This window comes from Pseudophryne corroboree, chromosome 4 (assembly GCF_028390025.1).
Source record: "Pseudophryne corroboree isolate aPseCor3 chromosome 4, aPseCor3.hap2, whole genome shotgun sequence".
NCBI lineage: Eukaryota > Metazoa > Chordata > Amphibia > Anura > Myobatrachidae > Pseudophryne > Pseudophryne corroboree.
This window is the reverse complement of record NC_086447.1, coordinates 433,523,447-434,008,913: the sequence shown is the minus strand read 5'-3', so window position 1 is coordinate 434,008,913 and position 485,467 is coordinate 433,523,447. Positions and strand designations below refer to the sequence as shown.

Sequence of the window (485,467 nt, the reverse complement as noted above, 5' to 3'; positions counted from 1 at the left end):
CTCAGTGACCGAAGTGTAAAGTGTGCTGAGGAGCAATGGCGCACAGCTGCAGTGCTGTGCGCTACCTTGGTGAAGACAGGATGTCTTCTGCCGCCGATTTTCCGGACCTCTTCTGTCTTCTGGCTCTGTAAGGGGGCCGGCGGCGCGGCTCTGGGACCCATCCATGGCTGGGCCTGTGATCGTCCCTCTGGAGCTAATGTCCAGTAGCCTAAGAAGCCCAATCCACTCTGCACGCAGGTGAGTTCGCTTCTTCTCCCCTTAGTCCCTCGATGCAGTGAGCCTGTTGCCAGCAGGTCTCACTGAAAATAAAAAACCTAAACTAAAACTTTCACTAAGAAGCTCAGGAGAGCCCCTAGTGTGTACCCTTCTCGTTCGGGCACAAAGATCTAACTGAGGCTTGGAGGAGGGTCATAGGGGGAGGAGCCAGTGCACACCAGATAGTCCTAAAGCTTTCTTTAGATGTGCCCAGTCTCCTGCGGAGCCGCTATTCCCCATGGTCCTTACGGAGTCCCCAGCATCCACTTAGGACGTTAGAGAAAAATAAATGATGGGGGTTTAGTTGGTGGATTGGCCAATGCACGGAAGCCTGCATACCGATTTTCAAGGTACCCAACCTTCATGCAGGTCCTACACTATCAGAGTCTTAAAACCTGACCACTTCACTGCTGTTACACATATCATCTGCCTGCTAGATTTAATGTGTACCTGCCACAGACTTTATGGCTTTTAAAGGCACACTAGTCACCTATTGCACTGGCTCAAAGATGATTGTTAAGGAACAGCTGAGACAGGTTCAGGATAATAAAGTCCACACAGGGGTGCATGAGAAAGCTAGTGGCCACGGTTAATAAGAGCTAACCATAGATTAACCCCATCGTATACACACAGAGTAAAAACCACAGCACTCACCACACCAGAAGCGGGGCACAGCTATGCACTTACCACTCACAGGGTGGGGTGCATGTAACACAGCACTCTCCACCACAAAAGCGGGGTACACAGCTGCACTTACCACTCACAGGGCGGGGTGCATGTAGCCCATGACCACATCGCTCTAATAAATACAAACAAAGAACCCAGCACTCACCAAAGTAAACTCACTTATCCTCAACAATTCAATAAATAAATGATGGGGGTTTAGTTGGTGGATTGGCCAATGCACGTAAGCCTGCATACCGATTTTCAAGGTACCCCACCTTCATGCAGGTCCTACACTATCACAGAGTCTTAAAACCTGACCACTTCACTGCTGTTACACATATCATCTGCCTGCTAGATTTAATGTGTACCTGCCACAGACTTTATGGCTTTTAAAGGCACACTAGTCACCTATTGCACTGGCTCAAAGATGATTGTTAAGGAACAGCTGAGACAGGTTCAGGATAATAAAGTCCACACAGGGGTGCATGAGAAAGCTAGTGGCCACGGTTAATAAGAGCTAACCATAGATTAACCCCATCGTATACACACAGAGAAAAAACCACAGCACTCACCACACCAGAAGCGGGGCACAGCTATGCACTTACCACTCACAGGGTGGGGTGCATGTAACACAGCACTCTCCACCACAAAAGCGGGGTACACAGCTGCACTTACCACTCACAGGGCGGGGTGCATGTAGCCCATGACCACATCGCTCTAATAAATACAAACAAAGAACCCAGCACTCACCAAAGTAAACTCACTTATCCTCAACAATTCAATAATAAGATTTTACTTACCGATAAATCTATTTCTCGTAGTCCGTAGTGGATGCTGGGGACTCCGTCAGGACCATGGGGATATAGCGGCTCCGCAGGAGACAGGGCACAATAATAAAAGCTTTAGGATCAGGTGGTGTGCACTGGCTCCTCCCCCTATGACCCTCCTCCAAGCCTCAGTTAGGATACTGTGCCCGGACGAGCGTGCATAATAAGGAAGGATATTGAATCCCGGGTAAGACTCATACCAGCCACACCAATCACACCGTACAACCTGTGATCTGAACCCAGTTAACAGTATGATAACAACGAAGGAGCCTCTGAAAAGATGGCTCACAACAAGAATAACCCGATTTTTGTAACAATAACTATGTACAAGTATTGCAGACAATCCGCACTTGGGATGGGCGCCCAGCATCCACTACGGACTACGAGAAATAGATTTATCGGTAAGTAAAATCTTATTTTCTCTGACGTCCTAGTGGATGCTGGGGACTCCGTCAGGACCATGGGGATTATACCAAAGCTCCCAAACGGGCGGGAGAGTGCGGATGACCCTGCAGCACCGAATGAGAGAACTCCATGTCCTCCTCAGCCAGGGTATCAAATTTGTAGAATTTAGCAAACGTGTTTTCCCCTGACCAAGTAACTGCTCGGCAAAGTTGTAAAGCCGAGACCCCTCGGGCAGTCGCCCAAGATGAGCCCCCTTCCTTTTGGAATGGGCTTTTACCGATTTTGGCTGTGGCAGGCCTGCCACAGAATGTGTAAACTGAATTGTATTACAAATCCAGCGAGCAATCGTCTGCTTAGAAGCAGGAGCACCCATCTTGTTGGGTGCATACAGGCTAAACAGCGAGTCAGATTTTCTGACTCCAGCCTTCCTGGAAACATATTTTTCAGGGCCCTGACAACGTCAAGTAACTTGGAGTCCTCCAAGTCCCTAGTACCCGCAGGTACCACAATAGGTTGGTTCATGTGAAAAACAGAAAACACCTTAAGGAGAAATTGAGGACGAGTCCTCAATTCTGCCCTGTCAGAATGAAAAATTAAGTAAGGGCTTTATATATGATAAAGCCGCCAATTCTGACACACGCCTGGCTGAAGCCAGGGCTAATAGCATCGTCACCTTCCATGTGAGATATTTTAAGTCCACAGTGGTGAGTGGTTCAAACCAATGTGACTTTAGGAAACTCAAAACAACATTGAGATCCCAAGGTGCCACTGGGGCACAAAAGGAGGCTGTATATGCAGTACCCCTTTTACAAACATCTGAACGTCAGGCACTAAAGCCAGTTCTTTCTGGAAGAAATTCGACAGGGCCGAAATTTGAACCTTAATGGACCCTAATTTTAGGCCCATAGACAGTCCTGTTTTCAGGAAATGTAGGAAACGACCCAGTTGGAATTTCTCTGTAGGGGCCTTCTTGGCCCCACACCACGCAACATATCTTCGCCAAATGCGGTGAAAATGTTTTGCGGTTACATCCTTCCTGTCTTCGACCAGGGTAGGGATGACTTCATCTGGAATGCCCTTTCAGGATCCGGCGTTCAACCGCCATGCCGTCAAACGCGGCCGCGGTAAGTCTTGGAACAGACAAGGCCCCTGCTGGAGCAGGTCCTTTCTTAAAGGTAGAGGCCACGGGTCTTCCGTGAACATCTCTTGAAGTTTCGGGTACCAAGTCCTTCTTGGCCAATCCGGAACCACGAGTATCATTCTTACTCATCTCCCTCCTATGATTCTCAGTACTTTTTGTATGAGAGGCATAGGAGGGAACACATACTCTGACTGGTACATCCACAGTGTTACCAGAGCGTCCACCGCTATTGCCTGAGGGTCCCTTGACCTGGCGCAATATCTAGTTTTTTGTTCAGGCGGGACGCCATCATGTCCACCTTTGGTTTTTCACAACGGTTTACAATCATGTGGAAGACTTCCCGATGAAGTCCCCACTCTCCCGGGTGGAGGTCATGCCTGCTGAGGAAGTCTGCTTCCCAGTTTTCCACTCCCGGAATGAACACTGCTGAGAGTGTTATCACATGATTTTTCGCCCAGCGAAGAATCCTTGCAGTTTCTGCCATTTCCCTTCTGCTTCTTGTGCCGCCCTGTCTGTTTACGTGGGCGACTGCCGTGATGTTGTCCCACTGGATCAATACCGGCTGACCTTGAAGCAGAGGTCTTGCTAAGCTTAGAGCATTGTAAATTGCCCTTAGCTCCAGTATATTTATGTGGAGAGAAGTCTCCAGACTCGATCACACTCTCTGGAATTTTTTTCCTTGTGTGACTGCTCCCCAGCCACTCAGGCTGGCATCCGTGGTCACCAGGACCCAGTCCTGAATGCCGAATCTGCGGCCCTTTCATAGATGAGCACTCTGCAGCCACCGCAGAAGAAACACCCTTGTCCTTGGAGACAGGGTTATCCGCTGATGCATCTGAAGATGCGATCCGGACCATTTTTCCAGCAGATCCCACGTAAAGGTTCTTGCGTGAAATCTACCGAATGGGATCGCTTTGTAAGAAACCACCATTTTTCACAGGATCCTTGTGCAATGATGCACTGATACTTTTCCTGGTTTTAGGAGGTTCCTGACTAGCTCGGATAACTCCCTGGCTTTCTTCTCCGGGAGAAAACATCCTTTTCTGGACTGTGTCCAGAATCATCCCTAGGAACAGTAGACGTGTCGTCGGAAAAAACTGCGATTTTGGAATATTTAGAATCCACTCGTGCTGTCGTAGAACTACTTAAGATAGTGCTACTCCGACCTCCAACTGTTCTCTGGACCTTGCCCTTATCAGGAAAGCGTCCATATTTCTTTTAAGAAGAATCATCATTTCGGCCATTACCTTGGTAAAGACCCGGGGTGCCGTGGACAATCCAAACGGCAGCGTCTGAACTGATAGTGACAGTTCTGTACCACGAACCTGAGGTACCCTTGGTGAGAAGGGCAAATTTGGACATGTAGGTAAGCGTCCCTGATATCCAGTGACACCATATCGTCCCCTTCTTCCTGGTTCGCTATCACTGCTCTGAGTGACTCCATCTTGATTTGAACGCTTGTATGTAAGTGTTCAAATATTTCAGATCTCACCTAGCCGTCTGGCTTCAGTACCACAATATAGTGTGGAATAATACCCCTTCCCTTGTTGTAGAAGGAGTACTTTGATTATCACCTGCTGGGAATACAGCCTGTGAATTGTTCCCAATACTGCCTCCCTGTCGGAGGGAGACGTTGGTAAAGCAGACTTCAGGAACTTGTGAGGGGGAGACGTCTCGAATTTCCAATGTACACCTGGGATACTACGTGTAGGATCCAGGAGTCCACTTGTGAGTGAGCCCACTGCGTGCTGAAACTCTTGAGATGACCCCCTACCGCACCTGAGTCCGCTTGTACGGCCCCAGCGTCATGCTGCGGACTTGGCAGAAGCTGTGGAGGGCTTCTGTTCCTGGGAATGGGCTGCCTGCTGCAGTCTTCTTCCCTTTCCTCTACCCCTGGGCAGATATGACTGGCCCTTTTGCCCGCCTGCCCTTATGGGGACGAAAGGACTGAGACTGAAAAGACTGTGTCCTTTTCTGCTGAGATGTGACTTGGGGTAACAAAAGGTGGATTTTTCAGCTGTTGCCATGGCCACCAGGTCCGATGGACCGCCCCTTTATACGGCAATACTTCCATGTGCCGTCTGGAATCTGCATCACCTGACCACTGTCGTCTGGCAGATATGGACATCACATTTACTCTTGATGCCAGAATGCAAATATCCCTCTGCGCATCTCGCATATATAGAAATGCATCCTTAAAATGCTCTATAGTCAATAAAATCTTGTCCCTGTCAAGGGTATCAATATTTTCAGTCAGGAAATCCGACCAAGCCCCCTCAGCGCTGCACATCCAGGCTGAGGCGATTGCTGGTCGTAGTATAACACCAGTATATGTGTATATACTTTTAGGATATTTTTCAGCTTCCTATCAACTGGCTCCTTGAGGGCTGCCGTATCTGGAGACGGTAACGCCACTTGTTTTTATAAGCGTGTGAGTGCCTTATTCACCCTAAGGTGTGTTTCCCAACTCGCCCTAACTTCTGGCGGGAAAGGGTATACCGCCAATAATTTTCTATCGGAGGAAACCCACGTATCATCACACACTTCATTTAATTTATCTGATTCAGGAAAAACTACAAGTAGTTTATTCACACCCTACATAATACCCTTATTTGTGGTACTTGTAGTATCAGAAATATGTAACACCTCCTTCATTGCCCTTAACATGAAACGTGTGGCCCTAAAGGAAAATACGTTTGTTTCTTCACCGTCGACACTGGAGTCAGTGTCCGTGTCTGTGTCTGTGTCGACCGACTGAGGTAAATGGGCGTTTTTACAAGCCCCTGACGGTGTCTGAGACGCCTGGACAGGTACTAATTTGTTTGCCGGCCGTCTCATGTCGTCAACCGACCTTGCAGCGTGTTGACATTATCACGTAATTCCTAAATAAGCCATCCATTCCAGTGTCGACTCCCTAGAGAGTGACATCACCAATACAGGCAATTTGCTCCGCCTCCTCACCAACATCGTCCTCCTACATGTCGACACACACGTACCGACACACAGCACACACACAGGGAATGCTCTGACAGAGGACAGGACCCCACTAGCCCTTTGGGGAGACAGAGGGAGAGTTTGCCAGCACACACCAAAAACGCTATAATTATACAGGGACAACCCCTTATACAAGTGTTTTCCCTTATAGCATTTTTATATATGTAATCATATCGCCAAATAAGTGCCCCCCCTCTCTGTTTTAACCCTGTTTCTGTAGTGCAGTGCAGGGGAGAGCCTGGGAGCCTTCCTCACAGCAGAGCTGAGCAGGAAAATGGCGCCGTGTGCTGAGGAGAATAGGCCCCGCCCCCTTTTCGGCGGGCTCTTCTCCCGGAGTTTGTGAGATCTGGCAGGGGTTAAATACATCCATATAGCCTCAAGGGCTATATGTGATGTATTTTAGCCATAAAAAGGTATTATACATTGCTGCCCAGGGCGCCCCCCCCAGCGCCCTGCACCCTCAGTGACAGTTGGTGACTGTTGGTGAAGTGTGCTGACAACAATGGCGCACAGCTGCAGTGCTGTGCGCTACCTTATGAAGACTGAAAGTCTTCTGCCGCCTGTTTCTGGACCTCTTCAACTTCGGCATCTGCAAGGGGGGTCGGCGGCACGGCTCCGGGACGAACCCCAGGGTGAGACCTGTGTTCCGACTCCCTCTGGAGCTAATGGTGTCCAGTAGCCTAAGAAGCAAATCCATCCTGCACGCAGGTGAGTTTTCTTCTCTCCCCTAAGTCCCTCGTAGCAGTGAGCCTGTTGCCAGCAGGACTCACTGAAAATAAAAAACCTAACTTAAACTTTTATTCTAAGCAGCTCAGGAGAGCCACCTAGATTGCACCCTTCTCGTCGGGCACAAAAATCTAACTGAGGCTTGGAGGAGGGTCATAGGGGGAGGAGCCAGTGCACACCACCTGATCCTAAAGCTTTTATTATTGTGCCCTGTCTCCTGCGGAGCCGCTATATCCCCATGGTCCTGACGGAGTCCCCAGCATCCACTAGGACGTCAGAGAAAAATAAATGATGGGGGTTTAGTTGGTGGATTGGCCAATGCACGGAAGCCTGCATACCGATTTTCAAGGTACCCCACCCAGAGCCGGATTAAGGCCCCGGGAGGCCTGGGGTACTAAATTGCAGGGGGCCCCCATGGACTAAAAAAACAATTAAAAAAAAAAAATATATATATATATATATTTTTTTTTTTTTTTTATTAGTTTTTTAGTCCACTGAAGGAGGAGGGATTTATATATATATATATATATATATATATATATATATATATATATATATATATATAAATGTTATGGTAAGAACTTACCGTTGATAACGTGATTTCTCTTATGTCCACAGGTATCCACAGGATAACATTGGGATATTGTCGAGCGACAGCGAAAATGGCACCAACACGGTCACGAGCTTTCTGGCCTCCCAGGATGCATTGGGGCCTCCACTATATAGTCCCGCCCACTGACTCAGTCAGATCAGTTCTTTCCACAGCGATTATAGGCAGGAACATTAGGTAGAGACCTGTACAGGCGATAAGAACACACATGCACACCCTTCCATACAAGAAGGAAGAGGTTTTTAGTGTTTGTCTAGATCCTCAAATCAGATGCGTCCGGGTGGGATCCCTGTGGACATAAGAGAAATCACGTTATCAACGGTAAGTTCTTACCATAACGTTTATTTCTCTGGCTGGGTCCACAGGATTATCCACAGGATAACATTGGGATTCCCAAAGCCATTTTAGTGGTGGGGACGCTCCTGATTGCACAGGAGGACCTTTCGCCCGAAATCTGCGTCATGAGAGGCAAAAGTATCCAAGGCATAATGTCTGATGAATGTGTTTATGGAAGACCATGTGGCTGCCTTACATATCTGTTCTGCTGATGCACCCTGTTGTGCTGCCCAAGAAGGACCTACCTTACGTGTAGAGTGTGCAGAGACATTAGCCGGAATAGGGAGATCTGCATGAGAATAAGCTTCAGATATTACCACTCGGAGCCATCTCGCCAGCGTCTGTTTACTAGCAGGCCAACCTCTCCTATGGAATCCGTAGAGGATGAAGAGGGAATCTGTTTTCCTGATGGCACTAGTACGATCTATATAGATTTTTAAAGACCGGACCACGTCCAGTGACGCTTCTCCCGCAGATAGTCCCGATACCTGAAAAGCTGGGACTACAATCTCTTCATTCAGGTGAAACTTTGACACCACCTTTGGAAGATAACTAGATCTCGTTCTGAGAACTGCTCTGTCTGGAAAAAAACTTAGGAAAGGAGACTTACATGATAATGCTCCTAAATCTGACACTCTTCTGGCTGACGCCATTGCCAGTAAAAAAAGAACTTTAATCGTTAACCACTTAAGATCCGCTCTCTCAAGTGGTTCAAACAAAGGACCCTGGAGAAATTTAAGAACTAAATTCAAATCCCAGGGAGCTGCAGGAGGAACAAATGGAGGTTGAATATGTACTACTCCTTGGAAAAACGTACGTACATCCTGTAGGTCAGCAATCTTCTGCTGAAACCATACAGTCAACGCTGAGACTTGCACCCTCAAGGAAGCAACCTTCAACCCCTTATCCAATCCTGCCTGCAGAAAATCCAAAATTCTAGCTACTTTAAAGGCTCTTGGATTGTAATTTTTTCCAGAACACCAATGAATATAAGCTTGCCATATTCTATGATATACACGGGCCGAAGAAGGCTTTCTTGCTCTAAGCATGGTTTGGATTACTTACTTTGAAAATCCTTTAGCCTCTAAGATAGAGGTTTCAACAGCCACGCCGTCAAAGATAGGCGATCCAGATGACTGTGACAACAAGGACCCTGCATTAACAGATCTGGACGTTGAGGGAGCAGTATCGGTGCTTCCACGGACATTCTCCACAGATCTGTGTACCAATGCCTTCTTGGCCAAGCTGGAGCTATTAGAATGATTGCTCCTTTTGACTGTTTTATCTTTCTCACTACTCTGGGTAACAGAGATATTGGAGGGAACAGATATGCCAGCTGAAACCTCCATTCTACTGACAGTGCGTCTACCAGGACTGCTCCTGGGTCCCTTGTTCTTGATCCGTACCTCGGAACTTTGTTGTTTAGACGAGACGCCATAAGGTCTATCTCCGGTAGACCCCATCTGTTCACCAGTGTCTGAAACACTTCTGGGTGTAGTACCCATTCGGTTTCCTGAATGGTGTGCCGACTGAGAAAATCTGCTTCCCAATTTAGTACACCTGGGACAAATACTGCTGACAATGCTGGGAGATGGAGTTCTGCCCACTTTAGAATGGGAGTTACTTCCTCCATCAGACTCTTGCTGTGAGTCCCTCCTTGATGATTTAGGTATGCTACTGCCGTCGCATTGTCTGAGCGGATCTGGACTGGTCTTCCTTGTAGATTGTCCTTTGCCTGAACTAGGGCCAAGTAAAACAGATTTATCGGCAGGCGACTTTCCCTTGCGGTCCATTTTCCCTGGAACCATAGGCTTACGAGTACCGCCCCCCCAACCTTGCAGGCTGGCATCTGTCGTCAGGACTTGCCACTCTTTTATCCAAAAGGGTCTCCCCTTGTTTAAATGGTCTGTCTGTAGCCACCATGCTGGAGACCTTTTTACATTTACTGGAATCTTTATCATCTGCTTCTTTATTGTTTGATGATTTCCATTCCATTTTGTCAAAATGAGATGCTGCAATGGTCTGGAGTGGAATTGCGCATATTCCACCATGTCGAACGTTGATACCATAGGACCCAACAGTCGCATTGCTGCATGGACTGACATTGTCTGGGCTTGCAACGCTTCCTGAGCCATGACCTGCACCTTGACTATTTTCTTCTCTGGTAAGAGAACTCTCTGTAGGTCTGAATCCAATATGGCTCCCAAATGAACCATCCGCTGTGATGGATTCAGGGACGACTTCTCCCAATTTATGAGCCACCCGTGTCTCTGTAAACAAACTATCGTCTGTTGGAGATGGCTCAACAGTAAATCTTGCGACTGTGCTAAGATTAATAGGTCGTCTAGGTATGGGAATATCCTTATCCCTTGTTTGCGCAGACAAGCTGCCATAACCACCATGATCTTGGTAAACACCCTGGGTGCTGTAGCTAGCCCGAAGGGCAGAGCTTGGAACTGGAAGTGTTCCTAGAGGATGGCAAACCTGAGGTAACACTGATGTGATAGTGCTATAGGCACATGTAGGTAAGCATTCCGCACATCCAGAGATACCATATAGTCTCCCGGTTCCATAGCCAACATTATGGAGCGTAACGTCTCCATGTGGAACTTCGGGATCCATATGTAATTGTTCAACATCTTCAGATTTAGAATTGGTCGATATGACCCATTTGGTTTCTGGATTAGAAACAGATTGGAGTAATACCCCTGTCCCTTTTGTGATGGAGGTACTGGGACAATCACACCTGACTGCAGTAATTTTTGGACTGCTTCTTGCAGGGCATTGGCCTTCGACTCTATACGAGACGGGCTGGTGCAAAAAAATCTTTGAGGAGGCTGCCTCCTGAATGGGAACCCATACCCCTGAGATACTACCTTCTGCACCCAGGTATCTGTTGTTGACTGTTGCCATGTGGGTGCAAATTGCAGGAGTCGGCCCCCAACCCTGGAATCCTCCAGGCGGAGGCCCGTCTCTTCAGGCTGAGGGCTTTTGTTCAGGTTAGGAAGCTGGCTTTTTGCTAGCCCACTGCTTCCTACCCATGGATTTAAACTGGGGTTGTTTAGGATCCACTTTACCTTTCGCTTTGCTTTGCCAGCGAAATGAGCGAAATTTTAAACCCTTGGACTTAGGGTTGTAGGTAGCCGGAAATCTGACCTTCTTCGATTCAGCCTCTGACTCTATGATATCCGATAAAGGTTTTCCAAATAATATATTACCCACGAAAGGCAATGCTTCCAATTCCTTCTTGGACTCAGCATCTGCCTTCCAGGTCCGTAGCCAGACTGCTCTGCGAGCGACTACTGCCAGGGCTGAAGCTTTAGAAGCAACAGTGCCTACATCAATGGCTGCTTCTTCTAAATACTGGGCAGATTGTCTTAAACGGCAAAGACGATCCTCTTGCTCCCTAGTAGGAGAGGGGATGTCATTCTCTAGTTCCTCTATCCATTCGCCCATTGCCTTTGCTACCCAGGCCGAAGCCATAGCAGGTCTTACCACTGCACCCACAACAGAAAAAATATTTTTCAATAGGCTCTCTACCCTCCTGTCTGTGACATCATTCAAAGAGGTAGATGACAGTGGCAAAGCAGATTTGTGCACTAGTCGCAGAACATGTGCATCTACTTTTGGAGGAACTTCTCTCTTCGAACAATCTCCAGCAGGAAATGGATAATAAGAATCCCATCTCCTAGGAATCTTATACTTTTTACCGGGCGCTGCCCAAGACTCATCCATCATTTCCGTCAACTCCTCTGACGCTGGAAATTCAGCTTTCACTGACTTTGTTCGTTTGAATACAGGTGCTTTTGCTTTTAACGCTGTCTTGGCTGGTTCTTCCAGAGAAAGCACAGCCTTTACTGCATTAATGAGTTCAGCGACATCATCTGAACTAAAGCTCTGCGACTGATCATCATACGGAGTTGAATCTATTGTTTCCGCATCATCATCCGATGTATCCTCTTGTGTAGTCTGCCATACAGACGTATCTGTCTTAGTCTTACCTACCCCTTGGTTGCTTGTAGAGGCTACTGGAACCAAACCATAGGAAGGGAGCTGCATGTATGGGTTCATAGTGTAACCTAACCCTTGAGGTGGTGCTACTGGAGCTAACCTGTCCGCTATTGAAGACAGAGTCTTTGCGAACATATTCCATGGTGGCTCTACTGGAGGTTGAACTAACTCCTGTTTTTTACTTCGCTGAAAAGCGAAACAGTTTGCACACAAACCCTCATAAGTGACCAATTGAATCATATCAATTACCCCCGACTTACAAGATAAGCATGTTAGGGCTGTAGGAGTGCCTGACAAATTCTCCTCATCACTTTTGCCGCGCACAGACATTTTTTCTGATATTGACTACACAATTTTGTGACTGAACCACACCCTATAATCAGTATATAGAGGTGAAATCAATCTGACCACAGTGCACCTGATTTGAGGGTCAGAACAGGACTGACATTACACAGAAAAGTCAGCACACATACTAGCAGTCAGTCACATGTTAAAGCATTAGACATTGTCATATGAGAATACAACCTCCATAATAACTTATACATAAGTAGGAAAATTGTACTGTTTAAATGGTTCTTTTTCAACATAACATGCAGAAAACACAGTAATATACAGTTCTCATATGCAATAGGTACTAAAAATTAACAGTGCACACTAAGAAGTAGAAGGAATTTTTAGTACTGTATACCCTGCCTCCAGGGAGCGGGATACAGGGAGACTCACCACACTTCCATATCCAAGCAAAGACGCTCGAAAGACGCTGAGTGGATTCAGACGCTACTGGTGTACACTGCCGCTCTTGGTAACTGATAACGGACACGGACGCTCACCAACGGACACGGACGCTGAGCGACTCCACGTGCATGCAGACACTAAAGGCCTGCGACTCGGTCTGGGCGGGTTTATATCCAGTATACACAACCGCAGCGTCTAAGCTGCGACCGAGTACCCTCGTGGTAGCGTCTGAGCCGGAAGTGAGGTCATTCAGTTCATGAAACGAGAGACCCGCGGGAACTGGCCATGAACTCGGAGGAGGGACGGCCAGGAGAGCGTCTGAAACCCCCTGTTGATTTAAACTCCCAGGATCGCGGCCTCACCTAGTCCTGGCGCCTATGATCCCCGGAGCGTAGCGCTGTCACACTCGAGATGTTCGGCGCATCAACACGCTGTTTGTAGTCTCCACCAAATCAGCGTAGCTGTGTCCTGACCCCTCTAGTAAGAGGAAGTCCATATACTCACTGTCTCCCCATGCTCCGGCCACAGCCTGGTAACGTCTGCTGGACCTGCTAGAACATCCGACACAGACGCCCATCGAGACAGCACTGTACCGCGAAGGTAAGCGTTGTTGCGACCCGGTGGGGAGTTGTTGGAGCGACTCTTTCTAATACACGTTTAAGACGCTGTTAAGAGAAGTCGCTCAAACCAAAACAGTAAGTCTATAAAAATAAAGTAATGAAAACTTGAGGCTGCTTTCACAGCAGCCCTGTGACCATGCGGCTTCCTGCCGCACCAAGCAAAAAACTGATCTGACTGAGTCAGTGGGCGGGACTATATAGTGGAGGCCCCAATGCATCCTGGGAGGCCAGAAAGCTCGTGACCGTGTTGGTGCCATTTTCGCTGTCGCTCGACAATATCCCAATGTTATCCTGTAGATAATCCTGTGGACCCAGCCAGAGAAATAAATAATTTATCTAAGAATCCCTCCTCCTTCAGTTCAGTGTGCGGCGCGCCAATGACTGAGCCGCAGGCTTGCTGAGCCGGACAGCAATTGGACAGCTGAGCCGTCGCTCAGCTGCCCTGACTACAGCTGTTAGAGCACTCTTCTTAGAGCTGTAGTCAGCGCAGCTGAGCGACGGCTCAGTTGTCCAATTGCTGTCCGGCTCAGCAAGCCTGCGGCTCCGTCATTAGTGCGCCGCACGCAGGGCCGTTTCTAGACAATTTGGCTCCCAGTGCGAGATTTCAAAATGCGCCCCCCCCCCTTGCTATAAATTTTTTTTGCGTGTTCCCCCCCATATAGCCAGAAAAAGAAAAAGCATGCGCGCGCGCTCCCGACAAGGGTGTGTGGCCTGATTAAAATGGGCGTGGTCTCATTAAAGTGGGCGTGGCCTCGTCTGACATCATCACACCCACCACAGGGGGGGAAAATAAAAATAAAAAAGTCCCCTTTTTACACATTACACCAGGCAAGTGTCCCCATATTACACAGTACGCAGGCAGGTGTTCCCATTTTACACAGTACGGTAGGCAGATATCCCCATTTTACACAGTACGCAGGCAGATATCCCCATTTTACACAGTACGCAGGCAGGTGTCCCCATTTTACACAGTACGCAGGCAGGTGTCCCCATTTTACACAGTACGCAGGCAGGTGTCCCCATTTTACACAGTACGCAGGCAGGTGTCCCCATTTTACACAGTACGCAGGCAGGTGTCCCCATTTTACACAGTACGCAGGCAGGTGTCCCCATTTTACACAGTGCGGAAGGTATCCCCATTTTACACAGTGCGGCAGGTATCCCCATTTTACACAGTGCGGCAGTTATCCCCATTTTACACAGTGCGGAAGGTATCCCCATTTTACACAGTGCGGCAGGTGCCCCCATTTTACACAGTGCGGAAGGTATCCCCATTTTACACAGTGCGGCAGGTATCCCCATTTTACACAGTGCGGAAGGTATCCTCATTTTACATAGTGCGGCAGGCAGGTGTCAAGTGGGGGGGAGGAAGAAAGGAAGAGAGAGAGAAAAAGAGAGAAAAAAAATATATATATATACTTACATCTTCCCGCTCTTCGGGTCCCGCCGACTCACGTCGGATAAGTGAGTTTACTTTGGTGAGTGCTGGGTTCTTTGTTTGTATTTATTAGAGCGATGTGGTCATGGGCTACATGCACCCCGCCCTGTGAGTGGTAAGTGCAGCTGTGTACCCCGCTTTTGTGGTGGAGAGTGCTGTGTTACATGCACCCCACCCTGTGAGTGGTAAGTGCATAGCTGTGCCCCGCTTCTGGTGTGGTGAGTGCTGTGGTTTTTTCTCTGTGTGTATACGATGGGGTTAATCTATGGTTAGCTCTTATTAACCGTGGCCACTAGCTTTCTCATGCACCCCTGTGTGGACTTTATTATCCTGAACCTGTCTCAGCTGTTCCTTAACAATCATCTTTGAGCCAGTGCAATAGGTGACTAGTGTGCCTTTAAAAGCCATAAAGTCTGTGGCAGGTACACATTAAATCTAGCAGGCAGATGATATATGTAACAGCAGTGAAGTGGTCAGGTTTTAAGACTCTGTGATAGTGTAGGACCTGCATGAAGGTGGGGTACCTTGAAAATCGGTATGCAGGCTTCCGTGCATTGGCCAATCCACCAACTAAACCCCCATCATTTATTTATTGAATTGTTGAGGATAAGTGAGTTTACTTTGGTGAGTGCTGGGTTCTTTGTTTGTATTTATTAGAGCGATGTGGTCATGGGCTACATGCACCCCGCCCTGTGAGTGGTAAGTGCAGCTGTGTACCCCGCTTTTGTGGTGGAGAGTGCTGTGTTACATGCACCCCACCCTGTGAGTGGTAAGTGCATAGCTGTGCCCCGCTTCTGGTGTGGTGAGTGCTGTGGTTTTTTCTCTGTGTGTATACGATGGGGTTAATCTATGGTTAGCTCTTATTAACCGTGGCCACTAGCTTTCTCATGCACCCCTGTGTGGACTTTATTATCCTGAACCTGTCTCAGCTGTTCCTTAACAATCATCTTTGAGCCAGTGCAATAGGTGACTAGTGTGCCTTTAAAAGCCATAAAGTCTGTGGCAGGTACACATTAAATCTAGCAGGCAGATGATATGTGTAACAGCAGTGAAGTGGTCAGGTTTTAAGACTCTGTGATAGTGTAGGACCTGCATGAAGGTGGGGTACCTTGAAAATCGGTATGCAGGCTTCCGTGCATTGGCCAATCCACCAACTAAACCCCCATCATTTATTTATTGAATTGTTGAGGATAAGTGAGTTTACTTTGGTGAGTGCTGGGTTCTTTGTTTGTATTTATTAGAGCGATGTGGTCATGGGCTACATGCACCCCGCCCTGTGAGTGGTAAGTGCAGCTGTGTACCCCGCTTTTGTGGTGGAGAGTGCTGTGTTACATGCACCCCACCCTGTGAGTGGTAAGTGCATAGCTGTGCCCCGCTTCTGGTGTGGTGAGTGCTGTGGTTTTTTCTGTGTGTGTGTGTGTATATATATATATATATATACACTTTAGAACAGTCCAGCACTCTCATCTTGAAAAACATCTGCGGGGTGCACTACACAAAAAATCCCCAAGCTCCTGGGTGATCTCCGTTATATAGTCCAAGAAATAGGCACTCTCCAAACTTCAATGTGCTTTAAGGTATATTTAATCCGATACTCACAAATAAAGTTTCAAAGCATACATAGATGCATGGCAGGCAGGTCAGCAACGTTTCGGTCCAACAGGACCTTTGTCAAGCTTTTCATCATTTATATGCCAATAACAAACAAACAATAAGCAGAGCTAATCGCAGCGGAAGTACATACCTGTCACCGGCTACTCCTTATATACCCTTGTGCCAAGTACTTCAATCCCGGCGTGCGTTCCAGCACTCTCGTGGAACGCAACCGGAAGTGCCCAATACTTCCGGTTCCGGGTATACGCTATGAACGTGTCAGCGCCGGCATGGAACGCACTCCAGAGCATCCACAATACCCATTACGTCATCCATTTATATATATCAATATTTTAATAATTATAGAACATACTCACAATAGCTAACACCCGTATGTCGGTTCACCTTATATTTAACCGATCTAATCGATTTTTCAACAATTTTCTCGGGCACCCACTTCATGTTCAAACAGCGCCACCTATGGCCCCAAATATATTATATCCACATTCAGCATTCAGGCAACAAGGAGTAGACCAGTGAAGTTAAGCATATTCCAATTTTCAAAATCAACATACAAAGGACAAACACACAAACAACACTTAATAAAAATTAGTGTGGTGGAGCATATATATACTACTAATACCCCAGTATAGAAAAAAAGTTTTTTTTGAGGACTATAATACCAATAAAGCATTAAAAGTCCATTGGCATAATAAGCAAAGAAATTTTTATATCAAATTCTTTAAATTTAATTGTTCATTCAGGCCCCTCGGGGCAATCGTGTCCAGCCTAAATATCCATTCGGATTCACGCTTGTGTAGATCCAAGATCCTACTGCCCCCTTGTATCGACGGTGGAATCCAATCAATAATGCGACACCGAAGCATTGGAATCTGGTGACCAGCCTCCACCCAATGCCTTGCTACCGGTTTGTCAGATTGACCAGTCTCAAGTGCCTGTCTGATAGAATACCGGTGGTTGGCCATCCGTTCTCTAAATCGACGTTGCGTCAAACCGACATACACCAACCCACAAGGGCATATAATTAGATAAATGACATGGTCCATAAGGCAGTGGAGGCGATGTTTAATATGTATGGACACCCCAGTGTGTGGATGGGGGAACGAAGCACCGGGGATTATGGACCTGCACGTTGTGCAATCAGAGCATTTGAAACATCCCTTCCGAGATGACCGCAACCACGTATCACCTTTTCCCTTCTCCGGATTCAGTAAAGGGCGCATTAGGAGCTGCTTTAGATTGGCTCCACGGCGATATGCCATTAGTGGTTGTTGCCTCAAGTTCCGTCCTAATTTTTGATCTGAAGTGATAATTCTCCAATTTCTCTTAAAGGCGCGTTTGACACTACCAGCCCTCTCATCATATTTGCTGGTATAGATCATTCTGTTCTTCAAACTGACCTCTGCCGACACTGCAGGTTGCCACATTTTAGCTCGTGCCTTAGTCAGGCATCCTTCAATCATATGATGAGCATAACCACGTTCTCTGAACCGCATTTTCATATCATTAATCTGTAACTCTGCTACTGTCTCGTCGGTATTGGTCCGTAATATGTGTGTTTGTCCTTTGTATGTTGATTTTGAAAATTGGAATATACTTAATTTCACTGGTCTACTCCTTCTTGCCTGAATGCTGAATGTGGATATAATATATTTGGGGCCATAGGTGGCGCTGTTTGAACATGAAGTGGGTGCCCGAGAAAATTGTTGAAAAATCGACTAGATCGGTTAAATATAAGGTGAACCGACATACGGGTGTTAGCTATTGTGAGTCTGTTCTATAATTATTAAAATATTGATATATATAAATGGATGACGTAATGGGTATTGTGGATGCTCTGGAGTGCGTTCCATGCCGGCGCTGACACGTTCATAGCGTATACCCGGAACCGGAAGTATTGGGCACTTCCGGTTGCGTTCCACGAGAGTGCTGGAACGCACGCCGGGATTGAAGCACTTGGCACAAGGGTATATAAGGAGTAGCCGGTGACAGGTATGTACTTCCGCTGCGATTAGCTCTGCTTATTGTTTGTTTGTTATTGGCATATAAATGATGAAAAGCTTGACAAAGGTCCTGTTGGACCGAAACGTTGCTGACCTGCCTGCCATGCATCTATGTATGCTTTGAAACTTTATTTGTGAGTATCGGATTAAATATACCTTAAAGCACATTGAAGTTTGGAGAGTGCCTATTTCTTGGACTATATATATATATATATATCTATCAAAAAATGAGGCGGCACTCAGAGATTTGTTGAAAAGCAAACAGGTGTGTATTCAAATCAACACATTACATCAACGTTTCGGGGAACAAATCCCCTTCATCAGGATTTGTTCCCCGAAAAGTTGATGTGATGTGATGATTTGAATACACACCTGTTTGCTTTTCAACAAATCTCTGAGTGCCGCCTCATTTTTTGATCTACATATGGGGGTTGCCAAACCCAGATGGAGGGCACCAGAGTAAGCAAGCCCTAGGGGGCATCCAGAGTGCCGGCGTTACGCTGTATGGATATATATATATATAAGCAATTTGTGCCGTCTCATGTGTTTTTGTTTTGGTTCTGTATTTTTTTTAAAGTTATAAAAACTGGTACAATCACATAATTTGGGCCTTTTTTGTTCCTACAGTATTATTAACTTCAATAACATTCATTTCCACTCAGTGTTTACCAACTCACTGCTCACAATATTGTTTTCATACAGTTTAGGTGAAAGGCTACAGCGAGGTGGCTTGTTACTAAGCGACAGATCAGTGGCACAAACACACAGCAGTTTATAGCACATTTGTGAAACACTGCCACACAGCAGTGGCTGTAAAGAAAAATTATGCTATATGGAATTGTCCTTGGGCCATCCCACCCACCCTTATGTCGGATATTAAAAAGGACACGCACAGTTTAACAAACCAAGCACATCAGCGAAAGGGATTGCCACTTTTGTGGCTGAAATGCATGATTTGTTTGGGCCCCACAAAAAACAAGCTACCAATGGGTTTAAGGTACCTAACCATAATGTTAATCCTCTCTTCAGTTGGAAGAGGTAATTCTCCTCATCCAAGTCCTCACCCTCATTAGTGTGCACATCATCTTTGCACAATAGTAATTAATCCTCGCTGGAATCCACCATTATAGACGTCTGTATAATTTTATGTAATTGCCAGTAAAGGTCTTCCTCATGTAATTTCCAGTTAATTTAATGAACATCATCTTTTACAGATTTTGAGGAAGTAGCCTTGTACGGCGATCACTGACAAGGTTCCTGGCTGTGCTGAAAACACTTTCTGAGTACACATTGGGGGGTGGGCAGGTCAAGTAATGTACAAGGGACCCTAAATTACCTTTGTTTCCTTCCAATACTCAAAGGGACTCTTTGACATGCCTACTTGTACGCTGTAATTTATATAGACCTCCACCATTCTTTGGATGTTGACCATATCAGATGGAGTTACAGTAGAGGTGTCACTAATTTTGGGCAATTCTTTTAGACCCGACCAGATGTCAGAATGTTGTGTTGACTCCTCATCACCACTGAATCTCTTGGAAAAGCTGTGTTTTTACCTGCCAGTAGCAGTTATCGGAGTAACTGAAGGAGGAGATGTTGTGTCATGTACCACTTGAGCTTACAATTTGCTGAACAGGAGCGCTTTGCATCTCTTAAGATCTGGGTCATAACAGAATGCAGTGAAAAAGGAAATAAGAGAAAGCTTACATGTGCTCTGGCAGGTGGTGTTATCTCACACTCATCGACAAGAGATTGGTCGGTGGCGCATGAGGAAGCATCAAGTACCAAACACTTGTAGATCCTCTTTTGATGATCTGTCATCTGTCGCATCTCAACCGCAATATAATTACCAAATGTTTGCTTCAAGTTCGGGGGCTTATGAAGAACCTTCTCAGCACGTTGAAAATAAGAATTTACTTACCGATAATTCTATTTCTCGGAGTCCGTAGTGGATGCTGGGGTTCCTGAAAGGACCATGGGGAATAGCGGCTCCGCAGGAGACAGGGCACAAAAAGTAAAGCTTTAGGATCAGGTGGTGTGCACTGGCTCCTCCCCCTATGACCCTCCTCCAAGCCTCAGTTAGGATACTGTGCCCGGACGAGCGTACACAATAAGGAAGGATTTTGAATCCCGGGTAAGACTCATACCAGCCACACCAATCACACTGTACAACCTGTGATCTGAACCCAGTTAACAGTATGATAACAGCGGAGCCTCTGAAAAGATGGCTCACGACAATAATAACCCGATTTTTGTAACTATGTACAAGTATTGCAGATAATCCGCACTTGGGATGGGCGCCCAGCATCCACTACGGACTCCGAGAAATAGAATTATCGGTAAGTAAATTCTTATTTTCTCTATCGTCCTAGTGGATGCTGGGGTTCCTGAAAGGACCATGGGGATAATACCAAAGCTCCCAAACGGGCGGGAGAGTGCGGATGACTCTGCAGCACCGAATGAGAGAACTCCAGGTCCTCCTTAGCCAGGGTATCAAATTTGTAGGATTTTACCAACGTGTTTGCCCCTGACTAAATAGCCGCTCGGCAAAGTTGTAAAGCCGAGACCCCTCTGGCAGCCGCCCAAGATAAGCCCACCTTCCTTGTGGAATGGGCATTTACATATTTTGGCTGTGGCAGGCCTGCCACAGAATGTGCAAGCTGAATTGTATTACACATCCAACTAGCAATAGTCTGCTTAGAAGCAAGAGCACCCAGTTTGTTGGGTGCATACAGGATAACAGCAAGTCAGTTTTCCTGACTCCAGCCGTCCTGGAACCTATATTTACAGGGCCCTGACAACATCTAGCAACCTGGAGTCCTCCAAGTCCCTAGTAGGCGCAAGGCACCAAAATAAGCTGGTTCAGGTGAAACACTGACACCACCTTAGGGAGAGAACTGGGGACGAGTCCGCAGCTCTGCCCTGTCCAAATGGACAACCAGATATGGGCTTTTTTGAGAAAAAAACCACCAATTTGACACTCGCCTGGTCCAGGCCAGGGCCAAGAGCATGGTCACTTTTTATGTGAGATGCTTCAAATCCACAGATTTGACTGGTTTTAAACCAATGTGATTTGAGGAATCCCAGAACTACGTTGAGATCCCACAGTGCCACTGGAGGCACAAAAGGGGGTTGTATATGCAATACTCCCTTGACAAACTTCTGGACTTCAGGAACTGAAGCCACTTCTTTCTGGAAGAAAATCGACAGGGCCGAAATTTGAACCTTAATGGACCCCAATTTGAGGCCCATAGACACTCCTGTTTGCAGGAAATGCAGGAATCGACCGAGTTGAAATTTCTTCGTGGGGCCTTTCTGGCCTCACACCACGCAACATATTTTTGCCACATGTGGTGATAATGTTGTGCGGTCACCTCCTTTCTGGCTTTGACCAGGGTAGGAATGACCTCTTCCGGAATGCCTTTTTCCCTTAGGATCCGGCGTTCCACCGCCATGCCGTCAAACGCAGCTGCGGTAAGTCTTGGAACAGACATGGTACTTGCTGAAACAAGTCCCTTCTTAGCGGCAGAGGCCATAAGTCCTCTGTGAGCATCTCTTGAAGTTCCGGGTACCAAGTCCTTCTTGGCCAATCCGGAGCCATGAGTATAGTTCTTACTCCTCTACGTCTTATAAGTCTCAGTACCTTAGGTATGAGAAGCAGAGGATGGAACACATACACCGACTGGTACATCCATGGTGTTACCAGAACGTCCACAGCTATTGCCTGAGGGTCTCTTAACCTGGCGCAATACCTGTCCCGTTTTTTGTTCAGACGGGACGCCATCATGTCCACCTTTGGTATTTCCCAACGGTTTACAATCATGTGGAAAACTTCCCGATGAAGTTTCCACTCTGCCGGGTGGAGGTCGTGCCTGCTGAGGAAGTCTGCTTCCCAGTTTCCATTCCCGGAATGAAACACTGCTGACAGTGCTATCACATGATTTTCCGCCCAGCGAAAAGTCCTTGCAGTTTTTGCCATTGCCCTCCTGCTTCTTGTGTCGCCCTGTCTATTTACGTGGGCGACTGCCGTGATGTTTTTCCCACTGGATCAATACCGGCTGACCTTGAAGCAGAGGTCTTGCTAAGCTTAGAGTATTATAAATTTACCCTTAGCTCCAGTATATTTATGTGGAGAAAAGTCTCCAGACTTGATCACACTCCCTGGAAATTTTTTCCTTGTGTGACTGCTCCCCAGCCTCTCGGGCTGGCCTCCGTGGTCACCAGCATCCAATCCTGAATGCCGAATCTGCGGCCCTCTAGAAGATGAGCACTCTGTAACCACCACAGGAGAGACACCCTTGTCCTTGGATATAGGGTTATCCGCTGATGCATCTGAAGATGCGATCCGGACCATTTGTCCAGCAGATCCCACTGAAAAATTCTTGCGTGAAATCTGCCGAATGGAATTGCTTCGTAGGAAGTCACCATCTTTACCAGGACCCTTGTGCAATGATGCACTGATTTTAGGAGGTTCCTGACTAGCTCGGATAACTCCCTGGCTTTCTCTTCCGGGAGAAACACCTTTTTCTGGACTGTGTCCAGAATCATCCCTAGGCACAGCAGACTTGTCGTCGGGATCAGCTGCGATTTTGGAGTATTTAGAATCCACCCGTGCTGTTGTAGCAGTATCCGAGATAGTGCTACTCCGACCTCCAACTGTTCCCTGGACTTTGCCCTTATCAGGAGATCGTCCAAGTAAGGGATAATTAAGACGCCTTTTCTTCGAAGAAGAATCATCATTTCGGCCATTACCTTGGTAAAGACCCGGGGTGCCGTGGACAATCCAAACGGCAGCGTCTGAAACTGATAGTGACAGTTCTGTACCACGAACCTGAGGTACCCTTAGTGAGAAGGGCAAATTTTGGACATGGAGGTAAGCATCCCTGATGTCTCGGGACACTATATAGTCCCCTTCTTCCTGGTTCGTTATCACTGCTCTGAGTGACTCCATCTTGATTTGAACCTTTGTAAGTGTTCAAATTTTTTTAGATTTAGAATAGGTCTCACCTAGCCTTCTGGCTTCAGTACCACAATATAATGTGGAATAATACCCCTTTTCTTGTTGTAGGAGGGGTAATTTGATTATCACCTGCTGGGAATACAGCTTGTGAATTGTTTCCCATACTGCCTCCTTGTCGGAGGGAGACCTTGGTAAACCAGACTTCAGGAGCCTGCGAAGGGGAAACGTCTCGACATTCCAATCTGTACCCCTGGGATACTACATGTAGGATCCAGGGGTCCTGTACGGTCCCAGCGTCATGCTGAGAGCTTGGCAGAAGCGGTGGAACGCTTCTGTTCCTGGGAATGGGCTGCCTGCTGCAGTCTTCTTCCCTTTCCTCTATCCCTGGGCAGATATGACTCTTATAGGGACGAAAGGACTGAGGCTGAAAAGACGGTGTCTTTTTCTGCAGAGATGTGACTTAGGGTAAAAACGGTGGATTTTCCAGCAGTTGCCGTGGCCACCAGGTCCGATGGACCGACCCCAAATAACTCCTCTTCCTTTATACGGCAATACACCTTTGTGCCGTTTGGAATCTGCATCACCTGACCACTGTCGTGTCCATAAACATCTTCTGGTAGATATGGACATCGCACTTACTCTTGATGCCAGAGTGCAAATATCCCTCTGTGCATCTCGCATATATAGAAAATGCATCCTTTAAATGCTCTATAGTCAATAAAATACTGTCCCTGTCAAGGGTATCAATATTTTTAGTCAGGGAATCCGACCAAGCCACCCCAGCTCTGCACATCCAGGCTGAGGCGATCGCTGGTCGCAGTATAACACCAGTATGTGTGTATATACTTTTTATGATATTTTCCAGCCTCCTGTCAGCTGGCTCCTTGAGGACGGCCCTATCTATAGACGGTACCGCCACTTGTTTTGATAAGCGTGTGAGCGCCTTATCCACCCTAAGGGGTGTTTCCCAACGCGCCCTAACTTCTGGCGGGAAAGGGTATACCGCCCATAATTTTCTATCGGGGGGAACCCACGCATCATCACACACTTCATTTAATTTATCTGATTCAGGAAAAACTACGGTAGTTTTTTCACATCCCACATAATACCCTCTTTTGTGGTACTTGTAGTATCAGAAATATGTAACACCTCCTTCATTGCCCTTAACGTGTGGCCCTAATAAGGAATACGTTTGTTTATTCACCGTCGACACTGGATTCAGTGTCCGTGTCTGTGTCGACCGACTAAAGTAAACGGGCGTTTTAAAACCCCTGACGGTGTTTCTGAGACGTCTGGACCGGTACTAATTGTTTGTCGGCCGTCTCATGTCGTCAACCGACCTTGCAGCGTGTTGACATTATCACGTAATTCCCTAAATAAGCCATCCATTCCGGTGTCGACTCCCTAGAGAGTGACATCACCATTACAGGCAATTGCTCCGCCTCCTCACCAACATCGTCCTCATACATGTCGACACACACGTACCGACACACAGCACACACACAGGGAATGCTCTGATAGAGGACAGGGCCCACTAGCCCTTTGGAGAGACAGAGGGAGAGTTTGCCAGCACACACCAAAAACGCTATAATTATATAGGGACAACCTTATATAAGTGTTTTCCCTTATAGCATCTTTTATATATTTCTAACGCCAAATTAATGCCCCCCCTCTCTGTTTTAACCCTGTTTCTGTAGTGCAGTGCAGGGGAGAGCCTGGGAGCCTTCCCTCCAGCCTTTCTGTGAGGGAAAATGGCGCTGTGTGCTGAGGAGATAGGCCCCGCCCCTTTTTCGGCGGGCTCGTCTCCCGCTCTTTAATGGATTCTGGCAGGGGTTAAATATCTCCATATAGCCCCCGGAGGCTATATGTGAGGTATTTTTAGCCAAAAAAGGTTTTCATTTGCCTCCCAGGGCGCCCCCCTCCCAGCGCCCTGCACCCTCAGTGACTGCCGTGTGAAGTGTGCTGAGAGGAAATGGCGCACAGCTGCAGTGCTGTGCGCTACCTTAAGAAGACTGAGGAGTCTAATGCCGCCGATTCTGGACCTCTTCTCGTTTCAGCATCTGCAAGGGGGCCGGCGGCGAGGCTCCGGTGACCATCCAGGCTGTACCTGTGATCGTCCCTCTGGAGCTAATGTCCAGTAGCCAAAGAAGCCAATCCATCCTGCACGCAGGTGAGTTCACTTCTTCTCCCCTAAGTCCCTCGTTGCAGTGATCCTGTTGCCAGCAGGACTCACTGTAAAATAAAAAACCTAAGCTAAACTTTTCTAAGCAGCTCTTTAGGAGAGCCACCTAGATTGCACCCTTCTCGGCCGGGCACAAAAATCTAACTGAGGCTTGGAGGAGGGTCATAGGGGGAGGAGCCAGTGCACACCACCTGATCCTAAAGCTTTACTTTTTGTGCCCTGTCTCCTGCGGAGCCGCTATTCCCCATGGTCCTTTCAGGAACCCCAGCATCCACTAGGACGATAGAGAAAAAACTGTTGTGAGTTTAGAGGACCGCCGCTGTTTCTGGGGTCATTTCTGTGGAGTTGCTGTGTCCACAGGGTCATCCACTTCTGTGGCCTCGCTTGTGGTAGGCTCCAGTTCCAGCTCCAGAGTAAGATCCTGCAGTATAAAACCAAACAATACTTAACTCCATGTAAAAATGTGTGGGAACAATACAATACCAGATACCAGTGTGTGTACCAGATCCAGACTCTCCGAAGCATCCTCTTTACACATAATTACACATCCGTAATTCTCATTACACATTATTACACACAGTTAGGCCCATTACACATTATTACACATCCCTAATCCCCATTACACATTATCACACACCGTTATGCCCATTACACATTATCACACACAGTTATGCCCATTACACATTCTGCTGCACACCATGATGCAATTATACATTAATCCACACTGTTATGCCCATGACACCTTATCACACACCATGATGCTATTACACATTATTACACATCCATAATGTCCATTACACTTAATTAAACAGTGTTAGTCCCATTACACATAATAACACATCGTTAGGCCCATTACACATACCTACACATCTGTAATGCCCATTACATATTATTACACATCGTTAGGCACATCACACGTTATCACACACCGTTATGCCCATTACACATAATTACACAGTGTTATGCCCATTACACATTCTGCTGCACACGATGATGCAATTACACATTAATCCACACTGTTATGCCCATGACACCTTATCACACACCATGATGCCATTACACATTATTACACATCTGTAATGCCCATTACACATAATTACAGTGTTAGGCCCATTACACATTATTACACATCGTTAGGCCCATCACACATAATTACACAGCGTTATGCCCATTACACATTATTAGACATCCATAATACCCATTACACATTATCACACACAATAATACCCAGTGTTTGTTGCCAGGTGCCTCCCATAATCATTGATAGTGTACATGTGGCACTTCTGTCTGCAGCCCACTATTCATGCACCCTGTAACTATTTGCCTTCTTAGTCATTGGTGGTGTAGAGTGGTATAATACTCAGTGAAATGCAGCCCACTACTCATGCACCCTGTAACTATGTGCCTTCCCAGTCATTGGTGGTGTAGAGTGGTATAATACTCAGTGAAATGCAGCCCACTACTCATGCACCCTGTAACTATGTGCCTTCCCAGTCATTGGTGGTGTAGAGTGGTATAATACTCAGTGAAATGCAGCCCACTACTCATGCACCCTGTAACTATGTGCCTTCCCAGTCATTGGTGGTGTAGAGTGGTATAATACTCAGTGAAATGCAGCCCACTACTCATGCACCCTGTAACTATGTGCCTTCCCAGTCATTGGTGGTGTAGAGTGGTATAATACTCAGTGAAATGCAGCCCACTACTCATGCACCCTGTAACTATGTGCCTTCCCAGTCATTGGTGGTGTAGAGTAGTATAATACCCAGTGAAATGCAGCCCACTACTCATGCACCCTGTAACTATGTGCCTTCCCAGTCATTGGTGGCATAGAGTGGTATAATACTCAGTGAAATGCAGCCCACTGCTCATGCCCCTGTCTTCATGTGCCTTTCCAGTCACTGGTGGTGTACAGTGGCATAATACCAGTGAAATGCAGCCCACTGCTCATGCCCCTGTCTTCATGTGCCTTTCCAGTCACTGGTGGTATACAGTGGCATAATACCAGTGAAATGCAGCCCACTACTCATGACCCCTGCCCAATGTGCCTTTCCAGTCACTGGTGGTATACAGTGGCATAATACCAGTGAAATGCAGCCCACTGCTCATGCCCCTGTCCCCATGTGCCTTTCCAGTCACTGGTGGTGTACAGTGGCATAATACCAGTGAAATGCTGCCCACTACTAATGACCCCTGCCCAATGTGTCTTTCCAGTCACTGGTGGTGTACAGTGGCATAATACCAGTGAAATGCTGCCCACTACTAATGACCCCTGCCCAATGTGTCTTTCCAGTCATTGGTTGTGAGTGGCATAAATACTCACTGAAATTTGGCTTGTCTCCCTCCTGCAGCACACTGCCGATGCTTGCTGTCAGCCTCTGCACAGTAAATAAACAAAATGGGGAGTGGCTGTGGTGATGAAAATTGATATCGCAAGCTAATATCAGCCACTACTGGAAACACGTTCGATATGCACCTACATAGTACACAATATAGTCAAAATTGCCTTGCCTGCACAGTCTATTTTTTCTTCTGATACCGACCCCACGGGATTGTGCATCGGTATTGCAAGCTGTATACAGATGGTGCGATATGTGCTAACTTTTCTGAGGATTTGACTATATAGTCAAAATCGCAAGCACACATCGCACCGTGTGTATGCACCTTTAGGTTCAATTGCGTGGTGAGGGACAAGATTTGCTTATTTATCCACATATTTTATGGTTGGCAGCCACCAGCACTGGTTTTGCCTATTACACTGACCATAAATAATTTGAATTGGTCCTGGACCACCAACCCCCAACCCTTGCAAGTGTTCTGAGGCACCCCAGGGTGCAGCGGCACACAGAGAACTACTGCCCTACTAATTTAGCTATTTGCATAGCAAAATTGAGCAGATCTATGTAGTGTGCAGTCACACATCCAGTCTCCTGCAGCCACACACTACATACTGTAGATCTGCTCAGCCACAATGCTGATAATTTTTTCACAAAGTACAAGGTACGCTTCAAGTAGTTAGAATTCTCTATCTTAGAATTATCTACCTTTCTATGCAAGAGCAGATAGCTCAATGAATAGACTGTCTGACTGCAATGCCACAGGCAATGGGTTCAAATTCTAGTTATGTCAGCATCTTGAAATGTATGTTGTAGGCCTTAGCGACAGAAGGGGTCAGGGTAGGAGATAGGGGTGGTCAGGAGATGCTGGGCTTCAAAAAGGGGGGAAGCTACAAGTGATAGTAATTAAAACAGATAATTGACAAGTGCTGCCAACAGCGCCCCCCACCCTGCAGCGCTATGTGCGGTGGCCACTCCGCACACACCTAGTTAAGGCCCTTTATATCTGTGGATCTATAAATGTGTTTTAAGTGTTTTTCAAATGCAAGAGCGCTATTCTAATACTCTTCATGGTGTCTTTTGAAAAATGTCACGAAATTTGGGCCTGTTATTGGTCCTACAGTATTATTAACCTCAGCCATTTCCAGTCAATTTTGCCCACATCACAGCTCACAATATTGTTCACCAATGTAGGCCAAAGGCTTGCTGGCTAAACGAAGCAATAGAACTCTGGCACAAACACCCAGCAGTTACTTTACAGCACATATATGAAACATTGTGGCAAATAGTGGCAGATAGGATGACAGTTTAATAAACTATACAACTTCATATAATGTTTTCAAAAGAAGACGCCCCAGGGCAATACAGGGTAATGGAGGTGGCGTATGTCGTGTAAGGCAGGTAAATCATTGATTGATTGGATTGATTGATTAATTGATTCAAATTGATTGACTGAAAATAATTTTATGTACTGTAATTCTGAAAATTAAATGCATTTAAAATCACAAAAATCTGTTTTGCAGCCACTGAGAAAAGAACATAGAAGAGTACAATGTTAATAGCCAAGGATTACTGACCAGGGTTGAGACTGATTAATTTATTGATAAATGTAATTGTAAATAAAATCACAATCTTTGATTGTAATGGTGGCACCTACTGAACATTATTTCTTAACAGTGCCTGAACAACACGCATTTTTTTTAACACTGCAACAACCAGCACTGTTAGTAGGTTGGTAATGGAATACCGAACCCGGGTCCCCTGCCGCCAGAATGCCAGCAGCGAGGCGAGCGCCAGAAAGCTGTGCTCGCCACAGTTTCTATTCCCACTCTGTGGGTGTCGTGGACACCCACGAGTGGGAATAGCCTTGGCGCAGCTGTCGGCAGTCTCAGTGGTCGGGATCCCGGCGTCGGTATTCTGACTGCCGGGATCGTAACTACATTCCCAGTTAATAACCGTGGCACCTACTGAATATTAATTATGTACATTGCCTGAACAACACACACACATTTTATTTGTAACACTGCGATTCACAGGGCTTACTAACAGTGGCACCTACTGAACATTATTTTGTAAGAGGCCTAAACAACACATACTTTTTTTTTTAATATAATGATGAATTCCTTAACTCTGACTGTTACAGTGCTGCAGCCCACAGCGCTACACTGATGACACTGACACAGTAGCACAGGGGGGGCCAACCAGTCAGAGACAAAGAGCCAAAAACTCTTGTTAGGTACGTCAAAGAGCCAACATCAAGCTGAAGGCGCGTGTGCAAAAATGGGGTGTGACCTTGTGCCTGCTAGGCCACACCCCTGGTATAAAAGACAATGAAAATGCCAGATCCACATAAAATACATTTTAAAGCCAGAATCAACATAAACTACATTGAAAAAGACTCTTCCACAAAAATAATTTAAAAATCCAGATCCACATAAAATATATTGAAAAAGCCATATTCACATAATACACTTCAGCTTCTCCATGTGTCACTTGAGCCAGCTCACCCGTGTGTCAATGTGTCACTGCAGCCAGCACCCTCCAGTCAGCTCCCCATTGTGTCTCTCCTGCCAGGATTCTCCTTTGTCACTCCAGCCAGCGCCCCATTGTGTCACTCTTGCCAGCACCCTCGTGTGTCACTCCAGCCAGCACCCTCCTGTATCACTCCAGTCAGCTCCCCCATTATGTCTCTCCTACTAGGATCCTTGTGTGTCACTCCAGCCAGCTGCCCCTTGTGTCACTCCAGCCCACCCTCATATGTCACTACAGCCCAGTATCTGGCTCCCTCAGTTTTCAGTCGCTGTAGTGCTGCTGTTTGTCTGGTTGGAGTGCACCAGTTTCCAGGATCTGTTGTGGTCAGGTGACTGAGTGTCAGGAGCCACATTTGAATAAAGAAAGAGCCACATGCGGCTCAAGAGCCACAGGTTGGCCACGGCTGCAGTAGCACATAGCCCATAATCTTCACTGAGGGGCAGATGCAGGCTTGGACTGGCCCACAGGGGTACAGGGAAAACCACCAGTGGGCCCTACTGCCTGTGGGCCCACCTCCTGTTTTAAGGCTCAGGTTCCTGACTGTGCACTTGAATTATACATTATACATATGTTACCTTATACTGGACTATGGTGTATTTTCTACAGTGCATTGCTGTTATTAATCTGGAACATTATCATGCATGCAGCAGCTGAATTTGCTGTACATATTTATGAAGAGGCCCAGATGTTGTACTCTCAATGGTTAGTCATACAATGAGGTGACAGGCCACACCCCCTCTGCAGACTGGCCACACCCCTAACATAGGCCCCTACCACTGCATTCCCCCGGTGGGCCCTACATGCCCCAGTCCGACACTGGGCAGATGTATTAAGCCTGGAGAAGTGATAAAGCAATGATAAAGAAGTGATAAGTCGAAGGTGATAACGCACCAGCCAATCAGCTCCTAACTGTCATTTTTCCAACCCGTAATGATTGGCTGGTGCGTTATCGCCTTACACTTATCACTTCTTTATCATTGCTTTATCACTTCTCCAGGCTTAATACATCTGCCCCCTGTCACATTGCAGCCCAGAGCCCTTCATGGATTACAGACACTGACACAGTCACAGACAGTGCTGCAGCCCATAGCCCTATTTCACTGGTTATGGTGATGACACAAAGTGTGACACAGTAGCCCACAGCCCTTAATCACAGTCACACTGCACCCCTCCCCACACCCTAACCCTCCGGCATACAGTAATGTGTGGTAGGGTGAGGCAGAGCCTTTCCTGTCATACTAACGTTTGGACCAGAGTTTAAACTGTATAAAGTATATGAAAAATACAAAGAATATATTATAAATATATTCTATGTATTATTCTAATCATTTTTATAGTCAAAACTCTGGAGTAACAAGTCTATGGCAGGTGAGACAGTGCCTCCTCTGCCTATCTTTTCCGCACATCTCTCATCAACACTCACCAAATTTCCAGCAGTTTATAATGCTGCACCTGTGTATAATGCCCACATGAACCCTTTGTCTCATATAACCCCTTTTCACATCTCCAGTGCTGGATCCCACCCAGGAATTGGAAACAGGTCCTTCCCGGATGGGATCTGGCATTGGACCCTATCAGCAGGCCCGAGACGGTTGCCATAGCGCCGGCAGCGGTGCTGGGAGATGAGTTCATCTCCGCGCCGCCTCTCCCTATGTAGTGAACGGGTCCCGGGTCGCATTGACCCGGGAACTCGTTCACGCTGCCACTGACCCGGTATTCAACCCGGGAATAACCCTTCTTATAACCCAGGTTGAATTACCCAGTCAGGTGACCCTGGAATTCTCCATGGTCCCTTTCACATCACACAGTGACCCGTGTCGACCCGGCAATATGCCGGGTCGATCCCGGGTAATTTGTGCGATGTGAAAGGGGTAATATTGTGTGTATATCTGGCTCTGGTACTAGCCAGTGCCTCTTGAGCCATTTTCCTCACCGCATGTCCCTGCCGGCATCCTGTATTACATGGTGCCCAAACAATGAGGGAGAGACTTTTACCGAATCCAAAACATGCAAGATTTGAGGCTGGAAGGATGACGTTTTGCCTAATTTTCGGAAAACCTGAGACAGAGCTTGGAAGTACTCCGAAACACCAAGTTCGGGTGTATTTGCTTTTCCAAAAACCGAACCAAACATCTCTAATTCATATGGGAACATTCTGTGTATTAAGGGGTACTATGAAGTGCACTGTGTACACTGAGGGTATTATGGGGAGCACTGTGTACTGTTGGATATTTTGGTGGAGGGCACTGTGAATACTGACAGGTATTATGAGACCACTGATGGATATTATGGATGGGCGTTTATATACTGAGGGCTGGGGGCAGCAGACCGAAGTGACATGGCCCCTTTACTTGTCTATATAATAATCTTGTATGAACCATCCTGTCTCCTCCAAAATCTTCCTCTGCAGTGTGATGGGACAGGCTGAAGCCAGAGGACCACTCTGCATGGGAAAGTGCTACAGTAAGTATATACAACAGGGAGTGGGCGGACAGAGCAGGGTGGAAGAATGGAGGGTGGAGCAGTGGGCAATCCAATGTGACCCAGGTCCCTTTACTAGTGATATAGGGGTCTATTATCTAAGCCATGGATAGAGATAAAGTCGCTGGAGATAAAGTACCAGCCAATCGGCTCCTAACTGCCATGTCACAGGCTGTGTTTGAAAAAACGAGTTTTATGGTAAGAACTTACCTTTGTTAAAACTCTTTCTGCGAGGTACACTGGGCTCCACAAGGAATGGACAATGGGGTGTAGAGTAGGATCTTGATCCGAGGCACCAACAGGCTCAAAGCTTTGACTGTTCCCAGAATGCATAGCGCCGCCCCCTATATCACCCCGCCTCCCTGCACAGGATCTCAGTTTTTATTTAACCAGTCCAATGCAGTAGCAGGAAAAGAGACGACAACGGTTAGTAGCCACAACACCGCATTCTCACGACAGGAGACGTGTCAGCGGCTAATGCCATACCAACCCAAAGAAGCTAAGTGCGTCAGGGTGGGCGCCTTGTGGAGCCCAGTGTACCTCGCAGAAAGAGTTTTAACAAAGGTAAGTTCTTACCATAAAACTTGTTTTCTGCTGCGGGGTACACTGGGCTCCACAAGGAAAGGACAATGAGGATGTCCTAAAGCAGTTCCTTATGGGAGGGGACGCACTGTAGCGGGCAAAAGAACCCGGAATCCAAAGGAAGCATCCTGGGAAGCGGCAGTATCGAAGGCATAGAACCTTATGAACGTGTTCACAGAGGACCACGTAGCCGCCTTGCACAATTGTTCAAGGGTCGCACCACGTTGGGCCGCCCAAGAAGGTCCAACAGACCGAGTAGAATGGGCCTTAATGTGATCAGGAGCAGAGAGACCAGCCTTCACATAAGCATGTGCAATCACCATTCTAATCCATCTGGCCAGAGTTTACTTGTGAGCAGGCCAGCCCCATTTGTGAAACCCAAACACAACAAAAAGAGAATCAGATTTCCTAATAGGAGCAGTTCTCTTCACATAGATATGGAGAGCCCGTACCACATCCAAAGACCGCTCTTTGGGAGACAGATCAGGAGAAACAAGTGCCGGAACTACAATCTCCTGATTAAGGTGGAACGAAGAAACCACCTTAGGTAGATAGCCGGGACGAGTCCTAAGAATCGCCCGGTCACGGTGAAATATCAGATATGGGGAACTACAGGACAAGACACCCAAATCCGACACTCTTCTAGCTGAAGCAATAGCCAGCAGAAACACCACCTTAAGGGAAAGCCACTTAAGGTCAGCTGAACCAAGAGGTTCAAACGGAGACTCTTGTAACACGTCCAAAACCACCGACAAGTCCCAAGGAGCCACAGGCGGGACATAGGGAGGTTGGATACGCAACACTGTCACAACTGAGGGCCTGAGCTGACGGGAGGCAGCCTCAGTTGTAGGGGCTGAGATGTACCGAAACCTGGGAGGTTGTATCAGACCCCTGGACATGTAAGTAACATGAATAATAACTGCCCGAAGGCGTGACCACGACAACTTGGATAAAAGTCAATGATGTTTATTATGACAACTCCGCAACACAGCAGCAGTAAAAGAAAACGTAAAAGTCAGCAAATAATAAATACAGTTCCTGGGTACTACAGGATGGCAGGAGCCACAGGGCACTGGTAGTGTGAGATAGTTCTTATGATCTTCTAGATGGAAAGTCCTTACCAGGCCCGACTGTAGCAATGGAGATAACCCAGGATTGTGCCAGCTGATGTTCCAGGAAAAGCTGGGTTGCTGAAGGTAAAACAGCTGCTGTGGATACTGGCTGGAACCAGACTGTTGTTAGCACGGAGTGGATACTGGCTGGAACCAGTTAAATAATAGATGAACTTGGGAGCGATGAAATATGAACTGAAATGTAGAATTTGAGAGCGGAGAAATAATAATACCGGTGGAGAGTGGTAAAGTGTAGAAAGGACACCGGCCCTTTAAGGGAAGCTGTACTCTGCTGGAAGCTGAGCTGGAAGCAGGTAATGCTGTAGCTGGAAACAGATGAATCCACAATGGATTGGAGAGTCAGGCTACACCGCAGGTGGAATGCTGGTGCGGGTCTCTATGGTGGAAGTCTTGAGACAGGAGCTGGAACCTGGAAGACAATCACAGGAGAGAGACAAACAGGAACTAGGTTTGACAACCAAAGCACTGACGCCTTCCTTGCTCAGGCACAGTGTATTTATACCTGCAGCAAGGAAGGGATTGGCTAGGCAATTATGCAGATTAACAATACTGACAACAGATTGGAGGAAATGATCAGCTGACAGAATCCAAGATGGCTGCGCCCATGCAGACACTTGGAGGGAAGTTTGGTTTGTAATCCATGTGGTAATGAAAACAGTAATGGCGGCGCCGGCCACTGGAGACAGGAGACGCCAGGCTGACAAGTGCACATCCAACCACGCGGACACAGCGGAGGCCGCGGCTGACGTAATCGCCACTCTGACACTCTGCATGCAGAAGCTCAGGGACGGCGGCGGAGGCCGCGGGAGACGCCATGCCAGATGTAATAAGGCGTTACTGTGACAGCGTCTCAGAGAGACAGGAGAGGATGCAGGAATGTGAACATTAGGATAACAGATGGGATCCGGTCCTGGAGCGCTGAGCCAGCCTTAGGAGGCATCTGATGGGTAAGAAATGGCGTCCAGATACCCGGATCGTGACAGCACCCCCCCCTTTAGGAGTGGCCCCAGGACACTTCTTTGGCTTTTGAGGAAACTTGGAATGGAATCTCCGGACCAAGGCAGGAGCATGGACATCAGAAGCATTGGTCCATGAACGTTCCTCAGGGCCGTAACCCTTCCAGTCAATAAGATACTGTAGTTGACCGTAACGGTGACGTGAGTCCAGGATCTTGGCCACTTCATACTCAACGCCTCGTTGAGTTTGGACTTTCGGAGTTGGAGGAAGTGAGGAATGAAACCGATTCAAGATCAGCGGTTTCAACAGGGAAACATGGAATGTCCTGGGTATTTTTAAGAAGGGAGGCAACTGGAGTCTGTAAGCAACAGGATTGATGACTTGTTCAATCTTGAAAGGACCGATATAGCGAGGTGCAAACTTCATACTGGGAACTCTTAACCTCAAATTCTTCGTGGATAACCATACCCGATCACCCACCTTGAGAGCAGGAACTGCTCGACGCTTCTTATCCGCAAACTTCTTGTACCTGAACGATGCCTTGAGCAGAGCTGATCGTACGCTCTTCCAGATATTGGCAAACTGATGCAAGGTGATATCCACTGCGGGAACAGAAGTTGCTGGAAGCGGTTGGAACTCAGGGACTTTAGGGTGGAATCCAAAGTTGGTGAAGAATGGTGTTGAAGAAGATGAAGAATGATACTGGTTGTTATGACAGAACTCGGCCCAGGGAAGTAATTGAACCCAGTCATCTTGAGAGGAGGACACATAGATGCGGAGGAAGGCCTCCAAGTCCTGATTCACCCTCTCGGTTTGACCATTGGTCTGAGGATGGTAAGCCGTGGAAAACTTTAGCTTGACTTGGAGGACTTGACATAAACTTCGCCAGAATTTGGCTGTGAATTGAACTCCTCGATCTGAGATAATTTCTTCAGGAAGACCGTGGAGTCGGAAGATCTCTTGTATGAATACTTGAGCCAACTTGGAAGCTGACGGAAGACCGGTGAGAGGAATGAAGTGTGCCATCTTGGTGAACCGGTCAACTACCACCCAGATGGTATTGAACTTGTTGCACATGGGTAAGTCTGTAATGAAATCCATCGACAAGTGGGTCCATGGTCGACGGGGAACGGATAGTGGAACCAGTTGCCCCGCAGGCGACTGGCGGGATACTTTATGTTGGGCACACTTTGGGCAAGATGCAATAAACTCCAAGACGTCTTTTTTCAGAGTTGGCCACCAATAGGACCTAGAGATAAACTCCAGGGTTTTTTGGATACCTGTATGTCCGGCAAAACGGGAAGCATGGGCCCAATGCATGAGCTTCTTTCTTAGCATCGGCTTCACAAAACTTTTCCCTGATGGGGGCGTAGAGTCCATCCCTACCGTGGAGAATGCCAACGGATTTATAATAGGATGCTTGTCTGAAGACTCTGACTCATTTTCTTGCTCCCATGAGCGGGAAAGGGCATCGGCCTTGCGATTCTGAGAGCCCGGACAGAACTGGAGTTTAAAGTCGAACCTGGAAAAGAAAAGTGCCCATCTGGCCTGACGAGGGTTGAGACATTGTGCGCCCTTCAGGTATAAAAGGTTCTTGTGGTCTGTAAGTATGGTGATTAAATGAGAAGCTCCCTCCAACAGATACCTCCACTCTTCTAGAGCGAGCTTGATGGCTAGCAACTCCTGGTCGCCAATGGCATAGTTGCGCTCAGCTGGGGAGAACTTCCGGGAGAAGAAACTGCAAGGATGTAAATGGCCATCTTTAGCCCTCTGAGATAACACCGCTCCTACTCCAACGGAGGAGGCATCCACCTCTAGGATAAAAGGAGAGTCGATGTCAGGCTGTTTCAGGACAGGCGCAGAGATGAACCTCTGTTTTAAAAGATGAAAAGCTTGCATGGCTTCTTCAGACCACTTGGACGGGTTAGCACCCTTCTTGGTGAAAGCAGTAATAGGCGCCACAATGGTGGAAAAGTCTCGTATAAACTTTCGGTAATAATTGGCGAACCCTAAGAACCTCTGGACCCCTTTGAGGGTTAAGGGTACCGGCCAATTCTGAATTGCTTGTAGTTTCTCAGGATCCATCTCTAGTCCGGAACCGGACACAATGTACCCTAGAAACGGAATGGACTTGACTTCAAAGACGCATTTTTCTAATTTGCAATAGAGATGATTGACACGGAGACGGGACAGAACCTCTTTAACCCAAAAACGATGTTCCTCTAAATCGTTGGCAAAAATGAGGATATCGTCTAGATAGACCACGACATGACGGTATAGAATGTCTCTGAAGATCTCATTGACAAAATGCTGGAAGACAGCTGGAGCATTGCTCAATCCGAAGGGCATGACGAGGTACTCATAATGTCCGTCACGGGTGTTAAAGGCGGTCTTCCACTCGTCACCCTCACGGATCCGGATGAGATTGTATGCACCTCGCAAGTCCAGCTTTGTAAAGATGGTAGCTCCGCTAACTCTGTCAAAGAGCTCAGTAATCAGGGGTAAAGGATAACGGTTCTTGATGGTAATGTCGTTCAAACCTCTGTAGTCAATGCACGGCCGCAGACCACCATCTTTCTTTTTTACAAAAAAGAAGCCTGCGCCGGCTGGGGAAGAAGAAGGTCGAATGAACCCCTTTGCTAGGTTCTCTTTAATGTATTCCTCCAAGTTCGGCCTCGAGGTGGAACCTTCCCTGGAACGAGATCAATCGGGCAGTCCCATTCTCTATGAGGAGGAAGGATATCAGCAGAAGCTTTACTGAACACATCCGTGAAATCTTGATATGGAGGAGGTGGAACATCAGACGACCTGGGGGAGGAAGAACAGACAGGCAATACTTTAAACAAACATGTCTCTGCACAGGAGGAACCCCATGCCAGGATTTGCGTAGTCGTCCAATCAATTGTAGGATTGTGAAGACGGAGCCATGGAAGGCCCAGGACCACAGGATGTGTGGCTCTTGGAATCACTAAAAGTGAAATAAGTTCGGAATGAAGAACTCCCACTCTCAGACGAACTGGTAGAGTCCTTAGAGCAATAACAGTATCAAAAATTTTACTGCCATCCACGGCAGTTAAGGAAAAGGAGGAAGGAAGTCTCTCGGTGGGTAGGGACCACCGTTTAACATAGGCTTCAGTAATAAAGTTCCCAGCTGCTCCGGAATCAAGGAGGGCAATGACGTTCCGATAACGTTGAGCAACTTGAAGCGAGACTGGGAGATTACAATCGTGAGGAGATGGAGAGGAGATCATTACTCCTAGCCGGCCCTCTCCTGGGCGAGCTAGGGTTTGGAGTTTTCCCGGACGTTCGGGACAGGCATTGATGGTGTGAGACGGAGCTGCACAGTAAAGACAAAGAGACTCAGAGAGGCGTCTTCGGCGCTCAGCAGGAGTTAAACGGGAACGGCCAATTTGCATGGGCTCATCTTTAGATGGTGATAGTTGACGAGGAGGAGGAGCAGAAGATTTTGGAGCAGATGATCTTCCACGCTCAGTTGCTCTCTCTCTGAAACGTAAATCAACTTTCGTGCAGAGTGAGATTAGCTCATCTAACTTAGAAGGTAAGTCTCTGGTAGCTAACTCATCTTTAATAAGCTCAGATAAGCCATGCCAGAATGCAGCATACAGGGCCTCGTCGTTCCATGCCAGTTCGGATGCCAGGATCTGGAACTGTATCAGATATTGTCCTACAGTACGTGACCCCTGGCGTAAACGGAGAATCTCGGATGAAGCTGAGGTTACCCGGCCTGGCTCGTCGAAGATGCGCCTGAATGTTGACACGAATGCAGTGTAAGAAGATAGCAGGGTGTCGGACCTCTCCCATAATGGTGATGCCCAGTCAAGGGCGGAGCCACTGAGAAGAGAGATAATGTAGGCAATTTTTGTACGGTCACTGGGAAAATTGCCAGGTTGTAGCTCAAACTGAATCTCACACTGGTTGAGAAATCCCCTGCAGAATCTTGGAGATCCGTCAAATTTTGCTGGCGTTGGAAGATGAAGACGTGGAGCAGAAATGGGTAAGGTGGGTGGGGTTATAACTGGAGTCACTGTGGTTGACGCACCAGATGCGCCTGATCCACGGAGAGTTGTCTGAATCCCATCCAGCCGAGTAGAGAGATCCTGGAGACAGCGGATGATGTGGCCCTGTGCAGCCTCCTGATGTTCTAGTCGGGCTGCCAGTTCTTGCATCGGCCTGGCCGCTTGATCCTGGTCTCCGGCTGGATTCATTAGGTCAGTGCTTACTGTCACAACTGAGGGCCTGAGCTGACGGGAGGCAGCCTCAGTTGTAGGGGCTGAGATGTACCGAAACCTGGGAGGTTGTATCAGACCCCTGGACATGTAAGTAACATGAATAATAACTGCCCGAAGGCGTGACCATGACAACTTGGATAAAAGTCAATGATGTTTATTATGACAACTCCGCAACACAGCAGCAGTAAAAGAAAACGTAAAAGTCAGCAAATAATAAATACAGTTCCTGGGTACTACAGGATGGCAGGAGCCACAGGGCACTGGTAGTGTGAGATAGTTCTTATGATCTTCTAGATGGAAAGTCCTTACCAGGCCCGACTGTAGCAATGGAGATAACCCAGGATTGTGCCAGCTGATGTTCCAGGAAAAGCTGGGTTGCTGAAGGTAAAACAGCTGCTGTGGATACTGGCTGGAACAGACTGTTGTCAGCACGGAGTGGATACTGGCTGGAACCAGTTAAATAATAGATGAACTTGGGAGCGATGAAATATGAACTGAAATGTAGAATTTGAGAGCGGAGAAATAATAATACCGGTGGAGAGTGGTAAAGTGTAGAAAGGACACCGGCCCTTTAAGGGAAGCTGTACTCTGCTGGAAGCTGAGCTGGAAGCAGGTAATGCTGTAGCTGGAAACAGATGAATCCACAATGGATTGGAGAGTCAGGCTACACCGCAGGTGGAATGCTGGTGCGGGTCTCTATGGTGGAAGTCTTGAGACAGGAGCTGGAACCTGGAAGACAATCACAGGAGAGAGACAAACAGGAACTAGGTTTGACAACCAAAGCACTGACGCCTTCCTTGCTCAGGCACAGTGTATTTATACCTGCAGCAAGGAAGGGATTGGCTAGGCAATTATGCAGATTAACAATACTGACAACAGATTGGAGGAAATGATCAGCTGACAGAATCCAAGATGGCTGCGCCCATGCAGACACTTGGAGGGAAGTTTGGTTTGTAATCCATGTGGTAATGAAAACAGTAATGGCGGCGCCGGCCACTGGAGACAGGAGACGCCAGGCTGACAAGTGCACATCCAACCACGCGGACACAGCGGAGGCCGCGGCTGACGTAATCGCCACTCTGACACTCTGCATGCAGAAGCTCAGGGACGGCGGCGGAGGCCGCGGGAGACGCCATGCCAGATGTAATAAGGCGTTACTGTGACAGCGTCTCAGAGAGACAGGAGAGGATGCAGGAATGTGAACATTAGGATAACAGATGGGATCCGGTCCTGGAGCGCTGAGCCAGCCTTAGGAGGCATCTGATGGGTAAGAAATGGCGTCCAGATACCCGGATCGTGACAAACACGCCCTGAGTAAAGGTATGCACATCAGGTAAGGTCGCAATTTTTCTCTGAAACCACACCGACAAGGCAGATATTTGAACCTTGAGGGAGGCCAGACGCAGGCCTAAGTCCAGGCCCTGCTGAAGAAAAGCCAACAACTTGGCTATACTAAACTTGGAAGCGTCATAATCGTTAGATGCGCACCAAACAAAATAAGAATGCCAGACCCTATAGTAAATCCGAGCCGAAGCCGGTTTCCGGGCCCGCAACATAGTTTGAATGACCGCCTCAGAAAACCCCTTAGCCCTTAAGACGGAAGCTTCAAGAGCCACGCCGTCAAAGACAGCCGGGCTAGGTCCTGATAGACACAGGGGCCCTGAACGAGGAGGTCTGGGCGTTGTGGAAGTAGAATTAAACGCTCTGACGATAGGCCTTGCAGGTCTGAGAACCAGTGCTGTCTGGGCCACGCCAGAGCTATGAGAAGCAGAATTCCTTTTTCTTGCTTGAACTTCCGAATTACACTGGGCAGGCGTGACACAGGAGGGAACACGTACGGCAGCCGAAATTTCCATGGTACCGCCAGCGCATCCACGAATGCTGCTTGAGGATCCCTTGTCCTTGCTCCGAAGACCAGAACCTTGTGATTATGTCGAGACGCCATCAGATCTACGTCTGGAAGGCCCCACCTTTCCACTAGGAGTTGAAACACTTCTGGATGGAGGCCCCACTCGCCGGCATGCACGTCCTGACGACTGAGAAAGTCCACTTCCCAATTCAGGACTCCCGGAATAAATATTGCTGATATGGCCGGTAGATGACGTTCTGCCCACTGTAGAATTTGTGAGACTTCCTTCATTGCTAGGCGGCTTCGAGTACCGCCTTGATGATTTATGTAAGCCACTGTGGTGGCGTTGTCCGACTGTACTTGAACAGGACGGTTCTGAATTAAATGCTGGGCTAGGTTCAAGGCATGGAAGACCGCCCGCAACTCCAGAATATTGATCGAGAGGAGGGACTCCTCCTTGGTCCACCGCCCCTGAAGGGAGTGTTGCTCCAGCACCGCGCCCCAACCTCTTAGACTAGCATCTGTCGTCAACAGGACCCAGTCGGATATCCAGAAGGAACGGCCCCTGCACAGTTGTTGGTCCCAGAGCCACCAGAGCAGCGACAGACGGACCTCCGGAGTCAATGAGATCATTTGAGACCTGATCCGGTGAGGGAGACCGTCCCATTTGGCTATAATCAGCCTCTGGAGAGGGCGAGAGTGAAATTGAGCGTACTCCACAATGTCGAATGCTGACACCATGAGGCCCAGCACCTGCATCGCTGAATGTATCGACACTTGCGGACGAGATAGGAAGCAACGAATCCTGTCCTGAAGTTTCAGGACTTTCTCCTGAGACAGGAACAACCGCTGGTTGTGAGTATCCAATAGTGCTCCCAGATGCACCATGCTCTGAGCAGGGATCAGGGATGACTTCTTCCAGTTGATGAGCCACCCGTGGGCTTGCAGAAACCGGACCGTCACATCTAGATGATGCAGGAGAAGTTCTGGGGAATTTGCCAGGATTAACAAGTCGTCCAAATACGGCAGTATCCTGACCCCTTGATGGCGGAGTACCACCGTCATCACCGCCATGACTTTTGTAAAGACTTGCGGAGCCGTTGTTAAACCAAAAGGTAACGCCCGAAACTGGTAATGGCAGTTGCCAATCGCAAATCTCAGGTATTGCTGATGGGACACTGCTATAGGAACATGCAGGTAAGCATCCTCTATATACAGGGAGACCATGAAGTCTACAGGTTCCAAGGCCAGAACTATAGAGCGAAGGGTTTCCATCCGGAACCTTCACAAACCTGTTCAATGCCTTGAGGTTGAGAATGGGCCGGGAGGACCCATTCGGTTTTGGGACTAGAAACAGCGGAGAATAGTACCCCCGGCCCCTCTGTGCAAGGGGCACCTGTACTACGACTCCTGTATCCAGGAGGGTCTGTACCACCGAATGTAGAGTGTTTGCCTTTGTCTTGTCCAACGGGACATCTGTCTGGCAAAAACTCGATGAGGGGGTCGGTTTTTGAAGACTATGGCGTAACTTCGAGTGACGACTTCCCTTACCCAGGCATCTGAAGTGGTCTTCAACCATTCCTGGGTATACCCTAGAAGCCGGCCCCCCACCCTGGGATCCCCCAGAGGGAGGCCCGCCCCGTCATGCGGCAGGCTTATCTGTCTTGGAAGCTGGCTCTTTTGGGCTTAGGCTTACCAGGTTTGGAAGTGCGGGCATGCTTGTTGTACGCCTGACCTTTTGCTTTACCTGAAGGACGAAAGGAAGTACCTTTAGCCTTCGACACAGAAGGAGTAGTACTTGGCAGACAGGCAGTAGCCAAGTCAACCACAATCTTATTTAAATCCTCCCCAAACAGAATATCTCCCTTAAAAGGGAGTACCTCCAGGGTTTTTCTAGAGTCCAGATCCACAGACCAGGATCTCAGCCACAATATCCGGCGAGCCAGGACTGACGTAGTAGAGGCCTTGGCTGCCCGGATACCGGCATCAGAAGCCGCCTCTTTAACATAACGAGAAGCTGTGACAATATAAGACAAGCATTGTCTAGCATGGTCAGAGGAGATTTCAGCATCTAACTCCAAGGCCCATGCTTCAATGGCCTCCGCAGCCCAAGTAGCTGCAATAGTGGGCCTTTGTGCAGCACCCGTGAGGGTGTAAATTGTCTTCAGACAACCCTCCACGCGTTTATTCGTAGGCTCTTTTAGAGACGTGACAGTGGTGACCGGTAGAGCTGAGGAACCCACCATCCTAGCCACATGTGAGTCCACTGGAGTAGTTTCCCAATTCTTAGACAGCTCCGGCGCGAGGGGATAGCGAGCCAGCATCTTCTTTTCAGGCACAAATTTGTACCCGGGTTTTCCCAGGGTTCCTGACTTATATCCACTAGGTGGTCAGAGTGAGGTTAAACTTGTTTAATTACCTTCTGACGCTTGAACCTATCTGGTTTCTTAGGAGGAACGGATGGCTCGGGATCATCCGTAATCTGTAAAATTAACTTAATAGCCTCCAAAAGATCAGGAATATCCACGTGAACCACCCTCCCCATCAGCCGTATCTGAGTCAGAACCTGTGGGGTCAGTGTAAGTGCCGTCTTCATCCGATGAGGTGTCAGTGACAGCAGTGGATTGTGAGGAGACAAGCGCTCGCTTAGAGGACCCCTTGGACGTAGGCGAGCGACGTTCAGACTTTTTAGTAGTCAGGGACTGGTTCAACTTCTTTATTTGATCAGATAAATCGTCCGCCCACGGCGGGTTAGCTGCAGGGACCACAAACGGTTACACCGGCATTGGGGGTCCCATAGGGGTTGTTAGTTTATGAACTAGCGTATGCAGAAGCGTGGAAAAAGCGGCCCACGGTGGGTCATTATTTGCCCCCGTTGCCACCGTCCCACTGGGGGGCAAGGAGCCCCCAGAACCAGAGCTCAAAGCTGCTATATTCTCCTCATAGTGTAAATACCAAATTGCTTTCTAACAAATATTTAAAATGCCCGCTCTAATATGTATTGTAGATGCCTGCACATCTTATTACCATGTGCCATGAATGTGCGCTATACATCGCAAAACACTGCATCCCATAAGAGAAAACAATACACCCACATATTATCTGAGTTCCAAAGCTCATTGATGTATATATTTGTTATTAAAAGGATATGTATTCAATATATCACAATGTACAGTATACATATAGTTACATGGTTACAATTCATACAGTAAGCAGTTAATACATACAGTTACAGGCCAGCAAATACATCACCATATCTTTCTCATATAAAAGTCTTCCCTCCATATCACTCTCTCTGTAAATAAATACAGGAACTCGTCTGGCAACATCTCCACCATCGTCTGGGACAAAACAGCAACTAACTCCTGTATGTCTCTGTAATGTGTTATCTAGTTTGGGGGAGTGCACACATCTAGTCTAAGGGAGGGAACTTTCTCATTCATGATGAGTCACTGGTCTGTTTGTATGCTAAACAGGTTCAGCCTTAAGGACATCAAAAGGGGCTGGCCTGAGTTTCCTGTCCACCACCTGTTTGGAAATGTCTATTGTCCTAATAAGAGTGATTTTAGCTTTCATACATTTAATCATAACTACTTGTTGCAATGTCCTACAACTTAATAACAAGTATCAAATGAATCTACACATTAATCTGGTTGCTTTAATACCAAATATGACATGTCTATCTGGCTCCGCTCCAATAATACACATACATGACATTACTCTATTATATAATTTTAAATCATTATGATGTCTGGCACTTGATATTATTATAATTATGTGCTGTATGAAATAAGTGTCGAATCCATCTCTGTGGCATGTCCGTGTAAATGCGTGTGTTACCATATATTGCTGTGCTCGCTGCGCGTATTTGCAAGCATAGCGACTTATATGTGTGGAGTCTGTATGTTCTTTCTATGTAATATTTTTGACTTCGACAATAGGTATCTGCGGCTTCAGCAACACCGGCAGTGTGTTCAGCCCCAGAACCGTTACCCTCAGAAGCAGATATGATATAACTTGCAGTATCAGGTAACACAGTACAATTTGTCAGCAGCACAATACCTCTAGCCCAAACCCCTGCGCAGTGTAGTCAGCACCAGCAGAGATAAAGGAGAGATATGGTGACTAAATCACAGAGTAAAATACGTAATACAGTATATCTTTGTGAAAATCCTATATTAGATAAAACCTGACTCACCAAGCCCCCTCAGGTTATAGAATATAGGGATAGCAGGTTGAGTGAAAGACACGAAATGGACACCACTCAGCTATCAAATGCACACACAAATAGTCACAGTTTGTACAATGCAGAGGTTATTACTAACAATAATACTGCACTGGACTAGCTTACACAGCTATAAAACAATAGATATAACAGTACACAGTAAGAACTGGATGTATATCACAGGGTAATTGTACTAGGAAACCCTGACTAAGTGCACTCTTTCTTAACTAACACTGACTAAAAAAGGAAGGTAGAATACTTAAGTGTCTTGTAAAGTCACAGCACTGACAACCAGGCGACTTTACATAGGAGGATTTGCCCAAGCATTCCCAAGAACAGTGAGCTGAGGGATAATGGCGCCGCAGACACTGCCAGGGAGTGAGGGAGAGACAGATATGCAGCTCCAGGGCGGGAACATTTGCAGAAAATGGCGCCCTGGGGTTGGGGGAGGGGCTTCAGGTCCAAGCTCTATCCCCCTGCTGGCAAAACCACCGGGTACTGCGGGCTCTAATAAAACGGTTTATAGAGAAAACCTGACCTGTCCCATGCCCTGGTGATCTAGTGGGATCGCCTGTACTGCCACAGTGTCCACCGCCAGCGCGCGAAGCCCGCTTCCCACTGACCGCGCCAGATCACGATAAAGACCGGGTCCCGCAAGCGGGACCCACTTACCACCTCCCGAAGCGCGGCCACACGATCCCGGAGAGCCCCCCATCATGTGTGCCTGACAAGAAGAAAACCGGAGCCTCCTGCTGTAGTTACCCGGCAACCAGGGCTCGGGAGTGTACAGCGCCGCTGGGGAGAGCCGGAACTGCAGCCGTAAATGTCCATTGACATGTAACACTGCTGCTGCCCTTGAAGTCTTCACTTTTTTCCTCAGAAAAAAAGCTCTTCTTAGGGCTGCCTGGAGCAGCCCCTCTGTTAAGTGCCTGCTACTGCAGCACCAACTACAAAACGGAGATTCTGTGCAGGGAGGCGGGGTGATATAGGAGGCGGCGCTATACATTCTGGGAACAGTCAAAGCTTTGAGCCTGTTGGTGCCTCGGATCAAGATCCTACTCTACACCCCATTGTCCATTCCTTGTGGAGCCCAGTGTACCCCGCAGCAGAAATGACAGTTAGGAGCCAATTGGCTGGGGCTTTATCTCCAGCGACTTTATCTCCATAGAGCAAAAAAGTATTGTGAAACCGCACAGGACTTCCGTAATCCGAAAGTAAGTATATATTCTAATGTACCAACATATGGGCAGTGTCTGAAAAAGACTTCTTTGCAGCACTTGGTTGGTGGTGCTCCCAGATAAATAGTCAAAAAAATACTATGAAAGGTTTTTACAAAGGTGTAAAAAGAAAGCAACTACGTGCCTGTTCTGGGGCACACTTTATAAATTCATTGATTAAAATATAACATTTATTATGATCATTAAAACTACTAGGTATTTTGCAACATATGCTGGACAAATCCTAAAAATACACAATCTGGCAAAAAAAAATTGCCAGATTAATTGTGTATTTTTAGGATTTGTCCAGCAAATGTCGCAAAATACTTAGTAGTTTTAATGATCATAATAAATGTTATATTTTAATCAATGACTTTATCTCCATCCAATGCTTAGTAAATAGACCCCATAGTATAGTTAAATATAGTTGAAGGAGCTTGCTGTATGCATTTACTATCTGGAAAATATACTTTGAATATTTGCATTGCATTGTGTGATTCATTATGAAAGAAGCGTCAGGCACCAAAAAGGTTACGTGAAGTTACTTTAGAAAATAAAATAAAGTAGGAACACAACATATTGCCACGCAGAAGTATCTCAGATTGGAATATTACACTGACCTCCTGATGGTAAGGTTGATACTACACTTCCTGTAAAATAACAATGTGACTAAATAGTAAGGAAAACGTCATATTCCTAGAAAAAAAATACTGTAACATACAGTACATAGCATATCATATGCTGCATATGAAAAAGGAGCATGTATGTCATCCAGCCGCTACTGTACGTTTTCCTGCGAGAGAGGCCTCAGTCTCCACTAGGTGTCGCGCTTATACGTCGTTAGAAACAGGAACATCGGTGTATGAGCGCCATCCAGCGGACAAGAGAAGAAGGGGCGTAGCGCATGACGTTGCAGTACATGTAACGCCTCTCCTTCAACCTTTGCGTGTCAGCTACGTCAGTGCATCGCCGAATGGCGATAACGTCACTACGTACATAACACGTTGAGCTTTGTGGCAAAAAGTAGAATAAGGACACTGGAGATATGACTGACGCTACCACCAGCCAATCAGTTTACAGATAGTAGTTTACCTTAGCCAATAGGCAGAGGACTGACATAGAACTAGGTGCAGCATTGGCCTGAGTGTGACTGGCACTGACTGAGCGCATGGCTTATGCAGACTCTCCACCAATTGGGTTGGCGCTTACTCCCTGGGAGCTTTCTGTATTGCGGCTGCTGCTGCCGGCTGCTGGGTTGTGTCTCCCCACTGGGTAGCATCTAGTTTCTCTTCGTGGTCCTGTGTCCCTGTGATGATGAGGATGGTAGTGTCTGTCATGTCCCTGTGTGCCCCCAGTTCCTACGCCTTCATCTAGCGACTGGTGAGAGCTGCCCACCTTCACACACACCCCGGCACCGACATCTCCCAGCCGGGCGCCGTGCCCTCTGTCTGCCACATAGGCTGACCTGTCACTGCTGCCCGTTTTACTGTCATAGCATGCATGTCCACTCCGCGCCAGGAAGCAGTGGCTGCACAGGGGTGTCCTCCTGGGATAAGATTAACCTGCTGGTACATGTACTGACTGTAATGTGGCTCCTCACACGCACAGGGGTCAGGTTCTGCAGTTTGCTCCATACCCAGAGTTCTGTAGGGTCATAAAGCACTTTACTCCTCCCTAAAGGGTATGTTCTGCAAACTACCAACTCTGGGTGCTAGCTTGCATGGGTTATAGTCATAGGGAATGTGCAGTTATATTTTTTAAACAAAAATGTCATCACCGAATATTTAATGTATGGGTGGTGTAATGGTTGGCATTACTGCCTCACAGCACTGAGGTCAGGGGTTTGATCCCCACCATGGCCCTAACTGTGTGGAGTTTGTATATTCTCCCCGTGCTTGCGTGGGTTTCCTCCCACATTCCAATAATATACTTGTAGGTTAATTGGCGTCCAACAAAAAGAAACCCTAGTGTGTAATGCTGGCCATATTGCACCTCGCATCAAATGATCATATGTGAAGTCCATATTATCCGTTGTAATCGTGTGCACGTTGTACCATGTTTGATGAACATACGATGCATCATACCATTTTGAGTGACATTTCCCTGTTTTTATTTACTTTTTTGGTGAGGCACACTATTGATCGTTTAACGACCCGTCGTGTGTCCAGAGATATCAGGGGAATTGAAGGGAAAACGTGCCTGGAATTGGATCGGATGCTGGTTGTCCTGGAGTAAGGCCAGCATTTGTGTGTATGTCTGTACATGGGCAGACTAGATGTGCCAAGTGGTTCTTATCTGCTGTTAAATTCTACGTTTCTAACAACATGAGTGATTGCTGGGAAATAGTACAAATGTACAGCTTTAAATAAATGTATTCCATGATAGTGGTTTTTCGAGAATGACATGTCTGTCAACTCCAAACTGGGGGTACCCAGACTATCCCTCTGACAAATAAACAGATGTCTTATTTCTTAGTATGATGTCATCGACATATCTACTAGTGGTATCTATGACTCTTGTAGTGTGTGTAGGCTGTCTGTCCATAGAATTTAGATAATACTGTGAAATGTAATGTTAGAATCTGCCACTCAGAGCTTAAAATACTTTATCATGGGGAACTGGCCTATAGGTAATGTGGTAGAAATGGAGGTGGTATCCCTGACAGCCAACCAGTCCCTGCCATGAGTAAACATCATATTGGTTGCTACATCGGTCACCAAACCACTAGTCAGTGGAATAAATCCTGGGGCTAACGCAAAGAGCCACCAAGGCCGTAAGGGGCTTGCCCCGCTGCCGGCTTACCCGTGGTCAGGATCCTGCTGTCGGTATACTGACGGCCGGGATCTTGACCGCCTGGTTTACCTACTGATCCTCCTGTAAAATGCTTTTCACAAAGGTTGCACAATGAGCCACATTTTTTTTGAAACCAGCATGGCTAATGAAAGTGCTTGATCCTTCCAGTACCAGCACAACTGTACAACTACTCAAAGAGATTCAGTAATCCCCAGTAATTGGCAAGAGAAAGAGAAATATACGAGCAACCCAATATTGCGTTTACTCGACAGAGCTCATATACTTCCCAAAAAAACACATTTATTTAAAATAAAAATATTTAACATTAATGATGTTTGGTAAATGCTACAATAAATTGATAACATTTTTATTTTATTCATGGAGTTAAGCTGGGTACACCCTAGTTGATATTTGAAACGATATCGCTCATTTTCTCCCTCTTGAGCGATATCGTTTGTAATATCGTCCAGTGTGTACGCACAATATCGTTAACGATGCACGCTCTTGCGGCCCTTTAACGAGGACTTCTGTCGTCTGTACATGCAGGTCAATTTTGACTATGTCGGTGAGGATGAATGTACAGGACGGAGGCATGATGACGTCACTGAATGATATTGGGGGTCATTCCGAGTTGTTCGCTCGTTATTTTTTTGTCGCAACGGAGCGATTAGTCGCTAATGCGCATGCGCAATGTCCGCGGTGCGACTGCGCCAAGTATATTTGCTATGCAGTTAGGAATTTTACTCACGGCATTACAAGGTTTTTTCTTTGTTCTGGTGATCGTAATGTGATTGACAGGAAGTGGGTGTTTCTGGGCGGAAACTGGCCGTTTTATGGGTGTATGTGAAAAAACGCTACCGTTTCTGGGAAAAACGCGGGAGTGGCTGGAGAAACGGAGGAGTGTCTGGGCGAACGCTGGGTGTGTTTGTGACGTCAAACCAGGAACGACAAGCACTGAACTGATCGCAGATGCCGAGTAAGTCTGAAGCTACTCAGAAACTGCACAGAGAAGTCTTTTCGCAATATTGCGAATCTTTCGTTCGCAATTTTGATAAGCTAAGATTCACTCCCAGTAGGCGGCGGCTTAGCGTGTGCAAAGCTGCTAAAAGCAGCTTGCGAGCGAACAACTCGGAATGACCCCTATTGTTACCAATATTATTTAGTGTGTATGCACTACCTGGATTGTCCGGGGTGTCATGGAGCATATCGTCTAGTGTGTACCCAGCTTAAGAATAACATTGCACTGCTCATACATCTTTCTTTATCACTTGTAAACAATGTATTTATTGAAAGCTGTTTGTTATTTTTCTTTCAGCTGTGCATTTATTATACTGATTTCTTCTTGTATCCTGTTTAGGGTCACTTTGCAATCATGGAAATTTAAAGAAAGAAACGTCCGCAGAGTGGGGGGTGGGGCCCTCCCTCTGGCCTAGCTGCCTCATCTCTCAGTACTGGACCCATGGCATGAACTTAGAGGAATATATTGCACAAATCTATTTTTATATACACTTTGGGTTGGGGACAGACTAAACTTGTTTACATTTGTATAAATATATATATATGTATATATAAATATTACGGTGCCAAAGGATCTTTTTTTTTTTTTTTAAACTCACCAAGAAGAAAACTTTGCCATATGCAGCTGGCCTGTCTAAGTTCTATTATTGGAATTTGGATTCTTTACTCTTAGCAATTTTACCAGAAAACTTACTCCGCCTCGGGAAACGGCAAGGATGGATCTGATATGGCCAGAATGCACTATGCGGTGCCGCTCTCTCCAGCACGCTTTGGATGTAATATCTGTGGTGACCAGGGGAAGCGAGCAGCAGATCCAGGCATTTCTCTCTTCTTATTGCTGCAATGCCACCACATTAAAGGATGACCTTGGGCGCAATGTTGTGCATATTGCTGCATCCTGTGGCAAAAAAAGGGTTGTGGACTGGTTAGCTGCAAAAGGTGTTGACTTATCAGTTAAAGACAAAGAATCTGGGTGGACAGCTTTGCACAGGAGCATCTTCTATGGGCGTATAGATTGTGCTTTGTCCCTCTTAAAGGTAAGGCTGAAAAGTAATGTATTGATAAATGTAAAAATGTGTTACATTTTCAAAATTTTAGTCTTTAAACCTGTTAAGTTAATTATTTGGTAATATAGTATAAACCAGTACAGTGTTCTCCTCACGCTTTATTTTTTGGGCGGTCCTCCCGGCAAAAATACCCTGCCGTCCAGCACTTTTATGCAACCAAAAGTCTTCAGTTCGGCGGTGGCAGTGATCAGGAACAGACATCTGAAGACCTCCGTCTGTCGCTGAAGAAGCGAGAAGACGCCGCCGATCTCCAGGACAGGCTAGCGGCAGAAGATAAATGATGAGGACAGGAGTATGCTTCAGCTTGTGTGAAGCAAAGAGCTGAATGAAGCTCCCCACTGCAGCCTCTCCCAACGTACTGCTAGACATAACCCTCTTCCCTAGACCACCAGGTGTAGTGCATTAGGCCTGTGTGTGCAATCAGGCCTCAGGCCTGTGAGGCATGTTAGATGGGCAGAGGGCCCTTGGCATAAACAAAAGTGACTCTGGGCATTAGGTGCTGTAAGGTAGGCAATAGCCTGAGCAAAGGGGCATGCTACTGTGTGGTATAAGGGGCACTACTTTGTGAGCATTGTGTACAATAATGGCAGACTGGGTGGGCATAGTGTGCAATAAGGAGCCATACTGTGTGGGCATAGTGTGCAATAAGGAGCCATACTGTGTGGGCATAATGTGCAATAAGGGGCCATATTATTATATGGGCATAATGGGCAGTAAGATGTCATACTGTGTGGACAATGTGATTTGGTACTATTGTGTGGCCATGTCCCTTTCCTGTGAGACCACGCCCCCTTTTTTGCGTGAAGGCCCCCACCCAGCCTTGAGTCTAGAGCAGTGGTTCTCAAACTCGGTCCTCAGGACCCCACACAGTTCACGTTTTCCATGTCACCCAGCAGCTGCACTGTGTATCACCAACTGTCACATTTTAAAAATCTACAGGTGACCTGCAAAACATGAACCGTGTGGGGTCCAGAGGACCGAGTTTGAGAACATGTGGTCTAGAGTGTGTCTACCCTACAGGTGCTCTCTCCCGCCAGAATGCTTGCTGTTGTGCGTTCCCTTGATCACCCATCAGTCCGCACTCCCTGGTTTCTCATTTCTGTGATTGCTCTGGCTGAGGAACATATGAAGCGTCTCCCCAGATTAGTCTGGGATGTGGGGACTGAGATCGGGTATCCCATTGTGGACCATGCACTGCTGATGGCGGGAGGCGCATGCAGTCTGCATTAGGCATGGCATGCACGTCCTGCTGCAATGATGTAATTAGCTTTCTCGTCTTATCTGGGGGAAGCTGCAGACTGTGGGTTTAGAAAAGCGGCTGGTGGGCGTAGGCACTAAACAGTTAAACTATTGGATCAACGCTGAGTTTTTGGTAAACAGACAATATTACTTCTTCATTACAGATAGCTGCAACTCCTAATCAAATCTGATACAAATAAAGCTGAGTTACTGCACTGTGACGGACCCTTCCTCATGCATGAATCATCTAATCTGCTTTGTGTATTTCGACAAGCAAGTCTGTCTAGCTGGCAGTCACTGTCTATTTAGTTAGAGAATGACGTCATTCCCTGTAGCAGAGGAATGGTGGACATATTTGTTAAGAATAAACACTTGTTATTTCATGTATATTGCTCATCTAAGCAACACACACACATAATTTGGAGTCATTATCTTGTTGAAATATAAACTCTTGAACCACATGCTGCTGCAAAATGCTGTGGGTAACCCCTTTGGTTTAGGGTGCCAGTCATTCTGTGCAAGTCACGACTCCGGATGCAGCAAAAGTGCCCCAGACTATCACACTAACTCCTCTAACTTTGACAGTTGTTGTCACAGGGTTTATTTATTAAACGTCGGTTTGTAAAACTTCCCAGCATGTTTAAGCCCCAAATTTGCTTTTAATAGCAAAATATGGGGTGTTTTGCTAATAAAAGCACTGCCTTTTTAAGTGATGGGCATAAACACGCCTAAGCTTGGAAGCAACATATTTTAAGTTACTGTTTACTAAATAAACCCCACATACTGAGGAACCAGCCTCAGAAATGAACATTCTCTTTCATTCTTTGTTAATACACACGCACGCACATTATATTTCCAATCATTTGTGTATATCTAGTAGAGTTATCAAGTGCAGGACATTTTAATTGTCCCAAATATTTCCTCTAGTTTCAAGTTTTCTAAATATTTAGCACATTGTAGTTATTCTGTGCTAGATCAGACCTGTCATACTGTAGGATAAGAGAAAATGTATAGGTTTTAGTACTAGGATTCAAAATGAGTTGAACCCCATGAGTACTTCATTAAGAACCTTTTTATCTTTAGACCGGCATGTGGTTATGTGACTGCCGGTCGGGAGACCGCCGGTCACTATACCGATGCCGGAATCCCGCCTGATGGAAAGTCCGACATTGGGCATGCTGTCTGACAGGTTCTATTCCCACTCGTGGGTGTCCACGACACCCATAGAGTGGGAATAGAACCTGTGGCAAGCCACCAAGCCCGCACGAGCCCCTCTTAGCATTGTTACAGCAAATTTGCTGAGTAAGGCTGGGTCCATACTTTAATGACAGATCTGCCGGCGGTTTTGGTAAGCTATACACACTTACTGTACCAATTGTCAGCTCTGTATCTCTGGCATTTACATTTTTCCTCCCAGTTGTGACATTATTGTCAGTCAGTTGGTTATCCATCCACACATGCACCAATGTATATGCGCATTATACATTCGCATCGGCTGTGCTGCAGGGCCAATGCGATATGTCTGTGCACAGCGTTGTTCACAGGCATATCGGCTGTACACACCCGCCGATCCGCTAGTGATATATCATTTGTCAGTCAAACTAACAATATATGGCAAAGTGTGTACCCAGCATAACTTTATAAATATCCCACAAAATGTTTCCACTTGTGTTATTACAGTGCGTTGGTTAGATGTGAATGCTTTACTAAGTGTCAGACTGTAAATTGTAATTATCTACCTTGTTTTTTCCTTTAAGCATGGCAGTAATCCTAATTTCCAGGATAAAGATGGTTTCACTGCTCTGGACCTTGTAATGAAAGACCGTCCATCCCACATTGTTTTCCAAACTAGCGGTAAGAGCATTATTGTTTTCTATGTCTAATCTGGTCCATGACACTGCTATTAATGACTGATTGTAATTTGCAGACACCTTAAGTATAATAAGTCCTGTATGTGATTTCAGTAGGTTTTTCTCATTTAGGTGATTAAGGTCTCATACCCACTGGTGTTTGCCTTGTGTGCCATACTAGTATTTTTAACCAGTGACCCATCCCACGTGCAGTGTTACTTGCCTGAGCTTTTCACCAGGGTTGCAGTTTTATAAACGCTGTCTGCTTCACTGTTGTTTTGTTTCTTCCCCCATTAGGGGAGACATTATTTGTGTTTGTGATTTTTTTTTTTTTTTTTACTATAATTCATATATATTTTTTTTATTACTACAGTGTCACTGATATTAGAGCATGTAAATGAATGCTACAACACTACATGGTCTGTAGGGAATGCTGTCTGGGTTTAATCAGACCCAGAGGCACTCCTTTCTTCAGAGGGATGTGATGGTGTCGATAGTACTGCATGTAATGTGGAAGACGGTCACTGTTGTCTGCACATGGCATTCAGTGTTAGAACATTGTGTATTAAGTGATTGCGTATTGAATGTTTGAAACCAAGCCAAATGGATCCCAACAGATGCAGTGAATACCAGGTTGCCACTAGTAGCTTGTAATAGTGCATGCACACAGATTGGGATGCACAGTGATGATGAAAGATCTATTTTCTGTGGTGGTATGTAGTTGGCTTGTGGACAAGCACTATGTGGAACCCGGAATGCAGGCACCGGGAGACTAATACCCCTTTCACACCACACAAATAACCCGGTATCGACCCGGCATATTGCCTGGTCAACATGGGTCAGTATGCAGTGTGGAAGCACTATGGTGGAGTTCCCGGGTCGCCTGACCCGGTAATTCAACCCAGGAATAAAGCAGTGTTATTCCTGGGTTGAATACCGGGTCAGTGGCAGCGTAAATGGGTTCCTGAGTCGATGGGATCTGTTCACTAGATAGGGAGAGGCGGCGTGGAGAGGAGCTCATCTCCCAGCGTCGGCTCCGTCCCTCGCTGCTACGGCAACCCGCCCGGCATATTTCTGGGTCAGGTAAGCCAGCTGTAGCGTTCAATGCCGGATCCCACCCGGAAAGGACCAGTTTCCAATTCTTGGGTGGGATTCGGCATTTGCGGTGTGAAAGGGATATTACAAGTGTGACTACTTTAAGCATTTGATGTGTGTCAGCAGTACAGCTGTATCCATAATGTTTACGAGTTTACTGCCAACTTGCATGACTTGTCCGTATCCCATAGCCAGCATTCTGGGGTCTACTTTGTGCTCATTGACATTATGACCTATGTGGTTGTTAAAGATTTGTCTGGTATAACTTAAGTCTGTATAGTTTAAGTTTAATATACAGGTTGAGTCTCCCTTATCCAAAATGCTTGGGACCAGAGGTATTTTGGATATCGGATTTTTCCGTATTTTGGAATAATTAGATACCATAATGAGATATCATGGTGATGGGACCTAAATCTAAGCACAGAATACGTTTATGTTACATATGCACCGTATACACACAGCCTGAAGGTATTTTTAGCCAATATTTTTTATAACTTTGTGCATTAAACAAAGTGTGTGTACATTCACACAATTCATTTATGTTTCATATACACCTTATACACACACAGCCTGAAGGTCATTTAATACAATATTATTAATAACTTTGTGTATTAAACAAAGTTTGTGTACATTGAGCCATCAAAAAAACAAAGGTTTCACTATCTCACTCTCACTCAAAAAAGTCCGTATTTCGGAATATTCCGTATTTCGAAATATTTTGATATGGGATACTCAACCTGTATTAACATTTATTATTTTTAGTATTCAAATACTTGAAACATACTTTAAAGAGTTTTGTGGTATTTTCTTCCACAGGTGTGGAAATGAGTCCTAATGACACCCTATGGCACCTTACCAATCACAATGAGCAAGCAGCTGCTGTTAGTAAAGAGATACAGCCAGTCCTTTTATATTTGGGGGGATTTTTAGAGGGAGGGTTTCCAAATGCTTGCTTTTAGAGTGAGTGTGGTCAGCCCAGGAATAGGGCATAATTAGTATGTAATGAACTGTAGCAAGCCTCATACAAAGTGCAGTCTGTGTAATACATTAGGCACATACAGGCCCAATGATTATAGTAAGCTTTAGATTTATTTATTTGTTAACAGTTTCTTACATAGTACAGCAAATTCCGTTGCGCTTTTCAATTGGAAACAATGATAAAACAAAACTGGGTAATAACAGTCATAGAGGTAGAAAGGCCCTGCTCGCAAGCTTACAATCTGTAGAAGATGCAGTAGTAGTATTGACAGGCTAAGAAAGTATCCCACACCAAGGATCATTACCTGGGAAAATACATTTCTATATGGGATCTACAGTTAAGAGAGAAAATTGTCCCTAGTAATTTTCGTTGGTGGTGCTCCATGCTGACTCTAATACTTATACAAAACAAAAGGGGAACAGTTTCTGAAAAGATGCATATCCCTATTTATGATACACTCAATTAAAACCAAATTGTATTAGTTATGCCTTAAAATGGAAGTAACAGGCAGTTATAATGATTCATAGGTAATATAAATAATAATTAATATTCATGATCTCAGTCAATGTTATCAATTAAATGATATACCCTGAATAGTGCTCAGTTAAGCAAAATCTTAAAACAATAGAAAAAAAATAATAATGTGAAAAAGAAATTAAATATTGAATTTAACTGTTGTGCACTGTTTTTATTTAGTATTGACTGCTAAAGTACAGTATATGGAGGGTATTCAGTTACAGTAGCTGTGGTAATTTATTGCAGCTAATTGATTCACAGGAGGCTATTCAATTAGTCCCGATACCTGGCATTAATCAGGGATTATACTTTGGCTGCCTAAGGTACGCAAAGCATAATCCCAGATGATCAGCCGTCTTTAATTGAATAGCCTGATAATAACCTTCGGTCACAAATTAGGCTGTTTATATTTGGGGGGGGGGGGGGGGGTAGAAAAATTATGGCCAGGGCTAATTGAATACCCCCTTGTGGGTGTGAGAGCTGTCTCTGTCAGTATAAAGTAGCAACTCATTTATACACACATTTTACAGAAAAATGAAAGTATGTATCAACGGCGCAGCAGTGAACACTGACACGTGTTTCGCTTGTCTGCTTTATCAAGGTTACTTTATGTTCATACATACTAATTCGTTTTTGAGGTTTATTTGAAATTTGTGTGTATTTGAGCGGTCATCAATCATGGCTATTAAGTAGACCATAGGTCTATTTACTAAGCCTTGGGTGGAGATAAAGTGGATGAAGATGAAGTACCAACCAATCAGCTCATAACTGCCATGTCACAGGCTGTGTTTGAAAATGACAGTTAGGAGCTGATTGGCTGGTAATTTATCTCCATCCACGGCTTAGTAAATAGACCCCATGTCTCCATGTTTATGAGCAGTCAGAATCACTATTAGACAGGCTGTGTCCTAGTACTGATACCTATTTTGGTTTATATATAACTTGTAGGACATCTACCACAAGACTATATAGTCCACAAGAAAATGAGGCCCCCCTACAGGGAGTTTACCCTGCACTGATATTATATAGGAATACTGTTCACTCTAGGTTGCGTCCTGCAGGGTGCTGTGTCTTGCCATATTTTTAAAGGGCAAAATGCGCCCTGCTAAAACAACCTGATAGCTCCATGCTGCCACTGCGTGAATAAATGCCATGCGCACGGCATTTATTCACATTAAATGGAGAGCTTGGGGGAAGCCATATTGGTGCTGGATACGCCCCCATCAGTGACGCCGCCAGCAGGGGCACATCCCCATTAGTGATGTCAAGGGGGCCGGGCCGCACACCTGGCCGTCTGTGCCCTCTCCTCGGCCACCTGCTCCACCTTTTTGTGTGCATGCACGCTGAAGGCGTGTGCAAACGCACTTACTCTGCAGTACTTTCACCTTGCCCGCTTAGAATCCTAGCGGGAACACTATAGGATGTGTGTGATAAATCTGTCGGGGATATAACATACTTGTCTACTCTCCTGGAATTGCTGGGAAACTTATGAAAGTCGAGTGGCTCTCCCGACTCCCCGCAAAGGTAGTCAAGTCTCCCGCTTTCTCTGCCAGACGCCCCCCCCCCCTCTGCCGCCCACAACAGGGAGCAATGGGCGGTCCGAGGGATCCAGTGATGCAATTCGCGCTGAATCATGTCACTGTAGCCCTGCCCCCTTTTATACACTGGCTGTTTTCTCGGCACTGTATAGCGGGGTGGAGCCACGGCGACGCAGTCATGATGCCACGCCCCCGGAGTGCCCACCTTCCCTCTGACCACGCCCCCTGGACAGCCCATCTTACCGCCGGCAACGCCCCCATGCACCAACCACTCCCAGAGGAGGGGGCAGCAAAGTAGTCAACTATGGGATACAGAGCAAGCTGCATAGCAGTACTGACACTAGCTATGAGAGCACACGGCATCAGTTTAAAACTTGTTACATATATGAGAGCCATAACATTTGTTTTGTAATAGCAACTTTAAAGGGAGATTTTTCTAGGCAGGTTGTGCATTATTATTTAGATGCAGTAGTAGGGTCAGTCTGGCTGAGCAGAGCAGTAGATCAAGTCTGGAAAAGCAGCAAAAATCCTAACACTGGCTCTTTAAACATATATGTGTATAATGGTCTCCTTATACATTGGATTGTTTATGTAATAAAGTAGTAATAATTAACAGTATGGTATGCAGTCATGTTCCCGGCGGTCAGGATACCGACGCCGCAATCCCGACACCCGGTGACATACCAGCGGTCGGAATCCCGACTACCTCTCGGAATCCCCATTCGGGTGGTGGTCCAGTAGGAGACAGCACTGAGCTTTCTAAGCACACTTTCTCTGACGTCCTAGTGGATGCTGGGAACTCCGTAAGGACCATGGGGAATAGACGGGCTCCGCAGGAGACTGGGCACTCTAAAGAAAGATTTAGGACTATCTGTTGTGCACTGGCTCCTCCCCCTATGACCCTCCTCCAAGCCTCAGTTAGATTTCTGTGCCGGCTGAGCTGGATGCACACTAGGGGCTCTCCTGAGCTCCTAGGAAGAAAGTATATGTTAGGTTTTTTATTTTCAGTGAGACCTGCTGGCAACAGGCTCACTGCACCGAGGGACTAAGGGGAGAAGAAGCGAACCTACCTAAGTGGTGGTAGCTTGGGCTTCTTAGGCTACTGGACACCATTAGCTCCAGAGGGATCGAACACAGGACCCGACCTCGTCGTCCGTTCCCGGAGCCGCGCCGCCGTCCCCCTTACAGAGCCAGAAGCAAGAAGGTGGTCCGGAAAATCGGCGTCTGAAGACTTCTGTCTTCTCCAAGGTAGCGCACAGCACTGCAGCTGTGCGCCATTGCTCCTCATGCACACCACACACTGCGGTCACTGATGGGTGCAGGGCGCTGGGGGGGGGGCGCCCTGAGCAGCAATATTAACACCTTGGCTGGCGAACTGACACCATATATAGCTCCAGGGGCTATATAGGTGTTTATTAACCCCTGCCAGAACTTTTACAATAGCGGGAGAAAGCCCGCCGAAAAAGGGGCGGAGCCATCTCCCTCAGCACACTGGCGCCATTTTCCCTCACAGCTCTGCTGGAGGGATCGCTCCCTGGCTCTCCCCTGCAGTCCTGCACTACAGAAAAGGGTTAAAAAGAGAGGGGGGGCACAAATTAGGCGCAGTATATAAATATATTATGCAGCTATAAGGGAAAACACTCTCTATAGGTGATATCCCTGTGATATATAGCGCTCTGGTGTGTGCTGGCATACTCTCCCTCTGTCTCCCCAAAGGGCTTTGTGGGGTCCTGTCCTCTGTCAGAGCATTCCCTGTGTGTGTGCTGTGTGTCGGTACTGCTGTGTCGACATGTATGATGAGGATAATGATGTGGAGGCGGAGCAAATGCCTGTGAATGGGATGTCACCCCCTGCGGGGTCGACACCGGTGTGGATGGACTTATGGAAGGAATTACGTGACAGTGTCAACTCCTTACATAAAAGGTTTGACGACATAGGACAGCCGGCTGCTCAGCTTGTGCCTGTCCAAGCGTCTCACATGTCATCAGGGGCTCTAAAACGCCCGCTACCTCAGATGGCAGACACAGATGTTGACACGGATACCGACTCCAGTGTCGACAACGATGAGACTAGTGTACCTTCCAATAGGGCCACCCTTTACATGATTGAGGCAATGAAAAATGTATTACACATTTCTGATAAAACCCCAGATACCACAAAAAAGGGTATTATGTTGGTGACCGAAAACTACCAGTAGTTTTCCTGCATCTGAGGAATTGATATGAGGTGTGTGAGGAAGCGTGGACTTCCCCCGATAAGAAATTGATAATTTCTAAGCAGCGTACCCTTTTCCGCCAGAGGATAGGTCACGTTGGGAAATAACCCCTAGGGTAGATAAAGCGGTCACACGCTTATTAAAAAAGGTGGCACTACCGTCACGGATACGGCCGCCCTGAAGGACCTGCTGATAGAAAGCAGAAAACTACCCTTAAAGCTATATACACACACACGGGCATTATATTGAGACCTGCTATTGCCTCGGCATGGATGTGCAGTGCGGCAGCTGCGTGGTCAGATTCCCTGTCGGATAATATTTATACTATAGATAGGGACAAATATTTTGCTGAAAATAGAGCATATAAAAGACGCTGTCTTATACATGCATGATGCACAGAGGGATATTTGCCGACTGGCATCACTAATAAGCGCTATGTAAAACCATTGCCGCCAGACGGGGGTTATGGACTCTGCAATGGTCGGGCGATGCCGGTTCAAAACGGCACATGGCAGTTTGCCCTAGAAGGGGGTGGAACTGTTTGGGGATGGTCTTTCAGACCTCGTTTCCACAGCTACGGCTGGGAAATCAAAACTTTTGCCACAAGCTACCCCACAGCAAAAAGTAAGCACTGTATTATCAGGTACAGTCCCTTCGGCCCCAGAAAAATAGAGGGCTAGAGGCTCATCTTTTCTGCCAAGAGGAAAAGGTAGAGGGAAAAAGCTGCAGCACACAGCTAGTTCCCGGGAGCAGAAGTCCTCCCCTGCGTCCGGTAAGTCCACAGCATGACGCTGGGGCTGCTCAGGCGGACCCGGGTAGGGTAGGGGCCCGTCTCAGAAATTTCAGCGCACAGTGGGCTCTCTCACAGGTGGATCCCTGGGTTCTTCAAACAGTATCTCAGAGGTACAGGCTGGAATTCGAGACGTCTCCCCCCCGCCGTTTCCTAAAATGTGCCTTACCGGCAACTCCCTATGCCAGGGAGGCAGTGTTGGTGGCTATCCAAAAACTGTATTCACTGCAAGTGATTATCAAGGTACCCCTCCTTCAACAGGAAAAGGGTTACTATTCCACAATGTTTGTGGTAGCGAAACCGGCCGGTTCGGTGAGACCCATCTTAAATTTACAATCCTTGAACACATATAACAAAAGATTCAAGTTCAAGATGGAATCGCTCAGGGCGATTATTGCGAACCTGGACGAGGGGGATTACAGGGTCTCTCGGGACATCAAGGATGCTTACCTGCATGTCCCCATTTACCCTCCTCACCAGGAGTACCTCAGAGCACCGAGGGTCTTTACCAGGGTAATGACCGAAATGATGATACTCCTTCGCAAGAAGGGAGTTTTAATTATCCCGTACTTGGACGATCTCCTGATAAAGGCGAGGTCCAAGGAACAGTTGGTAGTGGGGGTAGCACTTTCTCGGGAAGTGCTACAACAGCACGGCTGGATTCTCAATATTCCAAAGTCACAGCTGGTCCCGACGACACGTCTTCTGTTCCTGGGAATGATTCTGGACACAGACCAGAAAAGAGTGTTTCTTCCAGTGGAAAAAGCCGAGGAATTGTCATCTCTAGTCAGAGACATCCTAAAACCGGGACAGGTGTCGATACATCAATGCACACGAGTCCTGGGAAAAATGGTAGCTTCATACGAAGCAATTCCATTCGGAAGGTTCCACGCAAGGACTTTCCAGTGGGACCTGTTGGACAAATGGTCCGGGTCCCATCTCCAGATGCAACAGCGGATAACCCTGTCGGCAAGAACAAGGGTGTCGCTGCTGTGGTGGCTGCAGAGGGCTCATCTACTAGAGGGCCGCAGATTCGGAATTCAGGACTGGGTCCTGGTGACCACGGATGCCAGCCTTCGGGGCTGAAATTTCCAAGGACTGTGGTCAAATCAGGAAATTTCGCTTCACATAAATATTCTGGAGCTAAGGGCCATTTACAATGCCCTAAGCCAAGCCAGGCCCCTGCTTCAGAACCGGCCGGTACTGATCCAATCAGACAACATCACGGCGGTCGCCCATGTAAACAGACAAAGCGGCACAAGAAGCAGGAGGGCAATGGCAGAAGCCACAAGGATTCTCCGATGGGCAGAGAATCATGTGTTAGCACTGACAGCAGTGTTCATTCCGGGAGTGGTCAACTGGGAAGCAGACTTCCTCAGCAGACGCGACCTCCACCCGGGAGAATGGAGTCTTCCTCCAGAAGTCTTCCAAATGCTGGTAAACCGTTGGGAAAGACCACAGGTGGATGATGGCGTCCCGCCTCAAAGCTAATACGATATTGCGCCAGGTCAAGGGACCCTCAGGCGATCGCTGTGGACGCTATAGTGACACCGTGGGTGTACCAGTCGGTTTATGTGTTTCCTCCTCTGCCTCTCATACCCAAGGTACTGAGAATAATAAAAAGGCGAGGAGTGAAAACTATACTCGTGGTTCCGGATTGGCCAAGAAGAGCTTGGTACCCGGAACTTCAAGAGATACTTGCAGAGGACCCTTGGCTTCTGCCGCTCAGACAAGACCTGCTGCAGCAGGGACCCTGTCTGTTCCAAGACTTACCGCGGCTACGTTTGACGGCATGGCGGTTTGAACACCGGATCCTAAAGGAAAAGGGCATTCCGGAGGAAGTCATCCCTACCCTGATCAAAGCCAGGAAGGATGTCACCGCAAAACATTATCACCGCTTTTGGCGGAAGTATGTTGCTTGGTGTGAGGCCAAGAAGGCCCCAACGGAGGAATTTCACCTGGGTCAATTCCTGCATTTCCTGCAAGCAGGGGTGTCATTGGGCCTCAAATTGGGGTCCATTAAAGTCCAGATCTCGGCCCTGTCGATTTTCTTCCAGAAAGAACTGGCTTCACTGCCTGAAGTTCAGACTTTTGTCAAGGGAGTTCTGCATATTCAGCCTCCTTTTGTGCCCCAGTGGCACCTTGGGATCTCAATGTGGTTCTGGAGTTCCTGGAATCACATTGGTTTGAGCCACTTAAGACGGTGGATTTGAAATATCTCACGTGGAAAGTGGTTATGCTGTTGGCTCTGGCTTCGGCCAGATGTGTGTCAGAATTGGCGGCTTTGTCCTGTACAAGCCCTTATCTGATTTTCCATATGGATAGGGAAGAGTTGAGGACTCGTCCTCAGTTTCTCCCGAAGGTGGTATCGGCTTTTCACTTGAACCAACCTATTGTGGTGCCTGCGGCTACTAGGGATTTGGAGGATTCCAAGTTAATGGACGTAGTCAGGGCCCTGAAACTTTATGTTTCTAGGACGGCTGGAGTCAGGAAAACTGACTCGCTGTTTATTCTCTATGCACCCAACAAGCTAGGTGCTCCTGCTTCTAAGCAGACTATCGCGCGCTGGATTTGTAGCACTATTCAGCTGGCGCATTCTGCGGTGGGACTTCCGCAGCCTAAATCTGTTAAGGCCTATTCCACGAGGAAGGTGGGCTCATCTTGGGCAGCTGCCCGAGGGGTCTCGGCTTTACAACTTTGCCGAGCTGCTACTTGGTCAGGGGCAAACACGTTTGCTAAATTTTATAAATTTGATACCCTGACTGAGGAGGACCTGGAGTTCTCTCATTCGGTGCTGCAGAGTCATCCACACTCTCCCGCCCGTTTGGGAGCTTTGGTATAATCCCCATGGTCCTTACGGAGTTCCCAGCATCCACTAGGACGTCAGAGAAAATAAGAATTTACTCACTGGTAATTCTATTTCTCGTAGTCCGTAGTGGATGCTGGGCGCCCATCCCAAGTGCGGATTGTCTGCAATACTTGTAAATAGTTATTGTTACAAAAATCGGGTTGTTGTGCGAGCCATCTATTCAGAGGCTCCACTGTTATCATACTGTTAACCGGGGTTCCTATCACGAGTTATACGGTGTGATTGGTGTGGCTGGTATGAGTCTTACCCGGGATTCAAAATCCTTCCTTATTGTGTCAGCTCTTCCGGGCACAGTGTCCTAACTGAGGCTTGGAGGAGGGTCATAGGGGGAGGAGCCAGTGCACACCAGATAGTCCTAAATCTTTCTTTAGAGTGCCCAGTCTCCTGCGGAGCCCGTCTATTCCCCATGGTCCTTACGGAGTTCCCAGCATCCACTACGGACTACGAGAAATAGAATTACCGGTGAGTAAATTCTTATTTTCTCCCACCTCATGTTAAGTCGCCTGTCTTATTGCTGGCAGCTTCTCTCTGGTATAGTACGTGGATTGAGCACTCAGATACACACACGCACAGCAGCCTTGGTATCATAGGCTGCCACCACTGGGCATGTGTAGCACCTCCGCTCTGTCCCTTACCTTGTATATTGTGTAGTATTAATCATATTATATACTACTGCTGGCCTGGAGGAGTTTTTCCAGGGAACTGAGATTTCAAAGTATAAATTCCAGATTGAGAGTTTCCTGGTACATACAGATAATTACCTAAAATTGCAATTCACTGCTCACTTTTAGGGGCACAAAGGAAATTTTAATAGTCACATGGGATTATTTAACATAGAAACATAGGCGGGAATTCAAATGTTTGAAAAATCAGTTGGGTGTCTGTTTTTTCCTGCCTATTAGATCCCAACTGACTTTTCAAACAATTGAATATCCCCCATAGAATGTGATGATGGCGGACAACCACTTCTAGTCTGCCCTAAACACATGTACATGTACACACTTGTACACTGGGGTTAATTTTTTTTTTATTGGGAGTCAATTAACCTACCAGTATATTTTTGAATTGTAGGAGAAAACCGGAGTACCCGGAGGAAACCCATGTAAGCACGGGGAGAATATACAAACTCAACACAGTTAGGGCCATGGTGGGAATCAAACTCAGTGCTGTGAGGCAGTAATGCTAACCATTACTGCATTTACTAATGGTAATGATTTTACTAACCTTGTTTTGCTGGTAAAATCATTGCCCATTTAAATTCTGGGCATAAACAGGTTCAGAAGCACTTAGTAACCCACAGAATGGGTGTAGTATGGTTTGCCGGCGGCCGGGCTCCCGGCGACCAGCATACCGGCGCCGGAATCCTGACCGCCGGCATACCGACAGCTGGGCGAGCGCAAATGAGCCCCATGTGGGCTCGCTGCGCTCGCCACGCTGCGGGCACGGTGGTGCGCTACGCGCACTACGTTATCTATTCTCCCTCCAGGGGGGTCGTGGACCCCCAAGAGGGAGAAAAGATGTCGGTATGCCGGGGGTCGGGATTCCGGCGCCGGTATGCTGGTCGGCGGGAGCCCGGCCGCTGGCATACAGAAGACCACCCCACAGAATACATAATAGGTTTTACATTTCCTTCCCAGGAAGATGCCATTTAACCAGGTATCCAATAAGTGGCACTGAAACTACAGTTCTTCTCACCACTATGCTAAATGCAGCATCCAATTAAGGAAAGTTCCTTCTTAGTGCAGGATTGAAAGATTTAATTAAAGATGCTCAACCTACTCTGCAGACTTTGATGGAAATGTAATAATTAAATTGCTTTGCACACAAATGTACCTTAGGCAACTGGCATGTAAAAATGTAATATTTTACTATTTGTTTTAGCATTTTAATAGTTGTATTTAAATACATCCTATAATTTATGTGGTGTTTTCTTTCAAGTGTGGAAATGAGACTTACTATTAATATATTTTGAAGAAAGCAGGATTCCTTTTTTTATATAAGCTGTGATTTCAATGCATATACGTTTCAATTCATGTCTCCCAAAAATATGGGAAGGTAATACCTTTTGTTTTCCTGTGAATGTCATTATACTACTCCTATAAAGGTGGTGCACATATATTTACTTCAGATAAATCAATTGCCTTTTTTAGTACATGTGTATTGTGTTTTCTTATCTACTAGATGTCACTACACCAGATGAGAATGACGTTGTCACTGTATGTTGCAAGCTTTAACAGAAGTGCTCTATATATGTGCTAGAAATACTCCTAATACCTGTTTTTTTAAGTTGTTTGTTTATTTTTTCTTGTATTTGCTTTAGACCCCACTGAACTGTATACTTGGGGAAATAATATAAATTTCACCTTGGGGCATGGCAGCCAACAGAGCAAGCATCATCCTGAATTGGTGGACATGTTCCCTCGTTCTGGCATATATATCAAACAGGTAAAGCTGCTACCGGTACACCAACATTATCATGTGCGCCTATTTGTGATTCAGGAGGCTTGCATTTTGTAGGTTTTGAAAGAAGACAAACTCCTAGATAAACTAGGATTTCTACCACCATCAGTGCATGCTTTATACTCATCTAGGATTTCTCGCTTTTTGTCTGTGACCGCCTCAGCGATCCCTCACATCTGGCACCTGGGGCACGTATCACCCCCTAGTTTTGGCCCTGTTTTACATATTAAAAATGGTGTCCTTTTAATGCTAGGATTTTTTAAATGCAAAATATTGTTGCTTTATGGTAAGTTATGATGGTTCTTTTATTGTAACTCATGATGGTTCTTCACAAATTTAAGTGGTGATGGACTTGTTACTTGCTTGCACCCACTGGGATATCCCTTACATAGCCTGAGTGCAGCTGCAGAGAGAGTAGCAGAGATCAGTTTTAAACCTGCCCGCTTGGCAGTGTGTTTATATAACACCTGATAGCACAGGATGTATAGCCAGTTCTATTACATGCTATATTCGTTACACTCTACCTTGCCCTACCGTAAAGAGCTCTGAATCAATCAAGTTTTCTCCAGTGCCAGACATTACTTTCCCATCTTAGCACCAGTGGCAAACTGAAGGTGATTAAGCACTTAAAGCAGTGGTCTCCAACCTTAAATGGGGTGTGAGCTACTTTCGGAAAATAAAACCTCTGAAGGAGCTACCCCCTCCCCCCAATCCGCGTGCGTTCCTGCGAAAGTGGGTGTGGCCTCACAACTACAAGTAATCCCCCCCCATGTAGTGCTAGATACACAAATAATGCCCCAGCAGTGCCAGATACACAAATAATGCCCCCCCCCCCGCAGTGTTCGATACAGTGCCCCACACAGTGCTAACCCTTGCTGGCTTCTTCTACTGCCGCCGATGCTGTTCCTCCTGTATGAGGGATGGAAGGGGAGTAGAGCGCAGCGCGCGCCTCTCCTGTGAAGTCCAGAGAGCGGCTGCGGTGACGGTGACAGAGTGCCGGGCTTTGGATTCAGGTTGTTCAGGTACAAGGTAAACAAAAATCATATATCACTGTCTTCAGCAAAACAACCAGGGAGGTTAGGCCCTGCCTCATTCCCTTTCACTTAATAAGGAACCCATCAGGTCTCGGCATCCTGACACTAGTGCTCCAGTCTTCCAAATATTAATTCCCTAGGGTTATTTCCAGATGGCAAAGTACCTCATTAGACATGCATTAGGTCGACAGGGTCAAAAGTTCGACATAGAATAGATAGACAGTAGGAAATGTCGACAGGGTCAAAAGGTCGACATGCAAATGGTCTACACAAAAAAAGGTAGACACCATTTTTATTTTATTTTTTCGGGGAGGTTTTGTAACTTTTCTGCCACAAGCAAGCCCCATTAGTGTACCGCGTTACCTATGGCTCGCTTTGCTCGCCATGCTTTGAGCAAGGTGCCTCGCTCCACTACTGCAGCACTTGGCACATGTTACTATTCTCAAACGTGGATAGTTAGGTGTGAAAAATTTGGAAAAAACTTGTGTCTTCCATTGTCATGTCGACCTTTTGAATTGTCTACCTTTTACATGTCAACCTTTTGACCCTGTCGACATAATGCATGTCTACCATTAGTAGCTAAACCTTTTGACTGTAGACCTTTTTAGTGTAAATCTATAGGGGTATATTCAATTGAAGTCGGATCCATTCCGACATTCATTTGTCGGAATGGATCCGACCTGGGCTATTCAAAGCAATCTCAATTCAACTTTTAAAAAAAATCGAATTGAGATGCGGGCAGAGGGGGAGAGCAGCGCCGGAGGAGACGGTGGGAGCACAGGGGGAGAGCAGCGCCGGAGGAGACGGTGGGAGCACAGGGGGAGAGCAGCGCCGGAGGAGACGGTGGGAGCTTAGGGGGAGAGCAGCGTCGGAGTAGACGGTGGGAGCACGGGGAGAGCAGCGCCGGAGGAGACGGTGGGGGTACAGGGGGAGAGCAGTGCCGGAGGAGATGGGAGAGCCGCGGGCACAGGGTGAGAGCAGAGACGGGGGAGAGCCGGGAGCGCAGTGCTACAGCAGCTGGCAGCGTAGTCGGAGGATGTCACAGCCGCCGCTCACTGCAGCGTCCACCCGCCTCCAGCAAGCGGGACCTCGCTTGCTGGAGCCGGGTGGACGCTACAGTCTCCTCCGGCGCTGCTCTCCCCCCTCTCCTCCACAGTCCCTCATCTCAGTCCCACATTTTTTTTATGTCAGACTGAGATGGTCGGAAAACGGGGCCAAATCCTGTCGAATTTGGCCCCGTTTCCCTCCAAAAGTATGTGAATTGGCAGCTATACCGCCGATTCATGTACTATTCGACAAGTCGAATTCCCCGACTTGTCGAATAAAAATGCTTGTTAATCGTTGGTGCCCCGTCGCTTATGCATGCAGGCCAATATGTACGAGATTGTCCATATTAGCGTGCAGTGCTACAGAGCCGGGTGACGGGGGGAGTGAAGAAACTTCACTCCCCCCGACACCTCCCGCCGCCGGGTCGCCCTTCGGCAGTATCCGCCTTCTTGCAGCTCGGCGGCGGATCGGTATGTGTGTAGGGCCCATTCTAGTGAGTGTAGACTGCAAGTGCATCGTGATATGAAATAATAATGGGGAAGTCTCTCTGCAAAATGAAACGCGTCGGGACTGCACAGCTGTGCCTGAGATTATCCCATGGACAGATACGCGCTTATTTTTATGTTTCTTGTACATGTGCTACCTAATATTTGTTTTAATGTTACTGTGTCAAATAAATATTGAACCTATTTACAAAAACCTACCAACCTCTGGTAATGATACCTGTTTAGGAAATTAATAATACTAACGGGTGGTTATGGAATTTTAAAGATTTTAATGGTTCTTCATACAGTACAATTTTCTATAGCAGTGCACACTTAAGTTTTTTTATTTCTTTTTTTCCTCTATATGTTGAATTCTATGATTGATCATGTGACAGAAGAAAAGCAGAAAAAGTCTTATTTTATTTCACATTACGATTCACTAGCACTCTACACTCGCCAGAATAAAGAGTATGATATGATATGACCTAATCTACACTATCAGGTGCTCATTTCTCCTCGACTCTCGAAAAAATTATATGTATGTGCACTACCATCACATATCCCTGGGTAAGAGCAGCCACTCACGTTTTTTAACCACTTGCATGGCATGGTCGCATCAGATGCGACCACACCGGGCTGGGCTTTCCTTGACATGGTCTCATCAGAAATGCCCACTTAGCGGGACCTGTCATCTCTCCTTTCCTTTCCGTGGCAGTGTATCCCGATAAGTGCTGATCGGGCAGCCCTGCAGTAACCCCCCACCCGGCGAAAAACATCCCTCCTTCCCTCTCTCTGTCCTGATCACTGCGTGCACAGTGATTGGGCATCAGTGGGCTGCACAGCTCTGCCCTCCCTCCCTCCTCCTTCCTCCTTCCTCTGTCCCGATCATTGCAGCCAGCAGCGATCGGGCAGGCAGCCCAGCTTCACCCCTTGCTTCTGGCATCAGATGTGATTGAAAACAAAACACACAGCCGCGGCTCTGCACCCCCCTCCCCCTGACCCAATCACTGTGGTCAGCAGTAATCAGGGAGTCCACCGTCACCTCATTCTCACCCCATATCTCCCCCCACACTTACCGATACCAGTAGCGACGTTTACCGATGTCCTCCGATGGCGACCGATGTTCCGATTGTTTTTTTTTTTTTAATTTAAATGTAATGTTTAATATATCAAAATTATTTATTTAAAAAAATATCTAAGAGAAACTTTGTGGAGAACTTTAAAAAGATGCTCTTCCCCTAAATCACTCATAAAAAACCCCCCAACATTTTTGGAGCGGTTTATGGAGAAGGAAAAAAACCTCCAGTTCAGTGGTTAATAGTCTGATGATATTTATATCCAGTTTAGTTTGAAAATTTCCCTAGTTACCTGTGCGCCGGTGGGCCTCTGCACGAATGCAAAAAGCCGGCACTCCTCGTCTAGGTATATGTGTCCTGCGTTGGTGCCCTCCCATTAGTCGGTTCCCGTAGGTAGCCGAAAATGCATAGAAAGTCCAAATGGGCGGCACTCATAAGCCTTGTAAATCAAACACGTCCGTACAACGTGTGAGTGCCACCCTTTTGGACTTATATATATATAAAATTATATTTGGTTCCAGAAGTGTGGCGGGGCACTCTCCAATCACAATATGATTCAAATAGTTCAACAAAATTTTATTCATGTACATTCATGGCTCTTAACAGTCGACGTTTCGATTCAGGTACTGAATCTTTTTCAAGACAAGCCTATATCACATCTGTGTAAGATACATCTTTATGAAAAAGGTATATAGATGTACAGTATAAGGATAAAGTAAAAAAGAGAAAACAGACTTGAGGATGTATTCAATACCTGTCGGATCCTTTCCGACCGAATGGATCAGACAGGTCAGTATTCAATGTCAGGCCAAACCCGACAGTCTATTTTTAAATTTTGATTGACATTGTCTGAAACAGGCCCACATGTAAACCTAACTAAATAAGCAATTCAGCAAATGTCCACATGCTCATAAGTGCTTTAGACTTTCAGCTATCAGTGTCCACCAGATACCGGATCAATCAATAGTACCACATAAAATATTCTCCAATCAGAGCGTCCCGGTAAACCTAGTCCAAGGAGGTATTAACATTAAATAATACCGTGATGCTAACCAAATATAGATCACCACTAACAGAGTGTGTTAGAGAGTACCCAGAGGCACACAGATGAAATAGTAACCCACATAATAACATTATCAGAGGTAACACGCTTCTACTCACAGGTGATCATTAAGCAGCTCCATGTGACATGAGTCAAACATCCTTAGTAATTAGACAAACACGACACTGTGAACACATCAGAAGAAGATTAAAGTATTTGTATAATGTTATGCAGAACAAACTCCATCAGTAAAAGAGTTACTCAATCATGGACATCCCAAAACACCTGAGCGTCTTCACAATATGCAGTATATGCTATTCACCATACTGTAACAACAAAGGATAACACTAAAATCAACTGTTATAGTGAACCACCTTTCAGGAAAACATAGTAAGTCACAAGTTACTTACAGGAGTCAAAACACCATCACGCTCATCAAAGGGGGAGCCACGCTGAACTGACTCCCTAGCCAGGTCTTAATATAGCATCTAAACCGGAAGTGCCATACACAAAGGGTCATAATGTGGATCCCACAACACAACGCCAAAGGGCACCAAATTCCACAATATCGGCCATGGAAAACACTGCCCAACAATCTATAAGCAATCAGCCCAGGCACTCGCCAGCACAAATGCAACAGTAAACCACTGATGGCGAAGTGGCATGCGTTCCAGGCGGGTGTGGTATGGAAGGTCGACCACACTTAGGTCGACAGTGTCTAGGTCGATCACTATTGGTTGACAGTAACTAGGTCGACATGTTCTAGGTCGACAGGTCAAAAGGTCGACATGAGTTTTTGTGGGGGGGGGGGGGGGGGGGTTGTGTCATTTTCTCCATACAGTGACCGGGAACCCCAATTAGTGCACCGTGTCCCCTCGCATGGCTGCGCTCGGCACAGGTTACTATTCCAGTCGTAGTCCATGTGGATCATTAAATAAATAAAAAGAACAAAAGAAAAAAGAAATAATTGTGAAAAACTCATGTCGACCTTGAAACCCTATCAATCTAGTTACTGTCGGCCAATAGAGGTCAACCTTGACTTTGCCAACCTAAGTGTGGTCGACCTAGAGACTGGATACCATTCCAGGCATAGGAAGTCCCGGAACACACACACGTGACCCGACCATCTGATCGGACTAGCTGCGGCTTGCGCTCCAGCAACACAGCCCCTGGAATGCACCGAGGACACACCATAACAACATAAGCCAGAGGGTATCATGCTGGGAAGAATACCTAGTACCCTGGCGGACTATTATCATATAGAAACAGGAAATTACGCTAATATTATACTGGTATAAGTCTATACAAGTTTACATGGGGCCCAAGAGATCCTAAAGACTCTGGTAATTAGGCAACACAATGCCAGTGATATACAGGGAAAGACAGAGCTGTAATAGAAATAAAAATCAGAATAAAAAAAGATACAAAACAGAGGAACAAGCTAGAATACACTTAAATGGAGGCATCCTTAGTTCCATTTGCATCAAAAGGATGACAGATATTTTTTAGAGAAACAGAACTTGCATGTATGTATATATTACTATGCCTATACATCCACAGGTGAATACCGATAATATACATAGGTACTCAATAATGCATACATAATCACAAGACTCTCACTCCCAAATTGCACAAATTTAAATAAAAATGTTCATTGTGTTATATTCATTAAGGCCCCTAGGGGCCACAGTGTCCAAAGATGATATCCAAAAACTTTTACACCTCTTTAAGGTAAGAAGTCGATCACCACCCAATGGTTGGGGAGGAACCCAGTCGATCAGCATACATTTAAGGTTAGCAACCTGATGTCCATTCAGGAGGTAGTGTTGGGAAACTGGTTTGTCAGTAATGCCCGTTTATAAGGCCGCTTGTATCGTGGTTCTATGGTTGACCATGAGGTCCCTAAAACATTGAGAGGTCAAGCCAACGTAATAGAGTCCACATGGACATGTCAAAAGATATATCACATGATCCAATGTACAGTGGAGGTGGTACTTAATTTTAATATTCTTTCCAGAATGTGGATGGGGAAACGAATGACCCACCAGCATAGATCTGCAGGTTATACACATGAGAAACTCCCGGGTTTACAACGCATAATGTGAACAGTGGTCAGACCTGCTTCCGGAGTGATAGCAGGTCTCATAAGCATTTGTTTTCGCACCCTTATTTTAGGCCATCGTAGGTGGTCGCAAATGAGAGACGGGTAATGATGAGTCTGACGCTAGAATATGCCAATGTTTATGTAATGACCTCTGGGTGAATTGCGAATAGTTGTCATATTTCGTAGAATAAATCATCCGCTGTTCATTCGAGAATGTTTTCACATTGTCATCAACAAAGATCCTCCTGGCTTTCTGCAGACATTTCCGTAATACGGTTGGAGTATATCCACGGTCCCTAAATCTAGATATCATTTCCCCGAGTTGTTCTCTCTGTGTTTCGTCCATGTTAATGCGTACCACCCTAAGGAGTTGGGATACTGGCAAATTGTCTTTGAGGGCCGGTGGATGAAAACTGCTTGCTAGCAAAGTCATATTCCTGTCTGTTATTTTCCTGAACAAGGATGTCGAGTTTACCATCCTGAATGCAAATCGTAACATCCAGAAAGTTAATTGAATCATCAGAAAATTCATAGGTGAATTTAATAGGGCTTTCGAGATGACTGATCCTCTCAACCATCTCAGTAAATAAGGCCTTAGTACCTATCCAAAGTGTGTACACGTCATCTATAAAACGTTTATAGAACCGGATCCTCGAACCATATTTAGGGAAGATATATTTATTTTCAAGTTGTGTCATGTATAGATTGGTGTGTGTATATATATATATCTATATATGTGTGTGTATATATCTATATACAGTATATATATATATATATATATATATATGTAACAGGATCAGTGGTTAGAAGGCAGGAAGCAGCAGCTGAGAGATTACTCAAGTCTGTTGGTTTGGTGCACGTGCCTCAACCAGTTTCATTGTGTACAAAAATAGAAATAAACATCAAAATAAATGCCTTGCCGTTCAGCACTGACGGTTCATACACCAATGTCGTTTAGTGTTTCCCCTCACGGTTCTAGCGGTTGGCGGCCGCTCGTACACACTGAGCGATATGAGCGTTCATATTGCTCAGTGACATCACGTAGCGACCGGCCGTGCATGCAGCTCCTGGACAACAGTCCAGATCGAGCATGCATGCACTGCCGACGGAGATGATCGTTGCCAACCTGTGGTCGATCGTCACTGGCGGCATACACACTGGCCGAGAAAATGAACAACGTTGCTCAGGAAGGGGGAAAATGAGCGACGTCACTCATTTTCTCTGCAACTGTATATGCACCTTGACTACACAGGATAATCCCAACTCCCTAAAAAACAATACAAGAAGTTTTTACCAGACACAGCTCACTGGATTCCAAGAGCAGATTTCTCTCACAGAGACTTCATAGTCTCTCCTTTTCCCCAAGTAGTGTGAGAGAGAAATGATCAGGCTTGACAGCCTTTTTAACACACCCATACAGCTGAAAGCCCTAATAAGCCTTCCGTGAGGCTAAAAGCCCAAAGACCCAAAGTGGGCCTAAGTGGATGGAGAAGCCACTCTCTCTTCTCACATCCAACCCTAGGACTAGGGAGGCCAATTCCGGGATCGTCAGGATCCCGGGATTTAGACACAAAAACGGGCGGGATTCAGTCCCGGGATTGGAAGCTCCAATCCTGGGGATTGAGGTATCAGCATTGAGCATCCTCAGGACACTCAGACGCTGCCCGGCTTCCTCCTCCCGGCTTCCCCTGCGTAGCGTGACCTGTGACTGTGAGGTCACGCTGCGCTGTCAGCAACTGCAGAGCTGGAAGGTCTTCACCTGCCGGCTCTACCTGCACTCACCCGCCGCCTCCTCCCGGCTCCCTCTGCACTCACCGCGTGCAGCCGGCTCCCTCTGCACTCACCCGCCGTCCGGCTATGCAGGTTTGTAAGTTTATGTCTGCGGGGCAGGTGGGGAGAGGCGGGGTGGGGCGCAGGGGAAGGGCCGGACACAGTTGAAAGCCAATCTTGGGAATCTCGGGAGTGACCATTTTTCAGTCCCGATACCCGGGATTGAAAAAATGGCTCGGGCTTGGCCTCCTTACCCAGGACCTGAATCTGGTTCTTACCAAACCCTCTCAGCAGAACCATCACAATATTACTGAGCTTTTAAAACACACAGGCAAGAAACCTCGGGCAAATATACCTGCCTTCCACCACTATGCCAGTGATCTTCTCCCAATATAAATATACACTCTGTGTGTGTGTGTGTGTGTGTGTGTGTGTATATATATATATATATATATATATATATATATATATATATATAATACTATTTTCATCATAGATACTTGCCCCTGTACAGAACATCCTGCCTTGCAGAATTACATGTTCCTCCAGTGACCCCCTAACCCACCAACCTCCCGTCCGCGGCCTAACCCCAGCCCCCCCCTCACCCCCTCAGTCTAACCCTACCCTTCCCTGGGGGTGCCTACCCCTACCCCCCCCCCCCCCCATTCCCACAGCCTAACCCTAACCCCCCTTCCTGCAGCCTAACCCTAACCCTCCCCCACAGTCTAAACGTAAACCCCCTCACCCCAGCCCCCGCGGTGTACTTGTCCTTAGTGCCGGGAGTGTAACGATCGGGATTCTAGGTGTCAGGATTACGGCGGTGGGATTCTGATCTCATTCGGGATTACTGCCCTGGTCTTCTTTTATGGTGTCAGGATCCCGGTGTCGGTATTTTGACAGCCGGCATCACGACCATCGGGATCCTGACCGGTTCCCGTTCAAATTGGCAGCATAGACGGTGTAATGGTTAGCATTACTGCCTCACAGCGCTGAGGTCATGGGTTTGATTCCCACCATGGCCCAAACTGTGTGGAGTTTGTATATTCCCCCTGTGCATGTGTGGGTTTCCTCCGGGTACTCCGGTTTCCTCCCACAATCCAAAAATATACTGGTAGGTTAATTGGCCCCCTACAAATTAACATTAGCGTGAATGTGTGTGTGTGTTTGTGTGGTAGGGAATATAGATTGTAAGCTCCACTGGGGCAGGGACTGATGTGAATATCCAAATACTCTCTGTAAAGCGCTGCAGAATATGTGTGCGCTATATAAATAACTGGTAATAATAATAAATTACCATGCTGTGACTATGTATTGTATTACAGTATATATATATTTTTCATTGGAGTGCTAGAATTAAAGCAGTAACTCCATGAGTTTTTTTTTGTGACTTAAATCATTGGGGCAGGCTATAAGAAAAAGATTGATAGTGTAATTCCCATTTTACTTGATTTGTTTTTTTCTGACTGCTGCTACAGTTTATTTTTCTGCACTGTATCATAGGACGATGCTGGTAATCTGTCACAAAACACATGGGCCAATATTTACAAAAAATCCGAGTTTGTCCGATTTGTGTTTTTTTTTCTAAGTCCCAACACGGGAATTTACTAAGCACAAATCTCGGCAGTGTTTGGGCTATTCGTAATGGTTTGATTGGCAAAGTTCAGAAATACGAATGAATAGACCATCGGTCAAACGCGGCTGTTATTTCATACAACACGGGTATTCACTATTCATTCGTATTTGGGTGTTAGTTTCTGAGTGCTCAAGTGCGGGTGTATTTTCTTGCGAATCGTTAAAAAAAGCAGCAAAAAAATAGACCTGCTTTTTCCAGTCGAGTTTGGATAACCATGCACGGATCAGTGAGATCTGTGCATGGTTATCTATGGGAAAGGGTCTGTTTACTGTAAAAACTGGGAACATTTTTTGCGTGGGGTCCCCCCTCCTAAGCATAACCAGCCTCGGGCTCTTTGAGCCGGTCCTGGTTGAAAAAATATGGGGGAAAAAATGACAGGGGTTCCCCCATATTTGATCAACCAGCACCGGGCTCTGCGCCTGGTCCTGGTGCCAAAAATATGGGGGACAAAAAGCGTAGGGGTCCCCCGTATTTTTGGAACCAGCACCGGGCTCCACTAGTCAGAGAGATAATGCCACAGCCGGGGGACACTTATCTTGGTCCCTGCGGCCCTGGCATTAAATCACTAACTAGTCACCCCTGGCTGGGGTACCCTGGAGGAGTGGGAACCCCTTAAATCAAGGGGTCCCCCCCCTCCAGCCACCCAAGGGCCAGGGGTGAAGCCCGAGGCTGTCCCGTCCCCCCCCCCCCCCATCCAAGGGCAGCGGATGGGGGACTGATAGCCTTGTGAAAAAAATAGAATATTGTTTTTTGTAGCAATACTACAAGTCTCAGCAAGCCTCCCCCGCAAGCTGGTACTTGGAGAACCACAAGTACCAGCATGCGGGGGAAAAACGGGTTCGCTGGTACCTGTAGTACTAATACAAAAAAAATACCCAACAAAAAACAGGACTCGCACACCGTGACAGTAAAACTTTATTACATACATGCACACCTACATACATACATACATACTTACCTATGTTCACACGAGGCTCGGTCCACTTCTCCATGTAGACTCCACGGGGTACCTGAGAAAAAAATTATACTCACAAAATCCAGGGTAGCTTCTGTCCTCTTTGTAATCCACGTACTTGGCAAAAAAACAAACCGAAAAAGCCGAACTACGCACTGAAAGGGGTCCCATGTTTACACATGGGACCCCTTTCCCCGACTGCTGGGACCCCCCCCTGACTCCTGTCAAAGAGGGTCCCTTCAGCCAATCAGGGAGCGCCACGTCGTGGCACTCTCCTGATTGGCTGTGCGCTCCTGTAGTGTGATTGAGGCTGCGCACTGAAGATACAATGTAGCGCATAGGCGCTCCATTGTATCCAATGGTGGGAACTTTGCGGTCAGCGGTTGACCGCGAGTAACCTCACCGCTGACCGCAAAGTTCCCACCATTGGATACAATGTAGCGCCTATGCGCTACATTGTATCTCTGCCGTGCGCAGCCTGACTGACAGCTCAGGAGCGCACAGGCAATCAGGAGAGTGCCACGACGTGGCGCTCCCTGATTGGCTGAAGGGACCCTCTGTGACAGGAGTCACGGGGGGTCTCGGCAGTCATGGGACCCCTTTCAGTGCGTGGTTCGGGTTTTTCGGTTTGTTTTTTTGCCAAGTACGTGGATTACAAGCTCAGAAGAGGACCGATCTACACTGGATTTTTGTGAGTATAATTTTATTTTCAGGTACCCCATGGATTCTACTTGGAGAAGTGGACCGACCCTCGTGTGAACATAGGTAAGTATGTGTGAATGTAGGTGTGCATGTATGTAATAAAGTTTTACTTTCAAGGTGTGTGAGTTCTGTTTTTATTTGGGTATTTTTTTTTGTAGTAGTACTACAGGTACCAGCGGGCCCGTTTTTCCACTGCATGCTGGTACTTGTGGTTCTCCAAGTACCAGCTTGCGGGGGAGGCTTGCTGGGACTTGTAGTACTGCTACAAAAAACAATATTCTTATTTTTACACATGGCTATCAGCCCCCCATCCGCAGCCCTTGGGTGGGGGGGGGACAGCCTCGGGCTTCACCCCTGGCCCTTGGGAGGCTGGAGGGGGGGGGGACCCCTTGATTTAAGGTGTCCCCACTCCTCCAGGGTACCCCGGCCAGGGGTGACTAGTTAGTGATTTAATGCCAGGGCCGCAGGGACCTATAGAAAAGTGTCCCCCGGCTGTGGCATTATCTCCCTGACTAGTGGAGCCCGGTGCTGGTGTTAAAAATACAGGGGACCCCTACGCTTTTTGTCCCCCGTATTTTTTTAACCAGGACCAGGCGCAGAGCCCGCTGCTGGCTGTTAAAATATGGGGGAACCCCTGTCAATTTCCCCCCCATATTTTTGCAACCAGGACCGGCTCAAAGAGCCCGAGGCTGGTTGTGCTTAGGAGGGGGGACCCCATGGAATTTTTTTCTTGATTTTTAACACTTTAATTTTTTTTTTAAAGGTGCACAATGAAGCCCTGCACGGATCTCACAGATCCGGCCGGGATTCCTTGTGTTTTGTCAGGCAGTGTTTTACTCATCACTCCCGTAAAACACTGCCTGACATTACGAATCACATCGACATCGGAAAAGACGAATGTTGCAAACTCGGCAGCTTAGTAAATGACCATATCAGGATTCAAAAAGTTGCAGTAAAATGCACCCGATACCATTCGAGTTCAAACACCCTTAAAAACGGCTAAAACACGGGTGTTTACATCAACACTTGAAGAGAGATAAAGTGGAAACTACCATCAAATCAACTCCTGTCATTTTTCAAACACATCCTGTAAAGTGACAGACAGAAGCTGATTGGCCGGTACTTTATCTCTCTCCACTTTCTGTCTCCAAGCGTTGATGTATATGCCCCACGATGTGGTTAGCAGAGTTGCTTTCAAATTCCACTATAAACTCTTTATGCACTGTAAAATACACCTTTTCCTCTCTCCCTTCTGAATCCTCGCATATCATATTGAGAGCTGTTGGCGTTTGTGTGTGACTGGCAGCCATACGTTTTGCCAGAAGAAACAAAATCACCCCTAAGGCACTGAGCTAGGAGATATTCAAAGTGATGAATATGAGAACTGAACCAAGCTGCTTTTAATAGGATGACAACCGATAACCAAAAGCTGGAAAAAAATATTTAACATCGCTGCATTCAGCGTATGTTAAATGATTAATAAAAAATACCAGATCATGCTGTAACTGAGTAACAACATACAGTAATAACAATATTTAGTAATACTGGCAGTACATTAACATCAACGCATAACAGTTTAAATGTAAATTGTTGTGCATTGTTGGTAATGTATTGCCATTATTAATAAAATATTGCTATTATGTAACAGCTACAGCATTATGTGGTATTTTTTAATGATCATTTCATATACACTAAATGCAGTGCTACAGAAAGGAAGAGCTTAAAAAAGAAAAGATTAAAAATTATGCTATGATTGTACAAATGTATGTGAAAATTATTATAGTCATATAATTATGGTATATATATAAAAGGGGAATGGACAATATTTATTTTGTCTGGAGAATCTCTGTACAGTAAGTAATTGTACCATTTTTATTGCTGCTACCAGGGCAGCCATCATGGGGGGACTGTGGGGACTGGTGTCCTGGCCCCTTACAGAGAGAGGGGGCCCACCCCTGGCTCCTATCACCAATACCTGGAGAGCTGCACCAATCTGTAAAAACAACAGCGGGCTGATGCACAGGGAGGACTTATTAAAACAAGCCTTCAACTGTACATAAACTCTCTGTGAACTGTTCCTGTAGGTCTCGAACACTTAACCTATATGTAATATCACAATGTATGACATCACATAGGGGCGGAGCAGTCCGGAAGAATCTTTTTTGAGCGGAGGGGCCCTGTCTCTTGTCAATCCCCACAATTCCTGATGGCAGCCCTCGCTGCTACTGTATATAGGTTATTCATTCTATGGTATTAATTTACTGATTTGTTTCATTTATGCCATGCTCCCATAATTCATCACTCCCCTCTGGAGTGATTTGTGAAGTAACATAAAGGCATGCTTCCATTTAATAATTCCATTATGTAAACTAATTGACACCTGTTTTCCATTCTCCCTAGGTGGTGCTGTGTAAATTTCATTCAGTATTCCTTTCTCAGAAAGGCCAGATGTACACTTGTGGTCATGGACAGGGGGGGCGGCTTGGTCATGGCGATGAACTCACATGCCTGGTATGTCTGCACTGTGACTCACTGTACTATGGGGGCATTCCGAGTTGATCGCTAGCTGAAAATGTTCGCTACGCAGCGATGATGCAAAAAAAAACGGCACTTCTGCGCATGCGTAACGTACTTTCACAACGGCCGATGTAGTTTCACACAAAGTCTAGCGAAGCTTTTCAGTCGCACTGCTGGCCACAGAGTGATTGACATGAAGTGGACGTTTCTGGGTGTCAACTGACCGTTTTCAGGGAGTGTTCGGAAAAACGCAGGCGGGGCTGGGTGAACGCAGGGCATGTTTGTGACGTCAAAACAGGAACTGAAGAGTCTGAAGTCATCGCAAGCGCTGAGTAGGTCTGAAGCTACTCTGAAACTGCACAATTTTTTTTGTTGTTGCCGCTCTGCGATCCTTTCATTCGCACTTCTGCTAAACTAAAATACACTCCCAGAGGGCGGCGGCATAGCGTTTGCACGGCTGCTAAAAATTGCTAGCGAGCGAACAACTCTGAATGACCACCTATGTTAGGTTATATTCTGCATGTGGTACTGAACAGTCATAATGGGCAGATATTGATCTATGATGATTCTGTTCTTTGTGATTTTATATAATTTTTAAAATGGAATTGATTGTCCTTTCGGAATGTACATTGTTCATCGTGCTTCAAAACTGTAATATAAGGGAACACTTCTTGCTAGACATGACTCAGAGTTTCAGTAGGACCTTGGTTGCAAAATCTTTATATAATTCTGTTTTATCTAGCAGGGCCTCATTTTCCTTACTCTTAATCTGTTTTAAGTGCATGCAGCAAGTAGATATTGATTGTTCCGTCCTTCATTTACTCGCTCTAGTGTGTACGGGCAGATCACCGCTCAAGTGCATTCGTCCCTATGTCAGAATGAAGGCCTGTCACTCCAGTGTGTACCCAGCCTAAGTTTGATCCTGTTATTGGCACTTTCTTGTTGCAGTGTATTGGCATACAACTTAAACTACTTATCTTTTGGAGAACCTGACCATCTTTTTAGTGGGGATGATCCCGGCAGTCGGGATGCCCTGTGGTCGCCACTATTGAGGATGATCTGGCACTCTCGACGTCATTCATGGGGGCGTGCCCCAGCCATCGGCGTCACTGATGGGAGCGTGTAGGTGCTGGGCTTACCCCAAACTCTCCTTTTAATGTGAACACGTGCACGGCATCTATTCACGCGGAGGCAGCAGGCACGCTGTTTTAGTAGGGTGCCGCTAAAACAGCCTAGGGTAACCACTATCTGTGAACTGAGCACCATGTATAACAGCTGGGAAAGAGTTGTCCGTGTAACAGACAGGACTGGACAAGAGGTTCAGATTGCCTCAGCTCTGAGATACTGTATGTAGTGACTGCGGCATACACACATAATGTACCTTCCTTCTCAGTGATGGATTCAGTCTACTTGTATTTATGCGCTATCACACCTTGGCCAGCCAATGTGGTGCCGCAGTCTAGGGAACTTGTATATTTCAGTGTAAAAGGTATAAGGCTATTTCTGCAGCGGGGTACTCTGGTATTCTGCAGGGAATAACATCGGGGTGTAGAGTTGGATCTTGATCTGAGGCACCAACAGGCTAAAGCTTTGACTGTTCCCAGGATGCACTGCACTGCCTCCTCTATAGCCCTGCCTCCAGGCACTGGAGCTCAGTTTGTAAGTTGGTGCCTGCAGTGCAAGAGCTTTTTAAGAAGACTTCAAGGGCCGCAGCTTTTTCTATGTCTTTATGACATGCCGTACTGCGGCTCCATCACCTCCTTCAGCGGCGCTGCATACTCCCTCGGTCTGGTTCCCGGGTACTTTCAGCGGGGATGCACCGGTTTCTAGGCACACCACCGCTACTGCTCTCCTGGATCGCGTGACTGCACGACAGGGAGGAGGTAAGAGGGTCCCCCAGGTGGGACCCGCCGGTAAATCGCGGTCCGATCGCGGTCCCAGGAGACCGCGACCGGACCTCTGGCGTGGACACTGTGGCCGTGCGGGGACCCCACTATAGCCACCAGGGCAGGGAGCACAGGTCGGATTTACTAAAATCCGTTTAATATAGGCTCCATAGTACCTGGTGGTGAAGTCCAGCAGAGGGGATAAGGCGCTGACCTGTAACCCCTCCCCCAGCTCCGGGCGCCATCTACTGCTGGTGTTCCCACCCCGGAGCTGCATCTCTCTCTCTCCCTCACTTCCTGAAGATATTTTGGCGCCATTACATAGCTGGGGTGATCTCCGGGACTGCTGGGCACTGTCTTCTCTGTGAAACCGCCTGTCTTGTCAGCGCTGTGTATTTACAGACACTTAAGAATTCTACATGTCATTTTAGACAGTGTTAGTTAAGAACAAGTGTACTGCTATATTTAGTACAAGTCTTCTGTGATATACATCCAGTGTTTACTGTGCATTGTTATATCTGTATACATACATATCTATATGTAGATTTAGTAGTCCAGTGCAGTCTGATTGTTTATATGTAATAATTTCTGCATTGTACCTGCGACTGTGTGTGCCTATAGCTGCTGTGTGGATTCTATTCTGTGTATCACACCTATTGCTATCACTATATTCTGTACCCTGGGGGTCTAAGTGCGTCAGGGTCTCTTTTCAAATATAGTGTTCCACAGGATAAACTGTTTTGTATTTTTCACTGTGTGTTTCAGTCACCTCACACCACTTAAATCCTCTGTTTTGTGCTTTGCATTTGCTATCTAACACAGGTTTTTTTTTTCCAGGTATTGTGTTTGTCTGGCTATATTGTACTGCTGCGCCCTAAGGCTACATTCCCAATAATGTCTGCTACACAGGGCGGGAAATCCGCAGAAGCTCCTGCATCATGCAGTGCTGGCGCTACAGGTTTGTCTGAGGAAAAGGTTTCAACTGAGGGTTCAGGTGCTGCGTTCCCTGCACCTTCCAGTCAGTTTGCAGCACCTGTGGCAAATGAAGACCCACCTTGGGCTGCTTTTTCAAATATATTGTCGACACTTGTAAAGGGGCTTGCGCCCCCTGTTGGACCTCCTCTGCCATTGCAGCCACATATTGTCCCTGTAGTCAACCCGCCTTGGGCGGATGCCCTGTCTACCCAGTTACAACAATTAAATCAGTCTTTGGTTAGACAAAATCCTACCCCTCATCCTGCTGGGACCAAAGGGTTCATCCAAACGGGCCATTTCTTCCTCACAATCCACTAATATTTCGGATCATTCTTCCGATGAGGATGGGTATTATACTGATCTGTCACACTGATACAGTTGCTTCTGATGAGGAATCTACAACTCAAGTTGATGTTCTTGACCTAGTGGAGGCTATCAAGCTGATTCTCCAAATTGAGGATGATATTGACGTCTAAGAAACCTGATAAGTTTAAATGTCAGAAGGTTGCTAAAGTAGTTTTAACGCATTCTGATCTTTTAATTGACATACGTCAGGAATACTGGTCATCTCCAGGGAAGAAATTTTCCCTGTCCAAAAAGATGCTAGCTCGTTACCCTATACCTGCAGAGTTGAGTAACAAGTGGGAAACTCCACCGCCGGTGGACTCTCATGTCGCCCGTCTAGTGGTATCTTCTACTCTACTTGTCACCACTGTCACCTCACTGAAGGAACCGACGGATAAGCATGTGTTGGGATGCCTGAAGTCTATTTACACACTTACTGGTACTGTGCATGGACCCACTATGACAGCATCTTGGGCTTCAAAAGCTATTAAAGCAAGGGTTCAGGCAATAGAGGAAGTCCTACCTCAAAATTTTTCTGACACTGCCAGACAATATCTGTCGTATATTACCACAGCCTCTCACTATATTCAGGAGGCGGCCTCTGATGCAGGCGTAATGGTGGCCAAGGCGTCTATCCTGGCTCGCTGGATTTTGTGGTTAAGGTCCTGGAAAGTGGACCTGGACTCCAAAAAGACCTTGGAGGTTCTCCCTTTTAAGGGAGACATACTCTTTGGAGAGGATCTGAACAAGATCGTGACTGACTTGGCAACAGCTAAGACTGCATTTCTCCCAAGTACTAATCCTTCTGCTCCAAAGGCTAAGAGTACCACTTTTCGTTCCTTTCGACCTCCATGTAAAGCAAAGGGTCAAGCGTACCCGAGACAGGCTCGTACTTCCAAAACCATCAAGCCCAAGTCTAAGCAATCTTGGGACCCCAGGGTGGGAGGCCGACTTCTGCAGTTCGCCCAGGCCTGGTTAAAGACCACTTCAGATGCCTGGGTGCGGGAAGTTGTCTCTCACGGGTACACGATCTCCTTCCAAGAGACGTCCCCCTCACCAGTTCTGCTCAACGGTTATCTCTTTGGAGCCGCTGAAAGCACAGACTTTACACTTGGTTGTACAATCTTTCCTAGATACTGGAGTGATTGTGCCGGTACCTCTGTCTCAAAGAGGCAGGGGCTACTATTTGACCCTGTTTCTAGTCCTGAAACCAAATGGGTCCTCCCAGCCTATACTCAACCTCAAATCTTTGAATAAATTTTTTAGGGTATCCAAATTCCGTTTGGAAACTCTGAGTTCCATTGTACTGGCCATGGAACCCAAGAACTATATGGTATCCCTGGACATACAGGATGCTTACCTGCACATTCGTATTGCCATGTCGCATCAGCAATATAGATTGTGGTCCCGGCTGTCATCTCTTCTGGTTTGTCCTCCAAAGAAAGATCTTTGGACGTAGTACGGGCTCTCCGTATTTATGTGGAAAGGACTGCCTGTATCAGGAGGTCAGATTCTCTTTTTGTACTTTTTGGTTTTCACAAACGTGGCTGGCCGGCGAGTAAGCAAACCTTGGCCAGATGGATTAGAATGGTGATTGCACAGGCTGGGCTCCCAGCTACTGCTGCTGTCAAGACCCATTCTACTCGGTCGGTTGGACCTTCTTGGACGGCCCGCCGTAGCGCGTCCGCAGAACAATTGTGCAAGGCGGCTACGTGGTCTTCAGTGAACACGTTCATCAGGTTCTATGCCTTTGATACTTCCGCCTCCCAGGATGCTTCCTTTGGACGCCGGGTCCTTGTGCCCACTACAGTGCGTCCCCTCCCATGAGGAACTGCTTTAGGACATCCCCGATGTTATTCCCTGTGGAATTCCAGTGTACCCCGCTGCAGAAAAGGAGATTTATGGTAGACTTACCATTGTTAAATCTCTTTCTGCAAGGTACACTGGATTTCTACAGGGAGCCCAACCTGACGCACTTAGCTTCTTTGGGTTTGTATGGCATTAGCCGCTGGTACCTTCTCCTGTCGTGAGAATGTGATACTATGTGACTAACATCTACCGTCCCTCTTACCTGCTACTGCATTGGACTGGTTAACAAAACTGAGCTCCAGTGCCTGGAGGCGGTGCAGTACATCCTGGGAACAGTCAAAGCTTTAGCCTGTTGGTGCCTCGGATCAAGAACCAACTCTACACCACAATGTTATTCCCTGTGGAATCCAGTGTACCTTGCAGAAAGAGATTTAACAATGGTAAGTCTACCATAAATCTCCTTTTTAGTGACATATTACTAAAAACAATATTATTCTTCAAAGGTTCCAAGACTGGTGGAAGGTTTGGCTGCTCATTTATGTATTCAGGTGGCTGCTGCAAAGGACCATACCGTAGCACTAACTGAAGATGGATATGTTTACACCTTTGGCTTAAATACATTTCACCAACTGGGAATCCTGTCATCCCCCTCAAACTGTAACAGCCCAAAGCAGGTATGAGTGTTTTGTATTGGCGAAGTGAAACAGCTGGTGTTTTGTATTTTTACTTTAGCATAAGTTCTAATTTTAGGTGTATTGCTAAATCCAGATTTGTACTAATACTGCACATGTTATTGGTATGTCATTAACACTGTTATGGGAAACAAGTATTTTAGCGTATGTTCATGTGAGATTTTCTTTTGTGACATTAGGTAATTATGTTGAGTTGGGGAAGACCACTCTACTGAATTGTTAGAACATTTACATATAAAAATAATGTCTTCATATACTTTTGACTAAAAATAAGCAGAACTTCTATTTTTATAAATTGCATTTTGAATGTAGATACAGTAAGTGAGTGTACATCTGAGATTGCACTGAGATAATATTATTCCACCAATAGTAAAGGGGGGTACTCACGGAGCGATATTCTAAGCAATCTGACTAGATTGCTTAGAATATCGGCAGGATCGCTCCGTGTGTAGCCCCCTCGGCGATAGCGATGCGCGGCCCCGCACATCGCTATCGCCGCTGCTAGATTGGCCTGCATGCAGGCCAATCTAGCGGGTCGCTCACTTCACCCGCTGGGTGAAGTGAGCGGCCCCCCGTCTCCCCCCGCACGCTCAGCACAGATCGCGCTGTGCTGAGCGGCAGGAGAGATGTGTGCTGAGCGGTTCGCTCAGCACGCATCTCTCCTTGATCGGCCCGTGAGTACTGGGCTTAAGTTACCATTATGTCTATAGTACAATAGCAGGAAATACAAGGCAGCGGGAGTGCAGCCTCTTTGAAAGTTACTTTCTCAATAATGGCATGTGTTAAGATCTGATTCTGAGTGATGCTATTAATGTTACATTTGTTTTAAACCCACAGTAGAGGCACGCTGTTAATGTATTTGATTACATTAATTGTTTTTTGATTTTAATCTGCTTTCTCTGACGTCCTAGTGGATGCTGGGAACTCCGTAAGGACCATGGGGAATAGCGGGCTCCGAAGGAGGCTGGGCACTCTAGAAAGATTTATGACTACCTGGTGTGCACTGGCTCCTCCCACTATGACCCTCCTCCAAGCCTCAGTTAGATCTTGTGCCCGGCCGAGGTTGGATGCACACTAGGGGCTCTCCTGAGCCCTTAGAAAGAAAGTATAGATTTAGGTTTTTTATTTTCAGTGAGACCTGCTGGCAACAGGCTCACTGCAGCGAGGGACTAAGGGGAGAAGAAGCGAACTCGCCTGCTTGCAGCCGGATTGGGCTTCTTAGGCTACTGGACACCATTAGCTCCAGAGGGATCGACCGCAGGCCCAGTCCTTGGTGTTCGGTCCCGGAGCCGCGCCGCCGTCCCCCTTACAGAGCCAGAAGCAAGAAGAGGTCCGGAAAAACGGCGGCAGAAGACATCAGTCTTCACCAAGGTAGCGCACAGCACTGCAGCTGTGCGCCATTGCTCCTCATACACACTTCACACTCCGGTCACTGAGGGTGCAGGGCGCTTGGGGGGGGCGCCCTGAGCAGCAATAAAAACACCTTGGCTGGCAAAAATACCACAATATATAGCCCCAGAGGCTATATATGTGGTAAATACCCCTGCCAGAATCCAGAAAAAAGCGGGAGAATAGGCCGCGGAAAAGGGGCGGAGCTATCTCCCTCAGACACACTGGCGCCATTTTCTCTTCACAGTGCAACTGGAAGAAAGCTCCTTAGGCTCTCCCCTGTAGTTTTCAGGCTCAAAGGGTAAAAAAGAGAGGGGGGGCACTAAATTTAGGCGCAATATTGTATATACAAGCAGCTATGGGGGAAAATTCACTCAGTTATAGTGTTAATCCCCTCATTATATAGCGCTCTGGTGTGTGCTGGCATACTCTCTCTCTGTCTCCCCAAAGGGCTTTGTGGGTCCTGTCCTCAGTCAGAGCATTCCCTGTGTGTGTGCGGTGTGTCGGTACAGCTGTGTCGACATGTTTGAGGAGGAGGCTTATATAGTGACGGAGCAGATGCCGATAAATGTGATGTCGCCCCCTGTGGGGCCGACACCAGAGTGGATGGTTAGGTAAAAGGTATTAACCGACAGTGTCAACTCCTTACATAAAAGGGTGGATGACGTAACAGCTGTGGGACAGCCGGCTTCTCAGCCCGTGGCCTGCCCAGGCGTCTCAAAGGCCATCAGGGGCTCAAAAACGCCCGCTCATTCAGATGGCAGACACAGATGTCGACACGGAGTCTGACTCCAGTGTCGACAAGGTTGAGACATATACACAATCCACTAGGAACATCCGTGACTTGATCCCGGCAATAAAAATAATGTGTTACACATTTCTGACATTAACCTCTAAAAATGGGGTTTTTATGTTTGGGGAGAAAAAGCAGGCAGTGTTTTGTTCCCCCATCAGATGAATGAATGAAGTGTGTGAAAAGCGTGGGTTCCCCCTGATAAGAAACTGGTAATTTCTAAAAAGTTACTGATGGCGTACCTTTTCCCGCCAGAGGATAAGTTACGCTGGGAGATATCCCCTAGGGTGGATAAGGCGCTCACACGGTTGTCAAAATAGGTGGCAGTGCCGTTTTAGGAACGGCCACTTTGAAGGTACCTGTTGATAAAAAGCAGGAGGCTATCCTGAAGTCTGTATTTACACACTCAGGTACTAGACTGAAACCTGCAGAGCGTGCTGCTGCAGCGTGGTCGGTGACCCTGTCAAACATACTAGTTTGCTAACATGAGAACATATTAAAGACGTCGTCTTATATATGAGGGATGCACAGAGGGATATTTTGCCGGCTGGCATCCAAAATGAATGTAATGTCCATTCTGTCAGGAGGGTATTAGAGACCTGTCACTGGACAGGTGATGCTGACCTTAAAAGGCGCATAGAGATTCTGCCTTATAAGGGTGAGGAATTATTTGGGGATGGTCTCTGGGACCTCGTATCCGCAGCAACAGCTGGGAAGAAATATTTTTACCTCAGTTTTCCTCACAGACTAAGAAAGCACTGTATTATCAGGTACAGTCCTTTCGGCTTCAGAAAAGCAAGCGGGTCAAAGGCGCTTCCTTTCTGTACAAAGACAAGGGAAGAGGGAAAAAGCTGCACCAGTCAGCCTGTTCCCAGAATCATAATTCTTCTCTCGCTTCCTCTGAGTCCACAGCATGACGCGGGGGCTCCACAGGTGTAGCCAGGTACGGTGGGGGGCCATCTCAAAAGTTTCAGCGATCAGTGGGCTCGCTCACAGGTGGATCCCTGTTTTATTCAAGTAGTATTTCAGGGGTACAAGCTGGAATTCGAGATGTCTTCCCCACGCCGTTTCCTCAAATATGCCTTGCCGACAACTCCCTCAGGCAGGGAGGCTGTGCTAGAGGCAATTAATAAGCTGTATTCCCAGCAGGTAATACTTAAGGTGCCCCTACTTCAACAAGGACGGGGTTACTATTCCACACGGTTGGGGTACCGAAACCGCATGGTTCGGTGTGACCCTTCTTTATATTTAAAATCCTTGAACACATGCATAAAAAATTCAAGTTCAAGATGGAATCGCTCAGGGCGGTTATTGCAAGCCTGGACGAGGGGGATTACATGGTATCCCGGGACATCAAGGATGCTTACCTGCATGTCCCTATTTACTATCCTCGTCAGGAGTACCTCAGATTTGTGGTACAGGATTACCATTACCAAGTCCAGACTCTGCCGTTTGGACTGTACATGGCACCGAGGGTGTTACCAAGGTAATGGCCGGAATGATGATACTCCTTCGAAAAAGGGGAGTTTTAATTATCCCGTACTTGGACAATCTCCTTATAAGGGCGAGGTCCAAGGAGCAGTTGCTAGTCGGGGTAGCACTATTTTGGAAAGTGCTACAACAGCACGGTTGGATTCTAAACAGTCCAGAGTCACAGCTGGTTCCTACGACACGTCTACTGTTCCTGGGGATGGTTCTGGACACAGACCAGAAATAAGTGTTTCTCCCGGTGGAGAAAGCCAAGGAGCTGTCATCTCTAGTCAGAGACCTCCTGAAGCCAAAACAGTTATCGGTGCATCATTGCACGCGAGTCCTGGGAAAAATGTTAGCTTCCTACGAAGCAATCCCATTCGGCAGGTTCCATGCAAGAACTTTTCAGGGGGACCTGTTGGACAAGTGGTCCGGGTCGCATCTTCAGATGCATTAGGCTGATAACCCTGTCTCCAAGGACCAGGGTATCTCTACTGTAATGGCTGCAGAGTGCCCATCTTCAAGAGGGCCGCAGATTTGACATACAGGACTAGGTCCTAGTGACCATGGATGCCAGCCTTTGAGGCTGGGGGGCAGTCACACAGGGAAGAAACTTCCAGGGACTTTGGTCAAGTCAGGTGACTTCCCTACATAAATATTCTGGAACAGAGGGCCATTTACAATGCCCTGAGTCAGGCAAGGCCTCTGCTTCAAAACCAGCCGGTCCTGATCCAATCAGGCAACATCACGGCAGTCGCCCATGTAAACCAACAGGGCGGCACAGGAAGCAGGATGGCGATGGCAGAAGCCACAAGGATTCTCCGATGGGCGGAAAATCATGTGTTAGCACTGTCAGCAGTGTTCATTCCCGGAGTGGACAACTGGGAAGCAGATCTTCTCAGCAGATACGACTTCCACCCGAGAGTGTGGGGACTTCATCCAGAAGTCTTCCAAAGAATTGTACATCATTGGGAAGGGCCACAGGTGGACATGAAGGCGTCCCGCCTCAACAAAAAGCTATAAAAGATATTGCGCCAGGTCAAGGGACCTTCAGGCGATAGCTGTGGACGCTCTGGTAACACCGTGGGTGTACCAGTTGTTTTATGTGTTCCCCCCTCTGCCTCTCATACCAAAGGTACTGAGAATAATAAGAAGGCGAGGAGTAAGAACGATACTCGTGGTTCCGGATTGGCCAAGAAGAGCCTGGTACCCAGAACTTCAAGAAAATGTATCAGAGGACCCATGGCCTCTGCCGCTCAGACAGGACCTGCTGCAGCAGGGGCCCTGTCTGTTCCAAGACTTACCGCGGCTACGTTTTGATGGCATGGCGGTTGAACGCCGGATCCTAAAGGAAAAGGGCATTCCGGAGGAAGTCATTCCTACGCTGATTCAAGCCAGGAAAGATGTAACTGCAAAACATTATCACCGCATATGGCGGAAATATGTTGCTTGGTGTGAGGCCAAAAAAGGCCCCAACAGAGGAATTTCAACTAGGTCGATTTCTGCATTTCCTACAAGCAGGAGTGTCTATGGGCCTAAAATTAGGCTCCATTAAGATACAGATCTCGGCTCTGTCGATTTTCTTCCAGAAAGCATTAGCTTCAGTACCCGAAGTTCAGACATTGTAAAAGGAGTGCTGCATATTCAGCCCCCGGTTGTGCCTCCAGTGGCACCTTGGGATCTCAACGTGGTGTTGAGTTTCTTAAAATCACATTGGTTTGAACCACTAAAAACCGTGGATCTAAAATATCTCACGTTGAAAGTGGTCATGTTATTGGCCTTGGTTTCGGCCAGGCGTGTATCAGAATTGGCGGCTTTGTCATATAAAAGTCCTTATCTGATTTTCCATATGGATAGGGCAGAATTGAGGACTCGTCCCCAGTTTCTCCCTAAGGTGGTATCAGCTTTTCACTTGAACCAACCTATTGTGGTGCCTGCGTCTACTAGGGACTTGGAGGATTCCAAGTTACTGGACGTAGTCAGGGCCTTGAAAAATTATGTTTCCTGGACGGCTAGAGTCAGAAAAATTGACTCGCTATTTATCCTGTATGCACCCAACAGGCTGGGTGCTCCTGCTTCTAAGCAGACTATCGCTCGCTGGATCTGTGACACGATTCAGCAGGCGCATTCTGCGGCTGGACTGCCGCATCTTAAATCAGTGAAAGCCCATTCCACAGGGAAGGTGGGCTCATCTTTGGCGGCTGCCCGAGGGGTCTCGGCTTTACAACTTTGCCGAGCTGTTACTTGGTCAGGGGCAAACACGTTTGCAAAATTCTACAAAATTGATACCCTGGCTGAGGAGGACCTAGAGTTTGCCCATTCGGTGCTGCAGAGTCATCCACACTCTCCCGCCCGTTTGGGAGCTTTGGTATAATCCCCATGGTCCTTACGGGGTTCCCAGCATCCACTAGGACGTCAGAGAAAATAAGATTTTACTCACCGGTAAATCTATTTCTCGTAGTCCGTAGTGGATGCTGGGCGCCCATCCCAAGTGCGGATTGTCTGCAATACTTGTATATAGTTATTGCCTAACTAAAGGGTTATTGTTGAGCCATCTGTTGAGAGGCTCAGTTATATTCATACTGTTAACTGGGTATAGTATCACGAGTTATACGGTGTGATTGGTGTGGCTGGTATGAGTCTTACCCGGGATTCAAAATCCTTCCTTATTATGTCAGCTCGTCCGGGCACAGTGTCCTAACTGAGGCTTGGAGAAGGGTCATAGTGGGAGGAGCCAGTGCACACCAGGTAGTCATAAATCTTTCTAGAGTGCCCAGCCTCCTTCGGAGCCCGCTATTCCCCATGGTCCTTACGGAGTTCCCAGCATCCACTACGGACTACGAGAAATAGATTTACCGGTGAGTAAAATCTTATTTTTAAAGGTAAACCTTCATAAATTCTTGTTCTAATTCTCTAGCCCAAACTGGTTGTAATAATGAATATAGTGTAGGAACCCAGGTCAGGCGGAATGTCCCAAAATGGTAAGAGCATAAAGAGAAAACATGAACTCATGTAGTTATTTAGCGTAGAGACATATTACCCATGAAGAAATTGAGGTGTTTTTCGAGTGTGCCTTTTCAAAGCAAAAAAACAAAACCGAAACAAATAATAATTTTCTGATAATGACACATGAAGTTAAAGTACATTGTTCAGTTTAACCTTTGCTACATTACAGGTGTGTTTAGTTAAATGGCGCTAAACAGGAAAGCTGAAGCCTCTTCTCCATGTTTTATTTCAGTAATCGCATATTCAATAGGTTCTAGGTGTAATATTAGCACCCAGGATCACATTGCAATATGAAAGGAGCCTGTCCCTGCGATGTGCTGTAAGGACTGCCAGAGCTACTGCACATGCCCAGTCCCGCTGACTGCACATGCTTAGCAGCCAGTTCCGGCAGAGGGGTCCGGTGGAACCCTCCTGTACTACATCCACAATGTGTAGCCCATAGGCTACCGCCATTCACAGATGGCGGTAGCTACCGGGGCCAAGCTTGGGAATGACTTGTATTCCTGAATATGGTAAATCTCACAGCATCGTATTCCCAATAGAAACCTGTGGGTAATGCAGCTACTGGCCGGACTGGAAGGATCTACTGCAGGTATCGGAGATACCTATTGCGGTCCCTCTATCATACATTCATGGGATACTTACTATTTGGGGTTAATGGGTGTTTTTGGAGATTAAGTCACAATTATACAATGATAAATGGGCCTCTTAATGATATATCCAGTGCTGAACTAAAGCTTGTACTGCAGTCATTTGAGCTTTTGTGGCATCAATGGTCTTGTACCATTGTATTGATCCTGCAGTTTACTTCCTGTTCATTTCTGCAGAACAGGTTGTCTCTCTGTTTATAGATTATACCAGGTAGGCGCTCAAAAACACAGAAGCGATCTTATGATAAAATAACAATTTTAATACATATAGCACAATAAACATACACTAAAAACAGTGATAAAAAGATATATTTCAAGTGATAAGATGAATCACACAATTCTAACACTGCACATTCTTAGTGTGTATAAAAATATATATATATATATATATATATATATATATATATATTCAATTCGTATATACAAATACATTTACCACAGGTTGAATGTGGCAAGCGGAGACTCTCAGGCAGTGTCAGTATCAAATGCCTGTATAGTGCCACTGACCAATGATATATGGATTAATAATAAAATATCAAGCTGCATATACTTATAGAGATAAATCTATCCACCATCTCTTTCCTCTCAATGTGAGAGAGCAATAGGAATTGAAGATACACCGGTTCATTAGGTGTTCCGTAATTGATGGGTAGTGAGTGGCTATATTAATGCCAAGGAAAGCTACCAGGTACGCTGGTGACTGGTAGACTGTTTAAACAACAGTGGCAGTTGTTGATGAATAAGCCACAAGGTATCAGCAGGTCATCTTGCAAGAACCCCCTATCGGATCCCAGATGATTTTTTTAGCAGTACACGGGACCTCTGTGCGTGGTTCATGACAGTGGGTGCAGCGTCCGTAGCATCCGCTGCTTGTAGCACTCGTACCCAGATGGCGGTGTCAGCGGCTTATCCAATAGTGTATGGAGCCGCTGTGCGTAACCGCTCGCTAGCAGGCCGCGATATCAGCAGTACAGGTTGCCGTTGTTGCAGTAGAAGGTCCGGTGATAAGGGGAGCTGCTGGTCGCGTCTGCTCGACTGACACTGCACTGAGAGTCTCCGCTGGCCGCATTGAACCGGTGGTAAATATATTTGTTTATACGAATTGAATATATACATTTATAACGGGTGTAGTATGGCTGACCGGCGGTCTCCTGACCGCCGGTCAGCTTACCGACGCCGGGATCCCGGCAGCATACCGACGCCGGGATCCCGGCGGGGAGGGGCGAGTGCAGCAAGCCCCTTGCGGGCTCGGTGGCGACCTGCGGCCGCCACGGGTTCTATTCCCACTCTATGGGTGTCGTGGACACCCACGAGTGGAAATAGTCCCTGTTGGTCGGCATGCCGACCATCGGGATACTGAGCCGGCGGGATGGTGGAGGAGGTCATGTGACTGTCGGTCAGCAGACCGCCAGTCACATGAATACCACCCATTTATAACCCCAGGGACTCCATTTTTCTACACCCTAATTTCTCTGACGTCCTAGTGGATGCTGGGAACTCCGAAAGGACCATGGGGAATAGCGGCTCCGCAGGAGACTGGGCACAAAAGTAAAAGCTTTAGGACTAGCTGGTGTGCACTGGCTCCTCCCCCTATGACCCTCCTCCAAGCCTCAGTTAGATTTTTGTGCCCGAACGAGAAGGGTGCAATCTAGGTGGCTCTCCTGAGCTGCTTAGAGTAAAAGTTTAAATTTAGGTTTTTTTATTTTCAGTGAGTCCTGCTGGCAACAGGCTCACTGCATCGAGGGACTAAGGGGAGAAGAAGCGAACTCACCTGCGTGCAGAGTGGATTGGGCTTCTTAGGCTACTGGACATTAGCTCCAGAGGGACGATCACAGGCCCAGCCATGGATGGGTCCCAGAGCCGCACCGCCGTCCCCCTTACAGAGCCAGAAGAGCAGAAGAGGTCCGGAAAATCGGCGGCAGAAGACGTCCTGTCTTCAATAAGGTAGCGCACAGCACCGCAGCTGTGCGCCATTGCTCTCAGCACACTTCACACTCCGGTCACTGAGGGTGCAGGGCGCTGGGGGGGGGGGGGCGCCCTGAGACGCAATAAAAATACCTTAGATGGCAAAAAATACATCACATATAGCTCCTGGGCTATATGGATGCATTTAACCCCTGCCAGTTTTTCCTTAAAAAAGCGAGAGAAAGGCCGCCGAGAAGGGGGCGGAGCCTATCTCCTCAGCACACTGGCGCCATTTTCCCTCACAGCTCCGTTGGAGGGAAGCTCCCTGACTCTCCCCTGCAGTCCTGCACTACAGAAACAGGGTAAAACAAGAGAAGGGGGGCACTAATTTGGCAGATAAATCAATACAGCAGCTATATAAGGGAAAAACACTTATATAAGGTTATCCCTGTATATATATATATAGCGCTCTGGTGTGTGCTGGCAAACTCTCCCTCTATCTCCCCAAAGGGCTAGTGGGGTCCTGTCCTCTATCAGAGCATTCCCTGTGTGTGTGCTGTGTGTCGGTACGTTGTGTCGACATGTATGAGGAGGAAAATGGTATGGAGGCGGAGCAATTGCCTGTAATAGTGATGTCACCCCCTAGGGAGTCGACACCTGACTGGATGGTCTTATGGAAGGAATTACGTGATAGCGTCAGCACTTTACAAAAGACTGTTGACGACATGAGACAGCCGGCAAATCAGTTATTACCTGTACAGGCGTCTCAAACACCGTCGGGGGCTCTAAAGCGCCCGTTACCTCAGATGGTCGACACAGACACGAACACTGACTCCAGTGTCGACGGTGAGGAAACAAACGTATTTTCCAGTAGGGCCACACGTTACATGATCACGGCAATGAAGGAGGTTTTGAACATTTCTGATACTACAAGTACCACAAAAAAGGGTATTATGTGGGGTGTGAAAAAACTACCCGTAGTTTTTCCTGAATCAGATGAATTAAATGAGGTGTGTGATGAAACGTGGGTTTCCCCCGATAAAAAACTGCTAATTTCTAAAAAATTATTGGCATTATACCCTTTCCCGCCAGAGGTTAGGGCGCGTTGGGAAACACCCCCTAGGGTAGATAAGGCGCTCACACGCTTATCAAAACAAGTGGCGTTACCGTCTCCTGATACGGCCGCCCTCAAGGAACCAGCTGATAGGAAGCTGGAAAATATCCTTAAAAGTATATACACACATACTGGTATTATACTGCGACCAGCAATCGCCTCAGCCTGGATGTGCAGTGCTGGGGTGGCTTGGTCGGATTCCCTGACTGAAAATATTGATACCCTGGACAGGGACAGTATATTATTGACTATAGAGCATTTAAAGGATGCATTTCTATATATGCGAGATGCACAGAGGGATATTTGCACTCTGGCATCAAGAGTAAGTGCGCTGTCCATTTCTGCCAGAAGAGGGTTATGGACGCGACAGTGGTCAGGTGATGCGGATTCCAAACGGCATATGGAAGTATTGCCGTATAAAGGGGAGGAGTTATTTGGGGTCGGTCTATCGGACCTGGTGGCCACGGCAACGGCTGGGAAATCCACCTTTTTACCCCAGGTCACCTCTCAGCAGAAAAAGACACCGTCTTTTCAGGCTCAGTCCTTTCGTCCCCATAAGGGCAAGCGGGCAAAAGGCCACTCATATCTGCCCCGGGGCAGAGGAAGGGGAAAAAGATTGCAGCAGGCAGCCTCTTCCCAGGAACAGAAGCCCTCCCCCGCTTCTGCCAAGTCCTCAGCATGACGCTGGGGCCTTACAAGCAGACTCAGGCACGGTGGGGGCCCGTCTCAAGAATTTCAGCGCGCAGTGGGCTCACTCGCAAGTGGACCCCTGGATCCTGCAGGTAGTATCTCAGGGGTACAAATTGGAATTCGAGACGTCTCCCCCTCGCCGGTTCCTGAAGTCTGCTTTACCAACGTCTCCCTCCGACAGGGAGGCGGTATTGGAAGCCATTCACAAGCTGTATTCCCAGCAGGTGATAATCAAGGTACCCCTCCTACAACAGGGAAAGGGGTATTATTCCACGCTGTTTGTGGTACCGAAGCCGGACGGCTCGGTGAGACCTATTTTAAATCTGAAATCCTTGAACACTTTCATACAAAAGTTCAAATTCAAGATGGAGTCACTCAGAGCAGTGATAGCGAACCTGGAAGAAGGGGACTATATGGTGTCTCTGGACATCAAGGATGCTTACCTCCATGTCCCAATTTGCCCTTCTCACCAAGGGTACCTCAGGTTTGTGGTACAGAACTGTCATTATCAGTTTCAGACGCTGCCGTTTGGATTGCCCACGGCACCCCGGGTCTTTACCAAGGTAATGGCCGAAATGGTGATTCTTCTTCGAAGAAAAGGCGTCTTAATTATCCCTTACTTGGACGATCTCCTGATAAGGGCAAGGTCCAGGGAACAGTTAGAGGTCGGAGTAGCACTATCTCAAGTAGTACTACGACAGCACGGGTGGATTCTAAATATTCCAAAATCGCAGCTGATTCCGACGACACGTCTGCTGTTCCTAGGGATGATTCTGGACACAGTCCAGAAAAAGGTGTTTCTCCCGGAGGAGAAAGCCAGGGAGTTATCCGAGCTAGTCAGGAACCTCCTAAAACCAGGCCAAGTGTCAGTGCATCAATGCACAAGGGTCCTGGGAAAAATGGTGGCTTCTTACGAAGCGATTCCATTCGGCAGATTCCACGCAAGAACTTTTCAGTGGGATCTGCTGGACAAATGGTCCGGATCGCATCTTCAGATGCATCAGCGGATAACCCTGTCTCCAAGGACAAGGGTGTCTCTCCTGTGGTGGTTGCAGAGTGCTCATCTTCTAGAGGGCCGCAGATTCGGCATTCAGGACTGGGTCCTGGTGACCACGGATGCCAGCCTGAGAGGCTGGGGAGCAGTCACACAGGAAAAAAATTTCCAGGGCTTGTGGTCAAGCATGGAAACGTCATTTCACATAAATATCATGGAACTAAGGGCCATTTACAATGCCCTAAGTCAAGCACGGCCTCTGCTTCAGGGTCAGCCGGTGTTGATCCAGTCGGACAACATCACGGCAGTCGCCCACGTAAACAGACAGGGCGGCACAAGAAGCAGGAGGGCAGTGACGGAAGTTGCAAGGATTCTTCGCTGGGCGGAAAATCATGTGATAGCACTGTCAGCAGTGTTCATTCCGGGAGTGGACAACTGGGAAGCAGACTTCCTCAGCAGACACGACCTCCACCCGGGGGAGTGCGGACTTCACCCAGAAGTCTTCCACATGATTGTGAACCGTTGGGAAAAACCAAAGGTGGACATGATGGCGTCCCGCCTCAACAAAAAACTAGACAGATATTGCGCCAGGTCAAGGGACCCTCAGGCAATAGCTGTGGACGCTCTGGTAACACCGTGGGTGTACCAGTCAGTGTATGTGTTCCCTCCTCTGCCTCTCATACCCAAGGTACTGAGAATCATAAGAAGGAGAGGAGTAAGATCTATACTCGTGGCTCCGGATTGGCCAAGAAGGACTTGGTACCCGGAACTTCAAGAGATGCTCACGGAGGACCCGTGGCCTCTACCTCTAAGAAAGGACCTGCGCCAGCAGGGACCCTGTCTGTTCCAAGACTTACCGCGGCTGCGTTTGACGGCATGGCGGTTGAACGCCGGATCCTGAAGGAAAAAGGCATTCCGGGTGAAGTCATCCCTACCCTGATCAAAGCCAGGAAGGATGTAACTGTGCAACATTATCACCGTATTTGGCGTAAATATGTTGCGTGGTGTGAGGCCAGGAAGGCCCCTACAGAGGAATTTCAACTGGGTCGTTTCCTGCATTTCCTGCAAACAGGACTGTCTATGGGCCTAAAATTAGGGTCCATTAAGGTTCAAATTTCGGCCCTGTCGATTTTCTTCCAGAAAGAACTAGCTTCAGTCCCTGAAGTTCAGACGTTTGTCAAGGGGGTACTGCATATACAGCCTCCTTTTGTGCCTCCAGTGGCACCTTGGGATCTCAATGTAGTTTTTGGGGTTCCTAAAATCACATTGGTTTGAACCACTCACCACTGTGGACTTAAAATATCTCACATGGAAAGTGGTAATGCTGTTAGCCCTGGCTTCAGCCAGGCGTGTCTCAGAATTGGCGGCTTTATCCTATAAAAGCCCTTACCTAATTTTTCATATGTGGTACCTGCGGCTACTAGGGACTTGGAGGATTCCAAGTTGCTGGACGTAGTCAGGGCCCTGAAAATATATGTTTCCAGGACGGCTGGAGTCAGAAAATCTGACTCGCTGTTTATCCTGTATGCACCCAACAAGCTGGGTGCTCCTGCTTCTAAGCAGACTATTGCTCGTTGGATTTGTAGTACAATTCAGCTTGCACATTCTGTGGCAGGCCTGCCACAGCCAAAATCTGTAAAAGCCCATTCCACAAGGAAAGTGGGCTCATCTTGGGCGGCTGCCCGAGGGGTCTCGGCTTTACAACTTTGCCGAGCAGCTACTTGGTCAGGGGCAAACACGTTTGCTAAATTCTACAAATTTGATACCCTGGCTGAGGAGGACCTGGAGTTCTCTCATTCGGTGCTGCAGAGTCATCCGCACTCTCCCGCCCGTTTGGGAGCTTTGGTATAATCCCCATGGTCCTTTCGGAGTTCCCAGCATCCACTAGGCCGTCAGAGAAAATAAGAATTTACTTACCGATAATTCTATTTCTCATAGTCCGTAGTGGATGCTGGGCGCCCATCCCAAGTGCGGATTGTCTGCAATACTTGTACATAGTTACAAAAATCGGGTTATTATTGTTGTGAGCCATCTTTTCAGAGGCTCCTCTGTTATCATGCTGTTAACTGGGTTCAGATCACAGGTTGTACGGTGTGATTGGTGTGGCTGGTATGAGTCTTACCCGGGATTCAAAATCCTTCCTTATTGTGTACGCTCGTCCGGGCACAGTATCCTAACTGAGGCTTGGAGGAGGGTCATAGGGGGAGGAGCCAGTGCACACCAGCTAGTCCTAAAGCTTTTACTTTTGTGCCCAGTCTCCTGCGGAGCCGCTATTCCCCATGGTCCTTTCGGAGTTCCCAGCATCCACTACGGACTATGAGAAATAGAATTATCGGTAAGTAAATTCTTATTTATGTGTGCGATGTTGTAATTGTGCGATTCAGCTAAGTGTATGTTTATTGTGAATTATGTGTGCGATGTTGTAATTGTGCGATTCAGCTTAGTGTATGTTTATTGTGCTATATGTATTAAAATTGTTATTTTATCATAAGATCGCCTCTGTGTGTTTGAGCGCCTACCTGGTATATGCTATAATTCTAGTGTTTGCTTCTCCAGGTGGCTACTGATCTACAGGGGAGAGTCTACACCTGCCTACACATTAATCAATTTCTGCAGTTTTTGGACTATGGTTTAATATGTCTTGAATCATTGGAATGCATACATATTCCCGGCGGACGGGATGAGGGCTGTCAGTATCCCGACAGCGGCATCCCGCCCGCCAGAATGTGGCAGCACGGTGTCAAAGTCGAAAAATATTGTAGTACATACATTACGTACAAACTACACACAGATGGCCTCCGTGCGCGTACTTGCTCTGCCGTACGTGCGCATATTCGCAATTTGCGTATGGTCGCTCCCGCGGATCTGCGTATTAGCGCGTGGTATAAGTATTTACGGTAGAGTTTGTGAACACATGGAAAAGCCATCAAAACACATTACATATTTAATCCAAATAGTGCACATTTTTACACATAGCCTCCCTGCACTACAGCAGCAAGTTACAGCAGTTTAAATGGTTTCAGAACAAAGGGATTCACCTTTACAGGATAGGAGTGGACAGAACAAGATTATAAGGTGGTGTTTGGTATCCAGCTGTAGGGTATTTTAAGGGTAACATTCCGGTGTTGGTTTGAGGAAGATCGCATGTTCCTGAGGATAGTTATGTGCAGGAGCAGAATATAGATATAAACTGTATTTACTGTACATTATGTATGTGGCGGGAATCCAGAGGAGACCACCCACAAGAGCAGTTGGAACAGACATCGCCCACCTATTCAAACCGACCTATGACCTCTCCTGTACTGTAAATGACCATCCATGTGTCCAATGGACAAAGAGATTACAGTGTCCATTGTGTTAAGTTTTGGAAGAATTGTATAAAGAGAGCCTGCTGCAGGCCTGGTCAGACACAAGACTCACAAAGTTATCTATTAGATGACCGAGGACCGGACCGGGAAGCGCGGCGAATCCAATCACGTATGTACCATTGAATGTAGCCATTATTCTGTTGTATTGTATGGTTTATATTGTAACCCCCTTTCAGCAATAATACGCTGTGGTTTCGGAACCCAGTGGTTTAACTACAGACTGGTGTCGTGTCTTTCTTTCCCTGCTAAGCTTTAAAGTGTAATAGCATTGCACTGCATTGCTGCATAAGGTTTAAAGTGTATTCATTGGGTGTGTACGCGCTGTGTGTACTTTGTACCGTCAGCGCGGCGTTTGTACGCAGAGTCCGTACACGGTACGCGACTCTGTACGCTAACCGTGTGAAAGGTGCGTAGAGTGTGTATTAAGTTTAGCGGCCGCAGCGGCTCCATGGTAAAGTGTATTTAAAGTGTGTATAAGGTATAGCTTTTCATTCCTGTATATAAATCAGCATTCTCAATTGGGGGCTCCGTCCGGTTTTCCACATACTCACAGCCTAACAGGTCACAGCAGACTTAATCTATCAGCAAAAGGGTGGACAGAAAGTATCCTACGTATCCTTTTCCTGGTCAATGGATACACTGAAAACCCTACTTATTTGCTGATTAGATGGCGTCTGCTGTGTATGGTTTGTAGAGATGCTGGTAGAACCGTAAAATAAACAGGAAAAAAGCTATTTAAAAATCTGTGAAGTTTTTTTTTGGCGCCAAAAGCGTACACAGCACCCATACTCTTTGTATACCCTCACATTGTTGCCATAACATTCAGATTGCTAGATTCATTTAGACCTGTGTGAATCCGGAGATATTTGTTGCTATATAGTTAAAACTAAAATAAATATTTAAGCACAAACGCAGTCTGGCATAGTTGTAAAGGTTTATACAGAAAGAAACTGTGTTGTGTTTAGTGGACAATAGTAGTTTTATTGCTCACATTTATAGAGTTGTATGATTTGTGCTATTATGGTTTTGTACACGTGTCTCGGACAAAGTACGGAACTGCACACGCGGCGTAAGAGACACGCACGGTTGCATGTTTACGCAAATTGCGTAAGAGTACGGGCGCGAAGTACAAATTACACAATAGTTAGTTTAGTTTAAAGGTGGGACAGTAGCCACGCTACAATAGCACAAAACTACCCGGTTTTTAAAAAATTTTAGTATAAAAACAAAATTTAGTATAACATTTTTTTATTTAAATTGCCTCTGGGGGTAAAGCTGCCAACCTGAACGAATCCAAATTTTCTGTACAGAAAAACAAAGTATATTTGAGTGAGTGAACGTATTGAACTCCGGAAGTCGGGTCCCGTGGTACATCAAGTAAGAGGAGGCTTGGTGGCGTGAAGTGGCTGACTCACGTTAATATAGATTGAAATACGCAAATCGTGAGGTGATTTGCAAAGGTGCGTGATAGTGCATAAGTATTGCGAAGTATTGAAGTAAAAAGGTTTTTTGTATTGCGCTCCGGGCTGAGGGTCGCAGCTTGTACATCGACCCGTGGTTGTACGGCAGATAGGTAACAAGTACCTATACGCTGTGCGATTGGACTGTGCATTTGTGGGTGCGATTTATATAGCGCAACTGGATACCCCTTTACGAGCTTTTGCGTAAAATCGCGGTACCATTAGCGCTGTATAGAGCATACGCAAGTGTGATTTGTGTATAAGGTTATAGGGAGTTTTCGCTGGTCTCTCTCAGGAAAATCTCCAGCGGTGTATATTTACTGGAATAGGTAAGTCACTCCTAAACACTTCCAGTAAATAGAAACCAGATAGGGCCTCGCTGAGTACGCGGTGTTCACTATTGGAGTGAGTCGTGGTACTCAGTGGAGAAGGAGCGAGTGAAAGCGCTAGGTGTCTTTCACCGTTTATCTGCGGTGTGCATTGGCGATTGCGTTTATTGGCAAAAAGTCCGCGGTAGGATCCAATTGCACAAGCAGTGGGCGTTCAGTAGCCAGGGTTCAGGCTGAAGAAGTGGGACCGAAAAGGTCAGATTTGCGACCGAGAGGGTCAGCAAGGTTTATTATGTGTGAAAAGTATGGTTCACACACGGAGGCTTTTTGCAATGAATGGGTATGTATGACTAACAAAGATAGGGAACCATTCCTTTGAACCAGAGGTATTACAGAACTTAAGGATAAGGATATGTCTGATAAAATCCAAGAAACAAAGGATTAGACATACTGATTGTTTACATTTTATGGCAGTAAGAGGGGGATATGCAAAGGGAACAAATTCGCAAAACAGGTTCAAAACCTAGCGGGAATGAGAACACAAACACACCATTGTCGACACAGGTCGAAGGGGAAGAGATGGCTACAGTCAATGGTGTATCGGTAAATAATAGTAGTAATCAAAAACAATGTATTAACCCTAATTTTTGCAAGATGTATCCTGTTTTGAAGTCTTTCCAAGGTTATAGGTCACAAGAAGATGAAGGATCCAGCCAAATTGCAGCTCTCCTCCAAGCAGTCACCTTGCAGGGAACTCAGGTGGGGCCTGTCCAACCAGGTAGAGCAGTAACAATATGCCCCAATGAAAGAATTGGTGAGGTCACAGCTACCGGTAAGTATGAGACAGTTCATTGCACAGAGACAACAACACCTCACAGTAAACAGATTAGGAACGGAATGGTAGAATTACACCATGTCTTGGAAATAGTAACTCCCAATGGGGGAACCGATAGTCAGGGAGTAGTCCTTACCAGGAATAATGCAATGTAAAACCCGTGGCCCAGAGATGAGCTGCGATCAATCATTTCAGAATTCCCCGACCCTCGGAAGCATTTAGCCAGATGTCAGAAATTTATCAGAGATCTGGGTAATGCGTATGAACCAACAAACAAACACTGGCGGATATTTTTGAAAGCGTGCTTACCCCCTAATATTGACACCCAAAAATGTATCACTGATTGTAGGTTAGAGTCGGATAGTCTTATGACTGACAAACACAATCAGGAGAACTTAGAGCAAATTAACATGCAACTAGAGTTGTATTTCCCCACAACTGTTAAGTGGAGAAAAATTTTCTCCATAAAACAGAGGGAAAATGAAATGACATCTGAATATTTCCATCGGGCCCTGCAAATAATGGATAGATACATTGGGGTATCAGATACAGGGAACGATGCGAATTATAGGGAAGTGGCTGTCTCTGTGCTAATGGACGGACTCAATAAGACAGTAAGGGACAGGGTACAAACATTTTTGCCTGATTGGAGAGGGGCCACAGTAGCTTGTCTTAGGGTGTGTACACATGGTGAGATATTTTCTTGAGATTTTGACTATATAGTCAAAATCTCAAGAAAAGTTAGTGCAGATTGCAAGGTGAAAGTCACCTTGCGATCCCGATTCCATCCCGATGCGCGGCCCCGCCAGGTCAGCATCGCAAGAGAAGATAGACTGTGCAGGCAAGTCAATCCTTGCTAGATCGGTGTACTATCTAGTTCATCTCACATGTCAATGACATCTCACATAAGCCAAAATCTCACATAAGCCAAAATTATAAGCACACATAGTCCATATCTCAAGAAAAATTAGTCAAGATCTGTGCTATCTTGGCTCCAGGGAGTTCAAGGGAAATCGCAAGTGAAAATCGGGCATAGCAAGGATCTCACCGTGTGTACACACCCTTAGAGAGTGCGCGATTGAACACCATAAAAATATTGCTAGGCGTAGAGAACTGCAGGAGGAGAGGCTGAGGATTGAAAGAATACAGGCTCTTACACCAAAGTCTCATCAGCCTAAACCCCAAAACCCGGATAGTAAGAAAAGACCTAGGATATGTTACACTTGTAGGAAGGAAGGGCATTTTGCCAGAGATTGTAGGTATAGTAGAGCACATAGCCAATATAGACCCCTAGACAGAGAAAACAAGCCATGTTATTAAACACATAGACGGGATCAAGGGACATATAGTAAGGAATCACGAGCCATATAGAAGACACATTCGGTTAATGGGAAGAACAGAATAAATGCAACCTTACCCTTTTGACAGAACTTGCTGGGGTTAGGAGGAGGCCTCTAAACTTTTGCTTCTCTCTCTAGCAGAAGTGACCTCTAATTAACTTAACAGAAGATTTGTTAGAGATGGTATACATATAGAGTGCTCCCGCCCAGGAAACACAAAGTATGTTGGATACCCACGAAGACTAATGTTGCATTTCACTGTTTTAGATGCATGTCCATCACAGGTAGAGGAAATTATCTCAAAGATACCGGGTTCCCTATGAACTTAGAATGGACAGGACACTGGATTGATGGCTGGGATAGTCCCAGTAGAGATATAACACACATAGAATTTTTTTTAGGAGAACAGACCGAGTAGAGCATCATTCCCCCGTAGTGCCCAATCCAGATGTCAAATTTTGTAAACTATTTTTTTGCCTCTACAAACTTATCTGTTACTAAATTCTATGAGATTTGTCTTCAAAGTTTCCTCTTCATCTCTTACGTTCACCTACAGGATTACAGTTCGGACGCCACATGCCTACTCGGTCTTTCAGAGCTCTGCCCAAAACCAGTATATCTCACCAGCATAAGGACATAAGAACACCAGTATTTATGCAGTGTGCCTGGTCATGCACAAAGGGTGGAGAATGAGAATACTGGTGAAGGGAGACTGTGCATAGACACCGATATGCATGATGGTGTGACAGCCTAATGGTGAACGCAAATCTGACAAATTTTCTTTTTATTATTTCCCCTCTCTTTTCGCTTTCCACAGACGGTTTACTTCACACAACTGATAATACACAACAGTTAAACGCATTGAAATGCAAGATTTGTGCTCTTTACAGGAAAAGGCAGTCTGGAGGTCAAAGGGGTATGGCCAGGAGTCCTCAGGACTTTGGACAGGTGGACACGGTAAGCCAGTAGCCCCCAGAGCATATCTTCCAAGCTTAGCTGAGGCGGCACACGGTCTGACTCATCTGGGTAAAGAGGGTATGTGTAAGCTGGTGAGAGCCTACTGGTGTGCGCCAGGATTCTCTTCTCATGCAGGTAAGAGAGCAATGACATGTTTTACTTGCTTGAGGAAGAATATTGGAAAGTCAATACCAACAGAGCCATCCCATATCCCTCAGACAGACGGACCTTTTCAGGTAATACAAATCGATTTCATACAGTTACCACCATGTAGGAATTAAAAATATGTGTTAGTTTGTATTGATGTATTTTCCAACTGGGTAGAAGCATTCCCTGCTGCCACAAATACTGCTACGTTCACTGCAAAGAAAATTGTGCAGGAATTTGTGTGTAGATATGGTATCCCTAGAATAATTGAAAGTGATAGGGGTACCCATTTTACAGGTGAAGTCTTTCAGGTCATGTGCAAGCTAATGGGAATTAATAGCAAGCTGCATACTCCGTACCGTCCACAGGCGAGTGCAAAGGTGGAGAGAGTGAATAGCACTATTAAGAACAAGCTGAGCAAATTAATGGCTGAAACTGGATTGTTGTGGCCAGAAGCTTTGCCACTAGTATTGTACAGCATCAGAACCACTCCCAGGTCTCCCCTTAACCTATCACCCTTTGAAATTCTTTTTGGTCGACAACCTCATGTAATGATAGACCCCCCCAGGATGATTTGAAATGTAATAATGAAGTGACTGTGAAATATTTGGTTGGGATGAGCCAGCAGCTGAGAAATCAACAAAGAAATTTAAAGCTGGTGATTCCTGACCTACCGAACAGTAATTGTCATGACATTGAACCTGGGGATTATGTGATGATTCGAAATTTCTTACGCTCAGGTTGCCTCATAGACAGATGGGAAGGACCATATCAAGTCTTGTTAACCAGCACAACAGCATTGAAGGTCGCCGAAAGAGAGACTTGGATCCACTCGTCCCACTGCAAGAAGGTCGCTGACCCGGAGAGAACTCGTGACAAAGAGCAGAGTGTAGAGAATCTCGTATCACTGGAGTGTCTGTTCCGGGAAAGTTAAGAGGCAGGACTGTTGAAAGGCATCTGAGCACAGAGAGTAACAAGAGCTAGAACGGTTGTCGTACCACTTTCTTTTTTCACCTCCCCCTGTAGTTTTCCTTTCTTTTCTCCTTCTTATTTTCCTCCTTTCCCCTAACGAAATGGATCGATCACAAGAGACTGCGTTTCGGGTTCTGTTAGTAATTCTGGTTTTGATAAGGACAGTATGTTTTGGTGAGGGTCCCAGAGAGGTCGAGCAGGGATCTGGAATAGGTTCTGATGGCAAGTATGAATTTGTAGGATCTCGGGATCAGCGCATCACTTTAGTAAAGGCTGGCATCAGTAAGCGCTCTGGTAGTCAGGGAGCTCGGAGGCACTGTGAGGGGTTATTGTCTGATGAATATTGTATTTGTAGGAATTGTGAGAATATAGTTGAGGATGGGTGCATCCAGAGATGTCAGTCCAACCTTAATATCGACATGGACCGTCATCCGTTGAGTGATTACCACTCACTAGTGGGTAAGGTCTTAAACCAGACAGAATGCTGGGTGTGCTCACAGGTACCTCAAGGTCAGAGCAAGTCAGGATTAGTACCGTACCCTTTAGCAATAGATGAGGTACTCGAATTATGGGGTGGGAGACCGGTGGACAAGAAATTCTATATTTCTAGGCCCCCTAGTTTGAAGCTCCACCAGTATCATGTAGACAGGTCCTTATTGTGTTTTAATATTTCCAATTACCGAAAACCGGGAAATTGGGAAGTGACGTGGAATAACCAGACAATGACCTTTTCACACAGAGCTGATAGGATACCCATAGACTCTGGACTTGTACGCCAAATAGTTAACAGTGGGAGGTATTTTCGGTATAGGTATACTCGTGGAAGCAAGACCATGTGGGTTGGAAAAGTATCGCCAGGGTATTGTGCTCATATCATCCAGCCCGATACTTGTACTGAGCAGATGGGAGAACTAGGGATTGGTTTCTTCACTTGGAAAGTTTGTAATATGGTGATGTTATATTTTGTCCCCTATGTTCTCCCAGATGATGCCTATTTCATATGTGGGAGGAAGGCGTACAAGTGGCTTGCCCCGAGCTCAGAGGGATTGTGTTATATTGGGAGAGTACTGCCAGAGGTCATGAACATAACCCATGATAAGATGAAAGACATTCACCGCAGTGCTCAGGCTCATTATACTCATACTCACTATGAACACATCATCAAGAGACACCTCATAGATAGGACAGAGCACGCAGCCTCTGATTTGATCCACGAATCCACCGGGATTCAATTCCTTCTCGCATTTGACGTCACCCGTACTGCCAGAGGAATTATAAATTATAGGTATATCGATGCGCTAGCGAACTTGATAGATAATATCACTGAGATGTATGACGACACCTTCAGGTATACGGGAAGGGAGTTACAAGCTTACAAGCACAGGATGGTCCTTAATTATATCACAGCCGTGACAGGTGGGTACTGTGTTACTCTGGCAACTCAATATGGTGTGAAGTGCTGTACGTATATTACGAACAGCACTGACGACCCCACGGAGATCATCGATCAAAAGATGGACGATATCTTGCAGTTGAAGTGGGAGTTCAGGAGGAAGCACAACCTTACCTTAGCGACTGTGAGTAATGAACTGACCGGCTGGGTCTCATGGTTGAACCCACGAAATTGGTTCTCAGGTTTAGGAAAGTGGGCTCAAAATGTTATTATGAGTGTAGGGAAGTTTCTCCTTTGTATCCTGGAAGTCGTCATAATTATTGGTTCGATATTTAGGTGTGTTCGAATTCTGACGCGGCGCAAGCACGGCACAAAGTTGATGAGTCTAAGGAGCGAGGGTGCTGTTATAGCAGCAGATTTAATTTATGCCCCATCCATAGAGACAGTGTTATGATAAGGATTGCAAATGAATTTCATGGCCTGTTTCTTTCACCCGTTTTTCTTTTGTTTCCCCCTCTGCCCAGATACATCCATCCGGAAAAGACATCAGCCCTACCCAAAATGTTTATGTGAATGTATTTTAGATATGTGTCTTATCTTCATCTCTGCAACCTCCAGTTAACAGCACACATAGTCGACAGGTGATATCCACATATACTAGCACTCACATATGTTTCCCCCTCCATGTATCATCAACTAAATGTGCACCCCATTTGTTGGAACAAGAAGCCGAAAAGAGCTCGGTAGTGTTTGTTGGCCCATTTACAGACCCTTAGTACGGGATGAGAAGGATTTAATGTATACTTCGCAGTACCTCGAAGCTTATTTATAACATATACGGCACGATGATACATGCCCCTCAGACATGGATTCATACATACATGCTTTTTACTATCCCACTAGGTCATACATTTCCCACCTACAACTCTCCCCGATCATCAAAGCTTCTGTAGATATTGTATAGATATTTTTCTGTTTAGTGATTAGATAGTGGCAGTTATTGGTGACTGCCAAAGGGTGGACTGTCAAAGTCAAAAAATATTGCAGTACATACATTACGTACAAACTACACACAGATGGCCTCCGTGCGCGTACTTGCTCTGCCGTACGTGCGCATATTCGCAATTTGCGTATGGTCGCTCCTGCGGACCTGCGTATTAGCGCGTGGTATGAGTATTTACGGTAGGGTTTGTGAACGCATGGAAAAGCCATCAAAACACATTACATATTTAATCCAAATAGTGCACATTTTTACACATAGCCTCCCTGCACTACAGCAGCAAGTTACAGCAGTTTAAATGGTTTCAGAACAAAGGGATTCACCTTTACAGGATAGGAGTGGACAGAACAAGGTTATAAGGTGGTGTTTGGTATCCAGCTGTAGGGTATTTTAAGGGTAACATTCCGGTGTTGGTTTGAGGAAGATCGCATGTTCCTGCGGATAGTTATGTACAGGAGCAGAATATAGATATAAACTGTATTTACTGTACATTATGTATGCGGCGGGAATCCAGAGGAGACCACCCACAAGAGCATTTGGAACAGACATCGCCCACCTATTCAGACCGACCTATGACCTCTCCTGTACTGTAAATGACCATCCCTGTGTCCAATGGACAAAGAGATTACAGTGTCCATTGTGTTAAGTTTTGGAAGAATTGTATAAAGAGAGCCTGCTGCAGGCCTGGTCAGACACAAGACTCACAAAGTTATCTATTAGATGACCGAGGACCGGACCGGGTAGCGCGGCGAATCCAATCACGTATGTACCATTGAATGTAGCCATTATTCTGTTGTATTGTATTGTTTATATTGTAACCCCGTTTCAGCAATAATACGCTGTGGTGTCGGAACCCAGTGGTTTAACTACAGACTGGTGTCGTGTCTTTCTTTCCCTGCTAAGGTTTAAAGTGTAATAGCATCGCACTGCATTGCTGCATAAGGTTTAAAGTGTATTCATTGGGTGTGTATGCGCTGTGTGTACTTTGTACCGTCAGCGCGGCGTTTGTACGCAAAGTCCGTACACGGTACGGGACTCTGTACGCTAGCCGCGTGAAAGGTGCGTAGAGTGTGTATTAAGTTTAGCGGCCGCAGCGGCTCCATGGTAAAGTGTATTTAAAGTGTGTATAAGGTACATCTTTTCATTCCTATATATAAATCGGCATTCTCAACGGTGAGCGCAAAGAGTCAATTTGAGGGTTCGCTGCGCTCGCCACGCTGAGGGCTTGGTGGCTCACTGCACTCGCCACAGGTTCTATTCCCACTCTATGGGTGTCGTGGACACCTGCGAGTGGGAGTAGCCTCTGTGCCGGGATTTCGGCATCGGTATCCTGACCGCCGGGATCCCTACAGCTGGCAATTTAACTTCATCACGAATCATTAGCTTTAATTACAAAGCATATAAATATAAGGTTCTATTTATCCACATGTTTTATAATTATTGATGGTTGATTCGATTTATTATGTTTTTATTATACATTTCCCAAATGTTTTTGATTTTAAACGAGTATTTTTTTCATGTCGTAATAACAGTCAGTGCTTGTAGGTTGCTTTGGCCATTTTTACACACTGAGGTCCATAATTCGGGTGTAGTATGGTATGCCGGCGGCCTGGCTCCCGGCGACCAGCATACCGGCGCCGGGAGCACGACCGCCGGCATACCGACAGCCTGGCGAACGCAGTATAACACTGAAGATGGCTGCTAATCTAGAGTGGGTTTCCCAGCACATTCACGAAACATCAGAGCATGTTATACTCTGAGAAATGACAAAGATACCAATGGATCAACATGGACAATGTTAAAGTTTGTGTCTCTACAATCAGAAAAAAATGTATGGCTCTGAGGAAAGGCTAGCCAAGAGAAAGATCCTTCCCTCCCAAAAAAATAAATACAATTAGAATTTCAAAGTCAAAAGATGAGACCAAAGTGGAGTTATTTAAACTTGATGCACCATGTTTAGTCACAGTCTAATTGGCACTTGAGGTAACTTGTCCTCTGTTCTGGGTGCAGACTAGAATTGAGCAGAATTAAACAGATTCAAGGCACTTTGATAGTCCCCTTGCCTCTTTGAGTAGCTTGTACCCATGGCCTGCTTGTACGGTAGCAGGAAGAAATCACCAGGGCCAGCAAAAGAGTGGGAACATATTTTATTATATTTACAAAGTATTGTTCTTGTGGCATTGATCCGTTTTTCTCTTTGCTGTTGCAACAAAGGTTCTATTTGATTAATGGAACCATTTACTGGACTGTTATGGAATATTTCTTGTGGTAGTACTGACTTTACAACACGTTTGGTGTATCTTTTTGTTTGAACAAAGTAAGCTGTATTTACTGCCAGCTGAGATTAGGTTATCCAATTTAAGGAGTCAATGTCAACTAGATAATTGTTAACTATGTCCTGATAAGTAAAAACACAGATTTGAAAGAGAGATGCTTTTTTCTTCTCATGAATCTTTGTAAAATACTAACTACTCGTATAGCTCCTCTTTAAATTAGCTGCTGGTGTACAGTAGGCTGCAGATCCCAAAACACTAATCTCCTGTGACCTTTCAGTCAGTCAGGAAAATCTGACAAACTTTTGTTTGATGGCAAAGATAGTTTCTTAGGTTCATAGTGAGCACGTCACACTCCCTTCATACTCATTTATTATGAACAAAACCCTGCAGTGCTGTAGTCCGTTGTAAATCAGACAAATTTGCACATAGGGAGATGTATGAAGGGGCTGTAGTTAATATCCTGGCGGTCGGGATCCCATCCGCCGAGAATACAGACAGCTGCACCAGGGCTATTCCCACTCGCAGCTGTCCACAATACCCATAGAGTGGGAATAGAACCTGTGGCAAGCGCAGCGAGCCACCGAGCCTGCAGTGTGGCGAGTGCAGCAAGTCTGCAAGGTGCTTTCTAGCGCTTGCCCCACAAGGGGCTTTTTAGCACTTGCCCTGCTGCTGGCATTCTGGTGGCTGGGATCCCAGTATCTGTACACTGACCTCCCATCCCCAACCAGCATGAATGTATTAAAAAATGATAAGCGCATTTTAGAAATGCCAATTTGTGATAGTAGTGGCGATATTGTGCGACTTCTTTTTAAAATGCGACCTGGGAGAAGTGCATGGAAAGGTGGGAATCCATCCTAGGCACATAAAAAGTGACCACTAAGATAGCAGGACCATATAGAAGGTTGTTAGTGGTTATAAGGAAATTACTATTTGAAAAGTGATAGCAAACATTTTTCAGCAAATGAAAGTTTTTCCAGCATTTTGAGGTACAAAAAAATGTCTGTATAATGTTTTTTCAGTGTTTTTATACATTTGTAAAAATCTGGAATAAACACTTTTACAGTTTCTTTCATCTGCAAGTTCTTAAATCCCTCTCCCATCAATACAACACCTCCAGGTACTTGTCTGACATAATTTACCCCATTATTGAGCTTTTTAGAGAAATTTGCCTGAAACAGACGTCTTAATTGGCGAAATTATGCTAATTAAACCCTTTCTAGTGCGTGATAATTAATTAGGAGAGTGCATCAGAGGTTCTCCACTGTGTATCTTCCCTACTCATTCACCTGCTCAGGGCGCGCACAAAAGATGTGAATTTCATCTTGAAAATCAGTGTGAGGTTACAAATGTAATTCGCAGTTGCGGACCCAACTCGCACATAATTGGATAGACCCCTTAATGTAACATAACATAGTAACATAGTTGGTGAGGTTGAAAACAGACAAGGGGGTAAATTTACTAAGATGGGAGTTCTATTTAAGATGGGATGTTGCCCATAGCGACCAATCAGATTCCAGGTATTATCTTCTAGAAGGTGCTAGATAAATGAGAAGTAGAATCTGATTGGTTGCTATGGGCAACATCCCATCCTAAATAGAACTCCCATCTTAGTAAATTTACCCCAAGTTGTCTATCGAGTTCAACCTGAATGTGACTTTGCATGTAGATAACAGGTACTCTTTGGGGCAATTAATTGATTTTTTAAGCACCTATCACTAGATTGTGCCCGACAGCGGTAATTCAATTATTCAGCCATTCGGCGCAATCACCACCGATATTTCTGCTCACAGCCTCCTGAGGTGGTGGGCAGAATGTGTTAAAAATGCACTTTTCGTAGGCACTATTTTAGTTGGGTTTATCCGATTTGAGCTGCTAAACCTGGTACTTTTGGGTTTTCATCAGAGCAACAGTTGAATTGCTCTGATGGGTGACCGAAAAAAACCATTTTGATTGCCCCCTTTGGCTTCTGTTATGAGTTACATATACATTTGTGAATGTTACAGTACTAGGTTTTTATTTTTATTGCATCATCTTGTATTTCATGATTTTTCTCTGACGTCCTAGTGGATGCTGGGAACTCCGTAAGGACCATGGGGATTAGCGGCTCCGCAGGAGACTGGGCACAAAAGTAAAGCTTTAGGACTACCTGGTGTGCACTGGCTCCTCCCCCTATGACCCTCCTCCAAGCCTCAGTTAGATTTTTGTGCCCGGCCGAGAAGGGTGCACACTAGGGGCTCTCCTGAGCTTCTTAGTGAAAGTTTAGTTTTAGGTTTTTTATTTTCAGTGAGACCTGCTGGCAACAGGCTCACTGCATCGAGGGACTAAGGGGAGAAGAAGCGAACCTGCCTGCTTGCAGCCAGCTTGGGCTTCTTAGGCTACTGGACACCATTAGCTCCAGAGGGACCGAACACAGGCCCAGCCTCGGAGCTCGGTCCCAGAGCCGCGCCGCCAGCCCCCTTACAGAGCCAGAAGCAAGAAGAGGTCCGGAAAAATCGGCGGCTGAAGACATCAGTCTTCAACAAGGTAGCGCACAGCACTGCAGCTGTGCGCCATTGTTACTCAGGCACACTTCACACTTCGGTCACTGAGGGTGCAGGGCGCTAGGGGGGGGGCGCCCTGAGCAGCAATGTAAACACCTTGGCTGACAAAAATACACCACATATAACCCCCAGGGCTATATGGATGTATTTTAACCCCTGCCAGAACTCACCAAAAAGCGGGAGAAAAGGCCGCCGAGAAGGGGGCGGAGCCTATCTCCTCAGCACACGGGCGCCATTTTCCATCACAGCTCCGCTGGAAGGACGTCTCCCTGACTCTCCCCTGCAGTCCTGCACTACAGAAAAGGGTAAAAAAGAGAGGGGGGCACTAATTTGGCGCAGTTTTAATAATAACAGCAGCTATAAAGGGAAAAGCACATTTTATAGTGGTATTCCTGTCTATATATAGCGCTCTGGTGTGTGCTGGCATACTCTCCCTCTGTCTCCCCAAAGGGCTAGTGGGGTCCTGTCCTCTATCAGAGCATTCCCTGTGTGTGTGCGGTGTGTCGGTACGATTGTGTCGACATGTTTGAGGAGGAAAATGAGATGGAGGCGGAGCAATTACCTATTATAGAGTTGTCACCCCCTAGGGAGTCGACACCTGAGTGGATGAGCTTATGGAAGGAATTGCGTGACAGTGTCAGCTCTTTACGAAAGACAGTTGACGACATGAGACAGCCGGCTACTCAGCTTGTGCCTGTCCAGGGGTCTCAAATGCCATCAGGGGCTTTAAAACGCCCGTTACCTCAAATGGCAGACACAGACACGGATACTGACTCCAGTGTTGATGATGAGGAGACAAACGTGACTTCCACTAGGGCCACACGTTACATGATTGAAGCAATGAAAAATGTATTGCATATCTCTGATAATACAAGTACCACTAAAAAGGGTATTATGTTTGGTGAGAAAAAACTGCCTGTAGTTTTTCCTGTATCCGAGGAATTAAATGAAGTGTGTGATGAGGCGTGGGTTTCCCCCGATAAAAAACTGATAATTCCTAAAAGGTTATTGGCATCATACCCTTTCCCGCCAGAGGATAGGGCACGTTGGGAAACACCCCCTAGGGTGGATAAAGCGCTCACACGCTTGTCTAAACAGGTAGCACTACCCTCTCCTGATACGGCCGCCCTAAAGGAACCTGCCGATAGAAAGCTGGAGAATATCCTAAAATGTATATACACTCACACGGGTGTTATACTGCGACCAGCAATCGCCTCAGCCTGGATGTGCAGTGCGGGCGTGGCGTGGTCGGATTCCCTGACTGAAAATATTGATACCCTAGATAGGGACAGTATATTACTGACTATAGAGCAATTGAAAGATGCATTTCTATATATGCGTGATGCACAGAGGGATATTTGCCGACTGGCATCAAGAGTTAGCGCGCTGTCCATTTCTGCAAGAAGAGGTTTATGGACGCGGCAGTGGTCAGGTGATGCGGATTCTAAAAGGCACATGGAAGTATTGCCTTATAAGGGGGAGGAGTTATTTGGGGTAGGTCTATCAGACCTGGTAGCCACGGCAACTGCTGGAAAATCCACATTTTTACCCCAGGTAGCTTCTCAACCTAAGAAGACGCCGTATTATCAGGCGCAGTCCTTTCGGCCCCATAAGGGCAAGCGGGCAAAAGGCGCCTCATTTCTGCCCCGTGGCAGAGGGAGAAGAAAAAGGCTGCAGCAAACAGCCAGTTCCCAGGAACAAAAGCCCTCTCCCGCCTCCGCAAAGTCCTCAGCATGACGCTGGGGCTTTACAAGCGGACTCAGGCACGGTGGGGGCCCGTCTCAAGAAGTTCAGTGCGCAGTGGGCCCACTCGCAAGTGGACCCCTGGATCCTTCAGGTGGTATCTCAGGGGTACAAATTGGAATTCGAGACGTCTCCCCCTCGCCGTTTTCTAAAGTCTGCTTTACCGACGTCTCCCTCAGACAGGGAGGCAGTATTGGAAGCCATTCACAAGCTGTATTCCCAGCAGGTGATAATCAAGGTACCCCTCCTACAACAGGGAAAGGGGTACTATTCCACACTATTTGTGGTACCGAAGCCGGACGGCTCGATGAGACCAATTTTAAATCTAAAATCCTTGAACACTTACATACAAAGGTTCAAATTCAAGATGGAGTCACTCAGAGCAGTGATTGCAAACCTGGAAGAAGGGGACTATATGGTGTCTCTGGACATCAAAGATGCTTACCTACATGTCCCAATTTACCCTTCTCACCAAGGGTACCTCAGGTTTGTGGTACAGAACTGTCACTATCCGTTTCAGACGCTGCCGTTTGGATTGTCCACGGCACCCCGGGTCTTTACCAAGGTAATGGCCGAAATGATGATACTCCTTCGAAGGAAGGGAGTTTTAGTTATCCCTTACTTGGACGATCTCCTGATAAGGGCAAGATCCAGGGAACAGTTGGAAGTCGGGGTAGCACTATCTCAGATAGTGCTGCGACAGCACGGTTGGATTCTCAATATTCCAAAATCGCAGCTGATCCCGACGACAGCTCATCTTCTAGAGGGCCGCAGATTCGGCATTCAGGACTGGGTCCTGGTGACCACGGATGCCAGCCTGAGAGGCTGGGGAGCAGTCACACAGGGAAGAAATTTCCAGGGCTTGTGGTCAAGCCTGGAGACATCACTTCACATAAATATCCTGGAGCTAAGGGCCATCTACAATGCTCTAAGCCTAGCAAGACCTCTGCTTCAAGGGCAGCCGGTGCTGATCCAGTCAGACAACATCACGGCAGTCGCCCACGTAAACAGACAGGGCGGCACAAGAAGCAGGAGGGCAATGGCAGAAGCTGCAAGGATTCTTCGCTGGGCGGAAAATCATGTGATAGCACTGTCAGCAGTGTTCATTCCGGGAGTGGACAACTGGGAAGCAGACTTCCTCAGCAGACACGACCTCCACCCGGGAGAGTGGGGACTTCACCCAGAAGTCTTACACATGATTGTGAACCGTTGGGAAAAACCAAAGGTGGACATGATGGCGTCCCGCCTCAACAAAAAACTAGACAGGTATTGCGCCAGGTCAAGGGACCCCAAGGTACTGAGAATCATAAGAAGGAGAGGAGTAAGGACTATACTCGTGGCTCCGGATTGGCCAAGAAGGACTTGGTACCCGGAACTTCGAGAGATGCTCACAGAGGACCCGTGGCCTCTACCTCTAAGAAGGGACCTGCTCCAGCAGGGACCCTGTCTGTTCCAAGACTTACCGCGGCTGCGTTTGACGGCATGGCGGTTGAACGCCAGATCCTGAAGGAAAAAGGCATTCCGGATGAAGTCATCCCTACCCTGATCAAAGCCAGGAAGGATGTAACCGTACAGCATTATCACCGTATTTGTTGCGTGGTGCGAGGCCAGGAAGGCCCCTACAGAGGAATTTCAACTGGGTCGTTTCCTGCATTTCCTGCAAACAGAACTGTCTATGGGCCTAAAATTAGGGTCCATTAAGGTTCAAATTTCGGCCCTGTCGATTTTCTTCCAGAAAGAACTGGCTTCAGTTCCTGAAGTTCAGACGTTTGTCAAGGGGGTACTGCATATACAGCCTCCTTTTGTGCCTCCAGTGGCACCTTGGGATCTCAATGTAGTTTTGGGGTTCCTAAAATCACATTGGTTTGAACCACTCACCACTGTGGACTTAAAATATCTCACATGGAAAGTGGTAATGCTGTTGGCCCTGGCTTCAGCCAGGCGTGTCTCAGAATTGGCGGCTTTATCCTATAAAAGCCCTTACCTAATTTTTCATACGGACAGGGCAGAATTGAGGACTCGTCCTCAATTTCTCCCTAAGGTGGTTTCAGCGTTTCACTTGAACCAGCCTATTGTGGTACCTGCGGCTACTAGGGACTTGGAGGACTCCCAAGTTGCTGGACGTAGTCAGGGCCCTGAAAATATATGTTTCCAGGACGGCTGGAGTCAGAAAATCTGACTCGCTGTTTATCCTGTATGCACCCAACAAGCTGGGTGCTCCTGCTTCTAAGCAGACTATTGCTCGTTGGATTTGTAGTACAATTCAGCTTGCACATTCTGTGGCAGGCCTGCCACAGCCAAAATCTGTAAAAGCCCATTCCACAAGGAAGGTGGGCTCATCTTGGGCGGCTGCCCGAGGGGTCTCGGCTTTACAACTTTGCCGAGCAGCTACTTGGTCAGGGGCAAACACGTTTGCTAAATTCTACAAATTTGATACCCTGGCTGAGGAGGACCTGGAGTTCTCTCATTCGGTGCTGCCGAGTCATCCGCACTCTCCCGCCCGTTTGGGAGCTTTGGTATAATCCCCATGGTCCTTACGGAGTTCCCAGCATCCACTAGGACGTCAGAGAAAATAAGAATTTACTTACCGATAATTCTATTTCTCGTAGTCCGTAGTGGATGCTGGGCGCCCATCCCAAGTGCGGATTGTCTGCAATACTTGTACATAGAGATTGTTACAAAAATAGGGTTATTATTATTGTGAGCCATCTTTTCAGAGGCTCCTCTGTTATCATGCTGTTAACTGGGTTCAGATCACAGGTGGTACGGTGTGATTGGTGTGGCTGGTATGAGTCTTACCCTGGATTCAAAATCCTTCCTTATTGTGTACGTTAGTCCGGGCACAGTATCCTAACTGAGGCTTGGAGGAGGGTCATAGGGGGAGGAGCCAGTGCACACCAGGTAGTCCTAAAGCTTTACTTTTGTGCCCAGTCTCCTGCGGAGCCGCTAATCCCCATGGTCCTTACGGAGTTCCCAGCATCCACTACGGACTACGAGAAATAGAATTATCGGTAAGTAAATTCTTATTTTTTTTCCTATGCAGCATTTGCTAAGTCTACTATTGAGAGCAAAGGACTTCTCATAGATAAAAACAGCTTCCACCTTTTCAGAGCTGATAGTAACAATGATCCCCCCTCGGTCAGCACCCACCCTGAATACCTCTTCTGCGAGATCAGATTGGATATTTACAGCTGAGGAGAAATGTTTGGCTTGTCACTCACATCTGCTACTGTATGATCATAGTATACAATGCTAAGCAGATCTGATCTATACTCCCGCTACAATCTATAGAACTGGATTTAAAGGAAATGAACACATGAGGCGAGATGTAATAGCGTCTCGGATTTCCGGAGGTGTAGAATGCCGGCCGATTTCGGACATTCTTTTTTTCGTTGTCTTGTAAATGATGGTTGCTTTAAAAATAAGTCAGAGATCGGCTGGCTTCCCGCACCTCCGGAATTCCCAGACGCTATTACATCTCGCCTATGGTATTGACAATAATGTATTTTATATAAAGTTGGAGCCAAGACTAAAATAACACTTTTAGTACTTGATTAGATTAAACGATTAAGAAAAAATGAATACAGATCAAAAACGTTAGTGGTATAATAGATCTACAATGTCTAGGTAGACAGTAAATAGGTTGACAACATATGGTCAACATGCATTATGTTGACAGGTACAAAAGGTCAATATTGGTTAAGGTCGACAGGGCGGTGGACGACACACATTTTATGTTTTGTTTTTTTAATGCCAAATCTTGTATATTCCATGTTATATGACCACCATCAGTACAACTGTGTACCCTCGGAAGGTTACTATTCCCAAGTTGTCCACGTGGATAGTAAATCATCCAAATGCTGGGAAAACCTGAAAACCGCCCAAAAATGTAGACAATTTGTATGTTGACTATTGTCATGTCGACCTTTTGAACCTGTCGACCTTAGGCACTGTTGACCTGTCATCCTAATGCTTGCCAACCATACTATTGACGGTCTACTTAGACATTGTAGATCTATCACCTGGATACCATCAAAAGCTAGGTACTGCTTAGTATGATAATGTAAAGCCGCATCAGTGTAACTTCATTTTCAGTTCTGAAAAGGAGTTGGAGGTAAAGGGATCTAATTTGATTAATAATCAGTTCCATTTAACTATAAACAAAATCTTTCTCTTAACAGGTGCAGGCTAAAACTTTGAAAGGCAAGACTGTAATAGGGGTGGCTGCTGGAAGGTTTCACACTGTGTTGTGGACTAAAGCAGCTGTGTATACAATGGGACTCAATGCTGGTCAATTAGGTACATAATCACATTACAAATAAGTTTTCATTTCAGAATTCTGAACTAGTTTGGAAGCTTCAATTCTTTATTTCCTGTAGGATATTTGCTAGACCCTAACGGAGAAAAGCACGTCAACTGTCCTCGGCAGATCTCTGCTCTGCATCATAAAGACATCAGTATATCTCTTGTGTCTGCCAGTGATGGAGCTACAGTCTGTGTCAGTGAGAGGGGAGACATTTATCTCCTTACCGAATACCAGTGCAAGAAGCTAGCATCTAAGTAAGCGATTATTCTTTTTCTTCACGTTTCATATTATTGCTGTGTTTCCCTGTCACAAACTAGTAAATGTTGTTCTTTGAACAGGCAATTAAACTTAAAGAAGGTCCATGTTTCTGGAGGAATTCTAGATCATAAGGCAGATACACAAAGTCTCAAAGAAAATGGTGGCCAGCCTGTTTGCTTTCTTGCCTTGGATCAAGCCGGCAGAGTAAGTCTGACTTTAATGATGACATAATGTACATTCAATAGATGTGCGCTGACATAGCCACAGTTACATGTAATTCAGAAAATGTGAAATGTAACTTACCCTCAGATGTAAATTTCATAGTAGTTGGGTATGGAGGCAGTGGCATCCCGACATTGAAAATCCCAATAGATCCTGGTGAGTATTTTAACCCTCATCCTAAACCCAACCCTAACCGCCCCCTACGGCAGCCAAAACCTAACCGTCTTCCCCTCTTCCTGCAGCTTAACCCCCCTCCCCCTAGTGCCTAACCCTAACCCCCCCAACCCCAGTACTTACCATTGGGATCTGTTTACATGCCGCTGTCTGCATTCTGACCATCTGGATTTTTTCTGCCAGGATCCTGACCACATCCCAGGTATAGGGATCCTACCCTTGTAAATTAATATTTTAACACTATAACAATGTTTACACATCATGTGTGTAATGTTCTATGTGTTTGTGTTCATTACACATATACAATACTGTACAAAAGTTTTAGGAAGGCGCGGAAAAAATTCTACAAAGTAAGAATGCTTTAAAAGATACAAGTGTTAATAGTTTATTTTTAACAATTAACAAAATGCAAAGTGAGTGAACATAAATCTAAATCAAATCAATATTTGGTGTGACCACCCTTTGCCTTCAAAACATCATCAATTCTTCTAGGTACACTTGCACACAGTTTTTGAAGAAACTCGGCAGGGAAGTTGTTCCAAACATCTTGGAGAACAAACCACAGACCTTCTGTGGATGTAGGCTTGCTCAAAACCTTCTGTCTCTTCATGTAATCTCAGACAGACTAGATGATGTGGCTCTATCACTTCCAGGACTCCTTGTTCTTCTTTACTCTGAAGATAGTTCTTCATGGCATTGGCTGTATGTTTGGGGTCATTGTCCTGCTGCAGAATAAATTTGGAGCTAATTATATATATATATATATATATATATATATCAGCCATATGGGCTCGGACAAATTTGTTAGTACCCTAGCAGCTTACTGAAACAATCCTTCATTCCTCCTGGAAAGTGATGACATTTAAAGCAATTGTTTTATATATACCTGCATGCCTTTGAAAAAGGAAAGTAACTGTGACACAGATAAATTATTGCTTATTCTCCAAAAATATTCTGCAATGGCCTTTATAGATTTGCTGGTATTCTTTAGAAAAGATAAAGATAAATAATTGGATTACAGTGATATTTAAAACTAATATCTTAAATTAGCATGACACGTGTCTTAATTCTTCTAACCATTCATTCATCCAATTTAAATGTAGAAAAGTAGTCACTCCGCTGTATGATATCATTGTGTGCGACACACTGAACATGGACCTGAGAAAGCAAATGAGAGAGTTGTCTGAGGAGATCAGAAAGCATATTTTAGATAATTATGTTAAAGGTAAAGGCTGTAGACCATCTCCAAGCAGCTTGATGTTCTTGTGACAACAGTTTCAAATATTATTAAGAAGTTTAAAGTCCATGGGACTGTAATGAAACTCACTAGATGTGGCCACAAAGGAAAATGTATAGATTGGCCAGTGCTGGGTGGGCCGGGAGTAAACCCTTTATAACGATCATTAGCATGTGGCGTCACACACCTTCCTTGCCCGTGCAGTCACGGGTGACATGAGCAGGCGTGGTTCATTGGTCATTTTGTGTCACAATGGTGTTGTGCATGCTGGTGCTGCTGCAGAGTCTGGTAGACTCAGTGACTCCAAAGGCAATACTGTGTGGGCATAACGTGTAAGGGGCACTACTACTGTGTGGGCATAATGAGGGTAATTCTGAGTTGATCGCAGCAGGAACTTTGTTAGCATTTGGGCAAAACCATGTGCACTGCAGGGGAGGCAGATATAACATGTGCAGAGAGAGTTAGATTTGGGTGGGGTATTTTGTTTCTGTGCAGGGTAAATACTGGCTGCTTTATTTTTACACTGCAATTTAGATTGCAGATTGAACACACCACACCCAAATCTAACTCTCTCTGCACATGTTGTATCTGCCCCCCCTGCAGTGCACATGGTTTTACCCAACTGCTAACAAAGTTCCTGCTGCGATCAACTCAGAATTACCCCCAATGTGCACTGCTGTGTGACGTAATGTGTATAAGGAGTACTACTGTGGAGACTGTAAGGGGCACGACTACTTTGTAGGTGTAATGTTTAAGGGCATTCCCTTTGAGGCATAGACACATTGGGGTATATTTACTAAGGTCCCGATTTTGACCGAGATGCCGTTTTTTCTTCAAAGTGTCATTTCGGTAATTTACTTAGCAAAAATCTCGGCAGTGATGAGGGCATTCGTAATATTTTGGAAGTCCTTGGAAAAAATCACGAATCAATACACCATCGGTCAAATACGCCTGCAATTTGGTAGAAATCGGTAATTTACTAAAAAGTGCAAATCACAAACACTGCCGACAATAGCCAAACACTGCCGTGCAGAAATACAATTCGTGAAAAAGTGCTAAAAAAAAACAGACCTGCTTTTTTATCCCGTGTTTGGATAGGCATGCAGGGATCCATGAGATCCGTGCATGTTTATCAGTGGGAAGGAGATGGTAAAGTGTTTTTTTTTTCGAAAAAAAAATTGCGTGGGGTCCCCCCTCCTAAGCAAAACCAGCCTCGGGCTCTTTGAGCCGGTCCTGGTTGCAAAAATATGGGGGGAAAAATGATAGAGGTTCCCCCATATTTAAACAACCAGCACCGGGCTCTGCGCCTGGTCCTGATTCCAAAAATACGGGGGACAAAAAGCGTAGGGGTCCCCCGTATTTCTGAAACCAGCACCGGGCTCCACTAGCCAGATACATAATGCCACAGCCGGGGGACACTTTTATATAGCTCCCGGCGGCCCTGGCATTACATAACCAACTAGTCACCCCTGGCCGGGGTACCCTGGAGGAGTGGGGACCCCTTCAATCAAGGGGTCCCCCCCCTCCAGCCACCCAAGGACCAGGGGTGAAGCCCAAGGCTGTCACCCCCCATCCAAGGGCTGCGGATGGGAGGCTGATAGCCGTTGTGTAAAAAAATTAATATTGTTTTTAGTAGCAGTACTACAAGTCCCAGCAAGCCTCCCTCGCAAGCTGGTACTTGGAGAACCACAAGTACCAGCATGCGGAGGAAAACCGGGCCCGCTGGTACCTGTAGTACTACTACTAAAAAAATACCCCAATAAAAACATAATACACACACCTTGAAAGTATAACTTTAATGCATACATCCACACCTCCATATACACATACTTACCTTATGTTCACACGAGGGTCGGTCCTCTTCTCCATGTAGAATCCATGGTGTACCTGTTGAAAAAATTATACTCACAAAATCCAGGGTAGAAGCCGCCTCTTCTTGTAATCCATTTGTAATCCAGGTACTTGTCAAAATAAAAAAACGGACACCCGACCTCGCACTGAAAGGGGCCCCATGTTTTCACATGGGACCCCTTTCCCCGAATGCCAGAAACCCCCTCTGACTTATGTCTAAGAGGGTTCCTTCAGCCAATCAGGGAGCGCCACATTGTGGCACCCTCCTGATTGGCTGTGTGCTCCTGTACTGTATGACAGGCGGCACACGGCAGTGTTACAATGTAGCGCCTATGCGCTCCATTGTAACCAATGGTGGGAACTTTGTGGTCAGCGGTGAGGTTACTTTCGGTCAACCGCTGACCACAAAGTTCCCACCATTGGTTACAATGGAGCGCATAGGCGCTACATTGTATCACTGCCGTGTGCTGCCTGTCATACAGTACAGGAGCACTAGTAGGGTGCTAGTAGGCCTGGAGTCCGCCCTGGTGCCTTGAATCTGTGCAGGGCACAGTGAAATCTCAAGCCTATTAATGCATTTTTAAGCAAAACATACTGCCCAGTGTAAGAAAGTTACAGGTTATGGATTCTCCAACACGATAGTGACCCAAAACACTGCTAAAATCACCCAAGGATGGATAAGAGCAAAAATTTTACTATTCTGAAATGGCCTTCTATGAGCCTTGATATGAATCCTATTGAAGCTGAAACATGCAGTCTGGAGAAGGCACCCATCAAACCTGAGACTTGTGGGGCATTTTCTCAGGAAGAAACTACTTGTTGACAGGCGCAGAGGTTCCATTGAGAGCTACAGAAATTACGATTGCAGTGATGACCTTTAACGACTGTTCAACAATATATTAGAATAAGAGTCCCATATTCCATGCTGTTTTCATTTGTTTTATTGTTTAAGATATTCTGTTAAATCAAAAATCAAATGCATAGTCTGATTTCTATTAAATATGAAACAATGATGGAAGCCAGTACAGTAGCCCTTAGTCTCATTACATAGCATAACATAAAAAATTAAGTCTCGCTATTTAAATGGTATAGGGGTCTATTCAATGCCTGTCGGATCCTCTCCGACAGTTCAGTATTCAATTTACGGGCATTTTCGACAGGTTTTGCCCGTTTTCGAGAATGGCGATCCAACTTTTTTTTAAGTCGAATCAGCATTGTCGAAAACGGGCCAAAAACCTGTTGGAATTGGCCGCAAATTTGACAAAATACTTGGACCCGCGGCTAATCCGCCGATCAACGTGTTTTCCAACAAGTCGGAAAAAAGGCTCTAAAATTGACTAGGTCGAATCCAGATTCGACCTAAAAAAGTCGAAAAGTGCAGTTTTTCCGACTTAGGAAATTCCGACAAGAATTGAATAGATACCCATAGAGTTTGACAACATTACACACAGGCATATAAGTCAATCTGAAGTCAAGGAAATAAGCAGATAATATGTAAAGGCAAAGGTTGCAAATATCATTTGTTCTCGATAGTTCTGCAGACAAGTCCTAATAAAATGCTCAAATGTTATTTTCTGACAAGGAACTCGTCTCATAGCCCAGCCTTCATCTTGGCACTATGCCATCCCTTAGACTGGATTCAGACAATTAGGGACCTCACGGGGTGTGGGGTTCTGTTTTGTGTAGATTACAGCTCAGCACAAATATTAGAATCATCATGAGACAAAACCTGTTTGCTGTGTTCATAACATAGCATCAGATTGTATATGAGCACTTTCTCACATGCCATCTAAGAAATTAAAACACATTTATTTATTTAATTGCTGCAAGCTGTGCATTTCTAATAACTATTCTTCTATACGCTTCACACTCTTTAGTCTAGCTTATACTTAACTCATAATCACACTATAATACCTTATGCAACCCTATACAAATGCCATCTTATTATAGTTGGTCATTCATCACACACATCATTGCACTGCAGGTTTACCTTTCAGCAATCACAAATCAGCTGCCATAGTATGATTGCTAAGGGCATTGGGATATTGCAAGGAGAGGAAACATATCACCAGATGGGGTCCCGGCGTATGGGATGCTGGCTGTCACTATACCGACAGCGGCATCCCGTCCGTCAGAATGCCAGCAGTGGAGCAAGCACATCAAGGCCCCTTATGGGCTTGCTGCGCTCACCTCGCTGCTTGCATGGTGGCTCGCTTCGCTCGCCACAGGTTCCATTCTCCCTCTATGGGTGTCATGGACACCCACAGTGGGAGAATCACCTACCTTGCCCGTATTCTGGCGGTGGCATTGTACCCCTGTCGGGATTTCGTCATTGGTATTGTGACCGCCGGGATCCCGATGGGCGGTATGTTAAACGCAGACCGGGCACATACGTGTGCAGGGGGGGTTTCTGAGTACCTATAAACCCCCCTTCCCTGGGCCGCCGATCTATTGCGCAGCAGTTTACCGATTTGTATTTATTTTTTTATTTTATTTTAGTTTAATACATTTAATTTGCTGAAACACAGAGTCTCAGGCAGTGTGATGAGACCCTGCGCGGCTGCAGCAGCTCCCTTACAGACGTGCTGAGAGGCTGGCTGCCGGAATGTAGGGGGAGCAGCTCCTCTCACGCTGATCAGTTTAAGAGGCACATGGTCGGCACAGTCTTCTGTGTCTTCACTCCCCGCTGCGGCACTAACTCCAGAGCAGCGAGGTGATGTGGGTGTCATTATTTCATATTAAATTATGCTCTCCTTGGTGTGTGGGACCAGGGGAGGGATGGTTGTGGTGCCTGTCTTCTGGAGAGGGGTGATGGTCGTGGTGCCTGTCTTCTTTCTATCTGGGGGGGTAGGGGATGTTCACGGTGCCTGTGTGCTGTCTATCTGGACGGTGGGGATGGTCCTGGTGCCTGTGTGCTATCTATGTGGGGATGGTCATGGTGCCTGTATGCTAACTATGTGGGGTGGGTTGTGGTTCCTGTGTGCTGACAGTCTATGGGGTATATGCAATTCACGGCGAATCGCTGCAAATTATCGCCGTTTTTTAATTCGACACAATTCGACAGGTGAATTACGGCAGGTGGCTGCCGGAATTCACCATATTCAATGAAAAACGGATTCGACATTCCCGCGGGCGAAAAACGGCCGATTTGCCGGATTTTGCCGCGAATTAAAAAAACGGGAAAAACCCGGAAAAAAATGGCGTGGGGTCCCCCCTCCAAAGCATAACCAGCCTCGGGCTCTTCGAGCTGGTCCTGGTTCTAAAAATGCGGGGACAAAATTGACATGGGATCCCCCGTATTTTTAAAACCAGCACCGGGCTCTACGCCTGATGCTGGTGCAAAAAATACGGGGGACAAAATGAGTAGGGGTCCCCCGTATTTTATACACCAGCATCGGGCTCCACTAGCTGGACAGATAATGCCACAGCCGGGGGTCACTTTTATACAGCGCCCTGCGGCCGTGGCATTAAATATCCAACTAGTCACCCCTGGCCGGGGTACCCTGGGGGAGTGGGGACCCCTTCAATCAAGGGGCCCCCCCCCCCAGCCACCCAAGGGCCAGGGGTGAAGCCCGAGGCTGTCCCCCCCATCCAAGGGCTGCGGATGGGAGGCTGATAGCCTTGAGTAAAATGACAGAATATTGTTTTTTCCAGTAGTACTACAAGTCCCAGCAAGCCTCCCCCGCAAGCTGGTACTTGGAGAACCACAAGTACCAGCATGCGGGAGAAAAACGGGCCCGCTGGTACCTGTAGTACTACTGGAAAAAAAATACCCAAATAAAAACAGGAGACACACACCTTGACAAGTACAACTTTATTACACACTGCCGACACACACATACTTACCTATGTTGACACGCCGACTGCCACAGTCTCCGACGATCCGAGGTACCTGTGAAAAAAATTAGACTCACCTCAATCCAGTGTCCGGGAGATAATCCACGTACTTGTTAAAAAAAAAAAAACACGAACACCCGTACCATGCCGGACTGAAAGGGGTCCCATGTTTACACATCAGACCCCTTTCCCCGAATGCCGGGACACCACGTGACTCCTGTCACTGAGGTCCCTTAAGCCAATCAGGAAGCGCTACTTCCGTGGCGCTCACCTGATTGGCTGTGCGCGTGTGACCTCAGACAGCGCATCGCAAAGCCTCTCCATTACTTTCAATGGTGGGAACTTTGCCGTCAGCGGTGGGGTTACCCGCGGTCAGCCGCTGACCGGCGGGTGACCCCACCGCTAGCCGCAAAGTTCCCACCATTGAATATAATGGAGAGGCTTTGCGATGCGCTGTCAGCTCAGACGCGCACAGAGCCAATCAGCAGAGTGCAAGGACGTTGCGCTCGCTGATTGGCTTACGAGACCTTTCAGTGACAGCTGTCACGGGGGGGTCTCTCTGCATTCGTGGAAAGGGGTCCCATGTGTCAACATGGGACCCCTTTCAGTCCGTGTGGTACGGGTGTCCGGTTTGTTTTTTTGACAAGTTCGTGGATTTACCTCTGGACCATGGATGAGGTGAGTGTATTTATCTTTTCTTTTCAGGTACCCCTGGATTCTACTTGGAGAAGAGGACCGATGTCGGCGTGTGAACATAGGTAAGTATGTGTGTGTCGACGTATGAAATAAAGTTTTACTTTCACGGTGTCGGTCTCCTGTTTTTATTTGGGTATTTTTTTTCCAGTAGAACTACAGGTACCAGCGGGCCCGTTTTTCTCCCGCATGCTGGTGCTTGTGGTTCTCCAAGTACCGGCTTGCGGGGGAGGCTTGCTGGGACTTGTAGTACTACTGGAAAAAACAATATTCTGTCATTTTTCTCAAGGCTATCAGCCTCCCATCCGCAGCCCTTGGATGGGGGGGGACAGCCTAGGGCTTCACCCCTGGCCCTTGGGTGGCTGGGGGGGGACCCCTTGATTGAAGGGGTCTCCACTCCCCCAGGGTACCCCGGCCAGGGGTGACTAGTTGGATATTTAATGCCACGGCCGCAAGGCACTGTATAAAAGTGACCCCCGGCTGTGGCATTATCTGTCCAGCTAGTGGAGCCCGATGCTGGTGTAAAAAATACGGGGGACCCCTACTCTTTTTGTCCCCCGTATTTTTTGCACCAGCACCAGGCGCAGAGCCCGGTGCTGGTTTTAAAAATACGGGGGAACCCCTGTCAATTTTCCCCCCGCATTTTTAGAACCAGGACCAGCTCGAAGAGCCCGAAGCTGGTTATGCTTTGGAGGGGGGACCCCACGCCATTTTTTTCAGGGATTTTACCATTCCATCAAAAAAAAAAAAAAAAATATATATATTTTTAAAAATATATAAATAATACTTGTGCCTCCAAAAAAGACAAACTAAGTACCTAATCCCTTCTAATATAAATAGATATGATATTACCAAGAAAAAAACACACAAAAAAAACATGTTTTAAATTTTTTTTATTAGTTTCACCCACCAAAGTGTGGCGGATTGAAAATGACGAATTTACTGTCTAAAAGCACTGTTGTCGAATTTCCAAACTTCCATTGAATAGACTTTGGTCGAATTGCAGCATGTGTATCATTGCAAAAAAGTCGAATTTGTCAAAAGTCGAATTTCAAAAAGTCGAATTTTGAAAGTCCGTTTTTTTGTCGGAAAGTACTGAATTGCATTGTCGATTTTTTTTTTTTGGGCGAAAAATTCCCGAAATTCGACAATTTCGGAAATTCGACCGCAATTGCATATACCCCTATGTGGGAATGCGGGGAGTCGTAGTGCCTATGTGCAGACTGCCTATGTAAGAAGGGGGTTCCTGGTGCCTGTGCTGTCTGTCTATGTGTGTGTGGGGGGGAGGGGGGGTTGCGATGCCTGTGTGCTGGCTGTCTATCCATGTGGGGGGGGTGGTGGTCTTGGTGCTTATTTGCTGTCTATCTATGTGGGGGCGGGGTGGGGGGGTCATCATGGTGTCTGGGTGCTGGCTGTCTATCTATGTGAGGTAGGGGGGCCTTGGTGCCTGTATGCTGTCTATCTATGTAGGGGGGTGGGGGTGGTCGTGGTTCCTGTGCTGTCAGTCCATGGTGGGGGGTGGTCGTGGTGTCTGTGCGCTGGCTGTCTATCTAAGTAAGGGGGGGGAGGGTGCGTGGTGCCTGTGTGCTGTCTGTCTGTGAGGGGCGGATGGTCATGGTTCCTGTGCTGTCAGTCTATGGAGGGAAGGGGAAGTGGTCATGGTGCCTGTGCTATCTATGTATGTGTGGGTGGCAGTCTTGGTGCCTGTGTGCTGACTATCTATGAATTTTTTATTTCATAGATCTGTAATCAGTTATTTGGAAACCCCCGTTTCTAAATCCTGCGTTTGCTATGGTCAGATGTATTTGGCCTGGACAAGTGATAAGTGGAAGGTGATAATGCACCATCCAATCAATACGGGTTTGAAAGATTCCAGGAGCTGATTGGCTGGTGTGTTATCACCTTCCACTCATCACTTCTTTATCAGTGCTTTATCACTTCTCCAGGCTTACTACATCTGCCCCATGGTGGACTATCAATTTGAAGTGGTATCTGGTCATATCAAACACAGATATAGATGATGTATGCTCAAGCAACTCTCATATTGGTATGTTCTGAGCTGACTGTCTTGACAAAGGTCTCTTAGACCAAAGCATCAATGCCTAACCTTGTTATAGAAGTATTAACTGCTTTATTGTGCTCAGCGTTTCGGGGCACGTGACCCCATCATCAGGATCCTGATGATGGGGTCATGTGCCCCGAAACTTGCACCACAATAGAGCAGTTAATGCTTCTATAACAAGTCTTGGAGTGCCACTCTCATTCATTGCTGTTGCTATAATTGGGGTGTTCCCCACAGGAGGGCACACAAGCACGTATCATTCTATTTTATTCCATATTCCATTATAAGATATAATAAACTTATTCTGTTTTATAGGTATTTTGTTGGAAATCTACCAGCAGTTCCATTAAGCAGTGCCGATGGGTTTATGGGAGACAAGTATTTATGTCTGACTTTGCCCTAAATAAGAATGAAATGCTGTTTGTCACACAAGAAGGAGAAGGATATAGTGGAAAGTGGATGTCTGAAAGAAAAATCCATATTGATAAAAAAGGTATTTTCGTAATTTCTTTCTATACATATTGTATTTATAGCTAAATATACAGATGTGTCCTCTTACATCCTTGCTGCAGTCACACTAAACAGCCCTTCAAGTCGCACCATGACGTGCCGGGATCAGTAGCGCCAAACGTATTTCTCTGACGTCCTAAGTGGATGCTGGGACTCCGTAAGGACCATGGGGAATAGCGGCTCCGCAGGAGACTGGGCACAACTAAAAGAAAGCTTTTGGTCTATCTGGTGTGCACTGGCTCCTCCCTCTATGACCCTCCTCCAGACCTCAGTTAGAATCTTGTGCCCGGCTGAGCTGGATGCACACTAGGGGCTCTCCTGAGCTCCTAGAAAAGAAAGTATATTTCTCTAACGTCCTAGTGGATGCTGGGACTCCGTCAGGACCATGGAGGGGAATAGCGGGCTCCGCAGGAGACAGGGCACATCTAAAAAAGCTTTTAGGTCACATGGTGCGTACTGGCTCCTCCCCCTATGACCCTCCTCCAAGCCTCAGTTAGGTTTTTGTGCCCGTCCGAGAGGGTGCAATCTAGGTGGCTCTCCTAAAGAGCTGTTTAGAAAAGTTTTTTTTTTTAGGTTTCAATCTCAGTGATTCCTGCTGGCAACAGGATCACTGCATCGAGGGACTTAGGGGAGAGATTTCCAACTCACCTGCGTGCAGGATGGATTGGAGTCTTAGGCTACTGGACACTTAGCTCCAGAGGGAGTCGGAACACAGGTCAGCCTGGGGTTCGTCCCGGAGCCGCGCCGCCGATCCCCCTTACAGACGCTGAAGAGACGGCAGAACGGAGGTCCGGAAAGCAGGCGGCAGAAGACTCCTCAGTCTTCTTGAAGGTAGCGCACAGCACGGCAGCTGTGCGCCATTGTTGTCACACGGCTCACTGACTCAGTCACGGAGGGTGCAGGGCGCTGCTGGGGGCGCCCTGGGCAGCAATATAATTACCTTTAGTGGCAAAATAAATACATCACATATAGCCATTAAGGCTATATGTATGTATTTTAACCCAGGCCAGTTTCTTAAAAACCGGGGAAAAGCCCGCCGAAAAAGGGGCGGAGCTTATTCTCCTCAGCACTCAGCGCCATTTTCCTGCTCAGCTCCGCTGGTGAGGAAGGCTCCCAGGTCTCTCCCCTGCACTGCACTACAGAAACAGGGTAACAAAGAGAAGGGGGGCATAAATTGGCGATATTTATATATTAAGAGCGCATATATAGTAAACAACACCTTCTAGGGTTGTTTATATACATTTATAGCGCTTTTGGTGTGTGCTGGCAAACTCTCCCTCTGTCTCCCCAAAGGGCTAGGGGGTCCTGTCTTCGATTAGAGCATTCCCTGTGTGGCTGCTGTGTGTCGGTACGTGTGTGTCGACATGTATGAGGACGATGTTGGTGTGGAGGCAGAGCAATTGCCGATGATGGTAATGTCACCCCCTAGGGAGTCGACACCGGAATGGATGGCTTTAGTTATGGAATTACGTGATAATGTCAGCACATTACAAAAGTCAGTTGACGAAATAAGACGCCCGGCTAACCAGTTAGTACCGGTTCAGGCGTCTCAGACACAGTCAGGGGCTGTAAAACGTCCTTTACCTCAGTCAGTCGACACGGGTACCGACACAGATGAATCTAGTGTCGACGGTGAAGAAACAAACGTATTTTCCAATAGGGCCACACGTTATATGATCACGGCAATGAAGGAGGCTTTGCAGATCTCTGATACTGCTGGTACCTCAAAAAGGGGTATTATGTGGGGGGTGAAAAAACTACCTGTATTTTTTCCAGAATCAGAGGAATTGAATGACGTGTGTGATGAAGCGTGGGTTAACCCCGATAGAAAACTGCTAATTTCCAAGAAGTTATTGGCATTATACCCTTTCCCACCAGAGGTTAGGGCGCGCTGGGAAACACCCCCTAGGGTGGATAAGGCGCTCACACGTTTATCAAAGCAAGTGGCGTTGCCGTCTCCTGATACGGCCGCCCTCAAGGATCCAGCAGATAGGAGGCTGGAAACTACACTGAAGAGTATATACACACATACTGGTGTTATACTGCGACCGGCAATAGCCTCAGCCTGGATGTGCAGTGCTGGGGTAGTGTGGTTGGATTCTCTGACTGAAAATATTGATACCCTGGATAGGGACAGTATTTTATTGACTCTAGAGCAATTAAAGGATGCTTTCCTTTATATGCGAGATGCTCAGAGGGATGTTTGTACTCTAGCATCAAGAGTAAGCACGATGTCCATATCTGCCAGAAGAAGTTTATGGACGCGACAGTGGTCAGGTGATGCGGATTCCAAGAGGCATATGGAAGTATTGCCATATAAAGGAGAGGAATTGTTTGGGGTCGGTCTTTCGGACCTGGTGGCCACGGCAACTGCCGGCAAATCCACTTTTTTACCTCAGACCCCCTCCCAACAGAAAAAGACACCGTCTTTTCAGCCGCAGTCCTTTCGCTCCTATAAAAAGCGACCAAAAGGACAGTCTTATCTGCCGCGAGGCAGAGGAAAGGGTAAGAAAGGGCAGCAAGCAGCCCCTGCCCAGGAACAGAAGCCCGCCCCGGCTTCTACAAAGCCATCAGCATGACGCTGGGGCTTTACAAGCGGACTCAGGAACGGTGGGGGGTCGACTCAAGATTTTCAGCAATCAATGGGTTCACTCACAAGTGGACCCGTGGGTCCTGCAGATAGTATCTCAGGGTTACATGCTGGAGTTCGAAAGGTCTCCCCCTCGCCGGTTCCTAAAGTCTGCTTTACCAACGTCCCCCTCAGAAAGGACGTCGGTTTTGGAAGCCATTCACAAGCTGTATTCTCAGCAGGTGATAGTCAAGGTACCCCTCCTACAACAGGGAAAGGGGTATTATTCCACACTATTTGTGGTACCGAAACCGGACGGTTCGGTAAGGCCTATTCTAAATCTGAAATCCTTGAACCTGTACATAAAGAAATTCAAGTTCAAGATGGAGTCACTCAGAGCAGTGATAGCGAATCTGGAAGAAGGAGACTTCATGGTGTCCTTGGACATAAAAGATGCTTATCTACATGTCCCGATTTACCCCTCACACCAAGGGTATCTCAGGTTCGTGATACAAGACTGTCATTATCAGTTTCAAACGCTGCCGTTTGGGTTGTCCACGGCCCCTCGGGTCTTTACCAAGGTAATGACCGAAATGATGGTTCTTCTACGAAGAAAAGGCGTATTAATTATCCCTTACTTGGACGATCTCCTGATAAGGGCAAAGTCCAGAGAACAGCTGGAAGTCGGTGTAGCGCTAACACAAGTAGTGCTTCAGCAACACGGGTGGATTCTAAATCTTCCAAAATCTCAATTGACCCCGACAACACATCTGCTGTTCCTGGGCATGATTCTGGACACGGTTCAGAAAAAGGTATTTCTCCCGGAAGAGAAAGCAAGGGAGTTATCCGAACTTGTCAAGAACCTCCTAAAACCAGGAACTGTGTCAGTACATCAATGCACAAGAGTCCTGGGAAAGATGGTGGCTTCGTACGAAGCGATTCCATTCGGCAGATTCCATGCACGAACATTTCAGTGGGATCTGCTGGACAAATGGTCCGGATCGCATCTGCACATGCATCAGCGGATAACACTGTCACCGAGAACAAGGTTGTCTCTCCTGTGGTGGTTGCAGACTGCCCATCTGTTAGTGGGCCGCAGATTCGGCATACAGGACTGGGTCCTGGTGACTACGGATGCCAGCCTACGAGGTTGGGGAGCAGTCACAAAGGGAAGAAACTTCCAGGGCGTGTGGTCAAACCTGGAGACGTCTCTTCACATAAATATACTGGAGCTAAGAGCGATCTACAATGCTCTAAGCCTGGCAAAATCGCTGCTTCTGGGTCAGCCGGTGTTGATCCAGTCCGACAACATCACGGCAGTCGCCCACGTAAACCGACAAGGCGGCACGAGAAGCAGGAGTGCAATGGCAGAAGCTGCAAGGATTCTGCGCTGGGCGGAGAATCATGTCGTAGCACTGTCAGCAGTGTTTATCCCGGGAGTGGACAACTGGGAAGCAGATTTCCTCAGCAGACACGACCTTCACCCGGGAGAGTGGGGACTTCATCCAGAAGTTTTCCACATGATTGTGAACCGTTGGGAAAAACCAAAGGTGGACATGATGGCGTCTCGCCTCAACAAAAAATTGGACAGGTATTGCGCCAGGTCAAGAGACCCTCAGGCAATAGCTGTGGACGCTCTGGTAACACCGTGGGTGTACCAGTCAGTGTATGTGTTCCCTCCTCTGCCTCTCATACCAAAGGTACTGAGAATTATACGGAAAAGAGGAGTAAGAACAATACTGGTAGCTCCGGACTGGCCAAGAAGAACTTGGTATCCGGAACTTCAAGAGATGCTCACGGAGGATCCGTGGCCTCTACCTCTAAGAAGGGATCTGCTTCAGCAGGGACCTTGTATGTTCCAAGACTTACCGCGGCTGCGTTTGACGGCATGGCGGTTGAACGCCGGATTCTAAAAGAGAAGGGCATTCCTGAGGAAGTTATTCCTACTTTAATTAAAGCCAGGAAAGAAGTGACCGCACAACATTATCACCGCATTTGGAGAAAATATGTTGCGTGGTGTGAGGCCAAGAAGGCTCCAACGGAAGAATTTCAATTGGGTCGATTCTTACATTTCCTGCAAGCAGGATTGTCTATGGGCCTCAAATTGGGGTCCATTAAAGTTCAAATTTCGGCCTTATCAATTTTCTTCCAGAAGGAATTGGCGTCAGTGCCTGAAGTACAAACTTTTGTCAAAGGTGTACTACATATACAACCCCCAATAGTGCCTCCAGTGGCACCGTGGGATTTGAACGTGGTTCTAAATTTTCTCAAATCTCATTGGTTTGAGCCTTTAAAATCGGTAGATTTAAAATACCTTACATGGAAGGTAACCATGCTGTTGGCCCTGGCTTCAGCCAGGAGAGTTTCGGAGTTGGCAGCTTTGTCATACAAAAGCCCATATCTGATATTCCATTCGGACAGGGCAGAATTGAGGACACGTCCTCAATTTCTCCCTAAGGTGGTTTCGGCATTTCACTTGAACCAGCCTATTGTGGTGCCTGCGGCTACTAGCGACTTGGAGGACTCCAAGTTACTGGACGTTGTCAGAGCATTAAAAATATATTTCTCTGACGTCCTAGTGGATGCTGGGGACTCCGTCAGGACCATGGGGAATAGCGGCTCCGCAGGAGACAGGGCACAAAAGTAAAAGCTTTAGGATCAGGTGGTGTGCACTGGCTCCTCCCCCTATGACCCTCCTCCAAGCCTCAGTTAGATTTTTGTGCCCGGCCGAGAAGGGTGCAATCTAGGTGGCTCTCCTAAAGAGCTGCTTAGAGTAAAAGTTTTGTTAGGTTTTTTATTTTCAGTGAGTCCTGCTGGCAACAGGCTCACTGCATCGAGGGACTTAGGGGAGAGAAGTGAACTCACCTGCGTGCAGGATGGATTGGCTTCTTAGGCTACTGGACACCATTAGCTCCAGAGGGAGTCGGAACACAGGTCTCACCCTGGGGTTCGTCCCGGAGCCGCGCCGCCGACCCCCTTGCAGATGCCGAAAAGTGAAGAGGTCCAGAAACCGGCGGCAGAAGACTTTTCAGTCTTCATAAGGTAGCGCACAGCACTGCAGCTGTGCGCCATTGTTGTCAGCACACTTCATAGCAGCGGTCACTGAGGGTGCAGGGCGCTGGGGGGGGGGGGGCGCCCTGGGCAGCAATGATAGTACCTTATTCTGGCTAAAAATACATCACATATAGCCCCTGGGGGCTATATGGATGTATTTAACCCCTGCCAGGTCTCAGAAAAACGGGAGAAGAAGCCCGCCGAAAAGGGGGCGGGGCCTATTCTCCTCAGCACACAGCGCCATTTTCCCTCACAGAAATGCTGGTGGGAAGGCTCCCAGGCTCTCCCCTGCACTGCACTACAGAAACAGGGTTAAAACAGAGAGGGGGGGCACTTATTTGGCGATATGACTATATATATTAAAATGCTATAAGGGAAAAACACTTATATAAAGGTTGTCCCTGTATAATTATAGCGTTTTTGGTGTGTGCTGGCAAACTCTCCCTCTGTCTCCCCAAAGGGCTAGTGGGGTCCTGTCCTCTATCAGAGCATTCCCTGTGTGTGTGCTGTGTGTCGGTACGTGTGTGTCGACATGTATGAGGACGATGTTGGTGAGGAGGCGGAGCAATTGCCTGTAATGGTGATGTCACTCTCTAGGGAGTCGACACCGGAATGGATGGCTTATTTAAGGAATTACGTGATAATGTCAACACGCTGCAAGGTCGGTTGACGACATGAGACGGCCGGCAAACCAATTAGTACCTGTCCAGGCGTCTCAAACACCGTCAGGGGCGTTAAAACGTCCTTTTACCTCAGTCGGTCGACACAGACACGGACACTGACTCCAGTGTCGACGGTGAAGAAACAAACGTATTTTCCTTTAGGGCCACACGTTACTTGTTAAGGGCAATGAAGGAGGTGTTACATATTTCTGATACTACAAGTACCACAAAAAAGGGTATTATGTGGAGTGTGAAAAAACTACCTGTAGTTTTTCCTGAATCAGATAAATTAAATGAAGTGTGTGATGATGCGTGGGTTTCCCCCGATAGAAAATTATTGGCGGTATACCCTTTCCCGCCAGAAGTTAGGGCGCGTTGGAAAACACCCCTTAGGGTGGATAAGGCGCTCACACGCTTATCAAAACAAGTGGCGGTACCGTCTCCAGATAGGGCCGCCCTCAAGGAGCCAGCTGATAAGAGGCTGGAAAATATCCTAAAAAGTATATACACACATACTGGTGTTATACTGCGACCAGCGATCGCCTCAGCCTGGATGTGCAGCGCTGGGGTGGCTTGGTCGGATTCCCTGACTGAAAATATTGATACCCTTGACAGGGACAGTATTTTATTGACTATAGAGCATTTAAAGGATGCATTTCTATATATGCGAGATGCACAGAGGGATATTTGCACTCTGGCATCAAGAGTAAGTGCGATGTCCATATCTGCCAGAAGTTGTTTATGGACACGACAGTGGTCAGGTGATGCAGATTCCAAACGGCACATGGAAGTATTGCCGTATAAAGGAGAAAAAGACAACGTCTTTTCAGCCTCAGTCCTTTCGTCCCCATAAGGGCAAGCGGGCAAAAGGCCAGTCATATCTGCCATGGGATAGAGGAAAGGGAAGAAGACTGCAGCAGGCAGCCCATTCCCAGAAACAGAAGCCCTCCACCGCTTCTGCCAAGTCCTCAGCATGACGCTGGGGCCGTACAAGCGGACTCAGGTGCGGTGGGGGGGGGTCGTCTCAAGAGTTTCAGCACGCAGGGGGCTCACTCGCAAGTGGACCCCTGGATCCTACAAGTAGTATCCCAGGGGTACAGATTGGAAATTCGAGACGTCTCCCCCTCGCAGGTTCCTGAAGTCTGCTTTACCAACGTCTCCCTCCGACAGGGAGGCAGTAGTGGAAACAATTCACAAGCTGTATTCCCAGCAGGTGATAATCAAAGTACCCCTCCTACAACAAGGAAAGGGGTATTATTCCACACTATATTGTGGTACTGAAGCCAGACGGCTCGGTGAGACCTATTCTAATTCTGAAATAGTTGAACACTTACATACAAAGGTTCAAATCAAGATGGAGTCACTCAGAGCAGTGATAGCGAACCAGGAAGAAGGGGACTATATGGTGTCCCGGGACATCAGGGATGCTTACCTCCATGTCCCAATTTGCCCTTCTCACCAAGGGTACCTCAGGTTCGTGGTACAGAACTGTCACTATCAGTTTCAGACGCTGCCGGTTGGATTGTCCACGGCACCCCGGGTCCTTACCAAGGTAATGGCCGAAATGATGATTCTTCTTCAAAGAAAATGGACGATCTCCTGATAGGGGCAAGGTCCAGAGAACAGTTGGAGGTCGGAGTAGCACTATCTCAAGTAGTTCTACGACAGCACGGGTGGATTCTAAATATTCCAAAACCGCAGCTGTTTCCGACGACACGTCTGCTGTTCCTAGGGATGATTCTGGACACAGTCCAGAAAAAGGTGTTTCTCCCGGAGAAGAAAGCCAGGGAGTTATCCGAGCTAGTCAGGAACCTCCTAAAACCAGGAAAAGTGTCAGTGCATCATTGCACAAGGGTCCTGGGAAAAATGGTGGCTTCTTACGAAGCGATTCCATTCGGTAGATTTCACGCAAGAACTTTTCAGTGGGATCTGCTGGAAAAATGGTCCGGATCGCATCTTCAGATGCATCAGCGGATAACCCTGTCTCCAAGGACAAGGGTGTTTCTTCTGCGGTGGCTGCAGAGTGCTCATCTACTAAAGGGCCGCAGACTCGGCATTCAGGACTGGGTCCTGGTGACCACGGATGCCAGCCTGAGAGGCTGGGGAGCAGTCACACAGGGAAAAAATTTCCAGGGAGTGTGATCAAGTCTGGAGACTTCTCTCCACATAAATATACTGGAGCTAAGGGCAATTTACAATGTTCTAAGCTTAGCAAGACCTCTGCTTCAAGGTCAGCCGGTATTGATCCAGTGGGACAACATCACGGCAGTCGCCCACGTAAACAGACAGGGTGGCACAAGAAGCAGGAGGGCAATGGCAGAAACTGCAAGGATTCTTCGCTGGGCGAAAAATCATGTGATAGCACTGTCAGCAGTGTTCATTCCGGGAGTGGACAACTGGGAAGCAGACTTCCTCAGCAGGCACGACCTCCACCCGGGAGAGTGGGGACTTCATCGGGAAGTGTTCCACATGATTGTGAACCGTTGGGAAAGACCAAAGGTGGACATGATGGCGTCCCGCCTGAACAAAAAACTGGACAGGTATTGCGACAGGTCAAGAGACCCTCAAGCAATATCTGTGGACGTTCTGGTAACACTGTGGGTGTACCAGTCGGTGTATGTGTTCCCTCCTCTGCTTCTCATAACCAAGGTACTGAGAATTATAAGACATAGAGGAGTAAGAACTATACTCGTGGCTCCGGATTGGCCAAGAAGGACGTGGCACCCGGAACTTCAAGAAATGCTCACAGAGGACTCATGGCCTCTGCCGCTAAGAAGGGACTTGCTTCAGCAAGTACCAGGTCTGTTCCAAGACTTACCGCGGCTGCGTTTGACGGCATGGCGGTGGAACGCCAGATCCTAAGGGAAAAAGGCATTCCGAAAGAGGTCATTCCTACCCTGGTCAAAGCCAGGAAGGAGGTGACCGCAAAACATTATCACCACATGTGGCGAAAATATGTTGCGTGGTGTGAGGCCAGGAAGGCCCCACGAAGAAATTTCAACTCGGTCGATTCCTGCATTTCCTGCAAACAGGAGTGTCTATGGGCCTCAAATTGGGGTCCATTAAGGTTCAAATTTCGGCCCTGTAAATTTTCTTCCAGAAAGAATTGGCTTCAGTTCCTGAAGTCCAGAAGTTTGTCAAGGGAGTATTGCATATACAACCCCCTTTTTGTGCCTCCAGTGGCACTGTGGGATCTCAACGTAGTTCTGGGATTCCTCAAATCACATTTTAAACCGCTCAAATCTGTGGATTTGAAATATCTCACATCGAAAGTGACCATGCTGTTGGCCCTGGCCTCGGCCAGGCGAGTGTCAGAATTGGCGGCTTTGTCTCACAAAAGCCATATCTGATTGTCCATTCGGACAGGGCAGAACTGCGGACTCGTCCCCAGTTTCTTCCTAAGGTGGTGTCAGCGTTTCACCTGAACCAGCTTATTGTGGTACCTGCGGCTACTAGGGACTTGGAGGACTCCAAGTTGCTAGATGTTGTCAGGGCCCTGAAAATATAGGTTTCCAGGACGGCTGGAGTCAGGAAAACTGACTCGCTGTTATCCTGTATGCACCCAACAAACTGGGTGCTCTTGCTTCTAAGCAGACGATTGCTCGTTGGATTTGTAGCACATTTCAACTTGCACATTCTGTGGCAGGCCTGCCACAGCCTAAATCTGTCAAGGCCCATTCCACAAGGAAGGTGGGCTCATCCTGGGCGGCTGCCCGAGGGGTCTCGGCATTACAACTCTGCCGAGCAGCTACGTGGTCGGGGGAGAACACGTTTGTAAAATTCTACAAATTTGATACCCTGGCTAAAGAGGACCTGGAGTTCTCTCATTCGGTGCTGCAGAGTCATCCGCACTCTCCCGCCCGTTTGGGAGCTTTGGTATAATCCCCATGGTCCTGACGGAGTCCCCAGCATCCACTAGGACGTCAGAGAAAATAAGATTTTACTTACCGATAAATCTATTTCTCGTAGTCCGTAGTGGATGCTGGGCGCCCATCCCAAGTGCGGATTGTCTGCAATACTTGTACATAGTTATTGTTACAAAAATCGGGTTATTATTGTTGTGAGCCATCTTTTCAGAGGCTCCGCTGTTATCATGCTGTTAACTGGGGTCAGATCACAGGTTGTACAGTGTGATTGGTGTGGCTGGTAGGAGTCTTACCCGGGATTCAAAATCCTTCCTTATTGTGTACGCTCGTCCGGGCACAGTATCCTAACTGAGGCTTGGAGGAGGGTCATAGGGGGAGGAGCCAGTGCACACCACCTGATCCTAAAGCTTTTACTTTTGTGCCCTGTCTCCTGCGGAGCCGCTATTCCCCATGGTCCTGACGGAGTCCCCAGCATCCACTACGGACTACGAGAAATAGATTTATCGGTAAGTAAAATCTTATTATTTCAAGGACAGCTGGAGTCAGAAAATCTGACTCGTTGTTTACATTGTATGCACCCAACAAGTTGGGTGCTCCTGCGTCTAAACAGACGATTGCACGTTGGATATGTAGTACAATCCAACTTGCACATTCTGTGGCAGGCCTGCCACAGCCTAAATCTGTAAAGGCCCATTCCACAAGGAAAGTGGGCTCATCCTGGGCGGCTGCCCGAGGAGTCTCGGCATTACAACTTTGCCGAGCAGCTACATGGTCAGGGGAGAACACGTTTGTAAAATTTTACAAATTTGATACTCTGGCTAAAGAGGACCTGGAGTTCTCTCATTCGGTGCTGCAGAGTCATCCGCACTCTCCCGCCCGTTTGGGAGCTTTGGTATAATCCCCATGGTCCTGACGGAGTCCCAGCATCCACTAGGACGTTAGAGAAAATAAGAATTTACTTACCGATAATTCTATTTCTCATAGTCCGTAGTGGATGCTGGGCGCCCATCCCAAGTGCGGATTGTCTGCAATGCTTGTACATAGTTATTGTTACAAAAATCGGGTTATTACTGTTGTTGTGAGCCATCTGTTCAGAGGCTACTTCGTTTGTGTTATCATACTGTTAACTGGGTTCAGATCACAAGTTGTACGGTGTGATTGGTGTGGCTGGTATGAGTCTTACCCGGGATTCAAGATCCTTCCTTATTGTGTACGCTCGTCCGGGCACAGTACCTAACTGAGGCTTGGAGGAGGGTCATAGGGGGAGGAGCCAGTACGCACCATGTGACCTAAAAGCTTTTTTAGATGTGCCCTGTCTCCTGCGGAGCCCGCTATTCCCCTCCATGGTCCTGACGGAGTCCCAGCATCCACTACGGACTATGAGAAATAGAATTATCGGTAAGTAAATTCTTATTTTTAGTTTTTTTATTTTCAGTGAGATCTGCTGGCAACAGACTCTGCTACGAGGGACTAAGGGGAGAAGAAGCGAACCTACCTGCTTGCAGCTAGCTTGGGCTTCTTAGGCTACTGGACACCATTAGCTCCAGAGGGATCGAACACAGGGCCCGACCTCGATCGTCCGGTCCCGGAGCCGCGACGCCGTCCCCCTTACAGAGCCAGAAGCAAGAAGATGGTCCTGAAAATCGGCGGCAGAAGACTTCGGTCTTCAACAAGGTAGCGCACAGCACTGCAGCTGTGCGCCATTGCTCCTCATGCACACCTCACACTCCGGTCACTGATGGGTGCAGGGTGCTGGGGGGGGGGGGGGGGCGCCCTGAGCAGCAATATTAATACCTTGGCTGGCAAAAAAATCACAATATATAGTCCTAGAGGCTATATATGTGAAAAATACCCCTGCCAGGATCCATAAAAAAGCGGGAGAAAGTCAGCCGAAAAAGGGGCGGGGCTATCTCCCTCAGCACACTGGCGCCATTTTTCCCTCACAGCTCCGCTGGAAGGATCGCTCCCAGGCTCTCCCCTGCAGTTTCAAGACTACAAAGGGTAAAAAAGAGAGGGGGGCACTAAATTTAGGCGCAGCAGTATATATATAAGCAGCTATAAGGGAAAATCACTCAGTTATAGTGTTCATCCCTGTGTTATATAGCGCTCTGGTGTGTGCTGGCATACTCTCTATCTGTCTCCCCAAAGGGCTTTGTGGGGTCCTGTCCTCAGTCAGAGCATTCCCTGTGTGTGTGCGGTGTGTCGGTACGGCTGTGTCGACATGTTTGATGAGGAGGCTTATGTGGAGGCGGAGCAGATGCCGATAAATGTGATGTCACCCCCTGCGGGGTCGACACCTGAGTGGATGGTTATGTGGAAGGAATTACGCGACAGTGTCGACTCCTTACATAAAAGGTTTGACGACATACCAAATATGGGACAGCCGGCTTCTCAGCCTGTGCCTGCCCAGGCGTCTCAAAAGCCATCAGGGGCTCTAAAACGCCCGCTACCTCAGGTGGCAGACACAGATGTCGACACGGATACTGACTCCAGTGTCGACGACGATGAGACTAATGTAACTTCCAATAGGGCCACACGTTACATGATTGAGGCAATGAAAAATGTGTTGCACATTTCTGATGTTACCCCAGGAACCACAAAAAGGGTATTATGTTTGGAGAGAAAAAACTACCAGTAGTTTTTCCTCCATCTGAGGAATTAAATGAAGTGTGTGAAGAAGCGTGGGCTTCCCCCGATAAAAAACTGGTAATTTCTAAAAGGTTACTAATGACGTACCCTTTCCTGCCAGAGGATAGGTCACGTTTTATTATTATTATTATTATTATTATTATCCTTTATTTATATGGCGCCACAAGGGTTCCGCAGCGCCCAATTACAGAGTACATAAACAAATAATCAAACAAGAAAACAGCAACTTACAGTTGACGACAATATAGGACAAGTACAGGGTAAATAAACATAGCTACATCAGCAGATGACACTGGAATAAGTATCAGGTGGCAGAAGACTGCTGGATTTGGTGCAGTTGAAGATTATTAAAGTAAGAAAAGAGTAAGCACATGAGGGAAGAGGGCCCTGCTCGTGAGAGCTTACATTCTAACGTTGGGAAACATCCCCTAGGGTGGATAAAGCGCTCACACGCTTGTCAAAGAAGGTGGCACTACCGTCTCCGGATACGGCCGCCCTAAAGGAGCCTGCTGATAGGAAGCAGGAGGCTATCCTGAAGTCTGTATATACACACACAGGTATTATACTGAGACCAGCTATTGCTTCAGCATGGATGTGCAGTGCTGCAGCTGCGTGGTCAGATTCCCTGTCGGAAAATATTGATACCCTAGACAGGGACACTATATTGCTAACCGTAGAGCATATTAAAGATGCAGTCTTATACATGAGAGATGCACAGAGGGATATTTGCCGGCTGGCATCTAAAATAAGTGCAATGTCCATTTCTGCCAGGAGAGGGTTATGGACTCGGCAGTGGACAGGTGATGCAGATTCTAAAAGGCACATGGAAGTTTTGCCTTATAAGGGTTAGGAGTTGTTCGGGGATGGTCTCTCGGACCTCGTTTCCACAGCAACAGCTGGGAAGTCAGCATTTTTACCCCATGTTCCCTCACAGCCAAAGAAAGCACCGTATTATCAGGTACAGTCCTTTCGGCCCCATAAGGGCAAGCGGGTTAAAGGCGCGTCCTTTCTGCCCCGAGGCAGAGGTAGAGGGAAAAAGCTGCAGCATACAGCCAGTTCCCAGGAGCAAAAGTCCTCCCCCGCTTCCTCCAAGTCCACCGCATGACGCTGGGGCTCCACAGGCGGAGCCAGGTACGGTGGGGGCCCGTCTCAAAAACTTCAGCAATCAGTGGGCTCGCTCACGGGTGGATCCCTGGATCCTTCAAGTAGTATCTCAGGGGTACAAGCTGGAATTCGAGACGTCTCCCCCCCCGCCGTTTCCTCAAATCTGCCTTGCCAACAACTCCCTCAGGCAGGGAGGCAGTGCTAGAGGCAATTCACAAGCTGTATACCCAGCAGGTGATAGTCAAGGTGCCCCTCCTTCAACAAGGACGGGGTTACTATTCCACAATGTTTGTGGTACCGAAACCGGACGGTTCGGTGAGACCCATTTTAAATTTGAAATCCTTGAACACATATATAAAAAAATTCAAGTTCAAGATGAAATCGCTCAGGGCGGTTATTGCAAGCCTGGACGAGGGGGATTACATGGTATCACTGGACATCAAGGATGCTTACCTGCATGTCCCCATTTACCATCCTCACCAGGAGTACCTCAGATTTGTGGTACAGGATTGTCATTACCAATTCCAGACGTTGCCGTTTGGTCTATCCACGGCACCGAGGGTATTTACCAAGGTAATGGCCGAAATGATGATACTCCTTCGAAAAAAGGGAGTTTTAATTATCCTGTACTTGGACGATCTCCTGATAAAGGCGAAGTCCAGGGAGCAGTTGTTGGTCGGGGTAGCACTATCTCGGGAGGTGCTACAACAGCACGGTTGGATTCTAAATATTCCAAAGTCACAGCTGGTCCCTACAACACGTCTACTGTTCCTGGGGATGGTTCTGGACACAGAACAGAAAAAAGTGTTTCTCCCGGAGGAGAAGGCCAAGGAGCTGTCATCTCTAGTCAGAGGCCTCCTAAAACCAAAACAGGTGTCGGTGCATCACTGCACGCGAGTCCTGGGAAAAATGGTAGCTTCCTACGAAGCAATTCCATTCGGCAGGTTCCATGCAAGAACTTTTCAGTGGGACCTGTTGGACAAGTGGTCCGGAACGCATCTTCAGATGCATCGGCTGATAACCCTATCTCCAAGGACCAGGGTGTCTCTGCTGTGGTGGCTGCAAAGTGCTCATCTTCAAGAGGGCCGCAGATTCGGCATACAGGACTGGGTCCTGGTGACCACGGATGCCAGCCTTCGAGGCTGGGGGGCAGTCACACAGGGAAGAAACTTCCAAGGACTATGGTCAAGTCAGGAGACTTCCCTACACATAAATATTCTGGAACTGAGGGCCATTTTCAATGCCCTAAGTCAGGCAAAACCCCTGCTTCAAAACCAGCCGGTACTGATCCAGTCAGACAACATCACGGCAGTCGCCCATGTAAACCGACAGGGCGGCACAAGAAGCAGGACGGCGATGGCAGAAGCCACAAGGATTCTCCGATGGGCGGAAAATCACGTGTTAGCACTGTCAGCAGTGTTCATTCCGGGAGTGGACAACTGGGAAGCAGACTTCCTCAGCAGGCACGACCTCCACCCGGGAGAGTGGGGACTTCATCCAGAAGTCTTCCAACTGATTGTAAACCGTTGGGAAAGGCCACAGGTGGACATGATGGCGTCCCGCCTAAACAAAAAGCTAGAAAGATATTGCACCAGGTCAAGAGACCCTCAGGCGATAGCTGTGGACGCTCTAGTGACACCGTGGGTGTACCGGTCGGTTTATGTGTTCCCTCCTCTTCCTCTCATACCCAAGGTACTGAGGATAATAAGGAGAAGAGGAGTAAGAACTATACTCATTGTTCCGGACTGGCCAAGAAGAGCTTGGTACCCGGAACTTCAAGAAATGATCTCAGAGGACCCATTGCCTCTGCCGCTCAGACAGGACCTGCTGCAGCAGGGGCCCCGTCTGTTCCAAGACTTACCGCGGCTGCGTTTGACGGCATGGCGGTTGAACACCGGATCCTGAAGGAAAAGGGCATTCCGGAGGAAGTCATTCTTACGCTGATTAAAGCTAGGAAAGAAGTGACCGCAAACCATTATCACCGCATTTGGCGAAAATATGTTGCGTGGTGTGAGGCCAGGAAGGCCCCAACGGAGGAATTTCAGCTGGGCCGTTTTCTGCACTTCCTACAGTCAGGGGTGACTATGGGCCTAAAATTGGGTTCCATTAAGGTCCAGATTTCGGCTCTATCGATTTTCTTCCAGAGAGAACTGGCTTCACTACCTGAAGTTCAGACTTTTGTTAAGGGAGTGCTGCATATTCAGCCCCCTTTTGTGCCTCCAGTGGCACCTTGGGATCTCAACGTGGTGTTGGATTTCCTAAAGTCACATTGGTTTGAGCCACTTAAAACCGTGGAATTAAAATATCTCACGTGGAAAGTGGTCATGCTGTTGGCCTTGGCTTCGGCCAGGCGTGTGTCAGAATTGGCGGCTTTGTCATGTAAAAGCCCTTATCTAATTTTCCATATGGATAGGGCAGAATTGAGGACTCGTCCCCAGTTTCTCCCTAAGGTGGTATCAGCTTTTCATTTGAACCAACCTATCGTGGTGCCTGCGGCTACTAAAGACTTGGAGGCTTCCAAGTTGTTGGACGTAGTCAGGGCCCTGAAAATTTATGTTTCCAGGACAGCTAGTGTCAGGAAAACTGACTCGTTGTTTATCCTGTATGCACCCAACAAGCTGGGTGCTCCTGCTTCAAAGCAGACTATTGCTCGCTGGATCTGTAGTACGATTCAGCTTGCACATTCTGCGGCTGGACTGCCGCATCCTAAATCAGTGAAAGCCCATTCCACGAGGAAGGTGGGCTCTTCTTGGGCGGCTGCCCGAGGGGTCTCGGCTCTACAACTTTGCCGAGCAGCTACTTGGTCGGGGTCAAACACATTTGCTAAATTCTACAAGTTTGATACCCTGGCTGAGGAGGACCTAGAGTTTGCCCATTCGGTGCTGCAGAGTCATCCACACTCTCCAGCCCGTTTGGGAGCTTTGGTATAATCCCCATGGTCCTTACGGAGTCCCAGCATCCACTTAGGACGTCAGAGAAAATAAGATTTTACTCACCGGTAAATCTATTTCTCGTAGTCCGTAGTGGATGCTGGGCGCCCATCCCAAGTGCGGATTGTCTGCAATACTTGTATATAGTTATTGTTTAACTAAAGGGTATTGTTGAGCCATCTGTTGAGAGGCTCAGTTATTGTTCATACTGTTAACTGGGTATAGTATCACGAGTTATACGGTGTGATTGGTGTGGCTGGTATGAGTCTTACCCGGGATTCAAAATCCTTCCTTATTGTGTCAGCTCTTCCGGGCACAGTATCCTAACTGAGGTCTGGAGGAGGGTCATAGAGGGAGGAGCCAGTGCACACCAGATAGACCAAAAGCTTTCTTTTAGTTGTGCTCAGTCTCCTGCGGAGCCGCTATTCCCCATGGTCCTTACGGAGTCCCAGCATCCACTACGGACTACGAGAAATAGATTTACCGGTGAGTAAAATCTTATTTTTTTACTTTTTATCCGCGGAAATAACGTAGACGCAATTCAATGCAATGAGATGCACAAGCAGCCTCTGCTGATTAAAATGATATGCGGCATGCCTGTATTCTATGTGTAATTGCGGTTTTATCTGCCTCCGAAATGCCACGTTTATGAAAACACTGAGGAATAGCATTTTGTATGCAAATACAGTTACAGGCACACGGCACTCATGCATTATGTGTAATGCGACTTATAGTGCACAGAGCAAAGATGTAAGAGGACACATTGTTCAGGATCTTAGTGTAATGTTCATTAGAGTGTATAGGGTTTGTTCCTCTATTTTCATGCATTGAACATTTGCTTCTTAACCATTATTTTCTATAAATATAAGCTAAGGTGAAGATAATTAATATTCGTTATTCTTCTGGAGACGAATATTCTTCTGGAGAACTAACCCGAGAGCTAGTGGCGTTGCGAACGGGGGTGTGCCGTGAACGTTTTAAGGGGCGGCTGCGTGACATCACACGCAGCTGCTCCGATTAAAAAAAATGGCGACTGACCACCTGATCTGCGCTGCCAGGGGTCAACCTTAGTTTGATGCGTCTGCAAACTAATTGCGGACACATCGGGAGGCGGCCTCACTTGTTGGACGGCCTTGTCCTGTGCTGGGCGGCCCCCAGCATGTGAGGGGATAGCCGCAGATCTGGCTGCGTATGCAGCAATCTGCGTCCATCTCTGAATCAGGTCCATTATGCGAGTCATTCTTCAGATTACAGTACTGTGCAAACAAGTCCTTTTTTTTGGATTCAATATGAAAAGCCGGCAGTCGGGATGTGGGCAGTCAGTATCCCGATCACGGCAATGCCGACAGGGGTGTGTTAGGTACCGTAACCTCCTTCCTCTACCCCCTAACCCTCCCTGTTCACAACCTAACCCTAACCTCCCCTATCGGTGCCTAACCCTAACAACCCCCCGGTGGTGCCTAAACCTAACCCTCCCTCTTACTGCCTAACGCTAATACTCCCCCGGTGGTGCCTAACCCTTACCCCTCCCTCTCTGCAGCCTGACCTTAACCTCCCCAATCCCGCAGCCTAACCCTAACCCCCCACCCCCCCACCACCTGGAGTGTGCCTAAACCTAAATCCCCCTCCTGCATCCTAAACCTAAGGCGGCTGTTGATACTTACCTTTTGGGATCCTGATCCTTTCAGGATTCCGTCGTCTGTGTTCTGACGGCTGTTGGGATTCTGGTGTTGCTATTACGGCTGCCGAGATCCCGACAGCCGGGATCCTGAACATATACCTTTCTTTTGTGTGTTTTTTGATAGGTAGTCCTTTTCTAAAGCAACCTGACCCATGCCTAGGAAAAACATGGTTGTTTTTTGTCATTTGGGTCTTGTGTTATTCTAACTACACAATATACACAAAACACAATTTTCTCTTGCAGAGCATTCAGTATCAGACTCTGCTCACCCCGATTTGCACAGCATGTATGAAAGAATTAGTCTTCAGAAGCTTCCCTTTGTCCACAGGGCTGTTAGTGTAACAACAGATCCTAATGGATGTAACTTTGCTGTGTTGCAATCTGATCCAAAAACAAGGTAACACTCTTTCCTGTGCTCTTGTCCAATATGTAAAATGTGTAATTTGACATTGATTTGTGATCACCAAGTTTAACAGGTACAAATGTAAAGTAATTTCACAATGGCTCCCACTGCGCATGCACGTTAGTTATATAGGGATGCACAATAGTGCATAGTCACAAATTTAATAATAGTCTTAAAATTCAACACATACATATAGATAAGCTCAACGGAGCATAAAACACATGAATATGTCACACTCCCGCCATTGCTTACAAATCACCAGATCAAAAGAGATTCAGGACACGCTAAGCCGTAGTTATCCAAAACGCCTTTCTGTTTACTGAAGACGTTGTTGTCAGTCCAGGACAAGCCCAACACGTTTCTTCACCAGGTATGACTTCATCATACCAGATGATGAAATGTGTTGGGAGTGTTATGGGCTGACAACTTCATCTTCAGTAAGCAGGCAGGAGATTTGGATAACTACGGCTTAGCGTGTCCTGGAGCTTCATTGATCGGGTGATTTGTAGGCAATGCCAGAAGTGTGAGATGTTTGTGTTTTATGCTCTGTTGAGCTTATCTATATGTACATGTTGAATTTTAAGACTATTATTAAATCTGTGACTACGGACTTAACGAATGTGCGCCCCTTTGTTCTGTTCTCAATTTAGATTATTGAACTCATTTGGGAGGAGTCTGCTAAAGGGAGCTGCACTTCATTAGTGCAAGATACAGTATAAGTATATGACTGACCTTTATGAACCTGGTCTGCTATAAAGGAACTGGGACTGGACTTATGCATGGTGACACACCCACATGCACACACAAGTGTATATATAATATTACATTTTATATATATATATATATATATATATATATATATATATATATATATATAATTAGGTAGTAAGTAAGGAGCACGTTTTAGCGTAACAAATGACTGTGGTGATAACAGAACAATGTAAAGGAATGCTTTCCTGTTAGGCTAGTCCTTCTCAGGAATCCATTGGCAAGTGTGTGTGCACTTCAATCCAATGTTTTTTTACAGGCTATCCAATTAGATTGCCCATAAAAAAACAACACTTTTCTCCAGAAAAGACACAGGTTCAGTGAAACCTGTGTGTTTTCGTAAGAAACAACCTATTTTCGCATAAAAACGAGGTTGTTTTTTGGGGATTTCGTTTTCCCTGTCTGAGGTGGGTGAAACAAAATCCATTAAAAGCCGCATATCACACCCGCTTAACGGGGATAGTCCCCGGCAAGACAATTAGCCGTGGTAATTTACTGTGGCTAATTGGATACCGCCCCAAGTGGGTAAGGTAATGGTGGTGGGTTCTCGGTCACACAGTGGTCCTGTAGTCTTGAGTGAATAAGTGAGTTTTAAAGGTGTGTTTTAAAGAGTGATGGCTGGGTGTGCTCTAATGGGAGCATTTAAATGAATGGAGACAGGGTTTTTTTCCATCAGCAAGGCCACAGAATTTATGATTTAGTTTGTGAACGGCGCAAGCAGTGTGTGAAACTTACTCCTTTCTTTTTGTAGAAACAAATATGATTTCAAAAATAACAAAAAAGCTTTTTGTATTCATGCATGATTTCTACCTTTCAGCCTTTTTGAAGTTCCTGTTGTGTCTTCCTCCATTTTTACTGAAGATTTTAAGAAACTTCTTAATGAAGTAGATGAGTTGGATAACATCCATGATGTGACTTTCTTACTGGGTTCCCAAAGTTTTCCAGCACATAAGTACATTCTGGCCATGAAATGTGACTTCTTCCGAAGGCTGTTTTTTTCTGGGGACAGTAATCAGATTGATTTTCCAGATCTGTACCATAATGGGGAGGATGCCGCGGGGTGTGATGTGTTTGTTATTGAGAAAATTCCTCCTGGGCTTTTTACCTACATCTTGCAGTTTGTGTACACAGACACATGTGATATGTTAGTACAAGGTCACAAACCGAGAGCCATTCAAAATGAGAAAATAGAAGAAAATAAAGACAATATCATCTCAGATTTTCAGAAGATTAGTTTTAATGAAGATATGAAAGGAAAGTCTGCCTACGAGGTTTACAGGAACAGTGAGATCTGTGCAGACAATGAAAAGAAGAAAGGCAAATCAAAGCCTTCCAAGAAGCCCAAATATGTTAGTGAAGAAACTAGCCCTGTGAAAATGCTGCAGAATCTAGCCAAGAGGTTTGGGCTGAGCAATCTAAGTTCAAGGTGTGTTCATAGATTTATTTTTAAATGTTCATGTTAAACATAAGAGAATATTACACCATCATGCAGTGTTCTGGTATTTGAGTTAAGAAATCCCAAATTCTGGCTATTTTCCACATAGAGATGAAATTGAGATTGGTCAGTAAACTGTAAGCTGCCACACTCTGTATAGTGGGAGTCTCCGCTATGGGTCATAAAACTGATTGAGATACACAGCAGGAAATGTCTCAAGCCTTCTAAAGAGAGGACAAGTGGAGAGGTCCCCATAGCAACCATTCAGCTTGCATTTATTAAGTACATTCTATTAATGATAGGAAGAAGTTGATTGGCTGCAATGGCCAACTTCACTCTTTACAATACTTGATTAATCTCCCCCATAGGTTGGATACTGACTGTTAAGGCCCATAAACACTAGACGAGAACATAAAAGATATCGCTCAGAAGGGCAATTCTCAGCGAGATCATTTGCAATCCACCAATATCGTTAACGATGGGCGCTCCTGCGCAACGTTAAATGACCCCCTCCCTCATCTGAACAGTACAGACTAGAGAGGACTCGACTCGTTAACAAGGGTTATTAAGCAGCCAACGTTAACGAGCTCAAAAGCATAAACTATGATGGGATCCAGAAACCATGAAGTAGGACCCCAATTTTTAAAAGTAAGGGGTCTCCTAGGACCCACATATATTTTTTCGCTTAGCCCGATCATGGAGTTACATTAGGTGAAAGGGCCACTAAGCTTAATGATGATGCAAATAAAATAAAAGGGAAGTTAACTGTTACATTTGCCTGGGTATAAACTTTTGTCTGCATTTGTGGAAGCAGAGAGGCTGACTGCAGTGTACTTTAGACACAGGAAGGCTGCTATGCATGGGATGGAAACACCCTGATTATTTGATTTTTTTTGTTTTGGTTAAAACAAAATTTCACTTAAGGTGCCCACACATGGTAAGATTTTTTAAACAATGTGGGCGGTTTTGACCGATGAGAATGGCACATCGTCTGAAAACGGTCCATGTGTGGTCATGTCAGCTACGCCATGTGCGCACCCGCAGGTCATTTGCCACCTCCTCACATCTCTTGAACATGCAGAAGGATCTGAGTAGGTGGCAAACGATGCCAAGCTGCAAGTGTGTGTGCACTTGCCAATACCGGTGCACTGACTGGTCCCATCGCTTGCGATGTGTCCCTGGAGGACACATTGCTCTGTGTGTGAGCACCTTTACACATTAAGGTGGTGGTGGTGGTGGTGGTGGGAATTCAGTTGTTTTTGGTCCCATTATTTCTGATTGCATCCTTCTCAGGTGGAGAGCAAAAATCCGCCCAAAGGTGTGATTTTGGGTGCCCAAACTGCCTTTTCTACAGCGCACCCAATGCTCTGCAATGGTTAATCCACTGTACGCTTCTAATACCGATACAATTACGTGCGACAAGCACGATTAGTAATGGGTGCCCGCGGCACTCACGCCCATCTGCAGAACAGTGGAATATGGCCCATTATTTAAATGCACCCAAAGACTACTGAATTCTCCCCTTAGTTATTAATGTAAAAAGTAAATGTTTTATATGTAGAGGTACAATAATATTTCCCTATCCAGTGTTCTTTATAATGCTTCTCCTGCAGTAAGTACTATTTCATTACAGCATATTACAAAGATTCTTACTCTGCTAAATTGAAATAATAATGTTTATAAATTAAAACAATGGGCAAACATGTTTTAAGTCTAATATATCTGATCATTATTTCAGATACAAACCAAACATAAATTATTCCAGTGTTTTAAAAAAAATCTCTAGTTTGTCTAGCTCTTGTTTATAACTGTACTGGTTGCGTTACAGACTGGATGGAGTCAGATATGAAAATGGAGCCATAGTTGTTGTCCAGAAGAAGAGTGGGAACAAGCCAAGATTCAGCCAACATAAATAGTATGTATAGACCACATACCAAATAGTATATATAGACCACAAAGTCATCGATGTGCCTAAACCTTATTTCAGTAATTAGATCACTTTGGAATTTTTTTAAATGAATTCCTACAGTATGTCTTACCAGTAATGCATGAAAGTGAATTGTTCAACTGTATGATTTTCTTCTTTATTTTGTAGTCCTTAAGGAGTCCTTCAGTTAAATTAATATTTATCTCACTGTAAGTTTTTTTTCTTATTTTTCTTTCTGCATGTGTTCATGCCTATTCACCACTTAGATGTCTGCATGAAACCTATTTAACACATGTCTATGCAGATCTCTTGCTGCCCTGGTACTGTGCTCTGTGTGCTATCACACTTCATACACTGATTGATTTACTACTGACATCACCCTGTTACCAAGTACAATTATGAGCGGTCAGGAACAGGTTGGGGGAAGGGGAAATTACTAAATTGATGTTAAAATGGAATTAGTGTTCTAAATGTGTACTTTACTGTTCTTTCTCTCATGTGTATACCTACAATGCACAGTATTGCTATTAGGGTATGCATTCACTATATCAACATTCATAATGGCATGATGTTGAGAGGGACAAAATGTTGACCTATGGCATGGTTATGGTTAGACGTTGACATTGTGAACATATGTCATAATATGTCTCAAGTCAACATTATGCATGTTGACATATATTCTGTAGAGATACAGTACATGTCCACATTATGTAGTTGACATATTGTATGTTGACATGACCGCGGACATAACGTGTGTCCCGTTACTAGTGATGGCTTCCATTACGTAATTTTGTGCTTCATATACAGATCCTCAATAATCTCACAACAGCTAAAAGGGTTGTTTTACCATGACCGTGCTACAGAGATGACAGCTGTTGCAGAAGATTTGTGGCAACTTTGGGCCTAATCCAGACCTGATTGCTGCTGTGCGTTTTCGCACAGCGGGCGATCAGGTCTGAACTGCGCCGGCGCCGCAGTGCCCCGGCGCATGCCAGAGATGTGATCAGCATCTCTGCCCAGCGATTGCCTCTGTTTGATTGACAGGCAGAGGTGTTTGCTGGGCGGGCCAGCGGCGTTGGGCCGCCATGTTGGGGGGCGCGGTCCGAGCAACGCATGCGTTCCCAGGCCGTGCGGAGGGGGGGGTCACAGCCACTGGTAGGGAGCTACTCCTCAGGTACAAAAGCATCGCCACCGTACGCTTTTGTACCTGTGCAGCGGGGGGAGGGCCAGACATGCGGGCCAGACTAGCCCTGTGCTGGGCGTCCCCCCGCATATCAGGGTGGCTGATCGCAGCTGAGCTAAATTTTGCACGACTACGATCAGGTCTGAATTAGGCCCATTATTTCTAGCCCCATATGTACATCTCTAGTCTGATGGGGACATGAACACATATGTAAGAGTATGGAAAATACAAATCTTGAAAAATTATTTTACCTAAAACTCGCATATGTAAGGAAATCATAATAAACAAGGAGATCTTACCACAGATTTGCATAGAAAAGCTACAGCCACCAGTAGTTTATTACACAGAACAAGCTCACATTTTCCTCTGACCGATATCTCTAGTGGTGAAGTCCTATGTCTGAGAAGGCATTTTTCAGATTTTCATGGAGAGCAGCAAAGAACTAGCACTAGAATGTGGGATAGTGGTTTTTCAATAATGCTATCAAGAATGTCCATTACCTTACTCTACATCTAAAAGTGACAATGATTCTCTCATATTTCCTAAGAATGAAAATAGGATTTTTGGTCACTTACCATTCAGTACTTTTCTCTGAAGCAGTCAGTGGGATGCTGTACCGTGGGATTGCAGATTGGGGCTGGAGCTGGCACTTGAGCTAAATGTAACATTAAAAGTAAGCTCCTCCTTCCTGCAACCACCTAATGCCAGTACTTCTTTAAAAGAGTCTGGAAAGGAGTAACCGTAAGCAAGTGAAACTGTTAGAACAATAAAACAAACCAGTAGGGAGAGGACAGTTAAGAACCAAAACCTTGTATGACTGAGCATGAGGGAGGGAAAGCAATGTCCAACAGCCTGCTTCAAAGAAAACGGTTTAATGGTAAGTAAACAAAAATCCTGTTCTTGCTCTTACAAGGCTGGTGGGAGACAATGGACCATGGGACGTTCAACAGCCGCCCACAGGGGAGAGGGAATGCTCAGACTGACCGACTGGAGATCTGTACGCCCAAAGTGGGTGTCTCCGAAGATACAAACATGAAAACATTAAATACGAGCAAACTTGTGGACAGACGACCAGGTAGCTGCACAACAGACCTGTTCCGCTAAAGCCCTATGTCACGCTGCCCAGGAGATTGTGCTGACAACCGGTCAGGTGTTGGTCGCCCCGCACTAGAATAGGCTCGAGTTATGACTGCGCAGATCTAGCGTGCAGTGGTCTGCTGTGTAGCCAACCAACCTTGTTTATGTGCGTTATAAAAACAATCAGAGGATCTGTCTTGTCTAAGACCATCCGCAGAGCTCACACTACGTCCAGTAGAGCCAGATCATCCCGGTTCCGGGAAGTCGCTGAAGAAAGAGAAACTGGAAAGCCAATTTCTTGGTTTAAGTGGAACACAAAACAACTTTTGGCTGAAACGTAGGAACCGTACAGAGAACTGCTCTATCGTCATGGAAAACGAGAAAAGGCAGCTTGCAAGACAAAGCCTCTAACTCGGAATCTCACCGGGCTGAGTAAATACCCATAAGAAGGTCTACCTTCCAAGCAACAAACTGATTGAGCCTGTGTGAGAGCTGATAGAACCAGATTAAGATTTATCTGTGCTTCCGGTCGAAGAAACAATTGAATATGCACTACGCCCTGTTAAAAGGTTCGGACCTCTGGAAGAAAACTGCCAAACCCAGCTGGAAATGAAGTGACAGGGACAAAATCTGTACTTTCAAGGAGTGAAGCTTTAAACCAGCCTCCAAACCTGCCTGAACCATGGTCAAGAAACGAGAGAGGCAAAACTTTGAGGTGTGAACCCTTCTTTATTCATACCACCATATGTAGATTTTCATACTCTGTGGTAAGTGCATGATGAAACAGGTTTCCAGCTCGTCGCATAGTATGGACTACCAAAAGAGAAAAACCTTTTTAGCTTTCAAAAACTTGGTCTCAATAGCCAGGCCGTTAAAGCCAACCGTTGATGGACCCTGTTGTAGCAGTTCTGATCGAAGGGGAAGACGTGCCCCAGGTCCTACTGACATGTTGAGAATATTGGCGTACCAGGACCTGTGTAGCCAAACTGGAGCCACTAGGATTTACATCACTTGTTGATCTTTGATTTACTTGAGTACCCAAAGCAATATTGGAATTGTCGGTAACAGATGTGCCAGACGGAAGTTCCATGGAACAGTCATGGCATCCACAGCAAAAGCCATAGGACCCCCGGATCTCACACAAAATTGTAGAACTTGGAAGTTATGTCGAGTAGCCGTGAGATCCACCTGAGGATGACCTCTGGATTTAGAGACCCCTTCTCCTGGGATAAATGGAGTTCTGCTCAGAAAGTCTGCTTCTCAGTTTTCTATTCCCTATATGAAGACTGCTGAAAGTATCAGAACACAGGTATCTGCTCAGGGAAGGAATTTGACTGCCTCTACCATCGATACAGCACTCTTTGCCTGCTTAATACTGTAGTCACCTAAATAAGACTTGCATTATGGCGCTACATGGGGGAGGAGCTTCCTTTTAAAGTTACAGTTAAAGTGCCAGCTACAGACCCAACCTGCAGTCCCATGGTCCAGTGTCCCATTGCTGACGGAGAAAATTCTAAGATGATTTGATTTCTTGGTAACTTTTGTCACACAATTTTGTGAATATTTGCGTGGTAGGCAGTTTAAACTATATGCTTAAATTGGGTAGAGATGCAAATTATTCAATAGTTTCTTCAAATAATATGGTGTTGTATAAATAATAATAATAAATAATCATTACATATATAATTGTGTAAATATTTAGTTAATATCATATATTCGTATTTTATGTTTGATGTTCTGAAATATTTCCTGTTTACAGCTCTTCACTATGTGATGTGACCATGAGGTCAGAAGATGGAAAAGAATTCCACTGCCATAAATGTGTTCTGTGTGCAAGACTTGGTATGTTTTATTTATTGTCAGGACTCATTGATTTGCTATAATTTTGTTTCCGTATATATACACTATTTTCTCTAACGTCCTAGTGGATGCTGGGGACTCCGTAAGGACCATGGGGAATAGACGGGCTCCGCAGGAGACTGGGCACTCTAAAGAAAGATTTAGTACTACCTGGTGTGCACTGGCTCCTCCCTCTATGCCCCTCCTCCAGACCTTAGTTAGAATCTGTGCCCGGCCAGAGCTGGGTGCTTTTAGTGGGCTCTCCTGAGCTTGCTAATAAGAAAGTATTTTAGTTAGGTTTTTTATTTTCAGAGAGCTTCTGCTGGCAACAGACTCTCTGCTACGAGGGACTGAGGGGAGAGAAGCAAACCTACTAACTGCGGCTAGGTTGCGCTTCTTAGGCTACTGGACACCATTAGCTCCAGAGGGTTCGAACACAGGATCTTAACCTTGGTCGTCCGTTCCTGGAGCCGTGCCGCCGTCCCCCTCGCAGAGCCAGAAGACAGAAGCCGGCAGAAGCAAGAAGACCTCGAAATCGGCGGCAGAAGACTCCTGTCTTCACATGAGGTAGCGCACAGCACTGCAGCTGTGCGCCATTGCTCCCACACTAACCCACACACTCCGGTCACTGTAGGGTGCAGGGCGCAGGGGGGGGCGCCCTGGGCAGCAATTAAGTACCTCCTGGCAAAAGCAGCATATATACAGTTGGGCACTGTTATATGCATGAGCCCCGGCCATTAATTTTACACAAAATCGCGGGAGAAGCCCGCCGCTGAGGGGGCGGGGCCTTCTTCCTCAGCACTCACCAGCGCCATTTTCTCTCCACAGCTCCGCTGAGAGGAAGCTCCCCAGGCTCTCCCCTGCACGATAGAGAGGGTGTAAAAGAGAGGGGGGGCACATAAATTTGGCGTAAAAACAATATATACAGCAGCTACTGGGTTAACACTAAGTTACTGTGTGATTCCTGGGTCATATAGCGCTGGGGTGTGTGCTGGCATACTCTCTCTCTGTCTCTCCAAAGGGCCTTGTGGGGGAACTGTCTTCAAATAGAGCATCCCCTGTGTGTGTGGTGTGTCGGTACGTGTGTGTCGACATGTCTGAGGTAAAAGGCTCCCCTAAGGAGGAGATAGAGCAAATATGTGTGTGAGAGGGTGTCTCCGTCGACAACGCGGACACCTGTTTGGATATGTGTAAGTGCTGAGGTGAATTTATTGCACAAAAGATTAGAGAACAGACAGGAAATCTACCCATGTCTGTCCCTGTGTCACAGAGACCTTCAGAGTCTCACAATGCTCACTATCCAAAATAATAAACACTGATATCGACACGGAGTTTGACTCCAGTGTCGACTTCGATAATGCAAAGTTACAGCCAAGATGGCTGAAAGGTATCCAATATATTATTATTGTAATAAAAGATGATTTGCATATCACTGATGACTCATCTGTCCCTGACACAAGGGTACACATGTTAAGGGGAAGAAAGCTGAGGTAAATTTCCCTCCTCTCATGAGGAAAAAGAGCGGGAATCTCCAGACAAGAGACTGCAGCTTCCCACAAAAAATTCTCAGGCAGTATCCTTTCCCCACTAGGGCCAGGATGTGTTGGGAATCTTCCCCTAGGGTGTCCTGTTTGCACAGAAGGTAGCACTAGCTATTCTCAGGGATCCTGCAGATAGCGTGCACATTCTAGTATGCTACTCAGACCGGCGATTGTGTCGGCATGGGTTTATAGCGCTGTGGCAGCGTGGACAGGTACCTTATCAGCAGAGATTGAGACCCTAGTATACATATAGATATGTATATGTATATATAGAGATATATATATATATTAAAGATGCTGTCTTAAGTGATAGATAGATAGATATATAGATATATAGATATATATATATATATATATATATATATATATATATATATAAAACATGCCCAAAGAGACATGAGTATACTGGGTCCTAGAGTCGAAGCTATGTCGATTTCTGCTTGATGTGTCCTGTAGAATATACAATGGACAGAAGATGCCGACTTAAGAGGCATGTGGAAGGCTGAGGATTGTGTGGAGAAGGGTTCACGGACCTAGTCTACACAGCTATAGCTGGTAATTCTGATATTTTGCCTTATATTCCTGCACAGCCTAGGAAAGCACGACATTATCAAATGCAGCCTTTCGAATAAAGAAACAAGAAAGTCCGAGGTGCGTCCTTTCTTGCCAGAGGCGCGGGGGCACAGGAAAGAAGCTGCACAACACAGCTAGTTCCCAGGAACAGAAGTCCTCCCCGGCCTCTACAAAAATCCACCGCAAGGCGGAGCTAGGCCCGGTGGGGGCACGCCTTCGTCAGTTCAGCCACAAGTGGGTTAACTCCCTGTTAGATCCCTGGGCAATAGATATTGTGTCTCAGGGATACAAGCTGGACTCACCGACGGCCCTGCCGGCTTCCCCCCACGAGAGGGAAACAGTGTTAACTGCAATTCATAAATTGTATTTTCAACAGGTGGTGGTCAAGGTTCCCCTCCTTCAACAAGGAGGGGGTTATTATTCGACCATGTTGTAGTCCCGAAACCAGACGGTTCGGTCGGACCCATATTGAATCTAAAATCCCTGAACATACAGCCTGAAAGGGTTCAAGTTCAAGATAGAATCGCTAAGAGCGGTTATTGCAAGCCTGAAAGGGGGAGATTTTATGGTGACTCGGGACATAAAGGATGCATACCTTCATGTCCCCATTTATCCACCTCATCAGGCGTACCTCAGAATTGCGGTACGGGATGGTCATTACCAATTTCAGACGTTGCCGTATGGTCTCTCCACGGCCTTGAGAATATTCACCAAGGTAATGGCGGAAATGATGGTGCTCCTGCGGAAGCAAGGTGTCACTATTATCACGTACTTGGACGATCTCATAAAAGCGAGATCGAGAGAGCAGTTGCTGAACAGCGTATAACTTTCTCTGGAAGTGAAACAGCAAGACGGCTGGATTCTATATATTCCAAAGTCGCAGTTGGTTCTTACAGCTCATCTGCCTCTTCTAGGCATGGTCCTAGACACAGACCAGAAAAGGGCTTATCTCCCGATAGAGAGAGCTCAGAAGCTCGTGACACTGGTCAGGAATCTATTAAAACCAAAACAGGTGTCAGTGCATCACTGCACTCGAGTCCTGGGAAGGAGGGTGGCATCATTCGGGGCCATTCCCTTCGGCAGGTTCCATAGGAGGACCTTCCAATGGGACTTACTGGACAAGTGGTCCGGATCACATCTTCGGATGCATCGGTTAATCACCCTATCCCCCAGAGCCAGGGTGTCTTTCCTGTGGTGACTGCAGAGTGCTCACCTTCTCGAAGGTTGCAGATTCGGCATTCAGGACTGGGTCCTGGTGACCACGAATGCAAGCCTCCGAGGGTGGGGGGCAGTCACACAGGGAAGAAATTTCCAAGGGCTGTGGTCAAGGCAGGAGACTTGCCTTCACATCAATATCCTGGAACTAAGGGCCATATACAACGCCCTAAGTCAAGCGGAGACCCTGCTTCGCGACCAACCGGTTCTGATCCAGTCAGACCGCAGTGGCTCATGTAAACCGCCAAGGCGGCACAAGGAGCAGGGTGGCGATGGTAGAAGCCACCAGAATTCTTCACTGGGCGGAGAATCACGTAAGCGCACTGTCAGCAGTGTACATTCCGGGAGTGGACAACTGGGAAGCAGACTTCCTCAGCAGGCACGACCTCCACCCGGGAGAGTGGGGACTTCATCAGGAAGTCTTCACGCAGATTGCAAATCGATGGGAACTGCCACAGGTGGACATGATGGCGTCTTGCCTCAACAAAAAGCTAAAAAGGTATTGCGCCAGGTCAAGGGACCCTCAGGCGATAGCTGTGGACGCACTAGTAACACCGTGGGTGTTCCAGTCGGTCTATGGGTTTCCTCCTCTTCCTCTCATACCAAAGGTGCTGAGAATTGTAAGAAAAAGAGGAGTGAGAACAATACTCATTGTTCCGGATTGGCCAAGAAGGACTTGGTACCCGGAACTGCAAGAAATGCTCACAGAGGACCCATGGCCTCTGCCTCTCAAGACAGGATCTGTTGCAACAAGGGCCCTGTCTGTTTCAAGACTTACCGCGGCTGCGTTTGACGGCATGGCGGTTGAACGCCGGATCCTAGCGGAAAAAGGCATTCCGGATGAAGTTATTCCTACGCTGATAAAGGCTAGGAAGGACGTGACAGCAAAGCATTATCACCGTATATGGCGAAAATATGTTGCTTGGTGTGAGGCCAGGAAGGCCCCTACAGAGGAATTCCAGCTGGGTCGATTCCTGCACTTCCTACAGTCAGGTGTGACTATGGGCCTAAAATTAGGGTCCATAAAGGTCCAGATTTCGACCCTATCCATTTTCTTTCAAAAAGAGCTGGCTTCACTGCCTGAGGTTCAGACGTTTGTTAAGGGAGTGCTGCATATTCAGCCCCCTTTTGTGCCACCGGTGGCACCTTGGGATCTTAACGTGGTGTTGGGTTTCCTGAAATCCCACTGGTTTGAGCCACTTAAGACTGTGGAGCTAAAGTATCTCACGTGGAAAGTGGTCATGCTGTTGGCCTTAGCTTCGGCTAGGCGTGTGTCAGAATTGGCGGCGTTGTCATGTAAAAGCCCCTATCTGGTTTTCCATATGGACAGGGCAGAATTGCGGACTCGTCCGCAATTTCTGCCAAAGGTGGTGTCATCTTTTCATTTGAACCAACCTATTGTGGTGCCTGCGGCTACTTGTGACTTGGAGGATTCCAAGCTGTTTGACGTAGTCCGGGCTTTGAAGATTTAGGTAACCAGAACGGCTGGAGTCAGGAAGACTGACTCGCTGTTTATCCTGTATGCATCCAACAAGCTGGGTGCTCCTGCTTTAAAGCAAACTATTGCTCGCTGGATCTGTAACACGATTCAGCAGGCTCATTCTGCGGCTGGATTGCCGCATCCAAAATCAGTGAAAGCCCATTCCACAAGGAAGGTGGGCTCTTCTTGGGCGGCTGCCCGAGGGGTCTCGGCATTACAGCTTTGCCGAGCTGCTACTTGGTCGGGTTCAAACACCTTTGCAAAATTCTACAAGTTTGATACCCTGGCTGAGGAGGACCTTGTGTTTGCCCATTCGGTGCTGCCGAGTCAAACGCACTCTCCCGCCCGTTTGGGAGCTTTGGTATAATCCCCATGGTCATTACGGAGTCCCCAGCATCCACTAGGACGTTAGAGAAAATAAGATTTTACTCACCGGTAAATCTATTTCTCGTAGTCCGTAGTGGATGCTGGGCGCCCGTCCCAAGTGCGGACTTTCTGCAATGCGTGTATATAGTTATTGCTTAATAAAGGGTTATGTTATGTTGGCATCCATTGGTTGATGCTCTGTTGTTTGTTCATACTGTTAACTGGGTAAGTTTATCATAAGTTATACGGTGTGATTGGTGTGGCTGGTATGAGTCTTACCCTGGGTTCCAAAATCCTTTCCTTGTAATGTCAGCTCTTCCGGGCACAGTTTCCTTAACTGAGGTCTGGAGGAGGGGCATAGAGGGAGGAGCCAGTGCACACCAGGTAGTACTAAATCTTTCTTTAGAGTGCCCAGTCTCCTGCGGAGCCCGTCTATTCCCCATGGTCCTTACGGAGTCCCCAGCATCCACTACGGACTACGAGAAATAGATTTACCGGTGAGTAAAATCTTATTTTAACTGGCAATTTTGTTTGTGTTTTGCAGAATACTTTAATAGCATGCTTAGCAGCACATGGATTGAGGTAAATGAGTTTGTATAATATTAGTGATGAAGTTATTTGATTCACCGCATTTTATGTACGTTGGTCTACAATAAGGGCAAATATTCAGTTGGCCTCGTGTTCTGTCAATGCTCGTTACCTTGGGTCAATAACCTGTGGTTGCGACTTTTTTTGCTGTTCAATCAGAAATACTGAGTAGGTGCAAAGTAGGAAAAAATCCCTATCTTAATCTAAAAAATGACAGGACTTTTTTCAGGACTTCTGGTACACTCCCCCACACCTCCCCCCACTTTGCTGATATACGCTTTGTTTAATTTTTTTTTTTTTCACTGTTAATAAAATATTCACAACTCAATCATTTGACGCTTTTTAAGAGCTTGTGGCAGCTTACAGCCTTCTGTACTACTCTGCCATATTATTTTATCACTTAAGGTGATTTTATAGTGATTTTATTTTCCATATGGGTTGAACCATGACCTTTGCGATTAGAGATGAGCGGGTTCGGTTCCTCGGAATCCGAACCCGCCCGAACTTCAGTTTTTTTTACACGGGGCCGAGCGACTCGGATCTTCCCGCCTTGCTCGGTTAACCCAAGCGCGCCCGAACGTCATCATCCCGCTGTCGGATTCTCGCGAGGCTCGGATTCTATCGCGAGACTCGGATTCTATATAAGGAGCCGCGCGTCGCCGCCATTTTCACACGTGCATTGAGATTGATAGGGAGAGGACGTGGCTGGCGTCCTCTATAAACGAAGAGAAGAGAGTGAGACTAGAGTAGAGAGAGACACAGTATTTACTTTAGTAATTTTGGGGAGCATTAGGAGGAGTACTACTACTTGCTGAAGTGATAGTGTGACTGTATATCTGACTTGTGGGGGAGACAGTGGGGAGCAGTTAGAGTCTGAGAGCAGGAGTACATATTTTAACGTACAGTGCACACTTTTGCTGCCAGAGTGCCACACTGCCATTGTGACCACACTGACCACCAGTATATATTGTGATTGTCTGCTTAGGAGTACTACTTGCAAGTTGCTGATAGTGTGACCAGTGACCTGACCACCAGTTTAATTAATCACCACCAGTTTAATATATATATATATATATAATTGTATATAATATATATATAATTGTATACCACCTAGCAGGTCCGTCATCAGTCATTACATAATAAATATATATACCTGTCCGGCTGCAGTACTAGTGATATTATATATATATATATATATATATATATATATATATATATATATATATATATATATATAATAATTTCATCTCATTATCATCCAGTCTATATTAGCAGCAGACACAGTACGGTAGTCCACGGCTGTAGCTACCTCTGTGTCGGCAGTCGCTCGTCCATCCATAATTGTATACCACCTAGCCGTGTTTTTTTTTTTTTCTTTCTTCTTGATACATACTACTATAGTAGCTTACTGTAGCAGTCTGCGGTGCTGCTGAGCTGACAGTGTCCAGCAGGTCCGTCATCAGTCATTACATAATAAATATATATACCTGTCCGGCTGCAGTACTAGTGATATTATATATATATATTAATTTCATCTCATTATCATCCAGTCTATATTAGCAGCAGACACAGTACGGTAGTCCACGGCTGTAGCTACCTCTGTGTCGGCAGTCGCTCGTCCATCCATAATTGTATACCACCTACCCGTGTTTTTTTCTTTTTTCTTTCTTCTTGATACATACTACTATAGTAGCTTACTGTAGCAGTCTGCGGTGCTTCTGAGCTGACAGTGTCCAGCAGGTCCGTCATCAGTCATTACATAATAAATATATATACCTGTCCGGCTGCAGTACTAGTGATATTATATATATATATATTAATTTCATCTCATTATCATCCAGTCTATATTAGCAGCAGACACAGTACGGTAGTCCACGGCTGTAGCTACCTCTGTGTCGGCAGTCGCTCGTCCATCCATAATTGTATACCACCTACCCGTGTTTTTTTTTTTCTTTCTTCTTGATACATACTACTATAGTAGCTTACTGTAGCAGTCTGCGGTGCTGCTGAGCTGACAGTGTCCAGCAGGTCCGTCATCAGTCATTACATAATAAATATATATACCTGTCCGGCTGCAGTACTAGTGATATTATATATATATATATATATTAATTTCATCTCATTATCATCCAGTCTATATTAGCAGCAGACACAGTACGGTAGTCCACGGCTGTAGCTACCTCTGTGTCGGCAGTCGCTCGTCCATCCATAATTGTATACCACCTACCCGTGGTTTTTTTTTTTTCTTTCTTCTTGATACATACTACTATAGTAGCTTACTGTAGCAGTCTGCGGTGCTGCTGAGCTGACAGTGTCCAGCAGGTCCGTCATCAGTCATTACATAATAAATATATATACCTGTCCGGCTGCAGTACTAGTGATATATTATATATATATATATATATATTAATTTCATCTCATTATCATCCAGTCTATATTAGCAGCAGACACAGTACGGTAGTCCACGGCTGTAGCTACCTCTGTGTCGGCAGTCGCTCGTCCATCCATAATTGTATACCACCTACCCGTGGTTTTTTTTTTTTCTTTCTTCTTGATACATACTACTATAGTAGCTTACTGCTGTAGCAGTCTGCGGTGCTGCTGAGCTGACAGTGTCCAGCAGGTCCGTCATCAGTCATTACATAATAAATATATATACCTGTCCAGCTGCAGTACTAGTGATATTATATATATATATATTAATTTAATCTCATTATCATCCAGTCTATATTAGCAGCAGACACAGTACGGTAGTCCACGGCTGTAGCTACCTCTGTGTCGGCAGTCGCTCGTCCATCCATAATTGTATACCACCTACCCGTGTTTTTTTTTTTTTTTTCTTTCTTCTTGATACATACTACTATAGTAGCTTACTGTAGCAGTCTGCGGTGCTGCTGAGCTGACAGTGTCCAGCAGGTCCGTCATCAGTCATTACATAATAAATATATATACCTGTCCGGCTGCAGTACTAGTGATATTATATATATATATATTAATTTCATCTCATTATCATCCAGTCTATATTAGCAGCAGACACAGTACGGTAGTCCACGGCTGTAGCTACCTCTGTGTCGGCAGTCGCTCGTCCATCCATAATTGTATACCACCTACCCGTGTTTTTTTTTTTTCTTTCTTCTTGATACATACTACTATAGTAGCTTACTGTAGCAGTCTGCGGTGCTGCTGAGCTGACAGTGTCCAGCAGGTCCGTCATCAGTCATTACATAATAAATATATATACCTGTCCGGCTGCAGTACTAGTGATATTATATATATATATTAATTTCATCTCATTATCATCCAGTCTATATTAGCAGCAGAAACAGTACGGTAGTCCACGGCTGTAGCTACCTCTGTGTCGGCAGTCGCTCGTCCATCCATAAGTATACTAGTATCCATCCATCTCCATTGTTTACCTGAGGTGCCTTTTAGTTGTGCCTATTAAAATATGGAGAACAAAAATGTTGAGGTTCCAAAATTAGGGAAAGATCAAGATCCACTTCCACCTCGTGCTGAAGCTGCTGCCACTAGTCATGGCCGAGACGATGAAATGCCAGCAACGTCGTCTGCCAAGGCCGATGCCCAATGTCATAGTACAGAGCATGTAAAATCCAAAACACCAAATATCAGTAAAAAAAGGACTCCAAAATCTAAAATAAAATTGTCGGAGGAGAAGCGTAAACTTGCCAATATGCCATTTACCACACGGAGTGGCAAGGAACGGCTGAGGCCCTGGCCTATGTTCATGGCTAGTGGTTCAGCTTCACATGAGGATGGAAGCACTCAGCCTCTCGCTAGAAAAATGAAAAGACTCAAGCTGGCAAAAGCACCGCAAAGAACTGTGCGTTCTTCGAAATCCCAAATCCACAAGGAGAGTCCAATTGTGTCGGTTTCGATGCCTGACCTTCCCAACACTGGACGTGAAGAGCATGCGCCTTCCACCATTTGCACGCCCCCTGCAAGTGCTGGAAGGAGCACCCGCAGTCCAGTTCCTGATAGTCAGATTGAAGATGTCAGTGTTGAAGTACACCAGGATGAGGAGGATATGGGTGTTGCTGGCGCTGGGGAGGAAATTGACAAGGAGGATTCTGATGGTGAGGTGGTTTGTTTAAGTCAGGCACCCGGGGAGACACCTGTTGTCCGTGGGAGGAATATGGCCGTTGACATGCCTGGTGAAAATACCAAAAAAATCAGCTCTTCGGTGTGGAAGTATTTCAACAGAAATGCGGACAACATTTGTCAAGCCGTGTGTTGCCTTTGTCAAGCTGTAATAAGTAGGGGTAAGGACGTTAACCACCTCGGAACATCCTCCCTTATACGTCACCTGCAGCGCATTCATAATAAGTCAGTGACAAGTTCAAAAACTTTGGGCGACAGAGGAAACAGTCCACTGACCAGTAAATCCCTTCCTCTTGTAACCAAGCTCACGCAAACCACCCCACCAACTCCCTCAGTGTCAATTTCCTCCTTCCCCAGGAATGCCAATAGTCCTGCAGGCCATGTCACTGGCAATTCTGACGATTCCTCTCCTGCCTGGGATTCCTCTGATGCATCCTTGCGTGTAACGCCTACTGCTGCTGGCGCTGCTGTTGTTGCTGCTGGGAGTCGATGGTCATCCCAGAGGGGAAATCGTAAGACCACTTTTACTACTTCCACCAAGCAATTGACTGTCCAACAGTCCTTTGCGAGGAAGATGAAATATCACAGCAGTCATCCTGCTGCAAAGCGGATAACTGAGGCCTTGACAACTATGTTGGTGTTAGACGTGCGTCCGGTATCCGCCGTTCACAGGGAACTAGACAATTTCTTGAGGTAGTGTGCCCCCGTTACCAAATACCATCTAGGTTCCACTTCTCTAGGCAGGCGATACCGAGAATGTACACGGACGTCAGAAAAAGACTCACCAGTGTCTTAAAAAATGCAGTTGTACCCAATGTCCACTTAACCACGGACATGTGGACAAGTGGAGCAGGGCAGGGTCAGGACTATATGACTGTGACAGCCCACTGGGTAGATGTATGGACTCCCGCCGCAAGAACAGCAGGATTTGTGGCATCGGACAACGCCAGCAATATTGTGTGTGCATTAAATATGGGCAAATTCCAGCACGTCCCATGTTTTGCACATACCTTGAATTTGGTGGTGCAGAATTTTTTAAAAAACGACAGGGGCGTGCAAGAGATGCTGTCGGTGGCCAGAAGAATTGCGGGACACTTTCGTCGTACAGGCACCACGTACAGAAGACTGGAGCAACACCAAAAACGCCTGAACCTGCCCTGCCATCATCTGAAGCAAGAAGTGGTAACGAGGTGGAATTCAACCCTATATATACTTCAGAGGTTGGAGGAGCAGCAAAAGGCCATTCAAGCCTATACAATTCAGCACGATATAGGAGGTGGAATGCACCTGTCTCAAGCGCAGTGGAGAATGATTTCAACGTTGTGCAAGGTTCTGCTGCCCTTTGAACTTGCCACACGTGAAGTCAGTTCAGACACTGCCAGCCTGAGTCAGGTCATTCCCCTCATCAGGCTTTTGCAGAAGAAGCTGGAGACATTGAAGGAGGAGCTAACACGGAGCGATTCCGCTAGGCATGTGGGACTTGTGGATGGAGCCCTTAATTCACTTAACAAGGATTCACGGGTGGTCAATCTGTTGAAATCAGAGCACTACATTTTGGCCACCGTGCTCGATCCTAGATTTAAAACATACCTTGGATCTCTCTTTCCGGCAGACACAAGTCTGCTGGGGTTCAAAGACCTGCTGGTGAGAAAATTGTCAAGTCAAGCGGAACGCGACCTGTCAACATCTCCTCCTTCACATTCTCCCGCAACTGGGGGTGCGAGGAAAAGGCTCAGAATTCCGAGCCCACCCGCTGGCGGTGATGCAGGGCAGTCTGGAGCGACTGCTGATGCTGACATCTGGTCCGGACTGAAGGACCTGACAACGATTACGGACATGTCGTCTACTGTCACTGCATATGATTCTCTCCCCATTGAAAGAATGGTGGAGGATTATATGAGTGACCGCATCCAAGTAGGCACGTCACACAGTCCGTACTTATACTGGCAGGAAAAAGAGGCAATTTGGAGGCCCTTGCACAAACTGGCTTTATTCTACCTAAGTTGCCCTCCCACAAGTGTGTACTCCGAAAGAGTGTTTAGTGCCGCCGCTCACCTTGTCAGCAATCGGCGTACGAGGTTACTTTCAGAAAATGTGGAGAAGATGATGTTCATTAAAATGAATTATAATCAATTCCTCCGTGGAGACATTGACCAGCAGCAATTGCCTCCACAAAGTACACAGGGAGCTGAGATGGTGGATTCCAGTGGGGACGAATTGATAATCTGTGAGGAGGGGGATGTACACGGTGATATATCGGAGGATGATGATGAGGTGGACATCTTGCCTCTGTAGAGCCAGTTTGTGCAAGGAGAGATTAATTGCTTCTTTTTTGGTGGGGGTCCAAACCAACCCGTCATTTCAGTCACAGTCGTGTGGCAGACCCTGTCACTGAAATGATGGGTTGGTTAAAGTGTGCATGTCCTGTTTATACAACATAAGGGTGGGTGGGAGGGCCCAAGGACAATTCCATCTTGCACCTCTTTTTTCTTTTTTTCTTCTTTGCGTCATGTGCTGTTTGGGGAGTGTTTTTTGGAAGGGCCATCCTGCGTGACACTGCAGTGCCACTCCTAGATGGGCCAGGTGTTTGTGTCGGCCACTAGGGTCGCTTATCTTACTCACACAGCTACCTCATTGCGCCTCTTTTTTTCTTTGCGTCATGTGCTGTTTGGGGAGTGTTTTTTGGAAGGGCCATCCTGCGTGACACTGCAGTGCCACTCCTAGATGGGCCAGGTGTTTGTGTCGGCCACTAGGGTCGCTTATCTTACTCACACAGCTACCTCATTGCGCCTCTTTTTTTCTTTGCGTCATGTGCTGTTTGGGGAGTGTTTTTTGGAAGGGCCATCCTGCGTGACACTGCAGTGCCACTCCTAGATGGGCCAGGTGTTTGTGTCGGCCACTAGGGTCGCTTATCTTACTCACACAGCTACCTCATTGCGCCTCTTTTTTTCTTTGCGTCATGTGCTGTTTGGGGAGTGTTTTTTGGAAGGGCCATCCTGCGTGACACTGCAGTGCCACTCCTAGATGGGCCAGGTGTTTGTGTCGGCCACTAGGGTCGCTTATCTTACTCACACAGCTACCTCATTGCGCCTCTTTTTCTCTAACGTCCTAAGTGGATGCTGGGGACTCCGTAAGGACCAAGGGGAATAGCGGCTCCGCAGGAGACTGGGCACATCTAAAGAAAGCTTTAGGACTAACTGGTGTGCACTGGCTCCTCCCCCTATGACCCTCCTCCAAGCCTCAGTTAGATTTCTGTGCCCGACGAGAAGGGTGCACACTAGGGGCTCTCCTGAGCTTCTTAGTGAAAGTTTTAGTTTAGGTTTGTTATTTTCAGTGAGACCTGCTGGCAACAGGCTCACTGCATCGAGGGACTAAGGGGAGAAGAAGCAAACTCACCTGCGTGCAGAGTGGATTGGGCTTCTTGGCTACTGGACATTAGCTCCAGAGGGACGATCACAGGCCCAGCCTGGATGGGTCCCGGAGCCGCGCCGCCGGCCCCCTTACAGAGCCAGAAGAGCGAAGAGGTCCGGAAAAATCGGCGGCAGAAGACGTTCCTGTCTTCAATAAGGTAGCGCACAGCACTGCAGCTGTGCGCCATTGCTCTCAGCACACTTCATACTCCGGTCACTGAGGGTGCAGGGCGCTGGGGGGGGGCGCCCTGAGACGCAATAAAACATGATAAAAATACCTTACATGGCAAAAAATACATCACATATAGCTCCTGGGCTATATGGATGCATTTAACCCCTGCCAGAATATACAGAAAAACGGGAGATAAGGCCACCGAAAAGGGGGCGGAGCCTATCTCCTCAGCACACTGGCGCCATTTTCCCTCACAGCTCAGTTGGAGGGAAGCTCCCTGGCTCTTCCCTGCAGTCACTACACTACAGAAAGGGTTAAAAAAAAGAGAGGGGGGCACTAATTAGGCGCAGTATTAAAACATACAGCAGCTATAAGGGGAAAAACACTTATATAAGGTTATCCCTGTATATATATATAGCGCTCTGGTGTGTGCTGGCATACTCTCCCTCTGTCTCCCCAAAGGGCTAGTGGGGTCCTGTCCTCTATCAGAGCATTCCCTGTGTGTGTGCTGTGTGTCGGTACGTTTGTGTCGACATGTATGAGGAGAAAAATGATGTGGAGACGGAGCAGAGTGTCTGTAACAGTGATGTCACCACCTAGGGGGTCGACACCTGAGTGGATGTACTGTTGAAAATTACGTGACAGTGTCAGCTCTGTATAAAAAAAACAGTGGTTGACATGAGACAGCCGGCTACTCAGCTTGTGCCTGTCCAGACGTCTCATAGGCCGTCAGGGGCTCTAAAGCGCCCGTTACCTCAGATGGCAGATACAGACGCCGACACGGATACTGACTCCTGTGTCGACGGTGAAGAGACAACCGTGATTTCCAGTAGGGCCACACGTTACATGATTGAGACAATGGAAAATGTTTTATACATTTCTGATAATACGAGTACCACCAAAAAGGGGTATTATGTTCGGTGAGGAAAAAACTACCTGTAGTTTTCCTGAATCTGAGAAATAAAATGAGGTGTGTGATGATGCGTGGGTTTCCCCCCGATAACAATTGATAATTTCTTAAAAAGTATTGGCTGTATACCCTTTCCCGCCAGAGGTTAGGGTGCGTTGGGAAACACCCCCTAGGGGGGATAAGGCGCTCACACGCTTGTAAGAACAAGGGCTCTACCCTCTCATGAGATGGCCGCCCTTAAGGATCCTGCTGATAGAAAGCAGGAGGGTATCCAAAAATGTATTCACACACATACTGGTGTTATACTGCGACCAGCAATCGCCTCAGCCTGGAGGTGCAGTGCTGGGTTGGCATGGTCGGATTCCCTGACTGGAAATATTGATATCCTAGATAAGGATAGTATATTATTGCCTATAGAGCATTTAAAAGATGCATTTCTATATATGCATGATGCACAGCGGAATATTTGCCGACTGGCATCAAGTATAAGTGCGTTGTCCAATTCTACCAGTAAAATGGTCAGGTGATGCGGATTCCAAACGGCATTTGGAAGTATTGCCTTTGAAAGGGGACATTTGGGGTCGGTCTTTTAGACCTGGTGGCCACGGCAACAACTGGGAAATCCACGTTTGTACCCCAGGTCGCCTCTCAAAACAAGACGCCGTATTATCAGGCGCAGTCCTTTGTTGGCAAGCGGACAAAAGGTTCCTCTTTTCTGCTCGTGACAGAGGGAGAGGAAAAAGGCTGAAGAGATTACCCAGTTCCCAGGAACAGAAATCCTTTCCCGCCTCTGCAAAAGCCCTCAGTATGACGCTAGGGCCTTACAAGCTCAGGCACGGTGGGGGCCCGTTCTCAATGAATTTCAGTGCGCAGTGGGCTCACTCGCAAGTAGACCCCTGGATCCTTCAGGTAATATCTCAAGGGTACATATTGAAATTCGAGACGTCTCCCCCTCGCCGTTTCCAAAAGTCGGCTTTACCGACGTCTCCCTCTGACAGGGAGGCAGTTTTGGAAGCCATTCACAAGCTGTATTCCCAGCAGGTGATAATCAAGGTACCCCTCCTGCAACAGGGAACGGGGTATTATTCCACACTATTGTGGTACCGAAGCCAGACGGCCCGGTGAGACCGATTCTAAATCTAAAATCTAAAATCTTTGAACACTTACATACAGAGGTTCAAATTCAAGATTGAGTCACTCAGAGCAGTGATTGCGAACCTGGAAGAAGGGGACTACATGATGTCTCGGGACATCAAGGATGCTTACCTTCATGTCAAAATTTACCCTTCTCACCAAGGGTACCTCAGGTTATGGTACAGAACTGTCACTATCAGTTCAGACGCTGCCGTAGGGATGGTCCACGGCACCCCGGGTCTTTACCAAGGTAATGGCCGAAATGATATCCCTTCGAAGGAAGGGAATTTTAGTTATCCCTTACTTGGACGATTCCCTGATAAGGGTAAGATCCAGGGAACAGTTGGAAGTCGGTGTAGCACTATCTCAGGTAGTGTTGCGGCAGCACGATTGGATTCTCAATATTCCAAAATCGCAGCTGGTTCCGACGACTTGTCTTCTGTTTCCTAGGGATGTTCCTGGACACAGTCCAGAAAAAAGGTGTTTCTCCCGGAAGAGAAAGCCAGGGAGTTATCCGAGCTAGTCAGGAACCTCCTAAAACCGAACCAAGTCTCAGTGCATCAATGCACAAGGGTTCTGGGTAAAAATGGTGGCTTCCTGCGAAGCAATCCCATTCGTTAGATTCCACGCAAGAACTTTCCAGTGGAACCTACTGGACAAATGGTCCGGGTCGCATTTTCAGATGCATCAGCGGATAACCCTGTCACCAAGGACAAGGGTATCCATCATGTGGTGGTTGCAGAGTGCTCATCTTCTAGAGGGCCGCAGATTCGGCATTCAGGACTGGGTCCTGGTGACCACGGATGCCAGCCTGCGAGGCTGGGGAGCAGTCACACAGGGAAGGAATATCCAGGGCTTAGGGTCAAGCCTGGATACATCACTTCACATAAATATCCTGAAGCTAAGGGCCATTTACAATGCTCTAAGCTTAGCAAGACCTCTGCTTCAAGGTCAGCCGGTGTTGATCCAGTCGGACAACATCATGGCAGTCACCCACGTAAACAGACAGGGTGGCACAAGAAGCAGGAGGGCAATGGCAGAAGCTGCAGGGATTCTTCGCTGGGCGGAAAATCATGTGATAGCACTGTCAACAGTATTCATTCCGGGAGTGGACAACTGGGAAGCAGACTTCCTCAGCACGACCTCCACCCGGGAGAGTGGGGACTTCACCCAGAAGTCGTCCACATGATTAAAAAACTCGACAGGTATTGCGCCAGGTCAAGAGACCCTCAGGCAATAGTTGTAGACGCTCTGGTAACACCGTGGGTGTACCAGTCAGTGTATGTGTTCCCTCCTCTGCCTCTCATACCCAAGGTACTGAGATTGATAAGATGGAGAGGAGAAAGCACTATATTCGTGGCTCCGGATTGGCCAAGAAGGACTTGGTAACCGGAACTTCAAGAGATGCTCACGGAGGATCCGTGGCCTCTACCTCTAAGAAGGGACCTGCTCCAGCAAGGACCCTGTCTGTTCCAAGACTTACCGCGGCTGCGTTTGACGGCATGGCGGTTGAACGCCGGATCCTGAAGGAAAAAAGGCATTCCGGATGAAGTCATCCCTATCCTGATCAAAGCCAGGAAGGATGTAACCGCAAAAACATTATCACCGCAATTGGCGAAAATATGTTGCGTGGTGCGAGGCCAGTAAGGCCCGACGGAGGAAATTCAACTGGGTCGATTCCTACATTTCCTGCAAACAGGAGTGTCTATGGGCCTGAAATTGGGGTCCATTAAGGTTCAAATTTTCGGCCCTGTCAATTTTCTTCCAAAAAGAACTAGCTTCAGTCCCTGAAGTTCAGACGTTTGTAAAAGGGGTACTGCATATACAGCCTCCTTTGGTGCCTCCAGTGGCACTTTGGGATCTCAATGTAGTTTTGGGTTCCAAAAGTCACATTGGTTTGAACCACTTAAATCTGTGGAGTTAAAATATCTCACATGGAAAGTGGTCATGCTGTTGGCCCTGGCCTGGGCCAGGCGCGTGTCAGAATTGGCGGCTTTATCCTGAAAAAGCCCTTATCTGATTTTCCATTCGGACAGGGCGGAATTGAGGACTCGTCCTCAGTTTCTCCCCAAGGTGGTTTCAGCGTCTCACCTGAACCAACCTATTGGTGGTGCCTGCGGCTACTAGGGACTTGGAGGCCTCCAAGTTGCTAGACGTTGTCAGTGCCCTGAAAATATATGTTTCCAGGACGGCTGGAGTCAGGAAATCTGACTCGCTGTTTATCCTGTGTGCACCCAACAAGCTGGGTGCTCCTGCTTCTAAGCAGACGATTGCTCGTTGGATTTGTAGTACAATTCAGCTTGCACATTCTGTGGCAGGCCTGCCACAGCCAAAAATCTGTAAATGCCCACTCCACAAGGAAGGTGGGCTCATCTTGGGCGGCTGCCCGAGGGGTCTCGGCTTTACAACTTTGCCGAGCAGCTACTTGGTCAGGAGCAAATACGTTTGTAAAATTCTACAAAATTGATATCCTGGCTGAGGAGGACCTGGAGTTCTCTCAATTGGTGCTGCAGAGTCATCCGCACTCTCCCGCCCGTTTGGGAGCTTTGGTATAATCCCCATGGTCCTTACGGAGTCCCCAGCATCCACTTAGGACGTTAGAGAAAATAAGAATTTACTTACCGATAATTCTATTTCTCATAGTCCGTAGTGGATGCTGGGCGCCCATCCCAAGTGCGGATTGTCTGCAATACTTGTACATAGTTATTGTTACAAAAATCGGGTTATTATTGTTGTGAGCCATCTTTCAGAGGCTCCTTTGTTATCATGCTGTTAACTGGGTTCAGATCACAGGTTATACGGTGTGATTGGTGTGGCTGGTATGAGTCTTACCCGGGATTCAAAATCCTTCCTTATTGTGTACGCTCGTCCGGGCACAGTATCCTAACTGAGGCTTGGAGGAGGGTCATAGGGGGAGGAGCCAGTGCACACCAGTTAGTCCTAAAGCTTTCTTTAGATGTGCCCAGTCTCCTGCGGAGCCGCTATTCCCCATGGTCCTTACGGAGTCCCCAGCATCCACTACGGACTATGAGAAATAGAATTATCGGTAAGTAAATTCTTATTTTTTTCTTTGCGTCATGTGCTGTTTGGGGAGTGTTTTTTGGAAGGGCCATCCTGCGTGACACTGCAGTGCCACTCCTAGATGGGCCAGGTGTTTGTGTCGGCCACTAGGGTCGCTTATCTTACTCACACAGCTACCTCATTGCGCCTCTTTTTTTCTTTGCGTCATGTGCTGTTTGGGGAGTGTTTTTTGGAAGGGCCATCCTGCGTGACACTGCAGTGCCACTCCTAGATGGGCCAGGTGTTTGTGTCGGCCTCTAGGGTCGCTTAGCTTAGTCATCCAGCGACCTCGGTGCAAATTTTAGGACTAAAAATAATATTGTGAGGTGTGAGGTATTCAGAATAGACTGAAAATGAGTGGAAATTATGGTTTTTGAGGTTAATAATACTTTGGGGTCAAAATGACCCCCAAATTCTATGATTTAAGCTGTTTTTTAGTGTTTTTTGAAAAAAACACCCGAATCCAAAACACACCCGAATCCGACAAAAAAAATTCGGTGAGGTTTTGCCAAAACGCGGTCGAACCCAAAACACGGCCGCGGAACCGAACCCAAAACCAAAACACAAAACCCGAAAAATTTCAAGTGCACATCTCTATTTGCGATAAGCATTTTCTAACTGAATAGTGAGAGTCGCGTGAATGTGCATGCCAAAAATATTCCAAAAAGTGCACTGTAATGTACCTTGCTGTAAAATCTACATTTAACACGGCTAATTGACTCACCCCCTTAATGTTAATTTCAGGAAGCCTGAAACAAAGGTGGGCAGAGAAATGAACGTTTTCTCCTGAACAATTTGAAATAAAAAATAATAATAAATTGGAAAGAATTTTATGATTATCTGAAACTTTCACAATTTTGGAACTGATGCATTGTGTGTATGGAATAGGTTGTGTGCATCTTGCACCAGTCGACCATGTGTTTGCTACTAGTCATCAGTTATTTATTAACAGTTTCTTATATAGCGCAGCATATTCCGTTGCGATCATCATCAGTGTGCTGTTACACTTATGCCCAGTAGGATTTAAAACTCCAAAAATATACTTTATCCTTTAAACAAAAGAAAAAGTACTAAGAGCACAAAAAGATAATACAGAAAATATGAATAAAAGCAAGGCTTTTGGGACTCTGAATTTAATTTATTAGTCATATTACAAATGATGTTTTGCAAGTGTAAAGTCATGCTGTATATTTGAAGCCAGATTGTGCCAAAGCGTTGGTGTTCTGTATTGCATTTAATTTAAGGTCTAAAAGTCCATGGAGCGTATCTATCAAGCCCTTTTTTATTTACAGCCATGTTTTACTCTCTTGGAACCTGCAGGAGACTCACGGTTTTTCAAGAAGTCTTCCGGGCTCCCAGAAGAGCAGGGGGAGGTTATAGGGAAAAATGCTGTTAATCAGTCTCTGGGAATTGGCAGGGCCAATAGAACCCAATTCGATGATACTCCTGGAGAGTCTAAAAATACATAAGTATACTGAAATCATGTAGAATCTGCAGGTTATGTAGGGTTTTAAGCATGGTGAGTATGTAACAATAGCCTAATGCAGGAGACGTCATTGATAGGTCTGGCCCCTATATAACAAGCTCTGTAAAGTGCAGGTCTTTCTCCCACAGCCACTGTCCTCCACCATAGGTTGATCAGAAATGACACTGCTGTGCTTGTGCGATGTCATAAAAGATAAGTGATAGCCACAGCAGGGACTGCGTGTTCTCGCATACGCTGTCCCTGCACTATCAGTTTTGTAAATCTGACTGCATCGATATGGCCTAATAAAAATCATTGCACTACTGCAACATTGATGCATGAATCCCTATGGTATTCTATTGCGAGTGATTAAGAAATCTGATGACATTGAAGAGTTATGCAGAATGTTTTCATAAAAAAATAATTTGTTTTATTAATATTAAATATTTTAGAATGTTTGAGGCCTGTATTGACTTCAAAATGTTTTCTGTGACTAATGTCTTAATTTTATTTCTCCTATAAACATTCCTTGAATGGAAAATTTAGTACACAATTTCAGATAGACAAGACTTAATGGTACTGATCCTTGTAGCTTGCTGGAAATTATATTTTATCTTAACATGTGAAGACTGGTTATCAGCCTGCTCCAATTGTCCTGTTACTCTAATTCATGTATCTGGTTTGTACAACTTGAATGTAAATAAGAAAATACTTCCCAAACTGTGCCTCTCACATGTAAGCTGTTAATGTTATGTTTCTTTTTATTATATTAACTCCAATGTGTATATGTTGATTTATTATAGGCAACATGCTGTACGGCTCTAGAAATGCCTGTCCACTCAGATGTGTTACATGTCATTATTGATTATATATATACAGATGAAGCTCCTGCTGTCAAAGGTGAGTGTAATGGATTACATATAGACTATTATTATTTAGTCTAAAAATGTCATTTCACAGATAACAGTGTCTCTATGAAGATTATGGGGTATATGCAATTGCGGTCGAATTCCCGAAATTGTCGAATTTCGGGTCATTTTCGCCAAAAAAAAAAAAAAATCGTCAATGCAATTCAGTGCTTTCCGTCAAAAAAACGGACTTTCAAAATTCGACTTTTTGAAATTCGACTTTTCTGCAATGATACAAGTGCTGCAATTCGACAAAAGCATATTCAATTCAAGTTTGGAAATTCGACAGCAGTGCTTTTAGACAGCAAATTCGTCATTTTCATTCCGCCACACTTTGGAGGGTGAAAACAAATAAAAAAAATTTAAACATGTTTTTTTTTGTGTTTTTTTTTTTTTGGATAGCAGATCTATTTATATTAGAAGGGATTAGGTACTTGGTTTGTCTTTTTTGGAGGCACAAGTATTATTTATATATTTTTAAAAATAAATTTTTTTTTTTTTTTTTATAGATGGAATGGTAAAATCCCTGAAAAAAATGGCGTGGGGTCCCCCCTCCAAAGCATAACCAGCCTCGGGCTCTTCGAGCTGGTCCTGGTTCTAAAAATCCGGGAGAAAAATTGACAGCGGATCCCCCGTATTTTTAAAACCAGCACCGGGCTCTGCGCCTGGTGCTGGTGCAAAAAATACGGGGGACAAAACGAGCAGGGGTCCCCCGTATTTTTCACACCAGCATCGGGCTCCACTAGCTGGACAGATAATGCCACAGCCGGGGGTCACTTTTATACAGTGCCCTGCGGCCGTGGCATCAAATCCCCAACTAGTCACCCCTGGCCGGGGTACCCTGGGAGAGTGGGGACCCCTTCAATCAAGGGGTCCCCCCCCCAGCCACCCAAGGGCCAGGGGTGAAGCCCGAGGCTGTCCCCACCATCCAAGGGCTGCGGATGGGAGGCTGATAGCCTTGAGAATTTTTAACGAATATTGTTTTTTCCAGGAGTACTACAAGTCCCAGCAAGCCTCCCCCGCAAGCTGGTACTTGGAGAACCACAAGTACCAGCATGCGGGAGAAAAACGGGCCCGCTGGTACCTGTGGTACTACTGAAAAAAAAATACCCAAATAAAAACAGTACACAGACACCGTGACACGTAAAACTTTATTACACACTGCCGACACACATACTTACCTATGTTGACACGCCGACTGCCACGGTCTCCGACGATCCGGGGTACCTGTGAAAAAAATTATACTCACCTTCCAGCGTCCAGAGGTAAATCCACGTCCAGATATAAATCCACATACTTGGCAAAATAACAAAACGAAAATACCCGATCCAGCGGACTGAAAGGGGTCCCATGTTGACACATGAGACTCCTTTCCCCGAATGCAGAGAGACCTCTCAGAGTGACAGCTGTCACAGAAAGGTCTCTAAAGCCAATCAGGAAGCGCAACTTAGTTGCGCTCATCTGATTGGCTCTGCGCGTCTGAGCAGACAGCGCATCGCACAGCTCCGTCCATTATATTCAATGGTGGGAACTTAGCGGCTAGCGGTGAGGTCACCCGCCGGTCAGCGGCTGACCGCGGGTTAACCCCACCGCTACCCGCAAAGTTCCCACCATTGAAAGTAATGGACGGAGCTTTGCGATGCGCTGTCTGACAGCTCAGACAGTGCACAGCCAATCAGGTGAGCGCCACGGAAGTAGCGCTTCCTGATTGGCTGAAGGGACTTCAGTGACAGGAGTCACGTGATGTCCCGGCATTCGGGGAAAGGGGTCTGATGTGAAAGCATGGGACCCCTTTCAGTCCGGCATGGAACGGGTGTTCGGTTTGTTTTTTTAACAAGTACGAGGATTATCTCTGGACGTGGATATATCTCTGGACGCTGGAAGGTGAGTATAATTTTTTCACAGGTACCCCGGATCGTCGGAGACCGTGGCAGTCGGCGTGTCAACATAGGTAAGTATGTGTGTGTCTGTAGTGTGTAATAAACTTTTACTTGTCACGGTGTCTGTGTCCTGTTTTTATTTGGGTATTTTTTTTCCAGTAGAACTACAGGTACCAGCGGGCCCGTTTTTCTCCCGCATGCTGGTACTTGTGGTTCTCCAAGTACCAGCATGCGGGGGAGGCTTGCTGGGACTTGTAGTACTACTGGAAAAAACAATATTCTTGTCATTTTTCACAAGGCTATAAAAACGATACGTGAGTTACCACTGGACCAGCGCCTAACTTCTCATGGACAGTTGTATTCCTGAACCTCCTCACAACTCTCAATATGGAGGAACTTCCGGGAGTATTTTTCAAAGTTGTACCATGGAAAAGAAATGGTATATACACATAGTGTGATACTGTATAAAAAGACGCCAATTTAATACATAACACACATTACATAACCAAACATTTAAAAACAATTAAGAACACAGAAACCACGTGATAGTGGTGCAGACATTCACTGTAAAGACTGGCCTCCCAGGCAATGATAGTAAAAGTGGCTGATTACCGGCTGTAAGGGAGAACTGGCTCACACCAGTTCTATAAGCATGAGTAAATCAAGGGAAGTCACCAAGCTGCAGCATAGGGATTCCTCAATCTCAGGACTCCTTCACTCGCCAGGTCAGCTCCTTATGCCTTAGTGTCCACACCGGAGGTCAGTCAGCAGAGCATCTACGCGTTACGACCCTCCCCGGGTCTTTCTCAAGGTCAGCCCCCCATCCGCAGCCAATTGGATGGGGGGGACAGCCTCGGGCTTCACCCCTGGCCCTTGGGTGGCTGGGGGGGGGGGGGGGGGGACCCCTTGATTGAAGGGGTCCCCACTCCCCCAGGGTACCCCGGCCAGGGGTGACTAGTTGGGGATTTGATGCCACGGCCGCAGGGCACTGTATAGAAGTGACCCCCGGTTGTGGCATTATCTGTCCAGCTAGTGGAGCCCGATGCTGGTGTGAAAAATACGGGGGACCCCTGCTCGTTTTGTCCCCCGTATTTTTTGCACCAGCACCAGGCGCAGAGCCCGGTGCTGGTTTTAAAAATACGGGGGATCCATGCCCAATTTTTCTCCGCATTTTTAGAACCAGGACCAGCTCGAAGAGCCCGAGGCTGGTTATGCTTTGGAGGGGGGACCCCACGCCATTTTTTTTTTCCGTTTTTTTCCCGTTTTTTAAAATCGCGGCAAAATCCGCCAAATCGGCCGATTTTCGACCGCGGGACTGTCGAATCCGTTTTGCATTGAATATGGTGAATTCCGGCAGCCACCTGCCGGAATTCACCTGTCGAATTGTGTCGAATTTAAAAACGGCGATAATTTGCCGCGATTCGCCGTGAATTGCATATACCCCTATATAATCCAAATCTGTAGAACCTGCTCTGAATTCCTAAACTGGCCAGGATCCATAATGAGTGTCTGAATGTTACTTGCAGTAAGAAATAATTGAGGCAGTAAGAGGTATCCTAGAACGAAAAACTTTCCCTATTACTCAGATTTCTGTAGAAGTCTGAGATTTTTTTCCCCCTCCATACTATTTTCCTTCATTCCTTGTGTTTGTGAACCACAAGAATGGGAAAATGGTTTGGTTTGACATTGGCCATATATTCTTTCTTGTACAGTGATACATCGGTAGACCTGTTTTTTTGTTTGTTTTCATTTCTCTGACGTCCTAGTGGATGCTGGGAACTCCGTAAGGACCATGGGGAATAGACGGGCTCCGCAGGAGACTGGGCACTCCAAAAGAAAGATTAGGTACTATCTGGTGTGCACTGGCTCCTCCCTCTATGCCCCTCCTCCAGACCTCAGTTAGAATCTGTGCCCGGCCAGAGCTGGGTGCTCCTAGTGGGCTCTCCTGAGCTTGCTAGAAAAGAAAGTATTTGTTAGGTTTTTTATTTTCAGTGAGATCTGCTGGCAACAGACTCACTGCTACGTGGGACTGAGGGGAGAGAAGCAAACCTACCTGCTTGCAGCTAGCTTGTGCTTCTTAGGCTACTGGACACCATTAGCTCCAGAGGGTTCGAACACAGGGCCTGACCTCGATCGTCCGTTCCCGGAGCCGCGCCGCCGTCCCCCTTGGAGAGCCAGAAGACAGAAGAGAAGCGATGAAATCGGCGGCAGAAGACTCCTGTCTTTATTAAGGTAGCGCACAGCACCGCAGCTGTGCGCCATTGCTCCCACAGCACACCACACACTCCGGTCATTGTAGGGTGCAGGGCGCTGGGGGGGGGGGGGGGCCCGGCCCGGCCCGGCCCTGGGCAGCAATTATAATACCTTTTGGCACTTAAAATACACATAATACAGTCTGAAAACTGTATATGTGTAAAAACCCCCGCCATTAAGTTACATAAAACGCGGGACAGAAGCCAGCCGCTGAAAGCGGGGCCTTCTTCCTCAGCACACCAGCGCCATTTTCCCTTCACAGCTCTGCTGGAAGCAGCTCCCCAGGCTCTCCCCTGCAGTATCCTGATACAAGAAGGGTAAAAAAAGAGAGGGGGGGGGGCACATAAATTTAGGCGCAAATAAGATATTTAAGCAGCTATTGGGTAAATCACTTTTTATAGTGTAAATCCCTGTGTTATATAGCGCTGTGGTGTGTGCTGGCATACTCTCTCTCTGTCTCCCCAAAGGACTTTGTGGGGTCCTGTCCTCAGTCTGAGCATTCCCTGTGTGTGTGCGGTGTGTCGGTACGGCTGTGTCGACATGTTTGATGAGGAGGGTTACGTGGAGGCGGAGCAGGGGCAGATAAGTGTGGTGTCGCCCCCGACGGGGCCGACACCTGATTGGATGGATATGTGGAAGGTCTTAACCGACAGTGTCAACTCCTTACATAAAAGGTTCGATGACGCAGCAGCCTTGGGACAGCCGGGGTCTCAGCCCGCGCCTGCCCAGGCGACTCAGAAGCCGTTAGGGGCTCATAAACGCCCGCTAGCTCAGATGGTAGACACAGATGTTGACACGGAGTCTGACTCCAGTGTAGATGAGGATGAGACAAATGTACAGTCTACAAAAGCCATCCGATGCATGATTACTGCAATGAAAGATGTATTGCACATTTCTGATACAGGTTGAGTATCCCTTATCCAAAATGCTTGGGACCAGAAGTATTTTGGATATGGGATTTTTCCGTATTTTGGAATAATTGCATACTATAATGAGATATCATGGCGATGGGACCTAAATCTAAGCACAGAATGCATTTATGTTTCATATACACATTATACACACAGCCTGATGGTAATTTTAGCCAATATTTTTTATAACTTTGTGCATTAAACAAAGTGTGTCTACATTCACACAATTCATTTATATTTCATATACACCTTATACACACAGCCTGAGGGTCATTTAATACAATATTTTTAACAACTTTGTGTAGTAAACAAAGTTTGTGTACATTGAGCCATCAAAAAACAAAGATTTCACTATCTCGGTCTCACTCAAAAAATTCCGTATTTGGGAATATTCCGTATTTCGGAATATTTGGATATGGGATACTCAACCTGTATTAACCCGGTTACCACCAAGAGGGGTATTATGTTTGGGGAGAAAAAGCAGCCAGTGACTTTTCCCCCATCTGATGAATTAAATGATTTGTGTGAAGAAGCGTGGAGTTACCCTGATAAGAAACTAGTGATTTCTAAGAGGTTACTGATGGCGTACCCTTTCCCGCCAACGGATAGGTTACGTTGGGAAACATCCCCTAGGGTGGACAAGGCGCTAACACGCTTATCTAAAAGGGTGGCACTGCCGTCTCAGGATACGGCCGCCCTAAAGGAGCCTGCGGATAGAAAGCAGGAAGCTATCCTGAAGTCTGTGTATACACACTCTGGTACTCTACTGAGACCTGCTATTGCTTCAGCCTGGATGTGTAGTGCTGCAGCAGCATGGACTGATACCCTGTCAGACAACATTGATTCCCTCGACAGGGATACTGTTTTGCTAACCATCGAACATATAAAAGACGTCGTCTTATATATGCGGGATGCCCAGAGGGACATTTGCCTTCTGGCATCTAGAATTAATGCAATGTCCATTTCTGCCAGGAGAGTATTATGGACTCGGCAGTGGACAGGTGATGCTGATTCTAAAAAACACATGGAGGTTTTGCCTTATAAGGGTGAGGAATTGTTTGGGGACGGTCTCTCGGACCTCATATCCACAGCAACTGCTGGGAAGTCGACTTTTTTACCTCAGGTTCCCTCACAGCCTAAGAAAGCACCGTATTATCAAGTTCAGTCCTTTCGGCCTCAGAAAGGCAAGCGGGTCAGAGGAGCATCCTTTCTGGCCAGAGGCAAGGGTAGAGGAAAGAAGCTGCACCAGGCAGCCAGTTCCCAGGAACAAAAATCCTCCCCTGCTTCCACTAAGTCCACCGCATGACGTTGGTTCTCCACAGGCGGAGCCAGGTGCGGTGGGGGCGCGTCTCCGAAACTTCAGCAACCAGTGGGTTCGCTCACAAGTGGATCTCTGGGCTGTACAAATTGTATCTCAGGGATACAAGCTGGAGTTCGAGGCGACTCCCCCTCGCCGTTACCTCAAATCAGCCTTGCCAGCTGCTCCCAGGGAAAGGGAGGTAGTACTGGCGGCAATTCACAAGCTGTACCTCCAGCAGGTGATAATCAAGGTCCCCCTCCTTCAACAGGGCAGGGGTTACTATTCCACAATGTTTGTGGTACCGAAACCGGACGGTTCGGTGAGAACCATTCTGAATTTAAAATCCTTAAACACTTATATAAAGAAGTTCAAGTTCAAAATGGAATCGCTCAGGGCGGTTATTGCAAGCCTGGAAGAGGGGGATTTTATGGTGTCGCTGGACATCAAGGATGCTTACTTGCATGTCCCCATTTACCCACCTCACCAGGAATACCTCAGGTTTGTGGTACAGGACTGTCATTACCAATTCCAGACGTTGCCGTTTGGTCTCTCCACAGCACCGAGAATATTTACCAAGGTAATGGCCGAAATGATGATACTCCTTCGGAAGAAGGGAGTTATAATTATCCCGTACTTGGACGATCTCCTCATAAAGGCGAGGTCCAGAGAGCAGTTGTTGGTCAGCGTAGCACTCTCTCAGGAAGTGTTGCAACAGCACGGCTGGATTCTGAATATCCCAAAATCGCAGCTGATTCCTGCGACGCGTCTGCTTTTCCTGGGCATTATTCTGGACATGTAAACCGCCAGGGCGGCACGAGAAGCAGGATGGCAATGGCAGGAGCCACAAGGATTCTTCGATGGGCGGAGAATCACGTGCTAGCACTGTCAGCAGTGTTCATTCCGGGAGTGGACAACTGGGAAGCAGACTTCCTCAGCAGGCACGACCTCCACCCGGGAGAGTGGGGACTTCATCAAGAAGTCTTCACACAGATTGTAAATCGCTGGGAACTGCCACGGGTGGACATGATGGCGTCCCGCCTCAACAAGAAGCTAAAAAAATATTGCGCCAGGTCAAGGGACCCTCAGGCGATAGCTGTGGACTCACTAGTGACACCGTGGGTGTACCAGTCGGTTTATGTGTTCCCTCCTCTTCCTCTCATACCCAAGGTACTGAGGATAGTAAGAAAGAGAGGAGAATAACTATACTCATCGTTCCGGATTGGCCAAGAAGAACTTGGTACCCAGAACTACAAGAAATGATCTCGGACCCATGGCCTCTGCCTCTCAGACAGGACCTGTTACAGCAGGGGCCCTGTCTGTTCCAAGTACCGCGGCTGCGTTTGATGGCATGGCGGTTGAACGCCGGATCCTAACGGAAAATAAGAATTTACTCACCGTTAATTCTATTTCTCATAGTCCGTAGTGGATGCTGGGGACTCCGTAAGGACCATGGGGATTAGCGGCTCCGTAGGAGACTGGGCACAACTATAAAGAAAGCTTTTAGACTACTGGTGTGCACTGGCTCCTCCCACTAAGACCCTCCTCCAGACCTCAGTTAGGATACTGTGCCCGGAAGAGCTGACACAATTAGGAAGGATTTTGAATCCCGGGTAAGACTCATACCAGCCACACCAATCACACCGTATAACTCGTGTATACAATACCCAGTTAACAGCATGATAACAACTGAGCCTCTCAACAGATAGCTCAACAATAACCCTTTAGTTAAGCAATAACTATATACAAGTATTGCAGACAATCCGCACTTGGGATGGGCGCCCAGCATCCACTACGGACTATGAGAAATAGAATTACCGGTAAGTAAATTCTTATTTTCTCTAACGTCCTAAGTGGATGCTGGGGACTCCGTAAGGACCATGGGGATTATACCAAAGCTCCCAAATGGGCGGGAGAGTGCGGATGACTCTGCAGCACCGAATGAGAGAACTCAAGGTCCTCCTCAGCCAGGGTATCAAATTTGTAGAATTTTGCAAACGTGTTTGAACCCGACCAAGTAGCAGCTCGGCAAAGTTGAAGAGCCGAGACCCCTCGGGCAGCCGCCCAAGAAGAGCCCACTTTCCTCGTGGAATGGGCTTTCACTGATTTAGGATGCGGCAGTCCAGCCGCAGAATGTGCAAGCTGAATCGTACTACAGATCCAGCGAGCAATAGTCTGCTTAGAAGCAGGTGCACCCAACTTGTTGGGCGCATACAGGATTAAGAGCGAGTCAGTCTTCCTGACTCCAGCAGTCCTGGAAACATAAATTTTCAAAGCCCGGACTACGTCCAGCAACTTGGAATCCTCCAAGTCCCGAGTAGCCGCAGGCACCACAATAGGTTCAAATGAAACGCTGATACCACCTTTGGGAGAAATTGGGGACGAGTCCTCAATTCTGCCCTGTCCATATGAAAGATCAGATACGGGCTTTTACATGACAAAGCCGCCAATTCTGACACACGCCTAGCTGAAGCTAAGGCCAACAGCATGACCACCTTCCACGTGAGTTACTTTAGCTCTACGGTCCTAAGTGGCTCAAACCAGTGTGATTTCAGGAAATCCAACACAATGTTAAGATCCCAAGGTGCCACTGGAGGCACAAAAGGGGGCTGAATATGCAGCACTCCCTTTACAAACGTCTGAACTTCAGGCAGTGAAGCCAGTTCTTTTTGAAAGAAAATAGATAGGGCCGAAATCTGGACCTTTATGGACCCCAATTTTAGGCCCATAGTCACCCCTGACTGTAGGAAGTGCAGAAATCGACCTAGCTGGAATTCCTCTGTTGGAGCCTTCCTGGCCTCACACCAAGCGACATATTTTCGCCATATGCGGTGATAATGCTTTGCTGTCACATCCTTCCTAGCTTTCAGCGTAGGAATCACTTCATCTGGAATGCCCTTTTCTCTAACGTCTTAAGTGGATGCTGGGGACTCCGTAAGGACCATGGGGATTAGCGGCTCCGCAGGAGACTGGGCACAACTATAAAGAAAGCTTTTAGACTACTGGTGTGCACTGGCTCCTCCCACTAAGACCCTCCTCCAGACCTCAGTTAGATTCTTGTGCCCGGCTGAGCTGGATGCACACTAGGGGCTCTCCGTCCCAAGTGCGGACTCTCTGCAATACATGTATATAGTTATTGCTTCCCTAAAGGGTTATTGTTATGAGCCATCCGTAAAAGGAGGCTCAGTTGTTGTTCATACTGTTAACTGGGTATGGTTATTACAAGTTGTACAGTGTGATTGGTGTGGCTGGTATGAGTCTTACCCTGGATTCCAAATCCTTTCTTTGTTGTGTCAGCTCTTCCGGGCACAGTTTCCCTAACTGAGGTCTGGAGGAGGGGCATAGAGGGAGGAGCCAGTGCACACCAGATAGTACCTAATCTTTCTTTTAGAGTGCCCAGTCTCCTGCGGAGCCCGTCTATTCCCCATGGTCCTTACGGAGTTCCCAGCATCCACTACGGACTACGAGAAATAGAATTACTGGTGAGTAAATTTTTATTTTGCCATTAGGGTCCTACTGTAATGCATGAGGACTAGAGAACCCTATGACACAGCACTACCTCTGGGTTTAATTATCACCAGGATGTCCAGAGCTGCCATCACATTGCCCCCTGGTGGTAACAGTTGACCAGGTTGAGACTCGCTGCTATTGCCAATTGCTCTTCTTTTTAGCATGGCTTTTGTTTATGTCTGTGTTGTTTCTAACTGACAGTTTTACTTTAAAATATGTTTTGTTGGCACATATGTATTGTTTTAGACTCATTTTGCACTTTCTTCTCAATGCACTTGGTCTCTTCGTGTGATAGATAAACAAAGGATGAGGAATTCAGCTGTCCCTGTTGGCGCACAAATATTAAAACATAAATGTTATCAATATTTTTTAATATAAGTTTCTCTAACGTCCTAGTGGATGCTGGGGACTCCGTCAGGACCATGGGGAATAGCGGCTCCGCAGGAGACAGGGCACAAAACTAAAGCTTTAGGATCAGGTGGTGTGTACTGGCTCCTCCCCCTATGACCCTCCTCCAAGCCTCAGTTAGGTTTTTGTGCCCGTCCGAGCAGGGTGCAATCTAGGTGGCTCTCATAAAGAGCTGCTTAGAAAAAGTTTTTTAGGTTTCTTATTTTCAGTGAGTCCTGCTGGCAACAGGCTCACTGCTACGAGGGACTTAGGGGAGAGAAGTGAACTCACCTGCGTGCAGGATGGATTTGCTTCTTAGGCTACTGGACACCATTAGCTCCAGAGGGATCGAACACAGGCCCAGCCATGGAGTCCGGTCCCGGAGCCGTGCCGCCGACCCCCCTTGCAGATGCCGAAGTTGAAGAGGTCCAGAGGTCCGGAAACAGGCGGCAGAAGACTTTCAGTCTTCATAAGGTAGCGCACAGCACTGCAGCTGTGCGCCATTGTTGTCGGCACACTTCACACCAGCGGTCACTGAGGGTGCAGGGCGCTGGGGGGGGCGCCCTGGGCAGCAATGTATAATACCTTTTTCTATGGCTAAAATACATCACATATAGCCCTTGAGGCTATATGGATGTATTTAACCCCTGCCATATATCGCAAACTCCGGGAGAAGAGCCCGCCGTTTTAGGGGGCGGGGCCTATTCTCCTCAGCACACAGCGCCATTTTCCTGCTCAGCTCCGCTGTGAGGAAGGCTCCCAGGACTCTCCCCTGCACTGCACTACAGAAACAGGGTAAAACAGAGAAGGGGGGCATATTTTGGCGATATTTTTATATATTAAGCGCATATAACAGAAACAACACCTTTTAGGGTTGTTTATATACATTTTTATAGCGCTTTGGTGTGTGCTGGCAAACTCTCCCTCTGTCTCCCCAAAGGGCTAGTGGGGTCCTGTCTTCGATAAGAGCATTCCCTGTGTGTCTGCTGTGTGTCGGTACGTGTGTGTCGACATGTATGAGGACGATGTTGGTGTGGAGGCGGAGCAATTGCCGGTAATGGTGATGTCACCCCCTAGGGAGTCGACACCGGAATGGATGGCTTTAATTATGGAATTACGTGATAATGTTAGCACGCTGCAAAAGTCAGTTGACGACATGAGACGGCCGGAAAACCAGTTAGTACCTGTCCAGGCGTCTCAGGCACCGTCAGGGGCTGTAAAACGTCCCTTACCTCAGTCAGTCGACACAGGTACCGACACAGATGAATCTAGTGTCGACGGTGAAGAAAGAAACGTATTTTCCAATAGGGCCACACGTTATATGATCACGGCAATGAAGGAGGCTTTGCATATCTCTGATACTGCAGGTACCTCAAAGGGGGGTATTATGTGGGGTGTGAAAAAACTACCTGTAGCTTTTCCAGAATCAGAGGAATTGAATGACGTGTGTGATGAAGCGTGGGTTAACCCCGATAGAAAACTGCTAATTTCAAAGAAGTTATTGGCATTATACCCTTTCCCACCAGAGGTTAGGGCGCGCTGGGAAACACCCCCTAGGGTGGATAAGGCGCTCACACGCTTATCAAAACAAGTGGCGTTACCGTCTCCTGATACGGCCGCCCTCAAGGATCCAGCTGATAGGAGGCTGGAAACTACCCTGAAGAGTATATACACACATACTGGTGTTATACTGCGACCAGCAATAGCCTCAGCCTGAATGTGCAGTGCTGGGGTGGTGTGGTCGGATTCCCTGACTGAAAATATTGATACCCTGGATAGGGACAGTATTTTATTGACTATAGAGCAATTAAAGGATGCTTTTCTTTATATGCGAGATGCTCAGAGGGATATTTGCACTCTGGCATCGAGAGTAAGTGCGATGTCCATATCTGCCAGAAGAAGTTTATGGACGCGACAGTGGTCAGGTGATGCGGATTCCAAACGGCTTATGGAAGTATTGCCGTATAAAGGAGAGGAATTATTTGGGGTCGGTCTATCGGATCTGGTGGCCACGGCAACAGCCGGAAAATCCACTTTTTTACCTCAGGTCACCTCCCAACAGAAAAAGACACCGTCTTTTCAGCCGCAGTCCTTTCGTTCCTATAAGAACAAGCGGGCAAAAGGACAGTCATATTTGCCCAGAGGCAAAGGAAGGGGTAAGAGGGTGCAGCAAGCAACTACTTCCCACGAACAGAAGCCCTCCCCGGCTTCTACAAAGCCCTCAGCATGACGCTGGGGCTGTGCAAGCGGACTCAGGGGCGGTGGGGGGTCGACTAAAGATTTTCAGCACACAGTGGGCGCGCTCACAGGTGGACCCTTGGATCCTGCAGGTAGTATCTCAGGGTTACAAGTTGGAATTCGAAAGGTCTCCCCCTCGCCGGTTCCTAAAGTCTGCTTTACCAACGTCTCCCTCAGAAAGGGCGACTGTATTGGAAGCCATTCACAAGCTGTATTCTCAGCAGGTGATAGTCAAGGTACCCCTCCTACAACAGGGAAAGGGGTATTATTCCACACTATTTGTGGTACCGAAGCCGGACGGTTCGGTAAGACCTATTCTAAATCTGAAATCCTTGAACCTGTACATACAGAAATTCAAGTTCAAGATGGAGTCACTCAGAGCAGTGATAGCGAATCTGGAAGAAGGGGACTTCATGGTGTCCCTGGACATAAAAGATGCTTATCTGCATGTCCCAATTTACCCTTCACACCAAGGGTATCTCAGGTTCGTGATACAAAACTGTCATTATCAGTTTCAAACGCTGCCGTTTGGTTTGTCCACGGCACCTCGGGTCTTTACCAAGGTAATGGCCGAAATGATGGTTCTTCTACGAAGAAAAGGCGTATTAATTATCCCTTACTTGGACGATCTCCTGATAAGGGCAAGGTCCAGAGAACAGCTGGAAGTCGGAGTAGCACTAACCCAAGTAGTGCTTCAACAACACGGGTGGATTCTGAATCTTCCAAAATCTCAATTGACCCCGACGACACGTCTGCTGTTCCTGGGAATGATTCTGGACACTGTTCAGAAAAAGGTGTTTCTCCCGGAGGAGAAAGCAAGGGAGTTATCCGAACTTGTCAGGAACCTCCTAAAACCAGGAAATGTGTCAGTACATCAATGCACAAGAGTCCTGGGAAAGATGGTGGCTTCTTACGAAGCAATTCCATTCGGCAGATTCCACGCACGAATATTTCAGTGGGATCTGCTGGACAAATGGTCCGGATCGCATCTGCACATGCATCAGCGGATAACACTGTCACCAAGAACAAGGGTGTCTCTTCTGTGGTGGTTGCAGAGTGCCCATCTGTTAGAGGGCCGCAGATTCGGCATACAGGACTGGGTCCTGGTGACTACGGATGCCAGCCTACGAGGCTGGGGAGCAGTCACACAGGGAAGAAACTTCCAGGGCGTGTGGTCGAACCTGGAGACGTCTCTTCACATAAATATACTGGAGCTAAGAGCGATTTACAATGCTCTAAGCCTGGCAAAACCGCTGCTTCAGGGTCAGCCGGTGTTGATCCAGTCGGACAACATCACGGCAGTCGCCCACGTAAACAGACAGGGCGGCACGAGAAGCAGAAGAGCAATGACAGAAGCTGCAAGGATTCTTCGCTGGGCAGAAAATCATGTCATAGCACTGTCAGCAGTGTTCATTCCGGGAGTGGACAACTGGGAAGCAGACTTCCTCAGCAGACACGACCTCCACCCGGGAGAGTGGGGACTTCATCCAGAAGTCTTCCACATGATTGTGAACCGTTGGGAAAAACCAAAGGTGGACATGATGGCGTCCCGCCTCAACAAGAAACTGGACAGATATTGCGCCAGGTCAAGAGACCCTCAGGCAATAGCTGTGGACGCTCTGGTAACACCGTGGGTGTACCAGTCCGTGTATGTGTTTCCTCCTCTGCCTCTCATACCAAAGGTACTGAGAATTATACGGCTACGGGGAGTAAGAACAATACTCGTGGCTCCGGATTGGCCGAGAAGGACTTGGTACCCGGAACTTCAAGAGATGCTCACGGAAGAGCCGTGGCCTCTACCGTTAAGAAGGGATCTGCTTCAGCAGGGACCTTGTATGTTCCAAGACTTACCGCGACTGCGTTTGACGGCATGGCGGTTGAACGCCGGATTCTAAAAGAAAAGGGCATTCCAGAGGAAGTTATTCCTACCTTGATTAAAGCCAGGAAGGAAGTGACCGCACAACATTATCACCGCATTCGGAGAAAATATGTTGCGTGGTGTGAGGCCAAGAAGGCCCCAACGGAGGAATTTCAATTGGGTCGATTCCTACATTTCCTGCAGGCAGGATTGTCTATGGGCCTCAAATTGGGGTCTATTAAGGTTCAAATTTCGGCCTTATCGATTTTCTTCCAGAAAGAATTGGCTTCAGTGCCTGAAGTACAAACCTTTGTCAAAGGTGTACTACATATACAGCCCCCGATTGTGCCTCCAGTGGCACCGTGGGATCTCAACGTAGTTTTGGATTTTCTCAAATCCCATTGGTTTGAGCCGCTCAAATCGGTAGATTTGAAGTATCTTACATGGAAAGTAACCATGCTACTGGCCCTGGCTTCAGCCAGGAGAGTATCAGAGTTGGCGGCTTTATCGTACAAAAGCCCATATCTGATTTTCCATTCGGACAGGGCAGAACTGCGGACGCGTCCTCAGTTTCTGCCTAAGGTGGTTTCGGCTTTTCACTTGAACCAGCCTATTGTGGTGCCTGCGGCTACTAGCGACTTGGAGGACTCCAAGTTGCTGGACGTTGTCAGAGCATTGAAAATATATATTTCAAGGACGGCTGGAGTCAGAAAATCTGACTCGCTGTTTATCCTGTATGCACCCAACAAGATGGGTGCTCCTGCGTCTAAGCAGACGATTGCTCGTTGGATCTGTAGCACAATCCAACTTGCACATTCTGTGGCAGGCCTGCCACAGCCTAAATCTGTAAATGCCCACTCCACAAGGAAGGTGGGCTCATCTTGGGCGGCTGCCCGAGGGGTCTCGGCATTACAACTTTGCCGAGCAGCTGCGTGGTCAGGGGAGAACACGTTTGTAAAATTTTACAAATTTGATACTCTGGCTAAGGAGGACCTGGAGTTCTCTCATTCGGTGCTGCAGAGTCATCCGCACTCTCCCGCCCGTTTGGGAGCTTTGGTATAATCCCCATGGTCCTGACGGAGTCCCCAGCATCCACTAGGACGTTAGAGAAAATAAGAATTTACTTACCGATAATTCTATTTCTCATAGTCCGTAGTGGATGCTGGGCGCCCATCCCAAGTGCGGATTGTCTGCAATACTTGTACATAGTTATTGTTACAAAAATCGGGTTATTGTTGTGAGCCATCTTTTCAGAGGCTTCTTCGTTGTTATCATACTGTTAACTGGGTTCAAATCACAAGTTGTACGGTGTGATTGGTGTGGCTGGTATGAGTCTTACCCGGGATTCAAGATCCTTCCTTATTGTGTATGCTCGTCCGGGCACAGTACCTAACTAAGGCTTGGAGGAGGGTCATGGGGGGAGGAGCCAGTACACACCATGTGATCCTAAAAGCTTACTTTTTGTGCCCTGTCTCCTGCGGAGCCGCTATTCCTCATGGTCCTGACGGAGTCCCCAGCATCCACTACGGACTATGAGAAATAGAATTATCGGTAAGTAAATTCTTATTTTTTCATAGTAGGTTAATGAATATTGGCAAAATAATGGAGAGTTTATTAATACAGGTTGAGTATCCCTTATCCAAAATGCTTGGGACCAGAGGTATTTTGGATATCGGATTTTTCCGTATTTTGGAATAATTGCATACCATAATGAGATATCATGGTGATGGGACCTAAATCTAAGCACAGAATGCATTTATGTTACATATACACCTTATACACACAGCCTGAAGGTCATTTTAGCCAATATTTTTTATAACTTTGTGCATTAAGCAAAGTGTGTGTACATTCACACAATTCATTTATGTTTCATATACACCTTATACACACAGCCTGAAGGTCATTTAATACAATATTTTTAATAACTGTGTGTATTAAATAAAGTTTGTGTACATTGAGCCATCAAAAAACAAAGGTTTCACTATCTCACTCTCACTCAAAAAACTCCGTATTTCGGAATATTACGTATTTCGGAATATTTGGATATGGGATACTCAACCTGTAGTAAGGTTTGTTAAGTAACAAAAGGATGTGCTTAACACCCAGATCCCAGGCGCTAAGTGTTAAGTAGGTTATGTACGGAACAGCAGGAAAAAAATTCAACAACTGTGTATCATTACTGAAAAAGTAAATCACACACAGAACATACAGTAGGCATGCTGCATGTCATTGTAATCAGCAGAAGCTACTTGCACTACTTATTACATTACTTTACGTCTAGGACTCATTTTTTGAAAAAAAAAAAAAAAAAAAAGACACTCGGCATGCCGCGACGTCAAGGGCTGTTTAGCATGAGTGCAGCAAGTATGTTAGAGGACACATCTGTACTAACAACCAGATTAGGTCATTTTAGCTCCTGTAGACCTAGTTATGTTATTCTCTGGTATATAAAAGAAAAGGAAACTGAAATTGAGTGTAATTGGTAAGAATTAGAAAAGGCAAGAACACAAGACTCCTGGTCGTATACTGTAAATCACATACAAAGCATCTTATTTTGTGTAAATTTAAATTATATACTGTGTATGAACACAAAACTTGCATCTGTCAACTCACATGTATAACCTAATTTGCTGCTGTTGGCTGTGTCCATACATTTATGACAGCTTAATTGCATAAATTAATTATTTATTATGTATGCACAGTTATTATGTTCCACAGAGCACTTTGCACTGAGTCACTGTACACCCACATTTCACACGTATTGCTTTTGTGTGCTAGATATAGTGAACTGACATGCACCATATCTCTTGTATTTTATATCTATCTACAACATGTCCACCCACATGCTAACGCTGATACAGTATCTTGCCTTTATTTGCCATGTTTTATGTGCACATATGCTCCAAATTTCTAGAATTATTGTGCTGTGTATTGTGAGTGCAAATGTGCTGTCTACCTCTTAGTACTTTTATTTTTGTAACATACAGTGCTCAAAGTGTGCTGATATTAAATGGTATGTCATACCGGCACTTCCCATTGGCGGTTGGCTCTGGAACATTGACAGTGTGACTGCACCCAGAGCTGGTCTACAAGCGGCTGTGGAATCTGTTTAAATTTGGCATCGCTCACAAGCTAGTCACAGCTCACTGACCAGTGGCGGCATTTTGAGTTTGGAACCAATCACGTCTCGCAGAGGGAATGCCAATCACAGGTAGCCGACTGCTTTTTGAATTTGGGACAGGCCACAAGCCAATCACGGCTTACAGAATGGCAGCCAGTCAGGAGTGGCCGTGTCTGATTGGCTGACGAGCCATGAACTGTGATTGGTCTGCAACCGGTGCCAAATTCAAAATGCCGCAGATGACCAGGGAGGGAGGAAATATGACCTCCCGAAGAAAAGAAGAAGGAGGAGCCATCCACGGAAGAAGCCCCAGCAGAAACAAGAAACTGAGGACTGGAGAGTGCTGCAGTGATGGATAGGAAGAGAGAGCTAAACAAAGCTTCCGCTGTAGCCTCTCCCAGCGCCACAGTGGGCTTCTTCAGTCACCTCCACTTATTTAACCCTCCCTAGATCACCAGGGTTTAGTTGCTAGGTCTGTGTGCGCAGTGAGGCCTGTGGTTCATGCCTGGTAGGCAGAGAGCCCGCGACCCTGTGTAATTGTTTTTGAAGTGGGGGTATGGAAATTTCACAAGGGCTCAGGCCTTGGGCATGCCTAAGTAAAGCTCCCTGAAATAAATAAATATATATATATATATATATATATATATATATATATATATATATATATTTATTTCCGCAGCGGGGTACACTGTTATTCCACAGGGAATAACATTGGGGTGTAGAGTTGGATCTTGATCCGTGGCACCAACAGGCTAAAGCTTTGACTGTTCACAGGATGCACTGCACCGCTTCCTCTATAGCCCTGCCTCTAGGCACTGGAGCTCAGTTTATAAGCAGCTAACAGGTGGAGCTGCGCTAGGCAGCCCTGAAAAGAGCTTTTTTAAAGAAGAAAGAAGACTTCCAGGGCTGCAGCACAGGCATGTCAGTCTGACATTCTGTGCTGCGGCTCCATCACCTCCGTCAGCCGCGCTGCATACTCCCGCGCCGTGGTTGCCGGGTACTTACAGCGGAGGCTCTCCGGTTCCCTTAAGGCACACATCACCACTGCTGCTCTCCTAGATCGCGTGGCCGCGCTTCAGGGAGATGGTAAGTGGGTCCCCTAGCTGGGACCCGCCGAAATCGCGATCCGGTCATGGTCCCAGGAGACAGACCGCGCTGCTGGCGTAGACCCGGTGGCCGTGCAGAGACCCCACTGTATCCACCAGGGCAGGGAGCACAGGTTGGATTTACTAAAATCCGTTTAACATAGGCTCCATAGTACCCGGTGGTAAAGTCCAGCAGAGGGGATAAGGCGCTGACCTGTAGCCCCTCCCCCAGTTCCAGGCGCCATCTACTGCAGGTGTTTCCAACCTGGAGCTGCATCTCTCTCTCTCTCCCTCACTCCCTGTGAGCGTTTGGGCACCATTTCACAGCTGCGCTGATCCTGGGACTGCTGGGCACTGTCTCCCCTGTACAGCCACCTGTCTCATCTGCGCTGTGCATTTACATGGCACTTAAGTATTGTACATGTTGTTTAGACAGCGTTAGTTAAGAAGAAGTGCCCTCTATATGAATATTTAGTACAAGTATTCTGGGATATACATCCAATGTTTACTGTGCATTGTTATATCTGTATACATACATAGCTATATGTAGTATTACTAGTCCAGTGCAGTTTTATTGATTATATGTAATAATTTCTACATTGTACCTGTGACTGTGTGTACCTATAGCTGCTGTGTGAATTCTGTTCTGTGTATCACACATATTGCTATCACTATATTCTGTGCCCTGGGGGGTCTAAGTGCCATATAGTGTTCCACAGGATATACTGTTTAGTATTTCTCTAACGTCCTAGTGGATGCTGGGGACTCCGTAAGAACCATGGGGAATAGACGGGCTCCGCAGGAGACTGGGCACTCTAAGAAAGATTTAGTACTACTGGTGTGCACTGGCTCCTCCCTCTGTGCCCCTCCTCCAGACCTCAGTTAGAATCTGTGCCCGGAAGGAGCTGGATGCATTTTAGTGAGCTCTCCTGAGCTTGCTATTAAGAAAGTATTTTAGTTAGGTTTTTTTTATTTTCAGAGAGCTTCTGCTGGCAACAGACTCTCTGCTACGTGGGACTGAGGGGAGAGAAGCAAACCTACTAACTGCGGCTAGGTTGCGCTTCTTAGGCTACTGGACACCATTAGCTCCAGAGGGATCGAACACAGGAACTTAACCTTGGTCGTCCGTTCCCGGAGCCGCGCCGCCGTCCCCCTCGCAGAGCCAGAAGACAGAAGCCGGCGGGTTGAAACAAGAAGACTTCAAAATCGGCGGCAGAAGACTCCGGTCTTCATATGAGGTAGCGCACAGCACTGCAGCTGTGCCCCATTGCTCCCACGCAGGGCGCAGGGGTGGGGGGGCGCCCTGGGCAGCAATTTAGTACCTCCTGGCAAAAAGCAGCAATATACAGCTGGGCACTGTAATATGCATGAGCCCCCTCCATTATTTTTACACAAAATCGCGGGACAGAAGCCCGCCGCTGAGGGGGCGGGGCTTCTTCCTCAGCACTCACCAGCGCCATTTTCTCTCCACAGCTCCGCTGAGAGGAAGCTCCCCAGGCTCTCCCCTGCAGACTCACGGTAGAAAGAGGGTAAAAAGAGAGGGGGGGGGGGGGGCACATAAATTTAGCGCATTTATCATATATACAGCTGCTACTGGGTAAACACTAAGTTACTGTGTGATTCCTGGGTTATATAGCGCTGGGGTGTGTGCTGGCATACTCTCTCTCTGTCTCTCCAAAAGGCCTTGTGGGGGTCCTGTCCTCATATAGAGCATCCCCTGTGTGTGTGGTGTGTCGGTACGCTTGTGTCGACATGTTGACGAGGAGGGCTATGTGGAGGTAGAGCAGGTGCAGATGAATGACGTGTCTCCGCCGACGGCGCCGACACCTGATTGGATGGATATGTGGAAGGTGTTAAATGATAATGTAAACTCCTTGCATAAAAGGTTGGATAAAGCTGAAACCTTGGGACAGTCGGGGTCTCAGCCCATGCCTGATCCTACAGCGCAGAGGCCGTCAGGGTCTCAGAAGCGCCCACTATCCCAAATTGTTGACACAGATATGGACACGGATTCTGGCTCCAGTGTCGATGGCGATGATGCAAAATTGCAGCCTAAAATGGCTAAAGCCATCCGCTACATGATTATAGCAATGAAGGATGTATTGCACATATCAGAGGTAAACCCTGTCCCTGACAAGAGGGTTTATATGTATGGGGAGAAAAAGCAAGAGGTGACTTTTCCCCCTTCACATGAGTTAAATGAGTTATGTGAAAAAGCGTGGGATTCCCCCGATAGGAAAGTGCTGATTTCCAAAAGGTTACTTATGGCGTACCCTTTCCCGCCTACGGACAGGATGCGCTGGGAATCCTCCCCTAGGGTAGACAAAGCTCTGACACGCTTATCTAAAAAGGTGGCCCTGCCGTCACAGGATACGGCCTCCCTAAAGGATCCTGCGGATAGGAAGCAGGAAAGTATCCTGAAGTCTGTTTATACGCATTCAGGTACTCTACTGAGGCCGGCAATTGCGTCGGCCTGGATGTGTAGTGCTGTAGCAGCATGGACAGATTATCTGTCTGAGGAACTGGATACCTTGGACAAGGATACTATTTTACTGACCCTGGGGCATATAAAAGACGCTGTCCTATATATGAGGGATGCCCAGAGGGACATTTGCCTACTGGGCTCTAGAATAAATGCAATGTCGATTTCTGCCAGAAGGGTCCTGTGGACTCGGCAATGGACAGGTGATGCAGACTCCAAAAAGCACATGGAGGTTTTACCTTACAAGGGTGAGGAATTGTTTGGGGACGGTCTCTCGGACCTAGTTTCCACAGCTACGGCTGGGAAGTCAAATTTTTTGCCATATATTCCCCCACAGCCTAAGAAAGCACCGTATTACCAAATGCAGTCCTTTCGATCACAAAAAAGCAAGAAAGTAAGAGGTGCATCCTTTCTTGCACCATACAGCTAGTTCCCAGGAACAGAAGTCCTCCCCGGCTTCCACTAAATCCACCTCATAACGCTGGGGCTCCACAGGTGGAGCCAGGAGCGGTGGGGGCGCGTCTCCGAAATTTCAGCCACCAGTGGGTTCGCTCACAGGTGGATCCCTGGGCTATACAGATTGTGTCTCAGGGATACAAGCTGGAATTCTAAGTGATTCCCCCTCACCGTTACCTCAAATCGGCCCTGCCATCTTCCCCCATGGAAAGGGAGGTAGTGTTAGCGGCAATTCACAAGTTATATCTCCAGCAGGTGGTGGTAAAGGTTCCCCTCCTTCAACAGGGAAGGTGATACTATTCCACAATGTTTGTGGCACCGAAACCGGACGGTTCGGTCAGACCCATATTGAATTTAAAGTCTCTGAACATTTATCTGAAAAGATTCAAGTTCAAAATGGAATCGCTCAGAGCGGTCATTGCAAGCCTGGAAGAGGGGGATTTTATGGTGTCTCTGGACATCAAGGATGCTTACTTGCATGTCCCCATTTATCCACCTCATCAGGAGTACCTCAGATTTGTGGTACAGGACTGTCATTACCAATTCCAGACGTTGCCGTTTGGGCTCTCCACGGCACCGAGAATATTTACCAAGGTAATGGCGGAAATGATGGTGCTCCTGAGAAAGCAAGGAGTCACAATTATCCCATACTTGGACGATCTCCTCATAAAGGCGAGGTCCAGAGAGCAGTTGCTGATCAGCGTAGCACACTCTCAGGAAGTGTTGCAACAGCACGGCTGGATTCCGAATATCCCAAAATCGCAGCTGATTCCTACGACGTGTCTGCCCTTTCTGGGCATGATTCTGGACACAGACCAGAAGAAGGTGTTTCTCCCGGCGGAGAAGGCTCAGGAGCTCGTGACTCTAGTCAGAGACCTCTTAAAACCGAAACAGGTGTCGGTGCATCACTGCACGCGAGTCCTGGGAAAGATGGTGGCATCATACGAAGCCATTCCCTTCGGCAGGTTCCATGCGAGGATCTTTCAGTGGGATCTGTTGGACAAGTGGTCCGGATCGCATCTTCAGATGCATCGGCTGATCACCCTGTCCCCCAGGGCCAGGGTGTCTCTTCTGTGGTGGCTGCAGAGTGCTCACCTTGAGGGCCGCAGGTTCGGCATACAGGACTGGGTCCTGGTGACCACGGATGCGAGCCTCCGAGGATGGGGGGCAGTCACTCAGGGAAGAAACTTCCAAGGGTTGTGGTCAAGTCAGGAGGCTTGTCTGCACATAAATATCCTGGAACTAAGGGCCATATACAACTCCCTGAGTCAAGCGGAGCCACTGCTTCGCAACCAACCGGTGCTGATTCAGTCAGACAACATCACCGCAGTGGCTCATGTAAACCGCCAGGGTGGCACAAGAAGCAGAGTGGCGATGGCGGAGGCCACCAGGATTCTTCGTTGGGCGGAGAATCACGTGCAAGCACTGTCAGCAGTGTTCATTCCGGGAGTGGACAACTGGGAAGCAGACTTCCTCAGCAGGCACGACCTCCACCCGGGAGAGTGGGGACTTCATCAAGAAGTCTTCACGCAGATTACAAATCGATGGGAACTGCCACAGGTGGACATGATGGCATCCCGCCTCAACAAAAAGCTAAAAAGGTATTGCGCCAGGTCAAGGGACCCTCAGGCGATAGCTGTGGACGCACTAGTGACACCGTGGGTGTTCCAGTCGGTCTATGTATTTCCTCCTCTTCCTCTCATACCCAAGGTGCTGAGAATCGTAAGAAAAAGAGGAGTGAGAACAATACTCATTGTTCCGGATTGGCCAAGAAGGACTTGGTACCCGGAACTGCAAGAAATGCTCACAGAGGACCCATGGCCTCTGCCTCTCAGACAGGACCTGTTGCAACAGGGGCCCTGTCTGTTCCAAGACTTACCGCGGCTGCGTTTGACGGCATGGCGGTTGAACGCCGGATCCTAGCGGAAAAAGGCATTCCGGATGAGGTTATTCCTACGCTAATAAAGGCTAGGAAGGACGTGACAGCAAAACGCTATCACCGTATATGGCGAAAATATGTTGCCTGGTGTGAGGCCAGGAAGGCCCCTACAGAGGAATTCCAGCTGGGCTGGTTCCTGCACTTCCTACAGTCTGGAGTGACTATGGGCTTGAAGTTGGGGTCCATAAAGGTCCAGATTTCGGCCCTATCCATTTTCTTTCAAAAAGAACTGGCTTCTCTTACTGAGGTTCAGACGTTTGTTAAGGGAGTGCTGCATATTCAGCCCCCTTTTGTGCCACCAGTGGCACCTTGGGATCACAACGTGGTGTTGGGTTTCCTGAAATCCCACTGGTTTGAGCCACTTAAGACCGTGGAGCTAAAGTATCTCATGTGGAAGGTGGTCATGCTATTGGCCTTAGCTTCGGCTACGCGTGTGTCAGAATTGGCGGCTTTGTCATGTAAAAGCCCCTATCTGGTTTTCCATGTGGACAGGGCAGAATTGAGGACTCGTCCACAATTTCTGCCGAAGGTGGTGTCATCTTTTCATTTGAACCAACCTATTGTGGTGCCTACGGCTACTCGTGACTTGGAGGATTCCAAGTTGCTTGATTTAGTCAGGGCTTTGTAGATTTATGTGGCCAGAACGGCTGGAGTCAGGAAAACTGACTCGCTGTTTATCCTGTATGCTTCCAACAAGCTGGGTGCTCCTGCTTCAAAGCAAACTATTGCTCGCTGGATCTGTTGCACGATTCAGCAGGCTCATTCTGCGGCTGGATTGCCGCATCCAAAATCGATAAAAGCCCATTCCACAAGGAAAGTGGGCTCTTCTTGAGCGGCTGCCCGAGTGGTCTCGGCATTACAGCTTTGCCGAGCAGCTACTTGGTCGGGTTCAAACACTTTTGCAAAATTCTACAAGTTTGATACCCTGGCTGAGGAGGACCTTGTGTTTGCCCATTCGGTGCTGCAGAGTCATCCGCACACTCCCGCCCGTTTGGGAGCTTTGGTATAATCCCCATGGTCCTTACGGAGTCCCCAGCATCCACTAGGACGTTAGAGAAAATAAGATTTTACTCACCGGTAAATCTATTTCTCGTAGTCCGTAGTGGATGCTGGGCGCCCGTCCCAAGTGCGGACTTTCTGCAATACGTGTATATAGTTATTGCTTAATAAAGGGTTATGTTATGTTGGCATCCGTGGTTGATGCTTTGTTGATTGTTCATACTGTTAACTGGGTATGTTATCACAAGTTATACGGTGTGATTGGTGTGGCTGGTATGAGTCTTACCCTGGATTCCAAAATCCTTTCCTTGTAATGTCAGCTCTTCCGAGCACAGTTTCCTTAACTGAGGTCTGGAGGAGGGGCATAGAGGGAGGAGCCAGTGCACACCAGTAGTACTAAAACTTTCTTAAAGTGCCCAGTCTCCTGCGGAGCCCGTCTATTCCCCATGGTCCTTACGGAGTCCCCAGCATCCACAACGGACTACGAGAAATAGATTTACCGGTGAGTAAAATCTTATTTTTTCACTGTGTGTTTCAGTCACTTGATACTGCTTACATCCTCTGTTGTGCTGTGAATTTGCGGTCACATATCACAGGGTTTTTTTGTCAGGTATTGTGTTTGTCTGGCTATATTGTACTGTTACGCCCTACGGCTACATTCCCAATAATGTCTGCTACACAGGGCGGGAAATACGCAGATGCTTCTGCATCATGCAGTGCTGACGTCACGGATTTATCTGAGGAAAAGATTTCTGCTGAGGGTTCAGGTAGTGGGTGTTCTCCCCCCCCCCCCCCCCCCCCCTAGTCAGCCCGCAGCACCTGTGGCACATCAAGACCCACCTTGGGCTGCATTTTCAAAAATGCTGACTACACTTGTAACACGGCTTATGCCCCTGTGGGACCTTCTGTGCCATTACAGCCACATATTGTCCCTGTAGTTAATCCATCATTGGCGGATACTCTGTCAACCCAGTTACAGCAATTAAATCAGTCCTTGGTTAAACAAAAACCCTAACCCTCGCCCTACTGGGACTAAAGGGTCATCTAAGCGGGCCATTCCTCACAATCTACTAATATTTTGTTGACCCTCCTGACACGTCTAAGAAACCTAATAAGTTCAAACGTCAGAAGGTTACTAAATTAGTTTTACCACATTCTGATCATTTAATTGACATACGTGAAGAACCCTGGTCTTCTCCAGGAAAGAAAATTTTTCTGTCTAAAAAGATACTAGCTCGTTATCCTATTTCTACGGAGCTGAGTAACAAGTGGGAAACCCCGCCACCAGTGGACTCACATGTAGCCCATCTTGTGGTGTCATCTACTCTGCCTGATACCACCGTCACCTCTCTGAAGGAACCGACAGATAAACGTGTGGAAGGTTGCTTGAAGTCTATTTACACCCTTACAGGTGCTGTACATAGATCCACTATGGCTGCCTCTTGTTCTGCAAAAGGTATTGAAGCATGGGTTCAAGCTATTGAGGATGAGCTACCCCTTAATTTTCTGACACTGCCAGACAATATCTGTCATATATTGCCACAGCTTCCCATTATATTCAGAAGGTGGCCTCTGATGCAGGCGTTATGGCGGCTAAGGCATCTACTACGTCTATCCTAGCTCGCCGAATTCTGTGGTTGCGGTCCTGGTCGGTGGACCTGGACTCTAAAAAGAATTTGGAGGTGCTCCATTTTAAGGGAGATATACTATTTGGGGAGGATCTGAACAAGATTTTGACCGACTTGACGTCAGCCAAGACTGCGTTTCTCCCAAGTACTAATCCTTCGGCTCCGAAGTCTAAGAGTACTACTTTTCGTTAAAGCAAAGGGTCAGGCGTACCCGAGACAGTCTCGCACTTCCAAATCCTCTAAGCCCAAACCTAAACGTTCTTGGACTGCCCATCAGCCTGCTTCCAAACCAGACAAGCCTGCTGCATGGCGGGGACCCCAGGGTGGGAGGCAGACTTCTGCAGTTCGCCCAGGCATGGTTAAAGACCACTTCAGACGCCTGGGTGCAGGAAGTGGTCTCTCACGGGTACGCGATCGCCTTCAGGAGACGTCCCCCTTGCCAGTTTTGCTCAACGGTTATCCCTTCAGATCCATTAAAAGCACAAAGTCTACATCTGGTTGTACAATCCCTCCTGGATACTGGAGTGATTGTGCCAGTGCCTCTGTCTCAGAGAGGCAAGGGATACTATTTCACGCTGTTTCTGGTTCCGAAGCTGAATGGATCCTCCCGCCTATACTCAACCTCAAATCTTTGAACAAATTTGTCAGGGTATCCAAATTCCGTATAGGAAAACCTGCGCTCTATTGTACTGGCTTTGGAACCCAAGGATTATATGGTATCCCTGGACATACAGGATGCTTACCTACACATACCTATTGCCATGTCGCATCAGCAATATCTGCAGTTTGCTATTGGCAACCTACATTATCAGTTCCAAGCCTTACCTTTCGGACTGACCACGACTCCTCGTATCTTCACCAAGGTCATGGCGGTCATGACGGCCCTTCCCCGCCGTCAGGGTATCAGGATCCTGCTGTATCTGGACGACTTGTTGATCCTGGCGAACTCCCCAGAGGTTCTTCTCCGTCATCTGGAACTGACGGTCCAATTCCTACAAGCCCACGGGTGGCTTATCAACTTGAAGAAATCCTCGCTGGTCCCTGCTCAGAGCATGGTGCACCTGGGGGTGTTACTGGACACACACAACCAACGTTTGTTCTTGTCTCCAGAGAAGGTCCTGAAACTTCAGGACAGAATCAGATGCTTCCTCTCTCGTCCAAGAGTGTTGATACACTTGGCGATGCAAGTACTAGGCCTCATGGTGTCGGCTTTCGACATGGTAGAGTACGCTCAATTTAATTCCGACCCTCTACAGAGGTTAATCCTTTCCAAGTGGGATGGCCTGCCTCACTGGATCAGGTCTCAAATGATCTCCTTGACTCCGGAGGTCCATCTGTCACTGAGCTGGTGGCTACAGGACCAACAATTGAGCATCCCTTCTGGATCTCCAACTGGGTCCTCCTAACGACGGATGCCTGTCTGTGGGGTTGGGGCGCGGAGTTGGAGCAACACTCTCTTTAGGGGTGGAGGACCAGGAAGAAATCACTTCTCCCGATAAATATTCTGGAATTGCGGGCAGCGTTCAATGCGCTGAAAACTTGTGCTGCCTCTGGTACAGAATAGGCCTGTTCAAGTACAGTCAGACAATGCCACCACGGTGGCGTACATAAATCATCAAGGCAGCACTCGAAGCCGCATAGCAATGATGGAAGTGTCAAAAATCCTTCAATGAGCGGAGGGAAGATTTCCTCAGTCGTCAAGACGTACACGCCGGAGAGTGGAATCTTCATATAGAAGTATTTCAACTCCTAGTGGACGAGTGGGGCCTACCAGACATGGACCTGATGCCGTCTCAACACAATCACAAGGTTCCGGTATTCAGAGCAAGAACAAGGGATCCTCAATCAGCGTTCGTGGGTGCACTGGCAATTCAATGGAACTTTTGGCTGCCATACGTGTTCCCTCCGGTGTCTCTTCTGCCCAGGGTGATACGGAAGTTCAAGCAAGAAAGAGGAACACTACTTCTAGTTGCTCCAGCGTGGACAAGATGGCATTGGTTCTCAGACTTGCAGGGTCTCTTGATAGAGCGTCCTCTTCTACTTCCTCAACGACCAGACCTCTTCGTTCAGGGCCTTTGTGTCTACCAGGACCTGGCACGACTGGCTTTGACGGCGTGGCTCTTGAAGCTTCACTTCTGAGGGCCAAAGCATTTTCTAAGGCGGTCATTCAAACTATGTTGAAAGCCCGTAAACTGGCTTCTGCTCGGATTTATTATAGGGTCTGGAATTCTTATTTCACCTGGTGTGCTACTAAGAGTTATGATGCATAAAAGTTTAGCACGGCCAGACTTTTGGCTTTTCTTCAACAAGACCTGGACTTAGGCCTTCGTTTGGTCTCCCTCAAGGTTCATATATCTGCCTTGTCATTGTGGTTTCAGAGAAAAATTGCGTGTCCTCCTGACGTACATACTTTCACTCATGGTGTTTTACGGATTCAGCCTCCCTATGTCCCTCCTGTGGCTCCATGGGATCTCTCTGTTGTTCTGAATGCCCTGCAAGAGTCTCCATTTGAACCTCTTGACTCTGTGGACCTTAAATGCTTTACGCTTAAGGTCGTTTTTCTGTTGGCTATTGCCTCTGCTAGGAGTGTGTCAAACTTAGGCGCTTTGTCCTGTCGTCCACTCTCTCTGATTTTTCACCATGACCGTGCAGTTCTTAGAACTCGCCCTGGTTATCTACGGAAGGTGCTGTCATCTTTCCACCTTAATCAAGAGATTGTGGTTCTGGCCTTTATCTCTCCTGGTCTGTTTTCTGAAGAGCGGTCTTTGGATTTGGTACGGGCTCTCCATATATATGTAGAAAGGACTGCCTCTATCAGAAGGTCAGATTCTCTTTTTGTACTTTTTGGTTTTCATAAATGTGGCTGGCCTGCGAATCAGCAGACCTTGGCCAGATCGATTAGAATGGTGATTGCACAAGCTTATGCGCAGGCTGAACTCCCAGCTCCTGCTGCTATCAAGGCCCATTCTTCTCGGTCTGTTGGACCTTCTTGGGCAACCCGCTGTGTCACGTCCGCTGAACATTTGTGCAAGGCGGCTACTTGGTCCTCAGTGAACACGTTCATCAGGTTCTATGCCTTTGATACTTCCGCCTCCCAGGATGCTTCCTTTGGACGCCTGGTTCTTGTGCCCGTTACAGTGCCTCCCCTCCCATGAGGAACTGCTTTAGGACATCCCCGATGTTATTCCCTGTGGAATACCAGTGTACCCCGCAGCAGAAAAGGAGATTTATGGCAGACTTACCATGGTTAAATCTCTTTCTGCAAGGTACACTGGATTCCACAGGGCGCCCAACCTGACGCACTTAGCTTCTTTGGGTTTGTATGGCATTAGCCGCTAGTCCCTTCACCTGTCGTGAGAATGTGGGTCTATGTGACTAACATATACCGTCTCTCTTACCTGCTACTGCATTGGACCTGGTTAACAAGACTGAGCTCCAGTGCCTGGAGGCAGGGCTATAGAGGAGGCGGTGCAGTACATCCTGGGAACAGTCAAAGCTTTAGCCTGTTGGTGCCTCGGATCAAGATCCAACTCTCCCTCCCCACCATTGTTATTCCCTATGGCAGGGGTGGCCAAACAGTCTATCGCTGACATGCGACCAGACGATCGCGATCTGCCGCACATCCACATGAGGTGAGGAGAGCGCAGCGCGCGCCTCTCCTGCCTGCCGTCCTGCCCCTCAGTCTGGTCTCCAGCAGTGATGGCGGAGTGCTCAAATCAGGTGCCGGTTCGTTTGCCAATCAGAGCTCGCGGACCAGCGCCTGATTTGAGATATACACGCTGCCGTCACCGCCGGAGACCAGACTGAGAGGCAGGGCGGCAGGCAGGAGAGGCGTGAGCTGCGCTCTCCACACAGCAGCAAAACGGTAAGCAGCACTATGGGGGCATATCTGGCACTGTGGGGGCATATCTGTCACTGTGGGGGCATATCTGTATCTGGCACTGTGGGGTCATATGTGGCACTGTGGGGGCATATCTAGTACTGTGGGCACATGGCACTGTGGGGTTATATCTGTATCTGGCACTATGGGGTCATATGTGGCACTGTGGGTGCATATCTAGCACTGTGGGCACATGGCACTGTGGGGTCATATCTATATGTGGCACTGTGGGGGCATATCTGGCACTGGGCGCATGGCACTGTGGGGGCATATCTGTATCTGGCACTGTGGGGGCATATCTAGCACTGTGGGCACATGGCACTGTGGGGGCATATCTGTATCTGGCAATGTGGGGTCATATGTGGCACTGTGGGGGCATATCTGGCACAGGGGGCACATGGCACTGTGGGGGCAAATATGTGTATCTGGCACTGTGGGGGCATATCTGGCACTGTGGGGGCATATGTGTATCTGGCACTGTGGGTGCATATGTGTTTGAGGTTTTTACCTGTGGGGGCCAATGTGTTATTTCATGCGAGGCAGTCATTACACTCTGTGCAGCAAGGCTACGTCCCTTTTTTTGTTATACCACGCCCACTTTTTGTTATGCCATGCCCCTTTTTTGGGGCACGCGCCACTATTATCCCACCTAGGTAAATCACAAAAGCTTTTCAGCTTTCAAAGTAGATCACTGACTCCAAAAGTCGGCCACCCCTGCCCTATGGAATCCAGTGTACCTCGCAGAAAGAGATTTAACAATGTTAAGTCTTACCACAAATCTCCACACATATATAACTAAAGTTATTATGCTTATCTCATGTCTTTAAGTAGAGCCTCATAAGGTCATGGATTCTTTTTCATAGGTTTTAATGAGATCCAGAGCACATAAAAACCAAAGATAAATATACAGTGTAAAACTATTAACAAAAGTTGAGCACCATAATTTAAATGAATGCCCGTACATTAGAAAAAGGTAAAACTGCTTATCTGAACATCAGCATGCCAAATAGTACCCAGCTCGTTTCATCTGGATGGAGCTATGTCCTCTCCTTAAGACTTCCTCAGGGGTAATGACAGACCTAGCACCGGCTAGGGTTTATATAGGGCTAACAATATACGTAATTGATTTGATTAAAAATGGCCCAAACAGGATATCCTGTATCTAAAAAATGGCCCAAACAGGACATCCTGTGTCCTGAAAATGGTATATACTGTTACCTGAAACATTAAAAATGTCCGAAACAGGATATCCTGTATCTGAAAAATGGCTGAAATAAGACATCCTGTATCCTGAAAATGGTATATACTGTGACCTGAAGCATTACAAATGGCCGAAACAGGACATCCTGTATCTAAAAAGGATATCCTGTATCTAAGAAATTACTGAAACAAGACATCCTGTATCCTGAAAATTGCATGATCTCAATTCACATTGAAAAGATGCCATATTTGTCCAGGGCAAATGCCTATATATACACAGATTCTTCTAGATATACTATAACCATTACCATATCACACAATAACATATAAATAGCCCTTATTAGACAAATATAATTGAAAAAGATGCACAAAAAATACATAAAATATATATAATTAAAAAATCATATATATACTCATAGGTATAAAAATATATAATAAAAAATCACATATATACTAATAAATATAATTTCATAACATAATCCAAAATTTTTATACACATACTAAATATCACAAAACCTTCGGGATAAAAGCAGGTTTATAGAAACGGGGCGATTTCATATAAATCATTCAAGCCCTTGGGAACAAGGGTATCTAAATGAAAGATCCAATACATCTCCCGTTGTGAGAGGAGGTTCGCTATATCCCTCCCTCTATCTCCTATCGTCACATGCTCATTTGCTTGACAAATAATGCCCTTGGGGTGAGTGTTATGTGCCTCTGCAAAATGTCGAGGAACCCTATAATTGGATAATTTGTTTTATCCCCCTTATATGTTCCTGTACTCTAATTTTAAATGGACTTTTCGTTTTCCCTACATATATATATATATATATATATATATATATATATATATATATTGCAGGGTGAATGTAATGTGTATATTACTGAACATGTATTACAATTAATGAAGCTTCGAATAGGGAATTCAACAGTTCCATCTCCTTAAAGAAATTCCTACTTGGTCTGGCAATATGACTACAGATAATACACTTGCCACATTGAAAACACTCTGAATGTTCTAATTTACCTTTGGTTTCCTCTTCCAAAATTCTACTAGGGGCTAAATACAAATCAGCCAGAACAGAAGTCTACCCCTAAGCCTTCCGCATGACTCCCTTCCCTCTTTTCTCATAGATTCCACGGTCGGAGCACGTCTTACAAAATTCAGTCACATTTGGGATTGCTCCTGCCAGGGCACCTGGGTCAGGGATCTGATCTCATAAGGCTACAAAATAGTATTCAAATTTCCGCCTCCTCACAGATTTTTCACCACAGCTTTTCCATTTTTGGAAAAACAATCCACTCTCCAGGCAGCTATTCAAAAGCTGCTGGATCAGCGGTCATCATCCCTGTTCCTACACATCAAAGGAGCAGTGGATTTTTTTCCCCTCAAATCTGTTCATGGTCCCCAAACCAGATGGCACAACCAGACCTGTTTTCAGTCTGAAGTCCCTGAATCCTTATGTAAGGGTTTTTCGATACAAAAGGGAGTCACTGAGAGCAGTGATTGCGGGACTAAAGGACAAATAGTTCTTTGTATCTCTAGATATCAAGGATGGTTATCTACTTGTTCCAATCTGGCCTCCACATCATGCATTTCTGCGGTTTGCCCTCAAGAGCCTTCAATATCGGTTTCAAGCACTGCCCTTTGCCCTTTCGTCCGCCCCAAGAGTCTTCACAAAGATAATGGCAGAGATGATGCTTCAGCTCAGAGTACAGGGAGTAAATATTGTTCCATACCTGGATGATTAGCTAATCCTAGGATCAACTACTTCACAGTGTCACCCTCACTCAGCGTCTGCTTATTCAGCATGGGTGGGTCCTGAATATTCAGAAGTCGCATTAGGAACCTACGCAGAGGCTGCACTTTCTTGGCATGATTCTGGACACTGTCACTCAGAGGGTTTATCTTCCCCTCAACAAGGCCCAGGACATTCAAGCCATGATACGGTTGGTCCTTCAAACACGTCAGTTGTCGAATCATCTTTGTATCCGTCTTCTGGGGAAGATGGTTGCTTGCTTTGAAGCCATTCAGTACGGCAGGCTTCACTTACGAATTTTCCAGCTACATCACCTTTCTAAGTGGTCAGGCTCACATTTGCACATGCATCAGATAATTTGCCTATCCCCTCAGGCACGACTGTCTCTGTTGTGGAGACTCCACATCTACTAGAGGGTCTCTCTTTTAGCACATCGAACTGGGTGCTTCTGACCACAGATGCAAGTCTCCGGGGTTGGGGAGCAGTGACCCAGGGATGTCAGTTTCAAGGTCATTTGTCCACAGCAGAAGCCACACTCTCTATAAACATCTTGGAGTTGAGGGCGATCTTCAACGCTCTGAGTCAAGCGTATTACCTGCTTCACGGTCGGCCTGTTCAAATTCAGTCAGACAACGCCACGGCCATGGCATACGTCAACCGTTAGGGCGGAACAAAGAGCAGAACAGCAATGTAAGAGGTACTCAGAATTCTTCATTGGGCAGAAAAGTACGCCACAGCGATCTCGGCCATCTTCATTCTGGCAGTTGACAGTTGGTGGGCAGACTTCTTAAGCAGACAAGATCTACACCCAAGGGAGTGGAACCTCCACCCTCAGGTGTTCCAACAGTTGGTGTCCAGGTGGGGGTGCCCACTGATAGACTTGATAGCATCCTTAACCAACAAGAAACTGCAGACATACTGTTGCAGGGCAAGAGACCCACAAGCAGTAGCGGTGGATGCTCTGACAACTCTTTGGACGTTTCACTGTGTCTACCTGTTCCTTCTGTTTCCGTTTCTGCCTTGAATATTGAAACGCATAAAGAAAGGAAGAGTGCTAGCAATCTTCATTGTTCCAGACTGGCCTCGCAAGGTGTGGTACGCAGATCTTCACTCTCTTCTAATCGATGACCCCTGCCCGTTGACACTTCAACAGGATCTTCTTCAGCAAGGGCCTTTCGTTTATCAGGACTTACAGCCGCTACGTTTGACAGCGTGACTGTTGAAACAGCAGCACTAGCTAAAAAGGGAATACTTTCATCTGTGATTCCCATTATGATCGGAGCTAGAAAGGAGGTCACTTCCAGACACTACTTTCGAATTTGGAAGATGTATGTTATTTGGTGTGAGCACAGACAGTATCCACCAACTGTTTTTCTGTTGGGACGTCTTCTACGATTTCTGCAGGCAGGGTTGGTAGCTGGGTTACGACTGGGCTCTCTGAAAGTACAGCTTTCAGCCCTATCAGTTTTTTTCCAGCGTCGGTTGGTAATACTCCCAGACGTTCAGACTTTCATGCAAGGAGCTCTACGCTTCAGCCTCCATTTGTGGCTCCAACCGCTCCTTGGAACATGAATGTGGTTTTGCAATTTCTACAGTCTTCACTTTTTGAACAGTTGGAGTCTACGGATTTCAACTTTCTCACCTGGAAGACTATCACTCGTCTCGCCTACATCCAGAGAAGATCTTTGGTTAGTTCTCCAATTTGTTTTTAACAACCTCCCTGACAAGTTCCTTCAAAAACTGTGCAAGTGTACCTAGTGGAATTGATACTGTTATGCTGTTTTGAAGGCAAAGGGTGGTCACACCAAATATTGGTTTGATTTAGATTTATCTTCTGTTCATTCACTTTGCATTTTGTAAATTGATGAAAAATAAACTATCAACACTTCTATTTTTTAAAGCATTCTTACTTTACAGCATGTTTTCCACCCATGCCTATAACTTTTGCACAGTACTTTTAAAGATATATATATATATATATATATATTTATAAAATATGTGGGTGTGGTATGCTTGACCGGCGATCAGCATACCAACGCCGGGATCCCGGCTGGGGGGGGGGGGGGCGCAAGTGCAGCAAGCCTGCGGTCGCCATGGGTTCTATTCCCACTCTATGGGACACCTACAAGTGGGAATAGTCCTTGTTGGTCAACTTGCCGACCATCGGGATTGTGAGAGAGCGGGATGTAGGGGGAGGTTATGTGACCGTCTGTCTCCTGACCGCCGGTCACACGACTACATTTCTCTCTCTCTCTCTCTCTCTCTCTCTCTCTCTCTCTCTCTGTCTCTCTCTCTCTCTCGCTCTATATATATATATATATATATATATATGGTCTGTGTGCGGACCGGCACTCCTCCTAGTGGGCTCAGGAGCTCTGGTGCCTCCAGAAAACATGGAATGTAAAACGAGCAAAAGAGACTGCGGCACTCAGAGGCTTAATGCAAAATTCTTAGTGTATTAAAAATAACACCTGATATCCAACGTTTCGGGGTTGACACACCCCTTTGTCAAGGAGAAACAGCAATTGCAGAAACAGAATTTTGCATTAAGCCTCTGAGTGCCGCAGTCTCTTTTGCTTGTTTTATATATATATATATATTATAGTACAGCAAATAGTAAAAAAATATATATATATATGGGAAGCCCTCACTGACTCACTCATCAACATAGGTATTCTTCAGGTGGGAAATTATAAAACTACGTAATTCGAATTTTAATAAATCTCCCTTAAGGGGATGAAAAGGGGGTTGACATAATCACCGATGCGTGGCTTACGTTGTGTGAACAGTAGCTCCCAAATGGACATTCGGATCAAAATTTGAATTGCACCGCCAATGTGTGGAATTTCATTAACTACAAAAATGGTCCTGTCACATTTTACCTTATCACTCACTCACTGACTGACTCATCACTAATTCACTTACGTCCCAATATGTTAGAAAGCTGAAATTAAACATAGGTATTCTTCAGGTGGGAAGTAGGAAAACAACGTAATTAGTATTTTAATAAACCTCCCCTTAGGGTATGAACAGGGTGTTGACATAATGACATCATTACCGATGCGTGGCTTGCATTGCATGAACGATAACGCCCAAACTGACAATCAGATCAAAATTTGGATTGCACCTCCAGTAGGTAGAATTGAATAAACTACAAAAATGGTCCTGGCACTTTTTACCATATCTGCTACGGATGCTCATCAGGTAATGCCAAGAACCATGGATTAAACTCTGACGTCCTAGTGGATGCTGGGAACTCCGTAAGGACCATGGGGAATAGCGGGCTCCGAAGGAGGCTGGGCACTCTAGAAAGATTTATGACTACCTGGTGTGCACTGGCTCCTCCCACTATGACCCTCCTCCAAGCCTCAGTTAGATTTTGTGCCCGGCCGAGGTTGGATGCACACTAGGGGCTCTCCTGAGCCTTTAGAGAGAAAGTATAGAAATTAGGTTTTTTATGTTCAGTGAGACCTGCTGGCAACAGGCTCACTGCAGCGAGGGACTAAGGGGAGAAGAAGCGAACCTGCCTGCTTGCAGCCAGCTTGGGCTTCTTAGGCTACTGGACACCATTAGCTCCAGAGGGATCGACCGCAGGCCCAGTCCTTGGTGTTCAGTCCCGGAGCCGCGCCGCCGTCCCCCTTACAGAGCCAGAAGCAAGAAGAGGTCCGGAAAATCGGCGGCAGAAGACATCAGTCTTCACCAAGGTAGCGCACAGCACTGCAGCTGTGTGCCATTGCTCCTCACACACACTTCACACTCCGGTCACTGAGGGTGCAGGGCGCTGGGGGGGGGGGGGCGCCCTGAGAAGCAATAATAACACCTTGGCTGGCAAAAATACCACAATATATAGCCCCAGAGGCTATATATGTGGAAAATACCCCTGCCAGAATATAGGAAAAAGCGGGAGAATAGTCCGCGGAAAAGGGGCGGAGCTATCTCCCTCAGCACACTGACGCCATTTCTCCCTCACAGCTCCGCTGGAAGGAAGCTCCCTGGCTCTCCCCTGCAGTCTACACTACAGAAAAGGGTAAAAAAGAGAGGGGGGGCACTAAATTTAAGGCGCAGTATACAGATATAAAAAGCAGCTATAGGGGACATAACTCAGTTAGTCCCTGCATTATATAGCGCTCTGGTGTGTGCTGGCATACTCTCACTCTGTCCCCCCAAAGGGCTTTTGTGGGTCCTGTCCTCTGTTAGAGCATTCCCTGTGTGTGTGCGGTGTGTCGGTACGGCTGTGTCGACATGTTTGATGAGGATAATGATGTGGAGACGGAGCAGATGCCTTTAGGAGGGATGTCACCCCCTGCGGGGCAGACACCTGAGTGGATGAGCTTATGGAAAGAAATGAGTGCACGTATAGACTCTTTACATAAGAAATTTGACGACATGCCGAATGTGGGACAGCCGACTTCTCAGCTCGTGCCTGTCCAGGCGTCTCAAAGGTCATCAGGGGCTCTGAAACGCCCGCTACCTCAGACCGCAGACGCAGATGTCGACACAGATACTGACACCAGTGTCGTCGACGATGAGTCTAACCTGATGCCCACTAAGGCCATTCACTGCATGATTGAGGCAATGAAAGAGGTGTTACACATTTCTGATATAAATACAGGTACCACTAAAAAGGGTATTATGTTTGGGGAGAAAAAACTACCCGTAGTTTTTCCCCCATCAGATGAATTAAATGAAGTGTGTGAAGAAGCATGGGCTTTCCCTGATAAAAAATTGGTAATTCCTAAGAAGGTACTAATGGCGTTCCCTTTCCCGCCAGAGGATAGGTCACGTTGGGAAACACCCCCTAGGGTGGATAAAGTGCTCACACGTTTGTCTAAAAAGGTGGCACTACCGTCTCCGGATACGGCCGCCCTCAAGGAACCTGCTGATAGAAAGCAGGAGGCGATCCTGAAGTCTGTATACACACACTCAGGCATTATACTTAGACCAGCTATTGCGTCAGCTTGGATGTGCAGTGCTGCCGCTGCGTGGTCAGATAAACTGTCAGAAAATATTGACACACTAGACAGAGACACGATCCTGTTAACCATAGACCATATCAAAGACTCAGTCTTATATATGAGAGATGCACAGAGGGAAATCTGCTGGCTGGCATCAAAAGTAAGTGCATTGTCCATTTCTGCTAGGAGAGGCTTATGGACTCGCCAGTGGACAGGAGATGCAGATTCAAAAAGGCACATGGAAGTTTTGCCTTATAAGGGTGAGGAATTATTTGGGGATGGTCTCTCGGACCTAGTTTCCACAGCGACGTCTGGGAAGTCAGCATTTTTACCCCATGTCCCCTCACAGCCTAAGAAGGCGCCATTTTATCAGGTTCAGTCCTTTCGGACCCAGAAAAACAGGCGTGGAAAAGGCGGGTCCTTTCTGTCCAGAGGCAGAGGTAGGGGAAAAAGGCTGCAACAAACAACAGGTTCCCAGGAGCAAAAGTCCTCCCCCGCTTCTTCTTCCAAGTCCGCCGCATGACGGTGGGGCTCCACAGGCGGAGCCAGGTACGGTGGGGGGCCGCCTCAAGAATTTCAGCGATCAGTGGGCTCGCTCACAGGTGGATCCCTGGATCCTTCAAATAGTATCTCAAGGGTACAAACTGGAATTCGAGGCGTCTCCACCCCACCGGTTCCTAAAATCTGCCTTGCCGATTGCTCCCTCAGACAGGGAGGCGGTGCTAGCGGCAATTCACAAGCTGTATTCCCAGCAGGTGATAATCAAGGTACCCCTACTTCAACAAGGCCGGGGTTACTATTCCACACTATTTGTGGTGCCGAAACCGGACGGTTCGGTGAGACCCATTCTAAATTTGAAATCCTTGAACACATTCATAAAAAAATTCAAGTTCAAGATGGAATCGCTCAGGGCGGTTATTGCAAGCCTGGACGAGGGGGATTACATGGTATCCCTGGACATCAAGGATGCTTACTTGCATGTCCCCATTTACCATCCTCACCAGGAGTACCTCAGATTTGTGGTACAGGATTGCCATTACCAATTCCAGACGCTGCCGTTTGGACTGTCCACGGCACCGAGGGTATTTACCAAGGTTATGGCGGAAATGATGATACTCCTTCGAAAAAAGGGAGTTTTAATTATCCCGTACTTGGACGATCTCCTAATAAAGGCGAGGTCCAAGGAACAGTTGTTGGTGGGAGTAGCACTATCTCAGGAAGTGCTGCACCAGCACGGCTGGATTCTGAATATCCAAAAGTCACAGCTGGTTCCGACGACACGTCTACTGTTCCTGGGTATGATTCTGGATACAGTCCAGAAAAAAGTGTTTCTCCCGGAGGAGAAAGCCAGGGAGTTGTCATCTCTAGTCAGAGACCTCCTGAAACCAAAACAGGTATCGGTGCATCACTGCACGCGGGTCCTGGGAAAGATGGTAGCTTCTTACGAAGCAATTCCCTTCGGCAGGTTCCATGCCAGAATCTTTCAGTGGGACCTGTTGGACAAATGGTCCGGATCGCATCTTCAGATGCATCGCTTAATAACCCTGTCTCCAAGAACCAGGGTGTCTCTACTGTGGTGGCTGCAGAGAGCCCATCTTCTAGAGGGCCGCAGGTTCGGCATACAGGACTGGGTCCTGGTGACCACGGATGCCAGCCTTCGAGGCTGGGGGGCAGTCACACGGGGAAGAAACTTCCAAGGACTATGGTCGAGCCAGGAGACTTCCCTTCACATAAATATTCTGGAACTAAGGGCCATTTACAATGCCCTAAGTCAAGCAAAATCCCTGCTCCTACACCAGCCGGTGCTGATCCAGTCAGACAACATCACGGCAGTCGCCCATGTAAATCGACAGGGCGGCACAAGAAGCAGGATGGCAATGGCAGAAGCCACAAGAATTCTCCGATGGGCGGAGAATCATGTACTAGCACTGTCAGCAGTGTTCATTCCGGGAGTGGACAACTGGGAAGCAGACTTCCTCAGCAGACACGACCTCCACCCGGGAGAGTGGGGACTTCATCCAGAAGTCTTCCAGATGCTGGTAAACCGTTGGGAAAAACCACAGGTGGACATGATGGCGTCCCGCCTCAACAAAAAGTTAAAAAGATATTGCGCCAGGTCAAGGGACCCTCAGGCGATAGCTGTGGACGCCCTAGTGACACCGTGGGTGTACCAGTCGGTTTATGTGTTCCCTCCTCTGCCTCTCATACCAAAGGTATTGAGAATAATAAGAAAGCGAGGAGTAAACACAATTCTCATGGTTCCGGATTGGCCAAGACGAGCGTGGTACCCGGAACTTCAAGAGATGATCTCAGAGGACCCATGGCCTCTGCCACTCAGACAGGACCTGCTGCAGCAGGGGCCCTCTCTGTTCCAAGACTTACCGCGGCTGCGTTTGACGGCATGGCGGTTGAACGCCGGATCCTGAAGGAAAGGGCATTCCGGAGGAAGTCATTCCTACGCTAATTAAAGCCAGGAAAGATGTAACTGCAAAGCATTATCACCGCATATGGCGGAAATATGTTGCTTGGTGCGAGGCCGGAAAGGCCCCAACAGAGGAATTTCAACTAGGTCGATTTCTGCATTTCCTGCAAGCAGGAGTGAATATGGGCCTAAAACTAGGCTCCATTAAAGTACAGATCTCGGCTCTGTCGATTTTCTTTCAAAAAGAACTAGCTTCAGTACCTGAAGTTCAGACATTTGTGAAAGGAGTGCTGCATATTCAGCCCCCGTTTGTGCCTCCTGTGGCACCTTGGGATCTCAACGTGGTGTTGAGTTTCTTAAAATCACATTGGTTTGAGCCACTAAAAACCGTGGATCTGAAATATCTCACGTGGAAAGTGGTCATGTTATTTGCCTTGGCTTCAGCCAGGCGAGTGTCAGAATTGGCGGCTTTATCATGTAAAAGCCCTTATCTGATTTTCCATATGGATAGGGCAGAATTGAGGACTCGTCCCCAGTTTCTCCCTAAGGTGGTGTCAGCGTTTCACCTGAACCAGCCTATTGTGGTGCCTGCGGCTACTAGGGATTTGGAGGACTCCAAGTTGCTAGACGTTGTCAGGGCCCTGAAAATATATGTTTCCAGGACGGCTGGAGTCAGAAAATCTGACTCGCTGTTTATCCTGTATGCACCCAACAAGCTGGGTGCTCCTGCTTCTAAGCAGACTATTGCTCGCTGGATTTGTAGTACAATTCAGCTTGCACATTCTGTGGCAGGCCTGCCACAGCCAAAATCTGTAAATGCCCATTCCACAAGGAAGGTGGGCTCATCTTGGGCGGCTGCCCGAGGGGTCTCGGCTTTACAACTTTGCCGAGCTGCTACTTAGTCAGGGGCAAACACGTTTGCAAAATTTTACAAATTTGATACCCTGGCTGAGGAGGACCTGGAGTTCTCTCATTCGGTGCTGCAGAGTCACCCGCACTCTCCCGCCCGTTTGGGAGCTTTGGTATAATCCCCATGGTCCTTACGGAGTTCCCAGCATCCACTAGGACGTCAGAGAAAATAAGAATTTACTCACCGGTAATTCTATTTCTCGTAGTCCGTAGTGGATGCTGGGCGCCCATCCCAAGTGCGGATTGTCTGCAATACTTGTAAATAGTTATTGTTAACTAAAGGGTTATTGTTGAGCCATCTGTTGAGAGGCTCTGTTGTTTTCATGCTGTAACACTGGATATAGTATCACGAGTTGTACGGTGTGATGGGTGTGGCTGGTATGAGTCTTACCCGGGATTCAAAATCCTTCCTTATTATGTCAGCTCGTCCGGGCACAGTGTCCTAACTGAGGCTTGGAGGAGGGTCATAGTGGGAGGAGCCAGTGCACACCAGGTAGTCATAAATCTTTCTAGAGTGCCCTGCCTCCTTCGGAGCCCGCTATTCCCCATGGTCCTTACGGAGTTCCCAGCATCCACTACGGACTACGAGAAATAGAATTACCGGTGAGTAAATTCTTATTTTAACTACATTAAGATGTCTCAAATGTACAACTTTATAGATTTACCAAATTTCTCTGACGTCCTAAGTGGATGCTGGGGACTCCGTCAGGACCATGGGGATTAGCGGCTCCGCAGGAGACAGGGCACAAAAGTAAAAGCTTTAGGATCAGGTGGTGTGCACTGGCTCCTCCCCCTATGACCCTCCTCCAAGCCTCAGTTAGATTTTTGTGCCCGGCCGAGAAGGGTGCAATCTAGGTGGCTCTCCTAAAGAGCTGCTTAGAGTAAAAGTTTTGTTAGGTTTTTTATTTTCAGTGAGTCCTGCTGGCAACAGGCTCACTGCATCGAGGGACTTAGGGGAGAGAAGTGAACTCACCTGCGTTCTTAGGCTACTGGACACCATTACACAGGTCTCACCCTGGGGTTCGTCCCGGAGCCGCGCCGCCGACCCCCTTGCAGATGCCGAAAAGTGAAGAGGTCCAGAAACCGGCGGCAGAAGACTTTTCAGTCTTCATAAGGTAGCGCACAGCACTGCAGCTGTGCGCCATTGTTGTCAGCACACTTCATAGCAGCGGTCACTGAGGGTGCAGGGCACTGGGGGGGGCGCCCTGGGCAGCAATGATAGTACCTTATTCTGGCTAAAAATACATCACATATAGCCCCTGGGGGCTATATGGATGTATTTAACCCCTGCCAGGTCTCAGAAAAACGGGAGAAGAAGCCTGCCGAAAAGGGGGCGGGGCCTATTCTCCTCAGCACACAGCGCCATTTTCCCTCACAGAAATGCTGGTGGGAAGGCTCCCAGGCTCTCCCCTGCACTGCACTACAGAAACAGGGTTAAAACAGAGAGGGGGGGCACTTATTTGGCGATATGACTATATATATTAAAATGCTATAAGGGAAAAACACTTATATAAAGGTTGTCCCTGTATAATTATAGCGTTTTTGGTGTGTGCTGGCAAACTCTCCCTCTGTCTCCCCAAAGGGCTAGTGGGGTCCTGTCCTCTATCAGAGCATTCCCTGTGTGTGTGCTGTGTGTCGGTACGTGTGTGTCGACATGTATGAGGACGATGTTGGTGAGGAGGCGGAGCAATTGCCTGTAATGGTGATGTCACTCTCTAGGGAGTCGACACCGGAATGGATGGCTTATTCAAGGAATTACGTGATAATGTCAACAGAGACGGCCGGCAAAAAAAATAGTACCTGTCCAGGCGTCTCAAACACCGTCAGGGGCTTTAAAACGCCCATTTACCTCAGTAGGTCGACACAGACACAGACACGGACACTGATTTCAGTGTCGACGGTGAAGAAACAAACGTATTTTCCTTTAGGGCCACACGTTACTTGTTAAGGGCAATGAAGGAGGTGTTACATATTTCTGATACTACAAGTACCACAAAAAAGGGTATTATGTGGGGTGTGAAAAAACTACCTGTAGTTTTTCCTGAATCAGATAAATTAAATGAAGTGTGTGATGATGCGTGGGTTTCCCCCGATAGAAAATTATTGGCGGTATACCCTTTCCCGCCAGAAGTTAGGGCGCGTTGGGAAACACCCCTTAGGGTGGATAAGGCGCTCACACGCTTATCAAAACAAGTGGCGGTACCGTCTCCGGATAGGGCCGTCCTCAAGGAGCCAACTGATAGGAGGCTGGAAAATATCCTAAGAAGTATATACACACATACTGGTGTTATACTGCGACCAGCGATCGCCTCAGCCTGGATGTGCAGAGCTGGGGTGGCTTGGTCGGATTCCCTGACTAAAAATATTGATACCCTTGACAGGGACAGTATTTTATTGACTATAGAGCATTTAAAGGATGCATTTCTATATATACGAGATGCACAGAGGGATATTTGCACTCTGGCATCAAGAGTAAGTGCGATGTCCATATCTGCCAGAAGATGTTTATGGACACGACAGTGGTCAGGTGATGCAGATTCCAAACGGCACAAAGAAGTATTGCCGTATAAAGGGGAGGAGTTATTTGGGGTCGGTCCATCGGACCTGGTGGCCACGGCAACTGCTGGAAAATCCACCGTTTTTACCCTAAGTCACATCTCTGCAGAAAAAGACACCGTCTTTTCAGCCTCAGTCCTTTCGTCCCCATAAGAGTCATATCTGCCCAGGGATAGAGGAAAGGGAAGAAGACTGCAGCAGGCAGCCCATTCCCAGGAACAGAAGCCTCCACCGCTTCTGCCAAGTTTCTCAGCATGACGCTGGGGCCGTACAGGACCCCTGGATCCTACAAGTAGGATCCCAGGGGTACAGATTGGAAAGTCGAGACGTTTCCCCCTCGCAGGTTCCTGAAGTCTGCTTTACCAACGTCTCCCTCCGACAGGGAGGCAGTATTGGAAACAATTCACAAGCTGTATTCCCAGCAGGTGATAATCAAAGTACCCCTCCTACAACACGGAAAGGGGTATTATTCCACACTATGTTGTGGTACTGAAGCCAGAAGGCTCGGTGAGACCTATTCTAAATCTGAAATATTTGAACACTTACAAAGGTTCAAATCAAGATGGAGTCACTCAGTGCAGTGATAGCGAACCAGGAAGAAGGGGACTATAGGGTGTCCCGGGACATCAGGGATACTTACCTCCATGTCCCAATTTGCCCTTCTCACCAAGGGTACCTCAGGTTCGTGGTACAGAACTGTCACTATCAGTTTCAGACGCTGCCGTTTGGATTGTCCACGGCACCCCGGGTCTTTACCAAGGTAATGGCCGAAATGATGATTCTTCTTCAAAGAAAATGGACGACCTCCTGATAAGAGCAAGGTCCAGAGAACAGTTGGAGGTCGGAGTAGCACTATCTCAAGTAGTTCTACGACAGCACGGGTGGATTCTAAATATTCCAAAACCGCAGTTGTTTCCGACGACACATCGGCTGTTCCTAGGGATGATTCTGGACACAGTCCAGAAAAGGGTGTTTCTCCCGGAGAAGAAAGCCAGGGAGTTATCCGAGCTAGTCAGGAACCTCCTAAAACCAGGAAAAGTGTCAGTGCATCATTGGGTCCTGGGAAAAATGGTGGCTTCTTACGAAGCGATTCCATTCGGCAGTTTTCACGCAAGAACTTTTCAGTGGGATCTGCTGGAAAAATGGTCCGGATCGCATCTTCAGATGCATCAGCGGATAACCCTGTCTCCAAGGACAAGGGTGTTTCTTCTGCGGTGGCTGCAAAGTACTCATCTACTAATGGGCCGCAGATTCGGCATTCAGGAAGGGTCCTGGTGACCAAGGATGCCAGCCTGAGAGGCTGGGGAGCAGTCACACAGGGAAAAAATTTCCAGGGAGTGTGATCAAGTCTGGAGAATTCTCTCCACATAAATATACTGGAGCTAAGGGCAAGTTACAATGCTCTAAGCTTAGCAAGACCTCTGCTTCAAGGTCAGCCGGTATTGATCCAGTGGGACAACATCACGGCAGTCGCCCACGTAAACAGACAGGGCGGCACAAGAAGCAGAAGGGCAATAGCAGAAACTGCAAGGATTCTTCGCTGGGCGGAAAATCAGGTGATAGCACTGTCAGCAGTGTTCATTCCGACGCCCGGGAGAGTGGGGATTTCATCGGGAAGTCTTCCACATGATTGTGAACCATTGGGAAAGACCAAAGGTGGACATGATGGCGTCCCGCCTGAACAAAAAACTGGACAGGTATTGCGCCAGGTCAAGAGACCCTCAGGCAATAGCTGTGGACGCTCTGGTAACACCGTGGGTGTACCAGTCAGTGTATGTGTTCCCTCCTCTGCTTCTCATACCCAAGGTACTGAGAATTATAAGACGTAGAGGAGTAAGAACTATACTCGTGGTTCCGGATTGGCCAAGAAGGACTTGGTACCTGGAACTTCAAGAGATGCTCACAGAGGACTCATGGCCTCTGCCGCTAAGAAGGGACTTGCTTCAGCAAGTACCATGTCTGTTCCAAGACTTACCGCGGCTGCGTTTGACGGCATGGCGGTTGAACGCCGGATCCTAAGGGAAAAAGGCATTCCGGAAGAGGTCATTCCTACCCTGGTCAAAGCCAGGAAGGAGGTGACCGCACAACATTATCACCACATGTGGCGAAAATATGTTGCGTGGTGTGAGGCCAGGAAGGCCCCACGAAGAAATTTCAACTCGGTCGATTCCTGCATTTCCTGCAAACAGGAGTGTCTATGGGCCTCAAATTGGGGTCCATTAAGGTTCAAATTTCGGCCCTGTCGATTTTCTTCCAGAAAGAATTGGCTTCAGTTCCTGAAGTCCAGAAGTTTGTCAAGGGAGTACTGCATATACAACCCCCTTTTGTGCCTCCAGTGGCACTGTGGGATCTCAACGTAGTTCTGGGATTCCTCAAATCACATTGGTTTAAACCGCTCAAATCTGTGGATTTGAAATATCTCACATGGAAAGTGACCATGCTGTTGGCCCTGGCCTCGGCCAGGCGAGTGTCAGAATTGGCGGCTTTGTCTCACAAAAGCCCATATCTGATTGTCCATTCGGACAGGGCAGAGCTGCGGACTCGTCCCCAGTTTCTCCCTAAGGTGGTGTCAGTGTTTCACCTGAACCAGCTTATTGTGGTACCTGCGGCTACTAGGGACTTGGAGGACTCCAAGTTGCTAGATGTTGTCAGGGCCCTGAAAATATAGGTTTCCAGGACGGCTGGAGTCAGGAAAACTGACTTGCTGTTATCCTGTATGCACCCAATAAACTGGGTGCTCTTGATTCTAAGCAGACGATTGCTAGTTGGATGTGTAGTACAATTCAGCTTGCACATGCTGTGGCAGGCCTGCCACAGCCAAAATATGTAAATGCCCATTCCACAAGGAAGGTGGGCTCATCTTGGGCGGCTGCCCGAGGGGTCTCGGCTTTACAACTTTGCCGAGCAGCTACTTGGTCAGGGGCACACCCTGACTGAGGAGGCCGGGAGTTCTCTCATTCGGTGCTGCAGAGTCATCCGCACTCTCCCGCCCGTTTGGGAGCTTTGGTATAATCCCCATGGTCCTGACGGAGTCCCCAGCATCCACTTAGGACGTCAGAGAAAATAAGAATTTACTTACCGATAATTCTATTTCTCGTAGTCCGTAGTGGATGCTGGGCGCCCATCCCAAGTGCGGATTGTCTGCAATACTTGTACTTAGTTATTGTTACAAAAATCGGGTTATTATTGTTGTGAGCCATCTTTCAGAGGCTCCTTTGTTATCATGCTGTTAACTGGGTTCAGATCACAGGTTGTACAGTGTGATTGGTGTGGCTGGTGTGAGTCTTACCCGGGATTCAAAATCCTTCCTTATTGTGTACGCTCGTCCGGGCACAGTATCCTAACTGAGGCTTGGAGGAGGGTCATAGGGGGAGGAGCCAGTGCACACCACCTGATCCTAAAGCTTTTACTTTTGTGCCCTGTCTCCTGCGGAGCCGCTAATCCCCATGGTCCTGACGGAGTCCCCAGCATCCACTACGGACTACGAGAAATAGAATTATCGGTAAGTAAATTCTTATTTTTTACCACTCCTTCATATTTACAACCGTGAAAATCAGAAACTCCTGTACGAAGAACGGGTAGAACAGCTAGTCCTTGAGTGCTCTTTTTTTGGTTAGTGAATACGTGAGTATGTTCTGTGGTGCTCCGTTAAATACTCCAATGGGCTTCAATTAACTCGTACAGGAATTCATCGTAAACCAGTTCTCAAAGATGCAATTTGCTCAGTCCAGCACAAGGTGGCAGCCAGTATCTCAGAAAATCCTGCTTTGATCTAGGTACAACTATAAATAGAAAAAGAAGTAAATCAGAAAATCCCAGTGGCTGATATAATGTAGTGAATTAACCATGCCAAATACCTGTATACAAATATTCAGGCTTATCTGACCAGAAATGCAGGATTCTTTTTTACGAACTTCGTTCAGTTAATTTTATTATTACTCCAGAAACCAGTATCCTTTGATAGATGTAATCCATTGCCTTCTGGGCATTCCAGTGGAAGAAGAACCATTTTGGAACAGTTAAAAGCTGTTCTCAGAGTCTATGGGCATATTTAATTGGCGCAAGATTTTTGCAGAAATAATTAAAGTGCCTGGTGCAGCCAATATCTCACAACTGCGGCTGTGCGCGCTCCCAATTCTCACGCTATCCAATTTAATTAAAATTGGCTTCTATAATTTTTACTGTTAAAAGAAGAAAATTAGAAAATCAGCCTGTAGCCTATAAAAAAAAAGCAAAATTAATATTTGTTAATATTACTAATATCTATTACTGTCCTAAAGAAAAATAATCGGAGCTCTTAATTTCATTTAAATGGCTGATTTTTAAATTTTTTAACAATTGTTTAAACATTATAGCAGTTTTTTAAGCAATAAAATGCTCTACTTAGTTTGGGGGGTGCTTAAAAATGCCTGATGGCTATTTTGTTTATAGTAATTTTAGTCACTTCTGGTGTATGGGTGGTAGTCATGTGACCGCCGGTCGGCTGACCGACAGTCACATGACCTCCTCCGTGAGCCCGTACTACACCCCTGGTGTATTTGTATCCCTGTATTGTTCTAGTTGCCTGGCTTCTACACGGCATCCTGCCCTGCATTTGATATGAATCAGGAGTGGGACTCTTGAGTAAGAGGAGACCCTAATCTTGGAGCACAATTTATGCATCCTCTGCCAGTAACATCTATGTAACGAATGCGATGAGTTTCTTGACACTTGATCTCAATGGCTTCCATTGTATTTCTTGCCTTTGTTTTTGATTCACTTGATATATTGCATTCTGAACACAAAGTCTGTTCTAGAAGAGGATGGTAGGTGCTATTGTTTCCTTTATGGAGGAGGCACAATTCATGTCTCAACAAATGTTCTGTTCTAGCAATAGAACATATCTCTTCACCATCTCTATATGTCCATTGAGCTGAATTTCACCAGCCATTTTTTGATGTTAGGGTGCAAATAACTGATTGTCGTTTAAATCCATAAATTACCAGATTTTTGTTCCAAACAACCATTTGGCTGGTTGGAATGATAATCTATAAATGTTCAGCCAGTTTAAGTAGACTTCCCATTTTAACAACAAATTCCTCAGTATTATCATCGTTCAGGGATTGTCTGGCAGACACCCTTGTGGTGTACTTGTATTCTATCATGTTTATTATTAACCCCTCTAGACAGATTGCAAACTGCTCTAAGTGTGCCAGGTTAGAGTTATGAGGTATGCTATATAAAGGGTTAGGCTGCAGGGTAGAAAGGCTTAGGTTTAGGCTGCAGGAGGGGGGTGGTTAGGTTTAGGCACCACCGGGGAGGGCTTGGGTTGGGGATAGTTAGGTTTAGGTAGGAAGAGAGGGGTAGGGTAATCATACTTACCCAACCCCTGTCGGGACTGCGGTCTTTATTCTGACCGCCGGCTTCCCGAACGCCGGCATATCCGGCCCAACCCGATTTGAATCATGGGAGCCTTATCATCCAAGATTAAGGTGGGTATCCTATTAGCTGCGCTAATTTTTCACACAACAAAGCGGGCATTTAATGTGATTTTTTTCCCGATGGTCATTTTCGGGTTGTCCAATTATAGCCTGTTTTTCTCTGACGTCCTAGTGGATGCTGGGAACTCCGTAAGGTCCAGGGGGATAGCGGCTCCGCAGGAGACTGGGCACAAAAGTAAAAGCTTTATGACTAGCTGGTGTGCACTGGCTCCTCCCCCTATGACCCTCCTCCAAGCCTCAGTTAGATTTTTGTGCCCGGCCGAGAAGGGTGCATGCTAGGTAGCTCTCCTGAGCTGCTTAGAGTAAAAGTTTAAATAGGTTTTTTATTTTCAGTGAGACCTGCTGGCAACAGGCTCACTGCATCGTGGGACTAAGGGGAGAAGAAGCGAACTCACCTGCATGCAGAGTGGATTGGGCTTCTTGGCTACTGGACATTAGCTCCAGAGGGACGATCACAGGCTCAGCTTGGATGGGTCCCGGAGCCGCGCCGCCAGCCCCCTTACAGAGCCAGAAGAGCGAAGAGGTCCGGAAAAATCGGCGGCAGAAGACGTTCCTGTCTTCAATAAGGTAGCGCACAGCACTGCAGCTGTGCGCCATTGCTCTCAGCACACTTCACACTCCGGTCACTGAGGGTGCAGGGCGCTGGGGGGGAGCGCCCTGAGACGCAATAAAACACGTTTTAAACCTTATATGGCTAAAGAAATGCATCACATATAGCTCCTGGGCTATATGGATGCATTTAACCCCTGCCAGTTTTCCTAAAAAAAGCGGGAGAAAAGGCCGCCGAAAGGGGGCGGAGCCTATCTCCTCAGCACACAAGCGCCATTTTCCCTCACAGCTCCGCTGGAAGGACGGCTCCCTGACTCTCCCCTGCAGTCCTGCTACAGAATCAGGGTAAAACAAGAGAGGGGGGGCACTAATTGGCAGATAATACAAATACAGCAGCTATAGAAGGGAGAAACACTTATATAAGGTTATCCCTGTATATATATAGCGCTCTGGTGTGTGCTGGCAAACTCTCCCTCTGTCTCCCCAAAGGGCTCGTGGGGTCCTGTCCTCTATCAGAGCATTCCCTGTGTGTGTGCTGTGTGTCGGTACGATTGTGTCGGCATGTATGAGGAGGAAAATGATGTGGAGGCGGAGCAATTGCCTGTAATAGTGATGTCACCCCCTAGGGAGTCGACACCTGACTGGATGGTCGTATGGAAGGAATTACGTGACAGTGTCAGCACTTTGCAAAAAACTGTTGACGACATGAGACAGCTGGCAAATCAGTTAGTGCCTGTCCAGGCGTCTCAAACACCGTCAGGGGCTCTAAAGCGCCCGTTACCTCAGATGGTCGACACAGACCCAGACACGGATACTGACTCCAGCGTCGACGGTGACGAGACAAACGTAATGTCCAGTAGGGCCACACGTTACATGATCACGGCAATGAAGGAGGCTTTGAACATTTCTGATACTACAAGTACCACAAAAAGGGGTATTATGTGGGGTGTGAAAAAACTACCCATAGTTTTTCCTGAATCAGATGAATTAAATGAGGTGTGTGACAAAGCGTGGGTTTCCCCTGATAAAAAAACTGCTGATTTCTAATAAATTATTGGCATTATACCCTTTCCCGCCAGAGGTTAGGGCGCGTTGGGAAACACCCCCTAGGGTAGATAAGGCGCTCACACGCTTATCAAAACAAGTGGCGTTGCCGTCTCCTGATACGGCCGCCCTCAAGGAACCAGCTGATAGAAAGCTGGAAAATATCCTAAAGGGTATATACACACATACTGGTGTTATACTACGACCAGCAATCGCCTCAGCCTGGATGTGCAGCGCTGGAGTGGCTTGGTCGGATTCCCTGACTGAAAATATTGATACCCTGGATAGGGACAGTATATTATTGACTATAGAGCATTTAAAGGATGCATTACTATATATGCGAGATGCACAGAGGGATATTTGCACCCTGGCATCGAGAGTAAGTGCGCTGTCCATTTCTGCCAGAAGAAGTTTATGGACACGACAGTGGTCAGGTGATGCGGATTCCAAACGGCATATGGAAGTTTTGCCGTATAAAGGGGAGGAGTTATTTGGGGTCGGTCTATCGGACCTGGTGGCCACGGCGACGGCAGGGAAATCCACCTTTTTACCCCAGGTCACCTCTCAGCAGAAAAAGACACCGTCTTTTCAAACTCAGTCCTTTCGTCCCCATAAGGGCAAGCGGGCAAAAGGCCACTCATTTCTGCCCCGGGGCAGAGGAAGGGGAAAAAGACTGCAGCAGGCAGCCTCTTCCCAGGATCAGAAGCCCTCCCCCGCTTCTGCCAAGTCTTCAGCATGACGCTGGGGCTTTACAAGCGGACTCAGGCACGGTGGGGGCCCGTCTCAAAAATTTTAACGCGCAGTGGGCTCACTCGCAAGTGGACCCCTGGATCCTGCAGGTAGTATCACAGGGGTACAAATTGGAATTCGAGACGTCTCCCCCTCGCCGGTTCCTGAAGTCTGCTCTACCAACGTCTCCCTCCGACAGGGAGGCAATATTGGAAGCTATTCACAAGCTGTATTCCCAGCAGGTGATAATCAAGGTACCCCTCCTACAACAGGGAAAGGGGTATTACTCCACGCTGTTTGTGGTACCGAAGCCGGACGGCTCGGTGAGACCGATTTTAAATCTGAAATCATTGAACACTTACATAAAAAGGTTCAAATTCAAGATGGAGTCACTCAGAGCAGTGATAGCGAACCTGGAAGAAGGGGACTATATGGTGTCTCTGGACATCAAAGATGCTTATCTCCATGTCCCAATCTACCCTTCTCACCAAGGGTACCTCAGGTTTGTGGTACAAAACTGTCATTATCAGTTTCAGACGCAGCCGTTTGGATTGTCCACGGCACCACGGGTCTTTACCAAGGTAATGGCCGAAATGATGATTCTTCTTCGAAGAAAAGGCGTCTTAATTATCCCTTACTTGGACGATCTCCTGATAAGGGCAAGGTCCAGGGAACAGTTAGAGGTCGGAGTAGCACTATCTCAGGTAGTGCTACGTCAGCACGGGTGGATTCTAAATATTCCAAAATCGCAGCTGATTCCAACAACACGTCTACTGTTCCTAGGGATGATTCTGGACACAGTCCAGAAAAAGGTGTTTCTCCCGGAGGAGAAGGCCAGGGAGTTATCCGAGCTAGTCAGGAACCTCCTGAAACCAGGACAAGTGTCAGTGCATCAATGCACAAGGGTCCTGGGAAAGATGGTGGCTTCTTACGAAGCGATTCCATTCGGAAGATTCCATGCAAGAACTTTTCAGTGGGATCTGCTGGACAAATGGTCCGGATCGCATCTTCAGATGCATCAGCGGATAACCCTATCTCCAAGGACAAGGGTGTCTCTCCTGTGGTGGTTGCAGAGTGCTCATCTTCTAGAGGGCCGCAGATTCGGCATTCAGGACTGGATTCTGGTGACCACGGATGCCAGCCTGAGAGGCTGGGGAGCAGTCACACAGGGAAGAAATTTCCAGGGCTTGTGGTCAAGCATGGAAACGTCTCTTCACATAAATATCCTGGAACTAAGGGCAATTTACAATGCCCTAAGTCAAGCAAGGCCTCTGCTTCAGGGTCAGTCGGTATTGATCCAATCGGACAACATCACGGCAGTCGCCCACGTAAACAGACAGGGCGGCACAAGAAGCAGGAGGGCAATGGAAGAAGCTGCGGTGTTCATTCCGGGAGTGGTCAACTGGGAAGCAGACTTCCTCAGCAGACACGACCTCCACCCGGGGTAGTGGGGACTTCACCCAGAAGTCTTCCACGTGATTGTAAACCGTTGGGAAAAACCAAAGGTGGACATGATGGCGTCTCGTCTCAACAAGAAACTAGACAGATATTGCGCCAGGTCAAGGGACCCTCAGGCGATAGCGGTGGACGCTCTGGTAACACCGTGGGTGTACCAGTCAGTGTATGTGTTCCCTCCTCTGCCTCTCATACCCAAAGTATTGAGAATCATAAGAAGGAGAGGAGTAAGAACTATACTCGTGGCTCCGGATTGGCCAAGGAGGACTTGGTACCCGGAACTTCAAGAGATGCTCACGGAGGACCCGTGGCCTCTACCTCTAAGAAAGGACCTGCTCCAGCAGGGACCTTGTCTGTTCCAAGACTTACCGCGGCTGCGTTTGACGGCATGGAGGTTGAACGCCGGATCCTGAAGGAAAAAGGCATTCCAGATGAAGTCATCCCTACCCTGATCAAGGCCAGGAAGGATGTAACCGCGAAACATTATCACCGCATTTGGCGAAAATATGTTGCGTGGTGTGAGGCCAAGAAGGCCCCTACAGAGGAATTTCAACTGGGTCGTTTCCTGCATTTCCTGCAAACAGGACTATCTATGGGCCTAAAATTAGGGTCCATTAAGGTTCAAATTTCGGCCCTGTCAATATTCTTCCAAAAAGAACTGGCTTCAGTGCCTGAAGTTCAGACGTTTGTCAAAGGGGTACTGCATATACAGCCTCCTTTTGTGCCTCCAGTGGCACCTTGGGATCTCAATGTAGTGTTGAGTCTCCTAAAGTCACATTGGTTTGAACCACTCACCACTGTGGAATTAAAATATCTCACATGGAAAGTGGTCATGCTGTTAGCCCTGGCTTCAGCCAGGCGTGTCTCAGAATTGGCGGCTTTATCATATAAAAGCCCTTACCTAATTTTTCATTCAGACAGGGCAGAACTGAGGACTCGCCCTCAATTTCTCCCTAAGGTGGTTTCAGCGTTTCACATGAACCAGCCTATTGTGGTGCCTGCGGCTACTAGGGACTTGGAGGACTCCAAGTTGCTGGACGTAGTCAGGGCCCTGAAAATATATGTTTCCAGGATGGCTGGAGTCAGAAAATCTGACTCGCTGTTTATCCTGTATGCACCCAACAAGCTGGGTGCTCCTGCTTCTAAGCAGACGATTGCTCGTTGGATTTGTAGTACGATTCAGCTTGCACATTCTGTGGCAGGCCTGCCACAGCCAAAATCTGTAAAAGCCCATTCCACAAGGAAGGTGGGCTCATCTTGGGCGGCTGCCCGAGGGGTCTCGGCTTTACAACTTTGCCGAGCAGCTACTTGGTCAGGGGCAAACACGTTTGCTAAATTTTACAAATTCGATACCCTGGCTGAGGAGGACCTGGAGTTCTCTCATTCGGTGCTGCAGAGTCATCCGCACTCTCCCGCCCGTTTGGGAGCTTTGGTATAATCCCCATGGTCCTTACGGAGTTCCCAGCATCCACTAGGACGTCAGAGAAAATAAGAATTTACTTACCGATAATTCTATTTCTCATAGTCCGTAGTGGATGCTGGGCGCCCATCCCAAGTGCGGATTGTCTGCAATACTTGTATATAGTTATTGTTACAAAAATCGGGTTGTTTATTGTTGTGAGCCATCTTTTCAGAGGCTCCTACGTTTATCATACTGTTAACTGGGTTCAGATCACAAGTTGTACGGTGTGATTGGTGTGGCTGGTATGAGTCTTACCCGGGATTCAAGATCCTTCCTTATTATGTACGCTCGTCCGGGCACAGTATCCTAACTGAGGCTTGGAGGAGGGTCATAGGGGGAGGAGCCAGTGCACACCAGCTAGTCATAAAGCTTTTACTTTTGTGCCCAGTCTCCTGCGGAGCCGCTATCCCCCTGGTCCTTACGGAGTTCCCAACATCCACTACGTACTATGAGAAATAGAATTATCGGTAAGTAAATTCTTATTTTTTCCAGGAGAGAAATTAGCCCTAACTGGCCGGAAACACATAGGGCCCGCAAAAGCTGTGGACCTATGTGTTTTCGCTGCAGCAGTCATGGAAAAATGGGTACTTATCTGGGATTTGGTGGCAGGCAAAAGTAAATACTGGATAAGCACTGGCGTTCGGGGCTAATAGGATATCACCGTCAAGTCAGGTAGTGTGGCTTTTTGGATACCGCCCTAAGTGAATTATAAAGAGCGTGAAACATGTATACTGTACAAATTTTTTATAATTTCAGTGTTCCATCTGGCCCGTGTCCTACTTTTCCTGCAGTCTACTAAGGAAGGAATTGGCTTTAATTTATTTTACGGTCTATCAGCTCTGCTCATTTCTAACATCAATAGTGGCGATTCCAAAGTAGCTATTTTCCTTCATGGTGCATGCAGTCTGCTTCCTCTGTTGGGTCTCCATCTTGTACTGATAAGTAAACTTTTGTAAATTAGGTCAGATTTCCAGGTCTTGCAACTCTGGCTGAGATTTATCAAGCCTTTGAGAGAGAAAAAGTGCCAACCAATCAGCTCATAACTATCATTTTTGTAGCACAGCCTGTAAAATGATAGAAGCTGATTGGTTGGTACTTTATCTCTCTCCAGGATTTAATAACTCTCCCCCATCATATGGAACTGTGGTGATGCACAGAATTTTTCAGTGTAGCCAACTGTAGTTTGGTCCTATCAAAGTAACTAGTAGCATTTTTTACCTTTACCTCTGTCCTTATCACCTCAATAAATAGGCATCCATAGATAACCTTGAAGTAATGCGTTTTTCTTCATAACTATCTTTGTGCTGTGGTCTGCCCCAATTCCCTGATCCCCTAGAATGGGACTGACAGCATCATCTCAGTTAGATTACAGCTACTGTCCACAGCATCCTTTTATTACCACTACATCTGTAGTCTGGTGCTTTTGCCTTGGGTAATGGGTCGCTTCTTGGAGGTGCACATGAGGATTCAGCAGAGTAAGTCTGCATGATGGCATCTGTACATTCTCCAACTTTTATGGAGATGCAGTTTTTGCAAATTACTTTTTTCGGAAGTCCTGCTGACATTGGTCACTCATTAAGTCTGAATTCCTCCATCATAGTTTTTTGTCACCTCAATGGCAATTATTCCTATTCATGGTAAAGAAGAAAAAGAGATTTCATTTTTACAGTATTTCTCTTAAGTCCTAGAGGATACTGGGGTTTCATTTAGTACCATGGGGTATAGATGAGTCCACTAGGAGCCATGGGCACTTTAAGAATTTGATAGTGTGGGCTGGCTCCTCCCTCTATGCCTCTCCTACCAGACTCAGTTTAGAAAATGTGCCCGTAGGAGCTGGTCATGCTTATGGAAGCTCACTGGGGCGGATTGCGTCACCAGACTCAGTACACAACTGCGTCTCTGTACACTGTACACAGTACCCACAGTGACCAACAAAGCCTTAAAACGGTTCTGTCTCCATTTTAAGCACAAATTGCCTCAGCCAGCATAAACAAAGCGGGAAACCCACGCGCCTTTGAAGGGGCAAGGTTTCACTATGAGAGGATCCAGCAGCTCACCAGCGCCATTTTCCTTCTGCAGTGGACACGGATGCTGACTGACAGGGATGCGCAGCTCCTCCGGTCTGACTCCAGATTACCTCAGCGGTACCAGGGGGTCATAGCAGGGGCGGAGCGATTATTATTGTACTAAGTCCCCAATCTGGGTACTTAGTCTGCGACCCGACTTATCTTGGCATTAGCAATTAGAGCGCGGTGTGTTGGCTCCAAATACCTCTGTGTCTCCCTGGCAGGGTTCTTTGTGGGTTAATTGTGCCTTTAACCTTTCCTGTGTGTGTGCTGTCACATTTACAATATGTCAGGTAAAGAGTGTGTTTCATGTACGGCAGAGTGTTCCTCTTTCCCAGGGAGCTCACTACTATGTACTCAGTGTAGTGCACCTTCTCAGGCTAGGAGGGCTGACCCAGCGTGGCTGGATTCCCTCAAAGGAATGATTTCCAAGATTTCTAATAAATTGTCCTGCAATGAGAAAGAGACGCAATACTTAAGACAGTCTGTGGATGAGATTATGAACAGAGACACTGGGGCAGATGTATTAACCTGGAGAAGGCATAAGGAAGTGATAAACCAGTGATATGTGCAAGGTGATAAAGGCACCAGCCAATCGGCTCCAATATGTAAATTAACTGTTAGGATCTGATTGGCTGGTGCCTTTATCACCTTGCACATATCACTGGTTTATCACTTCCTTATGCCTTCTCCAGGTTAATACATCTGCCCCTCAGCCCCCAAACAAGCGTCTCAGTCCCTTGCCATTTGTCCACAAAAGCGAACTCTGGCCCATATCCTGCAGTCTGACTCTGTAGCTGAGGGGTGGAGACATTCAGAAGGGGTGAAGCTGCTCTGTCACCTTCAAATATCTGTTACCTCCATGAACACCTCCGGATGGAGTCCCCACTCCCCTGGATGGAGATCGTGTCTGCTGAGGAAGTCCGCTTCCCAGTTGTCTACTCCCAGAATGAAGATTGCTGACAACGCCAATGCGTGTTTTTCTGCCCAGGGGATGATTCTATTACATCTGACATTGCAGCTCTGCTCTTCGTTCCGCCCTGACGGTGTATGTAAGCCACTGTCGTTACATTGTCCGACTGCACTTGAATGGCCCGATTTCTCCGAAGATGGGCCGCTTGGAGAAGACCGTTGTAGACGGCTCTTAGTTCCAGAATGTTTATCGGCAGGCCGGCTTCCAGACTTGACCACCTTCCTTGGAAGGTTACCCCTTGAGTGACTGCGCCCCAGCCCCGGAGACTTGCATCCGTGGTTGGAAGGATCCAGTCCTGAATCCCGAACCTGCGTCACTCCAGAAGGTACAGCCATTGCTGATGTTTTAAGCTAGTTAGCTTGGTTTGCCTTGTGTGTGAGCTGGTGTGAATATCGCCACTATCTGTGTATAATCCTTCTCTCGAAGATGTCCGTCTCCTCGGGCACAGTTTCTAGACTGAGTCTGGTGGGAGGGGCATGGAGGGAGGAGCCAGCCCACACTCTCAAACTCTTAATGGCTCCTAGTGGACCCGTCTATACCCCATGGTACTAATGTGGACCCCAGCATCCTCTACGGACTACGAGAAAAGGATTTACCGGTAGGTAATTAAAATCCTATTTTCAAGATCGGGCAATTCAGGTCCAGTCGGACAGTGTGACGGCAGTAAAGTGCATAAACCGAGGGCGGAGCGAAAAGCAGAGCAGAAATGTCAGAGGTGTCAAGAATTCTCCTCTGGGCAGAAAAACACGCTGCGGCATTGTCAGCGGTCTTCATTCCGGGAGTAGACAACTGGGAAGCAGACTTCCTCAGCAGACACGACCTGCACCCAGGGGAGTGGGGCCCTCACCCGGAGGTGTTCAGGTGCTTGACAAGTCGATGGGGATATCCACAGATCGACATGATGGCCTCTCTCAACAAGAAGCTCAAGCAGTATTGTTCCAGGTCGAGAGACCCACAGGCACTGGCAGTGAACGCTCTGACGACTCCATGGGTATATCAGGTGGTATACGTGTTTCCTCCAGTTCCTCTGATCCCAAGAATTCTGAAAAGAATAAAAAGGGAAAAGGCTCAAGCAATTCTCATTTCTCCAGACTGGCCAAGAAGGGCCTGGTACGCGGACCTCCTGGAGATGCTTCTCGAAGATCCGTAGCCTCTACCTCTTCGCGAGGATCTTCTGCAACAGGGCCCATTCGTCTATCAAGATTTACCAGGGCTACGTTTGATGGCATGGAAGTTGAACGGTTGATTCTTGCCGGGAGAGGCATCCCTGACCGTCATCCCGACTATGATTCAAGCCAGGAAGTGGGTGACGTCTAAACATTACTACCGTATTTGGAAGAAATACGTCTCTTGGTGTGAGAGCAGAAAATATTCTGCGGTGGAATTTCATCTGGGACGTTTCCTGCTTTTTCTGCAGTCGGGTGTGGATGTGGGCCTTCGTCTTGGCTCAATAAAAGTCCTGATTTTAGCCTTGTCCATTTTCTTTCAAAAACAATTTGGCTTCTCTTCCTGAGGTCCAGACATTCTTGGAAGGAGTTCTGCACATCCAACCTCCCTTTGTGCCTCCTACGACACCTTGGGATCTCAATTTGGTGCTGCAGTTCCTCCAATTGGACTGGTTTGAACCGTTACAGGAGGTAGAGGTTAAGTATCTTACATGGAAGACAGTCACACTGTTGGCCTTGGGTTCAGCAAGACGTGTGTCGGAGCTGATGGCGTTGTCTCACAAGAGCCCCTACTAAAATTTTCCATGATGATAGAGCTAAACTCGGAACTCGTCAGCAATTCCTTCCTAAGGTGGTGTTCGCGTTTAACATCAACCAACCTATTGTGGTTCCGGCTGACCGGGGTGTCTCGGCTTTACAGCTCTGACAAGCAGTTACTTGGTCAGGTTCAAACATGTTTGCAAAGTTTTACAAGTTCGATACTTTGGCCTCTGAGGACCATCAGTTTGGTCAGTCAGTTCTGCAGGAACCTCCACACTCTCCCACCCGGTTTGGGCGCTTTGGTATTTCCCCATGGTACTAAATGGATCCCCAGTATCCTCTAGGACGTAAGAGAAAATAGGATTTTAATTACCTACCGGTAAATTGTTTTCTCGTAGTCCGCAGAGGATACTGGGCGCCCGCCCAGTGCTTCGTTCTTCCTCAATGTTACTTGGTTAAGTATTGTTATTTGGTTCAGCTGTTCCTGTTTCAAGTTTGGTTTGCATGGCTTTCCTCATTTTCTTTTTGTGTGTGCTGATTCAGAATCTCACCACTGTTCTTATCTATCCTTCTCTCAAAGTATGTCCATCTTCTCGGGCACAGTTTCCTAGACTGAGTCTGGTAGGAGGGGCATAGAGGGAGGAGCCAGTCCACAGTATCATATTCTTAACGTGCCCATGGCTCCTAGTGGACCCGTCTATACTCATGGTTTTAAATGGAAACCCAGTATCCTCTATGGACTACGAGAAAAGGATTTTCCGGTAGGTAATTAAATCCTATTTTTGAGTCTTTGTTCCTAGCAGCTTGTGTGGGAACAAAGATCTTCCCACCCTGGAATACCTCCTTTAACCTGGAAAAGCAAGGTCAGCTTATGTTTTCATGGTTCTTTCTTTCTTGGCAGTTGTGAAAATAAATGAGGCTGCAGAGATATTTGGTGAAGGTAGAGTTGGTTGTATATTACAGATTTATTGCCTACTAGAAGGTGGAGCCTAACCATGGGGGAAATTCAGAGTTGATCGCAACAGGAAATTTGTTAGCAGATGGGCAAAACCATGTGCACTGCAGGTGTGGCAGATATAACATTTGCAGAGAGAGTTAGATTTGGGTGGGTTATATTGTTTCTGTGCAGAGTAAATACTGGCTGCTTTATTTTTACACTGCAATTTAGATTTCAGTTTGAACACACCACACCCAAATCTAACGCTCTCTGCACATGTTATATCTGCCCCCCCTGCAGTTCACATGGGGGGTCATTCCGACCCGTTCGCACGCTGCTTTTTTTCACAGCCGTGCGAACGGGTCCAAACTGCACATGCGCGTCGTTGCCCGGCGACGGCCGTCGCCAGGCAGCTACGATGGAAGCGTTTGCAGCGGTGAACGCTATAAGATTGACAGCAGGAAGGCATAACTGGGAGGCAACTGACCGTTTTCTGGGAGTGGTGAGGAAAACGCAGGCGTGTTGCGGCGTTTGCAGGGCGGGTGTCTGACGTCAATTACGGGACCAGACAGGCAGAAGTGGTCGCAGTGACTGAGTAAGTTCAGAGCTACTCAGAAACTGCACAAACAGTTTGTGCACAGCTCCCTTGCAAAAGCGTTTGCACCCTTGCTAAGCTAAAGTACACTCCCCCATAGGCGGCGACTATCTGATCGCACGGCTGCAAAAAACTGCTATCGTGCGATTAACTCGGAATGACCCCTATGGTTTTGCCCATCTGCTAACAAATTTGCTGGTTCGATCAACTCTGAATTAACCCCAATATGTATGTGTCTTGGTACATGTACAAGAAAAAGATTTGCCAATAGAGGTACAATCTGCTTATTTTACATAAGGAACTCATGACTGAATTGTGTTTCATAACACAACTTTTCTTTACTCCATTAAATGGTTTTAAAGAGTGGAGACCGGCTCTGATTTATTCTTCTACTGCATATAAAAGCTGGTAGAAAACATTTACTCTAATTTGATGTCATTTTATTTCAATGATTTGGCTTATGGTTTTGGTTATTTTCTTTTCCTCGCTTTCTACTACTGCATTATTTGTTAACAAAGATATCTTCAAAATAATGTGTCTTAGAAACCATAAAATACTACATTGTTCTGTATTGTAGTTGTTATTATTCTTGTTATAAGTCTTGCTTTGTCGAATCCATAAGAAATAATCCTAGGCCTTAATGCAGCAGTGCCCCTTGTGGTGGGAATGATGTAAACCTATGCTCTACCAAGAAATAAATGAAAGCGTAGGTGGCTCCTGCACACATCCAAGGTAGCCATATTGTGAGTGATGTACGGGAAAAATTGTTGAATGATAATATAAGTTCTTAGTGACCTGACATTTATATTTTTGTGAATTACAGTATATCTACTCCCAAAGATGACTTATTTTTTCTTACTTATTTTTAGAGTAGGAATGAAGTCCACAAAACAGTAATTGCAGATTGTTATTTCACATATTAAATCATTAAAATACACAACTTGCCATTTCTAATAGTATGTTATCACTTTTCTTTTTTTTCAGGGTCTTCAAATGTGGAATTTATTTGCAATGTCCTAGTTATGGCAGACCAGCTGCTCATTGTTCGTTTGAAGGAGATGTGTGAAGTCACTCTTACTGCAAAACGTAAGTAGAGAAACAAGTGTTGCTAAGAAGAGGTTATTATTCCATTTCTGTTTTTAATCAAGCAAAGTTTATTGTAATGAAAACAAGATAATATGAGGTCTCACATAAAGTGACACAGCTGCAGTAAATTAGCAAGCAAAAGACTCTTACAATACTATGGGGTCTATTAAACTAAGCCTTGGATGGAGATAAAGTACCAATCAGCTCCTAACTGTTATTTTTCAAACAGCCTGTGACATGGCAGTGAGGAGCTGATTGGCTGGTACTTTATCTCCATCCAAGGCTTAGTAAATAGACCCCTATGTCATTTATACACCACATAATCCTCTGAGTACAGCAGGCATAACTTATAAGTACAGCAAATAAACAAACATTTCAACAGACAAGGCGAGAAAGAAGAAGCTGTTTATTTGTGACCTACTGTAAACTACACTGGGAATAATTGTAACAATCCAGGAGCATTTTCTACATTATGGTAATGTGTGCCCATGTTAACCTAAACTCGATATGTCAGTCTCTAGACGCCTACTGTAAGCCTGGCTCTCCATACGTTAGATAAATGTTTGAGATAATACTACTAAAAGTTTAAGGGGTAGATTTATCTAAGCTTGGAGAGAGATAAACTACCAACCAATCAGCCTCGTCGTTTTACAAGCTGAGGCCCAAATGTTTTAAGCCTTAAAAAGTGATAAAGTGGAGTCTGATAAAGAGTGATCAAGTACCAGCCAATCAGCTTCCTAACTGCCATTTCACAGGCTGTGTTTGAAAAATGACAGGAGCTGGTTGGTTGGTACTTTATCACTCTTTTTATCTGTCTTTACTCTATCTCTTTTTAAGGTTTCATACATTTGGACCTGGGTTTGAAAAAATGACAGGAGCGGATTGGTTAATACAGTACTTTTTCTCCCCTTTTAAGTCTTTATTGGACAGAGAGGAGTTAACTAAGACACTGGACTATCCCTGCTCCTTGTGAACATTAGACAGTGTATCTAGGATCCTCTGTGTGCAACACCATACTGTAACAGCGTGTTCCCCTGCACATAAAATGAAGTACACCAGCTGACAATAAGCAGTAATGAATAAAGAAATTGGGCAGGATCCCATAGATTTTGTATGAGTCAGTTAAGCGCAAGGTCCTGAAGGAGTCTTGCACAATGTGCTCCTGCGTTTATGTGCGGAACGGAATATAGATTGTAATCTCCTCTGATGTTGATGACTAAATGTTCTCTGTGTACTGTATATAATTTGTGAATGCCATACTGTATAAATAACTGTTAATAAATAATGGTACTGTAAACATTGCTTTTTTTTTTTGCTAAATTACACAATGTTTTATTACTATAGCATACTCAGACATATCGCGTGAGGCTTCTGTGCTACCTCACCTTATATGTGGGTTGTCTGTTCCTCCATACAATTGATGAAAATAGATCATGTGTTTTACTACATACTTATTATAGTAAATACATAAATAACATACTTAAGTAATAGTAAGCATTGCTATTTTTAGGAGGTTACATGTACCAAGCACAGGTATCCATAGCTAAAATCTAAATTTGTTGGTTATCAACTAAAATAAAGGTAAGTCGTTTGTTAGGACCAGAACAATTATGTAGGGACCATTGTATCAACAATAGATTTTAAATATTGGTGCACGTTATCATATGAACTACCATAATCTGTAATCTTGGTAACCACATAAAGTATTCTTGCACAAGTGGAAACTCTATAATGTAAGTAGAGTATCACATCATTCATGTCATATGGTAATCATTAATACAAAAGGATCATTCTGAATCAAGTAATCCACCATGGTCTATAACAGCAGGAACATATTACACCCTATGTGTTCCCATCACAACAAAACTCTTAATTTAATATTCCTTAATCTTCATGATGAAGCTCTTCATAGGAAATATAATTTACATTAGCACAGCTTTGTAGAAAGGTAGGCATGTAACCAGTGTACAGAGGTCATCTTCCAAACGCCTCAGAATGACCTAAGCAAATAATTACATTAGTGGTATCCTAAATTTTCATATCTCAGCGAGATATTTAGTGCTGGTTCCTTGTAATAAGGTCTGTCTGACGTGACTGAAATACAGTTGTGCTCATAAGTTTACATACCCTACCAGAATTTGTGATTTTTCTGGCCATTTGTCAGAGAATATGAATGATAACTCACAAACTTTCCTTTCACTCATGGTTAGTGGTTGGGTGAAGCCATTTATTGTCAAACAACTGTGTTTACTCTTTTTAAATCATAATGACAACAGAATCTACCCAAATCACCCTGATCAAAAGTTGACATACCCCAGTTCTTAATACCGTGTATTGCCTCCTTTAACATCAATGACAGCTTGTTGTGTTTCAGTCTGTGTATCTGTTCCCTCCACTTCCACTAATACCAAAAGTTCTCAAGATCATCAGAAGAACAAGGGTTCGAACAATTCTCATTGCTCCAGACTGGCCAAGGAGGGCTTGGTATCCAGATCTTCAGGAGTTATTACTGGAAGATCCTCAGCCTCTTCCTCTTCACGAGGACCTGCTTCAGCATTACCATCGTATTTGGAGAAAATATGTATCTTGATGTGAATCCAAGAAGTCTCCTGCGGTGGAGTTTAAATTAGGATGTCTTCTCCTATTTCTACAGGCGGGTGTGGATGCTGGCTTGAAATTAGGGTCTATCAAGGTCCAAATTTCGGCTTTGTCCATTTTCTTTCAGAAACAGTTGCCTTCCCTTCCTGAGGTCCAGACGTTCGTGAAGGGGGTTCTGCGCATCCAACCTCCCTTTGTGCCTCCTACGGCGCCATGGGATCTTAATGTGGTGTTGCAGTTCCTTAAATCGGACTGGTTTGAGCCTCTACAAGAGGTAGAGTTGAAGTTTCTCACTTGGAAAGTGGTCATGCTGTTGGCCTTGGCCTCAGGCAGACGAGAGTCTGAATTAGGAGCTCTGTCACACAAGAGCCCTTATTTGATTTTTCATGAAGATAGAGCTGAACTGCGGAAGCGTCAGCATTTTCTTCCAAAGGTTGTGTCTTATTTCCATATCAACCAACCTGTGGTGGTGCCAGTGGCTTCTGACACCTCAGCCGTTTCAAAAGTCCTTGGATATCGTCAGAGCGTTGAGGACTTATGTTGCAAGAACGGCTCGGATAAGGAAAACAGAATCTTTGTTTGTCCTCTATGACCCCAACAAGATTGGGGGTCCTGCTTCTAAGTAGACTATTGCGCGCTGGATCAGAGGTACCATTCAGCACGCTTATTCCACAGCAGGATTGCCGTTACCGAGTTCGGTAAAGGCCCACTCTACAAGGAAAGTGGGTTCTTCCTGGGCGGCTGCCCCGGGGTGTCTCGGCGTTGCAAATTTGCCGAGCAGCTACTTGGTCAGTGGCAAACACATTTGCTAAGTTTTACAGGTTTGACACCTTGGCTGCTGACGACCTTCAGTTTGGTCAGGAACATTAGCACTTTCCCGCCCGTACTGGGAGCTTTGGTACATCCCCATGGTACTAAAATGGACCCCAGCATCCTGTAGGACGTAAGAGAAAATAGGATTTTAATTACCTACCGGTAAATCCTTTTGTGATTCACCCTGCATTGAGGCACATAGCAGTACTCACCAGCAGCTACTGTTGCATTTTGCAAGTGATTGTGGTTCATCTGGTGCTTGGCACTGGAGCTGTACTGCAGATCAGGGTGAGACCCATGGACATAGTAGCAATTTCCTCTTAATAGGTTAAAGGTAGGGATTAGGAGACCAGGTTCGGATTGGGAACTAACACTGGCCCTGTAAAATGTTAATAATAGAATAATAGAATGAATGGGGACATTGCAGTGTAATGAGTGTGGCGGGCTGCTTGTCATGTGGGGGTGGGTCCACATGACAACACACAAAGCAGGCCCCAGAGACACGTCAGCCTACCAGTAATCTTCCAGGCGAGCCCTGTGGCCAATCTGTCCCTTTGGGTACCCATCACATGCAAGTAATCAGTATACATAATCAATTCATAAACATTAACATGTTTAAGATGCAAGAATTTGTAGTGTACACTTTTGGCAAGAAGTATATAGACCCCACAAGATATGAGGCGTGGTATGACCACTCCGGATCATAGAAAAACTTTGTTTCTCAATACATGCTTTGTGTAAACATTCCATACTTGTGTTAGAATAAGGAGTGCTTCATTTTACCATTAATGCCCTGAATATTCAATATCTGCACTCTAAGTCCTCCCCTTGTTGGTGGAAAGTACTAAGGGGAGTATTCAATTATGGTCGGAAGTTCTGACAGGGCGGAAAGTGGAAAAACACACGGATGAGCGGAATCTCTGCTCATCCATGTGTTTTCGACCCCGACGCTGTAGAATATGGGCCGTTTACGACCATTCATTTTCGCCCATAAGAGTGGGTGGAAATGAATTGTCGGAATGGGAGGGGAAAGGGGCGGAAACGGCCTGCTACTAAATACTGAAGTGTCAGATCTTCTCGGTCGGAACTGTAACAAATATTTACATTATGGCCCTCATTCCGAGTTGTTCGCTCGCTAGCTGCTTTTAGCAGCATTGCACACGCTAAGCCGCCGCCCTCTGGGAGTGTATCTTAGCTTAGCAGAATTGCGAACGAAAGATTAGCAGAATTGCGAATCAAAAATTCTTAGCAGTTTCTGAGTAGCTCCAGACTTACTCAGCCACTGCGATCAGTTCAGTCAGTTTCGTTCCTGGTTTGACGTCACAAACACACCCAGCGTTCGCCCAGACACTCCCCTGTTTCTTCAGACACTCCCGCGTTTCTCCCAGAAACGCGAGCGTTTTTTCGCACACGCCCAGAAAACGGCAAGTTTCCGCCCAGAAACACCCACTTCCTGTCAATCACAGTACGATCACCAGAACGATGAAAAATCCTCGTTATGCCGTGTGTAAAATACCTAACTTTTGAGTAAAATAACTAAGCGCATGCGCTCTGCGAATCTTGCGCATGCGCAGTAAGCGACTAATCGCAATATAGCGAAAATCGGCAACGAGCGAACAACTCGGAATGACCCCCTATACTTGAAAAGCAAAGTAACAACCAAACAGTTTTTTTAACTATAAAACACAGAAAATATTGTATAACTAACCACAGCTTTAGCACCATACCCCCTGGCCCTACTATACATGCAGATTTGCGTGGTTTTAACATTCCACAAAAATGAAAAGTCTCAGCACCTCTTGGTTATGTAGAGTTTTGTGACCTGGTAGTTTATCTAAGAACAACTAGAATCTGACATTATTACACCCTCACATAAGAACACATCTAGGAGTAATGCAACCATATGCATAGGCGTGATATTGTGTGTATACATATGGGTTGAGTGGACAACTTATTAAACATGCATTGGGCCCCTTATTCTCCAGTGCACAGAACATGTAGGCACTCAGAGGACATTGATGAGAATAAAGGTGCATTTGAAACTGCTGATATTTAGAATGTGCTGTATTTTTTACTGTTGTCCTATGAAAGCCAACAATGATTATATTGGTGGCAGAGAATGATATGTTTGCCATGAGTGTATTGCCATTACAGAGGCAATCAACGGAGCCAGCCCCAGTTACTGCATATTTGAATAATACCATTTTTTTTTTGCATGGGGAACAGCTGGTCAGCTCCATTACTCATGTTACTTACGCAGTTTGTGGGTGGCTAGAGAGTAACGCCTCTAAGCAACAGTGACCACACCAAATTAGCACAGAGCATCGTGTTATCTGGCTGGGAGGAAATATGATAAAAGATGACATCTAATGCCGCCTGTTTGCTGTGCAGTGCTTGGCAAACGTGAACGCAGTGCTCCTAGAGCCAGAACGATAACCCTTACGTACACACTGTTCTGTTTGTGATCTTTATGACATTTACAATTGGGGAGCAAAGACCTTTTATTTGTAATGTGAACTGATTAAAGAACTGTTGTGTGCATACAGTATACATTGCAATAAACCACACATTTTCTTGGTTTTGTGTGGGAATGCAGGTTCCTGTGCCTGGAATGGAAATCTTTTGTTAATGGGTGATGTGTCTGGACTAAAAAAAACTTTTAACTTTAATCAACATTGAGTAAATTCTCAACTGCCAAGGAGACTGTTTCATAGGGGGGAATTCAAATGTTTAGTCGGTTGGGTGTCTTTTTTTCCTGTGTATTAGATAGGAAAAAACAGACACCAAACTGACTTTTCAAACATTTGAATTCCCCCATAGTCTCACTACATCTTTATAAATGTCAATTTTATAGAGCTATAGATATTTCACATACCCATGTTTTCCTTCTGATAATATAATACTTTATATCGCAATGCTTTATGCTGTCTCTCTTGCTGCAGCTTTATTTGCAAATACTGGATGTTTAACACTTGACATTCTTAATACTGCCATTGTAATTCTCAGTTTTATGATTCATTTTTTGCAAAAGAGTTATCTCTATAATAATATAATGGCCAGTAAGTATAACAATCTAAGTCATATATTAATGACCCTTGTCAGCCAACCTGGAAACATATTAATTGCAGACTGTCTGCAGATATCAGACAGTACAAAGTAACCGATTTAACAAGTGCAAATTGAGGGTGTGATAGAGAAGATAGACATTAATAAGATAGGCAGTCATTAGGTCTACACAATAGGATCGACAGGGACAAAAGGTCGACACCAAAACATTTTTTGGGTTATCTTGTGTTTTTAAAATGTTGTACCCAAATTTGTTGAGCCACGGTTTGGGCTCAGTGGCTCACTCCGCTGTGCTCGCCACAAGGTTACTAAGGGTAATAGTTTGTCACATGGATAGTAAATTTGTTGAAATGCGTTCGCTCGCCACGCATCGGGCTTGGTGATCTGCTCCGCTTCGCTCGCCATAAGTTTACTAAATGTAATAGTTTTTGACCTGGATAGCAAATTGAGCAAACGTAAAAACATGAAAAACCCTAAAAAACATGTCAACCTTTTTCATGTCAACCTTTTGACCCTGTCGACCCTATGGTGTCCACCTATTGACTGTGAACTTTTTAACTGTCTATTAATCACCTCCTCAAATTGAAGATATTGCATTGCTACAATCAATCAATCAATCAATCAATATTTATATATTTCTTCGATCCATCTTATTAACTACAGTATAGTGCAGAGGTTCCTCCTATATTGGTACAGATGTGTCCTCCTACATCCTTGCTGCAGTCACGATAAACAGCCCTTCAAGTGGTGTGACTCTATAGGCGCATAACGTCTTTATGTGCAATTGTTTCCGTTTAAGTCGCATTGCTATGCGAATAGGATGCAGAAGCAGCTTATGTTGATTAAAATGATATGTTGCATGCCTATATTCTGTGTGTGACTGCAGCTGTATCTGCATATGAAATGCTGCGTTAGTGTATTCCTGGAAATCACTGTAATGTAGCATTTTGTATGCGGATACAGTCACATAGCAATGCGAATAAGACGCATTTTCAACAAAAGAAGACGCCCAATGTTAGCAGAGCTGCCTGGGAGCTACCGGCTGACTCACGCCAGGCATCTCCTGCCACATGGTGTATTGAGGCAAGATGTATGAGGACACGTCTGTATGAGTGCTTTGAACTTGCACTGATATAAACTCTGCACAAACTTACTGCATTCAACTCGACTAATCTTTTATTAATATACCCCTCCACAAAAATAAATATTGTAAAGCACAATAAAGTATTTTGGTGCTATATGAAAGTTAATAAAATATACACTGAAGTGCCAAAAGTCATGGGATGAGTGCCTATTATGGGTAGGACCCTCTCTATCCCGGCAAAGTGTAGCAACTTGATGTGCATTGATTCCACAACTGAACAGAAGACTTCTGGAGAGTTGTTGACCCATGCCGTCTGGATAGCATCCCACAGCTTCCTGATATTTGTAGGTTTAGGATCTTGGGTGTGAATGGACCACTCCACCATGTCTCATAAATGCTCAATTGTGTTGATGTCAGGTGAACGTGATGGCAAACACCCTTTAGTCGGAAATGCTTCTATAACCAAATGGTGCATTATCCTGCTGGAATATTCCAACGTTGTGGGGGTACATGAAGTCCATGAAGCGCTGCAAATTGTCACCAAGCACTGCAGCGTAGCAGTTACCGGACAATGACATGTTCTGGTGTACCCAACCCATGCCACATAACACACTATTATGGAACCACCACCAGCCTGCACAGTGTTTTGTTGACAACTGGAGTCCATGGCCTCATGGAGTCTGCGTTGTGGCGTATCTATAATGTGTGCAATGTGTGCTGTATACACAGGTCCATGGGGGCCCACCGCGGACATGCTGCACCTTTTTTCAGTACTCCCCTCTTCAGACACCAGTGGTTCTATGGCAGCCCTGAAAAATCACCGGGTAAATGTCGCAGTGGTAATTTTCCTGGAGTTTTGTGCATGCGCAGTGGGTGCCACACCATTTTACTATAGTCCTATACATGCACAATAGACCATCGCAAACAAAGACCATTGATTTCTATATATATAACTCAAATTGGATTTTGGTTTCATAGTTCCCTATTATAATGTAAATGTGTTTTTGTTCTTTCCTTCCCCCAGTTACTCTGAAGAATGCGGCTGAATTACTGGAATTTGCTGCTTTGTACAATGCTGACCAGCTCAAACTTTCCTGCTTGCAGTTTATAGGATTAAACATGGCAGCACTATTGGAAGCAAGGTACATTTACCCCATTTTTTTAATATGCTGGTTTTTTTTTCAAATATATTTTTTTATTAAAGCTCAATACAGTAATACAGTGAATAGAAACTGGAGGAATAGCTGTAAAATGAGGTAATACAAAATGAAAAATGCTGTAGAGGTTGAGAAATATCTCATTCCAAGTACAGACCCGTAAAGAGACATCTTTGAGACATTTTATAGAACACTGGAACAACAAACATGAGCATAATTGTATGACTATGAGGGTTGGAGTATGAGCATGATATGAAAAAAGAAAAATAAAGATGTTAGAAAAGACTGCTCCAATTATATCCACTTAAAATTTGAGTGGAGTATAAATACAACCAAAATTTAAAAGGAGGAAAAAAAAATAGCCCCAGAATAAAAACACAAAAAGAACATAGTAAACATAACCACCATCATTGCCACTTGAGATCTACAAGTTGTCGATCCATCCATGGAGCAGATGGGTAGCAAGAATTATGGGAATAAAAAGGGAAGACCAGGGAAAGGATAGTAAATAAGACATTTATGGAGACTTGAATACAGTAAGGGGACATTGAAAAGAAGAAAAAATCAGAGTGGAATAGGGTTCTACTGTATATGCTGTTTTGAATAAATTAATCCACCAACACACTGATGTTTACAGTCTTTGGCTTTAGTTTGGATGTTTTCACAATTGTTTGGACTACATAAGTGTCTGTATCCTACATGGCAGTATTCCCATAGGACAGTTTTAATTTAATATTTCTCACTTGTTAAATGATTTGTTTATGCTGTCCTTGAATCCTTTCACTGCAAGGTGTTGATTTTGGCAACTACACTTTATCTTGATATAAAAGTTGGTTCTTCCGTACTCCTTGCTCCTGAGGGACTCATGTCTCCATCAGGCCAAAGCTCCCTGCACTGCACATGGTTTCCAAGCGGTGTCTGGATAAATGGAGCTACGGGTTAGTAGAAAACTGAATAGGGATATGGCAGCCCCTAGTTTATTATTTTCTTGGATTTTCCTATTGTATAACATCCTGTGATAGTTTTCTATCTGTACCACACAGTTAAACAAACAGTTCATGTATTTTTCCTCTTCTGCATATTATTTCAACCCTTCCCTGTTACACCTCAGTCTGATGTATATGAATGGCCATTTACAGGTTAGGCAGTAATTTATTACTTCTATCACCCTGTTACAAGCTCCTTGCTGTAAATAAAACGTTCAGCCATTTACAGAAAAGGGTGCTGGCATGAAATGTTGACAGTGAAAATGTCAACATTTAAAATGTCGACAGCATAATATTGGCATGGTACATTTTGATAAGTAAAATGTCGACATGGTATAAAATGTTGATAGTTGTATGTTATACAGTATTTGTATTTGCTGCTAACAATCTATTATGGATTCATTCATATAACATGGAAGGCGTAGGTGCTAGGTTGGCAAGGGTATGTTTGGGTTGCTAGTGAGTGAAGGGTGGTCTAGTTAGCAAGTTGTGGTTGCTTGGTCACTAAAGGCAGTCTAGCTAGCAAGAGGTTGAGAGCTTAGGTGACAAATGAGTGATAGGTGATAGGCCCACTTGGATTGGGTGCTATGTTAGTGATGGGTGCTATGGTAACTATTGGTGGTCTGGCTAGCAAGGTGTTGGTGTTTATGTGGCAGGGTATGTTCTGGGTTGCAACTGATTGGTGCTATGCCCTGGGTGGGTTCTGGTGTGGTTAAGGGCAGTCTAGCTAACAAGTGGTGGTTGCTGGGGTAACTTATTACACTGACCAGGGTTGTGCAGTGTGTTAGCTTACTTGCATTAAGTGTGGAAATGGTATCCCAGTCATCTTCTTTGATTCCACTGTAGTTTACATCAGGAGGGTAACGCAAACAGCCAACATAATAATCACTTACTGGAACAAAAAATAGATATTCAATTTATCTCTACTAAACTGCACAAATAAAGAATAAACACATGTTAAATCAACTAACATGTTTTCAAATCAAATGAATCATTTATCCCCTTACTGTTGTGCAATTAATGCAAGGTGTGCCATTAATTTTATGCAGGCTGGCAGCAAAAGCAACTGTTTTAAAACCTTAAAAACCAAATAAAAATGATCACTTAAATGTATATTTCCGTACTCTACAGTCTCCAATAGATCAGGTTTACTAATTTACTTTGATAAAAAAAATTATGAAAGTAAGGATTTTTATATTGAACTTGCACCAGGCTGATGTGCGCACAAAAACCTGCATTAATACTTACCATATCCCATGTCCATTTATCCCTAATAGAATAGCGTTAATGCTTACCATATCCCATGTCCATTTATCCCTAATAGAATAGTGTTAATGCTTACCATATCCCATGTCCATTTATCCCTAATAGAATAGAATTCTGCATTGAATGAGCATATTTTCAATGAGAAGTACAGCTCGCTGGAAAATGTTGCTTGTCAATTATTAACAAATGTTAAAAAAGTTACCTATATTTTACTTACACTTAATGTTTGTTATTTAACCTGCGTTAAGCATTTCACGGCCAACTTATGGTTAATTGAGTTCGGCCCTTGGTATCAATCCTACCATATTCCATAAGAGAGAGATGAGCGGTTTCTCATTTTATATTATATCTTCATTTCTAAAACTAGTAATGTTCATGCAATGACTTCATAACAGCTTCCATTTTATTTTCTATTAATCCATAATAAGATATTAGTGACAAATACTAACATAAATTTCAACTGACTGCATTTTGAATGTCAACATTTTGTGCCTGTCGTCCATTTGATTGTTGACATTTTGAATGTTTGTCATTTTGACCCATAGATAAGCTGTCTGAAAAAATAAATGTCTGGTGCAGCACAAAATGCCCTACACGTGGAGAATGACAACATGCTTAATAAACATCTGCCAGAGACTATTCATCAAGATGGGGAAGCCAGTATGAAGCCAGTATGACATTTACTGCATTATAGGTTAGGCAGTAGAGATGGAAGCTACTGTAGTGGTGTCATCACTGGCGTAGTACTGTCTTCCCAGCAACATATTTGAAATGAAATATGCACAGGACCAGTTAGAAGACAGCAAATACTGTACTTCTACTGAGAGTATTAACATGCAGCAAAGTATTAAGAGGTTTCGACAGGGCATTATATTGCAGCATGAGACCCTTATCCCTAGGTGTACTTCCACTCAAGCCAAAAGACATTCAGGACTGTAACATATAGGGGGAATTGTAACAGGGTGTGAGAATCAGAAAGTGAGAGTTTTTTAACGTGGCAATCATTTACATGGTAAATTCATTTATTTGGTTAAAAAAAAAACAGGAGAACTCTCACAGAATCTTTCACTTTCTGATTCTGACACCCTATTACATTCCCCGCATGGGCTTGGAGTTTCTTACTGACAATTTACATCGGAATACATGCGTATTCCCGGTGGACGGGATGGCGCTGTCAGTATCCCGACAGCGGCATCCCACCCGCCAGAATGCCGGCAGCGGGGCGAACGCAAAGAGTCCCCTTGCGGGTTTGCTGCACTCGCCATGCTGCGGGCTTAGTGGCTTGCTGCGCTCGCCACAGGTTCTATTTCCACTCTATGGGTGAGTGGGAATAGCCCCTGTTCGCCAGGACTCCGGTTGTCTGCATTGTCAGCTGCCGGGATTCCGGCGTTAGTATCCTGACCACCGGGATCCCAACAGCCGGCAAATTAACTGTATCCCATCACCTCAATTCATTGGTGGTGGTTACAAAGAAGGGAGTTTGCCCAAAAGTGATAACCCATTTAACTTATAATAGTTTGCACAAGCTGATTAAAATGATATGCAGCATGCCTTTTATTCTGTGTGCAACTGTGGCTGTATATGCATCCGAAATGCAACGCTACAGTGTTTTACTAGAGAAACACCTTAACGTAGCAGATACAGGCGCAGTCGCAAACAGAATATAGGCATGAAACATATGATTTTAGAGTCAGCAGAGTCTGCTTGTTCATCGTATTTGCATAGCAATGTGAATTAGACACATTTCCGGCAAAAAAGACAGCCGACGCTAACAGGACCTTGTGAGCTCACTCACGTCAGGCATCTCCCGATGCGTGGCGTATTGAGGCAAGATGTATGAGGACACAACTGTATGTGTGTTTATACATGTACTGTATGTGTACATACAATATACACCCATATTATGTACAGTATTGAGATGCAATCCAAATAGACATCTATCTGTACAATATATGCCTGTATACATAATTATAATGTGTTACGTGTTTTTAAGTCTACAGTTAATTTTTTTTTATTTCTTCAGGACAAATGTAATAATTTCTAGATTTTTATGTATTTTATTTAATAACCTTTTATCATGTGTAGGTCTTTGGATGTACTGAGTGATGATGTGCTTAAGGACCTGGCGGAATCTTATAGAAGAATGGTAAGGATAGTAGGGATTGTTCTTTAGGTGTGAATTTGAGATAATAGCAAGTAGCCAAATAGCAAAACTGTAGCAGGGAATGCTGGGATGTGTAGTTCCACAACAGCTGGAGTGCCAAATGTTCCCAATCACTGCTTTAGGGCATATGTAATTGAATCTGAGTTTGCTGGAGATGAGGGATACCGGACGAACTCTGATGTTTTTTTAAAGCGGCAATCTCTGGCAAACTCGGACCCTATTACATATGCCCCTCTGAGTGCGCTGGGCTCTCCACATCGCTCACTGTGGCTTTCTGTTATTTTAGAGCAGTGGTTTCCTAACTTTTTTCTTATAGTCTAACAAGTCTGTGTTTGTCACTGAAATCTGGTGGTTCTTCTACTAATTTGATGGAAGGAGATTTAATTTGTCCAAGGGGATTCAGCTTTAAACATTTATTTTAAATACATTATTTCTTACTGAATAGTGATAAACTGTATGCAGTCATACTGATGACATGGTTAAAATGTCAACATGAAAATGTTTACATTCAGCATACCTGAAAACTTGATTATCGGGAACTGTCGATGTCGTGTTCTCAGTTGACATTGTGGTCATGTCTGCATAGTCTCTGTCGACCTGACATAGCAGACCCTGATAAATGAGTTGGAGATGCTAAACTGTTGGCCTCTAGTGTATTTTTATTTCTTGCATTTCTAATGAAGCTATTTTACGGTGTTGCCAGTCTAAGCTGTTTTTTTTAACTTTTTTAAATAAATGTGAGATCCCTGCCATGGACAAGAGACTGATCACACCATACTTGGATGGACCAGATATTAGCACCTTAGAGTTGGAAGATGGCGACCGTGTCATGTCTGCTGGGGATGACTGTTTCTCTGAACAAACTACTCCGTAAGTTTCATTCCAAAATGACATCCTGTGCATTCTCTGTGCTTACTAATTGATATCTGTAAAGCTACTCTCTTGAATATCTACCAATACCACAAGATATATGTAAAAGACACATTGAACAGTGTTGACTTTTAGCATAGGATCACCCTACTATCACCTTGTATTTTCTGGCATTGTAATACACAATTGCAAGTATTTTAACAGTTCAGTTATGGTCTCTTATAACATGTCAGTGGTGAATGTTTTAAAATGCTGTACGTCATTCTCCGTAATCTTATCAATCTCTCTATATTGATTCATCCCCACTCAAATTCTTCAACTTTCATTGTTAATATGTTGTGCTGCTGCAGTATTGAGCGTGGAGCCCCTTGCTGTCTAAATGATAAGAAATATATGGTTTCTACGGTGATGGGAAAGCTAGTTGAATTGATTACTTTCACAGTGTGGGAGTGTGGTAATCGATTGCTATATTACCCTTAGCCTAACTCCATGACTCAGAGGGACATTACTTGCTTGAGGCTTGGTAATGTTCACTGGTGACTCTAGTAAACAGTATTTTGACAAGCATCTTCTTGGATCTACTAGAACGTGCATTTATTTTTGCGTAAAAAGAATATTAATTGTTATATTTAGGGAAACACTTTTCAAGAAAGCTAAAACAAGATCCAAAAGGAAACCAAGGAAGCGATCAGACAGCTCTGGAGGCTATAACCTTTCAGACGTCATCCAAAGCCCACCATCCACAGGTCTGTGTTTACACTTACTTCTGTTTAGTACAGTATGTGTTTTCTCTAACGTCCTAGAGGATGCTGGGACTCCGTAAGGACCATGGGGATAGACGGGCTCCGCAGGAGACATGGGCACTTTAAGAAAGACTTTGACTCTGGGTGTGCACTGGCTCCTCCCTCTATGCCCCTCCTCCAGACCTCAGTTTGATACTGTGCCCAGTGGAGACTGGGTGCATTTCAGGAGCTCTCCTGAGTTTCCTGTAAGAAAGCATTTTTGTTAGGTTTTTTATTTTCAGGGAGCCTGCTGGCAACAGACTCCCTGCATCGAGGGACTGAGGAGAGAGAAACAGACCCACTTCTCTGAGTTCAGGGCTCTGTTTCTTAGGCTACTGGACACCATTAGCTCCAGAGGGATCGGTACGCAGGTCTCACCCTCGCCATCCGTCCTAGAGCCGCGCCGCCGTCCTCCTCGCAGAGCCGGAAGAAAGAAGCCGGGTGAGTATGTGAGGAAAAGACCCATCTGAGGCGGCAGAAGACACTTGGATCTTCACTGAGGTAACGCACAGCACTGCAGCTGTGCGCCATTGCTCCCCTTCACCTCACACACTCCGGTCACTGTAAGGGCGCAGGGGCGGGCGCCCTGGGCAGCAATATAAACCTCTCTTATGGCTCAGATGTATATATACATGTACAGCTGGGCACTGTACATGTATAAAAAGAGCCCCCCCGCCATGTATTGAAAAAATTGAGCGGGACAGAAGCCCGCCGCCGAGGGGGCGGGGCTTCTCCCTCAGTACTCACCAGCGCCATTTTTTCTCCACAGCACCGCTGAGAGAAAGCTCCCCGGACTCTCCCCTGCTTGACACACGGTGACAGAGGGTTTTAAAGTAGAGGGGGGGCACATAATTGGCGCAGATACATAAAACAGCGCTGCTGGGTAAACATTAATTTACTGTGTTATTCCTGGGTCATATAGCGCTGGGGTGTGTGTTGGCATACTCTCTCTCTGTCTCTCCAAAGGGCCTGGTGGGGAACCTGTCTTCAGAAAAGAGCTTCCCTGTGTATGTATGGTGTGTCGGTACGTGTGTGTCGACATGTCTGAGGCCGAGGGCTCACCTAAGGAGGAGGGGGAGTTTATGAATGTTAGGTCTCCGTCGGCGGTGCCGACGCCGGACTCGATGGATATGTGGAATGTTTTAAGTGCAAATGTTAATTTATTGCACAAAAGGCTAGACAAAGCCGAAGCTGGGGCACAGTCAGGGAGTCAACCCATGCCTGTCCCTCTGTCGCCGGGACCTTCGGGATCTCAGAAGCGTCCACTATCCCAAATAGTTGACACAGATACCGACACGGATTCAGACTCCAGTGTCGATTACGATGATACAAAATTACAGCCAAAGGTGGCTAAAGGTATTCGATATATGATTATCGCAATAAAAGATGTGTTGCATATCACTGAGGAACCCCCTGTCCCTGACACGAGGGTGCACATGTATAAAGGAAAGAAACCTGAGGTCTCCTTTCCCTCCTCACATGAGCTGAACGAAGTATGTGAAAAAGCGTGGGAAACTCCAGACAAAAAACTGCAGATTCCCAAAAGGATCCTAACAGCGTATCCTTTCCCGTCGCAGGACAGGATACGGTGGGAATCCTCCCCTAGGGTGGACAAGGCCTTGACGCGCTTATCAAAAAAGATAGCGCTTCCATCCCAAGATACGGTTACCCTCAAGGATCTTGCTGACCGCAAGAAGGAGGTTACCCTGAAGTCCATTTACACACATTCTGGTACGTTACTCAGACCGGCTATTGCGTCGGCCTGGGTTTGTAGTGCTGTAGCAGCATGGACAGATTCCTTATCAACGGATATTGAGACTCTTGATAAGGATACCATTTTATTGACCCTAGGGCATATAAAAGATGCGGTCTTGTATATGAGGGATGCTCAAAGAGACATTAGTTTACTGGGTTCCAGGATAAACGCTATGTCTATTTCTGCTAGGCGTGTCTTATGGACCCGACAGTGGACTGATGATGCAGACTCCAAGAGACATATGGAGTTGTTGCCTTACAAGGGTGAGGAATTGTTTGGAGAGGGACTCTTGGACCTCGTCTCCACGGCTACGGCAGGTAAATCAAATTTTTTGCCATGTATTCCCTCACAATCTAAGAAAGCGCCTCATTATCAAATGCAGTCCTTTCGTTCCAATAAAAGCAAGAGAGCACGTGGATCGTCCTTTCTTGCCAGAGGTAAGGGCAGAGGGAAAAAGCTGCATAACACAGCTAGTTCCCAAGAACAGAAGTCCTCCCCGGCCTCTGCAAAATCCACCGAATGACGCTGGGGCTCCCCTGAGGGAGTCAGCGCCTGTGGGGGCACGTCTTCGACTGTTCAGCCACGTCTGGGTCCACTCACAGGTGGATCCATTGGCAATAGAAATAGTTTCCCAGGGTTACAAGCTGGAATTCGAAGAAGTGCCTCCTCGCCGGTTTTTCAAATCGGCCCTACCGAAACAAAGAGGGCAGGGGTACTACTCAATTCTGTTTGTGGTTCCGAAACCGGACGGTTCGGTCAGACCCATTTTAAATTTAAAATCCCAGTACCTTTACTTAAAACGGTTCAAGTTCAAAATGGAATCACTCAGAGCGGTCATAGCCAGCCTAGAAGGGGGAGATTTTTTGGTATCTCTGGACATAAAGGATGTATGAGGATATATGTCCCCATATATCCTCCTCATCAGGCGTACCTGAGATTTGCGATACAGGATTGTCATTACCAATTTCAGACGTTGCCGTTTGGGCTTTCCACGGCCCCGAGAATTTTCACCAAGGTAATGACGGAAATTATGGCGCTCCTGCGCAAGCAGGGTGTCACAATTATCCCGTACTTGGACGATCTCCTCATAAAAACGAGATCACGGGAGAAGTTGCTGAACAGCGTATCACTTTCACTGAATGTGTTACAGCGACACGGCTGGATTCTCAATATTCCAAAGTCGCAGCTGAATCCTACAACTCCTTCTTGGGCATGATTCTGGACACAGACCAGAAAAGGGTTTTTCTTCCGACGGAAAAAGCGCAGGAACTCATGACTCTAGTCATGAACCTGTTGAAAGCAAAACAAGTGTCAGTACATCATTGCACTCAAGTTCTGGGAAAGATGGTGGCAACATACGAAGCCATTCCATACGGCAGATTCCATGCAAGGACTTTCCAATGGGACCTATTGGACAAATGGTCCGGGTCGCATCTGCAATTGCATCAGCGGATCACCCTGTCCCCCAGGGCCAGAGTATCTCTCCTGTGGTGGCTAAACAGTGCTCACCTTCTAGAGGGCCGCAGGTTCGGCATTCAGGACTGGATCCTGGTGACCACGGACGCGAGCCTCAGTGGTTGGGGAGCAGTCACACAGGGAATAAATTTCCAAGGACTTTGGTCAAGTCAAGAGACTTGTCTTCACATCAACATCCTGGAACTAAGGGCCATATACAACACCCTACGTCAAGCGGAGATCTTACTTCGCAATCGACCAGTTCTGATCCAGTCAGACAACATCACCGCAGTAGCTCATGTAAACCGCCAAGGCGGCACAAGGAGCAGAGTGGCAATGGCGGAAGCCACCAGAATTCTTCGCTGGGCGGAGAATCATGTAAGCACTCTGTCAGCAGTGTTCATTCCGGGAGTGGACAACTGGGAAGCAGACTTCCTCAGCAGACACGATCTGCATTCGGGAGAGTGGGAACTTCATCAGGAAGTCTTCGCGCAGATTGCAAGTCGGTGGGGACTACCCCAAATAGACATGATGGCATCCCGTCTCAACAAAAAGCTACAAAGGTATCGCGCCAGGTCAAGAGACCCTCAGGCGGTAGCTGTGGACGCCCTAGTGACACCATGGGTGTTCCAGTCGGTATATGTGTTTCCTCCTCTTCCTCTCATACCCAAGGTGTTGAGGATAATAAGAAAAAGAGGAGTGAGAACAATTCTCATTGTTCCAGATTGGCCACGAAGGACCTGGTATCCGGATCTGCAAGAAATGCTCACAGAAGATCCGTAGCCTCTTCCTCTCAGGCAGGACCTGTTACAACAAGGTCCCTGTTTGTTCCAAGACTTACCGCGGCTGCGTTTGACGGCATGGAGGTTGAACGCCGGATCCTAGCGGAAAAAGGTATTCCGGATGAGGTCATTCCTACGCTAATAAAAGCTAGGAAGGACGTGACGTCTAAACATTATCACCGAATATGGCGAAAATATGTTTCTTGGTGTGAGGCCAGGAAGGCTCCATTAAAGTTCAGATTTCGGCCTTATCCATTTTCTTTCAAAAGGAATTGGCCTCTTTACCTGAAGTACAGACATTTGTGAAGGGAGTACTGCATATTCAGCCTCCTTTTGTACCTCCGGTGGCGCCCTGGGACCTTAACGTGGTCTTAAGTTTCCTTAAGTCACATTGGTTTGAACCACTCAAAACAGTGGAGTTGAAATATCTCACTTGGAAGGTGGTCATGTTGTTAGCCTTGGCTTCGGCTAGGCGAGTGTCGGAATTGGCGGCTTGATCACATAAAAGCCCCTATCTGGTTTTCCATATGGATAGAGCGGAGTTGCGGACCCGTCCTCAATTCCTACCTAAGGTGGTCTCATCCTTTCATATGAACCAACCTATTGTAGTGCCTGTGGCTACACGTGACTTGGAGGATTCCGAGTCCCTTGATGTGGTCAGGGCTTTGAAAATTTACGTGGCCAGAACGGCTAGGATCAGAAAAACAGAAGCACTGTTTGTCCTGTATGCAGCCAACAAGGTTGGCTGCCCTGCTTCAAAGCAGACTATTTCTCGCTGGATCTGTAACACGATTCAGCAGGCGCATTCTACGGCAGGATTGCCGTTACCGAAATCGGTTAAGGCCCATTCCACTAGGAAGGTGGGCTCGTCTTGGACGGCTGCCCGAGGGGTCTCGGCACTACAGCTGTGCCGAGCTGCTACTTGGTCGGGGTCAAACACCTTTGCAAAGTTCTATAAGTTTGATACCCTGGCTGAGGAGGACCTCCTGTTTGCTCAATCGGTGCTGCAGAGTCATCCGCACTCTCCCGCCCGTTTGGGTGCTTTGGTATAATCCCCATGGTCCTTACGTAGTCCCAGCATCCTCTAGGACGTTAGAGAAAATAAGATTTTAAACCTACCGGTAAATCTTTTTCTCGTAGTCCGTAGAGGATGCTGGGCGCCCGTCCCAAGTGCGGACTACTTCTGCAAGACTTGTATATAGTTATTGCTTACATAAGGGTTATGTTATAGTTTCATCGGTTTTGGGCCGATGATATGTTGTTCTTCATACTGTTAACTAGATAGTATACCACAAGTTATACGGTGTGATTGATGTGGCTGGTATGAATCTTGCCCTTGGATTGCAAAAATCTTTTCCTTGTACTGTCCGTCTCCTCTGGGCACAGTTTCTCAAACTGAGGTCTGGAGGAGGGGCATAGAGGGAGGAGCCAGTGCACACCCAGAGTCAAAGTCTTTCTTAAAGTTCCCATGTCTCCTGCGGAGCCCGTCTATCCCCATGGTCCTTACGGAGTCCCAGCATCCTCTACGGACTACGAGAAAAAGATTTACCGGTAGGTTTAAAATCTTATTTTTGTCATTTGTTTATAGTATATTTTTTATAGTATTTTTAGATCATATTTTAGTAATATAATAATTATTTGGCATGGAAGCTCTCACGAATAGGGCCCTCTACCCTCATGTGCTTACCCTTTCCTTACTTATACTATCATCTATTCCTTACTCCTTACAATGACACATAACCTTTGGTTTCTGCCGTGTATGAGTCGTTGGGTTGACTCAACTTAGGTCGACAGTCATTATGTCGACCATGGAAAGTCGACATGCATTAGGTCGACAGGGACAATAGGTCAACATGGTCATTAGGTCAACATGTACTGGGTCAAAAGGGCGACATTTTTTTTTACTTTTTTTTGGGCGTTGTTTTCTTCGTAAAGTGTCGGGGAACCCCCAATTAGTGCACCATGTCCCCTCGCATGGCTCGCTTCGTTTGCCATGCTTCGGGCAAGGTTCCTCGCCCCGCTGACGCTGCACTCTGCACAAGTTACCGTTCCCAATTGTAGTCCACGTGGATCGTCAAGTATGAAAAAGTCCAAAAAAATTAGAAAAACTCATTTCGACCTTTTGACCTGTCGACCCAGTGACCATGTCGACATATTGACCATGTCGACCCGATGCATGTCGACCTCCAGTGGTCGACCTAATGATTGTCGACATAAGCTGTGTCCACCTAACGACCGTATCCCTTTCTGCCGCCCTACTACTTATTTGAGTATTCTGAACACTGATGCAGAAATGTTTCTAAACCATGTACTCGTCTCGCATTATCTTGTGCAGTAAGTCACTGTTTTTTTGTTTTGCTCATTTATTTCAGGCGCTGCGGCACCCTTGTGGTGCCATATAAATAAAGAATGATAATAATCTAAAATATAGGTAGAAACTATGATGAACCGATGGTTCTGATCTTAACTGTGGGTGAAGTGATAGGATACTGAATCATAATTACTTAATATTTGCTTTTATTTATTGTGGCCTGTTACCATTGTCTACATATGTCTGTGAGTACTATTACTCAGAGATTCTTTCCCATGCATGTTGTTTGCAGGAGTTTTTAAATCTGAAAAAAACAATTCTGTAGAGTCGCTGCAGGACTTACTGACATCTGATTCTGAAGGAAGCTTTGTAGGCGCAAGTAGCCCCAGAGAATTACAGTCACCTGACTTCACGGCCAACTTTAGCCCAGAAAAAATTGAGGTTCGTCAATGTATTAAATTCCTAAATGAGAGTTACAAATCATTAAACTTTCTAATTTTTGTGATTTTTCTCATGCACCAAGTTGTGGTCCGCCTCTTTTCTTCCTGTCCATATGGTGGGTATATTTTAATGTGTTTAATTAAGCTTTACAGCGTAATTATAAATACAGGAATTAAACAAAGTAGATACAGTAAAAACATTTAAAGGGCCTAGAACCACTATTGTGTCTGGTCCTGTGAGAATCTTTATACCATCACATAGTTTTAGTGGCTTCTTCTTTGTAAGCTTTGAGCAGGCTCAGGAGGTTTGAGGGGGCTAGATTGGCCTCGCCACACTTCTTAAAAGACCCAAGACAGATTCCCTCATTTATAAACTAAGAAAATAAAAAAAATAAAGACCTAAAAATATAAAATAACATTCCTTTATAGGCCCTTACTGTACAAAACACACACTTCACATGGAGACACACTTCATATACAGGAGAACTGCATTTGTATTGGTGTAATTCACAGAGGTTTGACAATTAAAATAAAAACACCTAGGAAAGTAATCCTCAAGAGAAAGTGCAAGAGGTACCCAAAAGAAACAGGAATCATGTTATAGAGAGGGTTACTTGTAGTACCGGCTTCTGCCGCGAGGTGAGTGTTTGCAGAACCCTTCTGAGCCAGTATCCCCACTAACATTGCAGGGGAAGGTAGTGTTTGACTGCAGGGATTTTTTTTCCAACCAGTTATTCAGTCTTTCTCCTACTATATTTTTAGTGAAGTCAAATGTGATAACAATGCTCATTTGTTTCTTTGATGTTAGAGGGATTGTGCATTCAGAATCAAACTGTCATTTTTTAAATGGTTTGTGGTAAGCAGGTGGCTGGTTATTCTATCATGACAACGCACCTGCCCACACAGCGCTCAGTTTTAAGCAATTTTTGACACCTTTGCCTCACCCACCCATACTTTTAAGTGCCATGTAAGTGACAAATATGAATTGGTGCAAAACTGAAATATGGACGGGATGCGGTTAGTATCCCAGCAGTCAGAATCCCGACAGTCAGAATCCCAATGCATCCTGGAGGTAAGTATTGTGGTTGCATTTAGGGTTAGGGTGCAGAAAGGGGATAATTAGGGATAGGGTAAAAATACAGCATTTCATTGGGATTCTGACTGTCTGATCCCGCTGTCTGGATTTTGTACCCAACCCAGATGGATACCTTGTACTGATTTTCACGTGCTCTTCAGTCTTACCCGCTAGGCGATATGTTGTCCAATCCGGCAGATTGGACCAACGTATCGGGCACATCGTCTAGTGTGTACCCAGTACCGCATGCTCACACAGGTAATTTGCCGGGTCATCCCTTCAGGTATGATGAATGCCCAACAGAATGACCTGTCAAACAATGGGATGCAGGGGAATGCGGCTGTGAATGGTATATTGTGCGGTCTATATATTGTTACTTCGGCTGGGTACACATGTCGTCTGGTGTGTACCCGGATTTAGTCAATCTATCTGCTTCTAAATTTTGTCGTAAATTTCACACACTTTTCAGGGGGCCACAGTGCTGTACAAAGTGCACATAAAAGGACACGAGGAAAAAACATCATACTGTATACAGATGTGTCCTCATACTTCTGGCCTCAAGATGGCAGAAATTTTATTGGAAAAAAGCTGCGCCTCCTACATTGTAGTACTTCATATACAGATTCAAAGACTTTGTTGCACACAGATAGTCAAGTGTCATGTACTGTATCAAATTAATCAGCACAGTCTCCTTGTGCATCCTAGTTGACTAAGACATATGCGTACATGGCAGTCAATAACTACATACTGTATATATAGTCACTATAACTGGTAAACCAGCTTTGGTGGAGTTTGCTCCTCAATTTATGGGCACAGCAGACAGGTTCAGAGCCACTGGTTGTAAAAAGATGATGGCGAAGGTGCAACATTCCCTGTAGCAGCAGGGAGCATCCTGTCTGAGCTTAATATTTCATACTTAACCTAATGCAAGTCTTGCTTTCTCTTATGCTTTAGCAATCTGGTTTTGCTAAATCATTGATTTCTGCAGCGGGGTACACTGGTATTCCACAGGGAATAACATTGGGGGTGTAGAGTAGGATCTTGATCCGAGGCACCAACAGGCTAAAAGCTTTGACAGTTCCCAAGATGCTCAGCGCCGCCTCCTCTATAACCCCGCCACCAGGCACTGGAGCTCAGTTTGTAAGGCTGAGCAGGCAGGGCTGCTCCAGCTTCCCTAAGAAGAGCTATTTTAAAGAAGATAGAAGACTTCAAGGGCTGCAGCAGAGGCACTCTAGTGCTAGATATAATTCTGATATCTCCTGCTGCAGCTCCATCACCTCCCCCAGCGGCGCTGTATACTCCCGCGTCCCTGGTTGCCGGGTACTTACAGCGGAGGCTCCGGTTCTTCACCCAGGGCACACACACTAACCAAAGTTCTCCGGGATCGCGTGGCTGCACTCAGGGAGGAGGTAAGAGGGTCCCCCAGACGGGACCTGCTGGAAATCGCGATCTGCCGCGGCCATTAGGAGGCGGGCCGTGCGCGCTGTCATGGACACTGTGGCAGTACAGGGACCCCACTAGACCACCAGGGCAAGGGCACAGGTCGGATTAGGCTATAATCCATTTTATTAAGGCCCGCAGCACCAGGTGGGGAAGTCCAGCAAGGGGATAAGGCTCTTGCCTGTAGCCCCTCCCCCAGCCCCTGGGCGCCATTTAGAGTAAATGTTCCCACCCTGGAGCTGCATCTCTATGCCTCCCTCACTCCCTGTCAGCGTTTGGGCGCCATCACACACAGCTGCGCTGATTCTGGGACTGCTGGGTGATGCCTCCTCTGTAAAGCCGCCTGCATCATCAGCGCTGTGCATTTACAGGACACTTAAGTATTCTACATGTCATTTAGACAGTGCATACTTCAGGGTTATTTAGTACAAGTACCCTGTGATATTCATCCAGTTTTCTCTGACGTCCTAAGTGGATGCTGGGGACTCCGTAAGGACCATGGGGAATAGCGGCTCCGCAGGAGACAGGGCACAAAAGTAAAAGCTTTAGGATCAGGTGGTGTGCACTGGCTCCTCCCCCCATGACCCTCCTCCTAGCCTCAGTTAGGTTTTTGTGCCCGGCCGAGAAGGGTGCAATCTAGGTGGCTCTCCTAAAGAGCTGCTTAGAGTAAAAGTTTTGTTAGGTTTTTTATTTTCAGTGAGTCCTGCTGGCAACAGGCTCACTGCAACGCGGGACTTAGGGGAGAAGAAGTGAACTCACCTGCGTGCAGGATGGATTGGCTTCTTAGGCTACTGGACACTAGCTCCAGAGGGACGATCACAGGTACAGCCTGGATGGGTCACCGGAGCCGCGCCGCCGACCCCCTTGCAGATGCTGAAGAGAGAAGAGGTCCAGAAATCGGCGGCTGAAGACTTCCCAGTCTTCTTAAGGTAGCGCACAGCACGGCAGCTGTGCGCCATTGCTCTCAGCACACTTCACACCAACGGTCACTGAGGGTGCAGGGCGCTGGGGGGGGGCGCCCTGGGCAGCAATGAAAGTACCTATGCTGGCTAAAAATACATCACATATAGCCCCTGAGGCTATATGGATGTATTTAACCCCTGCCAGGTTGTCAGAAAAACCGGGAGAAGAGCCCGCCGGAAAGTGGGCGGGGCCTATTCTCCTCAGCACACAGCGCCATTTTCCTACACAGCTCCGCTGCTAGGAAGGCTCCCAGGCTCTCCCCTGCACTGCACTACAGAAACAGGGTTAAAACAGAGAGGGGGGGCATTTTGTGTGGCGATATTATAATATATTAAGATGCTATAAGGGAAAACACTTATTATAAGGTTGTCCCTGTATAATTATAGCGTTTTGGTGTGTGCTGACAAACTCTCCCTCTGTCTCCCCAAAGGGCTAGTGGGGTCCTGTCCTCTATCAGAGCATTCCCTGTGTGTGTGCTGTGTGTCGGTACGTGTGTGTCGACATGTATGAGGACGATGTTGGTGTGGAGGCGGAGAAATTGCCTGTAATGGTGATGTCACCCCCTAGGGAGTCGGCACCGGAATGGATGGCTTATTTATGGAATTACGTGATAATGTCAACACGCTGCACGACATGAGACGGCCGGCAAACCAATTAGTACCTGTCCAGGCGTCTCAAACACCGTCAGGGGCTTTAAAACGGCCATTACCTCAGTCGGTCGACACAGACACGGACACTGACTCCAGTGTCGACGGTGAAGAAACAGACGTATTTTCCAGTAGGGCCACACGTTACATGATAAGGGCAATGAAGGAGGTGTTACATATTTCTGATACTACAAGTACCACAAAAAAGGGTATTATGTGGGGTGTGAAAAAACTACCTGTAGTTTCTCTAACGTCCTAGTGGATGCTGGGGACTCCGAAAGGACCATGGGGAATAGCGGCTCCGCAGGAGACTGGGCACAAAGTAAAAGCTTTAGGACTAGCTGGTGTGCACTGGCTCCTCCCCCTATGACCCTCCTCCAAGCCTCAGTTAGATTTTGTGCCCGAACGAGAAGGGTGCAATCTAGGTGGCTCTCCTGAGCTGCTTAGAGTAAAAGTTTAAATAGGTTTTTTATTTTCAGTGAGACCTGCTGGCAACAGGCTCACTGCATCGAGGGACTTAGGGGAGAGAAACGAACTCACCTGCGTGCAGAGTGGATTGGGTTTCTTAGGCTACTGGACATTAGCTCCAGAGGGACGATCACAGGCCCAGCCATGGATGGGTCCCGGAGCCGCGCCGCCGGCCCCCTTACAGATGCTGAAGCAAGAAGAGGTCCATAAATCGGCGGCAGAAGACTTTCCTGTCTTCATAAGGTAGCGCACAGCACTGCAGCTGTGCGCCATTGCTCTCAGCACACTTCACACTCCGGTCACTGAGGGTGCAGGACGCTGGGGGGGGGCGTCCTGGGAAGCAATGAATTTACCTTAGTTGGCGAAAAATACATCACATATAGCTCCTGGGCTATATGGATGTATTTAACCCCTGCCAGTTTTCCAGAAAAAAGCGGGAGAAGAGCCCGCCGTGAAGGGGGCGGGGCCTATCTCCTCAGCACACAGCGCCATTTTTCCCACACAGCTCCGCTGGTAGGAAGGCTCCCAGAATCTCCCCTGCATCCTGCAACTACAGAAACAGGGTAAAAAAGAGAGGGGGGCACTTATTTGGCAAAATAACAGATATAAGCAGCTATAAGGGATAGACACTTATTGTAAGGTTGTCCCTATACATATATAGCGCTCTGGTGTGTGCTGGCAAACTCTCCCTCTGTCTCCCCAAAGGGCTAAGTGGGTCCTGTCCTCTATCAGAGCATTCCCTGTGTGTGTGCTGGGTGTCGGTACGTGTGTGTCGACATGTATGAGGAGGAAAATGATGTGGAGGCTGAGCAATTGCCTATAATGGTGATGTCACCCCCTAGGGAGTCGACACCTGAATGGATGGCCGTAATTAAGGAATTACGTGACAGTGTCGGCACGTTACAGAAAACTGTTGACGACATGAGACAGCCGGCAGCTCAGTTAGTGCCTGTCCAGGCGTCTCAAACACCGTCAGGGGCTATTAAACGCCCATTACCTCAGTGGGTCGACACGGACCCAGACACAGACACTGACTCCAGTGTCGACGGTGAAGAAACAAACGTATTTTCCAGTAGGGCCACACGTTACATGATCACGGCAAAGAAGGAGGTTTTGCACATCTCTGATACTGCAAGTACCACAAAAAGGGGTATTATGTGGGGTGTGAAAAAACTACCCGTAGTTTTTCCTGAATCAGATGAATTGAATGAAGTGTGTGATGAAGCGTGGGTTACCCCCGACAGAAAACTGCTAATTTCTAAAAAATTATTGGCACTATATCCCTTCCCACCAGAGGTTAGGGCTCGTTGGGAAACACCCCCTAGGGTGGATAAGGCGCTCACACGCTTATCAAAACAAGTGGCGTTACCGTCTCCAGAAACGGCCGCCCTTAAGGAGCCAGCAGATAGGAGGCTGGAAAATATCCTTAAAAGTATATACACACATACTGGTGTTATACTGCGACCAGCAATCGCCTCAGCCTGGATGTGCAGTGCTGGGGTGGCTTGGTCGGATTCCCTGACTGAAAATATTGATACCCTGGACAGGGACAATATATTATTGACTATAGAGCATTTAAAGGATGCATTCCTATATATGCGAGATGCACAGAGAGACATTTGCACTCTGGCATCAAGAGTAAGTGCGATGTCCATTTCTGCCAGAAGAGGATTATGGACGCGACAGTGGTCAGGGGATGCGGATTCCAAACGGCATATGGAAGTATTGCCGTATAAAGGGGAGGAGTTATTTGGGGGCGGTCTATCGGACCTGGTGGCCACGGCAACGGCTGGGAAATCCACCTTTTTACCCCAAGTCACCTCGCAGCAGAAAAAGATACCGCCTTTTCAGGCTCAGTCCTTTCGTCCCCATAAGGGCAAGCGGGCAAAAGGCCACTCATATCTGCCCCGGGGCAGAGGAAGGGGAAAAAGACTACAACAGACAGCTTCTTCCCACGACCAGAAGCCCTCCCCCGCTTCTGCCAAGTCCTCAGCATGACGCTGGGGCCTTACAAGCGGACTCAGGCACGGTGGGGGCCCGTCTCAAGAATTTCAGCGCGCAGTGGGCTCACTCGCAAGTGGACCCCTGGATCCTGCAGGTAGTATCTCAGGGGTACAAATTGGAATTCGAGACGTCTCCCCCTCGCCGGTTCTTGAAGTCTGCTTTACCAACGTCTACCCCCGACAGGGAGGCGGTATTGGAAGCCATTCACAAGCTGTATTCCCAGCAAGTGATAATCAAGGTACCCCTCCTACAACAGGGAAAGGGGTATTACTCCACGCTGTTTGTGGTACCGAAGCCGGACGGCTCGGTGAGACCCATTTTAAATCTGAAAACCTTGAACACTTACATAAAAAGGTTCAAGTTCAAGATGGAGTCACTCAGAGCTGTGATAGCGAACCTGGAAGAAGGGGACTACATGGTGTCTCTGGACATCAAGGATGCTTACCTCCATGTCCCAATTTGCCCTTCTCACCAAGGGTACCTCAGGTTTGTGGTACAGAACTGTCACTATCAGTTTCAGACGCTGCCGTTTGGATTGTCCACGGCACCCCGGGTCTTTACCAAGGTAATGGCCGAAATGATGATTCTTCTTCGAAGAAAAGGCGTCTTAATTATCCCTTACTTGGACGATCTCCTGATAAGGGCACGGTCCAGAGAACAGTTAGAGGTCGGAGTAGCACTATCGCAAATAGTACTACGACAGCACGGATGGATTCTAAATATTCCAAAATCGCAGCTGATTCCGACGACACGTCTGCTGTTCCTAGGGATGATTCTGGACACAGTACAGAAAAAGGTGTTTCTCCCGGAAGAGAAAGCCAGGGAGTTATCCGACCTAGTTAGGAAACTCCTAAGACCAGGCCAGGTATCAGTGCACAAGGGTCCTGGGAAAGATGGTGGCTTCTTACGAAGCAATTCCATTCGGCAGATTCCACGCAAGAACATTTCAGTTGGATCTGCTAGACAAATGGTCCGGATCGCATCTTCAAATGCATCAGCGGATAACCCTGTCTCCAAGGACAAGGGTGTCTCTCCTGTGGTGGTTACAGAGTGCTCATCTCCTAGAGGGCCGCAGATTCGGCATTCAGGATTGGGTCCTGGTGACCACGGATGCCAGCCTGAGAGGCTGGGGAGCAGTCACACAGGGAAAAAATTTCCAGGGCTTGTGGTCAAGCATGGAAACGTCACTTCACATAAATATCCTGGAACTAAGGGCCATTTACAATGCCCTAAGTCAGGCAAGGCCTCTGCTTCAGGGTCAGCCAGTATTGATCCAGTCGGACAACATCACGGCAGTCGCCCACGTAAACAGACAGGGCGGCACAAGAAGCAGGAGAGCAATGACGGAAGTGGCAAGGATTCTTCGCTGGGCGGAAAATCATGTGATAGCACTGTCAGCAGTGTTCATTCCGGGAGTGGACAACTGGGAAGCAGACTTCCTCAGCAGACACGATCTTCACCCGGGGGAGTGGGGACTTTACCCGGAAGTCTTCCACATGATTGTAAACCGTTGGGAAAAACCAAAGGTGGACATGATGGCGTCTCGCCTCAACAAAAAACTGGACAGATATTGTTCCAGGTCAAGGGACCCTCAGGCAATAGCTGTGGACGCTCTGGTAACACCGTGGGTGTACCGGTCAGTGTATGTGTTCCCTCCTCTTCCTCTCATACCAAAAGTACTGAGAATCATAAGAAGGAGAGGAGTAAAGACTATACTCGTGGCTCCGGATTGGCCAAGAAGGACTTGGTACCCGGAAATTCAAGAGATGCTCACGGAAGACCCGTGGCCTCTACCTCTAAGATAGGACCTGCTCCAGCAGGGACCATGTCTGTTCCAAGACTTACCGCGGCTGCGTTTGACGGCATGGCGGTTGAACGCCGGATCCTGAAGGAAAAAGGCATTCCGGATGAAGTCATCCCTACCCTGATCAAAGCCAGGAAGGAGGTAACCGTACAACATTATCACCGTATTTGGCGTAAATATGTTGCGTGGTGCGAGGCCAGGAAGGCCCCTACGGAGGAATTTCAACTGGGCCGATTCCTGCATTTCCTGCAAACAGGACTGTCTATGGGCCTCAAATTAGGGTCCATTAAGGTTCAAATTTCGGCCCTGTCGATATTCTTCCAAAAAGAACTAGCTTCTGTACCTGAAGTTCAGACGTTTGTCAAGGGAGTACTGCATATACAGCCTCCTTTTGTGCCTCCAGTGGCACCTTGGGATCTCAATGTAGTGTTGGGATTCCTAAAATCACATTGGTTTGAACCACTCACCACTGTGGACTTGAAGTATCTCACTTGGAAAGTGGTAATGCTGTTAGCCCTGGCTTCAGCCAGGCGTGTATCAGAATTGGCGGCTTTATCCTATAAAAGCCCTTACCTAATTTTTCATACGGACAGGGCAGAATTGAGGACTCGTCCTCAATTTCTCCCTAAGGTGGTTTCAGCATTTCATTTAAACCAACCTATCGTGGTGCCTGCGGCTACTAGGGACTTGGAGGATTCCAAGTTGCTGGACGTAGTCAGGGCCCTGAAAATATATATATATATTTCCAGGACGGCTGGAGTCAGAAAATCTGACTCGCTGTTTATCCTGTATGCACCCAACAAGCTGGGTGCTCCTGCTTCTAAGCAGACGATTGCTCGTTGGATTTGTAGTACAATTCAGCTTGCACATTCTGTGGCAGGCCTGCCACAGCCAAAATCTATAAAAGCCCATTCCACACGGAAAGTGGGCTCATCTTGGGCGGCTGCCCGAGGGGTCTCGGCTTTACAACTTTGCCGAGCAGCTACTTGGTCAGGGGCAAACACGTTTGCTAAATTCTACAAATTTGATACCCTGGCTGAGGAGGACCTGGAGTTCTCTCATTCGGTGCTGCAGAGTCATCCGCACTCTCCCGCCCGTTTGGGAGCTTTGGTATAATCCCCATGGTCCTTTCGGAGTCCCCAGCATCCACTAGGACGTTAGAGAAAATAAGAATTTACTTACCGATAATTCTATTTCTCATAGTCCGTAGTGGATGCTGGGCGCCCATCCCAAGTGCGGATTGTCTGCATTACTTGTACATAGTTATTGTTACAAAAATCGGGTTATTGTTGTTGTGAGCCATCTTTTCAGAGGCTCCTTCTGTTATCATGCTGTTAACTGGGTTCAGATCACAAGTTGTACGGTGTGATTGGTGTGGCTGGTAATGAGTCTTACCCGGGATTCAAAATCCTTCCTTATTGTGTACGCTCGTCCGGGCACAGTATCCTAACTGAGGCTTGGAGGAGGGTCATAGGGGGAGGAGCCAGTGCACACCAGCTAGTCCTAAAGCTTTTACTTTGTGCCCAGTCTCCTGCGGAGCCGCTATTCCCCATGGTCCTTTCGGAGTCCCCAGCATCCACTACGGACTATGAGAAATAGAATTATCGGTAAGTAAATTCTTATTTTTTCCTATATCAGATGAATTAAAAATTGCTAATATGTAAGAAATTATTGGCGTTAGACCCTTTCCCGCCAGAAGTTAGGGCGCGTTGGGAAACACCCCCTAGGGTGGATAAGGCATTCACACGCTTATCAAAACAAGTGGCGTTACCGTCTCCAGATACGGCCGCCCTCAAGGAACTAGCTGATAGGAGGCTGGAAAATATCCTAAAAAGTATATACACACATACTGGTGTTATACTGCGACCAGCGATCGCCTCAGCCTGGATGTGCAGTGCTGGGGTGGCTTGGTCGGTTTCCCTGACTGAAAATATTGATACCCTTGACAGGGACAGTATTTTATTGACTATAGAGCATTTAAATGTCCATTTCTGCCAGAAGATGTTTATGGACACGACAGTGGTCAGGTGATGCGGATTCCAAACGGCACATGGAAGTATTGCCGTATAAAGGGGAGGAGTTATTTGGGGTAGGTCTATCGGACCTGGTGGCCACGGCAACAGCTGGAAAATCCACCTTTTTACCCCAAGTCACCTCTCAGCAGAAAAAGACACCGTCTTTTCAGCCTCAGTCCTTTCGTCCCCATAAGGGCAAGCGGGCAAAAGGCCAGTCATATCTGCCCAGGGGTAGAGGAAAGGAAAAAAGACTGCAGCAGGCAGCCCCTTCCCAGGAACAGAAGCCCTCCACCGCTTCTGCCAAGTCCTCAGCATGACGCTGGGGCCTTACAAGCGGACTCAGGTGCGGTGGGGGGTCGTCTCAAGAGCTTCAGCGCGCAGTGGGCTCACTCGCAAGTGGACCCCTGGATCCTACAGGTAGTATCTCAGGGGTACAGATTGGAATTCGAGACGTCGCCTCCTCGCAGGTTCCTGAAGTCTGCTTTACCAACGTCTCCCTCCGACAGGGAGGCAGTATTGGAAGCAATTCACCAGCAGGTGATAATCAAAGTACCCCTCCTACAACAAGGAAAGGGGTATTATTCCACACTATTTGTGGTACCGAAGCCAGACGGCTCGGTGAGACCTATTCTAAATCTGAAATCTTTGAACACTTACATACAAAGGTTCAAATCAAGATGGAGTCACTCAGAGCAGTGATAGCGAACCTGGAAGAGGGGACTATATGGTGTCCTTGGACATCAAGGATGCTTACCTCCATGTCCCAATTTGCCCTTCTCACCAAGGGTACCTCAGGTTCGTGGTACTGAACTGTCACGATCAGTTCAGACGCTGCCGTTTGGATTGTCCACGGCACCCCGGGTCTTTACCAAGGTAAGGGCCGAAATGATGATTCTTCTTCGAAGAAAAGACGTCTTAATTATCCCTTACTTGGGCGATCTCCTGATAAGGGCAAAGTCCAGGGAACAGTTGGAGGTCGGAGTAGCAGTACTGCTACAACAGCACGGGTGGATTCTAAATATTCCAAAATCGCAGCTGATCCCGACGACACGTCTGCTGTTCCTAGGGATGATTCTGGACACAGTCCAGAAAAAGGTGTTTCTCCCTGAGGAGAAAGCCAGGGAGTTATCCGAGCTAGTCAGGAACCTCCTAAAACCAGGAAAAGTGTCAGTGCATCATTGCACAAGGGTCCTGGGAAAAATGGTGGCTTCTTACGAAGCGATTCCATTCGGCAGATTTCACGCAAGAACTTTTCAGTGGGATCTGCTGGAAAAATGGTCCGGATCGCATCTTCAGATGCATCAGCGGATAACCCTGTCTCCAAGGACAAGGGTGTCTCTTCTGTGGTGGCTGCAGAGTGCTCATCTACTAGAGGGCCGCAGATTCGGCATTCAGGACTGGGTCCTGGTGACCACGGATGCCAGCCTGAGAGGCTGGGGAGCAGTCACACAGGGAAAAAATTTCCAGGGAGTGTGGTCAAGTCTGGAAACTTCTCTCCACATAAATATACTGGAGCTAAGGGCAATTTACAATGCTCTAAGCTTAGCAAGACCTCTGCTTCAAGGTCAGCCGGTATTGATCCAGTCGGACAACATCACGGCAGTCGCCCACGTAAACAGACAGGGCGGCACAAGAAGCAGGAGGGCAATGGCAGAAACTGCAAGGATTCTTCGCTGGGCGGAAAATCATGTGATAGCAGTGTTCATTCCGGGAGTGGACAACTGGGAAGCAGACTTCCTCAGCAGGCACGACCTCCACCCGGGAGAGTGGGGACTTCATTTGGAAGTCTTCCACATGATTGTGAACCGTTGGGAAAGACCAAAGGTGAACATGATGGCGTCCCGCCTGAACAAAAAACTGGACAGGTATTGCGCCAGGTCAAGAGACCCTCAGGCAATAGCTGTGGACGTTCTGGTAACACCGTGGGTGTACCAGTCGGTGTATGTGTTCCCTCCTCTGCTTCTCATACCCAAGGCACTGAGAATTATAAGACGTAGAGGAGTAAGAACTATACTCGTGGCTCCGGATTGGCCAAGAAGGACTTGGTACCCGGAACTTCAAGAGATGCTCACAGAGGACCCATGGCCTCTGCCGCTAAGAAGGGACTTGCTTCAGCAAGTACCATGTCTGTTCCAAGACTTACCGCGGCTGCGTTTGACGGCATGGCGGTTGAACGCCGGATCCTAAGGGAAAAAGGCATTCCGGAAGAGGTCATCCCTACCCTGGTCAAAGCCAGGAAGGAGGTGACCGCACAACATTATCACCACAGGTGGCGAAAATATGTTGCGTGGTGTGAGGCCAGGAAGGCCCCCACGAAGAAATTTCAACTCGGTCGATTCCTGCATTTCCTGCAAACAGGAGTGTCTATGGGCCTAAAATTGGGGTCCATTAAGGTTCAAATTTCGGCCCTGTCGTTTTTCTTCTAGAAAGAATTGGCTTCAGTTCCTGAAGTCCAGACGTTTGTCAAGGGAGTACTGCATATACAACCCCCTTTTGTGCCTCCAGTGGCACCGTGGGATCTCAACGTAGTTCTGGGATTCCTCAAATCACATTGGTTTGAACCGCTCAAATCTGTGGATTTGAAATATCTCACAAAAGCCCATATCTCTTTTTCCATTCGGACAGGGCAGAACTGCGGACTCGTCCCCAGTTTTTCCCTAAGGTGGTGTCAGCGTTTCACCTGAACCAGCCTATTGTGGTACCTGCAGCTAATAGGGACTTGGAGGACTCCAAGTTGCTAGATGTTGTCAGGGCCCTGAAAATATATGTTTCCAGGACGGCTGGAGTCAGGAAAACTGACTCGCTGTTTATCCTGTATGCACCCAACAAACTGGGTGCTCCTGCTTCTAAGCAGATGATTGCTCGTTGGATTTGTAGTACAATTCAGCTTGCACATTCTGTGGCAGGCCTGCCACAGCCAAAATCTGTAAATGCCCATTCCACAAGGAAGGTGGGCTCATCTTGGGCGACTGCCCAAGGGGTCTCGGCTTTACAACTTTGCCGAGCTGCTACTTGGTCAGGGGCAAACACGTTTGCAAAATTCTACAAATTTGATACCCTGGCTGAGGAGGACCTGGAGTTCTCTCATTCGGTGTTGCAGAGTCATCCGCACTCTCCCGCCCGTTTGGGAGCTTTGGTATAATCCCCATGGTCCTTACGGAGTCCCCAGCATCCACTTAGGACGTCAGAGAAAATAAGAATTTACTTACCGATAATTCTATTTCTCGTAGTCCGTAGTGGATGCTGGGCGCCCATCCCAAGTGCGGATTGTCTGCAATACTTGTACATAGTTATTGTTACAAAAATCGGGTTATTATTGTTGTGAGCCATCTTTTCAGAGGCTCCGCTGTTATCATGCTGTTAACTGGGTTCAGATCACAGGTTGTACAGTGTGATTGGTGTGGCTGGTATGAGTCTTACCCGGGATTCAAGATCCTTCCTTATTGTGTACGCTCGTCCGGGCACAGTATCCTAACTGAGGCTTGGAGGAGGGTCATGGGGGGAGGAGCCAGTGCACACCACCTGATCCTAAAGCTTTTACTTTTGTGCCCTGTCTCCTGCGGAGCCGCTATTCCCCATGGTCCTTACGGAGTCCCCAGCATCCACTACGGACTACGAGAAATAGAATTATCGGTAAGTAAATTCTTATTTTTACTGTGCATTGATATATCTATATACATAGCTTTACTCAGTAATAGTATTGCTAGTCTAGTGCAGTTTTATTATTTGTCATAATTCCTGCATTGTACATGTGACTGTGTGTGTGTGTGCATATAGCTGCTGGGTGATCTCTACTCCATGTATCTCACTCCTACTGCTATCTCTATATTCTGTAACCTGAAGGGGCTCCGTGCGTCAGGGTTATTAGATAATATAGGTATTTCACAGGATATAAGTATTTTGTATTTTTCTCTGTGTTTTTTAGTCACATTTTACCTCAGAAATCCTCTGTTTGTGCTGTCACACTGCACGGGGGGTTTGTGTTAGGTATTATATTTGCTGACATTGTACTGTGTCGCCCGTGGTTTACGCTTTCATATCATGTCAGTTACAGGGGTCGATGGGCCTGGGGCTGATTCCACCGTGCGCGGTTGTGATGTCCCAGATGCATTTAAGGATAACATGGCTGCGAAAGGTTCAGGTTTTGGGGGTTTTGTACCCCACAGTCAGAGTGTAACAATGGGGGCACATAAGGGCCCGCCTTGGGCTGCCTTTTCTAATTTACTGACTACGCTGGTAACTAGACTTGCGCCCCCTATGGGACCTCCTGTGCCCTATCAGCCACTTTGGACGCTTGGGTACGGGAAGTCATCACTCACGGATACGCTATATCCTTCAAGACACGTCCCCTTCCTCGCTGTTGCCTGGCTGACATCCCTTCGGATCAGGTGAAGGCAAAAACTCTCTGTTTAGTGGTACAATCCCTCCTGGACACCAGAGTGGTAGTGCCGGTGCCTCTGGCTCAGAGGGGCAGGTGGTATTATTCAATGATGTTCCTAGTTCCCAAACCGAATGGTTCCTCCCAGCCCATTCTCAACCTCAAATCTTTGAACAAGTTTGTGAGGGTCTCCAAGTTTCGTATGGAGACCCTTCACTCTATTATCCTGGCTTTGGAATCTGGGGACTATATGGTATCCTTGGATATACAGGATGTTTACCTGCATATCCATATTGCCATGTCACATCAGCAATACCTGCGGTTTGCTATTGGCAATCTCCATTGCCAATTAGGGGCCTTACCGTTTGGTCAGACCACGGCTCCGCAAATTTTCACCAAGGTCATGGCAGTTATGACGGCTTCACTCCGCTGTCGGGGCATCCGGATCCTGCCGTATATGGACGATCTGCTGATCCTGGCCAATTCTCCAGAAGTTCTCCTCCGTCATTTGGATCTGGACTGGAAGAAATCATCCCTGGTCCCTGCCCAGAGCATGGTGCATCTGGGAGCGTTGTTGGACACACACAACCAGAGGTTGTTTTTGACACAGGAGAAAGTCCTGAAGCTTCAGGACAAGATACGTTGCTTCCTTTCTCGTCTGCGTGTGTCGATACACTCGGCGATGCAAGTACTAGGCCTCATGGTGTCGGCTTTCGACATGGTGGAGTATGCTCAATTTCATTCCCGCCCTCTGGAGAAACTGATTCTTGCCAAGTGGGACGGCCTGCCTCATCGGATCAGGTCTCAAATGTTCTCCTAGTCTCCGGAGGTCCGTCTGTCACTGACCTGGTGGCTGCAGGACCAACGATTGAGCAGGGGTCATCCCTTCTGGATCTCCAACTGGGTTCTTCTAACGACGGATGCCAGTCTGAGGGGTTGGGGCGCGGTGTTGGAGCAGCACTCTCTTGAGGGTCGGTGAACCAGGGAGGAGTCTCTCCTCCCGATAAACATTCTAGAATTGCGGGCAGTGTTCAATGCTCTGAAACTGGCCCGGCTTCTGGTACTGAACAAGCCTGTTCAAGTACAGTCAGACAAAACCATCACGGTGGCGTTCATAAATCATCAAGGCGACACTCGAAGCCGCATGGCAATGATGGAAGTGCCATAGATTCTTCAGTGGGCGGAACGCCATCTGCCAGCCATATCGGCAGTGTTCATTCCGGGGGTCCTCTATTGGGAAGCGGCAATTCCATGGAACTTGCGGCTGCCATACGTGTTCCCTCCATTGTCACTCTTGCCCAGAGTAGTGAGGAAGTTCAAGCAAGAAGGAGGAATCCTTCTTCTAATAGCTCCAGAGTGGCCCAGACGGCATTGGTTCTCAGACCTACAGGGTCTCTCGCTAGAGCGTCCTCTTCTGCTTCCGCAATGACCAGACCTCCTCGTTCAGGGCCCTTGTGTTTACCAGGATTTGGCCCGACTGGCTTTGACGGCATGGCTCTTGAAGCTTCCGTACTGAAGGCCAAAGGATTTTCTAAGGCGGTCATTGAAACTATGTTGAAGGCCCGTAAGCCTGCTTGGATTTACCATAGGGTCTGGAATTCTTACTTTGCTTGGTGCGCATCTAACAATCATGACGTTTACAAGTTTAGTACGGCCAAACTTTTGGCCTTCCTACAACAGGGCCTGGACTTGGGCTTTCGGCTGGCCTCCCTCAAGGTTTATATTTCTGCCTCGTCGGTATGGTTTCAGAGAAAAATTGCGACTCTGCCGGATGTTCATACATTCACTCAGGGTGTTTTACGGATTCAACCGCCCTATGTCCCACCTGTGGCTCCCTGGGATTTGTCGGTGGTTCTGGAGGCTTTGCAGGAGTCTCCGTTTGAACCTCTTGAATCTGCGGACCTTCCCTCAAGGTCTTGTTTCTGCTGGCTATTGCCTCTGCTAGACGGGTATCAGATTTGGGTGCCTTGTCTTGTAGGTCCCCCTATCTGATTTTTCACCGTGACCGGGCGGTTCTTCGAACGCGACCTGGTTATCTACCTAAGGTGGTGTCTTCTTTCCACCTTAACCATGAGATTGTGGTTCCGGCCTTTGTCTCTCCGGATTTATCCTCCAAAGAGCAGTCTTTGGATGTGGTATGGGCTCTCCGAATCTATGTGAAGAGGACAGCCTCCGTTAGGAAGTCTGATTCTCTCTTTGTACTGTTTGGTTTTCACAAACTTGGCTGGCCTGCTAACAAGCAGACCTTGGCCAGATGGATTAGAATGGTGATTGCACATGCTTATGTACAGGCTGGCCTTCCAGCTCCTGCTACTATCAAAGCCCATTCTACTCGGTCTGTTGGACCTTCTTGGGCAGCCCGCAGTGGTGCGACCCTTGAACAATAGTGCAAGGCGGCTACGTGGTCCTCAGTGAACACGTTCATAAGGTTCTATGCCTTCGATACTTCCCTCTCCGAGGATGCCTCCTTTGGACGCCGGGTTCTTGTGCCCGCTACACTGCGTCCCCTCCCATGAGGAACTGCTTTAGGACATCCCCGATGTTATCCCTTTGGAACCCCAGTGTACCCCGCTGCAGAAAAGGAGATTTATGGTAAGAACTTACCTTTGTTAAATCTCTTTCTGCGAGGTACACTGGATTCCACAGGGCGCCCACCCTGACGCACTTAGCTTCTTTGGGTTGGTATGACATTAGCCGCTGATACCTTCTCCTGTCGTGAGAATGTGGTATCTGTGGCTACTAACTATTGTCGTCTCTCTTACCTGCTACTGCATTGGACTGGTTAACAAAACTGACCTCCAGTTCCTGGAAGCGGGGATATAGAGGAGGCGGCGCTGAGCATCTTGGAAACAGTCAAAGCTTTTAGCCTGTTGGTGCCTCGGATCAAGATCCTACTCTACACCCCAATGTTATTCCCTGTGGATTCCAGTGTACCTCCCAGAAAGAGATTTAACAAGGGTAAGTTCTTACCATAAATCTCATTTTGTTTAGTATTCTGTAAATAAACCTCTGTAGTAAACCTCAGTATTATTATTTAGTTGTATTGAGAAATATAATTGTTGAGTAATTCCTTTTTTCTTTTTATTCGACAGGTAAAAAATAAAATTTGTGATGCAAGTGTCATCTCCTCGCCACCTCCAGCAAATAGATCTACTGTTAAAAAGATGTCAAAAGTAACAGTTTCCTCTCCAAAAGCTATCCCCAGCCCCGGGACTGCTCCAGCCATTTCTCCTAACTGGGTTGCTGTATCTTTCAGGTGCGTATTATAATAATAATAAAAATAATTGTATTTACTTATAGCGCTCTTTCCCATAGGATTCATAGACAACAAAAACATAGCACATGGTACAAAGAACGACACAGAAATACGCCCCACCCCCTTCCCCCGGAGAGTAGGCATAATACATGGTTGGTGCAGTTATTTTGGGTAATAAATTCCATGGGTTGTATATACCACCCACAAAAGGTATCAGGAGAAGCAGTCGTGTTGGGCGCACTGTGTAGGATGGAATAGGTCAAGCCTAAAAAAGAACTCTAGAAATAGGATGCCAACATAACCATATTATCTATGTATCTTTCATCCCTTCCACGAGAGTACCAGGCGGGTGCAGCCATGTTGGATTCACTGCAAACGGTACATTGTGTAAGATCAGCAATACAAGTACCCAAGATATACAGTATATGGAAACAACTGACACATGTAGTATGATATACCCTGTATGAATAGGTCAACTTGTAGTACTTCCTGTCCATGGAGGTGTAGAAACAGTAGAGGTATAGCATACAGTGGGGGTTACAGGAAGAAAATATAAGGCAAGAGCGAAACACAGAGGCATAACGGCAGTACTTAAACAACGGTGAGGGCAGCATAAAAGTCAGAGTCCAAATTATAACAATAGGAGGCGATGTGGTGAGGAAGAAGTTAAAACCTATTAAAATAGAATAACCAGTAGCAGCCCAGTGGAAGAAGCTGCTGGCCCAAAGTCATTTTGATCCCACCACCACACCTCGGCATCCTGTGCTGCCAGCTGCAGCTGGTGGTCCTCACCCCTGCGCTGTGGGTCCGCCGATGTCTGGGTAGGTGAAGCAGCCAATTAGGGTAGTGGGTGGCAGGATGGTAGGCCTCAGTCTTTCTTGCATGTGCAGTCAAACTCATAGCAGCCGGGCAAGATTACTTCACATCCCTTTAAATTGGGAAAACATCCAGTCATAAACAACACTGGGTATTAACATATAGACAAGGATTTATATAATTTTAAGCTCTCTTTTTTTTAAGCAACCAATTTTCTGGTGCCTTTTATCACAAAGTCACTCCATCTGTATATGCTTGTTCAATAGTGGATGTACTTTTTGTTTGGAACAGCCATTGCTATCCTAAAATGCATTTGTCTTCAGATACCAAATATGAGATTCAGACAATATTATGCCAAAAGGAATTTACTTTGTTGAGGCAGTATTTTCTGATAGGAAAGCACTTTTGCAGATAATTTCAGAATTAATTTGTTATTCTGAAATATCACTTTATGTATTGAGATGAAATCTGCATTATCTTAAATTTGCTACCAAATAGCTTTTGAATCAGTTTATGTGTCAGCATGGTATTCATTAGAAATATTCTCTTTTGCAAGAGTAATAGGGTATATGTACTTGATGTTACACTTGGGACTACACAAAGTAAAGTACGGTTGGTATGGTTGCATGGATTTTGTTCTTTCCCGATAGTACAGTATATAGATTTAGATTGCAGTGGCAAGTCTTCCATTACTGAATAGAAGCAGGGCATTGACTTTGCTTGATAACGTATAATTTTTTTTTCCTTTGTCATACAGCCCCATTAGTCCTCCAACTGTGGATCTCAGAACAATCATGGAATTAGAAGAAAGTGTACAGAAATGTGGAGCTACGCCTAAGCTGAGTGCTGGGTTAGTGTCTGGACTGTGGTATGAATAAAACTTTGCTACGTCTTGTCCCATGTCACACACCTTATATAAAGAGATTTCTTCGTCACTGTGGTGAGCAGGGCACCAGTGGTGAGAGCTAATGCTGTCCGAAGAATTTCAAGAACCAAAGTTGCAAGAACTTACATATGTCTTTATTTTTGGCCTTAAATGTAACCTTTATGTTCAACTGCAAACAGCTTTCCATCTACTGAACATCTCATTCAAATTTGGAAGTTAAATCTGGAGGTAACATTAGATGTCCCAGTTCTAAAGTACTGTAACTTACAGTATTTTAGCTGTAGAGATCTTAGGAATAATTTTACAATTGCAAGCTTTGATAAGAGAATCCTTGCAAAATATGTGGCTGTCATTTATGGCACTAATGGCATAATGCCACTTCTGGTAAAGTCCTGAAGCATCACAGTCAACTTCCCTAAAACCAATTTTCTAGTGTTCTAGAGTAGTTTGCTTAAGACCCAAGTAAATAATCATGCACATCTTAGAAGAGAAAACTTGCTTCATAAGGAGCAAAAATGGTGATCTGCTGACAGAGCTCTAATATAAGCTGTTACTATTTGTTTGTGATTATATAGCCAAAGTATTATGGTTGTACATATTTAATGCCACAATCATTATTTTACAGAGGACAGAAGTCAGCAGTTCTTGGTACAAAGCTTTCTCAGAAGCAGAGGAAAATGATGGCAATGTCCTTTAAGGAGAGTAATGTCAGTGGAGAATCTCCCACAAATAAGGGTTCTACAGCTACAAATAAGAATACACCAAAGTCCTGGTACGCTAACCGCCAAAGGAAAGGTTTGGAGATTGGAGCTCCTGGTTGGTGGCAGCTATTTTGTCATTTGGCTTTGTCGTATTTCACAACTTGACAAAATACTGTACATCCGTTTGAAAGTTTACATGTTTTTATGTGAATGTCTTAAGCCGCCTACATACCATGCAATACAGGCTAATGGCCGATATTACCTATATTGTGGATGGAGGCATGAACCTCCGATATAGTCAATATTGCCCCTGCCTACACAGTCTTTTTCCTTGCGAAGCCAATCCCGAGGGGCCACACATCGCATCGCAAGGTGTTTCCTCATGGTGCGATATGCACTGTGCTTTCTACTGATATGAAGTATATAGTCCATATCAGATATATTGTACCGTGTGTAAGCCCTTTTAGTTGTCATAATCCATGCATGTACCTGATCATACTTTTTTGATTTTTCAGAGATTTTTACTGGGTATGTCTATCTAGAATTCATTGCTTTCATTTCTTACTGTAGAATCAGTTTTTCTAGTTTTCATTTCAGACATGTAATATGCTATCCTGTGATTTGCCCTTTAATGCATAGAGGCTACTGCAGTCGACAGTTGTTTGTAAGTCATTATGTCTTATAGAAACTCTCTTTCTCCTACGTCCTAGAGGATACTGGGGTCCACATTAGAAACATAGGGGGTCATTCCGAGTTGTTCGTTCGTTATATTTTTCTCGCAACGGAGCGATAAGTCGCTAATGCGCATGCACAATGTCCGCAGTGCGACTGCGCCAAGTAAATTTGCTATGCAGTTAGGTAATTTACTCACGGCATTACAAGGTTTTTTCTTCGTTCTGGTGATCGTAATGTGATTGACAGGAAGTGATTGAACCTTAATTCCTTGTAAGAATATTCACATGCCTATCCCAAGCATGTTTAAACTGCTCCACAGTCTTAGCCTCTACCACCTCTGATGGGAGGCTATTCCACTTATCCACTACCCTTTCTGTGAAATAATTTTTCCTTAAATTTCCCCTGAACCTGCCTCCCTCCAGTTTCAGTGTATGTCCTCGAGTTCTAATACTTCTCTTCCTTTGAAAAATGTTTCCCTCCTGAACTTTGTTAAAACCTTTGGTATATTTGAAAGTTTCTATTATGTCTCCCCTTTCCCTTCTCTCCTCCATACTATATATGTTAAGATCTTTTAGCCTTTCCGGGTAAGTTTTGTGATGTAGGCCATGCACCATTTTAGTTGCCCTTCTTTGTACACTCTCTCTAATGTATTTATATCCTTCTGGAGATATGGTCTCCAGAACTGGACACAGTATTCCAGATGAGGCCGCACCAATGACCTATACAGTGGCATTATTACTTCTCTTTTCCTGCTACTGATTCCTCTCCCTATGCAACCAAGCAATTGCTTTGTTGCATTGCTTTCCTGCCTTTAAGTCACTTGAAATAGTGACTCCTAAATCCCTTTCCTCCTCAGTAGTTTCCATTATAGTACCCTTGATACTATATTTAGCCTTTGGGTTTTTGAGACCCAAGTGCATGATTTTGCATTTTTTAGCATTAAACTGTAGTTGCCATGTTCTTGACCATTTTTCAAGCCTAGCTAGGTCATCAATCATTTGTTTTACCCCTCCTGGTGTGTCTACCCTGTTGCATATCTTTGTATCATCTGCAAAAAGGCATACTTTCCCTTCAATACCATTTGCAATGTCACCAACAAAGATATTAAAGAGAACTGGTCCGAGTACAGATCCCTGGGGTACTCCACTGGTAACATTTCCCTCCATAGATTGCACTCCATTTACTACAACTGTCTGTTTCCTATCCTGCAACCAGGTTCTTATCCATTTAACTATTCTATAATCCACCCCCACACTTTCAAGTTTATTTAGCAGTCTGCGATGTGGGACAGTGTCAAATGCCTTACTAAAGTCTAGATATGCTACATCTACAGCTCCCCCTTGATCTGTTATTTTCATCACAGAGTCAAAAAAGTCAATAAAATTTGTTTGGCATGATCTCCCACCAGTAAATCCATGCTGTTTTGGATCCTGTAAGTTGTTTGATTTAAGTTATTCCACAACTCTTTCTTTTAGTAGTTTTTCCATTACTTTCCCTACTACTGATGTAAGGCTTACTGGTCTGTAGTTACTTGCTTCTTCCTTGCTTCCACTTTTGTACTATGGAACTACATTTGCTCTTTTCCAGTCCTCTGGAATGGCACCTGTATTTAGTGACTGGTTAAATAATTCTGTTAATGGTGCCACCAGCACATCTTTTAGCTCTTTTAGTATCCGTGGGTGTATCCCATCTGGCCCCATTGATTTATCCACTTTTAGTTTTGAAAGTTCAGTTAGGACCTTCTCCTCTGTAAATGTACTTTCATCTACCTTATTTTTATGAATGTCCTTGCAACATAACTGTGGCCCCTTCCCTTCTCCTTCTGTAGTAAATACTGAGCAAAAATAATTATTTAGGTGATCTGCTATTGCCTTGTCTCCCTCCACCAAATTCTCACTCTCTGTCTTAAGTCTTATTATTCCTCCATTTGATTTTCTCCTTTCATTTATATACTTAAAACAAGTTTTGCCCCCTTTATCTACCGACTGGGCCATTGTCTCCTCAGCTTCTGCCTTTGCACGTCTGATCACTTTCTTAGCATCCTTCCGTCTGTCAAGTTACACCTCTTTGTCATTATTATTTTGAGTCTGTTTGTATTTCCTAAAAGCCATCTTTTTTGCTTTCACACTAGTTGATACTTCTTTTGTGAACCACATTGGCTTCCTTTTCCTGGTGCTTTTCCTAACCCTTTTGATACAAAGGTCTGTTGCCCTTAGTGTTGCACTTTTCAGTTTTTCCCATCTCTCCTGTACTCCTTCCAAGTTCCTCCAGTCCGCCAATGAATCACTTAAACATCTCCCCATTTTTGCAAAGTCAGCATTTCTAAAATCCAACACCTTTGTTTTTGTGTGACAGGAGTTGGATCCTGTCTTTATACTAAACCATACTGCTTGATGATCACTGGATCCCAGGTGCTCACCCACATATATGTCTGATATCCTGTCACCATTTGTAAGAATCAAATCTAATATTGAGTCTTTGCGAGTAGGCTCCCTCACCAATTGCTTGAGAGATGCTCTCTGTAAGGAATTTAGAAATTTGCCACTTGTAGCTGAACTTGCAAAGGACCTCTCCCAATTTACATCAGGTAAATTAAAGTCTCCCATGAATATAACTTCTCCCTTTAAAGCCATTTTAGAGATGTCCAATTTAGTACCATGGGGTGTAGACAGGTCCACTAGGAGCCTTGGGCACTTTAAGAAATCAATAGTGTGCACTGGCTCCTCCCTCTATGCCACTCCTACCAGACTCAGTTTAGAAAATGTGCCCGGAGGAGCCGGTCACGCTTACGGAAGATCTTGAAGAGTTTTCTGCATTTATTTTCTGTTTGTTGTTTTCAGGCAGGTCTGATTGGCACCAGACTGCCTGCTTCGTATCCGCTGACAGGACACTGAGCTCCTGAGGGAGTCATTCGCAAGCCCCACCACGGCGAGCGTACCCTCCCACAGCACGCCGCCACCCCTAACAGAGCCAGAAGATAGAAGAGTGGTGAGTACAGCGCCGGTGTCCCGGTTAGCGGGTTGCCGAAGGGAATGGCGGCACAAGGGTAGGAGCGCAGCTCTGAGTGCAGGCTGCGCACCAGGGGGCTCAGAGGATGGACACAGACGTGTGTCCTGCTGTGAGGGGCGCACTGAGCCACCAATGCATACCCACACTGGCTATCATACCTAACAAGAGTTTTAACCCTCTGTTAGGCATAAAAATTACCTCAGGCCAGTATAAAAAAGCGGGAAGCCGAGCGCCATTAAGGGGGCGGAGCGGATCCAGCAGCTCACCAGCGCCATTTTCCCTCTGCAGCTTACACTGACAGGAATCACTGGGAAGAGCAGCTCCTCCACAAAGACTCCACGTCTCCTCAATGGTACCATGGGGTCTTAGAAGGGGGGGTGGAGTATTGTAGTATACTAAGCCCTATTAAGGGACTTAGTGTGGCGACCCACCTAAGTTTTACTTGGCTACAAGGGAGCTGTGTGGCTGACTCCAATTTCTGTGTCTCTCTGATGGCTCTGTGTGGGTTAAACTGTGTTTCTCTTACGTTCTAGAGGATGCTGGGGTCCACATTAGTACCATGGGGTATAGACGGGTCTACTAGGAGCCACTGACACTTTAAGAGTTTGAGAGTGTGGGCTGGCTCCTCCCTCTATGCCCCTCCTAACAGACTCAGTTTAGAAAATGTGCCCGGAGGAGCCGGTCACAGCTAGGGGAGCTCCATAGGAGTTTTTAGTTTTATTATTTTTAATAGAGTTTAGGCACAGGGAGGCTGCTGGCAACAGCCTCCCTGCTTCGAGGGACTAAGGGGGGGGAGTAGTTTCCACCCTTCAGGGTCTGAGCCACTATCTCCGCTGACAGGACACTGAGCTCATGAGGGGATCGAACGTTCCCCGCCACAGGTGATCGCTCACCCCAGCAGCATGCCACCACCCCTTTACAGAGCCAGAAGATCAGTGGCGAGTTAGTCACCGGCTCCCCTGACAAGCAGGGAGCCGGTGTGAAGATGGCGGCAACAGGGTATAGGAGGCACAGTACTAACTGCGCTCCGGGGCTCAGCGGTACATAGTGCGGCGCTGTGAGGGGCGCCCTGAGCCAGCGCCTACACCCTACACTGACCACCAAGCCTGTCAGGGTCCCAGGATTGCTGCAAGCACTTTTCCTCAGGCCAGTATAATCTTCAGGGGCTATACTATGTCCTACTATTGCCTGTGCACGGATTTCCAAAGCTATAGTAAAGTGGTCAGGCACGTTACTTGAGGATTTGGCTACAATGGATAAAAGTGACGTTGAATTGGTTTTTACGTAACATTCAGGATTCTGCAGGATTTATGATGGAATCCATGAAAGGTCAGGCTCTCTTTCGGGAAGCGTTGGATGCATGGATTTCCATGTCTAAAGCGGGTAGGTCACCTTTTCTTCCCTCAGCTGCACCTGCTACGGGCTGCTAAAACAAGAAAGACCGAGCCGTCCAACACCTTCTTTAGAGGAGGTTGGCCAAAATCCAGGAAACCTGCTGCGGCGGGTTTCCCGGAATAGAAGCCTGCTTCAGGTACGACAAAGTCCTCAGCATGACGGTGGACAGCGCGGCCTGGAGGTGGGGCCGGTGGGGGCGAGACTTAGGCATTTCAGCCACGTCTGGGTGTCGTCCGGCCTGGATCCCTGGGTGCATGATATTGTGTCCCAAGGGTACAGGCTGGAGTTCAAGATCTGCCTCCTCACCGATTCTTCAAATTAGGCTTGCCAGCTTTGCTGGCAGACAGGGCTATCCTACAGGAAGCCATCCAGAAGTTGGTGGAGTCACAGGTCATTGTACCAGTTCCACCCCATTTGCAAAACAAAGGTTACTATTCAAACCTTTTTCGTGGTACCGAAACCGGATGGTTTGGTCAGGCCCATTTTAAACTTAAAATCGCTAAACCCCTTTCTGAGAGAGCTCAAGTTCAAAATGGAGTCTCTGAGGGCGGTGATATCAGGTCTGGAGGAGGGGGAATTCCTGGTATCCCTGGATATCAAGGATGCGTACCTTCACATTCCGATTTGGCCGCCACATCAAGCTTTTCTCGGATTCGCACTGTTAGACAGTCTTTTTCGGTTCCAAGTCCTGCAATTCGGCCTCTCCACAGCACCAAGGGTGTTCACCAAGGTGATGGCTGAGATGATGGTTCTCCTCCGCAGACAGGGGTGAACATAATTCCATATCTGGACGATCTGCTGATAAAGGCGTCTTCCAAAGAGAAGCTGTTACGGTCCATTGTTCTCACGTCCCATCCACTCAGGGAACACGGTTGGATCCTGAATCTTCCAAAGTCACATTTGGAGCCGACCAGGAGGTTGTCCTTTCTGGGAATGATCCTCGACACAGAGGTGCAGAGGGTGATTCTTCCGGAGGAGAAAGCGTTGGTGATACAAACAAATGGTGCGGGATGTCCTGAAGCCTACCCGGGTGTCGGTTCATCAGTGCATTCGCCTTCTGGCGAAGATGGTGGCCTCTTACAAGGGTCTGCAGTACGGGAGGTTTCATGCTCGACCCTTCCAACTGGATCTCCTGGACAAGTGGTCGGGATCTCATCTACACATGCACCAGATAATACGTCTGTCGCCAAAGGCCAGGATTTCACTCCTCTGGTGGCTGCAACTCCCTCACCTTCTGGAGGGCCGCAGTTTCGGGATTCAGGACTGGATCCTTCTAACCACGGATGCAAGTCTTAGGGGCTGGGGCGCAGTCACTCAAGGGGAGACCTTCCAAGGAAGGTGAGAACTTATATATATACAGTTGTGGAATAATCTCAAACTGTATATATCTGGCGCTATATATAATATAATAAATTTGCCGGCTGGTAATCAGTATAAAAATCATGATATTGGAGCTGCTGAGCAAAACAGCTGGCTAGGCTGAAAAACAGATTGAGACACAAATAAAGAAAAATGCTCTGCGCTCCAGAAATCACTTAAAATTGATTAATTGATCAATTCAATGCAGTCTAGCAAGGGAATGATTGACTCAATGAAGCTTGACTTTTTGAAAAGAAAATATTTTATCAGACAATTAATAATGCACAAGGACACATAAGACAGACAATAAATATATGTAACAGTTTAAAAAGTCAGAGGTTTCTACCTCTTGCATAAGTAAACAGAAACACTGTATCTATATTTGTAAACGTGCTGTTTAAAACAGCGTACAATGTATCTAAAGTGCAGAATAGATATCTTGAGAGAGAAGCTCTCTACAGGGAGTGTCAATTGATTCTAACACTGGCGTCCCAGTGTAATATCATATGAGATGTCCACAGAAGGCTCCACAATAACTGATATATAATTAATAGAGGCAAAACAAACAATAATAATTACCCCCGTGCTGGTTCCTGGAATTTACTACAGGGTCCTGTATGCAATTGCACGATGTGGATATAGAGATTTTGGTTGATGCCTCAGTAATAGTTGAAAAGCAAACTCGCTGATGTGTTAGAACCTCCGTCCGAGCAGCCGTCAATTGACCATAAGATGGTAACGTATTAGGAACTTCCCAGCAAAGAACGTGATCTATTTAGCTGGCGGTGGCAATTTGGAACGGCAAAGCCGCTGATGGCTGGTGCTGTAATGGTCTCACGGCGGAGATCCGTTCGTGTCCGGCTAGCCGCGGCGGTATCCAGGTGTAAAGGTGCCGTAAATAGCTGGAGTACCTTTACCTCACAGCAGAGGTATGGTTCCTGGAGATCAATTGGCTGCAGTGTGGACAAAGGACGGAGTGCCGAGACCGAGATGGTAGGGAGCCTGTCTGTGAAGTAACAAATGTCCACTGAACTGAACTCGTAGAAAGGGGCGTCAACGCGTTTCGTCTCCTAGCAACGGAGACTTCCTCAAGTCGAAACCAAAATCTCTATATCCACCTCGTGCTATTGCATACAGGACCCTGTAGTAAATTCCAGGAACCAGCACGGGGGTAATTATTATTGTTTGTTTTGCCTATTTTATATCAGTTATTGTGGAGCCTTCTGTGGACATCTCATATGATATCACACTGGGACGCCAGTGTTAGAATCAATTGACACTCCCTGTAGAGAGCTTCTCTCGCAAGATATCTATTCTGCACTTTAGATACATTGTACGCGGTTTTAAACAGCACGTTTACAAATATAGATACAGTGTTTCTGTTTACTTATGCAAGAGGTAGAAACCTCTGACTTTTTAAACTGTTACATATATTTATTGTCTGTCTTATGTGTCCTTGTGCATTATTAATTGTCTGATAAAAAATTTTTTTTTCAAAAAGTCAAGCTTCATTGAGTCAATCATTCTCCTTGCTAGACTGCATTGAATTGATCAATTAATCAATTTTAAGTGATTTCTGGAGCGCAGAGCATTTTTCTTTATTTGTGTTCCAAGGAAGGTGGTCAAGTCTGGAAGCCGGCCTACCAATATACATTCTGGAACTAAGAGCCGTCTACAACGGTCTTCTCCAAGCGGCCCATCTTTTGCGAGATCGAGCCATTCAAGTGCAGTCAGACAATGTAACTACAGAGGCTTATATAAACCGACAGGGCGGAACGAAGAGCAGAGCCGCAGTGTCAGAGGTAACAAGAATAATCCTCTGGGCAGAAAAACACGCGTTGGCAGCAATCTTCATTCCGGGAGTAGACAACTGGGAAGCGGACTTCCTCAGCAGACACGATCTCCACCCGGGAGAGTGGGCCTTCACCAGCAGGTGTTCGAGTCCAGTTAGCTTGGTTTGCCTTGTGTGTGAGCTTGTGTGAATCTCGCCACTATCTGTGTAAATCTCTCAAAGTTGTCCATCTCCCCGGGCACAGTTTCTAGACTGAGTCTGGTAGGAGGGGCATAGAGGGAGGAGCCAGCCCACACTCTCAAACTCTTAAAGTGCCAGTGGCTCCTAGTGGACCTGTCTATACCCCATGGTACTAATGTGGACCCCAGCATCCTCTACGGACTACGAGAAAAGGATTTACTGGTAGGTAATTAAAATCCTATTTTTCACCTTCTGTCTGTGGGTGTGGTTTCCTTCACATTACCATGTCCAGGGACTGTGTTTCCTGCACAGCTGAGTGTCTGTCCTCCCCTGGAGACTCACTACCCTGTACTCAGAATAGCACACATTCTCAGGCTAGTGGGGCAGAACCCCCCCATGGTTAGCTTCCATTAAAGGAATGATATCTCATATTTCTACTAAATTATACCGTAATGAAAAAGAGACACAATTCTTAAGACAGTCTATGGATGACCTGATGAATAGAGATTCAGTTCCCATACCAGCATCTCAAACCCCCGTCATTTGTCCACAAAAGCATACTCTGGCCCAGCTCACGCAGGATGATACTGATGATACATAAGATCCAGAGGAGGGTGAAGTGGATGCGAGTTGGGGAGGATACAGTCCTGTCACAAGGAATACAGGCCCTGATAGGAGCTATCAGAAATGTCCAGCACATTCCTGACAAGACGGCGGCGGTAGAGGAGGAATCTTATTTTAATGTAAAAAAGAAATCCTCGGCTACTTTTCCTGCATCAAAGGAATTGAATGCCCTGTTTGAAGAAACTAACCCTGACACAAAATGTCAGATCCCTAAAGGATTGATTACATCCTTTCCCTTTCCTCTGGAAGATAGAAAGAAATGGGAAAACCCTCCGACTGTGGACGCATCGGTATCTAGGTTGTCACGTAATATAGTCTTACCTGTTCCCGGGGCAGCATCCTTAAAGGACACAGCTGACCGCAAGATTGAGAACACTCAAATCGTTATACACTGCTGCTAGGGTGGCACAGAGACCCACTATTGCTTGCGCATGGATCACTAAAGCCATTGCAAAGTGGTCAGGTAACCTAATTGACGGATTGGATACCTTGATAGTTTTACTCCTGCAGCATATTCAAGACTCTGCTAAATTTATGGTGGAGGCCATAAAGGAAATTGGTTTGCTCAACGCACGCACCGCTGCCATGGCAGTGTCAGCACGCAGGGGCTTGTGGCTACGCCAGTGGACTGCGGATGCAGATTCCAGGAAAGGCGTGGAAAACCTACCACAGGTGAGGCCCTTTTTGGAGATAAGTGGATATTCAAGGCTATGGCAGGTAATTCTACGTACCTTTCTTCCGCAGCACCCCCAGCTAGGAAAACCTACTCTGCTCCAACTCTGCAGTCCTTTTGGACAGTTAAATTCAAAGGCAAATCCAAAGGTTCTTCTACAGCCTTGAAAGGTAATAGAGGTAAACCCAGAAAATCAGCAGCTGCAGGTTCTCAGGAACAGACCTCCGGGTTTGCTTCCTCAAAGCCTTCAGCATGACTGTGGTCCACACTGCCTGGAAGACAGGCAGGTGGGAGCTCGGTTACATTATTTTAGTCACGTTTGGGTAACATCTTGCCAGAATCCCTGGGTCACAGACCTTATCACCCAGGGATACTGGAGTTTCAGGAACTCCCACCTCACAGATTCTTCAAATCAGGCTTACCAGCTTCTACGGAAGCAAGTATGACTTTACAGGCAGCAATTCAAAAACTGGTACAGACTCAGGTCATTGTCCCAGTTCCACTTCAGCTACAAAACAAGGGTTATTACCCCAACCTGTTTGTGGTACCGAAACCGGATGGTTCGGTCAGGCCCATTTTAAACCTCAGATCACTGAACCTGTATTTGAGGGTGTTCAAGTTCAAGATGGAGTCTCTGAGAGCGGTGATCTCAGGTCTGGAGGAGGGGGAATTCCTTGTGTCTCTGGACATCAAGGATGCGTACCTTCATATTCCAATTTGGCCGCCTCATCAGGCTTATCTAAGGTTTGCACTACAGGACTGTCACTACCAGTTTCAGGCGCTGCCATTTGGCCTCTCCATGGCACCGAGGGTATTCACCAAGCTAATGGCAGAGATGAGGTTTCTCCTTCGCAAGCAGGGAGTGAACATAATACCGTACCTGGATGACCTGCTGATAAAAGCGCCTTCCGGGGAGAGGTTGTTGGACAGCATTGCATCTCAACCCAACTACTTCAGGATCACGGATGGATTCTGAACCTACCAAAATCCCACCTGGAACCAACACGGAGGCTTCCGTTTCTGGGGATGATACTGGATACGGAGGAACAGAAGGTATTACTTCCATTGGAAAAGGCATTGGTAATCCAGTCGATGGTGCGGGATGTCCTAAAACCAGCCCGGATATCTGTGCATCTATGCATTCGCCTTCTGGGGAAGATGGTCACCTCTTACAAGGCTCTGCAGTACGGAAGGTTTCATGCGAGGCCCTTCCAGCTGGATCTGCTGGACAAATGGTCTGTATCTCATCTTCACATGCACCAGAGGATACGTCTGTCACCAAAAGCCAGGATTTCTCTTCTGTGGTGGCTTCAGACTTTTCACCTGTTTGAGGGCCGAAGGTTCAGGATTTTAAATTGGGTTCTGCTAACCACAGACGCAAGCCTCAGAGGTTGGGGAGCAGTCTTCTAGAGAGGGGACACGAGGTCCAAAAGACACTGCACAGGGAGCAGTCACCCAGGGGGAACAGTTCCCTAGGAAAATGGTCAAGTCAGGAAACCATTCTTCCAATCAACATTCTGGAACTAAGGACAATATACAACGCCCTGCTACTAGCATCGTATCTACTTCAAAATCACGCAATTCAGTTTCAGTCAGACAATGTGACGGCAGTAACGTACATAAACTGACAGGGCAGAACGAAGAGCAGAGGTAATAAGAATTCTCCTCTGGGCAGAAAGACACGCGGTGGCGCTGTCGGCAATCTTCATTCCGGGAGTAGACAACTGGGAAGCGGACTTCCTCAGCAGACACGACCTCCACCCGGAAGAGTGGGGCCTTCACCCGCAAGTGTTCGAGTCCTTAACACGTCAGTGGGGAATTCCACAAATAGACATGATGGCCATGAAGCTAAAGCGGTATTGTTCCAGGTCGCGGGACCCGCAAGCAGTGGCGGTGGACGCTCTGGTGACTCCATGGGTCTACCAAATGGTTTACGTGTTTCCACCTCTTCCACTGATCCCAAGAATTCTCAAAAGAATAAAAAGGGAAAAGGTTCAAGCAATTCTCATTGCTCCGGATTGGCCAAGAAGGGCCTGGTACATGGATCTACTGGAGATGCTCCTAGAGGACCTGTGACCTCTACCGCTTTGAGAGAATCTTCTACAACAGGGGCTGTTCGTCTATCCAGACTTACCATGGCTACGTTTGACGACATGGAAGTTGAGCATCAAATTTTAGCCCAGAAAGGCATTCCGAACAACGTTATTCCAACCCTGATCCAAGCTTAATAACCGTATACAATGTCAAAGCGCAGTAAAGAAGGCAAGTAAGGTGTTAGCGTGCATAAAACTGGGAATTGAGACAAGGGACGCTGATACAATTGAGACAATTCTGCCGCTATACAAATTATTAGTACGTCCGCACCTGGAATATTGTGTTCACTTTTGGGCACCACTGTATAAAAAAAGATATCGGAGAACTAGAGGGTTCAAAGGTGAGCTACTAAATTGATTAACGGGCTTGAGGGACTGGATTACGAGGGAAGGCTTTACTAGGTTGAACATTTATACACTGGAAAAGAGGCATCTAAGAGGAGACATTATTAATGTCTTCAAATATGTAAAGGGGCACTACAAAGAGTTATCAGAGGAATTATTTATTAAAAGAACTCTGTTTAGGACATGCGGGCACTCGCTGAGGCTGGAGGAGAGAAAATTCTGCACGCAACGGAGGAAAGGGTTCTTCACTGTTAGGGCAATAAGGATTTGGAATTCCTTGCCAGGGAAGGTGGTAATGGTGGACACTGTAAATGCATTTAAAAGGGGATTGGATAATTTCTGATTGAAAAGGATATCCAAGGCTACAACACTTAAAATATTGAAGGTGTTAATCCGGGTGTAACGTGATTTGTAGTTGTTAACTAGTCATAAAACATTCTTCAGCAGGTACATTAAAATCAACTCAACTTATTACAATAAACAGGTTGAACGCGATAGGCATTTTGCCTCTTTTCAACCTGAAATACTATGACTATGACTAAGCCAGGAAAGGGGTAACATCTAAAGTCATTACCACCGTATTTGGAAAAAATGTCTTGTGGTGTGAAAACAGGAAATTTCCTGCAGTGGAATTTCAACTGGGACGTTTTCTCCTTTTTCTAAAGTCAAGTATGGATGTGGGCCTACGTTTGGGCTCCTTGAAGGTCCAGATTTCATCCTTATCTGTTTTCTTCCAGAAACAATTGGCTTCCCTCCCTCAGGTTCAGACGTTCTTGAAAGGGGTTCTGCACAACCAACCACCCTTTGTGCCTCCCAAGGCACCTTGGGATCTGAACGTGGTGTTGCAGTTCCTACAATCGGAATGGTTTGAGCCTTTACAGGAGGTTGACGTAAAGTTTCTTACGTGGAGGACCGTTACACTTAGCTGCTGCAAGGCGTGTGTCCGAACTGGGGGCGTTGTCTCACAATAGCCCCTATTTGATTTTTCATGAAGATAGAACTGAACTCAGAACTCGTCAGCAATTTCTTCCTAAGGTGGTGTCTGCGTTTCATATCAACCAACCTATTGTGGTTCCAGTGCTTACTGACACCTCTGCTACCTCAAAGTCCTTGGATTTTGTGAGGGCTTTGAAGATCTACGTGAAGCGCACAGCTCGTAACAGGAAATCTGACTCGCTGTTTGTTTCTCTATGATCCCAAGAAAATTGGGTGTCCTGCTTCAAAGCAGTCTATTGCTCACTGGATCAGGCTTACTATCCAGCATGCTTATTAATCGGCAGGATTGCCGGTTCCTAAAGTACAAGCCCACTCTGCTAGGTCGGTGGGTTCTTCCTGGGTGGCTGCCCGGGGTGTCTCGGCTATACAACTCTGCCGAGCAGCTACTTGGTCGGGTTCGAACACGTTTGCTAAGTTCTACAAGTTCGATACTGTGGCCAAACTGAAGGTTCACAGAGGCCAATCAGTTCTGCAGGAACCTCAGTACTCTCCAACCCGGTTTGGGAGCTTTGGTACATCCCCATGGTACTAATGTGGACCCCAGTATCCTCTAGGACGTAAGAGAAAATAGGATTTTAATTACCAACCAGTAAATCCTTTTCTTGCAGTCCGTAGAGGATACTGGGCGCCCGCCCAGTTCTTCGTTTTGCCTGCACTATTACTGTGTTAAGTAATGTTGTTGGTTCAGCTGTTGCTGTTCCTGTTCAAGTTGGTTAGTATGGCTTTCCTCTTGTTTGTGTGTGCTGGTTCGAATCTCACCACTGTTCTGTTACATCCTGGCCCTCATACACTCCTCCCCCCCCACAACCTCCCCACTCGACCCTATCCCCTCCCACCTCCTTCGCTACCTCTCCCCTTCTGCCTGTTCCCATCTTGCCCACCTTCTCAATCTCTCCCTCTCATCAGGCACTGTCCCCTCTGCCTTCAAGCATGCTCTTGTCTCCCCTATTCTTAAAAAACCTACCCTTGATCCTAACACTCTCTCCAACTATCGACCGATCTCTCTCCTCCCCTTTGCCTCCAAACTTCTTGAGCGTATTGTCTATAATCGCCTTACTGCCTTTCTTTCCTCTCACTCACTGCTTGACCCATACCAGTCTGGTTTCCGCTCTCTCCACTCCACTGAAACTGCCCTCACAAAAGTCTGCAATGACCTCCATGCCGCCAAATCTAAGGGCCACTACTCTCTGCTTATTCTTCTTGACCTCTCTGCTGCTTTTGACACTGTGGACCACCCTCTTCTTCTGCAAATCCTTCACTCTCTTGGTCTACGTGATACTGCCCTCTCCTGGCTGTCCTCCTACCTCTCCGATCGTTCCTTCTCTGTCTCCTCTCATGATGCTACCTCGCCCCCACTTCCACTAACTGTTGGTGTCCCCCAAGGTTCTGTTCTTGGGCCTCTCCTTTTCTCTCTCTATACGTCCTCTTTAGGTGAACTCATTAGTTCTTTTAATTTCCAGTATCACCTCTATGCTGATGACACTCAAATCTACCTCTCCTCCCCTGATCTCTCCACGGCTCTCCTCACTCGTGCCTCTAACTGTCTTTCTGCTATCTCTTCCTGGATGTCCCAGCGCTTTCTTAAACTCAACATGTCTAAGACTGAGCTGATCATCTTCCCACCCTCCCGCACAACCTCACCTCCCACAATCTCATTATCCATTGATGGCACGACTATCTCCTCTAGCCCCCAAGTACGCTGTCTTGGTGTAATCCTTGACTCCTCCCTCTCCTTCAAACCACACATTCAGCACCTCTCACAAACCTGTCATTTTCATCTCAAAAACATTTCCAGGATCAGACCTTTTCTCACCCAGGATGCCACTAAGATCATTATTCACTCACTGATTATTTCCAGACTGGACTACTGTAATCTCCTCCTAACTGGCCTCCCTGACAATTACCTCTCTCCACTCCAGTCTATCCTCAATGCTGCTGCTCGGCTCATCTTCCTCACCAAACGCACTACATCCACCTCCCCTCTCCTACTAGCCCTTCACTGGCTTCCCTTCCCCTTCAGAATCCAATTCAAACTTCTCACTCTCACTTACAAAGCTCTCACCCAATCCTCTCCCATTTACATCTCTGACCTTATCTCCCTTTACTCTCCCACCCGTCCTCTTCGCTCTGCTAATGCACGCCGCCTCTCCTGTCTCCTGATTACTTCCTCCCACTCCTATCTCCAAGATTTTTCACGTGCTGCTCCCTTCCTTTGGAATTCTTTACCTCTCCCCCTCAGACTCTCCACCTCTCTACAAAACTTCAAACGGTCTCTCAAGACCCATTTCTTTACCAAACCCAGCCAAATCTCATCCTAACCCCCTGTTCCATGCTCTCTATGTACCCCATCTGTGTCACCCCTGTCTGTCTACCCCTACCCCTAGAATGTAAGCTCTCACGAGTAGGGCCCTCTTCCCTCACGTGCTCACCCTTTTCTTCTTTAATAATTCTCAACTGCCCAAATCACAGTTTTTGGGCCACCTGGAACTTATCTCTGTCATTTACTGGTGTTATGCATAGTTACCCTGTACTTGTCCAAAATTGATTTCAACTGTAAGTCACTGTTTTGATTATGTGCATATGTACTCTGTAATTGGGCGCTGCGGAACCCTTGTGGCGCCATATAAATAAATGATAATAATAATAAATAATAATCCTTCCTCAGGATATGTCCGTCTCCTCAGGCACAGTTTCTAGAGTCTGGTAGGTGAGGCATAGAGGGAGGAGCCAGTGCACACTATTGATTTCTTAAAGTGCCCAAGGCTCCTAGTGGACCCGTCTATACCGCATGGTACTAACGTGGACCCCAGTATCCTCTACAGACTACGAGAAAAGGATTTACCGGTAGGTAATTTAAAATCCCATTTTTTACATCACTAGTGCATGGTGTCCTCTTCTTTGGACTCCTACCAAACTTATACCCCTTTTCCACTAGCTCCTTAAAACACGGGTAAATGCACGGGGGCGCGCATTTACCCGTGTTTTTCCCTAGTGGAAAAGGGTCCCCCTGCAAATTCCCGGATCAAGTGATCCGGGAATCCTACCCGGGTAGCTTGCCGGGTTGAACACGTGTTCAACCCGGTAAGCTGTCTAGTGTGAACGGGAGCACACGGCTCCCGTTCACAGTGTATGGGAGGCCGGCGCTGTGAGATCCTGTGATCTCCCTGCGCCGCCCCTGCCGCGTCAGCAGCAGCGTCACCAACCCGGCAATATGCCGGGTTGTGAGGGCTGTGATAGAGGGGGCTGTAGCACGGGTCGCTGTGACCCATGCTACACAGTGGAAAAGGGGTATTAGAAGGTATACCACCTACTGCCAGCTTTTAATTCCTACAAGAACAAAAAGATCAAAATAAAATGGCTAAGACATTTCATCAGCACTGAGCACTTCAGGGATTTCTGTCAAATTTTTTTACTCAAAGATAGCAGAGCAGGTAAAAACAAATTCAAGGGCCTAATATGGTAACTGTTTTTCACAGTTGATGTAAATCATATATCCACTTCATGCAATACAAAGACCCAAACTGCATGCGAGGCTTATCCTGGCATGTATGCCTAACCTACATATTTTCCTCCTATAATAGCCATATATGCCAGTTTTGACAGCTGATCGCCTTATATGTGTCATTATATGTTATCTTAACTTTTTGAATTGTAAATGATTTAAAATTATTATCATTAGAAGCAGCTATGGTAGAAGTGGCGGATGCTTTATGAGGGGTGTATTGAATACCTGTCATATCCTTTCCGACAGGTCAGTATTTGTCACCCGTCCACGCTCCGTCCCCACTCGTCTCCTCACCCGTCCACGCTCCCTCCCGACAGCCACTCCTCACGCGTTCACGCTCAGTCCCCGCTCGTCTCCTCACCCATCCACGCTCCGTCCCAACAGCCACTCCTCATCCGTCCCCTCTCGTCTCCTCATCCGTCCGCGCTCTGTCCCGACTGCCGCTCCTCACCCGTCCCCGCTCGTCTCCTCACCCATCCATGCTCCATCCTGGCAACCACTCCTTACCCGTCCCCGCTCGTCTTCTCACATGGTACCGTTCCCTCCTACCTGTCCCCGCACCCCTGTCTCATCTCCCTGGTTCCGACAATGTCAATCCGACTTTAAAAAACGTTGGATTGACTATGTCGGAACCGGGACCAAAACCTGTAGGTTTGGCTGCGTTCCCGACAATACACACGTAGATTCCGACAATCCATGTGGTTTCCGACAAGTCGGGAATTCCCGACTTGTTGGAAAAAATGTCCCGGCATTGAATAGGTCGGAAACTTCCGACAGGTATTGAATACACCCCTTAGTATTGTTTTGATTTCTGCAACGGGGTACACGGTATTCCGCAAGGAATAACATCAGGGTATGTAGAGTTGGATCTTGATCCGAGGCACCAACAGGCTAAAGCTTTGACTGTTCCCAGGATGCACTGTACCACCTCCTGGAGCTCAGTTTGTAAGTTGGTGCTTGCAGTGCAGGTCACTAACAGGTGGGGCTGCGCTAGGCAGCCCTGGAAAGAGCTTTTTTAGAAGACTTCAAGGGCTGCAGCACTTTCTGTGTCTTTATGACATGCTGTGCTGCGGCTCCATCACCTCCCTCATCAGCGCTGCGTACTCCCGCGGCCCGGTTCCCGGGTACTTGCAGCAGAGACACACCGGTTTTCTTCAGGCACACCACCGCTGTTATTCTCCAGGATCGCATGGCTGCACTAAAAGGGGGGAGGTAAGGTAATTTGCGATCCGGTCGCGGCCCCAGGAGACGGACCACGCCGCTGGCGTGGACACTGTGTCGAACCAGGGCCCCAGTATATCCACCAGGGCAAGGCGCACAGGTCGGATTTATTAAAATCCATTTGCAAAAGGCTCCACAGTACCCAGTGCTGAAGTCCAGTAGAGTGGATAAGGCTGACCTGTAACTTATACCCCTTTTCCACTAGCTCCTTAAAACACGGGTAAATGCACGGGGGCGCGCATTTACCCGTGTTTTTCCCTAGTGGAAAAGGGTCCCCCTGCAAATTCCCGGATCAAGTGATCCGGGAATCCTACCCGGGTAGCTTGCCGGGTTGAACACGTGTTCAACCCGGTAAGCTGTCTAGTGTGAACGGGAGCCGTGTCAAGGCGACACGGCTCCCGTTCACAGTGTATGGGAGGCCGGCGCTGTGAGATCCTGTGATCTCCCTGCGCCGCCCCTGCCGCGTCAGCAGCAGCGTCACCAACCCGGCAATATGCCGGGTTGTGAGGGCTGTGATAGAGGGGGCTGTAGCACGGGTCGCTGTGACCCATGCTACACAGTGGAAAAGGGGTATTAGAAGGTATACCACCTACTGCCAGCTTTTAATTCCTACAAGAACAAAAAGATCAAAATAAAATGGCTAAGACATTTCATCAGCACTGAGCACTTCAGGGATTTCTGTCAAATTTTTTTACTCAAAGATAGCAGAGCAGGTAAAAACAAATTCAAGGGCCTAATATGGTAACTGTTTTTCACAGTTGATGTAAATCATATATCCACTTCATGCAATACAAAGACCCAAACTGCATGCGAGGCTTATCCTGGCATGTATGCCTAACCTACATATTTTCCTCCTATAATAGCCATATATGCCAGTTTTGACAGCTGATAGCCTTATATGTGTCATTATATGTTATCTTAACTTTTTGAATTGTAAATGATTTAAAATTATTATCATTAGAAGCAGCTATGGTAGAAGTGGCGGATGCTTTATGAGGGGTGTATTGAATACCTGTCATATCCTTTCCGACAGGTCAGTATTTGTCACCCGTCCACGCTCCGTCCCCACTCGTCTCCTCACCCGTCCACGCTCCCTCCCGACAGCCACTCCTCACGCGTTCACGCTCAGTCCCCGCTCGTCTCCTCACCCATCCACGCTCCGTCCCAACAGCCACTCCTCATCCGTCCCCTCTCGTCTCCTCATCCGTCCGCGCTCTGTCCCGACTGCCGCTCCTCACCCGTCCCCGCTCGTCTCCTCACCCATCCATGCTCCATCCTGGCAACCACTCCTTACCCGTCCCCGCTCGTCTTCTCACATGGTACCGTTCCCTCCTACCTGTCCCCGCACCCCTGTCTCATCTCCCTGGTTCCGACAATGTCAATCCGACTTTAAAAAACGTTGGATTGACTATGTCGGAACCGGGACCAAAACCTGTAGGTTTGGCTGCGTTCCCGACAATACACACGTAGATTCCGACAATCCATGTGGTTTCCGACAAGTCGGGAATTCCCGACTTGTTGGAAAAAATGTCCCGGCATTGAATAGGTCGGAAACTTCCGACAGGTATTGAATACACCCCTTAGTATTGTTTTGATTTCTGCAACGGGGTACACGGTATTCCGCAAGGAATAACATCAGGGTATGTAGAGTTGGATCTTGATCCGAGGCACCAACAGGCTAAAGCTTTGACTGTTCCCAGGATGCACTGTACCACCTCCTGGAGCTCAGTTTGTAAGTTGGTGCTTGCAGTGCAGGTCACTAACAGGTGGGGCTGCGCTAGGCAGCCCTGGAAAGAGCTTTTTTAGAAGACTTCAAGGGCTGCAGCACTTTCTGTGTCTTTATGACATGCTGTGCTGCGGCTCCATCACCTCCCTCATCAGCGCTGCGTACTCCCGCGGCCCGGTTCCCGGGTACTTGCAGCAGAGACACACCGGTTTTCTTCAGGCACACCACCGCTGTTATTCTCCAGGATCGCATGGCTGCACTAAAAGGGGGGAGGTAAGGTAATTTGCGATCCGGTCGCGGCCCCAGGAGACGGACCACGCCGCTGGCGTGGACACTGTGTCGAACCAGGGCCCCAGTATATCCACCAGGGCAAGGCGCACAGGTCGGATTTATTAAAATCCATTTGCAAAAGGCTCCACAGTACCCAGTGCTGAAGTCCAGTAGAGTGGATAAGGCTGACCTGTAACTTATACCCCTTTTCCACTAGCTCCTTAAAACACGGGTAAATGCACGGGGGCGCGCATTTACCCGTGTTTTTCCCTAGTGGAAAAGGGTCCCCCTGCAAATTCCCGGATCAAGTGATCCGGGAATCCTACCCGGGTAGCTTGCCGGGTTGAACACGTGTTCAACCCGGTAAGCTGTCTAGTGTGAACGGGAGCCGTGTCAAGGCGACACGGCTCCCGTTCACAGTGTATGGGAGGCCGGCGCTGTGAGATCCTGTGATCTCCCTGCGCCGCCCCTGCCGCGTCAGCAGCAGCGTCACCAACCCGGCAATATGCCGGGTTGTGAGGGCTGTGATAGAGGGGGCTGTAGCACGGGTCGCTGTGACCCATGCTACACAGTGGAAAAGGGGTATTAGAAGGTATACCACCTACTGCCAGCTTTTAATTCCTACAAGAACAAAAAGATCAAAATAAAATGGCTAAGACATTTCATCAGCACTGAGCACTTCAGGGATTTCTGTCAAATTTTTTTACTCAAAGATAGCAGAGCAGGTAAAAACAAATTCAAGGGCCTAATATGGTAACTGTTTTTCACAGTTGATGTAAATCATATATCCACTTCATGCAATACAAAGACCCAAACTGCATGCGAGGCTTATCCTGGCATGTATGCCTAACCTACATATTTTCCTCCTATAATAGCCATATATGCCAGTTTTGACAGCTGATAGCCTTATATGTGTCATTATATGTTATCTTAACTTTTTGAATTGTAAATGATTTAAAATTATTATCATTAGAAGCAGCTATGGTAGAAGTGGCGGATGCTTTATGAGGGGTGTATTGAATACCTGTCATATCCTTTCCGACAGGTCAGTATTTGTCACCCGTCCACGCTCCGTCCCCACTCGTCTCCTCACCCGTCCACGCTCCCTCCCGACAGCCACTCCTCACGCGTTCACGCTCAGTCCCCGCTCGTCTCCTCACCCATCCACGCTCCGTCCCAACAGCCACTCCTCATCCGTCCCCTCTCGTCTCCTCATCCGTCCGCGCTCTGTCCCGACTGCCGCTCCTCACCCGTCCCCGCTCGTCTCCTCACCCATCCATGCTCCATCCTGGCAACCACTCCTTACCCGTCCCCGCTCGTCTTCTCACATGGTACCGTTCCCTCCTACCTGTCCCCGCACCCCTGTCTCATCTCCCTGGTTCCGACAATGTCAATCCGACTTTAAAAAACGTTGGATTGACTATGTCGGAACCGGGACCAAAACCTGTAGGTTTGGCTGCGTTCCCGACAATACACACGTAGATTCCGACAATCCATGTGGTTTCCGACAAGTCGGGAATTCCCGACTTGTTGGAAAAAATGTCCCGGCATTGAATAGGTCGGAAACTTCCGACAGGTATTGAATACACCCCTTAGTATTGTTTTGATTTCTGCAACGGGGTACACGGTATTCCGCAAGGAATAACATCAGGGTATGTAGAGTTGGATCTTGATCCGAGGCACCAACAGGCTAAAGCTTTGACTGTTCCCAGGATGCACTGTACCACCTCCTGGAGCTCAGTTTGTAAGTTGGTGCTTGCAGTGCAGGTCACTAACAGGTGGGGCTGCGCTAGGCAGCCCTGGAAAGAGCTTTTTTAGAAGACTTCAAGGGCTGCAGCACTTTCTGTGTCTTTATGACATGCTGTGCTGCGGCTCCATCACCTCCCTCATCAGCGCTGCGTACTCCCGCGGCCCGGTTCCCGGGTACTTGCAGCAGAGACACACCGGTTTTCTTCAGGCACACCACCGCTGTTATTCTCCAGGATCGCATGGCTGCACTAAAAGGGGGGAGGTAAGGTAATTTGCGATCCGGTCGCGGCCCCAGGAGATGGACCACGCCGCTGGCGTGGACACTGTGTCGAACCAGGGCCCCAGTATATCCACCAGGGCAAGGCGCACAGGTCGGATTTATTAAAATCCATTTGCAAAAGGCTCCACAGTACCCAGTGCTGAAGTCCAGTAGAGTGGATAAGGCTGACCTGTAACCCCTAATTTGTCCAATGAAGATGGGGAATATACTGATCCATCAGACACTGATACAGTGGCTTCTGATGAGGAATCTGCAACCCAGATTGATGATCCTGACTTTTTGGAGGCTATCAAGCTGATTCTCCAAATTGATGATGACATTGAGCCCCCTGTTACATCTAAGAAACCTGATAAGTTTAAACGTCAGAAGGTTGCTAAAGTAGTTTTACCACACTCTGACCTCTTAATTGACATACGTCAGGAATCCTGGTCATCTCCAGGAAAGAAGTTTTCCCTGTCTAAAAAGATGCTTCAGTAGCTCGTTATCCTATCCCTGCGGAGTTGAGCAACAAATGGGAAACTCCACTGCCGATGGACTCTCATGTCGCCGATCTTGTGGTATCATCTACTCTGCCTGTCACCACTGTCACCTCACTTAAGGAACCGACAGATAAGCGGGTGGAGGGATGCCTGAAGTCTATTTACACTCTTACTGGTGCTGTACATAGACCCACTATGGCTGCCTCTTGGGCAGCAAAAGGAATTGAAGCATGGGTTCAGGCAATTGAGGAGGAGCTACCACAGGACTTTTCTGACACTGCCAGACAATATCTGTCGTAGATTACCACAACCTGTCACTATATTCAGGAGGTGGCCTCTGATGCAGGGGTCATGGCGGCCAAGGCTTCTACTACGTCTATCCTGGCTCGCCGGATTCTGTGGTTGAGGACATGGAAGGTGGACCTGTACTCTATAAAGGGAGACATCCTGTTTGGGGAGGATCTGAATAAGATTGTGACTGACTTGGCGACGGCCAAGACTGCGTTTCTCCCAAGTACTAATCCTTCTGCTCAGAAGGCTAAGAGTACCACTTTTCGTTCCTTTTGACCTCCAAGTAAAGCAAAAGGACAGGCATACCCGAGACAGTCTCGTACTTCCAAAACCACTAAGCCCAAATCTAAACAAGCCTGCTGCATGATGGAGCGGGCCTCCCCCTGGGGGACCCCAGGGTGGGAGGCCGACTTCTGCAGTTCACCCAGGCCTAGTTAAAGACCACTTCAGACGCCTGGGTACGGGAAGTTGTCTCTCACGGGTGCGCAATCTCTTTCAAGAGACGTTCCCCTCGCCAGTTCTTTTCATCGGTTATCCCCTCGGATCCGTTGAAAGTGCAAGCTCTACATCTGCTTGTAGAATCCCTCCTGGAAACAGGAGTGGTAGTACCGGTACCTCTGTCCCAGAGAGGCAGGGGATACTATTCGACCCTGTTTCTAGTTCCGAAACCGAATGGGTCTTTCCAGCCTATCCTCAACCTCAAATCATTCAACAAGTTTCTGAAAGTGTCCAAATTGCGTATGGAAACTCTGCGCTCTATTGTGCTGGCCATGGAACCCGAGTTCTGTATGGTATCCCTGGACATACAGGATGCTTACCTATTGCCATTTCGCATCAGCAGTATCTGCGGTTTGCTATTGGCAACCTTCATTTTTAGTTCCAGGCTCTACCATTTGGACTGGCCACGGCAACTCTGATTTTCACCAAGGTCATGGCCGTGATGACGGCTTTCCTCCGTCGTCAGGGAATCAGGATCCTGCCGTATCTGGACGACTTGCTGATTCTGGTGAAGGAGGACTCCCAAGATGTCCTCCTTAATCATCTGGAGATGTCTGTCCAATTCCTACAAGCCCACGGGTGGCTCATCAATTAGAAGAAGTCCTCGCTGGTCCCTGCTCAGAGCATGGGACACCTGGGGGCGCTGCTGGACACACACAGCCAAAGAATTTTTCTGTTTCCGGAGAAGGTCCTGAAACTTGAGGAAAAGATCAGATGCTTCCTCTCTCGCCAGAGAGTGTCGATACACTCAGTGATGCAAGTACTAGGCCTCATGGTGTCGGCTTTCGACATGGTAGAGTACGCTCAATTTAATTCCCGCCCTCTGCAGAGGTTAATTCTCTCCAAATAGGACGGCCTGCCTCATCGGATCAGGTCTCAACTGATCTCCTTGACTCCGGAGGTTCGTCTGTCACTGAGCTGGTGGCTACAGGACCACCAGTTGAGCAGGGGCCGTCCCTTCTGGATCTTCAACTGGGTCCTCCTGACAACAGATGCCTGTCTGCGAAGTTGGGGCGCGGTGCTGGAGCAACACTCCCTCCAGGGTCGGTGGACCATGGAGGAATCTCTCCTCCCGATCAACATTCTGGAATTGCGGGCAGTGTTCAATGCGTTGACACTGGCCCTTCCTCTGGTGAAGAACAGGCCTGTTCAAGTACAGTCAGACAACGCCACCATGGTGGCATACATAAATCATCAAGGCGGTACTCGAATGATGGAATTGTCAAAAATCTTCCAATGGGCGGAACGCCATCTGCCAGCCATATCAGCAGTGTTCATTCCGGGAGTCCTCAACTGGGAAGTGGACTTCCTCAGTCGTCAGGTCGTGCACGCCGGAGAGTGGAGTCTCCAGCCCGAAGTCTTTCAACTCCTAGTGGACAAGTGGGGCCTACCAGATGTAGACCTGATGTCATTGCGACACAATCACAAGGTTCCAGTCTTCGAAGAAAGGACAAGGGATCCTCGAGCAGTGTTCGTGGACGCTCTGGCAATTCCATGGAATTTTCGGCTGCCATACGTGTTCCCTCGAGTGTCACTCCTGCCCACGGTAATACGGAAGTTCAAGTAAGAAGGAGGAAAACTACTTCTAGTCGCTCCTGCGTGGCCCAGACGGCATTGGTTCTCAGACCTGCAGGGTCTCTTGTTAGAGTGTCCTCTTCTGCTTCCTCAACGTCCAGACCTCCTCGTTCAGGGACCTTGTGTCTACTCGGACCTGGCCAGACTGGCTTTGAAGCATCACTTCTGAGAGCAAAAGGATTCTCTGAGGCGGTCATTCAAACTATGTTAAAAGCCCGTAAACCAGCTTCGGTTCGGATTTATTACAGAGTGTGGAATTCTTACTTCACCTGGTATGCTGCTAAGAATTATGATGCATGTACCTTTAAAAGGAGGGTCTGTAGAATGAAAACCCTCTTGCAGGTAAAAATTAGGGTTGGGTATTCATAGATACATTAAATTCTGTCATGGGGAACTTCACAACAAAATAAGAACAAAAGCCATAGGCTTAATACTTTTCTACAGAATGCATTTGTAATACCTGTAATAATTTACAGTGGGAATTAATACAAATGTTTCTAGTGTATGTTAAAGGCCCACAACATTAGAACACTCTCTCTCTCTCTTTTTATATGGACTCTAACGGGGGGTTTATACTGTATGTGTGTATGTATGTATGTATGTTTTATATATATATATATATATATATATATATATATATATATATAATATAATGTATATACACACACACAAACATAATTTGTGTATATTGAACATACTGTATATAAACAGATTTAGTAGTAAGTGTTTGTTTACCTTCTCAAAAACACTGGCTTGAAACAGTTTCAGTAACAGTGCATTTAACATTACCCCCGGAGCAACGTTTGAGTGAATTGGTAATTTTCCAGCTTTTGAGAAATGTTTGCTTTTTACAGAGAATATCTTGGGCAGCTTTAGGCTTCATTCTCCAAACTTAGAAGCAACCTCGCTTGTAAAATGAAATAGTACGAACTATTATGTCAAGTAGCTATTTAGTCTGACATTCTTTATAAATAGCTTCAATTTTCTGTCTTTTGTACAGATGAGCCAGAATATGTTTATACTGTAACTGTGCAAATACAGTTTTTTTGGTTAAATTTGTACATGCATTAACAATGAATTGGTTATTTTGGCAGCAAATGTTTGGTTTCCATTCATAACCTAAGTGCTGTGAAACTTGTGAAAGCCATTGAAATTAAATACTTGCTATGGAAATCGGTGGGTAAGGGCAGAATACCTCTGCTTCCCATTCCAGGAGGTTTTCTTCCATCTTTTAAAGGCTGGTTAGTCTGAGATGAGTAATCTTAGATGAATTTGTAAGACTTCTATTACAGGGTGAATTTGATATTTACAGTATAATTCATACTTGAAAGGACTGACATGTATTATTTATCCTGAGTATTTTTTTATAGCACTCATTATATAAAGCATCATTGTGGTGAGGCGTGGTGTAGAATAGGGAGGGGGAAATGACAGATGTAATAAAACATCACATTTAATTATGAAAAAAAATATTTTTAATTATGTTTTTACTTACCTGTTACTGTATACTTGACTAATGGAACGGTTGAGAGAACGAGATAAAGTAATATTCCTATAACAGAGCTATACTACTGTTTGCACAGTTAGCCTTGCCTTATAGATGTTTCCTCACACATCTTTGCTGAGGTAACGCATACAGCCCATCTCAGCACCAGGTTCCAAGAGAGACTGCTAGCATCAGGGCATCTTTTTTTGCTAAAAATTAATCTTAGTCACAACTCAGTGTGACTGGGACGCAGCAGGAGACTATGCTGAATAATTTCATATGCAACACTTGTACTGTATATCTGTGTGCAACTGAGTCTCTGAGTCTGTATACATAGGGGTATATTCAACTAGGGTCGGATCCATTCCGGCATGCATTTGTCGGAATGGATCCGACAACCCCTATTCAATCCCATCTCAATTCGACTTTAAAAAAAGTTGAATTGAGATGAGACCTGTGAGCGGAGATGAGGGGGGAGACCAGCGGGGAGAGCCGCGGGCAGACGGAGGAGAGCAGCGCTACAGAAGGATGTCTCACAGCCGCCAGACCTCAAGGCAGTGTCCACCCGGCTCCAGCAAGCATGACCTCACTTGCTGGAGCCGGGTGGACGCTGCCGTGAGCGGCGCTGCTGTGACACATCCTCCTGCAGCGCTGCTCTCCCCTGTATGGCCGCGGCTCTCCCCCGTCTCCCTGCGGCTCTCCCCCCTCTCCTCCTGTAAGGTCCCTCATCTCAGTCCGACATTTTTTTATGTCGGACTGAGGTGGTCGGAAACGGGGCCAAATCCTGTTAAATGTGGCCCCGTTTCCCTCAGAAGTACATGAATCGGCAGCTATACCGCCGATTCATGTACTATTCGACAAGTCGAATTCCCCGACTTGTCGAATAAAATCAGCTGGGATTGAATAGGTTGAATCACGATTCGACCTTAAAAAGTCGAAAACTGCCGTCTTTTCGACAGACAGCAGCTTTCAACCCTAATTGAATATACCTGATAGTGCAACAATACAGCTGAGGCAATTTTTTTCCCTGCCAAGGTCCATAGTGCATGTTTTGTATACAGACTCAAGTGCACACATACTGTATATACAAGTGTCGCATATCAAATTAAACATCAATGTGTCCTGATGCTGCGGCTAAGACGCACTTTCGGCAAAAAAGACTCATAATGCTAGCAGATTTGCACAGGAGCTGGCAGGACACTTGCGCCATGCATCTCACTCTTCGTGACATATTGAGGCTAGATGTATGAGGACACATCTGTACAGCGATCTTTCCTAATTTTGTGGAGGTTGTAACACAGCTGCTGATGCTCTCTTCATGTGGTTCAATTTTAAATGTTACATTAGTGTACTAATCAAGAACAAATCTGAATTAATTTCAAAACCGGTGCCAATCTTTGCTTAATCTCTTCATTTTAAATCAAGATATATGGCCTTATTCAGGTTCAGTTGTGAATTTGCAAAATCGCAGTTCGGTCGATTATCGTTTATCTGCGCATGCGCAACCCATGATTTGCAACTCTTCTGCGATCGCTTCTTGCTGGGATGTGATCACAGGTTGATTGACTGGCAGCGGGCATTCGTAGGTGTACACATGGCGTTTGTGAGGAGTGGTGAGAAACTTTTGGGGCGTGCATCTGACATCAGCTGCGATTGCTGCGACTTACAACATGGCGCCCGGTGCGACTGCATTCTCATTCTGAGTAGCCCTGGATCAACCGCAGCTGTCAACGGTGCTCGTATTTTTACAATACATTTGCAGTTCTGCGCCTGCATTTAAAGAAATCCAAATGCATCGGTGGCCGGCTTGTCCTGTGCTGGGTGGACTTTACACATTCCGGGGCGGTTCTTGCTGTGCGATTCCCAGCAGTAACAGTTTGTCTACAATCGCAGAACTGCAACTGAAGCTGAATAAGGCCCATAGTTCACCTAAATCTCTATAAAAGTGTTGAAGCTTATGTAACCTGTTATGTCTACATAAAGATGTGGCGCAGTGGACTGGTTGGGACATTTTGGTGCCACAGTTTGTTGTCTGCACTCAACTCCTCTTAAACCCCTTTTGTCAGTGTGAATCACGTAGTGCAATAGTAGAATATATATGCAGCACAGTGGCAAGGGCAAGTCAGATCTACAGAAAATACAAATGACAGCAGCCAGTTGAGTTACTAATGCAACTGTATAAATTTGCCCATAGAAATTGTTGATAGATTATTGCATGAGCAGCATTTCACCACAGTTGACTAATCTTTGAACTGTAGAAAAAGGAGAACGATCCCTACAAAGAAATAGGAATCAAAGAAAAAGCCTCTTTTTGGGGGCACTCTTACAAAGAATTGTTTATATATTTATTGTTTAAAATTTATATTTTATTTTTTCAATTAAAAAGGAATATGTATAGAGAAGGGCAAGAAAATACCTATTGGTATAACCCTGACAAACAGTCAATGCAAATTCAATTGTGTAGTCCTCCAAATACAATAATTCTCAAAAAAAGATCTTTTTATATATATATATATACATATACATAGTTTGTAGCAACCTCTGTGTACAGAAACGTGTTTTAGAGTACAGATAGTAATCACTGCACTCTAGACACAGGATGCAATTTGATATAAATCTTATTGGAGGTAATTAGTAACTTAGATGCTGGGTGAAGATTTCTAAGCAAGATAATAATATGTTTACGTAGGCAAAGACAACCAAATCTTATAACATATTTGTTAATATCTCCATAATTATTGTAAAGCAGGTTCCAAAGGTAACAGTTAGTTCTTCAAAAAATTGCAAATATTTGATAAGTTGCAATAAGAAATCTTGTAACTAGCAATCAATAGATGAAATAAACATTTGTCAATTATTGCAAATCATGCAGATGGTGTTCAAAGTAACTGTATCTGCCTGGACAATTATAATGAATAAAGACAGAAAGGAAAGTATACATGCCGTTACTCCGCTGACTTCTGCTGCCTTCCCATGTGTGAATCTTATCACAGTGAATGGGAGGTGAGAGAGCCAGCAGCCGGTGTGTATATGAAGAAAGTTAGTGGCGTTACTTGCTGTTGCCAGGAAACCGGGAGGGATTATCCTGGTGACAGTTTGTCATTGCAGGAAAAATCCTCTCCCGTCCCGCAATGAGTGCGCGCCGAAGGTACCTTATGGAGATATAATCCTGCTGTGAGACGCTGTCCTAAACTGTACGCGTCTCAGTGGTTGTGCCTGCGAGTCCGGGTCCGTGAACTGTGCACGGATACCCGGTGGGACGAAATGATGACGTCAATGGCGCTGGAAGCGACGTACGTTTCACCCTAGCCGGGCTTGTTCACACTGAATCCTAATGTGGTTACTGATGCCCTGAACCTATATACTAGTCCTAGCCAATCACATTTAGAGCTGTACGATCAGAAGTGTAATTGGAAACCAGATTGTTGTGCAGCATGTTGGACAGAGTCTAATTAGTATGTGCGCCCAATTGCGAGTTTAACATAATTGATCTATAATTAAATTAAATTAGATTATAACAATGAAAATAAATATATATAAAGTAAAGAAAAAATTATATATATATATAAGTATATTTTATAAAGACATATATATAAAAATGTATAATGATATTGATAGTGTTAGCAATAATTTATATGAGATTTGTATGCAAATAAGTCTAATCGGTGGACAAGGGGCAATTAGACCTGATAATTTGTACAAATTATAAAAACTAAATCAAATTAGTGTATATATCTGTATATATCTGGAATAACTAATTTATGAATGGACTAAATTGTGTGAAAAATTAAATGGAATAAGGAAGTAAATAAAATTAATTAAATATAATATAAAGATAATATAAAAATAAATATAAATGAAAAATAAATATAAATGATAATAAATGTGAATGATAATGATAAATAAATAAAATATTTTTTTGACTTATATAAAGAATAAATAAACACAATAAATAGACAAGGGACAATTAATATATAAATATATGAATGAATATTGAAAAATTATATGGATGTATGTAAACGGTTAACTATTCGTTTATTGCTTGAATAGTGATTATATATATGGCCCTTAAAAAAAGGGGTTTTTTTTATATAATAATTATGAAAAGATAGGGAAATGAATAGAAAATGATGCTACATAATAACTCAAATAATTAGAGACAATTGAACAAGTGAAAACAATATACTCTTATATGCAAACTGTCTACACCTGCACACTCCCATATATATACTCATGCGTGTGCATGTCTAGTCGCGTGCATGATGTGCTGAGTAGTAGGATTATAATTATTAAAATTATTAAAAATTGGGAAGTGATTATAGAGAGATCACCATAATTTCACAAAGTTTTATTATAACAACACATATGATATGAAGAAACCCGTTTTGAAGTGTAAATGCTAGTCTTTATGTTCTTTTAAGTAGTTAGAAAGGCTCCATAGTTGATTTTTTCATTGAGTCCTCCTGGTGAGAGGGATCCAAGCCTGAAGATCCACTTACTTTCTTTTTTCAGGAGTTCCTTGTTGAGATCTCCTCCCCTCAGGCCCAAGTGTAATTTTTCCAAACCAAATATTTTTAGTTCTTCTGAGGAACCTTGATGTATCTTGTAAAAATGCTTGGCCACTGTTGTTAAAGGTCTGAGTTTTTTGGCGTCAGATTCATAGTTCCTAATTGTGCCTAAATGTTCCAATGCTCGTTGCTTGAGCAGTCTTGAGGTCATCCCCACATAGTAAATATTGCAGGGGCAAGTTATGCAATAAATGACATTCTTCGTCTTGCAATTGAAAAAATCCATTATAGGGCGAGACAATCCATACTTATCCACAATTGAATCCTTGTGTAGTATGTGTCTGCAGATTTTACAGTTGCCACAGGGGAAACTACCCTTAATGGTTGGTTGTTTTGGTGGTTTAGCCTCAAAGTGACTCTGAACAAGTCTATCCTTTAGGCTTGCAGACCTCCGCCAACTCATCTGAACCTTATCCTTCAAGATTTTATCCAAATCAATGTCTGTATGTAATATAGACCAGTATTTTTGGATGATGTTCCTGATTTCATTCCATTCTGCACAGAAATTACCTACAAAACGAATCTCTGTGTCTTTTATTTATTTATCATTATCATTCACATTTATTATCATTTATATTTATTTTTCATTTATATTTATTTTTATATTATCTTTATATTATATTTAATTTTATTTACTTCCTTATTCCATTTAATTTTTCACACAATTTAGTCCATTCATAAATTAGTTATTCCAGATATATACAGATATATACACTAATTTGATTTAGTTTTTATAATTTGTACAAATTATCAGGTCTAATTGCCCCTTGTCCACCGATTAGACTTATTTGCATACAAATCTCATATAAATTATTGCTAACACTATCAATATCATTATACATTTTTATATATATGTCTTTATAAAATATACTTATATATATATATAATTTTTTCTTTACTTTATATATATTTATTTTCATTGTTATAATCTAATTTAATTTAATTATAGATCAATTATGTTAAACTCGCAATTGGGCGCACATACTAATTAGACTCTGTCCAACATGCTGCACAACAATCTGGTTTCCAATTACACTTCTGATCGTACAGCTCTAAATGTGATTGGCTAGGACTAGTATATAGGTTCAGGGCATCAGTAACCACATTAGGATTCAGTGTGAACAAGCCCGGCTAGGGTGAAACGTACGTCGCTTCCAGCGCCATTGACGTCATCATTTCGTCCCACCGGGTATCCGTGCACAGTTCACGGACCCGGACTCGCAGGCACAACCACTGAGACGCGTACAGTTTAGGACAGCGTCTCACAGCAGGATTATATCTCCATAAGGTACCTTCGGCGCGCACTCATTGCGGGACGGGAGAGGATTTTTCCTGCAATGACAAACTGTCACCAGGATAATCCCTCCCGGTTTCCTGGCAACAGCAAGTAACGCCACTAACTTTCTTCATATACACACCGGCTGCTGGCTCTCTCACCTCCCATTCACTGTGATAAGATTCACACATGGGAAGGCAGCAGAAGTCAGCGGAGTAACGGCATGTATACTTTCCTTTCTGTCTTTATTCATTATAATTGTCCAGGCAGATACAGTTACTTTGAACACCATCTGCATGATTTGCAATAATTGACAAATGTTTATTTCATCTATTGATTGCTAGTTACAAGATTTCTTATTGCAACTTATCAAATATTTGCAATTTTTTGAAGAACTAACTGTTACCTTTGGAACCTGCTTTACAATAATTATGGAGATATTAACAAATATGTTATAAGATTTGGTTGTCTTTGCCTACGTAAACATATTATTATCTTGCTTAGAAATCTTCACCCAGCATCTAAGTTACTAATTACCTCCAATAAGATTTATATCAAATTGCATCCTGTGTCTAGAGTGCAGTGATTACTATCTGTACTCTAAAACACGTTTCTGTACACAGAGGTTGCTACAAACTATGTATATGTATATATATATATATATAAAAAGATCTTTTTTTGAGAATTATTGTATTTGGAGGACTACACAATTGAATTTGCATTGACTGTTTGTCAGGGTTATACCAATAGGTATTTTCTTGCCCTTCTCTATACATATTCCTTTTTAATTGAAAAAATAAAATATAAATTTTAAACAATAAATATATAAACAATTCTTTGTAAGAGTGCCCCCAAAAAGAGGCTTTTTCTTTGATTCCTATTTCTTTGTAGGGATCGTTCTCCTTTTTCTACAGATTATATTATTACCTCTGGGGTGCACCGCCAACATATTCAGATATATAAATTACTATTTCCTGATTTCCTATACTGTTGGCTAAATATGTTTAAATAAAATAGATAGTGGCGGTGCAGGCAAACAAAACCTTTCTTCTTAATCTTTGAACTGTGCATTTCATCAGGGCTTCCTCTTTACATTTGGGGGGAGAAAAGAAGCCATTCCGTGAGCTATTTGAAGAACAAAAGTCTGTCATCTTGAATTCACTTGGAGATACTGTCAAACAAATTGCACACACAGAGGAAATGGATCCTCATAAATCTGCAAGGTGAGAAAGCATAAAAGTACATATTATCAAATTTGTGGATTTTCTTATACACATCCTAGTGTCCATAATTGTGACCATCATCTGTTAATGGCCTATACCTTGGTTCAGTGAATATATAGTGATGGAGTATGTGGACAAGTTTGAGAGCTACTGATTTTGACCATGATAATACAGGTTGAGTATCCCTTATCCAAAATGCTTGGGACCAAAAGTATTTTGGATATCAGATTTTTCTGTATTTTGGAATAATTGCATACCATAATGAGATTTCATGGCGAAGGGACCCAAGTCTAAGCACAGAATGCATTTATGTTTCATATATACCTTATACACACAGCCTGAAGGTCATTTTAGCCAATATTTTTAATAACTTTGTGCATTAAACAAAGTGTGTGTACATTCACACAATTCATTTATGTTTCATATACACCTTATACACACAGCCTGAAGGTTATTTAACACAATATTTTTAAGAACTTTTTGTATTAAACAACGTTTGTTTACATTGTGCCATCAGAAAACAAAGATTACACTATGTAATTTCCATGTATTTCGGAATATTTGGATATGGAATACTCAACGTGTATAAAAATATCTTTGACAATTTTACACAGAAAAAAATGCCTTAGAAATAAAATTGCTTTGATAGTTATTTTTATAAATTCGGCTGAAAATTACATAACTTTAGATCCATTAAAATTGAGTTTTGCTTTCCATTTTCAGCCTAATTTGAGGTTTTGTTAATGGGCTAGTTCACATGTTCTAAAATCAAAGGCTTATATTAGTAATTTACACTCCACATCAGTCTTTGGTAGTTTTGCAGGTTGTACTGTGGATTTCAATCCCAGTAATATTTAGTAGGTGTGTTTGTCAGTGTATGGCAAATATATCATGAGCACATACAGGTGCTCATTCACTGAGACTCAATATGCTACATGGTATGAGTGTGTGGTTTAATAACATTGCGATGCAACAAAACCGTTTCACGAGACTGCACTGATTAATTTGATATGCAACACTTGTACATCTGTTTGCGACTGAGTCTAAATCGGAGTACAAAGCACAACAGAAATTGACTTGATAAAATGCTGTTGCATTGTAGCACTTCATATACAAATTCAGACTCAGTCGAACAAAGATATAAAAGAGTTGTATATCAAATTAATCAGTGTAGTCTTGTGAAGTAGGTTTATCGCATTGCAATTAAGACGCACATTCGGGTGAAAAAGATGCTCGGCGCTAGGAATATTTGATGCGACTGCAGCAACAATGTGAGGACACATCTGTACATGTCCACTTCACGTTCTAGTTTGTGCTGCTATTTTTATATATATATATATATATACAGTGTGTATGTGTGTGTGTCTATATATATATATATATATATATATATATATATATATATATATATTCTGCTTGAGCTTAGATAAATCAGATATAGCTAGGGAGTATTCTCAAATATTACTCTGAGATGAGACGATTAAAAAAGAAAAAAAGCCCAGAGGGCTGTTTTATGCTGCAACTCATACTATCTGTAGTAATGTTATATGATTTACAGTATCAGATGTAAAGCTCAGAATAATTTACAGTGAATATCTTTTTATTAAAATTTGTTTTTGCAGTTTTATCATTTTGGTTAAAAATAAAAAAAGTTAAATCTTCAATTATGCAGCGTTGCATATATACATGTTTATCTTGATTTTTTTTTTTTTACTTTAAACAGTGAAATGTTATTTGAAGTTAGGAATGTAATTTTATTGCTGAACTTGTTTTTGTTACTTTTGCTATTGTTTAGTATAGCCGTAATATGTTTGTGGGTAGGCTTATTAACCTAATGACTCGCTCTACCTCAATATTTAAATTTTGTGCATCTGAAGAAGTGTATTTTTTTTAAATGTTAAATGTTTGACTTCTTTCCCTGTACTACCATCTAAGAAAACCTGTTATCCTTTTGCATTGTTTCCCCATGAAGTGTGCGGTGAGATCTTGCCATAAATTTACCGTAGGTCCAGTTGTAACATGCAGCTTTGTTTGAATATTTTTTTTTTCCATCTTGTATTATGGAAATAAGTTATATTTTCTTTACTATAGATGAGATAAAAATTGTATACTAGTACAGACCTGCGCTTAGTCAGTGGCGGAACTAGTGAGTAGTGGGTCCAGGTGCGAAAATATGCTTTTCTGCTGCGGGGTACACTGGGCTCCACAAAGAATGGACAATGGGGTGTAGAATAGGATCTTGATCCGAGGCACCAACAGGCTCAAAGCTTTGACTGTTCCCAGAATGCACAGCGCCGCCTCCTATATCACCCCGCCTCCCAGCACAGGAGCTCAGTTTTGTAAGTTGGTGCTGCAGTAAGCAGGCACTGAACAGAGGGGCTGCTCTAGGCAGCCCTAAGAAAAGCTTTTTATGAGGTAAAAAGTGAAGACTTCAAGGGCAGCAGCGGTGGTAAATGTCTTGTGACATTCACTGCTGCAGCTCCAGCTCTCCCCAGCGGCGCTGTACACTCCCGAACCCTGGTTGCCGGGTACCTACAGCGGAGGCTCCGGTTTTCTTCACGTCAGACACACACGGCTGGGGCTCTCCAGGATCGCGTAGCTGCGCTTCGGGAGGTGGTAAGTGGGTCCCACTTGCAGGACCCGGTCTTTATCGTGATCCGGCGCGGTCAGTGGGAGGCGGGCCGCGCGCGCTAGCGGTGGACACTGTGGATACAGGCGATCCCACTAGATCGTAATGCAAAGAAAAGAATGTATCTGAGCGCTCAGTCCTGTATCAACATAAATGTCCCATGCAAACAACCTTTTTCGGAAGCAGTATTTTCTACAGGTCACCGAACCTCTTGTAGAAGATGTATCAATCCTTAATCATCAGTCCATATGATTTCTTCCAATGATGGATGTACCTCAGAACAAACCAAATGGAAATTATATGGTGTAGTATGTCTATAGGAAAATGGTGACACCCATGTGCAGACAAAGATGATGATATAATTCTGCGTACCAAAAACTCACACTCGTTTAGAGGAAGTGACTCCCATAAAGGTATCTTTAGCCACCAATCTCAGACAACATGAGTGAATCAGTCGCACAATCCTTTCACCAATGATCTCAAATATTGTGACGTACCGTACTCACATAATCGATAGTGAGTACACTCCCATAAAGGTATCTTTGGTCACCGGTATCTCAGGGTATCTTCTACGTGTCACTCGACTTCTTACAAATGATGTATCCTTATTCAACAATCCTTATGATTACCTCCGATGAAACATGAACCTCAGGACAAACCAGATAGGAATAATATGGTGTAGTACGTTTACTAAAGAGTGATAACACCCATGTGGGAATGTGAAAAAAGGGGGGGAAATATTCTGCGTACCGAAACTCACACTAATTGGAAGTAAGTGACTCCTATAAAGGTTTCTTTGGCCACCGATCTCCAATACCGTGAATGAGCTAGCCGTGTGGACACCTTCATGCACAAAACCCCGTAGAATGACGTACCGTACTCACACAGTGTGCAGCAAATATGTTCCCATAGACGATCTATTCTTTATTTGGGATGGGGATTCACAGTCTGCACTCAATTTTGTCACTTTTCTTAATACCAACTTATTTAATTTAACCTTCACTCACTCCTATCACCCCACACATATTTCCTTCCTGGATGTGACCCTTGACATTATTGAAGGCCAGATCCAAACTTCTAACCACATCAAAGAAGTAGGAAGTAATGCTTACCTACATTACAAAAGTGCTCACTATATGCCATGGAAAACCAACATTCCAAAAGGCCAACTTATGCGCATAAGAAGAAATTGTTCATCTGATACTGTTTTTCAAAATCAAGCCTCCGATATGTTGATAGCCTTTGAGAACAGAGGCTATCCAAAAGAGCTACTATGTAGAGCTTTAGAGGAAGTAAATAAAATGGATAGGAACCAACTTCTCCAAACGAAACCTAAAACTAAACAAAAATCTCAACAAAATGAATTATCTTTTATTTCCACCTTTAACAACTGTTCTAATGAAATTAAACAAATAATCAACAGTAATTATAACATTCTTAGATATGACACCATCTTGAAGGACCTCTTACCATCCAAACCTCAGTTTATTTTTAAAAAAAACCGATCCTTGGGCTCTTATTTGGCCCCTAGCTATATAAAAAAACCTCCGTCAAGAATACAATTGATGTCCAAAAATGTGAGTCCCTGGTTTCCAAAACAAACAGGTTTTTATAAATGTAATAAAAACAAATGCATTACCTGTAAACATGCACTAAATAAAACCACTAAATTACCCAATACAATTACTGAGAGAGACATTACCATTACCAGCTTTGTCACCTGTGACACAAATTGGGTAATATATGTCCTAATTTGTGGATGCAATTTATTATATGTGGGTCGGACCACAAGGTCACTAAAAACTCGTTTTACCGAACACAGGAGAAATATCCTGAACCGATTAACTAATCATAGCATCCCAAGGCATTTCACCAAATATCACCAGGGGAACCCCGAAAGTTTAAAAATCATAGGCCTCGAACACATCCCTATTACTAAAAGAGGAGGAGACAGATTTGGGAAACTCTGTAAGCAAGAAATTTACTGGACCTTTCAATTAAATTCTTTACATCCCGAAGGTCTTAATGAAGCACTAGAACTTAACACCATACTGTGAACTACCCCTTCTGCTGATATAACATAGTACCTTGGAAAAAGATTAAAAATTATAAAGATAAATCAAAAATAACAACCATAATAATGATAATAATTAAAATAACAATAATAACTACAATATAGCTAACCATCTCTTCCCAGTCACTGAATAATATCCATTAGTATTAGAAATTAATCGACACACAATCAGAATTAAGCACTTTACATTTTTATTGATTAGCACTCTATGAAAGTATATATAAATCGAATAAATAGATAGGAATAAACAATAATAGAAATAATAATATTAAAATTGAATATATAGATATATGATATATTAATACACCAAAATAAACATAAATAAAATATAAATATAAATAAAAATATAAAAAATAAAATATAAAAAATAAAAAATAAATAACAAAAAATAAAACTTAACACTAATAAAAATAATAGTAATAATAATACTAAAAATAAAAATATAAATAAAAAATAAAAATAAAAAATGTACATAAGAATGTTATTAGTAACATTGCACTAAATCACCAATTAATTAAGAAATTTTGGATTGGATGGACCTAATAATTGATAGCGAATTTGATCTCCCTGGATATACTCTATAATCATACAAAATATAGTAATTCTTCCTCTCTCCGTTATTTCATCTGAACTAATAAACACATTTATAATGCAGGTATTTTTCCAACATATGGTTCTAGTTTTTATTCTATAAAAAATGCTCCCTATAGTTTATATACTGTAATACATAGGAACTACTTAAAAGGAACCATGATTACACATATAATTTGGTAAAAAAGAGTTTTTTATTGTGCCCAAATGTAAGATGATGATCAGTAGCACTCCGGTCCAGGAGTGCTACTGATCATCATCTTACATTTGGGCACAGACGGTTCAGTTATTCCTGTTTGGTATTCACGGCCGAGATTGCCTCTCAGGTACACTGTTTTTTTTCATCTGCCATCTGTTACCCCATGTTTTTAGTCATTGTTTATAAATAAATTTTATGGATTTTAAGAGTGCCATTTTGGTTTCTTTTGGGTCATAATTCCCCCATTTGGGAGAATCAATATACGTTACACTGTCCTAGAAGAAAACCAAAGAAACCGCTATATGAGTACAACTGTTACGTGCTATGTAAGTACGGTACGTCCCGCACCTGTTGAATAATTTGGAGGGGTGTTTTCGGGGATTCCACACACCTGACTGAATACTGGTGGCTAAAGATACCTTTATGGGAACATATTTGCTGCTCACTGTGTGAGTACGGTACGTCATTCTACGGGGTTTTGTGCATGAAGGTGTCCGCACGGCTAGCTCATTCACGGTATTGGAGATCGGTGGCCAAAGAAACCTTTATAGGAGTCACTTACTTCCAATTAGTGTGAATTTCGGTACGCAGAATATTTCCCCCCCTTTTTTCACATTCCCACATGGGTGTTATCACTCTTTAGTAAACGTACTACACCATATTATTCCTATCTGGTTTGTCCTGAGGTTCATGTTTCATCGGAGGTAATCATAAGGATTGTTGAATAAGGATACATAATTTGTAAGAAGTCGAGTGACACGTAGAAGATACCCTGGGATACCGGTGACCAAAGATACCTTTATGGGAGTGTACTCACTATCGATTATGTGAGTACGGTACGTCACAATATTTGAGATCATTGGTGAAAGGATTGTGCGACTGATTCACTCATGTTGTCTGAGATTGGTGGCTAAAGATACCTTTATGGGAGTCACTTCCTCTAAACGAGTGTGAGTTTTTGGTACGCAGAATTATATCATCATCTTTTCTGCACATGGGTGTCACCATTTTCCTATAGACATACTACACCATATAATTTCCATTTGGTTTGTTCTGAGGTACATCCATCATTGGAAGAAATCATATGGACTGATGATTAAGGATTGATACATCTTCTACAAGAGGTTCGGTGACCTGTAGAAGATACTGCTTCCGAAAAATGTTGTTTGCATGGGACATTTATGTTGATACAGGACTGAGCGCTCAGATGCATTCTTTTCTTTGCATTACTGTCTCCATTTTAGGGTATTGGTGGTCCCTTTGTTTGTATTTAGCTGCACAAGTTTGTTTTGCGCCTTGGGACAGTTCATTTTCTGTATTTTTGATCCCACTAGATCACCAGGGCATGGGCGCAGGTCAGGTTTTCTCTCTAAACCAATTCTTATATCGCCCACAGTACCTGGTGGTTTTGCCAGCAGAGGGGATAAGACTTAGACCTGAAGCCCCTCCCCCAGCCCCAGGGCGCCATTTCTAGCAAGTGTTCCCGCCCTGGAGCTGCATATCTGTTTTTTCCTCACTCCCTGTCAATGTCTGCGGCGCCATTATCCCTCAGCTCTCTGTTCCTGGGAATGCTTGGACAAATCCTCCTATGTAAAGCCGCCTGGTTGTCAGCGCTGTGCCTTTACATGACACTTAAGTATTCTACCTGCCTTTTTAGACAGTGATAGTTAAGATAGAGTGCACTTAGTCAGGGTTTTCTAGTACAATTACCCTGTGATATACATCCAGTTCTTACTTGTGTACTGTTATATCTATTGTTATATAGCTGTGTAAGCTAGTCCAGTGCAGTATTATTGTCAGTAATAACCTCTGCATTGTACAAACTGTGACTTTCTGTGTGTGCATTTGATAGCTGAGTGGTGTCCATTTCGTGTCTTTCACTCAACCTGGTATCCCTATATTTCATAACCTGAGGGGGCTTGGTGCGTCAGGTGTTATCTAATATAGGATTGTCACAAAGATATACTGTATTACGTATTTTTATCTGTGATTTAGTCACCATATCTCTCCTTTATCTCTGCTAGTGCTGACTACACTGCGCAGGGGTTTGGGTTCAGAGATATAGTGCTGCTGATAATTGTACTGTGTTAACCTCATACTGCAAGTTCTATCATGTCTGCTTCTGAGGGTAACTGTTCTGGGGCTGAACACACTGCCGGTGTTGCTGATGCCACGGGGCCATATGAGGAGAATATAGCAGCTGTGGGCTCTGGTTCTGGGGGCTCCTTGCCCCCCAGTGGGACTGTGGCAACGGAGGCACATACTGACCCACCGTGGGCCGCTTTTTCCACGCTTCTGCATACGCTAGTTCATAAACTAACTCCCCCTATGGGACCCCCAATGCCGGTACAACCGTATGTGGTCCCTGCAGCTAACCCGCCGTGGGCGGACGATTTATCTGCTCAATTAAAGAAGTTGAACCAGTCCTTGACTACTAAAAAGTCTGACCTACGCTCGCCTAAGTCCAAGAGGTCCTCTAAGCGAGCGCTTATCTCCTCACAATCCACCTCTGTCACTGACACCTCGTCTGATGAAGACGGCACATTTACTGACCCCTCAGGTTCTGACTCAGATACAGCTGATGGGGAGGGTAGTTCACATGTGGATGTTCCTGATCTTTTGGAGGCTATTAAGTTAATTCTGCAGATTACGGATGATCCCGAGCCATCCGTCCCTCCTAAGAAACCAGACAGGTTCAAGCGTCAGAAGGTGGTTAAGCAAGTTTTACCTCACTCTGACCACCTAGTGGATATACGTCATGAACCCTGGGAAAACCCGGGTACGAAGTTCGTGCCTCAAAAGAAGATGCTGGCTCGCTATCCCCTCGCGCCAGAGCTGTCTAAAAATTGGGAAACGCCTCCTCCAGTAGACTCACATGTGGCTAGGATGGTGGTTTCCTCAGCTCTACCTGTCACTACCGTCACGTCTCTAAAAGAGCCTACGGATAAACGTGTGGAGGGTTGTCTGAAAGCGATTTACACCCTCACGGGTGCTGCACAAAGGCCCACTATTGCAGCTACATGGGCTGCAGAGGCTATTGAAGCATGGGCCTTGGAGTTAGAAGCTGAAATCTCTTCTGACCATGCTAGTCAATGCTTGTCATATATTGTCACAGCTTCTCGATATATTAAAGAGGCGGCTTCTGATGCCGGTATCCTAGCAGCCAAGGCCTCTACTACGTCAGTCCTGGCTCGCCGGATATTGTGGCTGAGATCCTGGTCTGTGGATCTGGACTCTAGAAAAACCCTGTAGGTACTCCCTTTCAAGGGAGATATTCTGTTTGGGGAGGACTTAAATAAGATTGTGGCTGACTTGGCTACTGCCAAAACTGCCTGTCTGCCTAATACCGCTCCTTCTGTGTCGTAGGTTAAAGGTACGTCCTTTCGCCCCTTTCGTCCTTCAGGTAAAGCAAAAGGTCAGGCGTACCATAAGCAGGCCCGCACTTCCAAACCTGGTAAGCCGAAGCCCAAAAGAAGCTGCCAAGACCGATAAGCCTGCTGCATGACGGGGCGGGTCTCCCCCTGGGGGATCCCAGGGTGGGGGGCCGGCTTCTAGGGTATACCCAGGAATGGTTGAAGACAACTTCAGATGCCTGGGTACGGGAAGTCGTCACTCGAGGTTACGCCATAGCCTTCAAATACTGACCCCCTCATCGATTTTGCCAGACAGTCGTCCCTTTGGACCAGACAAAGGCAAAAACTCTACAGTCGGTGGTACAGACTCTCCTGGATACAGGAGTCGTAGTACAGGTGCCTCTTGCTCAGGGAGGCCGGGGGTACTATTCTCCGCTGTTTCTAGTCCCGAAACCGAATGGGTCCTCCCGGCGCATTCTCAACCTCAAGGCATTGAACAGGTTTGTGAAGGTCTCCAGGTTCCATATGGAAACCCTTCGCTCTATAGTTCTGGCCTTGGAACCTGGGGACTACATGGTCTCCCTGGACATACAGGATGCTTACCTGCATATTCCTATAGCAGTGTCACATCAACAATACCTGAGGTTTGCTATTGGCAACCTACATTACCAGTTTTGGGCATTACCCTTTGGTTTAACAGCGGCTCCGCGAGTCTTCACCAAACTTATGGCGGTGGTGGCGGTGGTACTCCGCTGTCAAGGGGTCAGGATACTGCCGTATCTGGACGACTTGTTAATCCTGGCAAATTCCCCAGATCTTCTCCTGCGTCATCTGGATATGACGGTCCGGTTTCTACAAGCCCACGGGTGGCTCATCAACTGGAAGAAATCCTCCCTGGTCGCTGCTCAGAGCATGGTGCACCTGGGAGCGTTGTTGGACACTCACAACCAGAGGTTGTTCTTGTCTCAGGAGAAAGTCCTGAAGATTCAGGACAGGATTCGTTGCTTCCTTTCTCGTCCGCAAGTGTCGATACATTCGGCAATGCAGGTGCTGGGCCTCATGGTATCAGCATTCGATATGGTGGAATATGCTCAATTCCATTCTCGGTGGGACGGCCTGCCTCACCGGATCAGGTCTCACATGATCTCATTGACTCCGGAGGTCCGTCTGTCGCTACAATGGTGGCTCCGGGACCAACAATTGTGCAGGGGTCGTCCTTTCTGGATATCCAACTGGGTCCTGTTGACGACAGATGCCAGTCTAAGAGGTTGGGGCATGGTGCTGGAGCAACACTCCCTTCAGGGTCGGTGGACCAAGGAGGAATCTCTCCTCTCGATCAACATTCTGGAATTGCGGGTGGTCTTCAGTGCGTTGAACTTGACCCAGCATTTAATTCAGAACTGTCCTGTTCAAGTACAGTCGGAAAACGCCACCACAGTGGCTTACATAAATCATCAAGGCGGCACTCAAAGCCTTTTGGCAATGAAGGAAGTCTCACGGATTCTACGTTGGGCGGAACGCCATCTACCGGCCATATTGGCAATATTTATTCCGGGAGTCCTGAATTGGGAAGCGGACTTTCTCAGTCGTCAGGACGTGCATGCCGGCGAGTGGGGCCTCCATCCAGAAATGTTTCAACTCCTCGTGGAAAAGTGGGGCCTTCCAGACGTGGATCTGATGGCGTCTCGACACAATCACAAGGTTCCGGTCTTTGGAGCAAGGACAAGGGATCCTCAAGCAGCATTCGTGGATGCGCTGGCGGTGCCGTAGAGGTTTTGGCTGCCGTATGTGTTCCCTCCGGTGTCACTCCTGCCCAGGGTAATTCGGAAGTTCAAGCCAGTAAAAGGAAATCTGCTTCTCATAGCTCCAGCGTGGCCCAGACGGCACTGGTTCTCAGACCTGCAGGGCCTATCGTCAGAGCGTCCAATTCTACTTCCACAACGCCCAGACCTCCTCGTTCAGGGCTCTTGTGTCTACCAGGACCTAGCCTGGCTATCTTTGACGGCGTGGCTCTTGAAGCTTCCGTCTTGAGGGCTAAGGGGTTTTCTGAAGGGGTCATTGAAACTATGTTGCAGGCCCGGAAACCGGCTTCTACTCGGATTTATCATAGGGTCTGGCATTTCTACTTTGTTTGGTGCGCATCTAACAATTATGACGCTTCCAAGTTTAGTACAGCCAAACTTTTGGCTTTTCTGCAGCAAGGTCTAGATTTAGGCCTGCGTCTGGCCTCCCTTAAGGTTCATATTTCTGCCTTGTCGGTGTGGTTTCAGAGAAAAATTGCGACTTTACCGGATGTTCATACTTTCACTCAGAGTGTGTTGCGTATCCAACCTCCCTATGTCCCGCCTGTGGCTCCTTGGGACTTGTCGGTGGTTTTGGAGGCGTTGCAGGAGCCTCCATTTGAACCTCTTGGTTCAGCTGACCTTAAGTGGCTTTCCCTTAAGGTGGTGTTCTTGCTGGCTATTGCCTCTGCTAGAAGAGTGTCAGATCTGGGTGCCTTGTCTTGTAGTTCCCCATATCTGATTTTTCACCGTGACCGGGCGGTTCTTAGGACTCGTCCCGGATATTTACTTAAGATGGTTTCTTCGTTCCACCTTAATCAGGAGATTGTGGTTCCGGCCTTTGTCTCTCCTGATTTGTCTCCCAAAGAGCGGTCTTTGGATGTGGTACGGGCTCTCCGTATCTATGTGAAGAGAACTGCTTCTATTCGAAAATCTGATTCTCTCTTTATTTTGTTTGGATTTCACAAACGTGGCTGGCCTGCTCATAAGCAAACTCTGGCCAGATGGATTAGAATAGTGATTGCACATTCTTATGTGAGGGCTGGTCTGTCAGCTCCTGCTCACATTACGGCCCATTCTACTCGGTCTGTCGGCCCAACGTGGAGCGACCCTTGACCAATTGTGCAAGGCGGCTACGTGGTCCTCAGGGAACACGTTCATAAGGTTCTATGCCTTCGATACTGCCGCTTCCCAGGATGCTTCCTTTGGACGCCGGGTTCTTGTACCCGCTACAGTGCGTAAATTGTCCAGACTTGTGGAGCCCAGTGTACCCCGCAGCACAAAACGAGTTTTATGGTAAGAACTTACCTTTGTTAAAACTCTTTCTGTGAGGTACACTGGGCTCCACAAGGCGCCCACCCTGACGCACTTAGCTTCTTTGGGTTGGTATGGCATTAGCCGCTGACACGTCTCCTGTCGTGAGAATGCGGTGTTGTGGCTACTAACCATTGTCGTCTCTTTTCCTGCTACTGCATTGGGCTGGTTAACTAAAAACTGAGCTCCTGTGCTGGAAGGCGGGGTGATATAGGAGGCGGCGCTGTGCATTCTGGGAACAGTCAAAGCTTTGAGCCTGTTGGTGCCTCGGATCAAGATCCTATTCTACACCCCATTGTCCATTCCTTGTGGAGCCCAGTGTACCTCGCAGAAAGAGTTTTAACAAAGGTAAGTTCTTACCAAAAAACTCGTTTTTTCGCCTGTACAACACCCCCCTTAGGTGAAAAAAAGCACCACAGGAACAAGGTTGTGCAGGCAGGGCAGCTAGTGGGGGCTCTGGATGGAAAAAAAAACAACATATTCCTAGTACTATGCCCCCTCCCCAGTACTGTGCTCCTTACATGTATGGCCATTAATGAGCTATGAACATTTCCTTCATCATTGTACTCTCAAATCCCCCTGCCCCCCAAGGTATACTTTCTGAATTCCTCTTTGTCTTTGCAGCCTGGCTCTTCCTCCATTTCACACTCTCCACCAATCGTACTTTTCTGTTGTCCTCTCTCCAGTCTCCACTGACAGTCTGACATCATGTCCCTCGCATTGCTTAGGGAATGGTTGTTCAGATAAATTGGTTAAATCAAAACGTCAAATTTTGTCAGTTTTCCAGTGTTTGGGAGCAAATGGTCAATGGTCATTGGTCAATTGTAATTTCTTCCTATACTATACATTACCAGATTTTCGTTCCAACCAGAAAGATTGGACAGATAATCTTATTGTGTGTATCCAGCTTTATAGATGTAATGTTAATTACTGGTGCTGGTATTCATTCTTGTTATTCATGGCTTGAATTTATGCTTGTGCAGCAGCACTGGCTTCTATTTGTGTCCTCGAAGATGTTATTTTCTATCAAACTTTCCTTGGATATTACTTAACATCTAGCTCCCTTGCAGTATGCTGTGTTTTACTGTGTGCCGAACATGAATCTCCTGCTTAAGCTCTTTTGTACTGTTGCTTATATCGGCCACAAGTGTACCTGACCTTGAACTGTGTTAATACTATGATGCTGCTTAATGCTCTTGTGCCTTAAGTTGCCTGCAGGTGTATCAGATTCAAGACTGTGTTGACCTACAGTATATTGCTGCTTTCTCCCATTATATCCCAGTTTGTCCGTAAGACATTGACGTATCTATAATGGGTTCAAGTTGTGCGGTGCACATGGGCACCACTCTACATACCCTGTGCCCATGTATTTACACTTACTTCTCCAGAGTCCCACATTGGTAGGCTCTGCACAGAACCGAAAATCACAGGGAAAAATATGCATCAGCCATTTTCCTGGAGATTTGCACCATGTTCCTGCTGCCAGAGAGCAGGGGGCCTCTGCATTTTTCTTATGACTAATCTTGTATTAGTCTTTTACCGATTTCATTGTTTGTGCTCTCCCTCTTATATGCACCGCACAACCTGCATCCCAGAGTATATCTACATGGTGTGGCAGTCGGGTCCCCCTCCTTCACAGCGTCATCTTCCCAGTGACATATTTGTAAAGATTGCACTGCACAGTTAACGCAGAGACTGTGGCACTGTTTGCTGGCACAATTTAAGAAGTGGAGGAGGGTGCTGCTCAGAGGAGAGGACCTGCTGCGCACGGGCACCTGCATGTGTTAATACACCCCCGCCTTAACGGTACCACCTTCTGTCCTGCTGCTTATTCTCCTTCGTGCATCACTGCCTGATAGACCAGGAGAACATCTTGTGGCTGCATACAACTATCCTGAGCTAGCTGATGGTTTTGCCCCTGGCCAGCTAAGGTCAACTGTGTTCTATATTTTTACTATTCTTGCCATTGGAGTCTTCCCTTGGAACACTATCAGGCAGTCTGTCTTCCCTAATAATGTGACAGTATGCCATAGTATTAAGATTTTCATTCACTGGCACTAAAGGACCTAGGCCAATAAATGAATAACAGCCTCAGACTATTATCCCACCTCCATCAACTTTACAGTTGGCAGTACACATTTAGACAGGCAGTGTTTAGACGGGCATGTTTTTTTCATTACAGAGAATGCATTTCAGCTGTTCCATAATTCAGGGACGGTGTACTTTGCACCATTTCAGACGTAGCTTAGCGTTGTACCTTGGGCCTAATTCAGACCTGATCGCTAGCAGGTGATTTTTGCACTGCTGCGATCAGATAGTCGCCGCCTACAGGGGGAGTGTATTTTAGCTGTGCAAGTGTGCGAAAGTATGTGTTGCAGAGCTGTACAAACAGATTTTGTGCAGTCTCTGCAGCCCAGGACTTACTCAGCCGCTACGATCACTTCAGCCTGTTCAGGGCTGGAACTGACGTCAGGAACCCTCCCTGCTAATACCTGTACATGCCTGCGTTTTTCCAAACACTCCCAGAAAACGGTCAGTTGCCACCCACAAACGCCTTCTCCCTGTCAATCTCCTTGCAAATGCCCATGCGAATGGATCCTTTGCATAAACCCATCGCTGAGTGGCGATCCGCTTTGTACCCGTGCGACGCGCCTGCGCATTGCGGTGCATACACGTGCGCAGTTTAGACCTGATCGCACGCTGTACGAAAACACAGCCTAGCGATCAGTGCTGAATTGCCCCCCTTGTGTACTGCTGCTTGGTCATGGAAACCCAATCCATGAAGCTCCCATTAAAAAATTAGTGTGCTGAAGTTGTTTCCAAGGGCTGTTCAGAACTCTGTTGCAGGGATCCGGTATTTCGGACGAGACACATTAGGTCAACCACTATTGGTCGACATGGAAAAAGGTCGACATGAGTTTTTCACCTTTTAAAAAAAAAAACACTTTGTTTTTTTACTTTTTCATACTTTACGAATCACGTGAACTACGATTGAGAAAAGTAACCTTGCCCGAAGTATGGCGAGCCATGCGAGGGAACATGGTGGACTAATTGGGGTTCCCAGTCACTTTACAAAGAAAACAACACCAATTTTATTTTTTTTAAAAACTCATGTTGACCTTTTCCCATGTCGACCTTGTTCATGTCAACCTATTTCAGGTGTCAACCAATAGTGGTCGACCTAATGACTGTCGACCTGGATACAATCGACCCTATGATTCACACCCGTGTTGCAAATTGGGACTGATGATCTTAATATACTTCAGCACTCTGCATTGCTGTGCCGTTGGCTTGTGTGTCCTGCTGGTATGCCTAGCGTCTCTAATTCACAAAAACAGCATTTACACTTGACAAGGGCAGAAAATTGTACGGAGCATTCTGCTGCTAATGTATGACTACTACTAGCAAGGATTGCCTGGCTTTGTGCTCAGTCTTATGACCTGTTAGCAATTGGCATCTTCAGTCACCTCACCCAGTGTATACATTTCTATTCATGTTGTAGCTTTCTCTATCGTCCTAGTGGATGCTGGGGTTCCTGAAAGGACCATGGGGAATAGCGGCTCCGCAGGAGACAGGGCACAAAAGTAAAGCTTTCCGATCAGGTGGTGTGCACTGGCTCCTCCCCCTATGACCCTCCTCCAAGCCAGTTAGATTTTTGTGCCCGACCGAGAAGGGTGCAATCTAGGTGGCTCTCCTAAAGAGCTGCTTAGAAAAGTTTAGCTTAGGTTTTTTATTTTACAGTGAGTCCTGCTGGCAACAGGATCACTGCAACGAGGGACTTAGGGGAGAAGAAGTGAACTCACCTGCGTGCAGGATGGATTGGCTTCTTGGCTACTGGACATCAGCTCCAGAGGGACGATCACAGGTACAGCCTGGATGGTCACCGGAGCCTTGCCGCCGGCCCCCTTGCAGATGCTGAAATAAGAAGAGGTCCAGAATCGGCGGCAGAAGACTCCTCAGTCTTCTAAAGGTAGCGCACAGCACTGCAGCTGTGCGCCATTTTCCTCTCAGCACACTTCACACGGCAGTCACTGAGGGTGCAGGGCGCTGGGAGGGGGGCGCCCTGGGAGGCAAATGAAAACCTATTTTGGCTAAAAATACCTCACATATAGCCTCCGGAGGCTATATGGAGATATTTAACCCCTGCCAGAATCCGATAAGAGCGGGAGACGAGGCCGCCGAAAAAGGGGCGGGGCCTATCTCCTCAGCACACAGCGCCATTTTCCCTCACAGAAAGGCTGGAGGGAAGGCTCCCAGGCTCTCCCCTGCACTGCACTACAGAAACAGGGTTAAAACAGAGAGGGGGGGCACTAATTTGGCGTTAGAAATATATAAAAAAGATGCTATAAGGGAAAACACTTATATAAGGTTGTCCCTATATAATTATAGCGTTTTTGGTGTGTGCTGGCAAACTCTCCCTCTGTCTCTCCAAAGGGCTAGTGGGTCCTGTCCTCTATCAGAGCATTCCCTGTGTGTGTGCTGTGTGTCGGTACGTGTGTGTCGACATGTAGGAGGACGATGTTGGTGAGGAGGCGGAGCAATTGCCTGTAATGGTGATGTCACTCTCTAGGGAGTCGACACCGGAATGGATGGCTTATTTAGGGAATTACGTGATAATGTCAACACGCTGCAAGGTCGGTTGACGACATGAGACGGCCGACAAACAATTAGTACCGGTCCAGACGTCTCAAAAACACCGTCAGGGGTTTTAAAACGCCCGTTTACTTTAGTCGGTCGACACAGACACAGACAGGGACACTGAATCCAGTGTCGACGGTGAATAAACAAACGTATTCCTTATTAGGGCCACACGTTAAAGGCAATGAAGGAGGTGTTACATATTTCTGATACTACAAGTACCACAAAAGAGGGTATTATGTGGGATGTGAAAAAACTACCATAGTTTTTCCTGAATCAGATAAATTAAATAAAGTGTGTGATGATGCGTGGGTTCCCCCCGATAGAAAATTATGGGCGGTATACCCTTTCCCGCCAGAAGTTAGGGCGCGTTGGGAAACACCCCTTAGGGTGGATAAGGCGCTCACACGCTTATCAAAACAAGTGGCGGTACCGTCTATAGATAGGGCCGTCCTCAAGGACCAGCTGACAGGAAGCTGGAAAATATCATAAAAAGTATATACACACATACTGGTGTTATACTGCGACCAGCGATCGCCTCAGCCTGGATGTGCAGAGCTAGGGTGGCTTGGTCGGATTCCCTGACTAAAAATATTGATACCCTTGACAGGGACAGTATTTTATTGACTATAGAGCATTTAAAGGATGCATTTCTATATATGCGAGATGCACAGAGGGATATTTGCACTCTGGCATCAAGAGTAAATGCGATGTCCATAACTGCCAGAAGATGTTATGGACACGACAGGGGTCAGGTGATGCAGATTCCAAACGGCACAAAGGTGTATTGCCGTATAAAGGAAGAGGAGTTATTTGGGGTCGGTCCATCGGACCTGGTGGCCACGGCAACTGCTGGAAAATCCACCGTTTTTACCCTAAGTCACATCTCTGCAGAAAAAGACACCGTCTTTTCAGCCTCAGTCCTTTCGTCCCTATAAGATCATATCTGCCCAGGGATAGAGGAAAGGGAAGAAGACTGCAGCAGGCAGCCCATTCCCAGGAACAGAAGCGTTCCACCGCTTCTGACAAGTTCTCAGCATGGCGCTGAGACCGTACAGGACCCCTGGATCCTACAAGTAGTATCCCAGGGGTACAGATTGGAATGTCGAGACGTTTCCCCTTCGCAGGCTCCTGAAGTCTGCTTTACCAAGGTCTCCCTCCGACAAGGAGGCAGTATGGGAAAAAAAGTCACAAGCTGTATTCCCAGCAGGTGATAATTAAATTACCCCTCCTACTACAAGAAAAGGGGTATTATTCCACACTATATTGTGGTACTGAAGCCAGAAGGCTAGGTGAGACTTATTCTAAATCTAAAAAATTTTTGAACACTTACAAAGGTTCAAATCAAGATGGAGTCACTCAGAGCAGTGATAACGAACAGGAAGAAGGGGACTATATAGTGTCCCGGGACATCAGGGATGCTTACCTCTATGTCCCAAATTTGCCCTTCTCACTAAGGGTACCTCAGGTTCGTGGTGCAGAACTGTCACTATCAGTTTCAGACGCTGCCGTTTGGATTGTCCACGGCACCCCGGGTCTTTACTAAGGTAATGGCCGAAATGATGATTCTTCTTCGAAGAAAAGGCGTCTTAATTATCCCTTAATTGGACGATCTCCTGATAAGGGCATAGTCCAGGGAACAGTTGGAGGTAGGAGTAGCACTATCTCGGATACTGCTACAACAGCACGGGTGGATTCTAAATATTCCAAAATCGCAGCTGATCCCGACGACACGTCTGCTGTGCCTAGGGATGATTCTGGACACAGTCCAGAAAAAGGTGTTTCTCCCGAAAGAGAAAGCCAGGGAGTTATCCGAGCTAGTCAGGAACCTCCTAAAAACAGTGCATCATTGCACAAGGGTCCTGGTAGAAAATGGTGACTTCCTACGAAGCAATTCCATTCGGCAGATTTCACGCAAGAACTTTTCAGTGGGATCTGCTGGACAAATGGTCCGGATCGCATCTTCAGATGCATCAGCGGATAACCCTATATCCAAGGACAAGGGTGTCTCTCCTGTGGTGGTTATAGAGTGCTCATCTTCTAGAGGGCCGCAGATTCGGCATTCAGGATTGGATGCTGGTGACCACGGAGCCCAGCCCGAGAGGCTGGGGAGCAGTCACACAAGGAAAAAATTTCCAGGGAGTGTGATCAAGTCTGGAGACTTTTCTCCACATAAATATACTGGAGCTAAGGGTAAATTTATAATGCTCTAAGCTTAGCAAGACCTCTGCTTCAAGGTCAGCCGGTATTGATCCAGTGGGAAAAACATCACGGCAGTCGCCCACGTAAACAGACAGGGCGACACAAGAAGCAGGAGGGCCATGGCAAAAACTGCAAGGACTTTTCGCTGGGCGGAAAATCATGTGATAGCACTGTCAGCAGTGTTTCATCCCGGGAATGGAAACTGGGAAGCAGACTTCCTCAGCAGGCACGACCTCCACCCGGGAGAGTGGAAACTTCATCGGGAAGTTTTTTTCCACATGATTGTAAACCGTTGGGAAATACCAAAGGTGGACATGATGGCGTCCCGTCTGAACAAAAAACGGGACAGGTATTGCGCCAGGTCAAGAGACCCTCAGGCAATAGCTGTGGACGTTCTGGTAACACCGTGGGTGTACCAGTCGGTGTATGTGTTCCCTCCTCTGCTTCTCATACCTAAGGTGCTGAGAATTATAAGACGTAGAGGAGTAAGAACTATACTCATGGCTCCGGATTGGCCAAGAAGGACTTGGTACCCGGAACTTCAAGAGATGTTTACAGAGGTCTTATGGCCTCTGCCGCTAAGAAGGGACTTGCTTCAGCAAGTACCATGTCTGTTCCAAGACTTACCGCAGCTGCGTTTGTTGGCATGGCGGTGGAACGCCGGATCCTAAGGGAAAAAGGCATTCCGGAAGAGGTCATTCCTACCCTGGTCAAAGCCAGAAAGGAGGTGACCGCACAACATTATCACCACATGTGGCGAAAATATGTTGCGTGGTGTGAGGCCAGGAAGGCCCCACAAAGAAATTTCAACTCGGTCGATTCCTGCATTTCCTGCAAACAGGAGTGTCTATGGGCCTCAAATTGGGGTCCATTAAGGTTCAAATTTCGGCCCTGTCAATTTTCTTCCAGAAAGAATTGGCTTCAGTTCCTGAAGTCCAGAACTTTGTCAAGGGAGTATTGCATATACAACCCTCTTTTGTGCCTCCAGTGGCACTGTGGGATCTCAACGTAGTTCTGGGATTCTTCAAATCACATTGGTTTAAAACCAGTCAAATCTGTGGATTTGAAGCATCTCACATGAAAAGTGACCATGTTCTTGGCCCTGGCCTGGACCAGGCGAGTGTCAAATTGGTGGTTTTTTTCTCAAAAAAGCCCATATTTGTTTGTCCATTCGGACAGGGCAGAGCTGCGGACTCGTCCCCAGTTCTCTCCCTAAGGTGGTGTCAGTGTTTCACCTGAACCAGCTTATTGTGGTGCCTTGCACCTACTAGGGACTTGGAGGACTCCAAGTTGCTAGATGTTGTCAGGGCCCTGAAAATATAGGTTCCAGGACGGCTGGAGTCAGGAAAACTGACTTGCTGTTATCCTGTATGCACCCAACAAACTGGGTGCTCTTGCTTTTAAGCAGACTATTGCTAGTTGGATGTGTAATACAATTCAGCTTGCACATTCTGTGGCAGGCCTGCCACAGCCAAAATATGTAAATGCCCATTCCACAAGGAAGGTGGGCTCATCTTGGGCGGCTGCCCGAGGGGTCTCGGCTTTACAACTTTGCCGAGCGGTTATTTAGTCAGGGGCAAACACGTTTGTAAAATCCTACAAATTTGATACCCTGGCTAAGGAGGACCTGGAGTTCTCTCATTCGGTGCTGCAGAGTCATCCGCACTCTCCCGCCCGTTTGGGAGCTTTGGTATAATCCCCATGGTCCTTTCAGGAACCCCAGCATCCACTAGGACGATAGAGAAAATAAGAATTTACTTACCGATAATTCTATTTCTCGGAGTCCGTAGTGGATGCTGGGCGCCCATCCCAAGTGCGGATTATCTGCAATACTTGTACATAGTTACAAAAATCGGGTTATTATTGTTGTGAGCCATCTTTTCAGAGGCTCCGCTGTTATCATACTGTTAACTGGGTTTAGATCACAAGTTGTACGGTGTGATTGGTGTGGCTGGTATGAGTCTTACCCGGGATTCAAAATTCCTCCCTTATTGTGTACGCTCGTCCGGGCACAGTACCTAACTGGCTTGGAGGAGGGTCATAGGGGGAGGAGCCAGTGCACACCACCTGATCGGAAAGCTTTACTTTTGTGCCCTGTCTCCTGCGGAGCCGCTATTCCCCATGGTCCTTTCAGGAACCCCAGCATCCACTACGGACTCCGAGAAATAGAATTATCGGTAAGTAAATTCTTATTTTTCCTGTTTGTGTTACTAAGTTGTACAATCACCTGTGCCCGTCACTTAAGTTTGTTTGTGCCTGTGGGGATACATTGCTGACAAGGTTCAGGATATTTGATGTACGTGCATAATATATTGATTGCCTTACTGGAACTATGGCGTCCTCTCTCTGGTCTATATATTGTATAATAAAGAGAGGTTAAACACTAGGGTGTGCTGTTGATTCAGTTTCAATCACAGTACCATAGTTGCTTTAACAGTGTGTCTTGGTATTAGCAGTAATGTTAAGAATTGTTGTAAATAATATGTATATTTCTCTATCGTCCTAAGTGGATGCTGGGGTTCCTGAAAGGACCATGGGGAATAGCGGCTCCGCAGGAGACAGGGCACAAAAAAGTAAAGCTTTTACCAGATCAGGTGGTGTGCACTGGCTCCTCCCCCTATGACCCTCCTCCAGACTCCAGTTAGATTTTGTGCCCGAACGAGAAGGGTGCAATCTAGGTGGCTCTCCTAAAGAGCTGCTTAGAGAAAGTTTAGCTTAGGTTTTTTACTTTACAGTGAGTCCTGCTGGCAACAGGATCACTGCAACGAGGGACTTAGGGGAGAAGTAGTGAACTCACCTGCGTGCAGAGTGGATTTGCTGCTTGGCTACTGGACACTAGCTCCAGAGGGACGATCACAGGTACAGCCTGGATGGTCACCGGAGCCGCGCCGCCGGCCCCCTTGCAGACGCTGAAGAGAGAAGAGGTCCAAAATCGGCGGCTGAAGACTCCTGAGTCTTCATAAAGGTAGCGCACAGCACTGCAGCTGTGCGCCATTTTCCTCTCAGCACACTTCACACAACAGTCACTGAGGGTGCAGAGCGCTGGGGGGGGCGCTCTGAGAGGCAAATAAAAACCTTATTAGAGGCAAAAAATACCTTACATATAGCCCACAGAGGCTATATGGAGATATTTAACCCCTGCCTAACTTCAAAAATAGCGGGAGACGAGCCCGCCGTAAAAGGGGCGGGGCCTATCTCCTCAGCACACAGCGCCATTTTCTCTCACAGAAAAGATGGAGAGAAGGCTCCCAGGCTCTCCCCTGCACTGCACTACAGATACAGGGTTAAAACAGAGAGGGGGGGCACTGATTTTGGCGATATTGTATATATATAAAAGATGCTATAAGGGAGAAACACTTATATAAGGTTGTCCCTATATAATTATAGCGTTTTTGGTGTGTGCTGGCAGACTCTCCCTCTGTCTCCCCAAAGGGCTAGTGGGTCCTGTCCTCTGTCAGAGCATTCCCGGTGTGTGTGCTGTGTGTCGGTACGTGTGTGTCGACATGTATGAGGACGATGTTGGTGAGGAGGCGGAGAAATTGCCTGTAATGGTGATGTCACTCTCTAGGGAGTCGACACCGGAATGGATGGCTTATTTAGAGAATTACGTGAGAATGTCAACACGCTGCAAGGTTGGTTGACGACATGAGACGGCCGACAATCTATTAGGACCGGTCCAGGCGTCTCAGAAACACCGTCAGGGGTTTTTAAAAACGCCCATTTACCTCAGTCGGTCGACACAGACACAGACACGGACACTGAATACAGTGTCGACGGTGAATAAACAAACGTATTTCTCATTAGGGCCACACGTTAAGGGCAATGAAGGAGGTGTTACGTGTTTCTGATACTACAAGTACCACAAGAAAGGGTATTATGTGGGAGTGAAAAAACTACCTGTAGTTTTTCCTGAATCAGATAAAATAAAATGAAGTGTGTGATGATGCGTAGGGTTACCCCGATAGCAAATATTGGCGTTATACCCTTTCCCGCCAGAAATTAGGGTACATTGGGAAACACCCCTTAGGGTGATAAGGCGCTCACACGCTTATCAAGTGGCGTTACCGTCTCCAGATACGGCCGCCCTCAAGGAGCCAGCTGATAGGAAGCTGGAAAAATATCCTAAAAAGTATATACACACATACGGTGGTTATACTGCGACCAGCGATCGCCATCAGCCTGGAGATGCAGTGCTGGGTTGGCTTGGTCGGTTTCCCTGACTGAAAATATTTTATTCATGTAGAGCATTTAATAGGATGCATTCTATATATATGTATGTGAGATGCACAGAGGGATATTTGCTCTCTGGCATCAAGATAAGTGCGTTGTCCATATCTCCCAGAAGATGTCAGGGACACGACAGTGGTCAGGTGATACAGATCCCATACGGCAGATGGAAGTATTGCTGTATAAAGGGAAGGAGTTATTTGGGGGTCGGTCCATCGGACCTGGGGACCACAGCAACAGCTGGGAAATCCAACCTTTTTTACCCCAAGTTACATCTCAGCTAAAAAAAAAAGACACCGTCTTTTCAGCCTCAATCTTTCCTTTCCCATGAGGGCATGCAGGCAAAAGGCCAGTCATATCTGCCCAGACATAGAGGTAAGGGAAGTAGACTGCAGCAGGCAGCCCTTTCCCAGGAAAAGAAGCCCTCCACCGCGTCTGCCAAGTCCTCAGCATGACGCTGGGGCCGTGCAAGCGGACTCAAGGTGGGGGGGTAGTCTCAAGAGTCTCAGGGCGCAGTGGGATCACTCGCAAGTTGACCCCTAGATCGTACGAGTATTATCCCAGGGGTAAAGATTGGAGAGTCGAGACATCTTCTCCTCGCAGGTTCCTGAAGTCTGCTTTACCAACGGCTCCCTCCGACAGGGAGGCAGCATTGGAAACAATTCACAAGCTGTATATCCAGCAGGTGATAATCAAAGTACCCCTCCTACGACAAGGAAAAGGGTATTATTTTTCCACACTATATTGTGGTACTGAAGCCAGACGGCTTGGTGACACATAGTCTAAATCTAATATGTTTTGAACACTTACATAAAAGGTTCAAATCGAGATAAAGTCACTCAGAGCAGTGATAGCGAACCGGAAAAAAGGGGACTATATGGTGTCCCTGGACATCAAGGATTACCTCCATGTCCAAATTTTGTCCTTCTCATCAAGGGTACCTCTGGTTCGTGGTACAGAACTGTCAATATCAGTTTCAGACGATGCCGTTTGAATTATCCACGGCACCCCGGGCCTTTTTACCAAGGTAATGGCCGAAAAGATGTTTCTTCAAAGAAAAAAGGCATCTAAATTATCCCTTACTTGCACGACCTAAAAAGGGCAAGTTCCAGAGAACAGTTGGAGGTCGGAAGAGCACTATCTAAAGTAGTTCTTCGACGGCACGACTGGATTCTAAATATTCCAAGAATCGCAGCTGTTTTCCGACGATACGTCTGCTGTTCCTAGGGATGATTCTGGACACGGTTCAGAAAAAGGTTTTTCTTCCCGAGAAAAAAGCCAAGGAGTTATCCGACCTGTCAGGAACCTCCTAAAACCAGGAAAGGTGTCTGTACATCAATGCACAAGAGTCCTGGGAAAAATGGTGGCTTTTTACGAAGCAATTCCATTCGGCAGATTCCATGCAACAATTTTCCAAAGGGATCTGTTGGACAAATGGTCAGGGTCGCATCCTCAGATGCACCTGCGAATAACCCTGTCGCCAAGGACAAGGGTATATCTTCTGTGGTGGTTGCAAAAGGCTCATCTATTGGAGGGCCGCAGATTCGGCATACAGGATTTGATCCTGGTGACCACGGACGCCAGCCTGAGAGGTTGGGGAGCAGTCACACAAGGAAGAAACTTCCAGGGGGTATGGACGAACCTGGAAAAGTCTCTTCACATAAACATTCTGGTACTAAGAGCAATCTAAAATGCTCTAAGCCAGGCGGAACCACTCCTGCAAGGAAAACCGGTGTTGATTCAGTCGGACAACATCACGGCGGTCGCCCATGTAAACAGACAGGGCGGCACAAGAAGCAGGAGTGCAATGGCAGAAGCTGCCAAGATTCTTCGCTGGGCGGAGAATCACGTAATAGCACTGTCAGCAGTGTTCTTCCCGGGCGTGGAAACTGGGAAGCAGACTTCCTCAGCAGACACGATATTCACCCGGGAGAGGGGGGTCTTCATCCAGAAGTCTTCCACATGCTAATAAACTGTTGGGAAAGACCAATGGTAGACATGATGGCGTCTCGCCTCAACAAGAAACTGGACAAGTATTGCGCCAGGTCAAGAGATCCACAGGCAATAGCTGTGGACGCACTGGTAACACCTTGGGTGTACAAATCAGTATATGTGTTTCCTCCTCTGCCTCTCATACCAAAGGTATTGAAGATTATACGGTGAAGAGGAGTAAGAACAATACTAGTGGCTCCGGATTGGCCAAGAAGGACTTGGTACCCGGAACTTCAAGAGTTGGTCACGGACGACCCGTGCCCTCTACTTCTGAGAAGGGACCTGCTACAACAGGGTCCCTGTCTCTTTCAAGACTTACCGCGGCTGCGTTTGACGGCATGGCGGTTGAACGCCAGATCCTAAAAGGGAAAGGCATTCCAGAAGAAGTCATTCCTACCTTGATTAAGGCAAGGAAGGAAGTCACCGCGAAACATTATCACCGCATTTGGCGAAAATATGTCGCGTGGTGCGAGGATCGGAGTGTTCCGACGGAGGAATTTCAACTGGGTCGTTTCCTACATTTCCTACAATCAGGATTGTCTATGGGTCTCAAATTGAGATCTATTAAGGTTCAAATTTCGGCCCTGTCAATATTCTTCCAAAAAGAATTGGCCTCAGTTCCTGAGGTACAGACTTTTGTTAAAGGAGTACTGCATATACAGCCTCCTGTGGTGCCTCCGGTGGCACCGTGGGATCTAAATGTAGTTTTAGATTTCCTCAAATCCCATTGGTTTGAACCATTGAAAAAGGTGGATTTTAAATATCTCACATGGAAAGTGACTATGTTACTGGCCCTGGCTTCCGCCAGGAAAGTATCTGAATTGGCGGCTTTATCTTATAAAAGCCCTTATCTAATCTTCCATTCGGATAGGGCAGAACTGAGGACTCGTCCGCATTTTCTCCCTAAGGTGGTATCAGCGTTTCACCTGAACCAACCTATTGTGGTGCCTGCGGCCACTGGCGACTTGGAGGACTCCAAGTTGTTGGACGTTGTCAGAGCCTTAAAAATATACATTTCAAGGACGGCTGAAGTCAGAAAATCTGACTCGCTGTTGATACTATATGCACACAACAAGTTGGGTGCCCCTGCTTCTAAGCAGACGATTGCTCGTTGGATTTGTAACACAATTCAACTTGCTCATTCTGTGGCAGGCCTGCCACAGCCTAAATCTGTTAAGGCCCATTCCACAAGGAAGGTGGGCTCATCTTGGGCGGCTGCCCGAGGGGTCTCGGCATTACAATTCTGCCGAGCAGCTACGTGGTCGGGGGAAAACACGTTTGTAAAATTCTACAAATTTGATACCCTGGCAAAAGAGGACTTGGAATTCTCTCATTCGGTGCTGCAGAGTCATCCGCACTCTCCCGCCCGTTTGGGAGCTTTGGTATAATCCCCATGGTCCTTTCAGGAACCCCAGCATCCACTTAGGACGATAGAGAAAATAAGAATTTACTTACCGATAATTCTATTTCTCGGAGTCCGTAGTGGATGCTGGGCGCCCATCCCAAGTGCGGATTATCTGCAATACTGTACATAGTTATTGTTAACAAATTCGGGTTATATTGTTAAGGAGCCATCTTTAAGAGGCTCTTTCTGTTATCATACTGTTAACTGGGTTTAGATCACAAGTTGTACGGTGTGATTGGTGTGGCTGGTATGAGTCTTACCCGGGATTCAAATTGCCTCCCTTATTGTGTACGCTCGTCCGGGCACAGTACCTAACTGGAGTCTGGAGGAGGGTCATAGGGGGAGGAGCCAGTGCACACCACCTGATCTGGTAAAAGCTTTACTTTTTTGTGCCCTGTCTCCTGCGGAGCCGCTATTCCCCATGGTCCTTTCAGGAACCCCAGCATCCACTACGGACTCCGAGAAATAGAATTATCGGTAAGTAAATTCTTATTTTATCCTTATTGTTGTTATGTTTTCTGTCAGACTTATCAAATACTGTACTGTGTTTGCTTATACAGAGAATTAAATGTTAGTCAGCTTGGATGTTGCTGTTTCATGTGTTACTTTCTAATATGTTGTTTGTATTTTTAGTTTTTTCCTTCAGATATTAAAGTATATCTTCTTCTATTGAGAAAAAACCTGAAGTTAGAGAGATTGTTAAATATATTTTCTAGGGAGTAACAGGTGTGGATCAATTAGGTCAACCAATATTAGTCACTAGGTCGATCCCATATGGTTGACAGGGTCAAAAGGTCAACAGTGCAAAGCAGGGCTGCCATCAGAAATGATGGGGCCCGGGACTGACAAACTTGGAAGACCCCCCCCCAACCCGTAGCTCCCCCAAAGCTTACCAGAGGGGTCCCGGGTGGCAGCAATGAGGATCGCGGGGACAGGATAGCTGCCTGCGCAGTGCGCATCGGCAGGGCAGGCTGCCACGGAGGCACACAGCGCAGCAGTGTGTATTCCTTCTATTGAGGCGGGCGCGAGCCAATCGGAGCTCACGGACCGGCAGCCAATCAGGAGCTGGCTTGGCGGCCCGTGAGCTCCGATTGGCTCGCGGCCGGCTCAATAGAAAGAATACACACTGCTGCTCTGTGTGCCTCCGTGGCTGCCTGCCCTGCCGGTGCGCACTGCGCAGGCAGCTGTCCTGTCCCCGCGATCCTCATTGCTGCCACCCGGGCCCCCTCTCAACCAGGGTCCGGGACTGGAGTCCCCACCGTCCCCCCTTGATGACGGGCCTGGTGCAAAGGTAGACAAAAAAAAAAAGGTCAACAGGTACAAAAGGTCAACATGGAAATGGTTGACACAAAAAAGGTCAACACAGATTTTTTTTTTTTTGCATTTTTTTTATGTCATTTTGTATATTTAATCACATGTGACACCAATTACTGCTTAGCACAGTTTACTATTCCCAATCATAGTCCCCGTGGATGGTAAAGTATAGAAACATTTTAAAAAAATGTTGACCATATGCATGTTGACTATTTGAAACTGTCGAACTTATGCTCTGTCAACCTTTTGTACCTGTCGACCTAATGTGTGTCGACCAAATGGGGTTGACCTATTTACTTTCTTATTATTGTCGACCTATCATCCGTGTACCAGGAGTAACACTGAGTAAATGTACAAGTCAACAGCACCACCACAACTTCTGTACCCATCTAAGCTCTTGCAGCAAACAGATTAGAAATGGAACAGAAATAAGGATAATTAATTATTTTTGTAAACAAAATCATTATTTGTGAAAGCAGGCACACCATATATGGAAGATAGTGCATTGCTGTGTTCATGGTCTATCTTTTCATGTTTGTATGGATACACAGGCTGTTTACTTTAGGGATCTCTGTCGGTCAGCTTGTGTGTATGTGTAAACTCCACATACACTTAGGGATTAATCTAATTACTGTAGGTGCGAGTTGCCTTGTGTGCCCTGAACTTCAATGCACTGTGCACTGTATTTGTAATCAGTGGCGTCATAAGGGGGGTGCGGCCCGCACCCGGGTATCACCCTTTGAACGGGTGACACCAAAATGCTGGCTCCTCAGCAGTAACAGGAGCCGGGTACTGCAGTGTAACAGTCTCCTGCAGCACTCTGCTCCTGTCATAGATCACGAGCTGACAGAACGGGAAAACTGTCTCCGGGGGCAAGTATCTCCAGAGTGATGATTGCGGGTCCCCATGAGGCCGTGCCCCCTCTTTATACAGGCACGCCCCTTTATGTGTGGCCATGCCCCATTTTACCCTTTGAGCGCACCTCTGGTGCACGGGAGATCGAGAGTGCACACCCGGTGACGCCTCTGTTTGCAATCCAGTTTTAAACCTCTCATTACTTCTTTAGAAGAATTTTGCATTTTTTTTGTGCACCCCCTGAGGGTGTGAAAAATGTCGCTATTTACTTCAGAACCTCCTGCCAACCCTCATTAGTGACTAATTAGACATTTGGAAGTTTTCAGTTAGCTTATTTCAGGGGTGGGGAACCTTCGGCCCTCCACCTGTTGTTGAACTACACATCCCAGCATGCCCTGCAACAGGTTTAGCATGGCCATATTACAAAACTGTAGCAAGGCATGCTGGTGTGTGTAGTTCAACAACAGCTGGAGGGCCAAATGTTCCCCATCCCTGGCTTATTTGGACCAATGTTTACATGTCATTTTGGGAGTTAAAAAATAAACATTCTCAAATTACCCCCAAATCAACTTTTTCGTTACCCCAAATTTCGTTAAAGTGTATAGTTCAACAAAAAATAATTGCTTTTGATAATTTTTTTTTTTTTTACATTTTCATTCCATTCCTTTGTAATTAAATGAAATTCATGAGCTTTATAATTTTTTTAATTCAAAAAAATGCACAAACCAGCCATTTGACACCATTTAAAAGGTTTTAAATATTTGATTCCTTTTTTCCAATGTTAAGGGCCCTACACACTTGGCGACCTGCCGGCGAACTGGTCGACGGGCGACCCGGCGGCCGGGGGGAGGTGACGGGGGAGTAAAGTTTCTTCACTGCCCCTGTCACACGGCTCCATAGCAGTGCATGCTAATATGGACAAGATTGTCCATATTGGCTTGCATGCATAAGCGACCCGGCACCAATGCTGAACAAGCGTGAGACCGCGCATCGTTCATCGTTGGTGCCTACACACTGAACGATATGAACGAGTTCTCATTCATTAATGAATGAGAACCTTCATATAGTTCAGTGAAATCTTTAATTGTGAAGGGCCCATTAGATTTCAGCTCTCCAAAGATTTTCAATTGGATTGTGATCAGGACTCATTGCTGGCCAGTTTAAAACATCCTTTGTGCTTTGGATGTGTGTTTTGGATCTTTATCATTGTCAGAGTCGAAAAATATCATGATTCATATGCCTTGTATTAACCCCTAATGTGTGCGCATGCTGCTCGTCGCCTGGTCCCCCGTGCGTACACATCCCCGCAGATTTTGTAAGGGACGCTCCAGCGTCTCGTGCGCATGGGATGTGTAAATACGGCGGAGTTTGTGAGCTTGTAGCGTGCGACTCGATCGCGACATATTTAACCCAAATAGCGTAATAATATATTATAGTTAATATTCCCATTAACAATGTCAGCAAGTATGGTAAGTTTAAAACCTCCTAGACAGAGAGATTCCTCTTTGCATGCTGGGAGGGCTCAGACAAAGGTTGGAGGGTAGTGGTTGGTGTCCAGCTGTGGGGTATTGAAGGGGTGTTGTGCCTATGATAATTGGGAGGGATTCGCATAGTTCCTGCTCATGGTTATGCACAGAAGTAGAAAATAAGATTAATTGCATTCCGAATAAATTACACAAGTGCAGGGTAGGTGAATAGAATTCAGTCATTTATTTCCCACAGACTGAATACAATAGCCTTATTTACACTAAGCTTTGAGATTCTATGAAGAGGGCTTACACCTTTGTTTATGAATAGAACCAGGTTTCTCTCCAGAATAATGAGTGCTGAGTTGTCAATTATCTCAACTGAAGGTGGGGTAAACAAAGCCCAGAGACAGAGTTTGTTTGGAAGATCCAAAACAATAGCTTTCCTCAATATAATCAGACAAAGAGGAATTTAGAATACTAACAAGTCCTAGCCATCGCCCACTTCTTGAACTAACCAATGATCCCAGGTGCAGTACATGTCCCACCCCCTAACCAATGGAAAGAGAGCACACAGTATCTAGGGTTCACTACGGCTGGCCGGCGGTCGGGCTCCCGGCGACCAGCATCCCGGCGCCAGGAGCCCGACCGCCGGCTTACCGAGCGCTCGCCACGCTACGGGCACGGTGGCGCGCTACGCGCGCCACACTATTTTATTCTCCCTCTATGGGGGTCGTTGGACCCTCATGAGGGAAAATAAGTGTCGGTATGCCGGCTGTCGGGCTCCCGGCGCCGGTATACTGAGCGCCGGGAGCCCGACCGCCGGCAAACAGAAGACCACCCCAGTATCTATTGTAGTATGTCTTGAGTTAGTAAATAAATATAGCTTGCAATAGGCTTGGTGACACAAGACTCTCTCTCATCAACAATTATCAGTCGGATAATTGGAGGACTGGATCCGGTCGCGCTTGCGAGTGTTTCCCCATATGGTATGTTTCTCTGTGGCCACTTTGTTACCCGGTTAATGTATGCCAGTCATTCTCATTCTATGTATCTGTATTTTCAATCATTTGTTAATGTTTGTATTTATGTCTAGATATTCTGTTTAGGTATTAATGTTAGATCTGTAGTGTATCTGATGTATTGTTTTCCCCTTTTTATACTAAAAGAATCATCCACCTGGTGTTAGAGCCGGAGTGATTTTTAAATCTACATCAGGTCTTGTGTATTTCATCATTTATTACTAAGGGTTATTGAGCGTCTGTCGCTCAAACAGCTTTCATATCATAAAGGTTAATCAGCGTTACATTGTGGTAGTATTACAGTAATAAGGTTTACAGCGTAAGCATACCCTTACAGTGTATTGTTACAAGGTTGTCTGTGTGTAGATCTGTGAGCGTCAGCGCCGCTTGTATCCCGCTCTCGCGGTACAGCGTCCACTACGCTAATAGCGTAGCATTACGGTACTCGGACCGCCTATAGCTTGCTCGATACCAAGTGTAAGCCATGAGCGAACGTGCCGCTCATGCGTCTCGACCACGGCCTAGCGTCTGTTACGCTAAGTGCGTACCATTACGGCACCTCGTGCGCCTATTGCGTATGTTGTCTTTAATAAGTATATAGCTTAAGTTCAAGATAAATAATCAGCTTTATCATCATGCTGGAGGATCAATGATCTTTGGCCCAAACCTAATTTTCTCCAAAATGCCTGGTCAGTCCTCTGATTTTGTGGTTCCTTCAATAATGAAAGCCGACAGTACCAGAGGCCACAAAGTTGCCCTAAAACATTAGGGACCTCCAGCATGTTTAACTGTAAGTAGGGTGGTGTTCTCCTTAAAAGCTTACTTTTGTTGCCTATAGTGCTATTTTGATTTTGTTTGTCCACAGAACATTTGCCCAGACGTATTGTAGTTTGTCTAGACGTTTGGCAAAGATCAGTCGTCCCTCTTTATATATGTTTTTTTTCAGCAGTGGGGTCCACCTTGGCCTTCACCTATAAAACCCTTCTTGGTTTAGAATGTAGCGTATGGTACATGTTAACACATCACTCCAGATTGTTTCAGGTCAGCCTTCAATTCTTTGGATATTTTACTTGGTGTTTTTTCCACAGTTTTTACCAACCTTTGAAGACTACTGACCTCGATTTTCCTATTTGCCCCATGTTCAGGAAGGTTCTTTACAGTTTCATGAGTTGATAACATCTTAATAACATTGCATGCTATTAAAACAGAGTTGCCAAGGTCTTTGGAGATGTCCTTGTACCCTTTAGATGTCTTGTGTTTGGTGATAATAGTTTGTCTGTTGCTCTCAGACAACTCGCTTGTCTTCACCATTGTGACAAATTAACATAGAATAAAATGTGTAGTTTTTAATCATTAAAGCTATCATTCATTTGTTAATTCAGGTCTTGTGAGCTCTGAGAATTTAACACTGATCACTAATTTTTAATGTATCACACTAAGTCTAATCTGACTTTTATTTATTTAATGGCAATCCTTTAATTCATTATAGTTTTCCTTCTATTGTTTTTTTAAATTGTTGGTGCGAGATTTAATTAGCTGTGGTAATTTGCCACATGGGGTAAAGGGTGGTAGCCCAAGTCTTTTACAAATGAGGCAAATAAATTACAGTCCATTTTTTGCAGCGGGGTACATTGGTTCCACAGTGAAACATTTGGGTGTAGAGATGGATCTTGATCCAGGCACCAACAGGCTAAAGCTTTAGACTGTCCCAGGATGCATTGGGGCCTCCTCTATAACCCCGCCTTCAGTTTCGAGTTGGTGCCCTGCAGAGCAGGTCACTTAACAGGGGGGCTGCACTGGGCAGCCCTGAAAAAGCTTTTGCTTGAAGACTTCAAGGGCCCCAGCACTTACATGTCAGGATGACATTCTGTGCTGTGGTTCCGTCACCTCTTCAGCAGCGTTGCATACTCCTGCTGGCTCAGTTCCCGGGTACTTGCAGCGGGGACGTTCCGGCATTGGGCACACGGTCGCAGTGCTCTCTTGGTTCGCATGGCTGCTATGAAGGAAAGAGGGTCCCCCAGGTGAGACCCGCCATTAAATTGCATTTCGATCACAGTCTAGGGAAACGGACTGCGATGCTGGCGTGGACACTGTCACCGAGCAGGGACCCACTATATCCAGACAAACAGTGGCAGTTGCTCAATCATTCCTGGAGATAATTATATATCAGGTGCTAGAAAGGGGGAGGGGTCACAGACAAACAGCAGACAGAGGGGGGGGGGGTGCTTTTCCCTCCCTGGTATCCCCCCAGCACACTAAAAAAATTACCTGTATCCATACCTGAACCTGTCTGGTAATAGAAGTTCAGAGAATTGGTCACACATGTTTGCAGAGACATGTTTAGCTGCTGAGCCACTTCACAGCTTCTCTGATATCAGCAGTCCTAACACTACGTAATAGCAGTGCCCACATAGGGCCATGTGATTTGTCTACAGTAAGGCCTCATGATAAAGGCTGTTACCAAAACACATCCAGACAGAGAGCTAACTTACCCGGGAGCCACCCCCAGGTTCTCCCATTAGCACTACAGGGAACAGCATGCCTTCCTAATACTGCTCCCATTCAATGCCCTTCTCAGACAAATAATTATATATCAGGTGCTAGAAAGGGGGAGTGGTCACAGACAAACAGCAGACAGAGGGGGGGGGGGGGGGTCCCCCCCCCCCCCGGTATTCCCCAGTACACTAAAAATTACCTGTAACCATAATCTTTCTAGCACCTGATATATAATTGTCTCCATGAATGATTGAGCAATTGCTTGTCTGCTTGTGTAAGAAAGGTATTGAATGGGAGCAGTATTTGTAAGACATGCTGTTCCTTGTAGTGCTAATGGGATATCCTGGAGGTGGCACCCGGGTAAGTTAGCTCTCTGTCTGGATGTGTTTTAGTAATAGCCTTTATCATGAGGCCCTACTGTAGACAAATCACATGGCCCTATGTGGGCACTGCTATTATGTAGTGTTAGGACTGATGATATCAGAGAAGCCGGGAAGTGGCTCAGCAGCTAAACATGCGTTTGCAAACATGTGTGACAAATTCTTTGAATTTCTATTACCAGATAGGTTCAGGTATGGTTACAGGTAATTTGTAGTGTGCTGAGGGGATACCAGGGGGAAAAAGCACCCCCCTCTCTGTCTGCTGTTTGTCTGTGACCCCTCCCCCTTTCTAGCACCTGATATATAATTATCTCCAGGAATGATCGAGCAACTGCCATTGTTTGTCTCTATTCACTTCTAACCAGCTCTACTTAGCCCACACTGAACATTGCATGAGCGCGCCTGTCACAAACCTTATGTCAGTTTGTGACTGAAATTTGTATAACTCTGCATCAATCCTGCTTACATATGCTTAGTTCTGGAGCATGTGAAGTGTGAAACAGGTAGGATAAGTTCTGGAAAGTACATAGAGATACATTCAACTCTACATCAAGTTCTTAGTATTCACTGGAAGAAAAAAAATGACTGGCATCTGAGAACAAATGGCAGAAGTGTGAAATTAAATAAATGTCCGTTTGTAATAAAAGCTGATATCCTACAATAAAAGTAGAAAACAACTAATAAATAGTAGAAATGTTATCGTTTCAGCTGAAAGTCGTACAGCCAAACTATAGGTCCAGCTTAGATATTGTGTCCATGTGTGTGTTTCAGGAAAAGCAAGAAAATAGGAGGTATTGTAAAAAGAACAACAGTGTACTTCAGCTGATACACACTGACTATACAAACATTTTAAAGATAGTACTAAGCAAGATATTCCTGTACATGCAGAGAGCAGGTCATCATACAAGACTGTGTAGAGCCTCTTAGACACGTGCATAAAATGTGTAATTTGTAGATGTGCGTGTTGTAAAGCATGCATGTCACAATGAGTCACCATTCCCACATTGAGTTTTATACACATCTGTCAGTGCAATGTAATATATGACAGTGGTGTTTTAAGATGTGTCCTTTTATAAGTAGGATTTGATCTCTTACCATTCCACACTAATAAAATGCATATGTATTGCAGCTGTAGGTATGAGCGTCAACCCATTTACATACACTTTACATGCATCATAAAATCTGGATATTTTATGCACATGTATATTGTGCTGCAATCTCATGTGGTCTACCATTAGCTTACAGTTTTGTAATTTATCTGTAGAAAAATCGTGAATTACTGTCATGAAAGCGGTCCCTTTAACCTTGTTCAACTCCTGTTTGTCAGTAGATCTCAGCATCCTCCTTGATCTTGCAGTAATGGAAACACACACAAATGTCTGGGCGCTGTCACACCCTGTTGGCTTGTGACCGAGTTCTCTGAACAGGGAGGAAATGTTACGGTCAGGCAGATAGTGTATTAATAAGTGATGCATATATTGTGTTATCTGATTTACAGGATACATCTAATGTGCTGTACACTGTTTAGTCTGGGTCTAGGTTCACCAAATGGAAGGATATTTATTTATTTATTTATTCAAAAAATTAGTAATTTGTTGTGCTGTACACTGTGTGACAGGAATCACATAGACCGGCTAAAACGTCACCGGTTTCTTTCTTTATTTATTTACGCAGGACAACACAGGAGTCTCTTAGCATAGCAGTGCAGGTTTACATCCGCATACATTCATAATAGTACAGGATCACCTCAGTACTGGCTCACAGGAGCACATCATTACAGGTTCATAGTAGTACATGATCACGTCGGTACAGTTCAATGGCCCTGACATCACCACACCCCCTTCTGGATGCTAGTCACCATCAGAAGCACTGTCCCTGTGAACTGAACATATACTTAAAGGCAGATTACAGGTGCTGTTAATTAATTAATTAGCCTAGCTTCTGGGTGACAACTGATTGAGGCAAAACCTTGACTGGACTCTTCAGTCCTGCTGCTCTGCTAAACCTGGGAAATCCTGATGTTCCACATTAACTCCATGTCGAACTATGCTGTCCCTGCCACAACTATAATGAATTAGCTGAACAGTCAGTGCATTTTTCTATGTCCTTTTAATTGGATTTATTGATAATGCATGTAATACAGTATGTGTATGTCTATATAAGTGTAACCTCTTTTCTCTATCGTCCTAGTGGATGCTGGGGTTCCTGAAAGGACCATGGGGAATAGCGGCTCCGCAGGAGACAGGGCACAAAAGTAAAGCTTTCCGATCAGGTGGTGTGCACTGGCTCCTCCCCCTATGACCCTCCTCCAAGCCAGTTAGATTTTTGTGCCCGGCCGAGAAGGGTGCAATCTAGGTGGCTCTCCTAAAGAGCTGCTTAGAAAAGTTTAGCTTAGGTTTTTTATTTTACAGTGAGTCCTGCTGGCAACAGGATCACTGCAACGAGGGACTTAGGGGAGAAGAAGTGAACTCACCTGCGTGCAGGATGGATTGGCTTCTTGGCTACTGGACATCAGCTCCAGAGGGACGATCACAGGTACAGCCTGGATGGTCACCGGAGCCTTGCCGCCGGCCCCCTTGCAGATGCTGAAATAAGAAGAGGTCCAGAATCGGCGGCAGAAGACTCCTCAGTCTTCTAAAGGTAGCGCACAGCACTGCAGCTGTGCGCCATTTTCCTCTCAGCACACTTCACACGGCAGTCACTGAGGGTGCAGGGCGCTGGGAGGGGGGCGCCCTGGGAGGCAAATGAAAACCTATTTTGGCTAAAAATACCTCACATATAGCCTCCGGAGGCTATATGGAGATATTTAACCCCTGCCAGACTCCATTAAGAGCGGGAGACGAGGCCGCCGAAAAAGGGGCGGGGCCTATCTCCTCAGCACACAGCGCCATTTTCCCTCACAGAAAGGCTGGAGGGAAGGCTCCCAGGCTCTCCCCTGCACTGCACTACAGAAACAGGGTTAAAACAGAGAGGGGGGGCACTAATTTGGCGTTAGAAATATATAAAAAAGATGCTATAAGGGAAAACACTTATATAAGGTTGTCCCTATATAATTATAGCGTTTTTGGTGTGTGCTGGCAAACTCTCCCTCTGTCTCTCCAAAGGGCTAGTGGGTCCTGTCCTCTATCAGAGCATTCCCTGTGTGTGTGCTGTGTGTCGGTACGTGTGTGTCGACATGTAGGAGGACGATGTTGGTGAGGAGGCGGAGCAATTGCCTGTAATGGTGATGTCACTCTCTAGGGAGTCGACACCGGAATGGATGGCTTATTTAGGGAATTACGTGATAATGTCAACACGCTGCAAGGTCGGTTGACGACATGAGACGGCCGACAAACAATTAGTACCGGTCCTGACGTCTCAAAAACACCGTCAGGGGTTTTTAAAACGCCCGTTTACTTTAGTCGGTCGACACAGACACAGACAGGGACACTGAATCCAGTGTCGACGGTGAATAAACAAACGTATTCCTTATTAGGGCCACACGTTAAAGGCAATGAAGGAGGTGTTACATATTTCTGATACTACAAGTACCACAAAAGAGGGTATTATGTGGGATGTGAAAAAACTACCATAGTTTTTCCTGAATCAGACAAATTAAATAAAGTGTGTGATGATGCGTGGGTTCCCCCCGATAGAAAATTATGGGCGGTATACCCTTTCCCGCCAGAAGTTAGGGCGCGTTGGGAAACACCCCTTAGGGTGGATAAGGCGCTCACACGCTTATCAAAACAAGTGGCGGTACCGTCTATAGATAGGGCCGTCCTCAAGGACCAGCTGACAGGAGGCTGGAAAATATCATAAAAAGTATATACACACATACTGGTGTTATACTGCGACCAGCGATCGCCTCAGCCTGGATGTGCAGAGCTGGGGTGGCTTGGTCGGATTCCCTGACTAAAAATATTGATACCCTTGACAGGGACAGTATTTTATTGACTATAGAGCATTTAAAGGATGCATTTCTATATATGCGAGATGCACAGAGGGATATTTGCACTCTGGCATCAAGAGTAAATGCGATGTCCATAACTGCCAGAAGATGTTATGGACACGACAGGGGTCAGGTGATGCAGATTCCAAACGGCACAAAGGTGTATTGCCGTATAAAGGAAGAGGAGTTATTTGGGGTCGGTCCATCGGACCTGGTGGCCACGGCAACTGCTGGAAAATCCACCGTTTTTACCCTAAGTCACATCTCTGCAGAAAAAGACACCGTCTTTTCAGCCTCAGTCCTTTCGTCCCTATAAGATCATATCTGCCCAGGGATAGAGGAAAGGGAAGAAGACTGCAGCAGGCAGCCCATTCCCAGGAACAGAAGCGTTCCACCGCTTCTGACAAGTTCTCAGCATGGCGCTGAGACCGTACAGGACCCCTGGATCCTACAAGTAGTATCCCAGGGGTACAGATTGGAATGTCGAGACGTTTCCCCTTCGCAGGCTCCTGAAGTCTGCTTTACCAAGGTCTCCCTCCGACAAGGAGGCAGTATGGGAAAAAATTCACAAGCTGTATTCCCAGCAGGTGATAATTAAATTACCCCTCCTACTACAAGAAAAGGGGTATTATTCCACACTATATTGTGGTACTGAAGCCAGAAGGCTAGGTGAGACTTATTCTAAATCTAAAAAAATTTTTGAACACTTACAAAGGTTCAAATCAAGATGGAGTCACTCAGAGCAGTGATAACGAACAGGAAGAAGGGGACTATATAGTGTCCCGGGACATCAGGGATGCTTACCTCTATGTCCCAAATTTGCCCTTCTCACTAAGGGTACCTCAGGTTCGTGGTGCAGAACTGTCACTATCAGTTTCAGACGCTGCCGTTTGGATTGTCCACGGCACCCCGGGTCTTTACTAAGGTAATGGCCGAAATGATGATTCTTCTTCGAAGAAAAGGCGTCTTAATTATCCCTTACTTGGACGATCTCCTGATAAGGGCATAGTCCAGGGAACAGTTGGAGGTAGGAGTAGCACTATCTCGGATACTGCTACAACAGCACGGGTGGATTCTAAATATTCCAAAATCGCAGCTGATCCCGACGACACGTCTGCTGTGCCTAGGGATGATTCTGGACACAGTCCAGAAAAAGGTGTTTCTCCCGAAAGAGAAAGCCAAGGGAGTTATCCGAGCTAGTCAGGAACCTCCTAAAAACAGTGCATCATTGCACAAGGGTCCTGGTAGAAAATGGTGGCTTCCTACGAAGCAATTCCATTCGGCAGATTTCACGCAAGAACTTTTCAGTGGGATCTGCTGGACAAATGGTCCGGATCGCATCTTCAGATGCATCAGCGGATAACCCTATATCCAAGGACAAGGGTGTCTCTCCTGTGGTGGTTATAGAGTGCTCATCTTCTAGAGGGCCGCAGATTCGGCATTCAGGATTGGATGCTGGTGACCACGGAGCCCAGCCCGAGAGGCTGGGGAGCAGTCACACAAGGAAAAAATTTCCAGGGAGTGTGATCAAGTCTGGAGACTTTTCTCCACATAAATATACTGGAGCTAAGGGTAAATTTATAATGCTCTAAGCTTAGCAAGACCTCTGCTTCAAGGTCAGCCGGTATTGATCCAGTGGGAAAAACATCACGGCAGTCGCCCACGTAAACAGACAGGGCGACACAAGAAGCAGGAGGGCAATGGCAAAAACTGCAAGGACTTTTCGCTGGGCGGAAAATCATGTGATAGCACTGTCAGCAGTGTTTCATCCCGGGAATGGAAACTGGGAAGCAGACTTCCTCAGCAGGCACGACCTCCACCCGGGAGAGTGGAAACTTCATCGGGAAGTTTTTTCCACATGATTGTAAACCGTTGGGAAATACCAAAGGTGGACATGATGGCGTCCCGTCTGAACAAAAAACGGGACAGGTATTGCGCCAGGTCAAGAGACTCTCAGGCAATAGCTGTGGACGTTCTGGTAACACCGTGGGTGTACCAGTCGGTGTATGTGTTCCCTCCTCTGCTTCTCATACCTAAGGTGCTGAGAATTATAAGACGTAGAGGAGTAAGAACTATACTCATGGCTCCGGATTGGCCAAGAAGGACTTGGTACCCGGAACTTCAAGAGATGTTTACAGAGGTCTTATGGCCTCTGCCGCTAAGAAGGGACTTGCTTCAGCAAGTACCATGTCTGTTCCAAGACTTACCGCAGCTGCGTTTGTTGGCATGGCGGTGGAACGCCGGATCCTAAAGGACAAAGGCATTCCGGAAGAGGTCATTCCTACCCTGGTCAAAGCCAGAAAGGAGGTGACCGCACAACATTATCACCACATGTGGCGAAAATATGTTGCGTGGTGTGAGGCCAGGAAGGCCCCACAAAGAAATTTCAACTCGGTCGATTCCTGCATTTCCTGCAAACAGGAGTGTCTATGGGCCTCAAATTGGGGTCCATTAAGGTTCAAATTTCGGCCCTGTCAATTTTCTTCCAGAAAGAATTGGCTTCAGTTCCTGAAGTCCAGAACTTGTCAAGGGAGTATTGCATATACAACCCTCTTTTGTGCCTCCAGTGGCACTGTGGGATCTCAACGTAGTTCTGGGATTCTTCAAATCACATTGGTTTAAAACCAGTCAAATCTGTGGATTTGAAGCATCTCACATGAAAAGTGACCATGTTCTTGGCCCTGGCCTGGACCAGGCGAGTGTCAAATTGGTGGTTTTTTTCTCAAAAAAGCCCATATTTGTTTGTCCATTCGGACAGGGCAGAGCTGCGGACTCGTCCCCAGTTCTCTCCCTAAGGTGGTGTCAGTGTTTCACCTGAACCAGCTTATTGTGGTGCCTTGCACCTACTAGGGACTTGGAGGACTCCAAGTTGCTAGATGTTGTCAGGGCCCTGAAAATATAGGTTCCAGGACGGCTGGAGTCAGGAAAACTGACTTGCTGTTATCCTGTATGCACCCAACAAACTGGGTGCTCTTGCTTTTAAGCAGACTATTGCTAGTTGGATGTGTAATACAATTCAGCTTGCACATTCTGTGGCAGGCCTGCCACAGCCAAAATATGTAAATGCCCATTCCACAAGGAAGGTGGGCTCATCTTGGGCGGCTGCCCGAGGGGTCTCGGCTTTACAACTTTGCCGAGCGGTTATTTAGTCAGGGGCAAACACGTTTGTAAAATCCTACAAATTTGATACCCTGGCTAAGGAGGACCTGGAGTTCTCTCATTCGGTGCTGCAGAGTCATCCGCACTCTCCCGCCCGTTTGGGAGCTTTGGTATAATCCCCATGGTCCTTTCAGGAACCCCAGCATCCACTAGGACGATAGAGAAAATAAGAATTTACTTACCGATAATTCTATTTCTCGGAGTCCGTAGTGGATGCTGGGCGCCCATCCCAAGTGCGGATTATCTGCAATACTTGTACATAGTTACAAAAATCGGGTTATTATTGTTGTGAGCCATCTTTTCAGAGGCTCCGCTGTTATCATACTGTTAACTGGGTTTAGATCACAAGTTGTACGGTGTGATTGGTGTGGCTGGTATGAGTCTTACCCGGGATTCAAAATTCCTCCCTTATTGTGTACGCTCGTCCGGGCACAGTACCTAACTGGCTTGGAGGAGGGTCATAGGGGGAGGAGCCAGTGCACACCACCTGATCGGAAAGCTTTACTTTTGTGCCCTGTCTCCTGCGGAGCCGCTATTCCCCATGGTCCTTTCAGGAACCCCAGCATCCACTACGGACTCCGAGAAATAGAATTATCGGTAAGTAAATTCTTATTTTTTTTCCCATTCTTTTTGTCTTCTGAAAGATATTCCATTATTTACACTGTTTTATTGTCTGTTTATTCTATCTCACCAGAAAACAATCTGAAACTGTGACCCATGAATCCAAGTTAAAATGTGATGCGCCACAGCAAGAGAGTTCCAAGTAATGCATCTGTTATGTACATTTAATGCCTTTCAAGTGTAATAAATGATAAATATAGTTACTTTGCAAAATGTTAAAGGCAAATGTAAGACGACATTGGATCAGACAAGCTTGTCCTATTGTGGGCAGTAGGTTGTTTATTTGATCAATTGGCAACTGCCATAAATAGATGTGCTTGGGAAAATATGAACATAGCAATTATCTTTATATGTTACATTTTTTTAAAAGAAAATATCTATTTGGAGTAAGAATAATTACTAAACAGGCTTTGTTTTATTCCCTTTTATATTGGCAGATTTCTGTACAACAGCACAACCTTCTCCTAGTTACAAAACAATAAATCAATTTCCCCAGGATTTCATGGACTCCTCATACTACTCACATAAACTACTTTTCTATCCGTATATTTACTGTATACAGATGTAGCCACGCTCATCATTACTGCTGATGCGCCATACAGGCGTCCTAGTCGCGTCATACAAATAGCGCAGGTAGGCAAAGTAAGGCGTGATAAAGCGAGAGGATCCACAGCATGCAATACACAACTTCACCACTGAGTGACGATTGTTCCACTAATGAAAACTACAGTACAGTGCTAAATAGCAGCAGATGGATATAGCACTATAGAATACTGTACAATGTAGCAAGCCCTGTCAAGAGCACAGTAAATACAGTAGTACTTTTTAATACAATAATACTGCAGGGCAGAGTACGAAATTACTGGAATGGCAGGCATCGAGTGACAACATGCCTTACAACTGAAAGTTCCCCTAGTGCGCAGTAATAAAATGATCCCTACATTAAATGATCCCTACTTACACACAAGGCCATTAACCAAACTACACCAACGTACATCACTTCGCTTATCACAAAATATCTCCCAACCCGACCTCTTCGCTCTTCACAAGACCTGCGTCTCTCATCCACCCTCATTACTCGCTCCCACTCACGACTGCAGGACTTTCATTGGGCTGCATCCACTCTGTGGAATGCCCTACCACGCACAATAAGACTCTCCTCTAGTCTCCAAACCTTCAAGTGTTCCCTGAAAACTCACTACTTTAGGCAAGCGTACCAAATTCCAGAACCGCCCACATAACTTTCATAAACCTTCCTATTAAATTGCATCCACTCTGTACAGTCCACACATATCCTCACATGTCTTCTCATTCTATGCAATAGATAGGCATATGTACACAAGGAAAGGTGCTATTTCCCTATAGATTGTAAGCTTGCGAGCAGGGCTTTCCTACCTCTATGACTGTTATCACCCAGTTTGTTGTTGTTATTTCAAATTGTAAAGCGCAACGGAATTTGCTGCGCTATATAAGAAACTGTTAATAAATAAATAAAATTAGGTAGAAATGTGAACACAGAAAAAGATTTGCTCGGTTTCTCCAACGCACACAAAGAAAAGTTCAGAGTTCTACACAGCTCTCTTTAAAGAAAAAGAAAAATTACAATCAGCAATGATTTCCATGAAAACACTGTAATGCAGAATTTCGTAAGCAGATACATCCGCAGTCTCAAACTGAATATAGGCATGCGATATATCATTTTAATCAGCAGAAGCTGCTTTTGCGTCCTATTTACATAGTGATGAGTATAAGATGCATTTACAGCAAAAAAAAGACGCCTGATGTTAGCAGATCTTCCTGGGAACTGACTGCTCACTTATGCCAGGGATCTCTCGATCTCTCGGTGCACCACCATGCTAACATGCCTTACAAATGAACATGGCTTCTGGGTTCCCTTCCCCCAACCAAAGACAGCATGAATCATTCATTTACATACAGTAGTGTACCACCCGTGTTGTGTCAATTACTAAGCAGTACACCCAGTTCTTGAAATCGGAAGTATCACAGGGGAAAGGTTGCCTATTAAAGCAATGGGGAGGCCGGGAAGTATATCTGTGTAAAAAGTAGCATTCACGGCTTTTTCTAATTTTGACTGTATACACTATCTGTGTGCATGTGTGAGCCTGTATACGCATCACGACAAAGCTTGTTTTTGGAAAATTAGAAAAAAGCTGTGGACACTACTTTTTACACAGTTATACAATACAAGTGTGTTCTTTGCGGGAATCAACCTTAGCTCACGGGCATGGTAACCATCGGCGATATCACTATGCCAAGAGAGCCACGGAGACAGGTGACTGACATTTGCAGGGACATACTGTAGGGCCTAACTCAGACTCGATCGCTCCAACGGTTTAAATCCCTTTGCACACTGCGAGTGCGCACCCCATCCAGCCCAGTGACATGCGAAAGCGTGGCAACGGCGTGTCTTATCCATAGTGGAGGCAGGCCGCGGCATCTGCGTGACATCACATGCAGCCGCTGCACCCGGAACGTGGCAGATAGCCGCCTGCCAGTGCAGGTAGGCTGCGCAGGCGGGGAGCTACTCGGTAGGTACTAAAGCATCTCCGCTGTGAATGCTTTAGCACCCATGCGGGAGGTGCAGGGACTGGCATGAGGGGCGGACTAGCTCTGTGTTGGCCCTCCCCCGCATCTCTGAGACTCTGATTGTAGATGTGCTAAATTTAGCACATCTGCGATCAGCTCTGAATCACCCCAATAGTGATGTCACCATTGTAAAAAAAATTTTATAGTGCTGTGTGTTCCAACTCTATCACTGATTGTACTGATTTTTTTTTTCTTTTAGAGAGCTGTGTAGAATTCTGAATTTTTCTATGTGTGCGTTGGAGGCTCGGCAAATCTTTTTCTGTGTTCACAATTCTACGTAATGTAGGGATCATCTAAATAATAGTAGTTCTTAAACTACAAGCATCGTTTGACTTTACAGTGGAGACTTCACACATGCATAATGGTGGTTTTCAACAGCTACACCTGGTGGACAAACACCAGTATTGCATCCGCCGGAGACTCAGTTCATTACACTGTGACTGAATATGCCATGCTGCGACAAAGCACAGGCAAACATAATGCAAATAATTTTTTGCACTATATGGAGGATAGATGAGCGTGGCTACATCTTAAGTTGCTTGGACCTTCAACCTATTTGGGGACCATACCTTTTTTGTGGTGTGTATTCCACATAAATATTGTAACTGTCACTGCCATGTTTCATTATGTCTTATTATTTTACAGTCCATGGCTTTTGTTATTAAGCAAAAACACAGCATCCGTGGTCCCTGTAACTTTTACCACCATTGTTGAAGAAGAAAAACAGCAAGAAGCTGCCCTTATTAGAAGCAGAGAGAAGCCTCTGGCCCTTATCCAGGTAATGGAGAGATCAGTGCTGGAAGTATGCTGATTGTGTGCACTGTGGGACTGTGTACATATGAGGTGTGCCTGTGTTTTGTGTCTTTGGCAGGGGTTCTCAAAGCTGCACATCCTTAGTCAGAGCCTTAGTGACTTCTCACCGGGCCGTAACTAGGCTGGTGTAACTGGTGCTGTCACACAGAGCAAAACACCCTTCGGGGGGTTGGGGCAGGTGTATGGCATTATATAAACAGGATCTGGTAGGTGTATATCGTTATGTAAACAGTGGATGGGGCAGGTGTACAGCATTGTGTGGACAGTGGATGGGACACGTGTGGACGGTATGGTGCAGGTGTATGGCGTTATGTGGACAGGGAATGGGGCAGGTGTATGGCATTATATAAACGGGATCTGGAAGGTGTATATCGTTAAGTTAACAGTGGAAGGGGCACCAAAATGTCTAGTTACGACTGCTCAATGCAACAATTTCCTCCCTAGCTGTTATTTATCCTTCCTCTCACAAGACCTTTTAACTACCATTTAACGTTGTTTAACTTAATAGAGAAAATGGCTGCTTGTAGCAGTCCATTGGGTTCTGGCTAACTGAATATTAACTTTGAGATCTACACTTTAGCATTTTTTGCCTGGGCCCATACAGTATCAATAAATTAGCTTTGCAATCTTTTTTCAGATTCTTGTTACTAGTGTTGTTACTTTACTATTGTTTTCAAATGAATAGGAAATTGGGAGACTTCTATTTAAAAAAAAAAAGTATAATAAAATACTGGGTTATTCCACATCAAATCAGCCCCCCAAAAATTTGAATGTCCACCACCCATCTCAGATTTTTACGCTTTTTTTTTTTTAGTTAAGAGGATGTCAAAACAACTGTTTCTGCCAAATATCTCGACTGTCTGACAAATAGTTTTCTAAATATTGATTTTTCAATTTATTAAATTATTTACTAATCGCGGCTTCTTTATCCAGTTTATTTGAAGTATGAAGGGTGTTTATTAAGAAATCACCACAAATTTTGCACCCCCAAGGTAACTCTTTCTCCTGAATCAAAAAATCCAAACCAAATCACTTTATCTGCTTTACATTTCGAGTTACGGCAAAAACACACGTTTTTCTAAAATACTTAAAACCGCTAGGTTCAATAAACATGAGATATCACAATTTTTTTTATGTGCTTAACAAAGGTATACATTATTACCACACAAAACATCAACATGGTACTCTGTTTCATAATGGAGAAAAAAAATCATGAAGTTGACATTCAATTACTGTTGTGCCGCATACATAATTAACACAAGAAATCATGAAATTTAAAAACTTAAACATAACTTGAGTCCCTAACTTATTTAATGTCACAGAATACATGGTAAAACAATCAAGAAAACTTAAAGAAACTGATGGCCTACTGGCAGAAACTGAAAAATATAGAGGGAAAGCCCTTCCTGTACAAATCGTTCATCAGGTACAGAAGTTTTACGAAGATGATGAACATTCTCGGATTTGCCCTGGAAAGAAACTCTGTTTCTGTAAAAGTTACAGGAGGAAAAATAATTCACCAACAGAAAAGGCTACTCCTAGTAAACTTGAAAAAGAGCTTTATCTTGCTTTCAAATACCGTTTTCCAGACATTCAAGTTAGATTGTCTAAGTTTTGTTCCTTACGACTTACGTAGTGTGTTAGTCTGCATTGCGGCAAGAGGTATGCATTCTGTGTGTTTGCGAAACTCACCAAAACTTAAAAAATTATTGGTCTCTGCTCTACCACCAAAGATAGACTACAAAGACATAACTGCAATCCTTGTTTGTTCTCCAGTCTCAAAAGCTTCTATGCTTCATCGATGTGACTAATGCCTAGGTTTGGAAGCACTTCAGAAAATAGTTGAAAAACGTTTTCATGATAGTGACATGGATGATGAGGACACCGTTGTTTATAAGCAGTGGGTCCACACTGACCAAAGTAAATTGGTTACAATCACTAGTACCTTTGAACAATTCAGTGAAGTTATTTACAGTGCTGTTGATGATGCAACATGCCATCTGTATACAGCAAATGCGCTGTGCTGCGACTGATCACAGCCGGTGTTCGCTCCATAGGCTTCCATTGGCTTGCATACGCGTTCATTTTCTGGCACACTTGCCACGAGGCAACGATTACTGTGGCGACATCTGTTTTTCTCTAGCATCCATAAGTGATATTGGGGAGACTTAGTACGATTGGGTATAGACGGGGTCCAAAGGAGCCAGTGCACTTTAAATATCTTCAACTGCTTGTGCTGGCTCCTCCCCTCTATGCCCCCTCCCACAGGCAGTTTAGAAAAAAGTGCCCTCAAGAGAAGATGCACACTCTGCAAGCTCCAGAGAGTTTTCTTCAATTTCTTTTCATTCTTTGTTATTTTCGGTATTCTGTTTTGGCAACAGCATACCCCTACTGTGGGAGTTGGGGGCGGTCACTGGCCTTGCGAGATGTTAGAGCCGCTTCCCCGCTGCAGGACCACCATCCTGAGAGGTTGCTGTACAGCAGGGCACTGCGCCTTTGCGGTCACAACCGCAGCACGCCGAACACCCCTAACGATAGCCTGAAGGTGACATCAGTGGTGAGTACAAACCGGGGGCCCCCCGGTCCATGGTGCAGCAGAACACAGGTGCGGCATACGGGACCCTCCTGGGGGGGACCCGCTATAGCCCCCCTGTTTACACTTGCAGCGGTGGGTAAAACTAGCACTTGTGTGATGTTTTTACTCATAGGGAGACTTTTTCTAGTATAAAAACTACAGAAACTCCGGTGCCATTATAGGGGGCGGAGCTTCCTCAGACCGGGACCATCAGCGTTTTCGTGCCTTCCTCTACTTACAGCTGCAGCAGCAGGCTCATACAGTTCCCCCAGACTCTCAGATAACGCTGGAAAACTGGTACAGGGGTGTAGCAAAGGGGGAGAGCCGCTATTGTACACTAATCGGTGTCCTGAAAAGGACAGAATACTGGTATTACACTGTGATATAGCAGCTTGCAGCCTCATTGGGGCTGTTTAGCTTGGGTGTGCAGGTCTCCTTTCTCTCTCTGTCTCCCTCTCACATACAGTAAGGCCAGCCTTGTTATTGTGCTTGTCTGTGTGTATGTGTATATAAGGTTGTTTACTGTAAACATGGTAAAATACCAATTGTGCAGTGTATGTCACACCAGATTCTCTCTTACCACGTCTGATTCATTATCATGTGAACAATGTAGTCAGTCCTCACAGCTCAGTGAGGGGACTAGGGGGGAGGGTCAAGAGCCTTCCTGACTAGGTGCCATTAAAAACATGATGCAAGGGCAGAGCAGCTCCCCCCTCCCCCCCCCTCTCTATTTCAGTACCACAAAAACATGGGTTACCTGCTTTACTCTCTGATTCAGATGAGGAAATACTGGAGGAGGGGGAGGAATTGGAACCTATCACTGGGGATTCCTCTTCTGCGCAGGGTATTGAACTCCTCATTTTGGCTATACGGGGCGTGTTAAAACGCCCTCTAGAGGACGCTGCGTCACAGCAGTCGTTTTTCTTCACACAGAATAAGCCCAATGTCACTTTCCCTGATTCTGCACAGTTAGATGACCTGTTTAAGTTGGCCTGGAAAAATCCAGATAAAAAATACCAAGTGTCAAAACGGTTTTTACACACTTTCCCATTTGCTCCTGAAGGCAGAAAGTTTTGGGAAGAACCCCCGGCTGTGGATGTATCAGTCTCGCACCTATCCAAAAAGGTGGTGCTAATGGCCCCGGCTCCTTCACTATGAAGGACCCTGGGGATAGGAAGATAGAAACTACACTAAAGTCTATCTACACAGCAGTGGGTCTCAGAGGCCGGTCATAGCGGGTTGCTGGATGACTCATGCCATTCATACTTGGGCTACTCAGATTCAGGAGGGCCTCTCGGGGGATATGCCTCTGCTCACTATGGTGACTCTCCTCAAGCACATTCAGGACCCTGCAAGCGTCCTGTATGACTTTCTCAAGGAGATAGGCAATATTAATGCTAGGGCCACTGCTATGGCAGTGGTAGCGCGCAGGGCCTTGTGGTTGCATCCATGGATAGCAGATGCAGAATCCAAGCGCAGTGTGGAATCTCTCCCTTTTCGGGGGAATGGCTCTTTTTTTTGGGCTAGAATTGGATACGTGGATTTCTAAAGTTACTGCGGGGAAATCCACGTTATTCCCCTCCGGAACCCCGCCGGTTAGGCGTTCCTACTCGGGCCGTCTACCCAGTCCTTTCGCTCTAACAGGTTTAGATCTAGGGCCAGAGGTACTTCCAATGCGTCTAGAGGCACCAGAGGTAAGATAAGAAAACCAGCGATCGGCAGTTCTCAGGAGAGCACCGATACAGCTTCCACTAAGGCCTCAGCATGACTGTGCCCACCCCGAGAGGATCTCGAGGTGGGAGCTCGGTTGCGTCACTTCAGCCGCATCTGGGAAAGCTTCAGCTAGGATACCTGGGTCAAGGACCTCATTTCTCAGGGCTACAAGCTAGAGTTCGACAGTGTTCCTCTCCAACAATTTTTCAAATCAAGCTTACCAGCTTTGGAGGATACACGTGTTACGCTGCTACATGCCATCCAAAAATTGGTCCTATCCCAAGTCATTGTTCCAGTGCCGCTGCAACAACAGGGAAAGGGTTACTACTCCAACCTGTTCGTGGTTCCGAAACCGGACGGTTCGGTAAGGCCCATTTTGAATCTAAATCTTTGAACCCTTACCTAAAGATTTTCAAGTTCAAGATTGAATCCTTGCGAGCAGTGATTGCGGGACTGGAAGAAAGGGAGTTCATGGTATCCCTGTATATAAAGGACGCCTATCTCCATATCCCCATTTGGCCACCTCATCAGGCCTACCTGAGGTTTGCCCTGCTGAACGATTACTACCAGTTCCAGGCGCGACACTTCGGCCTGTACACGGCTCCGAGGGTGTTCACGAAGGTTATGGCGGAGATGATGTTTCAACTCCGGATCCAGGGGGTCAATGTTGTCCCTTACCTGGACAATCTCTTGATAAAAGGAAGATCCAGGGAGCTTTTATTGCTCCATATAGACCGCACTGCCCAGCTTCTGTCACACCATGGGTGGATCCTCAATTTACAGAAGTCCCATCTGGAGCCTACTCAGAGGCTCCTGTTCCTGGGAATGTTGCTGGATACTATGGCCCAAAAAGTGTTCCTCCCAGAGGACAAGGCGAGAACACTTTAGGAGATGGTCCGCATGGTTCTCCGGCCTACTCGGGTATCCATCCATCTTTGTATACAGTTGTTGGGGAAAATGGCTGCCTCATACGAGGCGATCCAGTATGGAAGGTTCCATGCCAGGACTTTCCAGTTGGATCTCCTGTGCAAGTGGTCCAGATCACATCTTCAGATGCACCGGATAATTCGGCTGTCGCCTTAGGCCAGGATTTCTCTCCTGTGGTGGCTGCAGTTCTCCAACCTCCTGGAAGGCCGAAGTTTCAGGATTGGATCCTCCTTACGGCGGATGCGAGTCTGCGAGGATGGGGAGCTGTCACCCAGGAGGCTCAGTTCCAGGCAGGTGGTCGGCTCACAAAGCCCTCCTCCCAATCAACATTCTCGAGCTTCGGGCGATCTATAATGCTCTGCTTCAGGCCTCTCCTCTGCTCAGGGATCATGCGATCCAGGTACAGTCGGACAACGCCACAACACTAGCGTACATGAATCGACAAGGAGCAACAAAAAGCAGGGCCTGCATGCGAGAAGTGACAAGGATACTCCTCTGGGTAGAAAGAAATGCAAGAGCAATGTCTGCAAACTTCATTCCAGCAGTAGACAATTGGGAAGCAGACTTCCTGAGTCGTCACGATCTCCACCCAGGAGAGTGGGGGCTTCACCAGGTGTTTCAGCAGATCATCCACCGGTGGGGCTGCCCACTGATAGACATGATGGCTTCCCGTCTCAACAAAAAGCTTTGTTGGTATTGATCATGAACCAGGGGCCCTCAGGGCGAGGGCAGTTGATGCACTGACGTTGCCTTGGCCTTACCGGCTGGTCTACCTGTTTCCTCCGATTCCATTGCTCCCAAGGGTGCTCAAGCGGATCAAGAATCAAGGTGTTCAAGCAATTCATTGCCCTGGATTGGCCTCGGTGGGCATGGTTATGCGGATCTTCTGGACATGTCCGTAGAAGAATAATGGCCTCCGCCACTGAGAAAAGATATTCATCAGCAAGGACCGTCAGTTTAGTTTGACGGCATGGAGGTTGAGCAGAAGATCTTAGCTCACAAGGGCCTTTCCAAAAAGGTTATTGCAACCATGGTTGAGGCTAGGAAACCTGTGACGTCAAAACACTATCATCATATCTGGAGGAGATATGTTCTTGGTGCGAGGCAGAGTCCGGCAGAGTTCCACTTGGGTCATTTCCTCCGTTTCCTGCAGGCTGGTGTGCATAAGGGCTTATGTCTGGGTTCCATTAAGGTCCAGATTTCAGCCCTCTCAATTTTCTTCCAGAAGAAATTGGCAGTATTGCCAGAAGTTCAGACCTTCTTGCAAGGAGTACTTCACATTCAGCATCCTTTTGTGGCACCTTCACATTCAGCATCCTTTTGTGGCACCCTGGGTTTTGAATATAGTGTTGGAATTTCTACAATCCTCCTGGTTTGAACCTCTGATGTCAGTAGAGGACAAGTACCTCATGTGGAAGACGGTGATGTTGTTGGTTATGGCTTCTGCTAGGCGTGTCTCAGAATTGGGGGCCTTATTGTGTAAAAGTTCCTACTTGGTCTTTTACGAGGACAGAGCGGAGCTCAGGACTAGGCAGCAGTTCCTACCGACGGTTGTCTCTGCGTTTCACTTGAATCAACCTATTGTGATTCCATCAGGTTTTGCCACTTCTGCTCCTCCGGAGGCATTGGATGCGGTGCGAGCCTTGAAGATCTATGTCAAGAGAACGGCTCGGATCAGAAAGACTGATTCCCTGTTCATGTTATATGATGCGCAGAAAAAAGGTTGTCCTGCTTCGAAGCAGTCCATTGCTCATTGGCTTAGACTTACTATCCAACAGGCCTATGTGTCGGCAGCCTTACCTGTTCCTAAGTCTCTGAAGGCCCACTATACAAGATCGGTGAGCTCTTTCTGGGCGGCTGCCCGTGGAGTCTCGGCCTTGCAACTATGCCGAGCTGCTACCTGGTCGGGAAAGAACACTTTTGTAAAGTTCTACAGGTTAAATACCCTGGCCAAAGAGGATTCCTAGTTTGGGCAGGCGGTGCTGCAGATGTCTCAGCACATTCCCGCCATTTCTGGAAGCTTTGGGATGTCCCCATTGTACTAAGTCTCCCCAATATCCCTTATGGATGCTAGAGAAAATAGGATTTTAATTACCTACCGGTAAATCATTTTCTCGTGGTCCATAAGGGATATTGGGCGCCTGCCTCAGTGCGTTGACTTTTCTGCAGGTTTTCATTTGTATGGTTACCTGTTCAGCTGTTGCTGTTTTGTTACAAGCCATTGCTGGTTGTTTTATGTTAGTGGTGTGCTGGTGTGTAAATCTCACCACTCGTTGTTATGTTCCTTCTCTCAAGTATGTCCTTTCTCCTTTGGGCACTATGTGACACTTTAAACTGTGTGAGCCTGTGCGTTATTAGTGATACCAGTGACATGTAGCCATAACTGTGCATGCCTTCCTTATGGTAGTTATGAAACACTTACCAGAACTATTACAAAAATTGGAGTATGTTCACTACTTTAGTGATAGTGCTAGTAAACGTCTACCACCCGCACCAGTCTGCAAGCAGTGGAAACTCATCACAACTTGGCACCTTTGGACCTGTATAGTTGGGCAGAAAAGATACATGGCATTAAGCTTTTCTATGTGTCACAACATGAAATACAAGACTGCAAAACCAAGCTGCATAGCCCTCTAGAAACAGCAAAGACTGTTGCAGGAACGCTTGCTCATCACCATTTTCGGTTATGATGAACTACACATATTCCGATTGTCATCAGACGACATGAAGACAGCAGGAACCGCAGTTTGGGGGTTATACAGATCAAAATACATTGGGCGATGTTTCACCCATATTGTTTTTACAGGCTATCCAATTTGGTCGCCTGTAAAAAAAAAAAAATACATTATCTCCCAAAAACACACAGGTTCAGTGAAACCTGTGTGTTTTTGGTAGAAACAGCCCCATTTACGTCCCTGAGGCAGTTGAAACAAAATACCTTATAAGCTGGTTTAACCCTTGGCTTTACAGGGCTAATTGGCTAGCCCCCAGCGGGACAATTAGCCGTGTTAATTTACAGTGGCTAATTGCATAGCCCTTTCAGTAACACTATGACCACAGTCACAAAAAATGAGGACAAAGGTGATCTACAACTTGGAACATACATAGCAGCAGTGTACATCTGGTACATTGGGTATATTATTCAAAGTATTGAGGAGGAACAAGATGTGCTGGTACACTTCATGAAACAAAACCAATAAACAAATGTGTTGTCCTTCCGTTTCTGTTATTCGCGTCATCTGTGTAACGGAAGTGTCCACTATCGAAGGAAGTACTGGAAAGCACTGTCTGCTGACACTTTAAGGAAAATGACAGAGCGTTACAACAGGTTCCAAACAAGGGAAAGATAATGAGATTGTTGACTCAACTTAAGTTATGGACTCAAGTTATGTTTAAGTTTTAAAATTTCATGGTTTCTTGTGTTAATTATGTATGCGGCACAACAGTAATTGAACGTCAACTTCATAATTTTTTTTTCTCCACTATGAAACAGAGTATCATGCTGATTTTTTGTGTGGCAATAATGTATACCTTTGTCGAGCACATAAAAAAATTTGGGATATCTAATGTTGATTGAACCTAGCGTTTTTAAATATTTTCGAAAAACGTGCGTTTTTGCCGTAACTCAAAAGGTAAAGCAGATATAGTGATTTGGTTTGGATTCAGGAGGTAGAGTTACCTTAGGGGTGCAAATTATGTGGTAATTACATGCTTCAAATAAACTGGATAAAGAAGCCGCGATTAGTAAATCATTTAAAAAATTGAAAAATCAATATTTAATAAACTAATTAGCAGACAGTTGAGATATTTAGCAGAAACATTTTTTAGGACATCCTCTCTTGACTAAAAAATGTTCATAAAAATCTGAGATGGGTGGTGGACACACCTGGTTGAACTGCCATGGAATTACCCTATTATTACTAATCAAAGAGATAGTCATGATTTGACTTGGCAGCCCATGTTTTTTGTCCAGACTTATAGGTTAATAACTCTTTTGTCTATGGCAAGGGTTCTCAAACTCGGCCCTCAGGCCCAACTGTTCATGTTTTCCAGGTCACCTGTGGATCTTTAAAATGTGACAGTTGGTGCTACACCTGTGCACCTGCTGGGTGGTCTGGAAAACATGAAGTGTTTGGAGGACTGCATTTAAGAACCCCTGGCATGAAATTACTAATGGATTGAAGCAGTTTTTGCAGTTGGTGGCTACCAAGACCTTCCCAACATGACTCAAATCTGTGTCCACCCATTATTCACTTCAGTTGGCAAACAGGCCAAAAGTTTGGTAACTACTAGTATCTCTCTACACATCTTAGTTCCATACATGTGTTATATGTAATGCATCGTAAGCCATTGTTGTTCATATTGGGGGCTTTTTTTACTGGTACATTTTAGAGTAATAATAATAATAAAAAAATAATAGCAGCAGTAATAGCATCTAAACAATTAAGTATTGAGGATTATGGGGTATATTCAATTAGCGTTGGATCCTCTCCGACGGAGAGGATCTGAAACTTCACTATTCAATTTTCAGGCATTTCTGACAGGTTTTTGCCCATTTCCAACAATGCTGATCTGACCGTTGAATCGGCATTGTTGAAAACGGGCCAAAAACCTCTCGGAAACGTCCGCAAATTCAACAGAAACCGTGGATCCGCAGCTAATTTGCTGATCCACGTGTTTTCCGACAAGTCGGAAAAATGGCACTAGAATTGAATAGGTCGAATGCAGATTCGACTTAAAAAAAGCAGAAAAGTGCCTTTTTCCGACTTGTCGGAAATTCCAACACTAGTTGAATAGACCCCTATAAGTAGGGTCTTCACAACCGTCTTTTATAATTTTACTGTATGCTACAGACATTTGACAATCCTAATGTCTTATTAATGTACTACTGAATAAAGTTTCCCAATCAAAACATACTTTTTCAAATTGCTTGTTGTATGGAAAGTATAAACCGCTGTTATGTTATGACTTGTATGTACATGGTAATTGTTACTATTTCAGGTTACAGTATTCTTGAAAGTCTGAACCTCAAAGTTTTTGTCTCTGGTTTTTAGATTGAAGAGCGCGCAATTCAGGATCTGTTAATTCATTATCAAGCACTAGACAACCCTGATGAATATATAACCATTGAGCGGTCAGCACAAGGACCCATGGCAGCGCCAGTATGGAACAAGCATTGATTGTGACATTGAGCTATTAAAGAGAAAATAGATTATATATATTTTTTTTTTAATTATTATTATTATTTTTTTCAATGTGCGTGTGTGTTTGCAAGTAAATGGGATAAAATGTAAACGCTACACAAGTGACATATAATAAGTAGTAAGTATTAATTTTACTTTATTGGCCATACCCAGGTACAGACTTTACTTTTAATTTTTCATATTTGCAAGTTTAATATCATTGGGTATTTATGATTTGTTCAGTATAGACTGTTTGACATACAGAAAAAATTGTTACATTACTGTTTCGAGTGAAATGAGCCTTATTGCAAATAAAAGTGTGAATTGATCATTTTAGACTTTTATTTTTAACTGCATTTTTGTATAGACATGTTGCTATTTTTCTATGCTATTCTATAGACACAGTGTAGAAGTCTAAACAAGTATTTATTGTAGTACAGCCCTAGTAGGAAAATTTGTTTTTGCCTGCGGCTTTTTGATAAAAGCATTAGCATCTTCTGAAAGACTAAATTAAGTTATTGGATCCTCCTATCTGCATGTGTTAATAATGTACTGTAAGTACTGTATGTCCTTCATGTATAAATACTTGGAAAAAGGCCACAAAATGAAAAAACATGAGCAAGACCTTATGCCCATGTGCCTTAAAGTCAAACACACAACTAAGCCAAGTCTTCTAAACAGCACTAAGCAATTGTGAACTTTAACATTTCATGCTGTAAAACATTTACGCTATGTAAAATGTAATGGTATGTCTCTATCATTCAAATGGAAATTGGAGCCACTAGAAGTAGCACAAAATTAGCTATTTTTTATTTTTCTCTGACGTCCTAGTGGATGCTGGGAACTCCGTAAGGACCATGGGGAATAGCGGCTCCGCAGGAGACTGGGCACAAAAAGTAAAAGCTTTAGACTAGCTGGTGTGCACTGGCTCCTCCCCCTATGACCCTCCTCCAAGCCCCAGTTAGATTTTTGTGCCCGAACGAGAAGGGTGCAAGCTAGGTGGCTCTCCTGAGCTGCTTAGAAGTAAAAGTTTAAATAGGTTTTTTATTTTCAGTGAGTCCTGCTGGCAACAGGCTCACTGCATCGTGGGACTAAGGGGAGAAGAAGCGAACTCACCTGACTGCAGAGTGGATTGGGCTTCTTGGCTACTGGACATTAGCTCCAGAGGGACGATCACAGGTTCAGCCTGGATCGGTCCTGGAGCCGCGCCGCCGGCCCCCTTACAGAGCCAGAAGAGCGAAGAGGTCCGGAGAAAGCGGCGGCAGAAGACGTTCCTGTCTTCAAATAAGGTAGCGCACAGCACTGCAGCTGTGCGCCATTGCTCTCAGCACACTTCACACTCCGGTCACTGAGGGTGCAGGGCGCTGGGGGGGAGCGCCCTGAGACGCAATATAAACGATATAAAAACCTTATATGGCTAAAAAAAATGCATCACATATAGCTCCTGGGCTATATGGATGCATTTATCCCCTGCCAGTTTCCTGAAAAAAGCGGGAGAAAAGGCCGCCGTGAAGGGGGCGGAGCCTTTCTCCTCAGCACACAAGCGCCATTTTCTTTCACAGCTCCGCTGGAAGGACGGCTCCCTGACTCTCCCCTGCAGTCCTGCACTACAGAAACAGGGTAAAACAGAGAGGGGGGCACTATTGGCAGCTAATATATAAATACAGCAGCTATAACAGGGAGTAACACTTATATAAGGTTATCCCTGTATATATATAGCGCTCTGGTGTGTGCTGGCAAACTCTCCCTCTGTCTCCCCAAAGGGCTAGTGGGGTCCTGTCCTCTATCAGAGCATTCCCTGTGTGTGTGCTGGGTGTCGGTACGATTGTGCCGACATGTATGAGGAGGAAAATGATGTGGAAGCAGAGCAATTGCCTGTGTTAGTGATGTCACCCCCTAGGGAGTCGACACCTGACTGGATGGTAGTAATTAAAGAATTACGTGACAATGTCAGCACTTTGCAAAAAACTGTCGACGACATGAGACAGCCGACAAATCAATTAGTGCCTGTTCAGGCGTATCAGACACCGTCAGGGGCGCTAAAACGCCCGTTACCTCAGATGGTCGACACAGACCCTGACACGGATACTGAATCCAGTGTCGACGGTGACGAGACAAACGTAATGTCCAGTAGGGCCACACGTTACATGATCATGGCAATGAAGGAGGCATTGCACATTTCTGACACTACATGTACCACAAAAAAGGGTATTATGTGGGGTGTGAAAAAACTACCAGTGGTTTTTCCTGAGTCAGATGAATTAAATGAGGTGTGTGATAAAGCGTGGGTTTCCCCCGATAAAAAACTGCTGATTTCTAATAAATTATTGGCACTATACCCTTTCCCGCCAGAGGTTAGGGCACGTTGGGAAACACCCCCTAGGGTAGATAAGGCGCTCACACGCTTATCAAAACAAGTGGCGTTACCGTCTCCTGATACGGCCGCTCTCAAGGAACCAGCTGATAGAAGGCTGGAAAATATCTTAAAAGGTATATACACACATACTGGTGTTATACTGCGACCAGCGATCGCCTCAGCCTGGATGTGCAGCGCTGGAGTGGCTTGGTCGGATTCCCTGACTGAAAATATTGATACCCTGGATAGGGACAGTATATTATTAACTATAGAGCATTTAAAGGATGCATTACTATATATGCGAGATGCACAGAGGGATATTTGCACCCTGGCATCTAGAGTAAGTGCGATGTCCATTTCTGCCAGAAGAACGTTATGGACGCGACAGTGGTCAGGTGATGCGGATTCAAAACGACATATGGAAGTATTGCCGTATAAAGGGGAGGAGTTATTTGGGGTCGGTCTATCGGACCTGGTGGCCACAGCAACGGCTGGAAAATCCACCTTTTTACCCCAGGTCACCTCTCAGCAGAAAAAGACACCGTCTTTTCAAACCCAGTCCTTTCGTCCCTATAAGGGCAAGAGGGAAAAAGGCCGCTCGTTCCTGCCCCGGGGCAGAGGAAGGGGAAAAAGACTGCACCATGCAGCTTCTTCCCAGGAGCAGAAGCCCTCCCCCGCTTCTGCCAAGTCCTCAGCATGACGCTGGGGCTCTGCAAGCAGACTCGGGCACGGTGGGGGGCCGTCTCAAGAATTTCAGCGCGCAGTGGGCTCACTCGCAAGTGGACCCCTGGATCCTGCAGGTAGTATCACAGGGGTACAAATTGGAATTCGAGACGTCTCCCCCTCGCCGGTACCTGAAGTCTGCTCTACCAACGTCTCCCTCCGACAGGGAGGCAGTGTTGGATGCTATTCACAAGCTGTATTCCCAGCAGGTGATAATCAAGGTACCCCTCCTACAACAGGGAAAGGGGTATTATTCCACTCTGTTTGTGGTACCGAAGCCGGACGGCTCGGTGAGACCAATTTTAAATCTAAAATCTTTGAACACTTACATAAACAGGTTCAAATTCAAGATGGAGTCACTCAGAGCAGTGATAGCGAACCTGGAAGAAGGGGACTATATGGTATCTCTAGACATCAAGGATGCTTATCTCCATGTCCCAATCTACCCTTCTCACCAAGGGTACCTCAGGTTTGTGATACAAAACTGTCATTATCAGTTTCAGACGCTGCCGTTTGGATTGTCCACGGCACCACGGGTCTTTACCAAGGTAATGGCCGAAATGATGATTCTTCTTAGAAGAAAAGGCGTATTAATTATCCCTTACTTGGACGATCTCCTGATAAGGGCAAGATCCAGGGAACAGTTAGAGGTCGGAGTAGCACTATCTCAGGTAGTGCTACGTCAGCACGGGTGGATTCTAAATATCCCAAAATCACAGCTGATTCCGACAACACGTCTACTGTTCCTAGGGATGATTCTGGACACAGTCCAGAAAAAGGTGTTTCTCCCGGAGGAGAAGGCCAGGGAGTTATCCGAGCTAGTCAGGAACCTCCTAAAACCAGGACAAGTGTCAGTGCATCAGTGCACGAGAGTCCTGGGAAAAATGGTGGCTTCTTACGAAGCGATTCCATTCGGAAGATTCCATGCAAGAACTTTTCAGTGGGATCTGCTGGACAAATGGTCCGGATCGCATCTTCAGATGCATCAGCGGATAACCCTATCTCCAAGGACAAGGGTATCTCTCCTGTGGTGGTTACAGAAGGCTCATCTTCTAGAGGGCCGCAGATTCGGCATTCAGGATTGGATGCTGGTAACCACGGATGCCAGCCTGAGAGGCTGGGGAGCAGTCACACAGGGAAGAAATTTCCAGGGCTTGTGGTCAAGCATGGAAACGTCTCTTCACATAAATATCCTAGAGCTAAGGGCCATTTACAATGCCCTAAGTCAAGCAAGGCCTCTGCTTCAGGGTCAACCGGTATTGATCCAGTCGGACAACATCACGGCTGTCGCCCACGTAAACAGACAGGGCGGCACAAGAAGCAGGAGGGCAATGGCAGAAGCTGCAAGGATTCTCCGCTGGGCGGAAAATCATGTGATAGCACTGTCAGCAGTGTTCATTCCGGGAGTGGACAACTGGGAAGCAGACTTCCTCAGCAGACACGACCTCCACCCGGGGGAGTGGGGACTTCATCCAGAAGTCTTCCAAGTGATTGTAAACCGTTGGGAAAAACCAAAGGTGGACATGATGGCGTCCCGTCTCAACAAGAAACTGGACAGATATTGCGCCAGGTCAAGGGACCCTCAGGCAATAGCGGTGGACGCTCTGGTAACTCCGTGGGTGTTCCAGTCGGTATATGTGTTCCCTCCTCTTCCTCTCATACCAAAGGTACTGAGAATCATAAGAAGGAGAGGAGTAAGAACGATACTCGTGGCTCCGGATTGGCCAAGAAGAACTTGGTACCCGGAGCTGCAAGAGATGCTCACGGAGGACCCGTGGCCTCTACCTCTAAGGAAGGACCTGCTCCAGCAGGGACCTTGTCTGTTCCAAGACTTACCGCGGCTGCGTTTGACGGCATGGCGGTTGAACGCCGGATCCTGAAGGAAAAAGGCATTCCAGATGAAGTCATCCCTACCCTGATCAAGGCCAGGAAGGATGTAACTGCAAAACATTATCATCGCATTTGGCGAAAATATGTTGCGTGGTGTGAGGCCAAGAAGGCCCCTACGGAGGAATTTCAACTGGGTCGTTTCCTACATTTCCTGCAAGCAGGATTGTCTATGGGCCTAAAATTAGGATCCATTAAGGTTCAAATTTCGGCCCTGTCGATCTTCTTCCAGAAAGAACTGGCTTCAGTGCCTGAAGTTCAGACGTTTCTCAAAGGGGTACTGCATATACAGCCTCCTTTTGTGCCTCCAGTGGCACCTTGAAATCTCAATGTAGTTTTAGGGTTCCTAAAATCACATTGGTTTGAACCACTTGCCACAGTGGATTTGAAATATCTCACATGGAAAGTGGTAATGCTGTTGGCCCTGGCTTCAGCCAGGCGCGTATCAGAATTGGCGGCTTTATCCTATAAAAGCCCTTACCTGATATTTCATTCGGGTAGGGCGGAATTGAGGACTCGTCCTCAATTTCTCCCTAAGGTGGTTTCAGCTTTTCACATGAATCAACCTATTGTGGTACCTGTGGCTACTAGGGACTTGGAGGACTCCAAGTTGCTGGACGTAGTCAGGGCCCTGAAAATATATGTTTCCAGGACGGCTGGAGTCAGAAAATCTGACTCGCTGTTTGTACTGTATGCACCCAACAAGCTGGGTGCTCCTGCTTCTAAGCAGACGATTGCTCGTTGGATTTGTAGTACAATTCAACTTGCACATTCTGTGGCAGGCCTGCCACAGCCAAAATCTGTAAAAGCCCATTCCACAAGGAAGGTGGGCTCATCTTGGGCGGCTGCCCGAGGGGTCTCGGCTTTACAACTTTGCCGAGCAGCTACTTGGTCAGGGGCAAACACGTTTGCTAAATTCTACAAATTTGATACCCTGGCTGAGGAGGACCTGGAGTTCTCTCATTCGGTGCTGCAGAGTCATCCGCACTCTCCCGCCCGTTTGGGAGCTTTGGTATAATCCCCATGGTCCTTACGGAGTTCCCAGCATCCACTAGGACGTCAGAGAAAATAAGAATTTACTTACCGATAATTCTATTTCTCGTAGTCCGTAGTGGATGCTGGGCGCCCATCCCAAGTGCGGATTGTCTGCAATACTTGTATATAGTTATTGTTACAAACAAATCGGGTTGTTTTATTGTTGGAAGCCATCTTTTCAGAGGCTCCTACGGTTATCATACTGTTAACTGGGTTCAGATCACGAGTTGTACGGTGTGATTGGTGTGGCTGGTATGAGTCTTACCCGGGATTCAAGATCCTTCCTTATTATGTACGCTCGTCCGGGCACAGTATCTTAACTGAGGCTTGGAGGAGGGTCATAGGGGGAGGAGCCACTGCACACCAGCTAGTCTAAAGCTTTTACTTTTTGTGCCCAGTCTCCTGCGGAGCCGCTATTCCCCATGGTCCTTACGGAGTTCCCAGCATCCACTACGGACTACGAGAAATAGAATTATCGGTAAGTAAATTCTTATTATCTTTTTAATTGAACCCACACATTGGTGGATGTTATTTTCTACTTCTGCTTGATATGGCAATCTTTTCATACTTTTTCATTTATTGTTTACCCATTTAACTGTAATGGCAGTTCAGAGCCACTTGGAAAATGATGGGGGCTGTGAGAAGCCTGAAGCAGGGTAAGGATGTACCATTGTGGTAACACCAGCTGGGAAAGATGACAAAGTAACCTGAAGCTGAGGTCAGCTTCTTAACTGGGTCTGTACTTGACAGGGTGCAAGCTTCTGGCACTATAGGACTTACTCTGGTGGCGGGGTACAGTCGTTTCTCTTCTGCTTGATTGTGTTGTGCATCTGTCCTGTCTGTTTCTTTTTTTTTTTATGTCATGCTGGATAAAAGGAGTACTTCCAGGACTATGCTTGTGATGGAGGACTTTTGTCATCAATATGTCATTCCAAGTTGTGCTTGGGATGGTCATGTGCAGATACATGATGCACAGCTTGCCAGTTTTATGGGCAGTTGACATGCGAATTGGCAAGCCTTTCCACCAATCTGGCAGAATCATGCAGGACTACGTGTTTGGTCCAGTCCTTAGTTTAGCACCCGCAGCTGACTGCATGTCCTTGGGAGCAAAGTAAAAGTTAGATTCCTTCGGCCTCTTCAGAATCTTGAGGAAATGATCCCATTCATGGATGCACACAAATCAGGGGTCCTTTTTGCTAGTCCACATGACAAACCATGTTGGGCTGGTTGTGCAGGGGCAATGTGAATGCAGAAACTCGTTACGGTGTCCTCTTTCTTGGTGAAGTTTTTTGTGTTGCAAGATTGCTGTAGAAAGCAAGGCTTTAGATTTGTATATGTTGTGCACTATGGGGGTAATTCAGACCTGATCGCTGCTGTGCGTTTTCGCGATCAGGTCCAAACTGCACGTTGCACGGGTACAAAGCGGATCGCCGCTCAGCGATGGGTTTGTGCAACGGATCCGTTTGCACGGGCGATCGCAAGGAGATTGACAGGAAGAGGGCGTTTGTGGGTGTCAACTGACTGTTTTCAGGGAATGTCTGGAAAAACGCAGGCGTGTCCATGCATTTGCAGGAAGGGTTCCTGACGTCAGTTCCAGTCCCAGACAGGCTGATGTGATCGCAACAGCTGAGTAAGTCCTGTGCTGCGCAGAGACTGCACAAACTGTTTGTACAGCTCTGCTACACATGCATTCGCACACTTGCACAGCTAAAATACACTCCCCCTGTAGGCGGTGACTGTCTGATCGCAGCAGTGCAAAAAACGCTGGCTAGCGATCAGGTCTGAATTAGGCCCTATATTCTAAACATTCAGAGGTAAATGTACTATAACAGCAAGAATCATGTCCAAGGCGAAACAGGTAGCAGTAGCGTGCTGCCAGAGAGGGGGGAGTGCAAACTTCCCCCTCTGGCAATCCCTGCTAGATCCCCCACAGCCAAGTGCACTCCCTGCACAATTTAGCTGACACAATTCCGCTGCACTGTGCGTGGGGAAGGGGGGTGGGGAAGTATATGCCCACAGAGCATGGGGGGGGGGAGATCAACATAAATTTCTCTTACGTCCTAGAGGATGCTGGGGACTCCGTAAGGACCATGGGGTATAGACGGGCTCCGCAGGAGACATGGGCACTCTAAAGACTTTATAATGGGTGTGCACTGGCTCCTCCTTCTATGCCCCTCCTCCAGACCTCAGTTAGATCCTGTGCCCAGAGGAGACTGGGTGCACTGCAGGGGAGCTCTCCTGAGTTTCTCTGAAATAGACTTTTTGTTAGGATTTTTATTTTCAGGGAGCACTGCTGGCAACAGGCTCCCTGCATCGTGGGACTGAGGGGAGAGAAGCAGACCTACTTAAATGATAGGCTCTGCTTCTTAGGCTACTGGACACCATTAGTTCCAGAGGGTCGGAACGCAGGTCTCGCCCTCGCCGTTCGTCCCGGAGCCGCACCGCCGTCCTCCTCACATAGCCGGAAGATAGAAGCCGGGTGAGTATTAAGAAGAAAAGAAGACTTCACAGGCGGCAGAAGACTTCAGATCTTCACTGAGGTAACGCTGCTCGCCATTGCTCCCACACATACACACACAGCGGGCACTGTAAGGGTGCAGGGCGCAGGGGGGGCGCCCTGGTCAGCAATAAAAACCTCTAGGGACACTGGTATATAAAGTAGATACTGCGGAGGCAGTATATTAATAAACCCCCGCCAGTATAAATAATTTGAGCGGGACCGAAGCCCGCTGGTGAGGGGGCGGGGCTTGATCCTCCAGCACTAACCAGCGCCATTTTCTCCACAGCACTGCAGAGAAGCTGGCTCCCCGTACTCTCCCCTGCTGAATACGGTTACAGAGGGCAAAAAAGAGGGGGGGGGGGCACATTTCATTGGCGCAGTGAGTGTATTTATACATATTTATATAAAAGCGCTGTGTCCAGTGGCGCTCGGTGTGTGCTGGCATACTCTCTCTCTGTCTCTCCAAAGGGCCTTATTGGGGGACTGTCTCCATATAGATATATCCCTGAGTGTGTGGGGGTGTCGGTACATGTGTGTCGGCATGTCTGAAGCGGAAGGCTCATCTAAGGAGGAGGTGGAGCAGATGATTGTGGTGTCTCCGTCGGCAACGCCGACACCTGATTGGTTGGATATGTGGAATGTTTTAAATGCAAATGTGGCTTTATTACATAAGAGATTGGACAAAGCAGAGTCCAGGGATAAAACAGGGAGTCAATCAATGGCTTTGACTGTGTCACAGGGCCCTTCAGGGTCTCAAAAACGTCCCCTGTCCCAAGTAGCAGACACTGATACTGACACGGATTCTGACTCCAGTGTCGACTACGATGATGCGAGGTTGCACCCAAGGGTGGCCAAAAGTATTCATTATATGATTATTGCAATAAAAGATGTTTTACATATCACAGATGACCCCCTCTGTCCCTGACACGAGGGTATGCATGTTTAAGGAAAAGAAACCTGAGGTAAACTTTCCCCCATCTCATGAGGTGAACGCGTTATTTGAAAAAGCTTGGGAAACTCCAGACAAAAAACTGCAGATTCCCAAGAGGATTCTTATGGCGTATCCTTTCCCTGCACAGGACAGGGTACGGTGGGAATCCTCGCCCAGGGTGGACAAGGCTTTAACGCGCTTGTCCAAGAAGGTGGCGCTACCGTCTCCAGACACGGCGGCCCTCAAGGATCCTGCTGATCGCAGACAGGAAACTACCTTAAAATCAATTTATACACATACGGCATACCCTCCAACATTTTACACAGAAAAATCGGTACAAACCCAAAAAAGCGGCGTGGTCGCGGGTAAAGGGGGCGTGGACACGTCCCTTTTCCTATACTTTCAATGGAAGTTTGGAGAGGCAAAAATCGGTACAGACCATGAAAAAAAGGTACTGTACCTATTAAGAAGGTACAGTTGGAGGGTATGATACGGGTTCTTTGCTCAGACTGGCAATAGCATCGGCTTGGGTTTGTAGTGCGGTAGCAGCTTGGACAGATACCTTGTCAGCTGACATTGATAGGAAGAAATACCAAGAAAGCAAATGCGCAAAACACCCCACAAGTGCAGCCCAGGTCAACTCAAATGGCTCACCACACCATAAACAATACATACAATAGAAAAGAGAGAGACCCTGTGGCGCAGATATGGTAAAGAAAAAATAATGTAACAATACAGTCCCCTTTGTTTCCCTTAATAGGGATAGCAGATTTCCTCCAAGAGTATCGTTCTCCTCTCAAGGGATTCACTCCAAACAAATACCTCAAACAAGGAAAATAATCTTAGTGCAACACTGTTGTATCTAGATAAAACACACTTATGACATCTGATGTTGCACTCACATTCTATAATTAATATGTATGCCCATCATCCTCCATAAGTCTTTTCTTCCTTCACCGTAGTACGTATAACTCGAATAAGGAAAAATATTTAGTGCAACACTGTTTCTTAAAAGCGAAAAAGATTTATTACAGGGTTACACTCACAATATATAAAAGAAAACAAGGCACATAGAACCTCCTTATTGGATCAAATGACCCTCATGACAGCAGGATTCGGAACCAGCCGGTGCAGCCGCACAAAGTGTCAACGTCCCCAAGATGTTCCAGGAGGAAGTCCAAAGCACAGAATCCACCTGCTTTACGCGTTTCGGACTCAAAGGTCCTTCGTCAGAAGCATGGTGGAGTACAATTTAATTGGATTTTTATACCCAAAAACAAATCAAATAAGGACCACCCCCACCCCACCTGAGAATGGGCGCCAAATTCAAAACCACCAATAGCGTAAACAGAGCCGTTCTAGAAGTTCCGTTACATAACTTCCGATCTCCGGACATACGGCTATGCGTTCCACTGCGCTCCATTTGATTGTCAGACCTCGTAACCTCACTTCCGGCAGCACCCGGAAATTACATTTGCGTTCCACCGCGTTCCATAGCGGCCGCACTTGGAGCTTCCGTCTATGTGCTGTCTACAAGCTGATTCGGAAGCATAGCAGTGGGGGTTTCCATAGTAACGCGGTTCATATTTACAATGGCCACACATTCTCTTGGGGTGAAAGTGGTCTAAAAATAAACATAGTACAAATTAATGAACTGTCACAAACAGCAATAAAAATTCAATGAAAATATCATTAGAGAAAAGAGAGAGGAAAAAATCTATTTAAAAAAAAGTAATAAGAAAGTGCACTAAAATCTAAAGGAAATGTTTAAGCTCAAAGTCCCCATTTAAACCTCTGGGAACCAGAGTCTTTAATAGATAGATCCATTTCATTTCAACTTTAGATAATCTAAGATCTACGTCTCTGGTTTTCCAATTATGTTGTATTGATTGAATACCCCAGAAGGATTTAACATGGCATTCCTTAGATTGGTGTTTCTCTTTAAAATGGGCCGATAGTGTATGTGTCTCTAAGCCCTTTTTAATATTATATACATGTTCTGCTAACCTAGTTTTTAAATTTCTTGTTGTTTTACCCACATAGAGTAAATTGCATGTACATTGTATAGCGTAGATAACATTCTTTGAATTGCATGTTATAAAATCCTTTATGGGATAGATTTTACCATTTACAACAAACTCATTTTAGAGGGATTATTCTTCGTAGTGGTCTTGCACATTAGGCAAGATCCACATCGATGAAAACCTTGTATTCTAAGGCTGCTTCGTTTTACTTCATCAATGCTACTACGTACCAATTTGTTTTTTAAATTTGGGGCTTTCCTATACAGGTTGAGTATCCCTTATCCAAAATGCTTGGGACCAGAGGTATTTTGGATATCGGATTTTTCCGTATTTTGGAATAATTGCATACCATAAGGAGATATCATGGTGATGGGACCTAAATATAAGCACAGAATGCTTTTATGGTACATATACACCTTATACACACAGCCTGAAGGTCATTTTAGACAATATTTTTTATGACTTTGTGCATTAAACAAAGCGTGTGTACATTCACACAATTCATTTATGTTTCATATACACCTTATACACACAGCCTGGGGGTCATTTAATACAATATTTTTAATAACTTTGTGTATTAAACAAAGTTTGTGTACATTGAGCCATCAAAAAACAAAGGTTTCATTATCTCACTCTCACTCAAAAAAGTCCGTATTTCGGAATATTCCGTATTTCGGAATATTTGGATATGGGATACTCAACCTGTATATGAAAGATGGTTTTAATGGAAGCTCTTTCCCAATAATCGGATCTTTACGAAGTAGGAACCAATTTCTCTTAATACATTTTTCTATTTCTTTAGAATTTGAGCTAAATCTACTTGTGAATGCCCACATGTATATGTTATCATTTGATACTTTTGGTTTATTCTTTAGCAGATCGATCCTTTCTATTTTTTCAAGCTGATCTTCTGCCTTACTCAATTCTTCCATTGTATAGCCCTTTTCCAAAAAACGTCCTTTTGTTACATTAATGAGCTCTTTACAGATTTCAGGTTCTGAGCAATTTCTCTTAATGCAACTATACTGTCCAAAAGAAATACCGCTCAGCCAGTTGTCATGGTGCTGACTATCCCTGTAAATGTAACTGTTGCAGTCAGTGGGCTTACGGTAGTTCTTTGTTTGAATCTTACCATTTTTGATATATATCAACAGATCTAAAAAAACTTTCACTTTTACTAGTTTGAAAGGTAAGAGAAATATTAAAATCATTAATGTTTAAGGAATTACAGAAAACATGAAGGTCCTCCTCTGTCCCATTCCAGACGAAAAATATATCGTCTATAAATCTTTGCCAGCATACCAGGCCCGCCCCCAGAAAACCATCATGCCAAATGAGTTGCTCCTCCCAATAAGACATGAAAAGATTGGCATAACTGGGGGCGTACCTGGTACCCATGGCGGTCTCAACAGACTGCAGATAATAGGATCCATCAAAAAAGAAATAATTATTTTTCAAAATGAATTCTATACCTTCCAGTATAAATGCTGAAGTTTTTTCAACAACATCACTCTGGTTAAGAAAAAAGATACCGATTCTAATCCTTTATTACAATCTATGACCGTATATGGAGTGCTGACATCTGCACTACATAAAATAAACCTATCGTCCCATACCATTTCATTCACTTTATTTAAAACATCCTTGGTGTCTTTAAGATATGCTCGAGTATGTTTAACTAACGGTTGTAGATGACTATCTATAACCGCTGAAAGGTTGCTGGTAGCACTGTTTATCCCAGCAATTATGGGCCGTCCTGGGGGGTGTACTGGATTTTTATGTAATTTAGGCAAGACATATATGGTGGGAGTATTAGGATTTTGGATATTAATAAATTCATATTCCTTCTGAGTTATAACTCCCTTCTCTACTGCAGTTTGAGTGAATTCCATAAGCCCTTTTAATACTTTATCTGTAGGGTCACTCTTTAATTTCTTATATGTATTCCTGTTATTTAACTGTTAATAAATTTCAGCCATAAATGCTTCCTTATCCATTGATACCCTAGATAGGGATACCATTTTATTGACCTAGGTCACATTAAAGACGCAGTCTTATATATGAGAGACGCTCAGAGAGACGTTGGGCTGCTAGGTTCGAGAGCCAACGCCATGGCGATTTCTGCTAGGTGAGCCCTGTGGACTCGCCAATGGACGGGTGATGCCGACTCAAAGAGGCATATGGAAGTTTTGCCTTACAAAGGTGAGGTTTTATTTGGGGAAGGTCTCGTGGACCTGGTTTCCACAGCTACTGCGGGTAAATCTACTTTTTTGCCTTATGTTACCCCACAGCAAAAGAAAACACCACAATATCAGATGCAGTCCTTTTGGTCGCATAAGTCCAGAAGAGGTCGGGGCTCTTCCTTCCTCGCCAGAGGTAAGGGTAGAGGGAAAAGAATGCCTGCCACGGCTAGTTCCCAGGAGCAGAAGTCCTCCCCGGCTTCTACTAAATCCACCGCATGATGCTGGGGCTCCACTGAGGGAGTCCGCGCCGGTGGGGGCACGTCTTCGACTCTTCAGCCATGTCTGGGTTCAGTCAGACGTGGATCCTTGGGCGATGGAAATTGTATCCCAAGGCTACAAGCTGGAATTCGAAGAGGTGCCTCCGCGCCGATTTTTCAAATCGGCTTTACCAGCTTCTCCCCCAGAGAGGAAGATAGTTTTAGCTGCAATTCAAAAGCTGTATCAACAGCAAGTGATTGTCAAGGTTCCCCTAGTTCAACAGGGAAAGGGGTACTGTTCAACCCTGTTTGTGGTTCCGAAACCGGATGGCTCGGTCAGACCCATTCTAAATCTAAAATCCCTAAACCTGTTCTTGCAAAAGTTCAAATTCAAGATGGAATCGCTCCGGGCAGTTATCTCCAGCCTGGAAGGGGGGATTTTATGGTGTCACTGGACATAAAGGATGCATACCTTCATGTCCCCATATATCCCCCTCATCAGGCGTACCTGAGATTCGCTGTACAAGACTGTCATTACCAGTTTTAGACGTTGCCGTTTGGGCTTTCCACGGCCCCGAGGATTTTCACCAAGGTAGTGGCGGAAATGATGGTGCTCCTGCGCAGGCAGGGAGTCACAATTATCCCGTACTTGGACGATCTCCTGATAAAAGCGAGATCGAGAGATCAGTTGCTGATAAGCGTGTCGCTCTCCCTGAGAGTGCTCCAGCAGCATGGCTGGATTCTAAATCTACCAAAGTCACAGTTGGTTCCAACGACTCGGCTATCGTTCTTAGGCATGATTCTGGACACGGAACAAAAGAGGGTTTTTCTCCCAATGGAAAAAGCCCAGGAACTCCAGAACATGGTCAGAGACCTGTTAAAACCGAACAGTGTGTCAGTTCATCAATGCACTCGAGTAATGGGAAAAATGGTGGAGACCTACGAGACCATCCCCTTCGGCAGGTTTCATGCAAGGACATTTCAGTGGGACCTTCTGGACAAGTGGTCCGGGTCCCATCTTCAAATTCATCAGAAAATAAGCCTGTCCCCCAGGGCCAGGGTGTCTCTCCTGTGGTGGCTGCAGAGTGCTCACCTTCTAGAGAGTCGCAGGTTCGGCATTCAAGACTGGGTTCTGGTGACCACGGACGCGAGCCTCCGAGGATGGGGAGCAGTCACACAAGGAAGAAATTTTCAGGGACTATGGTCAAGCCAGGAGGCTTGTTTACACATCAAAAAAAAAAAGGAAAAGAAAAAGAGAGATGGCTGCGCTGGATTTCAGAAATAGATATTAGTAACAGTAGAGAGAGCCAACTTAACAATAAATAATATCGTATTTTATTTAAAAGACTGTGGGATGATGCATTTAAAACAAATGATAAAACATGAGGGAAATTGCTCAGTTCATTATCTCACTATAACGGCACAATTGAAATTTGTGTAATGGGACAACTGTATTGTGAATGCTGAAGTCCGTATTCCGTGACAAAGATGATTACTGTTCTGAATACATGGTAGTAATGAAAAGAAGAGCAGCTGTGACACTCCAGTATTAGATCACGTATATATAGCCAGTAGATCAATCAGTGAAATACCTCTCACGTGGGCTGGTCCGTTTACAGGGCGTCCCCGGTCAGGTATCCTGCGTTGCACACTACCGCTAAGCAGCGGAGAGGAGACGGGTTGCTGTGAAGGATCGACTGGCCTGTGTTGCACGGATAGCAGCGGCAGTAGAAAAGCTGGAGTGAGTCAGGAAGGCTGCCGTAAAAGAGTCCTGAACTCCGTACCGTATGTAGAACACCTGAGCAGGGTGTGTGAAGCGGCGAGTCTTAGAGAGTCCTGAACTCCGTACCGTGTGTGAGACACCTGAGCAAGGTGTAAGAAGAGGCGGGTCCTAACGCGTTTCGTCACGCTCCACGTGACTTTTTCAACACATCAACATTCTAGAATTAAGGGCCATATACAACGGCCTACGACAAGCGGAGAATCTTCTTCTCGACCTAACGGTTCTGATTCAATCAGACAACGTCACAGCCGTGGCTAATGTAAACCGCCAAGGCGGGACACGGAGCAGAGTGGCAATGACGGAAGCCACCAGGATTCTTCGCTGGGCGGAAAATCACGTAAGCGCTCTGTCCGCAGTCTTCATTCCGGGAGTGGACAACTGGGAAGCAGACTTCCTCAGCAGACACGATCTCCATCCAGGAGAGTGGGGGCTTCATCAAGAAGTTTTTGCAGAGATAACAAGTTTTTGAGGACTTCCTCAAATAGACATGATGGCGTCACGCCTCAACAAGAAGCTTCGGAGGTATTGTGCCAGGTCAAGGGACCCTCAGGCAGTAGCGGTAGATGCCCTGGTGACACCATGGGTGTTTCAGTCGGTCTATGTGCTCCTACGGAAGATTTCCACTTGGGCCGTTTTCTCCACTTTCTACAGACAGGAGTGGATATGGGCCTGAAGTTAGGCTCCATTAAGGTACAGATTTCGGCCCTATCTATATTCTTTCAGAAGGAATTGGCTTCTCTCCCAGAAGTCCAGACTTTTGTAAAGGGAGTGCTGCACATCCAGCCTCCTTTTGTGGCACCATGGGACCTTAACGTGGTGTTACAGTTCCTAAACTCTCACTGGTTTGAGCCTCTTCAAACAGTTGAATTAAAATTTCTCACTTGGAAGGTGGTCATGTTGTTGGCCTTGGCATCTGCAAGGCGGGTGTCCGAATTGGTGGCTTTGTCTCACAAAAGCCCCTATCTGATTTTCCATGTGGATAGAGCAGAGTTGAGGACTCGTCCTTAATTTATGCCTAAGGTGGTTTCATTGTTTCATATGAACCAACCTATTGATGTAGTCAGGGCCTTAAAAATGTATGTAGCCAGGACGGCTTGGGTTAGGAAAACAGAGGCTCTGTTTGTCCTGTATGCAGCCAACAAGGTTGGCGCTCCTGCTTCTAAGCAGACTATTGCTTGCTGGATCTGTAACACGATTCAGCAGGCTCATTCTACGGCTGGATTGCTGTTACCAAATTCGGTAAAGGCCCATTCCACTAGGAAGGTGGGCTCTTCTTGGGCGGCTGCCCGAGGCGTCTCGGCTTTACAGCTTTGCCGTGCAGCTACTTGGTCGGGTTCAAACACCTTTGCAAAATTCTACAAGTTTGATACCCTGGCTGATGAGGACCTCATGTTTGCTCAATCGGTGCTGCAGAGTCATCCGCACTCTCCCGCCCGGTTTGAAGCTTTGGTATAATCCCCATGGTCCTTACGGAGTCCCCAGTATCCTCTAGTACGTAAGAGAAAATAAGATTTTAAGCCTACCGGTAAATCTTTTTCTCCTAGTCCGTAGAGGATGCTGGGCGCCCGTCCCAGTGCGGACAGATTTCTGCAAGGCTTGTATATAGTCGTTGCTTACATAAGGGTTATGTTACAGTTAAGATCAGTCTTTGGCTGATGCTGTTTTGTTCATGCTGTTAACTGGTTGCGTATATTCCAGGTTATACGGTGTGGATGGTTTGGGCTGGTATGAATCTTGCCCTTAGATTAATAAAAATCCTTTCCTCGTACTGTCCGTCTCCTCTGGGCACAGTTTCTCTAACTGAGGTCTGGAGGAGGGGCATAGAGGGAGGAGCCAGTGCACACCCATTCTAAAGTCTTTAGAGTGCCCATGCGTCTATACCCCATGGTCCTTACGGAGTCCCCAGCATCCTCTACGGACTAGGAGAAAAAGATTTACCGGTAGGTTTAAAATCTTATTATTTAAATTATGCCAGAGGGTGGTAAAATAAAGTTTAAACATTATTTTTAACTAAATATTAAAATATTTTATTTAAAAAAATATGTATCTAAAACACCCTCATTATAAAATAACTTTCCAACCTCATAGGCAATAGACCCATGTTCTAAAATACTAATAATAGTACCCCACACCCCCTTAGTAGTAAACCCCCCCACCTTAAAAGTCCCATTTTCTGCAAGCCTCCCCCTCATTACCCTGTGACCAGGATATGTTTTTACTATTATTTATCGGTAATCTTTTGATTACTACAATTGACCCCTTTCTGCTTTAGGTAGGAATGCAAGTATTAAATCAGTAGCATTCCCAAAGTGGACATACTGGAGCTGATGCAGAGTTTAACAGAAGTCCTTTTGCAGACAGTGTTTGTTTTAGTGTGCATGCACTGGAGCCAAGCAAATGTGTTGTGGGCAAACTGAATGCATCTCCACTAGTAACTGACATGCTGTAACAGGGCATTCTCACATGGGCTATCAATTCTGTTGCCTGCTTTCAGACTGATCTTTTACACGGGAGATAGGACCAGGGCACGTGCACCCTGATAATGATGACTGCTATGAAACCAAGCTTCCGGATAGTAGTGACGAGTCTGCAGAGATTCACACAACCCTACATACATATGAGTGAATATTTAAATTTAGTTCCATGCATGAAAATGTGTGGACAGTTGTGGATAACTTGTGTTCAATGCTGCATCATCCCTTTTGCCAATGCAGGTGTTCCTGTAAGTATTTCTCACCTGGATGCACAAAAATACACACTATAAAATTTACTTGGTGGGGAAACAAAATTGCTTTTTTGGCAAACTGCTCCATAGCAAAATACTGTATATAACTAACCACTTTTGCACAATTGCTAGATAGGTGAATGGCTAAGACAAGTTCACTAAACCTAAGTTTTTTGCTTTATATGTATTCACTGCACATTTGCACATTAAGCTTTACCTCGAGGCAGCTTACAGTATAAAATGTTCTGAGATACATATAAAGCATGAGTTTAGGGAGATGGTACACTATACATCTAGCCTCAATACGCCATGGAGCACAAGATGTCTGGCATGAGTGAGCCGACAGGTGTCTCTTAGTTCAGAAAATGCGTCTTAGGGGTATATTCAATAAGAGTCTGGTCCATTCCGACATGCAGTTGTCGGAATGGACCCGACAACCCCTATTCAAAGAGCGGCCAAATCCGACTGTCTGATTTGGCCGTTCCCTGTGTCCTGCCGCTGCTGTCAGCGGCTGCAGGGTGCACTGACAGCAGCGGCGGGGGGAGCAGTGTGCCGTGGCCAGCGGCGGGAGCAGTGTGCGGCGGCCAGCGGGGGAGCTTCCAGCGGCGACCGGAGCTGGCAGCGGGAGTGATCTGTGCGGCGGCGGAGGAGGCACTGCAGGTACTATCATCCCCGTAGCCCGCCGCACCGCTCCCCGTCTCCTCACCCAATCCGACTTGTTTTCAAGTCGGATTGAGTTTGTGGGAAAGGGGGTCAAAACCTGTCTAATTTGGCCCCGTTTCCGACAGCAGCAGGTGGATCGGCGGGTATTCCGCCAATCCACCTGCTTTCCGACAGCATTCCGACAAGTCGGGTTTCCCGACTTGTCGGAAAAAATGTGCCCCTATTGAATTGGTCGGAACCCCTTCCAACCTATTCCAGTCGGAAACTGCCGTCTTTCCGACAAGACGTCAGTTTCCGACTCTTGTTGAATATAGCCCTTAGTCGCAATGCAAAACTATACATTACCTCCACTGTTTATTCTTCATTAGCATCTTCATCAAGTGTGCTGAAATGAAATGGGCTACAGACAATCCTTCAGATATCTAGATCAGAGATATCGTATTCATATTTTTATATACTGTAGAAAAATCTGGAAAAGGTATAGGTGGTCATTCCGAGTTGATCGCTAGCTGCCGTTGTTTGCAGCGCAGCGATCAGGCAAAAAAAATCGGCATTTCTGCGCATGCGTTTGGGCCGCAGTGGGCACGTGCGGCGTACTTTCACAACAAACGATGCAGTTTCAAACAAGGTCTAGCTACGCTTTTCAGTCGCACTGTTGACCGCTGAGTGATTGACAGGAATGGGGCATTTCTGGGAGGTAACTGACCGTTTTCCGGGAGTGTGCTGAAAAACGCAGGCGTGTCAGATACAAACGCAGGCGTGCCTGGGGAAACGGGGGAGTGGCTGGACGAACGCAGGGCGTGTTTGTGACGTCAAAACAGGAACTAAATAGTCTGAAGTGATCGCAAGGTAGGAGTAGGTCTGCAGCTACTCAGAAACTGCTTGAAAAATATTTGGTGCTGTTTTGCGATCCTTTCGGTCGCACTTCTGCTAAGCTAAGATACACTCCCAGAGGGCGGCGGCTTAGCGTTTGCACTGCTGCTAAAAGCAGCTAGCGAGCGATCAACTCGGAATGAGGGCCAGAGTGTTTGGCAATACCCCCAGATGCCACTATTTTGGATAATGTCATTTTAATTAGTACCCTACACTAAAACGCTAGGGCATTAAGAGTAGTGGCTCCCTATATTGCATTCTTTTACTCTTATCTTAGATTTAATTGTAATCATGGCTGCTGCTAGAAAAATCCTTAGCAATGATGAGGGAAAACACACTAGCCATATATAACTGAAGTGAAAACAGAAATTCTCAAGATCAGCATAAAAACATAAAACGAACAGCACTAGCATCTATATGTATATTTTATTATAAAAAAAAAGTTGCTATATGTTTCTATACTAATTGGAGGACAGTTAGTGGCATTATATCCACTAGGGAAAATAATATCTATAATTAATGGCACAGATTGGGTAGTCAATAGCACAAAAGAAGGATGAAAGTTAGGGGCAGATTTATTAAGCCTGGATAAGTGATAAACAAGTGATAAGTGGAAGGTGATAATGCACCAGCCGGTCAGCTCCTGTCATTTTTTAAACCCAGCCTCTAACTTGACAGTTAGGAGCTGATTGGCTGGTACTTTATGACCTTCGCTTTATCACTTCTCCAGGCTTAATAAATCTGTCCCATAAAGCTCTGTGCTCTTTGTGGGTCCTTAGCATCAGCCCCATATAGTTCTACTTTTGAAACCATGAAACCACTGTAGGAAAAGTCATTTATTTTCAAGCTGAGTTAAGTTGAAATTTTATAGTTTTAATGCAGCTTTGATCCCATGATTTAATCCCAATCAGTAACAACATGTCACAGTAACATAGGTTTATAAATGTTAGGCACTCTTTTCTTGTGTTCACATTATATTACATGGTTTCTAACTTGTATGGCACATATCAGATATGGAATTATTGTATGTGTTAATCTTAATTTAATATTTATGTACCATATTTTAAAAGTACCAATAAGTAAAAAATATATTGCAGCACATGAAAACTTAAATATGTGGATCTGGAAGCACACCAAATTTGTATGGCTGTTGCTCACCTGTGTCACGTGATAACATGCTGACAAACAACATCTGTAGCTGGGCCGGAGGACCCCATATGAAGGTCAGTGTAGTAGGCTAAGGGCAGTGTCTTACTGTAATGCGTTCAAGCTGTGTTTGTTGTGTGGGGGTTATTATAGGTCAGTCACATACGCAAGCTGTGTGTTCTGTTCTGCTAAGTAGTCTTAAGCAGATCTCTTGGTGATGTAGATATTCTATTGCTTTTAAACCCATGGTGAAAAAAGACCTACAAGGGATGTGACGTACTCTTTCTTCATAGTTGCTGTACTAATCTGACTAGTGCCTTTTAGCAACTCTTACATCTGCTCTAGATACCACAGCTCTTAAATGTAATTCATTCTATGACTGAATGAAGATTAAGCAGTAAATTAAAGTTTCTAACTTGGACATGTTTGTTTCACACTTGCACCAATGGGTATCAGAACAGGGGGGGGGGGGGGGGGGACAAGGGTGCGCCACAACCCTCCCCCCCCCCCCCCTAAACATTTGAGAGACACCAGTCAATGTACTGGGTTGCAGGGCGCAGTCTAGGGTTACCACTGGCAGTGTGTCAGTAATCTCTGGATGGAGATAATCCCCTTTCTGGCTTTTCCACTTTCTTCCTCCCGACAGCCCTTCTCCACCTGCCCCTTAGGCCCTTCTCCCCATTGCACGTAGATCCTCCCTCTTACAGTGTGTGGCTCAGTGGCGGAACTAGCGAGTGGTGGGCCCAGGTGCGACAAAATGCTTTTGCCCCCCTCCCCCCCCCCCTCATCCCATCCAAGTCCACCCCCTCACCCCTAGAGAGGATCTGGTGAGGGGGACCTGCTCAGGGCCAGAGAAATGGATACCTAGCAACAGTGCCGTAACTAGACATTTTAGCACTGTGTGCAAGAGACGGCATTGGAGCCCCACCCCTCTATGCAAAACGGGCAGTGCGCGCCCCCGTAGGGGAAGGGATGTGGCCACAGAATAATACCAATTCATACTACGGTGCACAGTAGTCTCCATTATTCAAGTTATGCCGCACAGTAGCACCACTACACCAGGTAGAGCCCCTTTTATGGCGGACAGCGTCCCCTATGTACACATTGCGGCAGACAGCGTGCCTTTTTTTATGCAAAACGGCAGACAGCGTGCCCTTTTTACACATTACGGAAGACCGTGTACCCTCTCTCATACGTCCTAGAGGATGCTGGGGACGCTTCAAGAACCATGGGGTATAGACAGGATCCGCAGGAGACATGGGCACTTTAAGACTTTGAATGGGTGTGAACTGGCTCCTCCCTCTATGCCCCTCCTCCAGACTCCAGATTAGATTCTGTGCCCAGTGAGACTGGTCACACACAGGGGAGCTCTACTGAGTTTCTCTGAAAAGACTTTGTTAGGTTTATTATTTTCAGGGAGACCTGCTGGCAACAGGCTCCCTGCATCGTGGGACTGAGGGGAGAGAAGCAGACCTACTTCTGTGAGTTTCCAGGCTCTGCTTCTTTGGCTACTGGACACCATTAGCTCCAGAGGGTCTGATTGCTAGGTACGCCTAGATGTTCGTTCCCAGAGCCCACCGTCACCCCCCTTGCAGAGCCAGAAGTCAGAAGACGGGTGAGTAGAAGAAGATCAGAAGACTTCAGTGATGGCTTTGAGGTACCGCACAGCGGCCGCGCTGTGTGCCATGCTCCCACACACACAGGCACTGTAGGGAGCAGGGTGCGGGGGGGGGGGGGCCCTGGGCAGCATATAAATCCTCAACAGAGGCTGGCAAACGAATATATAAGTGCCCAGGCACTAGATTTAACCCCCGCCAGTATAAATATATGTAAGAAATAGCGGGGCTGAAGCACGCCATTAAGGGGGCGGGGCTTACCCCTCACAGCTCATTTCGGCGCCATTTTCTCACAGAGACGCTGGTCCTTCCAATACACTGCTGTACAGATCACAGTGAAAAATGAGGGTGGGGGCACAGTTGTTTGGTGCATTATAAGTTAAAAATAATAAAGCACATTATATAATGAGCGCTGTGGAAATGAGCTGGTAAACTCCTGTGTTTCCCTGACAGAATGTACTGGGGTCTATCCCTTATAGCCAGTGTTTGGTACACGTGTGTCGGCATATCTGAAGCTGAGTGCTCAGCCACAAACGGCTGTGAGAATGACTGTCGGCACCGCCGACTCCTAATGGTACTTGGTACATGTGAATAAGTGTCAACATGTCAGTAGATGTATGTTCTTCCCAAGAGAAAACTATATGGGAGACACAGACATGTGTGGTAACCCTGTCGGCACCAACAATATCTGGCTGGGTAAAAATTGGCATGATAATGTGATGCATATCAGAAAGGGCTATACCTATGTATGTATAGTAAGGTTGCATAGGTCTGTGGCACGAACACAGACGTAGTAATATTTATGGAGGGTGTCATATTCATAGAATAGATTTCCCTCAGACCCCTCGGGATCGCATAGATGTTATTTTGCCCAGTTACTACTCCCGGAGATCGACACGAATACTATTTCTTATGTCGACCATGTTTCCTGACTAGATCCACAAAATCGGCATTCAGTACGTTTCATACACATTAAGAACGTATTAACGTCACTAGGGACCCTGCTGTTCCTGTCAAAAGGGATATTTATATATGAGTTTTATATATATATATATATATATATATATATATACACACACACACAGGTTGAGTATCCCTTATCCAAAATGCTTGGGACCAGAAGTATTTTGGATATCGGATTATTCCGTATTTTGGAATAATTGCATAACATAATGAGATATCATGGCGATGGGACCTAAATCTAAGCACAGAATGCATTTATGTTTCATTTATACTTTATACACACAGCCTGAAAGTAATTTTAGCCAATATTTTTAATAAGTTTGTGCATTAAACAGTGTGTGTACATTCACACAATTCATTTATGTTTCATATACACCTTATACACACAGCCTGAAGGTCATTTAATACAATATTTGTAATAACTTTGTGTATTAAACAAAGTTTGTGTACAATGAGCCATCAAAAAACAAAGGTTTCACTATCTCTCACTCCAAAAATTCTGTATTTCGGAATATTCCGTATTTCGGAATATTTGGATATGGGATACTCAACCTGTGTGTATATATATATATATATATATATATATATATATATATAGATATTTGTGTGTATAGGTGTATTTAAAGGTATATGTATATATAAAAAAAATTATAATGAATGCTGAGGTAAAGTTATTCCTTCTCATGTGCTGAGCGGCCGTGACAAGATGTTTTCAAATCAAAGTGTTTATTCTTTTCCCGCTGTGGATAGAATAAAGTGAGAGTCACCCCCTGTTCTGCACGCGGCCCTGTCACAAAGGATCGTATGCAGGAAGATATGTGATACTCTAATAATGTGTCCGCGTGTACGTTGATTATACTTGCATTACGTGCGCATGGGGGAGTAGTTGTATGCAGGGTACTCCTTAAGTTGGGTCATATCTATAACATTGCAGTAGACTGCCGTGCGACCACAAGAGATATAGGACTCTTGGGTTCGCGGGCCAATTCCATGGCGGTCTCGACTGGGAGGGCGTTGTGGATTCACCAATGGAATGCTGAGGCTGACTCCGAGAAGAACTGGAATCTCTTCCCTATGAAGGGGAAACCTGGTTTGGGGATGGCCTTGTTAAGTTGATCTCGGCAGAAACCACTGGTGAGTCTACCTTCTTGCCCTATGTTCCCTCACAACGGGTGGTGACGCATTATTGTAGGATGCAGTCATTTCGACCGAATAGATACGGATTTCCCTTTCTTTGCAGGTAGAGGAAGGTGAAAAGGTAAGAGGTCAGCAGTCTTTTCAAGTTCGCAGACGCAGAAATCATCCTCTGTTTCTACCACATCCACCGCATGACGCTGGGTCTATCTTGCGGGAGCCCACACCGGTGGGACCACGTATAATACTCTTCAGTCAGTCCTGAAACGGACATAGGCCAGTGAGTTTAAGAATAGAGTCCCAAGGGGGACACACTGCAGTTTCCAGACGTTTCCCACGCACCGATTTTTTCAAATAGACCTTACCGATTCTCCTCTGGACGGGGAAGTAGTATGCAACGCCATACAAGAGTTGTGTCAGGATCAGGTCATTGTCCAGCTGTCCAAGTCACACACAAAAAAAAAAGAAGAAGCCGTTATTCAAGCTTTTTCGTGCTCCTGAGGCCGGACGGCTCGGTCAGAACAATCCTATCTCTAAAATCCAAAAAAATATTTCTACTTAAGAAGTTGAACTACAAGCTGGAATCTCTCAGCGCAGGGATCTCCAATCTGAAAAAGGAGAAAGGGGGTCTAATTACGGTTTCTTCCGCATTAGGCTTGCCTGGGTTTGCTATTCAGGATTGTCATTACCAATTCACCGGAGTGATGGCGGTATGATGGTTTTCCTTCGATAGTAAAAGAGTCATTATTATTCTGTACTGGGACGCTCTCCTGATTACGGCGAGGTCAAGAAACCAAGTGGTGCAAAACGTTGCATTCTCCCTGACAGTTCTTCAACAAAGTGGTTGGCTCCTGAACTTGCCAGAATCACTGTTGATCCCAACGACGCGGTTGTCGGCGTTGGAAATACTGTTAGATACAGATCTGTTGAGAGTTTGTTTCTTCCAGTGGAAAAAGTTCTGAGGATCCAGAGTCGGGTCAGATCTGCAACAGGCTCAATCCATCATTACATTCCGTTGATAAAAAAGATGATTGCAGCCTACGAGGCCATTCAGTGAGCAGGTTAAAAGCCAGAGTGTTTTTAGCGGGACCAGTTGGACAATTGGTCCGGTTTCCACCTGGGATAATCCTGTTTTTTCAAGACCAGAGTTTCACTCCTGTGGTAGCGGCGCAGTTCTCAAAAGCGCTGGTTCGGGTTCCAGGACTGGATCCTAGGGAGCACGGATGCATGCCTTAGAGGCAGGGGAGCTGTCACACAGGAGGAATACTTCCAAGGAAGAGGGTCAAGTTAGGATACTTGTCACCACATTAACGGTCTAGAGGTAAGGGTCGTTTATAACTGTTTTCTACAAACAAAAACCGAAGCAGCAATGGCAGAAGCCAGAAAGATTTTCTGCTGGGCGACAAAATCATACGCGCGCTCTGTCAGCGATGTTCGTTCCGGGAGTGGACAACTGGGAAGCGGACTTCCTTGGCAGACACGTTCTCCATCCAGGAGAGTGGTGTCTTCATCCAGAGGTTTTCACAGAAGTAACAGGTCGTTGAGGAATTCCTAAAATAAACAAGATGGTGTCTCGCCTCAACAAGAAACTGCAGAGATGTTGTTCCAGGTCGAGGGACCCTCAAGCAATAGCGGTGAACGCCCTAGTGACACAGTGGGTGTTTCAGTCGGTCTATGTGTTCCCTCCACTTCCACTCATTCCAAAGATGATAAAGATCATAAGAAGAACAAAGGTTCAAGCGATCCTCATTGTTCCAGAATTGGCCAAGAGGGCTTAGTATCCAGATCTTCAGGAATTACTCATAGGAGATCCCTGGCCTCTTCCTCTGAGGGAGGATCTGTTACAGTAGGGGCCGTGCGTGTTCCAGGACTTACCGCAAATTCGTTTGATGGCTTGGAGGTTGAACGCCGGATTCTTGCCCGGAAGGGTATTCCCAAGGAAGTTATCCCTACTCTTATTCAGGCCAGAAAAGAAGTAACGTCTAAACATTACCACCGTGTTTGGAGAAAATACGTGTCTTGGTGTGAATCCAAGAAGGCTCCTATGGAAGAATTTCAGTTAGGACGTTTTCTCCGTTTTCTACAAGCCAGTGTGGATGCAGGCCTAAAGCTGGGCTCAATTAAAAGTTAAAATTTCGGCTTTATCAGTTTTCTTCCAAAAACAATTGGCCTCACTTCCAGAAGTTCAGACCGTCGTGAAAGGCGTATTGCATATCCAACCTCCTTTTGTGCCCCCTGTGGCACCATAGGATCTTAACGTGGTGTAGCAGTTCCTTCAATCTCATTGGTTTGAACCTTTATAGGAGGTAGAGTTGAAATTCCTTACTTGGAAAGTGATCATGCTGTTGGCCTTGGCCTCTGCAAGGCGGGTGTCTGAATTGGCGGCTTTGTCTCACAAGAGCCCCTATTTGATCTTCCATGAAGATAGAGCGGAGATGAGAACTCGTCAGCAATTTTTGAAAAAAGTGGTGTCATCGTTTCACATGAACCAACCTATTGTGGTGCCAGTGGCTACTGACACCTTAGAAGAATCAAAGTCTCTAGATGTGGTCAGAATTTTGAAAATTTATGTAGCCAGAACGGCTCAGATTAGGAAAACGGAGGTTCTGTTTGCCCTATATGATCCCAACAAGATTGGGGCTCCTGCTTCCAAGCAGACTATTGCACGCTGGATCTGTCATACGATTCAGTAGGTTCATTCTGCGGCTGGATTGCCGTTACCGAAATCGGTGAAGACCCATTCTTCCAGAAAGGTGGGTGCATCCTGGGCGGCTGCCCGAGGGATCTCGGCATTACGGCTTTGCCGAGTAGCTACTTGGTCGGGTTCAAACACCTTTGTGAAGTGTTACAAGTTTGATACCCTGGCTGATGAGGACCTCTTGCTGGGTCAATCGGTGCTGCAGAGTCATCCAAGGGAGGTGGAGGAGGGAGCCGCAGCAGCGCTGTGTAATTGGTGGAGGCGCTGCTGCTGCTGTACCTGTCCTTCACCATAGGCTGTTCTCCGCCGCTGTGAATGCTGGGATGCGCTTCCCAGCATTCACAGCGGCGGAGGGCAGCCTATGGTGAAGCAGAGGGACAGCAGCGCCTCTACCAATTACACAGCGCTGCTGCGGCTCCCTCCTCCTTCCCCCCATGGCCGCTGCGCTCCTCTCCTCAGAGTCAGTTTGACTCATTACATGCTTTGGGACCCTGGACAGTGACGGGCCCCAGTGCAAGGCACTGCCTGCACTGGCGGTAGTTCCACCACTGGTGTGGCTACTTATCCTGAGCTGGCCACTTCTGTGGAACCAGCCCTGCACCCTTCTTACCTCCCACTTCATATGCTCCTTATATGTTCCCTTCCTCCTCTCTTCCCTCTCAGCTCTTCCTTTGTCCCTTCTCTCTCCCCACCTTGGACCCAAAGCCCCCTTCCTCTTTTGTGACACCCCTTGACCCCCTGTGCAGCACCCTGACTGACTAATCCCCCCATTTCTCACAGGGTTCAGCTGAAAATGTACCATGTTTGAGGGAAGAGCCAATTATTGTTACAGTCAATGCACAGCTTTAGACAGGATGGGAGCTGTGAGTGGATCCTCCGGGTTCCTCCCCGATAACTACCACTCGCTGTCTAATGACTGGGCACACTCTGTCTAATGACTGTGTATGCACAGTAGGTCCACAGCATAAAGTAAAGTGTTGGCTGATGCAATTATATGTCGCCTTTATATATTTCCCCTCCTGCATGCACCCACTATAGTATCCAACATTTGTCATGCCATGCTGGGAGTCAGCCAAGTCCCAGTGCTTCTGGAGTGTTAGGCCACCCAAACTCCGCTCCCCTAAAATTGAGTGGTGCTAGACGAAAATTGCCACTGGTACACTCCCTGTGGTAAGTGTGTACGTTACCTTCAACCTTCTTCAACAAATTTGTACTCAAATCAGGACTGCCCTGCCTAAATTTTGGACATTTGATAAGAATGTATAATATATATTAGGGTTGGGTGTGTATGACCGGTGGTTGGGAGACCACCGGTCACCGTACCAACGCTGGGATCCCAGATTTTAGATGGGGGGTATAGCGCCACATGTTAGATAGCGCCACAGGTTCTATTCCCACTCTATGGGTGTCGTGAATAGTCCCTGACAGTTGGCATGCCTGACCGCCGGTCACATAACTACATCCCAGATATTATATTATCTATTTAGCATGATCTTGTATTCTCAAGGAATTGTACACTTTAGAATAACCCATATTGTGGCCTTTTGTACAGTACTTTGCTGATGTTTACTGGCTGTAAGGATGTTTTCTGCGTGTATAATATTCTCTAGCATCCATAAGGGATATTGGGGAATCTAGTACGATGGGGTATAGATGGGGTCCAAAGGAGCCTGTGCACTTTAAATTTCTTCAACTGGGTGTGCCGGCTCCTCCCCTCTATGCCCCCTCCCACAGGAAGTTCATAAAAAAGTGCCTTCAGGAGAGGATGCACATCTCTGAGCTCCAGAGAGTTTTCTTCAATTTCTTTTTTATGTTTGTTATTTTCGGTATGCTGTCTGGGCAACAGCATACCTGCACCATGGGAGTTGGGGAGAGGGGGGCGCAGTCACCGGCCTTACGAGGTGCAAAACCTGCTTCCCCATTGCAGGACCACTGAGGGGTTGTTGTTCAACGGGGCACTGCGCCTTGGCTGTCGCAGCACGCCGTACACCCCTAATGCTGCCTGAAGGTGACATCGGTGGTGAGTACACACCGGGGGCTCTGGTTCAAAGGGCAGGGACCACGGGCGCAGCATACGGGACCCTCCCGGGGAATCCTGCTAAGATCCCCCGTGTAGACTGGCACAAAAACGCTTTGACTTGCACTTGTGATGTTTTTAAGCTATATGGAGACTTTGCTTGTATAATATATCCGTGTAACTCCGATGCCACTGGAGGGGGCGGAGCTACATCCGAGCGGGACCTGAGGTGATTTGGCGCCTTCCCCTGCTTACTACAGCCATTCTCAGCACACACAGCGCTTCCTGATTCCTCAGCCACACTGGATATCTGGTACAGAGTGTAGCAAAGGGGAAGAGCCACTTGTATACACTATCTGGGTCCTCTTTAGGACAGGAATTATTAGTGTTTACTGTAATATAGTGAGCTGACAGCCTCACTGGGGCTGTATAGCTAAGGGTGTGCTGTTGTCCTCTCTGTGTGTCTCCTCTCACATACAGTAGGGCAGGCTTGCAATATAGCTGTGTGTATGTTACTGTGCTTACTGTGAAACATGGGTAAACACAAGCTGTGCAGTGTATGCCACACCAGATTCTCTCCATTATCTACTGATTCTGTTTCATGTGAACAATGCAGCCAATCTTCACAAATCAGTGAAGGGGCTGGGGGAGAGGGTCCAGAGCCTCACTGGCTAGGGTCTCTAAAAACTATGATGTCAGATGTCATCCCAGCTCACTGCTAATGTACAGAAGACTCAGCAACTACAACAAGCTGTTGCAGAATTAGCTACTAGGGCAGATGCAGCACAGCCCCCTCTCTCATGCAGGTCCACAGAAGCGTGGGTTACCTGCTCTACTCTCTGATACAGATGAGTATATACAGGAGGATGGGGAGGACTTGGATCCCGTTAGTGGGGATCCCGTTTCTGCTCCGAGTATTGAACCCCTAATTCTGGCTATACGGGACGTGTTAAAGCTCCCTCTAGATGACGCTGCGTCACAGCAGTTGTTTTTCTTTATACAAAACAAGCCTAATGTGACTTTCCCTGACTCTACAGAGTTAGATGACCTATTCAAGCTGGCCTGGAAACATCCAGACAAAAAATTCCAAGTGTCCAAAAAAATTTTGCACACTTTCCCATTTGCTCCTGAAGGTAGGAAAATTTGGGAGGAACCCCCAGTGGTTGATGTATCAGTCTCTCGTCTGTCCAAAAAGGCGGTGTTGCCTGCCCCGGGCTCCTTTACTATGAAGGATCCTGGGGATAGGAAAATAGAGACTACACTCAAATCTATTTACATGGCAGCAGGTGTATCACAAAGGCCGGCCATTGCGGGTTGCTGGATGACCCATGCCATTAATTCTTAGTCCACTCAAATTCAGGGGGCCTCTCGGGGAATATGCCCTTGGTCACGATGGTGACCCTCCGCGGTGGCGTATATCAATGGACAAGGAGGGACAAAAAGCAGAGCTTGCATGCGAGAGGTGTTAAAGATACTCCTCTGGGTGGAAAGAAATGCAAGAGCTAGCAATCTTCATTCCGGGTGTGGACAACTGGGAAGCGGACTTCCTGAGTCGTCACGATCTCCACCCGGGGGAGTGGGGTCTCCACCAGCAGGTGTTCCAGCAGGTCATCAACTGGTGGGGCTGCCTGCAGATAGACCTGATGAATTCTCGTCTCAACAAGAAACTTCCCTGGTATTGCTCGCGAACCAGGGACCCTCGGACGAGGGCAGTGGATGCACTGGCGTCGCCTTGGCCTTACCGGCTGGTCTACCTGTTTCCTCCGATTCCATTGCTTTCAAGGGTGCTAAAGCGAATCGGAGAGCATGGTACGCGGATCTTCTGGACATGTCCGTCGAAGACCCTTGGCCTCTGCCACTAAGAACCGATCTTCTTCAACAAGGACCGTTCGTCTACCCAGACTTACGGTGACTTTGTTTGGTGGCATGGAGGTTGAGCGGAACATCCTAGCTCATAAGGTCCTTTCCAAAAGGGTTATTACTACCATGGTTCATGCAAGAAAACCGGTGACGTCAAAACACTATCATATCTGGAGAAGATATGTCTCTTGGTGCGAAGAGCGCACGTATCCGCTTGCTGAGTTTCACTTGGGACGTTTCTGCAGTGGGGTACACTGGTATTCCATAGGGAATAACATCGGGTGTAGAGTTGAATCTTGTGAAAAGTGAAAAATACAAAACAGTATATCCTGTGGAACACTATATGGTATATGAGACCCTGACGCACTTAGACCCCCAGGGCACAGAATATAGTGATAGCAATATGTGTGATACACAGAATAGAATCCACACAGCATCTATAGGCACGCACAGTCACAGGTACATAGCAGAAATTATTACATATAAAAATAAAACTGCACTGGACTAGCAATACTACATAAAGATATGTATGTATACAGATATACATCCAGTGATTACTGTGCATTGTTATATCACAGAGTACTTGTACTAAATTTTCATACAGAAGTGCACGTGTTCTTAACGAACGCTGTCTAAACGACATGTAGAATACTTGTGTCCTGTAAAAGCACAGCGCTGATGAGACAGGCTGCTTTACCGAGGAGACAGTGCCCAGCAGTCCCAGGATCAGCGCAGCTCTGTGAAATGGTGCCCAAACGCTGACAGGGAGTGAGGGAGAGAGAGAGATACAGCTCCAGGTAAGGAACACCTGCTGTAGATGGCGCCTGGAGCTGGGGGAGGGGCTACAGGTCAGTACCTTATCCCCTCTGCTGGACTTCACCACCGGGTACTATGGAGCCTATAATAAAGGATTTTAGTAAATTCGACCTGTGCTCCCTGCCCTGGTGGATATAGTGGGGTCCCTGCACGGCCACAGTGTCCACGCCAGCGGTGCGGTCCGTCTCCTGGGACCGCGATTTCAGCGGGTCCCACCTGGGGGACCCTCTTACCTCCTCCCTGAAGTTCATCCACGTGATCCAGGAGAGCAGCAGTGGTGATGTGTACCTGATGACCGGAGCACCTCCGCTGCAAGTACGTGGCAACCAGGGCGCTTGAGTATGCAGCGCCGCTGGGGGAGATGATGGCCCTTGAAGTCTTCTTTCTTCTTAAAAAGCTCTTATTAGGGCTGCCTAGCTCAGCCCCCCCTGTTAGTGACCTGCACCAACAGGCACCAACTTACAAACTGAGCTCCAGTGCCTGGAGGCGAGGCTATAGAGGAGGCGGTGCAGTGCATCCTGGGAACAGTCAAAGCTTTAGCCTGTTGGTGCCTCGGATCAAGATTCAACTCTACACCCCAATGTTATTCCCTGTGGAAACCAGTGTACCTCGCAGAAAGAGATTTAACAATGGTAAGTCTTACCATAAATCTCCTTTTCTTACGATTCCTGCAGGCTGGTGTGTATAAAGGCTTACATCTGGGTTCCATTAAGGTCCAGATTTCAGCCCTCTCCATTTTCTTCCAGAAGAAATTGGCAGTGTTGCCAGAAGTTCAGAACTTCTTGCAAGGGGTACTCCACATCCAACCTCCTTTTGTGCCGCCTACGGCACTTTGGGATCTGAATGTAGTGTTGGATTTTCTACAGTCTTCCTGGTTTGAACTTCTGATGATGTTAGAAGACAAGTTCCTCACGTGGAAAACGGTGATGTTATTGGCCCTGGCTTCTGCTCGACGTGTCTCAGAATTGGGGGCCTTGTCATGTAAAGGTCCATACTAGGTCTTTTACGAGGACAGGGCAGAGCTCTGGACTAGGCAGCAGTTCTTGCCGAAAGTTGTCTCTGTGTTTCACTTGAATCAGTGAGGCATTGGATTCTGTGCATGCCTTGAAGATCTATGTCAAGAGAACGGCTTGTATCAGGATGACGGATTCTTTGTTCGTGCTCTATGATGCGCAGAAAAAGGGTTGTCCTGCTTCTAAGCAGTCCATTGCTCATTGGATTAGGCATACTATTCAACAGGCCTATGTGTCGGCAGCCTTGCCTGTTCCTAAGTCTCTGAAGGCCCACTCTACAAGATCAGTGGGTTCTTCCTGGGCGGCTGCCCGCCTTACAGCTATGCCGACCTGCTACCTGGTTGGGGGAAGAACACTTTTGTTAAGTTCTACAAGTTTGATACCCTGGCCAAAGAGGATACCCAGTGTGGGCAGGCGGTGCTGCAGCAGTCTCCGTACGTTCCTGACCGTTCTGGAAGCTTTGGGACATCCCCATCATACTAGTTTGTCCCCAATATCCCTTATGGATGCTAGAGAAAATACCGGTAAATCCTTTTCTCATAGTCCATAAGGGATATTGGACGTTGACCTTTCTGCAGGTTCTTGTTATGTGGTTACCTGTTCAGCTGTTGTTGTTACCAGCTGTTGCTGGTTGTTGTATGTTTGTGGTGTGCTGGTCTGTAAATCTCACCACTCTTTGTTATCATAATTCCTTCTCTCATATATGTCCTTCTCTTTTGGACACGTTTTTACCTATAACTGCCTGTGGGAGGGGGCATAGAGGGGAGGAGCCAGCACACCCAGCTGGAGAAATTTAACGTGCACTGGCTCCTTTGGACCCCGTCTATACTCCATGATACTAGATTCCACAATATCCCTTATGGACTACGTGAAAGGGGTTTACCGATAGGTAATTAAAATCCTATTTTTGTCATCAAAGAAAAATTTTACTTTTCAGTGTGATTATGATGAAGAGTTTTTTTCTGCAAATAATTTTGAATTGTGAATGAGATCTCTTATATCTCGTCCTAAACTTTGCTGTATAAAATCCTTCTGGAAGTTGCTGTCACTTAAGAATACTACATTAAAATAAATGGCTAAATTTAAAATTGCAATAATTGGTATAGTGTACTTATCCAGACATCTCTCAAAACTGTTGTTTGTACTGCTGTATTACATTTAGTGTACAAAGATTAGCAGTTTAAATATAAAAACGCCCAGTTTGTTTGCAGTTACACTAGCATGGCGTTTCTGAAGGTAATACCAAGACTCCTTTCTCGAAAAATCTGTTTGCATAAAAACCTTCTGTTCAGTAAGGAAGGGAGACATACTGTAGGACTTATCTGACGTTGTTAGGTGGATAAGTGTTTGCTCAGGATTTCAGAGGTTCCTACGACATTTCTGTTCTTTAAAGCAGCACTTGTGTTTTGTGAATTTAATGCCTGCCAAACTAAAAAGTACGTCTTCCAGTTGTTTATGTACATATTTATAGCTTGGGGATAGTAATAAAACAAAACTCCACTGAAGTATAATATGATTCATTTACAGTATGTACCATGGGAAGCTCATATTTTAATTAACAAATGAGTCTATATTTAATTACAATTAAAATCTACATAACGTGCTAAGATACCATGGGATGAAAAGGTAATGTTGTAGCACATTTTCACAAAGTGATATAGTAAATAAAGTCAGATCCATTGCTATAACTACACTGAGGATCAAAATATAATTACTGTGGAACTCTAAAGACGTAAACACAGGAACCAGCCACAGTGAAAAGGTGAGTTTGATGTTTATTTGAGATAGTCACACACAATGAACAGTTTTCAGATGTTACAGCCAGTCAAATGCACAGGACCAGACACCCAGACCCTAACACTGAGAAGAGTGTACATGGTCCTGACTATGGCCTGGCTGGCTATCCAGCATCAGGACTCCAGAAACGGAGTAATCCCTCTAAATAGGGCAGTTATTTCCTGGAACAGCTGAGGCATCCATAATGTGCTCCTTGGAAAACCTGGATTCTGGACCATACCCAGGTTGTAAGCCTGAAACTATGGCTTCTCCAAGGATCCAAGCCACGTTTTAACTGCTGAAACTGTGGCACCTGAGTCTCTGCTACATTACATAATTCCACACAAGTATTTTATTATTATTATTTAATTTATTATTACACTAGTAAAGGGACCAACATTCCAGGTCACTACTATCTGTCCATTTCTAGCCCCCAATACACCCCCTCACTGCCCCATACACCTGTGTCTGCTGCTCTGGCCTGTTCCCTCCCGCACTCTGCTGTTCCATCCCACCCCAATTGCTATGCTGTCGTCCGGATGCATACTCCCCTCATGGCAGGTTCTCCTCTATTCGGTCTCCCTAGCAGTGGAATCCCTTGGATGAGTAGTGCCTGCCCCAGCTCCCACTGTGCGTGCGTGTTGGAGTGATGGGGAACCCAAATGAGTGCACCGTGTCCCCTCGCATGTCTCGCTTCGCTCACCATGCTTCAGGCAAGGTGCCTTGCTCCACTACCGCTGCACTCGGCACAGGTTACCGTTCCCAATTGTAGTCCACGTTGTTCGTTAAGTATGAAAAAGGTCAAAAAATGAAGAAGAAAAAATGTGAAAAACTCATGTCGACCTAGTACATGTCGACCATTAGTGGTTAACCCAATGTATGTCGACCTAATGACCGCCATCCACCCAGCGGTTGTGCAAAAATATGCTACTGCTGCCGCCAGCTGGAAGTGGACTGAGATTACATATATCAGTATCTGCGTACAAGCACGCAGTGGTGGTCGCAGATCTTCCGATAACTACCTGAGTAACTATATTGTCACACAGAATGGCAGCGGAAACTGAGACGCTGGCGTAATGTTTTCTCAAAGCGAGATCACAGATGTAGGCTAAAACATACCCAAAATGGCCGCAACCCTGCTATATCTTTGTACCTGGATGGGTCTGCTGACAGCATGATGACACCTGTGTTGCACTGCCGCCTTCCATTTGTAAAGGAATCCACTATATGTTCCCAGCACAGATGTAATGTTAGCTGTTGTACAATTACACAGTGTGATTAAGTGTTACCTCTTAAAACTATAGCTACGCTGATAAATTTTTGTTATAAAATTCTATTTTCTTTATATGGATTTTTGCTTGCATGGAGGTTCAATACCAAAATAACAAGAAAAAAAATCTGATCTGCTCTATAAAAAATGCACAATTATTTCTGTATAAGAATTACTACTAGATGAACAAATACTTATATTTCTGGGATGTTGCTGGTTGTATCCAAACCACCTCGGTTGAATACATCATGGAGATTTTGGTTAACTGAGCTAAATAAAACAAATAATCATTCAATACAAAATAGTCCGCTATTCAATAGATTGGTTACTTAAGGGTCTATTTACTAAGCCTTGGATGGAGATAAAGTCCCAGCCAATCGGCTCCTAACTGCCGTGTCACAGGCTGGGTTTGAAAAATGACAGAAGCCGATTGGCTGGTACTTTATCTCTGTCTGATTTATCTCCATCCAAAGCTTAGTAAATAGACCCCTAAATTTTATAGATCTTGCCATTAAGAACCATAGTCAAACTGCTAGATGACGTAGTGGTATATCAATACAATCAACAGATCCGGTATGAACTACCCGTAGACGGGATGCCGGCTGTTAGTATAGCGACAGCGGCATCCTGTCTGACGGAATCCTGCTGCGCTCGCCACGCTTCGGGCCCGGTGGCGATCTTCGCTGGCCATGGGTTCTATTCCCACTCGGATGGTGGCATGGCCGGTATAATGTTGGCTGTCGGGATTCTAGCGTCTGTATCCTGAATGCCGGGATCCCGACAGCCGGCATTTTAACTGCATCTCCAATCAAGAGATAACAGCATACAGTATATAGGCAGACGGAGGTCATCTGCTGATGGATTTATGAATACTGTACATGCAAAAAATTATCTGATTTTCATTGGACCGTGATTATTGTACTTATTTTGGGGTTGCATTTTTGGTCATATTGGATAAATGCTCCTATATTAATGACATTATCATATTACCAACTAAAAACTATAAAAGCGAATCACAAAACAAACAATAACATTAGATACTTCACATATATTTAACAGATCAAACCAGTTGGGCCTGTTTATCTAGCTGCTATTAATGTTAATATGATATTATACACACAAGTCAATAGAGGTATGAAAACTTTCTTGATATGCTTAGCGCACTTGTTGAACAAAGTGACAAAGAATTATGTATTTTGATAAACAGGCCTTACAAATAATGAAGGGGAAAAATCCTATGGCACACTATAAGAGTTTGGTATATAAGAAGATCAAGTTAATTCAGGAGAAGATTAACTACTTTCCAATAGTAGTCTGATTCCCCAATTGTATACCAAGGAAAACAACGTTGAACAATGTATTGTACTCTCAGCTGTATAAACATATTTATATATAGTAATCCGTAAATCAGCTATAAAAAACAGTTCATATACTTTGCGTGTTGTATTTATGAGACCCTCATTATGTTGTAATTCTTATTCATTTATAAGAGACAATTATATCAGATAACATACATAAGTAAATAGATATGAATATCCAGAGGATGCTCACAATTGATAATTTGTTTTAATAATAAGATAACCTATATAACACACATAAATTATAATAGTTAAAATTGCAGCATATTAGTAGTTATTAACCATGAATAAAAATGGGGAGATAAAAATTGATGTCTCACCGCTGTAGAGAGATTAGGATGAATTGTCCAACCTGCAATTAATTTATCACCTTGAACTTTTTTAATGCTAAAAAATGCAAAATCATGCACTTGGGTCTCAAAAACCCAAAGGCTAAATATAGTATCAAGGGTACTATAATGGAAACTACTGAGGAGGGAAGGGATTTAGGAGTCACTATTTCAAGTGATTTAAAGGCAGGAAAGCAATGCAACAAAGCAATGAGAAAGGCAAGTCAGATGCTTGGTTGCATAGGGAGAGGAATCCGTAGCAGGAAAAAAGAAGTGATAATGCCACTGTATATAGGTCATTGGTACGGCCTCATCTGGAAAACTGTGTCCAGTTCTGGAGACCATATCTCCAGAAGGATATAAATACATTAGAGAGTGTACAAAGAAGGGCAACTAAAATGGTGCATGGCCTACATCACAAAATTTACCCGGAAAGGCTAAAAGATCTTAACATGTATAGTTTGGAGGAGAGGGGAAAGGGGGGGACATGATATAAACTTTCAAATATACCAAGGGTTTTAGCAAAGTTCAGGAGGGAAACATTCTTCATAGGAAGAGGAGTATTAGAACTCGAGGACATACACTGAAGCTGGAGGGTGGCAGGTTCAGGGGAAAACTTACTTCACAGAAAGGGTAGTGGACAAGTGGAATAGCCTCCCATCAGAGGTGGTAGAGGCTAAGACTGTAGAGCAATTTAAACATGCTTGGGATAGGCATATGAATATCCTTACAAAGAATTAAGGTTCAAAAAGGGTTGAGATTACCTAAAGGATAAAAAAGGGGCAGACTAGATGGGCCAAGTGGTTCTTATCTGCCGTCAAATTCTATGTTTCTATGTAACTTATCAAACCATTTGTGCAACAATATTTTTTTGGCTCAACCTAATCAATTGGTCCTACTCAGGAAAGAGTTTGTGGCCTTAATTTTTACCTCCCCATTTTTATTCATGGTTAATAACTACTAATATGCTGCAGTTTACCATACCATATATACACTGCTCAAAAAAATAAAGGGAACACTAAAATAACACATCCTAGATCTGAATGAATGAAATATTCTTATTAAATACTTTGTTCTTTACATAGTTGAATGTGCTGACAACAAAATCACACAAAAATTATCAATGGAAATCAAATTTATTAACCCATGGAGGTCTGGATTTGGAGTCACACTCAAAATTAAAGTGTAAAAACACACTACAGGCTGATCCAACTTTGATGTAATGTCCTTAAAACAAGTCAAAATGAGGCTCAGTAGTGTGTGTGGCCTCCACGTGCCTGTTTGACCTCCCTACAACGCCTGGGCATGCTCCTGATGAGGTGTCGGATGGTCTTTTGAGGGATCGCCTCCCAGACCTGGACTAAAGCATCCGCCAACTCCTGGACAGTCTGTGGTGCAACGTGGCATTGGTGGATGGAGCAAGACATGATGTCCCAGATGTGCTCAATTGGATTCAGGTCTGGGGAAGGGGCGGGCCAGTCCATAGCATCAATGCCTTCGTCTTGCAGGAACTGCTGACACACTCCAGCCACATGAGGTCTAGTATTGTCTTGCATTAGGATGAACCCAGGGCCAACCGCACCAGCATATGGTCTCACAAGGGGTCTGAGGATCTCATCTCGGTACCTAATGGCAGTCAGGCTACCTCTGGTGAGCACATGGAGGGCTGTGCGGCCCCCCAAAGAAATGCCACCCCACACCATTACTGCCCCACTGCCAAACCGGTCATGCTGGAGGATGTTGCAGGCAGCAGAATGTTCTCCTTGGCGTCTCCAGACTCTGTCACGTCTGTCACATGTGCTCAGTGAGAACCTGCTTTCATCTGTGAAGAGCACAGGGCGCCAGTCCAATCTTGGTGTTTTCTGGCAAATGCTAAACGTCCTGCACTGTGTTGGGCTGTAAGCACAACCCCCACCAGTGGACGTCGGGCCCTCATACCACCCTCATGGAGTCTGTTTCTGATCGTTTGAGTAGACACATGCACATTTGTGGCTTGCTGGAGGTCATTTTGCAGGGCTCTGGCAGTGTTCCTCCTTTCACAAAGGCGGAGGTAGCGGTCCTGCTGCTGGGTTGTTGGCCTCCTCCACGTCTCCTGATGTACTGGCCTATCTCCTGGTAGCGCCTCCATGCTCTGGACACTACGCTGACAGACACAGCAAACCTTCTTGCCACAGCTCGCATTGATGTGCCATCCTGGATGAGCTGCACTACCTGAGCCACTTGTGTGGGTTGTAGACTCTGTCTCATGCTACCACTAGAGTGAAAGCACCGCCAGCTTTCAAAAGTGACCAAAACATCAGCCCTAAAGCATAGGAGCTGAGAAGTGGTCTGTGGTCACCACCTGCAGAACAACTCCTTTATTGGGGGTGTCTTGCTAATTGCCTATAATTTCCACCTGTTGTCTATTCCATTTGCACAACAGCATGTGAAATTGATTGTCAATCAGTGTTGCTTCCTAAGTGGACAGTTTGATTTCACAGAAGTGTGATTGACTTGGAGTTACATTGTGTTGTTTAAGTGTTCCCTTTATTGTTTTGAGCAGTATAGATTTACAGATATAGAATTACAGTGAAGTGTTATATTTATGTAGAGAACATGAAGGGGGAAACGGCCAGCCTTGCTCATACAACCTTCCAGCCTATGGAGGTCATGGATGGAGACAAAGGGGAGAGGCATTCCGGTTTTACTTCTCCAGTAGCTAAACCAATAGGTGGCAACAAGTTACATAATACTGCTCTGCTAATACTGACCACAAAATGCTATCTCCATTATGTTAGTCTGAGCAGGCAGACTGAATTATTCCATCAGCTCAGGTGCAACAATTATTTTATGACAGGGTCACACATCCATAATGTTGTTCAGTCTCATTTTTATATGCTCTTCCCTTCTCAGTGGGCTCGTATCATGCTCTTTCCAGATTAGTCCTAACTGCTGTAGCTGCAGCATCAGTGGGAGATCACTGCCAGTTATAGCTATCCATGGCAGTTATTCCTTGTCTGTCCTACAGTACTTCTGTAGTGCAGGGCCGGATTTACTGCAAGGCAACCTAGGCACCTGGTTAGGGCCCGGCCCATACATCCTGTAGACAGGAAATTCTATTTCCTGCTACAACAGTCTTGCCTGCGGCTGTCTGACTGAGGGCCCGCCAACTACTCTTCCCTCATTAATTTCTCACATGCATGTCAAACAAGGGAGGCATACTTTCACATTGTGACACAAGCTTGCTGGTGCCCACTGCATGGAGCTCCTCCACGACCCTCTTCCCCCAGCTACAGTAGCTCTGTCAGGGATACAATCATCACAGGCCAGTTAGCTTCTGCGGGCTCTCCTCCTTTTGCTATCTATCTATACATATATCTCTAATAACTACAATCTGTGCCATTTCCAACACTGTGACATGTGCACCCACAATACATCCCTGCCACTTTTTTACTTACCCCGTTAGTTTATGTTGCAGCACGGCGTCAGAGTCACTACTGCTGCGGCATGTCTGCCTGACCATAGACTCACTCGCGGAGTCGATGTTCCTTGTTTCTGCGAAGATCATGTGTATGCTGTTGCTGTGGACTTTGTGATTGCTGCACTGGGTGTTTTTGTTCTTCTCTGGGTGGCTGCTTCACTTGCAATGCAACTCTGTAGCGTAGAAACTGCAGCTGTGTATGCATTGGCTTACTAATCTGAACGAGGTCTCTAGTACTCGGTTACTCACTGAGACAGGCCAGAACATGCCTCCTTTAATCTCATGGTAAAAATTGCAAACAAAATGTATAACAAATTTATATCATTAAATTTTCCCTTATATTTTTATGGACGGCTGAGGGCAGCGTGCGGCTGGAAGGTGCATACTGTATATACAAAGGACGAAGTTAGTATTTGTTTGAGGGAGGAGAGCCCTCAACAGATATCTTGCCTAGTGCCCCATGAGGTCTAAATCCAGCTCTGCTGTATTCAGAGCCGGCCCTAACCAATATGATGCCCTAGGTAAGATTTTGGCTGGTGCACCCTAGCACTGCCGCTAGTTCCTACTCTGACCCTGCACCCCTTTCCCAGCACCATTACCCCTCAGTCATTGCAGTCCTTAATTTAGTGTTCCTAACCCCTATATTTTAAACTGTGTACACATTCAGCGCACAGATCAAAAAGAGGTCTGTTCTTCCTGGGAAGGGGCATGGACACACAAAAGTACACCCAATTCAAATTAGGCCACACAGTAGTGCAACTTTATTCACATTTTATCATGCGATAGTGTCCCTTATTTACGTTACATCACACAGTAGTACCATTTTGCCTTATATTCATTACTCCTCACAGTAGTGCTCCTTATTCACATTACATCACATTGAATTGCTCCTTATTCACATTACACCACACCATATTGCTCTTTATTCACCAGAGAACTCTGGGAACTCCTTCAAGACTGTTGGAAAACCATTCCAGGAGACTACCTCATGAAGCTGATTGAGAGAATGCCAAGAGTGTGCAAAGCTGTCATCAAAGCAAAATGGGGCTACTTTGAGGAATCTAAAATACAAAACTTATTTTGATTTGTTTAACACTTATTTTGTTTACAACATAATTCCATATGTGTTCTTTCATAGTTTTGATGTCTTCAGTATTAATTTACAATGTAGAAAATAATTAAAATAAATAAAAACCATTGAATGAGAAGGTGTGTCCAAACTTTTGACTGGTACTGTATGCCGCACATTAGTGCACTTATACAAATAGTGACACACATGGGGGTAAATTTACTAAGATGGGAGATCTATTTAAGATGGGATGTTGCCCATAGCAACCAATCAGATTCCAGGTATTATCTTCTAGAAGCTGCTAGAAAAATAATAAGAATCTGATTGGTTGCTATGGGCAACATCCCATCTTAAATAGAACTCCCATCTTAGTAAATTTACTCCATAGTGCCCCTTACACATATGCTGCACATTATTAAACATTTATACACATGACACACATAATGCCCCTTAGACATATGCTGAACACTACTGCACAACCAACCCACCTGCACACTGCACTCACATGGCTGCTAACACTGGGACCTCTGTTTGGATAGTGATAAGCCGTCATACATCTTGCCTCAATACGCCATGCACCAGGAGACGCCTGGGGTGAGTCAGCTTGCAGCTCTGCTAACGTCAGGCGCCTTTTTGGACAAAAATGCGTCTAATTTGCATTACTATGTGGCTAGGATGCACAAGCAGCTTCTGGTGATTACAATGATATGCGGCATGCCTATATTCTGTGTGCGACTGTGGCTGTATCTGCATACGAAATGCTGTGTTACAGTGATTTCCAGGAATACACAAAATAGGCATGCCGCATATCATTTTAATCAGCAGAAGCTGCTAGTGCCCCTAGGTATACCAAATGCTCTGGGCATTTGCCTAGTTTGCCTATGCCTAGGGCCGGCTCTGGCTGTAGTACACTATGGCTGTAGGAATTATGGTGTTTCAAGACTGTTATATACATACCACTTACATGAGATATGCATCACTCTACCAGCTGACTAGAAGGATACAGGAATCAAGAACAGAGAACAAACAGCAGCTTCAAGAGGTCCTATGGAGCATATGCATGCCTAGGTGCTTTTGTAGATGGTTAAACTTCAATATGGTCTCTGATTGAGGTCATTCGATGTTTCACCTCAACTGCATCAACTAAATATACTTATATAACCTTGTGAAGTATCAGCTTGCACCAGATACAGCAAGGTCACAAGCCATATTAGGCTCGCACAAGATGCTGTGTGCTCTGCATTTTTATGCCATTGGTTCCATCCAGCCGGTGACGAGTATAGTGGTGAGCATCAGCCAACTGCTCTCAAGACCTCCTCCTCAATTTGCTTCCCTAGTCAGGAGTCACAGTGGCATTAACGTTTCTCTAGTCTCAGGCTTGCCTAATGTACTGGGAACTGTAGATTGCAAACACATTGTGCTGAGACCACCAGTACAGAGAGCTGCAATCTATATCATCACGGGATCCGGTCTTTAGGTCGACAGTAAGTAGGTCGACACTGTCTAGGTTGACCACTATTGGTCGACAGTAAGTAGGTCAACATGGTTTCTAGGTCAACAGGGACTCTTGGTTGACATGACAAAAGGTCGACATGAGTTCTTTTCCATTTTTTTTTGTTCATATTTTAAACTTTTTCATACTTTTTGATCCACGTGGACTAGAATTGGGAACGGTAACCTTGCCCGAAGCATGGCGAGCGAAGCGGTGCACTAATTTGGGTTCACGGTCACTGTATGGAGAAAATGACACCAAAAAAGTTATGTCATGTCGACCTAGTACATGTCGACCTAGAGTCCCTGTCGACCTAGAAACCATGTCGACCTACTTACTGTCGACCAATAGTGGTCAACCTAAGTCTAATATACCTAACATACCACAACCATCATCACCATGCTCACTCTCTGAATGTACAGGTGGGTTGTGATACAGATCTAAAAGTAACAAGCGTTGTAGCTGGTTTATCTGGTTCCTGCCATGTTGCCATTACCCTCAGTTTTCATTCTATGCTAAATTTGAGGTGAATTTAATGCTCATTGAATTGTAACATTGTACGTTACCTGTGTTGTTTTTGTAGCCTTCAAACTTACGTCAGTATATGTTTGTAACAGAAAAATGTTTTCTTTATTAAGTTGATTATGGCTATGGCTGTAGCTCATTGCTACTGACTTGCTTCTACAGATTCCTGCTGAGCAGTACAAAGAGGCACATAAATCCACTACAGTAGGTCAATGATAGAAAGCACTTTTAAAAACTAGTATCAGATGTGCGGATAAATCTGTTGGAGTTTTATTGTATAGTCTAATGTCTCAGACATGGTGTCCTGCTGGTGTCTAGTGCATAAACTTGCATTACATTAAGCTCCTGCCCTAGATTATGCAATAAACAGTGAGCAGGTAAGGGTCTTGTTAACATTAAGTGAGTCTCTGAATACAGAGTAGGAGGCAGGTGAGGCAATCAATAATTAACAACTTTTTCACACGTGAAGCTAAGTACACTACACACTAAACAATTATCAGGCCAATTTGCCAATAGTTGGGACATCGACCTGATTTATCGCATAGTGGGCCTAATTCTGAATTGATCGCAGCAGCAATTTTGTTAGCAGTTGGGCAAAACCATGGGGGTAATTCCAAGTTGATCGCAGCAGGATTTTTGTTAGCAATTGGGCAAAACCATGTGCACAGCAGGGGAGGCAGATATAACGGGATCCGGTCTGAAGATCGACAGTGTCTAGGTCGACAATGTTTAGGTCGACCACTATAGGTTGACAGTCACTAGGTCGACATGGATGGAAGGTTGACAGGGTTTCTAGGTCGACATGTGCTAGGTCGACAGGTCTAAAGGTCGACATGAGTTTTTCACTTTTTTTTATTTTTTCATACTTAACGATCCACGTGGACTACGATTGGAACGGTAATCTGTGCCGAGCAAAGCGGTAGCGGAGCGAAGGCACCATGCCCGAAGCATGGCGAGCCATGCGAGGGGACGCGGTGCACTAATTTGGGATCCCGGTCACTCTACGAAGAGAACGACACCAAAAATAAATAAAAATCCTCATGTCGACCTTTAGACCTGTCGACCTAGCACATGTCGACCTAGAAACCCTGTCGACCTTCCATCCATGTCGACCTAGTGACTGTCGACCTATAGTGGTCGACCTAGACATTGTCGACCTAGACACTGTCGATTTGTTGAACCACACCCAGATATAACATGTGCAGAGAGAGTTAGATTTGGGTGGGGTGTGTTCAATCTGCAATCTAATTTACAGTGTAAAAATAAAGCAGCCAGTATTTACCCTGCACAGAAATTAAATAACCCACCCAAATCTAACTCTTTCTGCACATGTTATATCTGCCTCCCCTGCAGTGCACATGGTTTTGCCCAATTGCTATCAAAAATCCTGCTGCGATCAACTTGGAATTACCCCCCATTTGCACTGCAGGAGGGGCAGATATAACATGTGCAGAGAGAGTTAGAATTGTATGGGGTGTATTTAAACTGAAATCTAAATTGCAGTGTAAAAATAAAGCAGCCAGTACTTACCCTGCACAGAAACAAAAATAACCCACCCAAATCTAACTCTCTCTGCACGTTATATCTGCCCCACCCTGCAGTGCACATGGTTTTGCCCAATTGCTAACAAACTTGCTGCTGCGATCAACTCAGAATTACCCCCAGTGTGTACAAACAATCGTTTCAGCGTTTCGCTGATAATTTTGGAAAATTTTGCCCACACACACAAGCGATTGATTTTGTGATCTGTCGTCCCAAACAAACAATCTCGGCCACAATCTCCTGATATCTAGCAGTGTGTGTGCATTCTCAATAATCTGCCCATATTTCCTATGTTTTCCTGTCATTATGTCATCCTCCCTTTGGGTGACATACTGTATGCAAATGCAGTGTAATGTGGCAGGAAATCGGTAACTTTAAAAAAATATATATAATTTTTTTGTGCAGAGAGAGTTAGGTTTGGGTGGGGTGTGTTCAAATTGAAATCTAAATTGCAGTGTAAAAAGCAGACAGTGTTTACCCTGCACAGAAACAATATAACCCACCCAAATCTAACTCTCTCTGCACATATTATTTCTCTTATGTACTAGAGGATGCTGGGGTTCCATTTAGTACCATGGGGTATAGACTGGTCCCTTGGGAGCCATGGGCACTTTAAGAGTTTAATAGTGTGGGCTGGCTCCTCCCTCTATGCCCCTCCTACCAGACTCAGTTTAGAAAATGTGCCCGGTGGAGCCGGTCACAGCTAGGGAAGCTCCTAGGAGTTTTTCTAGTTTTATTAATTTCTGAGTTTAGTTAGGTATAGACAGGCTGCTGGCAACAGCCTCCCTGCTTCGTGGGACTTAGGGGGGGGGGAGTAGGAACCAACTCTAGAAGTTAATGGTTCTCTATCTCCACTGACAGGACACTGAGCTCCTGAGGGTGCTGATCGCAAGCCCACGAGGCGACCGCTCGCTCCCGCAGCACGGCCGCTACCCCCTAACAGAGCCAGAAGAAAGAAGAGTGTTGAGTACGACGCTGGCGGCCCGGGAAGCGGGTCGCCGGCGGTAATGGCGGAACAAGGGTGGGAGCGCAGCTCTGACAGGCTGCGCTCTGGAAGGCTCAGCGGCACTTGGTGTACGGCGCTGTGAGGGGCGTCCTGGGCCAGCGCACATACCCTACACTGGTCAAATATGCAAACGGCCTAATCACGCTGTTAGGAGCACAAATACCTCAGGCCAGTATAATCTATTAAGTGCGGGAAGATGCGCCATTACAGGGGGCGGGACTTCTCCTCAGTGCGGATCTAGCACTCACCAGCGCAATTTTCTCCCTGCAGATCACACACATGAGACGCTGACATAGAGCGCTGCCCTCCTCATAACTCCATACCTCTGCGGTACCAGGGTGTTATAGACAGGGGGAAGAGTGTTATAAGTACTGTTTATCCTATTAAGGTTACTCAGTAAGCGCCAGCCATTTATTCTATTAACTGCCTACTGGGCGCTGTGTGGCTGGCTCCTTATACTCTGTGACTCTCTGAAAGTACTCTGGGGGAAACTGTGTCGGACATTTTCCTGTGTGTGTGTGTGTGTGTGTCTGTATATCTCACATTACCATGTCTAGGGACTCTGTATCTTGTGCTGCAGAGTGTGTATCTTCTCCAGAGTCTCTTCCATGTACTCAGGACTGCCATATTCCTTCTCAGCCTTCTGAGTCTGAACCCCCATGGGTGGATTCTATAAGGGAAATGATATCCCAGATTTTATCTTGGATGTCACATAATGAGAATGAAACGCAGGTTTTAAAACAATCTGTAGTGGTTTTGAAGTGTTCAGCTCACACTAACTCATCTAAGGCCCCCATTACATATCCTAAAAAGCGTGCTCTGGCCCAGATAATGGAGGCTGACACGGACACTGACTCTGATACAGGGGACGGTGATGGGGATATGCAGGGGGGAGATGCATCCCTTGCTAAGGGGGTACAACTAATGATTAAGGCCATTAGGTACATTTTACACATTACTGAAAAAGTACCTGAGCAGGTAGAGGAGGCTTACTTTACCGACAATAAGAAATCCTCCCTTACCTTCCCTGCTTCTAAGGAGTTAAACTCCTTGTTTGAAAAATCCTAGGAAAACCCGGAGAAAAAATTCCAGATCCCAAAAAGGGTTCTCATTGCTTTTCCCTTCCCTGAAGAGGACAGGAAAAAGTGGGAAAACCCCCCTATAGTAGACGCTTCCGTATCTAGGTTGTCTAAAAAGGTGGTTTTACCTGTCCCTGGTTCAACCGCTTTAAAAGAGCAGGCTGACCGCAAGATTGAGACTACGCTCAAATCACTATACACAGCTACAGGCGTGGCGTTAAGGCCCACTATTGCTTGTGCGTGGATTTCTAAGGCCATAGTAAGGTGGTCAGGCACATTACTAGAGGAATTAGATTCTATGGATAGGAGTGACATTGAATTGTTTTTGCGTCACATACAGGTTTCTGCAGGTTTCATGGTGGAGGCCATGAAGGACCTTGGCCTACTTAATGCAAGGGCTTCTTCCAAGGCTGTCTCAGCACGCAGAGGACTCTGGCTGCGCCAATGGTCTGCGGATGCGGAATCCAAGAAAAGTGTGGAGAGCCTACCCTTCACAGGTCAGGCTCTGTTTGGGGACGCATTGGATGCATGGATCTCCATGGCAACTGCGGGTAAGTCGACCTTCCTTCCCTCAGCTACGCCACCGACTAGGAAATCTTATCCTACATCTACAATGCAGTCCTTTCGGACCGCGAAAGTTAAAAAGTCCAAACCCCCTTCCACTTTCTTTAGAGGCGGTTAGGGGAAATCCAGAAAACTTGGTTCCCAGGAACAGAAGCCAGGTTCTGTTTCCTCTAAGTCTTCAGCATGACGGTGGACCTCCCAGCCTGGTAATCAGGCAGATGGGAGCCAGGATAAAAGATTTCAGTCACATCTGGGCATCTTCTTGCCAAGACCCCTTGGTAAAAGATTATTGTTGCCCAGGGGTACAGACTGGAGTTTCAGGAACTCCCACCTCACAGATTCTTCAAGTCAGGCTTACCAGCTTTGCTTACAGAAAGTGCTATCCTACAGGAAGCCATTCAAAAATTGTTACACACAAGTGTCATTGTTCCAGTTCTACCTCACCTAAAAGGCGTGGGTTATTACTCCAACCAATTTGTGGTGCCAAAACCGGACGGTTTGGTAAGGCCGATTTTAAACCTAAAATCCATAAACCCATATTTGAGGAAATTCAAATTCAAGATGGAGTCTCTTAATGCGGTGATCTCAGGTCTGGAGGAAGGGGAATTCCTGGTATCCCTGGATATCAAGGATGTGTACCTTCACATTCCGATCTGGCCACCTCACCAGGCTTATCTATGATTTGCGCTACTGGAGTGTCACTATCAGTTCCAAGCACTGCCATTTGGCCTCTCCACAGCACAGAGGGTGTTCACAAAGGTCTTGGCAGAGATGATGCTACTCCTCCGCAAGCGGGGAGTGAACATTATTCCATATCTGGACGATCTGCTGATAAAGGCATCTTCCAGGGAGTAGCTGTTACAGTGCATTGCTCTCTCAACTCAACTACTCCAGGATCATGGGTGGATCCTGAACCTTCCAAAGTCACATTTGAAGCCGACAAGGCGTCTGTCCTTCCTGGGGATGATCCTAGACACGGAAGTGCAGAGGGTGTTTCTACCGGTGGAGAAAGCGTTGGTGATACAATCAATGGTCCGGGAGGTCCTGAAACCTGCCCGGGTATCGGTTCATCAGTGCATTCGCCTTATGGGGAAGATGGTTGCCTCCTACGAGGCTCTACAGTACGGAAGATTTCATGCACGGTCCTTCCAACTGGACCTCCTGGACACATGCACCAGCAGATTTTCCAGTCGTCGAAAGCCAGAATTTCGCTTCTCTGGTGGCTACACACTTCTCACCTTCTCAAGGGCCGAAGGTTCGGGATTCAGAATTGGATCCTTCTAACCATGGACGCAAGTCTCAGAGGTTGGGGAAGAGTCACCCAAGGGGAAAACTTCCAAGGAAAGTGGTCAAGTCTGGAATCCATCCTTCCGATAAAGATTCTGGAATTAAGAGCTTTGTACAATGGCCTTCTGCAGGCGGCACATCTTCTACAAGATCAAGCCATTCAGGTTCAGTCGGACAATGTAACGGCAATGTAAACCGACAGGGCGGAATGAAGAGCAGAGCGGCAATGTCAGAGGTAACAAAATTCATCCCCTGGGCAGAAAAGCACGCAGTGGCGCTGTCAGCAATCTTCATTCCGGGATTGGACAACTGGGAAGCGAACTTCCTCAGCAGACACGATCTCCATCCAGGAGAATTGGGCCTCCACCCGGAGGTGTTCGCAGAGGAGACAAGCCAATGGGGTGTCCCTCAGGTAGATATGATGGCCTCTCACCTCAACAAGATGCTTCGGAGGTACTGTTCTAGGTCAAGAGACCCGCAAGCAGTGGCGGTGGACGCACTGGTGACTCCGTGGGTGTTCCACTCAGTGTATGTGTTCCACTCAGTGTATGTGTTACCTCCACTTCTGCTCATCCCAAGGATTCTCAAACTAATAAAAAGAACAAGAGTTCAGGCGATCCTCATTGCTCCGGACTGGCCAAGAAGGGTTAGGTACGCGTATCTTCTGGATTTACTCCTGGAGGATCTGAGGCCTCTTCCTCTTCGCGAGGACCTTCTTCAACAGGGGCCATTCGCTTATCAAGACTTACCTCGGCTACGTGTGACGGCATGGAGATTGAACGCTAGATCTTAGTTTAGAAGGGCATTCCGAAAAAGGTCATTCCTACCCTGATACAGGCTAGGAAGGGAGTAACGTCTAACCATTGGATTTGGAAAAAGTATATGTCTTGGTGTGAATCCAAGACATTTCCTATGGTGGAGTTTCAACTAGGACGTGTCACAACTGAGGGCCTGAGCTGACGGGAGGCAGCCTCAGTTGTAGGGGCTGAGATGTACCGGAACCTGGGAGGTTGTATCAGACCCCTGGACATGTAAGTAACATGAATAATAACTGCCCGAAGGCGTGACCACGACAACTTGGATAAAAGTCAATGATGTTTATTATGACAACTCCGCAACACAGCAGCAGTAAAAGAAAACGTAAAAGTCAGCAAATAATAAATACAGTTCCTGGGTACTACAGGATGGCAGGAGCCACAGGGCACTGGTAGTGTGAGATAGTTCTTATGATCTTCTAGATGGAAAGTCCTTACCAGGCCCGACTGTAGCAATGGAGATAACCCAGGATTGTGCCAGCTGGTGTTCCAGGAAAAGCTGGGTTGCTGAAGGTAAAACAGCTGCTGTGGATACTGGCTGGAACCAGACTGTTGTTAGCACGGAGTGGATACTGGCTGGAACCAGTTAAATAATAAATGAACTTGGGAGCGATGAAATATGAACTGAAATGTAGAACTTGAGAGCGGAGAAATAATAATACCGGTGGAGAGTGGTAAAGTGTAGAAAGGACACCGGCCCTTTAAGGGAAGCTGTACTCTGCTGAAAGCTGAGCTGGAAGCAGGTAATGTTGTAGCTGGAAACAGATGAATCCACAATGGATTGGAGAGTCAGGCTACACCGCAGGTGGAATGCTGGTGCGGGTCTCTATGGTGGAAGTCTTGAGACAGGAGCTGGAACCTGGAAGACAATCACAGGAGAGAGACAAACAGGAACTAGGTTTGACAACCAAAGCACTGACGCCTTCCTTGCTCAGGCACAGTGTATTTATACCTGCAGCAAGGAAGGGATTGGCTAGGCAATTATGCAGATTATCAATACTGAGAACAGATTGGTGGAAATGATCAGCTGACAGAATCCAAGATGGCTGCGCCCATGCAGACACTTGGAGGGAAGTTTGGTTTGTAATCCATGTGGTAATGAAAACAGTAATGGCGGCGCCGGCCACCAGAGACGGGAGGCGCCAGGCTGACAGATGCACATCCAACCACGCGGACACAGCGGAGGCCGCGGCTGACGTAATCGCCACTCAGACACTCTGCATGCAGAAGTTCAGGGACGGCGGCGGAGGCCGCGGGAGACGCCATGCCAGGTGTAATATGGCGTTTACTGTGACAGCGTCCCAGAGTGATAGGAGAGGATACAGGAATGTACACATCAGGATAACAGATGGGATCCGGTCCTGGAGCGCTGAGCCAGCCTTAGGAGGCATCTGATGGGTAAGAAATGGCGTCCAGATACCCGGATCGTGACAGCACCCCCCCCCTTTAGGAGTGGCCCCAGGACACTTCTTTGGCTTTTGAGGAAACTTGGAATGGAATCTCCGGACCAAGGCAGGAGCATGGACATCAGAAGCATTGGTCCATGAACGTTCCTCAGGACCATAACCCTTCCAGTCAATAAGATATTGTAGTTGACCGTAACGGTGACGTGAGTCCAGGATCTTGGCCACTTCATACTCAACGCCTCGTTGAGTTTGGACTTTCGGAGTTGGAGGAAGTGAGGAATGAAACCGATTCAAGATCAACGGTTTCAACAGGGAAACATGGAATGTCCTGGGTATTTTTAAGAAGGGAGGCAACTGGAGTCTGTAAGCAACAGGATTGATGACTTGTTCAATCTTGAAAGGACCGATATAGCGAGGTGCAAACTTCATACTGGGAACTCTTAACCTCAAATTCTTCGTGGATAACCATACCCGATCACCCACCTTGAGAGCAGGAACTGCTCGACGCTTCTTATCCGCAAACTTCTTGTACCTGAACGATGCCTTGAGCAGAGCTGATCGTACGCTCTTCCAGATATTGGCAAACTGATGCAAGGTGATATCCACTGCGGGAACAGAAGTTGCTGGAAGCGGTTGGAACTCAGGGACTTTAGGGTGGAATCCAAAGTTAGTGAAGAATGGTGTTGAAGCAGATGAAGAATGATACTGGTTGTTATGACAGAACTCGGCCCAGGGAAGTAATTGAACCCAGTCATCTTGAGAGGAGGACACATAGATGCGGAGGAAGGCCTCCAAGTCCTGATTCACCCTCTCGGTTTGACCATTGGTCTGAGGATGGTAAGCCGTGGAAAACTTTAGCTTGACTTGGAGGACTTGACATAAACTTCGCCAGAATTTGGCTGTGAATTGAACTCCTCGATCTGAGATAATTTCTTCAGGAAGACCGTGGAGTCGGAAGATCTCTTGTATGAATACTTGAGCCAACTTGGAAGCTGACGGAAGACCGGTGAGAGGAATGAAGTGTGCCATCTTGGTGAACCGGTCAACTACCACCCAGATGGTATTGAACTTGTTGCACATGGGTAAGTCTGTAATGAAATCCATCGACAAGTGGGTCCATGGTCGACGGGGAACGGATAGTGGAATCAGTTGCCCCGCAGGCGACTGGCGGGATACTTTATGTTGGGCACACTTTGGGCAAGATGCAATAAACTCCAAGACGTCCTTTTTCAGAGTTGGCCACCAATAGGACCTAGAGATAAACTCCAGGGTTTTTTGGATACCTGTATGTCCGGCAAAACGGGAAGCATGGGCCCAATGCATGAGCTTCTTCCTTAGCATCGGCTTCACAAAACTTTTCCCTGATGGGGGCGTAGAGTCCATCCCTACCGTGGAGAATGCCAACGGATTTATAATAGGATGCTTGTCTGAAGACTCTGACTCATTTTCTTGCTCCCATGAGCGGGAAAGGGCATCGGCCTTGCGATTCTGAGAGCCCGGACAGAACTGGAGTTTAAAGTCGAACCTGGAAAAGAAAAGTGCCCATCTGGCCTGACGAGGGTTGAGACATTGTGCGCCCTTCAGGTATAAAAGGTTCTTGTGGTCTGTAAGTATGGTGATTGAATGAGAAGCTCCCTCCAACAGATACCTCCACTCTTCTAGAGCGAGCTTGATGGCTAGCAACTCCTGGTCGCCAATGGCATAGTTGCGCTCAGCTGGGGAGAACTTCCGGGAGAAGAAACTGCAAGGGTGTAAATGGCCATCTTTAGCCCTCTGAGATAACACCGCTCCTACTCCAACGGAGGAGGCATCCACCTCTAAGATGAAAGGAGAGTCGATGTCAGGCTGTTTCAGAACAGGCGCAGAGATGAACCTTTGTTTTAAAAGATGAAATGCTTGCATGGCTTCTTCAGACCACTTGGACGGGTTAGCACCCTTCTTAGTGAAAGCAGTAATAGGCGCCACAATGGTGGAAAAGTCTCGTATAAACTTTCGGTAATAGTTGGCGAACCCTAAGAACCTCTGGACCCCTTTGAGGGTTAAGGGTACCGGCCAATTTTGGATTGCTTGTAGTTTCTCAGGATCCATCTCTAGTCCGGAACCGGACACAATGTACCCTAGAAACGGAATGGACTTGACTTCAAAGACGCATTTTTCTAATTTGCAATAGAGATGATTGACACGGAGACGGGACAGAACCTCTTTAACCCAAAAACGATGTTCCTCTAAATCGTTGGCAAAAATGAGGATATCGTCTAGATAGACCACGACATGACGGTATAGAATGTCTCTGAAGATCTCATTGACAAAATGCTGGAAGACAGCTGGAGCATTGCTGGGGCCTTCATAGCCTCACACCAAGCAACATATTTTCGCCATATGCGGTGATGTTTTGCTGTCACATCCTTCCTAGCTTTTATCAGCGTAGGAATGACTTCAACCGGAATGCCCTTTTCCATCAGGATCCGGCGTTCAACCGCCATGCCGTCAAATGCAGCCGCGGTAAGTCTTGGAACAGACAGGGCCCCTACTGTAGCAGGTCCTGTCTGAGAGGCAGAGGCCAAGGGTCCTCTGAGATAATTTCTTGCAGTTCCGGGTACCAAGTCCTTCTTGGCCAATCCGGAACGACGAGAATAGTTCTTACTCCTGTCTTTCTTATTATCCTCAGTACCTTTGGTATGAGAGGAAGAGGAGGGAACACATAAACCGACTGGTACACCCACGGTGTCACTAGAGCGTCCACAGCTATCGCCTGAGGGTCCCTTGACCTGGCGCAATATCTTTTTAGCTTTTTGTTGAGGCGGGACGCCATCATGTCCACCTGTGGCCTTTCCCAACGATTTACAATCAGCTGGAAGACTTCTGGATGAAGTCCCCACTCTCCTGGGTGGAGGTCGTGCCTGCTGAGGAAGTCTGCTTCCCAGTTGTCCACTCCCGGAATGAACACTGCTGACAGTGCTATCACGTGATTTTCCGCCCAACGGAGAATCCTTGTGGCTTCTGCCATCGCCATCCTGCTTCTTGTGCCGCCCTGTCGGTTTACATGGGCGACCGCCGTGATGTTGTCTGACTGAATCAGCACCGGCTGGTTTTGAAGCAGGGGTCTGCCTGACTTAGGGCATTGTAAATGGCCCTTAGTTCCAGAATATTTATGTGTAGGGAAGCTTCCTGACTCGACCATTGTCCTTGGAAGTTTCTTCCCTGAGTGACTGCCCCCCAACCTCGGAGGCTTGCATCCGTGGTCACCAGAACCCAGTCCTGTATGCCGAATCTGCGGCCCTCGAGTAGATGAGCACTCTGCAGCCACCACAGCAGAGACACCCTGACCCTCGGGGACAGGGTGATCAGCCGATGCATCTGAAGATGCGATCCGGACCACTTGTCTAACAGATCCCACTGAAAGATCCGTGCATGGAATCTGCCGAACGGAATTGCCTCGTAAGAAGCTACCATCTTTCCCAGGACTCGCGTGCAGTGATGCACCGACACCTGTTTTGGTTTTAGGAGGTCTCTGACCAGAGATGACAACTCCTTGGCCTTCTCCTCCGGGAGAAACACCTTCTTCTGTTCTGTGTCCAGAATCATACCCAGGAACAGCAGACGCGTCGTAGGAACCAGCTGCGACTTCGGGATATTCAGAATCCAGCCGTGCTGTTGTAGCACTTCCTGAGATAGTGCTACTCTGACCAACAACTGCTCCCTGGACCTCGCCTTTATAAGGAGATCGTCCAAGTACGGGATAATTATAACTCCCTTCTTTCGAAGGAGTATCATCATTTCGGCCATTACTTTGGTAAATACCCTCGGTGCCGTGGACAGACCAAACGGCAACGTCTGGAATTGGTAATGGCAGTCCTGTACCACAAAATGGAGGTACACCTGGTGAGGTGGGTAAATGGGGACATGTAGGTAGGCATCCTTGATGTCCAGTGATACCATGTAATCCCCCTCTTCCAGGCTTGCAATAACCGCCCTGAGCGATTCCATTTTGAAATTGAACTTCCTTATATAAGTGTTCAAGGATTTAAAATTTAGAATGGGTCTCACCGAACCGTCTGGTTTCGGTACCACAAACATTGTGGAATAGTAACCCCGTCCCTGTTGAAGGAGGGGAACTTTTATTATCACCTGCTGGAGGTACAGCTTGTGAATTGCCGCCAGTACTACCTCCCTGTCCTGGGGAGTAGCTGGCAAGGCTGATTTGAGGTAACGGCGAGGGGGAGACGTCTCGAATTCCAGCTTGTATCCCTGAGATACCACTTGTAGAACCCAGAGATCCACCCGTGAGCGAACCCACTGGTCGCTGAAATTCCGGAGACGGGCCCCCACCGCACCTGGCTCCACCAGTGGAGCCCCAGCGTCATGCGGTGGACTTAGTGGAAGCAGGGGAGGATTTTTGTTCTTGGGAACTGGCTGTATGGTGCAGCTTTTTCCCTCTACCCCTGCCTCTGGGCAGAAAGGACGCGCCTTTAACCCGCTTGCCTTTCTGGGGCCGAAAGGACTGTACCTGATAATACGGTGCTTTCTTAGGCTGTGAGGGAACCTGAGGTAAAAATGTCGACTTCCCAGCTGTTGCTATGGAAACGAGGTCCGAGAGACCATCCCCAAACAATTCCTCACCCTTGTAAGGCAAAACCTCCATGTGCCTTTTAGAATCCGCATCACCTGTCCACTGCCGAGTCCATAATACTCTCCTGGCAGAAATGGACATTGCATTAATTCTAGATGCCAGCCGGCAAATATCCCTCTGTGCATCTCTCATATATAAGACGACATCTTTAATATGCTCTATGGTTAGCAAAATCGTATCCCTGTCGAGGGTATCAATATTTTCCGACAGGGTATCGGACCAGCACTACACATCCAAGCTGAAGCAATTGCAGGTCTCAGTATAGTACCTGAGTGTGTATATACAGACTTCAGGATAGCCTCCTGCTTTCTATCCGCAGGCTCCTTTAAGGCGGCCGTATACTGAGACGGCAGTGCCACCTTTTTTGACAAACGTGTGAGCGCCTTATCCCCCCTCGTGGATGTCTCCCAACGTAACCTGTCCTCTGGCGGGAAAGGGTACGCCATCAGTAACTTTTTAGAAATCACTAGTTTATTATCGGGGGAAGCCCATGCTTCTTCACACACTTCATTCAACTCATCTGATGGGGGAAAAATCACTGGTTGCTTTTTCTCCCCAAACATAATACCCTTTTTTGTGGTACCTGGGTTAATGTCAGAAATGTGCAACACATTTTTCATTGCCGTAATCATGCAATGGATGGCCCTAGTGGAATGTACATTAGTCTCGTCCTCGTCGACACTGGAGTCAGACTCTGTGTCGACATCTGTGTCTGCCATCTGAGGTAGCGGGCGTTTTTGAGCCCCTGATGGCCTTTGAGACGCCTGGGTAGGCACTGGCTGAGAAGCCGGCTGTCCCACAGCTGTTATGTCATCGAACCTTTTATGCAAGGAGTTGACACTGTCGTGTAAAACCTTCCACATATCCATCCACTCTGGTGTCGACCCCGCAGGGGGTGACATCACATTTATCGGCACCTGCTCCGCCTCCACATAAGCCTCCTCATCAAACATGTCGACACAGCCGTACCGACACACCGCACACACACAGGGAATGCTCTGACTGAGGACAGGACCCCACAAAGTCCTTTGGGGAGACAGAGAGAGAGTATGCCAGCACACACCACAGCGCTATATAATCAGGGATTTACACTAACACGAAGTGATTTTTCCCTATAGCTGCTTTACATATACAGTTTGCGCCTAAATTTAGTGCCCCCCCTCTCTTTTTTACCCTTTGAGCCTGGAAACTGCAGGGGAGAGCCTGGGGAGCTGTCTTCCAGCGGAGCTGTGAAGAGGAAATGGCGCCAGTGTGCTGAGGGAGATAGCCCCGCCCCCTTCTCGGCGGACTTCTCCCGCTCTTATATTAATATTATGGCAGGGGATTTTTGCACATATATAGTTGTTTAGACTATATTATGTGCTGTTTGCCAATGTAAGGTACTCTAATTGCAGCCCAGGGCGCCCCCCCCCCCCAGCGCCCTGCACCCATCAGTGACCGGAGTATGTGGTGTACATAGGGAGCAATGGCGCACAGCTGCAGTGCTGTGCACTACCTTAATGAAGACCGGAGTCTTCAGCCGCCGATTTCCAGGATGATCTTCTTGCTTCTGGCTCTGCAAGGGGGACGGCGGCGCGGCTCCGGGACCGGACGACCGAGGCTGGGCCTGTGTTCGATCCCTCTGGAGCTAATGGTGTCCAGTAGCCTAGAAGCCCAAGCTAGCTGCAAGCAGGTAGGTTCGCTTCTCTCCCCTAAGTCCCTTGTAGCAGTGAGTCTGTTGCCAGCAGATCTCACTGAAAATAAAAAACCTAACAAATACTTTCTTTACTAGAAGCTCAGGAGAGCCCCTAGTGTGCAACCAGCTCGAGCCGGGCACAGATTCTAACTGAGGTCTGGAGGAGGGGCATAGAGGGAGGAGCCAGTGCACACCAGATAGGACCTAATCTTTCTTTTAGAGTGCCCAGTCTCCTGCGGAGCCCGTCTATTCCCCATGGTCCTTACGGAGTACCCAGCATCCACTAGGACGTCAGAGAAAATAGGATTTTATTTACCTACCGGTAAATCCTTTTCTCATAGTCCGTAGAGGATGCTGGGCGCTCGCCCAGCGCTTCGTTTTCCTGCATTGTTACTTGTTTAAGTACTGCATTGTTACTTGGTTAAGTACTGTTGTTCAGCCGTTGCTGGATCGTTTCACGCTGGTTAGCTTGCTTTCCGTTTGTTATGTGTGAGCTGGTGTGAATCTCACCACTATCTGTGTATTTCCTTCTCTCGAAGTATGTCCGTCTCCTTGGGCACAGTTTCTAGACTGAGTCTGGTAGGAGGGGCATAGAGGGTGGAGCCAGCCCACACTATTAAACTCTTAAAGTACCCATGGCTCTCAAGGGACCAGTCTATACCCCAAGGTGCTAAATGGAACCCCAGCATCCTGCTGCTCCTTGATGCCGCATCACAGTAACAGGTGGACGGGGGACAGACACACTCGCACACCACACACCACACACCACAAACACACACACCTCTCTCTGCTGCCTCATGTGTTAAAAGGGTTATATATATATATATATATATATATATATATATATATAGACAGAGGTGGTGGTCCGGCACAGCCACATAGTTAGATAATGTCCTGGGTGCCCTCAAAGAGAAGGAATGGATAGCATACAGATGGTGCGGCACTCCAAGGATTTTCACACCGACAGCAATTGAATAACAACGTTTCAATGCCCTTTATTAAGATGGCATTTTCATCAGGTAGTAATAGACAATACAAAACTCTTACCTTAAATAACAGTATCACCTAGTGTGGCGCCAAACGCGCGGCGGGACTGCACACCCGGCGGCAGCGCATAGTAAGTGACGTCATGACGCGCTAGAAGGCAGCGTCCGACGGCCAGAGCCGGATTAAGACCATGGGGGGCCCCGGGCACTTAAGAGAGTGGGGCCCCTAATAGAGAAGGCAGAATAAATATATATATATATATATATATATATTTGCCTCCCCAAGCAGCATACGGCAGACCTCCTGCCCTGCACTCCCGTCCCCTCTGCAGCAGCGGGCGCACAGACAGGACAGCTGAGCTGAGCGACGGCTAAGCTGTCCAATAAAGTATGAATGAAGCAGCCTGCCGCTCAGTCATTGGCTGGGCACGCAGGCTGTTTCATTGATACATTATTGGACAGCTGAGCTCAGCTGTCCTGTCTGTGCGCAGCTGCTGCAGTGAGGACGGGAGCCGGGGAGCACAGCACCGCAGATCGGATCGGAAGAGAGATCCGATCTGCGGTGTGGCAGGGGGCCCTTTTGGAAAGGGGGACCCGGGGTACGTATCCCCCGGGCCCCCCCCTTAATCCGGCTCTGCCGACGGCACGTGACATACAACCCGTAACCATAGCGATACAACAAAACAAACAAAAGAGAGTGCACATCGATGCAAGCATAATGGAACTGATTCCTACAGATATAATGAGGTCACAATACAGCACCAAAAGCGCTCTAACCGTGCGCCTGACTAACAGATACAGTGGCTGTAATGAGATACAGACTGTGTCATCCAGATAATGACAGACAATAATGTAACGATAAGACAAAAATTAACAAAACCAGCAATACAAGTGACTATCAAAGCTGGGCACTTACAAAAACCTAAGGGGAATAATAGTACATTAGGTTAAGGCACAATAACATAAAATAAAGGTGCCCTAAACATAAGAACATCAGATATGGAAAACGGCAGATTAATCAGCTGTGAGAAGCTAATACATTCATACCTGAATGTTCATTTAAACCCTTGGGGGCTAATGTCCCCAAGCTGAAAATCCATCGTGCCTCACATTGGGGTATATTTACTAAAGTCCCGATTTTGACCGAGATGCCGTTTTTTCTTCAAAGTGTCATCTCGGTAATTTACTAAGCAAAAATCACGGCAGTGATGAGGGCATTCGTAATATTTTGGAAGTCCTTGGAAAAAATCACGAATCAATACACCATCGGTCAAATACGCCTGCAATTTGGTAGAAATCGGTCATTTACTAAAAAGTGCAAAACACAAACACTGCCGACAATAGCCAAACACTGCCGTGCTAAAATACAAATCGTGAAAAAGTGCTAAAAAAAACCAGACCTGCTTTTTTATCCCGTGTTTGTATAGGCATGCACGGATCCATGAGATCCGTGCATGTTTATCAGTGGGAAGGGATGGGAAATGTTATAATTTTTCAAAAAAAATTGCGTGGGGTCCCCCCTCCTTAACCAAACCAGCCTCGGGCTCTTTGAGCCGGCCCTGGTTGCAAAAATATGGGGAAAAAATTGACAGGGGTTCCCCCATATTTAAGCAACCAGCACCGGGCTCTGCGCCTGGTCCTGGTTCCAAAAATACGGGGGGGGGGGGAAAGCGTAGGGGTCCCCCATATTTTTGAAACCAGCACCGGGCTCCACTAGCTGGACAGATAATGCCACTGCCGGGGGTCACTTTTATACAGTGCCTTGCGGCCGTGGCATCAAATATCCAACTAGTCACCCCTGGCCGGGGTACCCTGGGGGAGTGGGGACCCCTTCAATCAAGGGGTCCCCCCCCAGCCACCCAAGGGCCAGGGGTGAAGCCCGAGGCTGTCCCCCCCATCCAATGGGCTGCGGATGGGGGGCTGATAGCCTTTGTTGAAAGTAATGAAAGTAATGAATATTGTTTTTAGTAGCAGTACTACAAGTCCCAGCAAGCCTCCCCCGCAAGCTGGTACTTGGAGAACCACAAGTACCAGCATGCGGCGGAAAACCAGGCCCGCTGGTACCTGTAGTACTACTACTAAAAAAATACCCCAATAAAGACAATACACACACACCTTGAAAGTATAACTTTAATACATACATACACACCACCATATACACATACTTACCTTATGTTCACACGAGGGTCGGTCCTCTTCTCCAGTAGAATCCTGTTGAAAAAATCCTACTCACCAAATCCAGTGTAGAGGGCTCCTCGGATAATCCATTTGTAATCCACGTACTTGTAAAAATAAAAAAACGGGACACTTGACCACGAACTGAAAGGGGACCCATGTTTTCACATGGGACCCCTTTCCCCGAATGCCAGAAACCCCCTCTGACTGATGTCTAAGTTGGTTTCTTCAGCCAATCAGGGAGCGCCACGTTGTGGCACCCTCCTGATCGGCTGTGTGCTCCTGTACTGTATGACAGGCGGCACACGGCAGTGTTACAATGTAGCGCCTATGCGCTCCATTGTAACCAATGGTGGGAACTTTCAGGTCAGCGGTTGACCGAAAGTGACCTCACCGCTGACCTGAAAGTTCCCACCATTGGTTATAATGGAGCGCATAGGCGCTACATTGTAACACTGCCGTGTGCCGCCTGTCATACAGTACAGGAGCACACAGCCAATCAGGAGGGTGCCAAACGTGGCGCTCCCTGATTGGCTGATGGAACCTTCTTGGACTTAAGTCAGAGGGGGTTCCAGGCATTCGGGGAAAGGGGTCCCATGTGAAAACATGGGGCCCCTTTCAGTGCGAGGTCGGGTATCCGTTTTTTTATTTTTACAAGTACGTGGATTACAAAAGTATTTACCGAGGAGCCTAAAACACTGGATTATGTGAGTATAATTTTTTCAACAGGTACACCATGGATTCTATTGGAGAAGAGGACCGACCTGCATGGGAACATAAGGTAAGTATGTGTATATGGAGGTGTGGATGGATGTATTAAAGTTATACTTTCAAGGTGTGTGTGTGTTGTCTTTATTGGGGTATTTTTTTAGTAGTAGTACTACAGGTACCAGCGGGCCCATTTTTCCGCAGCATGCTGGTACTTGTGGTTCTCCAAGTACCAGCTTGCGGGGGAGGCTTGCTGGGCCTTGTAGTACTGCTACTAAAAACAATATCATTCACTTTGAACAAAGGCTATCAGCCCCCCATCCACAGCCCATTGGATGGGGGGGACAGCCTCGGGCTTCACCCCTGGCCCTTGGGTGGCTGGGGGGGGACCCCTTGATTGAAGGGGTCCCCACTCCCCCAGGGGACCCCGGCCAGGGGTGACTAGTTGGATATTTGATGCCACGGCCGCAAGGCACTGTGTAAAAGTGACCCCCGGCTGTGGCATTATCTGTCCAGCTAGTGGAGCCCGGTGCTGGTTTCAAAAATACGGGGGACCCCTGCGCTTTTTGTCCCCTGTATTTTTGGAACCAGGACCAGGCGCAGAGCCCGATGCTGGTTGTTTAAATATGGGGGAACCCCTGTCCATTTTTTCCCCATATTTCTGCAACCAGGATCGGCTCAAAGAGCCCGAGTCTGGTTTGCCTTAGGAGGGGTGACCCCACGCAATTTTTTTTTTACATTTAAACATTTTTTTTTTTTTTTACAAGGTGCACAATGAAGCCCAGCACGGATCTCTCAGATCCGGCCGAGATTCATTGTATTAAAGTCGGCAGTGTTTTACAAGTCACTCACGTAAAACACTGCCAAAAAAACCGAATGACATCGGAAAACCCGAAAATGCAGAATACGGCAGCTTAGTAAATTAGTCGTAATCAATTCAAAAAGTTGCATATTTACACTTTCGATGTCATTCGTGATTGAACTTTGACCTCAAACGGGAAAATACGAATCTCAGTAAATTTACCCCATTGTCGTAGTCTGAGGCCACGATTACCCCCACGTATAGAGTGAGGGATGTGGTCAATCATTCTATACTTCAGAGTGGTAAGATTGTGTGCCGAATTAGCAAAATGCCTCGCGACAGGCTGATCACTTTTGCCTGATGCCAGTGCAGCTTTAATGGCAGAGCGATGTGCAGCCATACGTTCCTTAAAGGGACGTTCTGTCTTCCCTATATAAGACAGGCCGCACGGGCAGATAATCTAGTAAACAGTATATGTTGAATTGCAAGTAAGTCTGTATTTAATGAATAATGTTTTCCCAGTATGCGGATTGTAAAAAATATCACCTGGGATCAAATATTTGCAAGTATATATATATATATATGTCGTAATGTGTAAAAAGGGGGACTGTCTGCCGTAATGTGTAAAAAGGGGGACTGTCTGCCGTAATGTGTAAAAAGGGGGACTGGCTGCCATAATGTGTAAAAAGGGGACGCTGTCTGGCGTAATGTGTAAAAAGGGGGACTCTGTCTGCCGTAATTTGTAAAAAGGGGGACGCTGTCTGCCGTAATGTGTAAAAAGGGGGACGCTGTCTGCCGTAATGTGTAAAAAGGGGGTCTATCTGCCGTAATGTGTAAAAAGGGGGACTATCTGCCGTAATGTGTAAAAAGGGGGACTGGCTGCCATAATGTGTAAAAAAGGGGGACACTGTCTGCCGTAATGTGTAAAAAGGGGACGCTGTCTGCCGTAATGTGTAAAAAAGGGGGACGCTGTCTGCCGTAATGTGTAAAAAGGGGACACTGTCTGCTGTAATGTGTAAAAAGGGGGACTGGCTGCCGTAATGTGTAAAAAGGGGGGGCTGTCTGCGGTAATGTGTAAAAAGGGGACGCTGTCTGCCGTAATGTGTAAAAAGAGGGACTGGCTGCCATAATGTGTAAAAAGGGGGACGCTGTCTGCCGTAATGTGTAAAAGGGGCTCTACCTGGTGTAGTTGCGCTACTGTGCAGCGTCATTTGAATAATAGAGACTACTGTGCACCGTGATATGAATTGGTATTATTTTGTGGCCACGCCTCTTCCCCATGAAGCCACGCCCCTATATATTTTTTGCACGCCTACGGCACGCACTGTCCCTATCTTACATAGGGGGGGCGCCAATGCCGTTTCTTGCACACAGCGCTAAAATGCCTAGTTATGGCACTGACTAGACATATGTGTATATTCCCTTATGTGAGTCAACATGACTTCTTTTAAAGTCAGTTAAGGTCTCAATCATATCCATTACAGAATCTCTTGCAGGTGAAGGTTGTGGTGGAGGGGTGGGCTTAACATTTGCTAGTGTTTTTTGTGCAGGTGGGGGTGCACAACTAATCATGTCTTCCTCGTCACTATTATCTTCCTCCTATGTTGAAACCTTCTCATGTGGCAGGATATCACTTTCTATGTGAAGGAATACTAAGGTATTAATGCTTGTGCTATTCAAATCATACTTGCCTACCTGACCATCTCCATGAGGGAGAAAACGCTCTGTTCCTAGACTTTCCTGGTAATGTATGATTGCCATCACCTGTGGTGAGCTAGTACATTGATAAGAAAGATGTTTCACCACAGGTGATGGCAATCATATATTACCAGGAAAGTCCAGGAACAAAGCATTTTCTCCCTCATGGAGAGGCTCAGGTAGGCTATGATTCAAATACATTTTGTGTTGTCCATCATTTCCGAAACTGAGTGACATATTGTTTGTGAAATATGCTGCAGCCATTCACTGCTTTGGAATGGTTGTAGCTGTAATTTTGATAACCCTATTTTAATAATTATTTTCAATTTTGCATGCACAAATAAGCATGTTGCATTGTATAGCTGGGTACACACTGAGTGATATGTTGCTCCGATCTGCCGGATCAGATGGCATATAGCTCAGAATGGAGCATATTGGGTAGTGTGTATACCTGATATGCGTGCTTCCGCGGTCGCTAATGATATTGATAGCGTCATTGTTTATACTAATGAAAGACGGAACATGTTTATTCCGTCCTTCATTAACATTGCTGCAGTGTATAAGGGCAATCTGGGCAGACGGGCATTCGTTCCAATGTCGATGGGAGGAGGAGGCGGCGGCGGCGATAATTGGTATTTTTTTTTTTTTTGTGGGAATCATCTACATGGCAAAACCATGTTGATTTTGCCATGTAAATGATTGCTACTAAAAATAACAGAAGTCTCCCAAAATCTCTCACTTTCTGATTCTCACGCCCTATTACATTCCCCCCATAATGTATAATATGTGTATTGTATGTAAATGCTGGCTATCACTGATTGTTATTAGGGTATTTGTCTCTTTGTATTGTGGAAAAAAAAAATATTAAAACAATATTACATAAAATTTAAAAAAAAAGGATGGTTTCCTGACCTTAATTAACACTGTCCTGGGTACTATTCCATATAAGTAATACCCCTTTCCCACCACTGTAGCGCGGGCCGCAGCCGTGTCGCCTGACACGACTGCGACCCGTGCTACAGCCCCCTCAGACAGCGCTCACTAACCCGACAATTGCCGGGTTGGTGACACGGCTAGTGATGCGGCAGGGGCGGCGCTGGGAGATCACATGATCTCCCAGCACCGCCCTCCCATACACTGTGAACGGGAGCCGTGTCGCCTCGACACGGCTCCCGTTCACACTACACAGCTAGCCGGGTTGAACACGTGATCCGGGAATTTGCCGGGGGACCCTTTTTCACTAGTCGCTTTAGGGTCTCTGTGTACAAGCCGCGGTCTGTAGTGAAGTGTGGGTCTCAGCATTGTTGAATAACTGAAATAGCAGTATTTTTTTTACACTAGTAGATGCTGGTGTGTAGCAAATAAAATAGTTTTCTCTCATCAATGCATAGATGTAAACTGGATGAAGTTTCCCTTCTGGCAATGTACCGCTGCACACACCAGAATACTTGAACTCTGACACTGCAGGTCCCTGACACCCTAGCATTCCTTTGCAGTTAGTCAGGATTCTTGCTCTTTGATGCACAGATCACTGAGTGAATTTAATGCAGCTACTGAGCTCTCACATACTTTTAGTGGTCTCTTATCTGCACAGCTGGCTGTCCACCTATGTGTTCTTACCTCTTTGTATAGGGGGATTACTCTTCACCCTCAGGACTCCTTACCAATTGACAGTTCTATTTATTGCTGCTGGCTTACATTGCACCAGTGACGTGAGGTGAGGCAGAGCCTTTCCTGTGATACTAACGTATATGCCAGAGTTTTCACCATGTAAAGTATATGAAAAATACAAAGAATATACTAGGAATATCTTCTTTGCATTATTCTAATAATTTTTATAGTCAAAATTCTGGAGAAAAAAGTCTATGGCAGGTGAGGCAGTGCCTCACCTGTGTATCTTTTCCGCACATCTCTGATCAACACTCAGCAAATTTCCAGCAGTGTATACTGCTGCACCTTTGTAAAATATCCACATGAACTCTTTGGCTCATATATTGTGTGTAAATCTGGCTCTGGTACAAGCCAGTGCCTCTTGAGCCATTTATCTCACCACACGTCCCTGCATTGCATGTCTTTCCCACAGGCAGCACAACCCTGTCAACACTTACCAGCCCTGTCTGCGGGGCAGGTCCTGTCTTCAAGGCAGCATCCCATCTGCCATTGCAACTCCTGCTTTCTATACGATCAGGACTCCAATGTTCCCCCTCTGCAAAGCTCTGACTCCACATCTCCCAGCTGCTCTGTGTTTTGTCAATACACAGGTACAACTTAGCGATACCTTGCGATGGCGGGGTATAACAGTGGTTGTTCACAGCCGATCCACCCGATTTTTGTTTACTCAATTTCAGGCTGTGCATCTAGATCAATTCCATACAGAGTGCAGTGTATGGTCAATTTCAGACAACAGCTGATGAGCATTCACATGTCAAATTCTCACAACCAATGCATTTACATTTAGTTCTTAATAGCTAAGTGTCAAACCACAGATTAACAAGACCCGTACATGTTGTAGTTTCAGGACATGTTACTAGCTCTAATGGGCCATACACATTTAAAGATCCGCCGCTGAGCTGCCCGACGGCGGATACGGCAGACGGGTGACACGGTGACGGGGGTACAGTGACGGGGGAGTGAAGTTACTTCACTCCCCCGTCACACGCCTCCATATAACTGCAGGCAAATATGGACGAGATCATACATATTGGCCTGCATGCACAGCCGGCGGGGCACCAGTGATGAACGAGCGCATGGCCGCGCATCGTTCATCGCTGGTGCCTCCACACTGCACGATATGAACGTTATCTCGTTCATTAATGAACGAGATCGTTCATATCTTGCAGTCAAATCGCCCAGTGTGTAGGGCCTATAAGAAACACAGTGGGGCAAAAAGTATTTGGACAGCCACCGATTGTGCAAGTTGACCCACTTAAAAAGATGAGAGAGGTGTGTAATTTCCCTCATAGGTACACTTCAACTGTGAGAGACAGAATCTGAAAAAAACAAACAGGAAATCACATTGTATGTATGATTGTTAAACAATTTATTTGTATATTCTTGCGGAAAATAAATATTTGGACAATCATAAAGTTTAACTCAATACTTTGTAATATAACCTCGGTTGGCAATTACAGAGGTCAGACGTTTCCTGTAGTTCTTGACCAGGTTTGCACACACTGTAGCAGGTATTTTGGCCCACTCTTCCATGCAGATCTTCTCTAGATCTATCATGTTTTGGGGCTGTCGCCGGGCAACATGGACTTTCAACTCCCTCCACAGATTTTCTATTGGGGTGAGGTCTGGAGACTGGCTAGGCCACGCTATGACCTTGAAATGCTTCTTACGGAGCCACTCCTTAGTTGCCCGGGCGGTGTGTTTGGGGTCATTGTCATGCTGGAAGACCCAGCCACGTTCCATCTTCAATGCTCTTACTGAGGGAAGGAGGTTTTTGCCCAAAATCTCACGATACATGGCCCTATTCATCCTCTCCTATATACGGATCAGTCGTTCTGTCCTCTTTGCAGAAAAGCAGCCCCAAGGCATGATGTTTCCACCCCCATGCTTCCCAGTGGGTATGGTGTTCTTGGGCTGCCATTCATCATTCTTCTCCCTCCAAACACAGCGAGTGGAGTTTATACCAAAAAGATTGATTTTGCTCTCATCTGACCACATTACATTCTCCCAATCCTCCTCTGGATCATCCAGATGGTTACTGGCAAACTTTAGACTGGCCTGGACATGTGCTGGCTTAAGCAGGGGGACCTTTCGGCCGCTGCAGGATTTCAATCCATGACGACGTAGTGTATTACAAATGGTAAACTGTGTGACTGTGGTCCCTGCTCTCTTGAGGTCATTGACCAGGTCCCCCCGTGTAGTTCTGGGCTGATTCCTCACCGTTCTCAAGATCATTGATACCCCACGAGGTGAGATCTTGCATGGAGCCCCAGGTCGAGGGAGATTGTCAGTGATCTTGTATTTCTTCCATTTTTTTATAATTGCACCAACAGTTGATCTCTTCTCACCAAGCTGCTTGCCTATTGTTGAGTAGCTCATCCCAGCCTTGTGCAGCTCTACAATTTTGTCCCTGGTGTCCTTAGACTGCTCTCTGGTCTTGGCCATGGTGGAGAGGTAGCAGTCTGACTGTTTGAGAGTGTGGACAGGTGTCTTTTATACAGATAACCAGTTCAAACAGGTGCCATTAATACAGGTAACGACTCGTAGAGATGAGCGCCTGAAATATTTCGGGTTTTGTGTTTTGGTTTTGGGTTCGGTTCCGCGGCCGTGTTTTGGGTTCGACCGCGTTTTGGCAAAACCTCACCGAATTTTTTTTGTCGGATTCGGGTGTGTTTTGGATTCGGGTGTTTTTTTCAAAAAACCCTAAAAAACAGCTTAAATCATAGAATTTGGGGGTCATTTTGATCCCAAAGTATTATTAACCTCAAAAACCATAATTTCCACTCATTTTCAGTCTATTCTGAATACCTCACACCTCACAATATTATTTTTAGTCCTAAAATTTGCACCGAGGTCGCTGTGTGAGTAAGATAAGCGACCCTAGTGGCCGACACAAACACCGGGCCCATCTAGGAGTGGCACTGCAGTGTCACGCAGGATGTCCCTTCCAAAAAACCCTCCCCAAACAGCACATGACGCAAAGAAAAAAAGAGGCGCAATGAGGTAGCTGTGTGAGTAAGATTAGCGACCCTAGTGGCCGACACAAACACCGGGCCCATCTAGGAGTGGCACTGCAGTGTCACGCAGGATGTCCCTTCCAAAAAACCCTCCCCAAACAGCACATGACGCAAAGAAAAAAAGAGGCGCAATGAGGTAGCTGACTGTGTGAGTAAGATAAGCGACCCTAGTGGCCGACACAAACACCGGGCCCATCTAGGAGTGGCACTGCAGTGTCACGCAGGATGGCCCTTCCAAAAAACCCTCCCCAAACAGCACATGACGCAAAGAAAAAAAGATGCGCAATGAGGTAGCTGTGTGAGTAAGATAAGCGACCCTAGTGGCCGACACAAACACCGGGCCCATCTAGGAGTGGCACTGCAGTGTCACGCAGGATGTCCCTTCCAAAAAACCCTCCCCAAACAGCACATGACGCAAAGAAAAAAAGAGGCGCAATGAGGTAGCTGACTGTGTGAGTAAGATAAGCGACCCTAGTGGCCGACACAAACACCGGGCCCATCTAGGAGTGGCACTGCAGTGTCACGCAGGATGGCCCTTCCAAAAAACCCTCCCCAAACAGCACATGACGCAAAGAAAAAAAGAGGCGCAATGAGGTAGCTGACTGTGTGAGTAAGATAAGCGACCCTAGTGGCCGACACAAACACCGGGCCCATCTAGGAGTGGCACTGCAGTGTCACGCAGGATGGCCCTTCCAAAAAACCCTCCCCAAACAGCACATGATGCAAAGAAAAAAAGAGGCGCAATGAGGTAGCTGACTGTGTGAGTAAGATAAGCGACCCTAGTGGCCGACACAAACGCCGGGCCCATCTAGGAGTGGCACTGCAGTGTCACGCAGGATGTCCCTTCCAAAAAACCCTCCCCAAACAGCACATGACGCAAAGAAAAAAAGAGGCGCAATGAGGTAGCTGTGTGAGTAAGATTAGCGACCCTAGTGGCCGACACAAACACCGGGCCCATCTAGGAGTGGCACTGCAGTGTCACGCAGGATGTCCCTTCCAAAAAACCCTCCCCAAACAGCACATGACGCAAAGAAAAAAAGAGGCGCAATGAGGTAGCTGACTGTGTGAGTAAGATAAGCGACCCTAGTGGCTGACACAAACACCGGGCCCATCTAGGAGTGGCACTGCAGTGTCACGCAGGATGGCCCTTCCAAAAAACCCTCCCCAAACAGCACATGACGCAAAGAAAAAAAGAGGCGCAATGAGGTAGCTGTGTGAGTAAGATAAGCGACCCTAGTGGCCGACACAAACACCGGGCCCATCTAGGAGTGGCACTGCAGTGTCACGCAGGATGTCCCTTCCAAAAAACCCTCCCCAAACAGCACATGACGCAAAGAAAAAAAGAGGCGCAATGAGGTAGCTGACTGTGTGAGTAAGATAAGCGACCCTAGTGGCCGACACAAACACCGGGCCCATCTAGGAGTGGCACTGCAGTGTCACGCAGGATGGCCCTTCCAAAAAACCCTCCCCAAACAGCACATGACGCAAAGAAAAAAAGAGGCGCAATGAGGTAGCTGACTGTGTGAGTAAGATAAGCGACCCTAGTGGCCGACACAAACACCGGGCCCATCTAGGAGTGTCACTGCAGTGTCACGCAGGATGGCCCTTCCAAAAAACCCTCCCCAAACAGCACATGACGCAAAGAAAAAAAGAGGCGCAATGAGGTAGCTGACTGTGTGAGTAAGATAAGCGACCCTAGTGGCCGACACAAACACCGGGCCCATCTAGGAGTGGCACTGCAGTGTCACGCAGGATGGCCCTTCCAAAAAACCCTCCCCAAACAGCACATGACGCAAAGAAAAAAAGAGGCGCAATGAGGTAGCTGACTGTGTGAGTAAGATAAGCGACCCTAGTGGCCGACACAAACACCGGGCCCATCTAGGAGTGGCACTGCAGTGTCACGCAGGATGGCCCTTCCAAAAAACCCTCCCCAAACAGCACATGACGCAAAGAAAAAAAGAGGCGCAATGAGGTAGCTGACTGTGTGAGTAAGATAAGCGACCCTAGTGGCCGACACAAACACCGGGCCCATCTAGGAGTGGCACTGCAGTGTCACGCAGGATGGCCCTTCCAAAAAACCCTCCCCAAACAGCACATGACGCAAAGAAAAAAAGAGGCGCAATGAGGTAGCTGACTGTGTGAGTAAGATAAGCGACCCTAGTGGCCGACACAAACACCGGGCCCATCTAGGAGTGGCACTGCAGTGTCACGCAGGATGGCCCTTCCAAAAAACCCTCCCCAAACAGCACATGACGCAAAGAAAAAAAGAGGCGCAATGAGGTAGCTGACTGTGTGAGTAAGATAAGCGACCCTAGTGGCCGACACAAACACCGGGCCCATCTAGGAGTGGCACTGCAGTGTCACGCAGGATGTCCCTTCCAAAAAACCCTCCCCAAACAGCACATGACGCAAAGAAAAAAAGAGGCGCAATGAGGTAGCTGACTGTGTGATTAAGATAAGCGACCCTAGTGGCCGACACAAACACCGGGCCCATCTAGGAGTGGCACTGCAGTGTCACGCAGGATGGCCCTTCCAAAAAACCCTCCCCAAACAGCACATGACGCAAAGAAAAAAAGAGGCGCAATGAGGTAGCTGACTGTGTGTAAAAGATAAGCGACCCTAGTGGCCGACACAAACACCGGGCCCATCTAGGAGTGGCACTGCAGTGTCACGCAGGATGTCCCTTCCAAAAAACCCTCCCCAAACAGCACATGACGCAAAGAAAAAAAGAGGCGCAATGAGGTAGCTGACTGTGTGAGTAAGATAAGCGACCCTAGTGGCCGACACAAACACCGGGCCCATCTAGGAGTGGCACTGCAGTGTCACGCAGGATGGCCCTTCCAAAAAAACCTCCCCAAACAGCACATGACGCAAAGAAAAAAAGAGGCGCAATGAGGTAGCTGACTGTGTGAGTAAGATAAGCGACCCTAGTGGCCGACACAAACACCGGGCCCATCTAGGAGTGGCACTGCAGTGTCACGCAGGATGTCCCTTCCAAAAAACCCTCCCCAAACAGCACATGACGCAAAGAAAAAAAGAGGCGCAATGAGGTAGCTGACTGTGTGAGTAAGATAAGCGACCCTAGTGGCCGACACAAACACCGGGCCCATCTAGGAGTGGCACTGCAGTGTCACGCAGGATGGCCCTTCCAAAAAACCCTCCCCAAACACGACGCAAAGAAAAATAAAAGAAAAAAGAGGTGCAAGATGGAATTGTCCTTGGGCCCTCCCACCCACCCTTATGTTGTATAAACAAAACAGGACATGCACACTTTAACCAACCCATCATTTCAGTGACAGGGTCTGCCACACGACTGTGACTGATATGACGGGTTGGTTTGGACCCCCCCCAAAAAAGAAGCAATTAATCTCTCCTTGCACAAACTGGCTCTACAGAGGCAAGATGTCCACCTCATCATCATCCTCCGATATATCACCGTGTACATCCCCCTCCTCACAGATTATCAATTCGTCCCCACTGGAATCCACCATCTCAGCTCCCTGTGTACTTTGTGGAGGCAATTGCTGCTGGTCAATGTCTCCGCGGAGGAATTGATTATAATTCATTTTAATGAACATCATCTTCTCCACATTTTCTGGATGTAACCTCGTACGCCGATTGCTGACAAGGTGAGCGGCGGCACTAAACACTCTTTCGGAGTACACACTTGTGGGAGGGCAACTTAGGTAGAATAAAGCCAGTTTGTGCAAGGGCCTCCAAATTGCCTCTTTTTCCTGCCAGTATAAGTACGGACTGTGTGACGTGCCTACTTGGATGCGGTCACTCATATAATCCTCCACCATTCTTTCAATGTTGAGAGAATCATATGCAGTGACAGTAGACGACATGTCCGTAATCGTTGTCAGGTCCTTCAGTACGGACCAGATGTCAGCATCAGCAGTCGCTCCAGACTGCCCTGCATCACCGCCAGCGGGTGGGCTCGGAATTCTGAGCCTTTTCCTCGCACCCCCAGTTGCGGGAGAATGTGAAGGAGGAGATGTTGACAGGTCGCGTTCCGCTTGACTTGACAATTTTCTCACCAGCAGGTCTTTCAACCCCAGCAGACTTGTGTCTGCCGGAAAGAGAGATCCAAGGTAGGCTTTAAATCTAGGATCGAGCATGGTGGCCAAAATGTAGTGCTCTGATTTCAACAGATTGACCACCCGTGAATCCTTGTTAAGCGAATTAAGGGCTCCATCCACAAGTCCCACATGCCTAGCGGAATCGCTCCGTGTTAGCTCCTCCTTCAATGTCTCCAGCTTCTTCTGCAAAAGCCTGATGAGGGGAATGACCTGACTCAGGCTGGCAGTGTCTGAACTGACTTCACGTGTGGCAAGTTCAAAGGGCATCAGAACCTTGCACAACGTTGAAATCATTCTCCACTGCGCTTGAGACAGGTGCATTCCACCTCCTATATCGTGCTCAATTGTATAGGCTTGAATGGCCTTTTGCTGCTCCTCCAACCTCTGAAGCATATAGAGGGTTGAATTCCACCTCGTTACCACTTCTTGCTTCAGATGATGGCAGGGCAGGTTCAGTAGTTTTTGGTGGTGCTCCAGTCTTCTGTACGTGGTGCCTGTACGCCGAAAGTGTCCCGCAATTCTTCTGGCCACCGACAGCATCTCTTGCACGCCCCTGTCGTTTTTAAAAAAATTCTGCACCACCAAATTCAAGGTATGTGCAAAACATGGGACGTGCTGGAATTTGCCCATATTTAATGCACACACAATATTGCTGGCGTTGTCCGATGCCACAAATCCACAGGAGAGTCCAATTGGGGTAAGCCATTCCGCGATGATCTTCCTCAGTTGCCGTAAGAGGTTTTCAGCTGTGTGCGTATTCTGGAAACCGGTGATACAAAGCGTAGCCTGCCTAGGAAAGAGTTGGCGTTTGCGAGATGCTGTTACTGGTGCCGCCGCTGCTGTTCTTGCGGCGGGAGTCCATACATCTACCCAGTGGGCTGTCACAGTCATATAGTCCTGACCCTGCCCTGCTCCACTTGTCCACATGTCCGTGGTTAAGTGGACATTGGGTACAGCTGCATTTTTTAGGACACTGGTGACTCTTTTTCTGAGGTCTGTGTACATTTTCGGTATCGCCTGCCTAGAGAAATGGAACCTAGATGGTATTTGGTACCGGGGACACAGTACCTCCAACAAGTCTCTAGTTGGCTCTGCAGTAATGATGGATACCGGAACCACGTTTCTCACCACCCAGGATGCCAAGGCCTCAGTTATCCGCTTTGCTGTAGGATGACTGCTGTGATATTTCATCTTCCTCGCAAAGGACTGTTGGACAGTCAATTGCTTGGTGGAAGTAGTAAAAGTGGTCTTACGACTTCCCCTCTGGGATGACCATCGACTCCCAGCAGCAACAACAGCAGCGCCAGCAGCAGTAGGCGTTACACGCAAGGATGCATCGGAGGAATCCCAGGCAGGAGAGGACTCGTCAGAATTGCCAGTGACATGGCCTGCAGGACTATTGGCATTCCTGGGGAAGGAGGAAATTGACACTGAGGGAGTTGGTGGGGTGGTTTGCGTGAGCTTGGTTACAAGAGGAAGGGATTTACTGGTCAGTGGACTGCTTCCGCTGTCACCCAAAGTTTTTGAACTTGTCACTGACTTATTATGAATGCGCTGCAGGTGACGTATAAGGGAGGATGTTCCGAGGTGGTTAACGTCCTTACCCCTACTTATTACAGCTTGACAAAGGGAACACACGGCTTGACACCTGTTGTCCGCATTTCTGTTGAAATAGTTCCACACCGAAGAGCTGATTTTTTTGGTCTTTTCACCAGGCATGTCAACGGCCATATTCCTCCCACGGACAACAGGTGTCTCCCCGGGTGCCTGACTTAAACAAACCACCTCACCATCAGAATCCTCCTGGTCAATTTCCTCCCCAGCGCCAGCAACACCCATATCCTCCTCATCCTGGTGTACTTCAACACTGACATCTTCAATCTGACTATCAGGAACTGGACTGCGGGTGCTCCTTCCAGCACTTGCAGGGGGCGTGAAGAGCGCATGCTCTTCACGTCCAGTGTTGGGAAGGTCAGGCATCGCAACCGACACAATTGGACTCTCCTTGTGGATTTGGGATTTCGAAGAACGCACAGTTCTTTGCGGTGCTACTGCTTTTGCCAGCTTGAGTCTTTTCATTTTTCTAGCGAGAGGCTGAGTGCCTCCATCCTCATGTGAAGCTGAACCACTAGCCATGAACATAGGCCAGGGCCTCAGCCGTTCCTTGCCACTCCGTGTGGTAAATGGCATATTGGCAAGTTTACGCTTCTCCTCCGACAATTTTATTTTAGGTTTTGGAGTCCTTTTTTTACTGATATTTGGTGTTTTGGATTTGACATGCTCTGTACTATGACATTGGGCATCGGCCTTGGCAGACGACGTTGCTGGCATTTCATCATCTCGGCCATGACTAGTGGCAGCAGCTTCAGCACGAGGTGGAAGTGGATCTTGATCTTTCCCTAATTTTGGAACCTCAACATTTTTGTTCTCCATATTTTAATAGGCACAACTAAAAGGCACCTCAGGTAAACAATGGAGATGGATGGATACTAGTATACAATTATGAATGGACTGCCGAGTGCCGACACAGAGGTAGCTACAGCCGTGGACTATTGTACTGTACTGTGTCTGCTGCTAATATAGACTGGATGATAATGAGATGTAGTATGTATGTATAAAGAAGAAAGAAAAAAAAACCACGGGTAGGTGGTATACAATTATGGATGGACTGCCGAGTGCCGACACAGAGGTAGCTACAGCCGTGGACTACCGTACTGTGTCTGCTGCTAATATAGACTGGTTGATAATGAGATGTAGTATGTATGTATAAAGAAGAAAGAAAAAAAAACCACGGGTAGGTGGTATACAATTATGGATGGACTGCCGAGTGCCGACACAGAGGTAGCTACAGCCGTGGACTACCGTACTGTGTCTGCTGCTAATATAGACTGGATGATAATGAGATGTAGTATGTATAAAGAAGAAAAAAAAAAAACCACGGGTAGGTGGTATACAATTATGGATTGACTGCCGAGTGCCGACACAGAGGTAGCTACAGCCGTGAACTACCGTACTGTGTCTGCTGCTAATATAGACTGGTTGATAAAGAGATGTAGTATGTATGTATAAAGAAAGAAAAAAAAACCACGGGTAGGTGGTATACAATTATGGACGGACTGCCGAGTGCCGACACAGAGGTAGCTACAGCCGTGGACTACCGTACTGTACTGTGTCTGCTGCTAATATAGACTGGATGATAATGAGATGTAGTATGTATGTATAAAGAAGAAAGAAAAAAAAACCACGGGTAGGTGGTATACAATTATGGATGGACTGCCGAGTGCCGACACAGAGGTAGCTACAGCCGTGGACTACCGTACTGTACTGTGTCTGCTGCTAATATAGACTGGATGATAATGAGATGTAGTATGTATGTATAAAGAAGAAAGAAAAAAAAACCACGGGTAGGTGGTATACAATTATGGATGGACTGCCGAGTGCCGACACAGAGGTAGCTACAGCCGTGGACTACCGTACTGTGTCTGCTGCTAATATAGACTGGTTGATAAAGAGATGTAGTATGTATGTATAAAGAAGAAAGAAAAAAAACCACGGGTAGGTGGTATACAATTATGGACGGACTGCAGAGTGCCGACACAGAGGTAGCTACAGCCGTGGACTACCGTACTGTGTCTGCTGCTAATATAGACTGGTTGATAAAGAGATGTAGTATGTATGTATAAAGAAGAAAGAAAAAAAAACCACGGGTAGGTGGTATACAATTATGGATGGACTGCCGAGTGCCGACACAGAGGTAGCTACAGCCGTGGACTACCGTACTGTACTGTGTCTGCTGCTAATATAGACTGGTTGATAATGAGATGTAGTATGTATAAAGAAGAAAGAAAAAAAAACCACGGGTAGGTGGTATACAATTATGGATGGACTGCCGAGTGCCGACACAGAGGTAGCTACAGCCGTGGACTACCGTACTGTACTGTGTCTGCTGCTAATATAGACTGGATGATAATGAGATGTAGTATGTATAAAGAAGAAAGAAAAAAAAAACACGGGTAGGTGGTATACAATTATGGATGGACTGCCGAGTGCCGACACAGAGGTAGCTACAGCCGTGGACTACCGTACTGTACTGTGTCTGCTGCTAATATAGACTGGATGATAATGAGATGTAGTATGTATAAAGAAGAAAGAAAAAAAAACCACGGGTAGGTGGTATACAATTATGGATGGACTGCCGAGTGCCGACACAGAGGTAGCTACAGCCGTGGACTACCGTACTGTACTGTGTCTGCTGCTAATATAGACTGGTTGATAATGAGATGTAGTATGTATGTATAAAGAAGAAAGAAAAAAAAACCACGGGTAGGTGGTATACAATTATGGACGGACTGCCGAGTGCCGACACAGAGGTAGCTACAGCCATGGACTACCGTACTGTACTGTGTCTGCTGCTAATATAGACTGGATGATAATGAGATGTAGTATGTATGTATAAAGAAGAAAGAAAAAAAAACCACGGGTAGGTGGTATACAATTATGGACGGACTGCCGAGTGCCGACACAGAGGTAGCTACAGCCGTGGACTACCGTACTGTACTGTGTCTGCTGCTAATATAGACTGGATGATAATGAGATGTAGTATGTATAAAGAAGAAAGAAAAAAAAACCACGGGTAGGTGGTATACAATTATGGATGGACTGCCGAGTGCCGACACAGAGGTAGCTACAGCCGTGAACTACCGTACTGTGTCTGCTGCGACTGGATGATAAATAATGATATAAAAAATATATATATATCACTACTGCAGCCGGACAGGTATATATTATATAATGACGGACCTGCTGGACACTGTCTGTCAGCAGAATGAGTTTTTTATAGAATAAAAAAAAACACACCACACAAGTCACACGACGAGTGTTTAACTTTTTCAGGCAATCACAATATAGTATACTATACTGGTGGTCAGTGTGGTCAGGTCACTGGTCAGTCACACTGGCAGTGGCACTCCTGCAGCAAAAGTGTGCACTGTTTAATTTTAATAATATGTACTCCTGGCTCCTGCTATAACCTATAACTGCTCCCCAGTCTCCCCCACAATTAAGCTGTGTGAGCACAGTCAGATATTATACATAGATGATGCAGCACACTGGGCTGAGCACACAGATATGGTATGTGACTGAGTCACTGTGTATCGTTTTTTTCAGGCAGAGAACGGATTATATTAAATAAAACTGCACTGGTGGTCACTGGTCAGTGGTCAGTCACTAGTAAACTCTGCACTCTCTAGTACTCCTAAGCTCCAGTAAATCAAGTGTCTCTGTCTCAATCTCACTCTCTCTCTCTTCTAATCTAAATGGAGAGGACGCCAGCCACGTCCTCTCCCTATCAATCTCAATGCACGTGTGAAAATGGCGGCGACGTGCGGCTCCTTATATAGAATCCGAGTCTCGCGAGAATCCGACAGCGTCATGATGACGTTCGGGCGCGCTCGGGTTAACCGAGCAAGGCGGGAAGATCCGAGTCGCTCGGATCCGTGTAAAAAAAGCTGAAGTTCGGGCGGGTTCGGATTCCGAGGAACCGAACCCGCTCATCTCTAGTAACGAGTGGATGATAGAAGAGCTTCTTAAAGAAGAAGTAACAGGTCTGTGAGAGCCAGAAATCTTGCTGCTTGGTAGGTGTCCAAATATTTATTTTCCACAAGAAATTTTTTTTTTTCAGATTCTGTCTCTCACAAGTGTACCTATGATGGAAATTACAGACCTCTCTCATCTTTTTAAGTGGGTCAACTTGCACAATTGGTGGCTGTCCAAATACTTTTTTGCCCCACTGTAGATTGTTTGTTGCTTCCTTCTGGAATCAGTGCCACTGGGACATGGGCACTGCCATCTTGTCCGAAGTCTCTCCCAGTTCACCTCTCATTGCCATTGCAAGTTCTGCTAAAACTACCTGTTGATTCCAGTGTTTGGCTCCACAGTTTTGCTTCCATGTGCTGCTGTGTTACATTTCAGTCCCATCATGTATTGCTGTGCACTGTACTTATTCCTGCATTTACCTGCTGTGTTCTGAGTAGGCTATGTTGCACTGGCACTATCCACGCCACTAAAGCGCATTCCTGTTCCTGACTGACGTGGTGCACTACAGATTCCAGATTGTTCCTGTTGCATCATTCAGTCCATGTGTACTGCACTAGTACTTCAAGCATTTGCCGTCTCTCAGCTAAGTAGTTCATCACACATGAGCACTAGGCTATTTTCAGCTACCCCTCCCTGGGGTATATTTACAAAAGTCACAATTTTCTCAGAGTTTTTTTTTTTTTTTTTTCAAAGTGTCAACACGGGAATTTACTAAACACAAATCTCGGCAGTGTTGGGGCTATTCATAATGGTTTTCACAGCAGAGGGCAGAAATACGAATGAATAGACCATCGGTCAAACGCGGCTGTTTGTTCATACAACACGGTGATTTACTATTCATTCGTATTTGGGTGTTTGTCTGTGAATGTTCAATTGCGGTCGTATTTTTTTGCAAATCGTAAAAAAAAGCAGCCAAAAAATAGACCTGCTTTTTCCTGGCATGTTTGGATAGTCATGCACGGATCAGTAAGATCCGTGCAAGCTTATCTGTGGGAAAGGGTCTGTTTTCCTTAAAAAAAAAAAAAAAATTTTTTTTTTTAAATTGCGTGTGGTCCCCCCTCCTAAGCATAACCAGCCTCGGGCTCTTTGAGCCGGCTCTGGTTGTAAAAATACAGGGGGAAAATTGCATAGGGTCCCCCCATATTTATACAACCAGCATTGGGCTCTGCGTCCGGTCCTGGTTCAAAAAATATACGGGGGACAAAATATGTAGGGGTCCCTTTGTATTTTTTAAACCAGCACCGGGCTCCACTAGCCAGAGAGATAATGCCACAGCCGGCAATGACACCATCTATGTTAATACAGAATCATTTATTTTTACTATGTCAAATTACCTGCTTGTTGCCAGGGGTTTCATGCACGTAGCCAGGGGTTTCACGCCCTGGGTGTCATGCTCGTTGCCAGGGGCTTCATGCCCTGGGATCCATGCTCATTGCCAAGGGGAATGCTCGTTGCCAAGGGGAATGCTCATTGCCAAGGGGGTGTATTTTTGCTGGGGGGGGGGTACGTTTTGCGGAATGACGAGGGAGTAGGGAGGAGGATCAGTGGCATGCCCCGGAAATATTCCTGGATAGCCAGTCTTCCCAGTGCAGCTGGCCCTGGAGATTTTCCAGCCATGCCTCTTAAGGGGTTTTAATTCCTCACCATTACCATTTACAAAGTTAGTTAACATCATTTCAACTTTAAGCACTAACAGTGTAGTCTTTATGAGGGCACCCATAGAGGAAGGCAGACTTAGGTTGGGCTGATCCTGAGTTCAATGGATCTCTGTGTACAGAAAAAAGTGCCGTGTTTCAGCATACAGCATATGTGCAGATGTGAACTGATGCATTTTTGTTTATGTCCGTTGTATTCTGAGTTGGAAATTGGGCATTTTGAGGTAGGAACTGGGCAGCGATACAATTGCACAGAACTGTCCCGAGATTCTTGCATACTGGGAAGGGAAGCCTGTTTTTGAATGATCTCTTGCACCTAGCAAGGTGCTGGTGCAAGCAGTGGCATAGCTAGGATGGAGCACCTGCCCTAGGTCCTGGAGTGGAGGAGGCAGAGTGCATGCATGTACAAATATATATTTATTAATAGACAATTTTTGCACAATCTGCACGCTGTATAGTGTTTTTTTGTATAGTGTTTACCCAATGTAGTTGTCTAAAGTTGGAATGTCTCAGTATATTTTTTATTATATATATATATATATATATATATATATATATATAAAGTGACAAGGAACGCACTCACCAGGCTTCTTCAATAGTGAAAATGAGATTTCTTTAATTCAGCTCACATAGTTTACAGGGTCAGGGTCAACACAGGGTCTCCCCAGATGGCAGCCTAAAATTTTGGTCTTGACAAAAGGTTCCATAGAGGACCGAAACGTTGACCCTGACCCTGTAAACTATGTGAGCTGAATTAAAGAAATCTCATTTTCACTATTGAAGAAGCCTGGTGAGTGCGTTCCTTGTCACTTTTTCTATGTTTGAGACAGCTTCTGGAGGGGACTGATCTCTGGCTATTGCACCCCAGCAGTTGTGACAGTTCTGTATGCGAGTGCAACTTCTCTGGATCTATATATATATATATATATATTCTCCATTCGTTCATTTTTGTTTATTTATCGACTTTTGTTTTATTATTTCCCTGCATTGTACTGCATACGTGCCATTGAGATATATGTAATAAGCCGGTATTATCTGACACAGAAGCTGTCGTAATTAAATATATAAACTCAGGTAAAGCAACGTTATGATTTACATTGTATCCCACAAATTGTAATTGTGGGATAGAGGTATATTAATGCTAAAGTGTTATACCCTGTTCTTTTGGGATATTGTGAAGTTATTTGGTGGATTGATATGCTGTGTGTGTGGGGGGATGGTTATAGTATGAGCAAAGGAAGATTAGCCTCGCAGCTGCATTCAGAATGGATTGTAGTGGTTAGAGTCTCTTTTTGGTAAGACCAGTAAGAAGACTATTGCAATAATCAATGTGGGAGATAATGAGAGCATGGATTAGAGTTTTTGCATTGTATTGTGTAAGGTATGGTCGTATTTTGGATATGTTTTTTAGATGCATGTAACATGATTGTGAGATTGATTGAATGTGGGGAGCAAAGGACAGTTCAGAGTCAAGTCTGACACCTAGGCAGCGAGCTTGTAGGGTAGGATTGCCGATATGGACAGTGGCGCAAGCGCCCCTGTCACTGAGCAAGCATAGCTGTTGTTTTACATGGGGGAGAAGCGGTATCAGTGCATATAATGTGCGCTGATACTTCTTCTCCCCCGTAATGGAGGGTAATACATTTACCCCTTGGTTCTAAATTTATTGTTGTGTTTTGGAAAATCACAATCCAATGTTTTGGATTTGGTTTTGGATCTGGGTTTCTTTAAAAACAAAACAAAAACAAAAAACAGGTAAAATGTATTTTGGACCTGTTTTAAGGCATAATTCAGACTTGATCGCAGCAACATATTTGTTAGCTAATGGGCAAAACCATGTGCACTGCATGGGGGCAGATATAACGCGCAGAGAGAGTTGGATTTGGGATTTGTTTTCAAATGGAAATCTAAATTGCAGTGTAAAAAAAAGCAGCCAGTATTTACCCTGCACAGAAACAATATAATCCACTCAAATCTAACTCTCTCTGCAAATGTTATATCTGCCCCCCCCTTCCCCCTGGAGTGCACCTGGTTTTGCCCATCAGCTATCAAATTTACTGTCGCTTCTGAATTAGGCCCATAGTTCCTACAATACTGTATTATTAACATCAGTAACATTAATTTCCAGGTAATTTTCAGTCAGTTTTGCTCACCTTACTTTATACTCTCCTGAGTGAAATGGTATCTGAAATCATGAGGAAGTCACTTAAATTCAATCAAAAACCCCAGATTTGTTTTTTTTTAACCTGATTTTTGAACTCAATGGTACTGTATATACCTGATTCAGGACTCCACTCAGAGCCTGGACTCGGTTCTATCCCCAAAGTTCGGGTGTGGTCGGTATTTAACAAAATCAAACAGCTCATCTCTAGTTTATGGTGCAGCATTAATATGGAATGTTTGCTTGTAAAGCCCCACTACAGCCACTGAGCTTCCTGATGGACAAGTGAAACTAAAGTTATGGGGCAGATCTAAAGGGTTGGGTATGCTTGACCGGCGGTCAGCAAACCTTCATCGGGATCCCAGCAGTGGAATATGGGGGGGGGGGGGTGCGCAACAAGCCCCTTGCAGGCTCACTGCGGGCTCAGTTCTATTCCCACTCGTGTGGGAGTAGTCCCTGCTAGTCAGCATGCCGACTGTTGGGATTCTACTTCTACGTTGGTGGGATGTAGGGGGAGGTATTGTGACCAGTGGTCTTCTGACCGCCGGTCACATAACTACATCCCGATTTAACAACACGTGATATCCTAGTTATCACTAGTCGTTACTAATCTTAAATGGTTCTCCAACCAATCAGCTCCTGTCATTTGTCAAACATGTGACACTTAGGAGCTGCTTGGTTGGAGCACAATTTAAAATTAGTAACAAGTTATAACTAGAATATTACTCATTAAATCTGCCACCGTGTTCTGTGCAAGCACAATGATTCCAAGATTTACATATGTCATACAGTATATGTATTATGGCACATTGCAATTTTATATACTGTAGTTCCGTTACAGTATTTTAGCCTAACATAATATGGCCTTTGTAAAACCACAATGACTGTCATTTCAACTGCATGCATTGGGACTTTTTTAGGCTTTACCGTTGGGTTGCAGTTGCTGGTCTCCCACAGCTATTTTTAATGTGGTCTGTTAGTAGTTATGGTCAGTACTGATGTTGTGTGCAATCAAGATTCCAGAATATACAGTAATGTTACATAGAAGGAAAGATGAGTACAGTCATTCAGCAGTCAACGTTAAAGAAACTTCGTCAAGAAGTCACATACCAGCTTTCTTCTATAAAACACCTCATCATAAGAATAGTGGACATTTTATAAGCCGCTCTATTGATCCTACACAGAACATTAGGTATTGAAGTAATACTCTTTATTGTACAATCAAATACATTTGAAATAAAAAATACATACAGAAACTCATAATAATATTATACAAAAGAAAATGTTTATTTTTTCTTCAGAGCACAGACTGGTACTTGGGGGGGGGGGGGGGGGAGAATATTTATTATAATTAGGAATCTGGGCAACTACAGATATTTAATTTTATAGTTGCACAAAATAAAATGCCATTTGAATCTTAAATTCAGTATTCAGATGTGTTACTAATAATGAAATATACATGTTAAATACAGAGGAAATGACAATGGTTCAAATTTGGTAACGACTTAGCAGCATGGAAAATGTAAGTATAATTTAATTGTATTACAATTCAAACAACAGAAACAATTCCTGGAGCAATGATGCTAAAATTCTCAGAATGATAATGAATATATATTAATTTCCAGCAGCTACCAACAATGGAATCAATAGGAAAAGCGGCGGCATGACATACAACTGTATGCAGGATTACTTCACCCACTGTATCTTAAAATTATTTTTTTTAATAAGAATATAAAAATACAGAAATAGTCTGAGCAGATAGCCTGAGTAGATATTTATCATATTAAAATCATATAACTAATAGGGCATACACACGGTGCAATTTTACTACCGATATGGACTATATAGTTAGTAGTAAACATAGTGCATATCACACAGTGTGTATACAGCTTGCAATGTCTCGCAGGGTCAGCATCGCAAGTAAAAATGGACTGTGCAGGCAGGTCAATTTTGACTCTAAAGTATACAATCTAGTACATTGTATAGTCAAATTTGACCACGGCAAAAATCGCACAGAGCCAAAATCGCATTGTTTGTATAGATATACATAGATCCAATAAAGTTTTCCTGAAAATCCTAGAGGGGAGGAGATATTATTTTGAAACATCTCCATGTTACCCAATCCAAGGAATTTAAGATCCCCAGTCTCTAAAGTCTTTAGAGTTTCTTATGCTTGAATTTATCTATTGTATTATTTATTAACATTTATTAGCACACACATATAACGCAGCCCTTTAGAGCATACTGTATTTCAGTCATTCATATCAGACCTTGCCCTAGTGGAGCTTACAATTTGTATTCCCTGTTGAATGTTTAAAATATTGTATACAGCCAGAGGGAAAACAGGGAAATTCAGCTAGGAAACTGCTTATGTAAAGTTTTGCAGGTATAGAGGAAGAAAGTATCAATGAGATGTTACAAATTAACCCTCAGTGTAAGCATAATCCTATAGCAGACGATCATGTCACTTGTAAGTGACGTCTCATTCTTCCTCACCGAATCTACTGTGGAATCACTGAATACAGATATATACTGATGGATACAAGCAGCAGAGCAGGCACAAAAGACCACACTGAATGATAGCTGTTCTTATTGGCTGCAACTTTGCTGAGGTTATTTTCAAATTACAAGCATACATCACAGAACATCTTACTGGTTTCCAGCTGCATTATTTGGCCAGAATTACTAAGAGACAGAGGGGGTAATTCCAAGTTGATCGCAGCAGGAAATTTTATAGCAGTTGGGCAAAACCATGTGCACTGCAGGGGGAGCAGATATAACATGTGCAGAGAGAGATAGATTTGGGTGGGGTGTGTTCAATCTGCAATCTAAATTGCAGTGTAAAAATAAAGCAGCCAGTATTTACCCTGCACAGAAACAATATAACCCACCCAAATCTAACTCTCTCTGCAAATGTTATAACTGCCCCCCCTGCAGTGCACATGGTTTTGCCCAACTGCTAAAAAATTTCCTGCTGCGATCAACTCAGAATTACCCATAGAGTCCATGATATAAATCGGTAAACTCCTATATGTATAGTCTGTAATAATGAATATACACTAAATTAAATCTTATAAGCCGAGTGATTCAGGCTTCAATAAATTCCTCAAACTCCTTACTAATGAGAACTTAACACTAAATTACGGAAAGAGACTCATCTCCATATCTATATTAATATGTTCAGAACCATCCTAGTGAATGAACGCGTTTCTTCACATCATAGGGGATTTAGTCAAAGGCGCATCTAGAGAGCATTCCCAGCAGGCAAATCATTAATAATTAATATCTCTTTCAAACCAATTAGCAAGCCGTTAAATTAAAGTTTTCTGTTAACATCTTTCAATCATACATTTAAATATTGTATATTTGAGTTATAACCCGTTCACACAAAGATACTTAACAGGGATATTGCCATGGCAACCTGGGTCCTGGATTGGTGTGAAAGAGTCATCCGAACCAAGTCACGCTTAAAGTATACAGAGAGCCGGATCACCGGTGTTTGGAGATGATGTCATCTCCAAACACTGGCAAAGGGACAACCTGGCAATAATCTGGTTCCAGCCTGCAGTGTAAGTGTGGTTTCAGGTAGCTGGACAAGGCTTAAAACCATGTTCAGTAATAGCCCTTTCATACATAGTGAGAATCACAGGTTTTTGCCGGGACTGGGCCAAACTACCACGTTCCCAGGTCAGCAACCCTGCTATTAGGCAGGGTTTTTCCCAGGACGAAAGCAACCCGGGTTAAGTCTGAATGGTGTGAACCTACAAGCCTCTGATTAGCTGGTCGGGGATGCCTGGAGGGAGGCGGGGCTGCCTGGAGGCACAATGGGCAATATAATGTGTACCTGTCTTGTTAAGGGGATGTGTGGTTTGGCGGAATAGCTTATAGGTGGTGATGCTTATTATAAGTGACACTTTGGGGTTCATACACACAGTAAAACTTTGGGTGTGTGTATGACATGTATGTGTGTGCATGAGTGTGTCGTGTGTGTGTGTGTAAGACATGTATGTGTGTTTATGAGTGTTTATGAGTGTGATGTGTATTTGTGCGTATGACATGTACAGTATGTGTGTGTGTGAATGTGATATGAGAGCAGCCTGGCAGCCCTGGCTTGTAGAAAGCCAGTGCATACCCATCTTATATCTGAAATGGGTTGACGCGGGAATTTCCCTGGTCTCAGGTATAGTCAAGTGTGAAATAGGGGCAGCCAGCAAAACCCCAGAATTTTGCTGAAGTGAAAAACCCAGGTCTGAGCAGGGAAACTTCTGGGTCATATGCCTGAAAGTGGTATACGGTAACTCAGGTTGGACCCAGGTTTTCAGTGTGAAAGGGGCATTAGTAAATTAACAGGTTAAACTTTACAATGATTTGTATGCATGTAAAATATAGACAATATCAATATGGTATTTAGTTACTATGTCGACGTTCATAATGTCGACACAAGTGTTGATGGGTTCATAATGTCGACAGTTAACATGTTGTCAATGATAAAATGTCAACTTATTAAAATTGTCGACATCATGCATGTCTACATCATGAGCATATGAGGGTTAGGCTGCTGTTAGGGTTAGAGTGTGGTTATGGTCGACATTCTCATTGTGAATGACATGTCAAATGTTGACCTTGTGACCATGACAACATCCTGAATGGTGGCATTCAGACTGTGTCGACGCACTTTTGAATGTTGACATTCAGAACGTTGACATGCATTACGTGTTTCATTTTAAAAATACTACGTGTAGATCACAACGATAATTTATATGACCATACTTAGCCATGCAATGCACATTATGCTCTCTTTATTTTTGCTATTCACCAGATTATAGAAATAAAAACAGTATGCTAAAACAAACATTTCTATCAAAAAGAAGGTATGGTATGCAGTCAAATCTTAGACAGTTAAAACGTATACCCCTTTCACACAGAATAGCAATTTACCGGGTGAAGCACATTTTTCGGTGTGAAAGGGTCAACATTGCTGGGACTTCGACCATGGTTTTTACCAGGGTCAAAGACCCAGCAAATTAGACCTGGGTTGACCCTTTCACACAGGAGAAATACTCAGGTTGATCTAACCTGACCCGGCACTCAAATGCTGGATAAAAGCCAGGATCTAGAGACTTTTCTGTATGAAAGTGGTATTAGACACTAAAATGTTGACTGTCCTAATGTAGACATGGGCAAAAGTTAGACAACCAAAATGTACACATGGTCATAAGGTCAATAATCAAAATGTTGACATAGTAAAAAATTTTAACATTTGAAATGTCAACAGTTAAAATATAGAAAAAGCAAAAGTTCGACAATTAAAATTTAAACACGGTCAACAATAAAACAACAGCACCCCTCCCCCATGGCCACCATCATTAGCGGAATGCCGGAATTGGAGTCCCAGTTGGCAGACATGGGAGCCCAGCTGGCAAACAGTGAGAGGCAGGGCCAGCGGCATTTCAAGCTATGAGCCAAGGCAATCAAGTGCAGCCGCAGCAGCTCCTGATTGGCTGCTGGTCCGCGAGCCGTGTTTGACACCAATTTTGAAATTACGCAATTCTATTGAATTCTTGTCGAGTCAAGCTTGTTCGCAGCGATGCCAGTACCGTAACTAATGCAAGGACCCTGATGGAACTGCAGAAGAGACATGCGGCTGATAAGCAGTGTGGAGGGCAGCCAGGTGCATGTATCTGGAGAAGGACCCCCGCTGAATGGACCATAGGAAGGCACTTTGGGCAGAGGAGCAATGAAAAGACGACCCTGGTTGCAGCATAGGAACAATGCAGAGGACGCCTCGAGGACCGGTAAGGCAGCAGAAGGAGTTCCTCCCTTTTGCCCTGACATCGCAGCCACCCCTGCTGAAGGACTGGAGGATGTAGTTAGAGAGGAAGCAGCTACGCAAATACACAGGAGGACAATTGCTACCACACCCCTGTCTGTGACCCAGTGAATCAACAGATCATCCCAAGTGTGAGCTGAAAAGAGGAGTAGTGACTATGCATCAAAGGACCTCATGCCACTTCAGCATCTGAGTGAGCAATGTCCAGAGAGAAGCAGGGGGAGATACCACAGTACGTGGGAACCCTGGTTTAAGCTTGTTTTATTAAGACTGATTCGCAGGCAAGGTGCCAGGGGTATTTAAATGTATTTTATGTGGACATTTCTTTTTCAATGTATTTTATGTGGATTCGACTTTTCTTATATAATATGTAGAATCGATGTGGCCTTCCCTATATACAGTATTTCATATTGATTCTGTTTTTCTGTGAATTTACAGCAGTTTTCTCTCCTATAGTTCTGTATTTGTACAGTTTCATATATTATATGAAACATTTACATATTATAATAACACCCACCCCCCAGCCCAAACTTTGAATTTTTTTAAAAACTGGTTTACGCTAGTGATGAGCGGGTTCGGTTCCTCGGAAAACGAACCCACCCGAACTTCACCCATTTTACGCGGGTCCGAGGCATACTCGGATTCTCCCGTATGGCTCGGTTAACCCGAGCGCGCCCGAACGTCATCATCCCGCTGTTGGATTCTCGCGAGATTCGGATTCTATATAAGCAGCGCGTCGCCGCCATTTTCACTCGTGCATTGGAAATGTTAGGGAGAGGACGTGGCTAGCGTCCTCTCCGTTTATTGTTGAACTTGATTGTGCTTTATTGCTTAATTGTGGGGAGGACTGGGGAGCAGCTGTATAATATAGGAGGAGTACAGTGCAGAGTTTTGCTGATCAGTGACCACCAGTTTTATCCGTTCTCTGCCTGAAAAAAACGCTCCTTATCTGTGCTCAGTGTGCTGCATATATCTGTGCTCACACTGCTTAATTGTGGGGACTGGGGAGCAGCTGTATTATATAGCAGGAGTACAGTGCAGAGTTTTGCTGACAGTGACCACCAGTATACATTGTCTGCCTGAAAAACACTCCATATCTGTGCTCAGTGTGCTGCTTTATTGTGGGGACTGGGGACCACCAGTATAATATTATATAGGAGGAGTACAGTGCAGAGTTTTGCTGACCAGTGACCACCAGTATACGTTGTCTGCCTGAAAAACACTCCATATCTGTGCTGCATTGTAGACAGTATATAGTAGGAGTACAGTGCATAATTTTGCTGACCACCAGTATATAATATATAGGAGTACGGTACAGAAGGCCACTGCTGTACCTACCTCTGTGTCGTCAAGTATACTATACATCCATACCTGTGGTGCATTTCAGTTTTGCACAGTTTGCTGACCACCAGTATATAATATATAGCAGTACGGTACAGTAGGCCACTGCTGTACCTACCTCTGTGTCGTCAAGTATACTATCCATCCATACCTGTGGTGCATTTCATTTTTGCACAGTTTGCTGACCACCAGTATATAATATATAGCAGTACGGTACAGTAGGCCACTGCTGTACCTACCTCTGTGTCGTCAAGTATACTATCCATCCATACCTGTGGTGCATTTCAGTTTTGCACAGTTTGCTGACCACCAGTATATAATATATAGCAGTACGGTACAGTAGGCCACTGCTGTACCTACCTCTGTGTCGTCAAGTATACTATCCATCCATACCTGTGGTGCATTTCAGTTTTGCACAGTTTGCTGACCACCAGTATATAGTATATAGCATTACGGTACAGTAGGCCACTGCTGTACCTACCTCTGTGTCGTCAAGTATACTATCCATCCATAGCTGTGGTGCATTTCATTTTTGCACAGTTTGCTGACCACCAGTATATAATATATAGCAGTATGGTACAGTAGGCCACTGCTGTACCTACCTCTGTGTCGTCAAGTATACTATCCATCCATACCTGTTGTGCATTTCAGTTTTGCACAGTTTGCTGACCACCAGTATATAATATATAGCAGTACGGTACAGTAGGCCACTGCTGTACCTACCTCTGTGTCGTCAAGTATACTATCCATCCATACCTGTGGTGCATTTCAGTTTTGCACAGTTTGCTGACCACCAGTATATAATATATAGCAGTACGGTACAGTAGGCCACTGCTGTACCTACCTCTGTGTCGTCAAGTATACTATCCATCCATACCTGTGGTGCATTTCAGTTTTGCACAGTTTGCTGACCACCAGTATATAGTATATAGCATTACGGTACAGTAGGCCACTGCTGTACCTACCTCTGTGTCGTCAAGTATACTATCCATCCATACCTGTGGTGCATTTCATTTTTGCACAGTTTGCTGACCACCAGTATATAATATATAGCAGTATGGTACAGTAGGCCACTGCTGTACCTACCTCTGTGTCGTCAAGTATACTATCCATCCATACCTGTTGTGCATTTCAGTTTTGCACAGTTTGCTGACCACCAGTATATAATATATAGCAGTACGGTACAGTAGGCCACTGCTGTACCTACCTCTGTGTCGTCAAGTATACTATCCATCCATACCTGTGGTGCATTTCAGTTTTGCACAGTTTGCTGACCACCAGTATATAATATATAGCAGTACGGTACAGTAGGCCACTGCTGTACCTACCTCTGTGTCGTCAAGTATACTATCCATCCATACCTGTGGTGCATTTCAGTTTTGCACAGTTTGCTGACCACCAGTATATAGTATATAGCATTACGGTACAGTAGGCCACTGCTGTACCTACCTCTGTGTCGTCAAGTATACTATCCATCCATACCTGTGGTGCATTTCATTTTTGCACAGTTTGCTGACCACCAGTATATAATATATAGCAGTATGGTACAGTAGGCCACTGCTGTACCTACCTCTGTGTCGTCAAGTATACTATCCATCCATACCTGTTGTGCATTTCAGTTTTGCACAGTTTGCTGACCACCAGTATATACTATATAGCAGCATGGTACAGTAGGCCACTGCTGTACCTACCTCTGTGTCGTCAAGTATACTATTCATCCATACCTGTGACAATGTCTATAATATTTGTCCTATTAAAAACACGTTAAAGGTTAAAGAACACAGTACGCAATTGGCGCAAAAAGTACCGCAAGGGTACTCCCTTAACTATACCTTAAGGAGTGTACTTATACTGTAAACATTTGTGCAGTGACAATGTGTAGATGTAATGCAGTGTAACCTTGTTAGCTTAAAAGCTGTATGTGCGACTATGACGCTCTGAGAAACCTTTATGCATTTATAATAACCAATCAAATATCGGTCTAAGGTTCTAACGCCTTTAGTGAGAGAATGAACGTTCAAAAAGAATAATACAATACAAGCTATACACTACCAAAATAACATAGAATATCTAACCAAGTTACTACACATAAAATACAATAAAGACACAATTACTTTTAAAAGGGGAAGGAGAGAGAGAATGACTTATAACATTAAATAAGAGACAATATGATTGCAGAGAAGCTTACACATGTGAGGAACAATCGCTGCGCAGTTATTCAATGCTGAGAATCTTTGTGGAGAAAATACTTGACCTTACCCATACTGGCTGTCCCTATATACACAACCCTACAATACCGCATGGGACAGAAGCTAGACTCCATTTTGAGAAAACTCCCATGAAGACTGCAACACATGGTTGAAAGGGGGAGGGGAAAACACCCGGCAGCAGCCATTTTAGATTTGCAGGTCCAAACACATGGCACTCTCTACTACACCACAATCACATAGCAGAAGACACAAGACTCCATTTTATTCCAAAATGTCCAAGCCTCAGAACAATGCATATGTTCTGATTTTACAATTCCAAACCATCTAAATCACCTTTCACAATTTCAATCCAACTTCCTAGAACCATCTTATTCACTTTCACATTCCAAACAACTTCAGTATCTCAATAACCAGAGCATATTCATCACAAGACCAGATCACAATGTAACCACACATCTCAGCCTGCCATTGCTACCAGCACATGTTCAAACGTAACTGCATGGTGGTATTTATGATTAACAAGATATATTATAACTAACCAGCACAATCTATTTTAAATCACCATAGGCAAACAAATACCACAAATACTATGCTACAGATTGTCTACTGTTCCAATTCATCACAGACTTCACAGAGTGTCAACACAAACACCCAACAATCACACAACCAAGTTACAATATCCTATTTAATCCAGCACCATTGACCTTAAAGCAATCTATCTAGATTTCCTTATCTAGCCATGTGAATTCAATACTTAGCCTTTAGTTTGTAGGTCAGTCCTGGGGATGTAGCCTCCATGCTGCTGGGTGCCAGGTAGCTGTGTGAGTGAGTGAGCCCTGTGATCTCCAGTGGGTATATCATACCCTCATTCCAGCTCTGGGGGTGTGTCAACAACAAGATGTGTGTGTGTGTCCCTCACAGCATGTGAGCCAGCTGCATCAGTGGCCTTGGTTATGCAAAACAATGGGTGATGACCAACACATTCCTGTCTTGTGGGAAGCTATTGTTTGGCGAATACTATCTCACTGTCTACTCTCAGTTGAGACAATGACATCTCAGCAATCATTCTTCTGGAGACAAATCCTAACCCATTGGTAAACACAGGTGTTGGCCCTCCTCATTGAGTCTCAAAGCTCAGTGTAATTAAAGGCTATTGTACTCTGTCTGCGGGAAAGATACTGATTTGGAATACAATTAATCTTCAATTACTATTCCTGTGCTTACCTATGCATAACACCATGTGAAGCCCTCACAACATGCAAACTATTGTTTGGGGGATCTCTAAGGTCAAAGAGTCATTTGAGACCCACTGATACCTGTTGGACTCAGGGGGATATTAACTTATAAAATACATTATATGGTTGAATTATGTAACGATTGAGTCGCACGCTGGGCACACAGAAACTCTACCGTAAATGCGCATACAGTGCGCCTGCGGGTGCACGTAACAGCGGGTATGCGCACGCACGGGAGAGCGCTCGCATGCGCAGCGCGGACATGTATGAGGTGCAAATATGGCAGTGTGCATAGTGATATTTTTCTGACTTTGACACCTGTGGTGCATTTCAGTTGTGCGCAGTATATATAGTAGTAGGCCATTGCTATTGATACTGGCATATAATTCCACACATTAAAAAATGGAGAACTAAAATGTGGAGGTTAAAATAGGGAAAGATCAAGATCCACTTCCACCTCATGCTGAAGCTGCTGCCACTAGTCATGGCCGAGACGATGAAATGCCATCAACGTCATCTGCCAAGGCCGATGCCCAATGTCATAGTAGAGAGCATGTAAAATCCAAAAAACAAAAGTTCAGTAAAATGACCCAAAAATCAAAATTGAAAGCGTCTGAGGAGAAGCGTAAACTTGCCAATATGCCATTTACGACACGGAGTGGCAAGGAACGGCTGAGGCCCTGGCCTATGTTCATGGCTAGTGGTTCAGATTCACATGAGGATGGAAGCACTCATCCTCTCACTAGAAAAATTAAAAGACTTATGCTGGCAAAAGCACAGCAAAGAACTGTGCGTTCTTCTAAATCACAAATCCCCAAGGAGAGTCCAATTGTGTCGGTTGCGATGCCTGACCTTCCCAACACTGGACGGGAAGAGCTTGCGCCTTCCACCATTTGCACACCCCCTGCAAGTGCTGAAAGGAGCACCCGCAGTCCAGTTCCTGATAGTCAAATTGAAGATGTCACTGTTGAAGTACAACAGGATGAGGATATGGGTGTTGCTGGCGCTGGGGAGGAAATTGACAAGGAGGATTCTGATGGTGAGGTGGTTTGTTTAAGTCAGGCACCCGGGGAGACACCTGTTGTCCGTGGGATGAATATGGCCATTGACATGCCTGGTCAAAATACAAAAAAAATCAGCTCTTCGGTGTGGAATTATTTCAACACAAATGCGGACAACAGGTGTCAAGCCGTGTGTTGCCTTTGTCAAGCTGTAATAAGTAGAGGTAAGGACGTTAACCACCTAGGAACATCCTCCCTTATACGTCACCTGACTGCATTCATCAGAAGTCAGTGACAAGTTCAAAAACTTTGTGTGACAGTGGAAGGAGTCCACTGACAACTAAATCCCTTCCTCTTGTAAGCAAGCTCCTGCAAACCACACCACCAACTCCCCCAGTGTCAATTTCCTCCTTACACAGGAAAGCCAATAGTCCTGCAGGCCATGTCACTGGCAAGTCTGACGAGTCCTCTCCTGCCTGGGATTCCTCCGATGCATCCTTGAGTGTAACGCCTACTGCTGCTGGCGCTGCTGTTGTTGCTGCTGGGAGTCGATCGTCATCCCAGAGGGGAAGTCGGAAGACCACTTGTACTACTTCCAGTAAGCAATTGACTGTCCAACAGTCCTTTGCGAGGAAGATGAAATATCACAGCAGTCATCCTGCTGCAAAGTGGATAACTCAGGCCTTGGCAGCCTGGGCGGTGAGAAACGTGGTTCCGGTATCCACCGTTAATTCAGAGGCAACTAGAGACTTGATTGAGGTACTGTGTCCCCGGTACCAAATACCATCTAGGTTCCATTTCTCTAGGCAGGCGATACCGAAAATGTACACAGACCTCAGAAAAAGAGTCACCTGTGTCCTAAAAAATGCAGCTGTACCCAATGTCCACTTAACCACGGACATGTGGACAAGTGGAGCAGGGCAGACTCAGGACTATATGACTGTGACAGCCCACTGGGTAGATGTTTTGCCTCCCGCAGCAAGAACAGCAGGGGCGGCACCAGTAGCAGCATCTCGCAAACGCCAACTCGTTCCTAGGCAGGCTACGCTTTGTATCACCGCTTTCCAGAAGAGGCACACAGCTGACAACCTCTTACGGAAACTGAGGAACATCATCGCAGAATGGCTTACCCCAATTGGACTCTCCTGGGGATTTGTGACATCGGACAACGCCACCAATATTGTGCGTGCATTACATCTGGGCAAATTCCAGCACGTCCCATGTTTTGCACATACATTGAATTTGGTGGTGCAGAATTATTTAAAAAACGACAGGGGCGTGCAAGAGATGCTGTCGGTGGCCCGAAGAATTGCGGGCCACTTTCGGCATTCAGCCACCGCGTGCCAAAGACTGGAGCACCACCAAACATTCCTGAACCTGCCCTGCCATCATCTGAAGCAAGAGGTGGTAACGAGGTAGAATTCAACCCTCTATATGCTTCAGAGGATGGAGGAGCAGCAAAAGGCCATTCAAGCCTATACATCTGCCCACGACATAGGCAAAGGAGGGGGAATGCACCTGACTCAAGCGCAGTGGAGAATGATTTCAACGTTGTGCAAGGTTCTGCAACTCTTTGAACTTGCCACACGTGAAGTCAGTTCAGACACTGCCAGCCTGAGTCAGGTCATTCCCCTCATCAGGCTTTTGCAGAAGAAGCTGGAGACATTGAAGGAGGAGCTAAAACAGCGATTCCGCTAGGCATGTGGGACTTGTGGATGGTGGTCAATCTGTTGAAATCAGAGCACTACATTTTGGCCACCGTGCTCGATCCTAGATTTAAAACCTACGTTGTATCTCTCTTTCCGGCAGACACAAGTCTGCAGAGGTTCAAAGACCTGCTGGTGAGTAAATTGTCAAGTCAAGCGGAACGTGACCCGTCAACATCTCCTCCTTCACATTCTCCCACAACTGGGGGTGCGAGGAAAAGGCTAAGAATTCCGAGCCCACCCGCTGGCGGTGATGCAGGGCAGTCTGGAGCGAGTGCTGACATCTGGTCCGGACTGAAGGACCTGCCAACGATTACTGACATGTCGTCTACTGTCACTGCATATGATTCTCTCACCATTGAAAGAATGGTGGAGGATTATATGAGTGACTGCATCCAAGTAGGCACGTCAGACAGTCCGTACGTATACTGGCAGGAAAAAGAGGCAATTTGGAGGCCCTTGCACAAACTGGCTTTATTCTACCTAAGTTTCCCTCCCACCAGTGTGTACTCCGAAAGAGTGTTTAGTGCAGCCGCTCACCTTGTCAGCAATCGGCGTACGAGGTTACTTCCAGAAAATGTGGAGAAGATGATGTTCATCAAAATGAATTATAATCAATTCCTCCGTGGAGACATTCACCAGCAGCAACTGCCTCCAGAAAGTACACAGGGACCTGAGATGGTGGATTCCAGTGGGGACGAATTAATAATCTGTGAGGAGGGGATGTACACAGTGAAAGGGGTGAGGAATCAGAGGATGATGATGAGGTGGACATCTTGCCTCTGTAGAGCCAGTTTGTGCAAGGAGAGATTGATTGCTTCTTTTTTTGGTGGGGGCCCAAACCAACCAGTCACAGTCGTGTGGCAGACCCTGTCGCTGAAATGATGGGTTCGTTAAATTGTGCAAGGACAATTCCATCTTGCACCTCTTTTTTCTTTCATTTTTCTTTGCATCATGTGCTGTTTGGGGACAATATTTTTAATCTGCCATCCTGTCTGACACTGCAGTGCCACTCCTAGATGGGCCAGGTGTTTGTGTCGACCACTTGGGTCGCTTAGCTTAGTCACACAGCTACCTCATTGCGCCTCTTTTTTTCTTTGCATCATGTGCTGTTTGGGGACTATTTTTTTGAAGTGCCATCCTGCCTGACACTGCAGTGCCACTCCTAGATGGGCCAGGTGTTTGTGTCGGCCACTTGTGTCGCTTAGCTTAGTCACACAGCGACCTTGGTGCGCCTCTTTTTTTCTTTGCATCATGTGCTGTTTGGGGACAATATTTTTAATCTGCCATCCTGTCTGACACTGCAGTGCCACTCCTAGATGGGCCAGGTGTTTGTGTCGACCACTTGGGTCGCTTAGCTTAGTCACACAGCTACCTCATTGCGCCTCTTTTTTTCTTTGCATCATGTGCTGTTTGGGGACTATTTTTTTGAAGTGCCATCCTGCCTGACACTGCAGTGCCACTCCTAGATGGGCCAGGTGTTTGTGGCGGCCACTTGTGTCGCTTAGCTTAGTCACACAGCGACCTTGGTGCGCCTCTTTTTTTCTTTGCATCATGTGCTGTTTGGGGACAATTTTTTTGAAGTGCCATCCTGTCTGACACTGCAGTGCCACTCCTAGATGGGCCAGGTGTTTGTGTCGACCACTTGGGTCGCTTAGCTTAGTCACACAGCTACCTCATTGCGCCTCTTTTTTTCTTTGCATCATGTGCTGTTTGGGGACTATTTTTTTGAAGTGCCATCCTGTCTGACACTGCAGTGCCACTCCTAGATGGGCCAGGTGTTTGTGTCGGCCACTTGTGTCGCTTAGCTTAGCCATCCAGCGACCTCGGTGCAAATTTTAGGACTAAAAATAATATTGTGAGGTGTGAGGTGTTCAGAATAGACTGAAAATGAGTGTAAATTATGGTTATTGAGGTTAATAATACTATGGGATCAAAATGACCCCCAAATTCTATGATTTAAGCTGTTTTTGAGGGTTTTTTGTAAAAAAAACCCCGAATCCAAAACACACCCAAATCCGACAAAAAATTTTCAGGGAGGTTTTGCCAAAACGCGTCCGAATCCAAAACACGGCCGCGGAACCGAATCCAAAACCAAAACACAAAACCCGAAAAATGTCCGGTGCACATCACTAGTTCACGCACCATTGATGCCCCTCTCCTACTGTAGCTCCAAGCATACAGTATTATCCACAGTACTGCAATTTCTGATGACAATCCTAGGGTCACCTCAATAAGCTGCACGCATCTTAGATGTACAGAAGCTAAATGTCTGTGTCTGAGCCACCTGTTCAAAATTGCAAAATAGTTAAATTGAAAAAAACAAAACCAAACACTATGTAAGCCCCCCCACCCCCGCCCCCCATTTCAAATCTATAAACACCGTCTGACCTCTCAGTGTGAACTGGTATGTCCTTTTGCCTTTAACTGTTGACATTATGACTGTCTATATCTTAACTGTTGGCATTTCAATCCAAACTAGAGTCTGCTTAAGGGGGGTACTCATGGAGAGATCCATGTTTAAAATCTAAGCAATCTGACTAGATTGCTTAGATTTTAAACACAGATCACTCGTGTGTACCCCCCTCAGCGAGATAGCGATGCGCGGCCCTTCACATCGCTATCTCCAGTGCTAGATTGGCCTAGCACGTCGCTCATTTCACTCGCTGAGTGAAATGAGCCCCCCCCCCCGTCCTCTCCCGCATCGATCAGCACACATCGCGCTGTGCTGAGTGGCGGGAGAAATGTGTTCTGAGCGGTTCGCTCAGCACACATCTCTCCCGTCTATATGGGCCTTAAATCCATTCTAAGTAATGATTGGGGACATGTTGAAGCTGATAACCACAACAAGTCTGGTTTATATAATGTAAGGGTGGTGAGAAGTTTTGGGTGTGGATCATTGGGTCGACAGTAACTAGGTCGACAGTCATTAGGCCTGTCGGCATGAGTTTTTAATTTTTCTGGGGTGTCCTTTTCTTTGTAAAGTGACTGGCAACCCCAATTAGTGCACCCTGTATGCTCACATGGCATGCTTCGGGCAAGGTCACTATTCCCAATCATAGTTCACATGGATCGTAAAGTATGAAAAAGTTCAAAAAATGAAGGAAAAAAGTGAAAAACTCATGTCGACCTTGTCATATGTCGACCTTTGCCATGTCGATCTAGTGACCATGTCGACCTAATGCATGTCGACCAATAGTGGTCGACCTAATGAGTGTCAACCTAAGTGTTGTCAACCTGAAGACCGGATACTGAAGTTTTATACTGTATGAAAGTTTAGAAGGGGATTATTTTATAGGAGAGGTTTTCTACTACTGTATCTCCAACACTAAAGGATCACAACATTCCTAATGATTGCTGATTTAGGGAAAAAAATTAATTAGATCCCTTGCAATATCAAACTGCTATATGGAAGGTTTTATAAAGTGCACTGGAAGAGGAGTGTGAGGAAGCTGATAAAGGGTGTCTGAGAATAAATGTATCTTCTCTGGAAACAAAAGTTGGCAAAGCAGCAAGCATTGGATAAAACCATAATCACTGAACCCAAAGAGAAAAGTTGTGCAATAGTGATTCACAACACACAAGTTTTTACCACTAAAATTTCCTGTAATACTAAGTTTTACTATAGAATGTTTTCACATCAAACGTTAACTTTCAAAAAGAAGTTAAAGAATTATTGCACCAGGATTTGGTTGGGGAAGGGGGAGGTTATTAAAAGAGAAATTGGATAATTTGCTTATGCATTATCGATTTTTATATTCATTTAATTTACTGAAAATTCACAGTTTACTTCTCACCACCAGATCAACCTATTATTTTGAATATATTTATATATTATTTTGAATGTACATTCAATAATGTCTAATTTATGCTTTTTATGTAAGCTATTATTTATCCTCTCATGAAGACTTTTATTTACCAACTCACATAGTGACACAGATCACTGCAAGGACCATTATGTTTTCTTATACTGTATGTGATGCTGAGTCACTTTATACAAACATTCCTTAAGAAAGTACTAGAAGTGGGTGACTAGGCATGATAAGACACACAATGTGAGTTTGTCCTAAGGAATTCATATTTTCTAAGAATTATTTTGTTTTTTGACTTGTTTATTTTTGCAAACACTCAGTACTACCATAGGTACAAGGTTTACCCCTATTTAGGTAATAGGCTTGCACCTTGTTTTTCCAATCTGTATATGGGACACTTTGAATATGACTATATCTGGGATTGGCTCCCCATGTCCATAGTGATCAGCGATAATGACAGGATCGTGAAGAAAGCTTCAGGAAGAGAATTTTCCTGCAGGCTGGGATAAATGCAGCCATGCCTCCTCCAGTATGCCTGTGTCTCTAGGCAGCAGTGATGTGCAACTCCCAGGAATGTCCATTCCCTGCTGCTGGCTGCATTTCATGCAGGACTGTGCCGTTCTGTGAGAAGGGTAACTGCGGAGAGGCATACGAGGTATGCAGTAAATTTCCGGATGTCCAGTGCATAGGTAGAGCAGACACAATCTCGTTGTCTGGTTGTGAACTGTAATCTCTGAATAAAGTTCTTGTGAAATGTCAAGACACACTGTGTAAAAGCCACACTGCACACTGACGAAGTCAGCATGTTCACTTTCTTCATGAACTCATTCTGGAGCTCAACAGAGGCCTACAAAGGTGGTCGACGACAGCAGGAGAAGTTTGACCAACTGCAAGATGCTTATGGGGAGGAGGCACCATCCCGAACCACTGTGTTTGAGTGGTTAGCAGAATTTTGGAATGGAAGGCAGTCCCTGGAAGATGAGCACTTCAGTCAACCTGTGTCCGCCATCACTGAGAACAATGTTGATGTCATGGGGGGCCACAGTCACACCATCTGGCAAGATAGGAGCTTATACAAAAGTGACGGCCTGCACCCATCTTCAAGGGGAACGAGAATACTAACTGAACAGTTTGGATGCTTCATCAAGAACTATTTAAACTAACAGAGGGGGGCAGTGAACCAAACAAGAATAAAGAAATCTGCTCCCCCAACACAGAGGTATTGTTTCTGCAGGCAAAGGGAATAGGTAGCATATCCACAGCAATAGAAGATAATTCAGATCAAAACCAAATAAAAATAGGCAGAGAGAGGAACATAGCTAGGAACAGGAAAAGCACAAACAAAACTCTAAAAGCTATGTGTGCAAATGCTAGGAGCTTAGGAAATAAAATCCCAGAACTAATTGCAATAATGACAAGGGATTATCTAGACATTGTGGCAATTACAGAGTCATGGTACAATGAAAATCATGACTGGGACATAGCTATACCGGTATATACTTTATTTAGGAAGGACAGAATTGGAAAAATCGGAGGAGGGGTAGCAATGTATGTAAAAAAATGCATAAATACTACATTAATACAAAGTATTGAAGAAAAAACTGAGGCCCTTTGGGTGACCATAGAAACAGGGGAAAAGTCGAGTATTCGTATTGACGTGATATACAGGCCACCAGGTCAGGAAGAGGAACTCGACAAGTACCTATTGCAGGACATAACTAAAATGGCATTAAAAGGAGAGGTAATAATCATGGGAGACTTTAATCTTCCTGATGTAAACTGGGAAGTGTCTGTTGCTAGTTCCACTAGCAGTAGGGACATTTTAAATTCCCTTCAGGGAGCATCCCTCCACCAATTGGTGAGGGAGCCCACTCAGAAAGACGCTATATTAGACTTAATACTTACAAATGGAGACAGAATATCGGACGTAAAAGTGGGTGAAAACCTGAGATCCAGTGATCATCAAGCAGTATGGTTCAGCATAAAGACAGAGACTGACTCATCCCATACAAAAACAAAGGTGTTGGATTTTAGGAAGGCTGATTTTGTAGGGATGGGAAAATGTGTAAGCGATTCTTTGGTAGAGTGGAGGAACTTGGAAGCCGTGCAGGAGAGGTGGGAAACATTAAAATGTGCAATATTAAAGGCAACAGACCTTTGTATCAAAAGTGTTAGGAAAAACACAAGGAAAAGGAAGCCAGTGTGGTTTGCAAAAGAAGTAGCAAATATTGTGAAAGCAAAAAAGATGGCTTTTAGGAAATATAAGCAGACACAAAATAATGAAGACAAAGAGATATATCTTGTTAGACAGAAGGATACTAAGAAGGTAATCAGATGTGCAAAGGCACAAGCTGAGGAGAAAATGGCCCAGTCAGTGGGTAAAGGAGGCAAAACTTTTTTTAGGTATATAAGCGAAAGGAGAAAAACAAAAGGCAGAATAATAAAACTAAAGACAGACCCTGGGAGTCTTGTTGAGGGAGACAATTTAATAGCAGATCATCTTAATAATTATTTTTGCTCAGTATTTACTACTGAAAGAGAGGGGAAGGGGCCACAGTTAAGTTTCAGGAATATTCAGGAAAATGACACAAGTACATTTACAGAGGAGAAGGTCCTAACAGAACTCTCAAAGCTGAAAGTGGACAAATCTATGGGGCCAGATAGGATACATCCAAGGATACTAAAAGAACTTAGGGGGTCATTCCGAGTTGTTCACTCGCAAGCTGCTTTTAGCAGCTTTGCACACGCTAAGCCTCCGCCTACTGGGAGTGAATCTTAGCATATCAAAATTGCGAACGAAAGATTAGCAGAATTGCGAATAGACACTTCTTAGCAGTTTCTGAGTAGCTTCAAACTTACTCGGCATCTGCGATCAGTTCAGTGCTTGTCGTTCCTGGTTTGACGTCACAAACACACCCAGCGTTCGCCCAGACACTCCTCCGTTTTCTCCAGCCACTCCCGCGTTTTTCCCGGAAACGGTAGCGTTTTTTTGCACACTCCCATAAAACGGCCTGTTTCCGCCCAGAAACACCCACTTCCTGTCAATCACACTCCGATCACCAGAACGAAGAACAAACCTTGTAATGCCGTGAGTAAAATTCCTAACTGCATAGCAAATTTACTTGGCGCAGTCACACTGCGGACATTGCGCATGCGCATTAGCGACTAATCGCTCCGTTGCGAGAAAAAAATACAGAGCGAACAACTCGGAATGACCCCCTTAAAGAGGTGCTGGTAGCACCATTGACAGAATTATTCAACCAGTCATTAGCTACAGGAGTAATTCCAGAGGACTGGAAAAGAGCAAACGTAGTCCCACTGCACAAAAGTGGAAGCAAGGAAGAGGCAAACAACTACAGACCAGTGAGTCTTACATCAGTAGTAGGGAAATTGATGGAAACACTCTTAAAAGAAAGAGTTGTAGATTATCTTAAATCCGGCAATTTACAGGATCCCAAACAGCATGGATTCACTGGGGGGAGATCATGTCAAACAAATCTTATTGACTTTTTTGACTGTGTGACTAAAGTGATGGATAAAGGTGGAGCCATGGATATAGCTTATCTAGACTTTAGTAAGGCTTTTGACACTGTTCCACATCGCAGACTGCTAAATAAACTTGAAAGTTTGGGATTGGATATTAGGATTATTGAATGGATAAGATCTTGGTTGAAGGATAGAAAACAGAGAGTTGTGGTAAATGGAGTGCATTCACAGGAGGGAAATGTTACCAGTGGAGTACCCCAGGGATCTGTACTTGGACCAGTGATTTTTAATATCTTTATTGGTGACATTGCAAATGGCATTAAAGGGAAAGTATGCCTTTTTGCAGATGACACAAGGGTATGCAACAGGGTAGACACACCAGGTGTGGTAAAACAAATGATTGAGGATCTAGGTAGACTAGAGGAATGGTCAAGAGTGTGGCAATTACAGTTTAATGCCAAAAAATGCAAAATCATGCACTTGGGTCTCAAAAATCCAAAGGCCAAATATAGTATTAATGGCACTATACTGGAAACTACTGAGGAGGAAAGGGATCTAGGAGTCACTATTTCAGATGACTTAAAGGCAGGTAAGCAATGTAACAAAGCAATGAGGAAGGCTAGTCAGATGCTTGGCTGCATTGGGAGAGGAATCAGCAGCAGAAAGAAAGAAGTAATAATGCCACTGTATAGGTCATTGGTACGGCCTCATCTAGAATACTGTGTTCAATTCTGGAGGCCATATCTTCAAAAGGATATTAATACATTAGAAACTGTACAAAGAAGGGCAACTAAGTAAAATGGTGCATGGCCTACATCACAAAACATACCCAGAAAGACTAAGAAATCTCAATATGTATAGTTTGGAGCAGAGAAGGGAAAGGGGGGACATGATAGAAACTTTCAAATATATCAAGGGTTTTAACAAAGTCCAGGAGGGAAACATTCTCCAAATGAAGAGAAGCAATAGGACACGAGGACATTCACTGAGACTGGAGGGGGGGAGGTTCAGGAGAAATTTGCGGAAAAATAACTTCACAGAAAGGGTAGTGGACAAGTGGAATAGCCTCCCATCGGAGGTGGTAGAGGCTAAGACAGTAGAGCAATTTAAACATGCATGGGATAGACATAAGGATATCCTTACAAAGAAATAAGGATCAATTAAGGTTAGAGATTTAAAAAAAAAAAGGGGCAGACTAGATGGGCCAAGTGGTTCTTATCTGCCGACAAATTCTATGTTTCTATGTTTCTATGTTTGACACCAGGGTGACCATGGCCCAGGTAGGAAAAGGAGATAGGCTTCTCATGGGATCCATCTGCTTGAGACTGTATGAGAAACTTGGCCTCAGCAATGTTTCTGCATGCTAGGTGCCCCATCAGCTTACTCAATAGCAGAAAGAGGCCCGGGTGAATTGGTTCTGCAACATGCTGGCCAGGTTTGATGGCGGTTGCCCAAACACTGTTTGTGAGATCATTAGTGTTGATTAATCCTGGATCTAGTTTCAACCCCTAGACCAAACAACAGTCAGCCCAGTGGACCCCAGCTGGAGGTGCGCCACCACAGAAATTTTGACTGTGCGTGTCTTGGCCAAACAGATGGTGGATGTTTTTGTTGCGAAGACTGATCATGTAGCTTCTGTACCACCTGTGCAGTAGCACACTGTCCATGTGGACTGGTATGCCAACCAATGTCTGCTGCAAGTGCTGGAAGCCATTTCCAGGTGCTGACCAAGAACTCACTCTTGTGGTACCCTTCTCCATCACGACATTGCATCTGACCACAAGTCCAGGAAAGTGGTGGGTTTTCCGGCCCATTAGCACATCCAGCGGTTTGGACATCTGCTGTGTAGTCCAGACCTGGCCCCCTTCTTTGTGTTCCTACAAATCAAGCGCAAGATGCATGGGATTTGTTTTGAGTCACCGGAGGCAGCAGTGGAAACTTTCATCCAGCATATAGAAGACATACCTGCTTCAGACTGGTCCAGCTGCTTCACTGATACCCCTTTTCCACTACTGATGCGGGTCTCAGCCAAGAGCCTGACACGGGAACTACTCGGCTGCAACCCGCATCAGAGCCCCCTTTCCCACTGCACTCACCCAACCCAGCATATTGCCGGCTTGGTGACGCGGCAGGGGCGGCGCTGGGAGATCACATGATCTCCCAGCACCGTACTTCCATACAGTGTAAACGGGAGCCATGTCGCATCGACACAGCTTCCGTTTACACTACAACCCTACCCGGATCATTCCCGTGTCCTACCCAGGTAGCTACCTGGGTATGATTCCCGGGTCCCTTGATCCGGGTTTTTGCAGACCCTTTTCCACTAGCAAAAAACACGGGTAAATGCGCACCCCCCATACATTTACCAGTGTTTTTTTTAGCTAGTGGAAAAGGGGTATAAGTGTTTTGTGTGCATGCTGCTTTATAGAGACTCCTCTGGCAAATACTTATAAATTTAATGTTTGCTTTGTTTTATAAATATAACACTTTTTGTGCATCCAGAAACTTATTGCACACATCTCATATATATACAGTAGTCCCAGTGGTCCAGCACTCCATAAAAGAGAAATTAGTTCTGGTCGGTGCCAGCACAATATGGCAATGTAGTACACGAAGGTGCAGTACTCAACAAAAAAGATGCTGATACATACAACATTAATTCCAACGTTTCAGTGTATTAATACACTGAAGATAGTGTTAATACACTGAAACATTGGCATTAATGCCATATGTATCAGCGTCTTTTTGTTGAGTGCTGCACCTCCGTGTACTACTATATATATATATATATATATATATATATATATGCTATATATATGTGCGTGTGTGTGTGTGTGTATATATATATATATATATATACCCATACAATAGGCACGGCACTCCAGGGACTCGTTCCAATAAGGCTTTTATTCAAGGTGCTGTGATCAACATGTTTCGGGGCATGCGCCCCTTCGTCAGGACCCACCAAAACAAACAAGACATACACACATAAACTAAATTCTATCTTTTGGGGGATAGACTGCAAGTACAACACGAACTTCAGGGACACCTCATCTCAGGCTATTCCAGTTGATTTTGTCGTTTAATCCGTCCGGTGATATAGTACCCAAGTACTGACATCACAGGGAGAGGGATTCCCAAATTACCTAATGTGTATGTGAAACCAGCAGGTTGTTACGGTTGTCATAATTGCACTACATGCAGATACATGGTGACCTGCAAATCGTTCAAACACCCACACTCACATAAAAAGTATGACATCCGGCATGTGCTCACATGCACTTCTTCTTTTGTGGTGTATGTGATCACATGTCCTTGTGGTTTATATTATGTGGGGCAGACCTCCCGTAAATTTCGGGAGCGGATGGCTCTGCACAGGTCCGCCATCCATTTATCAGCTGAAGGTAAATCCATGGACCAGCCTGTGGCCCGTCATTTTAGAATGATGGGCCATTCCCTTTCTGATCTGAAGCATTTTTTAATTGATCATGTGGTGGAATCCCCTCGTGGAGGTGATCGCATCAAAGCTCTGTGTTTATTAGAATCCAGATGGATTGTCCGGTTGGGTACTATATCACCGGACGGATTAAACGACAAAATCAACTGGAATAGCCTGAGATGAGGTGTCCCTGAAGTTCGTGTTGTACTTGCAGTCTATCCCCCAAAAGATAGAATTTAGTTTATCTATAGATAACTCTGAGTACTTGCGGGTGAGAGGTGATCTATATGGTTAATTGACTGTTGTATAAAAAGTATAAAAAGTGCAATAATATGTTAATATTTAGAGTATCCAGGTTTATGTATTGTCATGCAAACGTTTTTTAACCTTGTTTTTAAACACATTATGCTTGCTTTGCCAGGTCCGCCCACATGCCGCACTGTTTGACGACACGAAAGCCGGACTTACAGGACAGGAGCGCAAGCTAAGGGTTGCTTAGCAACCACGTCTTGCGTGACCCGGAAGTGAGATCCCGGGAGTGAATCAGCAGCAGCAGCTGTGGACGCGGACGCCGGCAACAGGTGAGGTTTGGCATCAGGTATATAAATGTTCTTTGTGTGTATGTCTTGTTTGTTTTGGTGGGTCCTGACAAAGGGGCGCATGCCCCGAAACATGTTGATCACAGCACCTTGAATAAAAGCCTTATTGGAACGAGTCCCTGGAGTGCCGTGCCTATTGTATGGGTATGTTATGGAATGCTGCACAGGACACCGGGACCAGTAGTTCAGAAGCAAGGAGTGCCGGCTGAATTGTATTGGTATATATATATATATATATATACTATATATATGTGTGTGTGTGTATGTATATATATATATATATATATATATGTGTGTGTGTATATATATATATATATATATATATATATATATATATAATAAAAGGTACTCTTAGTTTTGCGCTGAACTTAAAGCAGCCCTAAAAATGGAACCCCTGTTAATAGGAACCTAAAATATTCATACAACCACAAATAATATCTCCGTGCGCTAGTATATACAAAACTGTAAATTCAGTTCAGAGTAGATAGGTTCTCCTCAATGGACCATTCCAATGTTCGGTATGCCAAGGATTTTTTGTTTGGTGGGTCAAAGCAATGCCCCCTAAAAAAGAACCAATTAGATTTTACATTGAGTGTATAGAAGCGCTCATTCCTTGGATTAGCCCTGAAGACTGTGACCTGAATCACTTCACGAAATTGGAAAATGGCATCCAAAAAATGCCCTATGCTAATACAACATATTCTGTCTGGTGACCAATGAACTCACTGGTATAGTGTAGTGGAATCACAATTGTTTAATACCAGGCTCCAAATGAATGCATGTGCATGGGTAACCAGTCTGAATAGAATAATTAAGACCACGTGGGCAAGTTATCATATAGATAATACATTTTGTAGTACAGGTAGCTCTATGTTGGATCTCATATTTTTTTTACCACTGAGTGGGTGACAAAAAAGTCGACCCACAGTGAGCCCCCTGCATGTAGTACAATTAATGCACCTATAACATCCATTTCTCATAAACAGGAAACCATCCTGTTCACTCTGCGTAGACTGTAATCCCGTAATATCAGATCTCATTACCTAGTCCCTAATGTTTTTTACCCCATGTGAAACACGGCATCACAGTTGTGTCATTAAGATTCAAGTCACGGTCTGCAGACAGAATGGGCCATAATTTCTTGGCAGACCCCACAAGCCATGTTATAGTGGTTTACCCACATCAAACGTTTATCCTTCTGTCCCTTCGTCAAAAGATCATCTCAGTTCTAATCTGCTCTAATCTTAGCTTTTTGTAATAATTCCAAACTATAACCTCTCTCTAGGAACTGCTGTAACATATGGTCCATAACTACCTTAGCTAGTTCTTTACAACTACAAATCCTCACAGCACACAAATACTGAGACTATGGTAAACTATATTTCAGATTTTTTGCGTGAAAACTTTGTGTGTGCAGCACAGTATTCCTGTCTGTAGGCTTCCTATACAGCTCAGTAGTAATTCTATTTATTGGCAATGTTAACCTGAACGTCAAGATAATTGACAGTTACACTACTTAGGTGAATTTAACCAGATTCAGGTTCATATATTCAGATTTATATATATATATATATATATATATAGAAAAAACAAGGTTGTCTGCACTCACAATTCAATGTAATTATGCTGGGGTGTCACTCAATATTTCATAGGGTCAAAGACACATTCCTTTCTCCATGAATACATATAGATCCTGTATACTCACCAGACGAATTCTGTAGCCAACAGGGGTTTAATAAAGCATCATGTACAACATCACACCGACATTTCGGTCCTATTTGGACCTTTGTCAAGGTTCAACTGATACCCATACAGCTTATCCATATATAGCCATCACCTTAATTACAATGTATACAAAAAGATCCGACATAGAACATATATGACATGGACATACACATAATTAATATTACTTACTATAGTGCTTATTCAGACCCACTCATGTTTCTCAAATGTACCTCTCCTCCACCCCGTGTATTAACAGGGCGGACTGTTGCTTGCTGCTTCCCGCCTCACCTACCATCGCTGCTGAACCGCACGCTGGCGGAGGCGAAAGTATTCACAGCATTATTTGGAGCGCACCCACATGATCTCGTCACGTGGTGTCTCCAACAACCAATAGCGTCTGTAGTGGTAGTCAAGTGTGACGTGCGCGTCATCACGTGTGGCGCACGTGTCATCACGTCATACGGCTGATCTCCAATGTATTACCATACAGTCGTTGCCCGGTAACTTAGTCACCTAGCAACCAGAGTTTAATGTGAGCACATTATAAGCTACATAGCAACCGGAGCTGGTATAATCATATTCGATGATAATTACACTTATTCACATAGCAAGTTCAAGACATGAGAGGATCTGATAGCCACTAGATAAAAATGGTTAAAGAACATAACCCACATAGTGAACCATATTCATCACCTTAATCACTGTACATAATATGGATCATGCACAGAAACAGGTAACACAGACCAGAACACACATGAAAAAATACATAAAAAATAGAAAAAGCAATCAGACTAGATCTTACAACGGGGCATTGAATCTAACAAAATATGTCCACATCCATATATCATAGAAAGATATTAAAATGCACCGAATCATTAAGGCCCTTTGGGTAGACAGTCTCCAATCTCTGTATCCAATATGCCTCACGGCGTAAAAGGATCTTGGCACGGTCGCCACCCCTAGAAAGCGGTGGTATTCTGTCTATAACCATATAACGTAGAGCTGTCAATTGGTGTTGATGTTGTACAAAGTGACGTGCAACTGGTTTGTCCGACCCACCTGCTTTTAATGCCAGTCTGATATTTGAACAGTGGTTAGAAATTTGTTCATGAAATGATCTGATTGTCTTTCCCACGTACACTAGTGAACACGGGCATATCAGGATATAGATCACGTAATCAGATGTGCACGTCAGTCGGTGTTGTATTGGTATCCGTCTACCATCATGTGGGTGTGGGAAACTATTTCCAGTTAGCATACTTCTGCAGGTTGTGCAGTTCGGGCACTTGTAGCATCCCAATTTCTTTGTTGGTAGCCAATTATCTACTTCTTTACCAACCGATTGGTCAGGGCGCATAAGCATGTTCCGTAGATTCGGTCCCCGTCTGTACGCAATCAGCGGTTGCTATGGAAGCACATCCTTGAGTACACCATCCACCAGCGTGCGGTTCAGCAGCGATGGTAGGTGAGGCGGGAAGCAGCGAGCAACAGTCCGCCCTGTTAATACACGGGGTGGAGGAGAGGTACATTTGAGAAACATGAGTGGGTCTGAATAAGCACTATAGTAAGTAATATTAATTATGTTTATGTCCGTGTCATATATGTTCTATGTCTGGTCTTTTTGTATACATTGTAATTAAGGTGATGGCTATATATGGATAAGCTTAGCTGTATGGATATCAGTTGAACCTTGACAAAGGTCCAAATAGGACTGAAACGTCGGTGTGATGTTGTACATGATGCTTTATTAAACCCCTGTTGGCTACAGAATTCGTCTGGTGAGTGCACTCTATACAGGATCTATATATATGTGTGTGTGTGTGTGTGTGTGTGTGTGTGTGTGTGTGTGTGTGTGTGTGTGTGTAGAATACACCATAATGTTTTTTGACTGTATAAATCTTATTTTTTCAAAAATGTCCCAAAATTGTTGATTAAAAAATAAATCAAATTATGTAACTAATAGCTATTTAAACATGATTTACTATAGTTTTATTAAGAAATTGCTGTATTTGTTCATACACTTATACTGAATCAGGTTTAACTAGGTATTATTTGAATGACTTGATAATAAAAAGAAAATTACAATTTGGGGATTTTTTAAAATATTCACCAGCTAAGTGGTTAAGTGTTACTTTCTGCCATCAGGCCACCTCCTGCTTGCTCGCACCTCATGTCATCTGTCTTCCTCTCGCCATAGATTGTAAGCTCCTTGGAGCAGGGCCCTCTTCCCTCCAGTTCTCACAGCCCTCTTCTCTCACACCTCAATTACATCTCTCTTCTACTCAGTGACCCTTATACCTGCATTGC

At 46.0% G+C, this 485,467-nt stretch overlaps 1 protein-coding gene across 5 annotated transcripts; it reads left to right on the top strand.

Moving 5' to 3' along the window:
- The first annotated feature begins 48,216 nt into the window (after nt 1-48,216).
- Nucleotides 48,217-374,069, top strand: IBTK (inhibitor of Bruton tyrosine kinase). 5 transcript variants are annotated; one of them, XM_063916885.1, is made up of 30 exons: nt 48,220-48,465; nt 49,215-49,316; nt 51,236-51,932; nt 54,959-55,055; nt 67,374-67,498; nt 81,762-81,872; nt 87,397-87,567; nt 122,138-122,255; nt 122,336-122,516; nt 122,601-122,724; nt 132,912-133,089; nt 151,865-152,018; nt 153,610-154,218; nt 156,056-156,142; nt 160,174-160,256; nt 165,973-166,010; nt 181,090-181,186; nt 242,901-243,002; nt 251,588-251,705; nt 256,058-256,118; nt 256,879-257,006; nt 257,640-257,752; nt 264,385-264,533; nt 282,419-282,582; nt 284,156-284,248; nt 284,910-285,056; nt 318,130-318,273; nt 359,996-360,064; nt 363,175-363,307; nt 373,612-374,069. In XM_063916885.1, the coding sequence occupies exons 3-30, from the start codon at nt 51,612-51,614 to the stop codon at nt 373,735-373,737; spliced, it is 4,041 nt and encodes a 1,346-aa protein (XP_063772955.1). In that variant the 5' UTR covers nt 48,220-48,465; nt 49,215-49,316; nt 51,236-51,611; the 3' UTR covers nt 373,738-374,069. The 5 variants fall into 5 exon arrangements, 4 of the variants coding, with proteins under 4 accessions (XP_063772958.1, XP_063772955.1, XP_063772954.1 ...); XR_010176005.1 differs by lacking the exons at nt 49,215-49,316; nt 373,612-374,069 and adding an exon at nt 360,360-360,555 and having other exon boundaries at nt 48,218-48,465; nt 363,175-363,254; XM_063916884.1 differs by lacking the exon at nt 49,215-49,316.
- Nucleotides 374,070-485,467: the final 111,398 nt, after the last annotated feature.

Bases quoted from the DNA above. Each gene is read 5' to 3' on its own strand.
- IBTK (XM_063916884.1), top strand. From the start codon at position 51,612: ATGGATCTGATATGGCCAGAATGCACTATGCGGTGCCGCTCTCTCCAG. The intron at 154,219-156,055 runs GTGTGTTCATAG...GTTGCGTTACAG, and splicing joins CTGAGCAATCTAAGTTCAAG to ACTGGATGGAGTCAGATATG. The intron at 318,274-359,995 runs GTGAGAAAGCAT...CTATCTCACCAG, and splicing joins GATCCTCATAAATCTGCAAG to AAAACAATCTGAAACTGTGA.